This window comes from Triturus cristatus, chromosome 6, assembly GCF_964204655.1.
Source record: "Triturus cristatus chromosome 6, aTriCri1.1, whole genome shotgun sequence".
Lineage (NCBI taxonomy): Eukaryota > Metazoa > Chordata > Amphibia > Caudata > Salamandridae > Triturus > Triturus cristatus.
Genome location: NC_140589.1, coordinates 3,294,905 through 3,871,620, shown reverse-complemented (window position 1 = coordinate 3,871,620; position 576,716 = coordinate 3,294,905). Strand labels below are relative to the sequence as shown.

At 51.5% G+C, this 576,716-nt stretch overlaps 1 protein-coding gene across 2 annotated transcripts; it reads left to right on the top strand.

Annotated features, from left to right (window-relative positions):
- Positions 1-305,473: 305,473 nt before the first annotated feature.
- LOC146813618 (chitotriosidase-1-like) lies at positions 305,474-562,040 on the top strand. Of its 2 annotated transcripts, XM_085610097.1 has the most exons (11): positions 305,474-305,672; positions 384,625-384,654; positions 456,299-456,503; positions 462,343-462,399; positions 478,311-478,476; positions 496,555-496,679; positions 498,903-499,026; positions 532,545-532,727; positions 551,765-551,881; positions 554,734-554,866; positions 561,231-562,040. In XM_085610097.1, exons 1-11 carry the CDS (start codon positions 305,648-305,650, stop codon positions 561,389-561,391), a joined length of 1,326 nt encoding a protein of 441 aa, XP_085466223.1. In that variant the 5' UTR covers positions 305,474-305,647; the 3' UTR covers positions 561,392-562,040. The 2 variants fall into 2 exon arrangements, with proteins under 2 accessions (XP_085466223.1, XP_085466222.1); XM_085610096.1 differs by lacking the exon at positions 554,734-554,866 and having other exon boundaries at positions 305,537-305,672.
- The last annotated feature ends 14,676 nt before the right edge of the window (positions 562,041-576,716 follow it).

The following is a 576,716-nucleotide window of genomic DNA, read 5'->3' as shown; positions in this document are numbered from 1 at the left end:
ACCAATACCAGTTACAACAACCTCTTCAGTAATTCTAAGATCCACATACACATCCACTCATTCACCAACAGTCCTATACAGTCACTCATACATGTACTCACTCATCATATGTACTCATACACCTATACATCCTGTTACATAATGCCACTCATCCATAGAGTTACTCACACACATAGTCACTCATGCTAATAAAGAATCAAACATACATTTACCTGCATATACAGTTATACACACACCACCACACTTACTTCTACGGAAACTTACACATACTTAGTCTTTTAAACAATCACTTATAGAAACACATACTTATTCATACAGGAACTCTTTCAATCTCTCCCTCTCACATATACTCACATATATACACCAATAGTCACATATACTAGTTTAAAACATATGTAGTTACTCCTGAAGACACTTTTGGGACAGTCATTCACTCACTAACACACCCATACACGCACTCATCCACCCATACAGTCCTGCACACATGCTGTCTTCAACACATACAAACAGTGAGTCACTCATTCATGCACCTATGCACTACGTAATACCCCCCACCGAACCATACAGACACTCAGACTGATACTCAAAAAAACAACTACTAACCTATATAGACACCCATGTAGCTACTCACCAACCCATGCAGCCACTTATACACAAAGTGAGAGATACACTTAATCAGTCAGTTACACAATCAATTTTTTAAAAACGAATCATCCATTTAGACACTTATATACCCATTTATTCTTCCATCGACCTTGAGATATACATATATAAAACATATTTAATTTTCAGAAAAACACACATTCACTGGATGATGTCATCAGTGAGGTCATCAGTGATGTCATTTGAGATGTCATCAGTGATGTCATGAGTGATGTCACTGACCATGTCATGAGTGATGTAATATGTGACGTCATCAGCAGTGCATTGCGGGCGCGTGAGTTATAGTTAGCTGAACTAACTATAACGGGGCAATTTCATTGGTTTTTTACGAGTAAAATGTCCAGCTAACTATAACATGTGTGAAACCTATGGTTTTTTCAATGAATTTCTAAGGTTTTTTAAATGCTAATTCCTAACTATAACGTGTGTGAAACCTATGGTTTTTTTCAGTGAATATATATATATATATAATTCACTGAAAAAACCATAGGTTTCAGGGGTGTTATAGTTAGCTGGACTTTTCACTTGTACAAAACCATTGAAATTCCCCCGTTATAGGTAGTTCAGCTAACTATAACTCGCGCGCCCGCAATGCACTACTGATGACGTCACATATTACATCACTCATGACATGGTCAGTGACATCACTCATGACATCACTGATGACATCTCAAATGACATCACTGATGACATCACTGATGACATCATCCAGTGAATGTGTGTTTTTCTGAAAATTAAATATGTTTTATATATGTATATCTCAAGGTCGATGGAAGAATAAATGGGTATATAAGTGTCTAAATGGATGATTTGTTTTTGAAAAATTGATTGTGTAACTGACTGATTAAGTGTATCATAGTGAATACATGGCTTAGTGAGTAATGTTTAAATATGTAAATATCTGTATCAGTCTCTCACTTTGTGTATAAGTGGCTGCATGGGTTGGTGAGTAGCTACATGGGTGTCTATATAGGTTATTAGTTGGTTTTTTGAGTATCAGTCTGAGTGTCTGCATGGTTCGGTGGGGGGTATTACGTAGTGCATAGGTGCATGAATGAGTGACTCACTGTTTGTATGTGTTGAAGACAGCATGTGTGCAGGACTGTATGGGTGGATGAGTGTGTGTATGGGTGTGTTAGTAAGTGAATGACTGTCTCAATAGTGTCTTTATGAGTAACTACATATGTTTTAAACTAGTATATGTGACTATTGGTGTATATAAGTGAGTATATGTGAGAGTGAGAGATTGAAAGAGTTCCTGTATGAATAAGTATGTGTTTCTATAAGTGATTGTTTAAAAGACTAAGTATGTGTAAGTTTCCCTAGAAGTAAGTGTGGTGGTGTGTGTATAACTGTATATGCAAGTAAATGTATGTTTGATTCTTTATTAGCATGAGTGACTATGTGTGTGAGTAACTCTATGGATGAGTGGCATTGTGTAACAGGATGTATAGGTGTATGAGTACATATGATGAGTGAGTACATGTATGAGTGACTGTATAGGACTGTTGGTGAATGAGTGGATGTGTATGTTGATCTTAGAATTACTGAAGAGGTTGTTGTAACTGGTATTGGTATGTCCATTGTTTTGAAAAGTTTAGTCTCTATTTTTGAATGTGTGTATCAAAGGTTATATTAGGGTGAGAGGAGATCTGACACTCTATCACAAGGATGATGTCATCAGTGATGTCATCAGTGATGTCATTTGAGATGTCATGAGTGATGTCATGAGTGATGTCACTGACCATGTCATGAGTGATGTAATATGTGACGTCATCAGCAGTGCATTGCAGGTGCGCTAGTTATAGTTAGCTGAACTAAGTATGACGGGGGAATTTCAATGGTTTTGTACAAGTGAAAAGTCCAGCTAACTATAACACCCCTGAAACCTATGGTTTTTTCAGTGAATTTCTGAGGTTTTTTAAATGCTAATTCCTAACTATAACGTGCCTGAAACCTATGGTTTTTTCTGTGAATTTCAAAGGTTTTTTAAATGCTAATTTCTAACTATGCCTACAGAGATAGGACATACGAAGAAAGAAGAAAAAATGCACAGAAAGAAAAAAAAGAACTGCAGAAAGAAGCAACAGAAGTCCTCAAAGACGAAGAAAAGTGCAGGAAGAAGGATAACGTGCAGAAAGAAAAAAAAGAAGAGCAGAAAGAAGCCTTGTTGCAAAATCATCCTGTACCCTCAACTTTTTCAGACGGATACTGGTGGTAACTGAGTCTGACTAACCAGTCCTAGAGCCAGTGCTATGTTAAAAGACACTTAGAATACAGTGAAAACACCTACATACACTAGGGAACATTATGCGTTGGGGTCCCCCTGTGATTAGCATGACCTCCTCTGTAAGCCCCTAGTATATAATAGGGCAGGGGGATTAAAACTACCTCTTAAAACAGGCCACAGGGCGTTTTTGCACACGTTAACTCAGGCCCTGTCCCCTCCCTTCACCACTGTGTAAACACGCCCTGTGTCCGTTTTTAGTTGGGAGATTAAGTTCATTTGAATCCTGAGGGTCCCTAGGGTCCAACTAGCCCACTAGGTACCTCCAGTAAGTGCCACAGAGCTGCGTTGCAAAGAGGTGTAAAAAGTGGCACGGCCAGGACCACCTCTCTGCAATGCAGCTCAGTGGCGCTTACTGGAAGCAATTGGTGGGCTAGTTAGCCCCCAGGGGCCCTCAGTATTGAAGGAAAATGATATCCACAATTTAAAACGTGCCATAGTGCATGTTTGCACATGTCACCTCAGGCCCCGTCCCCTCCTTTCACCACTGTGTAAACGCGCCCTGTGGCTGTTCTGAGTTGAGAGATTAAGTCCCTTGAATCCTAAGGGTCCCTCGGGTCAAACTAGACCACTAGGTACCTCCAGTAAGCGCCACAGAGCTGCGTTGCAGAGAGGTGTAAAAAGGGGCTTGGCCTCAGAACACCTGTCTGCAGCGCAGCTCCCTGGCGCATACTGGAGATGCCTGTTGGGCTAGTTGGCGCTCAGGGACCCTTAGTATTGAAGAGGAATTAATTCCCCAACTTACAACTCACCAGGGGGCGCGTTTGCAGAGTGCTGCAAGGAGGGGTCGTGGCCTCCGGCACAATGCCAGTCTTTTATTTATTTTAATTTTTTAAGAAGGGGGACTGTGTGGTTCCCCTTCTTATTCTAATTTATTGGCCCTGATGACCCCATCCCCCAGGGCCTGTCTCCTAATTATATTTTTTTGACCCCCAATCCCCAGGGCCGGCCACTGTTTTTTATTATTTTTAAAAAATATATATTTATAAACACACCTAGGACATGCTGGACAAACCGTACGTACCTATCACCATGACGATTTGCGTGATATTCATTAAAAGGCGACTATGCATACAATGAATCCACGTGGAATGTATTTACACCACTAGTTAAGCTCTGACATGTCTGATGCCCTACCGTGCCTAATCCCGGTAGACACCCTTGTCGTTCATTTATACAAACATGGGTAGCTATTGACGGGCACATTTAATACACATGCACACCAAGCCATTCAAAGGGGATTCGACAAAAATTCGACCAAAACTATGCAAGAAACCCCCCTCACGGTTAATAAAACACACATCCACTGCCGGATGTGTAATACTTTTTATTTTACTCTCTGGAAAGGGGACGAACATCACTTGAGAGTCACAGCGTGCTCCTGGCAGAGCCCAATGCAGTGTTACCCACCATTGCCTGCTGAGTGCCACACACCTCTGTGTTGTGTTCCACTAGCTAGTGCATATGCTATGACACTCTCTAGCCCATGTGCACTGTAACACCACCCTGTGAATATGTCATGCCACACTTGTCTTCGCACGGGTTATATTGCCCCATCTAACGTGCCTTCCTCGATGCCTATGTTATAACGCACAGTGCTATGCAATACATATTACAATCTGGGATCCATATCTTTGTCACAGTGCATATGCAACGTTATACTCCCCAGCACATATTTTATAATACAACTTTAGAGACTAGTTAGGTTACGCAACACTGCCCTGTGCATATTACACTCCAAGGCGCATATCGCATAGCACGCGCTAGTGCCTGTGCTATCTCGTGCTCTCCAATGAATCTGTCATTGCGCACAATGTATTGCATATCATATTTCACGTCCGGTTTATCTTATATCACACTTTTTGGTGCATAGTTTATACCATACACTATATCTAGTTTTCATTTTCAATCGTGCTCTCCCGACTATGTTCTATATAACACTGTGTTCACCTACCCTTTTCACGGGCATTACATTTTGCGATAGGGGTGGAGGGTCAGGGGGTGTTTCTGCCAAGTGAGCCCGGAGTCACAGTCACAAACGTCCTCTTCTTCCTGAATAAAAGTGAGATTATGCTGCATACTTGTTCATATTTTAAGTAGTTCGCACAGACACACATTTTAAAAACAATAAAGTTCCTAATACCCGCCTTCTCTGAACAGTTAGCTTGCTGCCCCATCCCCCTCCTCCCTATCCTCTGTTGTGTGAATCCATGGACTAGCCTCCTCCCTCCTGTCATGCATGGTCTGATGTGCTGCCACTGCCCTCAATTTAGTATGATGTACCAGTCCACTCCTCCTGCCCTCCATTGCCCAATTCTATGCCCCATCATTGACCTCCTGCTTAAACTCTGTGCTTAGCTTGCTGCCCCTATTCTCCTTCCCCCTGCCCTCCGATGTCTTTGTGCATGCCCCTGCTCCATCCTTTTTGCCCACCATGTTCCATGGACCTGCCACTCCTATCTACCCTGAATGTTCTGTTGAGCTGCCACTCCCCTCCCACCTGCCTAGCATTGTCAAATGACTGTAACCTGTCCCTGCCACCTCCACCCTGCCTGTCCACATGCCATGCCCCTATCCTCTTCCTCCTGTCCTACATGGTCCATTGTACTGCCACACCCTTCTGCCCTCCCTGGTCTGTTGTGCTGCAACTGCTCCGCCTGCCTGCCCCGTGCGGTCTGTGTTGAGGCCCCTTCCCCTGAACTTTCTTGTCTGTGCACAGGTCCTGACCCTCCCTTCTATCCTCCATCGTCCTTTGTGCATGCCCCTGCACCCTCCTTCTTGCCCATCATAGCCATTGTGCTGCCACTAACCCTCCCACTTGCCATGCATGGTCTTCTGTGCTGCCATGGCCCCTCCCACCTTCCCTGTGTGGTCAGTTAGCTGCCCCTGACCCCCTCCCACCTTCCCTCCATGGTCTGTGTGTATGCCATCACAGTCTCACTGTTGCTCTTCATGGTGTGTCTTGCTTCTAGTGCCCATCCTGCCTGACCTCCATGGCTATCTTGCTGCTCCTGCCCTGCCCCCTTGCCCCCAGCCCTCTGTTTACATGTGCAGACCCCTACTCCCTCCCTCCTGGCTTGTCTGTTCCATTGTAATGCCCCTGATCCGTCCCTCCTGCCCTTTATGGTCTGTTATGCTGCAGCTTTCTCTCCTGTCTGTCCATTATGGTCAGCTAGCTACCATTGCCTCTTGCCCCTCTGTTCTCTTTTGTCCACATGCATGGTCCTGTCCCCTCCCTCTTGCTTTCTATGGATTGTTGTGCTGCACTCCCGTCCCGCATGCCCTGTGTGGTGTATTGTGCTGCTGCAAACCCTGATGCCTGCCCTGCAGGGTCAGTTTGGTGCACCTCTCCATGTCCCTCCTGTCCTCTGTTATCCAAGTCCATGTCCCTACCCCATTTCCTTCCGTGATCCAATGTACCATACTTGCGAACATTTTGAACTTTGTAAGAGGGAGATTTTGAAAAAAAAACTTGGGTATTGATTTTCCCCTTTGAGTTACATTGAAAAAGAGGAGATTGTAGACAGGAGACAGATCAAATAAAGCCCATTTGAGCTTAAAAACATTGGACGTTTCCTGGCTGAATCGGGTCTGTTGGCATGTATGGTTGTACTACCATTGCCTCTTCCTTCTGCCCACAATGGTCTATTACATTGCCACAGCCTCTCTTGCAAGTCCTGTATTGTTGGTTTGTTGCCCCTGCCCCCCTTTCCACTACCCTCCATAGTCTGTTGTGCTGCCACGGCCCTTCCTGCCTGCTCAGTGTGGTTAAATTGTTGCCTTTGCACCCTCCTACCTGCCTTCAATTTTCAGAGGCCGTGCCCCTGGCCTCAGCCTCTCAACAGTATCCTAACGAACAACTAGATTGCTAACATTCTATATTTATTACAAAAGTGTGGAACGCCTGATGTCATCTTGATGTAATCAAAACTGTAATACCTAGAGCATTTCCTTTAGAAATTACATGTATGAGAGCGTCTTATTGGCATCAAAATTATGGTTAGTGCTCTAAAAGACTAAAATAAGGACATATTTTCTGAGTTTTCAAATAGCGACAAAGCACTTGTAAATTATTTGTTATCTTTAGGTTTTTTTATCCAGTTGACCACTTGATTAAATGTTGCACTTAGGGGAGAGGATGTGGTGTTACTTCCAGAACTGCAGACTTTGCAACTGGGGAACCAGGTTGGAGTTTCTGCTTCAGCTCGACATTCTGTGATTCTGGTCAAATCACTTAGTCTCCCCATGTCTACAACCAAAATGAATTTGTTCTTGTGTGATGTAACCAATGCTCATGTGAAGCACTCCAATACCTGACAAGTCTGCACTATATAACACTGCAAAAACACAAAATAATAAGTGTTTTGCACACTTCTGTCATTGGGCTATATTTGGGCTACATCTGGGTGATTTTGGGCTACATTTGGGCTCTTTTGTCTCCGGTGGCCATCTTGGGAGATTTATTTGTTATGAAGTTTCCTAATTTCCTCATGTACTGCGGTCTCCTCAGTAGGAAATGCTTTCAGTTTTTTACTTTGATTACATCATGAAGGTATTCAGATAAGTCACACATTTGCCATAAATTCTGAATGTTAGCACTCTAGTTGCTCATTAGATCACTGTAGTAAAACTACTGTTCACCATGGAAGTCTGCTCATGGTATTAAAAGTGCATGTTTCAGTCTGCATGTAAGAATTTTTTAATGAAATAGAAGAGGATTTGAGAAGTCACTCAAAATGTGCCCTCATTTTCTTTCTTCAGCATTAATCATAATTTCTATGGCAAAATGAACCCCCTCATTGTGTTCCTTTTTAAATTACATGTTTTAAGTGTTACCAGCTTATTCCAATCAAGATGGCTTCAGGTGTGCCATAATTTTGTCATAATGAAGACAGTAAGCGCTCTAGTTGTTTTTAAGAACACTCTGGGACATTCTGTCATTGGGCTATACTTGGGCTACATCTTGGTGATATTTGGGCTACATTTGGGCTCTTTTGATCTGGTGGCCATCTTGGGAGACTTATTTGTTATAAAGTTTCCTAATTTCCTCATTTACTGCAGTCTCCTCAGTAGGAAATACTTTCAGTTTTTTACTTTGATTCCATCAAGAAGGCATTCAGATGTGTCACACATTTGCCATAAATTCAGAATGTTAGCACTCTAGTTGCTCATTAGATCACTGTAGTAAAGCTACTGCTCACCAGGGAAAACTGCTGCTGGTATTGAAAGTGCATGTTTCAGTCTGCATGTCAGAATTTTTTAATGAAATAGAAGAGGATTTGAGAAGTCACTCAAAATGTGCCCTAATTTTTCTTTCTGCAGCACTAATCATACTTTTTATGGAAAAATGAACCCCCTCAATTTGTTCCTTTTTAAATTAAATGTTTTAAGAGTTACCACTTTAATGCAAGCAAGATGGCTTCAGGTGTGCCATACATTTATCATAAGTAGGACTGTTAGCGCTCTAGTTGTTCTTTGGAACACTCTGGGAAGCCGCAGTAGAACACAAAGGAATCAACTGACAGTCTCTGCCCTTGTTGGATGTACATGTTTTACTGAGAATGTCAGACTTCATTCTCACATGACTGAGAAAGATAATGTGAATTTACAGAAAATAAGCTCTCAGTTTAGCTTATAGATCACCTTCCAAACCTCTGTGGGAAAAGCATGAGAAAATATTTTTCTCTCAATCATGATATCCCAGCAGAAGGCTTTTTCACATGGTGAAATCACCTTAGAACATACCACAATTCTTAAAATGAGTATGGTACCATCAACAAATGATTTATAATGTAACTAAAGTCTTAAAACCTTCTATTAACTGCAATGCTTTTTAATGAGGTGCTATTATGTATATTGGTCCCAAGATGGCTGCCAACACTTCTTGAATGAAGTGCTGACAGCCAATCAGATCTCAGGATGAGAAGTGTGGTTAGGCTCCGCCCACATATATATATGATTTTACTTGTGATTTTCTCAGGAACTACTGAACAGATTGACACCAGACCTGCAAAAGGCACATCCCTGAGCTGAGGACTACCTCTCTGCCAAATTTCAAGTAATTCTGTTCAGCCGTTCGGGCTGTACCTTGGACTAAAGGTCCCTATGGAAAATTGCATGGGGAAAACGCATTTTGGGACCCCCCTTTTTTCTCATCCCCGCTTGACGAATCCCGCCTAGCCTTTCAGGGTAGGAGCAGAGCGGAGCGCCCCACCTATTTTGAAAATGTCGCGAGGATTCGTCAACCGGCGCCAAAGTTATTCCAAATAGAATGTTGCGGATTTCCTATGGAAACACGGTCCTAACTATAACTATCTACTGGCGACCGCCAGTAGATAATATATATATATATATATATTATCTACTGGCGGTCGCACGGTCCTAACTATAACTATCTACTGGCGACAGCCAGTAGATTATATATATATATATAAATTCACTGAAAAAAACATAGGTTTCAGGGGTGTTATAGTTAGCTGGTCTTTTCACTTGTACAAAACCATTCAAATTCCCCCGTTATAGTTAGTTCAGCTAACTATAACTCGCGCGCCCACAATGCACTGCTGATGACGTCACATATTACATCACTCATGACATGGTCAGTGACATCACTCATGACATCACTGATGACATCTCAAATGACATCACTGATGACATCATCCAGTGAATGTGTGTTTTTCTGAAAATTAAATATGTTTTATATATGTATATCTCAAGGTCGATGGAAGAATAAATGGGGATATAAGTGTCTAAATGGATGATTTGTTTTTGAAAAATTGATTGTGTAACTGACTGATTAAGTGTATCATAGTTTATACATGGCTTAGTGAGTAATGTTTAAATATGTAAATATCTGTATCAGTCTCTCACTTTGTGCATAAGTGGCTGCATGGGTTGGTGAGTAGCTACATGGGTGTCTATATAGGTTATTAGTTGGTTTTTTGAGTATCAATCTGAGTGTCTGCATGGTTCGGTGGGGGGTATTACGTAGTGCATAGGTGCATGAATGAGTAACTCACTCTTTGTATGTGTTGAAGACAGCATGTGTGCAGGACTGTATGGGTGGATGAGTGTGTGTATGGGTGTGTTAGTGAGTGAATGACTGTCTCAATAGTGTCTTTATGAGTAACTACATATGTTTTAAACTAGTATATGTGACTATTGGTGTACATAAGTGAGTATATGTGAGAGTGAGAGATTGAAAGAGTTCCTGTATGAATAAGTATGTGTTTCTATAAGTGATTGTTTAAAAGACTAAGTATGTGTAAGTTTCCGTAGAAGTAAGTGTGGTGGTGTGTGTATAACTGTATATGCAAGTAAATGTATGTTTGATTCTTTATTAGCATGAGTGACTATGTGTGTGAGTAACTCTATGGATGAGTGGCATTGTGTAACAGGATGTATAGGTGTATGAGTACATATGATGAGTGAGTACATGTATGAGTGACTGTATAGGACTGTTGGTGAATGAGTGGATGTGTATGTGGATCTTAGAATTACTGAAGAGGTTGTTGTAACTGGTATTGGTATGTCCATTGTTTTGAAAAGTTTAGTCTCTATATTTGAATGTGTGTATCAAAGGTTATATTAGGGTGAGAGGAGGTCTGCCACTCTATCACAAGGATGATGTCATCAGTGATGTCATCAGTGATGTCATTTGAGATGTCATCAGTGATGTCATGAGTGATATCACTGACCATGTCATGAGTGATGTAATATGTGACGTCATCAGCAGTGCATTGCGGGCGCGCGAGTTATAGTTAGCTGAACTAACTATAACGGGGGAATTTCAATGGTTTTGTACAAGTGAAAAGTCCAGCTAACTATAACACCCCTGAAACCTATGGTTTTTTCAGTGAATTTCTGAGGTTTTTTAAATGCTAATTCCTAACTATAACGTGCCTGAGACCTATGGTTTTTTCTGTGAATTTCAAAGGTTTTTTAAATGCTAATTTCTAACTATGCCTACAGAGATAGGACATGTGAAGAAAGAAGAAAAAATGCACAGAAAGAAAAAAAAGAAGTGCAGAAAGAAGCAACAGAAGTCCTCAAAGACGAAGAAAAGTGCAGGAAGAAGGATAACGTGCAGAAAGAACAAAAAGAAGAGCAGAAAGAAGCCTTGTTGCAAAATCATCCTGTACCCTCAACTTTTTCAGACGGATACTGGTGGTAACTGAGTCTGACTAACCATTCCTAGAGCCAGTGCTATGTTAAAAGACACTTAGAATACAGTGAAAACACCTACATACACTGGGGAACATTATGCGTTGGGGTCCCCCTGTGATTAGCATGACATCTTCTGTAAGCCCCTAGTATATAATAGGGCAGGGGGATTAAAACTACCTCTTAAAACAGGCCACAGGACGTTTTTGCACATGTTAACTCAGGCCCCGTCCCCTCCCTTCACCACTGTGTAAACACGCCCTGTGTCCGTTTTTAGTTGGGAGATTAAGTTCATTTGAATCCTGAGGGTCCCTAGGGTCCAACTAGCCCACTAGGTACCTCCAGTAAGTGCCACAGAGCTGCGTTGCAGAGAGGTGTAAAAAGTGGCACGGCCTGGACCACCTCTCTGCAATGCAGCTCAGTGGCGCCTACTGGAAGCACTTGGTGGGCTAGTTAGCCCCCAGGGGCCCTCAGTATTGAAGGAAAATTATATCCCCAATTTAAAATGTGCCATAGTGCGTATTTGCACATGTCACCTCAGGCCCCGTCCCCTCCCTTCACCACTGTGTAAACGCGCCCTATGGCTGTTCTAAGTTGACAGATTAAGTCCCCTTGAATCCTAAGGGTCCCTAGGGTCAAACTAGACCACTAGGTACCTCCAGTAAGTGCCACAGAGATGCGTTGCAGAGAGGTCTAAAAAGGGGCTTGGCCTCAGAACACCTGTCTGCAGCGCAGCTCCCTGGCGCATACTGGAGATGCCTGTTGGGCTAGTTGGCCCTCAGGGACCCTCAGTATTGAAGAGGAATTAACTCCCCAACTTACAACTCGCCAGGGGGCGCGTTTGCAGAGTGCTGCAAGGAGGGGGCGTGGCCTCCAGCACGATGCCAGTCTTTTATTTATTTAAATTTTTTAAGAAGGGGGGCTGTGTGGTTCCCCTTCTTATTCTAATTTATTGGCCCTGATGACCCCATCCCCCAGGGACTGTCTCCTAATTATATTTTTTTGACCCCAATCCCCAGGGCCGGCCACTGTTTTTTATTATTTTTAAAAAATATATATTCATAGACACTCCTAGGACATGCTGGACAAACCGTACGTACCTATCACCATGACGATTTGCGTGATATTCATTAAAAGGCGACTATGAATACAATGAATCCACGTGGAATGTATTTACACCACTAGTGAAGCTCTGACATGTCTGATGCCCTACCGTGCCTAATCCCGGTAGACACCCTTGTCGTTTATTTATACAAACATGGGTTGCTATTGACGGGCACATTTAATACACATGCACACCAAGCCATTCAAAGGGGATTCGACAAAAATTCGACCAAAACTATGCAAGAAACCCCCCTCACGGTTAATAAAACACACATCCACTGCCGGATGTGTAATACTTTTTATTTTACTCTCTGGAAAGGGGCCGAACATCACTTGAGAGTCACAGCCCGCTCCTGGCAGAGCCCAATGCTGTGTTACACCCACCATTGCCTGCTGAGTGCCACACACCTCTGTGTTGTATTCCACTAGCTAGTGCATATGCTATGACACTCTCTAGCCCATGTGCACTGTAACACCACCCCGTGAATCTGTCATGCCACACTTGTCTTCGCACGGGTTATATTGCCCCATCTAACGTGCCTTCCTCGATGCCTATGTGCACAGTGCTATGCCATACATATTACAATCTGGGATCCATATCTTTGTCACAGTGCATATACAACGTTACACTCCCCAGCACATATTTTATATTACAACTTTAGAGACTAGTTAGGTTACACAACACTGCCCTGTGCATATTACACTCCAAGGCGCATATCGCATAGCACGTGCTAGTGCCTGTGCTATCTCGTGCTCTCCAATGAATCTGTCATTGCGCACAATGTATTGCATATTATATTTCACACCCGGTTCATCTTATATCACACTTTTTGGTGCATAGTTTATACCATACACTATATCTGGTTTTTATTTTCAATCGTGCTCTCAGGACTATGTTCTATATAACACTGTGTTCACCTACCCTTTTCACAGGCATTACATTTTGCGATAGGGGGTGGAGGGTCAGGGGGTGTTTCTGCCAAGTGAGCCCGGAGTCACAGTCACAAACGTCCTCTTCTTCCTGAATAAAAGTGAGATTATGCTGCATACTTGTTCATATTTTAAGTAGTGAGCACAGACACACGTTTTAAAAACAATAAAGTTCCTAATACCCGCCTTCTCTGAACAGTTAGCTTGCTGCCCCATCCCCCTCCTCCCTATCCTCTGTTGTGTGAATCCATGGACTAGCCTCCTCCCTCCTGCCATGCATGGTCTTATGTGCTGCCACTGCCCTCAATTTAGTATGATGCACCAGTCCACTCCTCCTGCCCTCCATTGCCCAATTCTATGCCCCATCATTGACCTCCTGCTTAGTCTCTGTGCTTAGCTTGCTGCCCCTATTCTCCTTCCCCCTGCCCTCCGATGTCTTTGTGCATGCCCCTGCTCCATCCTTTTTGCTCACCATGTTCCATGGACCTGCCACTCCTATCTACTCTGAGTGTTCTGTTGAGCTGCCACTCCCCTCCCACCTGCCTAGCATTGTCAGATGACTGTAACCTGTCCCTGCCACCTCCACCCTGCCTGTCCACATGCCATGCCCCTATCCTCTTCCTCCTGTCCTACATGGTCCATTGTACTGCCACACCCTTCTGCCCTCCCTGGTCTGTTGTGCTGCAACTGCTCCTCCTGCCTGCCCTGTGCGGTCTGTTGTGAGGCCCCTTCCCCTGAACTTTCTTGTCTGTGCACAGGTCCTGACCCTCCCTTCTATCCTCCATCGTCCTTTGTGCATGCCCATGCACCCTCCTTCTTGCCCATCATAGCCATTGTGCTGCCACTAACCCTCCCACTTGCCATGCATGGTCTTCTGTGCTGCCATGGCCCCTCCCACCTTCCCTGTGTGGTCAGTTAGCTGCCCCTGAACCCCTCCCACCTTCCCTCCATGGTCTGTGTGTATGCCATCACAGTCTCACTGTTGCTCTTCAGGGTGTGTCTTGCTTCTAGTGCCCATCCTGCCTGACCTCCATGGCTATCGTGCTGCTCCTGCCCTGCCCCCTTGCCCCCAGCCCTCTGTTTACATGTGCAGACCCCTACTCCCTCCCTCCTGGCTTGTCTGTTCCATTGTAATGCCCCTGATCCGTCCCTCCTGCCCTTTATGGTCTGTTATGCTGCAGCTTTCTCTCCTGTCTGTCCATTATGGTCAGCTAGCTACCATTGCCTCTTGCCCCTCTGTTCTCTGTTGTCCATGTGCATGGTCCTGTCCCCTCCCTCTTGCTTTCTATGGATTGTTGTTCTGCACTCCCGTCCCGCATGCCCTGTGTGGTGTATTGTGCTGCTGCAAACCCTGATGCCTGCCCTGCAGGGTCAGTTTGGTGCACCTCTCCATGCCCCTCCTGTCCTCTGTTATCCAAGTCCATGTCCCTACCACATCTCCTTCCATGATCCAATGTACCATACTTGCGAACATTTTGAACTTGGTAAGAGGGAGATTTTGAAAAAAAACTGGGGTATTGATTTTCCCCTTTGAGTTACATTGAAAAAGAGGAGATTGTAGACAGGAGACAGATCAAATAAAGCCCATTTGAGCTTAAAAACATTGGACGTTTCCTGGCTGAATCGGGTCTGTTGGCATGTATGGTTGTACTACCATTGCCTCTTCATTCTGCCCACAATGGTCTATTACATTGCCACAGCCTCTCTTGCAAGTCCTGTATTGTTGGTTTGTTGCCCCTGCCCCCCTTTCCACTGCCCTCCATAGTCTGTTGTGCTGCCACAGCCCTTCCTGCCTGCTCAGTGTGGTTAAATTGTTGCCTTTGCACCCTCCTACCTGCCTTCAATTTTCAGAGTCCGTGCCCCTGGCCTCTGCCTCTCAACAGTATCCTAATGAACAACTAGATTGCTAACATTCTATATTTATTACAAAAGTGTGGAACGCCTGACGTCATCTTGATGTAATCAAAACTGTAATACCTAGAGCATTTCCTTTAGAAATTACATATATGAGAGGGTCTTATTGGCATCAAAATTATGGTTAGTGCTCTAAAAGACTAAAATAAGGACATATTTTCTGAGTTTTCAAATAGCGACAAAGCACTTTTAAATTATTTGTTACCTTTATGTTTTTTTATCCAGTTGACCACTTGATTAAATGTTGCACTTAGGGGAGAGGATGTGGTGTTAATTCCAGAACTGCAGAATTTGCAACTGGGGAACCAGGTTGGAGTTTCTGCTTCAGCTCGACATTCTGTGATTCTGGTCAAATCACTTAGTCTCCCCATGTCTACAACCAAAATGAATTTGTTCTTGTGTGATGTAACCAATGCTCATGTAAAGCACTCCAATACCTGACAAGTCTGCACTATATTAATAAATAAAAATATTTTCTCATGCTTTTCCCACAGAGGTTTGGAAGGTGATCTATAAGCTAAACTGAGAGCTTATTTTCTGTAAATTCACATTATCTTTCTCAGTCATGTGAGAATGAAGTCTGACATTCTCAGTAAAACATGTACATCCAACAAGGGCAGAGACTGTCAGTTGATTCCTTTGTGTTCTACTACAGCTTCCCAGAGTGTTCCAAAGAACAACTAGAGCGCTAACAGTCCTACTTATGATAAACGTATGGCACACCTGAAGCCATCTTGCTTGGATTAAAGAGGTAACTCTTAAAACATTTAATTTAAAAAGGAACAAAATGAGGGGGTTCATTTTTCCATAAAAAGTATGATTAGTGCTGCAGAAAGAAAAATTAGGGCACATTTTGAGTGACTTCTCAAATCCTCTTCTATTTCATTAAAAAATTCTGACATGCAGACTGAAACATGCACTTTCAATACCAGCAGCAGTTTTCCCTGGTGAGCAGGAGCTTTACTACAGTGATCTAATGAGCAAAAAGAGTGCTAACATTCTGAATTTATGGCAAATGTGTGACACATCTGAATGCCTACTTGATGGAATCAAAGTAAAAAACTGAAAGTATTTCCTACTGAGGAGACTGCAGTAAATGAAGAAATTAGGAAACTTCATAACAAATAAGTCTCCCAAGATGGCCACCAGAGACAAAAGAACCCAAATGTAGCCCAAATATCACCCAGATGTAGCCCAAGTATAGCCCAATGACAGAATGTCCCAGAGTGTTCTTAAAAACAACTAGAGCGCTTACTGTCTTCATTATGACAAAAGTATGGCACACCTGAAGCCATCTTGATTGGAATAAACTGGTAACACTTAAAACATTTAATTTAAAAAGGAACACAATGAGGGGGTTCATTTTGCCATAGAAATTATGATTAATGCTGAAGAAAGAAAATGAGGGCACATTTTGAGTGACTTCTCAAATCCTCTTCTATTTCATTAAAAAATTCTGACATGCAGACTGAAACATGCACTTTTAATACCAGGAGCAGACTTCCATGGTGAACAGTAGTTTTACTACAGTGATCTAATGAGCAACTAGAGTGCTAACATTCAGAATTTATGGCAAATGTGTGACATATCTGAATACCTTCATGATGTAATCAAAGTAAAAAACTGAAAGCATTTCCTACTGAGGAGACCGCAGTGCATGAGGAAATTAGGAAACTTCATAACAAATAAATCTCCCAAGATGGCCACCGGAGACAAAAGAGCCCAAATGTAGCCCAAAATCACCCAGATGTAGCCCAAATATAGCCCAATGACAGAAGTGTGCAAAACACTTATTATTTTGTGTTTTTGCAGTGTTATATAGTGCTGACTTGTCAGGTATTGGAGTGCTTTACATGAGCATTGGTTACATCACACAAGAACAAATTCATTTTGGTTGTAGACAAGTGATTTGACCAGAATCACAGAATGTCGAGCTGAAGCAGAAACTCCAACCTGGTTCCCCAGTTGCAAAGTCTGCAGTTCTGGAAGTAACACCACATCCTCTCCCCTAAGTGCAACATTTAATCAAGTGGTCAACTGGATAAAAAAACATAAAGGTAACAAATAATTTAATAAGTGCTTTGTCGCTATTTGAAAACTCAGAAAATATGTCCTTATTTTAGTCTTTTAGAGCACTAACCATAATTTTGATGCCAATAAGACCCTCTCATATATGTAATTTCTAAAGGAAATGCTCTAGGTAGTACAGTCTTGATTACATCAAGATGACGTCAGGCGTTCCACACTTTTGTAATAAATATAGAATGTTAGCAATCTAGTTGTTCATTAGGATACTGTTGAGAGGCAGAGGCCAGGGGCATGGACTCTGAAAATTGAAGGCAGGTAGGAGGGTGCAAAGGCAACAATTTAACCACACTGAGCAGGCAGGAAGGGCCGTGGCAGCACAACAGACTATGGAGGGCAGTGGAAAGGGGGGCAGGGGCAGCAAACCAACAACACAGGACTTACAAGAGAGGCTGTGGCAATGTAATAGACAATTGTGGGCAGAAGGAAGAGGCAATGGTAGTACAACCATACATGCCAACAGACCCAATTCAGCCAGGAAACGTCCAATGTTTTTAAGCTCAAATGGGCTTTATTTGATCTGTCTCCTGTCTACAATCTCCTCTTTTTCAATGTAACTCAAAGGGGAAAATCAATACCCCAGTTTTTTTTCAAAATCTCCCTCTTACCAAGTTCAAAATGTTCACAAGTATGGTACATTGGATCATGGAAGGAAATGGGGTAGGGACATGGACTTGGATAACAGAGGACAGGAGGGACATGGAGAGGTGCACCAAACTGACCCTGCAGGGCAGGCATCAGGGTTTGCAGCAGCACAATACACCACACAGGGCATGCGGGACGGGAGTGCAGCACAACAATCCATAGAATGCAAGAGGGAGGGGACAGGACCATGCACATGGACAACAGAGAACAGAGGGGCAAGAGGCAATGGTAGCTATCTGACCATAATGGACAGACAGGAGAGAAAGCTGCAGCATAACAGACCATAAAGGGCAGGAGGGACGGATCAGGGGCATTACAATGGAACAGACAAGCCAGGAGGGAGGGAGTAGGGGTCTGCACATGTAAACAGAGGGCTGGGGCAAGGGGGCAGGGCAGGAGCAGCAAGATAGCCATGGAGGTCAGGCAGGATGGGCACTAGAAGCAAGACACACCATGAAGAGCAACAGTGAGACTGTGATGACATACACACAGACCATGGAGGGAAGGTGGGAGGGGTTCAGGGGCAGCTAACTGACCACACAGGGAAGGTGGGAGGGGCCATGGCAGCACAGAAGACCATGCATGGCTAGTGGGAGGGTTAGTGGCAGCACAATGGCTTTGATGGGCAAGAAGGAGGGTGCAGCGGCATGCACAAAGGACGATGGAGGATAGAAGGGAGGGTCAGGACCTGGGCACAGACAAGAGAGTTCAGGGGAAGGGTCCTCACAACAGACTGCGTGGGGCAGGCAGGAGGAGCAGTTGCAGCACAACATACCAGGGAGGGCAGAAGGGTGTGGCAGTAAAATGGACCATGGAGGACAGGAGGAAGGGGATTGGGGCATGGCATGTGGACAGGCAGGGTGGAGGTGGCAGGGACAGGTTACAGTCATCTGACAATGCTAGGCAGGTGGGAGGGGAGTGGCAGCTCAACAGAACACTCAAAGTAGATAGGAGTGGCAGGTCCATGGAACATGGTGGGCAAAAAGGATGGAGCAGGGGCATGCACAAAGACATCGGAGGGCAGGGGAAAGGAGAATAGGGGCAGCAAGCTAAGCACAGAGTCTAATCAGGAGGTCAATGATGGGCCATAGAATTGGGCAAGGAGGGCAGGAAGAGTGGACTGGTACATCATGCTAAATGGAGGGCAGTGGCAGCACATCAGACCATGCATGGCAGGAGGGAGGAGTCTAGTCCATGAATTCAGACAACGGGGGAGGTGGATGGGGCAGTAAGCTAACTGTTCAGAGAAGGTGGGTATTAGGAACTTTATTGTTTTTAAAATGTGTGTCTGTGCTAACTACTTAAAATATGAACAAGTATGCAGCATAATCTCACTTTTATTCAGGAAGAAGAGGACGTTTGTTACTGTGACTCCGGGCTCACTTGGCAGAAGCACCCCCTGACCCTCCACCCAAATGTAATGCCCGTGAAAAGGGTAGGTGGACGCAGTGTTATATAGAACATAGTCCTGAGAGCACGATTGAAAATGAAAACTAGATATAGTGTATGGTATAAACTATGCACCAAAAAGTGCGATATAAGATGAACCGGGGCGTGAAATATAATATGCAATACATTGTGCGCAATGACAGATTCATTGGAGAGCGCGAGATAGCACAGGCACTAGCGCGTGCTATGCGGTATGCGCCTTGGAGTGTAATATGCACAGGGCAGTGTTGTGTAACCTAACTAGTCTCTAAAGTTGTAATATAACATATGTGCTGGGGAGTGTAATGTTGCATATGCACTGTGACAAAGATATGGATCCCAGATTGTAATATGTATGGCATAGCGCTGTGCGTTAAAACATAGGCATCGAGGAAGGCACGTTAGATGGGGCAATATAACCCGTGCGAAGGCAAGTGTGGCATGACATATTCATGGGGTGGTGTTACAGTGCACATGGGCTAGAGAGTGTCATAGCATACGCACTAGCTGGTGGAATACAACACAGAGGTGTGTGACACTCGGCGGGCACTGGTGGATGTAACACAGCATTGGGCTCAGCCAGCAGCACGCTGTGAATCTCACGTGAGGTTTGTCTCCTTTCCAGAGAGTAAAATAAAAAGTATTACACATCTGGCGGTAGATGTGTGTGTTATTAGCCGTGAGGGGGGGTTTCTTGCATAGTTTGGTCGATTTTTTGTCAAATCCCCTTTGAATGGCTTGGTGTGCGTGTGTATTAAATGTCTCCGTCAATAGCTGTATAAATTACCGACAAGGGTGTCTATTTGGAGAGTACCCACCGGCGGGGGCGCCAGGATTAGGCACGGTAGGGCGTCAGACACGTCAGAGCTTCACTAGCGGTGTAAATACATTCCACGTGGATTCATTGTATGCATAGTCGCCTTTTAATGAATATCACGCAAATCGTCATGGTGATAGGTACATATGGTTTGTCCAGCATGTCCTAGGTGTTTCTATAAATATATATTTTTTTAAAATAATAAAAAACAAAGACCGGCCCTGGGGGATGGGGTCCCCGGGGCCATAAGTGGCCTGAGGAGGGGGGGCAACACAGCCCCCCTCCTAAAGAAAAAAAAAAGGCCATGACCCGGGGGTGGGGGTCCCCGGGGCCGATTTAGGTCTTGGGAGGGTCAAATTAATTTTTTTCAACAAAAAAAATTAGCGTGCAGGCCCTGGGGATGGGGTCCCCAGGGCCAATAAATTAGAAAAAGAAGGGGGGCCACACAGCCCTCCTTCTTAAAAAAATAAAATAAATAAAAGTACGGCATCACGCCGGAGGCCACGCCCCCTCCTTGCAGCACTCTGCAAACGCGCCCCCTGGCCAGTTGTAAGTTGGGGAATTAATTCCCCTTCAATACTGAGGGTCCCTGAGGGCCAACTAGCCCAACAGGTATCTCCAGTATGCGCCAGTGAGCTGTGTTGCAGACAGGTGTTCTGAGGCCATGCCTCTTTTTACACCTCTATGCAACACAGCTCTGTGGCGCTTACTGGAGGTACCTAGTGGGCTAGTTTTACCCTAGGGACCCGTAAGATTCAAGGGGACCTAATCTCTCAACTTAGAACGGCCACAGGGCGCGTTTACACAGTGGTGAAGGAATGGGATGTGGCCTGAGGTGACGTGTGCAAACACGCCCTGTGGCGCGTTTTAAGTTGGGGAAATAATTCCCTTTCAATCCTGAAGGACCCTGGGGGCCAACTAGCCCACCAGGTGCTTCCAGTAAGCGCCACTGCTCTGCATTGCAGAGAGGTGGTGCAGGCCGTGCCCCTTTTTACACATCTCTGTAATGGCACTTACTGGACGTACCTAGTGGGCTATTTTGCCCCTAGGCACCCTCAGGATTCAAGGGGACTTAATCTCCCAACTTATAAAACGGACACAGGGCGTGTTTACACAGTGGGGAAGGGAGGGGACGGGGCCTGAGGTGACGTGTGCAAACACGCCCTATGGTGCGTTTTAAGTTGGGGAAATAATTCCCATTCAATCCTGAGGGACCCTGTGGGCCAACTAGCCCACCAGGTGCTTCCAGTAAGCGCCATTGCGCTGCATTGCAGAGAGGTGGTCTAGGCCGTGCCCCTTTTTACATCTCTGTGCAACGCAGCTCTGTGGCGCTTACTGGAGGTACCTAGTGGTCTAATTGGACCCTAGGGACCCTCAGATTTAAGAGGACTTAATCTCCCAACTTAAAATGGCCACAGGGCGTGTTTACACAGTGGGGAAGGGAGATGACGGGGCCTGAGGTGAAGTGTGCAAACACGCCCTGTGGCGCTTTTTAAGTTGGGGAAATAATTCCCCTTCAATCCTTAGGGACCCTGGGGGCCAACTAGCCCACCAGGTGCTTCCAGTAAGCGCCGCTGCGCTGCGTTGCAGAGAGGTGGTCTAGGCCGTGCCCCTTTTTACATCTCTCTGCAACGCAGCTCTGTGGCGCTTACTGGAGGTACCTAGTGGTCTAGTTGAACGCTAGGGACCCTCAGTATTCAAGGGGACTTAATCTCCCGGGGCCGGCCTTCGTTTTTTATTATTTTTAAAAAATATATCTTTATAGAAACACCTAGGACATGCTGGACAAACCGTATGTACCTATCACCATGACGATTTGCGTGATATTCATTAAAAGGCGACTATGCATACAATGAATCCACGTGGAATGTATTTACACCGCTAGTAAAGCTCTGACGTGTCTGATGCCCTACCGTGCCTAATCCCAGCACCCCCGCTGGTGGGTACTCTTCAAGTAGACACCCTTGTCGTTTATTTATACAAACATGGGTAGCTATTGATGGGCACATTTAATACACACGCACACCAAGCCATTCAAAGGGGATTCGACAAAAATTCGACCAAACTATGCAAGAACCCCCCCTCACGGTGAATTAAACACACATCCACCGCCGGATTTGTAATACTTTTTATTTTACTCTCTGGAAAGGAGACGAACCTCACTTGAGAGTCATAGCGTGCTCCTGGCTGAGCCCAATGCTGTGTTACACCCACCAGTGCCCGCCGATTGCCACACACCTCTGTGTTGTATTTCACCAGCTAGTGCGTATGCTATGACACTCTCTAGCCCATGTGCACTGTAACACCACCCCGTGAATATGTCATGCCACACTTGCCTTCGCACGGGTTATATTGCCCCATCTAACGTGCCTTCCTCGATGCCTATGTTATAACGCACAGCGCTATGCCATACATATTACAATCTGGGATCCATATCTTTGTCACAGTGCATATGTAACGTTACACTCCCCAGCACATATTTTATATTACAACTTTAGAGACTAGTTAGGTTACACAACACTGCCCTGTGCATATTACAATCCAAGGCGCATATCGCATAGCACGCGCTAGTGCCTGTGCTATCTCGTGCTCTCCAATGAATCTGTCACTGCGCAAAATGTATTGCATATTATGTTTCACGCCCCGGTTCATCTTATATCACACTTTTTGGTGCATAGTTTATACCATATACTATATCTAGTTTTCATTTTCAATCGTGCTCTCAGGACTATGTTCTATATAACACTGCATTCACCTACCCTTTTCACGGGCATTACATTTTGCGATGGGGTGTGGAGGGTCAGGGGGTGTTTCTGCCAAGTGAGCCCGGAGTCACAGTCACAAACATCCTCTTCTTCCTGAATAAAAGTGAGATTATGCTGCATACTTGTTCATATTTTAAGTAGTTCGCACCGACACACATTTTAAAAACAATAAAGGTCCTAATACCCACCTTCTCTGAAGAGTTAGCTTGCTGCCCCAACCACCTCCTCCCTATCCTCTGTTGTCTGAATCCATGGACTAGCCTTCTCCCTCCTGCCATGCATGGTCTGATGTGCTGCCACTGCCCTCCATTTAGCATGATGTACCAGTCCACTCCTCCTGCCCTCCATTGCCCAATTCTATGGCCCATCATTCACCTCCTGCTTAGCCTCTGTGCTTAGCCTTCTGCCACTATTCTCCTTCCCCCTGCCCTCCGATGTCTTTGTGCATGCCCCTGCTCCATCCTTTTTGCCCACCATGTTCCATGGACCTGCCACTCCTATCTACTCTGAGTGTTCTGTTGAGCTGCCACTCCCCTCCCACCTGCCTAGCATTGTCAGATGACTGTAACCTGTCCCTGCCACCTCCGCCCTGCCTGTCCACATGCCATGCCCCTATCCCCTTCCTCCTGTCCTCCATGGTCCATTTTACAGCCACACCCTTCTGCCCTTCCTGGTCTGTTGTGCTGCAACTGCTCCTCCTGCCTGCCCCGCGCGGTCTGTTGTGAGGCCCCTTCCCCTGAACTCTCTTGTCTGTGCCCAGGTCCTGACCATCCCTTCTACCCTCCATGGTCCTTTGTGCATGCCCTGCACCCTCCTTCTTTCCCATCATAGTCATTGTGCTGCCCCTAACCCTCCCGCTTGCCATGCACGGTCTTCTGTGCTGCCATGGCCCCTCCCACCTTCCCTGTGTGGTCAGCTAGATGCCCCTGACCCCCTTCCACCTTCCCTCCATGGTCTGTGTGTATGCCATCATAGTCTCACTGTTGCTCTCCGTGGTGTGTCTTGTTTCTAGTGCCCATCCTGCCTGACCTCCATGGTCATCTTGCTGCTCCTGCCCTGCCCCCAGCCCTCTGTTTCCATGTGCAGACCCCTATTCCCTCCCACCTGGCTTGTCTGTTCCATTGTAATGCCCCTGATCTATCCCTCCTGCCCTTTATGGTCTGTTATGCTGCAGCTTTCTCTCCTGTCTGTCCATTATGGTCAGCTAGCTACCATTGCCTCTTTCCCCTCTGTTCTCTGTTGTCCATGTGCATGATCCTGTCCCCTCCCAATTGCTTTCTATGGATTGTTGTGCTGCACTCCCGTCCCGCATGCCCTGTGTGGTGTATTGTGCTGCTGCAAACCCTGATGCTTGCCCTGTAGGGTCAGTTTGGTGCACCTCTACATGTCCCTCCTGTCCTCTGTTACCTGAGTCCATGTCCCTACCCCAATTCCTCCTGCCTACCATGATCCAATGTACCATACTTGTGAACATTTTGAACTTGGTAAGAGGGAGATTTTGAAAAAAACTGGGGTATTGATTTTCCCCTTTGAGTTACATTGAAATAGAGGAGATCGTAGACAGGAGACATATCAAATAAAGCCCATTTGAGCTTAAAAACATTAGACGTTTCCTGGCTGAAACGGGTCTGTTGGCATGTATGGTTGTACTACCACTGCCTCTTCCTTCTGCCCACAATGGTCTATAATATAGCCACAGCCTCTCTTGCCAGTCCTGTATTGTTGGTTTATTGCCCCTGCCCCCCTTTCCACTGCCCTCCATAGTCTGTTGAGCTGCCACTGCCCTTCCTGCCTGCCCAGTGTGGTCAAATTGTTGCCTCTGCACTCTCCTACCTGCCTTCAACTTTCAGAGTCCGTGCCCCTGGCCTCTGCCTCTCAACAGTATCCCAATGAACAACTAGATTGCTAACATTCTATATTCATTACAAAAGTGTGGAACGCCTGACGTCATCTTGATGTAATCAAAACTTTAATACCTAGAGCATTTCCTTTAGAAATTACATATATGAGAGGCTCTTATTTGCATCAAAATTATGGTTAGTGCTCTAAAAAACTAAAATGAGGTCATATTTTCTGAGTTTTCAAATAGCGACAAAGAACTTTTAAATTATTTGTAATCTTAATTTTTTTTTTTATCCAGTTGGCCACTTGATTAAATGTTGCACTTAGGGGAGAGGATGTGGTGTTACTGCCAGAGCTGCAGACTTTGCAACTGGGGAACCAAGTTGGAGTTCCTGCTTCAGCTCAACATTCTGTGATTCTGGTCAAATCACTTTATCTCCCCATGTCTACAACCAAAATGAATTTGATCTTGTGTGATGTAACCAATGCTCATGTAAAGCACTCCAATACCTGACAAGTCTGCAATATATAAAACTGCAAATACACAAAAAAAAGTGTTTTGCACACTTCTGTCATTGGACTACATGTGGGCTACATCTGGGTGATATTTGTGCTGCATTTGGGCTCTTTTGTCTCTGGTGGCCATCTTGGGAGATTTATTTGTTATGGTGTTTCTTAATTTCCTCATTTATTGCAGTCTCCTCAGTAGGAAATGCTTTCAGTTTTTTACTTTGATTCCATCATGAAGGAATTCAGATATGTCACACATTTGCCATAAATTCTGAATGTTAGCACTCTAGTTGCTCATTAGATCACTGTAGTAAAGCTACTGCTCACCACGTAAGTCTGCTGCTGGTATTAAAAGTGCGTTTTTCAGTCTGCATATCAGAATTTTTCTAATGAAATAGAAGAGGATTTGAGTAGTCACTCAAAATGTGCCCTCATTTTCTTTCTTCAGCACTAATCATATTTTCTATGGCAAAATGAACCCCCTCATTGTGTTCCTTTTTAAATTAAATGTTTTAATTGTTACCAGTTTATTCCAATCAAGATGGCTTCAGGTGTGCCATACTTTTGTCATAAGTAAGATAGTAAGCACTCTAGTTGTTCTTAAGAACACTCTGGGACATTCTGTCATTGGGCTACACTTGGGCTACATCTGGGTGATATTTGGGCTACATTTGGGCTCTTTTGTCTCTGGTGGCCATCTTGGGAGATTTATTTGTTATGAAGTTTCCTAATTTCCTCATTTATTGCAGTCTCCTCAGTAGGAAATACTTTCAGTTTTTTACTTTGGTTCCATCAAGAAGGCATTCAGATGTGTCACACATTTGCCATAATTTCTGAATGTTAGCACTCTAGTTGCTCATTAGATCACTGTAGTAAAGCTACTGCTCACCAGGGAAGTCTGCTGCTGGTAATCAAAGTGCCTGTTTCAGTCTGCAAGTCAGAATTGTTTTATGAAATAGAAGAGGATTTGAGAAGTCAAACTGTGCCCTAAGTTTCTTTCTGCAGCACTAATCATAATTGCTATGGCAAAATTAACCCCCTCATTTTGTTCCTTTGTAAATTAAATGTTTTAAGTGTTGCCACTTTATTTCAATCAAGATGGCTTCAGGTGTGCCATACATTTGTCATAAGTAAGACTGTTAGCGCTCTAGTTGTTCGTTAGAACACTCTGGGACATTCTGTCATTGGGCTATACTTGGGCAACATCTGGCTGATATTTGGGCTACATTTGGGCTCTTTTGTCTCTGGTGGCCATCTTGGGAGATTTATTTGTTATGAAGTTTCCTAATTTCCTCATTTACTGCAGTCTCCTCAGTAGTAAATACTTTCAGTTTTTTACTTAGGTTCCATCAAGAAGACATTCAGATGTGTCACACATTTGCCATAAATTCTGAATGTTAGCACTCTAGTTGCTCATTAGATCACTGTAGTAAAGCTACTGCTCACCAGGGAAGTCTGCTGCTGGTATTCAAAGTGCATGTTTCAGTCTGCAAGTCAGAATTGTTTTATGAAATAGAAGAGGATTTGAGAAGTCAAACTGTGCCCTAATTCTTCTTTCTGCAGCACTAATCATAATTTCTATGGCAAAATTAACCCCCTAATTTTGTTCCTTTGTAAATTAAATGTTTTAAGTGTTGCCACTTTATTTCAATCAAGATGGCTTCAGGTGTGCCATACATTTGTCATAAGTAAGACTGTTAGCGCTCTAGTTGTTTGTTAGAACACTCTGGGACATTCTGTCATTGGGCTATACTTGGGCAACATCTGGCTGATATTTGGGCTACATTTGGGCTCTGTTGTCTCTGGTGGCCATCTTGGGAGATTTATTTGTTATGAAGTTTCCTAATTTCCTCATTTACTGCAGTCTCCTCAGTAGGAAATACTTTAAGTTTTTTACTTAGGTTCCATCAAGAAGACATTCAGATGTGTCACACATTTGCCATAAATTCTGAATGTTAGCACTCTAGTTGCTCATTAGATCACTGTAGTAAAGCTACTACTCACCAGGGAAGTCTGCTGCTGGTATTCAAAGTGCATGTTTCAGTCTGCATGTCAGAAGCTTTTTATGAAATAGAAGAGGATTTGAGAAGTCAAAATGTGCCCTAATTTTTCTTTCTGCAGCACTAATCATAATTTCTATGGCAAAATGAACCCCCTCATTTTGCTCCTTTGTAAATTAAATGTTTTAAGTGTTACCACTTTATTTCAATCAAGATGACTTCAGGTGTGCCATACTTTTGTCATAAGTAAGACTTTTAGCGCTCTAGATGTTCGTTAGAACACTCTGGGACATTCTGTCATTGGGCTATACTTGGGCTACATCTGGGTGATATTTGTGCTACATTTGGGCTCTTTCGTCTCTGGTGGCCATTTTGGGAGACTTATTTGTTATGAAGTTTCCTAATTTCCTCATTTACTATAGTCTCCTCAGTAGGAAATACTTTCAGTTTTTTACTTTGATTCCATCAAGAAGGCATTAAGATGTGTCACACATTTGCCATAAATTCTGAATGTTAGCACTCTAGTTGCTCATTAGATCACTGTAGTAAAGCTACTGCTCACCAGGGAAGTCTGCTGCTGGTATTCAAAGTGCATGTTTCAGTCTGCAAGTCAGAATTGTTTTATGAAATAGAAGAGGATTTGAGAAGTCAAACTGTGCCCTAATTTTTCTTTCTGCAGCACTAATCATAATTTCTATGGCAAAATTAACCCCCTAATTTTGTTCCTTTGTAAATTAAATGTTTTAAGTGTTGCCACTTTATTTCAATCAAGATGGCTTCAGGTGTGCCATACATTTGTCATAAGTAAGACTGTTAGCGCTCTAGTTGTTTGTTAAAACACTCTGGGACATTCTGTCATTGGGCTATACTTGGGCAACATCTGGCTGATATTTGGGCTACATTTGGGCTCTGTTGTCTCTGGTGGCCATCTTGGGAGATTTATTTGTTATGAAGTTTCCTAATTTCCTCATTTACTGCAGTCTCCTCAGTAGGAAATACTTTCAGTTTTTTACTTGGTTCCATCAAGAAGACATTCAGATGTGTCACACATTTGCCATAAATTCTGAATGTTAGCACTCTAGTTGCTCATTAGATCACTGTAGTAAAGCTACTACTCACCAGGGAAGTCTGCTGCTGGTATTCAAAGTGCATGTTTCAGTCTGCATGTCAGAAGTTTTTTATGAAATAGAAGAGGATTTGAGAAGTCAAAATGTGCCCTAATTTTTCTTTCTGCAGCACTAATCATACTTTTTATGGCAAAATGAACCCCCTCATTTTGCTCCTTTTTAAATTAAATGTTTTAAGAGTTACCACTTTATTCCAATCAAGATGGCTTCAGGTGTGCAATACGTTTGTCATAAGTAGGACTGTTAGCGCTCTAGTTGTTCTTTGGAACACTCTGGGAAGCTGCAGTAGAACACAAAGGAATCAACTGACAGTCTCTGCCCTTGTTGGATGTGCATGTTTTACTGAGAATGTCAGACTTCATTCATGATTCATGATATCACAACAGAAGGCTTTTTCACATGGTAAAATCACCTTAGAACACACCACAACTCCTAAAATGAGTAAGGTACCATTAACAAATAATTTATAATGTAGCTAAAGTCTTAAAACCTTCTATTAACTGCAATGCTTTTTAATGAGGTGCTATCATGTATATTGGTCCCAAGATGGCTGCCAACACTTCTTGGATGAAGTACTGACAGCCAATCAGATCTCACGATGAGATGTGTGGTTAGGCTCTGCCCAGATATATCTATCTTTTTAACTCTAATTCTCTCAGGAACCACTGAAAGGATTTACATCATTTAAGCAAAAGGCACAAGTCTGAACTGAGGACTACCTCTTTGCCAATTTGGTGTAATTCCGTTCAGCAGTTCGGGTTGTAGCTGCGTCAACAGGTCCTATGGGAAAATGCATGGGGAAAACGCGTTTTGGGATCCCCTTTTTTCTCGGCCCCCGCTTGACGAATCACCGGGACATTTTCTGGATTGAAGCGGACCGGAGCTGGCCAAAAGTTTGGAAAATTTCGCGAAGATTTGTCAATCGGCACCAACGTTATTCCAAATAGAATGTTGCAGATTTCCTATGGAAAATAGGTCCTAACTATAACTACCTACTGGCGACTGGCAGTAGGTAATTTATATATTATCTACTGGCGGTCGCCAGTAGATAGTTATAGTTAGGACCGTGTTTCCATAGGAAATCCGCAACATTCTATTTGGAATACCTTTGGCGCCGGATGACAAATCCTCGCGAAACTTTCAAAATAGGTGGGGCGCTCCGCTCCGCTCCTACCCTGAAAGTCTCGGGGGGATTCGTCAAGCGGGGGCTGAGAAAAAAGGGGGGTCCCAAAACACGTTTTCCCCATGCAATTTTCTATAGGGACCTTTAGTCCAAGGTACAGCCCGAACGGCTGAACAGAATTACTGGAAATTTGGCAGAGAGGTAGTCCTCAGGTCAGGGATGTGCCTTTTGCAGGTCTGGTGTCAATCTGTTCAGTAGTTCCTGAGACAATCAAAAGTAAAATCATATATATATGTGGGCGGAGCCTAACCACACATCTCATCCTGAGATCTGATTGGCTGTCAGCACTTCATCCAAGAAGTGTTGGCAGCCATCTTGGGACCAATATACATTATAGCACCTCATTAAAAAGCATTGCAGTTAATAGAAGGTTTTAAGACTTTAGTTACATTATAAATCATTTGTTGATGGTACCATACTCATTTTAGGAATTGTGGTATGTTCTAAGGTGATTTCACCATGTGAAAAAGCCTTCTGCTGGGATATCATGATTGAGAGAAAAATATTTTCTCATGCTTTTCCCACAGAGGTTTGGAAGGTGATCTATAAGCTAAACTGAGTGCTTATTTTCTGTAAATTCACATTATCTTTCTCAGTCATGTGAGAATGAAGTCGACATTCTCAGTAAAACATGTACATCCAACAAGGGCAGAGACTGTCAGTTGATTCCTTTGTGTTCTACTGCAGCTTCCCAGAGTGTTCCAAAGAACAACTAGAGCGCTAACAGTCCTACTTATGATAAACGTATGGCACACCTGAAGCCATCTTGCTTGGATTAAAGTGGTAACTCTTAAAACATTTAATTTAAAAAGGAACAAAATGAGGGGGTTCATTTTTCCATAAAAAGTATGATTAGTGCTGCAGAAAGAAAAATTAGGGCACATTTTGAGTGCCTTCTCAAATCCTCTTCTATTTCATAAAAAAATTCTGACATGCAGACTGAAACATGCACTTTCAATACCAGCAGCAGTTTTCCCTGGTGAGCAGTAGCTTTACTACAGTGATCTAATGAGCAAAAAGAGTGCTAACATTCTGAATTTATGGCAAATGTGTGACACATCTGAATGCCTTCTTGATGAAATCAAATACAAAACTGAAAGTATTTCCTACTGAGGAGACTGCAGTAAATGAGGAAATTAGGAAACTTCATAACAAATAAGTCTCCCAAGATGGCCACCAGAGACAAAAGAGCCCAAATGTAGCCCAAATATCACCCCGATGTAGCCCAAGTATAGCCCAATGACAGAATGTCCCAGAGTGTTCTTAAAAACAACTAGAGCGCTTACTGTCTTCATTATGACAAAAATATGGCACACCTGATGCCATCTTGATTGGAATAAACTGGTAACACTTAAAACATTTAATATAAAAAGGAACACAATGAGGGGGTTCATTTTGCCATAGAAATTATGATTAATGCTGAAGAAAGAAAATGAGGGCACATTTTGAGTGACTTCTCAAATCCTCTTCTATTTCATTAAAAAATTCTGACATGCAGACTGAAACATGCACTTTTAATACCAGGAGCAGACTTCCATGGTGAATAGTGGTTTTACTACAGTGATCTAATGAGCAACTAGAATGCTAACATTCAGAATTTATGGCAAATGTGTGACATATCTGAATACCTTCATGATGGAATCAAAGTAAAAAACTGAAAGCATTTCCTACTGAGGAGACTGCAGTACATGAGGAAATTAGGAAACTTCATAACAAATAAATCTCCTAAGAGGGCCACCGGAGACAAAAGAGCCCAAATGTAGCCTGAAATCACCCAGATGTAGCCCAAATATAGCCCAATGACAGAAGTGTGCAAAACACTTATTATTTTGTGTTTTTGCAGTGTTATATAGTGCAGACTTGTCAGGTATTGGAGTGCTTTACATGAGCATTGGTTACATCACACAAGAACACATTCATTTTGGTTGTAGACATGGGGAGACTAAGTGATTTGACCAGAATCACAGAATGTCGAGCCGAAGCAGAAACTCCAACCTGGTTCCCCAGTTGCAAAGTCTGCAGTTCTGGAAGTAACACCACATCGTCTCCCCTAAGTGCAACATTTAATCAAGTGGTCAACTGGATAAAAAAACATAAAGGTAACAAATAATTTAAAAGTGCTTTGTCGCTATTTGAAAACTCAGAAAATATGTCCTTATTTTAGTCTTTTAGAGCACTAACCATAATTTTGATGCCAATAAGACCCTCTCATATATGTAATTTCTAAAGGAAATGCTCTAGGTATTACAGTTTTGATTACATCAAGATGACGTCAGGCGTTCCACACTTTTGTAATAAATATAGAATGTTAGCAATCTAGTTGTTCATTAGGATACTGTTGAGAGGCAGAGGCCAGGGGCACGGACTCTGAAAATTGAAGGCAGGTAGGAGGGTGCAAAGGCAACAATTTAACCACACTGAGCAGGCAGGAAGGGCCGTGGCAGCACAACAGACTATGGAGGGCAGTGGAAAAGGGGGCAGGGGCAACAAACCAACAATACAGGACTTGCAAGAGAGGCTGTGGCAATGTAATAGACCATTGTGGGCAGAAGGAAGAGGCAATGGTAGTACAACCATACATGCCAACAGACCCGATTCAGCCAGGAAACGTCCAATGTTTTTATGCCCAAATGGGCTTTATTTGATCTGTCTCCTGTCTACAATCTCCTCTTTTTCAATGTAACTCAAAGGGGAAAATCAATAACCCAGTTTTTTTTCAAAATCTCCCTCTTACCAAGTTCAAAATGTTCGCAAGTATGGTACATTGGATCATGGAAGGAAATGGGGTAGGGACATGGACTTGGATAACAGAGGACAGGAGGGACATGGAGAGGTGCACCAAACTGACCCTGCAGGGCAGGCATCAGGGTTTGCAGCAGCACAATACACCACACAGGGCATGCGGGACGGGAGTGCAGCACAACAATCCATAGAAAGCAAGAGGGAGGGGACAGGACCATGCACATGGACAACAGAGAACAGAGGGGCAAGAGGCAATGGTAGCTATCTGACCATAATGGACAGACAGGAGAGAAAGCTGCAGCATAACAGACCATAAAGGGCAGGAGGGACGGATCAGGGGCATTACAATGGAACAGACAAGCCAGGAGGGAGGGAGTAGGGGTCTGCACATGTAAACAGAGGGCTTGGGGCAAGGGGGCAGGGCAGGAGCAGCAAGATAGCCAGGGAGGTCAGGCAGGATGGGCACTAGAAGCAAGACACACCATGAAGAGCAACAGTGAGACTGTGATGGCATACACACAGACCATGGAGGGAAGGTGGGAGGGGTTCAGGGGCAGCTAACTGACCACACAGGGAAGGTGGGAGGGGCCATGGCAGCACAGAAGACCATGCATGGCAAGTGGGAGGGTTAGTGGCAGCACAATGGCTATGTTGGGCAAGAAGGAGGGTGCAGGGGCATGCACAAAGGACGATGGAGGATAGAAGGGAGGGTCAGGACTTGTGCACAGACAAAAAAGTTCAGGGGAAGGGGCCTCACAACAGACCGCACGGGCAGGCAGGAGGAGCAGTTGCAGCACAACAGACCAGGGAGGGCAGAAGGGTGTGGCAGTAAAATGGACCATGTAGGACAGGAGGAAGAGGATAGGGGCATGGCATGTGGACAGGCAGGGTGGAGGTGGCAGGGACAGGTTATAGTCATCTGACAATGCTAGGCAGGTGGGAGGGGAGTGGCAGCTCAACAGAACACTCAGAGTAGATAGGAGTGGCAGGTCCATGGAACATGGTGGGCAAAAAGGATGGAGCAGGGGCATGCACAAAGACATCGGAGGGCAGGGGGAAGGAGAATAAGGGCAGCAAGCTAAGCACAGAATTTAAGCAGGAGGTCAATGATGGGCCATAGAATTGGGCAATGGGGGGCAGGAGGAGTGGACTGGTAAATCATACTAAATTGAGGGCAGTGGCAGCACATCAGACCATGCATGGCAGGAGGGAGGAGGCTAGTCCATGGATTCACACAACAGAGGATAGGGAGGAGGGGGATGGGGCAGCAAGCTAACTGTTTAGAGAAGGCGGGTATTAGGAACTTTATTGTTTTTAAAACGTGTGTCTGTGCGAACTACTTAAAATATGAACAAGTATGCAGCATAATCTCACTTTTATTCAGGAAGAAGAGGACGTTTGTGACTGTGACTCCGGGCTCACTTGGCAGAAACACCCCCTGACCCTCCACCCCCTATCGCAAAATGTAATCCCCGTGAAAAGGGTAGGTGAACACAGTGTTATATAGAACATAGTCCTGAGAGCACGATTGAAAATGAAAACTAGATATAGTGTATGGTATAAACTATGCACCAAAAAGTGTGATATAAGATGAACCGGGCGTGAAATATAATATGCAATACATTGTGCGCAATGACAGATTCATTGGAGAGCGCGAGATAGCACAGGCACTAGCGCGTGCTCTGCGATAAGCGCCTTGGAGTGTAATATGCACAGGGCAGTGTTGTGTAACCTAACTAGTCTCTAAAGTTGTAATATAAAATATGTGCTGGGGAGTGTAACGTTGCATATGCACTGTGACAAAGATATGGATCCCAGATTGTAATATGTATGGCATAGCACTGTCCGTTATAACATAGGCATCGAGGAAGGCACGTTAGATGGGGCAATATAACTCGTGCGAAGACAAGTGATGTTCGTCCCCTTTCCAGAGAGTAAAATAAAAAGTATTACACATCTGGCAGTGGATGTGTGTTTTATTAACCGTGAGGGGGTTTCTTGCATAGTTTTGGTCGAATTTTTGTCGAATCCCCTTTGAATGGCGTGGTGTGCATGTGTATTCAAGATCAAGATCAAAGATAGCTTTATTCGGTATTTGACAAACACCATATAAGCAAACATTACAAAAATACGATTAAAACAACGTTATTTAAACATTTACATACTAAAAGATGATTACTAAGAAGAAATACATATTCATTACCCTAGTCATTCAATTAATCTAATATTAAAAACCCTTTAAAAAATTTTTTCTAGAAAGCGATTGATATATGTATCGTTACATTTGCATGATAGAAGGGTCGAGGTAAATATGACATATTTATGTATTATATGGTGTTATTAGGCACAGAATAATACTTCTACAAACCCTCAACCTACTAATCGCTTCTCATAGACCCTCTACATTTTATAATAAACGACAGGAATTTTATCATCACTCCAATAGTACATTCGTCTTGAAGCAGATACAATCTGTGGAGGGCTGCTTTACAGCTTCTCAGGCCCCACAGTTTTAACAGAGGCAATAGATGTTTTTTCCTACCCCATTGATAGTACTTGCAGAACAGTATGCAATGTATGTTAGACTGAGTGGCTATTCCGTCACACGGGCAATTAATCATTTTCACTGACCAATCATTCGGTGTAGGGAACGTTATTAACCTGAAGAAACAGTCTGTCCTCAGACGAGCCAACAGCATTCTATGGTAAGGGGAGATATTTGGCGCCAGATAAGGATGTAAACCATGTTCATGCAAAATCTGGCGGTGGGCTATAATGGTGGACTTATTCCCATCTAAATAATATCTCCTCTCCTCCAATAGGCCAAGACACGTCTCTTTTAGTGCTTTTTTGGGGATTTGGGCGCATGATATTGGGTCTGAAAAGAATTCTGGGTTGCCGATGGAGTTCAGGAATTTTTTAACGTAGGCTAGCCAAGGTTGTTTAGCGCCATTTCCTTGCTGCAGGCAATCCTGAATTACCTCCCTATTGAAGGTTGTGTCCTCGCATGTCCAGATCTTATGCCACAACATAACTGGCGCTATCTTTATAATGTCACTAATGTGAGATCTATCCAGTTCGTTGTGGCAGATAGTAGTAGATGTGGAACGCGGGACTCCTAAGAGGTACCTCAGGAAAGCATTCTCCACCCTTTGAATTTCGGAACTATCTGCAAGTCCCCAAATCCCCGCCCCATAAACAGCTGTGGACACACATTTAGCTGCATAGATCTTAAGTAGTGTGTCTACCGGTTTCCCGCCCTGTTTTTTAGCAAATTGCTTAACCGCCCCTATTGCGCGGGCAAAAGCCAGGTTTCGGGAGGTAACCGCTGCAGACCATGTCCCCCTATTATTAAAAATGATACCCAAGTAGGAAAAAGTTTTCGACATCGCTATCTTTGAATTATTAACAAAGGTTTTGCAGTCTGGTACTTTTTTTCTCGTTGTGCATGACATCGTGAAAGTTTTCCCCACATTTATTATAAGGCCTCTAGAGCTCATGAAGGTTGCAAAGCCTGTTAGTGCCTTTTGGAGTCCCCGCTGAGTGCGGGCCATAATCACCGCATCATCAGCGTATAACAATAACGGGACTGCGAGTCCGTTTATCTTGGGGTAATCCACCTCCAGGTCATTCATCGAGTCTGCTACCTCGTTTATATACAAATTAAATAAAAACGGTGCAAGGATGCAACCCTGGCGAACGCCCTTTGCAATTGGGAATTTTCTGGTTTGCTCGCCGTTTTTGCCATATCTCACCGTAGCTCCTGCATCTCTGTAAAGTTCCTGGATAAAAGTTAGGATGTTTTTATCTATCCCCATATTAATCAGGGTTTTCCACAGGGTTCCATGATCCAGACAATCGAAAGCCGAAGTTAAATCGACAAATGTCAGGAACAAGTTCCCTTTTTTTGATCCAATATATTTGTTTATTATAAGGGACAGGTTTAAACCCTCTATGGTTCCCACCCCCGACTTAAAACCATATTGAAATTTTGAGAGTATCCCATTAGTCTTGGACCAGGTTTGTAGTTTGGTTAGTAGCACCCTGCCAGCAACCTTTATTAAATTATCTAACAGAGAAATGGGGCGATAACATTTTGGGTCTTGTCTATCTCCTTTTTTAAATATTGGAATGACTATCGCTTCCTTCCATGTGTTGGGGAAACCTAATTTGGTGTAAGCATTTAGGACATTTGCCAGTAAGGGTGCCCAGAGATCTACATTCCCTTTAAATAGATCAGTGGGTACACCGTCAGGCCCTGGAGCTTTTAGGCTTGCACTCTGAGAAATCGCTTGTTCCAGGTCTGCAGGGGTGAACATTACTTTTAATGGGAAATTTCCCTGTGGTTGTAAAAGGATCTCACTCCCCTCAGCCAACTCCTCTTGTGAGGTCAACATAAGTGAGTCTTTCTTGTAAAGCGCAGTAAAATGCTTGACCCAGACATCTTCAGCTATGCCAATTTCCATGGAGTCTACCTTCCTATCTAGAAAAAAGGGGGCATTTACCTCTTTCCAGAAGGACGTATTGTCCCTTAGTGCGCTTGCCTTTATCAAGGCTTCCCAAGCTGCATTTTTGAGTTCTTTCTTCCTTGTCAGGAGAGTCAGCTTATAAGCTTGTCTAGCCTCCTTGACTTGTCTGCTATCCCTGGGTATAGTCTTTAAAGCCTGTAAAAGTGCTTTATGGGCACTTGTGCAGGCTCGGTTAAACCAGCCATATATTCTCGTTTCCTCCCTTGCCTTTAATTTTTTGGTTAGCTTAGCGTTTATTTCTGTTTTAATCTCATCGAATGCCTGTATTATTTGTTCTGGGTTACTGCTTAGTTCCAGGCAGGTGTTAAATTGACTAGTTTCTTTCTGTAATAGATCTTTCAGAAAGTTCATGGGTTCAATTTTTGCCCATTTAATGGCATAGCCATTTTTCCTGGCCAGTGCCACTGAACGGCCATGCAATATATCCGTGGTGCTTATTTTTTGCGTGCCCCGTTTCCCTAATTTAAGGGAAGTACTAATGGGAAAGTGGTCACTTATTGCTAGGCCCTCCGTTTCAAACCCGCCCACCCAACCTTGGTTCCTATTTGAAACCAGGATGAAGTCTATTACAGTACCTGCCCCATGACCAAAAAAGGTTGTTTGAAACACTACGGGTGGCTGGCAAAGTTAATTTGCAAAAGCCAAATCCCATTCATGCATGAATTGATTTAGCAGATTTCCCGCTAGGGAATGTTCAAAATGTGTGGTGGGATCCCCTTGTGAGTCAAAAATGCCACAGTTTTTTGTTTGGCTATAGGGACATAGGTGACAATTAAAATCCCCTGCTATAAGTAAGCAGTCTGCCGCCTGGCCGCCTTTGTTTAGTAGTGAATCCAGTTCCGCTATTAGAATTTTTACCTCTACTTTTGGCATATTATTATAAAGGTTTATCAGAAAAAAGGAGCGCCCATTTAATTTAAAAGACAATCCTTGTAGTGAACTCCCTACACCTGCTTTTGGCCCATTTGCCTCATACATGTTCTGTTCTATGTTACAAAGGTTAGAGGTAAAAATACAAAGTCCCCCCAAGCCCCTGCCTCGGTTACCCTGGATCGAGGGAACGTAGAAAGTGCTAAAACCCTCTACTGATGTCTCATATGGGTCCCAACACTCCTGTAGGCAGACTATATCCTGCTTTTCCATAAAAGTTAGGAATAGCTGGTCACGCGCTTTTTTCGCAAGCCCAGCAATATTCCAGGAAGATATCTTAAGCAGACAAAACCCCTCAGTGATGGGGCAGGGTTCTTCCTGCCTAAGTTGTGAGACCATGCCCTCTTGCAAGGCTTCGATCTCATTATCGAGTTGGGTCTTAGTCCTATCTACTGTACTCAGATATGGTTTTATGTTGATAATTTCAGTTATTGGCCCAGTTCCGTTCTCAGTCCGTGACCTGCTGGATTTTTCTGTTAACTGCTGGCTTAGCCGGTTTCCTCCACACGTGTCTTGCACTAGTATAATCTCTGACATCACGGGGTTAGTATTTTCTACTAGGGAAGGGACATCATGGATCTTATGTAGGGGAGCAGTGACTTCTAAAACCCCTGTGGTGACCTTTATTGGTCAATCGACCATGTCTAGACAGTCGAATCTGTTCCTCATGGGAACCCCCTCCCAGTAATCGAAATTTGGGTTGCCTCTACTATGGTACCAGGGGCGGGAATTCCAGCCTCTATTCCATCCATTATTATTGTTATTCCTATTTCTGTTTCTATTAGTGTACCCCACCTGTGTCCAGGGCCAATCCTGAGCATCCTCCCATCCAGTTCTGTTTTCATAATTCGGGGTATTTAACGGAGGATAAAAAAAGGAAAGGCGCTGTACATCCACCCCCCCCCTTTTTTCAAGTGCTGGCCAGGAAGAGATATAGTCAGCCATAGCAGGATCGTCACAGTTGACTATAACGCAGTCACCCTGTAAGCTTTTTTTAGTTTCCCCAATCCAAAACACTCTTCTAACTGAGTTGATTCTGCTATGATGCGATGGCTGTATAGGTCTATTTTGGCTAAGCCATTGCAGAACTTTGTTTCTCAGTGACCACTGGGGCTCATCCGCGCCCTCTGTTAGTTCTGAGACCCCTGTTAGGACAACAGTGAACGGGGTGGCCTCAGGTGGAAGATGGAATGGCCGTCTAAGTCTAGATCCCGTCCTCTGTTTCCCCTGGGCTTGAGAGGGCTGAGATTTTTGGAGTTTTTGTGTATTCTCCTTTAGGTTTGCTAGCTGAGTATTTAGGGCTACTAGGGCTGGGGTGGGTTGTGCGTTATCACTAGTGGTGACGAGTTGGCCCTTTCCCTCTGCAGTTTGGGGTTTAGGAGTATTTTGTGGATTCTGTTTGACATTTTTAGTGGTCTGGATGTTCCCTTCTTTATCTGGTCCACAGGACTTTGGGCAAACAGCTGGTGTTGTAGATGGTTGAGTTGGTTTAGCCGATTTGGCCGGTTTACTTGGTTGTTTGGTCTTCCCCTCCCCCATGTCTAGGGTGCTAAGTGACTTCTGCATAAATGCAGGAGTATTTAGTTTGGCAAGTTGTTTTTCAATTACCCTTATGCTTTTCTCCAGGGGTTTCAGGTGGTATTTTAACAGTTCCCCCATGCTGTTTGTGAGAAAATCGTGTAGTGTCACACATGAGGTACAGGGTTTTTGTATGCCCCCTACTGCGCCTAGTGTATCTAGGTTCCCCAGTGGCGTGATGTTCCGTGGGGGCGTGTTTAGGATCACACTATTGGTTGGTGATGGTGTTTGCAACACTACGGTGTTGTTACTGTTTATGTTCAGGTTGCTGGGAATCCCACCATTTGGTGGAGCTAATAAATGCACATGTGGGTTCGACCCCTTATTTAACCTCTTGGGTATGGCGCCCTCCCTGGCCCCCGTGGTGTTTGATTCTGTGGCCATTTCATGATTATGTAGGGGTTGTAAATCTGGTGTTTTTTCCAGATCCTCCCTAGAATCAGAATCCGAACCTAGTGACAACTGTGTTGCTGACAAATCCACAGTGTTTGAAACTGTGTGAACTAGTGCACTTGTTGGATTCAGCAGGGGTATGATCGACCCCTTTTGTATAGGGGTTTGTGCTGAGGCCAGCGGGCCCATAGACGATCTTTTTCTGGCCATCTCCAATTCGTGAGACACCCGTCGATCTATCAATTGGATAGTATTGTCAATGGCTGCATTGGCCTTGTGTAGGAATAGGTCAAGTGGACCCGTTATATCGGTGGTTTTGTCTGTTTTTTTGCTTCTAGTGACTCTGGACATAATTAAGCGCTCTGCGTCACAGGGGCAATAACTTGTGGGTCGCGAGCAAAACTAGTGTCGCTGTTACAACTAGAATATGAGGTCCCACTAATTTATGACCACACAGAGCAGCTAGTGGGCGGAGGGAAATGTAGACATGAAAACACAAATAGAAATACCATGGCCCAGTCCAGTCCTGCACAGTCTGTAACGGGCTGAAACGGGCCCGCCCTTGGCCCGGGCTTCGCCTCGCGCTTCTCCTCGCGCGCGTCCCGCGTTGCGTGAAGTATGGTTTAATTTAAAGGGGGGGTAAAAGGGCGTTACCGCCGGGGGAAGAGGCACCAGGTGGTGGAAGCAAAGGCTTCTGGTCCTCGCAGTCCCCCGGTGCAGGCAACCAACTAGAGTGGGGTCTAGCGCACGCTGGGAGCTATTGGACACTCCGTCGATCAAGGAGGAGCTCCTACCAGCAGCGCGACCTCGAAAGGTTTCTCCAGGCAAGTTTGGCGCTAGTCCGCTTCCCAAACGTCCTTCAACGCGGCAGTAACTCGGATTTTGTGAGTCACTTTTATTCAGGAAGAAGAGGACGTTTGTGACTGTGACTCCGGGCTCACTTGGCAGAAACACCCCCTGACCCTCCACCCCCTATCGCAAAATGTAATCCCCGTGAAAAGGGTAGGTGAACACAGTGTTATATAGAACATAGTCCTGAGAGCACGATTGAAAATGAAAACTAGATATAGTGTATGGTATAAACTATGCACCAAAAAGTGTGATATAAGATGAACCGGGCGTGAAATATAATATGCAATACATTGTGCGCAATGACAGATTCATTGGAGAGCGCGAGATAGCACAGGCACTAGCGCGTGCTCTGCGATAAGCGCCTTGGAGTGTAATATGCACAGGGCAGTGTTGTGTAACCTAACTAGTCTCTAAAGTTGTAATATAAAATATGTGCTGGGGAGTGTAACGTTGCATATGCACTGTGACAAAGATATGGATCCCAGATTGTAATATGTATGGCATAGCACTGTCCGTTATAACATAGGCATCGAGGAAGGCACGTTAGATGGGGCAATATAACTCGTGCGAAGACAAGTGATGTTCGTCCCCTTTCCAGAGAGTAAAATAAAAAGTATTACACATCTGGCAGTGGATGAGTGTTTTATTAACCGTGAGGGGGTTTCTTGCATAGTTTTGGTCGAATTTTTGTCGAATCCCCTTTGAATGGCGTGGTGTGCATGTGTATTAAATGTGCCCGTCAATAGCTACCCATGTTTGTATAAATAAACAACAAGGGTGTTGTTGGAAGGCGGGCCTCGGGGGGGTCAGAGAGACCACCCAGAGGGGCCCCCACACTGCACGAAGTAGCCGAGCGCTGCTGAGAAGCCTCCGGGGAGAGGTCCTTCTCCTATAACGTACTAGCACAGTAACACCACCACACAGGACTCAAGGGGATTCGGCAAGACGAGCAGTTCTTTATCAGTACTTATGAAGTTACGATTATAAATATTTACAAGGGGGGGATCGAGGGATCCACAAGAGTCTCAAAGTCTTTGGTAGGGACGGGGTAGCGGGACAGTCTTTAGCAGCAGCTTGGTACGAGGGTGTTGGAGGGAGGACCACCGGAGAGTCGGGGGGCCACTCCGGGGCACCTTCCTACCGTAAGGTTATAGCCGAGCGCCGCTGAGAAGCCTCCTGGGAGAGGTCCTTCCCTTGGGGTCGTACTAGGCCCAGTAACACCACCACACAGGACTCCGTATCAGTTGCTTATCTCAGTACTTTATCAAAGGTAACACATTCAATATATTTACAGTGGGATCAAGTGATCCAGAAAGAGTCTCAATGTCTTTGTAGGGACAGGGTAGCGGGACAGTCTTAGTACCAGCCTGGTACGGGGAGGCTCTGCGCCAGACCTTGCGTGCTGGTCTCAAAGCAGCTCGGACGTAGAGAGCCGAGACGGTGCCTGCAGGGCTCGGGTGGTAGTTCCGCTTGGGTCGAGCCGCGACACAGTCAGCAGGGCTCCGGTGGTAGGTCCGCTTGGGTCGAGCCGCGACGAGGTCAGCTGGGCTCTGATGGTAAGTTCAACAAGGTCGGGCCGCGTCAGCAGAGCCCCAAAGGTTCGTGAAGGTCTTTAAGCACGGTGGAGCCGCGACGTAGTCAGCAGGGCTCAGAGCGTGGTTCCAGGATGAGTCTTTCTCCGTAGGGTCAGCCGCGATCCGATCAGCAGGGCTCTTGACTCCGGGATACAACTGCTGTCTTGTTGCCGGGTCGCCCCAGATATAGGTCTGGAGCCCTTTGATGTCCGGACCCTTGCGTCCGGGGGCGGAGAGGCCGGGTTGGGAGCGGCCAGACGCCCAGCAGGAGAGGCGCCAGGCCCCAGAGAGCTGTGGGGCGAGCGCACCTAGGTGTGGGAGGACGGTTGGGGGTCCCATCGATACTGCCCTCCGCCGGGAGTGGGGAAGTGTTCACGTGGTATCCCCCTGGCCAGGGGTTGGCACCTCGATGTCAGGCCTCGCTGGGACCGAGGCCGGGTTGAGCAGGGTCACGTAGGCGGTTGCGTAGAGTCACGTATAATCCAAAATGGAGGAGCCCCGAGGTGCAGGAGACCTCGTGCGGCTTAGTGAGGGGGAACAGGACCACGCCACGAGGCCGGCTCCAACACGCGTCCCCCCCAGCTGAAGGCAGGGAGAGTCACCCATCTCCTTGGGGGTTCTCCTCGCCGAGGCGGAAGACTCTGGACAGGCCGTCGGCATTGGCGTGGTCGTTGCCGGGCCGGTGCTCCACGGTGAAGTCCATCCCTTGCAGCGAGATGGACCATCGCAACAACTTGGGGTTCTCGCCCCGCATTTGCATTAGCCACCGCAGGGGCCGGTGGTCAGTTTGGACTCTGAAGTGGGTGCCGAAATGGTAGAGCCGGAGCTTCTTGAGAGCCCATACCACAGCGAAGGCCTCTCGCTCGATGGTGCTCCACCTCTGTTCTCGTGGCAGCAGTCGGTGGCTGATGAAGGCCACAGGTCGGTCGAGGCCCTCGGTGTCCATCTGGGAGAGGACCGCCCCAACCCCGTACTCCGAGGCATCGGTATGAACCACAAATTCCTTGCTGTAGTCAGGGACCTGTAGCACAGGGGCAGCGCACATGGCCGCCTTGAGGGTTTCAAAAGCGGTCTGACAGCGGGGCGTCCAGTGCACCGCCTTGGGCTGCTTCTTGGAAGTGAGCTCCGTGAGGGGCCCCACAATACTGCCATAATCCTTGATAAATCGCCGGTAGTAGCCTGTGAGGCCTAAGAAGGCCCGGACAGCTGTTTGGGTTGCGGGGGGCTCCCACGCCTGGATGGCATCGATCTTCAACTGGAGGGGCGCCACCTGGCCACTCCCCACCTGATGGCCCAGATAGGTCACGGATCCTTGACCGATCTGGCACTTGCTGGCCCTAATCGTGAGCCCGGCCCTTTGGAGAGCGGCCAGGACTTCTCCGAGGTGTCCTAGGTGCGCGGCCCAGTGGTTGCTGAAGACTGCAATGTCGTCTAGGTAGGCCGCGCTGAAAGCTTCTAGCCCGGCCAGGACCTTGTTCACCAGCCTCTGGAAGGTCGCTGGGGCGTTCTTCATACCGAAGGGCATCACCCGAAAGTGGTAGTGCCCATCGGGGGTGGAAAAAGCAGATCGTTCCTGGGCGCCGGGGGTGAGCTTGATCTGCCAGTACCCAGCGGTGAGATCAAAGGTGCTTAGGTAGCGGGCGGCCCCTAAGCGATCGATCAGCTCGTCTGCCCGTGGCAGGGGGTGGGCATCGGTCTTGGTGACTGCGTTCAGGCCCCTGTAGTCTACACAAAATCTGAGTTCCGGGGGGGGTGCCGGGGGCGGCGGCCTTCGGCACCAAGACCACAGGGCTGGCCCACGGGCTGTCGGATGGCTCGATGACTCCGAGGGCGAGCATCTTGGAGACCTCGGTCTGTATGCAGGCTCGGACTCGGTCGGGCACTCTGTAGGCACGGTGTCGCACAGGGGGGCTGTCCCCGGTGTCCACGTCGTGGACGCACCAGGGGGTCACCCCGGGCGTGAGAGAGAAGAGGGCAGCGAACGGTCGCAGCAGCTTCCGGCAGTCATGGCGCTGTTCTGGGGTCAGGGTGGCGGAGAGGTGGACGCCCTCCAAGGAGCCGTCTTGGCTTGATGACCCCAGGAGGTCGGGTAGGGGCTCGGAGTCGCTTTCGCCCCCATCGTCGGTAGCCAGCAGCAGGCTTAGTTCGGTTCGTGCAAAGTGGGGCTTGAGCCGGTTGGCGTGTAGGACCCGGAGGGGGTTCCTTGGGGACTCCATGTCGACCAGGTAGGTGACGGGGCTCTTCCTCTCAACCACCTTGAAGGGCCCGGTCCACTTGTCCTGCAGGGCGCAGGGGTCCATGGGCGACATGACCCAGACTTGCTGGCCCGGCTCGAACTCGATGGTCGAGGCATTTTCGTCATACCAGCGTTTCATGTCTTCTTGGCTGGCTTCGAGGTTGGCTTCTGCCAGGGCCCGGAACTTCCGAGTCTGGTTCCGCAGGGCCAGGAGGTACCGGTAGATGTCGGGGGGGCATCTTGGACGTTCACCTCCCAGCCCTCCTTGACCAGGCTGAGGGGCCCTCGGACGGGGTGCCCATACAACAGTTCGAAGGGGCTGAAGCCCAGGGATTTCTGTGGTACCTCTCGATAGGCGAACAGGAGGCAGGGCAGCAGGACGTCCCACCACCTCCTCAGGGGCTCTTCCAGGCCCTTGATCATCCCCTTCAAGGTTCTGTTGAACCGCTCGACCAGTCCGTTCCCCTGGGGGTGGTAAGGGGTGGTGAATTTGTAGGTGACCCCACATTGTTGCCAGAGGGATCTCATGTACTTCGAAATAAAGTTCGTACCCCTGTCGCTCACCACCTCTCGGGGGAACCCCACCCTGGAGAAGATGCCCATCAGGGCCCGGCCCACCACTGGAGCTGTCACAGTGCGGAGCGGGATGGCCTCGGGGTATCGGGTGGCGTGGTCGACCAGTACCAGGATGAAGCGGTGTCCCAGGGCGGTTCGGGGGTCGAGGGGCCCCACAATGTCGATCCCTACTCGTTCGAACGGGGTGTGGATGGCTGGAAATGGTTGGAGGGGGGCCTTGATTCGACCCCTAGTCTTCCCACTAGCCTGGCAGGTCTGGCAGGACCGGCAGTGGTGATCCACGTCTCTCCGCATTCGGGGCCAATAGAAATGGGTCACTAGGCGGCTGTAGGTTTTGTCTCGCCCGAGGTGTCCGGCGAGGGGCACGTCATGCGCCAGGTTCAGGAGGAACTCTCGGAATCGGAGGTGGACCACCAACACCCGGCCGGCTCCCAGCTCGGCGACTTTCTGCTCGCTATATGATAAGTCATTGTCCCAATAGATCCAGTGGGTCCCCGTGGGGTCCCCCGAGGCCTGGGCGGCCGCTTGCTGTCGGGCCCCCTCAAGGGACGGGCAGGCCTTCTGCTCTTGCTGGAATTGTTCGCGGGTGGGGCCCCCGTCGTGGCGCCACTGGGCCAGTTCGGGGATCTCGCTGAGGGAGGCGGCCTCGCCGGGGGAAATTTCGGATGGCCCTGCCTCATCGTCAGGCTCCTCCGTGCCGGAGGAGGGTGGCGGTTCTTGACCCGTAGGTTCGTCGGGGGCCGCTGCAGCGGCGGGTTGGGCGGTCATGGACCGGGTGGTGGCGCAGGCCCACTCGGGCAGCCCTAGCATCCCCAGATGCTCTCGGCGCTCCACCTGGGCCCAGGGGGAGCTCTCTAGGTCGTTCCCCAGGAGGCAGTCCACTGGGGCGTCGTCGCGGACAGTTACTTTTAGGGTGCCCGGCACTCCTCCCCACTCGAAGGGGATCCTGGCCATCCGGCACATGCTTTCGGTGTTGTACGCGGTCCGGACAGGGCATAGGACATGCGGCAGGATCTGTTCGGGGGTCACCAGGTGGCAGCAGACAGCGGTCACACTGGCCCCAGTGTCCCGGAGGGCTTCGGCCCGTTGTCCATTGATGGTGACCCACTGCTGGTACTTCTGGGTGTTGCTCGGGATGGCAGCTCGGGGCACCATTTCTCGGGAGCCCAGGCATACGAGTGACATGGCAGCCGGTTCCCACTCGGGGGACCCGTCGTCGCGGTTTTCCTCCTCTTCCTCTCCTTCCCCCAGGGCTGCGGCGGCTATTTATCGGGAAGGGGGCCCAGCGGTCCCATTTCGTCGGTTCACGGGGCAGGCCGGGTTGCTCACATAGTGGCCTGTCTGTTGGCAGCCGAAGCAGGTCACTGTTGGTCGGGGTCCAGGCCTGGCGATGGGGGTCCCCCTACGGACCAGGGTCGGGGACGTGTGGTTGGCGGCTTGGCCTCGTGGTGGGCTTCTGGGTGGACCGGCCGGGAATTCTCGACTGCGGTGGGACCCCCCCTCCTCCGCCCCGCTGGCGAGGAGGTCCCGTGGTACTCCGTTGGTAGTCCCCCACGGGGTTCCGGGGGACCCGGGTGTTGACCCATCGGTCGGCTTCGGCGGCGAGCTTCCGGGGCTCGGTCAGCTTACTGTCCAGGAGGTGTTGCCTTAGTTCGACAAAGCAGTTGTTGGCGAGGTGCTCCCAGACAATGAGGTCGAACAGTTTGTTGTATGAGGTGACCTTGCTCCCTTTTATCCACCCTTCAAAGGCCTTGCTGAAGAAGTCCACGTATTCGACCCATGTGGTACCGGGGAGCTTCTTGCAGTCCCGGAAGCGCTGCCGGTACATCTCGGCTGATAGTCCGTAGCGGGTGAGTAGGGCTTCTTTCATGTGGTCGTATGATGTCATCACCGCGTCGGGGAGTTGCAGCAGGGTATCCCGGCCCTCGCTGAGGAACCTCCCCCATAGGCCGGCACCCCAATCCTTCCGGGGTACCCGATGGGAGGTCATGGCTACCTCGTAGGCTAGGAACCATTGCTGGATGTCGTCATTTTTGTAGTATTCCTTGACGAATTCCTTGGGGATATGAACCTTTGGCTCGGTCAGTGGCAGAGCGTCCCGTGCTCCGGGGGTGCTGGTCTCCCCTGTTTTGGATTTCAGTTTGAGTTCCTTGAGGCCCCTCTCGTGCTCGAGGGTTAGCCGTTTCTCTTCTAGTTCTCGATGCCGTTTCTTCTCTTCGATTTCCTCCAGCAGCCGTAGTTGCTCCAAGGCTAATTTTTTCTCCGCCAGCAGGAGTTCACCGTCCAGCCGGAGTCGTGCGAGTTCCAATTTGTGTGTCCAGACCCTCTACCGTTCTCGCATTTCTTCGTGGGATAGGCCAGCTTCCATGATGCTTCGTCTCCCATCTGTCGGGGTTATGGTCGGTGGCAGGTTTTCGTCCCGGGCCGAGGTCCCTTCGGCTCGGGGTGGAGTGGCCTCGGATTCTGCCCAGGCTTTCAGGGCTTTCTGCATTTCTTCCTTGGTGCCCAATCCTGTGGTTGGGATCCCTTTGTCCTTGCAGAATTGTTTCAGTTATTTGTGGGTGTATTCTTCCAGCTTTTCTGGCTGGAAGGTTGCGGCCACGGTTGCTTCTTGGCCGTTCATGGTTCTCTTTCTTTTTCCATCTGGTTAGATAGCGGGTGCGTTACTTGCCTGTACGATTGCGTCTGGCTCGGATCCCGTCGCTGGCCACCAAATGTTGGAGGGAGGACCACCGGGGAGTCGGGGGGACCACTCCGGGGCACCTTCCTACCGCAAGGTTATAGCCGAGCGCCGCTGAGAAGCCTCCTGGGAGAGGTCCTTCCCTTGGGGTCGTACTAGGCCCAGTAACACCACCACACAGGACTCCGTATCAGTTGCTTATCTCAGTACTTTATCAAAGGTAGCACATTCAATATATTTACAGTGGGATCGAGTGATCCAGAAAGAGTCTCAATGTCTTTGTAGGGATAGGGTAGCGGGACAGTCTTAGTACCAGCCTGGTACGGGGAGGCTCTGCGCCAGACCTTGCGTGCTGGTCTCATAGCAGCTCGGACGTGGAGAGCCGAGACGGTGCCTGCAGGGCTCGGGTGGTAGTTCCGCTTGGGTCGAGCCGCGACACGGTCAGCAGGGCTCCGGTGGTAGGTCCGCTTGGGTCGAGCCGCGACGAGGTCAGCTGGGCTCTGATGGTAAGTTCAACAAGGTCGGGCCGCGACAGCGTCAGCAGGGCCCCAAAGGTTCGTGAAGGTCTTTAAGCACGGTGGAGCCGCGACGTAGTCAGCAGGGCTCAGAGCGTGGTTCCAGGATGAGTCTTTCTCCGTAGGGTCAGCCGCGATCCGATCAGCAGGGCTCTTGACTCCGGGATACAACTGCTGTCTTGTTGCCGGGTCGCCCCAGATATAGGTCTGGAGCCCTTTGATGTCCGGACCCTTGCGTCCGGGAGGCGGAGAGGCCGGGTTGGGAGCGGCCAGACGCCCAGCAGGAGAGGCGCCAGGCCCCAGAGAGCTGTGGGGCGAGCGCACCTAGGTGTGGGAGGACGGTTGGGGGTCCCATCGATACTGCCCTCCGCCGGGAGTGGGGAAGTGTTCACGTGGTATCCCCCTGGCCAGGGGTTGGCGCCTCGATGTCGGGCCTCGCTGGGACCGAGGCCGGGTTGAGCGGGGTCACGTAGGCGGTTGCGTAGAGTCACGTATAATCTAAAATGGAGGAGCCCTGAGGTGCAGGGGACCTCGTGCAGCTTAGTGAGGGGGAACAGGACCACGCCACGAGGCCGGCTCCAACAGGGTATACCTGGGGCCCAGTTCTTATCCCCACGCTGGAGGGCCTCCGGATCTCGGAGGGGTCGAGCCGCGACGGCGTCAGCAGGGCTCTGGTGTTCAGTCCGTGGAGTTCGAGCCGCGACCAGGTCAGCAGGGCTCTTACGGTGTCTTGGTTCATCTCGAGCCGCGACGACGTCAGCAGGGCTCCGAGGGAGGTTTCAGCGAGGTTGGGCCGTGACAGCGTCAGCAGGGCTCCGATGTTCCGTGAGGCTTCGTGACCTCAATAAGGTGGAGCCACGGCGCAGTCAGCAGGGCTCGTGGTAGAGTTTCAAGCAAGAGTTCTTCTCCGTTGGATCGGCCGCGATTCAATCAGCAGGGCTCTCGACTCCGGGATACAACTGCCGTCCTGTTGCAGGGTCGCCCCAGATATAGGTCTGGAGCCCTTGATGTCCGGACCCTTGTGCCCGGGGGGCGGAGAGGCTGGGCGGGGAGAGGCCAGACGCCCAGCGGGAGTGGCACCAGGCCCAGGAGAGCTGTGGGGCGATCGCACCTGGGTGTGGGAGGACGGTTGGGGGTCCCATCGATACTGCCCTCTGCCGGGAGTGGGGAAGTGTTCACGTGGTACCCCCTGGCCAGTTGTTGTTGCCTGGATGTCGGGGCTTGCTGGGGCCGAGGCCGGGTTGAGCGGGGTCACGTAGGCTGGCGCGCAGAGTTACGTACAATCCAAAATGGAGGAGCCCCGAGGTGCAGGGGACCTCGTGCGGCTTGACGAGGGGGAACAGGACCACGCCACGAGGCCGGCTCCAACAAGCGTCCCCCCCCGGCTGAAGGCAGGGAGAGTCACCCATCTCCTTGGGGATTCTCCTCGTCGAGGCGGAAGAAGCGGGATACGCCGTCAGCGTTGGCGTGGTCATTGCCGGGCCGGTGTTCGACGGAAAAGTCCATCCCTTGCAGCGAGATGGACCACCGCAGCAGCTTGGGGTTCTCGCCTCTCATCTGCATTAACCACCGCAAGGGCCGGTGGTCGGTTTGAACCCGGAAGTGGGTGCCGAAGAGATAGGGCCGGAGCTTCTTGAGGGCCCACACGACAGCGAAGGCCTCTCGCTCGATGGTGCTCCACCGCTGTTCCCGGGGCAATAGCCGTCGACTGATGAAGGCCACGGGTCTGTCGAGTCCCCCCGCGTCTGCCTGGGACAGGACGGCCCCAATTCCATATTCGGAGGCGTCCGTCTGCACAACTAACTCCTTGCTGTAGTCAGGGACCTGTAGCACGGGGGCAGTGCACATCGCCGTCTTGAGAGTCTCGAAGGCCGACTGGCAGCGGGGTGTCCAGTGCACCTTCTTGGGCTGCTTTTTGGACGTGAGCTCTGTGAGGGGGCCAACAATGCTCCCATAGTCTTTGATGAATCGCCGGTAGTACCCGGTGAGGCCCAGGAAGGCCCGGACAGCTGTCTGGGTGGTGGGGGGTTCCCAGGCCTGGATGGCATCAACTTTTGGTTGGAGGGGAGCCACCTGACCGCTCCCCACCTGATGGCCCAGATAGGTCACCGATCCTTGACCTATCTGGCACTTGCTGGCCTTGATCGTGAGCCCGGCCCTTTGGAGGGCGGCCAGGACTGCCTCGAGGTGCCCCAGGTGCTCAGCCCAGTGGTTGCTGTACACGGCAATGTCATCCAAATAAGTCGCGCTGAAGGCCTCTAGCCCGGCCAGAACCTTGTTCACCAGTCTCTGGAAGGTGCCCGGGGCATTCTTCATGCCGAAGGGCATCACCCGAAAGTGGTAGTGCTCATCAGGGGTGGAGAAAGCGGATCTCTCTCGGGCGCCGGGGGTGAGCTGGATCTGCCAGTACCCGGCGGTGAGGTCAAAAGTACTCAGGTAGCAGGCTGCTCCTAAACGGTCGATGAGCTCATCGGCCCGGGGAAGGGGATGGGCATCGGTCTTGGTAACAGCATTCAGACCCCGGTAGTCCACACAAAATCGTAGCTCCGGGGGATTGCCTGGGGCGGCGGCCTTCGGCACCAGGACGACGGGACTGGCCCACGGGCTGTCGGAGGGCTCGATGACCCCGAGGGCCAGCATCTTTGCCACCTCGCCCTGGATGCAGGCCCGCACCCGGTCGGGTACTCTGTAGGCTTGGTGTCGCACGGGGGGACTGTCCCCAGTGTCGATGTCGTGGACGCACCATGGGGTCACCCCCCGAGTGAGGGAGAAGAGGGCTGCAAAGGGCTGCAACAGCTGCTGACAGTAGTGGCGCTGTTCCGGGGTCAGGGAGGAGGCGAGTTGAACGCCTTCGATGAACCCATCGTGGTCGCTGATCCGCAGGAGGTTGGGTAGGGGCTCGGAGTCGTCTTCGCCCCCATCGTCGGTTGCCAGTAGCAGGCTCAGTTCGGTCCGGGCAAAGTGGGGTTTGAGCCGGTTAGCATGTAGGACCCGGAGGGGGTTCCGGGGGGGACTCTAGGTCGATTAGGTAGGTGACGGGGCTCTTCTTCTCCACCACCTTGAAGGGCCCAGTCCATTTGTCCTGGAGGGCGCAGGGGTCAACCGGTGCCATGACCCAGACTTGCTGGCCTGGCTCAAACTCAATGGTAGAGGCGTTCCGATCATACCATCGCTTCATGTCCTCCTGGCTGGCCTCGAGGTTGGCTTCGGCCAGGGCTCGGAACCTGCGGGTTTTGTTTTGTAGGGTCAGGAGGTATCGGTAGACGTCGGGAGGGGCATCTTGGGGCTTCGTCTCCCAGCCCTCCTTGACCAGGCTGAGGGGTCCGCGGACCGGATGCCCATACAACAGTTCGAAAGGGCTGAACCCCAGGGACTTCTGCGGGACCTCCCGATAGGCAAATAGGAGGCACGGCAGCAGGACATCCCATCTCCGCCTTAGGGGCTCTTCCAGGCCCTGGATCATTCCCTTTAAGGTTCTGTTGAACCGCTCGACCAGTCCGTTCCCCTGAGGGTGGTATGGGGTGGTGAATTTGTACGTGACCCCCCACTGCTGCCACAGGGACCGCATGTATTTAGAGATGAAGTTCGTACCCCGGTCGCTCACCACTTCTCGGGGGAATCCCACTCTCGAGAAGATCCCCATTAGGGCCCGGCCCACCACGGGGGCCGTCACAGTCCGAAGCGGGATAGCCTCAGGGTACCTGGTTGCGTGGTCCACGAGGACCAGGATGAAGCGGTGACCAGGGCGGTCCGGGGGTCCAGGGGCCCTACAATGTCTATCCCGACCCGTTCGAACGGGGTGTTGACTGTTGGGAAGGGCTGGAGGGGGGCTTTGACCCGTCCCCCCGCCTTCCCGCTGGCTTGGCAGGTCTGGCAGGACCAGCAGTGGTTGTCCACGTCTCTCCGCATCCGGGGCCAGTAGAAGTGGGTCACCAGGCGGCTGTAGGTTTTGTCCTGCCCCAGGTGCCCGGCGAGGGGCACATCATGCGCTAGGTTAAGGAGGAACTCCCGGAATCGGAGGGGGACCACCAGCACGCGACTGGCCCCCAGTTCCGCAATCTTCTGTTCGCTGTACAGTAGGCCCTCTGCCCAATAGACCCAGTGCGTTCCGGTCTGGTCACCGTTGGCCTGCGAGGACGCCTGCTGTCAGACCCCTTCGAGGGAGGGGCAGGTCTTCTGTTCCTGCTGGAACTGCTCTCGGGTGGGACCCCCGTCGTGGCACCATTGGGCAAGCGCTGGGAGCGCTTCGAGAGAGGCGATTTCGTCTGGGGAGGGTTCGGTGAATCCGGTATCAGCGTCCGCTTCTCCTTCGCTGGAGGCGGGTGGTGGCGCGGGCCCCTCGGGCCTGGTGGGGTCGGATGCTATGGGCGAGCGTGGGGCCTGGGTGGCCATGGACCGGGTAGTGGCGCAGGCCCATTCGGGTAGCCCCAACATTCGGAGGTGCTCTCGCCGCTCCACCTGAGCCCAGGGAGAACTCTCTAGGTCGTTCCCCATGAGGCAGTCCACTGGGGCGTCATCGCGGACAGTCACCTTTAGTATGCCCGTCACCCCTCCCCATTCGAAGGGGACCTGGGCCATCTGGCACATGCTTTCGCTGTTGTCGGCCGTCCGGACGGGGCATAGTACATTGGGCAGGATCTGTTCGGGGGTCACCAGGTGGCAGCGGACAGCGGTGACACTGGCTCCGGTGTCACGGAGGGCCTCGGCCCGTCGTCCATTGATAGTGACCCACTGTTGGTACTTCTGGGTGTTGCTCGGGATGGGTGTTCGGGGCACCATTTCTCGGCTGCCCAGGCAGACCAGGGACATGGCCGCCGGCTCCCACTGAGTGGTTCCTCTGTCGAGGGGTTCTTCCTCTTCCTCCCCTTCCCCCAGGGCGGCAGCCGCCAGCTCTCGGGGCGGGGGCCCGCCGGCCCCACTTCTTCGGTTCATGGGGCAGGCCGGGTCGCTGGCATAGTGTCCGGTTTGTTGGCAGCCGTAGCAGGTTATCGAGGGCCGGGGTCCGGTCCGGGCTGGGGCCGTCCCTCTTCGGGCCAGGCTCGGGGAGAGGTGTTGCTGAGGCGGCCCTCGAGGCGCACTTCGGGGTGGCCCGGTGGGGATGTCCCGAATCCGGTTCGACCCTCCTCCTCCGCCGCGCTGGCGGGGAGGTCCGGTGGTGTTTCTCTGGTACTCCCCTATCAAGTTCCGGGGGACTCGGGTGTTGACCCATCGATCGGCCTCGGCGGCGAGCTTCCGCGGTTCGGTCAGCTTGCTGTCGAGGAGGTGTTGTCTTAGCTCCACGAAGCAGTTGTTGGAGAGGTGTTCCCATATAATGAGGTCGACCAGCTGCCCGTAGGTGGTGACCTTGCTACCCTTGATCCATCCTTCTAGGGCCCTGCTGAAGAAGTCCACATATTCTACCCCAGTGGTACCGGGGATTTTTTTGCAGTCTCTGAAACGCTGGCGGTACATTTCCGCGGTTAGTCCGTAGCGGGTGAGCAGGGCCTCCTTCATATGGTCGTAGGAGGTCACCACCTCTTCTGGTAGCTGGAGCAGGGTGTCTCGGCCCTCGCTAAGTAACCGCCCCCACAGGCCAGCACCCCAATCCTTCCGGGGCACCCGATGGGAGGTCATGGCCACCTCGTACGCCTTGAACCACTGCTGGATGTCGTCGTTTTTATAGTATTCTTTGACGACATCTTTGGGGATATGCACCTTGGCTTCGGTGGGGGGTGGAGCGTCTCTATTACTGGGGGTGCCGGTCTCCCCCTTCTGGGCCTTGAGTTCGAGTTCTTTGAGGCCCCGCTCGTGTTCAAGGGTCAACCTTTTTTCTTCCAATTCTCGATGCCGCTTTTTCTCCTCTATCTCTTCCTGCAGCCGCAGCTGTTCTATGGCCATTTTCTTTTCGGCCAGCCGGAGTTCGCCGTCCAGCCGAAGTCGTGCAAGCTCTAGTTCGTGGGTCCGGACCTTCTCCCGCTCTTGTATTTCCTCCACGGAGAGGCCGGTTCCCAGGCTGTTTCTCCCTCCGTCCGCCGGGGTCGGTGCGGGTGGTGTGGCTGCATTTAGGGGCAGGGGCCCTTCGTTCTGGGAGGGGTCCGCCTCTGACTCTATCCAGGTTCTCAGGGCTTTCTGCATCTCTTCCTTGGTACCTAGGCCGGTGGTTGCAATGCCCTTGTCTTTGCAGAACTGTTTTAACTCTTTGTGAGTATACTCTTCCAACCGTTCTGGTTGGAACTCCATGGTCGCGGTGGTTTCCTGGTTGCTCATGGTCTCTGTTCGTCTGGATGGATAGCTAGTGGGTTACTTGCTTGTACGAACTGCGTTCGGCTCGGATCCCGTCGCTGGCCACCAAATGTTGGAAGGCGGGCCTCGGGGGGGTCGGAGAGACCACCCAGAGGGGCCCCCACACTGCACGAAGTAGCCGAGCGCTGCTGAGAAGCCTCCTGGGAGAGGTCCTTCTCCTATAACGTACTAGCACAGTAACACCACCACACAGGACTCAAGGGGATTCTGCAAGACGAGCAGTTCTTTATCAGTACTTATGAAGTTACGATTATCAATATTTACAAGGGGGGGATCGAGGGATCCACAAGAGTCTCAAAGTCTTTGGTAGGGACGGGGTAGCGGGACAGTCTTTAGCAGCAGCTTGGTACGAGGGTACCTGGGGCCCAGTTCTTATCCCCACGCTGGAGGGCCTCCGGATCTCGGAGGGGTCGAGCCGCGACGGCGTCAGCAGGGCTCTGGTGTTCAGTCCGTGGAGTTCGAGCCGCGACCAGGTCAGCAGGGCTCTTACGGTGTCTTGGTTCAGCTCGAGCCGCGATGACGTCAGCAGGGCTCCGAGGGAGGTTTCAGCGAGGTTGGGCAGCGACAGCATCAGCAGGGCTCCGATGTTCCGTGAGGCTTCGTGACCTCAATAAGGTGGAGCCGCGACGCAGTCAGCAGGGCTCGTGGTAGAGTTTCAAGCAAGAGTTCTTCTCCGTTGGGTCGGCCGCGATTCAATCAGCAGGGCTCTCGACTCCGGGATACAACTGCCGTCCTGTTGCAGGGTCGCCCCAGATATAGGTCTGGAGCCCTTTGATGTCCGGACCTTTGCGCCCGGGGGGGCGGAGAGGCCGGGCGGGGAGAGGCCAGACGCCCAGCGGGAGTGGCACCAGGCCCAGGAGAGCTGTGGGGCGATCGCACCTGGGTGTGGGAGGACGGTTGGGGGTCCCATCGATACTGCCCTCCGCCGGGAGTGGGGAAGTGTTCACGTGGTACCCCCTGACCAGTTGTTGGTGCCTGGATGTCGGGGCTTGCTGGGGCCGAGGGCGGGTTGAGCGGGGTCACGTAGGCTGGCGCGCAGAGTTACGTACAATCCAAAGTGGAGGAGCCCCGAGGTGCAGGGGACCTCGTGCGGCTTGGCGAGGGGGAACAGGACCACGCCACGAGGCCGGCTCCAACAGGTGTCTACCGGGATTAGGCACGGTAGGGCATCAGACATGTCAGAGCTTCACTAGTGGTGTAAATACATTCCACGTGGATTCATTGTATGCATAGTCGCCTTTTAATGAATATCACGCAAATCGTTATGGTGATAGGTACGTACGGTTTGTCTAGCATGTCCTAGGTGAGTCTATAAATATATATTTTTTTAAAATATTAAAAAACAGTGGCCGGCCCTGGGTATTGGGGTCAAAAAAATATAATTAGGAGACAGGCCCTGGGGGATGGGGTCATCAGGGCCAATAAATTAGAATAAGAAGGGGAACCACACAGCCCCCCTTCTTAAAAAATTAAAATAAATAAAAGACTGGCATCGTGCCGGAGGCCACGCCCCCTCCTTGCAGCACTCTGCAAACGCGCCCCCTGGCGAGTTGTAAATTGGGGAATTAATTCCTCTTCAATACTGAGTGTCCCTGAGGGCCAACTAGCCCAACAGGCATCTCCAGTATGCGCCAGGGAGCTGCGCTGCAGACAGGTGTTCTGAGGCCAAGCCCCTTTTTACACCTCTCTGCAACGCAGCTCTGTGGCGCTAACTGGATGTACCTAGTGGTCTAGTTTGACCCTAGGGACCCTTAGGATTCAAGGGACTTAATCTCTCAACTTAGAACAGCCACAGGGCGCGTTTGCACAGTGGTGAAGGGAGGGGACGGGGCCTGAGGTGATGTGTGCAAACACGCACTATGGCACGTTTTAAATTGGGGATATAATTTTCCTTCAATACTGAGGGCACCTGGGGGATAACTAGCCCACCAAGTGCTTCCAGTAAGCGCCACTGAGCTGCATTGCAGAGAGGTGGTCCAGGCCGTACCACGTTTTACACCTCTCTGCAACGCAGCTCTGTGGCACTTACTGGAGGTACCTAGTGGGCTAGTTGGACCCTAGGGACCCTCAGGATTCAAATGAACTTAATCTCCCAACTAAAAATGGACACAGGGCGTGTTTACACAGTGGTGAAGGGAGGGGACAGGGTCTGAGTTAACGTGTGCAAAAACGCCCTGTGGCCTGTTTTAAGAGGTAGTTTTAATCCCCCTGCCCTATTATATACTAGGGGCTTACAGAGGAGGTCATGCTAATCACAGGGGGACCCCAACGCATAATGTTCCCTAGTGTATGTAGGTGTTTTCACTGTATTCTAAGTGTCTTTTAACATAGCATTGGCTCTAGGACTGGTTAGTCAGACTCAGTTACCACCAGTATCCGTCTGAAAAAGTTGAGGGTACAGGATGATTTTGCAACAAGGATTCTTTCTGCTCTTCTTTTTGTTCTTTCTGCACGTTATCCTTCTTCCTGCACTTTTCTTCGTCTTTGAGGACTTCTGTTGCTTCTTTCTGCACTTCTGTTTTTTTCTTTCTGTGCATTTTTTCTTCTTTCTTCACATGTCCTATCTCTGTAGGCATAGTTAGAAATTAGCATTTAAAAAACCTCAGAAATTCACTGAAAAAACCATGGGTTTCAGGGGTGTTATAGTTAGCTGGACTTTTCACTTGTACAAAACCATTGAAATTCCCCTGTTATAGTTAGTTCAGCTAATGCCCTGCTGATGATGACGTCACATATTACATCACTCATGACATGGTCAGTGACATCACTCATGACATCACTGATGACATCTCAAATGACATCACTGATGACATCACTGATGACATCATCCTTGTGATAGAGTGGCAGCCCTCCTCTCACCCTAATATAACCTTTGATACACACATTCAAAAATAGAGACTAAACTTTTCAAAACAATGGACATACCAATACCAGTTACAACAACCTCTTCAGTAATTCTAAGATCCACATACACATCCACTCATTCACCAACAGTCCTATTCAGTCACTCATACATGTACTCACTCATCATATGTACTCATACACCTATACATCCTGTTACACAATGCCACTCATCAATAGAGTTACTCACACACATAGTCACTCATGCTAATAAAGAATCAAACATACATTTACTTGCATATACAGTTATACACACACCACCACACTTACTTCTACGGAAACTTACACATACTTAGTCTTTTAAACAATCACTTATAGAAACACATACTTATTCATACAGGAACTCTTTCAATCTCTCACTCTCACATATACTCACTTATATACACCAATAGTCACATATACTAGTTTGAAACATATGTAGTTACTCATAAAGACACTATTGAGACAGTCATTCACTCACTAAAACACCCATACACACACTCATCCACCCATACAGTCCTGCACACATGCTGTCTTCAACACATACAAACAGTGAGTCACTCATTCATGCACCTATGCACTACGTAATACCCCCCACCGAACCATGCAGACACTCAGACTGATACTCAAAAAACCAACTAATAACCTATATAGACACCCATGTAGCTACTCACCAACCCATGCAGCCACTTATACACAAAGTGAGAGACTGATACAGATATTTACATATTTAAACATTACTCACTAAGCCATGTATTCACTATGATACACTTAATCAGTCAGTTACACAATCAATTTTTCAAAAACGAATCACGTATTTAGACACTTATATACCCATTTATTCTTCCATCGACGTTGAGATATACATATATAAAACATATTTAATTTTCAGAAAAACACACATTCACTGGATGATGTCATCAGTGATGTCATTTGAGATGTCATCAGTGATGTCATGAGTGATGTCACTGACCATGTCATGAGTGATGTAATATGTGACGTCATCAGCAGTGCATTGCAGGCGCACGAGTTATAGTTAGCTGAACTAACTATAACGGGGGAATTTCAAAGGTTTTGTACAAGTGAAAAGTCCAGCTAACTATAACACCCCTGAAACCTATAGTTTTTTCAGTGAATTTCTGAGGTTTTTTAAATGCTAATTCCTAACTATAACGTGCCTGAAACCTATGGTTTTTTTCTATGAATATATATATATATACACACACACACAGACACACACACAAAAATAATGAAATATAGCAGAACAAAATAGTGGCCAGGTGGCAAACTTAAGGGATGAGTACAGCATGGAGGGGAGAACCGGAGGCAAGTAGGGAAAAAACCAGGGAGAACATGTGAGAGACATGTGGAGAGAGTAAGGCAGAAGTGAGAGTAAGAGAGACACAACTAGCGAGAAAAGGTTAGAGTCTGGGTAAAGATGAGGCAAGTGGAACAGACATGTGGATGTAAAAACACGGGACCAGTAAGCGACAGGAAGAGCCTGGTCGTAGGGAAAAGGGCCGTGGCAGTGCTTTAAATGGGCCAGCCTTCACAGGTACTGACTACTGGCACTTCTTATTTTCATCACTATAAGTACTGCACTTCTCTACTGTGAGGAGAGGACTGGTACTCATGAAAGGTAGGCGGATTGGCTGCAAGTGCTGGTGAGCACTAGGCTGTCAGTGTTGGAACCTATCTGACAGCCAAGGCGCACTGTAATCCTGAGCTGAGCTGCGGCTGAACTATTCAGCATGGACTTTTTGCATGATGTCCCTGTGTTCACCATCACATCGTGTTTGACAGTGGAGTCCCCATTTAGGCCCTGTGCTGTTAATCACATTTACACTATCGTGAGGATTTGTGCAAACACAGGTATGGAGGCAGCAGGCTGAGAGCGGCTATTAAAAAAGCCATGGGAGGTAAGGAGTTTAAAATGGCTTTAATCCCACTTTTGACTTTTGTTTGAGTGTTTGCATATGGCTGTGTGCATGCCTGCTTGTGTATGCCTGCTTGTGTGGGCCTGTTCTTCTGTGAGAGAAAGAGAGAGAGAATCGGGACACTCAGGAGATATATTAAGGGGACTGTGGGGAATGCTTTTGTGTACATGTGTGCTTGTTTCTTTCTGTGTGTGTGTGTGTGTGCACGCTTGAGAATTTATAGTATTGTGCCAAACAAAAACAAATAACAGGATGGCATTAAGAAGCAGCAACTATTACAAAACAAGGAAATGTTAACATATCATCCTGTTTGGCTTTCATTTTGTTTAATGAGTTAATCTGTTTTTTTGACATATATGCATTTCTCATGTGTTTTTTTATATGTGATGCAACTAGTACAGAAGTCCTTATGTATGATCATATCTTCCCGTAGCCCCGCCCCTAAACCCGCCCACTTGCCACACTTCTAGCTCATGTTAATGAGTACCTGCACTTATTTTGTGCCATTTAAAGCACTGCCCAAAGCGATTTCGGTGGAAGGACAGCACGCTACACTGTATATGTTGGATCAGGGGTGAGAAGTCACTGGGCTAATATGGACTTTGTTTCTCTACCAAGTCGGGCAGGGCAATATTTATCAATGACTGCACTTCAGGTTAAGGAGGCCTTCCATGGGGAGAAAGGGGGGGGGTGAATGGGTCCTAAAACTATACAGACAGGTGTGAAAGGTGACGCTTCTTTCTTTTGGAGCTAACATGAATATATTAATTAATTCTTGAATGAATATATATATATATATATATATCGAAAAAATTCTCTCGCTTCTCCTTCGGTTATTCAAAGGTACGTCGTCGGTAAGAATCACAGCACCACAAAGGACACTCCAATAATGTTTATTTCAGAAGGAAACGGGGCATAATCCACGCAAGAGACGGTCTACGCGTTTCGGCACTCGGCCTTCGACTGGACCATAGAGGGATGTATGTCGTTACAACGCACACTTTTACAACGCATGCACTTACAACGCATTTTTTACAACGCAAAATCCATTACAACGCATGACATTACAACGCAGGACACTACAACGCATTTTTAAAAACTACCTTTACAACGCATTTCCATTACAACGCATACTACCTTTACAACGCATACCATTACAACGCATAATATTAAATTGCATTTAAGGTAAGTATTAGATAGTATAGGGGTAAAAATTACTATTCTAACTCCAGGGGGTGCAACAGTAGGGTAAGTGTTGGATAGTATAGGGTTAAAAATTACTATTCTAACTCCAGGGGGTGCAACAGTAGGGTAAATGTTGGATAGTATAGGGGTAAAAATTACTATTCTAACTCCAGGGGGTGCAACAGTAGGGAAAGTGTTGGATAGTATAGGGGTAAAAATTACTATTCTAACTCCAGGGGGTGCAACAGTAGGGTAAGTGTTGGATAGTATAGGGGTAAAAATTACTATTCTAACTCCAGGGGGTGCAACAGTAGGGTAAGTGTTGGATAGTATAGGGGTAAAAATTACTATTCTAACTCCAGGGGGTGCAACAGTAGGGTAAGTGTTGGATAGTATAGGGGTAAAAATTACTATTCTAACTCCAGGGGGTGCAACAGTAGAGTAAGTGTTGGAGAGTATAGGGGTAAAAATTACTATTCTAACTCCAGGGAGTGCAACAGTAGGGTAAGTGTTGGATAGTATAAGGGTAAAAATTACTATATTATGCGTTGTAATGGTATGCGTTGTAATGGTAGTATGCGTTGTAATGGAATGCGTTGTAAAGGTAGTTTTTAAAAATGCGTTGTAGTGTCCTGCATTGTAATGTCATGCGTTGTAATGGATTGTGCGTTGTAAAAAATGCGTTGTAAGTGTAGTGCGTTGTAAAAGTTGCGTTGTAAAGGTTGTTCCCCCCATAGAGTCTCAAAGCCCAGAGTGTCTATTTAAGGTGTTGGTGCAGGTTTTTGAGTAGACAGTGAAGACATACTGGACATAGTTGCATCGACAAAACATTTTTAAAGTAAAGAGTGGATTTGTTCTAATTGCTACTACAATTTATCCATTGTTTCAGGCAATTTACAAGGAAAACAAATAATTATAAGTTGCAATTGGTTTATGAAGTAATTCAAAATCAGGGTAAAGTACCAACAATAATTTTGAAGGGAATGAGGAACTACGGGGCATTTCAACAACAACCGGCGATAATTATCGCTCAGCGCTCTTAGCGTGAGGATAATTATCGCCGGCTAGCGTGAATTTTTATCGCTGAGATAGCGTGCTATTAGCAACGCTTATCTCAATAGCGATAAAAATCTACACGCTAACAGGCTAACGTGAGATTATCGCTGGAAACCCAGCGATAATCACACGTTACCTTGTTGATAGGGACAGGCAAACTTAGCCATGATATCCTCCTTCCATAGGATATCATGGCTAAGTCTGAAAACTAGCAGATGTAAAAAAGCAGCGTTAACCGCGGTTAGCGCTGCTTTTTTTGTCTCTAACAAGGTTAGCGACATTCTTGATAATAGGAGAAATGTCACTTAGCGACATTTCTCCTATTATTTTACTCTGGAATGCCCCCTTTGCATCTCATTAGAGATGCAAGGGGAAGCGTAGAGTAAAAGGGTGCTAACATGCACCCTGTTGTTGAAAGGGCGCTAGTTTTATCTCTGCTTTTTTGGCTTTAAAAGCCAAAAAAGCAGAGATAAAGCCCTTGTTGATATGCCCCATAGTCACATAAGAAGTGTCTCCAATTAGTACTGGTTATGACCCTATTAGTAAAGAATATATACAATCTTTCTCTAAATATATCTACATATGATGTCTTATTCATACAAATTAATCAAGAAATAAGGTTCTTATCAAGTGAAGATTTAAAAATTCATGATTTTTGCTTTTAGACAATAATTCTTTTTCTAGAGAGATATATACTTTAGATTAGTGTGCTAGTAAAGTACATGATGTATATCTCTATAGAGGGTCAAGTTGGCACAATGGAATGTTGATAACAGGGGTTACTTCATCCAGTGAGTTCCCTCCTAATGTGAACCAATTTGCAAAAAGTTATTATCAATCTTGTCTGTCACAGAGAAGGGTGATGAGAGTAGGAGCAATGTACAGTTCCCAGTTATATGTAGCAAGAATCAAAGATATAAGAATGAGATTGATTGGAACTAGGCAAGGATCATCATTTTTGGGGGGTGTCCATGTCCTTCTTTTCAGTGGGAGTTCCCATGATTTATAGGTGTACATGTAGTTCAGCGTCCAAATTGTGTCCCCATGGTTTCTCGGTGCCTATTGATAAGATTGTTCTTGACTCCGCCCTTCTGAGCTCTAGAATTCTATTTCCACCCCTCTCTTTCTGTTTGATGATTTTAATGCCAAAATATTTTAGTTGATTACAATTGCAAGAGAGGAATTCAGAGAAATGTTTGGCCATAGGGTATGAGAAATCTCTGTTTTTGATGGCGCGGAGATGTTGCAGAATGCGGAGTTTGAGTTTGTTAATGATGCTCCCTACGTATAATTTTTTGCATGGACATTCCAAAATGTAAATTGCAAATTTAGATTCACAGGTTATATGATCTTTGATTCTTTCATCGTGACCATTTTGTAGTTGATATGTGGTGGTGTTTTTTCCATGTTCACATGCTTTGCACTTTGAGCACTTCCAAAAACCCGGAGTGTTCAGCCAGGATGTCGTTGTTGCTGATTTGATCTCAAAGTGACTGTGTGTCAATAGGTCACCCAGAGACGCAGTTTTTCTGTAGGTGATCTTGGGTCTCGGGGACAAGATTTTATTGACAGTTTCATCAAGTAACAATATTTCCCAGTGTTTCCGTACAATCTTACGTAGATCGTTGCTTTGGTTGTTGAAATCGACAATTAGCCTAGATGTTATTTCAGCTTCTCCATTGTTTGGTCTGTGATTTACCAACTTGGTTTGTAGAAGATCAGATCTGTTTTTGGAACTGACTCTATTTTTTGCTGTGGTGATGACTTCCAAAGGATATCCTCGTTGTAGGAAACGTTGACTCATTTCTTGTAGTTGTGAATTGAGGTCAGAGAGTTCAGAACAGTTTCTTTTTGCTCTTAGCATTTCCCCATAGGGGACTATATATATATATATATATATATATATGTGTGTGTGTGTGTGTGTGTTCGCACAGCGGGCACTCCTCTGGTGCGCCAAAGGCAAGCCTGTCTGTGACCCAACGCGGCCAGGGACCCTGGTTCCCCGACCACCCACTGCTACGACTCCGCTGCCCCCCACGCACTCAACCCCGGAAGAAACAACTACTGCCAGCTGTCCATGCTGATAACACCACAGATGGCCAGTTCTCCTGCTGTCACTGCCGCCGAACCTTCACCAACCTCTGCACCACCAAGGCCGCCGGCCCCGCGCCTGGGGCCAACACCACCGAAGCCCTGAAGTGCATCCTTTTCAATGTGCGCTCCCTGCACATACATGTCGTAGAGCTCTGGGACCTCCTCGACACCCTCTTGCCAGATATCACCTTTTCCCCAGAAACCTGGACCAATTCCTCCTACCCCCTGAGATCGCCACTCCCATTCCCGACGGTTGCAAGATACGGAGGGGACTGCCCCAACTGCCCAGCAGGAGGACTCGCTATCGCACACAAGAGAGCTCCCGCCAACTCTCCACCCCCACCACAAGCGACACCTCTGCTACCACCGAACACCTTCACTTCCAGATCCAGACCAGCCTTCATGGCACCCTTGCCTACTGACCCCCCAGACCCCACTCTTCGTTCGCCACTACCATTGCTGACCTCATCGCTCCCCAAGCCATCGCCTCCATAGACTACATACACACAGGAGACCTGAACTTCCACCTCGACAACCTCAGTGACCCCAACTCCACCGCCCTCCTGGCCAACATCGCCAACATCATACTAAAACAGCTCGTCAACACCCCTACCCACAAGCCAGGACACACCCTCGACCCTCTTCACAGCTGGGAACAAACATTTGCTTCAGCCGCACCACGCAGCCCTTCTGGATCGACCACCACTGCGTACACCTCTCTTTCAACACTGCCACTGCTCTCAAACCCACTCCTTGCCCTCCACGAATGAACAGGAGCAAGGTCACAGAGGAGCACCTCAACTCCACCCTCAACCACGGCCCCCCTCCCTCCACCGATGCCAACTCTGCAGCCAAGGACCTACACCGCTGGATCACCAACTGCGCAGACAAGTTTGCACCCCTCCGCACCACCGACAGACAACACCCCCTGAAGGCCACCTGGTTCGCCTCTGACCTCCAAGAACCCTTACACTCCTGCAGACTTCTCAAAAAACGATGGAGAAACAGCAAAACCACGGAAGACCTGACCACCTACAAGAACGCCATGACAGAATACGACCAACACATTATATCCACAAAGAATACCTTCATCCGGAACAAAATGCTCATCAACTCCAGCAACTCTAAGGAACTCTTCAAACCCATCCAGCAATTCACCAAACCCCCAAGCAAAGCCACTGACGTCACTCCCTCCCAGGACCTCTGCTACAAGCTCGGCTCCTACTTCCACCAGAAAATCAATGTCCTCTATGACAACTTCAGCGAGCAGACCCCAGAAACCCTACCCTTCCCTCCAGTGACGACAGCCGGCCCAACATCACCACCTGGACCCTGGTCACCACCATAGATACCACCACGACCATGAAGAGCACTCACTCAGGAGCCCTCACAGACCCCTGCCCGCCACACATCATCCACAGACCCGCCACTTCCATAGCACCCGAACTACAATGCACCATCAATGCCTCCTTCGAATCCTGCACTTTCCCGATGACTGGAATTGCGCAGAAGTCAAGCACCTCCTCAAGAAACCCTCTGCAGACCCGACGGACCTGAAGAACTACCGACCCATCTCTTTTCTTCCCTTCACAGCCAAAGTCACCAAGAAGATCGTCAACGTCCAGCTGACAAACTTCATCAAAGAGAACTCCATCCTCGACCCCTCCCAATCTGGATTCCGCTGCAACCACAGCACCGACACCACCCTCCTCGCTGCCACAGACGACATCCGCACGCTCCTCGACCAAGGCCACACCGCATCCATCATCCTAATTGACTTCTCCGCAGCCTTCAACACTGTCTCCCACCGCACCCTCACAGCAATACTCCATGATGCCAGAATACACTGAACCGCCCTCGACTGGCTCCGCTCCTTCCTCGCCGGCAGGACCCAAAGGATCAGACTCCCGCCTTTCATCTCCGAACCCACAGAGATCAACTGCGGAGTACCACATGGATCATCAGTCAGTCCCACGCTCTTTAACATCTACATGGCCCCCCTCGCCACCATCGTCAGACAGCATGGACTCAGCATTGTATCCTAAGCTGACGACACCCAGCTGATCCTCTCCCTCATGAAGGACCCTGAAACCACCAGACTCAGCTTCCAAGAAGGAATGAAAGACATCGCAGCTTGGATGAGCAGCAGCTGTCTGAAACTCAACTCAGAGAAGACAGAAGTCCTCATCCCTGGACCCACCCCGTCAGCTGGGGACAACTCCTGGTGGCCCTCCACACTCGGCACCCCGCCACCCCCACGGACCACACCCAGAACCCCGGCATCATACTCAACACCTTCCTCACCATGACCCGACAGATCAACCTGCTTCAACACCCTCCGCATCCTCCGCAAGAGTTTCAAGTGGATCCCCCCCTAAGCCAGAAAGACGTCACCCATGGACTCATAACAAGCAGACTGGACTACAGAAACACCCTCTATGCTGGAAGCAACAAATCCCTGCTACGCAAACTCCAGTCCATCCAGAACACTGCGGCCAGACTCATTCTCGGCATCCCACGACAAGAGCACAACCCCCAACACCTGCAACCCTGAAAGCAGCGATGCAGCTGGTCAACTGAACCAGTCTAATGGTGAGATCACTGCAGGCCTGGCTTTTGTTAGCTCTGCCAAGGAATGGCCAAGGGTCCCCCTCTCCTCGTACGGGTGAGTTTCTGAGAGTGAATGAGAGCTCGGCCCATTGATGCAGTTCCCTCTAAATGCCCAAAAGAAACAGAGGATCCATTATATGACTTGGCTGTCACATACTTAGGGACAGGCATCCCTGAACAACAGAGAGGGCACAGGTTAAGGGACCCCCGCCCTTGTGGTGTGCTGGTGGTTGGGCACCAGGGCCATTCAGAATCAGCCTGGCACGAGCCCCAGGGGCACTCCCAGTAGAATTAAGCCTGGAAAGGGATCTCATTGGACCAGGCGGACCTCGCAGCACCTGTATTCTAGATAGTCTTCCTGGTACCGGAGACATCCCCATTGGACCTGGAGCCAAAGGGCTGCCTGTCCTTATACTGCTGTTGATAAAACAATGTGATAGAGATAAACATAGTATATGGGGTATATTCACAAGAACGTGTGATAACAACTGCAAGAGTAGAGTAACGAAACTTTCAATACCGCAGCCTATCGCAGGAAAATAACCCCATGTCAACGTGGAATTCACAACAAGGCGGTAGCATGCGATAGTCACAAGATAACGTGTCAAATGTCAGCGTGAAAATCAATGCCACGCCGCTAAAATGCGAAAAGCGAAAAATCATGCGATGAGTCCAATCGCGGTACCAAAAAAAGCTAAAACCAGCCACAGGCCTGCAAATCTCACGCAGCTGGCGGGCAAATGCACCATAAATACCCCAGAAACAAAACAACACATCAGAAACAAGCCAAAGCACGTAGCAATATGGATGCACCCTGACCCAGCGCAGAGGTCACCGCCAAACCCTCAACCCCCACCAACCATAAGGAAGGAAAAACTCGGTTGGGGAAGGCCAAGGAGAAAACGGAGAGGAAGACGGGATGCAGACCGCAGGAAAACAAGACCAGCCTAACGGAGGTCACAGAACACTACCAGAAACTGACCCACAACCAGACCATGTGGAATGCAGTCGGAGGGCTGAGGAGGCCAATCGAGGAGGCCAAGAAGCGCAGGCAGGACGTGACAACCTAAACCAAGTACAAACCCTCTGCCAACAGGAAGGCAGCAACAGCGACAGGAAGTTGCCGTCCTGCGCCACAGGAGGAGCTGGAAGAAATGGAGGCCAGTCATCACTGTGGAGATGGTGCAAGGAGGTGAAAGTGCGGAAACAGCTCGACAGGACGTGACACAACAACAACAGGGTGAGGATACAACAGGGACTGGGGGACGGGGTGACGGGCACAATGGCACACATGCACATTGTTGTGTAGCACACTGCACAACCACAATTACCCAGGGACATGTCCCCCATCCCGTGGCACACTGCAGCACACACACATAGCAATCACAGCACATCCCATGACAATGTGGCACAAAGTGCAACACCCACTCTGCAGAGCAGGGGACACAACTGTGTCTGCCCAGGCACAGAAACAGAACAATCACATTGGATAGAGCAGGGAACTGTGAACTGCATGTCTACGGCTACAACCTCACATCAGCCATGTAGGCCAAATGTCCACTGTCCCAACTCAAATACCCAGCACCGCACAAACAGTCACAATGTACATTGTCACACATTCTGCATGTCGACAAGATCAAGGCACCAACACAATGCCAACTTGCATATCCCCTTCACATTGCAGAGACAAACAACACCTCCAGCAGGTCAGAACAGACAACCCATCAGTGATGCCAGAGACGAACACCACACCTTTGACACCGACGCACTACAACAGCTCATTGACATCCCACACAACCCACCACCAGGACCAGGGCAGACAAGCTACTGAGAGGAGAACCCAGCCCCTACAACAGACCACACAGCATGAAGCACTCACAATCACGGCTGTCCCACAACACTTTCCACCCCAATGCCAGGTGTCAGAACGCCAAAAGGAGGTGGCCCAACAGGTGCAGGTGTGGCCGAACCCACGGAATGTGAACTAGAACACATACGTGGGTGTCCAATACCCTTCAGGGACCACCTACACCCCACAAAGACCCACACTGCCATAGAGACACATGCAGATGCACATACCCAGTACAGAAAACCGCCCAGGGGCAAGCACACCCACGTTGGCTCTGCGTACAACAGCATAGTCCACTCCCCTTGAGAATTGAGTGGGTGACGGCAAAGCTACATGTCCAGGTTCTAGCCCGCTGCCTACGGTGACATGTCTGCATCCGCTATACACAGCACAATGTAATGTCGTAGGGCCCAGGGCCCCCATGCATACAACAAGAACACAGGGACACATAGAGAAGTGTGGAGAAGTGTGGCTCAATGGTTAGAGCGGCAGACCCTGATGCAGAGGTCTAGCCCGGGACCAGGGTTCAATTCCCCGCCTCGGCAGGTCTTGGGCTCAAAAATTCCACGGACCTGATAATTCTCGCCTCGGTGCCATTCCAAACATGGAGTCCCACTTTGCAACTCTGGGCAATAGCTTGCTTAATCTCCACAACGGCCCCCACAACGCTAAGGATGCCTGGCCTCCACCTTGGGGGTGCCTAGGAGTGGACGCCTCACAGGGAAAGCCAGGATGGGTTCCACAGCGGTATTCGTACAAGCGCCTTGAGACCCTTGCGGGTGAGTAATGCGCTATACAAGTATCAATTTACATTTACATTACATTTACACATACATTTATGATGTTGAACTGGCTACGGTCACGTGCGCCAGGCCCCTTTATTGGCAGGGCCACATGTACAGTGACACCTGTGCTGGATATGTGTGGGGTGAGTATAAGCCAGCCCGCACGGAGTGCTTGGTGCTGGCAACAACTTGTACAGTGGACACCAGTGTAATGGAAACAGAAAACACCAGAATAACAGAGTCAACTGCAGAGAAACATGGAGGAAGCCGGAGTAAGGACAGAGGTCACCCAATATTCAGTCAGGTGGTTCCGTGAGTTGCAGTGCACTGAGGTAGGTAGGGGCACTAGAGATGAGCGCGCTCATGTGAAGATATTGCTAGCATTGTGACCCTTCCGGTTAGTCCTGATGCAGATGCAGTGGGGTGTGTTACACCTGCATCAACTTTCTCATCAACATCCTAGGTCTCCCACACTGCCTGAGGTGACAGTTGCATCCGCAGTCCATAGCGCAATACCCAATAATAGATCCGGGTGTGTAGCTTGACTTCCCCCTCCAGTCTGCATTCCTGCCTTGGGGACGTTGCCTCCTGCCCTCCCATTGCCTGTGCCTTCTCCCATCTGCACACTTGACACATCTTCCTCATGATAGTCCCAGCTCTTCCACACTGCATGAGGTGACATTGCTGCGCAACCTCTCCACAGCACAAAACGTAATCACATATGGACAATGGCTTGCGGTGCACTGAGTCACTGGCACCTGGAGTGCTGAGCAGGGTATCAGGCTGATGATGGCATCCACGACAGGTCTGGGCAACTCTGTGGGTCTGTCAGGACCACCGTTTCGACTCTGGCAGATGGCGGTTGGAGGTGGTCCTTGCGGTAGTGGCGTGTGCCTCCTGCAGTGATGCGACGTCCGCGCCTGTCAGGACTCGATGCTATGTGTGGGCCCTGGTGGCCTGCAGTTGAGGCTGGAGGCTGCGGACAGCGCAGGGCCGCAGACACATGGCGTCAATGACCCCAAGACCATCGCTTCAGAGGCCATTCAATGTCTCTGAAGAAGGGGTCCCAGACCTGACCAGCACAGAGTTAGTGGCCCCGGATGCACTGCGGCCGCCACAGGCACCCAGCCACGGGACGGTGACTTGCGGTGCAGTCAGATTGGCCATGAGACCTGGGCGGGTCCCCATCAATGTCCGAGGTGTATGTTGCTGAAGGTTGCCGGGGACAGTGGAAGGTGTCCTCCAGGGCATGATGCAGAAGGTCTGATGTCATCTGGATGCAGCAAATGGTGAAGTAGAAAGTGCAACCCTCGTTTTCAACAACAATTCGATATCAACTACATGTGGATTAAAACTAGCCCCTAGTCCATAGACTCAAACACCACCAATGTACAACCAGTGAGTGTCCATCAATGTCGGGGAACAGACTTAGTGGCACAGGTGCTGAGAGGGGATGCAGTCTGCGATGATGCTGGTACACTGATATGAACTCCACCATTGCCATATCAAGACTATGTGACCTACTGGAGAACAGTGTAGGCCGGAGCCAGCGGTCAGCAGTGTCCCACAGCCACGTATCATTGGCTTGCGAGACACAGAGTTAGTGACACAAGGGCAGTTGTCGGTAGTGTTCGTTCAACTCTGTAACGATGATCCTATTCCCTCTGGACCGCAACGCGGCATCCTCTTACGCCTCTCCATGAGTGCGATGAAATGTATTCTGCCGTTTGAATTACTGATGTTCAGTTCCAAATCTGTAACCCACTGGTGCGGAGCGTAGGCCTAGGGCAGTAGTCCGCATAGGCCCACAGTCACGTGTGGTTGTGATGCCATGCACAGACTTGTTGGCACCACGTCGAAGGGAGTATAGTGAATTGTTCTCTGCCTTAAATGATGTTCATTGCCATGGTGTAATCAAAACTCAGTTTCAAATATGTGACCTACCTGACCGTGGTGTAGGCTTGAGGCAGAGGTCAGCACGTCCCATTCAATGAGTGTCACCGGCATAGGTTGGATGGCCCCACCGGCCTGCGTATTTCAGGTTCAGTGGCACCATGGGTTCGGTCACCTACGTGTATGTGACCCGGCTTTCATCCGGACTGAGCCGCATCTTCCTCTTACTCCTCTCCGTGCGACCACTGGTGTGGACTTTGCCATTTGTGATTTGCGACGAGGTGCTGGATGTGGGACCTACTGGTCCGCAGGGTAGTCCTGGTCCCTCATCCACGTGTCACCGGCTGACGTTGAACAGTGTTAGTGGCACCACGTGTAGCCGGCTGACGTTGAACAGGGTTAGTGGCACCACATGTAGCTAGCTGACATTGAACAGGGTTAGTGGCACCATATGGAACTATGCCCTACTGATCGAGGGGTCTGGTGCTGTGGCCGCTGTCCCGGATTTGGGGTCACTGCCATTCATGTCTCAGGACACAGTTTCACAAATGGGACCTACTTGTCCGAGGAGTAGGCCGAAGGCGGCAGTAGAGTACGTCAACGAGAAAGGACTAAAGTGGGCCTGTGTCATGGAGGCAGTTATGGTCTGAGGAGGCCGCCAAGGTCACGGGACCCGGGCTTTGAGCTTGCGCCAGCATGTGGTGGGCCCTCCTTGATAGAAGCCTGTGTCAGCAGGTGATCAGTGTGGCCTGGCAGCGCAGGGGCGGGCCTGACGGGTTCGTGGTCCAGCGTGCCGTGGACCAGCAGGCACACAGCATCGCAGGCAACTCCGCTCACGAGGACGGCATCGGCCTCATGGCGGGGTGAGAGGCGCCACCCTGGCAGAGACATGGGTCTTTCCAGAAGAGGACCACGCCCAGGCTTACGTGCTTTTTATTCACACCCCTAAGCTGGCGTGTTGTGTACGCTGGGCCAGCCCACTCCGGTGACGCTTAGGGGGGGCGTAACAGGCAACATTTCCGCAAGGTCCCCCACTGGCTGGGTTGACATGGTTGCGTCCACTATCCACTACACTCCATACACCAGAGATTTATATCCCTATGGATATGGGTGTGTTCTGCATACTGAGGTCTGTCCAGCACATCTTCGCCACTTTTTTCATTGTGTACTTTCCCAATCATGGTTCTACTGCATCCTTCAGACATGCTTGGTTTCCACCTCTCCGCACATTCGGCTATTATGTGGCTGAGGTGCCATGCTGTTGATGGCTCATGTTCAGGGCTTGCCCAGGTTACCATTGTAGGTTGTTCTGTCATTTCTGGTGGGTGGGCATGTTGGTGTGCATGTTGGTTGTGATTTTGTGACGTGTGCATTGCCAGAGTGTGAGCTGCATGGTTGTGGAGTCGAGGTGTGTGGGGTGTTCTTTTGGAACTTGCCAAGGGGCTGTGCATTTCCCTTGTTGCCATCCTGGGAGCGCTGGTTGATGATGGACTGCCGGAGGATGAAGGTATCATGCATACTGGCTGTGTATTTGAAGGCGACATTGTTGGAGGTTCCACGGTGTTGTGTTGTTGCCTGCACATTGATGTGAGACGTGTGCTTCCTGTTGTGGTGATTGTGTGCTGTGTCACCTGGGGGCACAGGTAGTGCATGTATGCTGTTGATTGCTCCCAACAAGTGCGTGCATCCTGCTATGGCGTATGGTCCTTTCTTGGTCTCCAGCGGATCCTGCGCATTGTGTTGGACGTATGGGGACTGGGGTACCAGGGTGATGGTGATGTCCAGGACAGGTGTGGGGGACTTGGATGTGGCTGGCTGTGAGACTCCTCCTACTCAGGCAGGTGTTGTTTGGGGAGTACCAGGGGCCAACAGGTGCCGCCAAGCCAGCAGCTTTGTGTGGGGTGGGATGTTGGTTGTTGGCTGTGTTGATGCCGTAGACCTGTTAGGCGATGATGGTCTGGATGTGTACGATGGTTGCCCATTTCAGCCTGTAGTGGACGGTGACATTTTCTGATGTTGGGTCTGTGCGGCTGGTACGTTTCCTGGGGGTCCGCTGTCTTTGTCTGCGCTGCGTCTGTGGCGGTCTGGCGGGGGTGTTCCAGGTGTGGGTTGGGGTCTTGGGGTGGTGGCAGTGTGTTTTGTGGCCCTCTTGGGTGTCCGGGTCGCATGATGAGTGGCTCCATGGCATCTGTTGCCCTTCCGATGTGGCCCTAGGCTGTGCTCCCTTTTGTGGTGCAGGCTGCCGTCCGACTTTACACCAGGTCAGCGCAGGTGTAGATTTCCTTGTGCTAATGTGCCTTATCGCCGGATTTGTGTTCTTATCACTGATCTGGCTGGTCGTTTAGAATGTTGAGGTGTGATGTTGTTGCAGCTTTTGGCACGGGGATGCCCACTCTGCATCTCATTAGCGATTATTGTGGGGGTCCTCTGTGGCAATGTTTTTTGTGGCTGCTATCTTGGGTAAACTGGTGCTGTGGGCTGTTACCACCAGCTTGTGAATGGGGAGGTAAATTTATCACGGCTTTGGCTGCGATAAAGTGTCGTTAATTCAGCGATAGCTCCTTGTGAATATGCCCCTATGTTTTTAACTGTAACAGACATTGAGTGGTGTAAATGAAAATCACATACATATACACAGTTCTTTGCCCTTCCCTTCTAATTTAAGTCCAATGACCTGTGACAAACGGGGCCCATTCATGTTTACTTTTTTTTTAATTAGTTTGAATAGATGCAAATATTATGTGCCCATCTTTCATGAAAACGAACGCAAGAACATAAGCAACACTTTTGTTGAATATTTCTTTAGGGTTGTGGTCAGATGACCACAAACACATTTTAGGATAAATAGTAGGATGGCTGATACCTGCAGAGAATGTACAAGGACAGCCCCATCCCCCTTTCGTTCTCTCCTGCTTTCTTTGTCCCAGGTGCTGCCTGAGAGGCAAACAAAATGATTCTCTCTGAGCAGGCGAGGCCTGAGATTGTATCTACCTGGTGTCATGTAGGCAACAGGCCATTGCGGGAGGAGGATGACCTTCACAGAAGCCAGGGTGAGGAGGACACCTCTTCCGCAACCTGGGTATGTAGGATTTCTAGTCGCAGAAATACAAATGTCAATAGAGATATGTTTGACACTTGCACTGATAGACCTCCAAGCTGTTAGAGCTTTTGGAGCGGAGCGCTGCCCATTTCGTGAGGCTAGGATCGCAATACACAGATCTGGTGGCCTGAGCTGCTGTGGACCCTGCCTGTACCGAAGCCTCAGCCAAAACAAGAAGTCAAAGATGTAGATACAGTGCTTGGAAGCCCCTGATTCCACTTACCAGAGACCAGAAGAGGTTTACAAGGCATCTAAAAAGTGTGGTGACTTGAAGTTCTGACTGTGGTAGACACAATCCCTCCCAGCAATACCTTGCATTGCTTTGAACCCTTTCAGCCTGCCCTTTCATGCAGAGACCCAGCACCCAGCTGGCTTGTGCCCCAGCCAGATCAAGAGACACCAAAAAGGACCCTAACGATACCCGGATGTCATCTAGTTCCTGTGGGCTCCCACACGTTGTACTTGTGAGTAATATGTCTTCCCGAGCTTCATGTCTGAAAGGTCGTTCACCTGGAATGACAAGGGTCCCCAGCGTCCTTGGTTTACCATTATGTCTTCTTTGGGTAACCTTTATTTTCTATTGGGTATTTCAACTTGCGAGCTTTTGACGATTTGGCCACATCTTTTACTGAACATACATAGATTTCTCAGTTATTAACATGTTGTGTATGTACAAAAACTCACAACCGTGGTTGGATATTAAAATCTTTCTAGCAACTCTGATAGCTGTTATATTCTACCTCTACCCCACATCACATCATCTCACAAATACAGAGCATCAATAACAATGTTCACTCTACTCTGTCTCCTGCTATGTTATGTGTCAGCCAATATAAAATACCTTGAGGGGACATCTTCGTAGTTAGAATAGGCAAGAAATAACATTACATTTTATTTCAAGTGACCACAGACTCGAAGGAGTTTTACAAGTTTATCTGATCAAAATATTAGTGAGTCAATATCAAATACACGTTAATACACCAAGTTTCCCACCAGGAAGGGAAAACTACAGTTAGCTCAATATCAATTCACAGTTAGAATTCTTGTGATGACAGCGCCTGAAGGGGGAGAAACAGAGAGCAGTGCAAGGACATACTACGCAGAATTATAGTTACCTAGAATGGTGTGAGGACCTGGACATCAGAGAGTCAAAGGTTCAGGACAGGATAGGTGACCTCTTCCAGTGCAACTCCAGTGTCGCACCCCTCTCTGGTGCTACTCTCTCAGTCTCGAGCTCATCCGGAAACCCCTTCCTGGATGTGCCTCCTTAGTTCTGCTTCCGCAATTTTCCCTCTAGGTGTTTAGATTCTTCAATCAGCTCACGGACAGCATCTCGGCATGCTCTGGCAGCATCCCTGCATGGCATCTGGTGTTTAACTAACTAGACCTGCCTCTGTTATACTATTCTTTGTGCATGATCCACCCCCAATGTTTCAATATCTTGAAAACCTCTAATTCTGATTGGGCCAGGCAATGGGGAGAGGTCATCACACCATACTAAGTGTAATATTTTCTTTAGTTCCTTTGTCTAATTTCCTGCCCCTTAATTTTACTTTCCCAAGTTTTATTCCCACCCACATTTCACATGTTGATCAATACATTTAGGCAACATTGTATTATTTATTTCCTCTTGCAGGTTCAAGAGTTGAGCTTCCCATGGGCTTCTTGTGAGCACGTCCTTGGCTGTGGTTAAATTGTGCCAATAGAGTTCAGGGCGGGTTTTTCGATTCGCATGCGCATACATCAGGTGGGTAGGGATCTCAGTCATCCTCCAAGGCCCAAATACGAACTAATAATAAAGTCAAAGAAAAAACATGTTAGAATACGAAAATAAATTAATTCACTGTATACCGCTTATTTCTACTCTAATCCCATTTACTTAGATATATCTTTCGCATTTGTAGTTTAGTAAAACTTGCATGGTTTAGTTCCAGCATAGCATGCGCATTAACATGTGAGTTTCAAGCGGCCATATTGAAAACTATTGCGCAGCTGCAAAGTTTCCCCCCCCCCAAGCGAAAGAAGACGTCATACTACGTAGATGCAGTAGACGCATGCGTAGTAGAAATCACGCATTTTCGGCGGCCATTTTAAGGACACTGGTTAGTAGTATACATAGGCAAGTGTTCCCTGGATACAGTATAATGAATGTAATACAATATTAGTATTCACAAAAACAGGTTGATTACATTATTGCATGTTATTCGAGAGGATAGCATACGAGCAAGTCTCTTTTATACGACACCTTACTAAATCTGATGCCAACTTCAGCATTCTACCATTTCAATTTCTTGAACCTTTTTATTTCTTCCCTTCTCCTTTTTGTATTGTAAACCCTGCATTATTTTGTAAATATCTCCTTTTATCTCTTCAAGTTGTATTTCATCATATTTTCTTTTCTTTCCCTGCTCATTCACTTCATACTTCTTTCCTTTCCTGCAACATTTGCGCCAATACATTACTGTCAAAAATAAAGTTATGCCCATTATTGGCATTAGTTTGACCTAAAATACTTTTACCTATGTTAGAAAACCAACTACCTATAGTGGCAAAACTATTAGTTTTTTTCGTCCACATACTGTCAACCTCCAGTGGTTTCAATTCTTCTTCCAAATGCGTGATATTTTTAATATATCCTCCAATTTCAACACTTTTATGAGGAATGTAAATGCAACAATGTTGTGCTTTCAACATTTTACAGACTCCACCCTCTTTTGCTAATAAGATATCAAGAGCAAGTCGATTTTGCAAAACAATAGATCTGACTGCAACTAATTCTGTATTGATCAACAAGAATCCTCCAGCAGTGTCAGTTGATAACCGATCAACTATTGTAGACAATCTACAGATTTTTCGAGAATTCAGCAGAACTCCCACTGAAGGTATCAGTGCACAAAATATATCACCTACTATTTCTGAAAACCTAGCCCTTTTGTTGCGTGTCAGTTCTCTATTATCTTCATTGCTTCCAGTTATTCTTTTAACATGATAAACTTTAGGGAATACTATTCCAAAATAGCAACTCCCATGCCAATGATCAGGTAACCTAAAATAGGCTTTGTTTCCACATACATAATAACTATAATAACTATGTGGGCATAACTGGTGAGTACCAACCAGTGAGCTCGTTTGGTGGTGCACAAGTGAGGGGTCATCTTGTCTCTTCACAATTTTTGGGCGAATTCTCTTGAACTCTTCTGAATCTTTCTGCATTTTTTACAATTTCTTTTGTATGGTGATATAAAAAAAAGTGGTGACTGCCATCTGTAAAAACAGTTTTAGTTTCAAATGAAGGCATAAGAACGGTTGGTGACTACCTCATTATGGAAAAGAGAGGATTATATGGCATTTACATTTTATGAATCCTCACCTCAGTTTGAAATTGTTTGTTTTAAAAAACAGTGCCTTGTAAACCAATCTCTATGCACTTGAGGATCTCTTTTATGGGCTTCGATTGCCAGCACAGCATGTATTGCTTAATCATTTGGGATATATCGAACCTTAACCCTAACACAAACCTGTAGACAAAGTGTGTCATGTCTTTGTCCCCAATACTCTCAAAGCCACTGTACTGTTTAAACACCTGTAAAAGGCGTTCATAGGATGCATGTACAGACTCGTCTTTCTCCTGGGTTGTTCTGTCTATTTTTACCCAATCAGTTTCTTTTGGGGGAATTTTCCCTTTCAGGAAAGTGATCACCGGGTGATACTTTTTCATTACATCTTCTGACGGGGCTCCTGTCTTTGCATCCCTTGGGTACTCATCACTAGGCAAATCTATGGTAATTTTTAATTCTGTCCACAGATCAGCAGGTACCACTATGTCAAACAGACTATCCAGATCTTTCAGTAAAACCTTGGAAACCTTCACAAACCTTTCAACTTGTCTGTACCATTCCACCGGTTTTCCTCTCAACTTTGGAAAATCATTAGTAAATGACAAAATATCCAGTCGGGTCCATGGGGCATGTACATATCCCCCTCCTGGTACCTCCCTCATCGGACACAATCTTTGAAACTTTTCTGATTCTCTCGTTGCATATTCAGATGTCGTTCGATTTGCCTGTGCTTCTTTTTTTTTCTTTGTCCACCTAGTTTTCTATTTGTCTAGATCTCCCAATTTTTGCAATAAAAATAATAACTCTCTGATCTGTAATTTTCTTCCTGACACATTCATGTTTTCCAAATCTTTATCAGAAAATTCTGCTCTATAGGGTTTCTGCAACACTTTGGACCTCCCTATGTCAATTCCCATTTCAGATGCCAAGTTTGCCAATTTCTCATGAAATATTTTGTATTTCGGGTAATGCTTCTGCAAATGAACAGGAACTCAACCTCACTATATGTGTTTAACCTATCTAGACCCACATTTCCAGCTATCATCTCTTCCAATTCCACTCGTAATTTGAAAATGTCTAATATTTTCGGCAGGGGTTTCGCTTATTTTATTTCTTGTGTCCATCTTTCTATTTCTCCTGAGGTTACTATTGTGGCATTTTTTGTCATTGAGGATGTCTCCATTCGCACTTCTTTTGAACACCCTGTGTGACTCTTCTAGGTGTGTCATTTATCTGCCCTCTTATTGGCAAGTCCATTAGTGAAATTACTGATTCACATTCACTAGCTTGGTCATCAATTATTATTTTTTTTTCTAGGTTCAATGATTGAAGTAGTCATGACAGGTGTTTTAGGGCAGTTTGGCTTTTCCCCATATAATGGGACTACAGGACCTATGGTCACTGGTATCGTTAATGCTTCAGGGCGTGTACTTAACTGAGTTATATTCTGTATCAATTCGCTTCTATTCTTGTTTATCGCTTTCCTTTCCTTTTCATGAAGAACTCCCTCCATTGTGGTTGACAGGGCTCGGTAATCTTGTAACCACACAGGAGCAGAATGATGCCTTTTCCCAACTCTCCTCTTAATACGTCCCTGCTAGTTTTCTACTATCCTTTGCAGGTAAGTACCAAGGGGGGAAATGGGAATGGGATAGAGAAGAGACTGCCCTTATTCTTCTTTAGTTCTCTGCCTCTGCCTCTTTGCCTTCTTTCTTCTTATTAGGCAGGTATCTTCAATGGGCTTGCCTCTCTTCTGTTGAATGTGTTAGTTGAATGTGTTTATTGATTAGGCTTCTTTTCTTTTATTCTCAGGTGATGCCAGAATTCTTGCAACTACTGATGTTTTCTCAGTTCAAGGGAACCCGATGCTGAAGAACCGACGCCTCTCAAGACGACTCCTGACTAGCTACTTCGCGACGACATGAAGGTAGGTCTTAACCCGGTAAAGCTCTCGGTGAAGTGTGCCTTAGAACGTTGGTGCGCGCTTCACCTGAGCTCAGGGAGGCAAAGACTAGACCGCGAAACGGCGAGTGTGCTGGAGGCCATCTTAGATGTCTAACATTGCCAAGACACTCGCCAACTCCAGGCACAACGAGTTTTAGGATTGGAATGTTGTGGGGAGGGGGCGGATGTAAGGGCCACAAAAGGGCTGCGAGGAGGAAACCTCCCGTGAGCCCTGACAGTGGTTTCATGAATACCCTGTGGAACTAAGGGTGTATCCAATATCAGGGCACTCAGGGAAATTCTATTTGGACCCTCTTGATAAGGCAGAGGATTTTTCATTAAAATATCTTCTAAATATTCACCTTCTGAATATCCGCTACCTGCCATTGTTAAATGTTTTGTTTTCTCTGAGCATTTGACTCCAGCCTGTTCCTCTGCTATTAACACAGGATATAAGCCTTCCGCCACCATGGCCTGTCTCCTCTGTTTCATTTGACTATCTCGAGTCTCTCGGGCAAATTTTGGATAATATTTACTCAGGATCCTGTTACTTCGTGGTCTAATGCGCTCAAATGCTTCAGTCTCCCACCCTTCTAGGGCTTCGTACTGGGTCAATCTAGGTCTGGGCTCTAATTCATTCCAGGTCGTAAATTATGCAAAATTCTTCAATTAAACATTTCTAACTCATCTTTTGTATATTCTACCCAAGTTGCTAACCATACACAGGTATGTTAGCCTCTTTCCATCATCATATATGATGCAGGCGTTTTCGGGGGAGGGATAAGAATTCCTTCTCTAGTCTTAATGGGTTTATCCTTTTTGAAATAATTCTTAATTTTCTGCATAAATGACATCTTTCTATTTTCTCCGTACATTGCGTGCTTGTGCTAATTAAGATACTGTTCGTAAGCAAAACCTACAAATCTTCTATCTGGACGGGTCCCTATTAATGTCGGATCGTGCATGCAACTCCGCTATCTATTATTATCCATGGGACTTCTATTTTGATGACCAATCAGGTGTTTGCTTTTATTCTAAAGATTCTCCAATACCAGTGCATCTTTTATTCTGGCGACCAATCAACTTCTGCTGTGCTTATTCGTTTAACCAATACTTGCACGGCTTTTCTGTGACATCAGTATCACTCCTTAATACTGACCCCTCCTTTACAATTTCGCATCAACTACACGCCCACTGTCTCAACCAATCCCAGCGTGGCTCTCAGTGATGTCAGTGCAACACCCGCAACTGACCCCTCCTTTACAATGTAATGTGAAAAACGTATTTTATCTCTATTTTCCACAAATTTCATTAATTAACAACATAGAACATTTGCTACTGTATCCGATCTGCTAAATTCAAAGAATAGTCAATTTCTTCCACTGCAAGTAAAACCCTTCTGCTTACTCTTCACACACTACGATTAAAACCTTTCCGTTTACCCTTCACACAAGCATCAAAGAACCTGTTACTCCTTCAGTAGTACCTTTACTAGGTGATTTAAGACGAAAGTTTCAACAGCGAACTACTCTGCTACGAATACTCCCACTTTCATACAAAGAAAATAATCCCTAAATCAGTGCTTCTAGTCCTACATAAGTTGCAGCACCTTCTCGATCCAGACAAGTACCCTCACTGCAGTGTGGCTTCCAATCGCCACTCGCTATTCAATATTCCCAGAAACATAGATTATTTTTTAGCTGAGTTTGTGGTGTCACTTAAATCTTATATAAAAGACACAAAAGATTTTTTGCTGAAAATTGAACAGGTGCAGTGGGAGGAAGGCGACAACGTAACTGTCCTGGATATAACTGGTTTATACACCTGCATAGGACACCAAGACGGCTTAAAGGCGGCCGAATTCTTTCTAAAAAAACGGCCGTTGAAATTCACAGAACATAACAGTATGTTGCTGGAGTTCCTAAAATTTAGTCTCGATAACAACATCTTCCTGTGCCAGGATCAGTACTATTTGCAGGTATCGGGGATGCCGGGAACGGCGATGGGCACCTGCTTCGCCCCCAGCTATGCAAACTTGTTTGTTGGCTGGTGGGAGGAGCATGTGGCCTGGTTGAACACAAACTACACATGGACAAGTAGGATCGTGGCCTTGTTGCAGGGATTCTGCTCATGCACAGAACTATGCGCAGGAAACCAGGACCTCAGTGAATTGTGGTGTACCAAAAACTCACCTCAGAACCCAGAACCCCTATCCAACCAGCATCAGTGTCCCATTCGTTATCCGTATTCTATCGGAGGTCCCAATGTATAGATAACCCAGAACAAGCGACTTAGAGTACTCTCAGGAATGGTGGGAATCGGAAATACCTGTTCGTTTTTATTCTTATATCAGTCCACAACAAGAGTAATCAGAGACACAGTAAAGTTTAAAGTGTTTATTTTATAAACCACGTGTCCTAAGATGCAGTACTTTGGCTAACATAAGCAGACAAATGATTAAAATCAAAACCATCAGCATTGTTACAATACCATAGAAAATGAAAGGAGAGATCATATTACAAATGACAGTGGAATACAGCCACCTTCCTTTCGCTAGTAAACTAATATTATTATACTAATAGAAGGTCTCTAGGCTTGAATGGGGAACCCCATACCGTAAAGATCAGCTTAGTTGAATCATATCACAGGATGAGGTGTGCTCTGCTCCTGGGAAAGCTCTTCTTCAGAATGTGTGTTTTAGGCATGCAGACTGCAATATTAAAAGCTCTCGACTCTCAGGTATTTGCAGCTGTGTGGGTGGTATGACTAAATAGTGGGCCGATCAACCTCAACTCAAAAACATGCATTGTCTTGCGACCCAGACTCTTTGTTTACACAATGTTCCGACCAAGGTCGCAGCGCATGTCTAGGGATGTGAACAACAGGCAGTTCTCATGTGAAGAAAAAGGCGAGCAAGCAGTTTTCAAATAATAACATGTATCTGCAGTGTTGTGTGCAAAAGGAGCAAAAGTGGCAAGATGGCTTTCTAACATCTAACGCGCTTATGCCAACATAGCAATGTATGTATATAAATCGCAGCCCTCACGACACCCCCCCTTGATCGGACCACTAACGAATAGGGATACAATCAGGGAACGCAGAATTCAAGTTCGATAGAACGGAATTAAGTGCACGAATTGGAAATCCATTTAAAGGGCAGTGAAGGTTCAAAGAGTAAAAAAAAAACATACAAAGGAAAAAAAATTGAACTGAAAAAATTAACGGCAAGGCTCAGAGAGCCCGAATGACGAATGAAAAACCAAAAAGTTTGTGCAAAGGAAAATTGGATGAACTCCAAGTTAATCCATTAATGTAAAAGCACAGTAAGTAGCAACAGCTTCCAACAGGAAGTCATTGGAATTGTCAGTAAAAGAGTCTGCCATCCAGTTTAGTTAGGCAAATGAACATACATGTTCTTCGACGACTGGAGCCTCTAGCACAATCAGAGGACAACTGGCGTGTTCTTCAAGATAACTTCTTGCCAGGAAGTCAAATGCAGCCGTACTGATGTCCTAATTGCCTAGGACTCCATGTGCCGCTCCACAGGCCATAATCCTGACACCAGAACAATCCAACTCATGAGCCACTAAGGGGCTCATTAGTCGATCATAATCCGGGGCAGGAGACACCGAGTTTGACAAGCACAAATCCAGAGCCCATTCAAATGGACAATCTAGGCAATGAAAAACAGGTTGTACGCATGTAAAATATGAAAATCGGAAGGACAGTCCATAGGCTATGCTCAAGGTTGCCAGTGGTAATGTACCATAGTATTCAAGCATCCGGTTACGAAGATGTAGCAGCCGGGGCAGGCTGTCGTGTGACACAAACCGTGCAGCCATTGCGTAGTAAGCAGACCAACAATGGCATCCCAGCCACGAGGGCGAGAATCAATGGGAGACCGCCAAAGATGCTGGAAAAGATAGAATGAAAAAATGCTGGTATCACACTAAAAATAGTTTGGAAGGAGGTCACGAGGCCGGAGCCCACAATTTTAAAAAAATGTGCCAAGCCACTTGTTGACGAGGCATTAAAGATAGTTTGAATCATGGCACCAAAATGAAGTGGGAGATCAGTATTCAAAAGTGCTTGCACCTCGGTGCGCGTATTTGCTACGTGAAAGACAAATGTTTCCCGGGAAGAAATCAGCACGACTTCTTTTTGAGACAATATAGACCTTATTCTGCTCATCTTGTTGAACTCTGCTTTCAAGGTTGGAATGGAATGCCAGATGGATATATCCAGCCGCCCATGCGGGGGTGGGTAAAAGACATTCTTACAGCAGACTACTCTCTGTGATACAGTCACTATGTAGGGAATTCCCACTAGCATCCCGCAGCAAGCCTCATTATTTAAAAGCAAATAACTACCGTTAGCCAGCAGCGTGAAAGAGGGTGTAATAGCTGGTACAGGAATCCCTTTCAGGACGCAAGCTAGATTAGGAGCGTGCACATTACATGCGCCAAGCAATTGAATGTGCCTACATACTACAGAGTGATCAGGTGTGGAAGTGCATTCTTCACCCTTCAAGTAGACCTCTTTACTGTCTCTCATGCACCTGTATGTAAATGGGAGTGACCAAACTTCATGCAGGAAGGCAGTGCCCAGTTGTTCATATCTACCTAGGGCATAATGTTTCATGCATGAACTGAATTTAAACAAAGGGAACGGCAATGTGATTAACCCGTGGATAAGCCACACAGCGGAATTCAATTCGGCCACAGAGAAAGGTAAAGGTTCTAACTTTTCAATATGCAGTAAAGAGTATGTTGCACCCTTCATGGACATGAATTGCTGTTTTGCAGTTAGATTAAAAGGAAGGAACAAAGATGAAGTATTCATGTAGTCCCATGGGACTTTCCCAGCCTTTAACGTTTGCAATGTCGATGCAAACTGCATTACAGAACGCAAATGATTTTGACCATGATACAAAACAGACACATCGTCCTGCACAATATCAACAACAGAAGAAACAATATTGTCTAAAGTGTAAATTCTGGAAGAAAGTGTGTTAATGCTATTATCTATAACAGCTAGTACTTTTTCCATATTGGCTTGATCAATAGCCCTCAATCTGGAAGCAGCTTCAATTTGTGACAACTTCCAAACTTCGTTATAAATAGCATACACCCATCGTTTGGACCTACCACCTACAGGACCCTTAACAAAATCATTCAGATCAATTTTGTCATGTAATTTAGATAAAAGAAGTTTAACAGATGCCATGGTGGAATGTTGCGGCCAAGATTGGCATAACTTTCCTACAGAGTAGGTAGTGACTGAATGCGAAGATTCAAAACGGGAGTCTACGCGAACCTGCGTGTACCCAGGTTTCAAACCCAGAAATCGATGTTGACAGGAATCTGAGCTCGTCTGCCATATTAACCATCCTTCCGGATCTAGTATGGAAATATTGAAGGATGTATTAGAGATAAATGACTGCAACGCATCAAGGGACAGATCTGTATGATTATCCCAATTCGGATAAGCACCCAGATCCGGAGTAGAGGGAAAATTTTGTTTTTTCGAAATAGCCAATCCAAAGCAGGGGGTCTGGAAGATTGCTGAATTTAATAACAACATGTGGTTTGGTATGAGGCAGGCACGATGCAAAGCTTCTGTTCCTTGCACCAGCCACGGTTTGGAGCCCCAAACCGATTTAAGATCAATAGCAGCCTTCCACAGATCATAACCTTTGATTGACAAGTCATCCATAAAAGATTTGGAATATAATAATTTAGTGTGTGTCAGCCTGACTTTCGATGCAGACTCAGCTGCCACTTTAAAATAAAAGGAGGCAGGATTTGAAACACTGGACTCTGTGAATTTGTCTACCAATGTGGTTGAGCTACCTAGGATTGGTGTTGGACAATGTTCCCATTGGGTAAAATTTACAAAGTTAGGAAACGTATTGGGTTTATGTAGGAAATGATTGCCATAGTGTTGATAGCAAAACTGTTCCCCATAATTAGCAGTATCTAAATATAAATCCTCAGCATCAAACGCAGCATAATATTTCAAATCAGAAAACAGTGCTTCTATGGCCTGAACGTCCCAATCATCAGAACGGATGTCTTGTTTAACCACATCACCCATAGAAACACGAAATACATTTGGTACATTGATAACCTCAGTTGGACCATGAATCTGAAATTTAACAGCATCCCATGCAATCCCATCTAACACGGGCCAGGAAGTAATATTCACAAAAGTCTGGTCCCTCTTCATGATGTGTGGGGAGCCAAAGTTCCATCAATTAGTCTAATTTTAGATCTTTCTTTAAGGTAGTGTCCATTCACAAGTCGAAAAAACACTACCACAAATCCAATGGACATGAACAAAAAAATGCATATGAGCATCAGCCAAATGTAAGTCCAAGGGGGAATTAAAAAATGTCTCTTAAACCAAACAGCAAAAATAGAAACCTTTGAAGGGGCATTGGAAGTCATTGAGTTAGTGTCAAAGGAGAAACGTGACTGGGTAACTGCGGTTGATTGTAAAACAGGCAATGTTACATCTGCAGGATAAGCATACTCAGTATCTTCAGGTGGACCACCCACCGGTGGTAGTAACAAAGGATCAGTAACCGTATGCATCTCAATGGCAATATCAGACATGGTGGTAGATGTCGGAGCCAAAACAGAATTTCTCAGCATCGCAGGGCAAGAAACCGCTGGAGTCATACTAAGAAGAATCGGCCACTCGCTGTAGTTTGACATTGTCAATGGAGATGTACCTGTTATCCTTGCGAACAGGAAGTGGAGGTGAAATGACTGTTCTTGTACCCTGCACGCCAAGCACTGTAACCGGGGCTCGATAAGATGGGCCGAACTCCTTCTTGTTCTCCACCTTTTCACGGACCAGGTCACCAACTCGAGGTAGCCAGCCAACTACCGGGATCTGAAGGCAAGCATCAGATGTGGAGGGCACGTGTTCCTTCGCGAGACTGTCTCTGGCTTCTTGTAGATTCTGCAATACAGCACAATGATCATCTATGTCAAAGGGTGTGGCAGACGCCGCCATGTCTAGACCATCAGGGTCCGGGACAAACATTTTTATGCCAAAGAGCATCATGTATGGGGTCCGCCCACCCAGAGACCTTCTAGGGAGATTATTAAGTGCACGTTGGACGTTATACAAATGGGCTAGCCAGTTCCGGCCAGTGCCTAAAACCCTAGCTGTCAAGGATTGCTTTAAGTCACGGTTCATTCGCTCCACCACACTATTAGCCTCAGGTCGGTAGGGAGACACAAATTTGACTTGGGCCCCCAAATTTTTCATGGCTTCTTTGTACACCTTAGAGGCGAACGCAGGGCCCTGATCAGAATGAAAGGTACCACACGCTAAACTTCCCACAAAGACACGCAAATCCCTGATGACAGTACAGGCATCAGCACTCCTTTGTGACCATACCCACAGAAAACGTGTGCACAAATCCACTGCAACTAAGATATACTTGTACGCAGTATCAGAGGAGAAAGGGCCGCAGTGATCCAAATAGTGGTTTATTGGATATGTACAACTGAGTTTGTGGTGGGCGCGCAGCAGTTGAAGGTTTAATCTGCTGGCAAATGTCACAATCAAGAACATAGGTGCGAGCTTGCTTATATAACCCATGCCACCAGTAACATTGTTGTAACAGAGTAACAGTCGCTGCAACGCCGGCGTGGGCAGAGGCCATACCCTCGTGAGCTGCTGTTATCAAAGATGGTCTACAGTCCGCGTTGGGAATCAATCTGTCACCAACGTTGTTAATTCTCACTAATGGGATGTTATCAGGACTTAAGTGATAATGGCAACGAGAAGGGAAACCTCTCGGGTAATTACTTCCCTTCTCTGTAGCAGCAATAGCTGCCAAAATGTCATCATCGATCTTACTTTTGGATCTTGTAACTGCTACTACTAGATATGTCGCCACTGCCTCGTCAGCTAAGCTGTTGCCGACAGCGTGGACACCAACTCGCTGGTGACTGAGAGTGTGAATTACGTTCATGAGTGGCAGATGGTCTTTAAGTTCTGCCACTCTAACCCAAAGCATTTTATGCTTAATTGTGCTACCTTTGGAATCACGATATTCATTTTGAGACCAAAAAAATAGATTGTCGTTGTAGGATTGAACACAATAAAACGAGTCACTTACTATAAGAGTAGTGACCCGAGGTTCAGCAAACTCTAGTGCAAGCACCAGAGCACGAAGCTCCGCCAATTGTGCGATACAATCACCCAATGACTGTGTGTGCATGACATTAGATTGGAATTCGCCATTTACGAAAATATCCACCACATTTGTGCAGGCCGCTGAATAGGCATGCTTCGATCCAGTCGCCGGTTGCGCCGAACCGTCAGTGTAAATGACACAATGGTAATATTCGAGCGGGCGCAAAGACAGAGGAGCCGCATGAACGAATTCATACTGCAAGTACTCCTGAGTCTGTAATGAGCCATCAAAGATGTACGTGACATCGGGCGATGTCAAGGAAGTGGCCCATTGTATCCACCGAGGATGCAAAGCTTTAGAATTTGGTACACTTGCTTTCGCCACTGCCTCAAGGGCAGGATATGGTGTGACAACCAACATGCGTTTTCCTTGTGACAGCGCTCGTTCTTTGAGAATCGCCATCTGCACTGCCGTCAGAACTTTTTCGACAGAGGAATAGCGCAGTTCAGCTGAAGTGTACAGGTGTGATTGTATGCAATGGGGACGGTATCGCCCTCATTGAACGTTAAGTACGTGAAACCCACTGCACCAGGCACAATTCTTATTACCAGGTTAGTGCGGTTGTCACGTGTCAGTAAGTATTTCGAAGCTAGAAGAATAGCTTTCAACGATTGCAAAATAGCTGAATGCTCCGGCAGCCAGCTTGATTTGGAAAAAGTAGGTTGTACCAAGGCATAAAGCAGCTTGATACTCTGGGCATAATCAGAAATGTACGTACGACCGAAATTCAGAAAGCCCAGCAAAGACTGTAATTTTTTCAGTGTCGTAGGAGCACGCAAGCATGCCCCTTCTCTAGAAAGTGAGGAGCTAATCCTTAACCTTCATTTTTGAGCTCGTAGCCCAAGAAATACACTGTATACTCTGCAATGTGAGACTTTGCCAACTTGAATTTGTAACCGAAGTCTGCAAACATAACAATAATGCGATCAACGTGACACAGATGCGGCCACAACTCGTCGTCCGTGAGATATATATCATCAACATACGATTGCGCATCAGGGTCTATGAGAGAGACTACATGTGCGGCAAAGACGCCAGGGCTGTTTTTATAGCCCATGGCTAATCTCTTAAATTGCTTTTGTTTGCCGCCAGAAGTAAACACTGTCCACTGACTGCTAATAGAGGACAGGTTATGGCTGTAAAAGCCATTGGAAATGTCAAGTGTGGTTTTAAACCTTTTTCTCACGAGACTATCGACGAGAGCAGAAGTGTGGGTATTCTGTACCGCGCATGTCCGGCAATGAGAGTTTAAATGCTGGTAATCCAAAACTAGGCGGTACGACCCATCAGACTTCGTCACAGTGAATAAAGGATTATTCATTGGTGACACACATGTTTCAATAACACCCTGATATTCCAATTGTTCAAGGATGGCCGCGACATGAGGTCTAGCTTCGCGACGCATGGGATATTGGGGTTGTGGCTGGGGCATAGACCGCAATGGAATCTCATGGCTGGGGAACAATTTATCCCAGCTTACCTGAGTACGATACAAAGCCGGTGCTAGCACCAGAGCCCACTCCTCAGCAAACTTTTTAGCGTGGTCCTTTGGCACCGTGTGCGCAAAGGACGGGAGGATTACTTCCTCCCTTCTAGGAGCATCTAAAATGAAAGCCGGGGGCCAGTCTGCGTCCGCTAAGATAATGTCATAAGAAGAGGTCAGATTATCCCAAAAAATCCCTTGAATTGTACGTTGTATGTCACCTTCAATTAAGAGGACTATGTTATATAGTCTGTCAGGGGGAGCCACTCTAGTGTCAGCAGTTTCTACAGTAATGAACGTGTCAGTTGCTGTCGCCTCCAGATATGGACATAGTGCTTGCCGCACTACTGTAACTTCCGCTGCGCTGTCGAGCAGCGTTAGTGCCTATGTCAGGTTCTGAAGCTGCGTTCTCACTATCTGTGGCATACCTCGCTGTAAGTGCAACAACTTTCTTCTTTTGAAACGGGGGACATTGACGGGCAAACTCGTCTTGCTTGCCTTTACCGTCAGCCTGACGGGGTTGCTCACGACCTTGTTGTGCACTCCGACCTTTGCCACGTTCTCCGCCACCGGACTGTGAGGCCGATGTTTCCTGTGAAGAACGAGGAGAGCGTTGTTCAGTGACCTGAAATCTATCAGGTGACTTAATACTAGTACGATCGCGCAAATCGTAAGTGCGTTCGCTAGTCTGCTGTACGGGTGACGCAGGACGAGACCCCTATTTCTGTTGCTGCTTTCCCTGTTTATTTGTTCTCCAATTCTGTTTTGGAAAAGCTGGACAATCGTCTTTAACAGACGAACTTACCTTAGTTTGTTGTATCAAGTCAGGAATGATTATAGTCGGTTTAACTCCTAAACTACTGCGGCCAATAGTTCTATAAGCTTCCGCAATAATTTTAGGTAACTCTTTGGGCTTATCGAGTTCAGCGACGCGGGCCAAGCCATTAGCCACTTGGAACTGTACCACATCTCCCTTGAGATTACCAAGGACGAGAGTGGCAACAACGTCGAACACTCGGACAAGCCGCATTCCCAACTCTACAGCCGCCTCCGGCCCGTTATTATCTTGAACACGTTTAATGACGGAGGGAAGCGCGGCCATAGACGGAGTGCCAAAGCACTTCGAGTAGACCGCGGCAAAAATTTTACCCCAGTTGTCACAATCGGACACCTCCAGGACTAAGTCTTTTGGCAAACTTATGGTGAGGATTCTGTGTTTCTCCACCTCGGTTGAGTTTGGAAACACTGCTTCCAGCTGGTCAAATTTCTCGGCAAGCCAATAAGGGAAATCATCCTTATTCTGGGGGCGCTTGCCCATCACCGAATTAACTATGACAGGGCTAATAACAACCGCCGGGTGACCAGCTGGTAGTCCCACAACAGCAGGTGCCCCCACCTGCACGTTGCTTGAAACAAATTGCACCAAAGCCCTATATACTGAAATGAGGGTTGTATGGAGCGTACGCAACTCATCCACTGCAATAGTCAAATAGCGGGGGTGTGGCGTAAATCCGGCTAGCACCGGCCATGTGGCCCCTGGAATTGACAAAGGGCCCATTCTGGCCGGTGCAACCGCATGGGGAAGGGCGCCATTAAACGACATGCTATGCTGCCAGGCTGAAAGGGGAATCTCTAGCGTCCTATATGGCTTATAATTTGCTGGGACCCGCGTGTGAGTATACGAGTGAAAAGTTTTATCATCCGCATTCACTGCCGGTAGGGTCACCCAAGAGTAAAACAACTCATAAAGATGGGTCCCATTTGTACTCACCACAAAAATAACGGCCATCCCATCGTCCGGCACCCCATTCGTCGTCAAATGACGTCGCCGAGGTGTACGCCTATGTGCTGCAATTTCGACCGCCATAAGGACACAGAGATCAACAACGGGTTTAATCAGTAGCACAAGGCTTCAGAAATGTATGAAACCTTTTTAATTAACAAGCTTGAAAGAACCTATTAGGATATTAATAGGTAGGTAAAAATCCGTCACTCCCGTTATCCGGAAACAAGAGTGAGGGAGTCGTGGACTAATATAAGCACTACTAAGGCATTTCAAATCAAAAGACCAAACGTTAGGTGCGCCATGTTTCAGGGATTCTGCTCATGCACAGAACTATGCGCAGGAAACCAGGACCTCAGTGAATTGCGGTGTACCAAAAACTCACCTCAGAACCCAGAACCCCTATCCGACCAGCATCAGTGTCCCATTCAGTATCCGTATTCTATCGGAGGTCCCAATGTATAGACAACTCAGAACAAGCGACTTAGAGTACTCTCAGGAATGGTGGGAATCGGAAATACCTGTTCGTTATTATTCTTATATCAGTCCACAACCAGAGTAATCAGAGACACGGTAAAGTTTAACGTGTTTATTTTATAAACCACGTGTCCTAAGATGCAGTACTTTGGCAAACATAAGCAGACAAATGATTAAAATCAAAACCATCAGCATTATTACAATACCATAGAAAATGAAAGGAAAGATCATATTACAAATGACAGTGGAATACAGCCACCTTCCTTTTGCTAGTAAACTAATATTATTATACTAATAAAAGGTCTCTTGGCTTGAATGGGGAACCCCATACCGTAAAGATCAGCTTAGTTGAATCACATCACAGGATCAGGTGTGCTCTGCTCCTGGGAAAGGTCTTCTTCAGAATGTGTGTTTTAGGCATGCAGACTGCAATATTAAAAGCTCTCGACTCTCAGGTATTTGCAGCTGTGTGCGTGTTATGGCTAAATAGTGGGCCAATCAACCTGAACTCAAAAACATGCATTGTCTGGCGACCCAGACTGTTTCTTTACACAATGTTCAGACCAAGGTCGCAGCGCACGTCTAGGGATGTGAACAACAGGCAGTTCTCATGTGAAGAAAAAGGCGAGCAAGCAGTTTTCAAATAATAACATGTATCTGCAGTGTCGTGTGCAAAAGCAGCAAAAGTGGCAAGATGGCTTTCTAACATCTAAGGCGCTTATGCCAACATAGCAATGTATGTATATAAATCGCAGCCCTCACTACAGCCTGGTACAGATACATAAATGATCTCTTCCTGGTGTGGAGGGGATCTAGTGAGACAGCACAAGCCTTTGTGGACGTTTTAAATTAGAACAACATTAATTTGAAGTTTAGTGCAGACATCAGTTCTATTTCAGTCCACTACCTAGATCTAGAGGTGTTCATTACAGACCAGAAGATATGCACAAGACTATATCGTAAGCCCACTGCGGGCAATTCAATATTACATGTAGGCCTGGGCGGTAAATTCCGTTCTGCTTGCGGAATTTGCAGAATTTGGGTAATTTTGCGTTCCGCGGAGAATGCGGAATTGCCCAAAATTCCGTGGCTTTTTTGCTTGTTTGCGCTTTCAAAATACGTGTTCGCGATATAGTTCCCCCGAGCACGCAAACAGCGTTCGCGAACAGGAAGCATCGTGAACGGGCAGAACAAACAATTCCGCTTGTTCGCTGAATTACTGCGTGCTCGCGGAGATTTTGGACCATTTCGCAGAGCTTTGCGTAGCGCGACTACGCAAATTCCGCCCACCATAATTACATGCCTCCAGTAATCACCCAGTCAAACTGATTAGCAGTATCCCATCAGGGGAACTGCTTCGTATTAAAAAAAATAACACCAAGGAGGCGGATTTTCAGAAATATGCCCAGGAATGCCTTAGTAGATTTCGAGCTCGAGGATATGGGGAACGCACTCTGAGAGAGGCATTACGTAAAGTTAACTCTGTACCCAGAGAAAACCTGCTGAAAGAGAAAGCTAGGAAAAAACAGAATGAGAACAAATTTAGAATGGTCACAACATTCTCAGAGGAGGCTGGGGAGTTGAGGACCATTCTAAGAAAAAATTGGAATCTATTAAAAATGTACCTGATCATTGGGGATGAGGTTCCGGCTCGCCCCATGTTAACATTCAGAAAAGCGAGGGCTTTGAGAGACTCCCTTACGAGCAGTCATTTGATTAAAACAATACCTACACCCTTTGGGAACAAACCACAGGGATTCTTCCCATGCCGAAGACGGAAGATGCAAAGCTTGCAGCAACAGCAAACGAGTTTTGTCATACAAGGTACCAGGCCTCAACAAACCGAAACTAATAAACTAATGTATCACATGCAGCACACCATACACAGTATATTGTTTAAATTGCCCTTGTGGGCTAAGTTACATTGGGAGCACTATACACCAAACCAAGATGAGGAGGGCAATAAAAAACGGTGAGGCTTCTTATCCGGTAGCGAGGCACTTTTTGGCTGAATATAATAGCAATATGGACCTCATAACGTTCTTTGCATTGGATCATGTAAAGCTCCATCCTAGAGAGGGTGATAGGGTAACTAGCCTAAGAAGACTAGAATCAAGGTACATAATAGACCCTCGAATCAAGACACCCCAAGGTCCCAATACCAATGAAGAATTGGCAATCCAGCTAGGATATTAGTGTTAACCCTGGGCGTAGTTCGTGTAGTCGCGATACGTGAAGCTACGCGAAGATGTTCTTGCACTACGCAAGCTCCGTGTAGCTCCGCAAGCGTGCGTAGTTGCTTGTGGCGCCCGTTCGCAATGCGTTTTTCTTGTTCTGGAGCACGTTGTGCGTGTTCGGGTAGCTGTTTGCATGCTCGGGTGATAATATTTTGTGATCTTACCCATGTGGTCGCCAATGGGCGCAGCCATCTTGTTTTTCAACTGTCCCGCCTGCTCGCGATGCCTTATTTCCTGTTCCAGGTCGCGTATAGCTTGTTCGCGATGTGCATGTCATGTTCGGGAGCGAATTTTACTTGTTCGCGGCGATTATTGCCTGTTCGCAAGAAATATCGCATGAACTTACCCACGCGGTCGCGAATGGGCCCAGCCATCTTGTTTTTCACTCTATGCTATGGTTCTGGGCCTACTTTTCTATCCTCCCTTAATCTTTGGAATCCTTAGTTTTGTACACAGTTTTTCTGACTTTTTTTTATTTATCATCTATCTCTCTCTATCCCTAAGTTTGTATTTTGCATTTTATTTCAGCTTTTACTATTTTTTTTACTTTTATTACTTCTTTCTTTAAGCTACTACTTCTTCCCCCTAACTTTCTTTTTTCCCTTCTAACTTTTCTTTTCCGCCTCCCATCCACCTCAGAACCATGGCCAAGGGCACTGCCACTAACAACAGCTCAAAGGGCAAGGCACCTGCGGCCAAGAGCCGCCTGCCTTGCGGCAGAATGCGTCCTGCAGGGGTGCAGGCCTCTCAGCTTTTTGGTGAGGCGGAGGTGGCCGCCCTTGTTTTTTTCATCCAGCGTCACCTCCCCTTGACCTTGGCAGCAGGCGGCAGGCCCGGCTCCGGGTACGCTACCCAGGAGGGTCACCGTTTGTGGGCAAAGGTGCGCCGGGCAGTGTTTTGGTGCTCAGGGGTCCGGCGCACCCATAACCAGCTGGCCCACCGGTGGTGTGACATCCTGGACCGGAAGCAGGACCTGTTGGACCTGCCTGGTGTCGAGGTCGTTGGGCTTGGTGAGTAACTTAGTATAAGTATTGTTGTGTCGAAATTTTTGATGAATAACAAGATTACTGCTGCTAACGTTGCTGGTAAATTACGTTTCAAAATCTTCTGTGATTGTATGACCCAGGTGCTCGGTGCTACTCTTACTTGTTTGCAACTTTGCGCCAGCTTTAGCTGATTAATGTAAGAGTTTATTTTAGAGAACTGAAGTTAGGTAATGCTATTGCTAGAGAGACTCTAGTCCTTCCATTGTCCTCCTGTGAAATAGTGGTGGATGGATACTAGGTTTAGTTAGTATTAGTTAATAATTGTTTTACAGTCTGCGTGACTCCTCCTCTGTCACTGGGTGCTGCTTACCCCAGTCCTCCGTAGAACCTTTTGTAGTTTGTTTAGTGAGTGGTAGGCTTAGCAGGGTCAGTCAGTAGCAGAACAAGATCAGACGCAACCTACCCACAATTTGGTGTATGCACAAATGTATGCATGTGTCCTCCATCTCATCTATACATTTGATGGCTAAAAAAAATGGAAATGCAGACTTAGTGAACAATTGGCCCGTCTGGAATAGGTGGTCTAGGTAAGGTGGTACTTAGGATTCGTTAGTATTTGGAATCAGAATGATTATGGAACACTGGAGTGTTCATAAATAAGTAGACGATCCGTGAATCCAGCAAGCAGCCCAGTAGTCGATCCATCTGATTAGATAGGTCAATTTTATTGCAATTGTTGTTTCCTAAAATGTTTTTTGCCGTTTTTTTAAATGGGTTATTTGTTTCACAGCACTCCTTAATGTGTGTCTCTTTCTTTATTATATCTTACATCATGGATGGGTCAGGTCAGAGTGGGATAGTTTATTTTTGTTAGGGTATTAAATTATATATTATTTACTTAAACATACAATGTTTTGTGGGTGGGTTACTGTTTTACGAATTTACGTCACATGGTTTGTTACTTTGTTTCCTTGCTGCTGCAGGCCCGCAGCCAGTGTTTGATTTCAAAGATCTGCTGATTTTGTAACACACAAACAGATAGATGCGGTACCCCTCACTGAGTTATTTTATTGGTCCTAATAGTACTGTCAGTCTCTCCTCCTAGTCCATTATACCTCCCACCAAACGTATCTTACCTGTGATTGATGATGATGAAGTTCGGCACAGTGATGGCTGCATGGTTGGTTTCCCAAGTGAATGGAGAAGATGCCATGGTTGTGGTGGTAGTAGTAGACACTGGCACTAGCATTTGAAAAAAAAAAGAGACAGTCACTTGCCTGAGAGAGACTGTGGGAGGAGTAGTAGAACAAAGTAAAGTACAGCATGGGTGGGCAAGCAGAAGAAGATCCTTGCCCTGCCTTGAAAGTCAATTAGTGTTGCTTTCACCACATCTGCCCCAGCAAGCGTGTGATCAATTGTTGGTGTACATTTAATGTAGTCACATCACACCTCAATATAAATCACACAGCCCGGGGGAAGAGGGTTAGGGATTGATGAATGGATGGGAAGGGGGGTTTGGGGAAAGGTTTGACAAATAAAAACAGACAGTGTGCATGGACACAACAAAAGTAAAACACAAGACGACCATGATCCATTATCCAAGAAATCTATAAAGGGAGAAAAAGGAAATGCATGCATGATGATGAAGAGAACTTGATGGTTAATGAGTTGTACTTACGAACTACTACTACACAATTAGACAGTACAGGGCAGAAATTATGAATATGAAATTTGCCTTGCCTGTCTGCCCCCAGAGCGAACCAAATTACATGCTGTACCGGGCTTACTTTTATTTTTCAAGCTAGCAAAGAAAATGAAAAGATAGTTGTAGGAATCAATTACCAAACAAACCACAACACAGTCGTAATGATTGAAGAGAAAAAAGGAATCAAATAAATTAAAAGACGAATGATGAATGATACTAAAGTTACTGTATTATCCTGGTCCAATTGTGGAGTTGCATCATTCTCGTCATTCATCTTGGTCTTCCCTTCCATGGACAATCCGCACATCAATCTAGGGTACCACTGCCTGCCTGATGCAGATTGGTAAGGTAAGTGTGAGTTGTTTCTCACACTATAGCACAGGGTGAAGGTCGGCCTGTAAATGTAGATGGAAAAACAAAAGGGATATTGAAAAATAATTGAATTAAAAAAATAAACTCAATTACAGTGGAGTGCAAGAAGAGAAGACAAGACTCTTGAGAGAACACTTTCAGACTGAGGCGGCTTGGATACATCGTGTCTACTCTACAGCATTAAGCTACAACAACAGGACAGGAGCCAGCACAGAACAGGCCAACCACAGCACAGGCCAGGCCCGGCACCCAACCCCCATTTACCTTAAATTTTAACAGAGCCAGACAAAAGGCATATGCAGCAACCTAGCATTTTCCAAATCAAGTGACTAAATCAATGAGCCACTGTCACTCATACCACTACACTCTACTCCAGTCCACACCACTACACGGACATGTAGCCTAGGTCTGCTGTGGTTCTTGTTGAATTATTGTGTTTACCTTTTATGCCAGTCCATGAAACGCAGTTATTCCATCAATTATCTCTGATCCAACTGACTGACTGTGTGCAAAGATAGTATGGTCAGCATCATGACCGTGTGGTACGTGTTCTCCAACACCAACTCAGTCTGTAGGGACTCTGATTACGTTTATAATATATTCCATATTACAAAATTGCAACGGATATTGGCCTGCACCTGCAGTAGTAGGAGTACAATGTGGTTATTAAACAACAAGGAAACATTGACTGAAACTTGAGTCACTTTTACTTTGTAGATAATCTAGTATAGTTCGACTTCATGCACATTCACTCGTAGTCAGCTAGCATCCAATGCAATGCATGCTATCATTCATAATAATAATTGTTAGATTTGGGGGTCTCTGGTTGGCACAGGTAGGTGCTTGTGACAAGCAGGGACCCTCTCCTCTAGTCAGGATAAGGGGATTACCCTCTTAAAATAACCCCTGCTCACCCTCTAGGTAGCTTGGCGCGAGAAGACAAGACTTATTTCAGAGGCGTTATAGGTTAAGCATTTGTGAACATATACAGTAACTCAGTGACAACACCACAAATGGACACCACACTAGATTTATATCAAAAATAGTTATCTTTTATGTAAAGACTTAGCACAAGACCAAACAACAACAAAAATGACCACAATACTGTTAGCAATGAAGAGTTCTTGTTAAAATGCTTGGTTTTAGAGTTCTGTGTGATTTGTACCCTTTGTCCGGCTCTCACGGTGATGAAAATGCACAGAAAGAGTCAAACAGGTGCAGCTGATGCTCCGGTCCGATGCGCACACAAATGCAGGGCGAGTCATACACAGTACCTTAATTCGATGAGTCCAGCATGGACAAGGCGGTGTAAAACGAAGGTGTTCCAGAAGCGTTGTCGGCCCTTTTACGGTGCGAGCCCCGGCTTGTTGCAGTCGTCGGTGCGAGGCATAGAGCGGGGGCCGCGGGGAGCGAGGCGGATGGTCCTGGACGCGAGCGTTCACTTTACGGTGCGGCGTACAAGTCGTACAGTAGGAGCCGCGGCTTTCAGTCTTTGGCAGAGGTGCGAGGCGGATGTACGGTGTGTTCTCCCGCTTTCGATGCGAGCGGCAGCCTTGAACTTCAGCGGCAGGGTGCGAGTCGTTCCAACCAAGATGACTCGATGAAGCGAAGTGTTTGTACGCGGCGAAGTCGGCCAGTCACGGTGCGATCTACGGATCGTAGGACGCCTTAATTGAGGCGCACAGGCGGGGTGCGGTGCGTTGCTGGACACGAATTGGAGGTACGAGGCGTACACAGCTCCCGGCCTTGGCAAATGCTAAAAACAGCATTTCTAGCAGCGGATTGCGAGGCGGATGAAGTCCACTGGTCCTGGGACTTCATTCAGGGGGCAAGCTCACTCACAAGCCCTTGGAGATCTTTAAGCACAAATTGAAGCAAAGTCTTTTTGTAGTCTTTCTCCTCTCCTTCAGCAGCAAGGCAACCACTGCAGGCCAATGCCCCAGGTCAGGGACAGTACTCCTCCTTACAGCTTTCCCAGTTCCTTCTCCTCAGGCAGAGATTTCTTCTTGTCAAGCAGGATTTAATTTCTTGGGAGCAGGGTCCCAATACTTATACCCCTAATTCCTTTGTTTCTCTGGGGTAGAGGGGCCTTTGCCCAGCCAGAACCAGTTCCTGAGCACTTTGTTGACATGTCTCTGACTTTCCATTCAGGGTGCAGGGCAGAGACATCAGACGCTCCACAGGAGATGGAGCCAGCATTGTGGTGGCAGAGCACAGCCCTATTCAGAGTCCAGGTGCACTCCTCCCACCCATCTGGATGTAAATCTCTCTATTCACCACCAGGCTACCTAGCCCTGCCCTCTGGAATCCCCCAGCCCTGTCACTCACAGAAACCAGACAGCAAATACACATCATAACAGAGGCGGGCTGAAATGGTTAGGCAACCAAATACCAGCTTTCTAAAAGTGGTATTTGCAAACACAGAATATTAAAATAAACTTTACTAAAAGATGTTTCCTATTATTCTGAGTTCAGGCATACTAAACTCGAATTTCTACCATGTTCCCGGGGTCTGTTAGGATCATAGAATGTAACAATTCTAACAGCCCATTCTGGCCTATGAGAACAGGTAGCCTTGCAATAGTGAAGCACGAAAATGGCTGTAATTCACTATTAGGACATGCCACACACATCAGGGCTTGTCCTACCTTATGCTTACGATGCACCCTGCCCTTGAGACTACCATAGGGGTGACTCACATGAAGTAAAGGGAAGGTTTAGGGACTGGCAAGTGGGGGCACTTGCCCAGTCAGCATGACAGTACCAGACTGCACGCAGGTTCTGCAATGGCAGACCTTAGACACATTTTACAAGGCTGCTTCTGTGGGTGGCACAACCAGTGCTGCAAGCCCACTAGCAGCATTTGGATTTACAAGCCCTGGGCACTCCTGGTGCACTTTACTGGGGTCTGACAGCAAACCAAATAAGCCAATCATGGAATCCAATCAACATATATATGTTACACAGGGAGCACTTGCACCGTGGCACTGGTTGGCAGTGGCACAGTGCTCTGAGCAGCCAACACCAGCAAAAAACATGAGGCACAGCAACAAAAAGTGGAAGGGAGACTCACGCCAAGGTGCCAGGTCTAACAATCATTACCTGTCTTGCTCTTCTCTTTGGCTGTCAGATCAGATGCCTAGCCTTCTGACAGTGATGAGTTTCCGCTCGGAAGCAAAATGGAAGATAGCTGTAGTCACATTTCACTTCTTATGGAGGGACTGTTAGAGGCAACATGTATTGTACTATTCTCCATCTCCATCCAATGTCTGGCTTGCTTGAAATGTATTTAGGGAGAGTAAGGAAGATGGAGCAGGACTCTGAGGAGTGGAGTGGACAGTTATGCACAGATGTGCAACTCCAATAGGGAAATAAAAAGAGGAGACGGTGTTGATGGATTTGTTGCGATTAGATTTGAACCAGAAAAACAGATACACACACAAATAAAGGAAGGAAGAACAATTTGAAAGCCTAGTTGTCAGGGAAGAGGAGCTTGTCCTCAAACTCTGGTGGTTCGGACAGAAGTATGTCATGTAACCCACTACTTATGTCATCGAAGTCGCTCTCCTCTTACTGCTGTGATTCACATATTTTGTACTCCGGTGGTATAAAGTGCTGATTCATTTTGATCATGGTTAACCTCTCCACGCTTTTGGGCGAGAGATTGGTCCTTTTCACAGTAACAATGGCACCAGCAGCACTGAAAACACGCTCTGAAGAGACACTTGCAACAGAACAAGCCATATACTGCTTGCTGAGCACTGGCCATAGACTTTTTTCCCATACCAATACACCAATGGGCTTTGCTCCATGAAGACCTCTGTTGTGTCATCCAGATAGGCCTGAACCATCCACTCAATGTTCAGGGGTGCTCCGATTTGCTTGGCCTCTTTTGCCTTTGCATCAGTAATGGACGTACAAAACCCTTTCCGTAGAAACCAATTACCTGCTGTTTTTTTAATGTGGCTGATGATCCTTTTGGTGCTGTTGTTGATGTTATTGCAGGTATTGTTTGTGACTGCTGGAAGGCAAATGCACTGCTCTCAGGCGCTGAAGTAGAACTTGACTCTGGGTGCCCTGTAGTACTTTTTCTGGCCTGGGGTGGCGGGCCTCTAATTAAGAGCTGTTCGTTTTCAAAGTCAGGGGCTTCCTCAGCTATCAAAGTTTTGTACTTGGCAACATCCACTTCTGAAAAAGGAGTTACTTAATTACTGCTCAGCAATAATTTGTAACGTGGATCCAAAATTGAGGCAGTAATGTAATGTCAATGTGACACAATGTTATTTTGAATCCTTGTATTTTCAGATAAGCGAACGGCTAAGGTGTCCACCAAATAATATGCGTCTACTTTGTAATCCACTCCTGTGTACGTTTCAGACACCTCCTTCAGCTCTTGCTCTAGCATGTACAACAATGGGATAGCTTGGCCCATAGTACAGTCCTCCCTGCTGACTTCCCGTGTGAAGACCTCAAAAGGAAATAGCATCTCTGTTAGGCATTTAACGAGGTCCCATTGGGCCATCTCAACGGTCATGCCGGGCTTTAAAAGAATGGTTGAAATGTGTGCATATTCTTCTGTAGGTGGTCAGTAAGTTGCTGACTTTGCTTTCATTTTTCAGAAAGTCTTGAACAACAATGTTAATGCAGTGTGCCAAACACGGGACCCTGAAATAACCACTATCTTTCATGACCCTAACTACATTACTGCCATTGTCCGTGGCACCAAAACCAATGTTAAGCCCTCTTGGTCGCAGCCACTCAAACACCTTGCTGTTAAACTCATCCAAAATGTTTGCAGCAGTATGAGATTTCTCCATAGCAAACATGGCTACAGTTGCATGTTTGCGAGTGTCATTAAAAATCTCAGCAGTGTCAACAACACCTGCAGATATCTTATCTTTAACACCCGAAAAAGAGACCCAGTGTGCAGTGATGCACATGTAATCAGTGGCTTGGCAACTGGTCCACATGTCTGTTGTCAGGTGGATCCTCTGAACTGCACTCTGTTGTAAGGCTTTTCCAAGCAAATCCAGCACGTCATGATGTAGTGCTGGAACAGCAACTCTGGCGAAATAGTAGCGGCTGGGAACCTTCCATTTTGGGTAGATGGTTGTCACAAATTCCAGAAAACCCACCCCTTCAACAAAAGAAAAAGGGAGAAGGTCCAGTGCTAACATTTTAGCCAGCTTCGCATTGGACAAACGTGCTATTGGGTGGTTGCGTTCGTACTGCCTCTCCGGCCTAGTAAACATGCTAAGAATGGTAGGCTGCGTGGTATTCCTTCCTGTGCTCAACGTCGCACTTTTTAGGTCTCGCCTGAGACAGCGCTTTAGCGCTGCTCTGGCGAGACTTATAGTAAGCGAGTTTTGGAAGTGCAAACAGTGGCTTTTCAGGCCTCCAAATACAGTGCATGTGCCCCAGGCGCGCGCACCATTTGGCAGCCTGAAAAGCACTGCCTGATCACTTGCTTTGATGTCCTGAGTGAGCCGTGCGGACACTGAGGACATCAAAGTGCACACCATTTGCCACCCCCTTGTTTTTTCCTTTGAGCCCTATCTTTCCCTTCCTCAATCTCACCCTCTCCCTGCCTTTTACAACTGCGGCCGCCCCCACTCCCCCCTCCCACTCCCTCCATTGTCATCGTATTTTGGAGTGAATTCACAGTTTGAGTCCGCTCGCACTACAGTGGTTCAGCACATTAGATAGAGGCGAGCAGTTCTGGGCTGCCGGTAAATTGCGTTTGGCTCTAACTAACCAAAACCTTTAAAGTAAACATGTTGTTCCTGACTAGATTTCACATGCTTTACTTAATCTTGCATTACCTATGTGTTTGTTTTTTCAAGGATTTTGTTACTTATTTTTCACGCACCTATCACTCTTGTCTCCCCTCCCTTATAACCTATTTCCAGGTTCTCCAGCGCCACAACGTCATATAAATGGCAATAGTGCTATGCAAATATAATCACTCCTCTGCAAATGAACAGACTAAAGTAAAAAAACATTAGATTTCAATGCTAAAAACTCTAACTTTCACAAATGCGAGACTGCTGCACGCTGCACACTGCTGCACGCCGCAAACTGCTGCACGCCGCAAACTGCTGCACGCCACACACTGCTGCATGCCGCACACTGCTGCACGCCGCTGCACGCCACACACTGCTGCATGCCGCACACTGCTGCACGCCGCTGCACGCCACACACTGCTGCACGCCACACATTGCTGCACGCCGCACACTGCTGCACGCCGCACACTGCTGCATGCCGCTGCACGCCGCACACTGCTGCACGCCGCACACTGCTGCACGCCGCACACTGCTGCACGCCACACACTGCTGCATGCCGCTGCACGCCGCACACTGCTGCACACCGCACACTGCTGCACGCCGCACACTGCTGCACGCCACACACTGCTGCACGCCGCACACTGCTGCACACCGCACACTGCTGCACGCCACACACTGCTGCACGCCACACACTGCTGCATGCCGCACACTGCTGCACGCCGCTGCACGCCACACACTGCTGCACGCCACACACTGCTGCACGCCACACACTGCTGCACGCCACACACTGCTGCACGCCGCACACTGCTGCATGCCGCTGCATGCCGCACACTGCTGCACGCCGCACACTGCTGCACGCCACACACTGCTGCACGCCGCACACTGCTGCACGCCGCACACTGCTGCACGCCGCACACTGCTGCACGCCACACACTGCTGCACGCCACACACTGCTGCATGCCGCACACTGCTGCACGCCGCTGCACGCCACACCCTGCTGCACGCCACACCCTGCTGCACGCCACACACTGCTGCACGCCACACACTGCTGCACGCCGCACACTGCTGCACGCCGCACACTGCTGCACGCCGCACACTGCTGCACGCCGCACACTGCTGCATGCCGCTGCACGCCGCACACTGCTGCATGCCGCACACTGCTGCATGCCACACACTGCTGCACGCCACACACTGCTGCACGCCACACACTGCTGCATGCCGCTGCACGCTGCACACTGCTGCACGCCGCACACTGCTGCACGCCACACACTGCTGCACACCACACACTGCTGCACGCCACACACTGCTGAACGGCGCACAATGCTACATGAAACACTGCTGCACGCCACACACTGCTGCACTCCACACACTGCTGCACGCTGCACACTGCTGCACGCCGCACACTACCGCACGCCGCACAATGCTGCGCACACTGCTGCATTACACACTGCTGCACGCCGCACACTGCTGCATGAAACACTGCTGCATGCCACACACTGCTGCACGCCGCACACTGCTGCACGCCGCACACTGCTGCACGCCACACACTGCTGCACGCCGCTGCACGCCACACACTGCTGCACGCCACACACTGCTGCACGCCACACACTGCTGCATGCCGCACACTGCTGCACGCCACACACTGCTACACGAAACACTGCTGCATGCCACACACTGCTGCACGCTGCACACTGCTGCACGCTGCACACTGCTGCATGCCACACACTGCTGCATGCCGCTGCACGCCGCACACTGCTGCACACCACACACTGCTGCACACCGCACACTGCTGCACACCGCACACTGCTGCACGCTGCACAATGCTGCACGCCGCACAATGCTGCACGCCGCACAATGCTGCACGCCACACAATGCCGCACACTGCTGCACGCCACACACTGCTGCACACTGCTGCATTACTCACTGCTGCATGCTGCACGACACTGCTGCACGCATCACACTGCTGCATGCCGTACACTGCTGCATGCCGCACACCGCTGCAAGCCGCTGCACGCCACACGCTGCTGCACGCCACACGCTGCTGCACACCACACGCTGCTGCACGCCGCACACTGCTGCACGCCGCACACTGCTGCACTCCACACACTGCTTTTATGCGAGTTTATGCTACTGACATTGTAAATGACAATGCCTTTTATTTGTTTTAAAACCAAAGCATAAATAAAAGGCATTGTAATTTTACAATGCCAATAGCTCAAACTCTTATAAATGCGAGACCTATTGCATTGCAAATGCTTGTTTTAAAAGCAGTACTCCTTGGTGTCTCAGGCTGACTCTTACTCTTTTGCCACTGAGATGTCGCTGAGGATGTGGGCGTTACCACTGCAGTGCTGGGGACAGGGCTACTTTGTGTACCACTACTAGGTGTGGGCGGAATTTGCGAAATTAACTTTCGCAAATTATCGCGAAAATGTTTAAAATTATCGCAAACAAGCGGAAATAACGCGAAGATGCAGAAGTTTTTTTCCGGCATGTTCGCGAGATTTTCTGCATGGTTGCGGGTCGCCAACTTACCCATGTGGTTGCTTGCGGGCGCGGCCATCTTGTTTTGAGTTGTCTCGCGGTGCATGATCGCGAGAAGAAAGACGTGATCGCGCGACGCATGACGTCACTGCGGGCGCGAACTGTCGCGAGACAGCGCAAATGGCTAAAAACAATACAACATCTCATGGAGAACGCGACCGGATCAAGAAAACTTGTTGGCGAACGCAGGGATTCAAGTAAGGCGATCGCGCGCGCGTGAGAATGTATTATTTTACAGCGTGAGCAAGAAACAAATTATCGCCAAGCTGCGGAAACCGGAATTTTTGACATTTTCGCGCTCTCCTTTGGAACACGAAAATGTCAAATTATCGCAATTTCCGCGAACGGAACGAAATTTTCGCCCAGGCCTAACCACTACCAGAGAGAATGTCTCCCTCTTCTTCTTCTTCCTGTTCTACCGTGAGCGGACCTTTTACTCGTTTATTCCCTCCAACAGCAATGGTTCCAGTTTTTATGTGATGAAGGTGCTCCTCCCACTGGATTGTGTGGTGTTTTTTCAGATGGGTCATTTGGCCTCCGGTACCATAGTTTGTACCAAGCTTACCACAACTAACAGAAATATGACAAATGGATCATATAGCAATGTTCTGCTCCTTTTTGCTAACCGTAAAGAAGTCCCACACTGGGGAGCTTAACTTTTGTCTCCTGCTGGAGGTGCCACCTCCAATGCCGGATGAACTGGAGGGTGTCCGTTGAATTTGACTCTGTGCAGTACCACTACCTACTTCTGCTGAGGTGGTGCTTGTGCTGGATGTAGGACTCTGCCGGTCCTTTGCTAATGTAAATATGGAAGCTGGAAGTCGTGTTGGTGTTACCTGTGTTGTAGATATGCGTGCTACATCCCTCGCAGCCATTTTGGATAGGGTAAAAATATTGGTCTCCATCTCCTCTGGGCCGGGAGTGATGTTCGTGATGACTGGCTCATCATCATCATCAGCATCCTGCTCTTCTACATGAACCTCCATAAGTGTAAGGTTTTCTGGAACCTTCCTTTTCCCATGACTGCTCTTGAGACGTGTCTCCCTCTCAGACTCAGGTTATGGCTTCCAAGTGGCATCTAGATCATCAGAAGGAGGGCTTGACAAAGAACTTGATGGACTAACCCTCCTTTTCCTTGCTGGGGATATGGAAGACAATGGAACTTCTGAAGGAGTGGCTTCCTCTTCTTCCTCTGCATGAGGCTCAATTTCCTGAACTGCCCCTACTTCGGGAGGAACAACAACTACTATTGTGGGCGATGGTTGCGGCTGTTGTTGTTGACCACTTATCTGCTGTGTTCCCTCCTGTGTTGATTGTGTACTACTTTGAGATAGCGATACGTTTAGTTCAGGCTCAGCATCTCTGCTTTCCAACATTAGGCTGGCTACCTCTTCCACACTCATCTGCTTGGGCCTGGGTTGGTGGGGTGGGCCACTGATGCGGAGGTGCTGCCCCCAGCCTGTCCCCTGGACACCGCTGTTGCAGGCGTCATTTTTGGTGTCCCAAAAAAGGTTTTGGGCGGCACACCAGACTTAAGTGACAATTCCTTCTTCTTCTGTTCCTTCTTCTCAATGGCAACTTTCTTGGTACTGGAGGACCTGCTACCTGCTTTCTTTGGGGGCATCTTCTTCAGATGCCAACAGCACTCAGTTGCACAAGTTGCAGAGATGGCTGGTCAGGTCACTCACACGTCACGTCGTGTACAGCAGCAGGACGTCAGTCTGGCACCACAACGGGCGATGATTACACACCTCCTCCTCAGTCTTTTGTGCACCTAAAAGCAAAGAAGCCAGAAGAACATCAGTCAAAAGATGGTACAATCAAACTAATATAATATATAACTTCTTAGTGTGTGGTGGGTGGTCACAATTATTACATTTTATTAAGTCAGTGAACAACAACAGTGTAGCCATTTATGAGACTTTGACAACAAGGCCAGGGCTCCTGGTGTACTACTGTACTGTGTACACTCAGGAAGAATAAGAATAGCAAAGAACATAAATGTAGTGTAGCCTGTTTGCCCTAAATAAAAATTTGTGCATCACATGGGATGGATGCAGCATCAGGGAACAACAACAATGAACACATACACATAAAAAGGCATTTATTTACAACACCCAAAAAGTGTAATATAACCCAGGAAAAAAGTAAAACCCACATTTTGCAATTCAATCCAAAGCCATGCATGATGTTGAAATTCAACACACAACAAAAAAACAGTTGTTTAACTTCCATGCACCCGTGATGATTGATGAGTAGTACCCCTGGGCCTACTGTACGACTAGGCCACAAGCTTGGAGGTCTATGGAAAAAGCACAGTGGCTGGTCCCACAAAATGGCTGCCACCACATGGCCAGGCCACTCACAAAAACAAGAAAAGGTCAGGAATACAAGACAGACAATGCAGGTCTATGGCAAAAGCACAATGCCTGCCTCCACAAAATGGCCACCACCCACATGCTCAGGCCACCCACCACAATAATAACAAAAAAGTGAATGCAAAGAACAGGAATAGGAAGTTGGAGTCTCTGTGGAACTTACTTCCTCTTTTAAAATTCTTTAAAAAAAATAAAAATGACTCCGTGCTCCAAACTACAGCAAAATGACAACCTGAGGAGTTTTTTAGCAAAATGCACAAAATCATCGTTTTCGAGAAGGTTTTATGTTGCACGCGAGATATTGTTTGCCAGATTGCAAATTCCGCGTGTTCGGCATCGCAAACTGTACAAAAAGTCGTTATCACGTGCGCGAACACGCATATTGAGAGCGCAAAAATGACAAAAACTGTAAGTCTGCGTTGTCACACTGTGCAGAGTTGCCAAAAGAACGCAAGCAGAATTCTTAGGGTTACCTACTGGCTGAAAAGCCCTATTTATGTAACACACATCCAAAAACTGCAATTCCACTCCAAAAACCACCTTTTGCAATTCAATCCAGATCCATCCATGCCATACATGATGTTGAAATTCAACACACAACAAAAAAACAGATGTTTAACTTCCATGCACCCATGATGATTGATGAGTAGTACCCCTGGGCCTACTGCCAGACTAGGCCACAAGTTTGGAGGTCTATGGAAAAAGCACAGTGGCTGGTCCCACAAAATGGCTGCCACCACATGGCCAGGCCACTCACAAAAACAAGAAAAGGTCAGGAATACAAGACAGACAATGCAGGCCTATGGCAAAAGCAGAATGCCTGGCTTCACAAAATGGCCGCCACCCACATGCTCAGGCCACCCACCACAATAGTAACAAAAAAGTGAATGCAAAGGACAGGAACAGGAAGTTGGAGTCTCTGTGGAACTTACTTCCTCTTTTAAAATCCTTTAAAAAAAATAAAAATGACTCCGTGCTCCAAACTACAGAAAAATGACAAACTGATGAGTTTTTTTAGCAAAATGCACAAAATCATCATTTTCGAGAAGGTTTTATGTTGCACGCGAGATATTGTTTGCCAGATTGCAAATTCTGCGTGTTCGGCATCGCGAACTGTACAAAAAGTCGTTATCGCGTGCGCGAACACGCATATTGAGAGCGCGAAAATGACAAAAACTGTAAGTCCGCGTTGTCCCACTGTGCAGAGTTGCCAAAAGGACGCAAGCAGAATTCCTAGGGTTACCTACTGGCTGAAAAGCCCTATTTATGTAACACACATCCAAAAACTGCAATTCCACCCCAAAAAACACCTTTTGCAATTCAATCCAAAGCCATCCATGCCATACATGATGTTGAAATTCAACGCACACCACAAAAACAGTTGTTTAACTTCCATGCACCCGTGATGATTGATGAGTAGTACCCCTGGGCCTACTGCCAGACTAGGCCACAAGCTTGGAGGCTTATGGAAAAAGCACAGTGGCTGGTCCCACAAAATGGCCGCCACCACATGGCCAGGCCACTCACAAAAATTAGAAAAGGTCAGGATTGCAAGACAGACAATGCAGGTCTATGGCAAAAGCACAATGTCTGGCGTCACAAAATGGCCGCCACCCACATGCTCAGGCCACCCACCACAATAATACCAAAAAAGTGAATACAAAGGACAGGAACAGGAAGTTGGAGTCTCTGTGGAACTTACTTCCTCTTTTGAAATTAAAAAAAAAAAAGTGACTCCATGCTCCAAACTACAGCAAAATGACAACCTGAGGAGTTTTTTCAGCAAAATGCACAAAATCATCATTTTTGAGAAGGTTTTATGTTGCTCGCGAGATATTGTTTGCCAGTTTGCAAATTCTGCGTGTCCGGCATCGCAAACTGTACAAAAAGTCATTATCGCGTGCGCGAACACGCATATTGAGAGCGCGAAAATGACAAAAACTGTAAGTCTGCGTTGTCGCGCTGTGCAGAGTTGCCAAAAGGACGCGAGCTGAATTCCTAGGGTTACCTACTGGCTGAAAAGCCCTATTTCATTAACACACACCCAAAAACTGAAATTCCACTTCAAAAAACACATTTTGCAATTCAATTCAATGCCATCCATGGTGTTAAAATTCAACAGACAACACAAACAGTTTTTTTGCACCCATGATTTGATGATGACTACCTCTGGGCTTACTGGCAGACTAGGCCACAAGCTTGGAACAGAATGGCAAAAGCAAGCACACTGCCTGGATGGCTCCACAAAATGGCCGCTAGCCACCCACAGCAACAATAAATGGAAGACAGACAATGTAAGCCTATGCCAAAAGCACACTGCCTGTCTTCACAAAATGGCCGCCACACACATGTCCAGGACACAACAACAACAAGCATAAGCCAAGGGGAACAAAGAAAAGACATGCAGGCCTTTATGGAAAAAGATGCACACTACTAAACTACCACCACAAAATTGTGACAAGCCACATGGGAACTCACAGTCCCATGTGGAGGAGTGTGGCTCAATGGTTAGAGCGGCAGACCCTGAAGCAGAGTTCTGGCCAGGGACCAGGGTTCGATTCCCGCCTCGGCGGGGCTCGGGCTCAATTTCCTTGGACCTGTCTATTCTCACCGCGGTCACTATTCTAATTACGGGCCCCACGCTGCAACTCTGGGCAATAGCTTGCTTAGCCTCCACACCGGCCCCAACAGCGCTAAGGATGCCTGGCTTAACCCTGGGGGTGCCCAGGAGTGGACACTTCATCGGGAAAGCCAGGAGGGGTTCCACAGAGGTATGAGTATCAGCGCCAGGAAACCGCAAAGGTGACACCGCAAGGTGGCCGTCTGGTGACAGTGCGCTCTAAAAGTACCTTGACATTTACATTTACATTTACAGTCACAGCAGGCCATGGAAAACAATGAACTGAAGCAGGCCTATATATGACCGGACAAAGGAGGCCTGCTAAACAACACAGCTTTAATACAAAAATGAAAATCAACAGGGCTACGAAAGGATTAGAAAGAAGTTACACATCAAGCACACACACACATCCAACAAAGGTATTTAACACACACACACACACACACACAATTAGTGAAATACACCAAAACCACATTTAGCAATTCAATCCTATGCCATCCATGTCCTACATGATGTTTAAATTCAACAGACACCACAGAAACATGGACCCATGGGTACCCTACTGGCTGAAATTGCAAAGAAAAACAACTAGGCCCCTATTGAAAGTACAGGCCACCCACAACAATATTTTTTTTAAACAGTGAAAAATCCCAAAAAAATGTAGGTACAAACAAGCCCCAATGAAACAAATATGTACACCAATTCTCCAACATACTTGTAAAATTAAATCTCAAATCAAAAAGTCCTCAAAATAATCCAATCCAATGATTTGATGCAGCAGACAGACACAAAAAGTGATCCTTCCAGCTCCAAATCCAAATGAAAGTGAACAGCACATGGACAAAGCACTGGGAGGAGCCTGCTGGACAGGAACAGGAAGTTGGAGACTCAGGGGCACTTCCTTCATCTTGAAAAAAAGAGTAAAAAAAAAAAAGACTCCTTGCACAAAAGACTACAGCCAAATCACAATCTGAGGAGTTTTTCTGAGCAAAATGATAATTTTCGAGAAGGTTTTATGATGCTCGAGAGATATTCTTCGCCAGATTGTAGTTTTTGCATGTTCGGGATCGCGATCTTACCAAGACAGCCGCCGGAAGTCAGCTTGCGCGTCCGAATGACGTGTTCGCATTCGCACACTCTCGCGGGATCGGGAGACCATATTACATATCTCGTGGCACACGCGAACAGAAAGAAAATCGAGTTGGCGAATGCAGAATCACTGTAACACGTTACCGCGCGCGCGAGAATGAATATTGAGCGCGCGAGGAAGCAAAACAACTATGCTACGCTGTAGATTGCATAGCAATCTGCAACTTCGTGCTCTACGCGAATCGCGAAGTTACCTAAACTTCGCAAACTCCGCGAGCGGAGCGTAGTTCACTGCCCAGGCTTAATTAGTGTATCAAGAGAGTATATGGCAAATCTGGGGATATAGTGGGGCTATTTATATGGATTCCTGTTTAGCTTGCTTATCTGTTTACCTGTTTATATCGCCTTTCAATTCTGTGGTATTTATGGCTCAGTAACCAATGACAGAATAACGAAGAACACGGGATGTTCAATAGTAATATGAATGTGATAATATTCTCTATTGATGAAATTGGAAATGGAATGGTGAATTGAGTAACAGAAGTGATAATTCATTGATGCACTTTTGGAAGGGTGTAATGATTTTGATATGCATAGATTGCAATGAAACATGAGGATTAATGCCCATTGAGGGCTAGATAGTCCAGAATGCATCTGTATAGACATTAGCCCATCCAGGGCGGGATTGTAGAATAAGATTGCTGTGAGAAGTTGGCCTGGTATATGATGTTCACTAGTTAAAGTGACCACCTTGTACCATGCCAAGCAACCCTTATGGTGTGGTTGTAAGTCAACCTTTTCGGACCAGCTGCCCTAGTGGTAGCGTAGGCTAAGCAGTCTTTGAGGCTAAACTCGTGAAACGTGTTAAGCAGGCTGTTTTACCAAATGTAACCCCCCTTTCTACCAATGAAAGGACACCACACAGATATATATTGAAAATATATATGTATTTATTTCTCAAAGTATCCCCTAGACTCTTTATGAGCACAGGAGCACAAATCGTTAAACAAGAATACGTTAGAATACACAGAAGTTGCACTTTATATGGATAGGCCCTGGTGGCCACTCGAACCATATACTAAAATAGTGGTATAAGTACCACGAACAGAAAAGGGAAAAGGCCTAGGGACTCTAGAATCGCTGGGCCTACAAGGAGCTAACTTTAGTTAGTGACCAGGAGGTCCGCGGGTTGCGTGTGCAGAGCAAATAGTCACACGCGGGCTCCCATAGGTTTTCAATGGGTGCGTAAAAGTTACAAAGTTACTGCAAAAAGGATCTTCCGGATGGACTATGAACTCAAGATTGGAAACACAGACACTAGAGATGTTTCTCTACACTTGGGCACCGGAGTGCCAGCTTTACCTCACCCACAGGAAGCGGGTGCATGGGTCTCGAAGTGCGTCGGGTTTCTTCTATCTGTTCAAGGGAGCCTGAAGACAAAGATGCTGCAGGCGGTTGGTCCGGAAGAGATGCGGTGGATCCCAGAGTGGATCGGAGTTGTAGAAGACCTGTAAGCAGAGGGGACAGTATTCACAGTCACTAGCCAGTGACCAGCGTGGCACCAGGTGGGTACCAGGCGATGTCGGGTGCAAACAGGAGGAAAGGTGCAGTTTGTCTCTGCAGCCACGTGGTCCCTGAAGGTCGACGACGTCCAGGAGTCGGTTCACGAGCTGTCCCACGCAGGCTCTCGCTGTCGGCGGTGTCGGCGACTTGATCAAAGCAAACAAGCCTTGGCAAAAGCAATTGTTGTGGAAAACGAAATAAGCTGATGGTTCTGACCAGCAAGGTCAGAGGGACTGCTCCTTTGGAGGGGAGCAAGGGCCAGGCTGGAGCAACCAGACCAGTGGTGTAGTTCTTGAAGTTCGTCGCCAAGATGGCCACTAGCCAACGGGCCAGCAACCGGTTAGGCGCGTCAAGTGGCAAAATGCAGAGGGGCCCCACGCAGATCGTGGAGATGCTGGAGGGCTCACCTTTGGTGCAGATGCTGCTCGGGTGTTGGGCTTCTCAGGACCCAAAGCACAACTTGGAGGGAGCCTCGGTTGTTGCGCTTGCAGCTTGTCATGGTCTTTTCAAGATGGCTGGCTCCACGTGTCTTGGTGCCTCCACGGGTTCCTTCTTTTCAGGGACTGTGGATCGGGCGGTGAGAGGTCTGGAGGTCCAGGTCTTGTCAGTCTCTGGGCTCGGGCTCCGGCGGGAGGCGGCGGCAAAGCAGACGTTGATTCGCTGGATGGTGCTTGCGTTAGCAAGGTGGTCACTCCCTGACCACAGGGGAGATTGGCTTCAGTCCTCTGTGCGGCAGAGAGTCGAAGTTCCCGTCTTCTTCTTGTAGTTAAGTTGATTCCAGGATGTCTAAAGTCTTAGGACACAGCTCCTACCTTTATTCGGATTCTAGGGGCCGGACTACCTGCTAGGTCCCTCCCTAAGGGTGGGACCAGGAAGGGGGGTGGTTACACCCCCAATCCTTTGTCCAGCTCGCCCCAGGCCCGGGACTGGTGTGCCCCAGGACCGGTTTGAACTGGCATATGCAACGAGGCTCCTTGTGAGCCTCAGGCATGTCTGGTTTCTTTCAAGCCCTACCTGACCAATACACAAAACCCTGTCTGGGGTGGTGCACGCACCTCCCCTGGCAGGAAACCCTTTGTCCACACCTCCCAAGCTGGAAGGACTCCCAGCAGCAGGAGGGCAGACTTGTGTCTGTGGTGGCAGCATCCATTTTGTGGAGCTGAGGCTATGTCTGATTTTACCCGGGTTTCAGGTACTGTACATGTCGTGTCCCTCTAGAAGGGTGGAATGCTAACCCCGTCGCCAGAATTGGCGAGGGGTTAGTATTCCAATTCGTATGACACCTTACTCGACATATTTTGATAAAGCCAAACCAAAGATAGCATTTAACCGCGAGGTTCATAATGCACTTAAGAGTATATGGTATGACGATATCTGGAAACAGTAGAAGGAAGTGGTTCCGACCACTGCAGACAGGCTCAGCTCATGCCAGAGCACCATCTCACATGGAACCAAGCACTCTGCCTTCAGGATTGTTAAATCCTGCCATAGGAGTGACTTATAGGTTAACATGTGTCCCATTTAAGGTTAGGTATAGGTATACTACACCTAAGTAAGAGGTGGTTACACCAACTTACCCCAGCTGAGTGATCAGCCAGTTGTGTCAAATTTGTTAGGCCAGGCCAGGGGTGGCACAATACATGCTTCAGCCCCTGGTAGGCCTTAGATACACCAATGCCCTGGGTACCTAGTGTACACTGGTACAGGGGCTCACAGGGTGATCCACTTCCAATTGGTTATGCACCTAGGGTGCATAGTGTAAATTTAGTAGAGAGAACATCAGGCTGGGGGTCTGATTGGCAGGCCCACAGCCTCAATATGTCAAAAACCAGTGAAGCAAAAAAAAAAATTTGGGGTGACCATAGGATAGCAGACCCTACTCTCCTACACAACCCCCCCCCCAAACGCAGGGACATTAAACTAGCCTTGACCAGTCTCGTCTTCATGTCCTAAGTGGAAGTACCTGGAGAGACCATCTGCATTCCCATGGTCAGTACCTGGCCGGTGCTCCACTGTAAAGTCCATCCCCTGTAGGGAAATGGACCACCTAAGCAGTTTGGGGTTTTCACCCTTCATCTGATTTAGCCACAAGAGGGGCTTATGGTCGGTCTGAATCTTGAAGTGAGTGCCAAACAAGTATGGCCTCAGCTTCTTCAGGGCCCACACCACAGCAAAGGCCTCCCTCTCAATAGCTGACCAATTCTTCTCTCTGGGGGTCAACCTTCTGCTAATAAAAGCAATGGGTTGGTCTTGACCATCTACATTAAGTTGTGACAGCACAGCTCCCACACCCAACTCAGAAGCATCTGTTTGGACAATAAACTCTTTGGAGTAGTCAGGACTTTTCAGGATAGGTGCAGAGCACATGGCCTCCTTCAGGTCATCAAATGCCTTTTGACAGCTTACTGTCCACTGAACCTTTTTGAGCATCTTCTTGGATGTCAGATCATTAAGAGGAGTCACAATGGACCCATAGTTCTTAACAAACTTCCTGTAGTACCCAGTCAAGCCCAAGAAAGCTCGAACTTGAGTCTGGGTGGTTGGAGGAGACCAGTCCTTGATGGATTGTATCTTACTCTCCAGTGGTTGAACTTGGCCTCCACCTACAAGGTGGCCCAAATACACAACCTTACTCTGCCCTATCTGGCACTTAGTAGCCTTGATAGTGAGGCCTGCCCTTTGCAGAGCCTCAAGAGCCTTCTTCAGGTGGATCAGGTGATCCTCCCAGGTGGAGCTAAAGACAGCAATGTCATCAAGATATGCTGCACAAAAGTCATCCAACCAAGTAAGGACTTGATTCACCAACCTTTGGAAGGTGGCAGGTGCATTCTTCAGACCAAAGGGCATCACCACAAATTAGTAGTGCCCACCTGGGGTTGAGAATGCTGTTTTGGCCTTAGACTCCTCAGCTAATCTGATTTGCCAATAGCCAGCTGTCAAGTCAAATGTGCTCAAAAACTTGGCAGAAGCCAGTTTATCTATGAGCTCATCTGCCCTTGGAATAGGATGTGCATCTGTCCTGGTGACAGCATTGAGTCCTCTGTAATCCACACAGAACCTCATCTCTCTCTTGCCATCTTTGGTGTGAGGTTTGGGGACCAGAACCACTGGGCTAGCCCAGGGGCTCTCTGAGGGTTCAATGACACCCAATTCCAGCATTTTGTGTACCTCAGCCTTTATACAGTCCCTGACGTGGTCAGGTTGTATGTAAAGCTTGTTCTTTACAGGCAGACTGTCACCAGTGTCCACCACATGGGTACACCAGTCAGTTTGGCTAGGTATCAAGGAAAACATGTGTTGAAATGATTGTAGAACTTGTCTACATTCAGTCTGCTGATGATCAGTGAGGTTGCCTCCAAGGGTCACTCCTTCAACTGAACCATCCTCAGGGTTCTGAGACAACAGGTCTGGGAGAGGGTCACTCTCTTCCTCCTGTCCCTCATCTGTAGCCATGAGCAAGCCCATGTCTGCCCTGTCAACATATGCTTTTAACCTGTTAACATGGAGTACCCTGTGGGGACTCCTGGGAGTTCCTAGGTCCACCAAGTAGGTAACCTCTCCCTTCTTTTCCAGGATTGTATGGGGTCCAGACCATTTGTCTTGGAGTGCTGCTGGGGCCACTGGCTCCAACACCCATACCTTCTGTCCTGGCTGAAACTCAACCAAGACAGCCTTTTGGTCATGCCAAGCTTTCTGTAAGGCCTGGCTTGCCTCAAGGTTTTTGGATGCCTTCTCCATATACTCAGCCATCCTGGAGCGGAGACCAAGTACATAGTCCACTATGTCGTGCTTAGGCTTTTTGAGAGGTAACTCCCATCCTTCCTTCACCAAACACAGTGGGCCTCTTACAGGGTGCCCAAACAACAATTCAAAGGGGCTGTAGCCAACCCCCTTTTGTGGGACCTCGCTGTAAGCAAACAGAAGGCAGGGTAGAAGGATGTCCCATCTTCGCCTGAGCTTTTCAGGTAATCCTTTGATCATACCCTTTAGGGTCTTGTTGAATCTCTCAACAAGCCCATTGCATTGTGGGTGATGAGGGTGGTGAACTAGTAGTTGACACCACATTCCTTCCACATAGCTGTCAAGTATCCTGACATGAAGTTGGTACCTCTGTCAGAAACCACCTCCTTAGGAAACCCCACTCTGGAGAGTACTCCCAGCAGGGCCCTAGCCACAACAGGTGCTGTAGTGGTCCTAAGGGGAATTGCCTCTGGATACCTGGTGGCATGATCCACTACCACCAGTATAAATCTGTGCCCAGATGCAGTGGGAGGATCCATGGGACCCACTATATCTATTCCCACTCTTTCAAAGGGGACCCCCACCACAGGTAGTGGTATCAGGGGGGCCTTTGTTGTGCCACCTGATTTGCCACTGGCTTGGCAGGTCACACAGGAGCGACAAACTCCTTGGTATCTTCATTCATGTGAGGCCAGTGAAAGTGAGGGACAAGCCTGTCCCAAGTCTTGTTCTGGCCTAAGTGTCCTGCTAAAGGAATATCATGGGCCAAGGTAAGAAGGAAGCCCCTAAATTGCAGAGGTATAACCAACCTCCTGGTTGCACCAGGCTTGGGGTCTCTAGCCTCTGAATAAAGGAGCCCTTCATCCCAATTCACTTTATGGGTACCTTGAGCATTCCCAGCAGCCTCAGCAGCAGCCAGCTGTCTGAGGCGTTCAAGAGAGGGACAGGATAACTGAGCCTGCCTCAAGTCAGCCCTTGAAGGTCCCCCTGTCCCCAGAAACTCAACCTGATCAGGTTCAAGCTCTTCAGGGACAGCTCCTTCAGGGTTCTCTAGATCATCTTCCTGGGAAGGCTGATCATCACTCTGAGGCAGGGGGGAAGGCACAGCCTTGACCCTCCTGTTCTTCTTCTTGGTAGGTGCTTGGTCCATTGTTCCAGGATCCAAGACCTGAGGTTCAGTGAGGCACTTTTTGGCCTGTGACCTGGTCACAGCAAGGACATGTGGTGATATACCTAACATCTCTGCATGTGTCCTGTACTCCACTTCAGACCATAGAGAACTCTCTAGGTCATTGCCCAACAGACATTCTACTGGGAGGTCTGCACTAACCACAACCCTTTTGAGGCCAGTTACCCCTCCCCATGAGAAGTTAACAACTGCCACACTATGTGAAGTAGTGGCATTGCTGGCATTGGTCACCAGGTAATTCTCACCTGGTATGTACTGTCCAGGGTCCACAAAGCCTGGTGTCACCATAGTGACACTGGCACATGTGTCTCTGTAGGCTTGAGCCACATTTTCATTAATTAAAGGAGTCTGTCTGTACTTGCCCAGGTTACTGGGGCTCACAGTCAGGGACAAATCTATGTCCCCATCACAGATCAGGACTGCCTGTGTCAGGGTTCTGTCTAAGTCAGAATCTCGTTCAGTTCCCATAGTGATTCCCACTACACCCTTTGTCTGGGGACCAACACTGCTAACAGTAGTACTGGGAGCAGGTGCCTTAGGGGCAACAGTGTTGGGGGCTCCACCCTTCTTACAATCACTAGTCCAGTGAGTTGTATTCTTGCAAGAATTGCACCAGGGTTTCTTTTGACCTTCTTTCTTCTTCCCTTTAGGCTGGGACCCACCCTCTTTAGTACTAGTTTGGGGCCCTGTTGAAGACTTCTGGTCTTTAGATTTCTGATCTCCACCCTTTTGGTCTGTTTTCTTCTGATCACCCCCTTGGCCCTGGTTCTGGTTCTTTTGCTTAACCCTGGTTCTGACCCATTTGTCTGCCTTCTTTCCCAATTCTTGGGGAGAGGTCAGATCAGAGTCAACCAAGTGTTGATGCAGTTGCTGGTTTTGACAGTTATTTAAAATCTGTTCTCTCATCATCAAATTGTACAATCCTGTATAATCAGATACCTTACTTCCCAGCAACCAACCCTCCAAAGCCTTAGTGGCACATTCAATGTATTCAGACCAGTCCTGAGTCTGTGTCTTCTGGGTGTCTCTGAACATTAACCTGTACTGTTCATTGGTTAAGCCTAACCCATCAACTAGGACACTCTTCAGGACTCTGTAGTTTCTGACATCCTCCTCCCTAACAGTGAGGAGTCTGTCTCTGCCTCTTCCTTCAAAGGAGAGCCAGAGGATTGCTGCCCACTGGTCTTCAGGAACCTGCTGCACTTTGCAGGCTCTCTCAAGAGCAGTCATCCATTTGTGGATGTCATCCCCACTTTTGTAGGGGGGCACAACCTTGGACAGGTTCCTATTGTCAAAGACCCTATCCTTGTCCTTAGGGACAATGCTGGGTATAGACCCACTCTCTTTAGGTCGCCTAGCCTTACTCAGTTTCTCTTCCATCAGAGCTACTTCTATCTCCTGTTTCCTGATTCTCAGCTGAGCTTCCTGCATTCTGGCCTCATGCTCCCTCCTCTGAGGGGTGGTCATCCTTCTCCTGGAGTGACCTTGAGAGCCTCTAGAGGCATGAGAAGCATTAGATTCACCTGAGTGATTCCTTTGCCTCCCAAGCCCATGGTTAAGTCCACTAGGGAGATCCAATGGGGTGATCCCATTGTCAGTCCCTAGTAGCCTTAAGTTAGCTGGGCCACGTATAACACTTGGCACTGGGCTAGTTCTCCCTTCATCCTCACTACCTTCTGTATCAGTACCCTTCTCACTTTCATCCTCTGTAGTATGAATCTCATCTAAGGGGTGACTATTGGAAAGGGGTACCTCAGTAGCATTTTCAGAAGGGGGGCCACCTGTTCCAGTCACTAAGGGGCCTAACTGGGAGGCTTTCCTGAGAGCTTTCTGATCTTCATCAGCCTGTAAAAGCTCTCTGAGTTCAGCAGAAGTAGGATTCTTGGGCTGTTTAAGGCCCCTAATATTTGCCAACTGCCTGAGCTCATTTTGATTTAGGGTAGCAAAGATGGATGGTGCCCTCTGGGGGTCACTCTCAACAGAGATGGGTACCTTGGACCCCTCTGTCCCAGCCATTGCTCTTAAGTGTGGGTGGATGTGTTGCAATCTACCTACACTTGGGTTTTCCTACTAAACCTATCTAGTAGTTGTAGTCAGGGTGTGCTACTCCCTTTGCTCTACAACACTAAGTTCAGTAGATCTTAAGTATATCTATTCTTGTTTTATATGTACCTAAAGGTACCTGTATGATCTTTCAATTGGTAACAAAGAGATTACAGAGGTAAAACACAGCAAGCTCAAATCCAGCCGCTGCTCACCAATGTGAGAAGTTGGCCTGGTATATGATGTTCACTAGTTAAAGTGACCACCTTGTACCATGCCAAGCAACCCTTATGGTGTGGTTGTAAGTCAACCTTTTCGGACCAGCTGCCCTAGTGGTAGCGTAGGCTAAGCAGTCTTTGAGGCTAAACTCGTGAAACGTGTTAAGCAGGCAGTTTTACCAAATGTAACCCCCCTTTATACCAATGAAAGGACACCACACAGATATATATTGAAAATATATATGTATTTATTTCTCAAAGTATCCCCTAGACTCTTTATGAGCACAGGATCACAAATCGTTAAACAAGAATACATTAGAATACACAGAAGTTGCACTTTATATGGATAGGCCCTGGTGGCCACCCGAACCATATACTAAAATAGTGGTATAAGTACCACGAACAGAAAAGGGAAAAGGCCTAGGGCCTCTAGAATCGCTGGGCCTACAAGGAGCTAACTTTAGTTAGTGACCAGGAGGTCCACGGGTTGCGTGTGCAGAGCAAATAGTCACACGCGGGCTCCCATAGGTTTTCAATGGGTGCGTAAAAGTTACAAAGTTACTGCAAAAAGGATCTTCCGGATGGACTATGAACTCAAGATTGGAAACACAGACACTAGAGATGTTACTCTACACTTGGGCACCGGAGTGCCAGCTTTACCTCACCCACAGGAAGCGGGTGCATAGGTCTCGAAGTGCGTCGGGTTTCTTCTATCTGTTCAAGGGAGCCTGAAGACAAAGATGCTGCAGGCGGTCGGTCCGGAAGAGATGCGGTGGATCCCAGAGTGGATCGGAGTTGTAGAAGACCTGTAAGCAGAGGGGACAGTGTTCACAGTCACTAGCCAGTGACCAGCGTGGCACCAGGTGGGTACCAGGCGATGTCGGGTGCAAACAGGAGGAAAGGTGCAGCTTGTCTCTGCAGCCACGTGGTCCCTGAAGGTCGACGACGTCCAGGAGTCGGTTCAGGAGCTGTCCCACGCAGGCTCTCGCTGTCGGCGGTGTCGGCGACTTGATCAAAGCAAACAAGCCTTGGCAAAAGCATTTGTTGTGGAAAATGAAATAAGCTGATGGATCTGACCAGCAAGGTCAGAGGGACTGCTCCTTTGGAGGGGAGCAAGGGCCAGTCTGGAGCAACCAGACCAGCAGTGTAGTTCTTGAAGTTCGTCGCCAAGATGGCCACTAGCCAACGGGCCAGCAACCGGTTAGGCGCGTCGAGTGGCAAAATGCAGAGGGGCCCCACGCAGATCGTGGAGAAGCTGGAGGGCTCACCTTTGGTGCAGATGCTGCTCGGGTGTTGGGCTTCTCAGGACCCAAAGCACAACTTGGAGGGAGCCTCGGTTGTCGCGCTTGCAGCTTGTCGTGGTCTTTTCAAGATGGCTGGCTCCACGTGTCTCAGTGCCTCCACAGGTTCCTTCTTTTCAGGGACTGTGGATCGGGCGGTGAGAGGTCTGGAGGTCCAGGTCTTGTCAGTCTCTGGGCTCGGGCTCTGGCGGGAGGCGGTGGCAAAGCAGACGTTGATTCGCTGGATGGTGCTTGCGTTAGCAAGGTGGTCACTCCCTGACCACAGGGGAGATTGGCTTCAGTCCTCTGTGCGGCAGAGCGTCGAAGTTCCCGTCTTCTTCTTGTAGTTAAGTTGATTCCAGGATGTCTAAAGTCTTAGGACACAGCTCCTACCTTTATTCGGATTCTAGGGGCCGGACTACCTGCTAGGTCCCTCCCTAAGGGTGGGACCAGGAAGGGGGGTGGTTACACCCCCAATTCTTTGTCCAGCTCGCCCCAGGCCCGGGACTGGTGTGCCCCAGGACCGGTTTGAACTGGCATATGCACCGAGGCTCCTTGTGAGCCTCAGGCATGTCTGGTTTCTTTCAAGCCCTACCTGACCAATACACAAAACCCTGTCTGGGGGGGTGCACGCACCTCCCCTGGCAGGAAACCCTTTGTCCACACCTCCCAAGCTGGAAGGACTCCCAGCAGCAGGAGGGCAGACTTGTGTCTGTGGTGGCAGCATCCATTTTGTGGAGCTGAGGCTATGTCTGATTTTACCCGGGTTTCAGGTATTGTACATGTCGTGTCCCTCTAGAAGGGTGGAATGCTAACCCCGTCGCCAGAATTGGCGAGGGGTTAGTATTCCAATTCGTATGACACCTTACTCGACATATTTTGATAAAGCCAAACCAAAGATAGCATTTAACCGCGAGGTTCATAATGCACTTAAGAGTATATGGTATGACGATATCTGGAAACAGTAGAAGGAAGTGGTTCCGACCACTGCAGACAGGCTCAGCTCATGCCAGAGCACCATCTCACATGGAACCAAGCACTCTGTCTTCAGGATTGTTAAGGCCTGCCATAGGAGTGACTTATAGGTTAACATGTGTCCCATTTAAGGTTAGGTATAGGTATACTACACCTAAGTAAGAGGTGGTTACACCAAATTACCCCAGCTGAGTGATCAGCCAGTTGTGTCAAATTTGTTAGGCCAGGCCAGGGGTGGCACAATACATGCTTCAGCCCCTGGTAGGCATAAGATACACCAATGCCCTGGGTACCTAGTGTACACTGGTACAGGGGCTCACAGGGTGATCCACTTCCAATTGGTTATGCACCTAGGGTGCATAGTGTAAATTTAGTAGAGAGAACAGCAGGCTGGGGGTCTGATTGGCAGGCCCACAGCCTCAATATGTCAAAAACCAGTGAAGCAAAAAGCAAAAATTTGGGGTGACCATAGGATAGCAGACCCTACTCTCCTACAATTGCCGATATATCAATATTGTTTTACCTAGTAATTTTACATGTGTAATTGAAAAAGCAATTGTAATGATGTTGATGAACTTGGGTATACAGAACCTAGTAATATAATGCATTCGATACTGTGTGTTTTGCATATTACAAGATGGCGGAATCTTATTGCCGGTAAATGTTGCCCCTTCTCTATGCTGTTGCCCATGTCGTGATATCGGAAGCATGATGTATTTAAATGTGACTGTTTCCAGCGCGCCCGATTACCACCGAGGAAGGCGACTGCCGAAACGCGTCTGGTTTAACAGAGTCCACAAAAATAAATCTTGGTTGGGACTCACCCCCGCGAGGGCTCTGTTTTGTTCATGATCCGAGCGAAGCTGTGAGCTGTCATAAAGTGAATGCACCATCTGCAAAAGAGCATCCGTTTGTGAGTGCACCGAGTGGGTGCATATTCTGAGCTGTTATATATAAATACATATATATGTTGAGGCCCAGATTTTGTGTTAAGTTTTCCGCACTTTTTTGGCACAACTCCGATGAAAAATCTCATGTGTTGAACGTTGTAATGTGCTCAAATGTACTCATGACAGACCTGCTAATCATATGTGTGAGGTCCTAAGATCTGATGTCACTTCTTGTGATGTAACTTCCTGTGAGGCCATGGTTTGTGATCCCACTTCCTGTGATGCCATGCGCGCTGTCACACGGTGTGATGTCTTGTGCCATTATGTCACTTGCGTACTGCCTAACTTGATTAGTCCTCCCACTTCTTTTTGTTAGGACTTGTGCCCTGGACACACAGGACATGGGAAAAAAGAAGGAACGAGGGAGGGAAAAAAGAAGGAACGAGGGAGGGAAAAAGAAGGAACGAGGGAGGGAAAAAAGAAGGAACGAGGGAGGGAAACAAGAAGGAACGAGGGAGGGAAAAAAGAAGGAACGAGGGAGGGAGGGAAACAAGAAGGAACGAGGGAGGGAAAAAAGAAGGAACGAGGGAGGGAAACAAGAAGGAACGAGGGAGGGAAACAAGAAGGAACGAGGGAGGGAAACAAGAAGGAACGAGGGAGGGAAACAAGGAGGGAAACAAGAAGGAACGAGGGAGGGGAAAAAGAAGGAACGAGGGAGGGAAACAAGAAGGAACGAGGGAGGGAAAAAAGAAGGAACGAGGGAGGGAAACAAGAAACGTCCATAGCTTAATGACCCTGTGCGGCGTCTTCAACAGCAAGAACTAACAGATGTGAATGCTTGAAACAGCAAACATACCATTACTCTGGGTGCATTCCACATGGACATTTTATCGTCTCATTTACGACATCGCAGAAGACGAACACCCATGTGCTAAGCTGTCCTAGTCCTGGCGCAGAGGTGGCTCTCGCCAAACAGGACATGTGCTCTGTGAGCGGGAAGACACGTAGCTCCTGGTGTGCCAGGGCTTGTGAGGTCTCATCAGTGAGGTGCAGGCTAGGCTCTCGTGGCCAGCACCGAAGGAAGGGATGCCTGGGCATACCCACACCTCTTAAGGCGATGGAGGGCAATGCATGAACGTTTCTGCACCAGTGTTAAATACGCGGTGTCAATGCCACACCATCGCCTTACAGCTTGTTTGTGCCCTTACCGAAGAATGACAAACTGCAAGCCAGCCAGCCTGCCCCTGCTCCACAAGGAGGGTCCTGCCAGGGTGTAGGCCACAACCCCAGTGACAAGAACACAAGCAACCCTGCCTGGTTCTAGCTTTGTTGAGCCTCAACAGTGTGTGGCAGCTTGAGTGTCTATGGCACAGCAAGCAAAGGACTTGTATCTGGGTGAAACCACAGCACTCTGGGCAATAGGGCAATTCTAACAGCAGAGAAGTCGCTGATTCCCCGGTAGTTACTCTGGGGGCGTTACATAACACTGGGTTTATCCTGATCTGTGCAAGTGCAGAGGTGCACTGACCATGTTCAAACCAGACTTGGTCCAGTGCTGATGTGAACAGCTAGGCCCTGCCCGCTGAAGGGCCTACGACAGCGATAGACTGTTCCAGCCTTGTTGGGGCCCATCGGTGCAGCCCAGTGAGCCATAGGGCAGGACCTGCTCTTTGAAGCTCTACAGGTGAGAGGAGAAGGGTGTGGACAGAGTGGCCAGGGGAAAGGAAAGGAGAGGGAGCGGGCACAGTATGTTTTTTAGGGCTGGTTGCCTGCATGAGCTTTGTGATGTCGCCAAAGTGTTGAGGGGGAACCCAACGATTAGCATGGAGCGCGCGACTGACTGACCCATGCTTTGGAATATGATGAGCAGACTGCAAGAGCCACCTCAGACAAGAATACATTACAGGAGGCTTTGTGACCTTAAGAGAGCTCTGCCTATCCCAACATCCACTCTACTTAGGACATGGCATCCAATGCGGACCCTTCCCATGATACCCAACCTCAATCCATCTCAAAGGCACAGGGCACATGTAACCAAAAGGAAACATGTTTCTCTTGGGGAGGGGGTCCTCAAGTTAAGCAGCAACCGTATATCTCTTTTCCATCGCCAGTCATCTTGATTTGACATAACTTGGGGTCCATACCTGGTTCTGTGAAACTGTATGCTTATTTCGTTAACCATAATTCCCCCATCTCCTGCCCCCTCGGGGATGGGCTGACCCTACGCAAAGAGGAAAAAGTCCCCCCAGGCTGAAGGAGCAGGTCTCTCCTTCCAGGGCTTGGTAGGTTGAGGGGTGTGCACTGTGCAGCCGTGCATAAGAGGTGCTTTATGTATCTACCTCATGCCAAGCTCCTCTCTTCATGTCTCCAGTGTCCCTATGACCGCAGTCACATCTGGCCCTCACAGCAGACATTCACAGATGTGTCTGTCTCCCTCACTTGCAGTCTCGCACTGGTGCGCTGGAGTCTCTAAGAGCACCTCTCGGAGTCTGTGGCCGCTGCCACTGGCGCATTGACCCACTCAGCACGACTTCCAGCCTCTCTCTTTGTATCACTCTGCAGCTGGCCTTGTGTGGCAAGACAAGCACTGTGTGCGTCCTGTCAAACACCCCCTGACGCCTACATACACGCAGAGCCAAGAGCAGGACTTATTTTCATCATAATTACGGATTTATTTCACTTGCCACATATTCTGTCTAGTGCTTTTAATTTATAGATTTCAACAAAAAAAGCTTTTAGTTCCAACGGATGAAAGTTACTGAAACAAATGCCCTTGTGGTGCCTCAAAGTGGCAAACTGTGTGGTGTTTACTTGTCCCTTTTAAGATGCCGATTGAGGGGTTACATTGGTATTAATGGGGTGAAACTATTGCCCCCGCAGTATCAATGTGTTAAAATACCAGGTGAAGTAACTCTGCCACCGGAAGTGTCACAATACCACACATGACTGGCCTTTGCTGGCCGCACAATTTAGTCAACCCTGTTGCATAATTTGCTTCTCCATTGCCACATAATTCTAGTGGTTGTGCATGTCACACACATGAACACTACTCACGCAAACATGTACGCCCCTGTATGCATGCAAGGACCACGGTCATAGCGCTTTGTGACCCACGCACTGTCATCAGTGGGCTATTTCTATGACAAAAATAACTTCCTGCTGCACAGATGACGTAGCTGGGCAGTGGGCACTCTGCCCGACTCCAAAGGGCAGAAACATTTCACGAGCTCTTTGCAGAAACCGCGTGTTTCGTCTTCGGCCGTGCACCCCACATATTTGGGGGTACTCTTTCAGGAAGAAAAAAAACCAATGGCTAGTCCTCCTTTTATAAAGACACGTGCCTTGTACAGTACAGAAGTGACACTAAAGCGTCCTCCAGGGCTGAACCCCAAGTACATCCGGCCTGCACCCCCAGCCCCCCGTCTGTCAGCGCGCGCTAATCTCACGCATGTAATGGCCACTAACCGGCTTCCGATGACAAACACAGGAAACGCGCGGGGTTGAAACCACGTCCACCCACAGGGCGGTTTGCAAGACCCCCAGTCACGACGAGGGGCGCGTGACGGGGGCACAAGCATTGCTCACACCAACTCTCAGCAGAGCGTCTGGGACCTGCTGCTCAGTGCGCCCAGGTGCCAATGCCCAGGGGCGCGCTGCCAGTCCAGTCGTGCACACTGTGGTGTACACACACCTCGCCAAACGTGACCAGCGCCAGAGAAAGGGGCCCAAGGGGGTACAGGCGGAGGCGCCTGCGCGAAGTATTCTGGGACCAGGGTTTATTCTCCATCACAGACTCTGACGCGGAGCAAGAGAGAAAGTAAGAGGAAACAAGCATTTGCAATGCAATAGGTCTCGCATTTACGCAAGTTTGAGCTATTGGCATTGTAAATGTCAACGCATTTTATTTATCTGTTTTGTTTTTAAAACATAAATAAAAGGCCTTGTCATTTCCAATGCTAATGGCTAAAACGCTCCCAAATGCGAGACTTAGTGTATTCCAAACGCTTTTTATGTGTCTGGAGCTGTACAAAGTGCTATTCACAAATTAAAAAGTGAACCAGGAGAGAAGGACTGGAGGGGAGGGGTGATGATTGGGTGAAAACACGTGCTTGTGTTTTAGCTGATCCTCGCTAGTTTGCGAGCAATTAACGAGGATCAGATGAAAACAGAAGCGCCGCTATTTAAACAAAGCGGTACAAGAGGGGGCGGTGATAGACGGAGCATCAGAACCAATCAAACACTCACACCCAGTCAAGAGATCTGGGTTTAATCCATCACCGTTCTTTAGCCCACTCTGCCACCCCAGACATGGCCATATGCAAGTCAGTCTGACCCTGTGCCTCATGGGAACAGTTCAGCCCGAACTGCCAAGCCATGTCTTCCCTGGACCGGAAACAAGCTTCCTAGGACCGGTTTCTGGCATTTCAGCCGTCTTCAGCCAGGCTTGCTGGAATCCAGTGGCAAAGTGCGCAAGGGACTCACGTCTGAGCATTCCCTGCCAACTTATGGATTCGCAAGAGGAAGAGCAGCCAGAAAAAGACAGCCCGGAGGAGCAACTCGAGCAAGTGTTAAAAGTGCTAAAGGAGATGCGGGCGCTAGCAACCTCCATGGAGGCGTTCCCAACCCCCATCACCGGCATAAGTAGCAGAGGTGCAGACCTCTATCGAGGACCGAGAACAAGACCTGGCCCTCACCCTGGACGAGGTAGACCCCAAGCCCAGCCAAGAGTGTGGTGCAGCCATCATGCAACAGCAAGCAACAGCTGCCAAGCAGGAAAGCCCAGCACCGGAGACCAGTGGTGTAACGAAAGTTGAGGGGGCCCCTTCGCAAGGTACACGGAAGGACCCCCGCTCTGGATTTAATCCAGAGCTCTCAAGCCTGAGTACTCTGCTGAGGGCCCCCCATGCAGTTCGGGCCCCCAACACCGTGGGGGATGCAGGGTCTGTTACGCCCCTGCCAGAGACCCAACAGGAGGCTGAACAAGCCCTGAAAGTAGCATTGTCACTAGTATTTGCAACCAATTGCTCTGACTTGATAATTAGTCTTTAGGTATTATGTTAAACTCTTAAAAACGAATTAAGGATGGCTATTTCATTATTTTCCGTCAATGTCAGAAGTATTAGATACAGGCGCCGATGTGCTAGTACTGAGAGTTTTCTTGTCAGCCCGGAATGTGATGTGTATATGATTCAGGAATGCTCCATCCCCTTCACAACATCATACAGACAAGATGCGGGGCCAGGGCTGGGGAGGGATGCATGGATGATGCTGCGAAACGTCTGGTGGAGGTGGTGGGTGAAGCTTTCCTGACAGATGTAATTGGGTCCATGGGAGCGAACGCCAGGAACTTCACCTGGAGTCGCCCTGATGGCTCCTTGTGCTCCAGGACAGACTTCATCTTTACCTCTCAATCAGTGAAGATCAGGCTACATTCAATAGTGAACACAGAGCTAGCCACTCCCAAGGGCAATTGACGGGCAAGCTCCTGACAGGTCCAGGCACTTGGAAACTGAATAGCTCTCTGCTGGAGAAAGAGGGGGTGAAGGAGGAGCTGAGGGAGACATACATCCAGAGGCAAGCCTTGAAAGACACCTTCCAGCCCACAGGGGAATGGCGGGAATGGGTCAAAGGCAGGATCCAGGATTTTTTCTGAGGTGAGTGTTTCCTCAATGGCGTACCAACTCCTGCTAACAGTCAAAGGCCCTCATGATCAGTATGTAAGAACAAATACTGTGGGAATGAGCCGCCCAAAGTGTCAAGTGCAACACTGAAAGAAGTATGCCATCACAGTGCAGGCCCCCAACACGTGTAAGTGTCAATACTGAATAACATTGTGACACCAACTGCACAAAACACACCTATGTCTCAGCAATACTGACAGCTTACGTGCACACATACACATAGGTTGACAGCTGCATTGTCTGTTGCAACCAATGTGATGGCTCACCTGTTCCGTGATGTAAGTAGGCCAAATTGAAAGCACATATAGCCATTATGTCAAACACAATGCTGCCAAATATGTCATACATCAGTCACCACCGTAGATTAAATTCAAACCTTGACAAGGCACTACAGCAGAGCTTTCCAAACTCTGTGTCGTGACATGTTACTGCGTCGGATGCCATGTGTGGGTGTGTGACGAGAAGTGGTCTATTCATTATGCTGGCCGGTAATGCGCATGTTAGTGATGCAGTACCTGTTCTGGCGAAAGGCAGACGAGGAGGAGCATTGCGCTGCCGATCTCCCGCGGGCCCATTGCAGCCGCCGTGAATAATATACTGCGGCATCTCCAGCTGGTCACTCTGCAGTCGCCAAATTGGTGCCTATATCTGTCAATCTTTAGTGTATTTGTTGGCATCTGGGTCAGAGTTCAGATAACCCAGGAGACACCATGGCTATCTTCTGAAGGTACAAATCTGTCTGGTGTAAATAGTTTATCTGGGTCTCTTTAAAGCAGGGGTTCCTTGTCACAGTCTTTGGACAGCCTACTATACAGGTCCATGCACCATCGATATTCTCTCTCCCTTTACATATTTCCCAACGGACGTTTAATGAGGGTACCTGGAGTTAGAAGGCGAGTGCCATTGTTGTGTATAGCACAGTCTCAGCATGTCTACAATGACTTAGTGCGAGAATTCAAGTGAGTACCTCGGATTGTCATGGCTCTGTCTCTTCCGCCACCCATGTTAGCCTCGCAGCTTGCACCAAGGTGGCCTGTGTTGTGAATCGCTCCGTCAACATACCAGTATATCCCTTTCACACATACTTTCATCGAGACACTCTCATGGCATCCCTTTCTCCGTACCCCTTTGCTTGCCAAATTTCTGCAAACCCAATCCTTGAATTTCGTAACTCATGTTCTTCTGATCTCTAGATTTCCACATTTCTTCATTTTCACTATTCCTTAATTTCCCTCCACTTGCGTGTTCCCCTTGTTCTCTTCAATTGTTTGCTTCCTCCATCTCAATCAATTCATCCCTCCTCCATCACCTCTTTCTCTCCATTCTTCATTTCTGTCTCCATAACATTTCTCTTCTTTTCTGCAGCAGCACTAGCCACAGAAACAGCCACGTTGGACAGAGCAGCACCGTAGGCTGCAAGAAGCACATGCAGCACCACTAGCCACAGAAACAGCCACGTTGGGCAGAGCAGCACCGTAGGCTGCAAGAAGCACATGCAGCAGCACTAGCCACAGAAACAGCCACGTTGGACAGAGCAGCACCATAGGCTGCAAGAAGCACATGCAGCACCACTAGCCACAGAAACAGCCACGTTGGGCAGAGCAGCACCATAGGCTGCAAGAAGCACATGCAGCAGCACTAGCCACAGAAACAGCCACGTTGGGCAGAGCAGCACCATAGGCTGCAAGAAGCACATGCAGCACCACTAGCCACAGAAACAGCCACGTTGGACAGAGCAGCACCATAGGCTGCAAGAAGCACATGCAGCACCACTAGCCACAGAAACAGCCACGTTGGACAGAGCAGCACCATAGGCTGCAAGAAGCACATGCAGCACCACTAGCCACAGAAACAGCCACGTTGGACAGAGCAGCACCATAGGCTGCAAGAAGCACATGCAGCACCACTAGCCACAGAAACAGCCACGTTGGACAGAGCAGCACCATAGGCTGCAAGAAGCACATGCAGCACCACTAGCCACAGAAACAGCCACGTTGGGCAGAGCAGCACCATAGGCTGCAAGAAGCACATGCAGCACCACTAGCCACAGAAACAGCCACGTTGGACAGAGCAGCACCATAGGCTGCAAGAAGCACATGCAGCACCACTAGCCACAGAAACAGCCACGTTGGACAGAGCAGCACCATAGGCTGCAAGAAGCACATGCAGCACCACTAGCCACAGAAACAGCCACGTTGGGCAGAGCAGAACAATAGGCTGCAAGAAGCACATGCAGCACCACTAGCCACAGAAACAGCCACGTTGGGCAGAGCAGAACAATAGGCTGCAAGAAGCACATGCAGCACCACTAGCCACAGAAACAGCCACGTTGGACAGAGCAGCACCATAGGCTGCAAGAAGCACATGCAGCAGCACTAGCCACAGAAACAGCCACGTTGGACAGAGCAGCACCATAGGCTGCAAGAAGCACATGCAGCAGCACTAGCCACAGAAACAGCCACGTTGGGCAGAGCAGCACCATAGGCTGCAAGAAGCACATGCAGCACCACTAGCCACAAAAACAGCCACGTTGGACAGAGCAGCACCATAGGCTGCAAGAAGCACATGCAGCACCACTAGCCACAGAAACAGCCACGTTGGGCAGAGCAGCACCATAGGCTGCAAGAAGCACATGCAGCACCACTAGCCACAGAAACAGCCACGTTGGACAGAGCAGCACCGTAGGCTGCAAGAAGCACATGCAGCAGCACTAGCCACAGAAACAGCCACGTTGGACAGAGCAGCACCATAGGCTGCAAGAAGCACATGCAGCAGCACTAGCCACAGAAACAGCCACGTTGGGCAGAGCAGCACCATAGGCTGCAAGAAGCACATGCAGCACCACTAGCCACAAAAACAGCCACGTTGGACAGAGCAGCACCATAGGCTGCAAGAAGCACATGCAGCACCACTAGCCACAGAAACAGCCACGTTGGGCAGAGCAGCACCATAGGCTGCAAGAAGCACATGCAGCACCACTAGCCACAGAAACAGCCACGTTGGACAGAGCAGCACCGTAGGCTGCAAGAAGCACATGCAGCAGCACTAGCCACAGAAACAGCCACGTTGGACAGAGCAGCACCGTAGGCTGCAAGAAGCACATGCAGCACCACTAGCCACAGAAACAGCCACGTTGGACAGAGCAGCACCGTAGGCTGCAAGAAGCACATGCAGCACCACTAGCCACAGAAACAGCCACGTTGGACAGAGCAGCACCGTAGGCTGCAAGAAGCACATGCAGCACCACTAGCCACAGAAACAGCCACGTTGGACAGAGCAGCACCATAGGCTGCAAGAAGCACATGCAGCACCACTAGCCACAGAAACAGCCACGTTGGACAGAGCAGCACCGTAGGCTGCAAGAAGCACATGCAGCACCACTAGCCACAGAAACAGCCACGTTGGACAGAGCAGCACCATAGGCTGCAAGAAGCACATGCAGCACCACTAGCCACAGAAACAGCCACGTTGGACAGAGCAGCACCATAGGCTGCAAGAAGCACATGCAGCACCACTAGCCACAGAAACAGCCACGTTGGACAGAGCAGCACCATAGGCTGCAAGAAGCACATGCAGCACCACTAGCCACAGAAACAGCCACGTTGGACAGAGCAGCACCATAGGCTGCAAGAAGCACATGCAGCACCACTAGCCACAGAAACAGCCACGTTGGACAGAGCAGCACCGTAGGCTGCAAGAAGCACATGCAGCACCACTAGCCACAGAAACAGCCACGTTGGACAGAGCAGCACCGTAGGCTGCAAGAAGCACATGCAGCACCACTAGCCACAGAAACAGCCACGTTGGACAGAGCAGCACCGTAGGCTGCAAGAAGCACATGCAGCAGCACTAGCCACAAAAACAGCCACGTTGGACAGAGCAGCACCATAGGCTGCAAGAAGCACATGCAGCACCACTAGCCACAGAAACACCCACGCTGCTGGTACAGGCACCAGAAACAAGAGCAGCCGAGGTAGCAGGCATCAGTCACACAGAGGCGCGAGAGACAGCAGCTCTGGAGACAGCAGCCACTGTCTGTCCTAATTAAGAATATACGTTTGCTTTAAAAAACTCATGAGAAATCTTTTAAATAAAAGGGTAACCAACAGTCCAATATAATACCAATCACTACATCGAGTAGTTTAACCCAGATCTGGTAAACTATTTCCTGAAAGCCTAAAACAGGAGACACTCTTGAAGTTCAGGATTTGCTGTGGGACATTCCAGAGATCACTAGTCAAGGGCAAGGTAAGGCAAACGAAAACACAAAATGGATACGTTTATAGTTAAGAAGCGAAAAGCTAGTGAAAAGGACATTTGCGATGAACAAAGTGTAGCAGCTATTGAGGAACGTACCCAAGAATCAACTGAACGGTCTGTCTCAGTACGTAAGAAGTGTAACGGAAAAATCTCCAATCCTTGTCTATATAATAAAGCTTATATGAAACTGGGGTTAACATTTTCTGGTAACTTGCAAATGAAAGTATGGTACCAAATAAATGAAAACTACATTTTACCTCAAAACACAGCCATTTCTCAGATAAACCAGTAGAATACTATGTTGAGCTTTCAGAATCGGTAAGGAGGCAGACTCCATCATTCACAAACAGAATGAGGACATCAGAGAAAGCTCGAAAGGCAAGTTACTTGGTTGCTCAAATAATTGCCAAAAACAGTGAAGCACACACTATTGCCGAAACCACCATAAAGCAATCTTGCTGTGCTATTGTTCGAACAATGTTTGGGCCAGAATTTGACATAGAAGTTAATAAAATCCTTTGGGCAATTAACATAATTGGAAGACATATTCAAGAAATGTCTACTAACATTAAGCTGCAAATGAAGAATATTTTTCAAGATGATAATATGATCTTAACGAATATGCTTCCTTATCCCGCGGTCTTTTTGTACGCAGGGAATCACAATGCGGTCGTTACAACGACCACGTTGTGATTCTGCATACCATTACTCTGCAAGTCGGAACAACGACTTGAGGAGGGGGGGCGCTGGATGTTGGAATAGTATAATTTACTATTCCAACTCCAGTCTGTTCGGACAGTAGGGAAGGTGTTGAATTTTAAATCCAACACCTTCCGCGCCCCTCTGCAAGTCGTTGTTCTGACTTGCGGAGTAATGGTTTGCGGAATCACAACGCGGTCGTTGTAACAACCGCGTTGTGATTCCCTGCGTACAAAAAGTTTTGTTATGAACGTTGTTTACCGATCTTAACATTACAAAACTGTGCAGCGCTCCAACTGCTGCAGATCCCCCGTAGACAGACAGCTAGACACGCCCTGAGGCTCCTACATTGGCTGCCCATACATGCCAGGATTTACTTCAAGGCCCTATGCCTGGCTCATAAAGCTCTGTGGAAATCTGGCCCCCCCATGCTTCAGTCTTTGATTACCCCCTATCAACCCTCTAGAACCCTCCGTTCCAGTTCTGCTTTCCTTGCCACCCCCATAAAGGTCCGAAGATCTAGATGGGGCGGGCGTTCGTTTTCTCTAAATGCCTCCAATCTCTGGAACACCCTACCTCCCACTCTCCGGGAAGAACCTGATCTACTAACATTCCGGAAACTGCTCAAGACTCATCTTTTCCTCTCAGCACACTAGTGTAAGCCCCTTCGCTCATATCTCTCCGCTCCGACAAGCGCTAGGAGGCCTCAGGGTAGCTACGTGCTATATAAATATAATTTCATTCATTCATTCAAGTAGACGAATCGACAGATGTCAGTGGGTTAGCTTAATTATTGGTTTTTATACGTTTTATTCATACTGACAGAATAATTGAGCAAATCCAGTGTTGCCTAGAAATTCCAATGAGAACCAGAGGTGAGTATATAAATAAAACTTTAAATTGCTTCATGAAGGAAAATTATTTGCAATGGTTAAATTGTGTCGGAATATGCACAGATGGCGCTCCCTCAATGGTTGTATCAACAAAAGGTTTTATAGTTTTAGCAAAGAAAGAGAATGAAAATATTATAATCACTCATTGATTTTTACATTGGGAAACACTAGTCGTGCAAACCATCGGAAGTGAATGAAGAAGAGTTATGGACAAAGTGGTTCAAATGGTCAATTACATTAAAAGCAGACCTCTTCAATCAAGAATATTTGTTCATATTTGTGAACAAATGTGGGCAAGGTTTAAAAAGCTTCTACTGTACACAGATGTTCATTGGCTCTCAAGAGGTCACATGCTTTGTTGTGTATTCGAATTGCAGGAAGTGATGCTTAAATCTTTAGAAGAAAATTAGCACCACAAATTCTGCTATCTAATTCAAAACAAACTTTGGTGCACAAAATTGGCATATGTTGCTGACATATTTAAATGTTTAATTAAAATTAATACCGGTATGCAAGGAAAAGGAGGCAATATCTGAACAGCGGTAGATAGGATTTGTGCTATGAGAGACAAAAAAGCAATTTGGAAAAGGAAAGGGAAAGAAGGCAATTTTGAAATGTTTTCCAAATCTGCGAGTGCGAGCTGAAACGCGGTGTCAGCCGGCTGATTGTTGACCATTTAACATTTCTCAAGGAGAAAGTTCACAATTACTTCCCAAATGTTGAAATTCAAAACTATGATTGGATCAGAAAACCATTTCTTTCAACTGCAACTGGGAACTTTTCACTTATTGAAGAAGAAGAATTAGCTGAAATAAAAAATGATCAAAGTCTGTTAATGATGCACGAAGAGGGTGATTTAGACAGCTTTTTGATTCGTGTTTCAAAAATGCTTGCAAACATAGGTAAAAAGCATTAAAAATGTTCCTGCGGTTTTTTTCTATATACATTTGTGAAGTATCCTTTTCAAGAGTGACACACTTATAGACACTGATGTGTGGAAGCTTTCAAAAGCTTGATGACAAAATGCAAGTGTCTTTATCTAATATGCCACCAAATATTGACCAGCTGTGTTCATCCTATCAACTTCATATATCTCATAAAAATAACAAGTGTTGTTGGTTGTATTCAAATGTTTTAATTCTTGCACATATTTACATATTATTACTCAAAAAGGAAAACATGTTTTGGAAATGTATGTGTGTTATCTTGCAAATCATATATTTTTAAAAATATCAATGACAGGTTTTCGTTAGGCCTGGGCCAAAATTCCGTTCCGTTCACGGAAATTGCGATAATTTGGCATTTTCGTGTTCCACGGAAAGCTCGAAAATGTCAAAATTTCCACAATCCGCAGCTTAGCGATAATTTGTTTCTTGCTCGCGCTGTAAAAAAATACATTCCTGCGTGCGTGCGATCGCCTTACCTGAATCCCCGCATTCGCTGACAAGTTTTCCCGACCCGGTCGCTTTCTCCACGAGATATTGGATTGTTGGTAGCCATTTTGCACTGTCTCGCAACAATTCGCGCTCGCATTATTGTCACTTGTCGCGCGATCACGTCATTTGTTGCGCGATCACGTCATTCTTTTCGCGATCATGCCACGCGCGAGTATGAGAAGATTGAGATCTCGAACACGTCATTCTCCACCGTGAGCGAGAGAGTGAGGACGCAGGCACGTCTAATCGAACGCGAAAAGGAGAAAGAGACCCCGAACACGTCATATCCAACGCGACAGGGAGCGAGAGAATGCGATCAAGTCATTTTCGACACGCCATCGACATCCGGCGGAAGTAATGTGAAGCTTGAGAACTCGAACATGTAAAATTTTCAATTTGGAGAAGAATATCAGCTCTAGCAGCATGAAACCCTCTGCAAATGATGATTTTGGATGAAAACAACTCCTCAGATTGACATTTGGCTGTCCTTTTTTGTGCAAGGAGTCCTTTTTAGGTCGAGCCTACAGCAGCGCATGCGCTGTTGCTCGACTTTTGTAAGTGGGATTTAAAAGTGCTTCCCACCGGCATTTGCTGGCCTAATGCTTGTGTTCACGCTCGCGTGAACGTGCAATTACTTTCACTTTGGGCGCTGCTGCCCACGCACAACTCATGTTTGCCGGCGCGCGCGCGCCTCCGCCTCTCTCTCCCGCTGCAGTCCCCATCTTTGCATTCCCCCACGACCAATGCTTGTTTTTAATGTAGGCAGCACCGCACACCTTGGCAGGAATGATGGCGGCATCGACTTTCTTTTATTATGTGTGGCACTGAACGTGGCTGCATGCCTTTCTTTTTATGTTTATTTGACTTTTTGTCTACAATGGCAGCACCCGTACTTTAGCTTTAAACTTCCTAAGCTAAAGCGCGGGTGCTGCCATTGCTTCAAAAGTAAAGACATAGAAAAAGTAATTGTTTTCTATTTTTTTACTTTTGAAGCCATCACGGCAACTGCACTTTAGCTTAAGATGTTTAAAGGTAAAGCGCGGGTGACGCAATGGCTTTGCAATGCAATAGCTCTCGCATTACTGAAAGTTTGAGTTAGCGGGGTTGCATTATTACTAGCAACGCCGATAGCTCAAACTGACAGTAATGCGAGACCTATTGTTTATCGTTCTTACCATGCAATGTTCTCTCATCTGCAAGTTGTTTTTTTTCTTTGATTTGTGCTGCTTCATAGCTTCTCCCTAACCACTGATCGAATAACCGTGTGTTTTTTAAACTAAGCACTTTTTTCACCTTTATTTTCTGTAACGCCTTCCGCCACCACTACTTTTCAGCTCACTTGTGTTCTGTCCAATCAGGGCTCTTACCAGATGAACAGCATACGGCTGTGTACATGTCCAACTGCCAATTTAAATGTGCTTGCACAACATGGCGTATGTCATAGGCGGAAGCAGACGAGCACTGTTTGTCTACAATTATAATGCAAGTGTTCCATGACGTCAGAGCAGCTAGCCCAGGGCACTATGTCTTCATTTGGCAATTTCAGAAACGCACCTAAATGCAATCATTTAGAAAACATTATCGGAACTTAGAAAATGGAGGAACTGTTCTCCCACAACTCCCTCTGCTTGGTATTTGCTTCAATGCCAAACGTTCAAAACAATAACATTATTGTGTAACAATTTCCGATTTTCATAGCTGCATGGCTTGATTCGGATCCTGTTTTATTAATTAAATGTTTTTCACTGACTAATGTTCCTCTCCCACTTTGACTAAACCGCAGGCAGTCGGGAACCTGCATTGCTGGTCCACAGAAGGGTTTTCTCAGTCATTTCACCTAGGTGTGACGTTCCCATGGTTTCATCACGCTTAGCGTGACATTTAGAGAGGCGCAATGTTGCGAGCTCTGCAAAGCATGTCTAATTATTAATTATATCTGAACTGATCCAATTTTTATTAAGTCCTGCATAAAACACAGCAACGTTGCACCGCCATCAGCTGTAGGAGCGCTGTGCAGGCCCCTTCATTTACACGTACAACCTGCAGTGACGTGACTATTCGCCCCTTCTCCATGGAGGTGCCGCAGCCTGGGGGTTCATTTCAATTCAGCAAACCTTGCCCACCCTTCTGCCAAAGTCCCGTCCTTTCGTCAGCATGCCCACTCTTTTTTTAGCGTGCATTACTTGCTTTCCAGAGTGTCAACTTCACCCTGTGACTTGTGTCAGTTTCAAAGATCTGATGCTCTGAGCTTGATCTGAATACACAAGATTTGCTCAAGAGACACGCACGGGGGCCACTTGGGGATTATTTTTATTTTACAGAACTCCCTCAACTGGTCATGAGCTGCTTCCGACATCCATCATCTAGCATCCACCCGGCCCAATCATGCATCCATTCGCCCACGCCCAAGCATTCATCCACCCATTCACTTTTGCATCCATCCACGTGTGCTGCCACCCCTGCCTAGTGCCCACCCATCCACCGCTGCATGCAGGTACACCCATCCAACCATATATTCATCAAAGTATACACCCATTCAACTATAAACGTATCCATGCACCCATAACTTATCCATTAGTCCACCACATGCCTACTGCGTGCACGTCCTCATATGTCTGTCGATTGTCACCATAAGTATGATTGTGTGTGACAGCTGCGCCCGTCCTGGGGTCCTGTAATCACCCTGTGTTAATGTTATTCAGTGCAGCTGCATAGATAGAGAAGCAACCTTTCGCTCACATTGAGCCAACAAGCATTTGCAATGCAATAGGTCTCGCATTACCGAAAGTCTGAGCTATTGGCGATGCTAATAATAATGCAACGCCGATACCTCAAACTTTCAGTAATGCGAGAGCTATTGCATTGCAAATGTTGTTTTTCTATTTATTTACTTTTTAAGCAATTGCGGCACCTGCGCTTATTGCTTAAAAAAGTAAATAAATAGAAAACATTTTTTTTTCAATTTGTTTTGTTTTTAAGCTATCACAGCACCCAACGTATTGCTTAAAAAATGAATACATAGAAAAAAAACATTTGTAATGCAATCGCATTACTGAAAGTGGATCGTGAATTGACTACCTTATGCTTGTAGGAGAGTAGGGTCTGCTTTCTATGTTCACCCCCACTTTTTGCTTTTGCTTTACTGGTTTTCGACTTAGATGTGGCTGTGGGCCTGCTAATCAGACCCACAGCCCTGCTGTTCTCTCTCTAAATTGATACTATGTACTTTAGGTGCATAACCCATTTGGATAGGATCACCTTATTGGCCCCTGTACAGTGTACCCTAGGTACCCAGGGCATAGGTGTACCCTAGGCCTACCAGGGGCTGCAGCATGTATTATGCCACCCCTGGCCTGGCCTTCCATTTTGACACAACTGGCTGATCACTCAGCTGGGGCAAGGTCGTGTAATCACCCCTTGCTTAGGTGTAGTATTCCTATACCTAACTTACATATGGACACATGTGTACCTATCAGTCACTCCTATGGCAGGCCTTAACAATCCTGGAGGCAGAGTGCTTGGTAACATGTGAGATGGTGCTCTAGCATGAGCTGAGCCTGTCGGCAGCTTTCGGAACCAGTCCTTATAGCTGTTCTATGATATAGCCTACCATATACTCTTAAAGTGCCTTATAATCTTAAACGGTTATGGTAACTATGGTTTGGCTTTATCGAAACATGTCGTGTAAGGTGTCTAACACTGTGGAATAATACCCCCATACCATTTCTGGACATGAGGATATTATTCCCCCCTTCTAGAGGGAAAGACATGTTAAAAGCATACTTCACTGTTAGCCTCTGACCAAAGCCTCAGCATCACAAAATGGATGCTGCTGCCACGACACAAGTCTGACCTCCTGCTGCTGGGAGTGATCCCAGCCAGGGAGGCCTGGACAATAGGTTTCCTGCTTGGGGAGGTGCTAGCACCTCCCCAGACAGCCTTTAGTGTATTGGGGCAGGGTGGGCTGAAAGGAATGAGACATGCCTGGGGCACACAAGGTGTTCCTTGCATAGTCCAGTTCAAACCGGCGCTGGGGCACTCCAGCCCCAGCTCTGGCGCGAAACTGGACAAAGGGAAGTGGGTGTAACCACCCCCTCCCAGGTCCCACCCATAAGGCGTGACCTAGCAGGTATCCCAACCCCCCAGATTAGTATAAGAGTGGGAGTTGGGCCTCAAGACTTTAGATTATCCTGAACCTGCAACTTGAACAGAAACTCTGGACCTTCGACATTCGACGAAAGAAGAAGACTGAAGAAGCTCCCTTGTGGCCAAGGAGTGGCTACCCTGTGCAAACAGGCACCATCAAGAGACTACCCTTTGCTTTGCTAAAGTTCTACGAGGGACCGACTGCAGAGCCCGACCAGAGCCTTGACTTCCAGACTTCTCCGACCCTGATCCACATCCACAGCAGAGCTGAGATCCATGGAGGCGACGAGAGACGCGGGACCGGCTACCTGGGAAAAGTGGCTAGTATCTTTAAGCGCAGCTTCTGAGGCACCCTCGAAGTTGTGCACCGGGGATTGAGAAGCCCCAACCCCAAGCACCATCTGCACCGAAGATCAGCCCCCCACACTCCACGAGTCCTGCGTGGGGCCCTTCTGCATTTTCCTGCTTGCCGCGTCTGTCCGGTTGCTTGCCCGCTGGCTAGTGGCCTTTGTGATGACGCATCCCGTAATCTTCAGCGCTGGTTTGGCTCCTCCAGACTGGCTCCTGCTCCTTTGAAAAAGAGAAGCACCCCAGACCTTCCTGGTCTGCACCAGAAGCAAGTCCTCCGTTCTGCGTGGGTTCCGCTTGCCAAGGCTTGGTGAGTCCTAGTCCAACTTCGACGCCGCCGACAGCAAGAGCCTTCGTGGGACAGCTCGCCTCCTGGTCCTGGTCGTCCTCGACGTTCCCTGGTCCTCGTGGCTGCAGCGACAAGCTTCACCTTCACCTGCAATCTTCACGACATCACCTGGTTCCTTCCTGGTTCCACGTGGTCACTGGCTAGTGACCTTGACTCTGTCCCTTCTGCTTGCAGGTCTCCTCTCTTCTTGATCCCAGCCTTGGGATCCACCGGACACTCTTCACTGACTGCCTGTCAGCATCTTTCTTCAGGCATCCATAGGAGTCGACGACGAAACCCGACGCAACTTCACCCCTATGCACCCGCAGCCTGTGGGCTAGGTAACTTGGGTACTCCGGTGCTCATCAGGATAGTGACTATCCTAGTGTCTAGTTTTCCAGTCTCGACTTCCTAGCTACTCCGGAAGTGTCCTAAATCTGTCTATTCCTAAACTGTACTATTGCTAGTGACTTTTACGCATTACGCGTGAGTGTTTCCACTCTGCACCTGAATCCCGTGGGCCTCCCACTTCCTAACCTTTGGTAGTATAGTGTAGCCCCAGCGATTCCCTAGGCCTAGGCCTATCCTATTTCCGTGACAGTGGTCCTTATACCACTTACTTAGTATATGGTTTGCGTGGCCCCTAGGGCCTAACTGTATTACTTACCTGTGTGACTTAATGTATGCTTAAATAAGACTGTGTTGTACTTACCTCTAATCTCATAAAGAGTGCTGAGGGTTTGACTAGAATAAATACACTTTATTTTATATATATATATCTGTTGTGGTGTCCTTTCATTTGGTATTCAAGGGATTATATATGGTATCACAGCTGGCTTCACATGCCATTCAGAGTTTAGCCTAAGACTGCTCTTGTCCATGCTACCACTAGGATAGCTGGTCTATAAGGTTGACTTTACAACCAATCACCATAAGGGTATTTGGACTGATATAAGGTGTACACTAGAACTAGTGACATCATACATCAGGCCAACTTCTCACATTGGTGAGCAGCGGTTGGGATCTGAGCTTGCTGTTGTAATACCATTGTAATCTTGAGATACTAAATTGAAAGATCACACAGATATTGTCTAGGTACATATAACATAGATTATAATACTTAAGTCCTACTGGACTTAGTAGTTGTAGGTTGAAGGGAGTAACACACCCTGACTACAACTACCAGAGAGGTTTAGTAGAAACAACTAGTGTAGGTAGGTGCACACACCACACCCTCACTAGATCATGTCTCTGGGAGGAGATCAAGTAGATGCTCTCTCAGGAGGGTCAGGTCTGCAGAAGACCCCCTCTAGATATGATACCCTAACATTCCAGGAGATGAGACAGTTGTGTACCTCCAGAGGAATAAAACAGGGTGCAAACCCTACCCTCCTTCAGTTAAGACAACTCCTAGAGGAGTATGATTCTCTTAAAGCCTCACAGGCAGGTACCCTAGGTACAAAGGAGGGTCTACCCACCACAGATGAGTCAGATGGGACTTCAGATGAAGAGGTAGACAGCCAGGGCCAAGTAGGAAGACTTAGCCAGGCTAACCTAAGCTTACATGGGAGTTTGCATGGGGTCCCCCCATACAGACCCCCAAGTGGGCTTACACAGAGAAGCAGGAAGGACAGATCCCCTTCAAGGGAATCCATCCACTCCGATGTCTCTAGCATCTCTAGTGTTTCCTCTCACAGGGGAATGACTTCCCCTGAGAGAAAGGAGCATGAAGCCAGAATGAGGGAAGCTAATCTGAGGATTCAGAGGGAAGAACTTGCCCTTGCCAAGGAGAAGCTTGCTCTGGCTAGAGAGCAAAAGTTAAGTGGGTCAGAACCCACTGGTGGCAGCAATATCCCTAAGGATAGAGACAGGCACTATGATAATAGAAACCTGAGCAAGATTGTCCCTCCCTACAAGTGTGGGGATGACATCCACAAATGGATAACTGCTTTGGAGAGAGCTTGCAAAGTACAGCAGGTACCCCAAAGTCAGTGGGCAGCTATCTTGTGGCTCTCCTTCTCTGAGAAAGGAAGAGACAAGCTCCTCACAGTTAGTGATGAGGATGCAGATAATTACACTGTCCTGAAGAGTGCTCTGATTGATGGGTTTGGCCTAACCACTGAACAATACAGGTTGTTGTTCAGGGATACCCAGAAGACACAGACTCAGGACTGGACTGACTTTGTAGATTGTGCCACTAAGGCTCTGGAAGGCTGGCTAATGGGAAGTAAGGTTAAGGACTATACAGGATTGTATAATTTGATCATGAGAGAAAAAATCCTTAACAACTGTCAAAACCAGCTATTGCATCAACACCTGATTGATTCTGATCTGACTTCTCCCCAAGAATTGGGAAAGAAGGCAGATAGATGGGTCAGGACTAGAGTTAAGCAGAAAAACCAGAACCAGGGCGGTGATCAGAAAAAGGCAGACCAGAAGGGTAATGATCAGAAACAAAATGACCAGAAGTCTTCACCAGGCCCCCAAAAGGCTCAGGGGGAGGGTGGTCCCAAAAAGGATAAAAAGAAAGATGGCCAAAAGAAACCATGGTGCAACTATTGTAAGTCCAACTCACATTGGTTTAGTGAGTGCACCAAAAAGGATAAGCCCCCAGGCACCATTGCCCCTAAGGCAACTGTACCCCCTAGTTCAGCTGTAAGTGGTGGTTCCCAGCAAAAGGGTGTAGTAGGGTTAACCCTGGGAACTGAGGAGGATTCTGGCCTAGTCAGAATACCTACTCAGGCTGTTCTGATCTGTGATGGGGACTTAGCTTTGTCCTATACTGTAGGCCCCAGTAACCTGGGCAAGTACAGACAGACTCCTTTTATCAACCAAAGAATGGCTCAGGCCTACAGGGACACTGGGGCTAGTGTCACAATGGTGACACCTGCTTTTGTGGACCCTGGACAGATCATACTAGGTGAGAATTACCTAGTGACCAACGCTAGCAATGCCACTACCTCCCATAGTGTGGCTATTGTTAACTTCTCCTGGGGAGGGGTAACTGGCCTCAAGAAAGTTGTTGTTAGTTCAGACCTTCCTGTAGAGTGTTTACTGGGCAATGATCTTGAAACTTCAGTTTGGTCTGAAGTGGAGTATAGGACCCATGCAGAAATGCTGGGAATAGATGCACATGTCCTTGCTGTGACCAGGTCACAGGCCAAAAAGTGCACCACTGAACAAGTGCTGGATCCTGAAACTATGGACCAGTCACAACCCAAGAGAAAGAGCAGTAGGGTTAAGTCTGTGCCTTCCCCCCTGCCTCAGGTGGTGGATCAGCCCTCCCAGGAGGATGATTCTGAGAGCCCTGAAGGAACTGTCCTAGAAGAACTTGAACCTGATCAGGTTGAGTTTCTTGGGACAGGGGGACCTTCAAGGGCAGACCTGAGGCAGGCTCAATTAGACTGCCCCTCTCTTGAACCCCTCAGACAGCTGGCTGCTGCTGAGGCTGCAGGGAATGCTCAAGGTACCCATAGAGTGTATTGGGATGAAGGGCTACTGTATTCAGAGGCTAGAGACCCCAAGCCTGGTGCATCCAGGAGGTTGGTCATACCACTGAAGTTCAGAGGCTTCCTTCTAACCTTGGCCCATGATATTCCCCTTGCAGGACATTTAGGCCAGAACAAGACTTGGGACAGGCTTGTCCCTCACTTTCACTGGCCCCATATGTCAGAAGATACTAAGGAGTTTTGTCGCTCCTGTGTCATCTGCCAAGCCAGTGGCAAATCAGGTGGCACCACAAAGGCCCCCCTCATACCACTACCTGTGGTGGGGGTCCCCTTTGAAAGAGTGGGCATAGATATTGTAGGACCAATGGACCCACAAACAGCATCTGGGCACAGATTCATACTGGTGATAGTGGACCATGCCACCAGGTACCCAGAAGCAATTCCCCTGAGGACCACAACAGCTCCTGTTGTGGCAAGGGCCCTGCTTGGAGTATTCTCCAGAGTGGGCTTTCCAAAGGAGGTCATTTCTGACAGAGGTGCCAACTTCATGTCAGGATACTTGACTGCAATGTGGAAGGAGTGTGGTGTGAACTACAAGTTCACCACACCCTATCACCCACAGTGCAATGGGCTTGTTGAGAGATTCAACAAGACCCTAAAGGGAATGATAAAAGGTTTACCAGACAAGCTTAGGCGAAGATGGGACATCCTTTTACCCTGCCTTCTGTTTGCTTACAGAGAGGTCCCACAAAAGGGGGTTGGCTACAGCCCTTTTGAGCTTTTGTTTGGGCATCCTGTAAGAAGACCCCTGTGTTTGGTGAGGGAAGGATGGGAGAGACCTCTCAGACAACCCAAACTGGACATAGTGGATTATGTACTTGGTCTCCGCTCCAGGATGGCAGAGTATATGAAGAAGGCTTCTAAAAACCTTGAGGCAAGCCAAGAACTCCAAAAAGTTTGACATGACCAAAAGGCTGTACTGACTGTTTACCAGCCAGGACAGAAAGTGTGGGTGTTGGAGCCAGTGGCCACAGCAGCACTCCAAGACAAATGGTCTGGACCCCACACTATTGTTGAGAAAAAGGGAGAAGTCACCTACTTGGTGGACCTTGGGACTCCCAGAAGCCCCCACAGGGTGCTTCATGTCAACAGATTGAAGGCATATGTTGACAGGGCAGACATGGGGCTACTCATGGCTACAGATGAGGGGCAGGAGGAAGAGAGTGACCCTCTCCCAGACCTGTTGACTCAGAACCCTGATGATGGCTCAGTTGATGGTGTGGTCTTTTCTGACAGCCTCACTGCCCATCAGCAACAGGACTGCAGGCAAGTTCTGCAGTCCTACAGACATATGTTCTCTCTGACCCCAAGTCAGACAAACTGGTGCACCCATGAGGTGGACACTGGAGACAGTCTGCCTGTGAAGAGTAAAATCTACAGGCAACCTGACCATGTCAGGGACTGCATAAAAGTTGAGGTACAAAAGATGTTGGAACTGGGAGTCATTGAACCTTCAGAGAGCCCTTGGGCTAGTCCTGTAGTCCTTGTGCCAAAACCTCACACCCAAGATGGTAAGAGAGAGATGAGGTTTTGCGTGGATTACAGAGGTCTCAATGCTGTCACTAGGACAGATGCCCACCCAATACCTAGGGCAGATGAGCTCATTGACAGACTGGCAGCTGCTGAGTTTTTGAGCACATTTGACCTGACAGCAGGCTACTGGCAAATCAGACTAGCTGAGAATGCAAAGGCCAAAACTGCTTTCTCGACCCCAGGAGGACATTATCAATTTGTGGTAATGCCCTTTGGTTTGAAGAATGCACCTGCCACTTTCCAAAGGTTGGTGAATCAAGTCCTTACTGGGTTGGATGATTATTGTGCAGCTTATCTTGATGATATTGCTGTCTTTAGCTCCACCTGGGAGGATCACCTGGTCAACCTGAGGAATGTTTTAGAGGCCCTGCAAAAGGCAGGCCTCACTATCAAGGCCACTAAGTGCCAGATAGGGCAGAGCAAGGTTGTATACCTGGGTTGGTGGGGGTCAGGTTCAACCACTGGAGAGCAAGATCCAGACCATAAAAGACTGGACTCCTCCAACTACCCAGACTCAGGTCAGAGCTTTCTTGGGCCTGACTGGGTACTACAGAAAGTTTGTTAAGAACTATGGGACACCACTTAATGACTTGACCTCCAAGAAGATGCCAAAGAAAGTTCAGTGGACAGTAAGCTGTCAAAAAGCATTTGATGACCTGAAGCAGGCCATGTGCAGTGCACCTATTCTGAAAAGTCCAGACTACTCCAAAGAGTTCATTGTCCAGACATATGCTTCTGAGTTAGGTGTGGGAGCTGTTCTTTCACAACTGAATGTAGATGGTCAAGACCAGCCCATTGCTTTTATAAGTAGAAGGCTGACCCCTAGAGAGAAACGTTGGTCAGCTATTGAGAGGGAGGCCTTTGCTGTGGTTTGGGCCCTGAAGAAGCTGAGGCCATACTTGTTTGGCACTCACTTCAAGATTCAGACAGACCATAAGCCCCTCTTGTGGCTAAATCAGATGAAGGGTGAAAATCCCAAACTTCTTAGGTGGTCCATTTCCCTACAGGGGATGGACTTCACAGTGGAACATAGACCTGGGACTGACCATGCCAATGCAGATGGACTCTCCAGATATTTCCACTTAGAACATGAAGACTCAGCTGGTCAAGGTTAGTTTAATGTCCCTAAGTTTGGGGGGGGGGGGGGGTTGTGTAGGAGAGTAGGGTCTGCTTTCTATGTTCACCCCCACTTTTTGCTTTTGGTTTACTGGTTTTCGACTTAGATGTGGCTGTGGGCCTGCTAATCAGACCCACAGCCCTGCTGTTCTCTCTCTAAATTGATACTATGTACTTTAGGTGCATAACCCATTTGGATAGGATCACATTATTGGCCCCTGTACAGTGTACCCTAGGTACCCAGGGCATAGGTGTACCCTAGGCCTACCAGGGGCTGCAGCATGTATTATGCCACCCCTGGCCTGGCCTTCCATTTTGACACAACTGGCTGATCACTCAGCTGGGGCAAGGTCGTGTAATCACCCCTTGCTTAGGTGTAGTATTCCTATACCTAACTTACATATGGACACATGTGTACCTATCAGTCACTCCTATGGCAGGCCTTAACAATCCTGGAGGCAGAGTGCTTGGTAACATGTGAGATGGTGCTCTAGCATGAGCTGAGCCTGTCTGCAGCTTTCGGAACCAGTCCTTATAGCTGTTCTATGTTATAGCCTACCATATACTCTTAAAGTGCCTTATAATCTTAAACGGTTATGGTAACTATGGTTTGGCTTTATCGAAACATGTCGTGTAAGGTGTCTAACACTGTGGAATAATACCCCCATACCATTTCTGGACATGAGGATATTATTCCCCCCTTCTAGAGGGAAAGACATGTTAAAAGCATACTTCACTGTTAGCCTCTGACCAAAGCCTCAGCATCACAAAATGGATGCTGCTGCCACGACACAAGTCTGACCTCCTGCTGCTGGGAGTGATCCCAGCAAGGGAGGCCTGGACAATAGGTTTCCTGCTTGGGGAGGTGCTAGCACCTCCCCAGACAGCCTTTAGTGTATTGGGGCAGGGTGGGCTGAAAGGAATGAGACATGCCTGGGGCACACAAGGTGTTCCTTGCATAGTCCAGTTCAAACCGGCGCTGGGGCACTCCAGCCCCAGCTCTGGCGCAAAACTGGAAAAAGGGAAGTGGGTGTAACCACCCCCTCCCAGGTCCCACCCATAAGGCGTGACCTAGCAGGTATCCCAGCCCCCCAGATTAGTATAAGAGTGGGAGTTGGGCCTCAAGACTTTAGATTATCCTGAACCTGCAACTTGAACAGAAACTCTGGACCTTCGACATTCGACGAAAGAAGAAGACTGAAGAATCTCCCTTGTGGCCAAGGAGTGGCTACCCTGTGCAAACAGGCACCATCAAGAGACTACCCTTTGCTTTGCTAAAGTTCTACGAGGGACCGACTGCAGAGCCCGACCAGAGCCTTGACTTCCAGACTTCTCCGACCCTGATCCACATCCAAAGCAGAGCTGAGATGCGTGGAGGCGACGAGAGACGTGGGACCGGCTACCTGGGAAAAGTGGCTAGTATCTTTAAGCGCAGCTTCTGAGGCACCCTCGAAGTTGTGCACCGGGGATTGAGAAGCCCCAACCCCAAGCACCATCTGCACCGAAGATCAGCCCCCCACACTCCACGAGTTCTGCGTGGGGCCCTTCTGCATTTTCCTGCTTGCCGCGTCTGTCCGGTTGCTTGCCCGCTGGCTAGTGGCCTTTGTGACGACGCATCCCGTAATCTTCAGCGCTGGTTTGGCTCCTCCAGACTGGCTCCTGCTCCTTTGAAAAAGAGAAGCACCCCAGACCTTCCTGGTCTGCACCAGAAGCAAGTCCTCCGTTCTGCGTGGGTTCCGCTTGCCAAGGCTTGGTGAGTCCTAGTCCAACTTCGACACCGCCGACAGCAAGAGCCTTCGTGGGACAGCTCGCCTCCTGGTCCTGGTCGTCCTCGACGTTCCCTGGTCCTCGTGGCTGCAGCGACAAGCTTCACCTTCACCTGCAATCTTCACGACATCACCTAGTTCCTTCCTGGTTCCACGTGGTCACTGGCTAGTGACCTTGACTCGGTCCCTTCTGCTTGCAGGTCTCCTCTCTTCTTGATCCCAGCCTTGGGATCCACCGGACACTCTTCACTGACTGCCTGTCAGCATCTTTCTTCAGGCATCCATAGGAGTCGACTACGAAACCCGACGCAACTTCACCCCTATGCACCCGCAGCCTGTGGGCTAGGTAACTTGGGTACTCCGGTGCTCATCAGGATAGTGACTATCCTAGTGTCTAGTTTTCCAGTCTCGACTTCCTAGCTACTCCGGAAGTGTCCTAAATCTGTCTATTCCTAAACTGTACTATTGCTAGTGACTTTTACGCAATACGCTTGAGTGTTTCCACTCTGCACCTGAATCCCGTGGGCCTCCCACTTCCTAACCTTTGGTAGTATAGTGTAGCCCCAGCGATTCCCTAGGCCTAGGCCTATCCTATTTCCGTGACAGTGGTCCTTATACCACTTACTTAGTATATGGTTTGCGTGGCCCCTAGGGCCTAACTGTATTACTTACCTGTGTGACTTAATGTATGCTTAAATAAGACTGTGTTGTACTTACCTCTAATCTCATAAATAGTGCTGAGGGTTTGACTAGAATAAATACACTTTATTTTATATATATATCTGTTGTGGTGTCCTTTCATTTGGTATTCAAGGGATTATATATGGTATCACAGCTGGCTTCACATGCCATTCAGAGTTTAGCCTAAGACTGCTCTTGTCCATGCTACCACTAGGATAGCTGGTCTATAAGGTTGACTTTACAACCAATCACCATAAGGGTATTTGGACTGATATAAGGTGTACACTAGAACTAGTGACATCATACATCAGGCCAACTTCTCACAATGCTGATTTTATCGCCTCACAATCCCACGCTTTGCTGACGGGGCTTTTCACAATTCTACTTGAATAAGACACAGGAAAGTCTGCATCACCGACGGAAAGTAGTACGTCAGATAAGCTAACTGACTTCATCTCAGGCTACCGGGCTCCACGAGGGCCCATCCTCTCTAGTGACCTTGTTTGGGGCACTGCTTACCTAAAGCAGACACTAAACAAACCTTTTGATTGCCGCTTTTAGACATTTGTGCATTGCCTCTTCAAGGCCTGAAAACAAGAACTTCACAGCTGTGAGACTGATTTCGAGAGCTGCAGTGGTGGAGCCAGGGCTTTAAGTGGGATGAAAAAACTGGGGGGTCTCTCCAAGGAGCGTGGCCTATGTAATTAAGGGTATGGCTTAAAAGGCATAGGCAAAAAATCTGTGCTTAGCATATTGTGCCACAGGCTTGTATTTTGCTGTTTCTGTCATTGCATCCAGACATATGATACAAGTAACATCACAGCTACAAGAAGTCAGGACTATTGGCTTTGTCAATGGTTATTAGCTGCATAAGATAAATAAGCAGCAACTATGGCTTGTACATATTATTGAAAAAGCTTCCACTTAAAACCCTGGTGACACCACGACAATGTTGCCGCTCCTGAGTTTCAAAAAGAGAAGTGGCAATTTGCAGTGTGCGCTATTCAATAGGGCCTCCTCACTCGCAACAGCGCTCGGAGTCTTATGTTTTAAAAAGCAGGCACATAGGGGATGTAAGAAGCAAGGATTTCCCTTCCCCTACAATGCTCACTTGGCAAGACGTCATGCCGTAACTTCTCTACTAGCAGAAGTGAGCAGTGTGAACACGTACACATGGATGTGCCTGCTGTCACTGCAATCCGTGAAAACGGACGGTCTGTGCCAGGGCACAAAACAGAGCCCCTTTCGAGGCCATCTTTAAACAAGCATTGGCATAGCCAATAGGTCTCGCCTTTGGGACCTTATAAGTGTTTAGCTATGCAACAGTTGTTGTTGCACCGAGGATAATGTGCTGCATAACTAAATACTTATAAGGGATGTATGACGTTACAACGCACACTTTTACAACGCAGGCACTTACAACGCATTTTTTACAACGCATAATCCATTACAACGCACTACACTTACAACGCATGACACTACAACGCATTTTTAAAAACTACCATTACAACGCATACCATTACAACGCATAATATTTAATTGCATTTAAGGTAAGTGTTGGATAGTATAGGGGTAAAAATTACTTTTCTAACTCCAGGGGGTGCAACAGTAGGGTAAGTGTTGGATAGTATAGGGGTAAAAATTACTATTCTAACTCCAGGGGGTGCAACAGTAGGGTAAGTGTTGGATAGTATAGGGGTAAAAATTACTATTCTAACTCCAGGGGGTGCAACAGTAGGGTAAGTGTTGGATAGTATAGGGGTAAAAATTACTATTCTAACTCCAGGGGGTGCAACAGTAGGGTAAGTGTTGGATAGTATAGGGGTAAAAATTACTATTCTAACTCCAGGGGGTGCAACAGTAGGGTAAGTGTTGGATAGTATAGGGGTAAAAATTACTATTCTAACTCCAGGGGGTGCAACAGTAGGGTAAGTGTTGGATAGTATAGGGGTAAAAATTGCTATTCTAACTCCAGGGGGTGCAACAGTAGGGTAAGTGTTGGATAGTATAGGGGTAAAAATTGCTATTCTAACTCCAGGGGGTGCAACAGTAGGGTAAGTGTTGGATAGTATAGGGGTAAAAATTACTATTCTAACTCCAGGGGGTGCAACAGTAGGGTAAGTGTTGGATAGTATAGGAGTAAAAATTACTATTCTAACTCCAGGGGGTGCAACAGTAGGGTAAGTGTTGGATAGTATAGGGGTAAAAATTACTATTCTAACTCCAGGGGGTGCAACAGTAGGGTAAGTGTTGGATAGTATAGGGGTAAAAATTACTATTCTAACTCCAGGGGGTGCAACAGTAGGGTAAGTGTTGGACAGTATAGGGGTAAAAATTACTATTCTAACTCCAGGGGGTGCAACAGTAGGGTAAGTGTTGGATAGTGTAGTGTAATATTATGTGTTGTAATGGTAGGCGTTGTAATGGTATGCGTTGTAAAGGTATTTTTTAACAATGCGTTGTAGTGTCATGCGTTGTAAGTGTAGTGCGTTGTAATGGCTTATGCGTTGTAAAAAATGCGTTGTAAGTGTAGTGCGTTGTAACAGTTGCGTTGTAAAGGTTGTTCCCCACTTATAAGGTCCCAAAAGCGAGACCTATTGGCTATGCAAATGCTTGTTTAAAAAGGTGGGGAGGGGGGGGAAGTGACACAGAATCTCCAACTTCCTGTTCCTGTCCAGCAGGCTCCTCCCAGTGCTTTGTCGATCTCCTGCTCATTCTGCCTTTGGATTTTGAGCTGGAAAGATCACTCTTTGTGTCTGCTGCATCATTGCAATTGGATTTGAGGATTTTTGGAATAGGATATTTTACAAGTAAGTGGTTGTTGTGTCTGTTTGATTGGGGGCATTGCAGTTGTTGTAACTGCAATTTATTTTTGGTAACTATCATCATTCCTTTTTTTAAATGTTGTGGGCAGTAGTAGTCAGTAGTGGGCCCGAGCTAGTCATGGCCTCATGGGTGTGTGCATGATGAAGCAACTGTTCCTTTTGTGTTTTTTGAATGTATTTCATTTTCAAGCATCATTTAGGGCATGGATGGCATTGGATTGAGTTGGGGAAGTGTGTTTTTTTGGGGTGGGCTTTCTGATGTTGTTGGGTCTGGCCATGTGGCTGGTGGCCATTTAGAAGCCTAGGCCTGCAAGCTTGCCTGGCCTTGTCTGCCAACAGGCCTGCTTTGTCATCCACTAGGATCAGAGCAGGTAGCCACAGCTTTATTAATCAAGTGTTTTCTGTGTGGTCTGTTGAATTTAGACATCATTTAGGGCATGGATGGCATTGGATTGAGTTGGGGGAAGTGTTTTTTTGGGGGGTAGCCTTTCTGATGTTGGTTGTCTTAAAGACATGCTTTTGTTGTATGTGTCTGGTGTGTTGGTGTGCAATGCATGCACCCTGCAGACCTTTTTGGGGCCTGTGAATGTTCGTATTTGCATTTTGTTGCATTAAAAAGGCAGAGCAGTGTGCTTTCCATGCATCCTTTACCTGGTTTTTATAGGCCTTTTGTCAGCTCCTGGTGTTCTGTTCTCTAGGCCCCCTGCTTGTTTGTGATTTGTGAGTGTCCATGTGGCTGGTGGCCTTTTTAGGTCTCGCCTAGACAGTGCTTGCACTGTCTCTCCGAGACATGCAGTATACACTTTAGTGGGGAAGCTTCGTGGAAGCTCCGCCCACTCGCCGCCCATCTTTTTCATTGGATTAGGTCAGTAAATGCTGCTTTCCGATTTGTTTAAGGATTGCTAGTCCCTCCTCATGACGATTATGTCGTCATTAGTAACCTTCCAAGGCTACTGGCCCCTTCACTTGCGCACTTTCTTCTGGCACCCGGCCTGATCACAATAGTGCGCACGTGATGACGTGCTCTCTTCCTGGCCGGTGTTTTGTTGTTTTTAGCTCCATGTCTGTAAGCGCTCCCCCTGCCTGTGCGCGCATACCCATCAAACCGCATCGGCATGTTTTCACTCCAGGAAACAGATGACTTTTATAGATTTATATAGCGCGAACTTGCCCCGGATATTGAAGTGCTTTACATGAGCACCGATTGCATTACACAAGGACACATTCAGGCACGAGGAGATAAAGTGATTTGCCCAAAATCACAGAATGTGGATGCGACCCCGAGGCTCGAACCGGGGTCTCCAGCACCAAAGTCGGCAATCTAGCCGTTGGACCAAATCCGCTCACTTTGTTTAATGGGAGTGAAAGAGAATATCGCCAAAACAACATAAATGAAAGCACCACCGAACCTCTGTCCACTTGGAATTAAATAGTTTCCAATTTAAGTAAAAACGTTTTTTTCTAATTCTAATGATGTTGTATTTTTTTCAAACACGTTTGAATTCAAAATTAAATTATCACCTACATGTAAACCCCTGCAACTTACTTTTAAAACTAAATTGTTTAATTTTAACAGCCATCGCGTTATCGATGCCTTTTAGGAAAATGCAATATTTTTTCGAATCGAACCACGTATAGGAGGCGTTCCCATATCAACATGTCTGCCGGTTTCCATTGACTACATCGAGGACTCCCTTGTCCTTTTTCTATGCCGTTGAACTGTTCATTGTCTCACGCTTGTTGTATGGTTCTATTGTCGATCTCGACTGTGGGGTAAACGTCTGTATGTGGATGGTAAGTATGCCCTGTGCCCCCGGTACCTTTGGTGTTTGGCTTGCTTAAATCTTGTTTTTTTAAACTGGTTTTCTTGATAGATGCATGTATCTGCATGATTGATAGTGCTTCACCTTAGTTTGTTGTAACGTAATCGGATGCACGTAATGAGGATCCCCGGTGCCCTGAGTATTTCCTGCATGCGCTTGTGCTGTTTGTAATGCATTAGGGCAACCGGGTAGTAAGTAGCCCAGATCCCGATGCCTGTTCTGAGTTGAATCATACATATGGTCATCCAGCCGCCCTGAATTTGCCGGGACAGTCCCTGCTTTTCACCAGCAGTTCTGAATGATTTCAGGAGATTTAACTCATGTCCCGTTTTTTATTGACGGCCGACTGAAAGCTGTGTGCAGTGTGTTTAAACAAAGCAATTTAATTAACGGGTATCATACTGGCTATAAAAATTGCTGTTTATTTATTTTCTGTGTGCCTCTTCTGTAGTTCCCTGCTAATGAGCATCATCATTCAGTGCGCTCGTTTGATGTATGTAAAATTGTAGTGCTCCTGCAAACACTGCCCAGGAAAATTCACCAAATCAGTTGAAATAAGCGAGTTGGAGTGCTAGCTTCTCTCACTCCCAGAGCAAGCAGCACGCCAGCTGCAGGAGCAGGCAGTGCTCACCGGAGGAAGCAGGCAGTATGAACAGTGAAGATGCACATTCAAACGGAGCTGTCAGTCAGAGCAGGACGTTCAGGATTGATCATACAATTGGAGCAGTCAGTGGTGTATGGATCAGGTTTTAGGAGCAGGACAGTGAGTACAAGCAGGCAGTACTTTAATAGCTGGCGACAGTCAGTAGGGGTGCGCAGTAGCCAATTAAGACTGGTGCTGGGCATGAGCGTGCAGTCTAAGCAGCCAGCCGGAGCAGTCAGAATTCAGTGTGTAGTCAGAGTGAGTGGAACGTATGAGCAGCTCGTTGTTATGTAGTAGGGAGCACAAGGCACAGTATGCGTGAGGAGGCAGCGTGAGCTGGCAGTGAGTTAGGACAGTAAGAGCAGTTAGTAGGGAGCGTGAGTAGTCAGTAGGACCTGGTAGTGTGCGGAGTAGTAAGCACTCCACAGCAGTAGGCGGAGCGAGCAGTCACTGCAGTGTGAGAAGGCAGTGTGAGCAGTCAGTTGTAGCAGAAAGAGTGAGTGGTCATTAGCAGCTGTCTATTAGGCGCAGGCAGAGTGAACTGTTAGTTGGAGGAGGGGGACTGATCAGGCAGGGCGAACAGTCAACCGGAGCAGACAGAGTGACTGGTCAGCAGAAGCAGGCGGAGTGAGCAGTCAGTAGGAGCAAACGAGACGATCAGGCAGAGCAAGCAGTCGAGAGGAGCAGCCAAAATGAAATGCCAGCAGTAACAGGCTGTGTTAACAGTCAGTAGGAGCAGGCAAAGTGAGCAGTTAGTAGGAGCAGGCGGGGTGAACAGTTAGTAGGAGCAGGCAGAGTGCAGTCAGTAGGAGCAGGCAGAGTGACTGTTCAGCAGAAGCAGGCAGAGTGAACAGTCAGTAGGAGCAAACAGGGCGATCAGGCAGAGTTGCGACAGGTAGGAGTGATTTGGGACATCCTCGCTGGTCTCGGGTTAGCTGAGCAGAAAGGCACTTGGAGTTTTCTGAATTGAATTCCTCAAAGTTTCCTGGTTGCAACATCTTTTATCCTGCTTAATGTCTGCAAGTTTATATTCCACAACACCTACAGTATACATTGTAGGAAGATGGTGTTTGTTTAGGTGGCCTTTGCGTGGTATTTCTTCCTTAGCTTTTTCTTCCCTCTGATTTGTGCATACATTCTTCATTTTCACCCAAAATGTCCCTAGTTTTAATTGTTTCGTTGAGGAGATGACTCTTACGAGAGAGTATACGACTGAAAATTAGTATCCTGCAGATGCTTGATATTTTTGTCTCAACCATAACTTAAACACATTAGCAGTGCCAATAGCTCTGTCTAAACACTTAAGAGGTCCCAAAGGCGAGACCGATGCATTGCAAATGCTTGTTTGTGTTTGGACTGGGAGTTATTAGTGTCCTGCTTTTGCCATAGGCCTGCATGGTTTTCCTTTTGGCTATTTGGCTTACTGCTTCCATCCATTCACCCCCTCTGCCAGCAGCAGCTCCATGGATGCTGAGATGCTCAAATACTTTAATGGCAAATAGGGTCCACCCCACTTCCATTACATTTTTATTTTGGTGGTTATTATTAACTTTCCTATCCTTCCTGAGAGTGTAGTGTGTGACTGTACACAGTAGTATAACATAGCCCTTGTTAAAAAAAAAAGTCATAAATGGCTAGAAACACAGAAACACAATCCGCATCACGACCAACTCGGAAGACACCCTCACAGCCGCCGAACACCTGCACTTCCAGATATACACCGACCCCAGAACCACCCTCAGAGGCACCCTTATCTACAGACCCCCGGGACCACGCACTCAATTCAGCGAAGCCATCGCAGACTTCATTAGCCCGCACGCCCTCACCTCCCCAGACTATATCCTCCTAGGAGACCTCAACTTCCACCTGGAGAACAACAATGACAGCAACACCACCACCCTGCTGGACAACCTCGCCAACCTCGGACTCAAGCAACTGGTGAACACCCCCACCCACTACGCCGGCCACACGCTTGACCCCGTCTTCTCCTCCAGCAAGTACATCTCCTTCAGCCACTCCACCGGACTCCACTGGGCAGACCACAGCTGCGTCCACTTCTCCTTCAGGAAAACCACGACCCACCACCACCACCACCCGCAACAGGCCTCCCGCAGAAACGGGAGCAAGATCACGGCCGACCAGCTCACCACCTCCCTCAGCCTGAACCCTCCCACCATCACGACGGACCCCAATGAAGCAACCCGCAACCTCGCACAATGGCTCGCCAACTCGCACCACTGAAGAAACCACCCAGCAGACCCCACAGCAAGAAAGCCCCGTGGTTCACCGACGACCTCATAAACTCGAAGAAAACCTGCCGCTCCCTGGAGAAAACCTGGCGCCAGGATCAGACAACAGAGAACATGACAGCCCTCAAGAACGCCACCCGCAAGCACCACCAACTGATCCGCACCACCAAGAGAAATACATACAAACAACGTCTGGACAACATAACCCACAACAGCAAGGAACTCTTCAGCATCGTCAAAGAGCTCTCCAACCACAGCGCCTGCAACAACGACATTACACCCTCGCAAGACCTCTGCAACTCACTTGCCTCGATCTTTCACCGCAAGATCGCCGACATACACGACAGCTTCGGCACTCAGACCACGCACACAACCACCGCACCCACGAACCCAATCGCCACCCTCTGCGCCTGGACCCCGGTCAGCACCGAAGACGCCGCACGCACAATGAGCACCATCCACTCCGGCTCCCCTACAGACCCATGCCCAGACCACATCTTCAACAAAGCGGACTTCATCATCGCACCCCAACTCCGGAACGTCATCAACAGCTCCTTCACATCTGCCACCTTCCCTGGAAACACGCCGAGATCAGGGTGTGGAAATTTAGTTCGTAACTGAACATTATCTGCGCCATCTTGTCTCTCCCCAAGCGCCACACGTGGAAAACGCGCGACGGCCATTTTAGGCACCATGACCTCATTGTCGATCGCCAGCGCGTCCCTCTGACGCTGCGAACATCCCCCCGCGCGCCTGACCACCCCCGCTCTCTCATACATGGGCCATAAACCCTCTCCTTCTGCGCGACCCTGCCATGAAACCACATCCCGCACCTGGCCAACACCTCCTTTTATCCCTTACATGGTCATACATCCTTTCGGTAACCCCTTCCTCCACGCCTGATCGTCCGAACTGATCCCAGGCCATCACCTAGCCCTGCGGACGCAGTTTTATTGCCCCTACTGTAAAGGAAGCACCTCACATCTAAGGGATTGCAGTAGATCAAGGCCCCCAACCCCTGTGACCCGATCAGTCGCACTCACCCCCCGGGAATTGGCGGAATGTCCAGCTGTGTGATAGCCATCTCCTACTGTGGGTGGGGTGGGGACTTCCACTGTAGATATGTGTCGGAACGAGCCTGAAGTGGGGATTCCAAGGATGTCTTTCCATACATCAAAGTCTCAACAAGAATGTGTAACATGTAATAAAGCAATAAACCTGTGTATAAGAGGCCAGGCCTCAGAGATGTGGTTAGAGCATCTCGAGAAGATTCCGTGTGGGTCTGATCTGATGTGTTCTCCTCCAGAGAGAATAAAACTTTGTTTCCTGCCTTCCAGTCTCCGGCGCCTGCCTCTTTGTTGGTTAATTTTCGAATGGTATAAGAGGCGATTACCGCCGGGCAATACTTGAAAGGTTATCGACTGCAACTGCCGCTACCATTTAACAATTGGCGTCCCAAGCGTGGGGCCCATCAGCGACACGTGGATCCAGTGGGAGAGGTCCCGACGACAGAGTGAACGACTGCAGCGATCGGGAGAGCTCCTGCCTGATAGACCCTCGTCTGGCAGCCGATCATTCGAACTTCACTGGTTCCGAGCAGACCTCTCTCGAGTGATCTACGGTCCTGACTGGGAACCATCAGGAGTGCCGCGGCAAACACGGAGAGTAGAGGACGATCGGGGCGCTGGAGGTGGAAGACGGGAAACTGTCCATGCGGTCCGGGTAAGGTCGTGTAACACGACGAATTGCGAAACGATTGATTGATTGATTGAAAATACTAGTGTTGCTTATTGATTGCTCTTTTTGAGGTCTTCGCTGCCTACAAACGGGGAAGAGTAGAAATACTCTCTCTCCCTTTGCAGAGAGAGAAGGGTAGGTAACGCGGACTTTTGTCCCCCATTGTAATCTGTCGTGCCTATTTTCCTCCCCACTGATTGATTGTCCGAACATTGATTGTTTTTGACGAATAGTGCTTTTTGAGATATTCTCTGTTTGCAAATAACGTAGAATAGAAATATTCTGTCTAGTCTTTGCAGATATTGAAGGGTAGGTACAATGGACCTTTGTCCCCCGTTGTAACCCGTCGTGCCTATCTCTTTCTCACCATTGATTGATTGATTGTCCGAACACTAGTTGTTCGATATTGGTTCTTTGGAGGTATTCTCTGCTTGCAAATAACGTGGAATAGAGATATTCTGTCTAGTCTTTGCAAGCAGTGAAAAGATAGGTAGTGCAGACTTTTGTCCCCGTTGTAACCCGTCATGCCTATCTTCTCCCCACTGATTGATAGTTGGTTCTGCCCGGACCGCTTATTAGAGATGAACCATCCGGCTCCACTGGAAAGCACCGCTAATAAGGACATGTTTACTAAATATGGACTAGTCGCTGTAGCCTATAGCAAACTATGGCATACATATACAAAAAAGGACTCCGAAAGTCAGTGGCCACTGATGGGATCCTTTGATGACCATAAAATAGAAATGCTAGAAATAGCTCTACGTAGTAATAAAACGACGCCCACTATGCTCGACAGTTTCGGCATGTGGCGCAAAGAAACAACGCAACGGAAAAAGAGAGAAGAAGTAAAGGCAGAAAAAGAACTACGAAAGGCAGCTCACCTTGTCGCTAGAAAGTTAGAGGAGGAAATAAAGGAGAGAAAGGAAGCTAAACAAAAACAAGAATCTGAAACGTCAGGCCAGTGCCCTGTTAGGACCCCCTCTACGCTCTACCCTGAGTTGCCTTCCAAGCAACGGACGAACGATGAATTGCTATTAGGTCCTCCGATCATCTACATGCCCCCTCCATACGCTCCCTCCCAACATATATATGCCACACTCCAACAAAATAGTATGATTAAAACGCTTTTAATAACTTGTAGGTATATGCAACACTTCAACAGGGTAAAACACGTTAAACACAACTATTTACATGGCAGCCTGCTGCAACATCCACCCCCAAAGCATTTCACCGTCCGCGTAACACAGTCCCCGCCCCTCCTTCTTCGAAGTAGCAACATTTGCTGTCTCTTAGTCGGCTTTGGGCTATAAAAAGGGCCTACAAAATCCATCCGCCTGTGAGACGGCATCAGTAACGGTCCGTTGTGCGAAGAGGCCGAAGGCAACACGACGCGCCGAGACCCGGGCGGCGCCGAGGTGATGTCCAGCAAATTGTTGCACTGGTCTTGCCAGCCTACAATACTGCGCAGAAAGACAATGGGGGGTGCCCTGGGGGGAGGCGACGCGAACGGGCCTCCCCCGCCTCCCCAGGTGGAGGCTCACCAGTTGCAGTAGGGCACCCCTTAACGCTTCACTCACCAGCCAGCTGCAGCAGGGCAGCCATTAAACGTTTCACCTGCCGGACGACCACCCGGGCGGAAGTTCCTTTCTGCACCAAGGTTGTCCTTGACGTTCCACCCAAGAGGTGGGCCCCCGCAGTTGGTTGGTCGGGGGACCCACTCTGGTGGCCGTGGTGGAGAACTGCTACTGCCACAGGAGTCTCAAAAATGGCGGCCGGCTCTTCGGATTCGGGCCTGGTCCACTAAGATGGCTCTGGGCTACCTTGGAACTCGGAAGCTTGCCTGCTCGGGCGTGGGCCCCACCCTTGAAAACGTCCTCTCAGCTTTTCAGATTTTGCGGGAGTCATTGACCCTCGACTCCCGCGGACTTCCGGTAGGGGCAACCGCCACTATCGCTCGATCATTCCACATTAACATGCCTTTGCCCCGGGCGGCAGCCACCTTGTCTCCGTTTGGTGCCGTGAGAGAGACTGATTCAGGGTATCGGCGGAGAGACACGCCAGCTGTCCCGCTCTCCGAAAGAACCACGGCGTCGCTGCAAGATGGTGGTGCCCTCATGCTAACGCCAGTTTCTGTTTGAATTACCAGGAGACACTGTAGTCTACCAACCCGAAGCAGTTCTGGTGGAACCTCAGCACGATCCGGTAGGAAACAACTTTGCTTTCCCCACCTTCGAGTCACGATTCATGCTGTCTGTTCTTTCTGTTGGCATTAATGGAAACTTTTTGGACTGCCGAAAGGGATTCTGGTCCGACCGTTAGCTAGTGGAAACATCTAGACTGTACACTGGACCCACCCGACCTCGCCCCAAAATGGCGCCAATGTAGGAGGGGCCTACAACTCCTTATGGCGTTCCAGGTTACTTAGCACTGATGTTAAGAGATATGTATACGGTCTTTTTGCACATGGCGGGCGGGGGACAGGGAGGGTACTGACTGGACATGCGGACAACCTTATTGATGCTGGTCTTCTCATTATTGATTATTTTTATTTTCGCATTAAGGTAGTATTGCTCATGATACTCGACGCCTCTTGCATCGTGGCCGGCCTATACGGTTGTAGGCCTGTATTTGTATACTGACATTTTCACAATAAATGGTTTTCGAAGGAATTATGGAATCAGCGTCTTAACAATCGTCTAGGTTGGTAAGGTCTTGAATAACGGCTGTCATTCCCAAACAATAGAAGACAGACAATGCAGGCCCTTTGCCTGAATTTTGGATTGATGGAAATTTGTATCCATGTAAGGTATGGTATTTTGTCCAATAATATGCGGCTAATTGAGAAACAAATGCACGAAGAGGGAACCCGAATTTAGGGAAAAATAAAAAAAATGAAAAAAATTTGGTATAGTAGAAAAGAAGGGTATATTACACAGAAGGAAAAATGCGAAAAGGATAGTCAAGATCTGTGGTATTGTACGTTCCTGCAGCTAGTCTGGTACGTGGTAAGTAGAACTTTTTTCGTGTTTATGCGCGCTGATGTGCTTTGAATGCTGCCCCCCCCTCCCCTTCTTTTCTTCTCTGTAGGTTACATCGGAGTTCCGACTGAAGAATGGAGTGGACATAGACCGCACCGTGTTCCATGTAGGGAAAGACATAGACATGCGCTGTAAGATGGTGCGTGGAGTGCAGACCATCACTAGGAACGTGAAAAACTGTATGGTATGACTGTGCGTATGTGCCCTGATTGAACGGTATGAATGTGTATGTATTGCATATGCCTGGGTCGCTGGAGAGAACGCCTTTGTATGACTGAAATACTTATCTAACGATCAAGGGGATAGGAAAATAAGCCCGAATATGGTAACTCCTCGTTTGTAGAAACGACTCTCCCTCTCCCGGAAGCTAGTAAATTGGAGAGTGACTTACACCAGAAACTTGCTGTGCTTGATGTATGTACTGTTACACCCTATCCGGTATTTGTGTGTACGTGAACGTTGAATTTATGTTTTCCCCCAGCTTGTGTTTTTGTACGAATAACTGACCCATGCTGCTCTATGTTGTGTGTACACCAAGTGGCCTATTATCGTACACGTTTGTCTCTCTCTCTCTCTCTCTCGTTTTATGTCGTACGTGTACCCAATAGCCTACTTGAAGCGCACGTCTCTCTCTCTCTCTCTCCCTCTCTCTCTCTCTCTCTCTCTCTCTCTCTCTCTCTCTCTCTCTCTCGCTGAAGGCTCCCTTGCCTTCTTTTGATTAGATGACAACAGTGTACCTCCCCGGTATATGTATAATTGGCCTAAACACGACAGTGTTCGAACAAATTGACGGAAACAAAACGACCGTATTTTGCAACACTACTACCTCTCCTTTCTGTAAAATGATGGAACTTAATTGGCTGAGAAAGAAAGGACAGGTAAGATGACTGATTTCTCCCAATCTGGCTTATAAAGGGAGCTATATGTCAGTGGTTTTTGTTGTTTTATGGCTCTAACGACTCCACCTCCCTCGCTCAGAATCGCCCCGCCCAATTGCTCAGAACTGGAACGTCTAAGCACCCCGTCCTTCCAGAATAGCCCCAGTTCTGTACTAGCCGTCCCAGGGTATTTTGAACAATACAGCTGATGACTTCATTTTCTGAAGATACATCGCCTAAACTGATGAGGGTTACCTATTGTCTCCAGCAAGAAAAATGTTTAGCTTGTGTTCCCCCCCCCCCGAAATAGATATTTGTGAACCCATGACAGTAGCACCTCGCACTTTTTCATAAACTTAGCAGCCCTCGGAGAAAAATGTGAATTAACAGAGCTTGTGTTAGAAGAACGAGTCTCTACCGGAGAAGCCGGTTCGAATTTTGATAGACCAGAAAGTTGACAGATGCCAGGCCTCCTGCCACGATTATAAGGTACAGGAATCGACACCTAGCAGGCCAGACGATGGAAATTTGCAGGAACACCCACAAAACCTGCACCACAGCAATGATTAATAAGTTAGTAACATACACCGACATAAGAGTTAATAGACATCCATCATAGAGCGACCGATAGAACCTTTCCCCGACTACTCGGTGGTTGGGAGAGAGAATGAAGTGTGTAAATGTCTTCCCTGCCAGCTCTCTAAGATTTTGTTTCTTGTACTCATTCAAAGATAACATGCGGTCTTCGGAGGAGAGGGGTCGGACGTGACGCACAGCCTGGCTGCGGATCATGGAACATCTATGGCCTCGAAGCAAAAGGATGCGGGACGAGGCACCATTCTCAGCATGGAAAGCGATAGAACGAAGGGCTATCCCGAAGCCCCCTGCTCGCTGATCAGCTCGTGCCTGAAGTCCCAACCCGTCAGGCCCGATTGATGGGCCCAGTGCTGAAAGATTCTGCTCTCCTTGGTTCGCTTTTTGATCCGATCCCACTCCACCCCCTCTTCCCTCGTCCTCCCAAAGCACGCCCATATTCCCCCCCTCTCTTTTATATGGGATTTTGAATTTGACTTGACAACAGGAGAACGAAATACGGGTACCCCGTCTCAAGGTACCTATGATAAGATGAGTTAGGGAACAGGACTGTGATCCGAGAACAACGAATGGTCACACCCTGCTACGTGAAAACTGGGATTTCAGCTGGACCTTAGCTCCACCGCCGGTGCTCAACAGTGCCAACGAAAGAAGAAGAACAATGAGAGCTTACCAGTGATGGCTCGTTATAATAGGACACTGGAAAGAAGAACTCCCTTCCCTGACTGTAACTCATGTTGAGTTGAATTCCTCTCCCAACCGCTTTCGTATTGACTATCTTCCAATCGAGTTTTCATGATATTACATCGGTCACTTCCAACTTGTACACTGATAGTTAAGAAACTTTAACTTTGTATAATGACACTTGTATAACACCAGCCGTGCACATGACTATGCTGTCTAGTTTGATCCACACGAAGTCTAGGCCTTAAGTAATGTACGTAATATTCCTTGTTTTGCCAGAACATTTTTTATTACTTTACGGTATCATGTTTGAGTTCAAGCGAGCTTCCCTCCTCCTATCTCCGGGTCTGACATATGACGCAGCTGATGTAATTTTGTATGCGCTACCTCCTCGCCTATCCCATCAACTACATGTAATTATGTACAATTGTGTCAGATTATTTCTGTCCACCCTAAAACTCTGAACTTTGAAGCAGAACATATGAAAGCTCTATACGAGGTAGAAGTTCGTGGTATTATGGGGATAGATCCGAACTAAACAAGCTGGCGAGATATGTTAAAAGGGAGGACTGTGGAAATTTAGTTCGTAACTGAACATTATCTGCGCCATCTTGTCTCTCCCCAAGCGCCACACGCGGAAAACGCGCGACGGCCATTTTAGGCACCATGACCTCATTGCCGATCGCCAGCGCGTCCCTCTGACGCTGCGAACATCCCCCCGCGCGCCTGACCACCCCCGCTCTCTCATACATGGGCCATAAACCCTCTCCTTCTGCGCGACCCTGCCATGAAACCACATCCCGCACCTGGCCAACACCTCCTTTTATCCCTTACATGGTCATACATCCTTTCGGTAACCCCTTCCTCCACGCCTGATCGTCCGAACTGATCCCCGGCCATCACCTAGCCCTGCGGACGCAGTTTTATTGCCCCTACTGTAAAGGAAGCACCTCACATCTATGGGATTGCAGTAGATCAAGGCCCCCAATCCCTGTGACCCGATCAGTCGCACTCACCCCCCGGGAATTGGCGGAATGTCCAGCTGTGTGATAGCCATCTCCTACTGTGGGTGGGGTGGGGACTTCCACTGTAGATATGTGTGGGAACGAGCCTGAAGTGGGGATTCCAAGGATGTCTTTCCATACATCAAAGTCTCAACAAGAATGTGTAACATGTAATAAAGCAATAAACCTGTGTATAAGAGGCCAGGCCTCAGAGATGTGGTTAGAGCATCTCGAGAAGATTCCGTGTGGGTCTGATCTGATGTGTTCTCCTCCGGAGAGAATAAAACTTTGTTTCCTGCCTTCCAGTCTCCGGTGCCTGCCTCTTTGTTGGTTAATTTTCGAATGGTATAAGAGGCAATTACCGCCGGGCAATACTTGAAAGGTTATCGACTGCAACTGCCGCTACCATTTAACAAGCGCCCTCCTGAAAAAACCCACCGTGGACCCCACGGACCTCAAGAACTTTCGACCCATCTCGCTCCTCCCTTTTCCTGCCAAAGTCATCGAGAAGACGGTCAACAAACAACTCTCCACCTTCCTCGAGACAAACGGATCCCTCGACCCGTCACAGTCCAGTTTCCGAGCAAACCACAGCACAGAGACCGCCCTCATCGCAGCTACCGACGACATCAGGTCAATGCTCGACAACGGGGAAACCACCGCCCTCATCCTCCTGGATCTCTCAGCAGCCTTCGACACGGTATGCCACCACACCCTGATACAACGCCTCAGCGTCACCGGAATCCAAGGCGCGGCCCTGGATTGGATCATCTCGTTCCTCGCCGGAAGAACCCAGAGAGTCCGCCTCCCCCCGTTCCTGTCCGCTGCTACCGAAGTCATCTGCGGCGTCCCACAAGGATCCTCGCTCAGCCCCACCCTCTTCAACGTCTACATGAGCCCCCTCGCAACCATCGCACGCAAACACAACCTCAACATCATCTCCTACGCCGACGACACACAGCTGATCCTCTCCCTCACCAACGACCCGGACACCACCAGAGCCAGCCTCCAGGAAGGGATGAGAGATTTTGCGGAATGGATGAAGCTCAGCCGTCTGAAACTGAACTCAGACAAAACGGAAGTCCTCATCCTGGGACCATCCCCCTCTGCCTGGGACGACTCCTGGTGGCCACCCGCCCTGGGCACCGCCCCCAAACCCACAGACCACGCACGCAACCTGGGCTTCATCCTGGACTCCTCCCTCACGATGACCGAGCAATTCAACGCCGTCTCAGCATCCTGCTTCAACACCCTGCGCATGCTCCGAAAAATCTTCCGATGGATCCCCACCGCAACCAGGAAGACGGTCACCCAGGCCCTTGTCACCAGCCGCCTGGACTACGGAAACACCCTCTACGCTGGAACCACAGCCAAGCTCCAGAAAAGACTACAGCGCATACAGAACGCCTCGGCAAGACTCATCCTGGACATCCCACGCCACAGCCACATCTCTGCCCATCTGAAAGATCTGCACTGGTTCCCCGTCAGCAAAAGAATCACATTCCGACTCCTCACCCACGCACAAAAGGCTCTCCACAACGTGGGCCCCAGGTACCTCAACAACCGACTCGCATTCTACACACCAACCCGCCAGCTCCGCTCCGCCAGCCTCGCCCTCGCCACCATCCCACGAATTTGCAAAGCCACCGCCGGAGGAAGATCCTTCTCCTATCTGGCAGCCAAGACATGGAACTCCCTCCCCACCCACCTCTGGCTGACCCAGGACCATTTCGCCTTCAGGAAACAACTCAAGACCTGGCTGTTCGAGCAGTAGCGACACTCCCCCCTCCCCCAGCGCCTTGAGACCCTTACGGGTGAGTAGCGCGCTCTACAAATTCCTTGATTGATAGACTATTTCTTTTGTTTGCACTAGTACAGTACTAAGTATCTGAACCACAACAACAAATTCAACATTTCACTGATGTTCTTCTCCTGGCTTATTTGCTTTTAGGTGCACAAAAGACAGAGGAGGAGGTGTCATCAGCATCACCCGGCTACCCGTTGTACTGCCAGCCAGACAGAAGTCCTGCTGTGCATCACGTCCACGTGTGACCAGAACTTGTTGTGCATCTGCATCCTGCCTGACATCTGAAGAAGATGGCGGAGAAACTCGCCTTGTGGCAATTCGAACGCCGCTGGCGTTGCCACTATGACCCGCAACTAAAACTGGCCTATATTGAGGCATTGAAGTTGTACAAATTATCGATCTTGGCAGCCAAAACGGCATATTACTCTAAACTCATTCTGGACTCTAACAACAACTCCAAAACCATCTTCTCTGTTGTAAATGAGTTATCCCTGCCGGATAGGGTCACTCCCCAGCCTTTGCCGACTCAATCTCTCTGTGACTCACTCAATTCTTACTTTATAGACAAGATCATCACAATAAAAAACAACATTCCGACCCCGGCATCCCCCACTCCGCCCCCCCTCCCCCCAAAAAACCCTAGCTCCTTGTCTATATTCCCCCCTATATCTCCACAAGAATTTGTCTCTCTTCTCCTCAAAGTCAAATCCGGTTCCCCTAACGACTGTTGTCCCCCTCAGATCTTGAGAGAAGCCTTTCTAACATGTCCAGGCCCTCCCCTTGCTCTTCTCAACAACTCTCTTGCTACTGGGGAGGTCCCTCTCTCTTTTAAGCAAGCAGCTATCATTCCCATCTTAAAAAAACCTAACACTGATCCCTTAACACTCAGCAATTACAGACCCATCTCCCTTCTTCCCTATTTGGGAAAAATTTTGGAGACCTATGTCACCCGCTGTTTGAGTTCATTCATTGAGGAAACCGGTTTCCTGGACTCCCAGCAGGCGGGCTTCAGACCCCTCCACTCCACCGAGGCGGTCATAGTAGCAGTCATGGACTCCCTCAGGAAGGGTGCCGACAACAACATCTCTCAGGCCCTTGTCCTGTTGGACCTCTCGGCGGCTTTCGACACGGTCGATCATTCCATTCTGATCGACCGTGTCCACAATGCCGGCATCCAGGGAGTGGCCCTCGACTGGCTCAGATCCTTTCTTCATCTGCGATCTCAGTCCGTTCATCTCTCCCCCTTCTCTGCCTCTTACACCTCCCTCCCTTGCGGCGTCCCACAGGGCTCTGCATTATCCCCTCTCCTCTTTAATCTGTATCTCCAACCCCTCCTAGTTTCCCTCCGCGATTCGCCAGTTACAAGCTTCAACTACGCTGACGATCTTCAGTTGATTTTCTCTATTGACTCCTCCCCGTCCTCCCGTTTGAATTTTCAGCTGACTATGTTGTCCATTGCGGAATGGATGTATCATAGTCACCTGAAGCTGAACCCTACCAAGACTGAGCTTGTTTTGGTTGGCAGCTCTAACCATCCTTGGAACCCCTCATTCTGGCCTTCTTCTCTGGGGACCGCACCGGTCCCTGTGCGTTCAGTCAAAAGCCTGGGGGTGATCATCTCTGACGATCTTTCAATGAAGCCTCAAATCAACTCGGTCACCTCAGCCTGCTTTTTCCATCTCAGGCGGATTCGTAAGATCAGCAGGTTTCTTACTAAAGAAGCCCTGACCTTAGTTGTTATGGCACTTATCACTTCCAGGCTTGACTACGCCAACTTACTTTATGCTGGCATCCCGGCCTGTCATCTTCACCGTCTACAGCTGGTGCAGAATCAGGCCGCCCGCCTGATTTTTCACCAGCCGAAATTCCAGCATGTCACCCCTCTCCTCCATAGTCTTCATTGGCTTCCTATCTCCAAACGCTGTATTTTCAAAATGGCATGTTCCACCTTTAAGGCCCTTTCACAGGCTGCCCCGGCCTTCATTTCCTCTAATCTGTCACGTTATACTCCTTCCCGAACCCTTCGATCCTCCACTCTTAATCTTCTTGAGATTCCCAAGTTTAAAAGGAAAAAGCATGGTGGCCTTTCCTTCTCTGTTTTGGCCCCCTCTACCTGGAACGCTTTGCCATCTGCTCTTCGCATCTGCCCTAAGTATGACTGCTTTCGCAGACTTCTGAAAACCTTGCTCTTCCAATCTGCATACAGCTAATTATCTCATCCCGGCTCTCTGTTATTTGTCATTAGCGCCAAGAAACCGATGGTGAAAGTGCGCGGTATAAATATTTTAACATAACATAACATAACATAACATGGCCCCAAAGAAAGGTACCAGGTCCAGTACCAAGAAAGTTGCCGGTGAGAAGAAGGAACAGAAAAAGGAAGTGCCATTAACCGCGACTGGTGGTGTGCCGGCCAATATTTTTTTTGGCACCAAAAAAGTTACGCCTGCAGCAGCGTTGTCCGGGAACAAAGCTGGGAGCAGCACAGCGGTCCAACCACACCAACCTAGGCCCAAGGGCATTAGTGTCGCAGAGGTAGCCAGTCTACTAACGAGCAGCGATGTTGAAGAAATGTAATTACCGCAAAGTAGTACACAATCAAGTTCAACGCAGGCGCAAACTCAGCAGATAAGTATGCAGCCGCAACAAGAACAGCTGCAGCCGCAACAAGAACAGCAGCAGCCGCAAAAAGACCAGCAACGGCCGCAACAGCCCACCATAGTAGTTGTTGCTCCTGACGTAGGGGCATTTCAGGAAATCGAGCTTCCTGCAGACAAAGTGGAGCAAAGTCAAACCACTGTTTCAGAAGATCTATTGTCTTCCAGACCACCAGCAAGGAAAAGGAGGCTTAGTCCATCATCTTCTTCTTCAAGCCCCGCTTCTGAGGATCGTGATGCCACTTGGCTCCCACCAGCTCAGTCTGAGAGTGATGTACGCCACAAGACAATGCTTCTGAAAAGAAAGGTCCCAGAAAAACTTAGAGTTATGGAGGTAGATGTAGAAGAGGGGGGTGATGATGTTGATGAAGACGAGCCAGTCATCACGCACATTACTCCCGCCCCAAAGGGATTGGAGACCACCATTCTCACCCTATCCAGAAAGGCTGCTACTGAGCGGGATGTAGCACGGATATCACCAACACAGGTTACACCACCACTACCTCCAGCTGCCATATTTTCCAAGGCCCGGCAGGGACCTACATCCAGCTCAACCATCTCAGTAGGTAGTGGTAGTAAAAGTCACAGTCTAGGTGCACAGGGTCACATTTCAAGCACACTCTCCAGTTCATCTGGTATTGAAAGTGGCACATCCAGCAGTGCCAGAAAGTTCTCCTCCCCAGTTTGGGACTTCTTTTCTGTTAGCGCCAAGGAGGAGAACGTTGCTATATGCTCAATTTGTCGGCAAGGTGTTCGGCGTGGTAAGCTTGGTACAAACAATGGTACCGGAGGACAAGCAAGTCATCTCAGAATACACCACACTATCGTGTGGGAGGATCACCTACTTCAGTTAAAAGAAAGTAGAAAAACTCAACCCATTGAAGTTGGTCAGGAAGAATCAGGGAGTGATATTATTGCGGTGGAAGGTGAAGAAGAGGGAGGCATTTCTAGCCCTGTCCCCAGTAGTGCAGTGGTACCGCCCACATCCTCCTCAGTAACATCAGAGTGGCACCGCAGTAAGAGCCATACTCTGAGTCAGGCTGAGACACCAAGGCGACCGAGTACCGCAATGAGACAATCTGGAGACAATGGAGGGCGGTGGCTGGGGCCCGGGGCACTGGAGGAGGCTTCAATTGCTGCCGTAGTCTCCTCCTCCTCCTCTGCTAAGACCACCAGCCATCGGTATTCCCGCTGGATTGCCTCCAGCTTCTGGCGCCGTGCCTTGGCGGCCAACTCCTTTCGGTTGAGTTTAGGAGTAGCTGTCTATCAAAAGACAATTGTAAAATATACTCTTAGAAAAACAGTAAGACAAGTTAATTATTTATACACATAGTGGCATGGTAGAGTAGCACTATAAAGCACAGTAGTGCATAACATTTTAAATCGCGCCCGTCCTTCTTCCTTCCACCCGTCTTTCACTTTTTAGTTGAACAGTGCACCAGGTGCTCTTCTCCATAAAACTTTCAAAGCGGAGTTGAAATCAGATAGATGAGGCCATTGGTTACCCAATACTCCCGCTCCTATGCCAATTAAAGGGATTCTAGTCTTCTAGTTCACTCTTCAAACGTTCACAACAACTCATACTTACTTACGACATCGGATGGCGGGCGGACTTTGTCCGCCCGCCATCCTCACGCTAAAAAGGGTGGGGGTCCCGTGGGGACAATTAATTAGGATGATGCGCCCGGCACAGTTATGTTATGTTATGTTATTTATTTTTGTATAGCGCGCAGATGCCGCAGCAAAATGGCGTCCTGGCGCTGAGGAGATGGTACAACATAACGGTGAAGAAATACTAATCGCAGAAGAGGTGAAGGACCTAAACCGTGGCAAACAGGAAGATTTTCAAACATTTCCTGAAAGGAAGAAGATTGGGGATGGAACGGAGCGAAGGGGGGAGGGTATTCCAGAGTGAGGCGGCTAGCACCGAAAAAGAGCGTCCGCCCATTCTAGCTCTTTTGAAGCGGGGGACAATAGCCAGATTTAATCCCGCAGAGCGAAGCGCTCTATTCGGGAGATAAGGGGAAATGGTCTGGGCGAGAATGGGAGGAGTGGACAACTTTAGAATTTTAAAAGTGAGGCAAAGTGCCTTAAATTTAATCCTCTGCTCCACCGGGAGCCAATGCAAATTTTGGATGGTTTGGCGGGCAGAGCAAAATCTTGGCAGGCCAACCAGCATCCTGGCCGCCGCGTTTTGAATGTGCTGGAGGCGAAAAAGCTCTGCTTTGTTGACTCCTAGTAGAAGCGAACTGGCATAGTCCAGTCTACTCAGGACCATAGCTTGAACTATGATTTGCCTGGTGGTAGGGTCAAAAAATTTAAAGATTGGTCTGAGACACTGCAGAGTGCCAAAGCAGATCCCAGCCAATCTTTTGGTATAGGGAATGTAGGACAGCTTGCTGTCGAACCACACCCCAAGATTTCTGACCTCGTCAGCAGGCACCGGAACAAAACCAAGCTCAGGGGGCCACCACTGGTTACCCCAGAGGTCGGTGTTTTTTCCAAAGATTAAGACCTCAGTTTTTGAGGCATTCAGCTGCAGCTTGTTGTCCGACATCCATCCCGTAACTCCTCGTAGAGCGATCTGAAAGGCAACGGCGTCCATTGCGGACTCACCATTAAGTGCCACCGCCAGCTGGGTGTCATCAGCGTAAGACACCATGGTGAGACCGTATCTCTGGGCTACCTCAGCCAGTGGTTGGACATATAGGTTAAACATGGTTGGGCTGAGAGCAGACCCCTGAGGAACACCTTGCAAGATAGGACGGGAGGCGGAAACAAAAGGCGGCGTGGACACCTGAAAGGATCGGTCTGTAAGAAAAGACCGAAACCAATCGAGAGCGATCTGGCCAACCCCGGCTTCCGAGAGTCGCTGGAGGAGAACAGAGTGAGAGACGGTATCAAAGGCAGCACTGAGATCCAGCAGGATCAGCGCTACCGTTAGATCTCTGTCAAGTAACTTTCTAATTTGTTCCACTACCGCAAGGAGAGCGGTCTCAGTGCTGTGGTGCGCTCGGAACCCATTTTGAGATGGGTCGAGGATGTTAGCTTCCAACAAATGGGAAGACAGAACGCAATTGGCATGAGATTCCGCTAGTTTGGAAATCCAGGGGAGAAGGGAGATGGGGCGGTAGCTCTCGGGAAGGGAAGGGTCCAGGGAGGGTTTTTTCAGGATAGGGACAATGGCTGCTTGTTTCCATTTGACTGGTACACTTCCTGTTTCAAAGGATAGGTTGATAAGGTCCAGGATAGCCGGGTAACAGCACTCCTCGAGCTCTTGGAATTGAGTAGGGCGCAAAGGGTCCGTAGGGGAACCTGATCTAACAGTGGCGGGCGCATCCTGTTTTTTTTACAATCTGGTTGGCGGTGCCGAAAGCAATGATAAAAATAAATGTTGCACTGCTTTTCCAAGCACAACATGAAGGGCCCCGCATGGAGCCTGTCACGTTTTGCTTTAAAAGGCAGGGGGGGTACCATAGCATAGGTAGGTACCCTCCATGGGGGCTCCCAAGCATACTCTGCAATGTCTGCATGCCTTTCCGTGGCGGACGGCAATGCCGCCATGCAAAGGCATTCCAAAATGCAGATTATATGGCTGGCGGGGTGTTCAGAGAGACACCATCGCCATATTGAACCCTTTTCCGCCTGGTCGACATGTGGGGGGTCTGACTCTTTTCTACAGGGATGGCGGGAGGTTTGCCCCTACGACGTCGGCGGTGAATACCGCTGGCCCGGCGGGGGCAGTACGCCCGCCATCCTAATGGGGCCCTAAGTCTCAACAGTACAGTATACATATACATACAGTACACCCTTGCAGTGAGTGTACTGTCAAGTTCAACAATAGTTAAGGATTATGAATCTAACTTACCACCGCCCGCCACTGGTGCTGCCACTCCCCCTACCGCTCCATCGTCGGTATCTGCAGCAACTGCCGCATCCTCTCCCTCCGCGTCGCCTTCGCTGGCCCGGGCAATGGTGGTCGGTAGTGCGCCTAGAAAACATTACACATTTATTAGGCGTCATATACACCTCCCCCCTATTGATCAGTAGCAAGGTTGAAAAATGAGTTAATACTAACATACATCACTAGTACAAATCAGGTAGTAGTGGAGTAGACACTAATAGTTATATATGATCATTGTAGCCTTTGCTTAATTAGCCCTAGCCATGCTACCATTTTATCTTTGTGTATTTTATTTTTGCACATGTGAGGTTACCTTGCAGCTTTTTGTATAAGACACCTTTGAGCCCACATGACCTGCCTCACACTGCTACTGTCTAGTCTACACGCTGCGTACAAGCGGTCAACAAAAACATTAACAAGCCACTTTTTTAGGAAGTACTGGTGTACTACTGTTACTGTTAGTCCATATTGGTTATCCATAAATGCCACACTTTTTGGCACGGCTGAGAAATGCTTGCAGGTTGCAATATACTAACGCACACCATTTCATTTTTCGCATTACAGACGGAAGATTCCCTTCTACGAACCAGAGCTTTGCAGAGCTTATGATGCAACAACTACCAGTACTAGGTTCTCCTAAGGTGAGGGGTCCCTTCACTCACATCTTCATTTATACATTTATATAAACTAAATTGCTAGGGGATGGTGGTGCTGCCTTCCACCAATGTTCAGTTATCATGATTTAATTCCCAACTGTATAAGTGTAACAATGTTTATTGTTTTAATGTTATTGATTTTCCGGTTGGTGCTGCATTTTATAATAGAACAGTGTACAGAGCTTCTCAATTCAAAATAAACATTTTGAACTTACATAGACTTGGTGGTATTTGGTGTGGACTAACTTACACGAGTGAGCAAATTAAAGTAAGGGTGTGCATGTGCATTGCTTCCACGACTGAGAGATTGGGTGTGTTATGTTCTGGGTTGTCTACTTGTTGGGTATCTTGGGGGGGAGGGTTCAGAGACCTAATAGTTATGACAAGACAGTACTATAGTCGAGCAGGGGATTGTGGTGGGTTCTGAATTTCTGATTGAGGTTTGTGATGAAGGTCCAACCTACCATCACCAACATCCTATTTTCTTGTGCAAAGGTCTGTGTATGTGCAAGATCCCTACAACAGTAATATTATGTCCTATAGGCTATCATATCAAAATAGTAATAAATCTGGTTGGGCTTTTGTTGCTGTGAATTGTCAAAGCCTCAAGATTAACAAAGACTCAAGATCAATAAGACTAGAAGTAGTACAAGAGGACGACCCAAAGGACTGGACTCAATGGCTCGAGCTACTGGTGAATCTAAGTTTTATTACAACCTTTCAAATAAAGAGTGGCACTGGCCAACTGGGCAAGCTTAGCTACTACAGTACAGACAGCCTGATAGTATGTAGTAGTACAGAGAGTCATCATAGCAGAGGCAGGGATAACAAGATTTTTGAAACCGTACAGATCGAAGGGTAATTGTTGGTAAAAAAATAGCATTTGGAAACTGAAACAATAGTTCGTGAAAAATATGGTGCAGTAAAAGTTATGGAATAAGAAATATTATCAAAAACAAGAAGACTTACTGGGGCCAGCAGAGGAGCCCTCATTGGTGTCCTCCTGGTGGTGCTGTTCGGACTGTTGTCCCGCCGACTGCCCACTCCCTGTCTGTCTGCCCCTGGGTGCTGATGAACAGGAAAGATATAAGAAAGAGACAAACATTGATGGATGGTGTCAAACAAATAAAAAAAAATTCAACAGCGGTCAAAAAACACTTATGTAAACAACAATTGCAATAACTACATCGACCGATCTCATCTGGTCAACATGTAATATCGTGGGATTCGCAGTTCGACTACTTAAGTTACTATTTATCAACAGTAATCCAGTCTTCCATTCTGATTCCAGAAAACTAAGTTATAACTAAGCCTAAGTACGACGTACCACCCAACCTAGCCCACCTATTACAGGCATGCCAATTGTACATTAAGTATGCATTTCCACTTCTTTCATTCCTCAACAATGCATATGGTCAAATGGAGGACACATGACTACATTTTTGTATACACCAAATGTTGGGTTGATTGATTGATGCTGATGTTCTGCTAGTGCTAACCCAATTACCACCACTCATTGAAGAAACTAGAAAAGGTTCTAATAAAGACTGCCGTACTAGCAGCACGTGACGTAACTGAGGGGGCATCATGCATACCAATAACAAATTAGAAGGTCATACAAAGTACCTAAACCTAAGTATCAATCCGCCCCTATCTATTAGTGACGGGACAAAGTAAGGAGTGGACATGAGTCACTGTAGCATTACGTAACTTAATTTCTCTAAAATAAACTCTTACAGAATCACGCTAAGCGAGCGCAAACGCAAAGTTGCAAACAAGTAAGATTAGTAGTAGCACAGAGGAGCACCTGTGTCATAAAAAATCACATAAGACTTTTAAACATAATTAACCTGGAATGTAAGCAGCAGCATTCTAGCTGGTTGGAAGAAACAAAATATTCGCAATATATAACACAAAGCAGAAGAACAGACACAAAGTAGTAATAATTAAATAGGTACTCACCAAGCCCCGGGACCTCCACTCCTAGCAGGTCCAGCAGGTCCTGCTCACGGTCCAGGATGTCGGACCACCGGTGCGTCAGCTGCGCCTGGGTGCGCCGGACCCCAGAGAAGCGCAATACTGCCTGGCGCACCTTCCCCCACCGCTGCCGACATACCTGGACCCAGGCCTGCCACCTGCTGCCAGGGTTGAGGGGAGGTGGCGCTGCACAAAGAAAATGAGTGCAGCCAACTCCACCTCCCCAAATAAGGCCCGTGCCTGCACCCCTTGTGGGCGCCACCTTCCGCACGGAAGGTGGTCGCGGCTCTGGCTGCGACGACGACCAGCCCTACCCTTAGACATGATTCTGGGGTAAGAAAAGGTAATAAAATTAAAGAAGTAAAGGAAATAAATAATAGCAGGCAATAGAAAGAGAAAAAGTAGCTAAAAAACAAAAAATATAGAAGCAGGAAAATAGTTAGAGAAATAATAAATAAGAAAGATAAAAAAAAAGTGGGTTTAAACAAAGGATTGAAAAGATGTAGGGAGGATTCAAAATCAGGCCCCAGAACCATGCAATAGAGTGAAAAACAAGATGGCCGCGCCCATTGCGACCACGTGCGCAAGTTCGCGCGATATTTTCTCCCCGAGCAAGCAAAAAGCAACGCGATCAAGTAAAAGCGGTCGCGAACAGGAAATATCTACCGCAGACGGGCGCGAACATGCATTGCGCGACCCGGAACAGGACGTAAGCATTGCGAGAGGGCGGGACAAGTGAAAACAAGATGGCCGCGCCCGTGAGCAACTGCATGGGTAAGTTGGCGACCCGCGATCACGCAAAAAATACCACGAACAGGTGGGAAAAAAACTTCTGCATCTTCGCGATATTTCCGGCATGTTTGCGGAGATTTTAAGCATTTTCACGATAATTTGCGAAAGTTAATTTCGCAAATTCCGCCCACCCCTAGTTTTCGTTAGATATGTTGCGTCCCCATACATTTCCTTATTTACAAATTCTATTACATATATATTGTCCTTATCTCTTAAATGCAGTTTTTTAACCACCAGTTTGCTAGTAAAACTGAATTACCGTGTCGTGAAATGATGCTTGTAAAAAAATGCAGTTAATTTAACCTCCAGTTTGCTAGTAAAACTGAATTAACATGCTGCAAAATGATGCATGTCTAAAAAGTGTGTCACCAACATGAAAAGTTTGGAAAGCACTGAATACCGTGTACTCAGGAAACCACTCTCAACATACATGTTCCACAGCAATGACAGAAAAAATAAAGACATATAACTACACATTCCCCTACAAGACTGAGTCATACACATAAAGTGAATAACCAATTTCATGTGTCTGAATGTGGAGTACACAGCTCTTTGTAACATCAGTGTGTCCCACATAAAGATGGGCCACATTGCAATATATATGTGGGCATCAAAGTGCCCCATGAGAACGTGTCTGGCAAAGGCAATACTTGGAGACTGACAATAAATAGCTTAACAATGCTTGTGGCATGTTTGAACTGCACCTAACTGATGCATCAAAATCACATGGCAAAGTTAGCGAGCTATGAAACAGCTATGCCAATGTCATGTAGGCTACATAGGAAATTTGTGCTTTAACATGGACATATGTACGTGCGAGTGTTAAACATGTTGACAATGTCAGAATCTACCTAGTGAGGAACAACTAGCCAAATTACTGATCACTAATCTATCACTTCTCACACGCACATAACAAATAGTGATCAGGACCATTCCAAAATGCACATCACACTGTATACACATGAACGTCTGGATGTGGAAGTGTACAATGTATCAGGCCATGCTCATAATTTGCTATTACACAGCGACCTGGAACAGACATGTCTAAACCTAAGGCCAACTGTATAAGTAACACATATTCTGAAATACCATAAAAAATGTGTATGCCTTCAATTGGCTCCTTCCTTGAACTGGCCTTGGGGTAAAATGACTCCAGGGATTGAGGTTTTGTTTGACTCTAAGTGGAAAGTGCACAATCCAATTTTCACCATATTTCTCCCATAGATATTTTCGATCACAGGCTGCACACGCTTGGGTTGAGTCCTGATGAAGACCCCATGGTGAAGTTGTTCATCCAGACTCGTATATGTTGGGGGTTGAAACGTCGACGTTAAGTGAACAAGCGTTCCTTGCTCAAATAGATTAGTCCATGTTTTGAATGAAAATCACGTCTATTTAGGGCCTCTTTAGTTCTTTTAGACACTGAAATAAGTTTATGTGTATGTTATTTATGTTCAATATTTTTATTTCCTATTATGTTGGTAACTGTGTAATTTTTCAGTCACAATCGTATGTCTCAAATTGGGTACTTTTGTATTTCTTGTTTTTTTGTTTCAATTTGTACAATGTGTATTAGTCCTGTCTTTTATTATTGATCTGTTTAGGATCACATATGATATATGATTTCCTAATTTATCGTTCACTTTTTCAAGTCAAATTGAGTTTTTGTTGTTTGTTATTCGTAGTAATATTCATGGTCAGTGGTGTGTTCTTTGTGTATCATTAATTGATTGTCCTAAATTATTGTGGACTGATTTATTTAAAAAATAATGTTCACCCTTATGGTAGAACCCCTTTCTGTATACTGTTGATATTCCCCAGGTGGTTCTGCGGGACTCGGGGACACCCCATTATTATTGTTGGTAATTAATGTTGTAGCCGATTCCATCCGACATATTAAGTGACATGTGTAGGAGAGTAGGATCTGCTTCACATGGGTACCCCAACTTTTTGCTGGTGTTTCACTGTTTTTCGGCCTTAGTCTGGCTGTGGCCCTGCTAATCAGGACCACAGCCTAGCTGCTTCCTCTCTAAAATGGTTTGCATGTACATTAGGTACATATCTAATTGGATTCTGGAGTGCCTTATAAGCCCCTAGTATATGGCATACTCTGTACCTAGGGCATAGGTACCTCAGAGGCCTACCAGGGGCTGAAGCATGTGTTATGCCACCCCTGGGAAGCACTCCAAAATGGCACCACAGGTCTGCTACTGCAGCCTGGGTAAGGTGGTGCCTGCACCCCTTACAGTGGTATAGGATACCTATATCACTACCATTGCACACACATATAAAACCTATAAGTCACTCCTATGGCAGGCCTTAACAATCCTGAAGGCAGAGTGCTTGGTTTTTTTGTGAGAGGGTGCCCAAGCATGAGCAGAGCCCCTCTGCAGCATTCGGAGTATCTCCTCCGATGCTGTTTGTGGTGCAGCCTGACCATATACTCTCAAGTGCATAATAACCTCGCGGTAAATACTAACTTTGGGATGGCTGCACGGAAACATGTCGTGATTGGTGTCAATCGCTTTGGATTACTACCCCCCCCACCAGTTCTAGCAGCGGGGGTAGCATTCCATTCTTCTAGAGGGAGAGACATGTTCACATTGGTCTAACCCGGTAGGACTTTCTAGAGCCCAGGCATCACAAAATGGATGCCTCTGCAACAGACACGGGTCTGGCCTCCTGCTGCTGACCGAAACTCCAGCAGGGGAGGCCTGGACAATAGGTTTCCTGTCCCAGGGCGGTGCAACCACCTCTCCAGACAGGCAGATGTGTATTAGGGCTGGGTGGGAGCACTCTCTGGTGCTTTGATGTCCTGCACTGGGGGCACACTTGGTGTCCCTGTGCATAGTCCAGTTCAAACGGGTTGCAGGGGCTACCTGCCCCTGCTCTGGCATGAAACTGGACAAAGGAAATGGGTGTAACCACCCCTCTTTCCAAACCCTCCCATAGGTGGGTCCCTAGAGTATGTCCAACCCCCAAACTTAGAATAAGTATGGGAACCCAGTCCTTGCGACTATAGATTACCCTGGATGAAACTCTGCAACATATTTCCTGGGCCTTCGACGTTCTACTCTGACTAGAAGACTGAAGAAATCTCCCTTGGGGTCAAGGAGTGACTCTCCTGCTTGGCAGTCACCTAAGAAGCAACTGACTGGTCTACATGTCTGAAGCTCCCGCCGGACGCTGAAGTCTCTGCATCCCCAGAGATGGATTTCCAGACTTTCCCGAGGCTACCCTGAGTCCACAGCAAAGCTGAGGCCCGTGGCTATCATGGGTGATGTGGAACCGTGACCCCTGGACACCATGAACTTTTGCAGGAACACTATCTTCTGGGACTTCCTTGAAGTTGTGCTTTGAGCTTCAAGTAGCCTCAGCCTTGAGCATCTCTTGCACCGAAGATTGCTGGCCTCCACTCCACGAGTGACCCGTGGGCCAGTTTCAAGTGCGACCGCTTGAGACTCTTTCGCGATCACTAGCCCGTTGGCTAGCAGGTCCCCACGAAGGAAACTCTTCTTCTAATTGAGCTTTCCTGATTGCTCCAGATGTGCCCTGACTTACCCTTGCTGGGTGAGTCCTTCAGATCTTGCTGGTCTGCACCGCAGTCCTTTCTCTGATTTCCAGTGACTTGCTGTTGCCAAGGCTTGTTGGGTCCAATCTGGTCGTTGATACCGCAGCACTCGACAGACTTTGTGGAACAGCTCAAATCCAGCTCCTGGTCATCATCGGCACCTCCTGGACCTCGTGGCTAAAGAGTCAAAACACCCATCAACTCACCTGAAGCACCCGACAACTGTGGGCATTGGTCCATCCTGCCCTCGGTCACTGGCTAGTGACCCAGACTCTGTCCCCTCTGCTTTCAGGTTCCTTCCATCCTAGATCCAGGCTTTGATTTCTTCGGACACTTCTCCTCTTCGCGGTAGCAACAGTTCTTCGCCAGCTTCCATTGTAATCGACGACGCGACCTGACCCGACACCAAAAGACACCTATGCACCCGGCTTCCCTGGGTGAGGTAACTCGAGTACTCCGGTGCTACCGTGGGTGCTAGCCCTAGAACTTCTTAAGTCCAAAAGGGTTTGGTCCTGACTCGAGTCTAAGTGTCCCTAATCTTTAAATTTCCAACTGCGACATTGCCCATAGAAGCTAACGGGAACCTGCGGTTGTGTTTACACACTGCACACAGTCCCCGTGGGTCCCCTGTGTCACTACCTTGGGTGGTTCCTTGTGGTCCAAGCACTTCTACAGGCTCTAGGCCTTGTGTCTAGTTCAGTCGTGGTTCTTATACCACATTTTTGGTATATGGTTTGGTACGCCCCTATGGCCCAAACGTGTATTTGTGCTTTTACTGTTGAATACTGACTTGTAACTTAAGTACTTCGAACTCCAGTTTCATAAAGAGACTATAGGGGTGTGTTTTATCCTAAATACATATATTTTAAATATATACCTGGCGTGGTTGTCCTTTCATTTGATCATTCAAGAGATTATAGACTGGTAGAACAAGCTTCTTTACACTCATTCAAGACTTAGCCTGAAGGCTGCTCTCCATAGATACCACTAGGATAGCTTTCAATAAAGGTTGTCTTTAACCTATCACCATAAGGGGTTGTTTGGACTGATACAAGGTGCCCACTAGAACTAGTGGACAGAATATACCAGGCCACCTTCTCACAACATGTTTCATTGACAAATGCCTTGTGTCATGCAGATGTGTACAACCTGACATTTGTCAATAATGCACATGCATGTCTGGCTTATCTGAAAACACAGCACATGTAAACTATTTCCTGCCTACATTGTCGGATCTACCACATCATGCTACAGGACACATTTGACATGCATTGCTCAGCAATGAATGGCAAACAAAGGCTACACGAGCAGATGACACTGTAGAGTACGTGAGTGGACAGTATGACATTGGATAGGTCACATGCCAACATCAGAACATGTTCAGAATACTGAGCAGTTGAGTGTGGTTTCTAATGGTTATCAGGGATGGCCAAGCTGCATGTGCATACACACTTACTCATGTCAGATGGTCCGATGAAGGGATGGAGATGGCAGCAGAAGTCTACCTCTGACTGAGTGTTCAAGTGCATAGATGAGCGGATCACAAATCTTGTTCTCACCCAATGGTGCAATGTGCATTGCGTGTGTGCCATACCGTATGCCTGTGTCAGGATATGCATTATCCCTGGAGTAGGAGGCACAAGCAAAGGCCTGCCCTCACAGTAGATGTACTGCTACTAGCGTTGACAGGAGTAAGACAGAGGTCATGTGTGAATGGCAGAATCATGTTAATTGTACATCACACGTTAAATTGCCTATTTAACCATGATTTACTGCAGTTATGACTAATCTGTCACTCATCTTCTCAAAAGGTCTGTTGCTGTGAATCGCACTCACCCGAGACCCACATAATAACACCCGACAATGTGGTGCATGATAACACCATGTGCAGAACAGGTGTGCATGTGCAAGACATACTCAACAGAAAGTAAGCAATGTGTCTCAATAGGCGGATCCGGAGACTGTGTGTGTGGCGCTTCGGTATATCAAAGTACAGACCCTCTGCCACAGTCCAAAGAGTGTGCGATGACTGAGGGTGTGTCCTGCACTTGATGATGTTGGTTTATGCCAGACACGTGCACCATAGTTGAGTTCCACCAACGTCCTGTGATAGTAAACAGAGGGACATAGAATGTGCATAGCCACACAGTGCAGCACCGAGATACTCCCCAATGCGTGGCTGTGTGGAAAGGACATTGCATGTAATGTGCTATCCATCACTGAATACAAACCAATCATGCAGCATCCCCTGTCCCACGGCTGTTGTGGCTGGCTAGGCTACGCAGGCAGACGTGGACACCGTGGAGCAGGGAAGCAAACATCGCATGAAGGGGCGTCCTCTTGCTAATAGTAATATCCTCGCCCTTGGTCATCATTGCCGGCACTCGCCTGTCGAGGAGCTCCTGCCACCAACTCTGCTGGGATGACTGATGCCACCTGCTCCTCCAAGGACGTCAGCTCCTTCTGGCCCTCCGGTCCGCATGGCTGCCTTCAGGTTGTTGACTATTTTCTCGTTGGAGCCAGGCTCATAATCATGCCAGCTCTTCTTGCAGTCTGGCGCTGTCTTTTTAGCTTGCCTGACACTGTTAATCCTGCCCGCTATGGACTGCCAAAGGACCTCTTTCTTCCCTAATGGCAATTTGGAGGTGACAAAGAGTTGATGTTCTTACTTCAGCTCCTCTCTTATCAGAATGTGATTCTTCTCCTCACTAGAACTCCTCTTCCTCGTCCCCTGGGGATCTGTCTGGACATCCTGACGGCTGCTGCCTGTTGCCTACTCCATCTTTTCCTTTTGAGGTATGGGGAAATGTTTTTTCTTCAAATGCGTAATTTTTTAATGTATTTTTGAGGCATGACACACTCCAGTGGGACGCTAGGGTTATTTGTGTTGCTTCACGCGCCACAAAGCTGCCTAGCATTACGTTTGCTGTACATGCGTCTGTTTCTCTGTGGCAGCCGTCCCACGGATGCTTCAATTGTTTTGACGCACCATGGGACCTAATGGCATGGTGTGCCATATCGTAAATACAGTGCACCATTTGAAAATGTCGCACCACATCGCAACTGTTTCTTACGCAACGCTTCCTCACCACAGCAGAGTGTCCGTTCTCATAAATGAGGGTCTAAGCATGCACTTCAAGCGACTGCGCGCCAAGGGGCTTCTGCTACAAATGAAATCAGGAAATGACAACACAAACTGCAGCCTCTCATGGGAGAAGCAGCCTCCCTGGTAAATAATGCAAGAGCCAGCCCTGCCGATGGTCTCGTGGCAATGGGCGTCCGCAGGGGAGGGCAAGGGGGGGCGCTTGCCCCCCCCCCCGGATCACCGGTGCGAGCCCAGTCATGGTCGGCGCTAGGCATGAGCAGTGTGGGCAGCTGGGCCTCGCGGCTGTCTAACTAGGATGGGCCCCCCCACGAGTCCATTATGCTTTTGAAATGGTGTACAAGTTACAGGTGGGCACCCCCCCCCCTCCCTTTGGGTTCGCCGATTTGGTGAACTGTGAAAGACATAAGGCTGGGTGGGGGGGATGAGGGGGAGGTGATGTGGTGTTCTTAGCATATCTATTGATGTCATTTGCAGTAGTGGGTTCTGGAATCTTAGTTGACTAAAACGTGGGCGACTTAGCTTTGTTTTGAATGCGTGTCAGTTGCCTTGAACTTGCTGCCTGATGGGGTCTCCATGTATACTCTCTCCTGATTAAATCTTCATTCAACATCTACGTCTGCCTACGTCTTCTTTATGGGAGAGGAGTTACTTCCACATTTTGGCGACGATTTACCTACGCATTTAAAGACATACGAGACCTCAACAGCGAACTACTACAAGAAGGCTTCGTTCCCTGCTCGACACTTCTCGACGCTTGAACGAAGATTGCGAAGGGCTGAGAGGGACCAGTTGCGTAAAACGAACTATTGCCACAAACTACTGTTGACAACACATCGTGAAACGGTAGGATCTTCTCTTTTTACCTGGTTGCAGAGCGGTGTCTCACTCTCCTTCCGCGGTATCCTGCGGCAGTTGGACTGAAATTCAGGAGTCCACGCCCTCGCTTTCTTTATTAAGCGCAGATCTGGAACAAAGTATTCGTATGCGCATGCTCGTGTTATAAGTGTCTTCTTCTTTGTGGTAACGCGCAACGGCAACACTGAGAGCGCGCTATCTCTGCGCATGCTCACTGTAGTTACGAGACTTTCGGTGGCTCATAAATTAAAAAAATTGATGTCCTGCTTTCAAGTTGCAGTATCAAGCTAACAGAGCGCTGTGGTTGTTGAAGAAAGTCATAACAAGCAGCAGTCTAGAGGGAAGACGCTTTGTCTGCGTTTGCTCACAACACGGGCTAAAAGAAAGAAAGTTAACAGCCTCTTCTATACTTCTGTGCACAGTTACACATTTTGGAAACAGCGCTGATGCACACAGCTTAATATAAAGAACAGTTGAGAGGGTTTGTATGTATTTTGAAGTTAATGCAACTACCCTCTTAGCTAGTGTATAACTTGGCATGACCAACACTGTTTCTTTTAGCTCAGACTTTACGGTACATATTTCACGCTGATGCGCACAGCTGATGTGCACAGTTTACTGTTTTATCTCACTGATGCACACAGTTTTCAAAATAAGACAATTTTTACTATTTATTTCTGTTTAATTAATTTTACGTTTATTAATTTGTCTTCTCTACTATATCTTTTTTGTCAAGATGCAGAATGTCACAGCACCACCATTTTTTCTCACTGCTCCAGGTGATCCACCTCTTTCTTGGCAGAAGTGGAAAAGAGTATTTGCGCATTATGCACGAGTGTGCGGCACTTCCTTGAGTGCAGAAAGGAAAACATCTCTTCTCATGCACTGTTTGGGCTCTGAAGGGCAAGAGGTATTTGAACATCTCCCTGATCTATCTGATAGTGACGGAGCATCTCTTAATGAGTATGAGATATGCATAAAAAAACTTTATCTACTCTATCTGCCTAAAATAAGTACTGTCCTTGAGCGTTACCATTTTGGTAGGAGAATGCAGAGGGAGGATGAATCGGTGATACATCACAATCCTACGGAAGTTAGCATCAACGTGTAATTTTGGTGCAAACTTGGAGGAACGCTTGAGGGATCAGTTCATGTTGGGTTGTGTTCAAGACAAGACTAGGGATGCTTTATGGCAAAAAGACAATCCTACACTTCAAAAAGTCATAGCGATAGCTAAGAGCCATGAACACTCAAAAGCTTGCGTTGATGTCATAAGGAAGGACTCTTCTGTTGAAAAGAAGGAGAGTTCTGAAGTTAAGGTGATCACGGATAACTCGAAGGACAAATCTGTGAAACAAAAAACCCAAAACACTGTTCCTCAGAAAACAACATCTCAGAAGGGTTTTCAGGGAAAGTGTTTTAGGTGTGGAGACTCAGGTCATTTGGCCAATTTCAAAGACTGTCCTGGATGGAAGACTATTTGTAAGATTTGTAAGAAGAGGGGTCATACCTCTAAATGCTGCAAGTCAGGCAAAAGCCAAAAGAAAGTCAGTGAGGTTGATCTCTTCGTAGAATATGATGATGAGGAAGAGATTGTAGTTTCTCAAATCCTAGGGGAGTCTTCTGATGGTCTTTACGAAGTGGTACTAATCAATGATGCTCCTGTCAATATGCTTTTTGACTCTGGAGCACAGATCACGCTAATACCGAAATCCTTTTATGACAAGAGTTTGTTGGGGAAGGTGTCTCTTACGAAACCCGACATTAAACCCAAGGGGTATGGTGGGGTCACGATAGATTTATTAGGATTTTTCTGGGGAACCATTGATTTTAAAGGTAGAATCATTCCTGGGAAAATTTATGTTTCCATGAAGGGTGATTCGCTTATTAGCTGGTTCCACCAGAGAGATCTTCGCATTTATCTTGATCCTAATGAGAAACCCTCTGTCTGTTTGAAAGAGTTTACTCCAGTGAGTGTTGTTGATTATTTTACTCAGGACTGGATCAAGGCCTTTCCTGCTGTTTTCAGGAGTGAGTTGGGTTGTCTGAAAAAGTATGTACATCGTATTTTATTAAAGAAAAATGTTATACCAAAAGTTGCGAAAGTAAGAAATGTCCCTCGCCTAGTGAGAGATAGTATGAAATGTGAGTTGGACAAACTTTTAAAGAAAGGCATTATTCAAGAGGTTGAAGCAAGTGAATGGGTTTCTCCGGTTGTTATGGCCCGAAAGGCTAATGGCGAGGCCCGGCTATGTGTGGACTTGAGGGAGCTTAATAGGGCGGTGATTGTGGATCACTATCCCTTGCCTAACATCACTGAAATGTTGTCCTCGCTTGAAGGAGCAAGATACTTCTCTACACTGGATTTAACTTCGGCTTACCACCAGGTTAAACTCCATGTTTCTTCTCAGGACCTCACTACCTTCGTGACTCCCTTTGGGACCTTTAAATATGTCAGGATGCCTTTCGGACTTGTTTCGGCATCCTCTGTCTTTCAGAGAGTCATGGAAGGCATACTGGGAGGTCTCGAAGGGGTTAAGGTGTATCAGGATGATGTTCTCATTTTTGGGGCAGATCTTAATCAACATGATTTAAGGTTGAGGCGTGTGCTTGGTCTTTTACAGGAATCTGGACTTACACTTCGGGCAGATAAGTGTAAATTCAAAGTTGAGGAAATAGAATATCTTGGTCATTTGGTTTCAGCGAGTGGTATTAGACCAAAAAATGCTTTAGTCAAATCCATTTTTGACTTGCGTTCACCATCAAATAATGAAGAATTGGTAAAATTTTTGGGGATGGCAGAATTCTATCATAAATTTATTCGGAACTTTGCTGCAAAGACTGAAGCTTTGAGGTGTCTTTTGAAGAGGGGTTGCGAGTTTGTCTGGTCGCAAGTTTGTGAGGAAGAATTTGTTGGCATAAAAAGGGATCTCAGTAATGCTCCGTCTCTCAGTAGCTTTGATCCTACAAAAATGTCCTATGTTATGACTGATGCAAGTTCAACTGGGCTGGGGGCTGTACTATTACAGAAGGTTGATGGGAAAGAAAAGACAATCTTGTTTATCTCCAGACCTTTAAGGTGCGCAGAATGTCATTATTCTGTTGTGGAGAAAGAGGCTCTTGGTGTATTTTGGGCTATTCGTAAGCTAAGGAAGTTTTTGTGGGGCAAGGAATTCAGGGTTATGTCAGATCACAAGCCTCTGAAAGAAATTTTTACTAAGAAGGTCATTGACTTTGTTTCTCATCGGATTCGTAAATGGGTGGTAGCTCTTCAGGAATTCGAGTTTGATGTTTCCTATTTGCCTGGTGCAAACAATGTGGTTGCTGATTGTCTTTCAAGACTTGGGTCAGTTAGTGATAATGATGTTGATGACGTAGAATGGTTTGGTGGTGAGTGTTTTGAGGAAGAGGTAAATGTGTGTTTGATTACTGAAGGAATAATTTCTGAGAGTAAGTGGAGGCAATCTCTTGTTGGTGATGATATTTTGCAGAGGGTCATCACCATGGTGAAAGATGGTTGGTGTGAAAAGAAAGATTGTAGCGAGGACCTGAAGGGTTTTTGGAATGTGAAAGAAGAATTAGCTCTGGTAGATGAACTCTTGTTACGTGGAAGTAAACTTGTTCCCTCTACCTTACTAAGAAGCAAATTGGTTGATCATGCTCATGCGTCTCATATGGGAATTGCTAAGACCAAAGAAAGAATTAGGGAAGCATACTGGTGGCCAGCCATGGATGTTTTTGTGGAAAGGATTGTTCGAGATTGTGTAAAATGTGCGGATTGCGACAAATTACTTAAATGCAGAACGCAACCCATGGTTGTCAGAGAGCAAGCTGTCAGTCCTTGGTCAGACATCTCGATAGACATCTTAGGGCCGGTAAGATTTAGTTCTCAAGATAAATATGTCATTGTCTGCATGGACCTCTTTTCTCGGTGGCCAGTGATTAAGGTGGTCAATTCGGTTGAGGCAGTTGTCGTAATTGAATTCTTAGATGAAATTTTTGAAAGTGAGGGATTTCCACAAACGATTCTGTCTGACAATGGTGTACAATTTACATCAGGATTGATGCAAGAGTTTTTGGCTTCAAGAGGAATTAAGCATAAGAGGGCTGGTTTATATCACCCACAATGCAATGGTGTGGTAGAGAGATATATCAAAGTATTGAAGGAATCCATGCAACAAGCAAGGTCAGCTGGTGAAAATTGGGAGACTGCGTTAAAAAAAAATGTCAGGGAGTGTAGGTTCACTCCTCATTCTTCCACTGGGGTGGCTCCTTTTCGTTTGTTTAAGGGTAGGATGGCAAATACTGAAGCTGTCCCATTGTGGGTGTGTGATAAGAGATCCTTGGTGTGTGATAATGTGGGAAGCACGGATGGTTGGAGAGAAAGAGAGAAAAGAAAAATGGATGAACAGAAAGTTCAGTATGATGAAAGAAAAGCTGCGAAGAGTACTGTTGTTGGTCTTGGTGATTGGGTTAAGGTCAAATTTCCTAGGAAAACAGGAGGTATCTCCAAGTTCAGCAAGCCTTTCCAGGTCATCAAGGAGTTTAAGAATGCTATAAAAACAAGTGATCATAAAATTTGGAACCTGAGTAGGATTGCAAGACTTCGCCCTGGAACCTCTTTTGATGGTACCATTGTGCCCCCTACACAGTCTGGTTCTAATGAAAGACCTTCCAGACCTATTCGTGTGAAACGTGTTCCTCTGAGATTGCAAGCTTGTCTTCCTTAGTGGTGTTATTGCCTTGCTGATATTTTATGTGTCTTGTTATGTAGCATTTTTATTGTAATTTTTCTTGATTTTGTCTTCTCTGATATGGTTTCAAATTTTTAATTTGTGAAAGGGGGAGGTGATGTGGTGTTCTTAGCATATCTATTGATGTCCTTTGCAGTAGTGGGTTCTGGAATCTTAGTTGACCAGAACGTGGGCGACTTAGCTTTGTTTTGAATGAGAGTCAGTTGCCTTGAACTTGCTGCTGGATGGGGTCTCCATGTATACTCTCTCCTGATTAAATCTTCATTCAACATCTACGTCTGCCTACGTCTTCATTATGGGAGAGGAGTTACTTCCACAGGGGGCCTCTCCTGGGCCGGGCTGCCATGGGCTGAAACGGCAACATGACACCGCATCCCTTTGAGGTGCTGCAGACTGGGCAGGGCAGGGTTTTTGGCCATGATTAGCTTTCCCTGCATCTCATTCTCTGAGCTTAATCGCTGCATCTGCATGATAACAGCGTTAGGCAGACACTTGAACTGGTGTGAGGTGTGAAGTGAGCCCTGCCCCTGCATGAATGAAACGCAGAGCATCCTGCAGGGCTCACAACAAAAAAACAGAGCCACCTCACATCACGATGGGCGCTGCTCACTTCCAAAGAAGGGAAAGGGAGAAGAGCAGAAAACGGAGAGAGAGGTGGTTATTTTCTAGCATCTTTTGACGTCTGGGGGTGGATTCTGGAACCCTGCCCGGGTTGGGCCCCTTACCCAAAAGTGAAAGATGTGAATTAGTTTCTTAACCACTCAAGGGCCTCATTATAGTAAGGAGGCGTCTAATCAAACCAAAGGCAGGCAGGAGGAACTTCTAGCAGAGAGACAAGCTTGCATTTCCTCTTATGTTATTTTAACAGGGGAGAGATTTTACTTGGGTTTCTCCGTTCAGTGCTGCAGGGCCTGTGTCTGATTTTCCCTAGGAGCAGCAATACTTATGGTACATGAATGTGCCAGACCACGTTGGACGGATCTGGTTATTACCGGTCCTTACACCACAGGTCATGGCAATTCTAAAGGCATCATTCACACACCAAAGCCTGATGGCACGTCTCTGGCCACACAATGGACGATTAGCGATTTAATTTTTTGGTTGTGTTCGAAGCTCACAGACACAGAATGTAACCATTTTTGCTGCTGTGGGGAGCAGGCAAAAAGAAATAAATCTAGGTGTTCCCTTCCGACTCAGAAAACAGATTAACTCCTATGATTGACAACATTAAATATTTGAAGAGAGAAACAACACCATGATCGTCAGCCACAACCAAAGTAGAGCTACAGTTACAATATCTGAAGGTGCTTATGAACCAACAGCCCACGCAAGTGGTGGTAGTGGCCGACTGGCCACTAACAATCGTTTGGGGACGGGGACTTTTTTTGTTTTCTTACAAATTAATCTCTGAACTAGATATAATGTTCCCCTTTCATACACCTCTACGCGGGGAGATTCGGTTCAAATTAGAACATTTCCTCACTTCGCAGTCACAGAAAGAAAACTAAAACAGAGGTCATCATGTTAAAATAATTACAGCAGTTTGCCAGAAACGGTTGCCTGATATTTAACAGTCTGTGTCGGAAAACATACTAAATGATGACAAACGAAAAACATATGAAGGGGTTCTATTGTTAATTTTCCTACTAAAACCTTTCAAGTTTTATGGGATTGGTTCATCAATTCCTGCATCCACAGTTCTAGCTCACTGACTGTTCCCACGTTTGTTTCTCAATATGTAAGAACCTACACTCCTCTAGGATCGGTGCTTAATTTGTAAGTAGAAGCCCCGGGGCTCTCAGTTTTGCTCAGAAGGAGCTACTGTATGTCAGCACGCTGAAAGCCATGGCTGCATAGTCTTGATTCCGCCACCTGTTTCCTTGTTCCACAAACTCCTGTCCCGTTCTTTCACTCTTGCATGTTCTTTCTTTGAACCTTCGTCACTTTTTCCGGCCTTTTTCTTCCTCCTTTGCTCCTTGTGTGTTTTCCACTCTCTTGCTTTGGATAAAAGTCTGACAAAGAAATATAAGTACTGGTCCCCAAAAATGAGTGCCAGTGCGCACCCCCTCACCCACTGGCTCAAATGAAACACGGTCTAGCCCATGTATAAATTAATTCCATTCGTCGACCTTGGTTCTGAGGTTTCTACAAGGTCTCCCTCTTCATCTCACATCTATTCTTTCACACTTGCTCTTAAGACTCATTTTAACTCTGCTTTTCGAACAAATCTTTGGGTAATTTGTCTGATAACTTCGTAACACAAGGGTCCCCTTACTGCCAGCAGGCCTCCAGATAATAGTGCGATCTATAAAGGTTTTAATATTATAATGTAATATAACAAAACATTTTGGCAAGGGAAACAGACTCTGACAACTTCCCCACTGCAGAACGAAAAATAAGTAAAGGATGGAAGCCACCAATTAACCTCAACCTTGTCTACCAGGGGGAAGCCAGTAGTGATCCATAGCAGCAGGCCAGTGAAGACGGAGGCCACAAGGGTACGCAGTGACACAGCGAAACATAGAAGAGTCCTTCAGACTAACAGGACATGGTGACCCATGAAGACCCATGAAGAAGGAATGAAGCCTCCCAGACTATCGCAACTTATGGGTGGAAAGTTACTTTTAATTGCCCTCCATCGATTTCCCAGGTCCCCTCAGATACATTTCATGGCAGTGAACAGGTTCTTTTCAAATGACATACAGGCCGCTCAATTGATCTGGGTATATAAAAATCTTGAATAGGAGAGCATATGACTTCTGTGTCTAAATGCCTAGGGCAAGATGTTACAAACTGCTGTATGTTGTGCAAAAGTGTCCCCTCTGGAAACCCTGTAGACCCAGTCAAAGTAAGTCACTAGAATATCCATTGCTGAAAGGTGCAGTCAAGGAAGAGCTACCAACCAATCTCAAGCCTGTATACCTCTCAGGAGGCGCCCATAATAGGGAACTTTCATCCCGTGCACCAAAATCGCATTCCGAACCATACCCCTGACTGTGAGAACTGGTCGATCATGTGGGCATGACAAGCTGTCTACTTCCAAGAACAACAAGCATTGGCATAGCCAATAGGTTTTGCCTTTGGGACCTTATAAGTGTTTAGCCATGCAACGGTTGCTGTTGTTGCTCCAAGGATATTATGCTGCATAACTAAATACTTTTAAGGTCCCAAAGGCGAGACCTGTTGGCTATGCCAATGCTTGTTATTAAGTGACCTCAAAACACGATTTCTTCCCTAGAATGGGCAAGGCCCCTGAATAACGTAAAATAGGGCTAAGCTCATCCTCCATTTTCTTGCCCCCCTACTCCTAGTTGAATGTAACTCTCAAGTCTCTCAGAACTCCATCTCACCAAACCCATGAACTCCATTCTGTCCATCCTTATTGTTTGCCTTTTGGTCTCTGCCTCTGTTCTAAAGAGGTGTGCGTTGGAGGACATGTAGCCCTGCCACTTCTGTGTTCAGTGACTTGCAGAGTACACCTAAAACCAACCATTTATCGGTCCCCTGCTTTCCTTGTTTCAGATTTCCTGCACCCGGCCTTTACCGAGATTTCCCTCTCTTGCTTTTCCACAGACTCTAAAGAGGAGGTCGGCATTCTTCTGTCCATGTTGAAACCCGGCTTTCCCAATGACTCGTGCTGTGTGAGAATATTACAAGGAACATCTGCTGCCAGTGTCTAGGAAATTGCCAATATTTTCAATGCATTGTTCACAGCTGGACTGGTCCCCAAAGTTTGGAAAACCAGTGTTGTTAGCCCTCTGCCTTCAAAAGATGGTTTGGATGTTCCAAATGTTTGTAACTCTGATCTCATGGTGCTGTTACCCACTTTGGAAAAAAAGGCAAAGCAAATAATGTCTGAACAACTTCCCGACCATCTTGAAGAATTCAGTGCTCTGGACACTCCTCTATGAGTTTCTGTCCAAGTAGATAGATGGAAACAGTCATGGCTTTGGTACTTGATGAGTTGCTTCATTAATACTGTTTGAGACGATGAGGCTTAGCGAGGCTGATCCTACTAGCTCTTGAATTTGACACAATCGTCCACTGCACCATCATTGAAAGGTTTGCTGATGTGGATCTCTCTAGAACCACATCAACCTGATTTAGAATTTTTTTTGTTTTTCCGGCCATTTTTTGTTTTTCCCTCGGTTTCATTGTAGTTGCCAGGTCGTCTGCTGTGGCGCCTCACAAGATTTTTCTATTCCCCCTATTGGTTTCTTTGTTTATTTAAGCTCTTTGTCTTATTAGATTTCTTAAAAATGTATTTAATACTTGTGCTCAATCATGTCGGAGGATGGTAATGAAGTTCAAAATTTCCCCCACCCCTGGAAACATTTCTGCGGATGCCCATGCTCGTGGCAGGACCCCGCCCGAGCAGGGGTGCCCCGAGCAGATGGCGTGCCCACGTCACAAAAGAGGAGCGTTTAATCCCTCAAGAACACACTATGATGGCTTTATAGGGAGTCCTGATGAGGGGGCGGGGCCAAGGACAGCTGCCCATAGCTTGTTTGGGAATCAGGGGGCAAAGAGGGGGAGCCTCCTAACTCCCTCTTTCTAGGTTACAGCTGGCTGTTTTATTTAATTGAAGAATTCCCTTGACAGTCAAGAACCGCCAAGTTTGCGAGGCTCAAGTGTGAGTATCACAGCCAGGCCACGTGTTTGAATTGCATTCTGGGACAGGTAGTCCTGTTTATTCCACTGTAAAGTTAGGGCAAGTCCCAGAATGCAAAGACGAAGATCTTGGGCGGACGAGGAATGCTGAGACACTCGCGCACTGACTCGGCAAACCTAAGAACGAGGCACATTCTCTTCAAACAGGACCGTCTACCCCAACTTTTACCATTTGAAAACTTTCCAAAAAGTGTTTTATATTGAATGTGTCATGTGTATGAAGCACCCGTCCTCGCGCCGACCAGCTCTCGGCATTCTCTTACAGTTCTCTTGGCTCCACCTACAGCTGGTTATATGTCTGTGGCCCGCATCACCGCCTCACCTGATCCAAGTCTGCGAATTATCCCGCCGCTTCCTTCTAGGCGCTAATCCCAAACCCTTACCGAGCGCGTGTCTTTCATCATCTGTCCTTTCTGGATATCGGGTCATTGCATGTGTGCAGAGATCCGGTGCGGATCGTGCATGGATGAGCCGCCTTTGGAGCTGAGCTAGAGGCCAGGGGTGGAAAGAAGACACGCTCTGGAAAGCTCTCAGCACTCCGCAAACGCGCTTCTGTTGACTCATTTCCTTTTACCTCACAAGAGAAAAGAAGAGCAAAGACACCAGTTGAATTACACAATATTGCATGCATTCTTTACAGGCACAGGGAGGTTAAGTTATCTGCCCAGGATCACAGGATGTTCAGCTAATGCTGAAACTCTAAGTGCCACAATCGGCAGTTCTAACCGCAGAGCTACATCCGGGGTCGAGGGAGGGCAGCAGGCAGAAGCCAAATGAAAGCGCTGCTCGTTATGGGCTCGAGGTTTCAACGGGACTTCGAGCAGAGCCAGGTTCCATATGAAAGCTCTGCGCATTATGGGCTCGAGGTTTCAATAGGACTTCGAGAAGAGCCAGGTTCCTTATGAAAGCTAGGCTGGATATGGGCTCGAGGTTTCAACGGGACTTCGAGCAGAGCCAGGTTCCATATGAAAGCTCGGCTCGTTATGGGCTCAAGGTCTCAACAGGACTTCGAGCCGAGCCAGGTTCCATATGAAAGCTCTGCTCGTTATGGGCTCAAGGTTTCAATAGGACTTCGAGCAGAGCCAGGTTCCATATGAAAGCTAGGCTGGATATGGGCTCGAGGTTTCAACGGGACTTCGAGCAGAGCCAGGTTCCATATGAAAGCTCGGCTCGTTATGGGCTCAAGGTCTCAACAGGACTTCGAGCCGAGCCAGGTTTCATATGAAAGCTTGGCTCGATATGGGCACAAGGTTTCAACAGGACTTCAAGCAGAGCCAGGTTTCATATGAAAGCTCTGCTCGATATGTGCTCGAGGTTTCAACAGGACTTCGAGCAGAGCCAGGTTTCAGGCTTGAGACTGGTTCGTGCTTTCAGTGGCTTGCCCACCTCTGAAGGAAACAGTGAAAATGTACCCCACAGCCGTTAATAACACTGGGCCCTCTTACCTTCTTGGCTGCGGTACGTAACCTCTCATTTCTTTTCTAGATCCCACACTTTTCTCCGCCCAACCTCCCTGGAATGTTTCATGAACTCTTACAGTGGATATGCTACAGTGTCTGCACATCTATTGGCCAGTTATTCATTTTAAACACCCACATTGCAAAGAGTTTTACATATTCGGTGGTGCTCTCATGGCGCTGAATACCCACCCACCCTAGGTATGAATCTACTTAGCTGCAAAAGGCAATGCAGTCTAGAATAGTATATGTTGGACTTGGCCCTTTTTGCAGGGTCATCCCTAAACTTTTTGCCTTCCTCCTGTATTTTTTCTGACCTGTTGTTGGCTGTTTTATGACTCTGGGCACCTTACCACTGCTGATCAGTGCTAAGGTGCATATGCTCTCCCTATGGTAAAATGTTGACATTGATTGGTGTCCATGTTTGGATTATTTGGTTTACTATCAGCCCCTAGTAAAGTGCACCAGGAGTGCCCAGGGCTTGTAAATACAAATGCTGCTGGTGGCCTTGCAGCACTGGTTGTGCCACCCACAGAAGCGGCCTAGCAAAATATGTCTAAGGTCTGCCACTGCAGAACCTGCGTGCAGTCTGGTACTGTCACGCTGATTGCGCAAGTGTACCGACTTGCCAGTCCCTAAACCTTCCCTTAACTTCATATTAGTCACCCCTCTGGTAGGCCCAAGGGCAGGGTGCATTGTATGCATAAGGTAGGACAAGCCCTGATGTGTGTGGCATGTCCTAATAGTGAATTACAGAAATTTTCGTTTTTCACTATTGAAGGCTACCTGCTCTCCATAGGCCAGAATGGGCTGCTGGAATTATTACACGCTATAATCCCAGCGGACTCAGAGAGCATGGTAGAAAGTCAAGTTTAGTATGCCTGAACTAGAATAATAAAATACTTCTTTTAGTAAAGTTTATTTTAATATCCTGTGTTTGTAAATACTACTTTTAGAAAGTTAGTATTTACTGACCTGGCCATTTCAGTCCGCCTCTGCGTTGTGTGTGTGTGTGCTGCCTAGTTACAGTGAGGGGCAGGGCTGGGGAATTCCAGGAGGCAGGCTGGCTGCCAGGTGGTGGGTAGAGAGATTACACCAGGATGGGTGGGAGGAGTACACCTTGACTCTTGAATAGACCTGTGCTCTGCCAGCACAAAGCCGGCACCGCCCCCTGTGGAGCGGCTGATGCCTCTGCCCTGCTGCTGAAAGGAAAGAGCAGAGTCACCACAACAAAGTGCTCCAGGCCCAGGCCCCCTGGCGACAAAGAACAAAAGAAACTGTGTATAAAAGAAGGAGCCCTGCTCCTAAGAAGTCAGATCCTGTTTGCGCCAAGAAGAACCTCTGCCCGAAGAGAAGGACCTGGGAAAGCTGCATGGAGGAGTACTGTCTCTAAGCCTGAGAAACTGGCCTGTGGTAGGTGCCTTGCTGCAAGAAGGAGAGGAAAAGACTAAGAGAGACTTTTGAATCAACTTGTGCTGTGTGAACAATCTCCGATGGCTTGCTGGTGAACTTGCCCCCTGAACTGCGCCCCAGGAACAGTGGGTGCTACCCCTCCCTGGAAGAAAGGAAGCTGCTGTGTGTAGATTGCGAACGCTGACCCCAGAGAACCTGTGTGCCCCCACCTCTCCGAGCACGGTGACCTCCACCCGACTGTGCTGCTGTGAGCACCGTGACTGCCTGCCCCGCCTGGCCTGAGCAAAGTGAACCGCTGCCCCCTCGAGCCGGAGCTCGCAACGCAAAGATAGACTGTCTGACTCCAAGCGCCGAGCCTCTGCGACCCCAAGCCGTAGAGACCACTGCGAAGATCGACGACACTCAGGTTCGCCGCTTCTGGACGACGCAGCAGCGCTGTGCGCTGAAATCGCCCCCGAGCCGCCCCTCCTTCCACCAACCCCGGAGTGAGCCGTGTAAGTCCCGAGGCACCCCACCCAGGCACCATGGTCCTCTCTGAAAGAAGATTGCATCCGCGACGTGGGACGCCCCTCCTGAGACTGCTGAGGCCGCTCCGAACTCCCCACCAAGCTTTGAGGTACTGTGCGCCCCTGTACGACGCGTACTCCCACTGTGTGTCCCGGACTGGCTTTCCCGTACGCTGATCCCAGCGGGAAGCGTGAGGAATCGCAGGGGAAGCGGCCTTGGGTGTACGACACGTACCTTCGTCGGTACGGTCCGTACAGCGTACGCCGATTCACGCTTGAAGCATGAGCAAAGACAGGAAGCGTTCCGAAGAGTGTACGGCCCGTACGAAGAGTGGTACGACGCGTACCAACACCCGTACGAACCGTACAAAGGGCGCTCCGACGCGCACAGGCCCCAAGAAAGTGAATATTGCCCCCAAAGTGTGCCTTTAAGAACTGTGGCCTCCTGAACATTGATAAAAAGTGACTGGAATCCTCTTTTAAAGTGAAGCCCTGTATTTTGAAGCCTGCTTGAAGAAACTATATCTAAAGAGCTTATTTTTGATAAATTCAGTCTTGTGTCTCTGTGTGGTGGGTTGGTGGTTGTTGTGGGACACCCTAAATGCTTAACCTCATGCCCTCTGGAATCTAGCTTGACTGCTCGCGCCACGTTACCTAGAGGGTGAGCAGGGGTTATTTTCATGAGTAATCCTTCGCCCTGACTTAGAGGAAAGGGTCCCTGCTTGTCGCAAGTGCATACCTGCGCCAACCAGAGACCCCGGATTCTAACAGTATAAATTCACAATGCACCAAAGAACACAAAACACTATTACTCTTATCCAAACAAAGTATCACTAATCAACAGTAGGTCCTTTATAGTCGTTGATAGAATTCCAAGCAGATGATGGTACACAAAGTCTTTCTTTTATTTCGACAGGAGATAAAAAGGCAGCAGCCGACATGTGTTTCGTCCACCCGGACTTTTTCAAGGCTGTCGAGGTACCGCGAACAGTAATCATTGAAGTGATGCAGTATAACTTCAATTGAATATAATGGGAAACCCAATCTACCCTTGAGGGCTTGCGCAAATCAAATGAACGGGGAAAAGGCGCCTTCACTCTGTTCTATAGCTTTTGATATATATATTTTAACTGCAAGAATTATTGATAAACTCGCCCGAGAGATATTATTCAAATGTATTTTATCTAAGAAATATTGTTGTTCCTTGTGAGGACATAAGAACCAATGAACCAATCACAAAACAATAAATATTCAAAACACGGGTATATATAGAAAAAGGTTTTATCTTTTAAAAATTTATGAAGGATACTACACAGTTATACAAACAATGTAACAAGAGGAAAATAAATACAATTGTATAATCCTTCAATGTCACTATTGTAAACACTTCTTCTCATTGTACATTATTTTCCAGAAGAGAGTGTGAATGTCGACGTTTCAGTCTCTATGCATTTGTCCATGAGACCATCTTCAGGACTATCATAAATTTAACAGTTGACCTGAAGGATAAAAATCAATTGTTCTGTTTATTCGCACCATGTAAAATTAGCACAATGTATCTATGACGGTAATTCTGATCAGATAAACACCTATTCATATGTTTTAGAAGAAGCTTTTCTTTCGTTTCTTGCTGCACGACAAAAAGGGCCGAAAAGCCATACTCTGGCCATCTTGGTTTGCGATAGACCATGTGTCAGATCATGTGGTTTCCTTTGCCTACCATCTTCATGATTTAGTTCGTGCCAGCCCAGAAACAGGTTAATTGTATTTACGGCCGAGGCCCAAGGTTACATCTGCTGTAGGGAGTATTAAGCGAATTCCTTCAGGCCCTGGGACGAAAAGGGAGTCACCCTGCCGACCTCCTCTTTATAGATAGCAACCTTTTATGTGAGACTGAAACTGAACACTGTATGAGCTCATCCAGGAGCCCATGGACTAACTGGTATTTTTCCACTTGTAAGGCTTTGTATGCTGAATCTGTTATGTATATAAGTGTGGCTTTGTCAAGGGGCCAGCAGTCTTCCTCGGCGCACCTGATGGGTGAGGATCGATGAGGCTCCTCTATATAGAGTTTTTGCTTTGGCCAATAAAACTTCTTAGCCTTCTCCGTTGCCGACTGACTATTATTTGAAAGATATTGCGGGCCACTGGTAAGTGTGGCCCTTGGGATTTTTATTGAGTACTTCAGTTGGCGACTCTGGTGGGACCCCGTGATAGGGTCTTTTCCTCCCCCGTAGTCGGGTGGTAGGATTGAGGGCGTCCTGGTCGGGCGGGTGGAGAAGAGGGATTTTATTTTTTCCTTCTCCCTGACTTTTGACACTTCCACTCCGCACTCCCGATCAGGTTGTCCTCTGCTGCTAGTAGCCCTTCACCGGGGTCCTACGGGCTTAATCCAGGAGCTGACCGTGTTGGTCCCGAGAAGTTGGCAGCGGAGAACGAACATCCGTACCTGGGTACACCCGGTGAGTAATTTGTTTGTTTGAAGCACGCTTTTGAGCGGTGCATTTGGAACAGTTAACTGTATTTTGATTTGGGGGTCATGAGTACCCTAGGAGAATTACGGAGGTCTTGCAGGGTGGTCCGGTAGGGACTGACTGTAGAGACTCCACGGATCTTTTGTGATTTGGAGACACTGCTCAGATGCCTAGTTGTTACCTGTGTGTAACACATGGCCGGATTGTATTCGGAAAAGCCTGTGACTGTAATTGGGTAGCCGTGAGACATACCTGAGGTGATGCTCGCACCACATCAGAACAGTCTCAGTGGTGAACCAAGGAGGTCATAGGATGGTCTGTAGTCCAGTCCGTGGTCGCACCTGTCTGACTGCCTCTTGCCAGTCTTTTTGGAAAGACTGCTCGTTGTGATTCTGTCGGTCCGGTATTTTGAATAATTCTCCACGAACGGGAGTCGACGGGCTCGGTTCGTTTGTTTGGATGCATCAAGTTTGAATAAGTAGGTCTAGGCTGAACTGCAGAAAACGTCATATAGAAAATCAGTATGTGTTATATGTGATACAAGAATTTGTTTGTACGTTATTGGTGTTTGTCTGTTAACTAACATGCCGTGCTTCAGTAAATTGAATTGTTTTGGTTGTTGTTGTCGGACTGGTGGCTCTCGTCTTGCCGAAAGCCAGCCCGCCCCACCGGAGGGCAGTCCCAACCATTTCATGTACATAAAACACGGAATAACACCTCTATTTTTTAATACTTTGTGGCATAAGTATACCAGAGGTAATGAAGAATTGCAATGGCCTCAAACGGGTTTCTTCGATGAAAAGAAAATTGCCTTTTTGCAGGATCAGTTATTTTCTAGACGCAGTAGGCAGTCTATGTTTGAAGCATTAAACACCTGGCAGAAGGAATCTAAGCGGAGGCGAATGAGTGAGGTATTCAAGATATTACGATATGATTAGCGCAGTATATCTAATGATAGTTTACCTCGTTATGGTGTATTAAACGGTTCGAAATCCCCGATTATGTTTAGTACGACAAAAAGGGCCGAGAAACCGAACCGCCTCCATCTTGGATTGCGGCTCTCTCTCTCACTTGGGAGTCACGTGGTCTTTTCCGCACACCCCCTGCTTTCCCCTTTCCTTGCATTTAATTAGGAGACAGGCTGAGTTGCTGAGAAGCAAGGTCACATCTGCTAAAAGGGAGTATCAGGCAAATTCCTCTAGGCCTGGGACGAGAAGGGAGTCACCCTTTCGACCTTCTCTGTAAAGATAGTAACCCTTTGTATGTGTAACCGAAACTAGAAATAGGCATGAGCTCATTATGGGCGCTAGGACTAACTGGTACTTTTCCACATATATGGTTTTGTATGCTGTACTGATAATGTATAAAAGTGTGTTACTGTCAAGGAGCCAGCAGTCTTCCTCGGCGCACCTGATGGGTGAGGATCGACGAGGCTCCTCTATATAGAGTTCTGTGGTGGCTAATAAACGTTTGAACCTTCCACGTTGCCAACTGCTCCTTCTTACCTAATATTGCGGGCCAATGGTAAGTGTGGCCCTTGGAATAATTATTTGGACACAACAGTTGGCGACCACGAAGGGACCCCGTGAAAGGGTCTCCCCCCCCGTATTCGGGTGGTGGGGTTGGGGGCGTCCTGACCGGTTGGCGGGAGAGGAGCCTGAGGATTTCTCCCACCCTGCACGACTTTTCGGTACGTCCCCTGCTGCTAGTTACCCTTCACCGGGGTCCTACGGGCTTAACCCAGAAACTGGATCGATTTGGTCGGGAGGAGTTGGCAGCGGAGAACGAACATTCGTATCTGGGTGCACCCGGTGAGTATTGATTTGATTTTGACGCACGCGTTGTAAACGGTGCATTATTGGTTAAGGCACGCGTTGAAGACGGTGTGCTATTTGATTGATTTGAGAGCATTCGTTGAGAACGATGCGTTTTTTGATTTTGAACACGGATTGCATTTGTTTGAAGCTCGCGCTGGACAGCGGTGCATTGATTTGAAGACACGCACCAGAGGGTGGTGTCTTGCTTGATCGAGGTTAGCATTACCGTGGTTTGACTCGAAGTACGTACAGGTTGTATTTGATTTGAGTAAAAACGGCGCGCCGAAGGATTACAAACGGATTGCACGTGGAAGGACCCGCGACCTAGACTGGGTAGCCACAGGGCATACTCCTGATGGGGCAAGTCCTCGTTGGGGGCTGGTCTTAGTGGTGAGCCAGGAGGGTGGCCGGAATCCCGCGTGTAGTTTGGTGTTTGGACTGTGAACCAGAGTCGACGGGCTTGGTTCTCTGATACTGATTGTACGTTGTGTATGATTCGTGTTGATTGTTGTTTGTGTATACATGTCTGAAAACTAACCAAAAGGTCCTGTTTTAGTAAATTGAATTGTTTTGGCTGCTGCTGTCGAACAAGTGACTCCAGACTAGCGGAGAGCCAACCCGCCCCGCCGGAGGGCAGTCCTAGCCATTTTATGTATGTCAAACATGGGATCTCTCCGTTGTTGTTCTGCACTCTGTGGCATAAGTATACCAAGGGCAATGAGGAGTTACGATGGCCCAAAACGGGTTCGTTTGATGAGAATAAAATTGCGTTCCTACAGGAACAGCTGTTTTCTAGGCGAAGTAGGCAGGCCATGTTTGATGCTCTAATTGCATGGCAGAAGGAGGCCAAACAACGGCGAATAAGGGAAGAGAAAGTAGCCAGAGCCAAGGCAGGACAGAATGTTACTCAGAAAGCTATGGCCTATGACCGAGAAAGAGTAGAAAAAGGATTGGATTGCATGAATCGTGAATTTCGATTAAAGGTTGATAAGAGCTATGTGACCCGCCCGAATGCAGAAGATGAACTAGAGGATTTATTGGACACTAGGCCACCACCCCCTTATGTACCACAGAGGATATATCCGGAGATATCAGGGGCCTCGGCCCCGGCTCCAAATATGTCCCTGGGGGCCTCGGCTTCGGCTCCCCCGGCCATCACTACCCCTCCCTCCCTGCCGAACCTCTCCCGGTTACCGACATCTGTGTCTGAAGTTATGGCCATACTGCCTAATTTATTGACGACGGCTGCAGCCGGGACCCCTCAGCTGTCGCTGGGGTCAATGCCTTCCCCTTCTGTTCTGCCCTCCTCCTCCGCCAGTACCACGCCGGTAACAGCTGCAACTACTCCGATACGTCCGGCCAGTCTAACTGAGGGTAGGAAGTTGTTCACTCGTTCGGCCTTGGGAACGGAAGAAAGGGAAACTATTGCTACACAAGCATCCCAGTGGATGCGACATCCCATTTATACGCTTGCCGATATTTGGAGTACTATGAGAGACTATGAACCGGTGATGCAACAGCATGCTCTGGAGCATATGGCCAACCGTCTTATTTCTGTGTGGGAACAGGTACATCAGGAAGGGAAGGCTCCAGCTATATTATATGATATTCTTGATCAGGTCCATAAATCTCAGTTGACACCGGAGGAGGTGTATGGGAAGGTACAGACTTTGGTCTCTTATAGAACTCGTTTGCAGTCTGCCACTCCCGCCGGATTCTCCCAGTTCCCTATGCGGGAAGTGCACCCTATCTTCCATCCAGAAGTTGCCGCAGTAGTAGATGCCCACGGCGTCGTTACCCGTCCCGGGGTAGACGCCCGGTTCCAGGAACAATGGGTCTATACCCCCTGGAAGCGGAGTGAGGTACTATCCCTAAAAAGCCAGTTGCCAGATCCTAGAAAGAACCCCACCGCATATTACAAGGAACTGACCGAGGCTGCCTCGTCAGCGGTAATGACGTTGGCAGATATTGAATTATTCTTTGCCTTATTAGTACCGGCGGACATTTGGCGCCAGGTACATGACCAGGACCATGTTACGGAATTTGGTGGGACATGGGATCAACTGAGAAACTGGGATAGAGATCGTAAACCAGGGAACAAGCCCCGACCTGAGATACTGGCCTTGCCTGAGAGAATAATAACTTATATGCATTCACTGATCCCACCCAGGAAAGTAGATTGGGACAAGCTGACGGCCTGTAAGCAAAAGAAGGACGAGAGTGTCTCTGATTTTTTCACGAGGTTTGAGGGAGTGTTCATTGACTTTAGCGGACAGGACTTGGCAACGGAAGGGGGTGTACGTTTATTTGTTAATAGATTTGTAACCAATTTGCTACCTGAGGTATCGGCTCGGTTACAGGCAGCTGAGAGTACCTGGACGACCACCACGCCCTCCACGATACTGAGCATGGCTCAGTATTATGAGCATCGGGAGAATGAGAGCAAGGATAAGACAGAAAGAAAGTCAAAAGAGTTGAAAACACGAGTGTTACTACAGCAAGTGGAGAGGGGTAGAGGAAGAGGACGGGGGTTGCAGAATTTCGCTCCAAGAGGGGCGGGACCGACGCAAACAGCTGGGCGAACAGATCTGGGCATAAATCAATGTGCTTTCTGTAAAGAGGAGGGGCATTGGAGAGCGCAGTGTCCGTTACTATATGAACAGAATACGGCTTCAAGGGGTCGTGGACGGGGAAGGATGAGTGGGGATCGAGGTGGATACACGAGACAAGAACAGGTAGCCCGAGGTGAGAACAGTCAGAATTATTTTGACCAAAGCCAGGGTAAACAGTACTACAATGATGGACGTGTGACGGGCGAAGACGCCGGGTATACTCAAGCATAGGACAGCCAAGGGCAGAGTAAGGGGCATGTGTCAATCCCGATAGATCAAGCTGGACCTTATGTCCATGCACGATTGTTGGATGCATCAGGTAAGTTTTTAGTTGACACAGGGGCTATGAACAGTTCTGTTTCACGTGCCCTGGTCCCGGGGGCCGCTCTGTCTGGCCAGACTAATGTGTCCGTGGGGTTCTCTGGAACTCCGGTGGTGAGCCCCATTTCTAAGCCATTTTCCCTTACTCTGGGACCGGTTACGATAGAATCACCTTTCCTCCTCACCTCCCAGTGTGGGGAGAATCTCCTGGGTATGGATATATTAAAAAGATTGCATGCTCACATCTATTGCTCCCCCGATGGAGTTTATCTGACCATTCGGAATACCTCTATCCCCTTCGTTCAATGTTTTTCGAAAACGGACTCACTACCTCCTGAGCTTGCACAACTCCCGAAGGATCTTTGGGCCCTGGGGGACACTGACGTAGGATTCCTACAAATTCCCCCGGTGTCCATCACCCTGAAACAGAATGCCAAATTGCCGAGGATCCCACAGTATAAAATAGCCCCCGCAGGGGAACGCGCTTTACTGGCCATTATTTCTGACTTGATTAGAACAGGGGTGGTGGAGGAAACGGCTTCTAATGTCTGTAACAGTCCCATTCTTCCGATTCTTAAACGAGCCCCCGTACCCCAATCCCCTGATTATGCTGATACCTACCGATTTGTGATTGATTTGCGAGAGATTAACAAGATTGTGGTACCCCAATATCCGGTGGTACCAGACATTAATCCCATTTTGACCATGATTCCTCCCACTGCCACATTTTTCTCGGTGATTGATTTGAAGAATGCCTTCTTTAGTATTCCCATACATCCGGATAGCAGACATTTGTTCGGTTTCTCATTGGGGGGCCGCAGCTTTAGATTCTGTCCCGCCCCCCAGGGGTATACCGAAAGCCCTAGTATCTACAGCCAAGCCCTAAAAAGAGTATTGGATTCTTTACAATTGCCGCCAGGTAATGTCCTATTGCAGTATGTTGACGACCTCCTTGTGGCCTCTGATACAGAACAGGGTTGCCGCGATGCTACGGTTACCCTGCTACGGCATTTGGCCACTCATGGTAACAAGGTGTCGCTCTCTAAATTTCAATATTGTCGACCGGAGGTGACCTATCTCGGTCATCTCCTGTCGAAGGAGGGAAGACGGTTGACTTCTGAGCGCATCGCAACCATAACTAACATGCCTGTTCCTCGCACGCAACGTGATGTCCGCGCTTTGCTTGGTATAACCTCCTACTGTCGCCAATGGATTGCTAACTATTCTCTCTTGACTAAACCTTTCTTGTATCTAACTACGAAGGATGTGCATGAACCCTTACCTTGGACTGATGAATGCCAGACTGCCTTTTCTGCTCTGAAAACTGCTCTTTGCTCTGCTCCTGTGCTTGGCACTCCTGACTACCGGAAACCTTTTGTGCTCTACGTGCATGAGGTGGACGGTTGTTCTCTTTCAGTGTTGACACAGGACTTTGGTGGTAAGCAAAGGCCTTGTGCATATTTCTCTGCGGTTTTGGATAACGTCGCCAGAGCACTTCCCAGTTGTCTGAGGGCTGCAGCGGCAGTGGCTGTAGCGATCAGACAATCGGAAGGGCTAGTCCTGAATACGGATCTGACAGTGATGGTGCCTCATGCTGTGGACGTATTATTAAACAGGACACAGACGCAGCACTTAACTAGTGCGCGTCTTACAGGGTACGAATTGACCCTGTTTGCACCTCATATAACGATCAAACGATGTGTTAACTTGAACCCTGCCACGTTGTTGCCCCTCCCTTCAGGGGATGGTGGACAAGACATACATGATTGTATTTTTCGAACTGAAGAAGAAACCAAGGGCCGGATAGATCTAACTGACACCCCACTATCTGATGCCCAAGGAGAATTGTATGTTGATGGGTCCTGTTTTAGATTACCGGATGGTACGACAGCTGCGGCTTATGCGATCACTACCCTGCAAACGGTAGTCGAGGCAGCCAAGATACCATACCGGTCGGCCCAGGCGGCCGAATTGGTTGCATTATTCAGGGCCTGCGAGTTGGGGAAAGGTTTGAAGCTAAATGTCTACACCGATAGCCAGTATGCGTTCGGTGTAGCACATAGCTTCGAGAGGTTATGGGCGGAAAGAGGATTCTTGACATCTCATGGCGAAAAGATAAAGAATGGACCATTAGTTGACCGATTGCTGGCTGCATTAACATTGCCTAAAACCCTGGCCATAGTCAAATGCAGGGCACACAAGGTTATAGTTGATGATGTGGGGAGGGGAAATTCCTTTGCGGATAGGATCGCCAAAGAAACAGCCCAGTCTGACACCATTTCCATGTTTGTAGTGACAAAAATGATAGAGGCAGGGGTTTGTAACAACACCATAGACAGTGTGAAAGAGCTACAAAAGGAGGTGACCCCGGAAGAACTGACATACTGGCAAGAACAGGTGGGGAGGCTTGATGAGAATGGATGTTGGACTGACTTGTCAGAGAGGTGTAGATGGTTACTGCCAAACGCATTTGTAAATGCAGTAGTAGCTATGGCGCACGGACCTTCACATGTAGGGGTCCAGGGCATCTGTGCCACATTGGATCCTGTCTGGTATAATGTTAATATCCATAAGACAGCTAGGAACCTGGTTCAGCATTGCATGATTTGTCTCCAGCATAATCCTGGGGTTAGCATTCCCGTCTTGGCGGGTAGTTTTGCGCCGCCCACCCTGCCTTTTGAAGTACTTCAAATGGATTACATACAGCTAGAACGAGTTAACAATCTGAAATCCGTGCTGGTGGTGATCTGTACTTTTAGTAAATGGGTGGAGGCGTATCCCACAAAGGAAAATACTGCCCTGGCAACCGCGAACGCTCTGGTAAAGGAGTTTTTCCCTCGATATGGGTTGCCACGGGTGATTTGGAGTGACAACGGGACACATTTTAATGCTGACTTAGTTAAGCATGTATGCAAGGGTCTGTCCATTCAGCAGAAGTATCACGCAGCCCGTCATCCTCAATCAGCGGGCCTAGTTGAGAAATATAATGGGATTCTGAAATTGAAACTGGCTAAACTTCAGGACACGACAGGATTAAAATGGCCTGATCTCCTGCCCCTGGCCCTGTTGTCCGTAAGAACTACTCCCCATTCCCGGAGCGGTATCTCCCCTTATGAGGTAATTTTTGGCAGACCTGCCAACGTGTGGGGAGTACCCCGGCCCAAATCCTTCAGGGACATCGACCATCCTATGTTGACTGATTATTTGTATGCTTTGACTAAAGATCTCCATTCCATTCATCAACAGATATCTGCCGTACTGCAGCCCCTGCCGGAGGGACCCGGACACAGCGTGGAACCTGGACAGTGGGTCTTGGTTCGAAACTACCAACGAAAATCGAGTTTGGATTCGCGCTGGTCCCGACCGTACCAGGTGCTCCTGGCAACGCGAACGGTGGTGAAAGTTGAGGGTAAGCAGCGCTGGATCCATATCTCCCATCTTAAGCGAGTTCCTCTCCCATTGCCAAGGGAGCAGCTTGACCAGGAGGAAGGCCTGCCAACCCAGGGCGAACCCAGCACTAGAAAACGACTTTCCCTGGACACCCGCAGCGAAGTTGACGGGCGAGGGGAGAGTGCTGTGAGCCTGAAAGACCCTTTTTGCGACCACTCAATTGCTCCAAGTGAGGCGTCTGGTCGGGAGCCCAGCTCCTCGTCTGATCCCACTGTGCCTGCTTTGTTTGTGAATCCTGAAACCCCTGGTCGGGATCGATATCACCTGCGGCCCCGGAAATAGGGAATCCCAGGTCTAGCCTTGGCGAGTGAAGTTGGAAGCCTCGGCAAAGACCTGAGGATTGGTAGAACACTGGACTGAACTCGTTGAGAGCATGGAACTTTCAGTAAAGCTCTGTTCAGAACGAAGGTAGAGACATTGGTCGGTTGGTGGGGGCCCAGGTGGAGTTTCCTTTCAACAAGGGTTGCGTCAAGTGCGACCCCAACGCGAGAAGTTTTTATTCTTTCTTTTTTTTGTTTTTCTGAACAATAGGAGTCTGCCTGTGAGGCTCTATACGGAAACAGGAAAGAAGCACCCTCCGGCAGGTCGGACTGCTCGTAGCCTTTTTCCCGAGATTATATTGGACTTTTAGTGAGAAAATGTACCCTTTTGCTCGTTTTGTCCCTGAAGAAGGGCGGCCCATAGTACCTCGTGCCATTCCCCCGCATTTGCCAATGTTCTCCTCATGGAGCTTGCGTGTTAAAATTGTTTTCATTTCTATATTGATTGTATCATTTGTACTATGCTTAGGCCTGTTTATATATCTAGAGTTTCGCCATCCTGTGCACACCTTGATAGTGTCTACCCCTGCTCCTAAGGAACATCATTTCCAGACTTTTGCCCCCCATAAGGAGAGACACCGACAGACATATGTACATAATGCTTTCATTGAGATGCTACACCAGACTCATAGTTCCACAAATGTTACTGATTGTTGGGTCTGTGGTCTTCTCCCGTCAGTGATGCATAAGCAGGATTTGTTCATATCAATGCCCTTGTCTTATTTAGGTAGTTGCGAAGCCTGGTTCAAAATGTTATCCATGCTGTATGAACACTACACTATAGATGAACGTTGATTCTCAGAGAAGGATTATGCCTTGATCTTAGCCTATATAGAGACACACCAAGGTTTTACTCCTAATGCTGAGGGGACGGATGGTACCCTTGATCCTACCGCCTGTATGAACGTATACACTGATCATGAGAATGATACCTGGTTGAGGGATGAAGTGTTGGATTTCATGACCTTTAATTTTACTGAGTATTTCAAGTATTTCCAGGAGCGAAATGTCTCAGATGAGAAAATCATTCCGGTCCCGGTATTGAATACGTCCTCCTCCTTCTGCGTGCAGGGTACTGGACATCTATCCGTAGGTTATAGTAGATGTAATTACACTTATAAACTACAGACTTTCAGTAGTCCCCCAACACTCACCCCTCCCAATGTTTATTTCGTGTGCGGTGAAAATGCATACACTTGGCTACCCAGGGGATGGGCAGGTCGATGTTACTTATCTTTTCTTTACCCACCGGTCTACATAGCTCCTTCTGATTATCACAAATCTCATTCCTTAAATCGGCGGAGCCTAAAAGCTGAAGCCGCCAGTAATGATGCCACTGACCAGACTGACACTCCAGCCCAACACTTCGTTGATATCATAAAAGGGGCATTGCCTATATGGGGACCCATCCTCAATAGTAAAGAAGTCAGGAGGCTATCTAGAGTAGTGGAAGGGGTGGTTAATACTACTGCAGGAATATTAACTAATATCACAGTGGAGCTCCAGGCGACCCGGCTTGTGACCCTCCAAAATCGTCTTGTTTTAGATGTTATCCTAGCTGATCGCGGAGGAGCTTGTAGAGTCATCGGCAGCTCCTGTTGTGTATATATACCTGACTCCGCCCCTTCTGTCCATTTAGCCATTCAGAAACTGCATCGGCTAGCCTCTGAAATTCACACCGAGACTGGTACTTGGTCTTTGTCCGGGTGGTTTTGGGATCTGGTGACCACCTGGGGATGGAAGTTATTCATGATTCTTTTGGGAATAGTGGGGTTCATTTTCACCTGCTGCCTTTGTCTACAGTGCGGGCCTGCTTGCTGTGCATATTGTGCTGCTCAAGTTCACCGATCCATCCCTAGGCCCGAGCCCGTCCAAACCAGAATAGATACTCAGCGGGCTCAGAAGGAGACGCACGACTTAATGCAGATTGATGAGGGTATTTTCGAAGACTGACCTCGTTATTAGCTATGCTGCGCTAAAAGGGCCGTTCTGAGGTATTCAAGATATTACGATATGATTAACGCAGTATATCTAATGATAGTTTACCTCGTTATGGTGTATTAAACGGTTCGAAATCCCCGATTATGTTTAGTACGACAAAAAGGGCCGAGAAACCGAACCGCCTCCATCTTGGATTGCGGCTCTCTCTCCCGCTTGGGAGTCACGTGGTCTTTTCCGCACACCCCCTGCTTTCCCCTTTCCTTGCATTTAATTAGGAGACAGGCTGAGTTGCTGAGAAGCAAGGTCACATCTGCTAAAAGGGAGTATCAGGCAAATTCCTCTAGGCCTGGGACGAGAAGGGAGTCACCCTTTCGACCTTCTCTGTAAAGATAGTAACCCTTTGTATGTGTAACCGAAACTAGAAATAGGCATGAGCTCATTAGGGGCGCCAGGACTAACTGGTACTTTTCCACATATATGGTTTTGTATGCTGTACTGATAATGTATAAAAGTGTGTTACTGTCAAGGAGCCAGCAGTCTTCCTCGGCACACCTGATGGGTGAGGATCGACGAGGCTCCTCTATATAGAGTTCTGTGGTGGCTAATAAACGTTTGAACCTTCCACGTTGCCAACTGCTCCTTCTTTCCTAATATTGCGGGCCAATGGTAAGTGTGGCCCTTGGAATAATTATTTGGACACAACATGAGAGAAGAGAAACTAGCTAGAGTTAAAGCAGGGCAACCAGTTACTCAGAAGGCTGTTGCCAACGACAGAGCCCGAACAGAAGAAGGAATTGAATGTGTGAATCGTGAGTTCAGATTACAGGTCGATAAAAGTTACGTGGCTCGGCACGATGCTGAAGATGAAATTGGAGATTTATTGGACTTGCGTCCACCACCCCCATATGTCCTGCAACAGTTATACCCGGCGGTACCAGATGCCCCGGTATCAGCCGTTGCAGGTCCAGCCGCCCCTGCGCAAGTCTCAGCTGTGACGACGGTAGCTCCTGCTGCGTCGGCACCTCCAGCCCCTCCCCTCCTTGCGCCTCAAACCAATTTGTCCCGGTTGTCCTCATCTGTTACAGAGATTATGACTCTATTGCCCAATTTGTTGTCATCTGCGACAGCTGGAAATCTCCAGCTGTCACCCGGGTCAGCCCATTCTCCTCATGTGTTGACCTCTTCCTCGGCGAGCGCGACTCCTTTACCAGCTGTTTCCACTCCGGTACAGTCGCCCGGTTCTCTTGAGGGCAAGAAACTGTTTACCCGGTCAGCCTTAAAATTGGAGGAAAGGGAGGTCATCGCGCTACAAGCATCACAACGGATGCGACAGTCTATTTACACTCTGTCCAGACATATGGAGCACTATGAAACACTATGAGCCCGTGATGCAACAGCATGCGTTAGACCATATGGCTGCATGCCTGATATCATTATGGGAACAGGTTCATGCAGGGGGGAAGGCTCCGGCAATATTGTATACTATTCATGACCACGCGCATAAATTTCAATTAACCCCGGAGGAGGTGTACAAAAATGTTGGAACGTTGGTTAGTGATAGAACTCGACTTCAACCTGCTGTCCCTGCGGGTTCTGCTCATTTCCCAATGCGTGAGGTCCTCCCTATTTTTCATCCAGAAATTACTGAAATAATAGATGCAACGGGGACGGTTACCCGCCCGCGAGTAAATGCTCGTTTTCAGGAGCAGTGGGTGTACACCCCGTGGAAACGCAGTGAAGTGCTGTCATTGAAAGCTCATTTGCCCGACCCTAGGAAAAATCCTACAGCATATTATAAAGAACTTACTGAAGCTGCCTCATCAGCGGTAATGACATTGGCCGATATAGAATTATTCTTTGCTCTATTAGTACCAGTGGATATATGGCGTCAGGTACATGACCAAGACCATGTGACTGAATTTTGGGGAACATGGGATCAATTGAAAGATTGGGATAGAGATCGAAAACCCGGAGATAAGCCCAGGGCTGAAATATTAACGCTACCTGACAAAATAATTACATATATGCATTCGTTAATCCCGCCTAGAAAAGTGGATTGGGATAAATTGACAGCGTGCCGACAAAAGAAAGATGAGAGTGTGTCGGATTTTTTCACTAGATTTGAAGGTGTTTTTATTGACTTCAGTGGTCAGGACTTATCCAAGGAGGGTGGTATACGCTTGTTTGTCAATAGGTTTGTAACGAATTTACTGCCCGAAATTTCGGCCCGATTCCCAGCAGCAGAAAGAACTTGGACGACGTCTACTCCCTCGATTATATTAAGCATGGCTCAATACTATGAGCACCGAGAGAATGAAAGTAAGGATAAAACGGAAAAGAAAGCAAAGGATTTAAAAACGCGGGTCCTGTTACAGCAGGTTGAGAGAGACCGTGGAAGGGGTCGGGAAGGGCCGACCTCTGCTCCTCGAGGGGTGGGCCAAGTACCGGGTGGAGGACGAACTGATTTAGGAAAAAACCAATGCGCATTTTGTAAACAGGAAGGACATTGGCGTTCCCAGTGTCCGTTGTTATATGCGCAAAACAGCACTACGCGAGGCCAAGGGAGAGGACGAGGTGGTGGTAGTCGGGGTGGACACACACGGCAGAAGGAGTCTGGACAAGGTGGGAATAGTCAGAACTATTTTGATCATGGTCAGGGAAAACAGTACTTCAATGAAGAATGTGGCAGCGATGCATTGGCAGGCTATCCTCGTGCATAGGACAGCCAAAGGCAGAGTGGGGGACGTGTGTCAATTCTTATAGATCAGAACGGACCTTATGTTAATGCACATTTAATGGGCGCATCGGGTAAGTTTCTAGTTGACACAGGAGCTATGAACAGTTCTGTTTCACATGACCTTGTCCCTGGGGCTGCTCTGTCTGGCCGGAATAATGTGTCCGTAGGTTTCTCTGGAATTTCGGTGGTGAGCCCCATTTCCCAACCTCTTTCTTTCACTCTGGGCCCTATTTCTATTGATTTGCCATTCCTTTTAACATCACAGTGTGGAGAGAATTTATTAGGCATAGACTTATTGAAAAAGGTTATATGCTTGTATATATTGTTCCCCAGACGGTGTCTATTTGACTGTCCAAGCCCCTTCGGTGCAGTACTTCTGTAAGACGGACACCTTACCCCCTGAATTTGCAAAGATTCCGAAAACCCTTTGGGCTACCGGAGACACTGATGTGGGTTTGTTGAGGATACCCCCAATTTCAATTACCTTGAAGCAAAATGCTCGGTTACCGAAAATACCGCAATATAAAATTGCCCCTGCAGGTGAATGAGCCTTGTTGTCCATTATTCAGGATCTGATCCGCTCTGGGGTGGTGGAGGAGACAGCCTCGAATATGTGTAATAGTCCCATTCTTCCTATTCTTAAAAGGGCCTCCATAGATTACAATCCTGATTATGTAGATACATATCGTTTTGTGATTGATTTGCGAGAAATTAACAAGATCTCGGTACCTCAGTCTCCTGTGGTGCCTGATATAACCACCATATTAACTATGATTCCTCCTACAGCTCGATATTTCTCTGTGATTGATCTGAAAAATGCTTTCTTCAGCATCCCCATTCATCCTGATAGCCAATATCTTGTCGGATTCTCATTAACTGGTCGCAGCTTCAGGTTTCTAGGGCTATACAGAAAGCCCTAGTATTTATAGTCAAGCATTCAAAGCCCTATTGGATGCTCTAATTTTGCCCGATGGTAACGTACTGTTACAATACGTGGATGATCTATTGGTGGCTTCGGACACTGAACAGGGTTGTCGGGATGCTACAGTTCAATTGTTGCAGCATTTGGCAAACCATGGTAATAAGGTATCCTTGTCTAAATTTCAATATTGTCGACCGGAGGTGACTTATTTAGGTCATCTCCTGTCGAAGGAGGGTAGGCGTCTAACTCCTGATCGTATAACAGCTATATCTAACATGTCTGTTCCTTGCACGCAACGTGATGTCCGCGCTTTTCTTGGCATAACCTCTTATTGTCGCCAGTGGATTCCTAACTTTTCCCTTCTGACTAAACCCCTACTATATCTGACAACTAAGGATGTGCATGAACCTTTACCTTGGACTGTTGAATGTCAGGATGCTTTTGTCTCTCTGAAGTCTGCTCTTTGTTCTGCTCCTGTGCTTAGCACTCCTGACTACCGGAAGCCTTTTACACTCTACGTGTATGAGGTGGACGGTTGCTCGCTTTCTGTGTTAACACAGGGTTTTGGTGGTAAGCAAAAATCTTGTGCATATTTTTCGGCGGTATTGGACAATGTCGCCAGAGCACTTCCCAGTTGTCTAAGGGCCACGGCGGCTGTTGCGGTGGCAATTCGACAATCAGAAGGGCTCGTCCTGAATACTGACCTCACGGTGATGGTGCCTCACGCTGTGGATGTATTATTAAACAGGACCAAGACGCAGCACTTAACTAGTGCGCGTCTTACAGGGTATGAATTGACCCTGATCGCACCCCACATCACTATCAAAAGATGTGCCACTCTGAACCCTGCCATGTTACTACCCCTCCCTTCGGAAGAGCAAGATCAGGACATACATGACTGTATATTTCGGACAGAAGAAGAAACGAAGGGACGGATAGACCGGACAGACACTCCCTTATCTGACCCACAATGGGAGTTGTTAGATCTGGGGGTCTCTAGTTGGCAGAGGTAAGTACCTTAGACCAAATAGGGACCCTTGTTTCTAGTCAAGGTACAGGGACACACACGGTAGATAACCCCTGCTCACCCTCTAGGTAGCTTGGCTCGAGCAGACAGGCTTATCCCCAAGGCAATGTGTAAAGTATTTGCACGGAAACACCACAATGACCCCCCCCTAGTACACCACAAACAACACAGGTGAGTATATTAAAAATATAACTTTATCTAGTTTCAGCAGTAAGATTCAATCGTCATAGCATTGCACATTAATCTTCCGTTTCTCTTTAGCTTTCTCGGATCGCTAGGCATGTAAAATGAATAGTCTCTTGTGAGCGTTGGGTGTCAAAAAGTATATGGCTTTAAGTTCTCGGTACCGAAAGTACCTCCTCCAGCTATGCCCCTGCGCTTACAACTGTAGCGCTTCTCTCCGTACACAGACTCACCAGGCTGCGGATCGGGGCGCACGGACTCGGCGCGTCGGACCCCTTCTTCGCTACGAGGTTCTTGCAGCTTCTCGAGCGATGGGCCAATCAGGTCACGGCTCCCTCGACGAGCCTCCAGCGACGACGTCGAACGTCACCGGGCATCCGCCAATCGTAGCTCGGCTCCTTCAGCCAAGCCCCTGCCGCCAGCCAATCCGGTCGCGACCTCCTCGCTCCTTCCTTCGCGGCACTGTAGAGCAGAGTGGCACAGCTTCTGGTCGATCTCGGGCCCCCGGGCTGCAGCTGTGAATTGCCAGCAGGATATTCCAAGGCGCCTCAGGTCAGCGGGTTGATCGTGGCTCCGCCAAACCTCACAGCTGCTTCGCCAGCCCTGGGGGCGCCCCACAATCTTTCTAGCCGCCGTAACACAGGTGCCGATGAGCACTTCGGCCTCTTCAGCGCGGCAGCCGGTTTCAGGCACAGATCAGCACGGCTCTCCTAAGCAAAGCAGAGAGCAGCCAGCGCATTTCACGGGACACAGCAGAGTTTTGAAGTCTCGGCAACCTTTATGTCCCTGGGTTGCCAGACAGGAGGCCAGCTCTTCTCAGGCCCTTAGAGATTTCAAGTTGCAGACACAGCACACAGCAAAGTCTTGGTTAGGTCAAGTAGGCAGGGCCACAGCACACAGCATGGCCCCTTCTCCTCCTCAGCTTCAGTTGTACAGCAGGACAGGTCAGCCCTTAGAGCACACAGCAAGGCAATCTTCCTTTGGTCCTTCAGCGGTCCGTCATTCAGCAGAGGTTCCTCTTGATTGTAGAAAATCCAAAAATCTGTTGTCATGGGTCCTGTACTTATACCCCTAAAAGTCTTTGAAGTCTTTGTGAAAGTGGGTCCTGAGCCCGGTCTGATCCAGTTCTGGGTGTTGCTGGAGCACTTTGTTTTCCTGGCTTCTTCTTTCCTTTCAGGGTGAGGGGCAGAGTCGTCAGCCGCCCAGCAGGAGGTGGAGCCAGCAGTGTGGCAGGCAGGCACAGCCCTATTCACTCCCAGGTGCTATCTCCTCCCTCCACTCTGCTTGCAAATGTCGTCATTCAGCAAAGGGCTGACTCAGCCAACCTCCTGGGGGCTCCCCAGCCCCTGTCACTCTCAAACCAGACAGTCAATCCACAAGCATGCCCAGGCACACAGAAGGGTCAGACAGGAGAACAGCTATTCTCTAAAAAGTACTGTTCTCCAGCTCAGGATTTAAAAACAACCTCTCCTAAAAGATGTGTTATTAAAGGCTGAGCTCAGGAATATCAAACACTCATGTCTTATCTTGTTCCTATGAGAAGATAGGCTGATGGCCATTGGCACCAGCCTCCCCCATGTTAGCCTATGGAGCAAGATAACCTTGCAGCAGTGAACACACAAAATGGCCGCTGTTCACTACCAGAGCATGATACCTGCACTAGTACATGCTCTACCTTTTACATACACCGCACCCTACCCAGGGGGGTACCTTGGGCCTTCCATAGGGATGACTGATGTGCACAAAAAGGGAAGGGTTAGGCCCGGTCAGTGTGGACACTGGCCAGGAGGACATGGCAGTCCGGGGACTGCAGGCAGGCCTGCGGCAGCAGGCCTGAGACACTGTTTTAGGGCTACACAGGTGGGTGGCGCAATCAGCGCTGCAGACCCACTAGTAGCATCTGTCATCACCAGCCCTGGCACACACAGTGCACTTTACTAGGGACTTCATGGTGATACAAATATGCCAATCAGGTATATCCAATCAATATGATATTTTACACAGGGAGCACTTACACTCTGGCACTGATTAGCAGTGGCAGAGTGTCCAAAGCATCTAAACCAGCAAAAACGAAATCCAGCACAGCATCAAAATTCCGGGTAGCAGAGGCAAAAGATAGGGGAAAAACCCACGCCAAGGATGTCAGGTCTAACAGGAGTTATATGTCGATGGCTCATGTTTTAAGTTACCGAATGGCACTACCACATCCGCCTATGCGATCGCCACTCTCCAAACTGTAGTTGAAACGGCTAAAGTGTCTTATCAATCTGCCCAGGCTGCCGAATTAGTAGCCTTGCTTCGAGCTTGTGAGTTAAGTGAAGGGTTGAGAGTGAATGTCTACACCAATAGCCAATACGCTTTCGGTGTAGCACATAGCTTTGGTAGGTTATGGGCAGAAAGGGGTTTCCTTACTTCGCATGGCCAGAAGATAAGGAACGGCCCGTTGGTCCTGAGACTGTTGACTGCCCTGACTTTAGCAAAAGAAATTGCTGTTGTTAAATGTAGCGCCCATAAAGCTGTAATTGATGCTGTAGGCAAAGGAAATTCATTTGCTGACAGAATCGCTAAAGAAACTGCCCAGTCAAACACTACCTCTATGTTTGTAGCCAGTTCATCGAGAGGAATGGTAGAAACAGAAATATTCAATAGCACTATGGATAGTGTTAGAGAAATACAACAAGAAGCGACCCCTGAAGAACTAGTGCATTGGCAAGAGCAGATAGGGAAACTAGACGAAAATGGATGTTGGATCGACCTGTCAGACAAATGCAGGTGGTTACTGCCAAATGCATTTGTGAATGTGATAGTATCCATGGCACACAGCCCTGCGCATATAGGCGTTAAAGGTATTTGTGCAGTACTAGAGTCTGTGTGGTATAACACCAATATTAATAAGACTGCAACACATTTGGTCCAGAACTGTATGATCTCTTTACAGCATAATCCAGGAGGTAGTGTCCCTGTACTGAAAGGTAATTTTGCGCCTCCTACCTTACCCTTTGAGGTGTTACAAATGGACTTCATTCAATTAGAGGGGGTAAATAATCTCAAGTGTGTTCTAGTAGTGGTTTGTGCATTCAGTAAATGGATGGAGGCATACCCCACCAAGGAAAATACAGCTCTAGCCACAGCCAAAGCTTTAGTAAAGGAGTTCTTCCCTCGATATGGTTTGCCACGCGTAATTTGGAATGACAACGAAAAACATTTTAATGCCAACCTTATCGAGCACATTTGTAGCGGTTTATACATTAGGCAAAAATGTCACGCTGCCCGCCACCCTCAATCAGCGGGGTTGGTAGAAAAGTATAATGGGATTTTAAAGTTGAAATTGGCTAAACTGCAAGACACCACAGGGTTGAAATGGCCTGACCTCTTACCCTTAGCCTTGTTGTCTGTGAGAACCACTCCTCACTCTCGTTCTGGAATATCACCATATGAGGTGATATTTTGTAGGCCCGCTAATATCTGGGGTGTTACGAGACCGAAATCCTTTAGGGACATTGAGTACCCGATGTTGACAGATTATCTTTACGCATTAACTAAAGATCTTCGTTCCATTCATCAACAGATATCAGCAGTATTGCAGCCCCTGCCGAAGGGTCCTGGACATCGCCTCAAACCTGGACAGTGGGTTTTGATCCGGAACTACCAGCGAAAATCGAGTTTGGATCCACGGTGGACCAAACCTCATCAGATACTCCTTTCCACAAGAACGGCTGTTAAGGTTGAAGGGAAGCGGCACTGGATTTACGTGTCACATTTAAAAAGAATTCCTCTCCCATTGCCGGGAGACCTGCAGGATCAGAGTGAGGGGTTGGTGCATGACGGTGAGCAGCTCATTGAAGATTCATCTCTCTCTGAAGCCCGAGGAGAAGTGAACGGGCGAGAGGGAGGCACTGTTCAGAAACGCCTCCAGCGGCTGGCTCAACTATCAGCTCTGCTCCTGGTAATGCTGCATCTGATCCGAAAGATCACACCTCCAGTACTTCATTTGATCCTACTGTGCCCATTCTTTTCCCTGATCCCCGAACACCTGGTCATGTTCGCTATAAACTGCGGCCCTGACAAAATGCAAAGATACCAGGTTCAGTCTAGAGAAAAAGAAGAGAGACTTGAGTAAATCCTGGTATAAGCAAAGAACACTGGACTGAACCAGTTGAGAGCTCGGAACTTTCAGTAAAGCTCTGTTCAGAAAGAAAATAGAGACATTGATTGATTAGTGGGGGCCAGGTGGAGGCTTCCAGTAAGAGCTGCGTCAAGTGCAGCCCAACGTGAGAAGTTTTTGTTATTTTTCTGTTTTGGTATTTTCTTTTTTTTATATGAACAATAGGAGTCTATCTGTGAGGCTCTGAACGGACACAGGAAAGAAGCGCCCTCTGGCAGGTTGGACTGCAAGTAGGCTCATCCCCCTTAGATTATATTTGAACTTTTAGCAAGAATGTATCCCTTTGCTCGCTTTGTTCCCGAAGAGGAGCGACCTATAGCACCACGTCCTTTGCACCCATATATGCCTATGTTTTCTACTTGGAGTTTGCGTATCAAGATAGTATTCATAACTATAATAACTGTATCACTAGTAACATGTTTAGGGGTATTCATTTATTTAGAATGTTGTCACCCTGTGCACACCCTGGTACCCTCTACTCCTGTTCCTGAAGAGCATCATTTCCATACTTTCGCCCCGCATAAGGAAAGACATCGTCAGACATATGTAAAGAATGCCTTTATTGAAATGCTGCACCAGACCCATAGTTCGACCAATGCTACAGAGTGCTGGGTCTGTGGCCTCCTCCCCTCGGTTATGCACAAACATGATCTTTTCATTTCGATGCCGTTGTCATATCTAGGCAGTTGTGAAGCATGGTTTAAATTGCTGTCGATGATATATACGCACAATACTCTTGATGAACACCGATTTTCTGAAAAGGATTATGAATTGATTCTAGCATATATAGAAATGCATCAGGGATTTACCCCAAATGAAGATGGTACAGATGGTACACTAGACCCAGCTGCTTGCATGAATGAGTATACCGAGTATGAGAATGACACCTGGTTAAGGGATGAAGTATTGGATTTTATGTCTTTCAATTTCACTGAGTATTTTAAATATTTTCAGGAACGAAATGTATCAGATGATAAGGTTATTCCGGTCCCTGTATTGAATGCGTCATCTTCCTTTTGTGTACACGGCACTGGTCACTTATCAGTTGGGTTTAGTAAATGCAATTATACGTACAGATTACGAACGTTCAGCAGCCCACCAATGCTTACTCCTCCGAATGTGTATTTTGTATGCTGGGAAAATGCCTACACATGGCTCCCCAGGGGATGGTCAGGTAGATGCTATTTGTCTTTCCTATACCCCCCAGTCTATATAGCCCCTTCTGACTATCATAAGACCCATTCACTGAACCGGCGGAGTTTAGGAAAGCGAGCTACCACAGGGGATGCTACTGATCAGACCGATACTCCTGCACAAAACCTTGTGGACATAATGAAAGGAGTCCTGCCCATATGGGAACCCATTTTGACCAGTAAAGAAATCAGAAGATTATCCAGGGTGGTAGAGGGAGTAGTGGATATCACTGCCGGAATACTAACTAACATAACTGTTGAGCTTCAGGCGACCAGGCTTGTAATGCTTCAAAACCGTATGGTTTTAGACGTCATCTTAGCTGATCGTGGAGGAGCATGCTGAGTGATTGGCAGTTCTTGCTGTGTGTATATACCTGACTCCGCCCCCTCTGTGCATTTAGCCATCCAAAAACTGCACCGTTTAGCATCTGAAATTCATACAGATACCGGTACCTGGTCTCTTTCTAGCTGGTTCTGGGGCCTCTTTGCCACTTTGGGATGGAAATTGCTCATGATCCTTTTGGGTATAGCAGGTTTCCTTTTCACCTGTTGTGTCTGCATACAATGTGGACCTGCTTGCTGTTCTTATTGCACTAATCGACTCCTTCTTGCCCTTCCCGAATCTAAACCATGCCCAGCTCAGATAGGCACTCAGTTAGTACAGAAGGAGATATACGACATGATGCAGATAGATGAAGGCATCTTTGAAGATTAAGTTGGTATGTTAGCTACATTATGCTAAAAGGGCCGATCTGAAGGATAAAAATCAATTGTTCTGTTTATTTGCACCATGTCAAATTAGCACAATGTATCTATGACGGTAATTCTGATCAGATAAACACCTATTGATATGTTCTAGAAGAAGCGTTTCCTTTCGTTTCTTGCTGCACGACAAAAAGGGCAGAAAAACCATACTGTGGCCATCTTGGTTTGCGATAGACCATGTGTTATATCATGTGGTTTCCTTTGCCTACCATCTTCATGATTTAGTTTGTGCCAGCCCAGAGACAGGTTAATTGTATTTACGGCCGAGGCCCAAGGTCACATCTGCTGTAGGGAGTATCAAGCGAATTCCTTCAGGCCCTGGGACGAAAAGGGAGTCACCCTGCCGGCCTCCTCTGTATAGATAGCAACCTTTTGTGTGAGCCTGAAACTTAAAACTGTATGAGCTCATCCAGGAGCCCATGGACTAACTGGTATTTTTCTACTTGTAAGGCTTTGTATGCTGAATCTGTTGGCTTTGTCAAGGGGCCAGCAGTCTTCCTCGGCGCACCTGATGTGTGAGGATCGATGAGGCTCCTCTATATAGAGTTTTTGCTTTGGCCAATAAAACTTCTTAGCCTTCTCCGTTGCCGACTGACTATTATTTGAAAGATATTGCGGGCCACTGGTAAGTGTGGGCCTTGGGATTTTTATTGAGTACTTCAGACCCCTGAATGATGTTTCCAAAGATTCAAGAATTATAGAATACAATTGATACGTATATGTCAAATCGATCGTCGTTCTGTAGCTTTTGTTTAAGGTGAATAATCGTCAAAAGATACAGGTAAGTGAACTCTGGTGCTTTTTGGACGGTGTAAATACATTTCCAGTCCCAACAACTTCTCAATTGAAGAAGTTTATTCTGTTAAGTTTTATAGCGCAGCGCAAATTCGGCAGTCTGCAGTCGGATTAGTATCAGATACTAATCCGACTGCAGACTGCCGAATTTGCGCTGCGCTATAAAACTTAACAGAATAAACTTCTTCAATTGAGAAGTTGCTGGTGACTGGAAATGTAATGATACTGTCCAAAAAGCACCAGAGTTCACTCACCTGCATCTTTTGACGATCGATTTGACAAATAGGACAAACATGATGAACTTGGCAGTGACAACAGAGCTATCCTTTGTCAACTGACGAATTCCTTGCTCAGAACTATTGCCCATTAGAACGGACAGATGTGCCGTTCATGTGCTGCAGAGCGCAGAGCTCTTCTCCTGTGCATCTGTCCCTGGACAGGTGCGCCCCTGTGCTCCTGTCGCCTGGTCTACCTGTCTCTACTGTCTCCATCCATGCATCTGTCCAAAGCTGAGCACTGCTCTGTGCATCTGTCCCTGGACAGGTGCGCCCCTGTGCTCCTGTCGCCTGGTCTACCTGTCTCTACTGTCTCCATCCATGCATCTGTCCAAAGCTGTGCCCTGCTCTGTGCATCTGTCCCTGGACAGGTGCGCCCCTGTGCTCCTGTCGCCTGGTCTACCTGTCTCTACTGTCTCCATCCATGCATCTGTCCCAAAGCTGTGCCCTGCTCTGTGTATCTGTCCCTGGACAGGTGCGCCCCTGTGCTCCTGTCGCCTGGTCTACCTGTGTCTACTGTCTCCATCCATGCATCTGTCCCAAAGCTGTGCCCTGCTCTGTGCATCTGTCCCTGGACAGGTGCGCCCCTGTGCTCCTGTCGCCTGGTCTACCTGTCTCTACTGTTTCCTTCCATGCATCTGTCCCAAAGCTGTGCTCTCCTCCTGTGTATCTGTCCCTGGACAGGTGCGCCCCTGTTCTCCTGTCGCCTGGTCTACCTGTCTCTACTGTCTCCATCCATGCATCTGTCCCAAAGCTGTGCCCTGCTCTGTGCATCTGTCCCTGGACAGGTACGCCCCTGTCCTCCGGTCGCCTAGTCTACCTGTCTCTACTGTCTCCATCCATGCATCTGTCCCAAAGCTGTGCCCTGCTCTGTGCATCTGTCCCTGGACAGGTGCCCCCCTGTGCTCCTGTCGCCTGGTCTACGTGTCTCTACTGTCTCCATCCATGCATCTGTCCAAAGCTGTGCCCTGCTCTGTGCATCTGTCCCTGGACAGGTGCGCCCCTGTGCTCCTGTTGCCTGGTCTACCTGTCTCTACTGTCTCCATCCATGCATCTGTCCCAAAGCTGAGCTCTCCTCCTGTGCATCTGTCCCTGGACAGGTGCGCCCCTGTGCTCCTGTCGCCTGGTCTACCTGTCTCTACTGTCTCCATCCATGCATCTGTCCAAAGCTGTGCCCTGCTCTGTGCATCTGTCCCTGGACAGGTGCGCCCCTGTGCTCCTGTCGCCTGGTCTACCTGTCTCTACTGTCTCCATCCATGCATCTGTCCCAAAGCTGTGCCCTGCTCTGTGCATCTGTCCCTGGACAGGTGCGCCCCTGTCCTCCTGTCGCCTAGTCTACCTGTCTCTACTGTCTCCATCCATGCATCTGTCCCAAAGCTGTGCCCTGCTCTGTGCATCTGATCCTGGACAGGTGCGCCCCTGTGCTCCTGTCGCCTGGTCTACCTGTCTCTACTGTCTCCATCCATGCATCTGTCCAAAGCTGTGCCCTGCTCTGTGCATCTGTCCCTGGACAGGTGCCCCCCTGTGCTCCTGTCGCATGGTCTACCTGTCTCTACTGTCTCCATCCATGCATCTGTCCCAAAGCTGTGCCCTGCTCTGTGCATCTGTCCCTGGACAGGTGCGCCCCTGTGCTCCTGTCGCCTGGTCTACCTGTCTCTACTGTCTCCATCCGTGCATCTGTCCAAAGCTGTGCCCTGCTCTGTGCATCTGTCCCTGGACAGGTGCTCCCCTGTCCTCCTGTCGCCTAGTCTACCTGTCTCTACTGTCTCCATCCATGCATCTGTCCCAAAGCTGTGCCCTGCTCTGTGCATCTGTCCCTGGACAGGTGCGCCCCTGTGCTCCTGTCGCCTGGTCTACCTGTCTCTACTGTCTCCATCCATGCATCTGTCCCAAAGCTGTGCCCTGCTCTGTGTATCTGTCCTTGGACAGGTGCGCCCCTGTGCTCCTGTCGCCTAGTCTACCTGTCTCTACTATCTCCATCCATGCATCTGTCCCAAAGCTGTGCCCTGCTCTGTGCATCTGTCCCTGGACAGGTGCACCCCTGTCCTCCTGTCGCCTAGTCTACCTGTCTCTACTGTCTCCATCCATGCATCTGTCCAAAGCTGTGCCCTGCTCTGTGCATCTGTCCCTGGACAGGTGCGCCCCTGTGCTCCTGTCGCCTGGTCTACCTGTCTCTACTGTCTCCATCCATGCATCTGTCCAAAGCTGTGCCCTGCTCTGTGCATCTGTCCCTGGACAGGTGCGCCCCTGTGCTCCTGTCGCCTGGTCTACCTGTCTCTACTGTCTCCATCCGTGCATCTGTCCAAAGCTGTGCCCTGCTCTGTGCATCTGTCCCTGGACAGGTGCGCCCCTGTCCTCCCGTCGCCTAGTCTACCTGTCTCTACTGTCTCCATCCATGCATCTGTCCCAAAGCTGTGCCCTGCTCTGTGCATCTGTCCCTGGACAGGTGCGCCCCTGTGCTCCTGTCGCCTGGTCTACCTGTCTCTACTGTCTCCATCCATGCATCTGTCCCAAAGCTGTGCCCTGCTCTGTGTATCTGTCCCTGGACAGGTGCGCCCCTGTGCTCCTGTCGCCTAGTCTACCTGTCTCTACTGTCTCCATCCATGCATCTGTCCCAAAGCTGTGCCCTGCTCTGTGCATCTGTCCCTGGACAGGTGCGCCCCTGTCCTCCTGTCGCCTAGTCTACCTGTCTCTACTGTCTCCATCCATGCATCTGTCCAAAGCTGTGCCCTGCTCTGTGCATCTGTCCCTGGACAGGTGCGCCCCTGTGCTCCTGTCGCCTGCTCTACCTGTCTCTACTGTCTCCATCCATGCATCTGTCCAAAAGCTGTGCCCTGCTCTGTGCATCTGTCCCTGGACAGGTGCGCCCCTGTCCTCCTGTCGCCTAGTCTACCTGTCTCTACTGTCTCCATCCATGCATCTGTCCCAAAGCTGTGACCTGCTCTGTGCATCTGTCCCTGGACAGGTGCGCCCCTGTGCTCCTGTCGCCTGGTCTACCTGTCTCTACTGTCTCCATCCATGCATCTGTCCCAAAGCTGTGCCCTGCTCTGTGCATCTGTCCCTGGACAGGTGCGCCCCTGTGCTCCTGTCGCCTGGCCTACCTGTCTCTACTGTCTCCATCCATGCATCTGTCCCAAAGCTGTGCCCTGCTCTGTGCATCTGTCCCTGGACAGGTGCGCCCCTGTGCTCCTGTCGCCTAGTCTACCTGTCTCTACTGTCTCCATCCGTGCATCTGTCCCAAAGCTGTGCCCTGCTCTGTGCATCTGTCCCTGGACAGGTGCGCCCCTGTCCTCCTGTCGCCTAGTCTACCTGTCTCTACTGTCTCCATCCATGCATCTGTCCAAAGCTGTGCCCTGCTCTGTGCATCTGTCCCTGGACAGGTGCGCCCCTGTGCTCCTGTCGCCTAGTCTACCTGTCTCTACTGTCTCCATCCATGCATCTGTCCCAAAGCTGTGCCCTGCTCTGTGCATCTGTCCCTGGACAGGTGCGCCCCTGTGCTCCTGTCGCCTGGTCTACCTGTCTCTACTGTCTCCATCCACGCATCTGTCCAAAGCTGTGCCCTGCTCTGTGCATCTGTCCCTGGACAGGTGCACCCCTGTGCTCCTGTCGCCTGGTCTACCTGTCTCTACTGTCTCCATCCATGCATCTGTCCAAAGCTGTGCCCTGCTCTGTGCATCTGTCCCTGGACAGGTGTGCCCCTGTCCTCCTGTCGCCTAGTCTACCTGTCTCTACTGTCTCCATCCATGCATCTGTCCAAAGCTGTGTCCTGCTCTGTGCATCTGTCCCTGGACAGGTGCACCCCTGTGCTCCTGTCGCCTGGTCTACCTGTCTCTACTGTCTCCATCCATGCATCTGTCCCAAAGTTGTGCCCTGCTCTGTGTATCTGTCCCTGGACAGGTGCGCCCCTGTGCTCCTGTCGCCTGGTCTAACTGTCTCTACTGTCTCCATCCATGCATCTGTCCAAATCTGTGCCCTGATCTGTGCATCTGTCCCTGGACAGGTGCGCCCCTGTGCTCCTGTCGCCTGGTCTACCTGTCTCTACTGTCTCCATCCATGCATCTGTCCCGAAGCTGTGCCCTGCTCTGTGTATCTGTACCTGGACAGGTGCGCCCCTGTGCTCCTGTCGCCTGGTCTACCTGTCTCTACTGTCTCCATCCATGCATCTGTCCAAAGCTGTGCCCTGCTCTGTGCATCTGTCCCTGGACAGGTGCGCCCCTGTGCTCCTGTCGCCTGCTCTACCTGTCTCTACTGTCTCCATCCATGCATCTGTCCCAAAGCTGTGCCCTGCTCTGTGCATCTGTCCCTGGACAGGTGCGCCCCTGTGCTCCTGTCGCCTGGTCTACCTGTCTCTACTGTCTCCATCCATGCATCTGTCCCAAAGCTGTGCCCTGCTCTGTGCATCTGTCCCTGGACAGGTGCGCCCCTGTACTCCTGTCGCCTGGTCTACCTGTCTCTACTGTCTCCATCCATGCATCTGTCCCAAAGCTGTGCCCTGCTCTGTGCATCTGTCCCTGGACAGGTGCGCCCCTTTGCTCCTGTCGCCTGGTCTACCTGTCTCTACTGTCTCCATCCATGCATCTGTCCCAAAGCTGTGCCCTGCTCTGTGCATCTGTCCCTGGACAGGTGCGCCCCTGTCCTCCTGTCGCCTAGTCTACCTGTCTCTACTGTCTCCATCCGTGCATCTGTCCCAAAGCTGAGCCCTGCTCTGTGCATCTGTCCCTGGACAGGTGCGCCCCTGTGCTCCTGTCGCCTGGTCTACCTGTCTCTACTGTCTCCATCAATGCATCTGTCCCAAAGCTGTGCCCTGCTCTGTGCATCTGTCCCTGGACAGGTGCGCCCCTGTCCTCCTGTCGCCTAGTCTACCTGTCTCTACTGTCTCCATCCATGCATCTGTCCCAAAGCTGTGCCCTGCTCTGTGCATCTGTGCCTGGACAGGTGCGCCCCTGTGCTCCTGTCGCCTGGTCTACCTGTCTCTAGTGTCTCCATCCATGCATCTGTCCAAAGCTGTGCCCTGCTCTGTGCATCTGTCCCTGGACAGGTGCGCCCCTGTGCTCCTGTCGCCTGGTCTACCTGTCTCTACTGTCTCCATCCGTGCATATGTCCAAAGCTGTGCCCTGCTCTGTGCATCAGTCCCTGGACAGGTGCGCCCCTGTCCTCCTGTCGCCTAGTCTACCTGTCTCTACTGTCTCCATCCGTGCATCTGTCCCAAAGCTGTGCCCTGCTCTGTGCATCTGTCCCTGGACAGGTGCGCCCCTGTCCTCCTGTCGCCTGGTCTACCTGTCTCTACTGTCTCCATCCGTGCATCTGTCCCAAAGCTGTGCCCTGCTCTGTGCATCTGTCCCTGGACAGGTGCGCCCCTGTCCTCCTGTCGCCTGGTCTACCTGTCTCTACTGTCTCCATCCATGCATCTGTCCCAAAGCTGTGCCCTGCTCTGTGCATCTGTCCCTGGACAGGTGCACCCCTGTGCTCCTGTCGCCTGGTCTACCTGTCTCTACTGTCTCCATCCGTGCATCTGTCCCAAAGCTGTGCCCTGCTCTGTGCATCTGTCCCTGGACAGGTGCGCCCCTGTGCTCCTGTCGCCTGGTCTACCTGTCTCTACTGTCTCCATCCATGCATCTGTCCCTGTTAGACGGACCGGGAGGGTCGGCCGAGGACAAGGGGAGAGGTCTCCGGGGAGAGCCGTCTCCAGCGATCGTACAGATGAATAACTTCCCCCCCACAGATATACACCACACAAGGATAAGATTTAGCGTTCTTTATAGGTGATTTCTTAAGGTACGATGAAATGGTACAAGGAGGTCTGGACTCAGGGGTCCCCTCGATTCGAGTCTCTTGGTTTGGGGAAAGGGGGTAGCGGGACAGTCTGGTTACCAGTCTGGTAGCTGAGATGGTATGGTGGATAGCTCACAATCCTCGAGCTCGGTGTTCTAGCTTGGACGGGCCGCGGCAGCGCCAGCAGGTCCCGGTGAAGATGGTCGTTACACGGTCCGCGGCAGCGCCAGCAGGTCCCGGTGAAGATGGTCGTTACACGGTCCGCGGCAGCGCCAGCAGGTCCCGATGAAGGTGGTCGTTACAACGGTCCGCGGCAGCGCCAGCAGGTCCCGACGAGGATGGATGTTGCAGAAGGCCGCGGCAGCGCCAGCAGGCAGGACGATGGTTCACAAGGCAGGGCTACGGCAGCGCCAGTAGTCCGTCAAGGATGAGTTCTCTCGGTGTCTCTCGACTCCAGGATACAACTGCCTTCCTGCTCTGGAGCTGCCCTAGTTATAGGTCTGGCGCCCTTTGATGTCCGGACCCTCGCACTTGGAGGTCGGGGGGTCCGGGATGAGGGAGTCCAGACACCCAGCAGGGGGTGGAGCCAGCGCCTGGGGGAGCTGGAGGGTGATCGGCACCTGGCGGGGGAGAGCCCTCGACGCTTCTTTCTCCCATTGACCTGCCAAGTGGTCCGTTTACCTCCTGGGTGGATGGTGGTGCCGGGATGTCGGGGCCGGCCAGGCCCAGGGTTAGGGTCGGGCTGAGGCCGCGCTGCCTCGTGGCGCAGTGTCCAAGATGGCGGCTGATCCGGCCGGGGGAGCCGGTAGTGGTTCGGCCCCATGATACATGGATGTCCGGGGGCAGGAGTTCCGTTGGGAGACGGGGTGCGGGTTGCCCTTGGGGGTAACACCTGGGAGTCCGGGGTTTGGGCCCTGTCGTGCGGGGAGGGAGCAAGCCCTTCATGTGGCCTGTCCAACATGCGTCCCCCCAGCTGAAGGCGGGGAGAGTCACCCATCCTCTTGGGGACTCTCCTCGTCGAGGCGGAAAAAGCGTGACAGGCCATCTGCGTTGGCGTGGTCTTGGCCCGGTCGATGTTCCACAGTGAAGTCCATTCCCTGCAGGGAGATGGACCAGCGCAATAGTTTTGGGTTTTCCCCCCGCATCTGCATTAGCCACTGCAGGGGTCGATGATCGGTTTGCACCCGGAAGTGGGTACCGAAGAGATAGGGCCGGAGCTTTTTGAGGGCCCACACCACTGCGAAGGCCTCCCTCTCGATTGTGCTCCAGCGCTGTTCTTGGGCCAGGAGGCGTCTGCTGATGAAGGCCACCGGCTGGTCAAGACCCTCGGGGTTCAGCTGGGAAAGAACCGCCCCGGTGCCGTGGTCGGAGGCGTCCGTTTGTACAATGAATTCCCGACTGTAATCGGGGGCCTGGAGCACAGGGGCGGTGCACAGGGCGGCCTTCAGCTTCTCGAAGGCCGCTTGACAGTCGGGGGTCCAGTTAATCTTCTTCGGGTGGTTTTTGGACGTGAGACCCGTGAGGGGCCCCACAATGCTGCCATAGTCCCTCACGAACCGCCGGTAGTAGCCGGTGAGTCCCAAGAAGGCTCGGACCTCGGTCTGCGTGACGGGGGGTTGCCAGGACTGGATGGCAGCAATTTTGAGTTGCAGAGGGGCCACCAGACCGCTTCCCACCTGGTGTCCGAGGTAGGTCACGGACCCTTGACCAATTTGGCACTTGCCGGCCTTAATCGTGAGGCCGGCCCGCTGGAGGGCCTGCAGGACCTCTTGGAGGTGGCGGAGGTGGTCGGACCAGTGGCGGCTGTACACAGCGATATCGTCCAGGTAGGCGGCGCTGAACTCTTCGAGCCCCGCCAAGACCTGGTTCACTAGACGTTGAAAAGTAGCTGGGGCATTCTTCATGCCGAAGGGCATGACCTTGAAGTGGTAGTGGCCATCGGGGGTAGAAAAGGCGGACCGTTCCTGGGCCCGGGGTGTGAGACCGATCTGCCAGTAGCCCGCTGTCAGGTCGAAGATGCTGAGGTAGCGGGCGGCCCCCAGGCGGTCGATCAATTCATCCGCTCGGGGGATAGGATGAGCGTCGGTCCGGGTGACAGCGTTCAAGCCCCGATAGTCGACGCAGAATCGGAGTTCAGGAGTGGTGCCGGGGGCAGCGGCTTTGGGGACCAGCACGACCGGGCTGGCCCAGGGGCTGTCCGAGGGTTCGATGACCCCGAGCGTGAGCATCTTGGATACTTCCTCTTGGATGCAGGCCCGCACCCGATCTGGTACGCGGTAGGCCCGGTGCCGGATAGGGGGACTGTCCCCGGTGTCCACGTCGTGCAAGCACCAAGGGGTGATCCCTGGGGTGAGGGAAAACAGTATAGCAAACTGCAGCAGGAGGTCCCGGCAGCCCTGGTGTTGCTCTGGGGTGAGGGCATCGGAGAGCCGGACCCCGTCCACGGAACCGTCGTTCTCCTGGGTCTTCAGGAGATCAGGGAGGGGCTCGGAGTCTTCTTCCGCCCCACTGTCTGTAGCCATCAGGAGGCTGAGTTCCGATCGCACAAAGTGGGGTTTGAGTCTGTTGGTGTGGAGGACCCGGAGGGGGTTCCGGTGGGACTCCATGTCGATGAGGTAGGTGACGGGGCTCTTGCGTTCGACCACTTTGAAGGGCCCCGTCCACTTATCTTGCAAGGCACATGGTTCGGTGGGGGACATCACCCACACTTGTTGACCAGGTTCGAATTCAACGGAGGAGGCATTCTGATCGTACCATTTTTTCATGTCCTCCTGACTGGCCTCGAGGTTCGCTTTTGCCATTTCCCTGAAGCGCCGGGTCTGATAGCGTAGTGCCAGGAGGTACTTGAAGACGTCTGGGGGGGTCTTTAGGGGGGCCATCTCCCAACCTTCTTTGACTAGGCTGAGGGGCCCTCGCACAGGGTGCCTGTACAGGAGTTCAAAAGGGCTAAAGCCGAGGGACTTCTGGGGAACTTCTCGATAGGCGAAGAGGAGGCACGGGAGTAGTACATCCCACTGGCGACGGAGGGGCTCTTCCAATCCCCCAATCATTCCCTTGAGTGTGCGGTTGAATCGCTCAACTAGTCCGTTCCCTTGAGGGTGATAGGGGGTCGTGAATCAGTAGGTGACCCCGCACTGTTGCCAGAGGGACTTCATATATTTCGAGATAAAGTTTGTGCCTCGGTCGCTGACGACTTCTCGGGGGAAGCCCACCCGGGAGAAGATCCCCATTAGGGCCCGGCCGACCACCGGAGCTGTTACAGTTCGCAGGGGCACAGCCTCGGGGTAGCGGGTGGCGTGGTCCACCAGTACCAGGATGAACCGATGTCCTTGTGCTGTGCGGGGGTCCAGGGGCCCCACAATGTCTATTCCTACCCTCTCGAACGGGGTGGTGACCACTGGGAAGGGTTGCAGAGGGGCTTTGAGCTTACGGCCGCTCTTCCCGCTGGCCTGGCACATGGGGCAGGACCGGCAGTGGTTGAGGACGTCGTTCCGCATCTTCGGCCAGAAAAAGTGGGTCACCAGGCGACTGTAGGTTTTGTCCTGGCCCAGGTGTCCAGCCAGGGGAACATCGTGGGCCAAAGTTAGTAGGAAGTCTCTGAAACGGAGGGGCACCACCAGCACTCGACTGGCCCCTAACTCCGCGATTCTTTGTTCACTGTGTTGGACAGGCCACACGAAGGGCTTGCTCCCCCCCCGCACGACAGGGCCCGAGCTCCGGCCCGCCAGGCATAACCCCCGAAAAACACCTGTACCCCGTCTCCCGACGGATCTTCTGCCCTCGGACCTCTACTCATCCCGGGGCCCAGCCCCACCGGCTCCCCCGGCCGGCTCAAGCCGCCATCTTGGGTCCTGCACCACGAGGCCGCGTGGCCTCGGCCCGACCCTAACCCCGGGCCTGGCCGGCCCCGACATCCCGGCACCACCTTCCATCCAGGAGGTGAGCGGACCACTTGGCAGGTCAATGGGGGAACGGAGTGTCAAGAGCTCTTCCCCCGCCAGGTGCCGATCGCCTCCAGCTCCCCCAGGAGCTGGCTCCAACCCCTGCTGGGTGTCTGGACACCTTCATCCCGGGCCCTCCGACCTCCAAGTGCGAGGGTCCGGACATCAAAGGACGCCGGCCCTATAACTGGGGCAGCTCCGGAGCAGGAAGGCAGTTGTATCCTGGAGTCGAGAGACACCGAGAGAACTCAGCCTTGACGGACTACTGGCGCTGCCGTAGCCCGCTCTTGTGAACCATCGTCCTGCCTGCTGGCGCTGCCGCGGCCTTCTGCAACATCCATCCTCGTCGGGACCTGCTGGCGCTGCCGCAGCCCGTTGTAATGACCATCCTCATCGGGACCTGCTGGCGCTGCCGCGGACCGTACATCGACCATCTTTCCGGGACCTGCTGGCGCTGCCGCGGACCGTGTAACGACCATCCTCACCGGGACCTGCTGGCGCTGCCGCGGACCGTACATCGACCATCTTTCCGGGACCTGCTGGCGCTGCCGCGGACCGTGTACCGACCATCTCAACCGGGACCTGCTGGCGCTGCCGCGGCCCGTACCAACCAAACCACCAAGCTCGAGGATTGTGAGCTAGTCATCATCTCATCCGAACTACCTGACTGGTAGACAGACTGTCCCGCTAACCCTTACCCTGCTTTGAGAGACTTGAATCGAGGGGACCCCTGAGTCCAGACCTCCTTGTACCATTCAACCGTACCTTAAGAAGTGCTGATAAAGAACACTGAACCTTATCCGTGTGTGGTATCTGTCTGTGGGGGGGAAGTTACTTGTCTGTACGATCGCTGGAGACGGCTCTCCCCGGAGACCTCTCCTCCTGACCCCGGCCGACCCTCCCGGTCCGTCTACCCTTTCTAACATTGGTGGCCAGCGGCGCGATCCGAATCAACGCGTAATCGTACAGAGAGTAGCTCACCCCACGACAAAAACACGATGTCAGCCAAAGATAGCAACTCCACCGAGAAATTCCAAATGGATAAATTAGAAGAATACAACCACCGCGAACTGAGACAATTCTGCATAGAACTTGGCATTGCTACCACCGGCCTGAGTACCAAAGAAGATCTAAAGCACGCCCTAGAGTCGTGGACAGAAACTGGGGTCGCCGGACCCTCCGACCAAAGCAGCATCACACCAGAGGGGAACGCCACGGCTCCCGAGGAGCGGGGAACGGGCCTCTCGCAGGAGGAGATCCGAGAAAGAGAAAGAACCAGATTGCACGAGTTGGAAATGGCACGACTCAAGATGGACGGGGAACTCAAGTTAGCTGAACAGAAACTCAACCTCGAGCATATGCGGCTCCGAGATGAACGAGAAGAGAAGCAGAGACAGAGAGAGCTGGAGGAGAAAAAAATAACGCTCGAGCACGAGCGCAAACTGGCGGAAATAGAACTTCGGAAACAGAACAAGGAACTGGGGGTGCCTGAGCGACCACACACCCCGGGGCCAATCGAGAAAAAAGTCCACATCCCCAAGGATGTTGTCCGCGAGTATGTCCGAGAAGACGACATACAACAGTGGTTTAAAGCCTACGAGATCGCCATGACCTCCCACCGGATCGACCGGAGTGATTGGGGAGCCGGACTTTGGGGGAGGTTTATCAAAGAGGGTCGCGATGCCCTACTGCAGCTCCCAGATCACCAAATGTCGTCCTACGACCACATGAAGGCTGCCCTCCTCACCCGCTACGGCCTCACACCCGAGATGTACCGCCAGAGGTTCAGAGATTGCACCCGGATCACAGGTACAACTTGGGTAGAATACGTGAACTATTTCAGCCGGGCCTTCGAGGGATGGATAAAGGGGAGCCATGTCACCACCTACGAACAACTCTTTAACCTGATGGTATGGGAGCACCTGTCGAACAACTGCTTCGTCGAGCTCAGGCAGCACCTCCTCGACAGTAAGCTGACTGACCCCCGGCAGCTCGCCGCCGAAGCTGACCGATGGGAAAGCACCCGAGTGGGCCGGAGGGGGCCACACGAACAGAACAGAAACAACCAAGGCCAGCACCGTCCTCGGGGAGGAGGAGGGGGCCAGGGGCGAGGGAGAGACTCCTTGCCAGCAACACCCGTGGCCAGCACCCCGCCTCCGGCCGGCCGGGGCAACCCCGCGTGGCGTCCTGGAGTCCGAGCCAACGTCACGTGCCACCGATGCCAGCGAGTCGGCCACTACGCCAATGACCCGAGCTGCCCGCAGAACCAAACACCCAAGCCCCGCCAGGTAGCTGCCGCCGCCCTGGGGGAAGAGCAATCATCGGAGGAACCAGAAGAGTATGAGCCGGCCCAGCAAGAGTGGGAACCGGCCGCCATGGTCCTGGCGTGCTTAGGGGGAAGAGACATGGTCCCACGGGCTCCCCTACCCGCTAACACCAGAAAATACGGTCAGTGGGTGACCATTAATGGACAGCGAGCCGAGGCCTTGCGTGACACCGGCGCCAGTGTGACGGCCGTCCGCTGTCACCTGGTGAAGCCCGAGCAGATCCTGCCGAACATTCTCTGCCCCGTCCGCTCGGCAGACAACTCTGAAAGTATGTGTCAAATGGCCTGCGTCCCATTCGAATGGGGAGGGGTCTCCGGCCTGTTGAAGGTGACGGTCCGGGACGATGCCCCCGTGGACTGCCTCCTGGGGAATGACCTCGAGAGTTCCCCGTGGGCCACCGTTGAGAGAAGAGAGCACCTGGGGATGCTGGGCCTCCCGGACTGGGCCTGCATAACCACCCGGTCCATGGCCGGCCGTGCCGTCCCTCGAGCAAAAGAACCAGAATGGCCAGCACCTCCGCCCCCGGTCGCCCCAGTAGAAGACAACGACGAGGCCAGCCTCCCCGACCCGACGACCGAAGGGGACGCACAACCCCAGGACCTTCCTGACCTGGCTCAGTGGCGTCAAGAAGGGGGGCCCACCCAAGAACAGTTCCGCCAGGAACAAAAGACCTGTCCCTCCCTCGAGGGACTCCGCCAACAAGCCAGCGCCCAGAACGCAGGGGACTCCACCGGAACTCACTGGGTCTACTGGGATAACGACCTGCTATACAGCGAGCAAAGAATCGCCGAGCTGGGGGCCGGTCGAGTACTGGTGGTACCTCTCCGCTTCAGAGACTTCCTGTTCAACCTGGCCCACGATGTTCCCCTGGCTGGACACCTGGGCCAGGATAAAACATACAGCCGCCTAGTGACCCACTTTTTCTGGCCGAAAATGAGGAACGACGTCCTGAACCACTGCCGATCTTGCCCCACATGCCAAGCCAGCGGGAAGAGTGGTCGGAAGCTGAAAGCCCCTCTGCAACCCTTCCCTGTGGTCACCACCCCGTTCGAGAGGGTGGGGATAGACATTGTGGGGCCTCTGGACCCCCGCACGGTGCAAGGACACAGGTTCATCTTAGTACTGGTGGACCATGCCACCCGCTACCCCGAGGCGGTGCCCCTACGGACCGTGACCGCTCCGGTGGTTGGCCGGGCCCTAATGGGGATCTTCTCCCGGGTAGGCTTCCCCCGAGAAGTCGTCAGCGACCGAGGCACGAACTTTATATCCAAATACATGAAGTCCCTCTGGCAACAATGCGGGGTCACCTACAGATTCACGACCCCCTATCACCCCCAAGGGAACGGACTCGTGGAGCGTTTTAACCGCACCCTCAAGGGGATGATTGGGGGATTGGAAGAGCCCCTCCGTCGCCAGTGGGATGTACTACTCCCGTGCCTCCTCTTCGCCTACCGAGAAGTTCCCCAGAAGTCCCTCGGTTTTAGCCCTTTCGAACTCCTGTACGGGCACCCGGTGCGAGGGCCCCTCAGCCTAGTAAAAGAAGGTTGGGAGATGGCCCCCCTAAACACCCCTCCAGACGTCTTCAAATACATCCTGGCCCTACGCAATCAGACCCGGCGCTTCAGGGGGATGGCCAAGGCGAACCTTGAGGCCAGCCAGGAGGACATGAAGAGGTGGTATGATCACAACGCCTCCTCCGTTGAGTTCGAGCCTGGGCAACAAGTATGGGTGATGTCCCCCACCGAACCATGTGCCTTGCAGGATAAGTGGACGGGGCCCTTCAAAGTGGTCGAGCGCAAAAGCCCCGTCACTTACCTCATCGACCTGGGGACCTCCCGGAACCCCCTCCGGGTCCTCCACACCAACCGACTCAAACCACACTTCGTGCGCTCAGAACTCAGCCTCCTGATGGCTACGGACAGTGGGGCAGAGGAAGACTCCGAACCCCTTCTGGATCTTCTGAAGACTCAGGAGAATGACGGCTCCGTGGACGGGGTCCGGCTATCTGACGCCCTCACTTCGGAGCAACGCCAGGGCTGCCGGAACCTCCTGCGGCAGTTCGCTACCCTGTTCTCCCTCACCCCCGGGGTCACCCCTTGGTGTTTGCACGACGTGGACACCGGGGACAGCCCCCCTGTCCGACACCGGGCCTACCGCGTACCAGATCGGGTACGGGCCTGCATGCAGGAGGAAGTGGCCAAGATGCTCGCAATCGGGGTCATCGAGCCCTCGGACAGTCCCTGGGCCAGTCCGGTGGTATTGGTTCCCAAAGCCGCTGCCCCCGGCACCGCACCTGAACTGAGATTCTGCGTCGACTACCGGGGCTTGAACGCTGTCACCCGGACCGACGCTCATCCGATTCCCCGAGCAGACGAGCTGATCGACCGGCTGGGGGCCGCCCGCTACCTCAGTATCTTCGACCTCACAGCGGGCTACTGGCAGATCGGCCTCACACCCAGGGCTCAGGAACGGTCAGCCTTCTCTACCCCCGATGGCCACTACCAATTCAAGGTCATGCCCTTCGGCATGAAAAATGCCCCCGCCACGTTTCAACGACTCGTGAACCAGGTCTTGGCGGGGCTCGAAGAGTTCAGCGCTGCCTACCTGGACGATATCGCTGTATACAGCCGCCACTGGGCCGACCACCTCCGTCACCTCCACGAGGTCCTACAGGCCCTCCAGCGGGCCGGCCTCACAATTAAGGCCGGCAAGTGCCAAATTGGCCAAGGGTCTGTGACCTACCTTGGGCACCAAGTGGGAAGCGGGCTGGTGGCCCCGCTACAACTTAAGATTGCTGCCATCCAGTCCTGGCAGCCCCCCGTCACCCAGACCGAGGTCCGAGCCTTCTTGGGGCTCACCGGCTACTACCGGCGGTTCGTGAAAGACTACGGCAGCATCGTGGGGCCCCTCACGGGTCTCACGTCCAAGAACCAGCCGAAGCGGATTAACTGGACCCCCGATTGTCAAGCGGCCTTCGAGAAACTGAAGGCCGCCCTGTGCACCGCCCCTGTGCTCCAGGCCCCCGATTACAGTCGGGAATTCGTGGTACAGACCGACGCCTCCGACCACGGCATCGGAGCCGTCCTTTCTCAGTTAAACCCCGAGGGTCATGACCAGCCGGTGGCCTTCATCAGTCGACGTCTCCTGGCCCGAGAACAGCGCTGGAGCACCATTGAGAGGGAGGCCTTCGCAGTGGTGTGGGCCCTCAAAAAGCTCCGGCCTTATCTCTTCGGTACCCACTTCCGGGTACAAACCGACCATCGACCTCTGCAGTGGCTGATGCAGATGCGGGGAGAGAACCCAAAACTCTTGCGCTGGTCCATTTCCCTGCAGGGAATGGACTTCACTGTGGAGCACCGGCCCGGCCAAGACCACGCCAACGCGGATGGCCTGTCCCGCTTTTTCCGCCTCGACGAAGAGAGTCCCCAAGGAGATGGGTGACTCTCCCCGCCTTCAGCTGGGGGGGACGCATGTTGGACAGGCCACACGAAGGGCTTGCTCCCCCCCCGCACGACAGGGCCCGAGCTCCGGCCCGCCAGGCATAACCCCCGAAAAACACCTGTACCCCGTCTCCCGACGGATCTTCTGCCCTCGGACCTCTACTCATCCCGGGGCCCAGCCCCACCGGCTCCCCCGGCCGGCTCAAGCCGCCATCTTGGGTCCTGCACCACGAGGCCGCGTGGCCTCGGCCCGACCCTAACCCCGGGCCTGGCCGGCCCCGACATCCCGGCACCACCTTCCATCCAGGAGGTGAGCGGACCACTTGGCAGGTCAATGGGGGAACGGAGTGTCAAGAGCTCTTCCCCCGCCAGGTGCCGATCGCCTCCAGCTCCCCCAGGAGCTGGCTCCAACCCCTGCTGGGTGTCTGGACACCTTCATCCCGGGCCCTCCGACCTCCAAGTGCGAGGGTCCGGACATCAAAGGACGCCGGCCCTATAACTGGGGCAGCTCCGGAGCAGGAAGGCAGTTGTATCCTGGAGTCGAGAGACACCGAGAGAACTCAGCCTTGACGGACTACTGGCGCTGCCGTAGCCCGCTCTTGTGAACCATCGTCCTGCCTGCTGGCGCTGCCGCGGCCTTCTGCAACATCCATCCTCGTCGGGACCTGCTGGCGCTGCCGCGGCCCGTTGTAACGACCATCCTCACCGGGACCTGCTGGCGCTGCCGCGGACCGTACATCGACCATCTTTCCGGGACCTGCTGGCGCTGCCGCGGACCGTGTAACGACCATCCTCACCGGGACCTGCTGGCGCTGCCGCGGACCGTACATCGACCATCTTTCCGGGACCTGCTGGCGCTGCCGCGGACCGTGTACCGACCATCTCAACCGGGACCTGCTGGCGCTGCCGCGGCCCGTACCAACCAAACCACCAAGCTCGAGGATTGTGAGCTAGTCATCATCTCATCCGAACTACCTGACTGGTAGACAGACTGTCCCGCTAACCCTTACCCTGCTTTGAGAGACTTGAATCGAGGGGACCCCTGAGTCCAGACCTCCTTGTACCATTCAACCGTACCTTAAGAAGTGCTGATAAAGAACACTGAACCTTATCCGTGTGTGGTATCTGTCTGTGGGGGGGAAGTTACTTGTCTGTACGATCGCTGGAGACGGCTCTCCCCGGAGACCTCTCCTCCTGACCCCGGCCGACCCTCCCGGTCCGTCTACCCTTTCTAACACACTGTATAGCAGGTCGTTATCCCAATAGACCCAAAGGGTTCCGGTGGAGTCCCCTGCGCTCTGGGCGCTGGCTTGCTGGCGGAGTCCCTCGAGGGAGGGGCAGGTCTTCTGTTCCTGGCGAAACTGTTCCTGGGTGGGCCCCCCTTCTTGACGCCACTGAGCCAGGCCGGGAAGGTCCTGGGGCTGGGCGACCCCTTCGGGCGTTGGCTCTGGGGGGTCGGTATAGCCGTTGTCCTCTACTGGAGCGACCGGGGGAAGAGGTGCTGGCCATTCTGGTTCTTCTGGTCGGGGGACGGCACGGCCGGCCATGGACCGGGTGGTTACGCAGGCCCAGTCCGGGAGGCCCAGCATCCCCAGGTGCTCTCTTCTTTCGACGGCAGCCCACGGGGAACTCTCAAGGTCATTCCCCAGGAGACAGTCCACGGGGGCATCATCCCGGACCGTCACCTTCAACATGCCGGAGACCCCTCCCCATTCGAAGGGGACGCAGGCCATCCGACACAGACTTTCGGAATTGTCGGCTGAGCGGACGGGGCAGAGAATGTTCGGCAGGATCTGCTCTGGTTTCACCAGGTGACAGCGGACGGCCGTCACACTGGCCCCTGTGTCACGTAGGGCTTCGGCCCGGCGCCCATTAATGTTCACCCACTGGCCATATTTCCGGGTGTTGGCGGGTAGGGGAGCCCGCGGGACCATGTCTTTTCCCCCTAGGCACGCTAGAACCATGGCGGCCGGTTCCCACTCTTGTTGTGCCTGCTCATATTCTTCCTGTTCCTCGGAGATTTGTTCTCCCCCCAGGGCGGCGGCAGCTACCTGGCGGGGCTTTGGCGTTTGGTTCTGCGGGCAGCTCGGGTCATTGGCGTAGTGGCCGACTCGCTGGCATCGGTGACACGTGACGTTGGCTCGGAACCCCGGGCGCATCGGGGGGTTGCCCCGGCCGGCCGGGGGCGGGGTGCTGGCCGCGGGAGTGGCCGGGATGGTGTCTCTCCCTCGCCCCTGGCCTCCTCCTCCTCCTCGGGGACGGTGCTGACCTTGGTGGTTTCGGTTTTGCTTGTGTGGCCCTCTCCGGCCCACTCGGGTGCTTTCCCACCGGTCAGCTTCGGCGGCGAGTTGCCGTGGGTCAGTCAATTTACTGTCGAGGAGGTGCTGCCTGAGCTCGACGAAGCAGTTGTTAGACAGGTGCTCCCACACCATAAGATTAAAGAGCTGCTCGTAGGTCGTTACGTGGCTTCCCTTGATCCAACCCTCGAAGGCTCGGCTGAAATAGTTGACGTATTCCACCCAAGTTGTACCCGGGATCCGGGTGCAGTCTCAGAACCTCTGGCGGTACATTTCGGGTGTGAGCCCATATCGGGTGAGGAGGGCAGCCTTCATGTGGTCATAGGATGACATCTGATGATCTGGGAGCTGTAGTAGGGCATCGCGGCCTTCGTTGACGAACCTCCCCCATAGGCCGGCTCCACAGTCACTCCGATCGATCCGGTGGGAGGTCATGGCGATCTCGTAGGCTTTGAACCACTGTTGTATGTCGTCCTCTCGGACATACTCTCGGACAACATCCTTGGGGATGTGGACTTTCTTCTCGGTTGCTCCCGGGGTGTGCGGTCGCTCAGGCACCCCCGGTTCTTTATTCTGTTTCCGAAGTTCTATTTCCGCCAGTTTGCGCTCGTGTTCGAATGTTAGTCTTTTTTCTTCGAGCTCTCTCTGCCTCTGTTTTTCTTCCCGTTCTTCTCGGAGCCGCAGATGTTCTAGATTTAGTTTTTGCTCGGCTAACTTTAGTTCACCGTCCATCTTGAGTCGTGCCATTTCCAACTCATGTAATCTGGTTCTTTCTCTTTCTTGGATCTCTCCCTGCGAGAGGCCCGTTCCTCGCTCCTCGGGAGCTGTGGCGTTCCCCTCTGGTGCTACACCGTTTTGGTCGGGGGATCCGGCGACCCCGGTTTCCGCCCACGACTCAAGGGCGTGCTTTAAATCGTCTTTTGTACTCAGGCCGGTGGTAGCAATGCCTAGTTCCATGCAGAATTGTTTAAGTTCGCGATGGCTATACTCTTCCAATTTATCCATCTGGAATTTCTCGGTGGAACCGCTCTCTTTGGTTGACATCGTGGTTTTGTCGTGGGGTGAGCTACTCTCTGTACGATTACGCGTTGATTCGGATCGCGCCGCTGGCCACCAATGTTAGACGGACCGGGAGGGTCGGCCGAGGACAAGGGGAGAGGTCTCCGGGGAGAGCCATCTCCAGCGATCGTACAGATGAATAACTTCCCCCCCACAGATATACACCACACAAGGATAAGATTTAGCGTTCTTTATTGGTGATTTCTTAAGGTACGATGAAATGGTACAAGGAGGTCTGGACTCAGGGGTCCCCTCGATTCGAGTCTCTTGGTTTGGGGAAAGGGGGTAGCGGGACAGTCTGGTTACCAGACTGGTAGCAGAGATGGTATGGTGGATAGCTCACAATCCTCGAGCTCGGTGTTCTAGCTTGGACGGGCCGCGGCAGCGCCAGCAGGTCCCGGTGAAGATGGTCGTTACACGGTCCGCGGCAGCGCCAGCAGGTCCCGGTGAAGATGGTCATTACACGGTCCGCGGCAGCGCCAGCAGGTCCCGATGAAGGTGGTCATTACAACGGTCCGCGGCAGCGCCAGCAGGTCCCGACGAGGATGGATGTTGCAGAAGGCCGCGGCAGCGCCAGCAGGCAGGACGATGGTTCACAAGGCAGGGCTACGGCAGCGCCAGTAGTCCGTCAAGGATGAGTTCTCTCGGTGTCTCTCGACTCCAGGATACATGTTGGACAGGCCTCACAGACGGCTTACTCCCTCCCCGCACGACAGGGCCCGAACTCCGGCCCACCTGGCATATCCCCGCGACAAGCACCCGTACTCCGTCTCCCGACGGACCCTCTGCCCTCGGACCCCTACTCATCACGGGGTCCAGCCCCACCGGCTTCCCCGGCCGAGTCAAGCCGCCCTCTTGGGCCCTGCACCACGCGGCCGCATGGCCTCACCTCGACCCTAACCCCGGGCCTGGCCGGCCCCGACATCCCGGCACCACCATCCACCCAGGAGGTGAGCGGACCACTTGGCAGGTCAATGGGAGAACGAAGTGTCAAGGGCTCTCCCCCGCCAGGTGCCGATCGCCCCCAGCTCCCCCAGGCACTGGCTCCACCCCCTGCTGGGTGTCTGGACACCTTCATCCCGGACCCTCCGACCTCCAAGTGCGAGGGTCCGGACATCAAAGGGCACCAGCCCTATAACTGAGGCAGCTCCGGAGCAGGAAGGCAGTTGTATCCTGGAGTCGAGAGACACCGAGTGAACTCAACCTTGACGGTCTACTGGCGCTGCCGTAGCCGCTCTTGTGAACCATCGTCCTGCCTGCTGGCGCTGCCGCGGCCTTCTGCAACATTCATCTTCCTGGGACCTGCTGGCGCTGCCGCGGCCCGTTGTAACGACCATCCGCACCGGGACCTGCTGGCGCTGCCGCGGACCGTACATCTTCCGGGGACCTGCTGGCGCTGCCGCGGCCCGTTGTATCGACCACCCGCACCGGAACCTGCTGGCGCTGCCGCGGTCCGTACCACCTAACCACCAAGCTCGAGGATTGTGAGCTCATCATCATCTCATCCGAACTACCTGATTGGTAAATAGACTGTCCCGCTACCCCCTTCCCTACCTTGCGAGACTCTAATCGAGGGGACCCCTGAGTCCAGACCTCCTTGTACCACGCAACCGTATCTTAAATAAGTGCTTATAAAGAACACTGAACCTTATCCGTGTGTGATATCTGTCTGTGGGGGGGAAGTTACTTGTCTGTACGATCGCTGGAGACGGCTCTCCCCGGAGACCTCTCCCCCTGACCCCGGCCGGCCCTCCCGGTCCGTCTACCTTTTCTAACATTGGTGGCCAGCGGCGCGATCCGAATCAACGCGTAATCGTACAGAGAGTAGCTCACCCCATGACATAAGCACGATGTCGACCAAAGATAGCAGCTCCACCGAGAAATTCCAAATGGAGAAATTAGAAGAATACAACCACCGCGAACTGAGACAATTTTGCATAGAACTTGGCATTGCTACCACCGGCCTGAGTACCAAGGATGATCTAAAGCGCGCTCTTGAGTCATGGACAGAAACTGGGGTCACAGGGCCCTCCGACCAAAGCAGCGTCACACCAGACCAAAACAGCAGCACACCAGAGGGGAACGCCACGGCTCCCGAGGAGCGGGGAACGGGCCTCTCGCAAGAGGAGATCCGAGAAAGAGACAGAGTCAGATTACACGAGTTGGAGATGGCACGACTCAAGATGGATGGGGAACTCAAGTTAGCTGAACAGAAACTCAACCTCGAGCATATGCGGCTTCGAGAGGAACGAGAAGAAAAGCAGAGACAGAGAGAGCTGGAAGAGAAAAAAATAACGCTCGAGCACGAGCGCCGACTAGCGGAAATAGAACTGCGCAAACAGAATAAGGAACTGGGGGTGCCTGAGCGACCACACACCCCGGGGCCAAGTGAGAAAAAAGTTCACATCCCCAAGGATGTTGTCCGCGAATATGTCCGAGAAGACGACATACAACAGTGGTTTAAAGCCTATGAGATCGCAATGACCTCCCACCGGATCGACCGGAGTGATTGGGGAGCCGGACTTTGGGGGAGATTTATCAACGAGGGTCGCGATGCCCTGCTGCAGCTCCCCGATCACCAAATGTCGTCCTACGACCACATGAAGGCTGCCCTCCTCACCCGCTACGGCCTCACGCCCGAGATGTACCGCCAGAGGTTCAGAGATTGCACCCGGATCCCAGGTACAACTTGGGTAGAATACGTGAACTATTTCAGCCGGGCCTTCGAGGGTTGGATCAAGGGAAGTCAGGTCACCACCTACGAACAACTCTTCAACCTTATGGTATGGGAGCACCTGTCAAACAACTGCTTCGTCGAGCTCAGGCAGCACCTACTCGACAGAAAGCTGACTGACCCCCGGCAGCTCGCCGCCGAAGCTGACCGGTGGGAAAGCACCCGAGTGGGCCGGAGAGGGCCACACGACCAGAACAGAAGCAACCAAGGCCAGCACCGTCCTCGGGGAGGAGGAGGAGGCCAGGGGCGAGGGAGAGACGCCTTACCAGCAACACCCGTGGCCAGCACCCCGCCTCCGGCCGGCCGGGGCAACCCCCCGTTGCGGCCTGGGTACCGAGCCAACGTCACGTGCCACCGGTGCCAGCGACTAGGCCACTACGCCAATGACCCGAGCTGCCCGCTAAACCAAACACCCAAGCCCCGCCAGGTAGCTGCCGCTGCCCTAGGGGAAGAGCAATCATCGGAGGGACCCGAAGAGTACGAGCCGGCCCAGCAAGGGTGGGAACCGGCCGCCATGGTCCTGGCGTGCTTAGGGGGAAGAGACATGGTTCCGCGGGCTCCCCTACCCGCCAACACCAGAAAATACGGTCAGTGGGTGACCATTAATGGACAGAGAGCCGAGGCCTTGCGTGACACCGGCGCCAGCGTGACGGCCGTCCGCTGTCATCTGGTGAAGCCCGAGCAGATCCTGCCGAACATTCTCTGCCCCGTCCGCTCGGCAGATAACTCTGAGAGTATGTGTAAGATGGCCTGCGTCCCGTTTGAATGGGGAGGGGTCTCCGGCCTACTGAAGGTGACGGTCCGGGACGATGCCCCCGTGGACTGCCTCCTGGGGAATGACCTCGAGAGTTCCCCGTGGGCCACCGTCGAGAAAAGAGAGCACCTGGGGATGCTGGGCCTCCCGGACTGGGCCTGCATAACCACCCGATCCATGGCCGCCCGTGCCGCCCCCCGATCAGAAGAAACCGAATGGCCAGCACCTCCGCCCCCGGTTGCCCCCGTAGAGGACAACGGCGAGTCCGACCTCCCGGATCCGACTACCGAAGAAGACGCGCAACACCAGGACCTTCCGGATCTGGCTCAGTGGCGTCAAGAAGGGGGGCCCACCCAAGAACAGTTCCGCCAGGAACAAAAGACCTGTCCCTCCCTCGAGGGACTCCGCCAACAAGCCAGTACCCAAAACGCCGGGGACACCACCGGAACCCACTGGGTCTACTGGGATAACGACCTGCTCTACAGCGAGCAAAGAATCGCCGAGCTGGGGGCCGGTCGAGTTCTGGTGGTACCGCTCCGCTTCCGAGACTTTCTGCTCAACCTGGCCCACGATGTCCCCCTGGCTGGACACCTGGGCCAGGACAAAACGTACAGTCGCCTGGTGACCCACTTTTTCTGGCCGAAAATGAGGAATGACGTCCTGAACCACTGCCGATCTTGCCCCACATGCCAAGCCAGCGGGAAGAGTGGTCGGAAGCTGAAGGCCCCTCTGCAACCCTTCCCTGTGGTCACCACCCCGTTCGAGAGGGTGGGGATAGACATTGTGGGGCCTCTGGACCCCCGCACGGCACAAGGACACAGGTTCATCTTGGTACTAGTGGACCATGCCACCCGCTACCCCGAGGCGGTGCCCCTATGGACAGTGACAGCTCCGGTGGTTGGCCGGGCCCTGATGGGGATCTTCTCCCGGGTAGGCTTCCCCCGAGAAGTCGTCAGCGACCGAGGTACGAATTTCATATCTAAATACATGAAGTCCCTCTGGCAACAATGCGGGGTCACCTACAGATTCACGACCCCCTATCACCCCCAAGGGAACGGACTAGTGGAGCGTTTTAACCGCACTCTCAAGGGGATGATTGGGGGATTGGAAGAGCCTCTCCGTCGCCAGTGGGATGTACTGCTCCCGTGCCTCCTCTTCGCCTACCGGGAAGTTCCCCAGAAGTCCCTCGGTTTTAGCCCCTTCGAACTCCTGTACGGGCACCCTGTGCGAGGGCCCCTCAGCCTAGTCAAGGAAGGTTGGGAGATGGCCCCCTTAACGACCCCTCCAGACGTCTTCAAATACATCCTGGCCTTACGAAACCAGACCCGGCGCTTCAGGGAGATGGCCAAGGCGAACCTCGAGGCCAGCCAGGAGGACATGAAGAGGTGGTATGATCACAATGCCTCCTCCGTTGAATTCGAGCCTGGGCAGCAAGTATGGGTGATGTCCCCCACCGAACCATGTGCCCTGCAAGATAAGTGGACGGGGCCCTTCAAAGTGGTCGAGCGTAAAAGCCCCGTCACTTACCTCATCGACATGGGGTCCTCCCGGAACCCCCTTCGGGTCCTCCACACCAACCGGCTCAAACCACACTTTGTGCGCTCCGAACTAAGCCTCTTGATGGCTACAGACAGTGGTACAGAAGAAGACTCCGAGCCCCTCCCGGATCTCCTGAAGACTCAGGAGAAGGACGGCTCCGTGGACGGGGTCCGGCTCTCTGACGCCCTCACTTCGGAGCAACGCCAGGACTGCCGGGACCTCCTGCTGCAGTTCGCTGCCCTGTTCTCCCTCACCCCCGGGGTCACCCCTTGGTGTTTGCACGACGTAGACACCGGGGACAGTCCCCCTGTCCGGCACCGGGCCTACCGCGTACCAGATCGGGTACGGGCCTGCATACAGGAGGAAGTGGCCAAGATGCTCACGATCGGGGTCATCGAGCCCTCGGACAGTCCCTGGGCCAGTCCGGTTGTATTAGTTCCCAAGGCCGCTGCCCCCGGCACCGCACCTGAACTGAGATTCTGCGTCGACTACCGGGGCTTGAACGCTGTCACCCGGACCGACGCTCATCCCATCCCCCGAGCAGACGAGCTGATCGACCGGCTGGGGGCCGCCCGCTACCTTAGTATCTTCGACCTAACGGCGGGCTACTGGCAAATCGGCCTCACACCCAGGGCTCAGGAACGGTCAGCCTTCTCCACCCCCGATGGCCACTATCAATTTAAGGTCATGCCCTTTGGCATGAAGAATGCCCCCGCCACGTTCCAACGCCTTGTGAACCAGGTATTGGCGGGGCTCGAAGAATTCAGCGCTGCCTACCGGGACGATATCGCTGTATACAGCCGCCACTGGTCCGACCACCTCCGTCACCTCCAAGAGGTCCTACAAGCCCTCCAGCGGGCCGGCCTCACCATTAAGGCCGGCAAGTGCCAAATTGGCCAAGGGTCTGTGACCTATCTTGGGCACCAAGTGGGAAGCGGGCTGGTGGCCCCACTACAACTTAAGATTGCGGCCATCCAGTCCTGGCAGCCCCCCGTCACCCAGACCGAGGTCCGAGCCTTCTTGGGGCTCACCGGCTACTACCGGCGGTTCGTGAAGGACTACGGCAGCATCGTGGGGCCCCTCACGGGTCTCACATCCAAGAACCAACCGAAGCGGGTCAACTGGACTCCTGATTGTCAAGCGGCCTTCGAGGAGCTGAAGGCCGCCCTGTGCACCGCCCCTGTGCTCCAGGCCCCCGATTACAGTCGGGAATTTGTGGTGCAGACCGACGCCTCCGACCACGGCATCGGAGCCGTCCTCTCTCAGTTGAACTCCGAAGGTCATGACCAGCCGGTGGCCTTCATCAGTCGACGTCTCCTGGCCCGAGAGCAGCGTTGGAGCACCATCGAGAGGGAGGCATTTGCAGTAGTGTGGGCCCTCAAAAAGCTCCGACCCTACCTCTTCGGTACCCACTTCCGGGTACAAACCGACCATCGACCCCTGCAATGGCTGATGCAGATGCGGGGGGAGAACCCAAAACTCTTGCGCTGGTCCATTTCCCTGCAGGGAATGGACTTCACCGTGGAGCACCGACCAGGCCAAGACCACGCCAACGCGGATGGCCTGTCCCGCTTTTTCCGCCTCGACGAAGAGAGTCCCCAAGGAGATGGGTGACTCTCCCCGCCTTCAGCTGGGGGGGACGCATGTTGGACAGGCCTCACAGACGGCTTACTCCCTCCCCGCACGACAGGGCCCGAACTCCGGCCCACCTGGCATATCCCCGCGACAAGCACCCGTACTCCGTCTCCCGACGGACCCTCTGCCCTCGGACCCCTACTCATCACGGGGTCCAGCCCCACCGGCTTCCCCGGCCGAGTCAAGCCGCCCTCTTGGGCCCTGCACCACGCGGCCGCATGGCCTCACCTCGACCCTAACCCCGGGCCTGGCCGGCCCCGACATCCCGGCACCACCATCCACCCAGGAGGTGAGCGGACCACTTGGCAGGTCAATGGGAGAACGAAGTGTCAAGGGCTCTCCCCCGCCAGGTGCCGATCGCCCCCAGCTCCCCCAGGCACTGGCTCCACCCCCTGCTGGGTGTCTGGACACCTTCATCCCGGACCCTCCGACCTCCAAGTGCGAGGGTCCGGACATCAAAGGGCACCAGCCCTATAACTGAGGCAGCTCCGGAGCAGGAAGGCAGTTGTATCCTGGAGTCGAGAGACACCGAGTGAACTCAACCTTGACGGTCTACTGGCGCTGCCGTAGCCGCTCTTGTGAACCATCGTCCTGCCTGCTGGCGCTGCCGCGGCCTTCTGCAACATTCATCTTCCTGGGACCTGCTGGCGCTGCCGCGGCCCGTTGTAACGACCATCCTCACCGGGACCTGCTGGCGCTGCCGCGGCCTTCTGCAACCTTCATCTTCCTGGGACCTGCTGGCGCTGCCGCGGCCCGTTGTAACGACCATCCGCACCGGGACCTGCTGGCGCTGCCGCGGACCGTACATCTTCCGGGGACCTGCTGGCGCTGCCGCGGCCCGTTGTATCGACCACCCGCACCGGAACCTGCTGGCGCTGCCGCGGTCCGTACCACCTAACCACCAAGCTCGAGGATTGTGAGCTCATCATCATCTCATCCGAACTACCTGATTGGTAAATAGACTGTCCCGCTACCCCCTTCCCTACCTTGCGAGACTCTAATCGAGGGGACCCCTGAGTCCAGACCTCCTTGTACCACGCAACCGTATCTTAAATAAGTGCTTATAAAGAACACTGAACCTTATCCGTGTGTGATATCTGTCTGTGGGGGGGAAGTTACTTGTCTGTACGATCGCTGGAGACGGCTCTCCCCGGAGACCTCTCCCACTGACCCCGGCCGGCCCTCCCGGTCCGTCTACCTTTTCTAACAATACAACTGCCTTCCTGCTCTGGAGCTGCCCTAGTTATAGGTCTGGCGCCCTTTGATGTCCGGACCCTCGCACTTGGAGGTCGGGGGGTCCGGGATGAGGGAGTCCAGACACCCAGCAGGGGGTGGAGCCAGCGCCTGGGGGAGCTGGAGGGTGATCGGCACCTGGCGGGGGAGAGCCCTCGACGCTTCTTTCTCCCATTGACCTGCCAAGTGGTCCCTTCACCTCCTGGGTGGATGGTGGTGCCGGGATGTCGGGGCCGGCCAGGCCCAGGGTTAGGGTCGGGCTGAGGCCGCGCGGCCTCGTGGCGCAGTGTCCAAGATGGCGGCTGATCCGGCCGGGGGAGCCGGTAGTGGTTCGGTCCCATGATACATGGATGTCCGGGGGCAGGAGTTCCGTTGGGAGACGGGGTGCGGGTTGCCCTTGGGGGTAACACCTCGGAGTCCGGGGTTTGGGCCCTGTCGTGCGGGGCGGGAGCAAGCCCTTCATGTGGCCTGTCCAACAGTCCCAAAGCTGAGCCCTGCTCTGTGCATCTGTCCCTAGACAGGTGCGTCCCTGTGCTCCTGTCACCTGGTCTACCTGTCTCTACTGTCTCCATCCATGCATCTGTCCAAAGCTGTGCCCTGCTCTGTGTATCTGTCCCTGGACAGGTGCGCCCCTGTGCTCCTGTCGCCTGGTCTACCTGTCTCTACTGTCTCCATCCATGCATCTGTCCCAAAGCTGAGCCCTGCTCTGTGCATCTGTCCCTGGACAGGTGCGCCCCTGTGCTCCTGTCGCCTGGTCTACCTGTCTCTACTGTCTCCATCCATGCATCTGTCCCAAAGCTGAGCCCTGCTCTGTGCATCTGTCCCTGGACAGGTGCGCCCCTGTGCTCCTGTCGCCTGGTCTCCCTGTCTCTACTGCCTCCATCCGTGCATCTGTCCCAAAGCTGAGCCCTGCTCTGTGCATCTGTCCCTGGACAGGTGCGCCCCTGTGCTCCTGTCGCCTAGTCTACCTGTCTCTACTGTCTCCATCCATGCATCTGTCCCAAAGCTGTGCCCTGCTCTGTGTATCTGTCCCTGGACAGGTGCGCCCCTGTGCTCCTGTCGCCTGGTCAACCTGTCTCTACTGTCTCCATCCATGCATCTGTCCCAAAGCTGAGCCCTGCTCTGTGCATCTGTCCCTGGACAGGTGCGCCCCTGTCCTCCTGTCGCCTGGTCTACCTGTCTCTAATGTCTCCATCCGTGCATCTGTCCCAAAGCTGTGCCCTGCTCTGTGCATCTGTCCCTGGACAGGTGCGCCCCTGTCCTCCTGTCGCCTGGTCTACCTGTCTCTACTGTCTCCATCCATGCATCTGTCCCAAAGCTGAGCCCTGCTCTGTGCATCTGTCCCTGGACAGGTGCGCCCCTGTCCTCCTGTCGCCTAGTCTACCTGTCTCTACTGTCTCTATCCGTGCATCTGTCCCAAAGCTGAGCCCTGCTCTGTGCATCTGTCCCTGGACAGGTGCGCCCCTGTGCTCCTGTCGCCTAGTCTACCTGTCTCTACTGTCTCCATCCATGCATCTGTCCAAAGCTGAGCCCTGCTCTGTGCATCTGTCCCTGGACAGGTGCGCTCCTGTGCTCCTGTCGTCTGGTCTACCTGTCTCTACTGTCTCCATCCATGCATCTGTCCAAAGCTGTGCCCTGCTCTGTGCATCTGTCCCCGGACAGGTGCGCCCCTGTGCTCCTGTCGCCTGGTCTACCTGTCTCTACTGTCTCCATCCATGCATCTGTCCCAAAGCTGTGCCCTGCTCTGTGTATCTGTCCCTGGACAGGTGCGCCCCTGTGCTCCTGTCGCCTGGTCTACCTGTCTCTACTGTCTCCATCCATGCATCTGTCCAAAGCTGTGCCCTGCTCTGTGCATCTGTCCCTGGACAGGTACGCCCCTGTGCTCCTGTCGCCTGCTCTACCTGTCTCTACTGTCTCCATCCATGCATCTGTCCCAAAGCTGTGCCCTGCTCTGTGCATCTGTCCCTGGACAGGTGCGCCCCTGTGCTCCTGTCGCCTGGTCTTCCTGTCTCTACTGTCTCCATCCATTCATCTGTCCAAAGCTGTGCCCTGCTCTGTGCATCTGTCCCTGGACAGGTGCGCCCCTGTGCTCCTGTCGCCTGCTCTACCTGTCTCTACTGTCTCCATCCATGCATCTGTCCCAAAGCTGTGCCCTGCTCTGTGTATCTGTCCCTGGACAGGTGCGCCCCTGTGCTCCTGTCGCCTGGTCTACCTGTGTCTACTGTCTCCATCCATGCATCTGTCCCAAAGCTGTGCCCTGCTCTGTGCATCTGTCCCTGGACAGGTGCGCCCCTGTGCTCCTGTCGCCTGGTCTACCTGTCTCTACTGTTTCCATCCATGCATCTGTCCCAAAGCTGTGCTCTCCTCCTGTGTATCTGTCCCTGGACAGGTGCGCCCCTGTGCTCCTGTCGCCTGGTCTACCTGTCTCTACTGTCTCCATCCATTCATCTGTCCCAAAGCTGTGCCCTGCTCTGTGCATCTCTCCCTGGATAGGTGCGCCCCTGTCCTCCTGTCGCCTAGTCTACCTGTCTCTACTGTCTCCATCCATGCATCTGTCCCAAAGCTGTGCCCTGCTCTGTGCATCTGTCCCTGGACAGGTGCGCCCCTGTGCTCCTGTCGCCTGGTCTACCTGTCTCTACTGTCTCCATCCATGCATCTGTCCAAAGCTGTGCCCTGCTCTGTGCATCTGTCCCTGGATAGGTGCGCCCCTGTGCTCCTGTCGCCTGGTCTACCTGTCTCTACTGTCTCCATCCATGCATCTGTCCCAAAGCTGAGCTCTCCTCCTGTGCATCTGTCCCTGGACAGGTGCGCCCCTGTGCTCCTGTCGCCTGGTCTACCTGTCTCTACTGTCTCCATCCATGCATCTGTCCAAAGCTGTGCCCTGCTCTGTGCATCTGTCCCTGGACAGGTGCGCCCCTGTGCTCCTGTCGCCTGGTCTACCTGTCTCTACTGTCTCCATCCATGCATCTGTCCCAAAGCTGTGCCCTGCTCTGTGCATCTGTCCCTGGACAGGTCCGCCCCTGTGCTCCTGTCGCCTGGTCTACCTGTCTCTACTGTCTCCATCCATGCATCTGTCCCAAAGCTGTGCCCTGCTGTGTGTATCTGTCCCTGGACAGGTGCGCCCCTGTGCTCCTGTCGCCTAGTCTACCTGTCTCTACTGTCTCCATCCATGCATCTGTCCCAAAGCTGTGCCCTGCTCTGTGCATCTGTCCCTGGACAGGTGCGCCCCTGTCCTCCTGTCGCCTAGTCTACCTGTCTCTACTGTCTCCATCCATGCATCTGTCCAAAGCTGTGCACTGCTCTGTGCATCTGTCCCTGGACAGGTGCGCCCCTGTGCTCCTGTCGCCTGGTCTACCTGTCTCTACTGTCTCCATCCATGCATCTGTCCAAAGCTGTGCCCTGCTCTGTGCATCTGTCCCTGGACAGGTGCGCCCCTGTGCTCCTGTCTCCTGGTCTACCTGTCTCTACTGTCTCCATCCGTGCATCTGTCCAAAGCTGTGCCCTGCTCTGTGCATCTGTCCCTGGACAGGTGCGCCCCTGTCCTCCCGTCGCCTAGTCTACCTGTCTCTACTGTCTCCATCCATGCATCTGTCCCAAAGCTGTGCCCTGCTCTGTGCATCTGTCCCTGGACAGGTGCGCCCCTGTGCTCCTGTCGCCTGGTCTACCTGTCTCTACTGTCTCCATCCATGCATCTGTCCCAAAGCTGTGCCCTGCTCTGTGTATCTGTCCCTGGACAGGTGCGCCCCTGTGCTCCTGTCGCCTAGTCTACCTGTCTCTACTGTCTCCATCCATGCATCTGTCCCAAAGCTGTGCCCTGCTCTGTGCATCTGTCCCTGGACAGGTGCGCCCCTGTCCTCCTGTCGCCTAGTCTACCTGTCTCTACTGTCTCCATCCATGCATCTGTCCAAAGCTGTGCCCTGCTCTGTGCATCTGTCTCTGGACAGGTGCGCCCCTGTGCTTCTGTCGCCTGCTCTACCTGTCTCTACTGTCTCCAGCCATGCATCTGTCCAAAAGCTGTGCCCTGCTCTGTGCATCTGTCCCTGGACAGGTGCGCCCCTGTCCTCCTGTCGCCTAGTCTACCTGTCTCTACTGTCTCCATCCATGCATCTGTCCCAAAGCTGTGCCCTGCTCTGTGCATCTGTTCCTGGACAGGTGCACCCCTGTGCTCCTGTCGCCTGGTCTACCTGTCTCTACTGTCTCCATCCATGCATCTGTCCCAAAGCTGTGCCCTGCTCTGTGCATCTGTCCCTGGACAGGAGCGCCCCTGTGCTCCTGTCGCCTGGTCTACCTGTCTCTACTGTCTCCATCCATGCATCTGTCCCAAAGCTGTGCCCTGCTCTGTGCATCTGTCCCTGGACAGGTGCGCCCCTGTGCTCCTGTCGCCTAGTCTACCTGTCTCTACTGTCTCCATCCGTGCATCTGTCCCAAAGCTGTGCCCTGCTCTGTGCATCTGTCCCTGGACAGGTGCGCCCCTGTCCTCCTGTCGCCTAGTCTACCTGTCTCTACTGTCTCCATCCATGCATCTGTCCAAAGCTGTGCCCTGCTCTGTGCATCTGTCCCTGGACAGGTGCGCCCCTGTCCTCCTGTCGCCTAGTCTACCTGTCTCTACTGTCTCCATCCATGCATCTGTCCAAAGCTGTGCCCTGCTCTGTGCATCTGTCCCTGAACAGGTGCGCCCCTGTGCTCCTGTCGCCTAGTCTACCTGTCTCTACTGTCTCCATCAATGCATCTGTCCCAAAGCTGAGCCCTGCTCTGTGCATCTGTCCCTGGACAGGTGCGCCCCTGTCCTCCTGTCGCCTGGTCTACCTGTCTCTACTGTCTCCATCCATGCATCTGTCCAAAGCTGTGCCCTGCTCTGTGCATCTGTCCCTGGACAGGTGCGCCCCTGTGCTCCTGTCGCCTGGTCTACCTGTCTCTACTGTCGCCATCCATGCATCTGTCCAAAGCTGTGCCCTGCTCTGTGCATCTGTCCCTGGACAGGTGCGCCCCTGTGCTCCTGTCGCCTAGTCTACCTGTCTCTACTGTCTCCATCCATGCATCTGTCCAAAGCTGTGCCCTGCTCTGTGCATCTGTCCCTGTACAGGTGCGCCCCTGTGCTCCTGTCGCCTGGTCTACCTGTCTCTACTGTCTCCATCCATGCATCTGTCCCAAAGCTATGCCCTGCTCTGTGCATCTGTCCCTGGACAGGTGCGCCCCTGTGTTCCTGTCGCCTGGTCTACCTGTCTCTACTGTCTCCATCCATGCATCTGTCCCAAAGCTGTGCCCTGCTCTGTGCATCTCTCCCTGGACAGGTGCGCCCCTGTCCTCCTGTCGCCTAGTCTACCTGTCTCTACTGTCTCCATCCATGCATCTGTCCCAAAGCTGTGCCCTGCTCTGTGCATCTGTCCCTGGACAGGTGCGCCCCTGTGCTCCTGTCGCCTGGTCTACCTGTCTCTACTGTCTCCATCCATGCATCTGTCCAAAGCTGTGCCCTGCTCTGTGCATCTGTCCCTGGATAGGTGCGCCCCTGTGCTCCTGTCGCCTGGTCTACCTGTCTCTACTGTCTCCATCCATGCATCTGTCCCAAAGCTGAGCTCTCCTCCTGTGCATCTGTCCCTGGACAGGTGCGCCCCTGTGCTCCTGTCGCCTGGTCTACCTGTCTCTACTGTCTCCATCCATGCATCTGTCCAAAGCTGTGCCCTGCTCTGTGCATCTGTCCCTGGACAGGTGCGCCCCCGTGCTCCTGTCGCCTGGTCTACCTGTCTCTACTGTCTCCATCCATGCATCTGTCCCAAAGCTGTGCCCTGCTCTGTGCATCTGTCCCTGGACAGGTCCGCCCCTGTGCTCCTGTCGCCTGGTCTACCTGTCTCTACTGTCTCCATCCATGCATCTGTCCCAAAGCTGTGCCCTGCTGTGTGTATCTGTCCCTGGACAGGTGCGCCCCTGTGCTCCTGTCGCCTAGTCTACCTGTCTCTACTGTCTCCATCCATGCATCTGTCCCAAAGCTGTGCCCTGCTCTGTGCATCTGTCCCTGGACAGGTGCGCCCCTGTCCTCCTGTCGCCTAGTCTACCTGTCTCTACTGTCTCCATCCATGCATCTGTCCAAAGCTGTGCACTGCTCTGTGCATCTGTCCCTGGACAGGTGCGCCCCTGTGCTCCTGTCGCCTGGTCTACCTGTCTCTACTGTCTCCATCCATGCATCTGTCCAAAGCTGTGCCCTGCTCTGTGCATCTGTCCCTGGACAGGTGCGCCCCTTTGCTCCTGTCTCCTGGTCTACCTGTCTCTACTGTCTCCATCCGTGCATCTGTCCAAAGCTGTGCCCTGCTCTGTGCATCTGTCCCTGGACAGGTGCGCCCCTGTCCTCCCGTCGCCTAGTCTACCTGTCTCTACTGTCTCCATCCATGCATCTGTCCCAAAGCTGTGCCCTGCTCTGTGCATCTGTCCCTGGACAGGTGCGCCCCTGTGCTCCTGTCGCCTGGTCTACCTGTCTCTACTGTCTCCATCCATGCATCTGTCCCAAAGCTGTGCCCTGCTCTGTGTATCTGTCCCTGGACAGGTGCGCCCCTGTGCTCCTGTTGCCTAGTCTACCTGTCTCTACTGTCTCCATCCATGCATCTGTCCCAAAGCTGTGCCCTGCTCTGTGCATCTGTCCCTGGACAGGTGCGCCCCTGTCCTCCTGTCGCCTAGTCTACCTGTCTCTACTGTCTCCATCCATGCATCTGTCCAAAGCTGTGCCCTGCTCTGTGCATCTGTCCCTGGACAGGTGCGCCCCTGTGCTTCTGTCGCCTGCTCTACCTGTCTCTACTGTCTCCATCCATGCATCTGTCCAAAAGCTGTGCCCTGCTCTGTGCATCTGTCCCTGGACAGGTGCGCCCCTGTCCTCATGTCGCCTAGTCTACCTGTCTCTACTGTCTCCATCCATGCATCTGTCCCAAAGCTGTGCCCTGCTCTGTGCATCTGTTCCTGGACAGGTGCACCCCTGTGCTCCTGTCGCCTGGTCTACCTGTCTCTACTGTCTCCATCCATGCATCTGTCCCAAAGCTGTGCCCTGCTCTGTGCATCTGTCCCTGGACAGGAGCGCCCCTGTGCTCCTGTCGCCTGGTCTACCTGTCTCTACTGTCTCCATCCATGCATCTGTCCCAAAGCTGTGCCCTGCTCTGTGCATCTGTCCCTGGACAGGTGCGCCCCTGTGCTCCTGTCGCCTAGTCTACCTGTCTCTACTGTTTCGATCCCTGCATCTGTCCCAAAGCTGTGCCCTGCTCTGTGCATCTGTCCCTGGACAGGTGCGCCCCTGTCCTCCTGTCGCCTAGTCTACCTGTCTCTACTGTCTCCATCCATGCATCTGTCCAAAGCTGTGCCCTGCTCTGTGCATCTGTCCCTGGACAGGTGCGCCCCTGTGCTCCTGTCGCCTAGTCTACCTGTCTCTACTGTCTCCATCCATGCATCTGTCCCAAAGCTGAGCCCTGCTCTGTGCATCTGTCCCTGGACAGGTGCGCCCCTGTCCTCCTGTCGCCTGGTCTACCTGTCTCTACTGTCTCCATCCATGCATCTGTCCAAAGCTGTGCCCTGCTCTGTGCATCTGTCCCTGGACAGGTGCGCCCCTGTGCTCCTGTCGCCTGGTCTACCTGTCTCTACTGTCGCCATCCATGCATCTGTCCAAAGCTGTGCCCTGCTCTGTGCATCTGTCCCTGGACAGGTGCGCCCCTGTGCTCCTGTCGCCTAGTCTACCTGTCTCTACTGTCTCCATCCATGCATCTGTCCAAAGCTGTGCCCTGCTCTGTGCATCTGTCCCTGTACAGGTGCGCCCCTGTGCTCCTGTCGCCTGGTCTACCTGTCTCTACTGTCTCCATCCATGCATCTGTCCTAAAGCTGTGCCCTGCTCTGTGCATCTGTCCCTGGACAGGTGCGCCCCTGTGCTCCTGTCGCCTGGTCTACCTGTCTCTACTGTCTCCATCCATGCATCTGTCCCAAAGCTGTGCCCTGCTCTGTGTATCTGTCCCTGGACAGGTGCGCCCCTGTGCTCCTGTCGCCTGGTCTACCTGTCTCTACTGTCTCCATCCATGCATCTGTCCCAAAGCTGTGCCCTGCTCTGTGTATCTGTCCCTGGACAGGTGCGCCCCTGTGCTCCTGTCGCCTGGTCTACCTGTCTCTACTGTCTCCATCCATGCATCTGTCCAAAGCTGTGCCCTGCTCTGTGCATCTGTCCCTGGACAGGTGCGCCCCTGTGCTCCTGTCGCCTGCTCTTCCTGTCTCTACTGTCTCCATCCATGCATCTGTCCCAAAGCTGTGCCCTGCTCTGTGCATCTGTCCCTGGACAGGTGCGCCCCTGTGCTCCTGTCGCCTGGTCTACCTGTCTCTACTGTCTCCATCCATGCATCTGTCCCAAAGCTGTGCCCTGCTCTGTGCATCTGTCCCTGGACAGGTGCGCCCCTGTGCTCCTGTCGCCTGGTCTACCTGTCTCTACTGTCTCCATCCATGCATCTGTCCCAAAGCTGTGCCCTGCTCTGTGCATCTGTCCCTGGACAGGTGCGCCCCTGTGCTCCTGTCGCCTGGTCTACCTGTCTCTACTGTCTCCATCCATGCATCTGTCCCAAAGCAGTGCCCTGCTCTGTGCATCTGTCCCTGGACAGGTGCGCCCCTGTCCTCCTGTCGCCTAGTCTACCTGTCTCTACTGTCTCCATCCGTGCTCTGTCCCAAAGCTGAGCCCTGCTCTGTGCATCTGTCCCTGGACAGGTGCGCCCCTGTGCTCCTGTCGCCTAGTCTACCTGTCTCTACTGTCTCCATCCATGCATCTGTCCAAAGCTGAGCCCTGCTCTGTGCATCTGTCCCTGGACAGGTGCGCTCCTGTGCTCCTGTCGTCTGGTCTACCTGTCTCTACTGTCTCCATCCATGCATCTGTCCCAAAGCTGTGCCCTGCTCTGTGCATCTGTCCCTGGACAGGTGCGCCCCTGTCCTCCTGTCGCCTAGTCTACCTGTCTCTACTGTCTCCATCCATGCATCTGTCCCAAAGCTGTGCCCTTCTCTGTGCATCTGTCCCTGGACAGGTGCGCCCCTGTGCTCCTGTCGCCTGGTCTACCTGTCTCTACTGTCTCCATCCATGCATCTGTCCCAAAGCTGTGCCCTGCTCTGTGCATCTGTCCCTAGACAGGTGCGCCCCTGTGCTCTTGTCGCCTGGTCTACCTGTCTCTACTGTCTCCATCCATGCATCTGTCCAAAGCTGTGCCCTGCTCTGTGCATCTGTCCCTGGACAGGTGCGCCCCTGTGCTCCTGTCGCCTGGTCTACCTGTCTCTACTGTCTCCATCCGTGCATATGTCCAAAGCTGTGCCCTGCTCTGTGCATCTGTCCCTGGACAGGTGCGCCCCTGTCCTCCTGTCGCCTAGTCTACCTGTCTCTACTGTCTCCATCCATGCATCTGTCCCAAAGCTATGCCCTGCTCTGTGCATCTGTCCCTGGACAGGTGCACCCCTGTGCTCCTGTCGCCTGGTCTACCTGTCTCTACTGTCTCCATCCGTGCATCTGTCCCAAAGCTGTGCCCTGCTCTGTGCATCTGTCCCTGGACAGGTGCGCCCCTGTGCTCCTGTCGCCTGGTCTACCTGTCTCTACTGTCTCCATCCATGCATCTGTCCCAAAGCTGAGCCCTGCTCTGTGCATCTGTCCCTGGACAGGTGCGCCCCTGTGCTCCTGTCGCCTGGTCTACCTGTCTGTTGGACTTGGCGTCTCTACTGTCTCCATCCATGCATCTGTCCCAAAGCTGTGCCTTGCTCTGTGTATCTGTCCCTGGACAGGTGCGCCCCTGTGCTCCTGTCGCCTGGTCTACCTGTCTCTACTGTCTCCATCTATGCATCTGTCCCAAAGCTGAGCCCTGCTCTGTGCATCTGTCCCTGGACAGGTGCGCCCCTGTGCTCCTGTCGCCTAGTCTACCTGTCTCTACTGTCTCCATCCGTGCATCTGTCCCAAAGCTGAGCCCTGCTTTGTGCATCTGTCCCTGGACAGGTGCGCCCCTGTGCTCCTGTCGCCTAGTCTACCTGTCTCTACTGTCTCCATCCATGCATCTGTCCAAAGCTGAGCCCTGCTCTGTGCATCTGTCCCTGGACAGGTGCGCTCCTGTGCTCCTGTCGTCTGGTCTACCTGTCTCTACTGTCTCCATCCATGCATCTGTCCAAAGCTGTGCCCTGCTCTGTGCATCTGTCCCTGGACAGGTGCGCCCCTGTCCTCCTGTTGCCTAGTCTACCTGTCTCTACTGTCTCCATCCATGCATCTGTCCTAAAGCTATGCCCTGCTCTGTGCATCTGTCCCTGGACAGGTGCGCCCCTGTGTTCCTGTCGCCTGGTCTACCTGTCTCTACTGTCTCCATCCATGCATCTGTCCCAAAGCTGTGCCCTGCTCTGTGCATCTGTCCCTGGACAGGTGCGCCGCTGTGCTCCTGTCGCCTGGTCTACCTGTCTCTACTGTCTCCATCCATGCATCTGTCCAAAGCTGTGCCCTGCTCTGTGCATCTGTCCCTGGACAGGTGCGCCCCTGTCCTCCTGTCGCCTGGTCTACCTGTCTCTACTGTCTCCATCCATGCATCTGTCCCAAAGCTGTGCCCTGCTCTGTGCATCTGTCCCTGGACAGGTGCGCCCCTGTCCTCCTGTCGCCTGGTCTACCTGTCTCTACTGTCTCCATCCATGCATCTGTCCCAAAGCTGTGCCCTGCTCTGTGCATCTGTCCCTGGACAGGTGCACCCCTGTGCTCCTGTCGCCTGGTCTACGTGTCTCTACTGTCTCCATCCGTGCATCTGTCCAAAGCTGTGCCCTGCTCTGTGCATCTGTCCCTGGACAGGTGCGCCCCTGTGCTCCTGTCGCCTGGTCTACCTGTCTCTACTGTCTCCATCCGTGCATCTGTCCCAAAGCTGAGCCCTGCTCTGTGCATCTGTCCCTGGACAGGTGCGCCCCTGTGCTCCTGTCGCCTAGTCTACCTGTCTCTACTGTCTCCATCCATGCATCTGTCCCAAAGCTGAGCCCTGCTCTGTGCATCTGTCCCTGGACAGGTGCGCCCCTGTGCTCCTGTCGCCTAGTCTACCTGTCTCTACTGTCTCCATCCATGCATCTGTCCAAAGCTGAGCCCTGCTCTGTGCATCTGTCCCTGGACAGGTGCGCTCCTGTGCTCCTGTCGCCTGGTCTACCTGTCTCTACTGTCTCCATCAATGCATCTGTCCCAAAGCTGTGCCCTGCTCTGTGCATCTGTCCCTGGACAGGTGCGCCCCTGTCCTCCTGTCGCCTAGTCTACCTGTCTCTACTGTCTCCATCCATGCATCTGTCCCAAAGCTGTGCCCTGCTCTGTGCATCTGTCCCTGGACAGGTGCGCCCCTGTACTCCTGTCGCCTGGTCTACCTGTCTCTACTGTCTCCATCCATGCATCTGTCCCAAAGCTGTGCCCTGCTCTGTGCATCTGTCCCTGGACAGGTGCGCCCCTGTGCTCCTGTCGCCTGGTCTACCTGTCTCTACTGTCTCCATCCGTGCATCTGTCCAAAGCTGTGCCCTGCTCTGTGCATCTGTCCCTGGACAGGTGCGCCCCTGTGCTCCTGTCGCCTGGTCTACCTGTCTCTACTGTCTCCATCCATGCATCTGTCCAAAGCTGTGCCCTGCTCTGTGCATCTGTCCCTGGACAGGTGCGCCCCTGTGCTGCTGTCGCCTGGTCTACCTGTCTCTACTGTCTCCATCCGTGCATATGTCCAAAGCTGTGCCCTGCTCTGTGCATCAGTCCCTGGACAGGTGCGCCCCTGTCCTCCTGTCGCCTAGTCTACCTGTCTCTACTGTCTCCATCCATGCATCTGTCCAAAGCTGTGCCCTGCTCTGTGCATCTGTCCCTGGACAGGTGCGCCCCTGTCCTCCTGTTGCCTAGTCTACCTGTCTCTACTGTCTCCATCCATGCATCTGTCCCAAAGCTGTGCCCTGCTCTGTGTATCTGTCCCTGGACAGGTGCGCCCCTGTGCTCCTGTCGCCTGGTCTACCTGTCTCTACTGTCTCCATCCGTGCATCTGTCCCAAAGCTGTGCCCTGCTCTGTGTATCTGTCCCTGGACAGGTGCACCCCTGTGCTCCTGTCGCCTGGTCTACCTGTCTCTACTGTCTCCATCCGTGCATCTGTCCAAAGCTGTGCCCTGCTCTGTGCATCTGTCCCTGGACAGGTGCGCTCCTGTGCTCCTGTCACCTGGTCTACCTGTCTCTACTGTCTCCATCCATGCATCTGTCCCAAAGCTGAGCCCTGCTCTGTGCATCTGTCCCTGGACAGGTGCGCCCCTGTGCTCCTGTCGCCTGGTCTACCTGTCTCTACTGTCTCCATCCATGCATCTGTCCCAAAGCTGTGCCCTGCTCTGTGTATCTGTCCCTGGACAGGTGCGCCCCTGTGCTCCTGTCGCCTGCTCTACCTGTCTCTACTGTCTCCATCCGTGCATCTGTCCCAAAACTGAGCCCTGCTTTGTGCATCTGTCCCTGGACAGGTGCGCCCCTGTGCTCCTGTCGCCTAGTCTACCTGTCTCTACTGTCTCCATCCGTGCATCTGTCCCAAAGCTGAGCCCTGCTCTGTGCATCTGTCCCTGGACAGGTGCGCCCCTGTGCTCCTGTCGCCTGGTCTACCTGTCTCTACTGTCTCCATCCATGCATCTGTCCCAAAGCTGTGCCCTGCTCTGTGCATCTGTCCCTGGACAGGTGCGCCCCTGTGCTCCTGTCGCCTGGTCTACCTGTCTCTACTGTCTCCATCCGTGCATCTGTCCCAAAGCTGAGCCCTGCTCTGTGCATCTGTCCCTGGACAGGTGCGCCCCTGTGCTCCTGTCGCCTGGTCTACCTGTCTCTACTGTCTCCATCCGTGCATCTGTCCCAAAGCTGAGCCCTGCTCTGTGCATCTGTCCCTGGACAGGTGCGCCCCTGTGCTCCTGTCGCCTAGTCTACCTGTCTCTACTGTCTCCATCCATGCATCTGTCCCAAAGCTGTGCCCTGCTCTGTGTATCTGTCCCTGGACAGGTGCGCCCCTGTGCTCCTGTCGCCTGGTCTACCTGTCTCTACTGTCTCCATCCATGCATCTGTCCCAAAGCTGAGCCCTGCTCTGTGCATCTGTCCCTGGACAGGTGCGCCCCTGTCCTCCTGTCGCCTGGTCTATCTGTCTCTACTGTCTCCATCCGTGCATCTGTCCCAAAGCTGTGCCCTGCTCTGTGCATCTGTCCCTGGACAGGTGCGCCCCTGTCCTCCTGTCGCCTGGTCTACCTGTCTCTACTGTCTCCATCCATGCATCTGTCCCAAAGCTGTGCCCTGCTCTGTGTATCTGTCCCTGGACAGGTGCGCCCCTGTGCTCCTGTCGCCTGGTCTACCTGTCTCTACTGTCTCCATCCATGCATCTGTCCAAAGCTGTGCCCTGCTCTGTGCATCTGTCCCTGGACAGGTGCGCCCCTGTGCTCCTGTCGCCTGCTCTACCTGTCTCTACTGTCTCCATCCATGCATCTGTCCCAAAGCTGTGCCCTGCTCTGTGCATCTGTCCCTGGACAGGTGCGCCCCTGTGCTCCTGTCGCCTGGTCTACCTGTGTCTACTGTCTCCATCCATGCATCTGTCCCAAAGCTGAGCCCTGCTCTGTGCATCTGTCCCTGGACAGGTGCGCCCCTGTCCTCCTGTCGCCTCGTCTACCTGTCTCTACTGTCTCCATCCGTGCATCTGTCCAAAGCTGTGCCCTGCTCTGTGCATCTGTCCCTGGACAGGTGCGCCCCTGTGCTCCTGTCGCCTGGTCTACCTGTCTCTACTGTCTCCATCCATGCATCTGTCCAAAGCTGAGCCCTGCTCTGTGCATCTGTCCCTGGACAGGTGCGCTCCTGTGCTCCTGTCGCCTGGTCTACCTGTCTCTACTGTCTCCATCAATGCATCTGTCCCAAAGCTGTGCCCTGCTCTGTGCATCTGTCCCTGGACAGGTGCGCCCCTGTCCTCCTGTCGCCTAGTCTACCTGTCTCTACTGTCTCCATCCATGCATCTGTCCCAAAGCTGTGCCCTGCTCTGTGCATCTGTCCCTGGACAGGTGCGCCCCTGTACTCCTGTCGCCTGGTCTACCTGTCTCTACTGTCTCCATCCATGCATCTGTCCCAAAGCTGTGCCCTGCTCTGTGCATCTGTCCCTGGACAGGTGCGCCCCTGTGCTCCTGTCGCCTGGTCTACCTGTCTCTACTGTCTCCATCCGTGCATCTGTCCAAAGCTGTGCCCTGCTCTGTGCATCTGTCCCTGGACAGGTGCGCCCCTGTGCTCCTGTCGCCTGGTCTACCTGTCTCTACTGTCTCCATCCATGCATCTGTCCAAAGCTGTGCCCTGCTCTGTGCATCTGTCCCTGGACAGGTGCGCCCCTGTGCTGCTGTCGCCTGGTCTACCTGTCTCTACTGTCTCCATCCGTGCATATGTCCAAAGCTGTGCCCTGCTCTGTGCATCAGTCCCTGGACAGGTGCGCCCCTGTCCTCCTGTCGCCTAGTCTACCTGTCTCTACTGTCTCCATCCATGCATCTGTCCAAAGCTGTGCCCTGCTCTGTGCATCTGTCCCTGGACAGGTGCGCCCCTGTCCTCCTGTTGCCTAGTCTACCTGTCTCTACTGTCTCCATCCATGCATCTGTCCCAAAGCTGTGCCCTGCTCTGTGTATCTGTCCCTGGACAGGTGCGCCCCTGTGCTCCTGTCGCCTGGTCTACCTGTCTCTACTGTCTCCATCCGTGCATCTGTCCCAAAGCTGTGCCCTGCTCTGTGCATCTGTCCCTGGACAGGTGCACCCCTGTGCTCCTGTCGCCTGGTCTACCTGTCTCTACTGTCTCCATCCGTGCATCTGTCCAAAGCTGTGCCCTGCTCTGTGCATCTGTCCCTGGACAGGTGCGCTCCTGTGCTCCTGTCACCTGGTCTACCTGTCTCTACTGTCTCCATCCATGCATCTGTCCCAAAGCTGAGCCCTGCTCTGTGCATCTGTCCCTGGACAGGTGCGCCCCTGTGCTCCTGTCGCCTGGTCTACCTGTCTCTACTGTCTCCATCCATGCATCTGTCCCAAAGCTGTGCCCTGCTCTGTGTATCTGTCCCTGGACAGGTGCGCCCCTGTGCTCCTGTCGCCTGCTCTACCTGTCTCTACTGTCTCCATCCGTGCATCTGTCCCAAAACTGAGCCCTGCTTTGTGCATCTGTCCCTGGACAGGTGCGCCCCTGTGCTCCTGTCGCCTAGTCTACCTGTCTCTACTGTCTCCATCCGTGCATCTGTCCCAAAGCTGAGCCCTGCTCTGTGCATCTGTCCCTGGACAGGTGCGCCCCTGTGCTCCTGTCGCCTGGTCTACCTGTCTCTACTGTCTCCATCCATGCATCTGTCCCAAAGCTGTGCCCTGCTCTGTGCATCTGTCCCTGGACAGGTGCGCCCCTGTGCTCCTGTCGCCTGGTCTACCTGTCTCTACTGTCTCCATCCGTGCATCTGTCCCAAAGCTGAGCCCTGCTCTGTGCATCTGTCCCTGGACAGGTGCGCCCCTGTGCTCCTGTCGCCTGGTCTACCTGTCTCTACTGTCTCCATCCGTGCATCTGTCCCAAAGCTGAGCCCTGCTCTGTGCATCTGTCCCTGGACAGGTGCGCCCCTGTGCTCCTGTCGCCTAGTCTACCTGTCTCTACTGTCTCCATCCATGCATCTGTCCCAAAGCTGTGCCCTGCTCTGTGTATCTGTCCCTGGACAGGTGCGCCCCTGTGCTCCTGTCGCCTGGTCTACCTGTCTCTACTGTCTCCATCCATGCATCTGTCCCAAAGCTGAGCCCTGCTCTGTGCATCTGTCCCTGGACAGGTGCGCCCCTGTCCTCCTGTCGCCTGGTCTATCTGTCTCTACTGTCTCCATCCGTGCATCTGTCCCAAAGCTGTGCCCTGCTCTGTGCATCTGTCCCTGGACAGGTGCGCCCCTGTCCTCCTGTCGCCTGGTCTACCTGTCTCTACTGTCTCCATCCATGCATCTGTCCCAAAGCTGTGCCCTGCTCTGTGTATCTGTCCCTGGACAGGTGCGCCCCTGTGCTCCTGTCGCCTGGTCTACCTGTCTCTACTGTCTCCATCCATGCATCTGTCCAAAGCTGTGCCCTGCTCTGTGCATCTGTCCCTGGACAGGTGCGCCCCTTTGCTCCTGTCTCCTGGTCTACCTGTCTCTACTGTCTCCATCCGTGCATCTGTCCAAAGCTGTGCCCTGCTCTGTGCATCTGTCCCTGGACAGGTGCGCCCCTGTCCTCCCGTCGCCTAGTCTACCTGTCTCTACTGTCTCCATCCATGCATCTGTCCCAAAGCTGTGCCCTGCTCTGTGCATCTGTCCCTGGACAGGTGCGCCCCTGTGCTCCTGTCGCCTGGTCTACCTGTCTCTACTGTCTCCATCCATGCATCTGTCCCAAAGCTGTGCCCTGCTCTGTGTATCTGTCCCTGGACAGGTGCGCCCCTGTGCTCCTGTCGCCTAGTCTACCTGTCTCTACTGTCTCCATCCATGCATCTGTCCCAAAGCTGTGCCCTGCTCTGTGCATCTGTCCCTGGACAGGTGCGCCCCTGTCCTCCTGTCGCCTAGTCTACCTGTCTCTACTGTCTCCATCCATGCATCTGTCCAAAGCTGTGCCCTGCTCTGTGCATCTGTCCCTGGACAGGTGCGCCCCTGTGCTTCTGTCGCCTGCTCTACCTGTCTCTACTGTCTCCATCCATGCATCTGTCCAAAAGCTGTGCCCTGCTCTGTGCATCTGTCCCTGGACAGGTGCGCCCCTGTCCTCCTGTCGCCTAGTCTACCTGTCTCTACTGTCTCCATCCATGCATCTGTCCCAAAGCTGTGCCCTGCTCTGTGCATCTGTTCCTGGACAGGTGCACCCCTGTGCTCCTGTCGCCTGGTCTACCTGTCTCTACTGTCTCCATCCATGCATCTGTCCCAAAGCTGTGCCCTGCTCTGTGCATCTGTCCCTGGACAGGAGCGCCCCTGTGCTCCTGTCGCCTGGTCTACCTGTCTCTACTGTCTCCATCCATGCATCTGTCCCAAAGCTGTGCCCTGCTCTGTGCATCTGTCCCTGGACAGGTGCGCCCCTGTGCTCCTGTCGCCTAGTCTACCTGTCTCTACTGTTTCCATCCCTGCATCTGTCCCAAAGCTGTGCCCTGCTCTGTGCATCTGTCCCTGGACAGGTGCGCCCCTGTCCTCCTGTCGCCTAGTCTACCTGTCTCTACTGTCTCCATCCATGCATCTGTCCAAAGCTGTGCCCTGCTCTGTGCATCTGTCCCTGGACAGGTGCGCCCCTGTGCTCCTGTCGCCTAGTCTACCTGTCTCTACTGTCTCCATCCATGCATCTGTCCCAAAGCTGAGCCCTGCTCTGTGCATCTGTCCCTGGACAGGTGCGCCCCTGTCCTCCTGTCGCCTGGTCTACCTGTCTCTACTGTCTCCATCCATGCATCTGTCCAAAGCTGTGCCCTGCTCTGTGCATCTGTCCCTGGACAGGTGCGCCCCTGTGCTCCTGTCGCCTGGTCTACCTGTCTCTACTGTCGCCATCCATGCATCTGTCCAAAGCTGTGCCCTGCTCTGTGCATCTGTCCCTGGACAGGTGCGCCCCTGTGCTCCTGTCGCCTAGTCTACCTGTCTCTACTGTCTCCATCCATGCATCTGTCCAAAGCTGTGCCCTGCTCTGTGCATCTATCCCTGTACAGGTGCGCCCCTGTGCTCCTGTCGCCTGGTCTACCTGTCTCTACTGTCTCCATCCATGCATCTGTCCTAAAGCTGTGCCCTGCTCTGTGCATCTGTCCCTGGACAGGTGCGCCCCTGTGCTCCTGTCGCCTGGTCTACCTGTCTCTACTGTCTCCATCCATGCATCTGTCCCAAAGCTGTGCCCTGCTCTGTGTATCTGTCCCTGGACAGGTGCGCCCCTGTGCTCCTGTCGCCTGGTCTACCTGTCTCTACTGTCTCCATCCATGCATCTGTCCCAAAGCTGTGCCCTGCTCTGTGTATCTGTCCCTGGACAGGTGCGCCCCTGTGCTCCTGTCGCCTGGTCTACCTGTCTCTACTGTCTCCATCCATGCATCTGTCCAAAGCTGTGCCCTGCTCTGTGCATCTGTCCCTGGACAGGTGCGCCCCTGTGCTCCTGTCGCCTGCTCTACCTGTCTCTACTGTCTCCATCCATGCATCTGTCCCAAAGCTGTGCCCTGCTCTGTGCATCTGTCCCTGGACAGGTGCGCCCCTGTGCTCCTGTCGCCTGGTCTACCTGTCTCTACTGTCTCCATCCATGCATCTGTCCCAAAGCTGTGCCCTGCTCTGTGCATCTGTCCCTGGACAGGTGCGCCCCTGTGCTCCTGTCGCCTGGTCTACCTGTCTCTACTGTCTCCATCCATGCATCTGTCCCAAAGCTGTGCCCTGCTCTGTGCATCTGTCCCTGGACAGGTGCGCCCCTGTGCTCCTGTCGCCTGGTCTACCTGTCTCTACTGTCTCCATCCATGCATCTGTCCCAAAGCTGTGCCCTGCTCTGTGCATCTGTCCCTGGACAGGTGCGCCCCTGTGCTCCTGTCGCCTGGTCTACCTGTCTCTACTGTCTCCATCCATGCATCTGTCCCAAAGCAGTGCCCTGCTCTGTGCATCTGTCCCTGGACAGGTGCGCCCCTGTCCTCCTGTCGCCTAGTCTACCTGTCTCTACTGTCTCCATCCGTGCTCTGTCCCAAAGCTGAGCCCTGCTCTGTGCATCTGTCCCTGGACAGGTGCGCCCCTGTGCTCCTGTCGCCTAGTCTACCTGTCTCTACTGTCTCCATCCATGCATCTGTCCAAAGCTGAGCCCTGCTCTGTGCATCTGTCCCTGGACAGGTGCGCTCCTGTGCTCCTGTCGTCTGGTCTACCTGTCTCTACTGTCTCCATCCATGCATCTGTCCCAAAGCTGTGCCCTGCTCTGTGCATCTGTCCCTGGACAGGTGCGCCCCTGTCCTCCTGTCGCCTAGTCTACCTGTCTCTACTGTCTCCATCCATGCATCTGTCCCAAAGCTGTGCCCTGCTCTGTGCATCTGTCCCTGGACAGGTGCGCCCCTGTGCTCCTGTCGCCTGGTCTACCTGTCTCTACTGTCTCCATCCATGCATCTGTCCCAAAGCTGTGCCCTGCTCTGTGCATCTGTCCCTAGACAGGTGCGCCCCTGTGCTCTTGTCGCCTGGTCTACCTGTCTCTACTGTCTCCATCCATGCATCTGTCCAAAGCTGTGCCCTGCTCTGTGCATCTGTCCCTGGACAGGTGCGCCCCTGTGCTCCTGTCGCCTGGTCTACCTGTCTCTACTGTCTCCATCCGTGCATATGTCCAAAGCTGTGCCCTGCTCTGTGCATCTGTCCCTGGACAGGTGCGCCCCTGTCCTCCTGTCGCCTAGTCTACCTGTCTCTACTGTCTCCATCCATGCATCTGTCCCAAAGCTATGCCCTGCTCTGTGCATCTGTCCCTGGACAGGTGCACCCCTGTGCTCCTGTCGCCTGGTCTACCTGTCTCTACTGTCTCCATCCGTGCATCTGTCCCAAAGCTGTGCCCTGCTCTGTGCATCTGTCCCTGGACAGGTGCGCCCCTGTGCTCCTGTCGCCTGGTCTACCTGTCTCTACTGTCTCCATCCATGCATCTGTCCCAAAGCTGAGCCCTGCTCTGTGCATCTGTCCCTGGACAGGTGCGCCCCTGTGCTCCTGTCGCCTGGTCTACCTGTCTCTACTGTCTCCATCCATGCATCTGTCCCAAAGCTGTGCCCTGCTCTGTGTATCTGTCCCTGGACAGGTGCGCCCCTGTGCTCCTGTCGCCTGGTCTACCTGTCTCTACTGTCTCCATCCATGCATCTGTCCCAAAGCTGAGCCCTGCTCTGTGCATCTGTCCCTGGACAGGTGCGCCCCTGTGCTCCTGTCGCCTAGTCTACCTGTCTCTACTGTCTCCATCCGTGCATCTGTCCCAAAGCTGAGCCCTGCTCTGTGCATCTGTCCCTGGACAGGTGCGCCCCTATGCACCTGTCGCCTAGTCTACCTGTCTCTACTGTCTCCATCCATGCATCTGTCCAAAGCTGAGCCCTGCTCTGTGTATCTGTCCCTGGACAGGTGCGCCCCTGTGCTCCTGTCGCCTGGTCTACCTGTCTCTACTGTCTCCATCCATGCATCTGTCCAAAGCTGTGCCCTGCTCTGTGCATCTGTCCCTGGACAGGTGCGCCCCTTTGCTCCTGTCTCCTGGTCTACCTGTCTCTACTGTCTCCATCCGTGCATCTGTCCAAAGCTGTGCCCTGCTCTGTGCATCTGTCCCTGGACAGGTGCGCCCCTGTCCTCCCGTCGCCTAGTCTACCTGTCTCTACTGTCTCCATCCATGCATCTGTCCCAAAGCTGTGCCCTGCTCTGTGCATCTGTCCCTGGACAGGTGCGCCCCTGTGCTCCTGTCGCCTGGTCTACCTGTCTCTACTGTCTCCATCCATGCATCTGTCCCAAAGCTGTGCCCTGCTCTGTGTATCTGTCCCTGGACAGGTGCGCCCCTGTGCTCCTGTCGCCTAGTCTACCTGTCTCTACTGTCTCCATCCATGCATCTGTCCCAAAGCTGTGCCCTGCTCTGTGCATCTGTCCCTGGACAGGTGCGCCCCTGTCCTCCTGTCGCCTAGTCTACCTGTCTCTACTGTCTCCATCCATGCATCTGTCCAAAGCTGTGCCCTGCTCTGTGCATCTGTCCCTGGACAGGTGCGCTCCTGTGCTCCTGTCACCTGGTCTACCTGTCTCTACTGTCTCCATCCATGCATCTGTCCAAAGCTGTGCCCTGCTCTGTGCATCTGTCCCTGGACAGGTGCGCCCCTGTGCTCCTGTCGCCTGGTCTACCTGTCTCTACTGTCTCCATCCGTGCATATGTCCAAAGCTGTGCCCTGCTCTGTGCATCTGTCCCTGGACAGGTGCGCCCCTGTCCTCCTGTCGCCTAGTCTACCTGTCTCTACTGTCTCCATCCATGCATCTGTCCCAAAGCTATGCCCTGCTCTGTGCATCTGTCCCTGGACAGGTGCACCCCTGTGCTCCTGTCGCCTGGTCTACCTGTCTCTACTGTCTCCATCCGTGCATCTGTCCCAAAGCTGTGCCCTGCTCTGTGCATCTGTCCCTGGACAGGTGCGCCCCTGTGCTCCTGTCGCCTGGTCTACCTGTCTCTACTGTCTCCATCCATGCATCTGTCCCAAAGCTGAGCCCTGCTCTGTGCATCTGTCCCTGGACAGGTGCGCCCCTGTGCTCCTGTCGCCTGGTCTACCTGTCTGTTGGACTTGGCGTCTCTACTGTCTCCATCCATGCATCTGTCCCAAAGCTGTGCCCTGCTCTGTGTATCTGTCCCTGGACAGGTGCGCCCCTGTGCTCCTGTCGCCTGGTCTACCTGTCTCTACTGTCTCCATCTATGCATCTGTCCCAAAGCTGAGCCCTGCTCTGTGCATCTGTCCCTGGACAGGTGCGCCCCTGTGCTCCTGTCGCCTAGTCTACCTGTCTCTACTGTCTCCATCCGTGCATCTGTCCCAAAGCTGAGCCCTGCTTTGTGCATCTGTCCCTGGACAGGTGCGCCCCTGTGCTCCTGTCGCCTAGTCTACCTGTCTCTACTGTCTCCATCCATGCATCTGTCCAAAGCTGAGCCCTGCTCTGTGCATCTGTCCCTGGACAGGTGCGCTCCTGTGCTCCTGTCGTCTGGTCTACCTGTCTCTACTGTCTCCATCCATGCATCTGTCCAAAGCTGTGCCCTGCTCTGTGCATCTGTCCCTGGACAGGTGCGCCCCTGTCCTCCTGTTGCCTAGTCTACCTGTCTCTACTGTCTCCATCCATGCATCTGTCCTAAAGCTATGCCCTGCTCTGTGCATCTGTCCCTGGACAGGTGCGCCCCTGTGTTCCTGTCGCCTGGTCTACCTGTCTCTACTGTCTCCATCCATGCATCTGTCCCAAAGCTGTGCCCTGCTCTGTGCATCTGTCCCTGGACAGGTGCGCCGCTGTGCTCCTGTCGCCTGGTCTACCTGTCTCTACTGTCTCCATCCATGCATCTGTCCAAAGCTGTGCCCTGCTCTGTGCATCTGTCCCTGGACAGGTGCGCCCCTGTCCTCCTGTCGCCTGGTCTACCTGTCTCTACTGTCTCCATCCATGCATCTGTCCCAAAGCTGTGCCCTGCTCTGTGCATCTGTCCCTGGACAGGTGCGCCCCTGTCCTCCTGTCGCCTGGTCTACCTGTCTCTACTGTCTCCATCCATGCATCTGTCCCAAAGCTGTGCCCTGCTCTGTGCATCTGTCCCTGGACAGGTGCACCCCTGTGCTCCTGTCGCCTGGTCTACGTGTCTCTACTGTCTCCATCCGTGCATCTGTCCAAAGCTGTGCCCTGCTCTGTGCATCTGTCCCTGGACAGGTGCGCCCCTGTGCTCCTGTCGCCTGGTCTACCTGTCTCTACTGTCTCCATCCGTGCATCTGTCCCAAAGCTGAGCCCTGCTCTGTGCATCTGTCCCTGGACAGGTGCGCCCCTGTGCTCCTGTCGCCTAGTCTACCTGTCTCTACTGTCTCCATCCATGCATCTGTCCCAAAGCTGAGCCCTGCTCTGTGCATCTGTCCCTGGACAGGTGCGCCCCTGTGCTCCTGTCGCCTAGTCTACCTGTCTCTACTGTCTCCATCCATGCATCTGTCCAAAGCTGAGCCCTGCTCTGTGCATCTGTCCCTGGACAGGTGCGCTCCTGTGCTCCTGTCGCCTGGTCTACCTGTCTCTACTGTCTCCATCAATGCATCTGTCCCAAAGCTGTGCCCTGCTCTGTGCATCTGTCCCTGGACAGGTGCGCCCCTGTCCTCCTGTCGCCTAGTCTACCTGTCTCTACTGTCTCCATCCATGCATCTGTCCCAAAGCTGTGCCCTGCTCTGTGCATCTGTCCCTGGACAGGTGCGCCCCTGTACTCCTGTCGCCTGGTCTACCTGTCTCTACTGTCTCCATCCATGCATCTGTCCCAAAGCTGTGCCCTGCTCTGTGCATCTGTCCCTGGACAGGTGCGCCCCTGTGCTCCTGTCGCCTGGTCTACCTGTCTCTACTGTCTCCATCCGTGCATCTGTCCAAAGCTGTGCCCTGCTCTGTGCATCTGTCCCTGGACAGGTGCGCCCCTGTGCTCCTGTCGCCTGGTCTACCTGTCTCTACTGTCTCCATCCATGCATCTGTCCAAAGCTGTGCCCTGCTCTGTGCATCTGTCCCTGGACAGGTGCGCCCCTGTGCTGCTGTCGCCTGGTCTACCTGTCTCTACTGTCTCCATCCGTGCATATGTCCAAAGCTGTGCCCTGCTCTGTGCATCAGTCCCTGGACAGGTGCGCCCCTGTCCTCCTGTCGCCTAGTCTACCTGTCTCTACTGTCTCCATCCATGCATCTGTCCAAAGCTGTGCCCTGCTCTGTGCATCTGTCCCTGGACAGGTGCGCCCCTGTCCTCCTGTTGCCTAGTCTACCTGTCTCTACTGTCTCCATCCATGCATCTGTCCCAAAGCTGTGCCCTGCTCTGTGTATCTGTCCCTGGACAGGTGCGCCCCTGTGCTCCTGTCGCCTGGTCTACCTGTCTCTACTGTCTCCATCCGTGCATCTGTCCCAAAGCTGTGCCCTGCTCTGTGTATCTGTCCCTGGACAGGTGCACCCCTGTGCTCCTGTCGCCTGGTCTACCTGTCTCTACTGTCTCCATCCGTGCATCTGTCCAAAGCTGTGCCCTGCTCTGTGCATCTGTCCCTGGACAGGTGCGCTCCTGTGCTCCTGTCACCTGGTCTACCTGTCTCTACTGTCTCCATCCATGCATCTGTCCCAAAGCTGAGCCCTGCTCTGTGCATCTGTCCCTGGACAGGTGCGCCCCTGTGCTCCTGTCGCCTGGTCTACCTGTCTCTACTGTCTCCATCCATGCATCTGTCCCAAAGCTGTGCCCTGCTCTGTGTATCTGTCCCTGGACAGGTGCGCCCCTGTGCTCCTGTCGCCTGCTCTACCTGTCTCTACTGTCTCCATCCGTGCATCTGTCCCAAAACTGAGCCCTGCTTTGTGCATCTGTCCCTGGACAGGTGCGCCCCTGTGCTCCTGTCGCCTAGTCTACCTGTCTCTACTGTCTCCATCCGTGCATCTGTCCCAAAGCTGAGCCCTGCTCTGTGCATCTGTCCCTGGACAGGTGCGCCCCTGTGCTCCTGTCGCCTGGTCTACCTGTCTCTACTGTCTCCATCCATGCATCTGTCCCAAAGCTGTGCCCTGCTCTGTGCATCTGTCCCTGGACAGGTGCGCCCCTGTGCTCCTGTCGCCTGGTCTACCTGTCTCTACTGTCTCCATCCGTGCATCTGTCCCAAAGCTGAGCCCTGCTCTGTGCATCTGTCCCTGGACAGGTGCGCCCCTGTGCTCCTGTCGCCTGGTCTACCTGTCTCTACTGTCTCCATCCGTGCATCTGTCCCAAAGCTGAGCCCTGCTCTGTGCATCTGTCCCTGGACAGGTGCGCCCCTGTGCTCCTGTCGCCTAGTCTACCTGTCTCTACTGTCTCCATCCATGCATCTGTCCCAAAGCTGTGCCCTGCTCTGTGTATCTGTCCCTGGACAGGTGCGCCCCTGTGCTCCTGTCGCCTGGTCTACCTGTCTCTACTGTCTCCATCCATGCATCTGTCCCAAAGCTGAGCCCTGCTCTGTGCATCTGTCCCTGGACAGGTGCGCCCCTGTCCTCCTGTCGCCTGGTCTATCTGTCTCTACTGTCTCCATCCGTGCATCTGTCCCAAAGCTGTGCCCTGCTCTGTGCATCTGTCCCTGGACAGGTGCGCCCCTGTCCTCCTGTCGCCTGGTCTACCTGTCTCTACTGTCTCCATCCATGCATCTGTCCCAAAGCTGTGCCCTGCTCTGTGTATCTGTCCCTGGACAGGTGCGCCCCTGTGCTCCTGTCGCCTGGTCTACCTGTCTCTACTGTCTCCATCCATGCATCTGTCCAAAGCTGTGCCCTGCTCTGTGCATCTGTCCCTGGACAGGTGCGCCCCTGTGCTCCTGTCGCCTGCTCTACCTGTCTCTACTGTCTCCATCCATGCATCTGTCCCAAAGCTGTGCCCTGCTCTGTGCATCTGTCCCTGGACAGGTGCGCCCCTGTGCTCCTGTCGCCTGGTCTACCTGTGTCTACTGTCTCCATCCATGCATCTGTCCCAAAGCTGAGCCCTGCTCTGTGCATCTGTCCCTGGACAGGTGCGCCCCTGTCCTCCTGTCGCCTCGTCTACCTGTCTCTACTGTCTCCATCCGTGCATCTGTCCAAAGCTGTGCCCTGCTCTGTGCATCTGTCCCTGGACAGGTGCGCCCCTGTGCTCCTGTCGCCTGGTCTACCTGTCTCTACTGTCTCCATCCATGCATCTGTCCAAAGCTGAGCCCTGCTCTGTGCATCTGTCCCTGGACAGGTGCGCTCCTGTGCTCCTGTCGCCTGGTCTACCTGTCTCTACTGTCTCCATCAATGCATCTGTCCCAAAGCTGTGCCCTGCTCTGTGCATCTGTCCCTGGACAGGTGCGCCCCTGTCCTCCTGTCGCCTAGTCTACCTGTCTCTACTGTCTCCATCCATGCATCTGTCCCAAAGCTGTGCCCTGCTCTGTGCATCTGTCCCTGGACAGGTGCGCCCCTGTACTCCTGTCGCCTGGTCTACCTGTCTCTACTGTCTCCATCCATGCATCTGTCCCAAAGCTGTGCCCTGCTCTGTGCATCTGTCCCTGGACAGGTGCGCCCCTGTGCTCCTGTCGCCTGGTCTACCTGTCTCTACTGTCTCCATCCGTGCATCTGTCCAAAGCTGTGCCCTGCTCTGTGCATCTGTCCCTGGACAGGTGCGCCCCTGTGCTCCTGTCGCCTGGTCTACCTGTCTCTACTGTCTCCATCCATGCATCTGTCCAAAGCTGTGCCCTGCTCTGTGCATCTGTCCCTGGACAGGTGCGCCCCTGTGCTGCTGTCGCCTGGTCTACCTGTCTCTACTGTCTCCATCCGTGCATATGTCCAAAGCTGTGCCCTGCTCTGTGCATCAGTCCCTGGACAGGTGCGCCCCTGTCCTCCTGTCGCCTAGTCTACCTGTCTCTACTGTCTCCATCCATGCATCTGTCCAAAGCTGTGCCCTGCTCTGTGCATCTGTCCCTGGACAGGTGCGCCCCTGTCCTCCTGTTGCCTAGTCTACCTGTCTCTACTGTCTCCATCCATGCATCTGTCCCAAAGCTGTGCCCTGCTCTGTGTATCTGTCCCTGGACAGGTGCGCCCCTGTGCTCCTGTCGCCTGGTCTACCTGTCTCTACTGTCTCCATCCGTGCATCTGTCCCAAAGCTGTGCCCTGCTCTGTGCATCTGTCCCTGGACAGGTGCACCCCTGTGCTCCTGTCGCCTGGTCTACCTGTCTCTACTGTCTCCATCCGTGCATCTGTCCAAAGCTGTGCCCTGCTCTGTGCATCTGTCCCTGGACAGGTGCGCTCCTGTGCTCCTGTCACCTGGTCTACCTGTCTCTACTGTCTCCATCCATGCATCTGTCCCAAAGCTGAGCCCTGCTCTGTGCATCTGTCCCTGGACAGGTGCGCCCCTGTGCTCCTGTCGCCTGGTCTACCTGTCTCTACTGTCTCCATCCATGCATCTGTCCCAAAGCTGTGCCCTGCTCTGTGTATCTGTCCCTGGACAGGTGCGCCCCTGTGCTCCTGTCGCCTGCTCTACCTGTCTCTACTGTCTCCATCCGTGCATCTGTCCCAAAACTGAGCCCTGCTTTGTGCATCTGTCCCTGGACAGGTGCGCCCCTGTGCTCCTGTCGCCTAGTCTACCTGTCTCTACTGTCTCCATCCGTGCATCTGTCCCAAAGCTGAGCCCTGCTCTGTGCATCTGTCCCTGGACAGGTGCGCCCCTGTGCTCCTGTCGCCTGGTCTACCTGTCTCTACTGTCTCCATCCATGCATCTGTCCCAAAGCTGTGCCCTGCTCTGTGCATCTGTCCCTGGACAGGTGCGCCCCTGTGCTCCTGTCGCCTGGTCTACCTGTCTCTACTGTCTCCATCCGTGCATCTGTCCCAAAGCTGAGCCCTGCTCTGTGCATCTGTCCCTGGACAGGTGCGCCCCTGTGCTCCTGTCGCCTGGTCTACCTGTCTCTACTGTCTCCATCCGTGCATCTGTCCCAAAGCTGAGCCCTGCTCTGTGCATCTGTCCCTGGACAGGTGCGCCCCTGTGCTCCTGTCGCCTAGTCTACCTGTCTCTACTGTCTCCATCCATGCATCTGTCCCAAAGCTGTGCCCTGCTCTGTGTATCTGTCCCTGGACAGGTGCGCCCCTGTGCTCCTGTCGCCTGGTCTACCTGTCTCTACTGTCTCCATCCATGCATCTGTCCCAAAGCTGAGCCCTGCTCTGTGCATCTGTCCCTGGACAGGTGCGCCCCTGTCCTCCTGTCGCCTGGTCTATCTGTCTCTACTGTCTCCATCCGTGCATCTGTCCCAAAGCTGTGCCCTGCTCTGTGCATCTGTCCCTGGACAGGTGCGCCCCTGTCCTCCTGTCGCCTGGTCTACCTGTCTCTACTGTCTCCATCCATGCATCTGTCCCAAAGCTGTGCCCTGCTCTGTGTATCTGTCCCTGGACAGGTGCGCCCCTGTGCTCCTGTCGCCTGGTCTACCTGTCTCTACTGTCTCCATCCATGCATCTGTCCAAAGCTGTGCCCTGCTCTGTGCATCTGTCCCTGGACAGGTGCGCCCCTTTGCTCCTGTCTCCTGGTCTACCTGTCTCTACTGTCTCCATCCGTGCATCTGTCCAAAGCTGTGCCCTGCTCTGTGCATCTGTCCCTGGACAGGTGCGCCCCTGTCCTCCCGTCGCCTAGTCTACCTGTCTCTACTGTCTCCATCCATGCATCTGTCCCAAAGCTGTGCCCTGCTCTGTGCATCTGTCCCTGGACAGGTGCGCCCCTGTGCTCCTGTCGCCTGGTCTACCTGTCTCTACTGTCTCCATCCATGCATCTGTCCCAAAGCTGTGCCCTGCTCTGTGTATCTGTCCCTGGACAGGTGCGCCCCTGTGCTCCTGTCGCCTAGTCTACCTGTCTCTACTGTCTCCATCCATGCATCTGTCCCAAAGCTGTGCCCTGCTCTGTGCATCTGTCCCTGGACAGGTGCGCCCCTGTCCTCCTGTCGCCTAGTCTACCTGTCTCTACTGTCTCCATCCATGCATCTGTCCAAAGCTGTGCCCTGCTCTGTGCATCTGTCCCTGGACAGGTGCGCCCCTGTGCTTCTGTCGCCTGCTCTACCTGTCTCTACTGTCTCCATCCATGCATCTGTCCAAAAGCTGTGCCCTGCTCTGTGCATCTGTCCCTGGACAGGTGCGCCCCTGTCCTCCTGTCGCCTAGTCTACCTGTCTCTACTGTCTCCATCCATGCATCTGTCCCAAAGCTGTGCCCTGCTCTGTGCATCTGTTCCTGGACAGGTGCACCCCTGTGCTCCTGTCGCCTGGTCTACCTGTCTCTACTGTCTCCATCCATGCATCTGTCCCAAAGCTGTGCCCTGCTCTGTGCATCTGTCCCTGGACAGGAGCGCCCCTGTGCTCCTGTCGCCTGGTCTACCTGTCTCTACTGTCTCCATCCATGCATCTGTCCCAAAGCTGTGCCCTGCTCTGTGCATCTGTCCCTGGACAGGTGCGCCCCTGTGCTCCTGTCGCCTAGTCTACCTGTCTCTACTGTTTCCATCCCTGCATCTGTCCCAAAGCTGTGCCCTGCTCTGTGCATCTGTCCCTGGACAGGTGCGCCCCTGTCCTCCTGTCGCCTAGTCTACCTGTCTCTACTGTCTCCATCCATGCATCTGTCCAAAGCTGTGCCCTGCTCTGTGCATCTGTCCCTGGACAGGTGCGCCCCTGTGCTCCTGTCGCCTAGTCTACCTGTCTCTACTGTCTCCATCCATGCATCTGTCCCAAAGCTGAGCCCTGCTCTGTGCATCTGTCCCTGGACAGGTGCGCCCCTGTCCTCCTGTCGCCTGGTCTACCTGTCTCTACTGTCTCCATCCATGCATCTGTCCAAAGCTGTGCCCTGCTCTGTGCATCTGTCCCTGGACAGGTGCGCCCCTGTGCTCCTGTCGCCTGGTCTACCTGTCTCTACTGTCGCCATCCATGCATCTGTCCAAAGCTGTGCCCTGCTCTGTGCATCTGTCCCTGGACAGGTGCGCCCCTGTGCTCCTGTCGCCTAGTCTACCTGTCTCTACTGTCTCCATCCATGCATCTGTCCAAAGCTGTGCCCTGCTCTGTGCATCTATCCCTGTACAGGTGCGCCCCTGTGCTCCTGTCGCCTGGTCTACCTGTCTCTACTGTCTCCATCCATGCATCTGTCCTAAAGCTGTGCCCTGCTCTGTGCATCTGTCCCTGGACAGGTGCGCCCCTGTGCTCCTGTCGCCTGGTCTACCTGTCTCTACTGTCTCCATCCATGCATCTGTCCCAAAGCTGTGCCCTGCTCTGTGTATCTGTCCCTGGACAGGTGCGCCCCTGTGCTCCTGTCGCCTGGTCTACCTGTCTCTACTGTCTCCATCCATGCATCTGTCCCAAAGCTGTGCCCTGCTCTGTGTATCTGTCCCTGGACAGGTGCGCCCCTGTGCTCCTGTCGCCTGGTCTACCTGTCTCTACTGTCTCCATCCATGCATCTGTCCAAAGCTGTGCCCTGCTCTGTGCATCTGTCCCTGGACAGGTGCGCCCCTGTGCTCCTGTCGCCTGCTCTACCTGTCTCTACTGTCTCCATCCATGCATCTGTCCCAAAGCTGTGCCCTGCTCTGTGCATCTGTCCCTGGACAGGTGCGCCCCTGTGCTCCTGTCGCCTGGTCTACCTGTCTCTACTGTCTCCATCCATGCATCTGTCCCAAAGCTGTGCCCTGCTCTGTGCATCTGTCCCTGGACAGGTGCGCCCCTGTGCTCCTGTCGCCTGGTCTACCTGTCTCTACTGTCTCCATCCATGCATCTGTCCCAAAGCTGTGCCCTGCTCTGTGCATCTGTCCCTGGACAGGTGCGCCCCTGTGCTCCTGTCGCCTGGTCTACCTGTCTCTACTGTCTCCATCCATGCATCTGTCCCAAAGCTGTGCCCTGCTCTGTGCATCTGTCCCTGGACAGGTGCGCCCCTGTGCTCCTGTCGCCTGGTCTACCTGTCTCTACTGTCTCCATCCATGCATCTGTCCCAAAGCAGTGCCCTGCTCTGTGCATCTGTCCCTGGACAGGTGCGCCCCTGTCCTCCTGTCGCCTAGTCTACCTGTCTCTACTGTCTCCATCCGTGCTCTGTCCCAAAGCTGAGCCCTGCTCTGTGCATCTGTCCCTGGACAGGTGCGCCCCTGTGCTCCTGTCGCCTAGTCTACCTGTCTCTACTGTCTCCATCCATGCATCTGTCCAAAGCTGAGCCCTGCTCTGTGCATCTGTCCCTGGACAGGTGCGCTCCTGTGCTCCTGTCGTCTGGTCTACCTGTCTCTACTGTCTCCATCCATGCATCTGTCCCAAAGCTGTGCCCTGCTCTGTGCATCTGTCCCTGGACAGGTGCGCCCCTGTCCTCCTGTCGCCTAGTCTACCTGTCTCTACTGTCTCCATCCATGCATCTGTCCCAAAGCTGTGCCCTGCTCTGTGCATCTGTCCCTGGACAGGTGCGCCCCTGTGCTCCTGTCGCCTGGTCTACCTGTCTCTACTGTCTCCATCCATGCATCTGTCCCAAAGCTGTGCCCTGCTCTGTGCATCTGTCCCTAGACAGGTGCGCCCCTGTGCTCTTGTCGCCTGGTCTACCTGTCTCTACTGTCTCCATCCATGCATCTGTCCAAAGCTGTGCCCTGCTCTGTGCATCTGTCCCTGGACAGGTGCGCCCCTGTGCTCCTGTCGCCTGGTCTACCTGTCTCTACTGTCTCCATCCGTGCATATGTCCAAAGCTGTGCCCTGCTCTGTGCATCTGTCCCTGGACAGGTGCGCCCCTGTCCTCCTGTCGCCTAGTCTACCTGTCTCTACTGTCTCCATCCATGCATCTGTCCCAAAGCTATGCCCTGCTCTGTGCATCTGTCCCTGGACAGGTGCACCCCTGTGCTCCTGTCGCCTGGTCTACCTGTCTCTACTGTCTCCATCCGTGCATCTGTCCCAAAGCTGTGCCCTGCTCTGTGCATCTGTCCCTGGACAGGTGCGCCCCTGTGCTCCTGTCGCCTGGTCTACCTGTCTCTACTGTCTCCATCCATGCATCTGTCCCAAAGCTGAGCCCTGCTCTGTGCATCTGTCCCTGGACAGGTGCGCCCCTGTGCTCCTGTCGCCTGGTCTACCTGTCTCTACTGTCTCCATCCATGCATCTGTCCCAAAGCTGTGCCCTGCTCTGTGTATCTGTCCCTGGACAGGTGCGCCCCTGTGCTCCTGTCGCCTGGTCTACCTGTCTCTACTGTCTCCATCCATGCATCTGTCCCAAAGCTGAGCCCTGCTCTGTGCATCTGTCCCTGGACAGGTGCGCCCCTGTGCTCCTGTCGCCTAGTCTACCTGTCTCTACTGTCTCCATCCGTGCATCTGTCCCAAAGCTGAGCCCTGCTCTGTGCATCTGTCCCTGGACAGGTGCGCCCCTATGCACCTGTCGCCTAGTCTACCTGTCTCTACTGTCTCCATCCATGCATCTGTCCAAAGCTGAGCCCTGCTCTGTGTATCTGTCCCTGGACAGGTGCGCCCCTGTGCTCCTGTCGCCTGGTCTACCTGTCTCTACTGTCTCCATCCATGCATCTGTCCAAAGCTGTGCCCTGCTCTGTGCATCTGTCCCTGGACAGGTGCGCCCCTTTGCTCCTGTCTCCTGGTCTACCTGTCTCTACTGTCTCCATCCGTGCATCTGTCCAAAGCTGTGCCCTGCTCTGTGCATCTGTCCCTGGACAGGTGCGCCCCTGTCCTCCCGTCGCCTAGTCTACCTGTCTCTACTGTCTCCATCCATGCATCTGTCCCAAAGCTGTGCCCTGCTCTGTGCATCTGTCCCTGGACAGGTGCGCCCCTGTGCTCCTGTCGCCTGGTCTACCTGTCTCTACTGTCTCCATCCATGCATCTGTCCCAAAGCTGTGCCCTGCTCTGTGTATCTGTCCCTGGACAGGTGCGCCCCTGTGCTCCTGTCGCCTAGTCTACCTGTCTCTACTGTCTCCATCCATGCATCTGTCCCAAAGCTGTGCCCTGCTCTGTGCATCTGTCCCTGGACAGGTGCGCCCCTGTCCTCCTGTCGCCTAGTCTACCTGTCTCTACTGTCTCCATCCATGCATCTGTCCAAAGCTGTGCCCTGCTCTGTGCATCTGTCCCTGGACAGGTGCGCCCCTGTGCTTCTGTCGCCTGCTCTACCTGTCTCTACTGTCTCCATCCATGCATCTGTCCAAAAGCTGTGCCCTGCTCTGTGCATCTGTCCCTGGACAGGTGCGCCCCTGTCCTCCTGTCGCCTAGTCTACCTGTCTCTACTGTCTCCATCCATGCATCTGTCCCAAAGCTGTGCCCTGCTCTGTGCATCTGTTCCTGGACAGGTGCACCCCTGTGCTCCTGTCGCCTGGTCTACCTGTCTCTACTGTCTCCATCCATGCATCTGTCCCAAAGCTGTGCCCTGCTCTGTGCATCTGTCCCTGGACAGGAGCGCCCCTGTGCTCCTGTCGCCTGGTCTACCTGTCTCTACTGTCTCCATCCATGCATCTGTCCCAAAGCTGTGCCCTGCTCTGTGCATCTGTCCCTGGACAGGTGCGCCCCTGTGCTCCTGTCGCCTAGTCTACCTGTCTCTACTGTTTCCATCCCTGCATCTGTCCCAAAGCTGTGCCCTGCTCTGTGCATCTGTCCCTGGACAGGTGCGCCCCTGTCCTCCTGTCGCCTAGTCTACCTGTCTCTACTGTCTCCATCCATGCATCTGTCCAAAGCTGTGCCCTGCTCTGTGCATCTGTCCCTGGACAGGTGCGCCCCTGTGCTCCTGTCGCCTAGTCTACCTGTCTCTACTGTCTCCATCCATGCATCTGTCCCAAAGCTGAGCCCTGCTCTGTGCATCTGTCCCTGGACAGGTGCGCCCCTGTCCTCCTGTCGCCTGGTCTACCTGTCTCTACTGTCTCCATCCATGCATCTGTCCAAAGCTGTGCCCTGCTCTGTGCATCTGTCCCTGGACAGGTGCGCCCCTGTGCTCCTGTCGCCTGGTCTACCTGTCTCTACTGTCGCCATCCATGCATCTGTCCAAAGCTGTGCCCTGCTCTGTGCATCTGTCCCTGGACAGGTGCGCCCCTGTGCTCCTGTCGCCTAGTCTACCTGTCTCTACTGTCTCCATCCATGCATCTGTCCAAAGCTGTGCCCTGCTCTGTGCATCTATCCCTGTACAGGTGCGCCCCTGTGCTCCTGTCGCCTGGTCTACCTTTCTCTACTGTCTCCATCCATGCATCTGTCCTAAAGCTGTGCCCTGCTCTGTGCATCTGTCCCTGGACAGGTGCGCCCCTGTGCTCCTGTCGCCTGGTCTACCTGTCTCTACTGTCTCCATCCATGCATCTGTCCCAAAGCTGTGCCCTGCTCTGTGTATCTGTCCCTGGACAGGTGCGCCCCTGTGCTCCTGTCGCCTGGTCTACCTGTCTCTACTGTCTCCATCCATGCATCTGTCCCAAAGCTGTGCCCTGCTCTGTGTATCTGTCCCTGGACAGGTGCGCCCCTGTGCTCCTGTCGCCTGGTCTACCTGTCTCTACTGTCTCCATCCATGCATCTGTCCAAAGCTGTGCCCTGCTCTGTGCATCTGTCCCTGGACAGGTGCGCCCCTGTGCTCCTGTCGCCTGCTCTACCTGTCTCTACTGTCTCCATCCATGCATCTGTCCCAAAGCTGTGCCCTGCTCTGTGCATCTGTCCCTGGACAGGTGCGCCCCTGTGCTCCTGTCGCCTGGTCTACCTGTCTCTACTGTCTCCATCCATGCATCTGTCCCAAAGCTGTGCCCTGCTCTGTGCATCTGTCCCTGGACAGGTGCGCCCCTGTGCTCCTGTCGCCTGGTCTACCTGTCTCTACTGTCTCCATCCATGCATCTGTCCCAAAGCTGTGCCCTGCTCTGTGCATCTGTCCCTGGACAGGTGCGCCCCTGTGCTCCTGTCGCCTGGTCTACCTGTCTCTACTGTCTCCATCCATGCATCTGTCCCAAAGCTGTGCCCTGCTCTGTGCATCTGTCCCTGGACAGGTGCGCCCCTGTGCTCCTGTCGCCTGGTCTACCTGTCTCTACTGTCTCCATCCATGCATCTGTCCCAAAGCAGTGCCCTGCTCTGTGCATCTGTCCCTGGACAGGTGCGCCCCTGTCCTCCTGTCGCCTAGTCTACCTGTCTCTACTGTCTCCATCCGTGCTCTGTCCCAAAGCTGAGCCCTGCTCTGTGCATCTGTCCCTGGACAGGTGCGCCCCTGTGCTCCTGTCGCCTAGTCTACCTGTCTCTACTGTCTCCATCCATGCATCTGTCCAAAGCTGAGCCCTGCTCTGTGCATCTGTCCCTGGACAGGTGCGCTCCTGTGCTCCTGTCGTCTGGTCTACCTGTCTCTACTGTCTCCATCCATGCATCTGTCCCAAAGCTGTGCCCTGCTCTGTGCATCTGTCCCTGGACAGGTGCGCCCCTGTCCTCCTGTCGCCTAGTCTACCTGTCTCTACTGTCTCCATCCATGCATCTGTCCCAAAGCTGTGCCCTGCTCTGTGCATCTGTCCCTGGACAGGTGCGCCCCTGTGCTCCTGTCGCCTGGTCTACCTGTCTCTACTGTCTCCATCCATGCATCTGTCCCAAAGCTGTGCCCTGCTCTGTGCATCTGTCCCTAGACAGGTGCGCCCCTGTGCTCTTGTCGCCTGGTCTACCTGTCTCTACTGTCTCCATCCATGCATCTGTCCAAAGCTGTGCCCTGCTCTGTGCATCTGTCCCTGGACAGGTGCGCCCCTGTGCTCCTGTCGCCTGGTCTACCTGTCTCTACTGTCTCCATCCGTGCATATGTCCAAAGCTGTGCCCTGCTCTGTGCATCTGTCCCTGGACAGGTGCGCCCCTGTCCTCCTGTCGCCTAGTCTACCTGTCTCTACTGTCTCCATCCATGCATCTGTCCCAAAGCTATGCCCTGCTCTGTGCATCTGTCCCTGGACAGGTGCACCCCTGTGCTCCTGTCGCCTGGTCTACCTGTCTCTACTGTCTCCATCCGTGCATCTGTCCCAAAGCTGTGCCCTGCTCTGTGCATCTGTCCCTGGACAGGTGCGCCCCTGTGCTCCTGTCGCCTGGTCTACCTGTCTCTACTGTCTCCATCCATGCATCTGTCCCAAAGCTGAGCCCTGCTCTGTGCATCTGTCCCTGGACAGGTGCGCCCCTGTGCTCCTGTCGCCTGGTCTACCTGTCTCTACTGTCTCCATCCATGCATCTGTCCCAAAGCTGTGCCCTGCTCTGTGTATCTGTCCCTGGACAGGTGCGCCCCTGTGCTCCTGTCGCCTGGTCTACCTGTCTCTACTGTCTCCATCCATGCATCTGTCCCAAAGCTGAGCCCTGCTCTGTGCATCTGTCCCTGGACAGGTGCGCCCCTGTGCTCCTGTCGCCTAGTCTACCTGTCTCTACTGTCTCCATCCGTGCATCTGTCCCAAAGCTGAGCCCTGCTCTGTGCATCTGTCCCTGGACAGGTGCGCCCCTATGCACCTGTCGCCTAGTCTACCTGTCTCTACTGTCTCCATCCATGCATCTGTCCAAAGCTGAGCCCTGCTCTGTGCATCTGTCCCTGGACAGGTGCGCTCCTGTGCTCCTGTCGTCTGGTCTACCTGTCTCTACTGTCTCCATCCATGCATCTGTCCAAAGCTGTGCCCTGCTCTGTGCATCTGTCCCTGGACAGGTGCGCCCCTGTCCTCCTGTTGCCTAGTCTACCTGTCTCTACTGTCTCCATCCATGCATCTGTCCCAAAGCTATGCCCTGCTCTGTGCATCTGTCCCTGGACAGGTGCGCCCCTGTGTTCCTGTCGCCTGGTCTACCTGTCTCTACTGTCTCCATCCATGCATCTGTCCCAAAGCTGTGCCCTGCTCTGTGCATCTGTCCCTGGACAGGTGCGCCGCTGTGCTCCTGTCGCCTGGTCTACCTGTCTCTACTGTCTCCATCCATGCATCTGTCCAAAGCTGTGCCCTGCTCTGTGCATCTGTCCCTGGACAGGTGCGCCCCTGTCCTCCTGTCGCCTGGTCTACCTGTCTCTACTGTCTCCATCCATGCATCTGTCCCAAAGCTGTGCCCTGCTCTGTGCATCTGTCCCTGGACAGGTGCGCCCCTGTCCTCCTGTCGCCTGGTCTACCTGTCTCTACTGTCTCCATCCATGCATCTGTCCCAAAGCTGTGCCCTGCTCTGTGCATCTGTCCCTGGACAGGTGCACCCCTGTGCTCCTGTCGCCTGGTCTACGTGTCTCTACTGTCTCCATCCGTGCATCTGTCCAAAGCTGTGCCCTGCTCTGTGCATCTGTCCCTGGACAGGTGCGCCCCTGTGCTCCTGTCGCCTGGTCTACCTGTCTCTACTGTCTCCATCCGTGCATCTGTCCCAAAGCTGAGCCCTGCTCTGTGCATCTGTCCCTGGACAGGTGCGCCCCTGTGCTCCTGTCGCCTAGTCTACCTGTCTCTACTGTCTCCATCCATGCATCTGTCCCAAAGCTGAGCCCTGCTCTGTGCATCTGTCCCTGGACAGGTGCGCCCCTGTGCTCCTGTCGCCTAGTCTACCTGTCTCTACTGTCTCCATCCATGCATCTGTCCAAAGCTGAGCCCTGCTCTGTGCATCTGTCCCTGGACAGGTGCGCTCCTGTGCTCCTGTCGCCTGGTCTACCTGTCTCTACTGTCTCCATCAATGCATCTGTCCCAAAGCTGTGCCCTGCTCTGTGCATCTGTCCCTGGACAGGTGCGCCCCTGTCCTCCTGTCGCCTAGTCTACCTGTCTCTACTGTCTCCATCCATGCATCTGTCCCAAAGCTGTGCCCTGCTCTGTGCATCTGTCCCTGGACAGGTGCGCCCCTGTACTCCTGTCGCCTGGTCTACCTGTCTCTACTGTCTCCATCCATGCATCTGTCCCAAAGCTGTGCCCTGCTCTGTGCATCTGTCCCTGGACAGGTGCGCCCCTGTGCTCCTGTCGCCTGGTCTACCTGTCTCTACGGTCTCCATCCGTGCATCTGTCCAAAGCTGTGCCCTGCTCTGTGCATCTGTCCCTGGACAGGTGCGCCCCTGTGCTCCTGTCGCCTGGTCTACCTGTCTCTACTGTCTCCATCCATGCATCTGTCCAAAGCTGTGCCCTGCTCTGTGCATCTGTCCCTGGACAGGTGCGCCCCTGTGCTGCTGTCGCCTGGTCTACCTGTCTCTACTGTCTCCATCCGTGCATATGTCCAAAGCTGTGCCCTGCTCTGTGCATCAGTCCCTGGACAGGTGCGCCCCTGTCCTCCTGTCGCCTAGTCTACCTGTCTCTACTGTCTCCATCCATGCATCTGTCCAAAGCTGTGCCCTGCTCTGTGCATCTGTCCCTGGACAGGTGCGCCCCTGTCCTCCTGTTGCCTAGTCTACCTGTCTCTACTGTCTCCATCCATGCATCTGTCCCAAAGCTGTGCCCTGCTCTGTGTATCTGTCCCTGGACAGGTGCACCCCTGTGCTCCTGTCGCCTGGTCTACCTGTCTCTACTGTCTCCATCCGTGCATCTGTCCAAAGCTGTGCCCTGCTCTGTGCATCTGTCCCTGGACAGGTGCGCTCCTGTGCTCCTGTCACCTGGTCTACCTGTCTCTACTGTCTCCATCCATGCATCTGTCCCAAAGCTGAGCCCTGCTCTGTGCATCTGTCCCTGGACAGGTGCGCCCCTGTGCTCCTGTCGCCTGGTCTACCTGTCTCTACTGTCTCCATCCATGCATCTGTCCCAAAGCTGTGCCCTGCTCTGTGTATCTGTCCCTGGACAGGTGCGCCCCTGTGCTCCTGTCGCCTGCTCTACCTGTCTCTACTGTCTCCATCCGTGCATCTGTCCCAAAACTGAGCCCTGCTTTGTGCATCTGTCCCTGGACAGGTGCGCCCCTGTGCTCCTGTCGCCTAGTCTACCTGTCTCTACTGTCTCCATCCGTGCATCTGTCCCAAAGCTGAGCCCTGCTCTGTGCATCTGTCCCTGGACAGGTGCGCCCCTGTGCTCCTGTCGCCTGGTCTACCTGTCTCTACTGTCTCCATCCATGCATCTGTCCCAAAGCTGTGCCCTGCTCTGTGCATCTGTCCCTGGACAGGTGCGCCCCTGTGCTCCTGTCGCCTTGTGTTGGACTTGGCCCTTCTGGCAGGTTCACCCCTGGACTTTTTGGCTTTTTATTGGTGACTTGGTATGGTGATTCTTTGGTCTCTGCGCACTTTCCCTGTGTCCCAGGGTAAAGTGCGTGCGTGCTCTGAGTGCATGTGGTGAGATAGGCCTGCCCTCCCATAGGAATGCATGGGGAATGTATGTGTCCCTAGTAGTTCCTGATGCGTGGGGTGTGCAGGCCCGAGTTTGGTATGTGCGGACTCGTGGGAGTGAATGCTGCGCGATGATGTGTGCGGCGTGCATGTACCTAGTGTGGAAGTGCCACTTCTAGAAGTGGGCACTTCTGTGTGCAGTGTGTCTGTCGCGTGATTGGCTGGTCGTGTCATGTGACGGGCTAGGGATTCCCCAGTGTCAGGATGAGTCACCCAGTGGTGAATGGGGAGATCAGCAGCTAGATGGGTGGGAGGAGTCCACCTGGGTCCTGAATAGGACAGGGTTTTCCAAACACAATGCTGGCCCCGCCCCCTGTGGTGCGACTGACGACCCTAGCCCTTCCAGTGAATAGAATGAGGGGCTGAGCACATCAAGGGTGCTCCCCAACCAGCTGCGACTGGTTTTCCCCCTCACCCTGAACCCAGAACAAAGGGTTTGCCTGTATAAAAATGGGGCTGTGTCCCCACAGAAACTGTTCTCTGCCAGGATCTTACCTGAGGGGGGCTGCTGCTGCTGCTGGACCAGAGGACCGCCACCTGGACTACCTCCCTGCCTGGAGGCCCAGTGAGCTGGCTCTGGGTCCAGCCTTGCCCCCCACCCCTGCCCTGCTGCATGCAGGGAAGAACATTGCTGGACTTTGGTACTTTCCTGCTCCCCAAAGCACCTGGGAGCGCTTTAATTTGCCAAAGCGCTGGGAGCGCTTTATTTGTCCCTCAAGCGCCTGGAAGCGCTTGTAATTGCCTTTTAGCGCTCAGAGCGCTTTCACGTTTTCTCCCTAGCGCTAGGAGCGCTGTATTTCTGGAAGCCGGTGCCCACCCGGCATTGTTACCTCCATAGCGGGTGCCCACCCCGCTTCATTGCGTGCCTTTGGCCTTGACAACGAACGCGGGTGCCACCCCGTATTGCCAGCCTTCGCGGGTGCCCACCCCGCATCACCGCAATCCAGAAATCACCGCCGCAGCCGGGCTTCAGCCGGAAGTCAGGCGGGCCGAGGGCGGGCCTCCGGGACAACCGGAACTTAAGAAGGAGGGCGGGAGCCTACCCCGCCTCCTACCGAGCGTCGCGGCTGATCAGAGCCCCGGAGCAGGCAGGAGCCTACCCTGCGCCCCGAGGCACTCTGCCCAAGAAAGAAGCGGCAGACAAGAAAGGAGAGCCCCGCAGCCACCGAGGAGGTAGGAGCGCTGCGAGATCCTGGCAGCTGTCCCCATCGCCAGACCGGATCAGTCCGGGGAAGCCCGGGTGAGTGGGGGCTGAGGGGGGAACCGGGTTCGCCCTCTCCCATTTGCTGCACGAGCCTGCGAGGCTCACCAGTCCCCCGGGAGGGACTCCAACGAAGGGGGCAGAGAGGTTAAAGAGCCTAGAGGGCTCCAACGTCCCCCAGATCGTTTGTTTGGAGCCTATTGTTTTCAGAGCCCACGAGGCTCCACCGAAGTCCGGGGGCATCTCCTTGGTGACCACGAGCCCCGTGAGGCTCCAACGAAGGAGCGCATTATCGATCAGAGCCTGCGAGGCTCAGGGGCATTTCTTGTGTAGAGCCTGGGAGGCTCAGGGGGCCACAAGTGTTTTCTTAGAGCCCAGAGGGGCCCCACGTGACTGTGACCTGTGTTCAGAGGGCACAGTGGTGCCCACGTTCCTTTTCCCAGCTGCCCAGCACTTAGTGGGCAGCTGCAATGTTTAGGTTGTGACCTCTGCGTTTGGTTGTGCGCTTGGCTGGCGCAGCTGGCGCAGCCGTGCCCTAACTTCTCTGGACATAGGGCGTCCTAGCCCCAACCAGGCCAGTTGGCCTGGGGACTGCCACAGATAGTGGCTAATGTGAGTTTTTGCGCTAGTGTTCCTTTCCTGCACCTCTGAATGTGTTTATGCGTCATGTGCTTTGCTCTACACCTCTGAATGTGTTATTTTATGCATCATGTGTTTCCCTTGTTCTACACCTCTGAATGTGATGCATCATGTGTTTAGGTGCTTAGACCCCTACAGGTATTGTGATACTTAGGTGGTTGTTTTCTCCCTAGTACAGGTGGTGCTAGTGAGGTCCTGATTCCCTGCGCAATACTGTCCTAAGGTGGTTAGGGTTGCGTAGGTGGTACTTACCTGATACCAGTAGTGACTGGTTGTGTGCTAGGTGTAATTTTGTGCAACAGTAATTTTATTTCCTATGTTCCAAGTGCTATGTTCTAAGAGTGCTAATTCCGGACAGCGGTCCATGTGGCCCTGTCCCCTGTACATATAATCCCTTGTAAATTCTGCCCGTGCCTGTTGGCACATTGTAGAGTGTGTGTTTTTATCTAATGTGTTGTGTATAATACAAAGGCTATTTTTATAGAATACCTTGTGTGGAGTTTCCTTTGTGGTGGGCCTTGGGTGTTGTTGCTGGGTGCGCGCGCAAACGCTTTACACATCGCCTCAGGGATAAGCCTGACTGCTCGTGCCAAGCTACCAAGGGGGTGAGCAGGGGTTATCTTTGGCGTGTAACTTCCTTGCCCTGACTAGAGTGGTGGTTTCTGTCTGGCTTTGGCGCAAGCCCTAGCCAACCAGAAATCCCATTTCTAACATTGGTGGCAGCGGTGGGATTTGGACTTGCGTTTGCGCTGTACCGCAGCGGCAACTGGCCGCACTACAAAACTCTGCATTTAGATAAATCACATGGTATAGGGATTATTGTTTTAAAATTGTTTTTAATTGTCATTTCTTTGGAAATGTGTTTTTGTGCACTGTGAGTTAGGTGTCCCTAGCTCGGGAGGGTAGACCATCCCCCTTAGTGCATTTTGTGTTTCTGGATTCACCAGAGGGTGGGATCCAGTGGTGGCAGCGTAATAGTGTCCTGTACATTTGTCCCCCGCCCTGCGCCCAGAGTTGGTACCTGTGTCACGTGGTGGTCAGGTTGAGTAATCAGGGGTGGTAGAAACTGCCTTACCAGTCCGAGGGGAGGGTTGTGTGTGTGGATGAATGGTGTGTGGCACTAGGCAAGTGAGTGTGAGTTCTCTGGGTTAGAGAGCTTGCTGAATCTTTTTGTGAATTGTGCTCCTGTGTGAAACTCAGACCCCTAGGTTCCCTGTATAATTGTTACCATAACGTCCGCCAGAATGGAGCCTGCTTGTGATCCCTATGAGCTAGCTTGGCGCCAGAGGCAGGAGTTAGAAAGGTACTGTACAGAGGAAGAGTCAGAAGAGGAGGTAGAGGATGACAATACCTGGACGCCAGTAGAGAGTGAGGACCCCATAGGTAGGGCGTCCCGTGCTGGGTCCAGCGTAGGAGGCAGCGCCTCATCCCTTTCCCTGTCCCCAGAGGAGTGGGAAGATAGGAGGAAAGAAAGGGAGCACCAGCTGGCGTTAGAGAAGCTCAGGTTAGAGCATGCTCAGGCTATGGCGCAGCTGGAGGCCAGGAAGCAACAGCGAGAGACTGAGTGGGTCTTGGCGCGGGAGAGGGTAGAGGAGGCTGAGAGGGCCTCCACCAGAGGCAAAGTAGCTCTGGAGGGTAGACTATCCCCTGCGCGCAGTTTTAATTTTATGGGCTCCCCAGGGAGGGTTGAGTCCAGTGGTAGTAGCGATGTAGATTCCAGTGTAGGAAATCCCAATCCCAGTCCCCCCAGTCTGGTACCTGTTCCCCAGGAGGAGGAGTTAAGGTTGAAGTTCAGGGGCAGTAGGAAACTGTCTCACCAGTCTTGGGAGGAGTTTGTGGATGAATGTGAGGATGCACTGTTTGATTGGATAAGAGTTCCCGCAGAATCTGATTATGATAAACTGTGTGATCTGATTCTCAGAGAACACCTGCTCAATTGTTGTGCACCGGGGTTGCGCCAACACCTGTTGGGGTGTGGGGTGTCTGCCCCATTTGAGCTTGGAGATGAAGCAGAGCGCTGGGAAAGGGCTAGAGGTTCTCTAGAGTCATTAGGGAGTGACTCCAAAAGTAGTGGGTCAGGTATCTTCCAGCCCAGCGTGGTGGAAGAGGCTCAGTGTAGCCCAGCTAGGTCCCAGGATAGCGAGGAGGGTGTAGGGGCTCACTGCCTGGCTCAGTGGAGCAGGAGTGAGAGGGTGACCGAGGGTCCCCTGACGTACGAAACCCTGCCTCAGGACTTGGATGGTTCCATGAGGGAACACCAAGTTGGGGACCTAGGCTGTCCTGTTAGCCCATTTGAAGGAGATCTCCTGGTGAGTAGAGGACCTGGAGCACCTGTAACCAGGGCTCCTGTGGTTCTAGAGTCTGGCAGTACCGCTCCGGTAGGGAGGGTACAGGAGTCCAGTGTGAGGAGTGATTGGGGGATGAGTTTCCCAGTGGAAGAGCCTGTGGGTCAGGGACTACCCAGTTGGGCTAGGATCCCGTGTAGTGACCAGGGTGGCACCACTTCTGTTCTGGGGGATCTCCGCGCACTGTCAGGTGGACAGGGGACGGGAGATCAGCGCCAGACAGACAGTCGCTTGACGTATGTGTCCTTTGATAGCCTCAGGGGGATGGAGTGGAAATCCCCAGAAGTCCTGGAGTGCCAGGCAATTATTCCACCAAAGGTTCTAGGCCGGAGGTTGGAAGGCCAGGTTCGGGATCAGCCTGACCTGAGGGGTGGGACGTCTGTAACCAGCGTCCCGACCAGTTCTTCTTCCAGAGGTACCGCCCCAGTTGGTAGGGAGCAGGGCTCTGGAAGGGGGTGCAGAGGGTGGGAGAGCCCACCTCTGCCCCCGGTACAACCTGAGGGGTTAAACCCTGGGTTGGGATGGCGTTCTAGGTGTACCCCTCGCCAGAGGAGGAGGAACCCTAGGAGAAGAGGTAGGGGGAGGAGAGCTTTCCCTGAGACTCCTGGTCCGCCTGAGGGTGTAGACCCTAGGCTGGAGAACCAGTGGCAGTCTAGTCCTGTCGTTCAGAGAGGAAGAGTGGAGAATGGCCGCTATGTGCCAGGGGTTACTACCCCCCACTCTGTGGTTGGGCAAAGACCAGTGGCACCTGGGTGGCCTAGGGCCTGGTCTTGGCCGCGGACAGCTTGGGAGTACCAGTGGGGTAGCCCAGTTGGTCCGGACAGTGGTGTTAAAAAGAATTCCATGGGTTCACCGTGGCGTAGAACCGGAGGGTGTCCATGCAGTTGCGGGCCCGCGTCCGTGTTCTATCGCCCCAAGCAGGGAAGTCCATCACGGTGGTGATTGGTCTGCCCTGCGTTTTGGCTGGAAGGGGGTTGTGTTGGACTTGGCCCTTCTGGCAGGTTCACCCCTGGACTTTTTGGCTTTTTATTGGTGACTTGGTATGGTGATTGTTTGGTCTCTGCGCACTTTCCCTGTGTCCCAGGGTAAAGTGCGTGCGTGCTCTGAGTGCATGTGGTGAGATAGGCCTGCCCTCCCATAGGAATGCATGGGGAATGTATGTGTCCCTAGTAGTTCCTGATGCGTGGGGTGTGCAGGCCCGAGTTTGGTATGTGCGGACTCGTGGGAGTGAATGCTGCGCGATGATGTGTGCGGCGTGCATGTACCTAGTGTGGAAGTGCCACTTCTAGAAGTGGGCACTTCTGTGTGCAGTGTGTCTGTCGCGTGATTGGCTGGTCGTGTCATGTGACGGGCTAGGGATTCCCCAGTGTCAGGATGAGTCACCCAGTGGTGAATGGGGAGATCAGCAGCTAGATGGGTGGGAGGAGTCCACCTGGGTCCTGAATAGGACAGGGTTTTCCAAACACAATGCTGGCCCCGCCCCCTGTGGTGCGACTGACGACCCTAGCCCTTCCAGTGAATAGAATGAGGGGCTGAGCACATCAAGGGTGCTCCCCAACCAGCTGCGACTGGTTTTCCCCCTCACCCTGAACCCAGAACAAAGGGTTTGCCTGTATAAAAATGGGGCTGTGTCCCCACAGAAACTGTTCTCTGCCAGGATCTTACCTGAGGGGGGCTGCTGCTGCTGCTGGACCAGAGGACCGCCACCTGGACTACCTCCCTGCCTGGAGGCCCAGTGAGCTGGCTCTGGGTCCAGCCTTGCCCCCCACCCCTGCCCTGCTGCATGCAGGGAAGAACATTGCTGGACTTTGGTACTTTCCTGCTCCCCAAAGCACCTGGGAGCGCTTTAATTTGCCAAAGCGCTGGGAGCGCTTTATTTGTCCCTCAAGCGCCTGGAAGCGCTTGTAATTGCCTTTTAGCGCTCAGAGCGCTTTCACGTTTTCTCCCTAGCGCTAGGAGCGCTGTATTTCTGGAAGCCGGTGCCCACCCGGCATTGTTACCTCCATAGCGGGTGCCCACCCCGCTTCATTGCGTGCCTTTGGCCTTGACAACGAACGCGGGTGCCACCCCGTATTGCCAGCCTTCGCGGGTGCCCACCCCGCATCACCGCAATCCAGAAATCACCGCCGCAGCCGGGCTTCAGCCGGAAGTCAGGCGGGCCGAGGGCGGGCCTCCGGGACAACCGGAACTTAAGAAGGAGGGCGGGAGCCTACCCCGCCTCCTACCGAGCGTCGCGGCTGATCAGAGCCCCGGAGCAGGCAGGAGCCTACCCTGCGCCCCGAGGCACTCTGCCCAAGAAAGAAGCGGCAGACAAGAAAGGAGAGCCCCGCAGCCACCGAGGAGGTAGGAGCGCTGCGAGATCCTGGCAGCTGTCCCCATCGCCAGACCGGATCAGTCCGGGGAAGCCCGGGTGAGTGGGGGCTGAGGGGGGAACCGGGTTCGCCCTCTCCCATTTGCTGCACGAGCCTGCGAGGCTCACCAGTCCCCCGGGAGGGACTCCAACGAAGGGGGCAGAGAGGTTAAAGAGCCTAGAGGGCTCCAACGTCCCCCAGATCGTTTGTTTGGAGCCTATTGTTTTCAGAGCCCACGAGGCTCCACCGAAGTCCGGGGGCATCTCCTTGGTGACCACGAGCCCCGTGAGGCTCCAACGAAGGAGCGCATTATCGATCAGAGCCTGCGAGGCTCAGGGGCATTTCTTGTGTAGAGCCTGGGAGGCTCAGGGGGCCACAAGTGTTTTCTTAGAGCCCAGAGGGGCCCCACGTGACTGTGACCTGTGTTCAGAGGGCACAGTGGTGCCCACGTTCCTTTTCCCAGCTGCCCAGCACTTAGTGGGCAGCTGCAATGTTTAGGTTGTGACCTCTGCGTTTGGTTGTGCGCTTGGCTGGCGCAGCTGGCGCAGCCGTGCCCTAACTTCTCTGGACATAGGGCGTCCTAGCCCCAACCAGGCCAGTTGGCCTGGGGACTGCCACAGATAGTGGCTAATGTGAGTTTTTGCGCTAGTGTTCCTTTCCTGCACCTCTGAATGTGTTTATGCGTCATGTGCTTTGCTCTACACCTCTGAATGTGTTATTTTATGCATCATGTGTTTCCCTTGTTCTACACCTCTGAATGTGATGCATCATGTGTTTAGGTGCTTAGACCCCTACAGGTATTGTGATACTTAGGTGGTTGTTTTCTCCCTAGTACAGGTGGTGCTAGTGAGGTCCTGATTCCCTGCGCAATACTGTCCTAAGGTGGTTAGGGTTGCGTAGGTGGTACTTACCTGATACCAGTAGTGACTGGTTGTGTGCTAGGTGTAATTTTGTGCAACAGTAATTTTATTTCCTATGTTCCAAGTGCTATGTTCTAAGAGTGCTAATTCCGGACAGCGGTCCATGTGGCCCTGTCCCCTGTACATATAATCCCTTGTAAATTCTGCCCGTGCCTGTTGGCACATTGTAGAGTGTGTGTTTTTATCTAATGTGTTGTGTATAATACAAAGGCTATTTTTATAGAATACCTTGTGTGGAGTTTCCTTTGTGGTGGGCCTTGGGTGTTGTTGCTGGGTGCGCGCGCAAACGCTTTACACATCGCCTCAGGGATAAGCCTGACTGCTCGTGCCAAGCTACCAAGGGGGTGAGCAGGGGTTATCTTTGGCGTGTAACTTCCTTGCCCTGACTAGAGTGGTGGTTTCTGTCTGGCTTTGGCGCAAGCCCTAGCCAACCAGAAATCCCATTTCTAACACCTGGTCTACCTGTCTCTACTGTCTCCATCCGTGCATCTGTCCCAAAGCTGAGCCCTGCTCTGTGCATCTGTCCCTGGACAGGTGCGCCCCTGTGCTCCTGTCGCCTGGTCTACCTGTCTCTACTGTCTCCATCCGTGCATCTGTCCCAAAGCTGAGCCCTGCTCTGTGCATCTGTCCCTGGACAGGTGCGCCCCTGTGCTCCTGTCGCCTAGTCTACCTGTCTCTACTGTCTCCATCCATGCATCTGTCCCAAAGCTGTGCCCTGCTCTGTGTATCTGTCCCTGGACAGGTGCGCCCCTGTGCTCCTGTCGCCTGGTCTACCTGTCTCTACTGTCTCCATCCATGCATCTGTCCCAAAGCTGAGCCCTGCTCTGTGCATCTGTCCCTGGACAGGTGCGCCCCTGTCCTCCTGTCGCCTGGTCTATCTGTCTCCACTGTCTCCATCCGTGCATCTGTCCCAAAGCTGTGCCCTGCTCTGTGCATCTGTCCCTGGACAGGTGCGCCCCTGTCCTCCTGTCGCCTGGTCTACCTGGCTCTACTGTCTCCATCCATGCATCTGTCCCAAAGCTGTGCCCTGCTCTGTGTATCTGTCCCTGGACAGGTGCGCCCCTGTGCTCCTGTCGCCTGGTCTACCTGTCTCTACTGTCTCCATCCATGCATCTGTCCAAAGCTGTGCCCTGCTCTGTGCATCTGTCCCTGGACAGGTGCGCCCCTGTGCTCCTGTCGCCTGCTCTACCTGTCTCTACTGTCTCCATCCATGCATCTGTCCCAAAGCTGTGCCCTGCTCTGTGCATCTGTCCCTGGACAGGTGCGCCCCTGTGCTCCTGTCGCCTGGTCTACCTGTGTCTACTGTCTCCATCCATGCATCTGTCCCAAAGCTGAGCCCTGCTCTGTGCATCTGTCCCTGGACAGGTGCGCCCCTGTCCTCCTGTCGCCTCGTCTACCTGTCTCTACTGTCTCCATCCGTGCATCTGTCCAAAGCTGTGCCCTGCTCTGTGCATCTGTCCCTGGACAGGTGCGCCCCTGTGCTCCTGTCGCCTGGTCTACCTGTCTCTACTGTCTCCATCCATGCATCTGTCCAAAGCTGTGCCCTGCTCTGTGCATCTGTCCCTGGACAGGTGCGCCCCTGTCCTCCTGTCGCCTAGTCTACCTGTCTCTACTGTCTCCATCCGTGCATATGTCCAAAGCTGTGCCCTGCTCTGTGCATCTGTCCCTGGACAGGTGCGCCCCTGTCCTCCTGTCGCCTCGTCTACCTGTCTCTACTGTCTCCATCCATGCATCTGTCCAAAGCTGTGCCCTGCTCTGTGCATCTGTCCCTGGACAGGTGCGCCCCTGTCCTCCTGTCGCCTGGTCTATCTGTCTCTACTGTCTCCATCCGTGCATCTGTCCAAAGCTGTGCCCTGCTCTGTGCATCTGTCCCTGGACAGGTGCGCCCCTGTGCTCCTGTCGCCTGGTCTACCTGTCTCTACTGTCTCCATCCATGCATCTGTCCCAAAGCTGTGCCCTGCTCTGTGCATCTGTCCCTGGACAGGTGCGCCCCTGTGCTCCTGTCGCCTAGTCTACCTGTCTCTACTGTCTCCATCCATGCATCTGTCCCAAAGCTGTGCCCTGCTCTGTGTATCTGTCCCTGGACAGGTGCGCCCCTGTGCTCCTGTCGCCTGGTCTACCTGTCTCTACTGTCTCCATCCATGCATCTGTCCAAAGCTGTGCCCTGCTCTGTGCATCTGTCCCTGGACAGGTGCGCCCCTGTGCTCCTGTCGCCTGGTCTACCTGTCTCTACTGTCTCCATCCATGCATCTGTCCCAAAGCTGTGCCCTGCTCTGTGCATCTGTCCCTGGACAGGTGCGCCCCTGTGCTCCTGTCGCCTGGTCTACCTGTCTCTACTGTCTCCATCCATGCATCTGTCCCAAAGCTGTGCCCTGCTCTGTGCATCTGTCCCTGGACAGGTGCGCCCCTGTGCTCCTGTCGCCTGGTCTACCTGTCTCTACTGTCTCCATCCATTCATCTGTCCAAAGCTGTGCCCTGCTCTGTGCATCTGTCCCTGGACAGGTGCGCCCCTGTGCTCCTGTCGCCTGCTCTACCTGTCTCTACTGTCTCCATCCATGCATCTGTCCCAAAGCTGTGCCCTGCTCTGTGTATCTGTCCCTGGACAGGTGCGCCCCTGTGCTCCTGTCGCCTGGTCTACCTGTCTCTACTGTCTCCATCCATGCATCTGTCCCAAAGCTGTGCCCTGCTCTGTGCATCTGTCCCTGGACAGGTGCGCCCCTGTGCTCCTGTCGCCTGGTCTACCTGTCTCTACTGTCTCCATCCATGCATCTGTCCCAAAGCTGTGCCCTGCTCTGTGCATCTGTCCCTGGACAGGTGCGCCCCTGTGCTCCTGTCGCCTGGTCTACCTGTCTCTACTGTTTCCATCCATGCATCTGTCCCAAAGCTGTGCTCTCCTCCTGTGTATCTGTCCCTGGACAGGTGCGCCCCTGTGCTCCTGTCGCATGGTCTACCTGTCTCTACTGTCTCCATCCATGCATCTGTCCCAAAGCTGTGCCCTGCTCTGTGCATCTGTCCCTGGACAGGTGCGCCCCTGTGCTCCTGTCGCCTGGTCTACCTGTCTCTACTGTCTCCATCCATGCATCTGTCCCAAAGCAGTGCCCTGCTCTGTGCATCTGTCCCTGGACAGGTGCGCCCCTGTCCTCCTGTCGCCTAGTCTACCTGTCTCTACTGTCTCCATCCATGCATCTGTCCCAAAGCTGTGCCCTGCTCTGTGCATCTGTCCCTGGACAGGTGCGCCCCTGTGCTCCTGTCGCCTGGTCTACCTGTCTCTACTGTCTCCATCCATGCATCTGTCCCAAAGCTGAGCCCTGCTCTGTGCATCTGTCCCTGGACAGGTGCGCCCCTGTGCTCCTGTCGCCTGCTCTACCTGTCTCTACTGTCTCCATCCATGCATCTGTCCAAAGCTGTGCCCTGCTCTGTGCATCTGTCCCTGGACAGGTGCGCCCCTGTGCTCCTGTCGCCTAGTCTACCTGTCTCTACTGTCTCCATCCATGCATCTGTCCAAAGCTGTGCCCTGCTCTGTGTATCTGTCCCTGGACAGGTGCGCCCCTGTGCTCCTGTCGCCTGGTCTACCTGTCTCTACTGTCTCCATCCATGCATCTGTCCAAAGCTGTGCCCTGCTCTGTGCATCTGTCCCTGGACAGGTGCGCCCCTGTGCTCCTGTTGCCTGGTCTACCTGTCTCTACTGTCTCCATCCATGCATCTGTCCCAAAGCTGAGCTCTCCTCCTGTGCATCTGTCCCTGGACAGGTGCGCCCCTGTGCTCCTGTCGCCTGGTCTACCTGTCTTTACTGTCTCCATCCATGCATCTGTCCAAAGCTGTGCCCTGCTCTGTGCATCTGTCCCTGGACAGGTGCGCCCCTGTGCTCCTGTCGCCTGGTCTACCTGTCTCTACTGTCTCCATCCATGCATCTGTCCCAAAGCTGTGCCCTGCTCTGTGCATCTGTCCCTGGACAGGTGCGCCCCTGTGCTCCTGTCGCCTGGTCTACCTGTCTCTACTGTCTCCATCCATTCATCTGTCCAAAGCTGTGCCCTGCTCTGTGCATCTGTCCCTGGACAGGTGCGCCCCTGTGCTCCTGTCGCCTGCTCTACCTGTCTCTACTGTCTCCATCCATGCATCTGTCCCAAAGCTGTGCCCTGCTCTGTGTATCTGTCCCTGGACAGGTGCGCCCCTGTGCTCCTGTCGCCTGGTCTACCTGTCTCTACTGTCTCCATCCATGCATCTGTCCCAAAGCTGTGCCCTGCTCTGTGCATCTGTCCCTGGACAGGTGCGCCCCTGTGCTCCTGTCGCCTGGTCTACCTGTCTCTACTGTCTCCATCCATGCATCTGTCCCAAAGCTGTGCCCTGCTCTGTGCATCTGTCCCTGGACAGGTGCGCCCCTGTGCTCCTGTCGCCTGGTCTACCTGTCTCTACTGTTTCCATCCATGCATCTGTCCCAAAGCTGTGCTCTCCTCCTGTGTATCTGTCCCTGGACAGGTGCGCCCCTGTGCTCCTGTCGCATGGTCTACCTGTCTCTACTGTCTCCATCCATGCATCTGTCCCAAAGCTGTGCCCTGCTCTGTGCATCTGTCCCTGGACAGGTGCGCCCCTGTGCTCCTGTCGCCTGGTCTACCTGTCTCTACTGTCTCCATCCATGCATCTGTCCCAAAGCAGTGCCCTGCTCTGTGCATCTGTCCCTGGACAGGTGCGCCCCTGTCCTCCTGTCGCCTAGTCTACCTGTCTCTACTGTCTCCATCCATGCATCTGTCCCAAAGCTGTGCCCTGCTCTGTGCATCTGTCCCTGGACAGGTGCGCCCCTGTGCTCCTGTCGCCTGGTCTACCTGTCTCTACTGTCTCCATCCATGCATCTGTCCCAAAGCTGAGCCCTGCTCTGTGCATCTGTCCCTGGACAGGTGCGCCCCTGTGCTCCTGTCGCCTGCTCTACCTGTCTCTACTGTCTCCATCCATGCATCTGTCCAAAGCTGTGCCCTGCTCTGTGCATCTGTCCCTGGACAGGTGCGCCCCTGTGCTCCTGTCGCCTAGTCTACCTGTCTCTACTGTCTCCATCCATGCATCTGTCCAAAGCTGTGCCCTGCTCTGTGTATCTGTCCCTGGACAGGTGCGCCCCTGTGCTCCTGTCGCCTGGTCTACCTGTCTCTACTGTCTCCATCCATGCATCTGTCCAAAGCTGTGCCCTGCTCTGTGCATCTGTCCCTGGACAGGTGCGCCCCTGTGCTCCTGTTGCCTGGTCTACCTGTCTCTACTGTCTCCATCCATGCATCTGTCCCAAAGCTGAGCTCTCCTCCTGTGCATCTGTCCCTGGACAGGTGCGCCCCTGTGCTCCTGTCGCCTGGTCTACCTGTCTTTACTGTCTCCATCCATGCATCTGTCCAAAGCTGTGCCCTGCTCTGTGCATCTGTCCCTGGACAGGTGCGCCCCTGTGCTCCTGTCGCCTGGTCTACCTGTCTCTACTGTCTCCATCCATGCATCTGTCCCAAAGCTGTGCCCTGCTCTGTGCATCTGTCCCTGGACAGGTGCGCCCCTGTGCTCCTGTCGCCTGGTCTACCTGTCTCTACTGTCTCCATCCATGCATCTGTCCCAAAGCTGTGCCCTGCTCTGTGTATCTGTCCCTGGACAGGTGCGCCCCTGTGCTCCTGTCGCCTAGTCTACCTGTCTCTACTGTCTCCATCCATGCATCTGTCCCAAAGCTGTGCCCTGCTCTGTGCATCTGTCCCTGGACAGGTGCGCCCCTGTCCTCCTGTCGCCTAGTCTACCTGTCTCTACTGTCTCCATCCATGCATCTGTCCAAAGCTGTGCCCTGCTCTGTGCATCTGTCCCTGGACAGGTGCGCCGCTGTGCTCCTGTCGCCTGGTCTACCTGTCTCTACTGTCTCCATCCATGCATCTGTCCCAAAGCTGAGCCCTGCTCTGTGCATCTGTCCCTGGACAGGTGCGCCCCTGTGCTCCTGTCGCCTGCTCTACCTGTCTCTACTGTCTCCATCCATGCATCTGTCCAAAGCTGTGCCCTGCTCTGTGCATCTGTCCCTGGACAGGTGCGCCCCTGTGCTCCTGTCGCCTAGTCTACCTGTCTCTACTGTCTCCATCCATGCATCTGTCCAAAGCTGTGCCCTGCTCTGTGTATCTGTCCCTGGACAGGTGCGCCCCTGTGCTCCTGTCGCCTGGTCTACCTGTCTCTACTGTCTCCATCCATGCATCTGTCCAAAGCTGTGCCCTGCTCTGTGCATCTGTCCCTGGACAGGTGCGCCCCTGTGCTCCTGTTGCCTGGTCTACCTGTCTCTACTGTCTCCATCCATGCATCTGTCCCAAAGCTGAGCTCTCCTCCTGTGCATCTGTCCCTGGACAGGTGCGCCCCTGTGCTCCTGTCGCCTGGTCTACCTGTCTTTACTGTCTCCATCCATGCATCTGTCCAAAGCTGTGCCCTGCTCTGTGCATCTGTCCCTGGACAGGTGCGCCCCTGTGCTCCTGTCGCCTGGTCTACCTGTCTCTACTGTCTCCATCCATGCATCTGTCCCAAAGCTGTGCCCTGCTCTGTGCATCTGTCCCTGGACAGGTGCGCCCCTGTGCTCCTGTCGCCTGGTCTACCTGTCTCTACTGTCTCCATCCATGCATCTGTCCCAAAGCTGTGCCCTGCTCTGTGTATCTGTCCCTGGACAGGTGCGCCCCTGTGCTCCTGTCGCCTAGTCTACCTGTCTCTACTGTCTCCATCCATGCATCTGTCCCAAAGCTGTGCCCTGCTCTGTGTATCTGTCCCTGGACAGGTGCGCCCCTGTCCTCCTGTCGCCTAGTCTACCTGTCTCTACTGTCTCCATCCATGCATCTGTCCAAAGCTGTGCCCTGCTCTGTGCATCTGTCCCTGGACAGGTGCGCCGCTGTGCTCCTGTCGCCTGGTCTACCTGTCTCTACTGTCTCCATCCATGCATCTGTCCAAAGCTGTGCCCTGCTCTGTGCATCTGTCCCTGGACAGGTGCGCCCCTGTGCTCCTGTCACCTGGTCTACCTGTCTCTACTGTCTCCATCCATGCATCTGTCCCAAAGCTGTGCCCTGCTCTGTGTATCTGTCCCTGGACAGGTGCGCGCCTGTGCTCCTGTCGCCTAGTCTACCTGTCTCTACTGTCTCCATCCATGCATCTGTCCCAAAGCTGTGCCCTGCTCTGTGCATCTGTTCCTGGACAGGTGCACCCTTGTGCTCCTGTCGCCTGGTCTACCTGTCTCTACTGTCTCCATCCGTGCATATGTCCAAAGCTGTGCCCTGCTCTGTGCATCTGTCCCTGGACAGGAGCGCCCCTGTGCTCCTTTCGCCTGGTCTACCTGTCTCTACTGTCTCCATCCATGCATCTGTCCCAAAGCTGTGCCCTGCTCTGTGCATCTGTCCCTGGACAGGTGCGCCCCTGTGCTCCTGTCGCCTAGTCTACCTGTCTCTACTGTCTCCATCCATGCATCTGTCCCAAAGCTGTGACCTGCTCTGTGCATCTGTCCCTGGACAGGTGCGCCCCTGTCCTCCTGTCGCCTGGTCTACCTGTCTCTACTGTCTCCATCCATGCATCTGTCCAAAGCTGTGCCCTGCTCTGTGCATCTGTCCCTGGACAGGTGCGCCCCTGTGCTCCTGTCGCCTGGTCTACCTGTCTCTACTGTCTCCATCCATGCATCTGTCCAAAGCTGTGCCCTGCTCTGTGCATCTGTCCCTGGACAGGTGCGCCCCTGTGCTCCTGTCGCCTGGTCTACCTGTCTCTACTGTCTCCATCCATGCATCTGTCCCAAAGCTGTGCCCTGCTCTGTGCATCTGTCCCTGGACAGGTGCGCCCCTGTGCTCCTGTCGTCTGGTCTACCTGTCTCTACTGTCTCCATCCATGCATCTGTCCAAAGCTGTGCCCTGCTCTGTGCATCTGTCCCTGGACAGGTGCGCCCCTGTGCTCCTGTCGCCTGGTCTACCTGTCTCTACTGTCTCCATCCATGCATCTGTCCAAAGCTGTGCACTGCTCTGTGCATCTGTCCCTGGACAGGTGCGCCCCTGTCCTCCTGTCGCCTAGTCTACCTGTCTCTACTGTCTCCATCCATGCATCTGTCCTAAAGCTGTGCCCTGCTCTGTGCATCTGTCCCTGGACAGGTGCGCCCCTGTGCTCCTGTCGCCTAGTCTACCTGTCTCTACTGTCTCCATCCATGCATCTGTCCAAAGCTGTGCCCTGCTCTGTGCATCTGTCCCTGGACAGGTGTGCCCCTGTCCTCCTGTCGCCTAGTCTACCTGTCTCTACTGTCTCCATCCATGCATCTGTCCCAAAGCTGTGCCCTGCTCTGTGCATCTGTCTCTGGACAGGTGCGCCCCTGTGCTCCTGTCGCCTGGTCTACCTGTCTCTACTGTCTCCATCCGTGCATCTGTCCCAAATCTGTGCCCTGCTCTGTGCATCTGTCCCTGGACAGGTGCGCCCCTGTGCTCCTGTCGCCTGGTCTACCTGTCTCTACTGTCTCCATCCATGCATCTGTCCCAAAGCTGTGCCCTGCTCTGTGCATCTGTCCCTGGACAGGTGCGCCCCTGTCCTCCTGTCGCCTAGTCTACCTGTCTCTACTGTCTCCATCCGTGCATCTGTCCCAAAGCTGTGCCCTGCTCTGTGCATCTGTCCCTGGACAGGTGCGCCCCTGTGCTCCTGTCGCCTGGTCTACCTGTCTCTACTGTCTCCATCCATGCATCTGTCCAAAGCTGTGCCCTGCTCTGTGTATCTGTCCCTGGACAGGTGCGCCCCTGTGCTCCTGTCGCCTGGTCTACCTGTCTCTACTGTCTCCATCCGTGCATATGTCCAAAGCTGTGCCCTGCCCTGTGCATCTGTCCCTGGACAGGTGCGCCCCTGTGCTCCTGTCGCCTGGTCTACCTGTCTCTACTGTCTCCATCCGTGCATATATCCAAAGCTGTGCCCTGCTCTGTGCATCTGTCCCTGAACAGGTGCGCCCCTGTCCTCCTGTCGCCTAGTCTACCTGTCTCTACTGTCTCCATCCATGCATCTGTCCAAAGCTGTGCCCTGCTCTGTGCATCTGTCCCTGGACAGGTGCGCCCCTGTGCTCCTGTCGCCTGGTCTACCTGTCTCTACTGTCTCCATCCATGCATCTGTCCCAAAGCTGTGCCCTGCTCTGTGCATCTGTCCCTGGACAGGTGCGCCCCTGTGCTCCTGTCGCCTGGTCTTCCTGTCTCTACTGTCTCCATCCGTGCATATGTCCAAAGCTGTGCCCTGCTCTGTGCATCTGTCCCTGGACAGGTGCGCCCCTGTCCTCCTGTCGCCTAGTCTACCTGTCTCTACTGTCTCCATCCATGCATCTGTCCAAAGCTGTGCCCTGCCCTGTGCATCTGATCCTGGACAGGTGCGCCCCTGTGCTCCTGTCGCCTGGTCTTCCTGTCTCTACTGTCTCCATCCGTGCATATGTCCAAAGCTGTGCCCTGCTCTGTGCATCTGTCCCTGGACAGGTGCGCCCCTGTCCTCCTGTCGCCTAGTCTACCTGTCTCTACTGTCTCCATCCATGCATCTGTCCAAAGCTGTGCCCTGCTCTGTGCATCTGATCCTGGACAGGTGCGCCCCTGTGCTCCTGTCGCCTGGTCTTCCTGTCTCTACTGTCTCCATCCGTGCATCTGTCCAAAGCTGAGCTCTCCTCCTGTGCATCTGTCCCTGGACAGGTGCGCCCCTGTGCTCCTGTCGCCTGGTCTACCTGTCTCTACTGTCTCCATCCGTGCATCTGTCCCAAAGCTGTGCCCTGCTCTGTGCATCTGTCCCTGGACAGGTGCGCCCCTGTGCTCCTGTCGCCTGGTCTACCTGTCTCTACTGTCTCCATCCATGCATCTGTCCAAAGCTGAGCCCTGCCCTGTGCATCTGTCCCTGGACAGGTGCGCCCCTGTGCTCCTGTCGCCTGGTCTACCTGTCTCTACTGTCTCCATCCGTGCATCTGTCCCAAAGCTGAGCCCTGCCCCACGAGAAGACCCGGCTGAGGCTTTAGGGAGAGTGTGTAGAGTTCCCGTTCCTACCAGAGCCTGGGTCAGTCTGTCGCGTTCTCTCTTTATGAGAGTTCTCTTTCCTACTCACTTTACTTTGAGTCCAGGAGGAGGGAATTATTAGTTTATCCTCACAGAATGGGGAATATTCAATTCAATTCAAGAAATCTTTATTCGGTCATATCTGGCTATAAAAGACACGCAAAGAAAACACAAGTAAATGCAAATAAATAGAAACAGACACAGAACCATAAAATGCGCTTGCAGACTAAAAAGGCAAGTCTACAAAGGTAGGCCTAAAACTAAAGACACGTGATCCGGGCGCCAGATAAAACAATAACATGAATACAATTCCAAGCATAGAGAGGTGGGCCAGACGCAAATAAACCGCTCCTAGAGGCCACGGATTCTCTGAGTCTAAAGCCAACTGAGAAAGGAGCGAACCCTTGGCTAATAACGATGCGGTTTATCCAAAAACATTCCACATGGTATTCCCTTTTCCGGGAGAAGAAAGCTCCTACTTGCCCCTACTTCCGCCTGTGGGCGCGGGTGGGGCGGGTGGGGCGGGTAGGGCAGAGGTCCAGCGTGACAGATGGAGGGGGCGCGATATCCTGGCGGGAGGGGGGGGGGGGGGGGCAGGAGATGGTTGAAGGTTTCACCTGCTCAGATTGGACCCATCGTTCCCACACCCGAATGCCTGACGGAACGCCGTTCCGGTAGAAGAGGTGCTGCCAGAACCAGAAACCCCCAGTGGCCACTCCAGGCGAGCTGTCTTCATCACTGATGTCACCCGTGTCCATCTCTCGCCACACATGTTATCAATGCTGGAAGAATCCGAGGCTGGGTGCCACATCTGGAGTGACGTGCACGGCCCAGTTCTCTCTATAAGTGTTCATCACTGGGCTGTCTTTCCAAGGCTAACTCGGGACCTGCCGGTTACCCACACGTATGTATGTGCTGATTGCATTAACCCAGCAAACGATCTCGTTAATATTCAAATCTGTGACCAAAAGATAACACAGACCTCGGCAACACGTGCATAAGCCCTCGAGCTACCTTACTGAAAGGGTGAACTGCCGTTCACAGTAGGATTTTTGCAGAAGGCACTTGAACCCGGTCAGCTTTCTTCTTGGAAAATGAGCCGAGCTCCGGATGTCCCCAAGAGAGGCCTGCGGCAGGGGGTTAACCCCTTCCTTGACATGGAGCTGAGAACTGCAGCTGAGATGCCACGGGCACACCAGGGAGTGACTGCTCGAAGGCACACCAGGGAGTGACTGCTCGGAGTGAGACCGTGGCCTGGAGTCCCGCATGGACTGCTGACCATGGGGAGTACTGGAGCAGCCTGTGAGTCCCCAAAACACCAGGTTTTGTAGCATGTTCTAGAGGCGGAACTTTGGAAGTGTGTGTGACGCACAGCTGTGTTATCTCGGTTTGTGGCGAGCACTGGTTGTAGCCAAAGGATGTGACACCGCTGGGCGTGGCCTGGGAGCCCTCAAAGAGGAAGAAAGCCCAGATTGAAGGCACAAGAGCGTGACGCAGGACCCCTCAGGAGTGCAGCATCATACCGCGGGCATAGCGCCTTGACTGCAGACCGCCAGTAACATGGGCACCGGATGCGCGTGGACAGGTGAGTTCCATCAGGGAATGTATGAGGGTTTTAAGGGATGTTCTGTGGGACAGAGAGGGAGCTCTGGGGAGCTCTGGAGGGCGCTGTCCGAGGCCAGGCTCATCCTCCGGGCTGTGGAGAGAGAGCGCTGCCCTCTGTGCTGGGGGGTTCGAGGCAACACATGGGCACTTGACACAGCTGCCCTATGGCTCACACGTCGGCACCTGGTGTCGGGGGCAGAGAAGACACTCACATCCTGGGGGACACAGGGACAGCCATGTGGACATTCCAGTGACCCTATACAAATCGAGAGACCTCAACCCATGAAACGACTACAATCGCATCGTTTCGAAGTGAGACATTGAGAAGGCGGGCACGGAGTCACAGTGTGCGAGTGTGGAGTCACAGTGTGCGAGTGTGGAGTCACAGTGTGCGAGTGTGGAGTCACAGTGTGCGAGTGTGGAGTCACAGTTGGCGAGTGTGGAGTCACAGTTGGCGAGTGTGTTTTTTGTTATTTCCATTCACACAGTAATGAGACTATGGGGCAGATTTATGAGCCCCTTGCGCCACTTTTGCGTCACTTTTAACATGGGAAAAGTGACGCAAAAGTGGCGCAAGGGGCTCATAAATCTGCCCCCAAATGTGGGAAGAAACGCATATGAATCTTGCGTCTTCATGCACCAAGCAATCAAGGCGCTAAATTCGGGTGGGGGTGGCGTCTTTCCAAGTGCATTATGGGTTGAAAACCTCCTGCTGCTTCATTCCTGTTGTCCAGCATTTGTAGACAACAATAAAAATGTCAAGATAACCCTGGTGGTTACTGTTCTTCATTGAGAGAGATCGGAGGTTTGTCTAGTGCATGGGTACTCACAAACTTTCTCTCTGGGGCCAAATTTACAGTGTGGTTTGTGGCTGAGGGCCGCACCGGTGGGGGTGGGGGCAGTGGGGGAGGAGGCGGGGCTAGAGCAAAAAAAAACCTATGACCATGAGGTTGAACACAGGCCCCTGCAGCGGACGCCTTCGTCCACTGAGCCACCAGACCCGGCATTCACACATCTTTATCTATCTATCTATCTCTCGCTCCGTCTCCCTCCCTCTCTCTCTCTCCCTCTGTCTTCCTCACTGTGTCTCCCTCTCTCTGTCTCCCTCCCTCTCTCTCCGTCTCCCTCCCTGTCACCCTCCCTCTCTCTGTCTCCCTCCCTCTCCCTCTCTCTGTCTCCCTCCCTCTGTCTGTCTCCCTCCCTCTGTCTCCCTCTTGTCTGTCTCAGTCTGTCTCCCTACCTCTCCCTCCCTCCCTCCCTCTATCCCTCCCTCCCTCTATCTCTCTCTCTCCCTCCCTCTGTCTCCCTCTCTGTGTTTGTCTCCCTTTATCTCTCTGTCTCCCTCCCTCCCTCCCTCCCTCTCTCTGTCTGTCTCCCTCCCTCCCTCTCTCTCCCTCCCTCTCTCTCTCTCCCTCCCTCTGTCTCCCTCTCTGTGTTTGTCTCCCTTTATCTCTCTGTCTCCCTCCCTCCCTCCCTCCCTCCCTCCCTCTCTCTGTCTGTCTCCCTCCCTCCCTCTCTCTCCCTCCCTCTCTCTCCCTCCCTCTCTCTCTCTCCCTCTCTCTCTGCCTCCCTCCCTCCCTATCCCTCCCTGTCTCCCCCTGTCTCCGTCTCCCTATGTCTCCCTTCCTATGTGTCCCTGTCTCCTTCTCTATCTCTCTCACCGTCTGTCTCCCTCCCTCTCTCCATCTCCCTCCCTCTGTCCCACTCCCTCCCTCTGTCTCCCTCTCTCCGTCTCCCTCCATCTGTCTCACTCTGTCTCACTCTGTCTCACTCACTCTGTCTCCCTTTCTCTCTGTCTCCCTCTCTCTCTCCGTCTCCCTCCCTCTCTACCTCCGTCTCCCTCCCTCTCTAACTCTGTCTCCCTCCCACTCTCTCTCCGTCTCCCTCCCTCTCTCTATCACTCTCTCTCTCCCCCTCTGTCTCACTCACTCTGTTTGTCTCCCTTTCTCTGTCTGCCTGTCTCCTTCTCTCTCTCTCTCCGTCTGTCTCCCTCCCTCTCTCCATCTTTCTCCCTCCGTCTGTCTCCCTCCCTCTGTCTCCCTCCCTCTCCCTCTCTGTCTCCCTCCCTCTCTCTGTCTCCCTCCCTCTGTCTCCCTCTCTCTCTCCGTCTCCCTCCCTCTCTCTCTCTCTCTGAATCACTGTTTGTCTCCCTTTCGCTCTCCCTCCCTCCCCCTCTGTCTCCCTGTCTGTCTCCCTCTGTCTTCCCCCTCTCCCTCTGTCTTCCTCCCTCTGCGCACTGTCTTCCTCCCCCTGTCACCTCACCTGCTGCTCTCACTCCCTGCTGCCCTCCATCACCTCACCCTGCTGTCCTCCTCACCCTTTGACACCTCACCCGCGCTGAGACAGCTTCCGAGAACACACACAGCCCCCGCCGCACCCAAGTACTTAACAGGTGTTTTAAAAACCATTCACTTGTTAATGAGGCTTTATTGTATTTCACCTCTTCTTAGCGCCCCTGCATCAGGGGCGCTAAGAAGAGGTGAAATTCAACAAAGCCTCATTTACAAGTTAATGGTCTTTAAAAGAAATCGCCCGGGCACCAGAAGCTCCACGCTGCTGCAACCGGCGATGTAAAAAACACACAGGTATGATGTCTGTAAGGTCCGCGGGCCGCCACGGAAGGCTTGCCGGGCCGGGCCGCCGCCGGCCCGCGGGCCGTACTATGAGTACCCGTGGTCTAGTGGAAGGTTAGACTCATGGTAGGGTAGCCACAGTGGGTTAATGTGCCTGCTGCAAAGAACGCGTACCATGCAGGTCACAAAGTACATATAATGTAAATAGGTCAGCGGGTCACTGCTTTTGTCTGAGAGATTCTTTTGTTACTTGCAGTTTATGAGCTAAAATCCGAACATAGAAAAATGTCATCTGGTACCTTTGGTAGCCTCATCTGTGGCGGCAGAAGGCACAGCGAGAGGGCCCTGTGCAGTCTGGGATTCCTCATTTGAAGCCCATCGCCCACCCGCGCCAACTGTGATCTGCGACTATCGCGATTAACCCCACAGTCGGGCTCCGATGATACGTCAGTTCGTGAGGCCTCGACATTCAAAACACAATAAAGGGAAGCAGTGATCGAAGTGGGGAAAAAAGGAGGAAAACTGTGGGCGGAGAATCAGAGGGCGAGACTTGGGTCTGTGGGTGGAGTCTGAGCTGTGGCAGAAAGAGGAAAACTTCCCTACTTTTAGCATTTGTTTGGCATTTCACTGACCAGTTACAGTGTGTTACGTTATTTAATGTAACCAATAAATACACACGTTTATTTAAGGTTTAAAATGAGTTATTGACATTAAAATACATTCACAAAGAGGGATATGCTTCGATCACAGAATGTCCCAAATACGCTTAAATGTGGAATCACAAGCCATCTGTCTCCGCGCCGTGCCGTCTCTGTCATCAGCACTTCTCCTCCCTTTTTCCACAAGAGCAGCTCAAACGTGAATGGTCAAGGTGCCCCGGCTCACCTGGTGACCGTGCTGGCTAGATTGCATAAGGATAATTATGCCCAGGTTAGGTGGGGGGTAAATGGGGAACTGACGGAGAGGATTCCGATTGATCGTGGGGTGCGCCAGGGGTGTGTCCTCGCCCCCGCATTGTTCCCTCTGTATATTAACGATGTGGTGAGTTGTCTATTGGATTGTAAAAATGACGCCCCTTCAGTGAATAATACAAAAGTGCCCATTTTGCTATTTGCCGATGATTCATTATTAATTTCCACTGCTCCAAGGGGTTTACCTGTTTTACTGAACACATTCTTGAGCTTCTGCAAGGAGAGGACTCTGGAACGGAACACTACGAAAACTACATTTATGGTGCTCAGTAAATCAAGGGCTGGCATACGACAGGTTAAGATCAAATGTGAACCCCTGGATCGAGTAAAAGATTTTGATTACTTGGGCATTGGCATAAATGAGTCACTTCGTTGGGAATTCCAGCTGCGGAAGAGTCTCCTAACATTATGTCAGAGATCGAAATCTGTTTTAAGATTTTTTTTTAAATCCTACACTCAACCCCTCTCCCCGGCCCTTGAAATATACAGTGCAAAGGCCCAAAATGGCGCACTGTATGGAGCGGAGATCTGGGGGTTCACTCTTGTAAATCAGTTAACGACCTGTGAGAACAACTGTGCCAGGGTTTGATTGTACTACCTGTCACAACACCACGTATTCCACTTTTTTGTGATCTTGGGTTAAAACGAATTGGTGATCTTCCCTTAAACCCTTAACCTATTGGTTGCGTCTATGGACTACTCGCCAACAAATTGAATATCGTAACTCTTTATGGGAGGTACTGACACTTAACGGAGCTAAACAACTCCCCTGGTTTAAGCACATCGCTAAATGGTGCAAGTTATTGAACCTAATGGGTCTATGGGAGTATCCAGAAAGGGCTACCAGTCGTGACATTTTGTCTCTCAAAGCTACTTACTGGAAGGTGGTGGGCGAGCACTATATGAACAACCCAACTAGCGGCCAGTTAACTACAAACTTCCTAATCATAAAATCTTGCTTCCTATTTGAACCGTTCCTTGACCTGATCTCGCCCCCTCTTGCTAAAAGCTTGGACATCAGGTTTAGTATGGTAATCTGTAATTCCGGGGAAAGAGGCGAGGGGCCCAACTATAGAAACCTGCCCGGCATGCTGCGCAGCTGCCGAAACGGAAGAACATATTCTGTTCGTCTGCCCCAAGTAAAGGCAAGTACGCAGGAGATGGATTAGACCTATATGCCTCCAGTATTAGGAAGTACCAGAGGGCATTTAGAATTTTAAAAACAGACACATCTGGACCAATTGTGTTTTCTCTTAGTCGTTTTCTGTTATCTTTTTGGTTGATTAGTAAACAAGCATTTGCAATGCACTAGGTCTCGCATTTACGCGAGTTTAAGCTATTGGCATTGTAAATGACACTGCCTTTTATTTAAGTTTTAAAAAAGAAAACAAAAATAAAAGGCATTGTTATTTGTAATGTGAATAGCTCAAACTTGCGTAAATGCGAGACCTATTGCATTGCAAATGCTTGTTCTGCAAATGTAGAGGGGAGTAGAATTACGTGGTGTCAAGTAGAGTGGAAATATGCAGTGTGAAATTATGATGTGTAGGGTGAAATTATGTGGCATGAAAGTATGTTGAGTGGCTTGGAACTGTGTGGCATGGAGCTGAATTGTGAGATGTGGAATTGATTGGCGTGGTGTGGCATAGACTGCAATTGTATGGAAATGAATTATGTTACCTGGAGTTAAATTATGTGGCATGGTGTGGAATTAAGGGATGTGGTGTGGAATTAGTTGGCATGGCGTGGAGTAGGATTATATGGTGTGGTGTGGAATTGTGTGGAGTGGAATTGTGTGGCATGGAATTGTGTGGCATGGAATTGTGTTGAGAGGAATGGAAGTATGTGTCATGGAATGGAGTGGAAATATGTGACATGGAATGAAATTATGTGGTGGACTTGAATTATGTGCCGCTAAGTGCAATTATGTTATTGAGTGGATTCATTAATAGTGGAGTGGAATTATGTGGCATGGAATTACTTTCCATGGAGTGTAATTATGTGGTATGGCATGGAATTAATTGGTGGGGATTTGTGTGGTGTGGCCTAGAATTGTGGGGTGTTGAGGGAAATTGTGAGACATGGAATTGTGTGGCGTGGTATGCAATTGTGTGACATGGAGTGCAATTCTGTGGAGAGGAAGTATGGGGGTGGAGTGGAATTATGTGATGTGGTGTGGAATTATGGGGTGTGGTATGGAATTATGTGGCATGGAATTGTGTGCCATGGAATGGAATTATGTGGTGTGGAATTATTTTGCATTCACTGAGATAGACATGTTACTGTGTGGCGTGAACTACAATTATGTGACGTGGTGTGCAATTGTGTGGAGAGGAATTCAGTGCCGTGAAGTGGAATTATGTGACATGGTGTGAAATCAAGTGGTGTGGCATAGAATTAGGTGGCAAGGAGTGGAATTATGCTCCGTGGAGTAGAATTATGAGATGTGACATGGAATGGTCTGGCATGGAATTGTGTGGTGTGGAGTTGTGTGGTGTGAAATTATGTTGGTTTAGGGAGATTAAGTTTAGGTGGTACAGTGTGGTACAATGTGGAATTATGTGGTATGGAGTGGAATTATGTCTCATGGAGTGGAATTATGTAGCATGATGTGGAGTCGTGATGTTGCATGGAGTGAAATTATGTGGGATGGAGTTGAATTGTGTGGCATGGATTTGTGGGGTGTTGACTAGTGGAATTATGTGGTGTAGAGTAGAATTAGGTGGCGTGAAATTATGTGGAGAAGAATTGTGTTGCATGGAATTGTTTGGCATGGTATTGTGCGGCATTGAGAGGATTGGAATTATGCGACATGGAGTGGAATTATGTGGCTTGGATTGGAAATATGAGGGTGGAGTGCACTTAGGTGGCATGGAGTTGAATTGTGTGGTGCAGAATTGTGTTGCATGGAGTGTAATTGTGTTGACTGGAGTGCAATTGTGCAACGTGGAATTGTGTGGCGTGAAATGCAATTGTGTGATGTGGAGTGCAATTGGGTGACATGGAGTGTCACTGAGTGGAGTGGAAATCATATAGCATGGAGTGGAATTATGTGACATGGTAATGAATTGTGTGGTGTTGAGTGGAATTACGTGCCGTGGAATTATGTGGCATGGAGCCGAATTATGTTGATTTGAATTGTGTGGCATGGCATTACATGCCATGGATTGGATTTAAGTGGCGCAGAATTATTTGGCATGGAATTGTGTGGTGTGAAATTGTATGGCGTGCAATTGTGTGCCATGGAGTGAAATTTTGAGACATGGAATTGTGAGGAGTGCCACTGTGTGACATGGAGTGCAATTGTGTGGAGTGGGATTAAGTGATGTGGGGTGGAATTATGTGAGGTGGTGTGGAATTATGTGGTGTGGAGGGAAAGTGTGTGGCATATAGTAGAATTATGTGGCATGGATTTATGTGATGTGCAATTGTATCGCATGGCAAGGAATTGAGTTGAGTGGAAATATGTTGAGCTGAATTATGTGGCACGAAAGGGAAGAGGCATTATGTGACACAGAGTGGAATTATGTTGTAGGGAGTGAAATTATGTGGCATAGTATGTGGCATGATGTGGAATTATATGTTGTGCACTGAAGTGGAATTATGTGGTATGGAGTAGAATTATGTGGCATGGAATTGTGTGAGTGGAAATTTGTGGCATGAGTGGAATTATGAGATGTGGAATTGGTTGGCATGGAACTGCGAGGCCTTGAGTGGTGTGGAATTATGTGGCATGGGGTGAAATGATGTGGTATGGAGTGGATTGAAAATAGGTGAAGTGGAATTATGTGACTTGGAGGGGTAATATATGGCATGAAATTATGTGGTGTGGAGTTGAATTACGTTGCGTGGAACTTGGTTGCGTGGGATTCTGTGGCGTGGAGTCGAATTGTGAGACATGGAATTGTGCAGCATGGAGAGCAATTGTGTGGCATGAAGGGCAGATGTGTAACTTGGAGTGCAATTGTGTGATGTGGAATGCCATTGTGTGGAGTGGAGTCATGTAGGGAGGAGTGGAATTATGTTACACTTTGTTGAATTATGTGGTGTTCTGTCAAATTATGTGGCATGATGTGGAGTGGCATTATGTGATGTGGAGTAGAATTATGTGACATAGAATTGTGTAGCATGGCGTGGAATTGTGTTGCATTGAGTGGTGTAAAATGATGTGGCATATAATAAAGCATAATTATGTATAGAGGATTTGAGCTCACTGATGGATTGTTATTCAGCTGCTCACTGCAGCTATTGTAATCAATTGCTCTTAAATGCACATCGGAGGTCAGCGAAATTAATTTAAACCGCCTTCCTTTTCTTAAGTCATGGAAACAGCTGTATTTGTGTTCATATTTTTCAAAAATGTCTGTAATTCATTTAAAACAAACGACGTTTTCGGCAAAACTCACACACGCTGGCGACTGTTTTTTCAGGAACATATATTTCCCGAGAGATATTTACCCACGCGTGTAAAAGCGTGAAAGTGAGGGTTTCAGAATATTGCTGGTACGGATTACTCAAAACATGCATTTCAAACTCAAACTACAGCAGCAATTTGTCAGAATTACTCTCTTCCCCGTGCCTCCAGACAAGATGCGTCATCGTGCATCTTACGTCTCAATGTGCATGGGGCAGTTCTCTGGTTCACACGCCACCAGTTTATCAACTGAAGCAGCAACCAGTGCCTGTGCGCTTATCCCCAACGCCATTTCAGGAACAAGGCACTTGCGGGATCCGTAGATGTGCTTAATGAAAGAAACGCTAACAAGCAAACATTGGCATAGGTACTGAAGATAGCCCCAACCCCCCCCCCACCTAGTTTAAAATAGCCCCCCCTTAAAGTGTGTATGTAATAGCGCCCCTGACAGCAGATGCAGTGTTTTAAACTTTGATTGGAGAGCTCTGGGGCCAGCATGCATTGGCACGGTGTGATGGTCACTCGTAAAGAAGAACCCACGCGTGCCGGCAGGAACGCCAGTGTAATTAGTGTTGTCAGAGGGAGAACACGTGGAAAGTATGCGGCCAGGAAAGTGTGAGAATGAGCCGGTTAAAGCAGGGAGAGAGGCAGAGATGGAGAGGGAGGGAACACGGAGAGCTGTGAATGCAAAGAAAGATGTAGCGGTGAGAAAAGGAAGGGTGTAAAAGAGGAAGGTATTTCACGGGTTGCTGATAGCAGGGAGAACGGATAAAGGCAGAGGAGGAGTGAAAGAGGTGAAGCTGGCGAAAGATGAGGAGGGAGCAGGGTGTATGCTCAGAGCTTTGTCATAATGTGTGCTATTAAACGCTGCAGGGTGGCACGACTTGATGGGCAGTGCTCACGAGAGCACACCGACACCCAAACACATGGCATGTGACTCGTGTCGGTTTGTACAGATTTCTATCTGATTTTCGTAGTGTTTAGCATTATTGGGGCCCCATATGTCATTTAAGTGCCTGCTGCTTGTTTCCTCTGACAGACGGTCACTTGAGAGCAATGTATCGGAGTTCGGAGCTGATCAATAACGTGTCCACAGGACCCGATGTGTTCTCGGTTCAGAGGGGAAACAGCAATTAAGGAGGATTTCTCTGTCTCCCTTCACGCCCAGGGAGGAGGGAGATGCGAGCAGAGCATCAAAGGGCTGGGTGAGAAGGGAGGGGGGAATGCAAGGGTCAAAGCGGCGAAAGTGAAAGTAATCGAGCAGAGCATCAAAGGACTGGGTGAGAAGGGAGGGGGGAATACAATTAGCAGAGGAGCAGCTGTGCACGTGCATGTGATCTCGTGCACTCAAGGTTTAGGCCAGCGTGGGTAGCACTTTGAAAATCCCACATATAAAATGTCTCTTCGAGCCTTTGGCTCGCGAGACCTAAAAATGTCTTTGTTAATCATGACACCATTTTACAACTATCCTTTTATTATATATATGTATCTTACATCTTTAGCTGACTTACATGGTTTAGTTTCCATCTGCTTGGTGACTGCATAGTGCCCCTCCCCTGGCAGGATTAGATTGGTGGTACATGTATTTATGTTCTTAAAATGATTCAAGATGTCATTTGTGTTTGCGGTTGCAATGGTTTATTGCTATTTTAATTGTAGATATATTTACGTTTTGTTCCTTGTTTACTTTGATGTTTTTTTTACAAATGACTGAATAAAGTTATGATGATGATGATGGTGAGCGGCGCAGTCACATGACAATCACCCCTGGCACCTTCAGGTGCCATATGTCAACACAGGCTTAATAACAGCAACGAAAAACGATTTTGTAGAAAATAAGGAGTCAGTGGACTCCGCTCAAATATTATGGGAGGCTTACGAGGCAGTTATTAGGGGCCAGGGCGTCTCATTAATAGCCGGCCACAAGAAGGAAAGGCAGAAACAATTGATAAAAATCTGGAAATTAGAAACAGAATTCCAAACATCAGGGTCCCCAGATATGCTTCACAGGCTAAAGATTCGGCAGAGAATATACAGACATTGCTGAGGAGGCAGCAGAAGTGCAGAATCGAGCGTCACAACATCTTGTTTTTGAGGTTAGAGATAAATGGTAGACGCTTTTGGAGTGTGTTATGAGCGTCTACACTTCATCTCAACTGATCTCTTGGGCGGATGCGCAGGGGCTCCTAGTCACTATGTGTAGGAGAGTAGGGTCTGCTATCCTATGGTCACCCCAAATTTTTTCTTTTTGCTTCACTGGTTTTTGACATATTGAGGCTGTGGGCCTGCTAATCAGACCCCCAGCCTGCTGTTCTCTCTAACTAAATTGACACTATGCACCCTAGGTGCATAACCAATTGGAATTGGATCACCCTGTGAGCCCCTGTACCAGTGTACACTAGGTACCCAGGGCATTGGTGTATCTAAGGCCTGCCAGGGGCTGAAGCATGTATTATGCCACCCCAGGCTTGGCCTAACAAATTTGACACAACTGGCTGATCACTCAGCTGGGGTAAGTTGGTGTAACCACCTCTTACTTAGGTGTAGTATACCTATACCTAACCTTAAATGGGACACCTGGTAACCTATAAGTCACTCCTATGGCAGGCCTTGACAATCCTGAAGGCAGAGTGCTTGGTTCCATGTGAGATGGTGCTCTGGCATGAGCTGAGCCTGTCTGGAGTGGTCGGAACAACTTCCTTCTACCGTTTCCAGATATCGTCATACCATATACTCTTAAGTGCATTATGAACCTCGCGGTTAAATGCTATCTTTGGTTTGGCTTTATCAAAACATGTCGAGTAAGGTGTCATACGAATTGGAATACTAACCCCTCGCCAATTCTGGCGACGGGGTTAGCATTCCACCCTTCTAGAGGGACACGACATGTACAGTACCTGAAACCTGGGTAAAATCAGACATAGCCTCAGCTCCACAAAATGGATGCTGCCACCACAGACACAAGTCGGCCCTCCTGCTGCTGGGAGTCCTTCCAGCTTGGGAGACGTGGACAAAGGGTTTCCTGCCAGGGGAGGTGCGAGCACCACCCCAGACAGGATTTTGTGTATTGGTCAGGTAGGGCTTGAATGGAATCAGACATGCCTGAGGCTCACAAGGAGCCTCGGTGCATATGCCAGTTCAAACCGGTCCTGGGGCACACCAGCCCCGGACCTGGGGCGAGCTGGACAAAGGATTGGGGGTGTAACCACCCCCCTTCCTGGTCCGACCCTTAGGGAGGGACCTAGCAGGTAGTCCGGCCCCTAGAATCCGCTTAAAGGTAGGAGCTGTGTCCTAAGACTTCAGACATCCTGGAATCAACTTAACCACAAGAAGAAGACGGGAACTTCGATGCTCTGCTGCACAGAGGACAGAAGGAAATCGCCCCTATGGGCAGGGAGTGACCATCTTGCTAACGCAAACACCAACCAGCAATTCGTTGTCTGCTTTGCCGCCGCCTCCCGCCGGAGCCCGAGCCCAGAGCCTGACAAGACCTGGACCTCCAGACCTCTCACAGCCCGATCTACAGTCCCTGCAAAGAAGAAACCCGTGGAGGCACCGAGACACGTGGAGCCAGCCATCTTGGAAAGACACTTGACAAGCTGCAAGCGCAACAACAGAGGCTCCCTCCGAGTTGTGCTTTGGGTCCTGAGAAGCCCAACATCCGAGCAGCATCTGCACCAAAGGTGAGCCCTCCAGCATCTCCACGATCTGCGTGGGGCCCCTCTGCATCTTGCAACTCGACGCGCCTGCCCGGTCCCTGGCCTGTTGGCTAGTGGCCATTTTGGCGACCCACTTTGAAAACTGCGATGCTGGTCTGGTTGCTCCAGACTGGCCCCTGCTTCCCTCCAAAGGAGCAGCCCCTCTGACCTTACTGGTCAGAGCCAACAGCTTTCTTCGATTCCTGCAACTCCTGCTTTTGCCAAGGCTTGTTTGCTTCCTTTGAGTTGCCGACACCGCCGACAGTGAGAGCCTGCGTGGGACAGCTCGTGAACCGACTCCTGGACGTTGTTGACCTTCAGGGACCACGTGGCTGTGGAGACAAGCTACACCTCATCACCTGTTTGCACCCGACATCGCCTGGTACCTACCTGGTGCCACGCCGGTCACTGGCTAGTGACTGTGAACACTGTCCCCTCTGCTTTCAGGTCTTCTACAACTCCGATCCACTCTTGGATCCACCGCATCTCTTCTGGACCGACCGACTGCAGCATCTTTGTCGTCAGGCTCAATTGAATCGATAGAAGAAACCCGACGCACTTCGAGACCTATGCACCCGCTTCCTGTGGGTGAGGTAAAGCTGGCACTCCAGTGCCCAAGTGTAGAGAAACATCTCTAGTGTCTGGGTTTTGAATCTTAAATTCGTAGTCCATCCAGAAGACCCTTCTAGCAGTAACTTTTGAACTTTTACGCACCCATTGAAAACCTATGGGAGCACGCGTGTAACTTTCCTCACTGCACACGCGACCCGTGGACCTCCTGGTCACTAACTGAAGTTAGCTCCTTGTAGGCCCAGCGATTCTAGAGGCCCTAGGTCTTTTCCCTTTCCGGTTCGTGGTACTTATACCACTATTTTAGTATATGGTTTGATAGGCCACCAGGGCCTATCCATATAAAGTGCAACTTCTGTATATTATAACATTGTCTTGTTTAACGATTTTTGCTCCTGTGCTTATAAAGAGTCTAGGGGATACTTTGAGTAATAAATACATATATATTTTGAATATATATCTGTGTGGTGTCCTTTCATTGGTATAAAGGGGGGTTACATATGGTAAAACAGCTGGCTTAACACGCTTTAACGAGTTTAGCCTCAAAGACTGCTTAGCCTACGCTACCACTACGGCAGCTACACCGAAAAGGTTGACTTACAACCACACCATAAGGGTTGCTTGGCATGATACAAGGTGGTCACTTTAACTAGTGAACAGCATATACCAGGCCAACTTCTCACATTGGTGAGCAGCGGTTGGATTTGAGCTTGCTGTGTTTTACCTCTGTAATCTCTTTGTTACCAATTGAAAGATCATACAGGTACCTTTAGGTACATATAAAACAAGATTAGATATACTTAAGTTCTACTGAACTTAGTTGTTGTAGAGCAAAGGGAGTAGCACACCCTGACTACAACTACTAGATAGGTTTAGTAGGTAAACCCAAGTGTAGGTAGATTGCAACACATCCACCCACACTTAAGAGCAATGGCTGGGGCAGAGGGGTCCAATGTACCCATCTCTGTCGAGAGTGACCCCCCGAGGGCACCATCCATCTTTGCTACCCTAAACCAAAATGAGCTCAGGCAGTTGGCAAATATCAGGGGCCTTAAACAGCCCAAGAACCCTACTTCTGCTGAACTCAGAGAACTCTTGCAAACTGATGAAGATCAGAGAGCTCTCAAGAAAGCCTCCCAGTTAGGCCCCTTAGGGACTGGAACAGGAGGCCCCCCTTCTGAAGATGCTACTGAGGTACCCCTTTCCAATAGTCACCCCTTAGATGAGAATCATACTACAGAGGATGAAAGTGATAAGGGTACTGAGACAGAAGGTAGTGGGGATGAAGGGAGAACTAGCCCAGTGCCAAGTGTTATACGTGGCCCAGCTAACCTAAGGCTACTGGGGACTGACAATGGGGTCACCCCATTGGATCTCCCTAGTGGACTTAACCAAGGGTTTGGGAGGCAGAGGAACCACTCAGGTGGCTCTAATACTTCTCATGCCTCTAGAGGCTCTCAAGCTCACTCCAGGAGAAGGATGACCACCCCTCAGAGGAGGGAACATGAGGCCAGAATGCAGGAAGCTCAGCTGAGAATCAGGAGACAGGAGCTAGAAGTAGGTCTGATGGAAGAGAAACTGAGTAAGGCTAGGCAACCTAGAGAGAGTGGGTCTATACCCACTGGTGGCAGCATTGTCCCTAAGGACAAAGATAGGGTCTTTGACAATAGGAACCTGTCCAAGGTTGTGCCCCCCTACAAAAGTGGGGATGATATCCACAAGTGGATGACTGCTCTTGAGAGAGCCTGCAAAGTGCAGCAGGTTCCTGAAGACCAGTGGGCAGCAATCTTATGGCTCTCCTTTGAAGGAAGAGGCAGAGATAGACTACTCACTGTTAGGGAGGAGGATGTCAGAAACTACAGAGCCCTGAAGAGTGTCCTAGTTGATGGGTTAGGCTTAACCACTGAACAGTACAGGTTAATGTTCAGAGACACCCAGAAGACACAGACTCAGGACTGGTCTGAATACATTGAATGTGCCACTAAGGCTTTGGAGGGTTGGTTGCTGGGAAGTAAGGTATCTGATTATACAGGATTGTACAATTTGATGATGAGAGAACAGATTTTAAATAACTGACAGAACCAGCAACTGCATCAACACTTGGTTGACTCAGATCTGACCTCTCCCCAAGAATTGGGAAAGAAGGCAGACAAATGGGTCAGAACCAGGGTTAAGCAAAAGAACCAGAACCAGGGCCAAGGGGGTGATCAGAAGAAAACAGACCAAAAGGGTGGAGATCAGAAATCCAAAGACCAGAAGTCTTCAACAGGGCCCCAAACTAGTACTAACGAGGGTGGGTCCCAACAACCTAAAGGGAAGAAGAAAGAAGGTCCAAAGAAACCCTGGTGCAAGTCTTGCAAGAATACAACTCACTGGACTAGTGATTGTAAGAAGGGTGGAGCCCCCAACACTGTTGCCCCTAAGGCACCTGCTCCCAGTACTACTGTTAGCAGTGTTGGTCCCCAGACAAAGGGTGTAGTGGGAATCACTATGGGAACTGAAGGAGATTCTGACTTAGACAGAACCCTGACACAGGCAGTCTTGATCTGTGATGGGGACATGGATTTGTCCCTGACTGTGAGCCCCAGTAACCTGGGCAAGTACAGACAGACTCCTTTAATAAATGAAAAAGTGGCTCAAGCCTACAGGGACACATGTGCCAGTGTCACTATGGTGACACCAGGCTTTGTGGACCCTGGACAGTACATACCAGGTAAGAATTACCTGGTGACCAATGCCAGCAATGCCACTACTTCACATAGTGTGGCAGTTGTTAACTTCTCATGGGGAGGGGTAACTGGCCTCAAAAGGGTTGTGGTTAGTGCAGACCTCCCAGTAGAATGTTTGTTGGGCAATGACCTAGAGAGTTCTCTATGGTCAGAAGTGGAGTACAGGACACATGCAGAGATGTTAGGTATATCACCACATGTCCTTGCTGTGACCAGGTCACAGGCCAAAAAGTGCCTTACTGAACCACAGGTCTTGGATCCTGGAACAATGGACCAAGCACCTACCAAGAAGAAGAACAGGAGGGTTAAGGCTGTGCCTTCCCCCCTGCCTCCAAGTGATGATCAGCCTTCCCCGGAAGATGATCTAGAGATCCCTGAAGGAACTGTCCCTGAAGAGCTTGAACCTGATCAGGTTGAGTTTCTGGGGACAGGGGGACCTTCCAGGGCTGACTTGGGGCAGGCTCAGTTATCCTGTCCATCTCTTGAACCCCTCAGACAGCTGGCTGCTGCTGAGGCTGCTGGGAATGCTCAAGGTACCCATAAAGTGTATTGGGATGATGGGCTCCTTTATTCAGAGGCTAGAGACCCCAAGCCTGGTGCAACCAGGAGGTTGGTTATACCTCTGCAATTTAGGGGCTTCCTTCTTACCTTGGCCCATGATATTCCTCTAGCAGGACACTTAGGCCAGAACAAGACTTGGGACAGGCTTGTCCCTCACTTTCACTGGCCTCACATGAATGAAGATACCAAGGAGTTTTGTCGCTCCTGTGTGATCTGCCAAGCCAGTGGCAAATCAGGTGGCACAACAAAGGCCCCCCTAATACCACTACCTGTGGTGGGGGTTCCCTTTGAAAGAGTGGGAATAGATATAGTGGGTCCCATGGATCCTCCCACTGCATCTGGGCACAGATTTATACTGGTGGTAGAGGATCATGCCACCAGGTATCCAGAGGCAATTCACCTTAGGACCACTACAGCTCCTGTTGTGGCCAGGGCCCTGCTGGGAGTATTCTCCAGAGTGGGGTTTCCTAAGGAGGTGGTTTCTGACAGAGGTACCAACTTCATGTCAGGATACTTGACAGCTATGTCGAAGGAATGTGGTGTCAACTACAAGTTCACCACCCCTTATCACCCACAATGCAATGGGCTTGTTGAGAGATTCAACAAGACCCTAAAGGGTATGATCAAAGGATTACCTGAAAAGCTCAGGCGAAGATGGGACATCCTTCTACCCTGCCTTCTGTTTGCTTACAGAGAGGTCCCACAAAAAGGAGTTGGCTACAGCCCCTTTGAATTGTTGTTTGGGCACCCTGTGAGAGGCCACTATGTTTAGTGAAGGAAGGATGGGAGTTACCTCTCAAAAAGCCTAAACAAGACATAGTGGACTATGTACTTGGTCTCCGCTCCAGGATGGCTGAGTATATGGAGAAGGCATCCAAAAACCTTGAGGCGAGCCAGGCCTTACATAAAGCTTGGCATGACCAAAAGGCTGTCTTGGTTGAGTTTCAGCCAGGACAGAATGTATGGGTGTTGGAGCCAGTGGCCCCAGCAGCACTCCAAGACAAATGGTCTGGACCCCATACAATCCTGGAAAAGAAGGGAGAGGTTACCTACTTGGTGGACCTAGGAACTCCCAGGAGTCCCCACAGGGTACTCCATGTTAACAGGTTAAAGGCATATGTTGACAGGGCAGGCATGGGCTTGCTCATGGCTACAGATGAGGGACAGGAGGAAGAGAGTGACCCTCTCCCAGACTTGTTGTCTCAGAACCCTGAAGATGGCTCAGTTAAAGGAGTGACCCTTGGAGGCAACCTCACTGATCATCAGCAGATTGAATGTAGACAGGTTCTACAATCATTTCAGCATATGTTTTCATTGATACCTAGTCAAACTGACTGGTGTACCCATGTGGTGGACACTGGTGACAGTCTGCCTGTAAAGAACAAGCTTTACAGACAACCTGACCACGTCAGGGACTGTATAAAGGCTGAGGTACACAAAATGCTGGAACTGGGGGCCCGATTCACAGAACAAACTTAAGACTAAATCCTAAACTTAGTACCATTCTGGTATTCACAGAATGCACTTAGTACTTCTGGTATTCACAGAATGAACTTACTACTTTTGCTATTCACAGAATGAACTTAGTACTTTTGCTATTCACAGAATGGATTTACGACTCCTAAACTTACGTCCGCACTCGGGCCGGAAATTCCGGCCCGGAGGCGGAGCTTCCGGCCCGGAGGCGGAGCTTCCGGCCCGGAGGCGGGGCTTCCGGGCCGGAGGCGGAGCTTCCGGCCCGGAGGTGGGGATTCCGGCCGATTTAGCTATGGCTGAAATCTCCACCTCCGGGCCGGAAGCTCCGCCTCCGGCCCGGAAGCTCCGCCTCCGGGCCGGAAGCCCCGCCTCCGGGCCGGAAGCTCCGCCTCCGGGCCGGAATTTCCGGCCCGAGTGCGGACGTAAGTTTAGGAGTCGTAAATCCATTCTGTGAATAGCAAAAGTACTAAGTTCATTCTGTGAATAGCAAAAGTAGTAAGTTCATTCTGTGAATACCAGAAGTACTAAGTGCATTCTGTGAATACCAGAATGGTACTAAGTTTAGGATTTAGTCTTAAGTTTGTTCTGTGAATCGGGCCCTGGGTGTCATTGAGCCCTCAGAGAGCCCCTGGGCTAGCCCAGTGGTTCTGGTCCCCAAACCTCACACCAAAGATGCAAGAGAGAGATGAGGTTCTGTGTGGATTACAGAGGACTCAATGCTGTCACTAGGTCAGATGCACATCCTATTCCAAGGGCAGATGAGCTCATAGATAAACTGGCTTCTGCTAAGTTTTTGAGCACATTTGATTTGACAGCTGGCTATTGGCAAATCAGGTTAGCTGAGGAGTCCAAGGCCAAAGCAGCATTCTCAACCCCAGGTGGGCACTATCAATTTGTGGTGATGCCCTTTGGTCTGGAGAATGCACCTGCCACCTTCCAAAGGTTGGTGAATCAAGTCCTTACTGGGTTGGATGACTTTTGTGCAGCATATCTTGATGACATTGCTGTCTTTAGCTCCACCTGGGAGGATCACCTGATCCACCTGAAGAAGGTACTTGAGGCTCTGCAAAAGGCAGGCCTCACTATCAAGGCTACTAAGTGCCAGATAGGGCAGAGTAAGGTTGTGTATTTGGGCCACCTTGTAGGTGGAGGCCAAGTTCAACCACTGGAGAGTAAGATACAATCCATCAAGGACTGGTCCCCTCCAACCACCCAGACTCAAGTTCGAGCTTTCTTGGGCTTGACTGGGTAGTACAGGAAGTTTGTTAAGAACTATGGATCCATTGTGACTCCTCTTAATGATCTGACATCCAAGAAGATGCCCAAAAAGGTTCAGTGGACAGTAAGCTGTCAAAAGGCATTTGATGACCTGAAGAAGGCCATGTGCTCTGCACCTATCCTGAAAAGTCCTGACTACTCCAAAGAGTTTATTGTCCAAACAGATGCTTCTGAGTTGGGTGTGGGAGCTGTGCTGTCACAACTTAATGTAGATGGTCAAGACCAACCGATTGCTTTTATTAGCAGAAGGTTGACCCCCAGAGAGAAGAATTGGTCAGCTATTGAGAGGGAGGCCTTTGCTGTGGTGTGGGCCCTGAAGAAGCTGAGGCCATACTTGTTTGGCACTCACTTCAAGATTCAGACCGACCATAAGCCCCTCTTGTGGCTAAATCAGATGAAGGGTGAAAACCCCAAACTGCTTAGGTGGTCCATTTCCCTACAGGGGATGGACTTTACAGTGGAGCACCGGCCAGGTACAGACCATGGGAATGCAGATCGTCTCTCCAGGTACTTCCACTTAGGACATGAAGACGAGACTGGTCAAGGCTAGTTTAATGTCCCTGCGTTTGGGGGGGGGGGGTTGTGTAGGAGAGTAGGGTCTGCTATCCTATGGTCACCCCAAATTTTTTCTTTTTGCTTCACTGGTTTTTGACATATTGAGGCTGTGGGCCTGCTAATCAGACCCCCAGCCTGCTGTTCATTCTAACTAAATTGACACTATGCACCCTAGGTGCATAACCAATTGGAATTGGATCACCCTGTGAGCCTCTATACCAGTGTACACTAGGTACCCAGGGCATTGGTGTATCTGAGGCCTGCCAGGGGCTGAAGCATGAATTATGCCACCCCAGGCTTGGCCTAACAAATTTGACACAACTGGCTGATCACTCAGCTGGGGTAAGTTGGTGTAACCACCTCTTACTTAGGTGTAGTATACCTATACCTAACCTTAAATGGGACACCTGGTAACCTATAAGTCACTCCTATGGCGGGCCTTGACAATTCTGAAGGCAGAGTGCTTGGTTCCATGTGAGATGGTGCTCTGGCATGAGCTGAGCCTGTCTGCAGTGGTCGGAACAACTTCCTTCTACCGTTTCCAGATATCGTCATACCATATACTCTTAAGCGCGGTTAAATGCTATCTTTGGTTTGGCTTTATCAAAACATGTAAGGTGTCATACGAATTGGAATACTAACCCCTCGCCAATTCTGGCGACGGGGTTAGCATTCCACCCTTCTAGAGGGACATGACATGTACAGTACCTGAAACCCGGGTAAAATCAGACATAGCCTCAGCTCCACAAAATGGATGCTGCCACCACAGACACAAGTCTGCCTTCCTGCTGCTGGGAGTCCTTCCAGCTTGGGAGAAGTGGACAAAGGGTTTCCTGCCAGGGGAGGTGCGTGCACCACCCCAGACAGGATTTTGTGTATTGGTCAGGTAGGGCTTGAATGGAATGAGACATGCCTGAGGCTCACAAGGAGCCTCGGTGCATATACCAGTTCGAGCCGGTCCTGGGGCACACCAGCCCCGGACCTGGGGCGAGCTGGACAAAGGATTGGGGGTGTAACCACCCCCTTTCCTGGTCCCACCCTTAGGGAGGGACCTAGCAGGTAGTCCGGCCCCTAGAATCCGCTTAAAGGTAGGAGCTGTGTCCTAAGACTTCAGACATCCTGGAATCAACTTAACCACAAGAAGAAGACGGGAACTTCGACGCTCTGCTGCACAGAGGACAGAAGGAAATCTCCCCTATGTTCAGGGAGTGACCATCTTGCTAACGCAAGCACCAACCAGCTATTCGACGTCTGCTTTGCCGCCGCCTCCCGCTAGAGCCCGAGCCCAGAGCCTGACAAGACCTGAACCTCCAGACCTCTCACCGCCCGATCCACAGTCCCTGAAAAGAAGGAACCTGTGGAGGCACCGAGACACGTGGAGCCAGCCATCTTGGAAGACCGACGACAAGCTGCAAGCGCAACAGCAGAGGCTCCCTCCAAGTTGTGCTTTGGGTCCTGAGAAGCCCAACCACCGAGCAGCATCTGCACCAAAGGTGAGCCCTCCAGCATCTCCACAATCTGCGTGGGGCCCCTCTGCACTTTGCACCTCGACGCGCCTGCCCTGTCCCTGGCCCGTTGGCTAGTGGCCATTTTGGCGACCTAACTTGAAATCAATGATGCTGGTCTGGTTGCTCCAGACTGGCCCCAGCTGCTCTCCAAATGAGCAGCCCCTCTGACCTTGCTGGTCAGAACAATCAGCTTTCCTCTCTTTCCACAACTCCTGCCTTTGCCAAGGCTTGTTGGCCTCTTTCGAGTCGCCGGCACCGCCGACAGCGAGAGCCTGCGTGGGACAGCTCGTGAACCGACGCCTGGACGTCGTCGACCTTCAGGGACCACGTGGCTTCGGAGACAAGCTACACCTCATCACCTGTTTGCACCCGACATCGCCTGGTACCTACCTGGTGCCACGCCGGTCACTGGCTAGTGACTGTGAACACTGTCCCCTCTGCTTTCAGGTCTTCTACAACTCCGATCCACTCTTGGATCCACCGCATCTCTTCTGGACCGACCGCCTGCAGCATCTTTGTCGTCAGGCTCCATTGAATCGATAGAAGAAACCCGATGCACTTCGAGACCTATGCACCCGCTTCCTGTAGGTGGGGTAAAGCTGGCACTCCGGTGCCCAAGTGTAGAGAAACATCTCTAGTGTCTGTGTTTTGAATCTTAAATTCGTAGTCCATCCAGAAGACCCTCCTAGCAGTAACTTTTGAACTTTTACGCACCCATTGAAAACCTATGGGAGCACGCGTGTAACTTTCCTCACTGCACACGCGACCCGTGGACCTCCTGGTCACTAACTGAAGTTAGCTCCTTGTAGGCCCAGCGATTCTAGAGGCCCTAGGCCTTTTCCCTTTCCTGTTCGTGGTACTTATACCACTATTTTAGTATATGGTTTGAGTGGCCACCAGGGCCCATCCATATAAAGTGCAACTTCTGTATATTGTAATACTTTCTTGTTTAACGATTTGTGCTCCTGTGCTCATAAAGAGTCTAGGGGATACTTTGAGTAATAAATACATATATATTTTGAATATATATCTGTGTGGTGTCCTTTCATTGGTATAAAGGGGGGTTACATATGGTAAAACAGCTGGCTTAACATGCTTTAACGAGTTTAGCCTCAAAGACTGCTTAGCCTACGCTACCACTAGGGCAGCTAGTCCGAAAAGGTTGACTTACAACCACACCATAAGGGTTGCTTGGCATGGTACAAGGTGGTCACTTTAACTAGTGAACAGCATATACCAGGCCAACTTCTCACACTATGGGTCTCCCAGCCCTCGGAGTGGAGGACAGAGACAGTCTAGACTTGGATTTAACAGAGAGTGAAATAGTGCAGGCATTAGTAGCGCTGCATTCCGGCAAAGCGATGGGCCCCAATGGCCTGCCAATCGAACTCTATAAATTAAATGCATCAACATTGGCCCGCACTTATTGAGTATGTATCAAGAAAGTGTTAAAAACTGAAAACTGCCAGATGACCAACGATTAGCGAATATAGTTGTCATTCATAAGACTGGGAAGCCGCCGGGTGACTGCGTGGTATATAGACTGATATCGCTATTAAACGCAGAGGTCAAGATATTAGCTAAAATGCTGGTGACGCGCCTGGCACCGCTGCTTCATAGGTTGATTCATCCTGACCAGTCAGGATTCATGCCGGGAAGAAACACCTCACTAAACCTTCGTCTCCTCTGTGGAGTACCGGAGAGGGCTAACACTGTTAGGGAAGATGCAATCGATATGTCTTTAGACTCCAAAATGGCATTTGATATGATAGAATGGCCCTTCCTTTTCTCGGTCTTAGAGAAGTTTGGTTTCGGAAAGAAGTTTTTAGCGTGGGTTATACTTTAATTCTCGGAGCTCCTAGCACAGGTCTTAGTTAATGGGGGGAGATCAAAGCATTTCAACTTACACATAGGGACGGGGCAGGGTTGTCCCCTCCCACCGCTGAACTTTGCCTTGGTCTTGGAGCCATTGGTGAATTGGATAAGAGGCGACCCGCTTATAAGGGGTTTAAAATGGACGGAGGATTGGGAAGATCATATTTCCCTTTACGCTGATGATATCCTTCTCGACACAGGGTATTACATATCTTCACTCTATTCCAAGAATACCCAGGATATACAATAAACTGGGACAAGTCGGTCATATATGTCATCAGTGGGTCCCCCCCGGCTCCCCAGATCCTGCGTGGTGCAGATCACCACCGAGGGATTTCGCTATTTAGGGATCTATGTCACCATGGATCCAGCGGTCTTTAATGACCGTAATTTGGACTCGCCTTTACGGCGGCTACAAGAAGATGTTAAACACTGGAGATTCCTGCCGTCATCGCTACTGGGCAGCGCTTCCCTGTAATTATGGCAGTCACCAGCTTTGTTTACATTTTGCAAAATACACCCTATCTGGTACCTCCGAAATACTTGCGTGCTGTTGTTCACAGAGGTATCGTCGCTCCTCTGGGATGGAAGAGTCCCCCGAATAGCACAAAATAAGCTGGTCAAAGACTGGTACGATGGCGGGATTGCCCTCCCAGCACTCCAATATTATTACTGGGCATCGCAGTTAATAGTGGTCAATAGATGGACCCACTTGGAGCAAAATGAGCCTGCGTACAGACTCGATAGGCGCAATATGATGCCGGGAGGTTTCCTCAGAGCCCTTTATGGGGTGGGGGAAATGAACCGATATACACCCCGACATTGACTGCGATCAAGCTTTGGCACAGGGCACTGGCGGCCCTGGGCTGGAAAGATAAAGTTACTCTGGCTACCCCGTTATGGGACTCACAGAGACTGGGATTACTGGCGCACCAGCCAGGTTTTGAGAAGTGGGACTGCATCGGTCTTTCGAGGGTGGGTGACCTATGGAAGGGAGGAAAAGCCCTTTGTAGACCTCCAGCAGGAAGATGAGATGTCCCAGATAGAGTCATATCGGTACCTTCAGATACGACACACCCTATTAAGAGCAATGCCCCTTGGGACCGCTCCTAGACGACTACCGTAAGAATAAGGCGATCTCATTGACATACCGGAAATTACTCAACAACTCGCCCGACACCCTACAGACAGTCCGGACAAAATGAGAGGGGGATGTGGGAACTTTTACTGATGAAGAGTGGATGGAGGCGCTCGCATCACCGCGAGAGGAGGCCATACGCTCGCGATTTAAGGTGATCCGGCAAAAGATTCTCTACAGAACATATTAAACACCCATCTCATTGGTTAAGATGGGTAAAACCACCTCGGGTGTGGCAGCCAGGCAGGGGTCAGAGGGCGGCTGCACCAATGATAAGGACGGTGAAACAGCAGTCTGGAAATGGGACCAGTGATGACATCACTTTGGAGTCTGTGAAGGTACAAGTGTGGGGAGAGTTCGAAGGGTACACGTGGTGGCAGCCGAGAGACCGGCAGACCCGAGGCAGGGGTGAGAAGTGTGGCGGAGCCCAGGAGGCCACAAGTGAGAGGCTGTGATGAGACATATGGCCAGGGATTTGAGACAGGGTATGGAGGAGAGGCCGAGCCGCAGCCCGGGATGGGATTTGGGACATGGAATGGAGAGAGGCGGAGCTGCAGCCCAGGATGGGATTTGGGACAGGGAATGGAGGAGAAGCCGAGCTGCAGCCCAGGATGGGATTTGAGACAGGGAATGGACGAGAAGACAAGCTGCAGCCCAGGATGGGATTTGAGACAGGGAATGGACGAGAAGACAAGCTGCAGCCCAGGATGGGAATTGGGACAGGGAATGGAGAGAGGCCGAGCTGCAGCCCAGGATGGGATTTGGGACAGGGAATGGAGGAGAAGCCGAGCTGCAGCCCAGGATGGGATTTGGGACAGGGAATGGAGAGAGGCGGAGCTGCAGCCCAGGATGGGATTTGGGACAGGGAATGGAGGATGGGATTTGGGACAGGGAATGGAGAAGAGGCCGAGCTGCAGCCCAGGATGGGATTTGGGACAGGGAATGGAGAGAGGCCGAGCTGCAGCCCAGGATGGGATTTGGGACAGGGAATGGAGGAGAAGCCGAGCAGCAGCCCAGGATGGGATTTGGGACAGGGAATGGAGAGAGGCCGAGCTGCAGCCCAGGATGGGATTTGGGACAGGGAATGGAGAGAGGCGGAGCTGCAGCCCAGGATGGAATTTGGGACAGGGAATGGAGGAGAGGCGGAGCTGCAGCCCAGGATGTGATTTGGGACAGGGAATGGAGAGAGGCGGAGCTGCAGCCCAGGATGGGATTTGGGACAGGGAATGGAGGATGGGATTTGGGACAGGGAATAGAGGAGAGGCGGAGCTGCAGCCCAGGATGGGATTTCGGACAGGGAATGGAGGAGAAGCCGAGCTAAAGCCCAGGATGGGATTTGGGACAGGGAATGGAGTGAGGCGGAGCTGCAGCCCAGGATGGGATTTGGGACAGAGAATGGAGGAGAGGCGGAGCTGCAGCCCAGGATGGGATTTGGGACAGGGAATGGAGGATTGGATTTGGGACAGGGAATGGAGGAGAAGCCGAGCTGCAGCCCAGGATGGGATTTGGGACAGGGAATGGAGGAGAGGCAGAGCTGCAGCCCAGGATGGGATTTGGGACAGGGAATGGAGAGAGGCGGAGCTGCAGCCCAGGATGGGATTTGGGACAGGGAATGGAGAGAGGCGGAGCTGCAGCCCAGGATGGGATTTGGGACAGGGAATGGAGGATGGGATTTGGGACAGGGAATGGAGGAGAGGCGGAGCTGCAGCCCAGGATGGGATTTGGGACAGGGAATGGAAGATGGGATTTGGGACAGGGAATGGAGAGAGGCCGAGCTGCAGCCCAGGATGGGATTTGGGACAGGGAATGGAGGATGGGATTTGGGACAGGGAATGGAGGAGAGGCCGAGCTGCGGCCCAGAAAGGGATTTGGGACAGGGAATGGAGGAGAAGCCGAGCTGCAGCCCAGGATGGGATTTGGGACAGGGAATGGAGAGTGGCCGAGCTGCAGCCCAGGATGGGATTTGGGACAGGGAATGGAGAGAGGCCGAGCTGCAGCCCAGGATGGGATTTGGGACAGGGAAGGGAGGAGAGGCGGAGCTGCAGCCCAGGATGGGATTTGGGACAGGGAATGGAGAGAGGCCGAGCTGCAGCCCAGGATGGGATTTGGGACAGGGAATGGAGGAGAAACCGAGCTGCAGCCCAGGATGGGATTTGGGACAGGGAATGGAGGATGGGATTTGGGACAGGGAATGGAGAGAGGTGGAGCTGCAGCCCAGGATGGGATTTGGGACAGGGAATGGAGGATGGGATTTGGGACAGGGAATGGAGGAGAGGCCGAGCTGCAGCCCAGGATGGGATTTGGGACAGGGAATGGAGAGAGGCCGAGCTGCAGCCCAGGATGGGATTTGGGACAGGGAATGGAGGAGAAGCCGAGCTGCAGCCCAGGATGGGATTTGGGACAGGGAATGGAGAGAGGCGGAGCTGCAGCCCAGGATGGGATTTGGGACAGGGAATGGAGGATGGGATTTGGGACAGGGAATGGAGGAGAGGCCGAGCCGCAGCCCAGGATGGGATTTGGGACAGGGAATGGAGAGAGGCTGAGCTGCAGCCCAGGATGGGATTTGGGACAGGGAACGGAGGATGGAATTTGGGACAGGGAATGGAGAGAGGTGGAGCTGCAGCCCAGGATGGGATTTGGGACATTGAATGGAGGATGGGATTTGGGACAGGGAATGGAGGAGAGGCCGAGCTGCAGCCCAGGATGGGATTTGGGACAGGGAATGGAGAGAGGCCGAGCTGCAGCCCAGGATGGGATTTGGGACAGGGAATGGAGGAGAAGCCGAGCAGCAGCCCAGAATGGGATTTGGGACAGGGAATGGAGAGAGGCCGAGCTGCAGCCCAGGATGGGATTTGGGACAGGGAATGGAGAGAGGCGGAGCTGCAGCCCAGGATGGAATTTGGGACAGGGAATGGAGGAGAGGCGGAGCTGCAGCCCAGGAAGGGATTTGGGACAGGGAGTGGAGAGAGGCCGAGCTGCAGCCCAGGATGTGATTTGGGACATTGATGAATACAGGCCCCAGCTAGGCCCGCAAGGCACAAGGGTTCGCTCTCCTGTAACGGAATCTATAAGGAAGTTGGCACGGAAACTGCAAAGTACAAAAACAGCATTTATTAACCCTTAAGGGTGGTCCTACAATCCACACAACACCCTTCAGTATTGCATGGAGTAGCACAAAGAACTTGCGTACATAGTCCCCTTTTATACACAACAGAGGGGCTCATAAGTGGGTGGATACAACATGAGGCCGAAGAACATTACCATTTATGGTCATTCTCAATACTGAATCAATACATGGGCGGAGCCAACACACTCCTTGAGCCCGCGAAAACACATGGTCAAGCAAGGCTAATTATAACAGATGTGGTCAAGTCTGGGCATGCGCCAGATGGACAAGAGAGAGCTATTTATAAACTGTTACTAGGCAGATTACGAGCAACTAACACAGAGGTCGGACTCGCCTCGTGGCGAACACGTGGCAGCATGATAATACAAAATGGAGTCCAAACTTCGGTCAACATAACGGAGAAAACATGATCTAAAGGGAAAGCATTAATGTCTTTAGTAAATGCTTAATCACATTCTGTTTCAATTTACAACAGACGACCCTTTCAGCATTTACTGAAGACATCCGGTTTCCAAGAATAATCATCATATATGTCAATTATCATCATTCCTTTAACCTCTTTAGCTAGACCCTTCTGGTGAGCAACATCGGCAATAGTTTTCTTATCTGGAATGCAGAATGAAATGCATACAGAACAGCACAATGGTCCACATTGAACACACATACAGAAAAAGAACAGAATTGCTATAATAATACAGAGACCAGTTAAGACCTTCCATCCCCAGGCAGTAACCAACGCCCAAAACCATCCAGAAAAGGACCAAGTGCCGTTTTCTGTGTGGATTTCAGCTGCTATTTTATGCAGCTTGTTAATGGCGTTATAAACGGATGGCGTATGATCAGGGATAAACACACAACAGCTACTTCCAATAATTTTACAAGCTCCACCTCGATCAGCTAACATTACATCTAATACCATACGATTCTGCAATGCAACAATCCTAGTTATTTGTAACTCTTCCGTAAGATTCCCAAGAGCAGCAGCAGTCTGATTTGTCACAGCTTCTACCACTCTTGTTAATCTTCGGATCTTCCTACTATTCAAAGCGGCTCCAACAAAGAAAAACAGTCCTAAGTTAAAATCAATATACTGTTGCAAGCTGGTATCGGTCTGATCCACATCATCAATTGATAGAGTACGTTTATACCTATTTACAGTCACATTATTCAACAATTTCAAATCCTTATGATATGACGCGGGTGCTAGGAATACAGGAGGTAATAGGAATGATACATAGCATACCCCAGACCACCCAGCCGGCAAACGGTAATAACCTTTATTTCCACATACAAAGTAAGTATTATGGGACGCTAGGAAGGTACTGTTGTTCAACCCGTCAATATTCAGTACAGTTATGCAATCACTGACACCAACAGGGATAAAACCCACACTCTGGACACACAGGTCCGCTTGAGCTTGTGCCACTTGAATTACAAACTTATCTCTTCCCACAGTGTCTCTTGTGTTCGTAAAGATGTAGGGGATGGATTCATTGTCTGGTCGGTACTCTTCCCACTCCCAAATTGTCCCATTCGCTTGTGGATACCCATTCTTGTCTTGATGGCATTCTTTATTAAGTCTAAAAAGCAATCGTCCCACTGTCGGTTTCCGAGTGGCAAAAAGCAAAGTGTACCATGCTCTACAAGAGCCATTATGAGAGAAAGGAAGTGGTATGAATGGCGTACCTCCTTTCTTCTGATGGGCCGGCATCATCCCACATATCCAACAGTTCGTAGCGTTCGTAGCAACGTGGGTATGATGCAGCATCTGGATGAAAGTGTTGTTCAAGTAAGATTGTCGATGCTTCAACTCTTGATTCGGTAATGTATAAAAGTAGTGCTCCTCAGGCACCGGAGTTGTCAACACAAGTGTTTTCCGAGCAGGAGTTACCTCCTCCACAAACCATGTGGTTATCCCAACAATGGCTACTGTTAGCATGAACCCCAACGCACAAAGGATTTTCTTCTTCTCCATGTCAAAAGAAACAATACCCTGATATCTTCCTGAAACTAAAAAGTCTGTCAGAACTCTTCCCCTTGGGCAGTGGTTGATTTCTTCACCAGCGGGCCAAGACGGGTGTCGCTACACTAATGCAGGGCTGATCCCCCCCCTTGCCTCATCGGCTCTCCGTTTCACTAACCCAAGGGCCGTTCTGACAGTATGTCCCGGTACTGGAAACCTTACTTCCTTGGTCGAAGATGATATCGCCTTCCTCCAGAAGTCGTGTGGTCCGGAAAGAGCTCCTCAATGTCATTCGGCTTCGCAGCACGGCCTGTCTCTGCTGCTAGGATTTCTCGTTGATCGGTCAGCACGGCAGACTCCACCAATCCGGGCGGTACCTTTCGACAGTGCAAGGAATGGATCCAATTCTTTCGGTTCGAGACTCGCACAGCCGTCCTCGTTGCAAGGAGGACTTGCTCAGGTCCTACCCATCTCGGCTCCAAAGTGTTCGTTCTGTCGAAGACTTTCACCATAACATGATCTCCAGGCCGGAGACCATGTCCTTCGCCGGTAGACCGATCAGGGAGCGCCTCTCGGACCTGTTGATGAATAGAAACCAAGTTATCCGTTAACTGTGCCAGATAATCGCTCATCATTACACAAGGTACATCATACACAGCCTTAGGCCTTGGTGGACCCCAAATGTTCATTGGGCGTCCGAATACTATTTCGTACGGCGTAAGGCCGGTTCGAGAGTGTGGCACTGACCTAATTGACAATAACGCCAGTGGCAGGGCGTCTGGCCAAGTCAAAGACGTTGAAGCTTGGATTTTGGCGATCTTAAGCTTCAGTGTACCATTATACTTCTCGACTAGTCCGGCAGACTGAGGGTGGAACACGGCGTGGAACTTCTGAGTGATGCCTAGGCCCTTCAAGACATACTTTATAACATCCGCTACAAAGTGAGGGCCATTATCACTCCACAGAAGTCTACAGACGCCGTATCGAGGGAAAAACTCTTTTAGCAGTAGCTTCGCCGTGGTCATTGCAGTATTGTCTTTCGTAGGGTACGCCTCAACCCATTTACTGAAAGCGCAAACCACTACTAGAACATACTTCAAATTGTTACAGCGCTCAAGCTGGATGTAATCCATCTGCAGAACCTCAAAGGGTGCAGTGGGTGTCGCAAATCCTCCTGCTGGAGTTCGAGTGCCTTTCCCTGGGTTATACTTCAGACAGATCATACAGGTCTGCACCACCCTCTTTGCCGTGCTAGCAATCTCTGGATGCTCCCAGACTTGGGTAAGCAATTTTACAATTGCGGAAGCTCCAACATGTGCTAGCCCATGTGCCATCTGAACCATAGGTTGTACAAAGGCCGTGGGTAATTTCCATCTATCCATCTGCTTATTTCTCCAGCAACCCTCGTCATCCAGTTCTCCTTCGCTAGCCCATTGTTCCCGCTCTTTGTCAGAAGCGGTCCTTTGTATTTCTCGCACTTCCTCCTTCGCATCATGCCATCTCTCCACCTGTGACTTCACTACATACATGGCAGTAGTACCGGGCTGCATCGCAGTCTCCCGTGCTACTCGATCCGCTAACGCATTCCCTTCTCCAACTTTATCAACCACTTTCCTATGGGCGCTACACTTAACGATAGCAATTTTCTTTGGGTATGTCAATGCAGTTAAAAGATTATGAACTAACTCTCCATGCATTATCTGTACTCCATGTGACGTTAAAAACCCTCTCTCCTTCCAGAGTAGGCCGAAGTCATGCGCTACTCCGAAGGCATAGCGGCTATCTGTATAAACATTCACACATAATCCTGTACTGAGCTCACATGCTCGTGTTAATGCTATCAGTTCCGCTGCTTGAGCTGATTTCTGTGGTATGCGTGCTGTCTCCACTATCGTGTGTAATGTGGTAATTGCATACGCTGCTGAAGTCGTACCATCTGGTAGCTTCAGGCATGATCCGTCCACCCACAGTTCTCCATCTACATCCGGAAAGGGCGTATCCTGGAGATCAATACGACCCTTTGTTTGTTCCTCAGTCACAAGAATACAATCATGCGCTTTCTGCGCCTCAGGCTGGGTCTCGGGGTATGGCAACAATGTGGCCGGGTTTAATGTCACGCACCTTTTCAACGTAATATGAGGAGCCAAAAGCGTCAGCTCATATCCCGTTAAGCGGGCACTGGTCAAATGCTGCGTCTTTGTTTGATTGAGCAGGGCATCCACAGCATGGGGAACTAACACCAACAATTTATGGGACAACACAATTCCTTCACTTTGGCGTATTGACACAGCTGTCGCCGCTACCGAGCGAAAACACCCTGGTAATGCTCGGGCGACAGGATCAAGCACAGCCGAAAAGTATGCACAAGGGCGCTGCTTGTCGCCGTGCATCTGCACTAAAACTGACAATGCACATCCATCTTTCTCATGCACATACAACGAAAAGGGTTTTGCATAATCAGGGGTCCCTAACACTGGTGCTGAACAAAGGGCCTGTCGCAGTTGCTGAAAAGCAGCATCACACTCATCTGACCAAGGGATTGGGATAGGCGTGTCCTTTGTCAAGAGGGCTAACAATGGCTTAGCTATGTGTGAAAACCCCAATATCCACTGTCTACAAAAAGAAACAAGGCCCAAAAATGCACGCACATCCTTCTGCGTGGATGGTCTCGGTGTGTCCAAAATTACTTGGATACGATCTGGTGTGAGTGCACGTCCCTCCTTAGACAAAAGGTGACCTAAATAAGTCACCTTTGGTCTACAGAATTGCAATTTCTTCCTAGATACCTTATGATTGTGGGATGCTAAAAAGGAAAGTAGGGATAACGTGCTCTTCTCACACAACTCCAGGGTGTCAGCCGCCAACAAGATGTCATCGACATATTGAATGAGGGCGACCCCCTCGAGTAAAACAAAGGAATCCAACTGTCGCTTCAAAGCCTGACTGTAAATACTAGGGCTTTCTGTATAGCCTTGGGGAATTCTACAAAAACGATAAGATCTATTGTTTAATGTGAACCCAAAAAGAAATCGGCTATCAGGGTGAATGGGAATAGAAAAGAAGGCATTCTTCAAATCAATCACTGAAAACATGGTCGCCGTAGGCGGGACCAAGGTAAGCAACGTCGTGATATCGGAAACCACCGGGTACTGAGGTATCACGATCTTGTTTACCTCCCTCAAATCAATTATGAACCGATAGACCTTTGCATCCGTGTCCTTTTTCAGAATAGGGAGAATCGGACTGTTACAGATATTATAGGGAACTTCTTCCACTACTCCTACTGCGATCAAGTCTTGCACAATCTGTATGAGAGCTTCCTCGCCCTCCTGGGAAATACGATACTGCGGGAGGCGTGGTAACACCGCCCCCTCCTGGACACTAATGTGGACCGGAGGAATCACCATTTGTCCCACATCTGTGTCCGAAGTCGCCCATAAAGCTCGGGGGAGGGTAGCCAACAACGCATCCTCTGATATCATACACATCCGCCCAGACCGGGGGTAGTTGTCGTTTAAGATCACCCTCACACCCTCAGGGGAGCAGCGGATTGGAGCCCTAAAGTACTTTAACATATCAAGGCCCATAATGTTATCCGGTGTATACGGAGCAAGCAGAAACGGACAGGGCGCAGAAAAAGAAGCAACCTTAAATGTAAGGGGCTGTGAAAGAGGGCTTCGGGAGAGTGTACCGTCAAACCCTACCGATGTAACCATTGAGCCGGATGGGGGAGCCCCCGGAACCAAGTACCTAGACAATGCACTACGTGTCGCTCCTGTATCCACTAGGAACTGATCAGTAGAACCTAAAACCTCAGCCGATACATAAGGACCCGTCTGATCGACCGGCACCTCAACTGATTCGGACCCCCATCCAACGCATTCCTATGCATGCTGAGAATCGTGATATCCCGATCGATCGATGTCCGATACATGATACTGGTGCTGGCGATCGAAAACATTTGAGCTATCTCGGTGCTGCCCAGCAGTATCGAAACGGGCATTATCATTAGAATTCCCTCTAAAGTTCGAGGAACCCCCTCTACCTCTCGGGCCACCCGGAGTATGCCCCTGACGTGAAGCACGCAACACTGGGCAATCCCTGGCCCAATTGCTTACAATACGCACACTGGTTCCTATTCAAATCAGATCGGCCCGAAGGGGGACCATAAGATCCGCCCCTTCCTCTATTATTACCCCGTCGGGGCGGGCCATATACTTGTGCTAACATCACCTTAGTCTTGAGGTCTTTCGATTTCTTCTCTTCCTGGCCCTTCGCCTCGTGCTCCTGACGCTCATAATACTGGGCGATAGTCAGAAGGGCCGTCGGCGTCGCGGAGGACCAGGAACTCTCGCTCGCTTTTAAACGGGCCGCAACTGCTGGTAGCAGATTAGCCACATATTTGTCCGCGAAAAGGTGGCGGCCCGTGTCGTCAGTAAGCGACTGGCCACTAAAATCATGAAACGTTTCCTCAAAACGCGTGAAGAAATCTGCAACTGACTCGTCAACTTTCTGTTTACATGCAGCTAACATATTCCAGTCAATCTTTTTAGGGGGGATAATCGTCTTTAACTTAGTTACAATAGCAGCAGGGAGATCTAAAATACTCTGCGGCGGTTTCTGCGCGGGCTTCCTCTCCCTGTCTTCATCCTCAAGCTCAGACCACCGGGCCTTAAAGGCAACTATATCATCTACCTTTCGTACAGATCGCCACATATCCGGTGGTAGAAGAAGGCCAAAGAACAGGTCTATATCTGCTAAAGTCATAACGCAAGAATTCAAGGCCCCCTCGACTTCTTCATAGAAGGCCGCTGGATTCTTACGGGGGTCAGGTAATGCATTCTTTAACGCCATAACATCGGCCCTATGCCATGGAGTATAAACCCAATTATACACAAAATATCCCCTTGCATCGGCGGAGTTAATGTCCGAGCTAGTCCCCGCTCCTTTAGGAGGAACATACAAAGGCGCCGCCTCTCGCATTGGTTTAGCATGCACTATGTCATCCTTATCTGACTGGGAGGTGGATGGGTGGCCCCCTGCTGCAGACGAATCCGACTGCTTCTCCTCCTCCGTTTGTTGGCGTGCTTTCTCTCTAAGGGCCAACACCTCGTCCCGCAAGGCGAACAGCCGCCGAGCCGCATCAGGAGCCTTAGGGGGAGAAAAAACACCGTTACGTAATGCTCCGGCATCCGAAGACACTTCGTCAGGCTCAAGGACACTAGAATATTTTCGGAAAGCAGCAATTACTTCATCCGCGAAATGAGACAGAAAATACACCCTCTCTCTATCTTGCCACGACCCCCAAGTATGGAACAACTCCTCCTTAGACATCTTGCCCTTAAGTGCACGGAGGGAAAGTTTCCGAAGCTCAGCCATATGCTCGGCCGATAACATGGACCGTGTGTCTACCTTACCCGAAGCCGGGCCAGAATCTTGCGGCCGCGGAGCGGATGCGCCAACATAAGGGGGCGGAGAGCGATCTAGCAAATAAAAATCATCATCAGGATTATTAAGGACAGGATAAAGCGGCTGGCGAACAACATATTGACCCGAGACCTGTAGCCTACGCTCTTTCTCTTGTCTGTCCGTTTGCTCTTTGTCCTCCCGACGCTTCGCTTCCTGCGCTCGCACATGATCATTCTTCCGTTGCTCTTTATCAAACAGCGCTTTCTCACGTTTCTCTCGCTCACGCACTTCCTTCACCCATAATCGCACACACTCAAACATATCCTGACGAGCACGTCGCTTACACATACACTGTTCCACATACTCAATCTTACGTATATCAAACGATCCATACAAAGGCCATCGCAACTCAGGATCCTTCTTCGTGTATTTCCTCCATAGCGTGCTGTACATTATGGAAGAAAGACCATGCTTCACATACATATCCCTATTAGGAGTCCCCTCTGGGGGAGCTGGAGCAGATTCCTCGAGGTTCAACCGGTTACCAAAACAGCAGCACCACTTACGGAGTGCGCTAAAAGCAGGCATGCTAGGAATAATGCAAAATATGCAATATTATAAGGAAAAATGGCACTTAATCGTTGCGCCGTTCAAAGTTTACACAGCTCCGGAGAAATCTCTCCACATTACCTGCCTATATGTGTTGCAACGCATATATTTTCACAAAGACAAATTCAAAATATGACTAGTCATCATCAATCAAACTCAAATAGCCAACCCAGGCTTCAAAAACTCGGAGCAAGTACCGTACAACGGTTCTTACCAATCAAGAGTCCAGGTTCCAACTGCCAAGCTCCACAATCGCCCAAACGGCTCTCACGGCAGGACCGACAGAAGAGGTCTCAGTCGATGACCGGCGCCACCCAGACGGTCAGCTCGGAAGGGAAGGAAGAAAAACCTCGGGATGCCAGGGCTAAGACGCCGCTGGCAGTGATCACGTCCCCGGCCAAACTCCTCACCTTCGTCGCGACCAGTCCTTCGAGCATCCGAGTCGCCGATGAGCCCCACGTGACGGGCGCCAATTGATGAATACAGGCCCCAGCTAGGCCCGCAAGGCACAAGGGTTCGCTCTCCTGTAACGGAATCTATAAGGAAGTTGGCACGGAAACTGCAAAGTACAAAAACAGCATTTATTAACCCTTAAGGGTGGTCCTACAATCCACACAACACCCTTCAGTATTGCATGGAGTAGCACAAAGAACTTGCGTACATAGTCCCCTTTTATACACAACAGAGGGGCTCATAAGTGGGTGGATACAACATGAGGCCGAAGAACATTACCATTTATGGTCATTCTCAATACTGAATCAATACATGGGCGGAGCCAACACACTCCTTGAGCCCGCGAAAACACATGGTCAAGCAAGGCTAATTATAACAGATGTGGTCAAGTCTGGGCATGCGCCAGATGGACAAGAGAGAGCTATTTATAAACTGTTACTAGGCAGATTACGAGCAACTAACACAGAGGTCGGACTCGCCTCGTGGCGAACACGTGGCAGCATGATAATACAAAATGGAGTCCAAACTTCGGTCAACATAACGGAGAAAACATGATCTAAAGGGAAAGCATTAATGTCTTTAGTAAATGCTTAATCACATTCTGTTTCAATTTACAACAACAGGGAATGGAGAGAGGCGGAGCTGCAGCCCAGGATGGGATTTGGGACAGGGAATGGAGGATGGGATTTGGGACAGGGAATAGAGGAGAGGCGGAGCTGCAGCCCAGGATGGGATTTCGGACAGGGAATGGAGGAGAAGCCGAGCTAAAGCCCAGGATGGGATTTGGGACAGGGAATGGAGTGAGGCGGAGCTGCAGCCCAGGATGGGATTTGGGACAGAGAATGGAGGAGAGGCGGAGCTGCAGCCCAGGATGGGATTTGGGACAGGGAATGGAGGATTGGATTTGGGACAGGGAATGGAGGAGAAGCCGAGCTGCAGCCCAGGATGGGATTTGGGACAGGGAATGGAGGAGAGGCAGAGCTGCAGCCCAGGATGGGATTTGGGACAGGGAATGGAGAGAGGCGGAGCTGCAGCCCAGGATGGGATTTGGGACAGGGAATGGAGAGAAGCGGAGCTGCAGCCCAGGATGGGATTTGGGACAGGGAATGGAAGATGGGATTTGGGACAGGGAATGGAGAGAGGCCGAGCTGCAGCCCAGGATGGTATTTGGGACAGGGAATGGAGGATGGGATTTGGGACAGGGAATGGAGGAGAGGCCGAGCTGCGGCCCAGAAAGGGATTTGGGAAAGGGAATGGAGGAGAAGCCGAGCTGCAGCCCAGGATGGGATTTGGGACAGGGAATGGAGAGAGGCCGAGCTGCAGCCCAGGATGGGATTTGGGACAGGGAATGGAGAGAGGCCGAGCTGCAGCCCAGGATGGGATTTGGGACAGGGAAGGGAGGAGAGGCGGAGCTGCAGCCCAGGATGGGATTTGGGACAGGGAATGGAGAGAGGCCGAGCTGCAGCCCAGGATGGGATTTGGGACAGGGAATGGAGGAGAAACCGAGCAGCAGCCCAGGATGGGATTTGGGACAGGGAATGGAGAGAGGCGGAGCTGCAGCCCAGGATGGGATTTGGGACAGGGAATGGAGGATGGGATTTGGGACAGGGAATGGAGGAGAGGCGGAGCTGCAGCCCAGGATGGGATTTGGGACAGGGAATGGAAGATGGGATTTGGGACAGGGAATGGAGAGAGGCCGAGCTGCAGCCCAGGATGGGATTTGGGACAGGGAATGGAGGATGGGATTTGGGACAGGGAATGGAGGAGAGGCCGAGCTGCGGCCCAGAAAGGGATTTGGGACAGGGAATGGAGGAGAAGCCGAGCTGCAGCCCAGGATGGGATTTGGGTCAGGGAATGGAGAGAGGCCGAGCAGCAGCCCAGGATGGGATTTGGGACAGGGAATGGAGAGAGGCGGAGCTGCAGCCCAGGATGGGATTTGGGACAGGGAATGGAGGATGGGATTTGGGACAGGGAATGGAGGAGAGGCGGAGCTGCAGCCCAGGATGGGATTTGGGACAGGGAATGGAAGATGGGATTTGGGACAGGGAATGGAGAGAGGCCGAGCTGCAGCCCAGGATGGGATTTGGGACAGGGAATGGAGGATGGGATTTGGGACAGGGAATGGAGGAGAGGCCGAGCTGCGGCCCAGAAAGGGATTTGGGACAGGGAATGGAGGAGAAGCCGAGCTGCAGCCCAGGATGGGATTTGGGTCAGGGAATGGAGAGAGGCCGAGCTGCAGCCCAGGATGGGATTTGGGACAGGGAATGGAGAGAGGCCGAGCTGCAGCCCAGGATGGGATTTGGGACAGGGAAGGGAGGAGAGGCGGAGCTGCAGCCCAGGATGGGATTTGGGACAGGGAATGGAGAGAGGCCGAGCTGCAGCCCAGGATGGGATTTGGGACAGGGAATGGAGGAGAAACCGAGCTGCAGCCCAGGATGGGATTTGGGACAGGGAATGGAGGATGGGATTTGGGACAGGGAATGGAGAGAGGTGGAGCTGCAGCCCAGGATGGGATTTGGGACAGGGAATGGAGGATGGGATTTGGGACAGGGAATGGAGGAGAGGCCGAGCTGCAGCCCAGGATGGGATTTGGGACAGGGAATGGAGAGAGGCCGAGCTGTAGCCCAGGATGGGATTTGGGACAGGGAATGGAGGAGAAGCCGAGCTGCAGCCCAGGATGGGATTTGGGACAGGGAATGGAGAGAGGCGGAGCTGCAGCCCAGGATGGGATTTGGGACAGGGAATGGAGGATGGGATTTGGGACAGGGAATGGAGGAGAGGCCGAGCCGCAGCCCAGGATGGGATTTGGGACAGGGAATGGAGAGAGGCTGAGCTGCAGCCCAGGATGATATTTGGGACAGGGAACGGAGGATGGAATTTGGGACAGGGAATGGAGAGAGGTGGAGCTGCAGCCCAGGATGGGATTTGGGACAGGGAATGGAGGATGGGATTTGGGACAGGGAATGGAGAGAGGCCGAGCTGCGGCCCAGGAAGGGATTTGGGACAGGGAATGGAGGAGAAGCCGAGCTGCAGCCCAGGATGGGATTTGGGACAGGGAATGGAGAGAGGCCGAGCTGCAGCCCAGGATGGGATTTGGGACAGGGAATGGAGAGAGGCGGAGCTGCAGCCCAGGATGGGATTTGGGACAGGGAATGGAGGAGAGGCGGAGCTGCAGCCCAGGATGGGATTTGGGACAGGGAATGGAGAGAGGCCGAGCTGCAACCCAGGATGGGATTTGGGACAGGGAATGGAGGAGAGGCCGAGCTGGAGCCCGGGATGGGTTTTGGGACAGGGAATGGAGGAGAGGCCGAGCTGCAGCCCGGGATGGGATTTGGGACAGGGAATGGAGGAGAAGACAAGCTGCAGCCCAGGATGGGATTTGGGACAGGGAATGGAGAGAGGCGGAGCTGCAGCCCAGGATGGGATTTGGGACAGGGAATGGAGAGAGGCGGAGCTGCAGCCCGGGATGGGATTTGGGACAGGGAATGGAGGAGAGGCCGAGCTGGAGCCCGGGATGGGTTTTGGGACAGGGAATGGAGGAGAGGCCGAGCTGCAGCCCGGGATGGGATTTGGGACAGGGAATGGAGGAGAAGACAAGCTGCAGCCCAGGATGGGATTTGGGACAGGGAATGGAGAGAGGCGGAGCTGCAGCCCAGGATGGGATTTGGGACAGGGAATGGAGAGAGGCGGAGCTGCAGCCCGGGATGGGATTTGGGACAGGGAATGGAGGAGAGGCCGAGCTGGAGCCCGGGATGGGTTTTGGGACAGGGAATGGAGGAGAGGCCGAGCTGCAGCCCGGGATGGGATTTGGGACAGGGAATGGAGGAGAAGACAAGCTGCAGCCCAGGATGGGATTTGGGACAGGGAATGGAGAGAGGCGGAGCTGCAGCCCGGGATGGGTTTTGGGACAGGGAATGGAGGAGAGGCCGAGCTGCAGCCCGGGATGGGTTTTGGGACAGGGAATGGAGGAGAGGCCGAGCTGCAGCCCGGGATGGGATTAGGGACAGGGAATGGAGGAGAGGCTGAGCTGCAGCCCAGGATGGGATTTGGGACAGGGAATGGAAGAGAGGCCGAGCTGCAGCCCAGGATGGGATTTGGGACAGGGAATGGAGAGAGGCGGAGCTGCAGCCCAGGATGGGATTTACAGATGAAGTCGGTGAATAATAAGGGGTTCTGGAAATGGAAAGATGGGGGATCGAGGCAGGATGGAGTAAGGGGCGATGTTTTGGCTTTCAGGGGGCCTGGTTGAAATAGTGGGACAAGTTCCGGGAAAATACAGAGCAGAAGGAAGAGGGGACAAAGGAACAGATGTATCAGAGCCTGGGCCCGGGAATAGGCTGCCATCAGCAATGCAGACAACCAAAGCCAGGGACAGCATGGCACACAGGAGGAAAGGGACAGTGGGGAGGAGAGATTTATCGACGAGTACAAACAAGGAACTCTGGGCGCGTGAATACATAGATATGTTTAATCTGCTACCTGTGGTACCCCCAGAGCTGCGACCGGCGCGTGCCAGGAATCTAACACCGATGTGTGCTGCCGCCTCCCGGTCCAGCCACAAGTGTGGAGGAAACACGTCACTGTGCAGAGTTTGGGGGACAGGAGGGCGGAGCGGCGGCCAGAGGGGGTGACCGAGGAGTGGTCGCAGGACTGTAGCCAGACTGCAGTCAGTGGAGCAGCGGATGTAAAAGACACCCAGTTAGACGAGCTGGGAGATGGTTTAGGAAGAATGTGACCATGGATTCTGGATCCCAAACGCGGACCCGTGATTGGTTGTTGGGCAGAGAGAACCGTCACTTGGTGAAGCACCAACTGGACGCTGCACAAAAGAGACAGATGAGGGGGGTGACAGAGACCAGAATGGCGGGCCCTTTGTGGCGCTCAATGCCAGGACTTATCTCTGTTTGGCGCGACACCAAGGAAAGCAATGGGAGTTTAGACTCACACATCGTCTCTTTGTCCCAAAGGCACCTCGGCCAATGGCTTTATTGACCATATGAACGCCCAGTAACATATTCTGACATTGACATGGAAGTGGGGTTGACGTGGGCATGTGGGACACGTGCAGAAGTGGCTACGACTGAGATTATCTTGGCTTTCCGACCCCTGCAGCTTCACTCAGATTTTGGGGTACAGTTTTAGGGACAACTGAGTGGACAAGGTCATTCCCACAAGCCGTTCTCTGGCTTCTCTTGTATTTGAGGCCTGTCTTCCATTTTGAGGGGTGTGAGAGAAGGAGCGAGGTGAGAGGATGAGCCGATCATTGTCCCGGTGATCATTTGACGATTGCGATGGAATGTGTGGCCCGCAAATGTTGTCAACTGATGAGTGTTTTGGAGGGAAAGGCAAGATTCTTCGGGGAGTCCCTTGCACCAGAAGAGACGGAAGAACCTCCCACAACGATCACGTTCTTGAGCAAAGAGCTGGACCTTGGAGGCGCGTTGAGACAGGGGGTTGGTCTGGTCAGTAGAAGTGGGACTTGAAGGCATCACGACAGGTTCCAGCTCATCTGAACTTTGCGTGCGCAAAGTGGCGGCTGCTGGCAGAGCTTGTTGTAGGCCCACGGCATTTGGAAGGAAAGTGGGACCTGATCCCCATGATAAGATGAGGATCATGGACTGGAGCAGGCAGGCTTGGTGGCTTTGGATTGGTTTGTGAGAGCCTTACAAAGAGCGGCGCTGTCGCTGCCGTCTGACGCAAGGGCGTGGTCAGTGGAGGTGTTCTCCAGTGTCTCAGGTTCAGGTGGTTTGGGCCTAATGTGTGAGGGGCAATGGGGCACGAGCCAGAGGCTGGAGGCCTGGAAAAGAATGAGGCAAAGGGGCAGATTTACTAAAAACTCACACAATGCAGCACGCGAGCAGAGCTGCAGCCGTCTGCGACAGTGAGAGAGGAGGACCGAGCCATACCTAGAAGACACGGTGAGGAGACGACAGGGCCATACCTCGAAGACACGGTGCCGTGACGACAGGGCCATACCTCGAAGACACGGTGCCGAGACGACAGGGCCAGATATACTAAAGTATGGGGCTGTTCTGCTCTCATCGTAGTGCTAGTGCACAAGCAGGCGGCCTAGCAACACAGCACACCTGTGCACCAGAGTGCAAAGATGCTTGCTTCATGTCTAGGATAGGTCTTGTACTTGGATGGGACCCATGCAGTATACAGTACCATGTCTAGACAAAGCCTTGAAACTTGTCACACTTTAGAGTTTGCCGTACAGTGCCCCACACATGCAAAGTCAGACAAGTGTGGAGAAATAAAAAGAGCTCCCCCTTTAAACCCCGCCTCAAAGACATGTCATGTTTTGGTGTCCTGTCTGCTATTTGTGGTGTGAGAGGGCTTTACATCAACAGCTTTTGCGCTGGAAGGGAAATTCCAACGAAACATTTTTCACCAGGTTGCTTCACTTTTGTGATGCAAACCCGGTGCAAAATGTTAGTAAATGGACCGTGCAGATAATATTGCTTGGATAGCAAACATTAGAAAAACCTTTCCTCGATCCTGGTGTCCCGCATCCCTTTCTTTCCCGCAGTGAGATCAACAGTAACAGTGACACCCTGATCCGCGCTCTTCCAACTACACCGTAACCTCAAGAGGTCCATCCGATGCCAGACCCTGGAGATCCCCTCACCTGAGTGCATTGAACCCTAGCCCGCACGAGCACAGATGTCACTTTACATGTTTAAAGCTGTGTAATGTGCACTGGTGGTCTCCTTTCCTCAGCGGGGAGTGTAGGAGAGTAGGGTCTGCAATCCTATGATCACCCAGATTTTTTGCTTTTGCTTCATTGGTTTACGACTTTCCCTGGCTGCGGGCCTGCCAATCAGACCCACAGCCTAGCTGTTCTCTCTCGAAATTAACACACATGTACATTAGGTGCATCCACTAATTGGAACTGGGCCGCCTTATCAGTCCCTGTATCAGCATACCACAGGTATCCAGGGCATCGGTGTACCCAGGGCCTACCAGGGGCTGCAGCATGTATTGTGCCACCCCTGGATGGCCGCCCAAATCTGACACAACTGGCTGCACGACAGCTGGGGCAAGGTGGTGTAATCACCCGTTGCTGTAGGTGTAGTATTCCTATACCTAACCCTAAAATGGACGCATGGATTCCTGTCAGTCACTCCTATGGCAGGCCTTATCAATCCTGAAGGCAGAGTGCTGGGAATCATGTGAGATGGTGCTCTGGCGCGAGCTGAGCCCGTCGACGGCTTGCGGAACCAAATCCTAATAGCCGTTCCATGGTGACGCGGGCCAACTCCTTTAAAATACATTATAACCCTCGCGGTTATTTGCTAACTTTGGCATCGCCTCACCTACACATGTTGAGTAAGGTGTCATACGAATTGGAATACGAACCCCTCGCCAATTCTGGCGACGGGGTTAGCATTCCCCCCTTTTAGAGGGGCACGACATGGAAGTAACCTTGAACCCCGGTTAAAAGTTGACTCAAGCCTCAGCATCACAAAATGGATGCTGCCACCAGACACAAGTCTGACCTCCTGCTGCTGGGAGACATTCCAGCGAGGGGAGCTTGGACAAAGGGTTTACTGTCAAGGGCGGTGTTAGCACCATCCCAGACAGGGTTTGTGTATCCCAGGTAGGCAGGGCTGAAAGGAAGGTGATTGCAAGTGGCACCCCGGTGCTCACTGTGCATAGCACGGCTCAAACCAGTTTCGGGGGCACACCAGCCCCTGAGCTGGGGCGAAGCCGGACAAAGGATAGGGGTGTAACCACCCCCCTCCTGGTCCCACCCATAGGTAGGACCTAGTCACGGGCCAGCCCCTTTTTCCTAGAATAAAGGTGGGAGCGGGTCCCCTTCCCAAATTGGATAATTCTGAATCTTGAACTACTTTCCACGAAAGGAACTCTTGACTATTTCTGAAGACTCTCCCTTGTGGCTAAGGAGTAGCCACCCTGCACCAGCAGGCACCACCTAAGCGCTTGCGGGTTGCTGTACGTCTCTCCCACGGATCAAGACTGCCCAGCTCGACGAGACCCGGGTTCCCTGCCATCTCTGACCTCTACCTACATCATCAGCCCAGCTGAGATTCGTAGGTGTGACGAGACCTGCGGGACCGGCCATCTTCAGAACCTGCATGACGCTTATCTAGCACGCCCACCGAGGGACCCTCGAGTGAGTGCACCTAGGGTTTGAGAAGCCCTAACCCTGAGCGGCTCCAGCACCGAAGTCTGCCTCCCCAGCATCCACGAGATCTGCGGGGGGCCCTTCTGCTCCTTGCTGCTCACCGCGTTGTCCGACCACTCGCCGACCGGCTGGTGGCCCTCTTCACGACACACCACGACAGACTTTCATCACTGGTCTGGTTGCTCCAGACTGGCTCTGGCTCCCCTTCAACAGAGGAGTACCTCGGACCCTCCTGGTCCACTCCCGACGCCATCTTGACTCCACCGCGTGGGTTTGCCACTGCCAAGACCTGCTGCCCCATTCCTGGGCCCAGCATCATCGACAGCAGACACCTTCGTGGGACAGCTCGCCCTCCATCCTGGTCGCCGCCGCGCCTCCTGGTCCGAGGAACAGCCGAGTCCGACGTCATCCACTCACCTGGTCGAGGTGACTTCAGCCGGTACCTTCCTGGTACCCACACGATCGCTGGCTAGCGGTTGAGAACTGAGTCCCCTCTGCTTTCAGGTTTTCTTCATCACCGATCCAGGCTTGGATCTCTCTGAACATCAACACTGGTCGCCTGCCAGCAACTTCTTCTTTCAGGCTCATTGAGACTACAACGAGGACTCCCGACATCTTGCTGAACCCCACGCAGCCGCAGCCTCTGGGCTAGGTAAATCGAGCATCTCGGTGCTCCATCGTAGGTTCGCTCTACAAGTGTCCAGTTCCTTTTTCGTTTAGTCCCACTGATCGGATTCCTCCGGAATCAGTGACTTTAAACTATCTAACCTTTCCCATTCCACTTGTAGTGTATATGGTTTCGTGCCCTCCGGGCACTTGTGTAAATTGTGCAACCAGAAGTATTTTCATAAGAGTTTTGTAGTGTGCTTAGCTCCCTGACTCATAAAGAGCCAGGGTAGTCTTGTTATAAATAAATATCCTTTATTTTCATAACAACTTGTGTGGTGTCCTTTCACATGGTGTTCAAGGGGTATATGTGATGGTAAACAGCTGGCTTAACACGCCCTCTAGAGTTTAGCCCGAAGACTGCTCTTGTCCACGCTACTAGGATAGCTGGTCTATACGGTTGACTTACAACCAATCATCAATAAGGGTCGTTTGGAATGATACACAGTGATCACTAGAATAGTGAGCACTACATATCAGGCCAACTTCTCACATTGGTGAGCAGCGGTTGGGATTTGAGCTTGCTGTTGTTTTACCACACACGTATCCTAAGAATATCAAAGTGAAAGATCACATAAGTACCCAGGTACATATAACTTAACTTAGAATACTCTGAGTTCTACTGAACCAGCTGTTGTAGTGTAACAGGACTTAGCACACCCTGACTACAACTCTTAGCAAGGGATCAGTAGGTAAACAAATAGTGTAGGTAGGTGCATCACTTACACCTCACTAGAAAGCATGTCGGTCCACGGAGAGTCTGCAGAGACTCCCTTAGTGGTCAGTGACCCTCCACAGGTCGTGTCACGATATGCAGCTCTTAGCTTCAAGGAGATGAGACAACTGTGTGCCTCCAGGAAGCTAAACCAGGGTTCTAACCCTACCATCGCATTTCTGATAGGTCTCTTAGAGACGTACGATGCTAGGAGGTCCTCTAACACAGGTACCCCCAATGCTGATGGGAACATGCCTCCCTTAGAGGAAACCCTTGGTGACCCGGACCTCGACCTCCATACAGAGGAGGAAGACGAGGAAGAGTTATCAGGAGACGAGGCAAACAACGGTCCAGTGGTAGTCGGCAGGCTTACGAGGACCAACTTAAGCAGGCATGAGAATGGAACCGGGGGAGCCCCGGCCCCACGCTCAAGCAGGCCTAACATTGGGAACGGACGAGCTAGGTCTCTCTCCAGAGGCTCTAACAGATCTGTTCGTACACATGTCTCTCAGGCATCTTCTCAGAGAGGAATGACGTCTCCTCGGAGAAGGGAGCATGAAGCGGAGGTGAGGGAAGTCAATCTGAGGATCGAGCGGGAAGAACTTGCCCTCGCCAAAGAAAGGCTTGCCTTAGGTCGAGAGCAGAAATTAAGTGGGTTAGATCCCACTGGTGGCAGCATTCTCATTAGAGAAAAAGACAGGGATATAGATACTAGACACCTGAGTAAAATAGTGCCCCCCTTTAAACAAGGGGACGACATCCACAAGTGGATAACTGCTTTGGAGAGGGCCTGCACTGTCTAGTGCGCCCCCAAAAGTCAGTGGGCAGCTATACTGTGGCTCTTCTTTGAGGGTAAAGGACGAGACAAGCTCCTCACTACTAGAGCTGAGGATGCGAACAACTACCAAGTCCTGAAGAATACACTAATTGATGGGTTCGGCTTAACCACCGAGCAGTACCGGGTGCTGTTCAGGGACACCCAGAAAATTCAGTCTCAGGATTGGACTGACTTTGTCGATTGTGCCACTAAGGCTTTGGAGGGCTGGTTGCTGGGTAGCAAGGTTACTGATTACACAGGATTGTACAATCTTATCATGAGAGAACAGATTTTAAACAACTGTCAGAACCAATTGTTGCATCAGCACCTTGTCGACTCGGAGCTGACCTCTCCCCAAGAATTGGGAAAGAAGGCAGACAGATGGGTCAGAACAAGGGTCAAGCAGAACCAGACTCAGAACCAGGGTGGTCAGAAGAAAGCAGACCAAAAGGGTAGTAACAAGAACGAACAAAATGACCAGAAGTCTTCGACAGGTCCCCAACAAACTAAAGAGGGTGGGGGTCAGGCTTCACAGAAGAAGAAGACTCAAGAAGGCCAGTCAAAAAGGTGGTGCCAATACTGTAAAAGTAAGACTCACTGGTTTAGTGAGTGCACCAAGAAAGGAGGGCAAACTCCTGCCACTGCAGCCCCTAAGGCACCTGCACCCCCTAGTACAGTCAGCAGTGGTAGTGCGCCTCCCAAGGCATTAGTTGGGTTAACCTTGGGAACCGAGGGGAGTGACGACTTAGTCAGCACGCTCACTCAGGCCGTCCTTGTCTGTACAGGGGATATGGATATGTCCCCTGGTTGCAGTCCCAATACTTTGGGCAAATTCAGACAGACACCTTTGATCAATGGAAAAGTGGCTCAGGCCTACAGGGACACTTGTGCCAGTGTCACCATGGTGACGCCTAACTTTGTGGACCCTGGACAGATCATGCTAGGTACCGATTACCTAGTGACCAATGCCAGCAATGTCACTACCAATCACAGTATGGCAGTTGTTGATTTCTCCTGGGGAGGGGTAAGTGGCCCGAAAAAGGTTGTGGTTAGTTCAGACCTCCCCGTAGAATGTCTGTTGGGCAATGATTTGGAAACGTCACAATGGTCAGAAGTGGAGCAGAGGACTCACATGGAAATGTTAGGCTTGCCAGCCCATGTCCTTGCTGTGACCAGGTCACAGGCCAAAAGATGCCCCACTGAACAGGTGCTGGATCCTGGAAGAACGGACCAGACACCTTCCAAGAAAAGGAGCAGTAAGGGTAAGGCTTCGCCTTCCCCCTTGCCCCAGGTCGTGGATCAAGTCTCTGAGGAGGCTGACCTTAAAGAACTGAGGGAAACTGAGCCGAAAGAGCTTGAACCTGGTCAGGTTGAGTTTCTGGGCTCAGGGGGACCCTCCAGGGAAGACCTGGGGAAGGCACAGTTAGACTGCCCCTCACTTGAACCCCTCAGACAGCAGGCTGCTGCTGAGGCTGCAGGGAACGCCACAGGTACCCACAAAGTGTACTGGGACGATGGACTCCTGTACTCCGAGGCAAGAGACCCCAAGCCTGGCGCGACCAGGAGGCTGGTCGTCCCCTTGTCTCTGAGAGGTTTCCTCCTTACCTTGGCCCACGAGATTCCCCTTGCAGGTCACTTAGGCCAGAATAAGACTTGGGACAGGATTGTTCCACACTTTCACTGGCCCCACATGTCCGAAGGTACGAAGGAGTTTTGCCGCTCCTGTGTCACTTGCCAAGCCAGCGGTAAGTCAGGTGGCACGACAAAGGCCCCCCTTATACCACTACCGGTGGTGGGGGTACCCTTTGAACGAGTGGGGATCGACATTGTCGGACCAATGGAACCCCAGACAGCATCAGGGCACAAGTTTATACTGGTGGTGGTGGACCACGCCACCAGGTATCCTGAAGCTATTCCCCTTAGGACCACTACAGCACCTGTCGTGGCACGAGCCCTAGTTGGAGTGTTCTCCAGAGTGGGCTTCCCTAAGGAGGTTGTCTCAGACAGAGGTGCAAACTTCATGTCGGGATATCTGACTGCTATGTGGAAGGAGTGTGGTGTCAACTACAAATTCACCACACCCTATCACCCACAATGCAATGGGCTTGTTGAGAGATTCAACAGGACCCTAAAAGGGATGATTCATGGACTACCTGAAAAGCTTCGGCGGAGGTGGGATGTCCTGATACCCTGCCTCTTGTTCGCCTACAGAGAGGTCCCGCAGAAGGGGGTTGGCTACAGCCCTTTTGAGCTTCTGTTCGGACATCCTGTAAGGGGACCCCTTTGTTTGGTAAAGGAAGGATGGGAGAGACCTCTCAAAAAGCCGGCATCAAACATTGTGGACTATGTGCTCGGTCTCCGCTCGCGGATGGCTGAGTACATGGAAAAGGCATCTAAAAACCTTGAGGCGAGCCAAGAATTACAAAAAGCTTGGCACGACCAAAAGGCTGTCCTGACTGTGTATCAGCCTGGGCAGAAGGTGTGGGTGCTGGAGCCAGTGGCCCCAGCAGCACTCAAAGACAAATGGTCTGGGCCCCACACGATCATTGAGCAAAAGGGAGAGGTCACCTACTTGGTAGACCTGGGAACTCCCTGGAGCCCCCACAGGGTGCTCCATGTAAACAGGCTCAAGGCATATGTCGACAGGGAGGGCATGGGCTTGCTCATGGCCACAGATGAGGGACAGGAGGAGGAGAGTGACCCTCTCCCAGACCTGCTCTCTCAGAACCCTGACGATGGGTCGGTAGATGGTGTTGTCTTTTGCGGCAGCCTCTCTGGACATCAACAAAAGGATTGTAAACAGGTTCTTCAATCCTTTCGACATATGTTCTCTCTGACACCCAGTCAGACCAATTGGTGTACCCATGAGGTCGACACTGGGGACAGTCTGCCCGTAAAGAGTAAAATCTATCGACAGCCTGATCATGTCAGAGACTGCATCAAGACAGAGGTGCAGAAAATGTTGGAGCTGGGAGTCATTGAGCCCTCGGACAGCCCCTGGGCTAGTCCCGTAGTTCTCGTGCCGAAACCTCACACCCAGGGCGGTAAGAAAGAGATGAGGTTTTGCGTGGACTACAGAGGCCTCAATGCAGTCACTAAGACTGACGCCCACCCGATACCGAGAGCAGACGAACTTATAGACCGGTTGGCTTCGGCCAACTACTTAAGTACGTTTGACCTGACAGCTGGGTATTGGCAAATCAGGTTAGCTGAGGAGGCCAAGCCCAAAACAGCATTTTCTACCCCGGGTGGGCATTATCAGTTCGTGGTAATGCCCTTTGGTTTGAAAAATGCACCTGCCACCTTCCAACGGCTGGTGAATCTAGTTCTCACTGGGTTGGACGACTTCTGTGCGGCGTATCTGGACGATATCGCTGTCTTTAGCTCCACCTGGGAGGATCACCTGGTCCACCTGAGGAAAGTGTTAGAGGCCCTGCAAAAGGCAGGCCTCACTATCAAGGCCACTAAGTGCCAGATAGGGCAGACACAGGTTGTATACCTGGGCCACCTTGTAGGTGGAGGCCAGGTTCAGCCATTGGAGAGCAAAATACAGGCCATACAGGACTGGGCTCCTCCAACCACCCAGACTCAGGTTCGAGCTTTCTTGGGCCTGACTGGTTATTACCGGAAATTTGTCAGAAATTATGGATCCATTGTGACCCCGCTAAACGATCTGACAAGTAAGAAGATGCCAAAAAAAGTTCAGTGGACAGCCAGCTGTCAAAAGGCATTCGATGACCTAAAGCAGGCCATGTGCACAGCGCCTATCCTCAAGAGTCCAGACTACTCCAAAACATTCATTGTCCAAACAGACGCTTCGGAGTTGGGTGTGGGAGCTGTTCTATCTCAGCTGAATTTTGATGGTCATGACCAGCCCATAGCTTTCATTAGCAGGAGGCTGACCCCCAGAGAGAAGAATTGGTCAGCTATTGAGAGGGAGGCCTTTGCTGTGGTTTGGGCCCTGAAGAAGTTGAGGCCATACTTGTTTGGCACTCACTTCAAGATTCAGACCGACCATAAGCCCCTCTTGTGGCTAAATCAAATGAAGGGTGAAAACCCCAAACTACTTAGGTGGTCCATTTCCCTACAGGGGATGGACTTCACAGTGGAGCATAGACCTGGCACTGATCATGGCAATGCAGATGGGCTCTCCAGGTATTTCCACTTAGAGCAAGAAGACTCACCTGGTCAAGGTTAGCTTATTGTCCCAAAGTTTGGGGGGGGGTCATGTAGGAGAGTAGGGTCTGCAATCCTATGATCACCCAGATTTTTTGCTTTTGCTTCATTGGTTTACGACTTTCCCTGGCTGCGGGCCTGCCAATCAGACCCACAGCCTAGCTGTTCTCTCTCGAAATTAACACACATGTACATTAGGTGCATCCACTAATTGGAACTGGGCCGCCTTATCAGTCCCTGTATCAGCATACCACAGGTATCCAGGGCATCGGTGTACCCAGGGCCTACCAGGGGCTGCAGCATGTATTGTGCCACCCCTGGATGGCCGCCCAAATCTGACACAACTGGCTGCACGACAGCTGGGGCAAGGTGGTGTAATCACCCATTGCTGTAGGTGTAGTATTCCTATACCTAACCCTAAAATGGACGCATGGATTCCTGTCAGTCACTCCTATGGCAGGCCTTATCAATCCTGAAGGCAGAGTGCTGGGAATCATGTGAGATGGTGCTCTGGCGCGAGCTGAGCCCGTCGACGGCTTGCGGAACCAAATCCTAATAGCCGTTCCATGGTGACGCGGGCCAACTCCTTTAAAATGCATTATAACCCTCGCGGTTATTTGCTAACTTTGGCATCGCCTCACCTACACATGTCGAGTAAGGTGTCATACGAATTGGAATACGAACCCCTCGCCAATTCTGGCGACGGGGTTAGCATTCCCCCCTTTTAGAGGGGCACGACATGGAAGTAACCTTGAACCCCGGTTAAAAGTTGACTCAAGCCTCAGCATCACAAAATGGATGCTGCCACCAGACACAAGTCTGACCTCCTGCTGCTGGGAGACCTTCCAGCGAGGGGAGCTTGGACAAAGGGTTTCCTGTCAAGGGCGGTGTTAGCACCATCCCAGACAGGGTTTGTGTATCCCAGGTAGGCAGGGCTGAAAGCAAGGTGATTGCAAGTGGCACCCCGGTGCTCACTGTGCATAGCCCAGCTCAAACCAGTTTCGGGGGCACACCAGCCCCTGAGCTGGGGCGAAGCCGGACAAAGGATAGGGGTGTAACCACCCCCCTCCTGGTCCCACCCATAGGTAGGACCTAGTCACGGGCCAGCCCCTTTTTCCTAGAATAAAGGTGGGAGCGGGTCCCCTTCCCAAATTGGATAATTCTGAATCTTGAACTACTTTCCACGAAAGGAACTCTTGACTATTTCTGAAGACTCTCCCTTGTGGCTAAGGAGTAGCCACCCTGCACCAGCAGGCACCACCTAAGCGCTTGCGGGTTGCTGTACGTCTCTCCCACGGATCAAGACTGCCCAGCTCGACGAGACCCGGGTTCCCTGCCATCTCTGACCTCTACCTACATCATCAGCCCAGCTGAGATTCGTAGGTGTGACGAGACCTGCGGGACCGGCCATCTTCAGAACCTGCACGACGCTTATCTAGCACGCCCACCGAGGGACCCTCGAGTGAGTGCACCTAGGGTTTGAGAAGCCCTAACCCTGAGCGGCTCCAGCACCGAAGTCTGCCTCCCCAGCATCCACGAGATCTGCGGGGTGGCCCTTCTGCTCCTTGCTGCTCACCGCGTTGTCCGACCACTCGCCGACCGGCTGGTGGCCATCTTCACGACGCACCACGACAGACTTTCATCACTGGTCTGGTTGCTCCAGACTGGCTCTGGCTCCCCTTCAACAGAGGAGTACCTCGGACCCTCCTGGTCCACTCCCGACGCCATCTTGACTCCACCGCGTGGGTTTGCCACTGCCAAAACCTGCTGCCCCATTCCTGGGCCCAGCATCATCGACAGCAGACACCTTCGTGGGACAGCTCGCCCTCCATCCTGGTCGCCGCCGCGCCTCCTGGTCCGAGGAACAGCCGAGTCCGAAGTCATCCACTCACCTGGTCGAGGTGACTTCAGCCGGTACCTTCCTGGTACCCACACGATCGCTGGCTAGCGGTTGAGAACTGAGTCCCCTCTGCTTTCAGGTTTTCTTCATCACCGATCCAGGCTTGGATCTCTCTGAACATCAACACTGGTCGCCTGCCAGCAACTTCTACTTTCAGGCTCCTGAGACTACAACGAGGACTCCCGACATCTTGCTGAACCCCACGCAGCCGCAGCCTCTGGGCTAGGTAACTCGAGCATCTCGGTGCTCCATCGTAGGTTCGCTCTACAAGTGTCCAGTTCCTTTTTCGTTTAGTCCCACTGATCGGATTCCTCCGGAATCAGTGACTTTAAACTATCTAACCTTTCCCATTCCACTTGTAGTGTATATGGTTTCGTGCCCTCCGGGCACTTGTGTAAATTGTGCAACCAGAAGTATTTTCATAAGAGTTTTGTAGTGTGCTTAGCTCCCTGACTCATAAAGAGCCAGGGTAGTCTTGTTATAAATAAATATCCTTTATTTTCATAACAACTTGTGTGGTGTCCTTTCACATGGTTTTCAAGGGGTATATGTGATGGTAAACAGCTGGCTTAACACGCCCTCTAGAGTTTAGCCTAAAGACTGCTCGTATCCACGCTACTAGGATAGCTGGTCTATACGGTTGACTTACAACCAATCATCAATAAGGGTCGTTTGGAATGATACACAGTGATCACTAGAATAGTGAGCACTACATATCAGGCCAACTTCTCACAGGGAGCAGTTGGTTCCCGTCCCTGCTCTGCCGTCCCAGTGACAATATCAGTCCGCAATCTACCACGCGCTGCATGTTTTTCTGTTGATTGTACATCATTCCTAGGACCAAGGGGCGTATCATCAACACCCGGCCATAATTATCGCTCAGCGCTCTTAGTGTGGGGATAATTATCGCCAGCTAACGTGGATTTTTATCGCTGAGATAACGTGCTATTAGCAACGCTTATCTCCTCAGCGATAAAAATCCTCACGCTAACTGCCTAACGTGAGATTATCGCTGGAAACCCAGCGATAATCTCACGTAGTGTGGCGTTAGCTTGCTGATAGGGACTCAGAAACTTAGCCATGATATCCACCTTCCATAGGATATTATAGCTAAGTCAGTCCTGAAGCAGGCGTAAGGAAAGTAGCGATAACAGGGGTTTCGCTACTTTTCCTGACGCTATGCTTCATAGCGTGGGGCTTGATGATAGGAGAAATGTCGCTTAGCGACATTTCTTCTGTCATGCCAGGTCAGGAACGCCCACTTTGCATCTCATTAGAGATGCAAAGCTGGGTGTAAAGAATCCCCACGCTAAAGCAAGGTTTCACGCGTTAGCGTGGCCTTGCTAATATAGCGATAAAATTATCGTCCGAAAACGGCCGCAAAAGCAGCGATAATTTTTTATCGCCTGCTTGTAAATATGCCCCTAAATTCCTACGTCCCATCTTACGCACTACAAGCTGCAGATCGGCCCGCCAAAGACAAACGTTTGTAGGGCCTGACCTCTAAACTGAGGGCCACAACTATTGGCTTTCTCTGTAACTCTCACGGCTGAAAGAGATTTTAGGAGCCGGCACACTGACAGCCTTGAACCCTCTTGTATACTTTTATCTGTTTGTAATCGGTTTTACTGTATATCTATTGCTGCCACTTTGTGAAAAGTAACCCCGTCATCTGATCTTTATTTTTTTATGATATTGATTGTACTGTATCATGTTTTAATTGTATGTTTATCGTTGCTATCCTTTCATGGCCATATTGGCTGAATCAAGTTTTACTGACTGACCGCTCAGTGCTATGATCATGACGGGCCATATATTAGCAAGGACTTGCGATAATCATCGCAAAGCGCGTTTAGCGTTGTATTTTTTATCGCCGGCTATCGCTGGTTTAGATCGCGGAGATAACGCTTTATTATCAACGTTTATCTCCAAGGCAATAATAAACCAGCGATAGCGGCGATTCTCCATCAATAACGCGGGAATACCAGCGATGAATTCCCATCGCTAAGGAAAATGTCGCTAATAGGCAGGTGAGGATTCAGCCGTAGAATCCACCTCCCTTAGAAAACAATGGCTAAGTCAGGATTTTAGCAGGTGTTGAAATCCAGCGATAATCGCGGTTAGCGTGAGATTTTTATCGCTTCGCGGGCTTTGCTAATAGGGAGAAGTTGTGTTAGCGACTTCTTCCTATTACTTTTAGTGAGGAACGCCTACTTTGCATGTCATTAGCGATAAATATCGCTGACATGCAAAGCGGTAAAAAAACGTCCGCTATCGCTACTAAGCTGTCGTTAACAGTTGTTAGCGACAGCTTGCTGATAGGACGATGAAAATATCGCCACTTTATCAGCAAAAGTGCCGCTAAAGAGGCGATACTGCCCTCGCTAATATGGCCTGATGTTTTTCCAGAAGTATTGGCAGATGGATTGTGGGGTGAACACACAAAAAGCAGTGTGGCCTTTGAAACTGACAAAGAAGCAGCTGTGAAAGTGATTAAGAGAAGGCGAGAGCGTGGGGTGTGGGTGCTACGGCTCTTGAGAGTTAAAGTCCCGTCTCAAACAGGACATAGCAGGAATGGACAGGGCCTTGTCGGATTCAATGTCTTGTGCACGGTGGGCAAGATGGCATGGGTTGGTGCCACATACTGACCACCACAGGGCTATGATTCCAGAAGGCAGCGGCGTCCTCGGCTAGAGAGAGTCTTGAGACTGTCAAGCGATTGCCTGAGAGCAAAGACAGAATCCAGCAGCCCAGGAAGAATTCTTCAGGAGTGGAGCTCCGCGAGAAGAATGGGGGTGACGTTCGTGAGTAACTGGGGGAGCAACAGTGATGGAAGCTGAGACAGCATTTTAAGGGTCTGAACTCAATGCAGTGGGGTGAAAATGTGAAGATTTCGTAAGGGCGGCCGAGAGAAAGAGGAAGGAAACTGGATGCAAGATACCCCACCACAGTGGGGAGCTTGAGAGCGACTCGTGTGCACCTCCACTCGGGGTACACACCTTTCATGTCCACATTCGCACTGAGTCAGGACTGGAGTGGTCATGTCTGGTTTATGGTGGGATTAGGGGAAACAGGTTGCAGTGCCCTGGCAGGTGGAGGTCAAGGGGCAGGTGGAGTTATACTCCCCCTGGCGGAAGGGCACAGCATGGCATCGTTTTAGCCTGGCTGTGATTGCTGAGAAGCAGAAAGAAGGAAGGTGGCTTTGCAGCCACTCAACAGTGGGATCAGCCAGTGAGCCTGCAGGGAGGTAGACTCATGGGCACAAAGATGAGTTAGAGGGTCATTGGTTCAGAAAAGAGGGAACGAGATGAGGACAGCCGCTGCCTGCCATGTATGAGTTGGGAAATTCAAGGCCCAGACATGACAATTATCCATGTGGGTGAGAAGGATCTGGTGCAAAGCTCGGGGTTGGATCTGATAGAAATGATTAAGCATTAATAATCATCCGAATATTAACAAGTGTGTGCCGCACTCATCACACCGGCCAACGTTTCTGTTGTTTGTAAGCATTGTAAATAACAGATGTACCTAGTATGTATGTGAGTAGTGCTCGATCTGCTGTCTCCAAGGTGGAATGGCTGGGATGGCACTGACTTGCTATTCGTTGAGCATTGTACCTGCTTCTAAGGAGGCTTTCTGGCCATCTATAGTAGTGGCCTACAGAGAGTTCCATATGCTGTTCTCGACTGGCTCCCTGCACGGCACAGCCCAGAGATGCTGTTCTCGACTGGCTCCCTGCACGGCACAGCCCAGAGATGCTGTTCTCGACTGGCGCCCTGCACGGCACAGCCCAGAGATGCTGTTGTCGACTGGCTCCCTGCACGGCACAGCCCAGAGGTGCTGTTCTCGACTGGCTCCCTGCACGGCACAGCCCAGAGATGCTGTTCTCGACTGACTCCCTGCACGGCACAGCCCAGAGATGCTGTTCTTGACTGGCTGCCTGCACGGCACAGCCCAGAGATGCTGTTCTCGACTGGCTCCCTGCACGGCACAGCCCAGAGATGCTGTTCTCGACTGGCTCCATGCACGGCACAGACCAGAGATGCTGTTCTCGACTGACTCCCTGCACGGCACAGCCCAGCGATGCTGTTCTCGACTGGCTCCCTGCACGGCACAGCCCAGAGATGCTGTTCTCGACTGGCTCCCTGCACGGCACAGCCCAGAGTTCACTTGAAAGGTGCCTGCTGGATGTATAACTGTACGCTCAAGCGCACTCCCATGTATCCAACCAGTGCATTTCTCCCTCTTTACCCCCACTCGCACTTTGAGGTCAGTCACAAAACTGGTTAGAGCTTGCCTGAGTTAAACCCAAAGTGGCCGAGCATTCTCAGCTCAAGACTCTCTGAAATAACCTTCTCGATTTTCTCAGGAGGTCTTCCAACTTCTCTACATTATGTACAGCTCTAAAACACTGACTGGTGCCAAGGAAGACCTCTGTGAAGTGGGCATCGCATAAGTGTAAAGATGGATGGATAGATAGACAGACAGACAGACAGACAGACAGACAGACAGACAGACAGGCAGACAGACAGGCAGGCAGACAGACAGACAGATAGATAGATAGATAGATAGATAGATAGATAGATAGATAGATAGATAGATAGATAGATAGATAGATAGATAGATAGATAGATAGATAGATAGATAGATAGATAGACAGATAGACAGATAGATAGATAGATAGATAGATAGATAGATAGATAGATAGATAGATAGATAGATAGATAGATAGATAGATAGATAGATAGATAGATAGATAGATAGATAGATAGACAGAGAGACAGAGAGACAGATAGACAGATAGACAGATAGATAGATAGATAGATAGATAGATAGATAGATAGATAGATAGATAGATAGATAGATAGATAGATAGATAGATAGATAGATAGATAGATAGACAGATAGACAGATAGACAGATAGACAGATAGACAGATAGACAGATAGACAGATAGATAGATAGATAGATAGATAGATAGATAGATAGATAGATAGATAGATAGATAGATAGATAGATAGATAGATAGATAGATAGATAGATAGATAGATAGATAGATAGATGGATGGATAGGTTGATAGATAGCTGGATGGATGGATAGATTGATGGATGGATGGATGGATGGATTGATAGATAGATGGATGGAAGGATAGATTGATAGATAGGTAGATGGATAGATCGATAGATAGATGGATGGATGGATAGATTGATAGATAGATAGATAGATAGATGGATGGATGGATAGATTGATAGATGGATGGATGGATGGATGGATGGATGGATGGATGGATGGATGGATGGATGGATGGATGGATGGATGGATGGATGGATGGATGGATGGATGGATGGATGGATGGATAGATAGATAGATAGATGGATGGAAGGATAGATTGATAGATAGGTAGATGGATAGATCGATAGATAGATGGATGGATGGATGGATAGATTGATAGATGGATGGATGGATGGATGGATGGATGGATGGATGGATAGATTGATAGATAGGTAGATGCATTGTCAATCTATTCCAGAGAGATATTTAAGGCAGTGTGAGCTCTCAAGTCCACCCACTATTAACACCTTAATACCCAGCCAAACATTTTGCAATAACCTAGATGATTTTGTTAAGAAAAAGGTTGCGACAGTCTGCAGTGACTTTGATGATATCAACATCACCAATCCCCAAATGTAGTGTGGGAATTTTCGAGATCAATTCACTGGAGAGGCTCCTTAGTTTTCCATCTCTCACCACGGAGAGTGTCAGAATTAATAACATTAACTAAATCCGGTGCTACATCAGACCCATGTCCACCTCTCACCACACTTTCCATAGTATTACCAGCAGGCTGCGCATCGATTTAAAGACTGCGTGCGAGCAGTAGACAGTTGGATGACCAATCACTGCCTCAAACTGAACTGGGAAAAAATGGAGGTGCTCCTCTCTGGTAGGACACCTCTTTTTTGGAGTGACTCCTGGTGGCCCGGACCTTGGGTACCCTCCCCATTCTGGTATCTAAGGGGAGAAACGTAGGGGTAATTGTTGATGCCAATATTTCCTTGACTGAACAGACCAAACAGTAAAAAAACTTTGAGGAAAATTCTTCCTTTTATCCCACCAGAATTCCAGCAGTCGGTCATTATTTCCCTGGAGCTGTCAAGACTGGACTCTACTGCAACGCCCTTTATTTGGGCAACAAGGTTCCCTTAAAAAACTGCCGAGAGTGCAGAATGCTGCTGCGCCGCTCCTCGAAATCATCAGAACATTCGATCCCATCTCCAATGTTCACTGGCTCCTATTAAAGAAGAGAGTGGCTATCAAAGCTTTGCGCCTAACGCACAGCGCGTTCCATCGCACTGTCCCTGCATACCAGAAGAACAAATCGTCTTGGTATTCACCAAGAAAACATCTTAGGTCGACAACCTCGAAAGCAGTGAGGGCCGTATTTACAGATTTTGGATTTTGACGGACAGCAGCGCAGCGCAGCGCAGCGCAGCGCAGCGCAGCAAGCCTTTGTGCTGCGCTGCTGTGCATCTCCATGAATGGGCAGGAAAGAGCCGTATCTACAAGATACGGCGCATTCCTGTTCTTCTTCCCTGCGCTCGCGCACAAACAAAAGCCGTGCACCAGTGCAGACACTCGTGCGTTATTCTGCAAGGGTGCTGCACTGTGGGGTTTATTGCTTTAGTGGAGGAAGGGACATCTTCCTGCACAAAAACAAGCATTGAAGGCATTTTCCTCTTTCTGTGCGTGCTGCAAAATGCCGCATGCATTGAAGGAGGAAATAACAAGGAGAAATCAGAGTTCTCTCCTCGTTGCGCCTCCTCACGCCTCCCCTGGAGGGACGTAGGATTCTGACGCGTTCCCAGCTGTACAAAACCTTGTAAATCTGGGATGCATCACGTTCCATGGATGTTGGGTGGGAACAGCCACAGCAACACCCATGGAACACCCCTGAAAAGGAAACATATTTACAGGGCCATGAAAAGCCACGAAGGGTGACATCACACGGCTTTGTAAACATGGCGAGGCCCATTGCGCTGCTGGTGTGTCAATAAAAGGGAGGCACCGGCGGCACAAGGGGCTTGTAAATAAGCCCCTCAGAGTTCCTAGAATCCATAAGGCATCATGGGGTGGCAGAAGTCTTGTATTCTGCCAGTGGTGGCATCAGCTCCCCTTGCACCTTAGAGGACAGTCACAATGAACGACTTTCAGGCACCATCTAGAAACGTATCCTTTTTTATCCCAGATTGAATGATTTTCATTTGTAGCATTTCTCCTTCAGTAGACGCCAGTGCCTTATGAAAATGACATATGAAAAACTCCCCAGGAGAGATGAGAGGAGGAAACTCAATCCTCTTTCTGGTCCATGTGACGTAGAGCTCACCCATGCACGGTCGCCATCGGTGAAGTGCGGTCCTTTGGAGGGTTTGGGGTCGGATTTCAGAGCTCACAGTTCTTTTTCTGATTCTCAGATGAAGCTGCAGCAGACAGGAGGTTGAGGGGTCTGGGTCCAGATGCAGAGGCGGCCTGGGGACTGTTCTGTCTCCCCCGAGTTTTTGATATTGGGGTTGAATGTTAGAGAAGAGATGGTTTGGTAATAGCATGCTGTAAAGTGGTCGGGCACTAGGCCCCCATACTTTAATAAGGAGCACACAGACACTCAGTATGATGGTAGTTAACTGGCCACGAGCACGTGCGCTCGGACCCTTTTATTGTCAGGGTCACCTGACTGGTGATGCCTGTGGTGGGTGGGTGTTTAGTGTGGGTTACAGCCTCTAAGGAACACTAGAATGTATCAAGCCGGATACTATATCCCTCCCAACGTTAGATGAAAGGAAATATATGAAGTCCAAAACAAATACCCCAAAATATATCACAAGTGGCATTATCTTCAGGCCGCCGGCCCGGCGGTGTTGGATTTCTTGGACCTTTATGTTCGTGACGTTCGGGTTCGCCTTGGCAAAATACTTGAGACCGACCTGGGGTATCAGTAACAACATCTATGTACAAAGGTCCTGCATCAGGATACTGGGAGCTGTGATGAGATCCACTCTGTGATGTTTCTTGTAGTAGGGTTTCTGCCTGGAGGCGACGTGCTTGATGTTGTTCCTGTATCTTGACGGCCAAGCTACTTCCGACTTGCCTCTCTCACTTGGGCTCCTCTCTCACCGGAGCCTCCGGGTGGGCTTTCCTGCTGGGCGGCCATAGGACCGTGTGGACCGTGCGGACTCTGCGTGGGCCGTGCTAAGGCATCGCTTCCGAACTGCCAACGGGACTCACAGCCTAGTCGCTCATGTGTCCGCCAAGGCTGATCTCTCCATCTCGGTGTTCTCGCCGTCAGGAATCTGGTTCCGTGCTTTCCTCTCAGGGTCGTTGGGCAACCAGTCTCTGGCTGTGGCCTCTGTGCATCCTGCGCATGTCGAGGAGCTGCTGCTGAACATCTCTCCCATTCGGACTCTCATTTCACGGGAACTCCGCCAAGGCCCCTTGATTTCCACTTGACTGCGTGGGCTGTGCGGGCCTTCGTGTAGGCCGTGCGTAGGGGTGGCTTCAGAGCTCCCAACAGGGCCACGGCCTAGTCTTGCTTTATCCCAAGGGGTGGATCTTCTAATGGCCGGTTGTGCTCTTCTTCCGTATGCTGACAGGGGTGCACAGACGGTTCCTGGGGGGCTTGCCTTCTTGGATTCCGGTTGTCTGGACTGTGTGGATTCATTCAGGTGTTGTGCTGCTCCTTGGTGGTGTGGATGACTTCACCATTGTTCTTCGCTTGGGCAGTAGGCGGCAGTCGGATGTCTCTGGGTGTTCTCATCTTGCGACGATGCGAGTACTCTACCCGGTCACTTCGCCTCTTCTTCCCCTGCACGCCTGTGGTGGTTGTCTGCCCTGTGGCATTGTGCCACTGTACCTTCCTCCTTTGTAGGCTGACATCCTGTCATCCTCTTCTCCTCTGCTTCTCTTCTTTCTCAATGGCGTCTTGCCACTCATGCTCTGTCTTTTCTTTCCTTCCGTTGCGACGCGGTCTGGTCTTCTCTCATTCTTGTTCGCCCTAACCAGGCTTCTCCGTGTACCATGCATTCTAAATTTTTCCCTCTGGTCTTGTCCAAGCACTTGGACACTGTCTTCCCTTCGCTCTGTGACTGGACCGGTCATCGCGACCTTCTTTCCTTCGATTCCTTCTCTCTTCTAATTACTGTTGTTGAACTTCTCGTCCGTCTCTTTCTGGTCCTCTTCGCGGACCTCTCCTGGGGTCCTCTTGACGGACATCCCCTCGGTCGTTCACTTCACGGACTTCTTCTCCATTCTTCTACTCGGACCTCTTGTCAGGTCTCTTCTCTCTCTCTTTGACCTCTTCATTGGTCGGCATCGTCTTTGCGACCATTTGGCTGGTCGGCTTCTTCCCTCTGGCAACCATCAGGCTGGTCGGCTTCTTCCACCTGACAACCATCTGACTGGTCGGCTTCTTCTCTTTTGCGACCATCGGGCTGGTCGGCTTCTTCTCCTTTTTGACCATCTGGCTGGTCGGCTTCTTCTCTCTTGCGACCATCAGGCACTTCGACTTCTTCTCCCTTTCGACCATCTGGCTGGTCAGCTTCTTCTCTCTTGCAACCATCAGGCTGGTTGGCTTCTTCTCCCTTTCGACCATCTAGCTGGTTGGCTTCTTCTCCCTTTCCTGGGTCCTCGTGCTTCTGGTGGTCCGCGCAACCACCTCTTCTTCTTCTCCGCAATCACGTTGCTGCAGCGAACTTCTGACAGCGCTCTTCCATTTCCCTCGCTGGGTGCACTTGCTGCGCATTCCTTTCCTTCCTTTATTCCTGGAGCAGTGTCTGCTGTTCTTGCGGTTCTTCGCACTTGCCTGGTGCTGAGTTCCTGAAACACCGTTTGTTTGTCTGGTGGTGCTCCTGTCTCTCTTTACTGCTGCAGCGACAACCTGTGGCCACCAGGTAACGCTGCACTCTCTCTCGGTCTCAGCTCTGTTCAGTCCTTCTGGTGGTCTGCGCCACCACTCCTCCGACCTGCTCCTGGTCACTCCTTGTGCGCACTAGTGGCTGCGCCCTTCATTTCCTCTTGGGATACCACTCGCTGTGAAGGTGCCACTGACCTTCCGTGTGCACCGATGCCTTGAACTCCCTCTGTAGTGTACTCCCTGGTCTGGGCACCATCGGTGTGTACTATGCAATCTTGGTGCAAACCCTGTGCCCTTCTGTCACTCTGTCTTTATCCTGTTGCACTTTCTGCTCTTGCACCTTTTTTCTTTTACTTTCCAAAGGCTAGTCACTGTTTCAGAGCAGCATTCCTGGATTCTTGGCACTGCCCTACTTATTGCCACTTCTTGCTTGTGCGCCCACTTGCTGCACCTTTCCTTTTTCCTGGGGAGGAATCTGTTGCTTCTTTTGGCCAGCCCTGGCACTGTTTTCAGGTAAGCTACAGCGCTCTGTCTGTTCCCTGTAGACCTGCCTATGCTTGGCATTGTCTTTTCTCCCCAGAATGCTTTGCCGTACATGGCCACTAGATGGCAGTGTGTCTTTCATACCAAACGTGATCCTGGCTGGGGTGAAGACTCTGAGTCCTTGCGCTGTCTTCGCCCAGCGGGACGTCATCACCCGGCGTTGCACCTTGTTAGGACTCCCCCAGAGAACCAGCACTCGCAGCCAGGTAGGTGCTGTTGATACAGCGCGGAATGCTAAAATCCCTCTTTACGTCACAGACCATAGATCTCTACAACCGCATTCATTCACTCATTCACTGGTGGGGCCCATAACACCAACATTCATACACCATAGATCTACGGTTACAAGAGGAGATGATCAATCCGTACGCTGTAATGAGAGGAAGTGCACAAAATCCCAAATGAGCAATAAGTTCATCTATTCTTTCCTACCTCACCGGGATCTAAACATCAATCTAGCGATTCCTCCCATGGATTGGCCATGGATCAGCTTAGTTGTTGAGTAGTAGTGACATTCAATTCTCTAATCAATATAAATCAATACGTTACTCAAAGAATAACCCAACACAGTTCTTTGTCATTAGAATGAAGAATTTATCTAAAATAAGGCATGAAAATCAATAAGCATTTGGCAGTTCAATTAGCATATTTACCTAATCTGGCTAAATGTCGTCCTCTAAGTCAGGTCAGATCTTTGGTCTCTAATGCCCATAAATCAATAGTTCAGTTCCCAAAGGAATTGGGCATCTGATCAGTCCATCAGAGTCTCAGGCAGACCACTGTCCAGCAGACTCACCGTCCTCTCCGTCAGCATAAAGTCAGGAAGTCAGAAAGCAATGAAGAAGAGAAGTTTTTTTTACCCTCTCTAGTCTACACTTTATATAGAAAAATTAACGGAAATAATTGAAACCTTATATGTCTTAAACAACTGTGATTGGACAACTAGGATCATTCCACTCCGTTCTCAGGCGGTAAATGTTGCACCTAAATGTAAATTTTAAACTTTATTAACAATTGAAACTGTAGCACATCTTTTAGGGTCGTTTTGGTTCCCACATGAGTTGGTGTCCATAGTCATCAATTCCAGCCATTCATGTTTCACTACTGTCCTTTGTTTGGAAGATTGGCTAGACAAAGTTCATGGACGCAAAATGTTTCTTTTTCGAAGTAACTCGGATTTCACCAAGTCAATGTAGTTTTAAAGTTTCTTTTCGGAGCATCTGGCGAGCATCCCAGAAATATTTCTGTGTGTCTTCGTCAAGTTAAGGTCATGATGAGGTCGATTGTTAGCAGCAACGCATGCGCACTTCATTCAGGGACCTTGGTGCACAGTCTGTCGGTCGATTATGAGCGGCAGCCATTTTGTGGCCACTCCAGAATGGTCAACTTAAGCAAAGAAACACAAAAACGTAATTAATACATGGAAATGACTCTTAAAATGTTTTCCCCTTGCTAAACCCTTTATGTGTGTGTATTTATCTAACAGTAAGCAAGACTCATTGCGGTTTATACTCACATTTAAACCCACAATACATAATACATCACGTAAGCAACATATAACATGCAAATTCTAAATATCTTTCATTAGTATGCGTACGCAAATCAGTTTCCATATTTAGTTTGGCCATGCAAATGCAATTCCCACGTGTATTTTCTATTAGTAATGTTGATTAATATCACACTCAGTAAATCATTAATATTATTAGGTTAGTCATTATTCGTTTTAATCCAAATCCCATAGAATGGAGGGGATATATAAAATTTCAAAGAAAACCCCACTCCAGCACTGTTCCCACTTACTCATTCACGGGTTGTTTTGTAGAGACATGTGCATTTGTGTTCACACGATCGGGACTCTTGTAATGCAGATATCATGCAGCGCTCTCTCTCATTTGCGGCCGCATGGGGGGGCATCTCGCGATCATCGCGCTTCTTTTCCCATGCCTCGCCTCAATGCACCTCTGATCAGCCGCCGGCACCCGCTGTCCTTGCCTCGCTCTCCCCTTCAGTGGAACGCTTCTCTACGTTCATTCGCCTGCCGGCACCCGCTGTCCTTGCCTCGCTCTCCCCTTCAGTGGAGCGCTTCTCTGCGTTCATTCGCCTGCCGGCACCCGCTGTCCTTGCCTCGCTCTCCCCTTCAGTGGAATGCTTCTCTACGTTCATTCGCCTGCCGGCACCCGCTGTCCTTGCCTCGCTCTCCCCTTCAGTGGAGCGCTTCTCTGCGTTCATTCGCCTGCCGGCACCCGCTGTCCTTGCCTCGCTCTCCCCTTCAGTGGAACGCTTCTCTACGTTCATTCGCCTGCCGGCAGCCCGCTTCCTATTGTAGTCAGTTCTCTGGGGCTGTCAGGGCTGGCACCATATCTTTTATCTTTTATTACCGTTCACTTGTTGAAGTTATATTTTCCGAGCAGCTGACTCACGCTAGATCCTAGTGGAGGGGGGGGGGCACAGACGCCGGGGGCTGCTTCTTGACTATGCGTCATTTCTGCTGGCAGCGTCTCCGCCTGCAGCAGCCTCCCGCTTCTTCTCTCACCCGCTGTCAGCCTTTCTGGACACACGCTGCGCGGGAGCGGGGGCTGGCTTCAGGTCCGCGCTGTCCGTTCTCACAGCCGCGGGCGGGTTGTCCTCTCTCCTCCACCCTCCTGCCACCGGCTCAGTTCTCACATGCCGCGCAGGGTGGGGGAGGTCCGCAAAGTTCCAGGGTTGTTGGCTCATCGTCACAGGTGGGCCCAGGTCGGCTCGCACTCCTTCCCCACAGCGCTTCCACGCAGGGGGCGGCTCACTGCAGGTACTTGAGGTGCGGGGTGGGCTCCCGGTCACCTCGTTTCACGTCTGGGGCTGTTCGCTTGTCCGCCGGCGATCAGGCGCTCTTCTCGCCTGCTGGGGGGGGCTGCCTTTCATGCAGGCAGATCTCTCCCCCCCTTTTCCTCATCTGCTGGGCTGCTGCACGCACAGGCACAGCCCCCTCGTCGCCATTGTAAAGTGGTCGGGGGTGTCGCGTCGCGTCGGTCACAGTAATCACAGCGACACCAAGTAAGTTGTCGATTCTTTATTGTATGTGGTGTGCAGCCAGCATGCTGCACGTCTTGCCTCGTCCCCTGCTTCCTGTGTGTCTGTGTGTTTCCCCCTTGACCGGAACTGGTGTCCGGTGACCTGTCCGGCACTCTGACCTCCTACGAGGTCCTAGTGCCCTCGTGCCCCATCTCTCAGGACACTACATCTCCCCCTTTTGTCACAAAAAGTTACAACAGTAGCATTGGTTGGTAATCAGAAATGGGACGCTTTCTTTCGCATAGTCTGTTGCAAATGTGAAATGTCGATAGATGTTATTCGCGAGATGCTGCCTCGGGTGGCAGCTCACATTTCTTCTATTAGTCTCCTTGGTCTCACAATGTCTCTCCTCGGCCTCGTCACAAATCCTTGGCCCTCCTTTGGCCTGGCGGCTTCTTCTGTACCTGCTTCTTGGCTCTCCCTTTTTGTTGTCTCTTCGATGCCTGTCACTTGCTCTTCGTCCTTTTCTTCTTTTAGGCCTTTGAAATGGGAGCTGTTCCTTGTTATTCGTCGGCTGTCTGACTCTGCTGTTACCATTGTTCCTTTTACCTTTGTTATCGTCAGCGGGTCTTGGGCGAATGTACTGTCCGACTTCCGTTGTTGCCTCTGTCGTACCACAACAGTATCTCCTTCATGGAGGTGTGATTTGATGGCATGTCGCCTTCCGTCAGCATATTCCTTCATTTTTTTCTTGGCCGCCTCATCTTTTGCTGCCACACTGTCGTGCCCTGGTGCTGTCAGTCCTTCTACCTGCGGCAGCCTCGTTCTGCTTGTCCTCCCTAGTACTAGCTCCGCCGGGCATTTCCCTGTAGACCCATGAGGCGTGTTTCTGTAGTCTCTCAGTATTTGGCATAGTGCTTGGCCCAGGGAAATCTGTGACAACTTCGCCCTCTGAACTGCCTTCTTGATATTTCCCATGAACCTTTCGACCATGCCATTTGCTTGCGGCCATAGTGGTGTTATCTTTCTGTGCTGTATTCCAAGGTAGGCCATGAACCTTCGAAATTCCTCTCCTGAGAACGGAGGACCATTATCCGTTTTCAGTGTCTCTGGCGAGCCCCATGCTGCAAATATGTCGTCCAGAACCGGTAATGTTGCGGCTGCTGACGTTGAGGAGACCGATCTCACAATGGGGAATCTGGAGTATTCGTCTATGATGACCAGTAGGTATGTTCCCGCGTCTAGAGGTCCATAGAAATCGGCCGCCATTGTTGTCCATACAGCCCTTGGCAGTTCCGACATCTGTAGTGGTTCTTGTCTTGCAGGTGGACCTGTCGTTTGACAGAGGTGACAGGCCGCAATAGTATCTTCTACTAGACGATTTAATCCAGGGAACCACACTTTTTCTCTCAGCAACTTCTTTGTCGCTACTATGCCTCTGTGTGACTCGTGTGCAATGTTGACCACTTGTCGTCGTAGTGAGCTTGGAATGACTATCCTGGTGCCCCCCATTACAATTCCACTGTTTGTCTCCGACAGTTCCCCGCTTATTTTCTGTAGAGCCAGCATCTCCTCCTTCTTTACTCCTGCCTTCCAAGCGCAGTTGTTATTTACGTGCCTCCATCTTTGCTGTCTCATCGTTTCTCTGGCCGCTCGAAGAGTGTCATCTTTTGCCGTTTCTCTCTCTATTTCAGTTAGAGTTACCGGTGCCGGCGTGCTTTGCTTTAACACGAAGTTCAAGTATTCCTCTGCCATTGAGGCCTTGTTTTCAGCGTGCGGCAGGGGATGTCGCGACATGTAGTCTGCTGGATTATGTTCTTTCCCTGGTTTGTGGACAATTTTGAAATCGTAATCCATTAATCGGATGCCCCAGCGCTCGATGCGGGGCGGCATCTTTGCTGCTGGGTTGCCGTAAATTGTTACTAGTGCTTGGTGGTCTGTGATGATGGTGAACGGCTTCCCGTACACAAACATGTGGTAATGCTCGCATGCCCATACCACCGCCAAGCTTTCTTTTTCCGGCTGAGAGTACGCCTTCTCAATGTCTGTCAGGCTTTTGCTGGCGTATGAGACAATCTTCCTTGGTGACTCCTTTCCCGGCAGGTGTTGTGCTAATATTGCACCTAAACCCACTGGGCTGGCATCGACCGTCAGCTCGGTGCAGAGCAGCGGGTCGAAGTATGCGAGGTGCTCCACAGTCATCACGGCCTTCCTGATCTCTTTGAACGATTCATTGCATTGTTGAGACCAGACAAATTTCTGGCCTTGTTTCGTTAGTTCTCTCAGCGGCGTGCTCACCGTGGCAAAGTCTTGTATGTATCTGGCACAGTAGCTTGCCAGGCCTAGGAATGATCTTATTTCTGCCACATCTGACGGTGGCTTTGTATTCTTCAGCGTCTCCACTTTGCTGGGATCAGGCCTCATCCCTTTTTCCGAGAATATGTGTCCGAAGAAGATCAGCTCTCTCCTCCCTAGCTCGCACTTTTCTCCATTCAGTGTTAATCCAGCCTGCTTTAGTTGTTTGCACACTTGTCTTAGGGCACTATCATGTTCTCCATCCGATTTCCCAAACACTAGGATGTCGTCGCTGTAGTTGAAACTGTTATGTACTGGTCGTATCACCTGTCTTATTGTCTCCTGAAATATTTCGGCCGCTGACGAGATACCAAAACTGAGCCGTTTGTACCTGAATAGTCCTAGGTGGGTGGAGAATGTCGTTATGTACCTTGATTGTTGGTCCAGCTCTAGTTGGTGATACCCTTTGCACAGATCTAGCTTTGAGAATCGGCACGCCCCTGTCAACCGGCTGATCATGTCGTTCAGATGAAGTCCTGGATGACGTTCCCTCGATATTGCAGTGTTCGGTATTCTCATGTCCACACAGATCCGTATTTTGGACGTATTTTTCTTCGGGACTGCCACAATCGGTGATACCCACGGCGTCGGCCCATCTGCAGGCTCAATTATGTCTTGCTGCAGTAAGTTGTTTATTTCTTCTTCCACTTGCGGTTGTAGGTGAATTGGCACTCTCCTGTGATGCTGTGCCACTGGTCTCACTGCTTCGTTTATGTGTAGGGTAACCTGTTTGTCTTTTAGCTTCCCCAGTCCTTGCAGTATTTCTGGGTATTCTTGCAGTATGTTCTCTTTTTCTGTCATGTGATATGTCATAGCCAACAGCCCCATGACTTGTGCCGTGACGTTACTCAGCAGGCAGGGTGCAGGGATGTCCCCTTTCAGGACGTGTATTTCTTCTTGATATGTCATGTCCTGATATGTTAATGTTTCAGTGAACTTGCCCATGTTTTCTACGGGTGTCTTTGAACCCCACGTGAACACATCTACTTTTGATGGCGATAACTTTGGCTTTGTTCTCATCTTCATGTATTCTGACATGCACATTATGTTGCATGTGGCACCACTGTCTAGCACAAATTTTGTTCTGTGGCGCCCGACATCGATGTCTACTGTGGCCGTCTTTTTTATTTGCTCTTTCTCCACCAGCTGGATGTGTTCCTGCTGTCTTCCTTCCTTTGGTGTGTCGGACATGAGGTATAGCCGTGCTTCTCTCCCAGCCGTCGTCTGTCCGTCCGACTCATCCGACGATCCTCTCTCTTCTGTCTCCATGTGTCTGGCATGCCTGGTGCCTGTTGTCCTTGGTCTAGCTGTTCGTCCCCTCTCATTCCTAAATTGCCTGCTCATGCAGGTGCTTGCGAAGTGGTTATTCCCGTTGCATTTTCTGCATTTCTGGCCCATTGCTGGGCAGGTGCCAACGTGTGGGAAGTCAAGGCCGCATCTGTAACATGTGACCGCTTGTTTCCTGGGATGTTGTTGCTCCCTGTTGTCGTTCCTTTTGAAATATTCCGTCATCCGATGCGCCATCGCTGTTCCTTTTTCTTTGCCAATTTGTATCTGTTTGGCATGGTCCGTGGCCCGTGCTTCTGTGCGGGCCATCGTCAGTATTTTTTCAAGTGTCGTTGGTTCCTTTAGGATGCGTGCTCTGAACTCTACTGACAAACACCCTACGATGAGGCGCGTTCGTATTGCTTCTTCATTGTCAAACTTATCAAATTCGCAGTACGTCACCAACTTCCGCAACCTTGTCGCGAAGTCGTCCATGCTCTCTTCTGGTTGCTGGCATGCTGTGTGGAACGTGTATCTTTCGAAATCAATGTTGCGTTGGGGGTCGAATTTCTCCGTGAGGCACGCTTTCGCGCCTTTATAATCTGCCGTTTTTTCACTCGGTAGTGTCATCATTAGGTCTTCTATTTCGTCTCCCGCAAGGTTGACCAGCAAATCTAGTTGTTTGCTCTCTACGACGTCCGTTGCGCGCATGTATCGTTCAAATTGTCGTAGCCATCTCTCCCATCTGATGCCTGCTTGCGGTTCCGATATGTTGAATGGCAGTGGCCTGCGGAACACAGCTCGTGTGCTCCTTGTCTCTTCGTCACCCATATCCTTCCTTTCTGTTATTTTGCTAATTTATTTATTAGTTCCTTTTTACTTCCTTCTTGTCCCTCTGGTGCTATTTTCCTTCTTTGGCACCTTTTTCTTGTCGTTTCTCTTTTATTTAGACCTTTTTTTGTCTATTTTCCTTTTTGCCTGACCTTAAAATGGCCTCCCGGCCTTCCTGTGCTGCTATTGGCCCAAATTGCCTGACTTCAAAATGGCCGCCGCACTCTCGCGCGATTTCGCGCTGTTCGGGACTTTGCCTGACCTTTCAAAATGGCCGCCGTCTATCTTGGACGCTGATTGGCTCAATTCGCCTGACTTCAAAATGGCTGCCACCTCTCGCGAGAGTTCGTTGAAACTCACGCGCGAGAGGGATTTTAATCTTTCCTTCAGTTGCTTGATCAGTTTCAGTCTCGCGCTGCTCTTACTTCTCTTAGCAGCGCCGGGGTGGGCTCCCGCAACGATGTTCTTTTCTTGCTGGGCACTTCGGACCAGGGTGGGCTCCTGGCTCCGATCTTCTTTCCGCGACCGGGTGGGCTCCGACAGTCGCCGCGACGCGTGGATTTCGATCCCGCCTCGTCGCCAGTTGTCGCGTCGCGTCGGTCACAGTAATCACAGCGACACCAAGTAAGTTGTCGATTCTTTATTGTATGTGGTGTGCAGCCAGCATGCTGCACGTCTTGCCTCGTCCCCTGCTTCCTGTGTGTCTGTGTGTTTCCCCCTTGACCGGAACTGGTGTCCGGTGACCTGTCCGGCACTCTGACCTCCTACGAGGTCCTAGTGCCCTCGTGCCCCATCTCTCAGGACACTACAGGGGGCTAGGCCCCCATACTTTCATAAGCAGCACACAGACACTCAGTATGATGGTAGATAACTGGCCACGAGCACGTGCGCTCGGACCCTTTATTGTCAGGGTCACCTGACTGGTGACGCCTGTGGTGGGTGGGTTACAGCCTCTAAGGTACACTAGAATGTGTCCCGCCGGATACTACATGATTCGAAGCAGGAGTGTGGAAGTCATTAAAAGAAGCCGCTTATGGGAACAGTCTTTTAAATACACCACACACATCAAACAGACCCACAAAGAACATAACCCGAGATCTCATCTCTAAATAGTTTTCGTCAGAGTTTTCGGCTCTGCCCTAACCGTTTTAGGTCATAACTCGGTTCTGGATTTATCTGTGGGCTCATTCACATTGTACATTGTGTGTGCTGGACTTTAATAGACATTGGGCTTTAGTTAAGCCCCGGTGGGTTGTTCAACTGCCTGCCAGGGAGGAGGCGGCCCCCGCACGGCAGGCAGCTCTGAGCGGCAAATGTAGCGACCACAACGGCAACGTCTGTGAAAATGAGGAAATATCGGGAAACGCGCGCTCTCGAATCCACAAAGTTGCGCAATTGTTAATTAAAAAAAAAAACAGGTTTCTTGTTCCCTCTTCTTCTCCTGCAGCAGGATTTCCACAGACGACCTTGCGTGGCCCCATAGTGGTGTCATTTGCCCCCAGGGCTCACCTTCGTGCACTGACCCTTCAAGTTGCACAGAAGTGTCAAACGTGCATTTACATTTATAAACGAGTCCTCATTTGAGGCAGGGCCTCAGTGCGTGGCACAGACAGACATCTCTAGCGCTGCACAGACCGGGCTCAGACATCAGATGTCTGTCTGTCTGTCGCTCCATCATACATACTGTACAAGACAGCAGAGCTATCTCTCAGGCTCAGCCTCAGAGACTGTGCTGCTGTCTGAGGTCACACAGACTGCACGGGCCGGGCCTCAGACATCAGATGTCTGTCTGTCTGTCGCTCCATCATACATACTGTACAAGACAGCAGAGCTATCTCTCAGGCTCAGCCTCAGACACTGTGCTGCTGTCTGAGGTCACACAGACTGCACGGGCCGGGCCTCAGACAGCGGGACTAGACCTCGGATGAGACAGACGGACATGAGATGGTGACAGCCGGCGGATCTACCCTCACACCGCAGAACCACTCACTGCCTTTCACAGTCTATGCCCCCGCTGCGGCTGCCCATGGGCCCCGGTGAGTCTGGGATCCAGGAGGCTGGAGGTGCCTGTCCATGTGTCCAGCCGTCTCTGAACGGCCATCTCCCTGAGCACAGCGACGTGTCGTGCCGCGGATTCACCTCGGTGGCACCTTTGGTCACCCATCGCGACAGCTGCTGTTTCCACCATTGCCACCGGGTGCCACGCAATCACCACACATACCTCCCCGCACCTGTGACCTCTTGTTCGCTTTGACTGCAAGAACGCTCTGCCATTTGACGTTCTCAGTTTTGAAACCACACGTCACGTGGGGGGGGGGGGGGGGGGGGTAAACCCGCAGCTCTGCGCTTGGCCCTTCTTATGCAATTTGGCGGGAAACCTGGAAAAAAGCCGGCGACCCTCTGCACAAATTGACTTTGTAATTTACCTGCTGACCAGCCAACATTTACTGAGCTGTTGAATTCGAAGTGATGACGTTCTTTGCTAAGATAATTAGAGCTGGACACTCAAATGTATTATGAATTATTGAAGTGTTTACTGTATCTGAGGTTACACACGCCGTAACTAACTTTCAAGAATAGCTTTGACTCTTACAATCGCATCACTCTGCGTAGGTCAAACTCCGCAAAAAAGGCCCTTGGAGACTCAGTGAGCTATCCGCAGTATCTGCCTCTGTGCTTCCAAGGGCGGGAGCAGTGCTTGTTACAGGAATGGCCAAGCTGACACTGAGGCCCAAATGCCTCCGAGAGCCGTCCTGAGACAGGGTTTGCCCTTTTTGCAGCATCTTTACCACTTGGTCGCTGGGTTTCACCGCCAGCTGCTACAAGGCAAACCCCATTGGTAAGTGAACGTGCAACCCCACAGGAAGTGGGATTTGTACTCACCTCCAAGTGGGTGCAACTGGTAAAACGAGCACACATTCCATTCCCACCCAATGTCCTTGCTGGTCCCCAGGACGGCATCCCCCAGCAGCCTTTGTGCACAATCTTCGCTTCACCGGGCTCCTTTTTCCAACGTGTTTGCTCGGATTTCACTCATTTCTCTTTCTTCCATTTTCACCCTCTCTCACATTCTCACCAATTCCAACATAGAGATGTTTTTTGCAGCGAAAACTCCTCGGAAGCTTCTCAGAATCTACATTGAATGTTTCAAAGCTCTTGCAGGCCAGTGAATGAAAACACACATCACAAGTGGGACTCAGTGTATCTCAAGTCTTCCGTATGGATCCAAGAGATCCTGTGAGCTCAAACCACAGACAGCTGGAGACACATAAACTCTCTGAGCGACAAGTGGGACTCAGTGTATCTCAAGTCTTCCCTATGGATCCAAGAGATCCTGTGAGCCAAACCACAGACAGCTGGAGACACATAAACTCTCTGAGTGACAAGTGGGACTTAGTGTATCTCAAGTCTTCCCTATGGATCCAAGAGATCCTGTGAGCTCAAATCACAGACAGCTGGAGACACAAACTCTGAGCGACAAGTGGGACTCAGTGTCTCTCAAGTCTTCCCTGTGGATCCAAGAGATCCTGTGAGCTCAAACCACAGACAGCTGGAAACACATAAACTCTGAGCGACAAGTGGGACTCAGTGTCTCTCAAGTCTTCCCTATGGATCCAAGAGATCCTGTGAGCTCAAATCACAGACAGCTGGAGACACATAAACTCTGAGCGACAAGTGGGACTCACTGTATCTCAAGTCTTCCCTATGGATCCAAGAGGTCCTGTGAGCTCAAACCACAGACAGCTGGAGACACATAAACTCTCTGAGCGACAAGTGGGACTCAGTGTCTCTCAAGTCTTCCCTGTGGATCCAAGAGATCCTGTGAGCTCAAACCACAGACAGCTGGAAACACATAAACTCTGAGCGACAAGTGGGACTCAGTGTCTCTCAAGTCTTCCCTGTGGATCCAAGAGATCCTGTGAGCTCAAACCACAGACAGCTGGAGACACATAAACTCTGAGCGACAAGTGGGACTCACTGTATCTCAAGTCTTCCCTATGGATCCAAGAGATCCTGTGAGCTCAAACCACAGACAGCTGGAAACACATAAACTCTGAGCGACAAGTGGGACTCACTGTATCTCAAGTCTTCCCTATGGATCCAAGAGATCCTGTGAGCTCAAACCACAGACAGCTGGAGACACATAAACTCTCTGAGCGACAAGTGGGACTCAATGTATCTCAAGTCTTCCCTGTGGATCCAAGAGATCCTGTGAGCTCAAACCACAGACAGCTGGAGACACATAAACTCTCTGAGCAACAAGTGGGACTCAGTGTATCTCAAGTCTTCCCTGTGGATCCAAGAGATCCTCTGAGCTCAAACCACAGGCAGCTGGAGACACATAAACTCTGAGCGACAAGTGGGACTCAGTGTCTCTCAAGTCTTCCCTGTGGATCCAAGAGATCCTGTGAGCTCAAACCACAGACAGCTGGAAACACATAAACTCTGAGCGACAAGTGGGACTCAGTGTCTCTCAAGTCTTCCCTGTGGATCCAAGAGATCCTGTGAGCTCAAACCACAGACAGCTGGAGACACATAAACTCTCTGAGCGACAAGTGGGACTCAGTGTATCTCAAGCCTTCCCTGTGGATCCAAGAGATCCTGTGAGCTCAAACCACAGACAGCTGGAGACACATAAACTCTGAGCGACAAGTGGGACTCACTGTATCTCAAGTCTTCCCTATGGATCCAAGAGATCCTGTGAGCTCAAACCACAGACAGCTGGAGACACCTAAACTCTCTGAGCGACAAGTGGGACTCAATGTATCTCAAGTCTTCCCTGTGGATCCAAGAGATCCTGTGAGCTCAAACCACAGACAGCTGGAGACACATAAACTCTCTGAGCGACAAGTGGGACTCAATGTATCTCAAGTCTTCCCTGTGGATCCAAGAGATCCTGTGAGCTCAAACCACAGACAGCTGGAAACACATAAACTCTGAGCGACAAGTGGGACTCAGTGTCTCTCAAGTCTTCCCTATGGATCCAAGAGATCCTTTGAGCCAAACCACAGACAGCTGGAAACACATAAACTCTGAGCGACAAGTGGGACTCAGTGTATCTCAAGTCTTCCCTATGGATCCAAGAGATCCTGTGAGCTCAAACCACAGACAGCTGGAGACACATAAACTCTCTGAGCGACAAGTGGGACTCAGTGTCTCTCAAGTCTTCCCTATGGATCCAAGAGATCCTGTGAGCTCAAACCACAGACAGCTGGAGACACATAAACTCTGAGTGACAAGTGGGACTCAGTGTATCTCAAGTCTTCCCTGTGGATCCAAGAGATCCTCTGAGCTCAAACCACAGACAGCTGGAGACACATAAACTCTCTGAGCGACAAGTGAGACTCAGTGTCTCTCAAGTCTTCCCTATGGATCCAGGAGATCCTTTGAGCTAAACCACAGACAGCTGGAAACACATAAACTCTGAGCGACAAGTGGGACTCAGTGTATCTCAAGTCTTCCCTGTGGATCCAAGAGATCCTCTGAGCTCAAACCACAGGCAGCTGGAGACACATAAACTCTGAGTGACAAGTGGGACTCAGTGTATCTCAAGTCTTCCCTATGGATCCAAGAGATCCTGTGAGCTCAAACCACAGACAGCTGGAGACACATAAACTCTCTGAGCGACAAGTGGGACTCAGTGTCTCTCAAGTCTTCCCTATGGATCCAAGAGATCCTTTGAGCCAAACCACAGACAGCTGGAAACACATAAACTCTGAGCGACAAGTGAGACTCACTGTATCTCAAGTCTTCCGTATGGATCCAAGAGATCCTGTGAGCTCAAACCACAGACAGCTGGAGACACATAAACTCTCTGAGCGACAAGTGGGACTCAGTGTATCTCAAGTCTTCCCTATGGATCCAAGAGATCCTGTGAGCTCAAACCACAGACAGCTGGAGACACATAAACTCTGAGCGACAAGTGGGACTCACTGTATCTCAAGTCTTCCCTATGGATCCAAGAGGTCCTGTGAGCTCAAACCACAGACAGCTGGAGACACAAACTCTCTGAGTGACAAGTGGGACTCAGTGTATCTCAAGTCTTCCCTATGGATCCAAGAGATCCTGTGAGCTCAAACCACAGACAGCTGGAGACACATAAACTCTCTGAGTGACAAGTGGGACTTAGTGTATCTCAAGTCTTCCCTATGGATCCAAGAGATCCTGTGAGCTCAAACCACAGACAGCTGGAGACACATAAACTCTCTGAGCGACAAGTGGGACTCAATGTATCTCACGTCTTCTCTGTTGATCCAAGAGATCCTGTGAGCTCAAACCACAGACAGCTGGAGACACATAAACTCTCTGAGCGACAAGTGGGACTTAGTGTATCTCAAGTCTTCCCTATGGATCCAAGAGATCCTGTGAGCCAAACCACAGCCAGCTGGAAACACATAAACTCTGACCGACAAGTGGGACTCACTGTATCTCAAGTCTTCCCTATGGATCCAAGAGATCCTGTGAGCCAAACCACAGACAGCTGGAAACACAAACTCTGAGCGACAAGTGGGACTCAGTGTCTCTCAAGTCTTCCCTATGGATCCAAGAGATCCTTTGAGCCAAACCACAGACAGCTGGAAACACATAAACTCTGAGCGACAAGTGGGACTCAGTGTATCTCAAGTCTTCCCTGTGGATCCAAGAGATCCTCTGAGCTCAAACCACAGACAGCTGGAGACACATAAACTCTGAGTGACAAGTGGGACTCAGTGTATCTCAAGTCATCCCTGTGGATCCAAGAGATCCTGTGAGCTCAAACCACAGACAGCTGGAGACACATAAACTCTCTGAGCGACAAGTGGGACTCAGTGTCTCTCAAGTCTTCCCTATGGATCCAAGAGATCCTTTGAGCCAAACCACAGACAGCTGGAAACACATAAACTCTGAACGACAAGTGAGACTCACTGTATCTCAAGTCTTCCGTATGGATCCAAGAGGTGCTGTGAGCTCAAACCACGGACAGCTGGAGACACATAAACTCTCTGAGCGACAAGTGGGACTTAGTGTATCTCAAGTCTTCCCTATGGATCCAAGATATCCTGTGAGCGCAAACCACAGACAGCTGGAGACACATAAACTCTGAGCGACAAGTGGGACTCACTGTATCTCAAGTCTTCCCTATGGATCCAAGAGGTCCTGTGAGCTCAAACCACAGACAGCTGGAGACACAAACTCTCTGAGTGACAAGTGGGACTCAGTGTATCTCAAGTCTTCCCTATGGATCCAAGAGATCCTGTGAGCTCAAACCACAGACAGCTGGAGACACATAAACTCTCTGAGCGACAAGTGGGACTTAGTGTATCTCAAGTCTTCCCTATGGATCCAAGAGATCCTGTGAGCTCAAACCACAGACAGCTGGAGACACATAAACTCTCTGAGCGACAAGTGGGACTCAATGTATCTCAAGTCTTCCCTGTGGATCCAAGAGATCCTGTGAGCTCAAACCACAGACAGCTGGAGACACATAAACTCTGAGCGACAAGTAGGACTCAGTGTATCTCAAGTCTTCCCTATGGATCCAAGAGATCCTGTGAGCTCAAACCACAGACAGCTGGAAACACATAAACTCTGAGCCACAAGTGGGACTCACTGTATCTCAAGTCTTCCCTGTGGATCCAAGAGATCCTGTGAGCTCAAACCACAGACAGCTGGAGACACAAACTCTCTGACCGACAAGTGGGACTCACTGTATCTCAAGTCTTCCCTATGGATCCAAGAGATCCTGTGAGCTCAAACCACAGACAGCTGGAGACACATAAACTCTGAGCGACAAGTGGGACACAGTGTATCTCAAGTCTTCCCTATGGATCCAAGAGATCCTGTGAGCTCAAACCACAGACAGCTGGAGACACATAAACTCTGAGCGACAAGTGGGACTCAGTGTATCTCAAGTCTTCCCTATGGATCCAAGAGATCCTGTGAGCTCAAACCACAGACCTTGGATGGGTGCAGCTCTCTTGATTCTCACCTATCGACAATCACTTGGTGTTTACCAGTTACAGAGAAACAAGTGGGCATTTTCAATTTCGTTCTAGCCCTAGGGGGGGGGGGGGGCATTTGCTAACACGGGTCGCCAATCGAAAATAGTTTAAATTGTTTCTCTGCAAGAAGCTGCACTTTTTAGGTGCACCTGGACTTTAAGAGTAAATCTGGGGGTCTCATGAGGGCCCACAAACACAGAACATTTGAACTGGTATCAACCATTCACAAGATAAGGGACCCATAAAAACTGCTTTCTTCATGGGTCTTAACTTTGGTGTTAATTCATTCCCAGAACCAGCAGCCCCTCTGTTCTAACATTTAACTTTGGAGACCGAAAGGATATGTAACTGGTGGTCCCATAAAAGTCTGCAGGGTCCATGTCATGGACTCAATGATTTCAAGGTGTCACTGAATTGTTTTTTAAATGTCATTTCACATAAGTGGAAATCCTGGTTCGTTTTGGGTGGAGAGTTTATGACTGCTCATGACATACAAGAGCTGTGTGATCTTTTGCCAAATTCTTAACATCCTGGCTCCAACCTACTGAGTTACTTGCTCTGCAAATAGGGCCTGTAATAAAAGGAGACACATTATAGACACATCCTCGGATACATGATTTATTGTAATGTTCTGCCTGACACTTTTGTTCCACTATAGAGGGCCTGTAAACAAAGCCAGAGTATGAGAAATGGGACCAGATATACCTTACGATGAACACAAGTCCCTACACCTGATTCTTAGCACACCCTTACACACAGGCGCCCATGTGAGCTAGATTGGGGTATCTTGCTGCAGTCCAGGTATCAAGCTGCTTGGAGTCATACCTCAACCCTAGAAGATGACAGAACTTTCTAGACTACTTTACTGTGGAAAATATCACATGCCCTACATTTCCTTTTCGAAGCAATGTATTCTAATACGTCACCATCTGTGTGTGAGATCACAGAGTGTCTCATTTCTAGAGTGAGCCTTAAGTGGTCGACCTGTCAATCCTTGGAGAATTCAGTGAACAAGGGAAGTAACCTTGCAACACCACTGTGGTATCTTGGTTTGTGTTGTGTGTTGCTGTACTCATGGACTTGCGGAAGGTGTGTTGTATTGGTCTCATTGTTCTCTGTGTGAAGGGAAGTGTGTGGTGTTTAGCCAGTTGCAGGGAGACTCAGCCTTAGGAAGCTGCAGGAGAGGGGACTTGGCCTGTTGTAAAGTGACAGATTCTGTGACCTCCACGCGAGGAGAGCTTCTTAGAATGGTCGGATAAGTGTCTGAGAGCTTTGCCTTTGTGGGTTGCACCTTTGGTTGTTGAGTTGTATGTTTTTGAGTCTGTCTTGTTAATTACAAACGGATAGTGTTGTATTTGAGTGTTTGGGGCGCGCATGGAGTTGCTTCCTCGATCTAAAATAAACAGGGTTTGTCTCAGCGGCCACCTTCATCGTGAAGAGTGTGTCCCTCTGGTGTGTAGGGACTTAGTGGAAGCCACAGGTTTATAAGACATTCTGCTGCTGGACAGGAACACAATCTCCTCAGGGAAGTCCAGAAGTGTTTCCCTTTGGGTGGGCCCACCGGGTGCAACATTTGACTTTCGCAGAGAATCTACTAGTGTGAATGAAAGGCCTTATTTACTCTCCCCTTATATTGGCAACTTAAGCAAAGTCCAGTCTCATCAACAGTGACTCAGAGCCACCAGTGCAAGTCAATCAAGATGTAACTCTTTTTCTTGCCTCCCCAGGTTTCTTCATCACGGTGGCTCTCTCATCTTGTAAGTACTTCGTTTCTTCTTATTTTTCAATACAAAGAGTTGGTCTGTAAACAGTTTTTTTTTAAAAGTCCCAAAGTTCAAAAGTGCATTGAAAATCCCTTGTGTTCCAGTGGCTCACTGACAGCCAATGAACACTCATGTATTTTATGCTATGTTAGTGATTGTCAATATCCAATCAGTGGTGGAGTGAGAGTGACGCACTCTACTGGGAGCCATGGAAGGTCAACCATTGGTCTGGGCGCCTTCCGCAGTTGTGTTTCAGGATTCCGGAGAGGGCTTCCGCGGGTGATGATGGTGAGGCCAGGATTGTGGAGAACTCTATTCCTTCGTCATCTTATGTTCATTGACTTGTGGGATCAGGATTGTGACCGCTGGTTGGATGGGGCTGGAGGGCGCTGCCAAGCTCCCTACAGCGAGGTGACCAGTAACCAGCAGATGGGTAGGCCTACGTAGCATTTCTGGATGAATGACGGGTGAAGCTGGGTATCACAGTAGCCAGCTTTTGACATGTTCTATGCTTTGTTGGATGAGTCCTGTTGCAAGTTAAAGTGTGGCATGATCTAGGGGCCAATTTATACATTTAGCAAGAATTCTCAGCTTCAAAAAGAGGCACCATTTCAAAGCAAACTCTATATTCCTTCAAAATTTGGAGAACCTGCATTCTGACAAAAGTGCTTTCCAATTTCATGAAAGAATGATTCAAGCCCAGTGGCGTAGCTAGCCCTTTGGGCGCCCGTGGCGGTCAGGGTGTTTGCCACCAGGTAAGGAGTGTGTGGGGGGGGGTGCCTACGAATGCCTCCAGGTAAGGTAAGAGCGGGGGGAGGCTGCCGCCCCCAAAACTCGTGCCGCACAGGGCGGTCCCCAATCCCCACACTTGCTACCCCACTGTTTAAGCCCACCTTTGGACTCCCCTTGAGGACTGCGTGTCTTTCAGCAATCCATCTATAGTTCTTCAGACAACATTCCAGCAAGGGCTGCACAGCTGTTTCACAATAATTGTTTAAGGAACCTACGCCCAGAGCGCTCCCAAAATGGCTTTGGACTCAACCTTGGTTGGCCTTAAGAAGCGCGCTACTTATTGCCAAATCACTACCATGTTTGTGCTTATGATCCTCGAACGACAGAGGAAAAGAGGGCCAGATGGAACCGTACTTTTTATTACAAATCCTACATAATACTTAGATATTTATCATGGACAATTATTAGGATTTTTCATGTGTTGCAAATCTGAAAATTGCTCTAGTTTTTGAGGAAAATGTGGATTATTGTGCAGTGACATCACTACACCTGCATGATTTTTAAACATTTGCTTTGTACAATAACTTTATTATATGTTACTAATACTGCTTTTAGAGAATATCTTAAGTTTGAAACAGGTTGAATAGTTGTTGGTAATTTAAGGGGAAAACTTGGTTGACAAACGGAGTCTGATCTTTTTAAACATTGATTAATGTGAGTTTGGAAATTGTATATTCATTTTTTAAAATTTCTTTATTTTCCCATAGAAATATGTATTTATTTATTGATTGTATTGGGTAGTTTCATGCTTCTCTTTCTTTTGTATTGATTTTTGTGCTGTTTTGTGATCTTGACTTTCAAATACATGCTATATTGTAAAACATGTTGCACAAGCAATGCTAAGAAAAAAGCTAACAACCAAAAGTCATGAATTCCAAATCTTAAAATACAACAGAATCTTTATTTGCCATCCTGGCTGTAATGGTCGACATCATACATGAACAATGGAAGTGTCATCGTGAGCTACCTTCGAATGTCCTGTATGGGATAATGGAATGCCACAGCAGATGGCGGCACGCCCATACTCCTAACCCTGCCTCACCGGAGCTACCTTCGAATGTCCTGTATGGGGTACTAGGCCGCCACAGCAGGTGGTGGCTGCCCATACTCCTAACCCTGCCTCACCGGAGCTACCTTCGAATGTCCTGTATGGGGTACTAGGACGCCACAGCAGGTGGCGCCACGCCCATACTCCTAACCCTGCCTCACCGGAGCTACCTTCGAATGTCCTGTATGGGGTAGTAGGATGGCACAGCAGATGGCGGCACGCCCATACTCCTAACCCTGCCTCACCTGAGCTACCTTCGAATGTCCTGTATGGGGTACTAGGACGCCACAGCAGGTGGCGGCACGCCCATACTCCTAACCCTGCCTCACCGGAGCTACCTTCGAATGTCCTGTATGGGGTAGTAGGAAGGCACAGCAGATGGCGGCACGCCCATACTCCTAACCCTGCCTCACCTGAGCTACCTTCGAATGTCCTGTATGGGGTACTAGGACGCCACAGCAGGTGGCGGCACGCCCATACTCCTAACCCTGCCTCACCGGAGCTACCTTTGAATGTCCTGTATGGGGTACTAGGACGCCACAGCAGGTGGTGGCTGCCCATACTCCTAACCCTGCCTCACCGGAGCTACCTTCGAATGTCCTGTATGGGTTACTAGGATGGCACAGCAGGTGGCGGCACGCCCATACTCCTAACCCTGCCTCACCGGAGCTACCTTCGAATGTCCTGTATGGGGTACTAGGCCGCCACAGCAGGTGGTGGCACGCCCATACTCCTAACCCTGCCTCACCGGAGCTACCTTCGAATGTCCTGTATGGGGTACTAGGATGGCACAGCAGGTGGCGGCACGCCCATACTCCTAACCCTGCCTCACCGGAGCTACCTTCGAATGTCCTGTATGGGGTACTAGGCCACCACAGCAGGTGGTGGCTGCCCATACTCCTAACCCTGCCTCACCGGAGCTACCTTCGAATGTCCTGTATGGGGTACTAGGACGCCACAGCAGGTGGCGGCACGCCCATACTCCTAACCCTGCCTCACCGGAGCTACCTTCGAATGTCCTGTATGGGGTACTAGGCCGCCACAGCAGGTGGTGGCTGCCCATACTCCTAACCCTGCCTCACCGGAGCTACCTTTGAATGTCCTGTATGGGGTACTAGGACGCCACAGCAGGTGGCGGCACGCCCATACTCCTAACCCTGCCTCACCGGAGCTACCTTTGAATGTCCTGTATGGGGTAGTAGGACGCCACAGCAGGTGGCTGCACGCCCATACTCCTAACCCTGCCTCACCAGAGCTACCTTCGAATGTCCTGTATGGGGTACTAGGACGCCACAGCAGATGGCGGCACGCCCATACTCCTAACCCTGCCTCACCGGAGCTACCTTCGAATGTCCTGTATGGGGTAGTAGGACGCCACAGCAGATGGCGGCACGCCCATACTCCTAACCCTGCCTCACCGGAGCTACCTTCGAATGTCCTGTATGGAGTACTAGGACGCCACAGCAGGTGGCGGCATGCCCATACTCCTAACCCTGCCTCACCGGAGCTACCTTCGAATGTCCTGTATGGGGTACTAGGATGGCACAGCAGGTGGCGGCACGCCCATACTCCTAACCCTGCCTCACCGGAGCTACCTTCAAATGTCCTGTATGGGGTACTAGGATGGCACAGCAGGTGGCGGCACGCCCATACTCCTAACCCTGCCTCACCGGAGCTGCCTTCAAATGTCCTGTATGGGGTACTAGGATGGCACAGCAGGTGGCGGCACGCCCATACTCCTAAACCTGCCTCCTCTTAGCTACCTTAGAATGTCCTGTATGGGGTACTAGGACGCCACAGCAGGTGGCGGCACGCCCATACTCCTAACCCTGCCTCGCTGGAGCTACCGTCGAATGTCACAGAGGGCGCTCCACTCACATGCTCCCATATCTAACCCTGCCTCACCCCGTGCTTCCTTTAAATGTACAGGATGTTGTACAAGGAGGGCGCAGCGAGCAACAGCACGGCCATACTCTGAACCCTAATTCTACTTCACCCTATGCCAACGGTTCTAAACCTTTAGACTTTTGAGGACCCCCACTGATTCATTACTGGAACTCGCGGACCCCCACTTTATCATTATTGGAATCTGGGAAGCCCGCTGAGTCGTTACTGGAAGCCAGACAGGAATCAGCAAGGCGAAACCAATTCTGGCATTTCCTTCCGTAAAATGTATAATCCCTTCTATTACCCCACTCCCACAATTACCAGGCCCAATTCCAATTGGTGGGGGTTGAAGGGGCAATAACAGGGATTATTTCCGGTCACTCCCAATGAGGGCCAAAATAGTGCAGAGAAATGGAAGCAAACATGAGTTTTACAACCTTATTTCCATGAGCGCGCCCACAATGTATCTTTCTGTCTAGGCGCTGTCCAATGGTGGAAGGAATCTGTCTCCCTGTACATTGCACCCCCTTCTGCCTTCACCACGCCATGCTCGACTGACTGGACGTCTGCCTGCCGCTTCTTTGCCATTGGAAGGAATGGTGTCATTCTGTCTTTTAACACGTCATAACCTCATCGTTATGAGACGCTCACAGCCATTGGCCAGCTCCACTCACATACACGGCTCCGTTGCACAGAAGAGAAATATCTCGTCAGTGATAATTAATTAATAAACGCAAGCCCAAAAAAAGGTTAAAGTAGTGAAGAAACTCAAAACAAGCATTTTACAGTATTTTATCAAACCAATAAAAAATATTACAAATTATGGTTTGTTCACATTTTGGGAGTTAAAGGTTGGCACTTTTGATGCAAACTGTGTGTCCAGAGACCATCGCGAGAACTGTCGGCAGTTTAAATAGACTTGGCGGGTCAAGAACAATGTAGAAAATGAATCACAATTTTAGGGAAAATAGGGTGCCAAAACTTAAAAGTGAATAGGGCCGAGGCAGCGCCGGATGTTTGACGTTCAAGCAACAGGAAAGAGGACAGAACATCAGTCTGAAGCAATATCAATGTTCCCTTAAACAGGTGTAATGACTGCGCTAGTCTGAGCCGTATACGATGCCCAGACACGAGGCAAAGTTTTTCCCACTTTGTATGCGTGCAGAGCAGGACTGGGAACGGAAACTGGCCCTGGCAAACTGCTCCGCTGGCCCGCTTTGGGGGGGGGGGGGGCTGAAGGGGTGCAGCCGAGCTGTTTGCAAGGGACGGTTTCAGACGATTTTGTTACTGGAGGCCGATATTGCAGGCCCCTGGGAACAAAAAATGGCCCCCACCCTGGCAGCCCACCGGGGAAACGCCCGGTGCCCACTCCGGCCAGTCCGGCCCTGCATGCGTGCCGCACAGTGCAGCGCACATGCACAGGCGGACGAGAAAGGAGAAATGAAACCATCTCTCCTTCCGTGCTCCGATATGAAAAGGGCGCCGTTTTCTCACGCTAAACCCAATCTTCTCCATTTAGTACGGCCGGGCAGCACCCTTGGCCCCCCCCACGGAGGAAAGAAATGCCGAGCAGCGCTGCTTGGAATTCCTTTTCCGTTATTTCCAGCGCTTAGTTTAGAAGTGGAAAGTAAATAGGGAAAAAATAGATTTTGCCCTGATTTGTGTTACTTTTGTGATGCAAACACGGTACAAAATCTAAGTAAATTTACCCCCCGTCCCCCCCACCCCCCAGTCCTTTCCGACATCTCACAGAATTCCAGCTTCAAGAGAAGAATGATAAGCCATGTTTACTTTTCCAGCAACACATGGAAAGGAATTAAAATGCATGGTCACCAAAGATGTCAAACACACTCAAAAAGATCCATTAACCACTGATTGATGGAAAACAGTAACATCACTATCTAAGCAAACTAAATTATAGGGAGACTAGTTTTGCAAGTAAACTTGTTTTCCATTGGTTACTCAAATCAAATCAGCTGTATTCAATTTTAGTCATATAAAACCACAAAAGCAAACATCACAGCTGTGAGAAGGTGGCCTGATATATGCTGTTCACTAGTTCTAGTGGGCACCTTCGGGTTGAGCGGGGTCATGTGGGCTGGTGCGCAGGGTCACGTGGCAGGCAACAAAATGGTGGAGCCCCGAGGTGTAGGTGACCTCGTGCGGCTCAAACGGGTGGCCTGTGGAGGCCAGGGCGGGGAACGGGCCCAATCCCAGGGAAGTCAGGACCACGCCACGAGGCCGGGTCCAATAGGCGTCCCCCCCAGCCGAAGGCAGGGAGAGTCACCCATCTCCTTGGGGATTCTCCTCGTCAAGGCGGAAGTAGCGGGATAGGCCGTCAGCGTTGGCGTGGTCATTGCCGGGCCGGTGCTCAACAGAGAAGTCCATCCCTTGCAGGGCAATGGACCACCGCAGCAGCTTGGGATTCTCGCCTCTCATTTGCATTAACCACCGCAAGGGCCGGTGGTCGGTCTGGACCCGAAAGTGGGTACCGAAGAGATAGGGCCGGAGCTTCTTAAGGGCCCACACTACTGCGAAGGCCTCGCGCTCGATGGTGCTCCATCGTTGCTCCCGGGGCAGCAGCCGTCGGCTGATGAAGGCCACTGGTCGGTCGAGTCCCTTCTCATCAACCTGAGACAGGACGGCATGATCCCATATTCGGAGGCGTCTGTCTGCACGATAATCTCTTTACTGTAGTCAGGGGCCTGGAGCACAGGGGCAGTGCACATCGGTGCTTTGAGAGTCTCGAAAGCTGATTGGCAGCGGGGAGTCCAGTGCACTTTCTTGGGCTGTTTCTTTGAGGTGAGCTCCGTGAGCGGCCCAACAATGCTCCCATAGTCCCGGATGAACCACCGGTAGTATCCGGTGAGGCCCAGGAAGGCCCGTACAGCGGTCTGGGTAGTGGGGGGTTCCCACGCCTGGATGGCATCGACTTTTGGCTGGAGGGGAGCCACCTGACCGCTTCCCACCTGATGGCCCAGGTAGGTCACCGATCCCTGGCCGATCTGGCATTTGCTGGCCTTGATCGTGAGCCCGGCCCTCTGGAGGGCGGCCAGGACTGCTTTGAGGTGACCCAGGTGCTCAGCCCAGTGGTTGCTGTACACGGCAATGTCATCCAAATAGGCCGCGCTGAAGGCCTCGAGCCCGGCCAAAACCTTGTTTACGAGTCTTTGAAAGGTGGCCGGGGCGTTCTTCATGCCGAAGGGCATCACCCGGAAGTGGTAATGCCCATCAGGGGTGGAAAAGGCGGATCTTTCTTGGGCGCCGGGGGTGAGCTGGATCTGCCAGTACCCGGCGGTGAGGTCCAGCGTGCTCAGGTAGTGGGCGGACCCCAAGCGGTCGATGGGTTCGTCGGCCCGGGGTATAGGATGGGCGTCCGTCTTGGTCACAGCATTCAGGGCTCGGTAGTCTACACAAAATCGTAACTCCGGGGGATGGCCTGGTGCGGCGGCCTTCGGTACCAGGACGACAGGGCTGGCCCACGGGCTGTCGGAGGGCTCGATGACCCCGAGGGCCAACATCTTCGTTACTTCGGCCTGGATGCATGCCCGTACTCGGTCGGGTACCCTGTAGGCTCGGTGTCGCACGGGGGGACTGTCCCCGGTGTCGACGTCGTGGACGCACCAGTGGGTCACCCCCGGGGTGAGGGAGAAGAGGGCTGCGTAGTCCTGCAGCAGTTGTTGACAGTCGTTACGCTGTTCCGGGGTCAGGGAGGAGGCGAGTTGGACACCCTTGATGGATCCGTCGTGGACGTCGCTCTGCAAGAGGTCGGGTAGGGGCTCGGAGTCGTCCTCGCCCCCCTCGTCGGTCGCCAGTAGCAGGCTCAGTTCGGTCCGGGCAAAGTGGGGTTTGAGCCGGTTAGCGTGTAGAACCCGGAGGGGGTTCCGGGGAGACTCCAGGTCGACTAGGTAGGTGACGGGGCTCTTCTTCTCCACCACCTTGAAGGGCCCGGTCCACTTGTCCTGGAGGGCGCAGGGCTCGACAGGGGCCATGACCCAGACTCGCTGGCCTGGCTCGAACTCGATTGTAGAGGTGTTCCGATCGTACCACCGCTTCATGTCCTCCTGGCTGGCCTCGAGGTTGGCTTCGGCCATGGCTCGGAACTTGCGGGTCTGGTTTCGTAGGGTCAGGAGGTATCGGTAGACGTCAGGGGGGGTGCCTTGGAGCTTCGTCTCCCAGCCCTCCTTGACCAGGCTGACGGGTCCGCGGACCGGATGCCCGTACAACAGTTCAAACGGGCTGAACCCCAGGGACTTCTGCGGGACCTCCCGATAAGCGAACAGGAGGCAGGGTAGTAGGACATCCCATCTCCGCCAGAGGGGCTCTTCCAGGCCCTGAATCATCCCCTTTAGGGTTCTGTTAAAGCGCTCGACCAGTCCGTTCCCCTGAGGGTGATAGGGGGTGGTGAATTTGTACGTGACCCCGCACTGTTGCCACAGGGACCGCATGTACTTGGAGATGAAGTTTGTGCCCCGGTCGCTCACCACTTCGCGGGGAAATCCCACTCTTGAGAAGATTCCCATTAAGGCCCGGCCCACCACGGGGGCCGTTACAGTTCTCAGCGGGACAGCCTCCGGGTACCTGGTGGCGTGGTCCACGAGGACCAGGATGAAGCGGTGGCCCAGGGCGGTCCGGGGGTCCAGGGGCCCCACGATGTCGATCCCGACCCATTCGAACGGGGTGCTGACGGCTGGAAAGGGCTGGAGGGGGGCCTTGACCCAACCCCCCGTCTTCCCGCTGGCTTGGCAGGTCTGGCAGGACCGGCAGTGGTTGTCCACGTCTCTCCGCATCCGGGGCCAGTAGAAGTGGGTCACCAGACGGCTGTAAGTTTTGTCTTGCCCTAAGTGTCCGGCGAGGGGCACGTCATGTGCCAGGTTGAGAGGGAACTCCCGGAAGTGGAGGGGGACCACCAACACGCGGCTGGCCCCGAGTTCTGCCACTTTCTATTCACTGTACAACAGGCCCTCGGCCCAGTAGACCCAGTGGGTGCCGGTCTGGTCACCGTTGGCTTGCGCGGACGCCTGTTGTCGGACCCCTTCGAGAGAGGGACAGGACTGCTGTTCTTGCTGGAACTGCTCTCGGGTGGGGCCCCCTTCGTGGCGCCATTGCGCAAGTTCTGGTAGGGCGCCGAGGGAAGCGATCTCTTCGGGGGAGGGTTCAGTAGGTCCAGTGTCGGCGTCCGCCTCCCCCTCGCTGCAGGCGGGGGGCGGTGCGAGCCTCGCGGGCTTGGCGGAACCGGAGGCCAGGGACGAGCGGGGAGCCTGGGCGGCCATAGACCGGGTGATGGCGCAGGCCCATTCGGATAGTCCCAGCATGCGGAGGTGCTCTCGTCGCTCCACTTGAGCCCAGGGGGAACTCTCTAGGTCGTTCCCCAGGAGGCAGTCCACTGGTGCGTCGTCGCAGACAGTCACTTTTAGTAGGCCTGTCACCCCTCCCCACTCGAAGGGGACCAGGGCCATCTGGCACAGGCTTTCGCTGTAGTCGGCCGTCCGGACGGGACACAGCACATTGGGTAGGATTTGTTCGGGGGTCACCAGGTGGCAGCGGACAGCGGTGACACTGGCGCCGGTGTCGCGCAGGGCTTCGGCACGTCGTCCATTGATGGAGACCTGCTGCTGGTATTTCTGGGTGTTGCTTGGGATGGGTGTGCGGGGCACCATTTCTCGGCTGCCCAGGCAGAACAGGGACATGGCCGCCGGCTCCCACTCGGTGGTTCCTCGGTCGAGGGGTTCTTCCTCCTCCTCTCCTTCCCCCAGGGCGGCGGCCACCAGCTGTCGGGGCGGGGGCCCGCCGGCCCTGTTTCTTCGGTTCAGGGGGCAGACCGGATCGCTGGCATAGTGCCCGGTTTGTTGACAGCCGTAGCAGGTTATTGGGGGCTGTGGTCCGGTTCTGGCTGGGGTCGCTCCTCTTCGGGCTAGGCTCAGGGAGAGGTGTTGCTGAGGCGGCCCTCGAGGTGGGCTCCGGGGGGCCCCGGCGGGGGGGTCCCGGTTCCGGTTCGGCCCTCCCCCTCCACCGCGTTGGCGGGGGGGTCCGGTGGGTTTCCTCTGGTACTCCCCCATCGAGTTCCGGGGGACTCGGGTGTTGACCCATCAATCGGTCTCGACGGCGAGTTTTCGGGGGTCGGTCATCTTGCTGTCGAGGAGGTGTTGCCTTAGTTCCACGAAACAGTTGTTGGAGAGATGTTCCCAAACAATGAGGTCGACCAGCTGCCCGTAGGTGGTGACCTTGCTACCCTTGATCCACCCTTCTAGGGCCCGGCTGAAAAAGTCCACATATTCCACCCAGGTGGTACCAGGGATCTTCTTGCAGTCTCTGAACCGCTGGCGGTACATTTCCGCGGTTAGCCCGTAGCGGGTGAGCAGGGCCTCCTTCATGTGGTCGTAGGAGGTCATCACCTCTTCTGGCAGCTGGAGCAGTGTGTCTCGACCTTCACTAAGGAACCGACCCCACAGGCCGGCACCCCAGTCCTTTCGGGGCACCCGATGGGAGGTCATGGCCACCTCGTATGCCTTAAACCATTGTTGGATGTCGTCATTTTTATAGTACTCCCTGACGACATCTTTAGGGATATGTACCTTGGCTTCGGCAGGTGGTAGGGTGTCTCTATTACTGGGGGTGTCGGTCCCCCCTTTCTTTGCCTTGAGCTCGAGTTCTTTGAGACTTCGCTCGTGTTCAAGGGTCAGTCTCTTTTCTTCCAACTCACGATGCCATCTTTTCTCTTCTATCTCCTCTTGTAGCCGTAGTTGCTCTAGGGCCAGTTTTTTTTCCGCCAGCTGGAGTTCGCCGTCCAGCCGCAGTCGTGCGAGCTCTAGTTCGTGGTTCCGGACCTTCTCCCGTTCTCGTATCTCCTCTTCGGAGAGGCCGGTTTCTAGGCTGTTTCTTCCTCCGGTTGCTGGAGTCGGTGCGGTTGATGTGGCCACAGTCAGGGGCAGGGGACCTTCGTCCTGGGAGGGGCCTGCCTCGGCCTCTAACCAGGTCCTCAGGGCTTTCTGCATCTCTTCTTTGGTACCTAGGCCGGTGGTCACAATGCCCTTGTCCTTGCAGAACTGTTTCAATTCTTTGTACGTGTATTCCTCCAACCGTTCGGGCTGGAACTCTGTGGTCGCGTTGTTTTCTTGGTTGCTCATGACTTCCATTTGTCTGGATGGGTAGCTAGTGGGTTACTGGCTTGTACGTACTGCGTTCGGCTCGGATCCCGTCGCTGGCCACCAAATGTTGGAAGGCGGACCTCGGGGAGTCGGAGAGACCACCCAGAGGGGCCCTCACACTGCACGAAGTAGCCGAGCGCTGCTGAGAAGCCTCCGGGGAGATCCTTCTCCTATCATGTACTAGCACAGTAACACCACCACACAGGACTCAAGGAGGTTGTCTCAAGACGAGCAATTCTTTATCAGCACTTAAAGGGTACGGGATCAATATTTACACAAAAGGGATCAAGGGATCCACAAAAGTCTCAGTGTCTCTTTAGAAGGGAAGGGGTAGCGGGACAGTCTTTGGCAGGAGCCTGGTACGAGGGTACCTGGGGCCCAGTTCTTATCCTCAAGCTGGAGGACCTCCGGATCTCGGAGGGGTCGAGCCGCGACGGCGTCCGTAGGGCTCTGGCGTTCAGTTCGTGGAGGGCCGCGACCAGGTCAGTGGGGCTCTCAAGATGGTTTCTGTTCAGCTCGAGCCGCGACGTCGTCAGCAGGGCTCCGAGGAAGGTTTCAGCGAGGTTGGGCCGCGACAGCGTCAGCAGGGCCCCGATGTTCCGGGGGGGGGGGGCTTCAAGGTTTCAGCAAGAAGGAGCCGCGACGCAGTCTGCAGGGCTCGTGGTGGGTTCAAGCAAGAGTTCTTCTCCGTAGGGTCGGCCGCGATTCGATCAGCAGGGCTCTCGACTCCGGGATACAACTGCCGGTCTGTTGCGGGGTCGCCCCAGATATAGGCCTGGGGTCCTTTGATGTCCGGACCCAAGTCACTTGGAAATAGAAAAAGGACGTTGGTACAGACCAGCAAGGTCTGAGGGACTCACCCTGTGAGGGTAAGTAGGGGCACGTCTGGAGCAACCAGGAAAGCCCAAGCAGGATAGGAGTTGCCTTCGTGAGGACCTACTGGCCAACGGACTAGCGATCGTGAAGGAGCATCAAGCGGTCACACTTGAAACTGGCCCACGGTGGAGTGGAGGCCAGCAATATTCAGTGCAGGAGGTGCGCAAGACTGGGGCTACTCGGAGCCCAAAGCACAACTTCAAGGAAGACCAGGAAGATGATTTTGCTGCAAAAGTTCACAATGTCCAGGAGTCACGGTTCCTCGTCACCCATGATAGCCACGGGCCTCAGCTTTGCTGTGGACTCAGGGTAGCCTCGCGAAAGTCTGGAAATCCATCTCTGGGATGCAGAGACTTCAGCGTCTGGCGGGAGCTTCAGAATTGCAGACCGGACAGTTGCTTCTTAGGTGCCTGCCAAGCAGGGGAGTCACTCCTTGACCCCAAAGGATATTTCTTCAGTCTTCTAGATAAAGTAGAACGTCGAAGGTCCAGGATATATGTTGCAGAGTTTCGTCCAGGGTAATCTAAAGTCACAAGGGCTGGGTTCCCATACTTATAATAAGTTTGGGGGTTGGACATACTCTAGGGACCCACCTATGGGAGGGTTTGGAAAGAGGGGTGGTTACACCCACTTCCTTTGTCCAGTTTTGCGCCAGAGCAGGGGCATTTAGCCCCTGTAACCGGTTTGAACTGGACTATGCACAGGGACACCAAATGTGCCCCCAGTGCAGGACTTCAAAGCACCAGAGAGTGCTCCCACCCAGACCCAATACACATCTGCCTGTCTGGGGAGGTGGTTACACCTCCCTGGGAAAGGAAACCTATTGCCCAGGCCTCCCCTGCCGGAGATTCGGTCAGCAGCAGGAGGCCAGACTCGTGTCTGTGGCATCAATTTTGTGATGCCAGGGTTGTAGAAAGTCTTTACCGGGTAGACCAGTGTGAACATGTCTTTCCCTCTAGAAGGGTGGAATGCTACCCCCGCCGCCAGAACTGGTGGGGGGTAGTATTCCAAAGCGTTTGGCACCAAACACACATGTTTCCATGCAGCCAGTCCAAAGTTAACATTTACCGCGAGGTTATAATGCACTTAAGAGTATATGGTCAGGCTGCACCACAAAAAGCATCAGAGGAGGTACTCCGAACGCTGCAGAGGGGCTCTGCTCATGCAGGGGCGCCCTCTCACATAAAGCACTCTGCCTTCAGGATTGTTAAGGCCTGCCATAGGAGTGGCTTATAGGTTTTATATGTGTGTGCAATGGTAGTGATATAGGTAGCCTATACCACAGTAAGGGGTGCAAGCACACCCTTACCCAGGCTGCAGTAGCAGACCTCTGGTGTCATTTTGGAGTGCTTCCCAGGGGTGGCATAATACATGCTTCAGCCCCTGGTAGGCCTCTGAGGTAGCTATGCCCTAGGTAGTATACCATATACTAAGGGCTTATAAGGCACTCCAGAATCCAATTAGATATGTACCTAATGTACATGGAAACCATTTTAGAGAGGAAGCAGCTAGGCTGGGGTCCTGATTAGCAGGGCCACAGCCAGACTAAGGTAAAAAAAACAATGAAACACCAGCAAAAAGTGGGGTACCCAAGTGATGCAGATCCTACTCTCCTACAATGCGGGTTTGAAGAAGCCATATTTAATGTTTAAATTTAGTGTGCGGTGTGCAGCAGTGTGCGGCGTGCAGCAGTGTGCAATGCAGCAGTGTGTAATGCAGCAGTGTGCGCAGCAGTGTGTGGGGTGCGGTAGTGTGCGGCGTGCAGCAGTGTGTAGCGTGCAGCAGTGTGTGGCGTGCAGCAGTGTGTGGCGTGGTTTGTAAACAACAAGAAAAGCGGACATCAAAGGAAGGGTGGGAGGGAACGAGCATATGGGGTGTGAGTTATAACAAAAGTTAATCGTTGTAAGAGGGGATGCAGGAAGTGAGGCTGAGCGCGCACTGGTGAAAGCAGTCTGCTGTTTTCAAGTCCGATGCCAGATGCCAGCTTCGCGCTTGAATGCCTCACATGCACTGGCCATAAACCGCATTCCTAAGGTCTTGTGCCCCTTACTAAATCTCTCTGAATGCGTGAGGCGGCGCACGCGCAGGAAGTAGCTGGTGGCAAATGGAATGCGCGTGGTTGTGCGCGTAACCGCCACCCGATCCACCTGGGAAGCCTTTGGGAGCATTTTCTGAAGCCCCTACATAAGTCTCGCTGAGCAATCGCTTACGCGATAGCCAGGCGAGACCTAAGAACGGCCCTCAGGGGTCCAAAACCAGCCCTCACCCTGGTGGTCCACCGGGGAAACGCCCGGGGCCCACTACTGCCTGTCCGGCCCTGTTAGTAGTAACCTGGGGCTAAAAGTAAACACCCCGGGCGGAAACGAGGAGCCGGTTGAGCAATGGTGGAGGTTGGTGGGGGGGTAATGAAAAATATCATAAGCCAAGCACGATGGGGTCAGTTGTAGAGCACTGGAGGATCTTGAGAGATGAGCAACACAGAAGGTGGAGCAGGGATGCGAGGGAGAAACAGCACACATGAGAGCAAGAAAACACATGGGGGCATATTATCAAGACAGGTGATAAAATTATCGCCGCTTTAGCATCAGAAAACTGCCGCTAAAATGGCGATAATGGGCTTGATAATATGCTCTATGGAATTCCAATTGAAGCCAATGTTAGATGCCATTGAGTGACATGCAAGACACTTGGATTGAAAAGAAAGTCAACCATTAGGATATCATCGACTGGGCCAAGCGCATTTTAAGTACTGGTACTGTTTATACAAGTTATACTACAACAGATAGCTTAAAGCTTTAGGCAAGATCTAAAAAAGATTCACAATAATAAATGTAAACAGCAACCTTTCAGTTTATTGTATTTTTGATAAGGTGCTGCGTCGCCTTTCATGACTCATCTAATTTCCAGCTTTCTCAAGTAACAGCAGAAGTTATGGTAGGACTGGGCCACAAGGTGAGGACAGTATTTTAATGTGAGAATGTCTAAACCTTTTATTTCTTATAGTCAAAGCACTAATACCCATAACTCTTGCAGTTTTAGTTTTTCAGGGAGTTAATGTACACATACGAGTTGTTCCCTAAGTACAATTCAAACTTACACCTCTGAAGCCTCTAACACTCTCCCCTGAAGTGCACTCTCTGAACATGGTTTACATTGTTTGACAAATTACAAAAGGTTCTGTGTCCTTTTAAAACTATAGGGAGATTTTAAACATCTGAGGTCACACACATTAATTTTAGCGCAAATACTTGTCCAAAAACAGAAAATGTACGTTGTCACAAACTTACACATATGCACATACACAAACACTTCCGCACACAATTTTATGAACATTCACGTGGCCTCACAAGCACCGGGACAAATAACCAGACATGAAGATGTCTTCTCAGATACACACCTTTGCACACACCACACATTCATAAATATGCACACACACATCTTTATGAACAGCTGAAAACAAAAAACATTCACAAGTTAATGTATCAACAGAGTAGCAGTATTACATGTACAGAGATATAATGTGGTGCAAAGTGTAAAACACAGTGTGGCTGGAATCACTAAAAACATATCTAAAGATGTTGTCAGCATCATCACATGTGCAGACGTCAGTCGCTGGTTATCTATAAAGTATAAATAAACCTGTACAATTTGGCTATTCGAGAGGCTGTCAGTGGGGTTCACAGCATGGATAGGACGTCTTAGGATATGGCGTACATTTGAGAGGTTGGCAGGTTTTTTGGATTATGGTAAACAGATCTGTTGCTATATCTCTACCAGAACATTGAACTTGCGAAATCTCAGAATCGTCGTCTACCTGCCAACACCTGCTGGTCCCGCTGCTTTTAAGATCACTGTAGATTGAGGAAATGGCTGGCTTAATCCAAAACAAGATGGCGGTGTCAAGATATGTATTTAGCTTGCCGGTGCTTGTTCAGTTCTGCATTTCCTCACAGCACCATGGTTCTGCCTGTGTTTCATGACAGATGTTAGACCTGGCACCTTGGCGTGAGTTTCCCTTCCACTTTTTGATGGTGTGCCTCGATTGTTTTTCTTGTGTTGTCCGCTCAGAGCGCCGCGCCACGGCTAATCCGTGCCGCAGCGCAAGTGCTCCCTAGAGAAAGTGTGCATAATTGATATACATGATTGGGTTATTGGATTCACTGTCAGTCCCCAGTAAAGTGCACCCGGAGTGCCAGGGCTTGTGAATGCCAATGCCGCTAGTGGGCTGCAGCGCTGGTTGCGCCAACCAGAACAGTGGCCATGTAAAATGTGTCCTGGGTCTGCCACTGCAGACCCCGCGTGCAGTCCCGTACTGTCCCGCCGGCTGGGCAAGTGCCCACACTTGCCAGCCTCCAGAACCTTCCCTTAGCCTCATGTTAGTCACCCCTATTGTAGGCCCGCGGGCAGGGTGCGTTGTAGGTGTAAGGTAGGACAGGCCCGGGTTGTGCGGCCTGTCCTAGTAGTGAATTACCGCCATATTCATAGTTCACTATTGCAAGGCTACCTGTTCCCATTAGGCCAGGTGAGCTGCTGGAATTATTACACCCTATAATCCCAGCAGGCTCAGGGAACGTGGTAGAGAGATATGTTTCGTATGCCTGAAATCGGAATGATAACATATTTCTTGTAGCCAAGTTTATTTTACTATCCTGGGTTTGTAAATACGACTTTTAGAAAGTCAGTATTTACTCGCTTAATCATTTCAGCCGCCTCTGCTGTGCGTGTGTCTGACTGTCTGGGCGATGTGAGTGACAGGGCTGGGGGGATGACAGGTAGCGAATGGCAGGAGAACACCTTGGTGGGAGGTGGGGGTGCCCCCTGGATTCTGAATAGGGCAGTGCTCCACCACCACAATGCTGGCTCCGCCCCCTGGGGAGCGACTGATGACTCAGCCTGCACCTGGCCCCAGACGGGCGAAGCGCTGTCCACAAGGTGCTCCTGAAAGTACTTGTCCCCTGAATGCCGGCTCCACCTCCTGTGGAGCGGCTGATGTGCCTGCCCCTCACACTGAAAGCAGAAGTCAGAGTACCCCCAACAAAGTGCTCAGGACTGAGAACGGTTATGCGAAGGCCCCCCTGGCCTGAAAGAACAATAGAAATGTGGTATAAAAGTAGGAGCCCTGCTCCTTGCAAATCAGAATCCTGTTTACCACAAAGAACCTCTGCCCGACTAGGAGGAGAAGAAGACGCTGGAAGGACTGGCCTGCTGCTTGCCTTGCTGAGAAAGGAGAGGAAAAGACTTGCTGAAAAGACTTTGCTGCTTTGTGCTTGAACATTCTCCAAGGGCTTGATCTGAGCTTGCCCCCTGAACTGAACCCCAGGACCAGTGGGTTCTCTGTGCTTTTGCTCGTCCTCCAATTCGAGCCGTGTGTGCATCCCGCTGGAAAGAGACTGCGCCCCTCATCGCCCCCTCCTAGAGCCGTGACACTCAGGAGCTTGCCTGCCTCAACCCTGTGAGAGCCCCGCTCCGTCCGGAGCTGCTCTCTGTCCCCGGGCTAGGTTGCCTGCGCCCCTGTCACCGCCTGCCACTGGAGCGCGCTGAAAGCGCTGTCACCCCTTGTTAGAAATGAGGGGGCTCTGGTTGACGCAGGTGTGAACCTACAACAAGCAGGGACCCTTTACTTCTTGTCGGGGCGAAGGATGACTCCCCAGAATAACCCCTGCTCACCCTCTAGGTGCGTGGCGCGAGCAGTCTAGGCTAAGTCTCAGGCGTACACGGTTAAGCAAATGCAATTACACATACAGCAAACCCCTTTCATGCACCACAAACGGACACCAATCAGGAAGTATATAAAAATAAGCTTTTATGTAGATTCAGCAGATTCAAATACGAGGCCCAGTAACGTTGAACTGATGGGGCCACAATTCTTGGAAATACGGTAAAGTTCTCTTGGTGTTACGGAAAGTTCTTTAGGCGGGCACAAGGTAACTGTAGGCCTCAGCGCACTTCGGGCTGAGGCAGCGCCCAGGAAGCATACAGCAGATGACAGGGAAATAAGAACGTTGCGGACCCTGGATCCGATGCGAGCTTGCGGTCGAGTTCGTAAGTACAGTACCTTGTTTCTTGACGCAAAGGCGGGTGCGGGATTTCAGCGGCTCTTCGACAGAAGAGCGAGGCGGCGTCCGGGGCTCCCACACTTCACGAGGGTGTCTGATCTTCAGGCTCACGACAAGAGCGGGGTGTTGCAGGTGGCGGGTGAACAAAGCGGGGCAGCCGGGCACGCAGTTACGTCCGGGCCGTCCGAGGCTTGGGGATGCTCACAAACGCCGATTCCGGCGGGAGGGTGAAGGTGCACAGCGAGCCTCCACGAGCGAGGTGACGGGGCAGCCCAGCACAGCGTAGGGGGAGTGGCTCCGATCGAGCGAGGCTCTTCCCAAGGCGGGGGCGGCTAAGCAGTCCTGGTCACGGCTCAGGGAGGGACTGGGCACGAGGGTCACAGCTCCGGCGAGGGAAAGGACACCACAGTCCAGCAGCAGGCGAGTGAAGATCAGGTAGAGCCCAATGGTCCTGGGGCTCAGTTCAGGGGGCAAGCTCAGTTCCAAGCCCTTGGAGATCGTTTTTTGGAAAAGCACAAGTCTTGAAAGTAAAGTAAAAGTAAAAGTCTTCAGCAACAGTTTCTCTTCTCTCCTTTGGCAGCAAGGTCACCACTGCAGGCCAATCCCCCAGGATAGGGACAGTCTTCCTCCTACAGCTTTCCCGGTGCCTCCTCCTCAGGCAGAGATTCTTCTTGGTCAAAAGCGGATCTAGTTTCTTAGGAGCAGGGCTCCTCCATTTATACCACAAATCTTTTGTTCTCCCAGGCCAGGGGGGCCCTTGCCTAGTTCAGTCCGGTTTCTGAGCACTTTGTTTACGTGATGCAGGCTTCTCCTTTCAGAGTGCAGGGCAGAGTCATCAGACGCTCCACAGGGGGTGGAGCCGGCATCGAGGTAGCGGAGCACTGTCCCATTCAGAACCTAGAAGCACTCCTCCCACCCATCTACCTGTTGATCGTCCTATTCATACCAGGCTACCTAGCCCTGCCCATCTGGGTTCCCCCAGCCCTGTCACTCACACCAGCCAGACTTCAGATACACATCACGCAGAGGCGGCTGAAATGTTTAGGCAAGCAAAGGCCGACTTTCTAAAAGCGGCATTTGCAAACCCGGAATATTGAAATAAACCTTGCGAAAAGATGTACCTTATTATTCCGAGTTCAGGCATACTAAACTCGATCTTCTACCATGTTCCCTGGGTCGGTTAGGATCATAGGGTGTAATAATCCAGGCCGCCCATACTGGCCTATGAGAACAGGGTAGCCTTGCAGTAGTGAACAACAAGATGGCGGTAATTCACTACTAGGACACGCCACGCATCCAGGCTTGTCCTACCTTAGGCGTACAATGCACCCTGCCCGTGGGCCTACCAGAGGGGTGACTAACATGCAGCTAAGGGAAGGTTTTAGGGACTGGCAAGTGTGGGCACTTGTCGGTCGGCGTGTCAGTACCAGACTGCACGCAGGTTCTGCGATGGCAGACCTTAGACGTATTTTACCGGCCGCTTCTGTGGGTGGCACAACCCGTGCTGCAAGCCCACCAGCGGTGTTCGTATTCACATGCCCTGGCGCCCCTGGCGCACTTTACTGGGGTCTGATAGTAAACCAAACAATCCAATCATGGAATCCAACCAACATATACAATTTACATAGGGAGCACTCGCACCGTGGCACTGGTTGGCAGTGGCACAGCGCGCTGAGCGGCCAACACCATAAAAACACAGGAGGCACAGCGACAAAAAGAGGAAGGGAGACTCACGCCAAGGTGCCAGGTCTAACACGTGTCCCCTCCAGCTGAAAAGTGGGGAGAACTACCCTACCCCAGGGAGTTCCTCATCACTAAGGCGGAAAAACCTGGACAGACCGTCAGCATTGGCGTGATCTGTACCAGGGCGATGTTCCACCGTGAAATCCATACCCTGTAGGGAAATGGACCACCTCAACAGCTTTGGATTCTCACCCCTCATATGCATCAACCATCTGAGGGGCCTGTGGTCCGTCTGAACCCGGAAGTGAGACCCAAACAAGTAGGGTCTTAGCTTCTTCAGCGCCCAGACCACAGCAAATGCCTCACGCTCAATAGCACTCCACCTTTGTTCCCGTGGAAGTAACCTCCTGCTAAGAAAGGCTACGGGTTGATCTAGGCCCTCCTCATTAATCTGTGAAAGAACAGCCCCCACACCATGCTCTGAAGCGTCTGTCTGAACGATAAACTCTTTGGAGAAGTTGGGAGCCAAGAGCACGGGCGCCGTGCACATAGCAGTTTTCAAGGCCTCAAAAGCTTTCTGACAGGTGTCAGTCCAGATCACTTTCCTGGGCTGCTTCTTCGAAGTCAGCGCTGTCAAGGGGGCAACCATGTTGCCATACCCCTTGACAAACCTCCTGTAGTACCCGGTGAGACCTAGGAAGGCTCTCACCTCCGTCTGGGTTTTGGGCGCCTCCCAATTCAGGATGGTTTCTATCTTGGGCTGAAGGGGTGCCACCTGGCCACTCCCAACTTGGTGTCCCAAGTACACCACGGAACCCTGCCCGATCTGGCACTTACTCGCCTTGATCGTGAGGCCTGCCTTGCGCAGCGCCATCAACACTTCCCAGAGGTGACGCAAGTGTTCCTCCCAAGTGGAGCTGAACACGGCGATGTCATCCAGGTAGGCTGCACTGAACGAATCCAGCCCAGCCAACACCTGGTTGACCAATCTCTGGAAGGTGGCAGGGGCATTCTTCATCCCAAATGGCATAACCCGGAACTGGTAGTGCCCATCTGGGGTGGAAAATGCTGACCTCTCTTTGGCCCCCTCGGTCAAGGCGATCTGCCAATACCCAGACGTTAAATCAAACGTGCTGAGGTAGTTGGCAGCCCCTAGCCGATCGATGAGCTCATCAGCTCTGGGGATGGGGTGTGCGTCGGTCCTAGTGACCGAATTGAGTCCTCTGTAGTCCACACAGAACCGGAGTTCGGGTGTGGCTCCCGGCGCTGCAGCCTTTGGGACCAAGACCACGGGGCTGGCCCAAGGACTGCTAGAAGACTCAATTACCCCGAGTGCAAACATCTTGGAGACCTCCTCCTTGATGCATGTCCTCACCCTGTCAGTCACCCTGTAGGCCTTGTGCCGCACAGGTGGGCTATCCCCAGTGTCCACATCATGGACGCACCAATCAGTGACACCAGGGACCAGGGAAAACAGGTCAGAAAACTGTCCCAGCAACTGGCGACAATCATTCTGTTGCTCAGGGGTCAGGGTGGAAGAGAGGATGACACCATCCACTGACCCATCTTGCTCCTTGGCTGACAGGAGGTCCGGAAGAGGTTCTGTTTCCTCTTCCATTCCAGCATCTGTTGCCAAGAGCATGCCCACTTGGGACCTCTCCAAGTGGGGCTTGAGGCGGTTGACGTGTAGGACCCTTAAGGGGTTCCTCGGAGACTTCAGGTCCACCACGTAGGTAACAGGACTCTTGCGCTCCACCACCTCAAAGGGACCGGTCCACTTATCCTGGAGCGCACACGGCTCCACGGGGGCCAAGACCCATACTTTCTGTCCAGGCTGAAGCTCTACCAGAGTGGCATTCTGGTCGTACCACCGCTTCATCTCCTCCTGGCTGGCTTCCAGATTTGCCTCAGCAAGTTGCCTGAAACGCCTAGTCTGATTCCTGAAGGCCAGCATGTAGCTATATACATTCTGGGGAGGCTTTCTGGGAGATTGCTCCCAGCCTTCTTTGACCAGACTTAGAGGTCCTCTGACTGGGTGACCATACAGAAGCTCAAAGGGACTGAACCCCAGAGACTTCTGTGGCACCTCACGGTAAGCGAAGAGAAGGCATGGTAAGAGGACGTCCCACTTACGCCTCATGGCTCCTTCTAGGCCCATTATCATGCCTTTGAGGGTTCGGTTGAATCTCTCAACCAACCCGTTTCCTTGGGGGTGGTAAGGGGTGGTGAACTTGTAGGTTACACCACACTCTTGCCAAAGAGATTTCATGTACTTGGACATGAAATTGGTACCTCGGTCAGACACCACCTCTAGAGGGAATCCCACTCGGGAGAAAATTCCCATCAGTGCACGTCCCACCACGGGGGCCGTCACTGTCCTCAGAGGAATGGCTTCCGGGTACCGGGTGGCATGGTCCACCAGGACCAGGATGAACCTATTGCCCATCGCTGTCTTGGGGTCCAGTGGCCCTACAATGTCAATCCCCACTCGCTGGAATGGGGTACCGACCACAGGGAATGGCTGGAGTGGAGCCTTCTGCTTCCTTCCACTCTTTCCACTTGCCTGGCAAGTCTGGCATGTCCTGCAGTGAGTATCTGAACTCCTGCGCATTTGAGGCCAATAAAAGTGGGTGACAAGCCTCTCAAAGGTCTTGGCCTGCCCCAAATGCCCTGCCAATGGCACATCGTGAGCCAGCCCCAGTAGGAAGGCTCTGAAGTCCTGGGGTACCACCAGCGCACGGGCTGACCCAGGCTCAGCAACCTTAGGCTCTGTATATAGGAGGTCGTTCTCCCAGTAAACGAAATGTGATCCTGACTGATCACCTGCGGCCTGGTCTGCAGCCTGCTGCCGCATACCCACGAGAGAAGGGCACTCCTTCTGTGCCTTGCAAAAGTCCTCCCTGGTGGGACCCCCTTCCTGCTGCCAATGGGTCAGCTCCGGCAGGTCTCCCAGTTCAGCTATCTGCTCCCCTGTAGGCTCCAGGGCATCCCCCTCAAGGTCTGCTTCCTCCTGGACCGTGGGAACTTCAGGGGCCGGCTTCCCGCGCCCCTTGCTCCTTCTCTCTGAGGCCGGTTCCTGGGCCTCCCTCTCAGGCTCCAGGACCTCTTGAGTACCTCTACTGGCTGCCATGGACCGTGTGGTGACACACGCCCAATCCGGCATACCCAACATCTCCAGGTGAGCACTCCGCTCCACCTTAGCCCAAGGTGAGCTCTCCAAATCGTTCCCTAACAAACAGTCTACAGGCATGGCGGGCCTCACAGCTACCTGAAGAGTACCAGAGACCCCCCCCCACTCAAAGGGAACCTGAGCCACCTTGCAGTGTCTCTCTGTGTTGTCAGCGGCAACAACAGGATAGAATGCATTGGGGACCACCTGCTCCTGAGACACCAGGTGACACCTGACAGCTGTCACACTGGCTCCTGTATCTCTAAGAGCTTCCACTCTATGGCCATTTATGGTCACCCACTGCCTGTACTTCTTAGTGTTCTCAGGCAGCTGGGTTGGAGGGACCACTTCACGGTCTCCTAGCGAGACCAGGGACATCTCTGCGGGACACCACCCACCTTGGACATCCCTCTCCTCCCCCAAGGCTACACTAGTCACCTGCCGGGGTGGAGCACCAGTGGGTGCGGGTTTACCAAACAATGGACACTTTACATCAGAGGCAAAATGCCCCAAATTGTTACACCTGTAACATCTTACGGGCCCCTTTTGAACAGGAGGACCTGTCGGGGCCCCGGTCGGTTTCTGGGGTGGGGGAGGCTGAGAACCCTTCCCTTGGTTCCCTTGGGGACTATTTTGGGGCCCTTTTTGGAACTGCTTCTGTTTACCCCTGTCCCCCCCACTCTTCTGCTGGGGACCCTGCCCACCTTTGGCGGAATCTCCCACGGTACCCTTGTGGACCCTGGTACTGACCCAGCGGTCCGCCTCCTCAGCAAGCTTCCTCGGGTTAGTCAGCTTACTATCGATCAGGTGCTGGCGTAGCTCAGGAAAACAATTACTGGACAAGTGCTCCCATGCCATTAAATCAAGAAGCCCTTGATAATCATTCACCTTACTACCCTTTACCCAACCATCCAGCGCTCTGCAAAAGAAAGTCACATACTCCACATACGTACTATTGGGAATCTTAGTGCAACCCCTGAACCTCTGTCTATATAACTCAGGGGTCAACCCATACCTAGCCATCAATGCTTCCTTCATATGGGCATAAGAATTACGAACATCACCAGGCAAATCTAACAGTGTGTCCCGCCCTTCACTCAGGAACCTTCCCCACAACCCCGCTCCCCAATCTTTCTCAGGGACCCGGTGGGAAGACATGGCTACCTCGTAGGCTCTGAACCACTGCCCGATGTCGTCATTCCTGAAGAACTCCTTCACTACATCCTTGGGAATATAAACTCTTGGTTCCGCCGGTACTGGCGGTGTGCTGCCACCAGAGGGATTAAGCTCCAAACTTTTTGCTTTCAGCTCCAGCTCCCTCAGCTTCATGTCATGCTCTAATTGTAGTTTCTTTTCTTCCATGGCTAATCTTTGTTTTTCCATATCCATCTGCCCATGGAGTTTTGCCATTTCCACCTCGTGTGCCCGGGTTGCGGCCCTGTCTGCCAGCTCTTCTGGCGACAGGCACCTGCCAAACTCATGGACACTCTCTGGCGGAACCACCTCCACCTGATTCTCTGGTGCCTTTGACTCATACCAGGCCCTCAGCGCCTTCACAAATTGGGTCTTGTTTTTCAATCCAGTTTGGGCAATCCTGAACTTGGAGCAAAGACCTTTCAAGTCTTCATTGGTACGATTCTGAAGTGCGTCTTCCTCCCAATCTACGTCTTCAAATCCAGAGATTATGGAAGCCGCCCTTCCGGCTGAAAGTGAACCAGGCATGGCTCTAACAATGGAGACTCTTGGCAAAACAAAAACAAATGCTAGCCTTGTGGCTGTGTTACTGGTCTGCTCTCACTACGTGGTGATCAGTGATTCACTATACGCAAACCACAAATGCAAATCCGTAAATCCTCACCGCTGCCACCAATGTTAGAAATGAGGGGGCTCTGGTTGACGCAGGTGTGAACCTACAACAAGCAGGGACCCTTTACTTCTTGTCAGGGCGAAGGATGACTCCCCAGAATAACCCCTGCTCACCCTCTAGGTGCGTGGCGCGAGCAGTCTAGGCTAAGTCTCAGGCGTACACGGTTAAGCAAATGCAATTACACATACAGCAAACCCCTTTCATGCACCACAAACGGACACCAATCAGGAAGTATATAAAAATAAGCTTTTATGTAGATTCAGCAGATTCAAATACGAGGCCCAGTAACGTTGAACTGATGGGGCCACAATTCTTGGAAATACGGTAAAGTTCTCTTGGTGTTACGGAAAGTTCTTTAGGCGGGCACAAGGTAACTGTAGGCCTCAGCGCACTTCGGGCTGAGGCAGCGCCCAGGAAGCATACAGCAGATGACAGGGAAATAAGAACGTTGCGGACCCTGGATCCGATGCGAGCTTGCGGTCGAGTTCGTAAGTACAGTACCTTGTTTCTTGACGCAAAGGCGGGTGCGGGATTTCAGCGGCTCTTCGACAGAAGAGCGAGGCGGCGTCCGGGGCTCCCACACTTCACGAGGGTGTCTGATCTTCAGGCTCACGACAAGAGCGGGGTGTTGCAGGTGGCGGGTGAACAAAGCGGGGCAGCCGGGCACGCAGTTACGTCCGGGCCGTCCGAGGCTTGGGGATGCTCACAAACGCCGATTCCGGCGGGAGGGTGAAGGTGCACAGCGAGCCTCCACGAGCGAGGTGACGGGGCAGCCCAGCACAGCGTAGGGGGAGCGGCTCCGATCGAGCGAGGCTCTTCCCAAGGCGGGGGCGGCTAAGCAGTCCTGGTCACGGCTCAGGGAGGGACTGGGCACGAGGGTCACAGCTCCGGCGAGGGAAAGGACACCACAGTCCAGCAGCAGGCGAGTGAAGATCAGGTAGAGCCCAATGGTCCTGGGGCTCAGTTCAGGGGGCAAGCTCAGTTCCAAGCCCTTGGAGATCGTTTTTTGGAAAAGCACAAGTCTTGAAAGTAAAGTAAAAGTAAAAGTCTTCAGCAACAGTTTCTCTTCTCTCCTTTGGCAGCAAGGTCACCACTGCAGGCCAATCCCCCAGGATAGGGACAGTCTTCCTCCTACAGCTTTCCCGGTGCCTCCTCCTCAGGCAGAGATTCTTCTTGGTCAAAAGCGGATCTAGTTTCTTAGGAGCAGGGCTCCTCCATTTATACCACAAATCTTTTGTTCTCCCAGGCCAGGGGGGCCCTTGCCTAGTTCAGTCCGGTTTCTGAGCACTTTGTTTACGTGATGCAGGCTTCTCCTTTCAGAGTGCAGGGCAGAGTCATCAGACGCTCCACAGGGGGTGGAGCCGGCATCGAGGTAGCGGAGCACTGTCCCATTCAGAACCTAGAAGCACTCCTCCCACCCATCTACCTGTTGATCGTCCTATTCATACCAGGCTACCTAGCCCTGCCCATCTGGGTTCCCCCAGCCCTGTCACTCACACCAGCCAGACATCAGATACACATCACGCAGAGGCGGCTGAAATGTTTAGGCAAGCAAAGGCCGACTTTCTAAAAGCGGCATTTGCAAACCCGGAATATTAAAATAAACCTTGCGAAAAGATGTACCTTATTATTCCGAGTTCAGGCATACTAAACTCGATCTTCTACCATGTTCCCTGGGTCGGTTAGGATCATAGGGTGTAATAATCCAGGCCGCCCATACTGGCCTATGAGAACAGGGTAGCCTTGCAGTAGTGAACAACAAGATGGCGGTAATTCACTACTAGGACACGCCACGCATCCAGGCTTGTCCTACCTTAGGCGTACAATGCACCCTGCCCGTGGGCCTACCAGAGGGGTGACTAACATGCAGCTAAGGGAAGGTTTTAGGGACTGGCAAGTGTGGGCACTTGTCGGTCGGCGTGTCAGTACCAGACTGCACGCAGGTTCTGCGATGGCAGACCTTAGACGTATTTTACCGGCCGCTTCTGTGGGTGGCACAACCCGTGCTGCAAGCCCACCAGCGGTGTTCGTATTCACATGCCCTGGCGCCCCTGGCGCACTTTACTGGGGTCTGATAGTAAACCAAACAATCCAATCATGGAATCCAACCAACATATACAATTTACATAGGGAGCACTCGCACCGTGGCACTGGTTGGCAGTGGCACAGCGCGCTGAGCGGCCAACACCATAAAAACACAGGAGGCACAGCGACAAAAAGAGGAAGGGAGACTCACGCCAAGGTGCCAGGTCTAACACCCCTCCTGCCGGAATCCTTCCGACGATCGTGATCTTTGCCAGGTCACCAGCTGCACGGACCGTGCCCTGTGACCCCGTTTTATTATCTTCGGAACCCCTCGGGCCGCGCCGCCCCCGCTGTGGAGACCCCCTGCACCGCCGTGCTAAGGGTCGCTGGCCGCGCCTGCCTACCTGCCCACACCCGCTGAACACCTCCCAAAGCTGAGCGTCGCACCGACCCATGCCGACTCTCCACACGACGTTGCTAAAGGAGTTCCAGTATCGGGCTCGGGGCCCGCACAGCCTTTTTTCCCCGTAATCCTCACCGCACCGCACGCCCGTCTCACCTCTCGCCGCCCCGGAGCCGCCGGGGGGGAGCTGTGCACGGCGCCGGCGTGCCCACGACCGATGCGTGAGCCGCGGTAGGCCTGAAGTAAGTCAAGACTGGAATCCCCCAAGTGACATTGGTAAAGGACTAAAGAAGCATCCGCTTAAAGAACCGATTGCCTGCTTTATAATCTGGTGGCATAGAAACAACGTTACTGGTCTTGTATTAAGTCTGCATATTTATTTTTATATAAAGAAGCGTATTTTCACATACCTAAGCCTGGTATCCGTTTCTGGGGGAGATTAAGGTATTTACTGTGTGTGTTATTATAATTGCTTAACCAACAACGCCTGAAGAATCGCCTTGGCTGCTCACGCCACGCACCTAGAGGGTGAGCAAGGGTCATTCCAAAAGGGGTTATCCTGCGCCCTGACGTGGAGGAGAGGGTCCCTGCTTGACACAAGGACATCCTTGCGCCAATCAGAGATCACCGACTCTAACATTGTTGGCAGCGGCTGGGATTTCGGATTTGCATTTGTAATTTGCATACAGTGAATTATTAATCACCAGATAGTGAGAGCAGACCAAGTAACGCAGCCACAGGTTTTCATTTTTTGAACTTTGTTGACACATTTGCCATTATTGCAACCATGCCTGGCTCTCTCCCTGCTGGAAGAGCACTCTCGGTGATTTCTGGAATAGATGAGGTGGATTGGGAGGAGCTGGAAGGATACACAGTAGAGCAATTGAAAGGCTACAGTGTAAAACTCCGAGTTCCCCATGCTGGATTCAAGAGGAAGATCCAGTACACCAAGGCGTTGAGAGCCTGGAAGGAGTCAAGAGACCCACAGAATGCGGGGGACATCGTTCCACCCGACAACCTTGGGGAGCCCAGCAGAGTCCTGTCGCCAGAGGAGCTGGCAGACAGGGCAGCAGACAGGGCGCATGCAATGGAGATGGCCAAGTTGGCAGGACAAATGGAAATGAGAAAGCAGAAGTTGGCCTTGGAGGCACAACAACGCCAAATGGATCATGATATAAGATTGAAGGAGTTGGAGCTGAAGGCGAAAAGTTTGAACACCGCTCCTTCTGGTGGCAGCACTCCGCCGGTGCAGGTAGAGTCCAAGGTGTACATCCCCAAAGATGTAGTTAAGGAGTATTTTAGAAAGGATGACATAGGGCAGTGGTTTAGAGCCTATGAGGTAGCCATGTCTTCACACCGGGTCCCTGAGAAAGACTGGGAAGCGGGGTTGTGGGGAAGGTTCCTTGCTGAAGGGCGTGACACACTTTTAGATTTGCCCCTAGATCTCCAGGCCTCATACCCCCATATGAAGGAAGCTTTAATGACCAGGTATGGGTTGACTCCTGAGCTATATAGACAGAGGTTCAGGGAGACTAAGAAGATCCCTGAGAGTACGTATGTGGAGTATGTAACTTTTTTCTGCAGAGCACTGGATGGTTGGGTGAAGGGTAGCAAAGTGAATGATTATCAAGGGCTGCTTGATTTAATTGCATGAGAGCACTTGTCCAGTCAATGTTTTCCTGAGCTACGCCAGCACCTGATTGATAGCAAGCTGTCCAACCCGAGGAAGCTTGCTGAGGAGGCGGACCGCTGGCTCAGCACCAGGGTCCACAAGGGTCAAGTGGGAGACTCCGCCAAAGGTGGGCAGGGTCCCCAGCAGAAGAGTGGGGGGGACAAGGGTAAACAGAAAGGGTTCCAAAAAGGCCCCCAAAGTAATCCCCAAGGGAACCAGCAGAAAGGTTCTCAGCCTCCCCCACCCCCGCAGCAGAACGGGGGCCCGACAGGTAGGCCTGTTCCAAAGGGGCCCTTCAATTGTTACAGGTGTGGCGACCCGGGTCACATTGCCTCTGATCCTAAGTGTCGCCTGTTTGGTAAGACAACACCCACTGGTGCTCCACCCCGGCAAGTAGCTAGTGTTAATTTTGGGGAGGAGGTAGCAGTCCAGGGGGGTGGGGGTCCTGCGCATATGACCCTAGTCTCGCTAGGAGACAGTGAGATGGTCCCTGAAACCTACTTACCCTCTAACACTAAGAAATATGGGCAAGTGGTGACCATCAATGGAAGGAAGGTTGAGGCTCTTAGAGATACAGGAGCCAGCGTGACCTCGGTGAGGCAACACCTGGTGTCTCAAGAGCAGATTGTACCCAATGCCTACTGTAGGGTTGTCAATGCTGACAACATAGAGAGTCGTTGTCCAATGGCTCAAGTTCCCTTTGAGTGGGGGGAGGTCTCTGGTACTCTACAAGTCGCTGTGAGAACTGACATGCCTGTAGACTGTCTGCTAGGGAACGACCTGGAGAGCTCCCCTTGGGAAAAGGTGGAGAAGACCACGCATCTGAGGATGGTGGGTCTACCTGACTGGGCGTGCGTGACCACCCGGTCCATGGCAGCCAGTAGGAGTGTTGAGAGGGTCCTGGAGCCTGAGGGAGAGGTCCAGGAACCGGCCTTAGGGAGAAGGCGCAGGAGGCGCGGGAAACCGGCCCCCGAAGTTCCCACGGCCCAGGAGGAAGCAGACCCTGAGGGGGATGCTCTGGAGCCTACCGGGGAACAGATTGCCGAACTGGGAGACCTGCCTGAGCTGACCCATTGGCAGCAAGAAGGAGGTCCCTCCAGGGAGGAATTCTGCAGGGAGCAGAAAGAATGCCCTTCTCTCGCAGGTATGCGGCAGCAGGCTGCAGACCAGGCCAATGGTGTTCAGGCCAAGACACACTACGTGTACTGGGAGAGTGACCTCCTGTATTCAGAGCCTAAGGCTGCTGAACCTGGGTCAGCCCGTGTGCTGGTGGTACCCCAGAAGTTCAGAACCTTCCTACTGGGGCTGGCTCATGATGTGCCTTTAGCAGGACATTTGGGGATGGAGAAGACCTATGACAGGCTTGTCACCCACTTTTACTGGCCCCAAATGCACAAGAATTCAGATTCCTACTGCAGAAGCTGTCAGACTTGCCAGGCAAGTGGTAAGAGCGGAGGGAAGCACAAGGCTCCTCTGCAGCCCTTCCCCGTGGTCGGTACTCCATTCCAGCGGGTGGGTATTGATATTGTGGGGCCTCTGGACCCCAAGACAGCCCCGGGCACCAGGTTCATCCTGGTCTTGGTGGACCATGCCACCCGGTACCCTGAAGCCATCCCTCTGAGGACAGTGACGGCCCCCGTGGTGGGACGAGCACTGATGGGAATTTTCTCCCGAGTGGGATTCCCTCTAGAGGCGGTGAGCGACAGGGGGACCAATTTCATATCCACATATATGAAATCCCTGTGGAAGGAGTGTGGAGTAACTTACAAGTTCACCACTCCTTACCACCCCCAAGGAAATGGGTTGGTTGAGAGATTCAACCGAACCCTCAAAGGCATGATCATGGGCCTAGACGGTCCAATGAGGCGTAAGTGGGACGTCCTCTTGCCATGCCTGCTCTTTGCTTTCCGAGAGGTGCCACAGAAGTCTCTAGGGTTCAGCCCCTTTGAGCTTCTGTATGGTCACCCGGTAAGAGGACCTCTGAGTTTGGTAAAGGAAGGCTGGGAGCAATCTCCCAGGAAACCTCCCCAGAATGTATACAGTTACATGCTGGCCTTCAGAAACCAGACTAGGCATTTCAGGTAACTTGCTGAGGCAAATCTGGAAGCCAGCCAGGAGGAGATGAAGCGGTGGTACGACCGGAATGCCACTCTGGTAGAGCTTCAACCTGGACAAAAGGTGTGGGTCTTGGCCCCAGTGGAGCCTTGTGCACTTCAGGATAAGTGGACAGGTCCATTTGAGGTTGTGGAGCACAAAAGTCCTATCACCTACTGGGTGGACATGCAGTTTCCCAGGAACCCTTTGAGGGTCCTACATGTTAACCGCCTTAAGCCCCACTTAGAGAGGACCGAAGTGGGCATGCTGCTGGACACTGATGATGGAATGGAGGAGGAGACTGAGCCTCTTCCTGACCTCTTAGTAGCCTCTGAGAAAGATGGGTCAGTGGATGGAGTTAACCTCTCACCCACCCTGACGTCTGGACAACAGGAAGATTGCCACCACTTGCTGGGTGTTAGAAGGCGACCTCAGAGGAGCCCGGAGGGGGCCCTGACTATCCTGAGACCAACCCTCGAGGTATCGTAGCCGGGCACTGGCGGGAGACTCCTCAAGGGAGGAATCTCGTATCTAGGATCGCACACTCGGCACCACACGACAAAGAGACGCCACACCGTGGGTTCTTAAGAACAAATCTTTATCAAATCGGAGTCGTAGGATCTTTATGATCAGCACGGCAAGTATATACAAGTAGAGCACGGGCTCACAGAGTCTCGGGAAGGGGTAGGAGGTAGCGGGACAGTCTTTGTGGTTATGGATCAAATGCAGGGGCATACCCGGCGCACAGCTCACAATCCTCGAGCTGGGGGATACGCTTGTCGTCGTCGGGGTCCGGCGGGACCAGGAGAGTCGGTGGGAGCCGCGAGTCACTCAGCAGGGCTCAAGCACAAGTTCGGAGGTCTTACGATCTTCAGGGAGCCGCGAGTCACTCAGCAGGGCTCAGGTGTTTCCAAAGGCGAATCTGCCGGATAGTCCCAGAGCACCCCTTGTTATAGGTCGACCCCTCTTTGATGTCCAGAGTCTGTGCAGGCAGGGGTCTTGTCACCTGGGGGTCGCTTGTCGGGGTTTCCTGCCAGTGTCTTTTGATCCTTTCAGGGCCGGGTTGGGAGGAGTCCCAGACACCCAGCAGGCCGGAGGGCCGATCGAAACCCACCTTCCCAGGGGAGCTCAGAGGTGCGATGGAAACTGCTCCTCCCTCTCTCATCCCAATGGGAGCGCGATGTCCTCCAGCCGGAGTGGCGCCTCTAGGCCAGGGTCGCTCTGGGGCCGGGCGGCCATCTTGGTGCATGAAGTGGGCACGCGGGCCCGGTGTGGCCGAAAGGAGGAAGGCCACGGACGGGGAAGTCCGGGTCGGGTGTGTGTGTGTTCTGGGGGGAAGGATCGGCTAGGCCGTGTGCTCGGGGGCTGCGTGAGGTGCATGGGTCAGGTTATGTGGTGCGGGGACAGGGATGGCCATGCTACAGGCTGGGTCTAACACGCGTCCCCCACAGCTGAAAGCCGGAGAGAACTACCCATCCTCTTGGGGGTTCTCTTCGCTGAGGCGGAAGAACCGGGAGAGGCCATCGGCGTTGGCGTGGTCAGTACCAGGGCGATGTTCCACGGTGAAATCCATCCCCTGGAGGGAGATTGACCAACGCAGTAGTTTGGGGTTTTCTCCTCGCATCTGCATGAGCCATCGCAAGGGGCGATGGTCGGTTTGGACTCTGAAATGGGTGCCGAACAGATAGGGGCGTAACTTCTTGAGGGCCCAGACTACGGCGAACGCCTCGCGCTCGATGGTGCTCCATCTCTGTTCTCTGGGCAACAGCCTTCGGCTGAGGAAGGCTACGGGCTGGTCTAGGCCTTGGTCATTCACCTGGGACAGGACGGCCCCAATCCCATGCTCGGAGGCGTCCGTTTGCACCACAAACTCCTTGGAGTAGTCGGGGGCCTGGAGGACGGGGGCAGTGCACATGGCTGCTTTCAGGACATCGAACGCCTCTTGGCAGGCAGAGGTCCATTGCACTTTTTTGGGTTTCTTGGACGTGAGTTCCGTGAGGGGACCGACCAGGCTGCCGTACCCCGGATGAATCTCCAGTAGTAGCCCGTGAGGCCCAGAAAGGCTCGGACCTCTGTTTGGGTAGTGGGTGGTTCCCAGGCTAGGATGGCGTCGATCTTGGGCTGTAGAGGGGCGACCTGGCCGCTTCCGACCTGGTGCCCCAGGTAGACTACCGAACCTTGCCCAATCTGGCACTTGCTGGCTTTCACGGTGAGGCCTGCCTGGTGCAGGGCGGTTAGCACCCTCCGGAGGTGCTGGAGGTGCTCACTCCATTCGGAACTGAAAACTGCGATATCGTCTAGATAGGCAGCGCTGAACTGTTCCAGCCCGGCCAGGACTCTATTTACCAGTCGCTGAAAGGTGGCCGGGGCATTTTTCATCCCGAAGGGCATCACGCGAAAGCGATAGTGCCCATCCGGGGTGGAGAAGGCGGACCGCTCCTTGGCTCCTTCTGTGAGCGCAATTTGCCAATAGCCGCAGGTGAGATCGAATGTGCTAAGGAACCGAGCAGCCCCGAGTCGGTCAATGAGCTCGTCGGCTCGGGGAATGGGGTGGGCATCGGCTCGGGTGACTTCATTGAGTCCCCGGTAGTCCACGCAGAAGCGGAGTTCTGGGGCGACACCGGGGGCAGCTGCTTTCGGGACCAGGACCACGTGGCTGGCCCAGGGACTGTCTGTGGGTTCGATTACTCCCAAGGTCAACATCTTCGAGACCTCGGCCTGAATGCAGGACCGGACTCGATCAGGGACTCGGTAGGCTCAGTGTTTCACCGGTGGGCTGTCTCCGGTGTCCACGTCATGGACACACCAGTCGGTGACTTGGGGGACCAGAGAGAATAGGTCGGAAAACTGCCCTAGGAGCTGGCGGCAATCCTCACGTTGCTGGGAAGTGAGGGATGGGGAGAGGTTCACGCCTTCTACAGAGCCATCCTTAACTTTGGTACACAGGAGATCAGGGAGGGGATCCGACTCCTCCTCGGCCCCGTCATCGGTGGCCAGCAGGAGGCTCAGTTCCGTCTGCACAAAGTGAGGATTGAGGCGGTTCACGTGAAGGACCCGGAGGGGGTCCCGGGGGGACTGGACGTCCACCAAGTACGTGACCTGGCTCTTCCGCTCAATCACTTTGAAGGGCCCGGTCCATTTATCCTGGAGGGCGCAAAGTTTCACGGGGGCCATGACCCATACCTGCTGGCCCGGCTGGAACTCGACCAGAGTGGCGTTCTGGTCGTACCAGCGCTTCATCTCTTCCTGGCTCGCCTCCAGGTTGGCCTCGGCCAGCTCTCGGAACTTCCTAGTCTGGTTTCGGAGGGTCAGGACGTATCGGAACACATCTCGGGGGGGGCCTCTGGGCGCCGCCTCCCACCCTTCCTTGACCAGGCTGAGGGGCCCCCGGACGGGGTGCCCATAGAGTAACTCGAAGGGGCTGAACACCAAGGATTTCTGGGGGACTTCCCGGTAGGCGAACAGGAGGCAGGGGAGCAGGACGTCCCACTTACGCCGGAGGGGCTCTTCTAGGCCCGCGATCATCCCCTTCAGAGTCCGGTTAAACCGCTCTACCAGGCCATTTCCTTGGGGGTGGTACGGGGTGGTGAACTTATAGGACACTCCACATTGTTGCCACAGGGAAGTCATGTATTTGGAGATGAAGTTCGTACCGCGATCGCTCACGACCTCGCGGGGAAAACCCATACGGGAAAAGATTCCCATCAATGCCCGGCCCACTATGGGGGCTGTGACGGTGCGCAGGGGGATGGCCTCAGGGTATCGGGTGGCATGATCCACCAGGACGAGGATAAAGCGGTAACCTTGGGAGGTTGGGGGGTCCAGGGGCCCCACGATGTCGATCCCGACCCGTTCAAAAGGGGTACTGACGACAGGGAAGGGTTGGAGGGGAGCCTTGCGCTTTCCTCCACTCTTCCCACTAGCCTGGCACGTGGGACAGGACTTGCAGTGGGCTTCTACATCTGCTTTCATTCTGGGCCAGTAGAAGTGAGTCACGAGGCGACTGTAGGTTTTGTCCTGGCCCAAGTGGCCGGCGAGGGGGACGTCGTGGGCCAAGCCCAGGAGGAGGTCTAGGAAGCGTAGGGGTACCACCAGCATCCGGGCGGATCCTAGTTCCACCGACTTCTGCTCGCTGTACAAAAGGTAATTTTCCCGATACACCCGGTGCGTTCCAGTTTGGTCGCCCGCGGCCTGGGCCGCTGCTTGTTGCCGGGGCCCGACCAGGGAAGGACAGGTAGCTTGCTCCCGGCAGAACTCCTCTTGGGAGGGGCCCCCCTCGTGGCGCCACTGGGCCAACTCGGGCAGATCGCCTAACTCGGTGACCTGTGCGGAGTCGGAAGGTGGGGGTTCGTCGCTGGCGACCAACCCTCCTTGTGGGGGGACGTGGGGACCCTCGGCGGGGACCCTCCTGTCTTCGGTGGTCGGGGCGCCTTCGACTTCCCCCAGGGGGGTCAGTCGGGCTGCCATAGATCAGGTGGTGGCACACACCCACTCAGGGAGACCCATCATCCCTAGGTGGGTCTTGCGCTCGACTTGTTTCCAGGGGGAACTTTCCAGGTCGTTCCCCAGGAGACAGTCGACTGGCTGGGAGGTTCTCACTGCGACTTTCAGTTTACCGACCACCCCTCCCCATTCAAAAGGCACCAGGGCTACCCTACACAGACTTTCCGTATTGTCAGCGGAAATCACCGGGCAAAAGACGTTGGGGAGGACCTGATCTTCGTTGACTAAATGACTGAGGACACCGGTGATGCTGGCCCCAGTGTCACGAAGGGCCTCTACTTGGTGGCCATTGATCATTACGAGCTGCCCATATTTCTTCGTGTTGGAGGGCAGGAGGCTTCCAGGGACCATTTCTCTATCTCCTAATGATGCTAGGGCCATGGCGGTGGGTTCCCACTCTACGGTCTCCTCAACCTCCTCCCCCAGTGCTACATTGGCTATCTGTCTAGCAGGGGGTGTTGTCGGGGTGATGTGTGGGGCCATGGGGCATTCAGGGTCATTGGCGTAATGCCCGGGCTTCTGACAATGGAAACAAGTGATGGTCACCCGGTGCCCCCGTCTCATGGGTGGGCCGGATACAGCTGGTGGGGGTGCCGGGAAAGGCGGAGGTTGGTTTTTCGGGGGACTGAACTGGGACTCTCTCTGCCCTCCCTGGTTCCCCCCCCCTCTCTGGCGGGGTGGTCCCTGACTGGCTCGGGGGTACTCTCCTACGGGGCCCCGGGAGACCCGGGTGTTGGTCCAGCGATCCGGCTCGACAGCCAGCTGTCTCGGATCTGTGAGCATGCTATCGAGCAGATGCTGGCGTAGTTCCACAAAGCAGTTCGCAGCCAGGTGTTCCCACAACCTGAGGTCAGTTAGTTCCTCTAGGGTGGTTACCTTGCTGCCCTTGATCCACCCATCGAATGCACGGCTGAAGAAGTTTACATACTCCACCCAGGTGGTGCCCGGGATCTTCCTGCAGTCCCGGAACCGCTGGCGGTACATCTCCGGGGTGAGGCCGTACCTTGTGAGGAGGGCCTCTTTCATGTGGTTGTAGGAGGTCTGCATGGAGGCTGGTAGGTCGAGCAGGGTGTCTCTCCCTTCGCTCAGAAATCGTCCCCACAACCCGGCCCCCCAATCCTTCTGCGGGACCCGATGGGAGGTCATGGCGACCTCGTATGCCCTGAACCACTGTTGGATGTCATCGTTTTTGTAATATTCTTTGACCACATCCTTGGGAATGTGGGCCTTCTGCTCCGCCGAGGAGTCCGACCCTCGGTTTCCCGGGCGCCGCGCTTCCTCGCTTTTTGCTTTTAGCTCGATTTCCTTCAAGCTGCGTTCGTGCTCCAGTTGAAGTCTCCTTCCTTCGTGTTCCCGTTGGAGTTTCTTCTCTTCTAGTTCGCCTTGTACTCGCATCTGTTCCACTGCTAGCTTTTTCTCTGCTAATTTCAACTCGCCCTCGATTTTAAGTTTGGCCGATTCAAGTTCGTGATGGCGACTTCTCTCTCTGTCTGCGAGTTCCTCCGGGGATAGGCCCCCGTCTGGTACGAAGCTTCACACCTGGTTGCTGCTGCGTTCTCCTTGGGAGGGTCCAGCTTCGTCGTGGAGCTCCACCGCTCCTTCTGGGCGGGGGGCTCCAGAATCCACCCAAGCTTTTAGTGCCTTCTGCATATCTTCTTTGGTGTTGAGACCAGTGGTAGGGATTTTGAGTTCTTTGCAGAATTGCTTCAGTTCTCTGTGCGTGTGCTCTTCCAGTTGTTCCGCCTGGAACACGGTACTGGTGTCGTTTTTTGTGAGAATCATGGAGTTTCCTTCTGCCATCTTTGTCGGTGGTGCGTCAGCCGTTCACGGTACGATCTCTAGATTATGGGCCCGAATCCCGTCGCTTGCCACCAATGTTAGAAGGCCACCTCAGAGGAGCCCGGAGGGGGCCCTGACTATCCTGAGACCAACCCTCGAGGTATCGTAGCCGGGCACTGGTGGGAGACTCCTCAAGGGAGGAATCTCGTATCTAGGATCGCACACTCGGCACCACACGACAAAGAGACGCCACACCGTGGGTTCTTAACAACAAATCTTTATCAAATCGGAGTCGTAGGATCTTTATGATCAGCACGGCAAGTATATACAAGTAGAGCACGGGCTCACAGAGTCTCGGGAAGGGGTAGGAGGTAGCGGGACAGTCTTTGTGGTTATGGATCAAATGCAGGGACGTACCCGGCGCACAGCTCACAATCCTCGAGCTGGGGGATACGCTTGCCGTCGTCGGGGTCCGGCGGGACCAGGAGAGTCGGTGGGAGCCGCGAGTCACTCAGCAGGGCTCAAGCACAAGTTCGGAGGTCTTACGATCTTCAGGGAGCTGCGAGTCACTCAGCAGGGCTCAAGCACAAGTTCGGAGGTCTTACGATCTTCAGGGAGCCGCAAGTCACTCAGCAGGGCTCAGGTGTTTCCAAAAGTGAATCTGCCGGATAGTCCCAGAGCACCCCTTGTTATAGGTCGACCCCTCTTTGATGTCCGGAGTCTGTGCAGGCAGGGGTCTTGTCACCTGGGGGTCGCTTGTCGGGGTTTCCTGCCAGTGTCTTTTGATCCTTTCAGGGCCGGGTTGGGAGGAGTCCCAGACACCCAGCAGGCCGAAGGGCCGATCGAAACCCACCTTCCCAGGGGAGCTCAGAGGTGCGATGGAAACTGCTCCTCCCTCTCTCATCCCAATAGGAGCGCGATGTCCTCCAGCCGGAGTGGCGCCTCTTGGCCAGGGTCGCTCTGGGGCCGGGCGGCCATCTTGGTGCATGAAGTGGGCACGCGGGCCCGGTGTGGCCGAAAGGAGGAAGGCCACGGACGGGGAAGTCCGGGTCGGGTGTGTGTGTGTTCTGGGGGGAAGGATCGGCTAGGCCGTGTGCTCGGGGGCTGCGTGAGGTGCATGGGTCAGGTTATGTGGTGCGGGGACAGGGATGGCCATGCTACGAGGCTGGGTCTAACACGCGTCCCCCCCCAGCTGAAAGCCGGAGAGAACTACCCATCCTCTTGGGGGTTCTCTTCGCTGAGGTGGAAGAACCGGGAGAGGCCATCGGCGTTGGCGTGGTCAGTACCAGGGCGATATTCCACGGTGAAATCCATCCCCTGGAGGGAGATTGACTGTGAGAAGTTGGCCTGATATGTAGTGCTCACTATTCTAGTGATCACTGTGTATCATTCCAAACGACCCTTATTGATGATTGGTTGTAAGTCAACCTTATAGACCAGCTATCCTAGTAGCGTGGATACGAGAAGTCTTAGGCTAAACTCTAGAGGGCGTGTTAAGCCGGCTGTTTACCATCACATATACCCCTTGAACACCAAGTGAAAGGACACCACACAAGTTGTTATGAAAATAAAAGGATATTTATTTATAACAAGACTACCCTGGCTCTTTATGAGTCAGGGAGCTAAGCACACTACAAAACTCTTAGGAAAATACTTCAGTTGCACAATTTACACAAATGCCCGAGGGGCACGAGAAACCACCTACACTAACAGTGAAATGCGAATGGTTAGAGTCGGGAGATACTGATCCCGGAGTGATCCGATCAGTGGGACTAGACGAAAAAGGAACTGGACACTTGTAGAGCGAACCTGCGATGGAGCACCGAGATGCTCGAGTTACCTAGCCCGGAGGCTGCAGCTGCGTGAGGTTCGTCAAGATGTCGGGAGTCCTCGTGTAGTCTCAGGAGCCTGAAAGAAGAAGTTGCTGGCAGGCGACCAGTGACGATGTTCAGGGCGATCCAAGCCTGGATCGGTGATGAAGGAAAACCTGAAAGCAGAGGGGACTCAGTTCTCAACCGCTAGCCAGCGATCGTGTGGGTACCAGGAGGGTACCGGCTGAAGTCACCTCGACCAGGTGAGTGGGTGACGTCGGACTCGGCTGTTCCTCGGACCAGGAGGCGCGGCGGCGACCAGGATGGAGGGCGAGCTGTCCCACGAAGGTGTCTGCTGTCGATGATGCTGGGCCCAGGAAGGGGCAGCGGATCTTGGCAGTGGCAACCCAAGCGGGGGAGTCGAGATGGCGTCGGGAGTGGACCAGGAGGGTCCGGGGTCCTCCTCTGTTGAAGGGGAGCAAGAGCCAGTCTGGAGCAACCAGACCGGGGATGCAAAATAATCTTGGAGCGTCGTGAAGAGGGCCACAGCCGGTCGGCAAGTGGTCGGACAACGCGGTGAACAGCAAGGAGCGGAAGGGCCCCCACGCAGATCTCGTGGATGCTGGGGAGACAGACTTCGAAGCTGGAGCTGCTCAGGGTTTAGGGCTTCTCAAACCCTAGGTGCACTCACTCGAGGGTCCCTCGGTGGGCGTGCTAGATAAGCGTCGTGCAGGTTCTGAAGATAGCCGGTCCCGCAGGTCTCGTCACACCTACGACTCTCAGCTGGGCTGATGAGGCAGGTAAAAGGTCAGAGATGGCAGGGAACTCGGGTCTCGTCGAGCTGGGCAGTCTTGATCCGTAGGAGAGACTTACAGCAAACCGCAAGCGCTTAGGTGGTGCCTGCTGGTGCAGGGTGGCTACTCCTTAGCCACAAGGGAGAGTCTTCAGAAATAGTCAAGAGTTCCTTTCGTGGAAAGTGGTTCGTGATTCTGAGGTATCCGATTATCTGATTATCCAATTTGGGAAGGGGACTCGCTCCTACCTTTATTCTAAGAAAAAGGGGTTGGCCCGTGACTAGGTTCTACCTATGGGTGGAGCCAGGAGGGGGGTGGTTACACCCCTATCCTTTGTCCGGCTTCGCGCCAGCTCAGGGGCTGGTGTGCCCCCGAAACTGGTCTGAGCCGGGCTATGCACAGTGAGCACCGGGGTGCCACTTGCAATCACCTTCCTTTCAGCCCTGCCTACCTGGAATACACAAACCCTGTCTGGGATGGTGCTAACACCGCCCTCGACAGGAAACCCTTTGTCCAAACTCCCTTCGCTGGAAGGTCCCCCAGCAGCAGGAGGTCAGACTTGTGTCTGGTGGCAGCATCCATTTTGTGATGCTGAGGCTTGAGTCAACTTTAACCGGGGTTCAGGGTTACTTCCATGTCGTGCCCCTCTAGAAGGGGGGAATGCTAACCCCGTCGCCAGAACTAGCGAGGGGTTCGTATTCCAATTCGTATGACACCTTACTCGACATGTGTAGGTGATGCGATGCCAAAGTTAGCAAATAGTTGGCCCGCGTCACCATGGAACGGCTATTAGGACTTGGTTCCACAAGCCGTCGACGGGCTCGGCTCGCGCCAGAGCACCATCCCACATGACTCCCCGCACTCTGGGCCCGATTCACAGAACAAACTTAAGACTAAATCCTAAACTTAGTACCATTCTGGTATTCACAGAATGCACCTAGTACTTCTGGTATTCACAGAATGAACTTACTACTTTTGCTATTCACAGAATGAACTTAGTACTTTTGCTATTCACAGAATGGATTTACGACTCCTAAACTTACGTCCGCACTCGGGCCGGAAATTCCGGCCCGGAGGCGGAGCTTCCGGCCCGGAGGCGGAGCTTCCGGCCCGGAGGCGGGGCTTTCGGCCCGGAGGCGGAGCTTCCGGCCCGGAGGTGGGGATTCCGGCCGATTTAGCTATGGCTGAAATCTCCGCCTCCGGGCCGGAAGCCCCGCCTCCGGGCCGGAAGCCCCGCCTCCGGCCCGGAAGCTCCGCCTCCGGGCCGGAAGCTCCGCCTCCAGGCCGGAATTTCCGGCCCGAGTGCGGACGTAAGTTTAGGAGTCGTAAATCCATTCTGTGAATAGCAAAAGTACTAAGTTCATTCTGTGAATAGCAAAAGTAGTAAGTTCATTCTGTGAATACCAGAAGTACTAGGTGCATTCTGTGAATACCAGAATGGTACTAAGTTTAGGATTTAGTCTTAAGTTTGTTCTGTGAATCGGGCCCTCTGCCTTCAGGATTGATAAGGCCTGCCATAGGAGTGACTGGTAGGAATCCATGTGTCCATTTTAGGGTTAGGTGTAGGAATACTACACCTACAGCAACGGGTGATTACACCACGTGGCCCCAGCTGTCGTGCAGCCAGTTGTGTCAGATTTGGGCGGCCATTCCAGGGGTGGCATAATACATGCTGCAGCCCCTGGTAGGCCCTGGGTACACCGATGCCCTGGATACCTGTGGTATGCTGAGACAGGGACTGACAAGGCGGCCCAGTTCCAATTAGTGGATGCACCTAATGTACATGTGTGTTAATTTCGAGAGAGAACAGCTAGGCTGTGGGTCTGATCGGCAGGCCCACAGCCGGGGAAAGTCGTAAACCAATGAAGCAAAAGCAAAAAATCGGGGTGATCATAGGATTGCAGACCCTACTCTCCTACATGACCCCCCCCCCAAACTTTGGGACAATAAGCTAACCTTGACCAGGTGAGTCTTCTTGCTCTAAGTGGAAATACCTGGAGAGCCCATCTGCATTGCCATGATCAGTGCCAGGTCTATGCTCCACTGTGAAGTCCATCCCCTGTAGGGAAATGGACCACCTAAGTAGTTTGGGGTTTTCACCCTTCATTTGATTTAGCCACAAGAGGGGCTTATGGTCGGTCTGAATCTTGAAGTGAGTGCCAAACAAGTATGGCCTCAACTTCTTCAGGGCCCAAACCACAGCAAAGGCCTCCCTCTCAATAGCTGACCAATTCTTCTCTCTGGGGGTCAGCCTCCTGCTAATAAAAGCTATGGGCTGGTCATGACCATCAAAATTCAGTTGCGATAGAACAGCTCCCACACCCAGCTCCGAAGCGTCTGTTTGGACAATGAATGGTTTGGAGTAGTCTGGACTCTTTAGGATAGGTGCTGTGCACATGGCCTGCTTTAGGTCATCGAATGCCTTCTGACAGCTTGCTGTCCACTGAACTTTTTTTGGCATCTTTTTACTTGTCAGGTCGTTTAGCGGGGTCACAATGGATCCATAATTTCTGACAAATTTCCGGTAATAACCAGTCAGGCCCAAGAAAGCTCGAACCTGAGTCTGGGTGGTTGGAGGAGCCCAGTCCTGTATGGCCTGTATTTTGCTCTCCAACGGTTGAACCTGACCCCCTCCTACAAGGTGGCCTAGGTATACAACCTGTGTCTGCCCTATCTGGCACTTGGTGGCCTTGATAGTGAGGCCTGCCTTCTGCAGGGCCTCTAACACTTTCCTCAGGTGGACCAGGTGATCCTCCCAGGTGGAGCTAAAGACAGCGATATCGTCCAGATACGCCGCACAGAAGTTGTCCAACCCAGTGAGAACTCGATTCACCAGCCTTTGGAAGGTGGCAGGTGCATTTTTCAAACCAAAGGGCATTACCACGAACTGATAATGCCCACCCGGGGTAGAAAATGCTGTTTTGGGCTTGGCCTCCTCAGCTAACCTGATTTGCCAATACCCAGCTGTCAGGTCAAACGTACTTAAGTAGTTGGCCGAGGCCAACCGGTCGATAAGTTCGTCTGCTCTTGGTATCGGGTGGGCGTCAGTCTTAGTGACTGCATTGAGACCTCTGTAGTCCACGCAAAACCTCATCTCTTTCTTACCGCCCTGGGTGTGAGGTTTCGGCACGAGCACTACGGGACTAGCCCAGGGGCTGTCCGAGGGTTCAATGACTCCCAGCTCCAACATTTTCTGCACCTCTGTCTTGATGCAGTCTCTGACGTGATCAGGTTGCCGATAGATTTTACTCTTTACGGGTAGACTGTCCCCAGTGTCGACCTCATGGGTACACCAATTGGTCTGACTGGGTGTCAGAGAGAACATATGTCGAAAGGATTGAAGAACCTGTTTACAATCCTTTTGTTGATGTCCAGAGAGGCTGCCACAAAAGACAACACCATCTACTGATCCATCGTCAGGGTTCTGAGAGAGCAGGTCCGGGAGAGGGTCACTCTCCTCCTCCTGTCCCTCATCTGTGGCCATGAGCAAGCCCATGCCCTCCCTGTCGACATATGCCTTGAGCCTGTTTACATGGAGCACCCTGTGGGGGCTCCGGGGAGTTCCCAGGTCTACCAGGTAGGTGACCTCTCCCTTTTGCTCAATGATCGTGTGGGGCCCAGACCATTTGTCTTTGAGTGCTGCTGGGGCCACTGGCTCCAGCACCCACACCTTCTGTCCAGGCTGGTACACAGTCAGGACAGCCTTTTGGTCGTGCCAAGCTTTCTGTAATTCTTGGCTCGCCTCAAGGTTTTTAGACGCCTTTTCCATGTACTCCGCCATCCGCGAGCGGAGACCGAGCACATAGTCCACAATGTTTGATGCCGGCGTTCTGAGAGGTCTCTCCCATCCTTCCTTTACCAAACAAAGGGGTCCCCTTACAGGATGTCCGAACAGAAGCTCAAAAGGGCTGTAGCCAACCCCCTTCTGCGGGACCTCTCTGTAGGCGAACAAGAGGCAGGGTATCAGGACATCCCATCTCCGCCGAAGCTTTTCAGGTAGTCCGTGAATCATCCCTTTTAGGGTCCTGTTGAATCTCTCAACAAGCCCATTGCATTGTGGGTGATAGGGTGTGGTGAATTTGTAATTGACACCACATTCCTTCCACATAGCAGTCAGATATCCCGACATGAAGTTTGCACCTCTGTCTGAGACGACCTCCTTAGGGAAGCCCACTCTGGAGAACACTCCACGTAGGGCCCGGGCCACCACAGGTGCTGTAGTGGTCCTAAGGGGAATAGCTTCAGGATACCTGGTGGCGTGGTCCACCACCACCAGTATAAACTTGTGCCCTGATGCTGTCTGGGGTTCCATTGGTCCGACAATGTCGATCCCCACTCGCTCAAAGGGTACCCCCACCACTGGTAGTGGTATGAGGGGGGCCTTTGTCGTGCCACCTGACTTACCACTGGCTTGGCAAGTGACACAGGAGCGGCAAAACTCCTTCGTATCTTCGGACATGTGGGGCCAGTGAAAGTGTGGAACAAGTCTGTCCCAAGTCTTATTCTGGCCTAAGTGACCTGCAAGGGGAATCTCGTGGGCCAAGGTGAGAAGGAAACCTCTCAGAGACAAGGGGATGACCAACCTCCTGGTCGCACCAGGTTTGGGGTCTCTTGCCTCGGAGTACAGGAGTCCATCGTCCCAGTACACTTTGTGGGTACCTGTGGCGTTCCCTGCAGCCTCAGCAGCGGCCTGCTGTCTGAGGGGTTCAAGTGAGGGGCAGTCTAACTGTGCCTTCCCCAGGTCTTCCCTGGAGGGTCCCCCTGAGCCCAGAAACTCAACCTGACCAGGTTCAAGCTCTTGTGGCTCAGTTTCCCTCAGTTCCTTAAGGTCAGCCTCCTCGGAGACTTGATCCACGACCTGGGGCAAGGGGGAAGGCGAAGCCTTACCCTTACTGCTCCTTTTCTTGGAAGGTGTCTGGTCCGTTCTTCCAGGATCCAGCACCTGTTCAGTGGGGCATCTTTTGGCCTGTGACCTGGTCACAGCAAGGACATGTGCTGGCAAGCCTAACATCTCCATGTGAGTCCTCTGCTCCACTTCTGACCATTGTGACGTTTCCAAATCATTGCCCAACAGACATTCTACGGGGAGGTCTGAACTAACCACAACCTTTTTCGGGCCACTTACCCCTCCCCAGGAGAAATCAACAACTGCCATACTGTGATTGGTAGTGACGTTGCTGGCATTGGTCACTAGGTAACTGGTACCTAGCATGATCTGTCCAGGGTCCACAAAGTTAGGCGTCACCATGGTGACACTGGCACAAGTGTCCCTGTAGGCCTGAGCCACTTTTCCATTGATCAAAGGTGTCTGTCTGTATTTGCCCAAAGTATTGGGACTGGCATCAGGGGACATATCCATATCCCCTGTACAGACAAGGACGGCCTGAGTGAGCGTGCTGACTAAGTCGTCACTCCCCTCGGTTCCCAAGGTTAACCCAACTAATGCCTTGGGAGGCGCACTACCACTGCTGACTGTACTAGGGGGCGCAGGTGCCTTAGGGGCTGCCGTGGTAGGAGTTTGCCCTCCTTTCTTGGTGCACTCACTAAACCAGTGAGTCTTACTTTTACAGTATTGGCACCACCTTTTTGACTGGCCTTCTTGAGTCTTCTTCTTCTGTGAAGCCTGACCCCCACCCTCTTTGGTTTGTTGGGGACCTGTCGAAGACTTCTGGTCATTTTGTTCGTTCTTGTTACCCTTTTGGTCTGCTTTCTTCTGACCACCCTGGTTCTGATTCTGGTTCTGCTTGACCCTTGTTCTGACCCATCTGTCTGCCTTCTTTCCCAATTCTTGGGGAGAGGTCAGATCCGAGTCGACAAGGTGCTGATGCAACAATTGGTTCTGACAGTTGTTTAAAATCTGTTCTCGCATGATAAGATTGTACAATCCTGTGTAATCAGTAACCTTGCTACCCAGCAACCAGCCTTCCAAAGCCTTAGTGGCACAATCGACAAAGTCAGCCCAATCCTGAGACTGAATTTTCTGGGTGTCCCGGAACAGCACCCGGTACTGTTCCGTGGTTAAGCCGAACCCATCAATCAGTGTGTTCTTCAGGACTTGGTAGTTGTTAGCATCCTCAGCTCTAGTAGTGAGGAGCTTGTCCCTTCCTTTACCTTCAAAGGAAAGCCACAGTATAGCTGCCCACTGACTTGGGGGGACGCACTGGACAGTGCAGGCCCTCTCCAAGGCAGTTATCCACTTGTAGATGTCGTCCCCTTGTTTAAAGGGGGGCACTATTTTACTCAGGTGTCTAGTGTCTATACCCCTGTCTTTCTCTCTATTGAGACTGCTGCCACCAGTGGGATCTAACCCACTTAATTTCTGCTCTCGGGCCAGGGCAAGTCTTTCTTTGGCGAGGGCAAGTTCTTCCCGCTCGATCCTCAGATTGACTTCCCTCATCTTCGCTTCATGCTCCCTTCTCTGAGGGGACGTCATTCCTCTCTGAGAAGATGCCTGAGAGACATGTGTATGAACCGATCTGCCGGAGCCTCTGGAGAGAGACCTAGCTCGTCCGTTCCCAAGGTTAAGCCTGCTTGAGCGTGGGCCCGGGGCTCCCCCAGTTCCATTCTCATGCCTGCTTAAGTTGGTCCTTGTAAGCCTGCTGACTACCACTGGACCTTTGTCTGCCTCGTCTCCCGATAACTCGTCCTCGTCCTCCTCCTCTGTGTGGAGGTCGAGGTCGGGGTCACCGAGGGTTCCCTCTAAGGGAGGCATGTTCCCATCTGCACTGGGGGGACCTGTGTTAGAGGACCTCCTAGCATCGTACGCCTCTAAGAGACCTATCAGAATTGCGATGGTAGGGTTAGAACCCTGGTTTAGCTTCCTGGAGGCACACAGTTGTCGCATCTCCTTGAAGCTAAGAGTTGCATATCGTGACACGACCTGTGGAGGGTCACTGACCACTAAGGGAGTCTGCGAAGACTCTCCGTGGATCGACATGCTTTTCTAGTGAGGTGTAAGTGTTGCACCTACCTACACTATGGGTTTACCTACTGATCCCTTGCTAGGAGTTGTAGTCAGGGTGTGCTAAGCCCTGTTACACTACAACAGCCGGTTCAGTAGAACTCGGAGTATTCTAAGTTAAGTTATATGTACCTGGGTACTTATGTGATCTTTCACTGCGATATTCTTAGGATACGTGTGTGGTAAAACAACAGCAAGCTCAAATCCCAACCGCTGCTCACCAATGTGAGAAGTTGGCCTGATATGTAGTGCTCACTATTCTAGTGATCACTGTGTATCATTCCAAACGACCCTTATTGATGATTGGTTGTAAGTCAACCTTTTAGACCAGCTATCCTAGTAGCGTGGATACGAGCAGTCTTAGGCTAAACTCTAGAGGGCGTGTTAAGCCGGCTGTTTACCATCACATATACCCCTTGAACACCAAGTGAAAGGACACCACACAAGTTGTTATGAAAATAAAAGGATATTTATTTATAACAAGACTACCCTGGCTCTTTATGAGTCAGGGAGCTAAGCACACTACAAAACTCTTAGGAAAATACTTCAGTTGCACAATTTACACAAATGCCCGAGGGGCACGAGAAACCACCTACACTAACAGTGAAATGCGAATGGTTAGAGTCGGGAGATACTGATCCCGGAGTGATCCGATCAGTGGGACTAGACGAAAAAGGAACTGGACACTTGTAGAGCGAACCTGCGATGGAGCACCGAGATGCTCGAGTTACCTAGCCCGGAGGCTGCAGCTGCGTGAGGTTCGTCAAGATGTCGGGAGTCCTCGTGTAGTCTCAGGAGCCTGAAAGAAGAAGTTGCTGGCAGGCGACCAGTGACGATGTTCAGGGCGATCCAAGCCTGGATCGGTGATGAAGGAAAACCTGAAAGCAGAGGGGACTCAGTTCTCAACCGCTAGCCAGCGATCGTGTGGGTACCAGGAGGGTACCGGCTGAAGTCACCTCGACCAGGTGAGTGGGTGACGTCGGACTCGGCTGTTCCTCGGACCAGGAGGCGCGGCGGCGACCAGGATGGAGGGCGAGCTGTCCCACGAAGGTGTCTGCTGTCGATGATGCTGGGCCCAGGAAGGGGCAGCGGATCTTGGCAGTGGCAACCCAAGCGGGGGAGTCGAGATGGCGTCGGGAGTGGACCAGGAGGGTCCGGGGTCCTCCTCTGTTGAAGGGGAGCAAGAGCCAGTCTGGAGCAACCAGACCGGGGATGCAAAATAATCTTGGAGCGTCGTGAAGAGGGCCACAGCCGGTCGGCAAGTGGTCGGACAACGCGGTGAACAGCAAGGAGCGGAAGGGCCCCCACGCAGATCTCGTGGATGCTGGGGAGACAGACTTCGAAGCTGGAGCTGCTCAGGGTTTAGGGCTTCTCAAACCCTAGGTGCACTCACTCGAGGGTCCCTCGGTGGGCGTGCTAGATAAGCGTCGTGCAGGTTCTGAAGATAGCCGGTCCCGCAGGTCTCGTCACACCTACGACTCTCAGCTGGGCTGATGAGGCAGGTAAAAGGTCAGAGATGGCAGGGAACTCGGGTCTCGTCGAGCTGGGCAGTCTTGATCCGTAGGAGAGACTTACAGCAAACCGCAAGCGCTTAGGTGGTGCCTGCTGGTGCAGGGTGGCTACTCCTTAGCCACAAGGGAGAGTCTTCAGAAATAGTCAAGAGTTCCTTTCGTGGAAAGTGGTTCGTGATTCGGAGGTATCCGATTATCTGATTATCCAATTTGGGAAGGGGACTCGCTCCTACCTTTATTCTAAGAAAAAGGGGTTGGCCCGTGACTAGGTTCTACCTATGGGTGGAGCCAGGAGGGGGGTGGTTACACCCCTATCCTTTGTCCGGCTTCGCGCCAGCTCAGGGGCTGGTGTGCCCCCGAAACTGGTCTGAGCCGGGCTATGCACAGTGAGCACCGGGGTGCCACTTGCAATCACCTTCCTTTCAGCCCTGCCTACCTGGAATACACAAACCCTGTCTGGGATGGTGCTAACACCGCCCTCGACAGGAAACCCTTTGTCCAAACTCCCTTCGCTGGAAGGTCCCCCAGCAGCAGGAGGTCAGACTTGTGTCTGGTGGCAGCATCCATTTTGTGATGCTGAGGCTTGAGTCAACTTTAACCGGGGTTCAGGGTTACTTCCATGTCGTGCCCCTCTAGAAGGGGGGAATGCTAACCCCGTCGCCAGAACTAGCGAGGGGTTCGTATTCCAATTCGTATGACACCTTACTCGACATGTGTAGGTGATGCGATGCCAAAGTTAGCAAATAGTTGGCCCGCGTCACCATGGAACGGCTATTAGGACTTGGTTCCGCAAGCCGTCGACGGGCTCGGCTCGCGCCAGAGCACCATCCCACATGACTCCCCGCACTCTGCCTTCAGGATTGATAAGGCCTGCCATAGGAGTGACTGATAGGAATCCATGTGTCCATTTTAGGGTTAGGTGTAGGAATACTACACCTACAGCAACGGGTGATTACACCACGTGGCCCCAGCTGTCGTGCAGCCAGTTGTGTCAGATTTGGGCGGCCATTCCAGGGGTGGCATAATACATGCTGCAGCCCCTGGTAGGCCCTGGGTACACCGATGCCCTGGATACCTGTGGTATGCTGAGACAGGGACTGACAAGGCGGCCCAGTTCCAATTAGTGGATGCACCTAATGTACATGTGTGTTAATTTCGAGAGAGAACAGCTAGGCTGTGGGTCTGATCGGCAGGCCCACAGCCGGGGAAAGTCGTAAACCAATGAAGCAAAAGCAAAAAATCGGGGTGATCATAGGATTGCAGACCCTACTCTCCTACATTGACCAACGCAGTAGTTTGGGGATTTCTCCTCGCATCTGCATGAGCCATCGCAAGGGGCGATGGTCGGTTTGGACTCTGAAATGGGTGCCGAACAGATAGGGGCGTAACTTCTTGAGGGCCCAGACTACGGCGAACGCCTCGCGCTCGATGGTGCTCCATCTCTGTTCTCTGGGCAACAGCCTTCGGCTGAGGAAGGCTACGGGCTGGTCTAGGCCTTGGTCATTCACCTGGGACAGGACGGCCCCAATTCCATGCTCGGAGGCGTCCGTTTGTACCACAAACTCCTTGGAGTGGTCGGGAGCCTGAAGGACGGGGGCTGTGCACATGGCCGCTTTTAGGGCATCGAACGCCTCTTGGCAGGCAGGGGTCCACTGCACTTTCTTGGGTTGTTTCTTGGACGTGAGTTCCGTGAGGGGACCGACTAGGCTGCCGTACCCCCGGATGAATCTCCCGTAGTAGCCCGTGAGGCCCAGAAAGGCTCGGACCTCCGTTTGGGTAGTGGGGGGTTCCCAGGCTAGGATGGCGTCGATCTTGGGCTGTAGAGGGGCGACCTGGCCGCTTCCGACCTGGTGCCCCAGGTAGACTACCGAACCTTGCCCAATCTGGCACTTGCTGGCTTTCACGGTGAGGCCTGCCTGGTGCAGGGCGGTTAGCACCCTCCGGAGGTGCTGGAGGTGCTCACTCCATTCGGAACTGAAAACTGTGATATCGTCTAGATAGGCAGCGCTGAATTTTTCCAGCCCGGCCAGGACTCTATTTACCAGTCGCTGGAAGGTGGCCGGGGCATTTTTCATCCCGAAGGGCATCACGCGAAAGCGATAGTGCCCATCCGGGGTGGAGAAGGCGGACCGGTCCTTGGCTCCTTCTGTGAGCGCAATTTGCCAGTAGCCGCAGGTGAGATCGAAGGTGCTGAGGAACCGAGCAGCCCCGAGTCGGTCAATGAGCTCGTCGGCTCGGGAAATGGGGTGGGCATCGGCTCGGGTGACTTCATTGAGTCCCCGGTAGTCCACGCAGAAGCGGAGTTCTGGGGCGACACCGGGGGCAGCTGCTTTCGGGACCAGGACCACGGGGCTGGCCCAAGGACTGTCTGAGGGTTCGATCACTCCTAAGGTCAACATTTTCGAGACCTCGGCTTGAATGCAGGACCGGACCCGATCAGGGACTCGGTAGGCGCGGTGTTTCACCGGTGGGCTGTCTCCGGTGTCCACGTCATGGACACACCAGTCGGTGACTTGGGGGACCAGGGAGAATAGGTCAGAAAACTGCCCTAGGAGCTGGCGGCAATCCTCACGTTGCTGGGAAGTGAGGGATGGGGAGAGGTTCACTCCCTCTACGGAGCCATCCTTCTCTTTGGTGCACAGGAGATCAGGGAGGGGATCCGACTCCTCCTCGGCCCCGTCATTGGTGGCCAGCAGGAGGCTCAGCTCCATCCGCACAAAGTGGGGCTTGAGGCGGTTCACGTGGAGGACCCGGAGGGGGTCCCGTGGTGACTGGACGTCCACCAAGTACGTGACCTGGCTCTTCCGCTCAATCACTTTGAAGGGCCTGGTCCATTTATCCTGGAGGGCGCAGGGTTTCACGGGGGCCATGACCCATACCTGCTGGCCCGGCTGGAACTTGACCAGAGTGGCATTCTGGTCGTACTAGCGCTTCATCTCTTCCTGGCTCGCCTCCAGGTTGGCCTCGGCCATCTCCCGGAACTTCCTAGTCTGGTTTTGGAGGGTCAGGACGTATCGGAACACATCTCGGGGGTGGCCTCGGGGCGCCGCCTCCCACCCTTCCTTGACCAGGCTGAGGGGCGCCCAGACGGGGTGCCCGTAGAGTAACTCAAAGGGGCTGAACCCCAAAGATTTCTGGGGAGCTTCCCGGTAGGCGAACAGGAGGCAGGGGAGCAGGACGTCCCACTTACGCCGGAAGGGCTCTTCCAGGCCCGTGATCATCCCTTTCAGAGTCCGGTTAAACCGCTTGTTGGACCCGGCCTCGTGGCATGGTCCTGGCCCCCTTTTCTGGCCGACCAGGGACGTCTTCACCCTTCGGGGTCCCCCCTGGATTGTACACATCTACCCGCACCAGCCAACATGACCCAGCTCCCCCCGGCCGCGGCCCCAGCGAAACCCCGACATCGAGGCACCAAGATCCGGCCAGGGGGCACCACGTGGCCAATCCCCCGATCCCGGAGGAGGGGAGTTTCGATGGGACCCCCAACCGTCCCCCAACGCCTGGGTGCGATCGCTCTCCGGCCTCCCTGTGCACTGGCTCCTCTCCCGCTGGGCGTCTGGCCTCTCCCAGCCCGGCCTCTCCACCCCCCGGACGCAAGGGTCCGGACATAAAAGGGCTCCAGACCTATATCTGGCGCGAAGCCGCACCAGGACAGGCTCATCCCTTAGTCCGACACTATTTAACATCTATGTGTCGGACCTTGCCAATGTCATCAGGGCACATGGGATGAGCCTTACTTCATACGCTGATGACACTCAACTGGTCCTAGCCGTCAAAAATGACGGCCTTCAGAAAGCCGACATGTTCAATCAGGGCATGTCGGCCATCGGGAACTGGATGTCGCACAATTGTCTGAAGCTAAACTCCGACAAATCGGAGGTTGTAATCTTCGGCAATCTCTCTCCGGAGTGGTCCTCCCGCTGGTGGCCGTCATCTATGGCCCAGCCCCCAGTTCCGGTGGATAAAGTGAGAAACCTGGGAGTTATGTTTGACAACCGTCTGAATTTCCTACCACACGCCAATCAAATATCCTCTTCAGCCTTTTATAAACTGAGGCTCATCAAAAAAATTCTGCCCTTCTTACCTGAAAACATGGCGAAAACGCTGGTAAGCTCCCTGGTGCTTTCCACCCTAGATTATTGTAACGCTTTGTTTCTAGGGGCCCAGGAGAGAGTGTTAAAAAAAATGCAGTCCATACAGAACGCGGCCGCCAGGCTCCTAGGGCGAATCCCCAAATTCCATCCGGTTCTACCTACCATGAAACAACTCCATTGGCTTCCGGTGAGGAAGAGGATCATGTTCAAAACCTTGTGCTTGGTATACAAGGCTTTACACAACGCTGTCCCAGCGTTCTTCACTCAGAACCTTATCCCCTATTGTCCATCCAGAGCACTGCGCTCTTCCAGCTCCCTGGATCTGGTGATCCCCCGAACCAAATCTGTTAACTGGGGTGACAGAAGATTTCTGGTGGCTGCTCCAAAACTGTGGAACACACTGCCTCACTTCATCAAGACCAGCACGTCCCTCTGGTCCTTCCGAAAAAACCTCAAAACCTGGTTTTTTAATCACTGACCTCCCAGTTCCCTTCTGGCTAAACATTGCAGTTACTTAGCGCCGAGATGCCCACGGGCCTTCGTTTCGCGCTTTACAAATGTCAAAATAAAATAAATAAATAAATAAGTTGTATCCTGGAGTCGAGAGCCCTACTGATCGGATCGCGGCCGACCCTACGGAGAAAAGACTCTTGCCTGGAACTGTACCCCGAGCCCTGCTGACTGCATCACGGCTCCACCTTGCTGAGAATAAGATCCTCACAGAAACATCGGGGCCCTGCTGACGCCGACGTGGCCCAACCTCGCTGAACTACCATCGGAGCCCTGCTGACTTCGTCGCGGCTCGAGCTAGCTGAATTGACCCTCCGAGCCCTGCTGACTCTGTCGCGGCTCGACCTCTTCGAGCCGCCCTTGTGTCCAGCACCCGACGCTCCGACTCCCGGAGTCCCTCCCAGCTTGAGGCTTAATACCTGGGCTCAGGGTACCCCCGTACCAGGCTGGTACTGAGACTGTCCCGCTACCCCTTCCCCACAAGGACATTGAGACTCTTTTCGGATCGCTCGATCCACCTGTACATATTGCCAAAGAAACCTACGATAATTACCGGTAAAAATATATGAGAACGGATACCAGTGTCGAGTCCTGTGTGGTGGTGTTACTGGGCTAGTACGATCATAGGGGAAGGACCTCTCCTAGGAGGCTTCCCAGCGGCGCTCGGCTACTTCCTTGCAGTAAGGAGGCCCACTGGGTGGTCCCGCCGACTCCCCAGAGGTCCGCCTTCCAATATTTGGTGGCCAGCGACGGGATCCGAGCCGGACGCAAATCGTACAGCAAGTAACTCACCCGCTACCTAACCAGACGCAGAATAACCATGAGCAGCCAGGAGACCACCACGACCGTGGGGTTCCAACAAGAACGGTTGGAGGAATACACCCACAAGGAACTCAAACAGTTCTGTAAAGACAAGGGCATTTCGACCACCGGATTAGGCTCAAAAGAGGACATGCAGAAAGCCCTAAGAGCCTGGGTAGAGTCCAAAGTAGCGTCGCCCCAAAGCGAAGGAACGTCAGAACTAAACGTAGCCTTACAGCCAACCACGGCCCCGGCAAATAGGGGAAGAAACAGCATGAAAGCCGGCCTATCCCCAGAAGAGATACGGGAGCGGGAGAGGGTCCGGACCCATGAGTTAGAACTCGCACAACTCCAGCTGGACGGAGAACTCCTGCTGGTGGAAAAGAAGTTGGCCCTAGAGCAACTACGGTTGCAAGAAGAGATTGAGGAAAAAAAACGGCACAGAGAACTGGAGGAGAAAAGGCTAACCCTCGAGCACGAGCGGGGCCTCAAGGAGCTTGAACTTAAGTCCAAAAAGGGGAGACCGGCACCCCCGGAAACAAGGACACTCCTCCGCCGACAGAGGCGAAGGTACATATCCCCAAGGATGTCGTCAAAGAATACTACAAGAACGACGACATCCAACAATGGTTCAAAGCCTACGAAGTGGCCATGACCTCCCATCGGGTACCCCGGAAGGATTGGGGTGCCGGCCTATGGGGACGATTCCTCAGCGAGGGTCGAGACACCCTGCTACTGCTCCTGGACGATGTGATGACCTCGTACGATCACATGAAGGAGGCCCTGCTCACCCGCTATGGCCTCACCGCAGAAATGTACCGCCAGCGCTTCCGAGACTGCAAGAAACTCCCCGGTACCACTTGGGTGGAGTACGTCGACTTTTTTAGCAGAGCCCTGGAAGGGTGGGTCAAGGGCAGCAAAGTCACCTCCTACGAGCAGCTGTTCGACCTCATTGTCTGGGAGCATCTCTCCAACAACTGTTTCGTCGAGCTAAGACAGCACCTCCTCGACAGCAAACTGACCGAGCCATGGAAGCTCGCCGCCGAGGCCGATCGGTGGGTGAACACCCGGGTCCCCCGGAACTCGATGGGGGAGTACCAGCGGAACGCCACAGGACCCCCCGCCAGCGCGGCGGAGGAGGAGGGTCATACCGGAACCGAGACTTTACAACAGGGCCGCCCCGGAGTCCTCCTCGGGGTCCGCCCTCGAACCGCACGTCCCCGACCCTAGCACGAAGGGGGACAACCCCAGCCCGACCGGGACCTCAGCCAACGGTAACCTGCTACGGCTGCCAACAACCAGGGCACTATGCCAGTGACCCAACCTGCCCCCTGAACCGACGAAGCGGGACCACCGGGCCCCCGCCCCGACAGCTGGCGGCCGCTGCCCTGGGGGAAGGGGAGGAGGAGGAAGAGAACACCGACGCCGGGTCCACCGAGTGGGAGCCGGCCACCATGTCCCTCGTATGCCTGGGCAGCCGAGAAATGGTGCCCCAAACCCCCATCCCGAGCAACACCCAGAAATACCAGCAGTGGGTCACCATTAACGGGCGCCGGGCCGAAGCCCTCCGTGACACTGGAGCCAGCGTGACCGCTGTCCGCTGCCACCTGGTGACCTCCGAACAGATCCTGCCTCATGTACTGTGCCCCGTCCGGACGGCCGACAACACCGAGAGCATGTTCCGGATGGCCCGGATTCCATTCGAGTGGGGAGGAGTGTCAGGCCTGCTGAAAGTGACCTTCCGCGACGACGCCCCGGTGGACTGCCTCCTGGGGAACGACCTGGAAAGTTCCCCCTGGGCCCAGGTTGAGCGCCGGGAGCATCTAGGGATGCTAGGACTGCCCGAATGGGCCTGCGCCACCACCCGGTCCATGACCGCTCCGGCCCACCGACCAACCGTAGCGGTGGCACCCGACGAGCCCGAGGGGCCCGAACCACCACCTCCCTCTGTCGAGGAGGAACCCGACGCGGATGCCAGGCAGTCCGAACTTCTCCAGAACGAGATCGCCTCCCTCGGCGAACTCCCTGAACTTGCACAATGGCGCCACGACGGGGGCCCTACAAGGGAACAGTTCCAGCAAGAACAGAAAACCTGCCCCTCCCTTGAGGGGACCCGACAGCAGGCGGACGCCCAGGCCGCCGGTGACCCAACGGGAACTCACTGGGTCTATTGGGACAATGACCTGCTCTACAGCGAGCAGAAGATCGCTGTTGGAGGGAGGACCACCGGGGAGTCGGGGAGACTATTCCGGGGCACCTTCCTACCGCAAAGTTATAGCCGAGCGCCGCTGAGAAGCCCCCTTCGGGGAGGTCTTTCTCCTATGATCGTACTAGGCCCAGTAACACCACCACACAGGACTCAATATCAGTTGCTTGACTTGGTTCTTTATCAGAAGTAGTACGTTCAATATTTACAGAGGGATCGAGGGATCCAGTAAGAGTCTCAATGTCTGTTAGAGGGATAGGGTAGCGGGACAGTCTTAGTACCAACCAGGTACTGGAGGGCTCTGCGCCAGACCTTGGGTGCTGGTCTCAGAGCGGCTCGGACGTGGGGAGCCGCGACGGCGTCTGCAGGGCTTGGGTGGTAGTTCCGCTAGGGTCGAGCCGCGACACAGTCAGCAGGGCTCCGGTGGTAGGTCCGCTTCGGTCGAGATGCGACGAGGTCAGCTGGGCTCTGGTAGTAAGGTTCAACAAGGTCAGGCCGCGACAGCGTCAGCAGGGCCCCAAAGGTTCGTGAAGGTCTTTAAGCACGGTGGAGCCGCGACGTCGTCAGCAGGGCTCAGAGTGTGGGTTCAGGATGAGTCTTCTTCCGTAGGGTCAGCCGCGATCCGATCAGCAGGGCTCTTGACTCCGGGATACAACTATTGTCCTGTTGTCGGGTCGCCCCAGATATAGGACTGGAGCCCTTTGATGTCCGGACCCTTGCGCCCGGAGGGGGCGGAGTGGCCGGGTAGGGAGCGGCCAGACGTCCAGCAGGAGAGGCGCCAGGCCCCAGAGAGCTGTGGGGTGATCGCACCTAGGTGGGGAAGGACGGTTGGGGGTCCCATCGATACTGCCCTCCGCCGGGAGTGGGAAGGGTTCACGTGGTATCCCCCGGGCCAGGGGTTGGCGTCTCGATGTCGGGCCTCGCTGGGACAGAGGCCGGGTGAAGCGGGGTCACGCAGGTGGTCACGTGGAGTGACGCATAATCCAAAATGGAAGAGCCCCGAGGTGCATGGGACCTCGTGCGGCTTAGCGAGGGGGAACAGGACCACGCCACGAGGCCGGCTCCCACATGCGTCCCCCCCAGCTGAAGGCAGGGAGAGTCACCCATCTCCTTGGGGGTTCTCCTCGCTGAGGCGGAAGAATCGGGACAGGCCGTCAGCATTGGCGTGGTCGTTGCCGGGCCGGTGTTCCACAGTGAAGTCCATCCCTTGCAGCGAGATGGACCATCGCAACAGCTTGGGGTTCTCGCCCCGCATTTGCATGAGCCACCGCAAGGGCCGGTGGTCAGTTTGGACCCTTAAGTGGGTGCCGAAAAGGTAGGGCCGGAGCTTCTTGAGAGCCCATACCACGGCGAAGGCCTCCCGCTCGATGGTGCTCCACCTCTGTTCTCGCGGCAGCAGTCGGCGGCTGATAAAGGCCACATGTCGGTCGAGGCCCTTGGTGTCCATCTGGGAGAGGACCGCCCCGACCCCGTACTCCGAGGCATCGGTCTGGACTACAAATTCCTTGCTGTAGTCAGGGGCCTGTAGCACAGGGGCAGCGCACATGGCCGCCTTGAGAGCCTCAAAAGCGGTCTGACAGCGGGGAGTCCAGTGCACCGCCTTGGGCTGTTTCTTGGAAGTGAGCTCCGTGAGGGGGCCCACAATGCTGCCATAATCATTGATGAATCGTCGGTAGTAGCCTGTGAGGCCTAGGAAGGCCCGGACAGCGGTCTGGGTTGCGGGGGGCTCCCACGCCTGGATGGCGTCGACCTTTAACTGGAGGGGCGCCACCTGGCCACTCCCCACCTGGTGGCCCAGACAGGTCACAGATCCTTGACCGATCTGGCATTTACTGGCCTTAATGGTGAGCCCGGCTCTTTGGAGAGCGGCCAGGACTTCCCCGAGGTGTCCTAGGTGCGCGGCCCAGTGGTCGCTGAAGACTGCAATGTCGTCGAGGTAGGCCGCGCTGAAGGCTTCTAGTCCGGCCAGGGGCTTGTTCACTAGCCTCTGAAAGGTCGCTGAGGCGTTCTTCATTCCGAAGGGCATTACCCGAAAGTGGTAGTGCCCATCGGGGGTGGAAAAGGCGGATCGTTCCTGGGCGCTGGGAGTGAGCTTGATCTGCCAGTACCCAGCGGTGAGATCAAAAGTGCTCAGGTAGCGGGCGGCCCCTAAGCGATCGATCAGCTCGTCTGCTTGTGGCAAGGGGTGGGCATCGGTCTTGGTGACTGCGTTCAGGCCACGGTAGTCGACACAAAATCTGAGTTCCGGGCAGTGCCGGGGGCGGCGGCCTTCGGCACCAAGACTACCGGGCTGGCCCACGGGCTGTCGGAAGGCTCGATGACTCCGAGGGCGAGCATCTATGCGACCTCGGTCTGTATGCAGGCTCGGACTCGGTCAGGTACTCTGTAAGTGCGGTGTCACACAGGGGGGCTGTCCCCAGTGTCCACGTCGTGGACGCACCAGGGGGTCACCCCGGGCGTGAGAGAGAAGAGGGCAGCGAAGGGTTGCAGCAGCTTCTGGCAGTCATGGCGCTGTTCTGGTGTCAGGGTGGCGGAGAGGCGGACGCCCTCCAAGTAGCCGTCTTGGCCCGAGGACCCCAGGAGGTCTGGTAGGGGCTCAGAGTCACTCTCGCCCCCATAGTCGGTAGCCAGCAGCAGGCTTAGTTCAGTTCGGGCAAAGTGGGGCTTGAGCCGGTTGGCGTGCAGGACCCGGAGGGGGTTCCTCGGGGACTCCATGTCGACCAGGTACGTGACGGGGCTCTTCCTCTCAACTACCTTGAAGGGCCCGGTCCACTTGTCCTGCAGGGCGCAGGGGTCCACGGGTGACATGACCCAGACTTGCTGGCCCGGCTCAAACTCGATGGTTGAGGCATTTTCGTCATACCAGCGTTTCATGTCTTCTTGGCTGGCTTCGAGGTTGGCTTCTGCCAGGGCCCGGAACTTCCGAGTCTGGTTCCGCAGGGTCAGGAGGTACCAGTAGACGTCGGGAGGGGCATCTTGGACTTGCGCCTCCCAGCCCTCTTTGACCAGGCTGAGGGGCCCTCGGACGGGGTGCCCATACTATAGTTCGAAGGGGCTGAAGCCCAGGGATTTCTGTGGTACCTCTCGATAGGCGAACAGGAGGCAGGGCAGCAGGACATCCCATCTCCTCCTCAGGGGCTCTTCCAGGCCCTTGATCATCCCCTTCAGGGTTCTGTTGAACCGCTCGACCAGTCCGTTCCCCTGGGGGTGGTAAGGGGTGGTGAATTTATAGGTGGCCCCACATTGTTGCCAGAGGGATCTTATGTACTTTGAAATAAAGTTCGTACCCCTGTCGCTCACCACTTCTCGGGGGAACCCCACCCTGGAGAAGATGCCCATCAGGGCCCGGCCCACCACTGGAGCTGTCACGGTGCGGAGTGGGATGGCCTCGGGGTATCAGGTGGCGTGGTCGACCAGTAGCAGGATGAAGCGGTGTCCCAGGGCGGTTCGGGGGTCGAGGGGCCCCATGATGTCGATCCCCACTTGTTCGAACGGGGTGTTGACGGTTGGAAATGGTTGCAGGGGGGCTTTCACTCGACCCCCAGTCTTCCCGCTAGCTTGGCAGGTCGGGCAGGACCGGCAGTGATGGTCCACGTCTCTTCTCATCCGGGGCCAATAGAAATGGGTCACTAGGCGGCTGTAAGTCTTGTCCCACCCGAGGTGTCCGGCGAGGGGCACGTCATGTGCCAGGTTCAGGAGGAACTCTCGAAATCGGAGGGGGACCACCAACACCCGGCTGGCCCCTAGTTCGGCGACTTTCTGCTCGCTGTACAATAAGTCATTGTCCCAATAGACCCAGTGGGTTCCCGTGGGGTCCCCCGCAGCCTGGGCGGCCGCTTGCTGTCGGGCCTCCTCGAGTGACGGGCAGGCCTTCTGCTCTTGCTGGAATTGTTTGCGGGTGGGGCCCCCGTCGTGGCGCCACTGGGCCAGCTCGGGGATCTCGCGGAGGGAGGCGGCCTCGTCGGGAGAAAGTTCGGACGGCCCGGCCTCCTCGTCAGGTTCCTCCGTGCCGGAGGAGGGTGATAGTTCGGGGCCCGTCGGCTTGTCGGGGGCCGTGGCAGCGGCTGGTTGGGCGGTCATGGACCGGGTGGTGGCGCAGGCCCACTCGGGCAGTCCTAGCATCCCCAGATGCTCTCGGCGTTCCACCTGGGCCCAGGGGGAGCTCTCTAGGTCATTCCCCAGGAGGCAGTCTACGGGGGCGTCGTCGCGGACAGTTACTTTTAGGGTGCCGGACACTCCTCCCCACTCGAAGGGGATCCTGGCCATCCGGCACATGCTCTCGGTGTTGTCCGCGGTCCGGACAGGGCATAGGACATGCAGCAGGATTTGTTCGGGGGTCACCAGGTGGCAGCGGACAGCGGTCACACTGGCCCCAGTGTCCCAGAGGGCCTCGGCCCGTCGCCCATTGATGGTGACCCACTGTTGGTACTTCTGGGTGTTGCTTGGGATGGCAGCTCGGGGCACCATTTCTCGGGAGCCCAGGCATACAAGCGACATGGCAGCTGGTTCCCACTCGGGGGACCCGTCGTCGTGGTTTTCCTCCTCGTCTTCTCCCTCCACCAGGGCTGCGGCGGCTATTTGCCGGGGAGGGGGCCCAGCAGTCCCGTTCCGTCTGTTCACGGGGCAGGCCGGGTCGCTCGCATAGTGGCCGGTCTGCTGGCAGCCGAAGCAGGTCACTGTCGGTCGTGGTCCAGGCCGTGCGATAGGGGTCCCCCTTCGGCCCATGGTCAGGGACGTGTGGTTGGTGGCTTGGCCTCATGGCGGGCTTCTGGGTGGCCCGACCGGGAATTCTCGACTGCGGTGGGACCCCCCTCCTCCGCCTCGCTGGCGGGGAGGTCCCGTGGTACTCCGTTGGTAGTCCCCCACTGGGTTCCAGGGGACCCGGGTGTTGACCCATCGGTCTGCTTCGGCGGCGAGCTTCCGGGGCTCGGTCAGTTTACTGTCCAGGAGGTGTTGCCTTAGTTCAACAAAGCAGTTGTTGGCGAGGTGCTCCCAGACAATGAGGTCGAACAGTTCATTGTATGAGGTGACCTTGCTTCCTTTTATCCATCCTTCCAATGCTCGGCTGAAGAAGTCCACGTATTCGACCCACGTGGTACCGGGGAGCTTCTTGCAGTCCCGGAAGCGCTGCCGGTACATCTCGGCTGATAGTCCGTAGCCTGTGAGTAGGGCTTCTTTCATGTGGTCGTATGATGTCATCACCGCATCGGGGAGTTGCAGCAGGGTATACCGGCCCTCGCTGAGTAACCTCCCCCATAGGCCGGCACCCCAATCCTTCCGGGGTACCCGATGGGAGGTCATGGCTACTTCGTACGCTCGGAACCATTGCTGGATGTCGTCATTTTTATAGTACTCCTTGACGACATCCTTGGGGATGTGAACCTTTGGCTCGGTCAGTGGCAGAGCGTCCCGGGCTCCGGGGGTGCTGGTCTCCCCCGTTTTAGATTTTAATTCAAGTTCCTTGAGGCTCCTCTCGTGCTCGAGGGTTAGCCGTCTCTCCTCTAGTTCCCGATGCCGCTTCTTTTCCTCGATTTCCTCTTGCAGCCGTAGTTGCTCCAAGGCTATTTTCTTCTCCGCCAGTAGGAGCTCACCGTCCAGCCGGAGTCGGGCGAGGTCCATTTTGTGTGTCCGGACCCTCTCCCGTTCTCGCATTTCTTCATGGGAAAGGCTGGTTTCTGGGATGGTTCGCCCCCCATCTGTGGGAGTTGGAGTCGGCAGGTTTCCGTCCCGGGCCGAGGTTCCTTCGGCCCGGGGCGGAGTGGTCTCGGGTTCTGTCTAGGCTTTCAGGGCTTTCTGCATTTCTTCCTTGGTGCCCAATCCTGTGGTTGGGATCCCTTTGTCCTTGCAGAATTGTTTCAGTTCTTTGTGGGTGTATTCTTCCAACCTTTCCGGCTGGAAGGTTGCGGCCACGGTTGCCTCTTGGCCTTCCATGGTTCCCTTTTATTTTTCCGTCTGGTTAGGTAGTGGGTGCGTTACTTGCCTGTACGATTGCGTCTGGTTTGGATCCCAGCGCTGCCACCAAATGTTGGAGGGAGGACCACCGGGGAGTCGGGGAGACTATTCCGGGGCACCTTCCTACCGCAAAGTTATAGCCGAGCGCCGCTGAGAAGCCCCCTTCGGGGAGGTCTTTCTCCTATGATCGTACTAGGCCCAGTAACACCACCACACAGGACTCAATATCAGTTGCTTGACTTGGTTCTTTATCAGAAGTAGTACGTTCAATATTTACAGAGGGATCGAGGGATCCAGTAAGAGTCTCAATGTCTGTTAGGGGGATAGGGTAGCGGGACAGTCTTAGTACCAACCAGGTACTGGAGGGCTCTGCGCCAGACCTTGGGTGCTGGTCTCAGAGCGGCTCGGACGTGGGGAGCCGCGACGGCGTCTGCAGGGCTCGGGTGGTAGTTCCGCTAGCGTCGAGCCGCGACACAGTCAGCAGGGCTCCGGTGGTAGGTCCGCTTCGGTCGAGCCGCGACGAGGTCAGCTGGGCTCTGGTAGTAAGGTTCAACAAGGTCAGGCCGCGACAGCGTCAGCAGGGCCCCAAAGGTTCGTGAAGGTCTTTAAGCACGGTGGAGCCGCGACGTCGTCAGCAGGGCTCAGAGTGTGGGTTCAGGATGAATCTTCTTCCGTAGGGTCAGCCGCGATCCGATCAGCAGGGCTCTTGACTCCGGGATACAACTGTTGTCCTGTTGTCGGGTCGCCCCAGATATAGGACTGGAGCCCTTTGATGTCCGGACCCTTGCGCCCGGAGGGGGCGGAGAGGCCGGGTAGGGAGCGGCCAGACGCCCAGCAGGAGAGGCGCCAGGCCCCAGAGAGCTGTGGGGTGATCGCACCTAGGTGTGGAAGGACGGTTGGGGGTCCCATCGATACTGCCCTCCGCCGGGAGTGGGAAGGGTTCACGTGGTATCCCCCGGGCCAGGGGTTGGCGTCTCGATGTCAGGCCTCGCTGGGACAGAGGCCGGGTGAAGCGGGGTCACGCAGGTGGTCACGTGGAGTGACGCATAATCCAAAATGGAGGAGCCCCGAGGTGCATGGGACCTCGTGCGGCTTAGCGAGAGGGAACAGGACCACGCCACGAGGCCGGCTCCCACAATCGCAGAACTAGGGGCCGGTCGAGTGCTGGTGGTCCCCCTCCGATTCCGAGGTTTCCTCCTCAATCTGGCACATGATGTGCCCCTCGCCGGGCACCTGGGGCAAGACAAAACATACAGCCGCCTGGTGACCCACTTCTACTGGCCCCGAATGCGTAGGGACGTGGACAATCACTGCCGGACCTGCCAGACCTGCCAAGCCAGCGGGAAGACTGGGGGACGGGTCAAAGCCCCTCTCCAGCCCTTCCCGGCAGTCAACACCCCGTTCGAGCGAGTAGGGATCAACATAGTGGGGCCCCTGGACCCCCGAACCGCCCTGGGTCACCGCTTCATACTCGTTCTCGTCGACCACGCCACCCGATACCCTGAGGCCATCCCTCTCCGAACTGTGACAGCCCCCATGGTGGGCCGGGCCTTGATGGGAATCTTCTCGAGAGTGGGGTTCCCCCGGGAGGTGGTGAGTGACCGAGGAGCAAACTTTATATCGAAATACATGTGGTCCCTATGGCAACAATGCGGGGTCACCTACAAGTTCACCACCCCGTACCACCCCCAGGGGAACGGACTAGTCGAACGTTTCAACAGAACACTGAAAGAGATGATCAAGGGCCTGGAAGAGCCCCTGAGGCGGAAATGGGACGTCCTGCTGCCCTGCCTCCTATTTGCCTATCGGGAGGTCCCGCAGAAGTCTCTGGGGTTCAGCCCCTTCGAACTCTTGTACGGACACCCTGTCTGAGGTCCCCTCAGCCTGGTCAAGGAAGGCTGGGAGACGAACATCCGAAATGCCCCTCCCGACGTCTACCGGTACCTCCTGACCCTGCGGAACCAAACCCGGAGGTTCCGGGCACTGGCCGAGGCCAACCTCGAGGCCAGCCAAGAGGACATGAAATGCTGGTATGACCAGAACGCCTCCTCCATTGAGTTCGAGCCAGGCCAGCAAGTCGGGGTCATGTCGTCCGTGGACCCCTGTGCCCTCCAGGACAAATGTACCGGGCCCTTCAAGGTGGTGGAGAAGAAGAGCCCCGTCACCTACCTAGTCGACCTGGAGTTCCCCAGGAACCCCCTCCGGGTTCTACACGCAAACCGGCTCAAACCCCACTTTGCCCGAACGGAACTAAGCCTGCTGCTAGCTACCGACGATGGGGGCGAAGGCGACTCCGAGCCCCTACCGTACCTCCTGAGGACCTCCGACCAAGACGGCTCCATAGAGGGCGTCAAACTCTCCACCACCCTGACCTCGGAACAGCGCCACGACTGTCAACAGCTGCTGCAACCCTTCGCTGCCCTCTTCTCCCTCACTCCCGGGGTCACTCCCTGGTGCGTCCATGATGTCGACACCGGGGACAGCCCCCCCATGCGACACCGAGCCTACAGGGTGCCCGACCGAGTGCGTGCCTGCATCCAAGCCGAGGTCGCCAAGATGCTAGCCCTCGGGGTCATCAAACCTTCCGACAGTCCCTGGGCCAGCCCAGTGGTCCTGGTGCCGAAGGCCGCCGCCCCAGGCACCACCCCGGAACTCAGATTTTGCGCGGACTACCGAGGGTTGAATGCCGTCACCAAGACCGATGCCCATCCCATTCCTCGGGCAGACGAACTAATCGACCGCCTAGGAGCCGCCCGCTACCTAAGCACCTTCGACCTCACTGCCGGATACTGGCAGATCAGGCTCACCCCCGGCGCCCGGGAGCGATCCGCCTTCCCCACTCCCGATGGGCACTACCACTTTCGGGTGATGCCCTTCGGCATGAAGAATGCCCCAGCGACCTTCCAAAGACTAGTGAACAAGGTCCTGGCCGGGCTGGAAGTGTTCAGCGCCGCTTATCTGGACGATATTGCCGTATTCAGCAGCCACTGGGCCGAGCACCTGGGGCACCTCGGGGAGGTTCTGTCCGCCCTCCAGAGGGCCGGACTCACGATAAAGCCCAGCAAATGCCAGATAGGCCAGGGATCCATGACCTATCTGGGTCATCAAGTGGGGAGCGGCCAGGTGGCTCCCCTCCAGCCAAAAGTGGACGCCATCAAGGCCTGGGAGCCCCCAGCCACCCAAACTGCTGTCCGGGCCTTCCTGGGCCTCACGGGCTATTACCGGCGGTTCATCCAAAACTATGGGAGCATTGTGGGACCCCTCATGAGCTTACGTCCAAGAAGCAACCCAAAAAGGTGAACTGGACGCCCCGCTGCCAGGCGGCCTTCGAGACCCTCAAGACAGCAATTTGTACCGCTCCTGTGCTGCAAGCCCCCGACTACAGCAAGGAGTTCATAGTACAGACCGATGCCTCGGAGTACAGAGTTGGGGCGGTCCTGTCCCAAGTAAATTCAGAAGGCCTTGACAGACCAGTGGCCTTCATCAGCCGGCGACTGCTGCCCCGAGAGCAGAGATGGAGCACCATCGAGCGAGAGGCCTTCGCCGTGGTATGGGCCCTCAAAGAGCTCCGGCCCTACCTTTTCGGCACCCCCTTCCGGGTCCAAACCGACCACCGGCCCTTGCGGTGGTTAATGCAAATGAGAGGAGAGAACCCGAAGTTGTTGCGATGGTCCATCTCTCTGCAAGGGATGGACTTCACAGCGGAACACCGGCCCGGCAACGACCACGCCAATGCCGACGGCCTGTCCCGTTTCTTCCGCCTTGGCGAGGAGAACCCCCAAGGAGATGGGTGACTCTCCCTGCCTTCGGCTGGGGGGGGACGCCTGTTGGACCCGGCCTTGTGGCGTGGTCCTGGCCCCCTTTTCTGGCCGACCGGGGACCTCTTCACCCTTCGGGGTCCCCCCTGGATTGTACACATCTACCCGCACCAGCCAACGTGACCCGACTCCCCCCGGCCGCGGCCCCAGCGAAACCCCGACATCGAGGCACCAAGATCCAGCCAGGGGGCACAACGTGGCCAATCCCCCGATCCCGGAGGAGGGGAGTTTCGATGGGACCCCCAACCGTCCCCCAACGCCTGGGTGCGATCGCTCTCTGGCCTCCCTGGGCACTGGCGCCTCTCCCGCTGGGCGTCTGGCCTCTCCCAGCCCGGCCTCTCCGCCCCCCGGACGCAAGGGTCCGGACATCAAAGGGCTCCAGACCTATATCTGGCGCGAACCCGCACCAGGACAGTAGTTGTATCCTGGAGTCGAGAGCCCTGCTGATCGGATCGCGGCCGACCCTACGGAGAAAAGACTCTTGCCTGGAACTGTACCCCAAGCCCTGCTGACTGCGTCGCGGCTCCACCTTGCTGAGAATAAGATCCTCACGGAAACATCGGGGCCCTGCTGACGCCGACGCGGCCCAACCTCGCTGATCTACCATCGGAGCCCTGCTGACCTCGTCGCGGCTCGACCTAGCGGAACTGCCATCGGAGCCCTGCTGACTTTGTCACGGCTCGAGCTAGCTGAATTGACCCTCCGAGCCCTGCTGACTCTGTCGCGGCTCGACCTCTTCGAGCCGCCCTTGTGTCTGGCACCCGACGCTCGGACTCCCGGAGTCCCTCCCAGCTTGAGGCTTAATACCTGGGCGCAGGGTACCCCCGTACCAGGCTGGTACTGAGACTGTCCCGCACCCCTTCCCCACAAGGACATTGAGACTCTTTTCGGATCCCTCAATCCACCTGTACATATTGCCAAAGAAACCTACGATAATTACCGATAAAAATATATGAGAACGGATACCAGTGTCGAGTCCTGTGTGGTGGTGTTACTGGGCTAGTACGATCATAGGGGAAGGACCTCTCCTAGGAGGCTTCCCAGCGGCGCTCGGCTACTTCCTTGCAGTAAGGAGGCCCACTGGGTGGTCCCGCCGACTCCCCAGTGGTCAGCCTTCCAACACCGCTCTACCAGGCCGTTTCCTTGGGGGTGGTACGGGGTGGTGAACTTATAGGACACTCCACATTGTTGCCACAAGGACGTCATGTATCTGGAGATGAAGTTCGTACCGCGATCGCTCACGACCTCACGTGGAAAACCCATACGGGAAAAGATTCCCATCAACGCCTGGCCCACCCCGGGGGCTGTGACGGTGCACAGGGGTATGGCTTCAGGGTATCGGGTGGCATGATCCACCAGGACGAGGATAAAGCGGTGCCCTTGGGAGGTTGGGGGGTCCAGGGGCCCCACGATGTCGATCCCGACCCGTTCAAAAGGGGTACTGACGACAGGGAAGGGTTGGAGGGGAGCCTTGCGCTTTCCTCCGCTCTTCCCACTAGCCTGGCATGTGGGACAGGACTTGCAGTGGGCTTCTACATCCGCTTTCATTCTGGGCCAGTAGAAGTGAGTCACGAGGCGACTGTAGGTTTTGTCCTGGCCCAAGTGGCCTGCGAGGGGAACGTCGTGGGCCAAGCCCAGGAGGAGGTCTCGGAAGCGTAGGGGTACCACCAGCACCCGGGCGGATCCTAGCTCCACCGACTTCTGCTCACTGTACAAAAGGTCATTCTCCCAATACACCCGGTGCGTTCCAGTTTGGTCGCCCGCGGCCTGGGCCTCTGCTTGTTGCCGGGGCCCGACCAGGGAAGGACAGGTAGCCTGCTCTCGGCAGAACTCCTCTCGGGAGGGGCCCCCCTCGTGGCGCCACTGGGCCAACTCGGGCAGATCGCCTAAACGGTGACCTGTGCGGAGTCGGAAGGTGGGGGTTCATCACTGGCGACTGACCCTCCTTGTGGGGGGATGTGGGGACCCTCGGCGGGTACCATCCTGTCTTCAGTGGTCGGGCGTCGTCGACTTCCCCAAGGGGGGTCAGTTGGGCTGCCATGGATCGGGTGGTGGCGCACACCCACTCTGGGAGACCCATCATCCCTAGGTGGGTCTTGCGCTCGACTTGTTTCCAGGGGGATCTTTCCAGGTCGTTCCCCAGGAGACAGTTGACTGGCTGGGAGGTTCTCACTGCGACTTTCAGTTTACCGACCACCCCTCCCCATTCAAAAGGCACCAGGGCTACCTTACACAGACTTTCCGTATTGTCAGCGGAAATTACCGGGCAAAAGACGTTGGGGAGGACCTGGTCTTCGTTGACCAAATGACTGAGGACACCGGTGATGCTGGCCCCGGTGTCACGAAGGACCTCTACTTGGTGGCCATTGATCGTTACGAGCTGCCCATATTTCTTCGTGTTGGAGGGCAGGAGGCTTCCAGGGACCATTTCTCTATCTCCTAAGGATACTAGTGCCATGGCTGCGGGTTCCCACTCTACGGTCTCCTCCACCTCCTCCCCCAGTGCTACATTGGCTATCTGTCTAGCGGGGGGTGCTGCCTGGGTGATGTGTGGGGCCATGGGGCATTCAGGGTCGTTGGCGTAATGCCCGGGCTTCTGACAACGAAAACAAGTGATGGTCACCCGGTGCCCCCGTCTCACGGGGGGGCCGGATACAGCTGGTGGGGGTACCGGGAAAGGCGGAGGTTGGGTTTTCGGGGGACTGGACTGGGACTCTCTCAGCCCTCCCTGGTTCCTCCCCCCTCTCTGGCAGGGTGGTCCCTGACTGGCTCGGGGGTACTCTCCTACAGGGCCCCGGGAGACCCGGGTGTTGGTCCAGCGATCCGCCTCGACAGCCAGCTTTCTCGGATCCGTGAGCTTGCTGTCGAGCAGATGCTGGCGCAGTTCCACAAAGCAGTTCGCAGCCAGGTGTTCCCACAACATAAGGTCGGTTAGTTCTTCTAGGGTGGTTACCTTGCTGCCCTTGATCCACCCATCGAATGCGCGGCTGAAGAAGTTTACATACTCCACCCAGGTGGTGCCCGGGATCTTCCTGCAGTCCCGGAACCGCTGGCGGTACATCTCCGGGGTGAGGCCGTACCTTGTGAGGAGGGCCTCTTTCATGTGGTTGTAGGAGGTCTGCATGGAGGCTGGTAGGTCGAGCAGGGTGTCTCTCCCCTCGCTCAGGAATCGTCCCCACAACCCGGCCCCCCAATCCATCTGCGGGACCCGATGGGAGGTCATGGCGACCTCGTATGCCCTGAACCACTGTTGAATGTCATCGTTTTTGTAATATTCTTTGACCACATCCTTGGGGATGTAGACCTTCTGCTCCACGGGGGAGGCCGCCTCTCGGTTTCCCGGGGGCCGCGCTTCTTCGCTTTTTGCTTTTAGCTCCATTTCCTTCAAGCTGCGTTCGTGCTCCAGTTGAAGTCTCCTTCCTTCGTGTTCCCTTTGGAGTTTCTTCTCTTCTAGTTCTCCTTGCACTCGCATCTGTTCCACTGCTAGCTTTTTCTCGGCTAATTTCAACTCGCCCTCGATTTTGAGTTTGGCTAATTCGAGTTTGTGATGGCGACTTCTTTCTCTGTCTGCGAGTTCCTCCGGGGATAGGCCCCCGTCTGGAACAAAGCTTCGCACCTGGTGGCTGCTGCGTTCTCCTTGGGAGGGTCCAGCTTCGTCGTGGGGCTCCACCGCTCCTTCCGGGCAGGGGGTTCCAGAATCCACCCAAGCTTTCAGTGCCTTCTGCATATCTTCTTTGGTGTTGAGACCAGTGGTAGCGATTTTGAGTTCTTTGCAGAATTGCTTCAGTTCTCTGTGTGTGTACTCCTCCAGTTGTTCCGCCTGGAACACGGTACTGGTGTCGTTTTCTGTGAGAACCACGGCGTTTCCTTCTGCCATCTTTGTCGGTAGTGTGTCAGCCATTCACGGTACGATCTCTAGATTATGGGCCCGAATCCCACCGCTGCCACCAATGTTAGAAGGCGACCTCAGAGGGGCCCGGAGGGGTCACTGACAAGCCTGAGGTCAACCCTCAAGGTATCGTAGCCGGGCACTGGCGGGAGACTCCTCAGGGGAGGAGTCTCGTATCTAGGATCGTACACTCGGCACCACACGACAAAGAGACACCACACCGGGAGTTCTTAAGAACAAATCTTTATCAGATCGGAGTCGTAGGATCTTTATGATCAGCAAGGCAAATATATACAAGTAGAGCACGGGCTCACAGTCTCGGGGGGTTAGGAGGTAGCAGGACAGTCTTTGGGGATATGGATCAAATGCAGGGTCGTACCCGGCGCACAGCTCACAATCCTCGATCTGGGGGATACGCTTGTCGTCATCGGGGTCCGGCGGGACCAAGAGAGTCTGTGGGAGCAGCGAGTCACTAAGCAGGGCTCAAGCACAAGTCGGAGTTCTTACGATCTTTTCGGGGAGCCGCGAGTCACTCAGCAGGGCTCAAGCACAGGTTCGGAGGTCTTACGTTCTTCAGGGAGCCGCGAGTCACTCAGCAGGGCTCAAGCACAAGTTCGGAGGTCTTACGATCTTCAGGGAGCCGCAAGTCACTCAGCAGGGCTCAGGTGTTTCCAAAGGCGAATCTCCCGGATAGTCCCAGAGCACCCCTTGTTATAGGACGACTCCTCTTTGATGTCCGGAGTCTTTGCAGGCAGGGGTCTTGTCACCTGGGGGTTGCTTGTCGGGGTTTCCTGCCATTGTCTTTTGATCCTTTCAGGGCCGGTTCGGGAGGAGTCCCAGACACCCAGCAGGCGTGGAGCCAGCCCTCGGGGAGGCCGGCGGGCCGATCGAAACCCACCTTCCCAGGGGAGCTCAGAGGTGCGATGGAAACTGCTCCTCCCTCTCTCATCCCAATGGGAGCGCGATGTTCCCCAGCCGGAGTGGCGCCTCTAGGCCAGGGTCGCGCTGGGGCCGGGCGGCCATCATGGTGCATGAAGTGGGCATGTGGGCCCGGTGTGGCCGAAAGGAGGAAGGCCATGGACGGGGAAGTCCGGGTCGGGTGTGTGTGTGTTCTGGGGGGAAGGATCGGCTAGGCCGTGTGCTCGGGGGCTGCCTGAGGTGCATGGGTCAGGTTATGTGGTGCGGGGACAGGGGTGGCCATGCTATGAGGCCGGGTCTAACACCAAAGATGTCACAAGCGGCACTGATTGATTTATGAAAGAACCAGTGTGGACAGCTAGCGGGTATGATGGTCTAAAATTTTTTAAACATGTCTAGTCCTCAAAGGAAGCCCCAGATCTACTGGCCATTTGAATCATGACACCCTTTATGGACCTGGACGCGGTGCTTCCACCTTTAAAGTAGTGGAGTAGCTTATTCCCGCAGATCACATGTGACTTTTATGCACCCAAAAATCAGGGTGAACGACTGTCTTTTGAGAGGTGTTTCTCAACAGCATCCTTGGATGGCTGGAAGTTAATTAGAGAATATGGTCTTCCATCATAGCACTCTTTTCTGAATTCCCAAATTGTTATCCTATATCAGTTAGTTAAACGCTACACAAACTAAAAGAATGGAATACATCATTCCCGTAGACGCGGAGTGGACAGCCCTAAGAATCAGTGTGAACGGATCACAAAGACGCAGCCTCAGGGAGGGCAGGCAACTCCTCAAAATGGAGGTGCCCTGGGGAAGAAACACATTCCAGATGAAATGTAGGTTGTGGAGTTCTGCAGTCTGGTGCGAGACTAGGGGTCAATGGAGGAGCACTCTCCAGGAAGGATCCATACAGTGGACATGGAACATCTCTCACAAGGGTAGCACTTCCATGAGAAGAGACCAGGGTCACCAGTGATTGTAAGTGGAAGGAGAGCACTGCTTCTCCCTACCGACCAACCAGTTATTCAAGGAGCAACATGTCACTTCTTTGGTGGTGTGGGCTGTGTCCAACGGACTGATGGGAATTGTATCTGCCTCTTTAAATGCGGCCAGTCCGGATGGAATTAAACTCTGCGACCTGCAGGTTACACTCCGATCACTGCAGCCCCTGCTTCACCCATCCAGCTATCTCACTTACAACCTGAGGTGTATTAGTACGGAAAGAATTGGGTATCTCATGAAATCATTTTCTTTGTGACTATCTCATCTTCTTGATGTAGAAACAGTCTCCTTACAGTTGTATATTTACAGTTTTTCCTACTCCATCAGTCTTCCTGGATTTCAGTGTCTGCTTCATTCCTGTTTCCACAGGCTCAGCAACCAAACTCGTTTGTTACTATGCCAACTGGGCTCAGTACCGGCCTGGGATGGCCAGTTTCACCCCTCAAGACATTGACGCCAACCTGTGCACTCACCTCATCTACAGCTTTGCGGGCATCAGCAGCAACCACAAACTAAACACCACTCAGTGGAATGATGAACAACTATATGAGGATTTTAACCGGCTGAAGACCAGGTAAGGGGCGAATGACATGTAAGCAGGCAGTACTTTCTCAAAGAACACATGTATATGGCTAGGACTTCTGCACAGGTGTTGCAAACAAGTACAGATGTAAACAATGTGGCATGTCACATGAGGTTTGGGTCCCATGCTGTTCAAGAGTGTCCTAGATCCATGTTTGACTGATTGTGTATCAGGGCATGAAACAAACAAGTTAATTACCACCTGGTGAAGCGCGCTCCCCAATGGCCCTGCGCGAGTCCTCTCTATGCCTGGGCTGCCTTTGGGGATTCCTACTGTCTTTCAGAACTAACCTCCAGCTTGAAACCTCCATAGCTCCCAGCCTGCTCTTCGCCCTCTACAGCCTCCTCTGCGGGTTGCTTGCTCCCAGCCTGCTCTTGGCCCTCTACAGCCTCCTCTGTGGGTCACTTGCTCCAGCCTGCTCTCGGCCCTCTCCAGCCTCCTCTGTGGGTTGCTTGCTCCCGGCCTGCTCTCGGCCCTCTCCAGCCTCCTATGTGGGTTGCTTGCTCCAGCCTGCTCTTGGCCCTCTGCAGCCTCCTCTGTGGGTTGCCTGCTCCCAGCCTGCTCTTGGCCCTCTGCAGCCTCCTCTGTGGGTCGCTTGCTCCCAGCCTGCTCTAGGCCCTCTACAGCCTCCTCTGTGGGTCACTTGCTCCAGCCTGCTCTAGGCCCTCTACGGCCTCCTCTGTGGGTTGCTTGCTCCCAGCCTGCTCTTGGCCCTCCACAGCCTCCTCTGTGGGTTGCTTGCTCCAGCCTGCTCTTGGCCCTCTACAGCCTCCTCTGTGGGTTGCTTGCTCCCAGCCTGCTCTTAGCCCTCTGCAGCCTCCTCTGTGGGTTGCTTGCTACCAGCCTGCTCTCGGCCCTCTGCAGCCTCCTCTGTGGGTTGCTTGCTCCAGCCTGCTCTCGGCCCTCCGCAGCCTCCTCTGTGGGTGGCTTGCTCCCAGCCCGCTCTCGGCCCTCCGCAGCCTCCTCTGTGGGTTGCTGGCTCCCAGCCTGCTCTCTGCCCTCCGCCCTCCGCAGCCTCCTCTGTGGGTTGCTTGCTCCAGCCTGCTCTCGGCCCTCCTCAGCCTTTCTCTGTGGGTTGCTTGCTCCCAGCCCGCTCTGGGCCCTCCACAGCTTCCTCTGTGGGTTGCTTGCTCCCAGCCCGCTCTGGGCCCTCCGCAGCCTCCTCTGTGGGTTGCTTGCTCCCACCCCGCTCTGGGCCCTCCGCAGCCTCCTCTGTGGGTTGCTTTCTCCCAGCCCGCTCTGGGCCCTCCACAGCCTCCTCTGTGGGTGGCTTGCTCCCAGCCCGCTCTGGGCCCTCCACAGCCTCCTCTGTGGGTGGCTTGCTCCCAGCCCGCTCTGGGCCCTCCACAGCCTCCTCTGTGGGTTGCTTGCTCTCAGCCCGCTCTGGGCCCTCCACAGCCTCCTCTGTGGGTGGCTTGCTCCCAGCCCGCTCTGGGCCCTCCACAGCCTCCTCTGTGGGTGGCTTGCTCCCAGCCCGCTCTGGGCCCTCCACAGCCTCCTCTGTGGGTGGCTTGCTCCCAGTCCGCTCTGGGCCCTCCACAGCCTCCTCTGTGGGTGGCTTGCTCCCAGCCTGCTCTGGGCCCTCCACAGCCTCTTCTGTGGATGGCTTGCTCCCAGCCCACTCTGGGCCCTCCACAGCCTCCTCTGCGTGTGGCTTGCTCCCAGCCTGCTCTCGGCCCTCCACAGCCTCCTCTGCAGGTGGCTTGCTCCCAGCCCCCTCTCGGCCCTCCGCAGCCTCCTCTGCGGGTGGCTTGCTCCCAGCCCGCTCTCGGCCCTCCACAGCCTCCTCTGTGGGTGGCTTGCTCCCAGCCCGCTCTGGGCCGTCCACAACCTCCTCTGTGGGTGGCTTGCTCCAGCCTGCTCTAGGCCCTCTACAGCCTCCTCTGTGGGTCGCTTGCTCCCAGCCTGCTCTTGGTCCTCTACAGCCTCCTCTTTGGGTTGCTTGCTCCAGTCAATCAATCAATCACAGAATTTGTTAAGCGCACTACATACCCGTGAGGGTCTCAAGGCGCTGAGGGGGGGGGGGGGCGCTACTGCTCGAAGAGCCAGGTCTTGAGGTGTCTTCTGAAGGTGAGCAAGTCCTGGGTCTTCCAGGTCTTGGCGGCGAGGTAGGAGAATGTTGGATGCTGGGGACAGCCGCGAGGGCGAGGTTTGCTGAGTGGAGCTGGCATGTGGGGGTGTAGAAGTTGAGTCTATCGTTCAGGTAGGCTGGTCCGGCGTTGTGGAGTGCATTGTGTGCGTGGGTGAGGAGTTTGAAGGTGATCCTCTTTTCGACGGGGAGCCAGTGCAGGTCATTCAGGTGGGGGGTGATGTGGCTGCGGCGGGGTACGTCGAGGATCAGTCGTGCTGAGGCGTTTTGGATGCGCTGAAGTTGACGCAGGTGCTTGGCTGGGATTCCTGTATAGAGTGCGTTGCCGTAGTCCAGCCTGCTGCTGACGAGGGCCTCTGTAACAGTTCTCCTTGTTTCGGGAGGGATCCACTTGTAGATCCTGCGTAGCATGCGGAGGGTGTTGTAGCAGGAGGAGGAGACGGCGTTGATCTGCTTCGACATGGAGAGGGAGGAGTCGAGGACGAATCCGAGGTTGCGTGCGTGGTCGGTGGGGGTGGGTGCAGTTCCCAGCGTTGTCGGCCACCCTGAGTCGTCCCAGGCCGAGGGGGTGGATCCGAGGATGAGGACCTCCGTCTTGTCCGAATTCAGTTTCAGACGGCTGCTCTGCATCCAGTCGGAGACGGCCTTCATTCCCTCGTGGAGATTCATTTTGGCGGTGTACGGGTCCTTGGTGAGGGAAAGGATGAGCTGGGTGTCGTCGCCGTAGGAGATGATGTTAAGGTTGTGCAGACGGGCCACTTGTGCGAGGAGGGTCATGTAGATGTTGAACAGCGTCGGGCTGATTGATGATCCCTGGGGAACGCCGCAGATGATGTCGGTGGCTTCGGATAGGAAGGGTCGGAGTCTGACTCTCTGGGTTCTGCCGGAGAGGAAGGATGTGGTCCAGCTGAGGGCTTTCCCGTGAATCCCGGCTTCTTGAAGGCATGTTTTTAGGGTGCAATGGCAGTCCGTGTCGAAGGCGGCCGAAAGGTCCAGGAGGATGAGGGCTGAAGTTTCGCCGTTATCGAGTTGGCGTCTGATGTCATCTGTGGCGGCGATGAGGGCTGTTTCAGTGCTGTGGTTTTGTCTGAACCTGGACTGGGACGGGTCCAGGATGTTGTTGTCTTCGAGGTGGCGAGATAGTTGTGCATTGATGATTTTCTCGATGACCTTCGTCGGGAAGGGGAGCAGGGAGATGGGTCGGAAGTTCTTGAGGTCGTTGGGGTCCGCCTTGGGCTTCTTGAGGAGTGCGTTGATTTCGGCGTGCTTCCAGCTGTCCGGGAATGTGGCTGTCTCAAAGGAGGCGTTGATGACCTTCCGTAGTTGGGGTGCGATGGTTGCGTCGGCTTTGTTGAACACGTGGTGAGGGCATGGGTCTGACAGTGATCCCGAGTGGATGGAGTTCATGATCTTGCGTGTTTCTTCGTCATTGACGTTGGTCCAGGAGGTCAGGTGGTTGGTCCAGGTGGTGTTCGCGGGGGTGGAGTCTGGCGCAATCGGGTCGATCGGGGTGTTGAAGCTGTTGTGGATGTCTGCAATCTTCTGGTGGAAGAAGGTTGCCAGAGCGTTGCACAATTCTTGTGAAGGCGGGACGTCGTTGGGGTTGGAGAGTTCCTTCACGATGCTGAAGAGCTCTTTGCTGTCGTGTGCGTTGTTGTCCAGTCGGTTTTTGAAGGAGGATCTTTTGGCCGTTCTGATGAGGTGATGGTGTCTACGAGTGGCGTCCTTGTGGGCTGCGTGACTGTCTGGTGTGCGTTCGCGGAGCCATTTTTTCTCCAGTTTCCGGCAGGTGCGTTTTGTGGTCTGTAGCTCGTCGGTGAACCAGGTGGCTTTCTTGCTGGCGTGGTTGATGGGGGGTTTCCTGAGTGGAGCGAGGGTGTTGGCGCAGTCTTCGCTCCACTGTCTGAGGTTGCGGGCTGCTGTGTTTGGGTTGGTGGAGGCCTCAGGTGGGTTCTGGGCGAGGGTGGAGGTCAGTTGGTCTTCGGTGACTTTGCTCCAGCAGCGACGGGGAAGTTGTTGGGTGCGGTGGTGTGTGGTTGGTTTCTTGAAGGTGAAGTGGATGCAGCGGTGGTCGGTGGTGTGGTCGAAGTTGACATGGGTGCCTGTGGAGAAGATGGGGTCCAGCGTGTGGCCGGGTGCAGAGACAAGCTGTCTGAGGCCGAGGTTTGCGAGGTTGTCAATCAGGGTGGCGGAGTTGGCGTCGTTGTTGTTATCGAGGTGGAAGTTTAGGTCCCCGAGGAGGATGTAGTCCATGGAGGCGAGTGCGTGGGTGCTGGTGAGGTCGGCGATGGAGTCGCTGAACACCGCCCTGGGTCCCAGGGGTCTGTAGATGAGCATCCCTCTGAGGGTGGTGTTGGGGTTGGTGTGGATTTGGAAGTGCAGGTGTTCGGCAGTCTTGATGGTGTCGTCTGCGTGGGTGGAGATCTTGAGGGTGGATTTGTGGACGATGGCTATTCCTCCTCCGATACCGTTGGCGCTGTCTCTGCGGGTGATCTTGTAGCCGTCTGGGATGGCTATGGCGATGTCAGGCGCCAAGGAGTCGTTCCACCAGGTGTCGGTCAGGAAGGCCACGTCAGGGGCGGAAGTGTCGAGCAGGTCCCAGAGCTCGACGGCGTGTCTGCGTGCGGAGCGGGTGTTGTTGAGGAGTATGCAGCGGAGGTGGTTGGGTCTAGTCGTTTCGGTGCGGTCTGGAAGCAGCTGTGTTTACGGCCGGTGTTGAGTGCGTGGAGGGCGGTGGCGTCGTAGCGGAGTCTGGCGTAGTTGCGTTCACGGTGTCCAGGGGTTCTGGAGCAGGGCGTGGGACTGGCGCAGACGGGTGCAGACGGGCTTGCCTCTGGCGCGCCTCCGAGGGGGGAGCGGGGCGAATCAGGACACGGGGGCGGGGCCGCAGGAGAGGCAGCGGCGGGAAACACAGGTCGGCGGGAGAGGGTAACAGAAGAGAAATGGGGCACAGAGGGCAGCAAACAGGCTAAACCAGGCAAAAGGGGACACAGGGGGCAGCAGAGGGGGTACAGACAGTAACGGTGACAGAAAAGGATTACAAAACGAAAACCAAGTACAAACGAAAACAGAATCAGTAAAAAACAGTAAGGGGCAGATGAGAACACTTACAAGCCCACCACTGGGCTCGAACACGCGGCAGTAGGGAGGTTGGGAACACGGCGCTAGCAGGGTGAGTTAGCACGGTGGGGGAGCGACCTGACCTGAAACCAGGGTCTTGGGTCGCTCCAGCCTGCTCTTGGCCCTCTGCAGCCTCCTCTCTCATTGAAGGGCTGTTCCTGGCCTCTCCTAAGGTCTTTATAGTTTTCTTTTATTACCCCTTGGGTCACTGTGCCCTCAGTGTGTCTTTGCTGTCCTGTCACCGGCTTCTTCTTGTGCTAGCTTGGATACTGATTGTCAGGCCATTCCTGTGCCACCTGAGGACTGGCGCCATTTCCTGCATCACTGGGGCATTCCATCCTTTATTTCATGCTTCTCAGTCGGTCTCGTGCATTCATATCTGCTCCGCACTGCACACTGTCCTTCTGCCACCACGACATGCCTTAAAGGCTAATGAGCTTTCGGCCAAACACTATATTGAAGCTTTAATTCTAAGACTATAAGCAATGAGTTATCGTCCCGTCATTGTTCAATGTCCTTTGCTTGTCAGGTCCACCTGTCCCTCTGTCTGTCCTATGATTAGTCACTGTCCAGATGCCAGCAGCGTGGTGCCAGCTCTAATCCTTCTTCCTTGCGTTACAGAAACCCCGGACTGATGACGCTCCTCTCTGTTGGCGGATGGATCCTGGGCACAAAACCGTGAGTTGAATCCCAGGGTGGCATGAGGTCAAGAAGTGAAGTCCAGGAAGGCCCAGTGCTCCAGGGCTTGTTTGCAATGCCAGGGCGTGCCAGGCTTGGCTTCTACTCTGTTATGGAGCCCAGTTACTCCTTGATGAGGGAGGCTCTCCAGCAAGCCAGGCTCCTGCTCCCTGCGGCTCCACAGATCTGCTGAGTTTCCTTTTCACTATAGGACCACTATACAACTTTCACACTAAGAACTACCTTATTAAAGATTTCTCCATTAACTCTCATTGCACCCTAAAGACATTATATCAATCAACAAACTACAGACTAACGAAATTAAATAATAAATATCAACATTCCTTTTCTGACTTTTGAAAGTGGTGAGGCGTGACTGGAATAGATGGTTGTGGGGGTCCCTCACTGAACAACATTTGAAACAGAGAACAAAATGGTACATTTTACTGCAAATCTGTATAATTGCACATTTGCTTTGAGGCATCTGATTGTGCTGGTGACGTCTTCTGTTTTTTTCATGCTGCTGTCTTGTGCTGCATTATTTAAATGTGATTTTTATTTTGTTGTATTGTAGTTTTAGCGCTCTGTTCTGTTGTGACTGTTCTTGTGATGTGCAATGTCATGTTTTAATTGTGGTGTTATGTTGCTTTGTGTATGTTACTGTGTTATATTTAGTGGTTTACTTTGGATAGGTCAACAAACGCTGCTATATTTGCAGCCGAAAGCAGCACATTCCTTTAAAGTTCGAGTCATAAACAACTATTTCCCACTTTCGAAGGTCGTAAAATAGTGCTGCTGCAGCCCGCCAACCACTTAAGGCACGAGTCGGCCCTAAAGTGGCAAAATGGATTTGCCTTATTTGCCACATAATCAGTCATTTGATGCAAAATGTGCAGATTTTAACAAAAAAATTATTTGTAGCTCAAAAGTTACAAAAAACACAGCAACATGTGTTGCTGCACAGTGGGGAATTTGTCTGGTTAACTTTTTGCTGTATTTGAGTGTGACATTGATACTAAAGTGGTGAAACCTGTAACGTTGCCCCTTTCTTCCTGTACAATGCCCCACCACAGATGACTAAGACAGCTGGCAAGGTTTGAGGGGTTTATTCATGTACTACACACTCCAGCAGGAGCGCCGGCACGGAGCTCCTTATCCTATTCGAATCGGCGCGCTAATGCGCCCCTAAGATGGCCGCCGCCGGAAGTCCGGTGACGTCACGCCTAGCGTGCCATCGACTAGACCGCAACACCACATCTCCCCCTTTTACAACACAATAGGCAATGTCCCTCTCCACAATAGAACAGTCTTACTTGTGGTCCAGGTTGAACTCCTCGAACCTTCGTGGGAGCAGTATTCTTCTTCCGCAGCGTGTCCTCCTGCTTCCTGCGCCTGCGGTCGGGGTATTGCCCCCCCCACTCGGATCCGCTTCCCCACACGCTTCTTGGGGCTCAGCCCCACCTAACTCAGTCCCTCGGTCACCAAGCCCCGGAGTCTCGACTTCTCCTCCTCTTGGACTCCAGGATCCCTTGGGAACGCTTCCTGCTTCCCCCTCTGGTCTCCTACTCTCGCCTTTCCCCGCCGGTGTGGCCCCAGCTCCTGCCTCGCCATCCAGCTCCAAGTTCTGTTCAGTCTCATTGATTCTGGTGCATCTTGCCATCCGATCTTGTGCCCAAATCTTCCCGTCACTTAGTAAGGCTGATGTGGAGTAGGGCTCTACCACTTGGAAGGGGGGCGTGAACTTGCTGTCCCCTTTCCTTCCCTGTGTAGGCAGTTTCACCCTCACCCACTCTCCTCTCTCCAAGGCGGCTTCCTTGGTGTTGTGCCTTGCGGCGTAGTAGTTCGTGTATACGGCTTGTGCTTTCTCCAAGTTTCTGCGCACCACTGCCGGTGACCAATGACTCTGCACCGTGAGCCTCTTCCAAGCTACATTGTCTCGGGTGAACGGTTCTCTTCCTCTCAGAATGCGGAATGGGCTGTAGCCTGTGGACGAGGGAGTTATCCGGTACGCCCATAGCATACGCTTGAGTTCTTTCTCCCAGCTTGCTCCCTGGCCGATTGCCGCTTGCACTGACCCCATTATCACCCTGTTGAATCTCTCCACTGCTCCGTTCCCAGCAGGGTGGTAGACCGGCGTGCGCCTGACAGTTATCCCGTTCCTATCCATGAAGGCCTCCCACTTCGTGGATGTGAACTGTGGGCCGTTGTCACTGAGGATTCCCTTGGGGATCCCTTCTCTGATGAACACCTCCGTGAGGAATCCCAGGATGGTATCTGTCTCTGCGTTGTCATCCACATGGACTTCTGGCCACTTCGAGTACCTGTCCACGACCACGGTGAGGTACTTCTGGTTGCCACTGGCGTCTTGTATGGGACCTAGAACATCTATGGAGATCTCTTCCCACGGATTTTCCGGGAAGTCGAAGCGTCCCAGCGGTGGGCGCAGCACTTTTTGCGTCTTGTCTGCATTGTTGCATTGCTCACACGTTCTGACGTGTCTTTCCACCGCGAGGTCCAACCCTGGCCACCAATAGTCCTCCTTCACTCTTCCCTTCGTTTTCACGATGCCCAAATGTCCTTCGTGAGCAAGAGCTACCACTCTGGGCCTCAGCGCTGTCGGGGGTACTACCTTGTTGCCCCGGAACAGAAAACACGGGTTGTCCCCCAGCGACAATTCTTCCCTGACTTCCCAGTACTGTTTTAGTTCTTCTCCCAGCAACCTCTTCTCCGGCCACCCCTGCGTCACGTACGTTTTGACCGCCTTCACCTTCTCATCGGACCCATACTCTTCTTCCCACTCCTGCTTGCTGATTGCTCTTTCGTGATCGCTCATGAACGCCACTGCGTACTCGGCCCAAGTCTCTGTGTCTTGCGCCTCTGCCGGTTCCTTTGCCGCCGCCCTGCTCAGGTAGTCCGCCACGCGGTTCTTGGTGCCTGGGATGTACTCTACGTCGTACACGTAGTCGAGGAGTCGCAGTGTCATCTTCGCAATTCTTGGGGTAGCGTGCTCGTGGCCGTTGGACGTGAGCACTTTAATCAGGGGTTTGTGGTCCGTTCGTAAGAGGAACCGTCCTCCCCACAGGAACTGCCGGAATCTTTCCACTGCCCACACGACCGCCAGCATTTCCTTTTCAATCACGCTGAATTTGCGTTCATTGTCAGCCAGCGTGCGGGACGCGAAGCTGATTGTCGCTGTCACTCCTCGCGCCGACTGTTGCGTGAGCACTGCTCCAAGGCCTCGGTCGCTAGCGTCTGTAGTCAGGGTCGTGGGAGCCGTCGGGTCAAACCCTTGGATGGGTATGGCGCCACAGATTTCTCTCTTCACTTCCTCGAACTCTCTCTCTTGTTCCTCCTTCCATGAGAACGCCGTTTTCTCCTTCAGGATCGACCTCAGGTGGTGCGTCTTTGATGCAAAGTGGGAGACGAACTTGCTGTAGAACTCAGCCATCCCTAAGAATGTCCGTACCTCCTCCTTGCTAGTGGGCGTGGGTGCATCTCTGATGGCAGCTACGTTGGATGCCTTGGGTTTTATGCCTTCCTGACTGATTTCGTGCCCCAGGTATGTGACTTTCCCCAGTCCGAACTTGCACTTGTCCCACTGGGCCGTGAGCCCGTTTTGTTCCAGCACTGTCAAGACATTCGCTAGCCTCCGGTCATGTTCTTCCGTGGAGGCGCCCATCACCAAGATATCGTCCTGGAAGAACTGAATACCTTCCATCTTGTGGAACAGACGGTACATCAATTTTTGGAAGACCGCCGCTGCCGAGGCGAGCCCGAACGGCATCCGTAGGAACTTGTAGCACCCGAAAGGTGTAATGAATGATGTGAGGTGGTTGCACGATTTGTGGAGTGCGATCTGGTGATACGCAGATGTTAAATCCACAGTGGAGAACCACTTGGCGCCCTTGGTCTTAGCTAACATCTCATTGATGCGGGGAAGGGGGAACTTGTCCACTACAATGTTCTTGTTGAGTTCCCTGAGGTCCACACATAGTCTCACCTTCCCGTTCGGCTTCTGCGCCACGACTAAGGGGGCCAACCATTCCGCATTATCGATGGCTTCGATGATCCCGTTGTCCTCCAACCTCTGCAGTTCCTCTTGTACTGCCTCCCTGGTGCGGAACGGGATGTTTCGCACTTTGTGGGACACTGGTCGGGCTCCTTCTTTGAGATTTATTTTGTGCGTGAACTTTGTTAGCCTCCCTATGTCGTCTCTGAAGACTTCGGGGAACTCTTCCTTCCACTGCCTTGCTCCCACTTTGGGGTCGTCCTCCATCATGAGTACTTGTATGCGGCCTCCTGGGTTCAGCTTTATTTTCAGCTTCCCTTGATCTTTCCATCCCAACACTGATGGTCCCTTTTCTGCCACGTACAGTTTTCCTTCGCACGTCCTGCCCTGGAACTCGAACGTGAGAGGGCAATACCCTACCATGGGTATGGGTTCCCCTGTGAACGTCACCGGGTGGATGTCCGTGGGGCGCAGTCGGTGTGTTGTGACAGGTGCAAAGTCATCCTCCCATATCTTCCTCTTTATGATCGTGTAGGGGGACCCTGAATCTGCGACCATGGTGACTCCTACACCCCCTATGGTCATGGCGCACCTCGGTTTCTTGTCGACCGCGCCGTCGATCCCCAAGACCTGGTCATCTATCATCAGGATCTCTTCTTCGTCCTCCTGCCCTTCTTGCTCTTCCTCCTTGGTCATCTCCTGCGCCACGTACTTCACCTGCTGCCTTGACGTCTTCCTTCGGCATACTCTCTCATAGTGCCCCATCAGCCCGCAGTACGTGCATTTGGCCCGGAACGCTGGGCACCCTTTGTCGTTGGCGGCGTGCCTTTCGCTGCCGCATCTGTAGCACCCGTTGGTGCTCCCTTGTCCCTGCGTCTGCTGATTCGCGCCCCGGGTCATGGGCTTCCTGTGTTGTCGCGTGCTGTGCTGCTCCGTCGGTGTCTGTCTCTCGTGGCCTTTTCGGTCTTCTATCCTGCACACAGTTTGTTCAGGGTAGCGGTCCTTCTTCGCTGTCTCTGCACATCTCTTGGACATTTCTGCCTTCTTCACCATGGCTATCACCGTATTGAGGGGTTCGTCACCGTTGGCCCACAGCTTATCTTGAATGGACGCATTCGCTGCGTGCATTACTATTTGGTCCCTAATCAACTCTTCCTGGAAGGCTCCGAACTTGCACGTTAGGGCCAGCTTCTGTAACGCCGCTACGTACTGGTCAATCGTCTCTCCTTTCTGTTGCGCTCTGTGGTAGAAGTTGTACCTGTCGACGGCTACACACACTGTCGGGCGGTAATGAGCATCCATGTCGTCGATCGCGTGTTGAAACACATCGTCATCCGCCGCGGGCCGGACCACCTTCACCAGATCGACGTAAACCCTCTGACCTGCAGGGCCCAAATGGTGTAGCAGCATCCTCTTCCTGCGCGAGCTCGAGAACTCAGCGCCACTTTCCTCTTCCAAGGCGAACAGGAAATTCAAGAAGTACGGCTTCCAATCCTCCCATGGCATATCTGGAACCCCAGCTTTCGTGAGGAAGGGTATCGGGTTCGGCAGTCCCGTCGAAGTGGCACTCATCCTCCTCCTTGCCTCCGTTCGCCGCGGTCGTGGACTCGAGCTTCTCGACCCCTGGGTGCTGTCGGGGCTCCCTGCGTCCGGGTCGTCGTCGCGGTCAGTGGTGCCGCCGCTCGCGGTACGTCCTGTGACCCCCGCCACGATGCGTGCAACCACCTCTCCACGTGGACTCTACCTGGGGCGGTACCTGTGGGGTTGTCGCGGTCCGGAATCAGCTCAGGGGGGCCCGTCAGGAATGTAGCGCTCCCGCCTTTCCTCTCCGCGACACTGCCGCGCTCCTGCTGGTCAGGGGTGGTGCCTGTGGGCGTCGATGGCTGGCAGACCACAAGACACTCACCCTGGAGGCAGCGCTGGGCCGTTTCACCTCCTCGTCGCCATTGTAACGTTGCCCCTTTCTTCCTGTACAATGCCCCACCACAGATGACTAAGACAGCTGGCAAGGTTTGAGGGGTTTATTCATGTACTACACACTCCAGCAGGAGCGCCGGCACGGAGCTCCTTATCCTATTCGAATCGGCGCGCTAATGCGCCCCTAAGATGGCCGCCGCCGGAAGTCCGGTGACGTCACGCCTAGCGTGCCGTCGACTAGACCGCAACACCACAAAACCCTTGCCCACAGAGCACCAAAGTGTAAAAATGACATAATAATGAAGTAAGACTTTCACTAAATTATGTGCAAAATATGATTTTTCAGTCCACATAATTTAGACAACACTACCACATAATTTGGGTCTACATTGCCGCACAATTCCAGTTACCCTGCAACTGCCCAATAAAATAACCTAACTCAATTGCCGCGCAATAATTTTCAATCACAGCGTGCCAACCGCTGTAAATGACGTCAATATTAGTTCCCCTGCTAGGAAAAAATGGAAAGCTCCTTCGCTCCCTCCCCAACCAGCCCGTGTGTGAGGTTTGCAGCTACAAAGATCTGTATTAGCATATATTAAAGTGTTCTGCTCAAAGTGTGCCCTAGCACCTTGTTTCAGCGGCAGCTTGAACGATTAACTGCTCGGACACATCACACGATTGTGCTGCGGGTTGCCTTTTTTCAGGCAAAATCGCTGTGGCCGTCATCTACGAGGACAATCTCAAAAATATAAATGCGCACCTGCAGGGATGAAAGCAGTGGGGGAGGATGAAGGGAGTGAGGGCTGGGTAGGCAACGAAAAAAAATAAAGACTCATCTCCGGACAAAATATTTTGCCCAAACAATGGGGCAGATTTATGAGCCCCTTGCGCCACTTTTGCGTCACTTTTAACATGGGAAAAGTGACGCAAAAGTGGCGCAAGGGGCTCATAAATCTGCCCCAATGTGCGCAGCAATGAAACAGGAACACAATGTGCACAGCAGAGTGGCGGGCGTTCCTGCCCGGAAACAAACAGCCAATCAGAGAGAGAGAGACTGTGAGGTCACTCTCAGCGCGCGGCCCAAGTATCTCCTGTGATTCTGCCCTCTGTTGCCTTAAAAAATCTGACCTTCGGTGACGCAGCCGGCGCTCCTGTGATGCGCACCCACACCTCTGGGTGGTGTTTAACTACAAACTCTCCTGCGTGAACACCACATGACTGCTCAACTGCACGCAAATAAAATAGCCCCAAAAAGTTACGTGTATTAATTACAGCTTAAAGTGACAATAGGCACCTACCAGCCTGGACTCTTTTGAGCCTACGCTGTGACATGGCTCAGCTTCAGCTGCAGAACGCTTTCAAAAGTGAAAGCACTCTACACATGAGGAAAGGGATGAGGAGAGCAGCGAGCTGCACCCCTCCTACAGCCCGGCCCCTCTCGTGATGACTCGTAATTCTTGCCACCCACTGCCTCCTACTCCCTCTCAGCCTGCCCCGCCCCCTGCCATTGAAATAAATCTAGTTCTGCCAACTCCTCCCAGGGCCATTTTGTAAACGCCCAATAAGCAGCCTTACCCACGGCATTCTAACTCGCCACACCCCCTGCCATGATGTCATTGCTGTAGCTTGTGTCTGCAGGTCGAAAGATGACCTCGCCCTGGCAGGCACATGCGCAGCGGGACGTCTGCAGTTTATTACAGCGGTCTCATTAAAAGTATAGAGAAGCCAGCAAGCAGAAATGTATTTCCGGCTGCTTAGTTTTTACATTCATTTCTTGCCTCTCCCCTCAGGATGTGAGGGCAATGCCCCCTTTGCCCACTACCATCAGCCGCCCCTGCCTGCTCTTACATTAGGGTTTTGGTAATGCTGGATTTAAAAGAATTTGCCTCCACGCAAAATACCTAAAGCCGCTTACAATTCATGGGATTGAGGTTTCACAATCTCTCATGTTGTAGGTACAAAATGATGTGGTTCTTTCCACTCCCAACACATTTCTTAAACATTATTTACCAATTGTTATTTTTTCTACTCCCGGTAATAGTTCTTGCATACAGCAGACTGAATTCTGGATTATAGTGATTTATTAGTGCCAGCGACATATGTTTAGGAGTGCACTGTGCAACTCAGGACAGTTCTCATCACTTCAGTCTGGATGGGTTCTATATTTTTATTGATGACCTAATTCCACACATCACACCAATATGTAAAAGCACTCGCAGTACCTCAACATATTACCAGGAGTTCAAGTCCAGTGAGAAGTAGGTAGTGTGTCTGATCTTTACACTCCCCACGTGTAAAGGCAGTGCATCTTTGTTCTTCTTGCTTAATGTGTGGTAAGGTATCGTCCCAATACCACTTTTTTTAAGTTTGAAAGAAGAATTTTATTGAGACAAACAGAGGTATCCATACTGTAAGCAATAACAATAAATACATATCAAGGTAATCCATTGACATAGAACAAAAAGAAAGCGGTAAGTTCATGCCATTACATTACAATAGACTTATACTGCTAAAAATAAAAAGACAAACTCATGAGTAAAAGATAGGCTAGTGATGCAAAGAAAATAACTCAAAACAGTATTAAAATTTGGAAATAAATCTGGGAACGCATAAGGGGTTCATGGGGGTTTCAGGACCTCTGGTTGGGACGGCTTTAGTTGAGAGGATTTTTTGGCACACAAGTCAAGGTAAAGTGTAACAGGGGACCACAGGTCCAGACGCTTCGTTGCCAACTGCATTGGATATACAAAGGAGGTGTCCAGTCTGTGATTATGGCAGACTACATACCACCACGCCTTGTAAGAAATTTTGGTAGAGTCCTTCCAATTAACCGTGATCTGCTGAAACGCAGCCGCTAACAGCAAATCAACAATTTTAGTGTTACCTGGGACGTTCTCCCAGCATGGTGAGAGTCTCCCCAAGAAAATGTCCCAATACCACTTGATCAGTGTCAGCGGTACTGCTGCTGTCGTTGCTGCTTGCATCATATCTAAGGATGCATTTTCTTGAGATGGAAATAATTCCAATGCATTCATTCACCACTCAGCAGATTCTGAGCCGTGATTCAGGGTGGCATTGGTGCCTTGCGTATCAACTCCTGTATCATCATCATTGTTAGACCTGGCACCGTTGGCATGGATCTCCCTTCCATTTTTTGCTATTGCCTCCTGTGTTTTTGCTGTGGCTTGGACTCTGTTTTACTGGACTAGATGCCTTGGGCACTTTGCCACTGCTGTTCAGTGCCAAAGTGCAAGTGCTCCCTTTGTAAATTACTGTTATGCATTGGTGTTTCCATGATTGGCTATTTGATTTACTTGTCAGACCCTAGTATAGTGCACTGTGTGTGCCCAGGGCCTGTAAATCAAATGCTGCTAGTGGGCTGCAGCACTGATTGTGCCACCCACAGATGCAGCCTGTAAAATGTTACTCTGGCCTGCCATTGCAGAGCCTGTCAGCAGTCTGGGACTGCCATGTCGACTTGGCAAGTATAATATATTATAAACATAACTGGCCCAAGGAACAAGGTAAAAAAATGAAGTTTAGTATGCCTGAACTCAGAATGTTAAAGTGCATCTTTTAGGGAGGGTGACGTTTTCATTCTGTGTTTGAAAATAGAACTTTTAGAAAGTAGGTATTTTCTTGCCTAACCATCCAGTGTGCCTCTGCTAGGTTTGTGTATTGCATATCTAGCTTTTGGATGAGAGGGGATGGGGAGGGGCTGTGGGTCCAGAAGTCTGCTGAGTCAGGGCTTGGCTGAATGGACCTGGGTTGCATTTAGAGTAGGGGGAGGAGATTTCCTTTTCCCCTGAATGGGCCTAGTCTGCCTTCAACAATGCTGTCTCCACCTCCTGCCAGGAAGCAGCACCAGTGAGGACAGGACTGGTTTTGGCCAGGTAGAGACACTCTCTTGCTTCAGAGAACAAAGGATTTTGGTAGATAAAAAGTGGGTCCCAGACCCATGACCTTTAGATCACTTCTGGGAAATCAAGAAGAACATTTGCCAAGGAGAAGAGCTGAGGAGGAATACTGTCCCTGTGCTGTTTGCTGTCTGGGGTCGGCCTGCAGTGACTGCTTGCTGCCAAGGAAAGGAGAAAAGGACCTCGCTGTTTGCTTTGTCATCTTGAGGAAGATCTTCAAGGGCTTGAAACTGAGATTGCCTCCTGTTCTGAAGTCTCAGGGATACAAAGACTTAATCCCTTCTGTCTCTCTGCATCTGGAACTGCTGTTTCAGCTGCTACAGAAGGAAATTGCAACACCAGCGCCGGCGAGCAATGCCGTAACCTGCACTGAAGCTGTGGGCACCGCTCGTGAAAAGCACGACGCACCGCCCCGACTTGCAACATAGGCCCGACACCTGCTGACACCGTGCCGCATCGACTCCGAAGCCATCATCAAGGCCACTGCCTGCACCGGACCCGAAGACACCGCAGCCCCAGCTTCAGTGATGCCAGTGCTTCACCAACGCGGAGTCGATCCTCGACGAGGGTGACTCCCGAATCCATCGACATCGTACCGTCGTAAAGAACCGCCGCCTCGCCGCCATTCGTGATGTCACCTCCCCGACACAGTAAGGAACTGACATCTTACCTCCCCTGCGCTGCAGTAAGGATCAGAGGCATCACCTCCCCTGGGGTTGTAAGGAACCGACGCCGCAGGCGCCAATGAAGCATCAACTCCCCGATGCCATGCACCGTCTTTGCTTTCATCAATTCCAAGGTACTTTGTGGGTCTGCTTGACTACAGGCCCGATGCTGCGCATCTCGCGGTCGGTGCCGTTCTTTGGGATTCATCTTCAATCAAGAATGACCAATATTGGCAAGAAAATATTTTCGGCCCTAAGCAGATTTGTCTTCATATCTGCGACACTCTCAAACTCTTTGTGAGAAGGTGGCCTGATATATGCTGTCCACTAGTTCTAGTGGGCACCTTGTATCAGTCCAAACAACCCCTTATGGTGATAGGTTAAAGACAACCTTTATTGAAAGCTATCCTAGTGGTAGCTATGGAAAGCAGCCTTCAGACTAAGTCTTGAAGGAATGTAAAGCAGCTTGTTTTACCAGTCTATAATCTCTTGAATGATCAAGTGAAATGACAACCACACCAGGTATGTATTCAAAATATATGTATTTAAGATAAAACACACCCCTCTAGTCTCTTTATGAGACTGGACTTCGAAGTACTTAGTTTACAAGTGAGCAAGCATCAGTAATAGCACAAATACACGTTTGGGCCCTAGGGGCGTACCAAACCATATACCAAAAAGTGGTATAAGAACCACGACTGGAATAGACACTAGGCCTATAGCCTCTGGAATCGCTGGGACCCCAATGAACCACCCAAGGTAGTGATACAGGGGACCCACGGGGACTGTATGCAGTGTGTAAACACAACCGCGGGTTCCCTTTATCTTCTATGGGCAATGTCGCGGTTGGAAATTTAAAGATTAGGGACACTTCTAATCGAGTCTGGACCTAAACCTTTTGGACTTAGGTAGTTCTAGGGCTAGCACCCACGAGAGCACCGGAGTACTCAAGTTACCTCACCCAGGGACGCAGGGTGCATAGGTGTCTTTTGGTGTCGGGTCGCCTCGTCGATTTCAATGGAAGCCTGCAAAGAACTGCTGCTGCCGTGAAGAGGAGAAGTGTCCGTGGAGATCCAAGACGGGATCTAGGATGGAAGGAACCTGAAAGCAGAGGGGACAGAGTCTGGGTCACTTGCCAGTGACCTAGGGCAGGATGGACCACTGCCCACAGATGTTGGGTGCTTCAGGTGAGTTGATGGGTGTCTTGACTCTTCAGCCACGAGGTCCAGGAGGCGTCGACGAAGTCCACGAGCCGCATTCAAGCTGTCCCATGAAGTCTGTCGAGTGCTGTGGTGTCGGCGACCAGAATGGACCCAACAAGCCTTGGCAACGGCAAGTCACTGGAATTTAGAGAACGGACTGCGGTGCAGACCAGCAAGGTCTTATGGACTCACCCAGCAAGGGTAAGTCAGGGCACATCTGGAGCAACCAGGAAAGCCCAATCAGAAAAGAAGTTGCCTTTGTGGGGACCTTCTAGCCAACGTACTAGTGATCGCGAAGGAGCCTCAAGCGGTCGCACTTGAAGCTGGCCCACGGTTCACTCGTGGAGTGTAGGCCAACAATCTTCGGTGCAGGAGGTGCTCAAGGCTGGGGCTACTCGGAGCCGAAAGCACAACTTCGAGGAGGACCAGGAAGATAGTGTTGCTGCAACTTGGCATGTCAGGCATAGAGGTTTGAAGCTAAATTGTAACAGCTACGTTCTTTTATTTTGTTGTGAACCCCTGAGGAAGGGCTTCTGTTGCATTGGGTAACATAATCACTAGCAATTGAGGATTGTTTACGTCTTTTGGCGTGCCTGAAAAAAGGCATGGATGTGCATATCCACGGCATGAGAAGCTTTTAAAAAAAACGTAAATGCAAAATATAGGGTGTGGGTGGCTGCACTGATGTAGGAGCCTATCCCACCCCTAAAGCCGCAACAGTCTTTCTGCACACCTGAGTATAGAAGACAAATGCCGGCACCAGGGTAGTAGTTTTGAAAGTGGATTTATTCACAACAAGCCCACGACGCTCCCAGGCATGCGGTCGGGAATCCACAGCAGGAGTAAATGCCGTGGAGCCAGACCGTCGCCTAGGAACCTCCGAGGGAATACAATAAAATACATTTGAGGGCGCGCAGGGAACTGCGCGTTCTCGACAACAAGAACACAGAAGTATGTATATACTACATCACCTTCCTCCCTTACAATGGCAAAGAAGGAAAGAACAGAAGTGCATATGACAACATAAGCGAAAACATGTCAATAAGCATCATGCAATACTGTAAGAAATAACAAAAGCGAGAAAAGTAAACAAAAAAAAATCACAAAATCTCTAAATTTAGAAGGCAGTTTTACATGACGGAACCTAGATGTGGGAAACAGAGTCCACTGAAACGCCCTCGCCAGTTGAAGCTGAAGCGTGAAGCTCAGACGAAGATGATTGCGCAAAAGTAGATGGCTCCACCCAAATGGCACAATCAGATTCAAAAATAGGTTTAGACCTGTTAATGATGATGGCGGCTTGCTGCGGAGTCAACTTGACCAATTGACATTTGTTCCACCACCTCTTCCTGTTAGTAGGACTGAAGCTTTGCCAGCTCTTTCCACCTGAACAGGAACAGAATAGATGGATTGACCTTTAGTGACTTTCATGGGACTTTATATGTGTACCCAATCACCCACGGTAAACGGTTGGAACGACACACTGTTCCTTTGATCAAAGTATCTTTTCATGTTGGTTTGCGCTTGAGAGACTTTGAAAAAGTTGTCCCTTTAGGCGGAGTAACAATGTTCAATCGTTCACCTAACCAAGAAGGAAACAAGCTAGTAAGGGCCTCTCTACCTCACTTTTTGCTCAAGAAACATGCCAACATCCATGTTACTAGCCAGCGCAGTTTGAACCCCTTCCTTCATAAATCTGATGCCTCTTTCGTCTAAGCCGTTGGACGAAGGTGCACACAAGGCAGTACGTAAGTGTGAAATATCATGCTGTACAAAAAATGTAGACATGCGATCAGAAATGAAATGTGAGCCATTGTCAGTAACTATTTGCTTAGGTGAACCTTCAAAGTAAAAACTTGCCTCAATTACTACGGCAAGTTTTTTACATTGAAGGTTTTGAGAGTGGATTTATTCACAACAAGTCCACAACGCTACCGGTCATCTGGTCAGGAATTCACGGCAGGAGTAACTGCCGTGGAGCCAGACCGTCGCCTAGGAACCCCCGAGGGAGCACAATAAAATACATTCAAGGGCGCACGGGAAACCACGCGTCCTCGACAACAAGAACACAGAAGTATGTATACACTACACTGGGGCACAGAGCATCCCCATCGTAGCAAGCGTGAGGAAATTTGGATTCTTTTGGGCATAGTTTTGAAATATGGACTGGAAGAGCGGGGATAACAGCAAATTTCCTCTTCCTTGCCATTCTGAAAGGCTGCACTATTCTGAATCAGCTCCAACTCTGCCTGCATTACCCAGGGATCCAAGGCGGGGTATCATGTGTGGATCCCACTACGATTTCGTACCCACAATACCCTGCAGACCTCAAGCTTTAGCAAAAGATAAGCATTTTCCTTACATTTCTGTGAGGGAAGGTTCCAGAATCTGCAGAGATCCCAAACGTTCCTACCACCCTTTGTTTTGAGAGTTCTTCCAATAAATTCAGTACCACATCTTGTGTGGATGGTCCTTTCACCTGAGACACAATAGGCCCCAAACACAATAGGGAGACAAAAAATGTTCCACATCAAAATCAACCCGCTTTGGCGATGTGGGTCGCTGGGGAATTTGGGCCGGGCCTCAACAGACACTCAGGGAACCCTACCAAACCCAGACATTTCAGAAAACTAGACTCCACGAGGAATCCAGGGTGGTGTGACTTGCATGAACATCACTACGGGTTCATACCCACAATAGCCTGGAGATCGCAAACTTTGTCTAAATACACACATATTCCTCACATTTCTGCGAGGGAAACATCAAGAAACTGCGCAGGTCCATGCAATGCCTATCACCCAGCGTTCCCACACTTCTCCTGATAAAAATGGTACCCCACTTGTGTGTATGGGCCTAGCACACATGACAAGAATGGATCCCTCTCTGGGGGAGAGGATGCGGCTTCATGGCTAGAGCTGTCAACCTCGATGCTGGGGAATCAGGTTCGAGTCTCGGCAGGTACACTCAACCACTGTGATTCTGGGCAAATCTCCCCATGCCTAACAAAAAATTGATGTGTCCATCCATAACCGAACTGGTGCTCATGTAAAGCACTCTGATACCTTCGGGTCAAGTTTGCGCTTTATAAAACTCCGGGGAAAAAAGAAGACTGGTTAGCGAACAATAATAGGGATTTATACCACTGGGTCCTAAGCTACAGACAACAACATTCAGGCTTTAGATAACAACTAACTCTGCAGGCCAACTACAGCTAAGCATCTACAAAAACACTGCGACACTAAATGAATAAAAAAAAAACGTGTTAAGTGAAAACAAACTTACAGAATATCATGTCTCACCCTAGTGAACTTCACAACCAACATATGTTTAAAACCGTAGTCGAATCCACAAAATGTTTCAATATTTCGGTAACATCTTCCTAAGAGGCCCAGAAAAGCCACTGATAGCCATGAGGGACGTTGCTTCTGTAAGGCTGTTTATTCGTTATAAGAGCTGCTTCACTCAGGCATCGATGCAATTTTCCAAAATGAATTATGGATTTAATTATTTCTGTCGGTGCCTCTGCTTACCAATTTGGATTTCAAATTCGTATGTCTAATTTAGGCTATGAAGATTTTCTGCTGTTTTGTTACCTAAGACAGATCCCAGTTTCTTTGGCCATGTTGCATTCCGGTGTAAATAAATACTTTTTCGTCATGTGCTTGATATGACCAAAAACATTTAAAAGTAACCAAACCATTGTTTTGAAGTGCCCAGCATTGCAAGAGAGCTACCAACCACCACTGAAGCTAATCTCAGCTGAGAAGTAACATTTCACATGCAGGGTTGAATTTTTAGATGAGTGTTTGCTACATGAGTTGCTCAAAGGCCCAGCAAGCTCAGTGGGTGGGAGGCCGTGTTTACGTTCAGCTCCACCAGCAGAGGGTAAAGCAAGCAAGCACAAATACAAAACTGCTTGCAGTGCCTGACACCTCCAGGCTATCCCAGCATTTCCAGCAAACAACACTTTTTTGTTATTTTGATATCTCATTGAGTTGTAGGATATGATCTGCTGTGTACAAAGCAAACATTGGCTGAATATACTACACACAAGATGCAACCACTGGCCGTGAATGTTCTCCAGACCAGGCGACAGAGAATGAGGGCCACCACTTGGTGCAACCCATTTTACAAACTCTATCACTTCTTATCACTGTTAATATTAAGGATATATGGTGTCCCACCCTTCCCCCTCTAGGTTCACCGATATGGTTTCGACGGACAACAATCGTAAGGCATTCGTTGACTCGGTGCCCCTGTTCCTGCGGAATCATGGCTTCGACGGGCTGGAGTTGAGCTGGCAGTTCCCCGGCTCTAGAGGGAGCCCCCCCGAGGACAAGGCCCGCTTCACACTACTCATTCAGGTATCTGAAACTCAATGACGGCACCTCATGCCAGATCAGCTCTTGGGGTCTCTGGAGTTTCAGGGCTCCTGGACAATCATGAGTCGAGGGTCTCCGCTTGGTTCTTCCTGAAACCATAGAAGTCAGGTGCTACTGCGATCTCAGCGACTTGTGAGTACCTTGAGTTTCAGCAAGGTACCAATGTCCAACAGACAAGGCTTACAAGGTTCACAAAGGGTAAAATGCTAAATTCGTCTAGCACTTGTCACGGTCAATGAATATACTGTCCCGGGAGTTTCTTGCAACTTTGTGTAAAGAACTAAGAACTGTTAGAGTTTAAATAGCATTGTTATATTGTGGTTTAGTTGAACAATAGGAGTCCTCTCAAATACCTCTCTGTTTACTCAGTCTAAATGCACCAGAGGAATGTTGATAACAGGGTTGATGCAAGAAGATACACATGTTTGCAGTCCAGGCATGAGCATTCGCACAGCAGTTTGACTTAGCTCAGTTGTATTCACATTGCAGAGACAGGCAAGAGGTAGGGACCGCCCGGCTCCTGTGCTCCAGTCCTGTGCGGGGGGGGACAATGAAACTGTCGGTCCAGTGGGGTTTCTGCAGCTAGCAGGAACAGTCTGAGAGTCTCTGCCCCTTCTCATGCCTAGAGGCACATGGGAAGCAGGGACCACATGGGAAGCAGGGACCACATGGGAAGCAGGGACCACATGGGAAGCAGGGACCAGGCACCACATGGGAAGCAGGGACCACATGGGAAGCAGGGACCACATGGGAAGCAGGGACCACATGGGAAGCAGGGACCACATGGGAAGCAGGGACCACATGGGAAGCAGGGACCAGGGACCACATGGGAAGCAGGAACCACATGGGAAGCTCTCTCAGAAGCTGCAGAGGAGTCAGGTGTGCCATGTGTGAAATTAAAGTGGGAACGGTCAAGGAACCGTTAAGGCAACACGTTTTAAGGGGAACTACCAGGGCTAGGCTGCATGTTTGTGCACACCTGATCACTTGAAACCGAGGCCCCTGGTCAGAGGAGGGGGGGCTCAGCAGTCCATGTCTGCAGAATCAGTTCTCTCCAAGGGCTTCTTGAGTCTTCACTCATCCTTACCTGCCCTAAGACGTCTTAGGACACTTAATCCAAAGAGGTGGACAGTGGCCGCAGCTCTCTGATATTATCACACACTGCAAAGCTTAGTTCCTCAGAGCAGAACTTGGAGTAGCTGTGTCACGGTCTCTCGGAGGCATCTCAGGATCGGTTCGTTGCTCAATTGGGGTCCACCTATTGACAACCTCAATTTCCGATATGCTATAAAAGCACGGACATTAGAGGGGGTCAATCGAGAGAAAGAAAGGAAGGGAACAGCGGGGAGGGAGATCTGTGGAGAGAAACGATGATTAAGACACACTTAACAGACTGCACCTCAATAAGTTAGCTCACTCCTTCTAGGAAGTACACAACGATACATATATATCTACATATATACCTGTAAAGAAAAAAGAACTCAAGGATTGCATCTACAACTAGAAGGGCGATTGTATCAGCATCTGACCCTCTAAGATAAATGGGATGCTTGTCTAATTGTTCGTACCACCTGTACGTGATACACAGCAGAGAACTGTGAATACATAAACATTATCAGCAATAACCTTTCTCTATGTCTTTACCACATAATACCAGGACATGCACTCCTTACCCACCATAACCAGTGTGACTGTGGGCCTCACAAGGGAAGAAGGAATTACGCAATATGCTCAGCACCTCTCTTACATCCCCTGCTAAGACGAAACAATACACACAGAAAAAACAATTAAGATGGAGAACTGATGTCAGGTAAACAAGTTGCTGGATATCGTAGAATGGTGCTATACCACCTGGTACTGGTTCATATTGGTAATGTCTATGTTACACCAAAGCGCTTTACATGCCATACGTGAGGTACAGCGTCGAGGTAAATGTAACCTCCAAAATACACAACTCCAGGCGATGTATCCTGAACACCCTCAGATTAGGCAGCTATGGATTCTATCCGGCGCTGTTATCCAACAGGGCCGTAAAATGATAATGAGCAAGTATTGACTCTTGGCGGTGTCACTCAGGTCCTCTATGGCAAATAGTTAAAGAGCAGCACTAGCGGCGTGAGTCACAACACCGGGTTGCTTGAAAGTACAAAGGTATGACTCTTGGCGGTGTCACTCAGGTCCGCTATGGCAAATAGTGAAAGAGCAGCACTAGCGGCGTGAGTCACAATGCCGGGTTGCTTGAAAGTACAAAGGTTTGACTCTTGGCGGTGTCACTGACACCCTTACCCCACCAAAGCCAACTTGGAATCAGCGAGGCTGTTCGGCAGCACAAAGCGAAATAATCTGCGCCATTCCTTCTGCTTCCTCGGCTTACGTAGCCGGGCGGATCCGCGCAGCGTCGCCTCCTGCACATGCGCGCGGCCAAGGATGCCGGGAAGTGTAGTGCGCAAGAGAGCCCCTCCATATCTCACGCATCTCGCGGAGATGGAGCGCGGCTCTCGTCCAAGAAGTGCTGTAAGGTCGTCCCTTTAGGGAGTGTGCAGCGGTCGCAACTGAGGACGTGACAGCACATCCCTCTCCCAACGACCGCTGACACGAACCAGGTTTGTTGGGGAACCGTTCATGAAAGGCTTTTATACATCGGGGTGCATGCATGCCCACCGCTGGTTTCCACGAATTTTCTTCCGTGCCGTATCCTTTCCAGGACAGCAAATACCATAATTAAGATCCCTTCATTTTTGAGTCCAGAATCGATTGCACTTCATACTCAGGCTCGTGATTAATCCAGATGGGCGAAGGTCTCTTTTTTATGGATGAATAGGAGGGTTTCAATAATGACACATGAAAGACCAGATGTATTTTCATTGTCTTGGGCAATGCCAATTTCATGGCCAAAGGCGAGATCACCTTGAGAATTTTATAAGGCCCAATGAACTTGGGATTAAACACACTATATCGACGGAATCGAATGTTTTTTGTCGATAGCCACACTGCATCTCCTACCTTGTAGGTAGGCGTGGGTTGGCGGTGTTTATCCGCCTTAGTTTTGTAGATCCCCTTGGCCTTTTCCAAGTTTCTACGAGTGGTGTGCAGGATTTGTTGAATGTGTTTCACACGGTCTTGTGCTTCCGGCACTTCAGGTATGCTTACGGGTTGAATCAAAGAGATAAAGCGTGGATGGTAACCGTAGTTACTGTAAAATGGCGTGAAGTTGGTGGATTGGTGTTTGGCACTTTTGTATGCCACCTCAGCCAAACACAAGAGGTCCACCCAAGCGTCTGTGTTCTTTTCCACGTAGCACCGTAGGTACTGCTTGAGAGTCTGATTCAGTCTTTCTGTTTGCCCATCAGACTGAGGGTGAAAACTGGTACTCTTGGTCGTTTTCATATGTAATGCCTTACACCAGGCTGTCCAAAATCGGGCAATGAATTGGGGGCCCCTGTCGGACACTATATTTGCAGGAAGGCCATAAAGCCTTATCACATGAAACAAAAGCAGTTTGGCCAATTGTCCTGACATGGGTTCTTTAGCACAGGCTATGAAGTGTCCCATCTTTGTGAGACTGTCCACCACTACCACGATGGCTGTACATCCTTGATCCAGGGGCAACCCAACAATAAAATCTATAGAAATGGTTTCCCATGGCACCAAAGGTGACGGTAGGGGTTGTAACAGTCCTTTGGATTTCCTGTGTTCTGGTTTAGCAGTCACACACGTCTCACACCGGTGAATCATAGCTGTGGTGTCTTCCACCACTGTTGGCCACCAAAACTGGTGAAAAATGCGATCTAGGGTTTTCTTAATCCAGTTATGTCCCGCACTGTGCGTGTGGTGACACCAGTGGAAGACCTCTTTCCTTAAGGTTGGATTGGGTATTAACAACTGCTTGCCTTTCATTGGGAGACCCCTAATTATCTTCCACTGCGGGTGGTTCCGCAACCATTTCCTCCAGTAGGGATTCTTCACCCCTTTGGTTACTTTCTGTAGAAAGGTATCAGTTTACAGCGTTCCTATGACCTTTTGAGGGTCTAAGACTGACTGTAAATGTTCTATCTGGGTTCCATCAGGGGTGTCTTTGCGGGACAGAGCGTCCGCTTTTTTATTGTCTGCCCCAGGTCGGTAAGTGACAAGGTAGTGAAATTCTGAAAAGAATAGCATCCAGCGTAACTGCCTGGGAGACAACATCCGCGTAGATCTCATAAACTGTAAGTTACGATGATCGGTATATACAGTTACCACATGCTTGGCTCCTAATAACAGGTGTCTCCAATCGCTGAAAGCTTCTTTTATGGCTAGGAGCTCTTTTTCGGCGATGGTATACCTGGTTTCGGCCAAATTTAATTTCCTGGACATATAAGCCACCGTATGGAGTTGGCCAGTCGTTTTATGGCGTTGTGAGAGTATGGCTCCTACCGCAACATCGGAGGCATCTGCTTTCACAATGTATGGGCTCTCAGGGTCCGGATGTATCAACACCGGGGCTGTAACAAAAGCATCCTTTAAGCATTGAAAGGAGGCCTCTGCTTCTGGTGTCCACCGAAATGGCTCGTTTTTCCGTAACAGTTTGGTAAGGGGAGCCACCACCGCAGAGAATTGGTTAATGAATCTGCGATAAAAATTCGCAAATCCGAGAAAGCATTGGATTTCCTTAACATTAGTAGGTTGCGCCCATTCTTTCACTGCTCTAATCTTTCTTTCTGACATGACCTGTCCTGAGGGTGTCAGCATCACTCCCAAGAACTCCACTTCTTTCACGTGGAACTCACATTTGCTGAGCTTACAATACAGTTTATTCTGTCGCAAGGCATCGAACACCAAACCCACATGAGCCTTATGTTCCTCCTCTGTGGAGGAATATATCAAAATATCATCGATATATGCTACCACGAACTTGTCCAAATACTCCCGCAGCACCTCGTTAACGAAGTATTGAAACGCGGCGGGGGCATTGCACAGTCTGAAGGGCATTACTGTATATTCGTAAAGGCCATATCGGGTCCGAAAGGCGGTTTTCCACTCGTCTCCTTCCCGAACGCGGACCAAGTGGTAGGCCCCCTTTAAGTCAAGGCGAGTGTAGATTGTGGCCGATTTAACCTGCTCTAACAGAACAGATATCAAGGGCAGAGGATACCTGTTTTTGATCGTTACGTTGTTTAATGCCCTAAAGTCTATGCAGGCTCTCTTTTCCCCGTTGGCTTTTGGAATAAAAAAAATAGGAGAGGCTGCCGGGGATCGTGAAGGGCGTATAAACCCGTTCTCCAAGTATTTTTCTAGGTATTCTCTCAAGTGAGTATTTTCAGCTTCTGTGAGTGCATATAATCTTCCACAAGGTATAACTGCACCTGGAACTAAGTCTATACAGCAATCATAATGCCGGTGAGGGGGGAGAGTATCGGCTGATTTCTCACAGAACACATCTTGATACTCTGAATACCAAGCAGGTAACTTTACATCAGTTTCTGCGGCCGTGGCTATTGAGTTTGGACTGCCCTGACTACAAGCAATATCCCCCCGGGTGTTAGTACAATGTTCTCTGCACCATGAACTCTTATACTCCACCTTGTTATTCTTCCAATCGATGGTTGGGTTGTGTAATCTCAACCAGGGCAGGCCTAGTATCACTCCATATTGCGGGGCTTGGATGATATTGAAAGATACACGTTCAATATGCCCTTCCCCACAAGTCATGGGCATAGTATTGGAATGGTACCTAATAGGGCCTGTGCTTAAGGTCTTTCCATCTACAGCCAACACCTCTTCGGGGGAGTCCTTAGTAATCAACTCTATCCCTAAAAGCCTGGCAGTCCCTAGGTCCATAAATAACCCCGTTGCGCCAGAATCAACCATGGCTTCACAGGTCTGCCAACCTCCCAGCATTTTAAGAGAGATGGTTACAAACACATGTTGAGATGACAATGCTAGGGTATTCATGGTAGAAGAGATATGCAACCCACCCAAGGACTTCCCTTCTGTTTTCCCTGGGTGAATCAGTTTTCCGGCAAGACCTCTGAGGACAAGCCAGACACTCGTTTGGCCCCTACGCTGGTTCTAGGTTTGGCCAAACAATCTTTAACAAAATGCCCCTTTTTGCCGCAATACATGCAGAGCCCAGTCTTTCGCCGGAGGTCTCTCTCCGCTTGGGTAAGTGGGGCTCGAATGGTACCTATGTCCATAGGTTATGATACCGGGGCCAACCCTACTCCTGACCCCCTATTTTTCTCAAATCTCATAGGCTGACGCTCTACTTTCTTTCTGTCCCCTCTACGTTCCCCTATGCGATAATCTAACCTTAAGGTGAGGTTGATAAGATCTATACAGGTGGAGGGTTGAGGGTCTATCTGTGCTAACACGTCTTTCATGTCGTCCCTCAGCCCTTGATAAAATGTAGCAGCCCTCTTTTCCTCTGGCCATTGGGTTTCTGCTACCAAACGTTGGAATGTGTTGATGTACACCACCAATCCTTATTTTCCTCTTTAAGTTCCAGCAGTTCTCTATCTGCCGAGAAGGAAGCCGCCCTATGATCGAACACAAGTTCGAATTCTTTTTGAAACACCTCCCAATCGTATAGAAGGGGGTCGTCGCGACGCACATAAGGTACTGCCCATTGAGCCGCGTCACCTGTTAGGTACGAGATCATAAAAGCCACCCGAGCCTGATTTGTGGGAAAGGCCTTAGGTTTACAAGAAAAATGTAGTAACACCTGAGTCATAAAGACTTGTACCTTGGATGCCTCCCCATAAAACCGCTCGGGGGCGGCCAAAGGGATGGGCGTAGGCATTTCCACTGTAAATGGGGAGGGAACAGAGGATGTTCCAAACTGGAAGGTACTCCCACCCAACGTTCTACCTGACTGTGCGTCAAATGGGTTTCTTTGTAATCTATTGACTGTGTCTTGCAAGGCTGCAGTTTTGGCCCTAGATGCCGCTATCTCTGCCCTGGAGTCGGCTATCTCCTGCTGAAGTGCCCCTAAGGTGACTAGGACGTTTTCCAATGTGGCCATCGTAACAACGAACCGACCGGGAGAGGTATATTTAAGTAGGCAGATTATTCTGTCACGGTCCCTCGGAGGCCTCTCAGGAACGGTTCGTTGCTCAATTGGGGTCCACCTATTGACAACCTCAATTTCCGATATTGTTGGAAGGCGGACCCCGAGGAGTCGGCGAGACCACCAAGGGGGGGGGGGGGCCCTCCCACTGCACGAAGTAGCCGAGCGCTGCAGAGAAGCCTCCTGAGAGATCCTTCTCCTATCACGTACTAGCACAGTAACACCACCACACAGGACTCAAGGAGATTGTCTCAAGACGAGCAATTCTTTATCAGCACTTAAAGGTTACGAGATCAATATTTACACGAAAGGGATCGAGGGATCCACAAAAAGTCTCAGTGTCTCTTTTGAGGGGTAGGGGTAACGGGACAGTCTTTGGCAGGAGCTCGGTACGAGGGTACCTGGGGCCCAGTTCTTATCCTCAAGCTGGAGGACCTCCGGATCTCGGAGGGGTCGAGCCGCGACGGCGTCAGCAGGGCTCTGGCGTTCAGTTAGTGGGGAGCCGCGATCAGGTCAGCAGGGCTCTCAAGATGGTTTCTGCTCAGCTCGAGCCGCGACGTCATCAGCAGGGCTCCGAGGGAGGTTTCAGCGAGGTTGGGCCGCGACAGCGTCAGCAGGGCCCGATGTTCCGGGGGGCTTCAAGGTTTCCACAAGAAGGAGCCGCGACGCAGTCTGCAGGGCTCGTGGTAGTTCAAGCAAGAGTTCTTCTCCGTAGGGTCGGCCGCGATTCAATCAGCAGGGCTCTCGACTCCGGGATACAACTGCCGATCTGTGGCGGGGTCGCCCCAGATATAGGTCTGGAGCCCTTTGATGTCCGGACCCTTGCGCCCGGGGGGCGGAGAGGCCGGGTGGAGGTGGCCAGACGCCCAGCAGGAGAGGCGCCGGGCCCAAGAGAGTTGCAGGGCGATCACACCTAGGGATGGGAGGACAGTTGGGGGTCTCATCGATACTGTCCTCCGCCAGGGGCGGTGAATGGTTCATGTGGCACCCCCTGGCCAGTTCTTGGTGCCTCGATGTCGGGGCTTCGCTGGGGCCGAGGCCGGGTTGAGCGGGGTCGCGCCGGCTGGCGCACAGAGTCACGTGGATGCCAACAAGATGGCGGAGCCCCGAGGGGTATGCGACCTCGTGCGGCTCGGAATGAGGAGTCTCGGTGCAGTTCGGAAGGGTGGCCCGTGAAGGCCGGGGCGGGGAACGGGCACAATCCACGGGGGTAAGGATCACGCCACGAGGCCGGGTCCAACAGATATGCTATAAAAGCACGGACATTAGAGGGGGTCAATCGAGGGAAGGAAAGGAAGGGAACAGCGGGGAGGGAGATCTGTGGAGAGAAACGATGATTAAGACACACTTAACAGACTGCACCTCAATAAGTTAGCTCACTCCTTCCAGGAAGTACACAACGATACATATATATCGACATATATACCTGTAAAGAAAAAAGAACTCAAGGATTGCATCTACAACTAGAAGGACGATTGTATCAGCATCTGACCCTCTAAGATAAATGGGATGCTTGTCTATTTGTTCGTACCACCTGTACGTGATACACAGCAGAGAACTGTGAATACATAAACATTATCAGCAATAACCTTTCTCTATGTCTTTACCTCATAATGCTGTCATGCGCTCATTACCCACCATAACCAGTGCGACTGTGGGCCTCACAAGGGAAGAAGGAATTACGCAATATGCTCAGCACCTCTCTTACATCCCCTGCTAAGACGAAACAATACACACAGAAAAAACAATTAAGAAGGAGAACTGATGTCAGGTAAACAAGTTGCTGGATATCGTAGAATGGTGCTATACCACCTGGTACTGGTTCATATTGGTAATGTCTAGGTTACACCAAAGCGCTTTACATGCCATACGTGAGGTACAGCGTCGAGGTAAATGTAACCCCCAAAATACACAACTCCAGGCGATGTATCCTGAACACCCTCAGATTAGGCAGCTATGGATTCTAACCAGCGCTGTTATCCAACAGGGCCGTAAAATGATAATGAGCAAGTATTGACTCTTGGCGGTGTCACTCAGGTCCGCTATGGCAAATAGTTAAAGGGCAGCACTAGCGGCGTGAGTCACAACGCCGGGTTGCTTGAAAGTACAAAGGTATGACTCTTGGCGGTGTCACTCAGGTCCGCTATGGCAAATACTGAAAGAGCAGCACTAGCGGCGTGAGTCACAACGCCGTGTTGCTTGAAAGTACAAAGGTATGACTCTTGGCGGTGTCACTGACACCCTTACCCCACCAAAGCCAACTTGGAATCAGCGAGGCTGTTGGAACGTCCTCCGCCTTTGGCAGCACAAAGCGAAATAATCTGCGCCATTCCTTCTGCTTCCTCGGCTTACGTAGCCGGGCGGATCCGCGCAGCGTCGCCTCCTGCACATGCGCGTGGCCAAGGATGCCGGGAAGTGTAGTGCGCAAGAGAGCCCCTCCATATCTCACGCATTTCACGGAGATGGAGCGCGGCTCTCGTCCAAGAAGTGCTGTAAGGTCGTCCCTTTAGGGAGTGTGCAGCGGTCGCAACTGAGGACGTGACAGCACATCCCTCTCCCAACAACCGCTGACACGAACCAGGTTTGTTGGGGAACCATTCATGAAAGGCTTTTATACATCGGGGTGCATGCATGCCCACCGCAGGTTCCCACAAATTTTCTTCCGTGCCGTATCCTTTTTCAGGACACCAAATGCCATAATTAAGATCCCTTCATTTTTGAGTCCAGAATCGATTGCACTTCATACTCAGGCTCGTGATTGATCCAGATGGGCGAAGGTCTCTTTTTTATGGATAAATAGGAGGGTTTCAATAATGACACATGAAAGACCAGATGTATTTTCATTGTCTTGGGCAATGCCAATTTCATGGCCAAAGGCGAGATCACCTTGAGAATTTTATAAGGCCCAATGAATTTGGGATTAAACACACTATATCGACGGAATCGAATGTTTTTTGTCGATAGCCACACTGCATCTCCTACCTTGTAGGGAGGCATGGGTTGGCGGTGTTTATCCGCCTTAGTTTTGTAGATCCCCTTGGCCTTTTCCAAGTTTCTACGAGTGGTGTGCAGGATTTGTTGAATGTGTTTCACACGGTCTTGTGCTTCCGGCACTTCAGGTATGCTTACGGGTTGAATCAAAGAGATAAAGCGTGGATGGTAACCGTAGTTACTGTAAAATGGCGTGAAGTTGGTGGATTGGTGTTTGGCACTTTTGTATGCCACCTCAGCCAAACACAAGAGGTCCACCCAAGCGTCTGTGTTCTTTTCCACGTAGCACCGTAGGTACTGCTTGAGAGTCTGATTCAGTCTTTCTGTTTGACCATCAGACTGAGGGTGAAAACTGGTACTCTTGGTCGTTTTCATATGTAATGCCTTACACCAGGCTGTCCAAAATCGGGCAGTGAATTGGGGGCCCCTGTCGGACACTATATTTGCAGGAAGGCCATGAAGCCGTATCACATGAAACAAAAGCAGTTTGGCCAATTGTCCTGACGTGGGTTCTTTAGCACAGGCTATGAAGTGTCCCATCTTTGTGAGACTGTCCACCACTACCACGATGGCTGTACATCCTTGATCCAGGGGCAACCCAACAATAATAGCTATAAAAATGTTTTCCCATGGCACCAAAGGTGACGGTAGGGGTTGTAACAGTCCTTTGGATTTCCCGTGTTCTGGTTTAGCAGTCACACACGTCTCACACCGGTGAATCATGGCTGTGGTGTCTTCCACCACTGTTGGCCACCAAAACTGGCGAAAAATGCGATCTAGGGTTTTCTTAATCCCGTTATGTCCCGCACTGTGCGTGTGGTGACACCAGTGGAAGACCTCTTTCCTTAAGGTTGGATTGGGTATTAAAAACTGCTTGCCTTTCATTGGGAGACCCTTAATTATCTTCCACTGCGGGTGGTTCCGCAACCATTTCCTCCAGTAGGGATTCTTCACCCCTTTGGTTACTTTCTGTAGAAAGGTATCAGTTTACAGCGTTCCTATGACCTTTTGAGGGTCTAAGACTGACTATAAATGTTCTATCTGGGTTCCATCAGGGGTGTCTTTGCGGGACAGAGCGTCCGCTTTTTTATTGTCTGCCCCAGGTCGGTAAGTGACAAGGTAGTGAAATTCTGAAAAGAATAGCATCCAGCGTAACTGCCTGGGAGACAACATCCGCGTAGATCTCATAAACTGTAAGTTACGATGATCGGTATATACAGTTACCACATGCTTGGTTCCTAATAACAGGTGTCTCCAATCGCTGAAAGCTTCTTTTATGGCTAGGAGCTCTTTTTCGGCGATGGTATACCTGGTTTTGGCCAAATTTAATTTCCTGGACATATAAGCCACCGGATGGAGTTGGCCAGTCGTTTTATGGCGTTGTGAGAGTATGGCTCCTACCGCAACATCGGAGGCATCTGCTTCCACAATGTATGGGCTCTCAGGGTCCGGATGTATCAACACCGGGGCTGTAACAAAAGCATCCTTTAAGCATTGAAAGGAGGCCTCTGCTTCTGGTGTCCACCGAAATGGCTTGTTTTTTCGTAACAGTTTGGTAAGGGGAGCCACCACCGCAGAGAATTGGTTAATGAATCTGCTATAAAAATTCGCAAATCCGAGAAAGCATTGGATTTCCTTAACATTAGTAGGTTGCGCCCATTCTTTCACTGCTCTAATCTTTCTTTCTGACATGACCTGTCCTGAGGGTGTCAGCATCACTCCCAAGAACTCCACTTCTTTCACGTGGAACTCACATTTGCTGAGCTTACAATACAGTTTATTCTGTCGCAAGGCATCGAACACCAAACCCACATGAGCCTTATTGTTAGACGGACCGGGAGGGTCGGCCGAGGACAAGGGGAGAGGTCTCCGGGGAGAGCCGTCTCCAGCGATCGTACAGATAAATAACTTCCCCCCCACAGACAGACACCACACAAGGAGAAGATTTAGCGTTCTTTATAGGCAATTTCTTATGGTACGATGGAAGGTACAAGGAGGTCTGGACTCAGGGGTCCCCTCGATTCAAGTCTCTCAAGATGGGGAAAGGGGGTAGCGGGACAGTCTGGTTACCAGTCTTGGTAGTTGAGGTGGTATGGTGGATAGCTCACAATCCTCGAGCTCGGTGTTCTAGCTGGGACGGGCCGCGGCAGCGCCAGCAGGTCCCGGTGAAGATGGGTGATACACGGTCCGCGGCAGCGCCAGCAGGTCCCGGTGAAGATGGTTGATACACGGTCCGCGGCAGCGCCAGCAGGTCCCGGAGAGATGGTCGATGCACGGTCCGCGGCAGCGCCAGCAGGTCCCGGTGAGGATGGTCGTTACAACGGGCCGCGGCAGCGCCAGCAGGTCCCGACGAGGATGGAGGTTGCAGAAGGCCGCAGCAGCGCCAGCAGGCAGGACGATAGGGCTACGGCAGCGCCAGTAGTCCGTCAAGGCTGAGTTCTCTCGGTGTCTCTCGACTCCAGGATACAACTGCCGTCCTGCTCCGGAGCTGCCCTAGTTATAGGTCTGGCGCCCTTTGATGTCCGGACCCTCGCACTTGGAGGTCGGAGGGTCCGGGATGAAGGTGTCCAGACACCCAGCAGGGGGTGGAGCCAGCGCCTGGGGGAGCTGGAGGCGATCGGCACCTGGCGGGGGAGAGCCCTTGACGCTTCGTTCTCCCATTGACCTGCCAAGTGGTCCGCTCACCTCCTGGGTGGAAGGTGGTGCTGGGATGCCGGGGCCGGCCAGGCCCAGGGTTAGGGTCGGGTGGAGGCCACGCGGCCTCGTGGCGCAGGGCCCAAGATGGCGGCTTGATCCGGCCGGGGGAGCCGGTGGTGGCTCGGTCCCGTGATACATGTAGGTCCGGGGGCAGGAGTTCCGTCGGGAGACGGGGTGCGGGTGATTCGTGTGGGTCACGCCTGGCGGGCCGGTGCTTAGGCCCTGTCATGCGGGGAGGGAGCAAGCCCTTCGTGTGGCCTGTCCAACACTTATGTTCCTCCTCTGTGGAGTAATATATCAAAATATCATCGATATATGCTACCACAAACTTGTCCAAATACTCCCGCAGCACCTCGTTAATGAAGTATTGAAACGCGGCGGGGGCATTGCACAGTCTGAAGGGCATTACTGTATATTCGTAAAGGTCATATCGGGTCCGAAAGGCGGTTTTCCACTCGTCTCCTTCCCGAACGCGGACCAAGTGGTAGGCCCCCTTTAAGTCAAGGCGAGTGTAGATTGTGGCCGATTTAACCTGCTCTAACAGAACAGATATCAAGGGCAGAGGATACCTGTTTTTGATCGTTACGTTGTTTAATGCCCTAAAGTCTATGCAGGCTCTCTTTTCCCCGTTGGCTTTTGGAATGAAAAAAATAGGAGAGGCTGCCAGGGATCGTGAAGGGCGTATAAACCCGTTCTCCAAGTATTTGTCTAGGTATTCTCTCAAGTGAGTATTTTCAGCTTCTGTGAGTGCATATAATCTTCCACAAGGTATAACTGCACCTGGAACTAAGTCTATACAGCAATCATAATGCCGGTGAGGGGGGAGAGTATCGGCTGATTTCTCACAGAACACATCTTGATACTCTGAATACCAAGCAGGTAACTTTACATCAGTTTCTGCGGCCGTGGCTATTGAGTTTGGACTGCCCTGACTACAAGTAATATCCCCCCGGGTGTTAGTAGAATGTTCTCTGCACCATGAACTCTTATACTCCACCTTGTTATTCTTCCAATCGATGGTTGGGTTGTGTAATCTCAACCAGGGCAGGCCTAGTATCACTCCATATTGCGGGGCTTGGATGATATTGAAAGATACACGTTCAATATGCCCTTCCCCAAAAGTCATGGGCATAGTATTGGAATGGTACCTAATAGGGCCTGTGCTTAAGGTCTTCCCATCTACAGCCAACACCTCTTCGGGGGAGTCTTTAGTAATCAACTCTATCCCTAAAAGCCTGGCAGTCCCTAGGTCCATAAATAACCCCGTTGCGCCAGAATCAACCATGGCTTCACAGGTCTGCCAACCTCCCAGCATTTTAAGAGAGATGGTTACAAACAAATGTTGAGATGACAATGCTAGGGTATTCATGGTAGAAGAGATATGCAACCCACCCAAGGACTTCCCTTCTGTTTTCCCTGGGTGAATCAGTTTTCCGGCAAGACCTCTGAGGACAAGCCAGACACTCGTTTGGCCCCTACGCTGGTTCTAGATTTGGCCAAACAATCTTTAACGAAATGCCCCTTTTTGCCGCAATACATGCAGAGCCCAGTCTTTCGCCGGAGGTCTCTCTCCGCTTGGGTAAGTGGGGCTCGAATGGTACCTATGTCCATAGGTTATGATACCGGGGCCAACCCTACTCCTGACCCCCTATTTTTCTCAAATCTCATAGGCTGACGCTCTACTTTCTTTCTGTCCCCTCTACGTTCCCCTATGCGATAATCTAACCGTAAGGTGAGGTTGATAAGATCTATACAGGTGGAGGGTTGAGGGTCTATCTGTGCTAACACGTCTTTCATGTCGTCCCTCAGCCCTTGATAAAATGTAGCAGCCCTCTTTTCCTCTGGCCATTGGGTTTCTGCTACCAAACGTTGGAATGTGTTGATGTACACCACCAAGTCCTTATTCTCCTCTTTAAGTTCCAGCAGTTCTCTATCTGCCGAGAAGGAAGCCGCCCTATGATCGAACACAAGTTCGAATTCTTTTTGAAACGCCTCCCAATCGTATAGAAGGGGGTCGTCGCGACGCACATAAGGTACTGCCCATTGAGCCGCGTCACCTGTTAGGTACGAGATCATAAAAGCCACCCGAGCCTGATTTGTGGGAAAGGCCTTAGGTTTACAAGAAAAATGTAGTAACACCTGAGTCATAAAGACTTGTACCTTGGATGCCTCCCCATAAAACCGCTCGGGGGTGGCCAAAGGGATGGGCGTAGGCATTTCCACTGTAAATGGGGAGGGAACAGAGGATGTTCCAAACTGGAAGGTACTCCCACCCAACGTTCTACCTGACTGTGCGTCAAATGGGTTTCTTTGTAATCTATTGACTGTGTCTTGCAAGGCTGCAGTTTTGGCCCTAGATGCCGCTATCTCTGCCCTGGAGTCGGCTATCTCCTGCTGAAGTGCCCCTAAGGTGACTAGGACGTTTTCCAATGTGGCCATCGTAACAACGAACCGACCGGGAGAGGTATATTTAAGTAGGCAGATTATTCTGTCACGGTCCCTCGGAGGCCTCTCAGGATCGGTTTGTTGCTCAATTGGGGTCCACCTATTGACAACCTCAATTTCCGATATGCTATAAAAGCACGGACATTAGAGGGGGTCAATCGAGGGAAGGAAAGGAAGGGAACAGCGGGGAGGGAGATCTGTGGAGAGAAACGATGATTAAGACACACTTAACAGACTGCACCTCAATAAGTTAGCTCACTCCTTCCAGGAAGTACACAAAGATACATATATATCTTCTTATATACCTGTAAAGAAAAAAGAACTCAAGGATTGCATCTACAACTAGAAGGACGATTGTATCAGCATCTGACCCTCTAAGATAAATGGGATGCTTGTCTGATTGTTCGTACCACCTGTACTTGATACACAGCAGAGAACTGTGAATACATAAACATTATCAGCAATAACCTTTCTCTATGTCTTTACCTCATAATGCTGTCATGCGCTCATTACCCACCATAACCAGTGCGACTGTGGGCCTCACAAGGGAAGAAGGAATTACGCAATATGCTCAGCACCTCTCTTACATCCCCTGCTAAGACGAAACAATACACACAGAAAAAACAATTAAGATGGAGAACTGATGTCAGGTAAACAAGTTGCTGGATATCGTAGAATGGTGCTATACCACCTGGTACTGGTTCATATTGGTAATGTCTAGGTTACACGAAAGCGCTTTACATGCCATACGTGAGGTACAGCGTCGAGGTAAATGTAACCCCCAAAATACACAACTCCAGGCGATGTATCCTGAACACCCTCAGATTAGGCAGCTATGGATTCTAACCAGCGCTGTTATCCAACAGGGCCGTAAAATGATAATGAGCAAGTATTGACACTTGGCGGTGTCACTCAGGTCCGCTATGGCAAATAGTTAAAGGGCAGCACTAGCGGCGTGAGTCACAACGCCGGGTTGCTTGAAAGTACAAAGGTATGACTCTTGGCGGTGTCACTCAGGTCCGCTATGGCAAATACTGAAAGAGCAGCACTAGCGGCGTGAGTCACAACGCCGGGTTGCTTGAAAGTACAAAGGTATGAATCTTGGCGGTGTCACTGACACCCTTACCCCACCAAAGCCAACTTGGAATCAGCGAGGCTGTTGGAACGTCCTCCGCCATCGGCAGCACAAAGCGAAATAATCTGCGCCATTCCTTCTGCTTCCTCGGCTTACGTAGCAGGGCGGATCCGCGCAGCGTTGCCTCCTGCGCATGCGCGCGGCCAAGGATGCGGGAAGTGTAGTGCGCAAGAGAGCCCCTCCATATCTCACGCATCTCGCGGAGATGGAGCGCGGCTCTCGTCCAAGAAGCGCCGTAAGGTCGTCCCTTCAGGGAGTGTGCAGCAGTCGTAACTGAGGACGTGACAAGCTGGCCTGGAGTCCTTAGCTCTGAATAAGGAAAGTTCTCAGCACCTGTGGCCATGCAGGAAAAGAGGAGATAGCAGCTCATGTTGTGGCTACTATGAAGCCCATGGAACAACATGCGGCAAACACGGGTGCCCACAGGACTGGAACACCCCACCCTTCACATGTCCAAGCACAAGCTTGCATGTAGCTCCTGCAGTCAAGGGGCAAGAAATGGAGTCCAGTCACAATAACCTGCACGGATCTAAACAGGGAAAACCAGTAGAAAATCTCTCCACTTTGCGATGCAAGTAAAAGGGCTCTACCCCATGGCTGTAGATTATCTGCCGCCAATGATTAGTTGCATTGTAACCCAGACCTGGGGACAGTGGTAACCTATGATGAAAGGAGTACCGTAACCTATGATGAAAGGAGTACCTCTGTGTGGATCTCTACTGTGCAATACAGTTTAGAAGTTACAAAACGCGGAGCGCAAATTTCTGGCTTTATGTGACTTAGGCACTCTGCACCTGAAAACACCGGGGCAAGAGGAACCATGTGACGAGGGCTAAGTGGCCCAATGGTGACTGTGCCTTTGACCTCCCCACCCCCCAGGACTCGGCTCACTCTGCTGTGACCCAGCACCTTGCTGAAGGGCTCAGGTCTGGGGATTAGGACACACACAGAAAGGGAGGACATTAAAACTAAGGGGCAGATTTACAAGCCCTGTGCGCCACTTTTGCGCCGCCGTTGCGTCACTTAAGTGACGCAGCGGCGGCGCAAAGCTAGAGCCATGCTGTGGCAGATTTACAACGTGACGCATCTAGGGAGATGCGTCACGTTGTAAAGCCCTGCACCACATTAAACCTGCGTCAGGTTTAATGTATGCAGGGTGGGCGTTATGTCGGAAAAAGCCTCGGAAAAGTGACGCAGTGAAATCTACAAGATTTCACGCAGTTACTTTTCCGACGCTGGTGCGTCAAATCCTTACACCTACTTCAAGCAGGCGTAAGGCATGTCGCACCATGTTAGGGATAGGGCAGGTTGGAACAGTGCTGGAGTTGCATCGCGCTTGCGACACAACTTCAGCACTGCGCCAATCTTACGCCGGCAGATGCGTCACGCATCTGCTTGTCCTTGCGCCACGATGCACCGCATTGTAAATGCGGCGCATCTGCCGTGGCGCAAGGGCAAACTTGTGTGACACATCTTCCCTGGCGCATCCCTGCTGATTTGCAGGGATGCGCCAGGGATTGTAAATCTGCCCCATAGGCTCAAGCAAAAGTCCAGGCGATGGGCACCTACCTCCATTTCAGGTCATGTTGTTATGTGGGCGTCTAAATACGAGCATGTATCTACAACGTCGTTGTGTTTTATGTGATGGTTGAAGGTTCACATGCAGAGTGAATACCGTGAGCTACAGAAGTGTGATGACAAATTAGAAGTCCAAAGACACATTTTCTTTACATCTGGCTCCTTTCAGGAATTGTCAAGAGAGTTTCATGACGAAGCTGTGCGGACTGGGAGAGAGCGGCTGCTGATCACCGCCGCTGTGCCTTCAGAGAGAGGAACCATCATCGCAGGTTACGAGATCAGTGCTATCTCCAGGTAAGCTCCACCAGCATGGCCAAGATCTGGTGTGATGATGCACAAGGGCCTCACACCTTCAAAATCCAGGTCAGGCATCTGAGCTGTGTCTCTTCTGCCCAAATATGATTCCGGGTCGGGTGAGTTGGGGAGAGGGGGTCAGATAAAGGGTGAGAACAAGAGAGTTGGATTGAGATCATTCACACATCCTGTGACATTATATCATGAAGATGTCATCCAGCTGCGGTGCAAACAATGACCACATAGCCAACACAACCCACTATGTCGGAGTCCTCCCAGTATCCATGCCCGGATCTTGAGACAAATCAGTGTCCAGAAAGATGGACACCAATGTGTGGTTCAATATAATCCTGTGCACACATGAGAGTTAAAGCCAGTAAATACTACAGTAGAGACAGCAAAATACACAAAACTCTTCAGTGAAAATAGATGTTCTTTATTCCTTTGAGAAGCGCAACCAGCCGACACGTGTTTCATCAGGGAAAGATAATCCCATGACTCTTCAGGGCTGAGGAAAGTAGCTTGGACGTGGTAGAGGCCCAAAGCGGGTGATAATTCCAACCCGGCTGGGTACACAAATTGGAAAGTAGAAGAAAAAGGTATAAGCAGTACGGGTCTGTCGGGTCTCGAAAGTGTGAGGTAATCGAAACGCCGGTGATAATTCCAACCCGGCGATCAGCACGTCTCATAAATCATAAAAGACACACTTTAGGCAGCACGGGTGCCGCCAGGACGCACGATTATTCGTTCTTTCAAAACGACGCAACAAACACATACTCGTGTTTGCCTCCTCGTTAACTTCGTTACATTGACCTCATATCTTTTGAATACATTACTTGCTGGATTATGATCCATTCTTTACTAGCGACACTATTTCTCGTTTCTTTGGACAGCCAAGCTAACCGATGTATACCCGTTTTATGATTTATGAGACGTGCTGATCGCAGGGTTGGAATTATCACCGGCCTTTCAACATTTTCTAGCAAGAACTTTTAACACACAAAGGTGTGCACCTCTGCAATGCCGTATCCTGCCTGGACTTACCTGCGCGCACCACTGCTGGAGAGAGGAGTCTGCCTACCTTGAGGAATACCCGTCTGCGATGGAAGGTAAAACCCATTTCAATGTCCACTGCTGGAATATTGGACGAGAAGAAGGCGATCCCAGAACTGGGAAGTCAAGCCATCCATTGCCCGCCTGTCTAGCAAGGCCCACTGCAAAGATCAGATGATGCGGGCCACCTTTGTGGCAGGCTCCTCCATTGGTGGACGCGTCTTCTGACGAAGAGCAGGTTCTGACTTGAAACTGCAGAGCTCTCAACCCTGCGTCTCACAAACCCGATAAGGGCCAGCCCTAATCCTGGCCCCACCTGTGGGGCTGTACTGAGATCCAGCCCCTGGCTCGATGCCCACTGAAGGTAAACTCCCATCCCTTGACACCTCGACCTGCACCTTCCTGGACTTTGTTCCTACACGAACTCTCTTTACTTGATATTCCACCATTGATTTCTCTGCATGCTATGCAATCCCCTTTGTACTGTGTTCTGCCTCTCAGTGAATCAATGTCTAACTCTGTTCCTATAGGCTCTTAGGAGGACTGGTCTTGCTTGTGCTTTTCTCTACAGCCTTTACCTTCTGAACCCCCCTTGCAATCCTTAATCTTAGCTGTCCTTTGAGCAAGTCTAAGAGTTATAAAACCCTTTAAAATAATTATAAAGTAAGGCTCTGTAATGTGCCGTCACAGCCAGAGCTGTCGGCTGTTGGAACTGGGGAACGAGGCTAGAGTGTCGGCGTTGGCTCAGCATCCTGTGATCCTGAGCATATTACTTCATCTCCCCATGCCTAAAAAGCAAAAACGAATGAATGTTTCATTGTGTAATGTAACTGGTGCTCATGCAAAGCGCTCCATCAATCCTGCTGAGGAGTGACACCATCACGTGTAGGTCAAAGCATCCAGTGAGCAGTGACAGAGAAAGGCTGCAGGGAGGCAAGAACACAGATGGAAGTGATGCAGGTGTGAGGAACCCTCAACATATGACATTGGACAGGGGGCAGTGCAGAGATTTGAGTCGATGCTGACCATCGTATGTCATCTTGCTGGCACTCAGGTGATTCAAACAGCCAATCCCAGAACAGCAGTATCACATTTCTAGTCTCCATGTGTTTTATCACGTGTTTCAGTGGATGCAACAATATCAAACATTTCTCTTTTATGTCTCCACAGAGACCTGGACTTCATCAATGTCCAGACCTTTGACTTCCATGGTTTTTGGCAGAACATGACCGGCCATGTCAGTCCTCTGTACAGGGATCGACAAAGGACAGCATCCTTGCCGCACAGCAGCGTGGTGAGTACCTGAGCTTGGGATATGATACTTAATGTGCAGGAAACCAGAAGGGGGCGCCAATCTAGAGCAAATGTGTCATTTCAGGCAGATAAGAAATGAGTCTGATGATCATTCAGGGCCATAGATGCTGACAGCTTCTTCTTGATATCAGTCAACGGGCTATGGGCGGCCTGGTGTTGAGGATGTAACAGAAAGGCCTCGGTTGTCACCATTGCTCCGCTCTGCCCATCCGTGGAACGCTTTGCCCACCAGGCTACCAGTGACAACCGTCATTAAATTGCAATTACTTAAGGTGCTACAGTCTCCATACAAATCAACTCAAATCTAGTACTTGTGTCATAGAGTTAAAAAAGGTGTCAGTTCTCCTTTCTGGTGAAAAATCTCCATTTCTACAAGTCTTTTTTCTGCATGAGCAAGAATCCCACCTGGAATATTATTGCCCCAGGATCACCATTCCCCATACATCCTTACTCTGAATCAATCAACACCATAACAGAAGACTGGTTGGCATGGTGCATGACATCAAGGTGATAGAAGATCAGAGAACCGTCAGTGGGAATGCAACAGAGGGGTGGAGGTGTGCTGCTGCTTCCGGGTCAGCATCCCTGTGTTTGCGGCCAATCACTAGGGCCGCACATTCTGACCTGCCTAATTAATATTCATTGCGACCCTTTACGAATGGAAACATTGCAATGCGACCTTTTCGTATTTAGGTGACATTGCAAAATTAAAGATGGGTCACAAAAGGTTGGTGTGCAAATTGCAACCACTTTTTACAACCGGCCTGTGTGTAGATACACGCCATACACTCAGCACAATTGCCATGGTTTAAGGTAAAGCAAAACAGCCATTCCATTGCAGGCGATCATGCTCACAGCCTGAGACAAGCCTCCTTGGCACTGCATGCCTAGAACGACACCATTCCCTCAAAAACCTACGCATGCGTGGAACCTCCTTAGCACTGCATGCCTGAACGACACCATTCCCTCAAAAACCTACGCATATGTGGAGCCTCCTTAGCACTCTATTCGTAGAACGACACCATTCCCTCAAAAACCTACGCATGTGTGGTGCCTCCTTAGCACTGCATGCCTAGAACGACACCATTCCCTCAAAAACCTACGCATGTCTGGAGCCTCCTTAGCACTACATGCCTAGAACCACACCATTCCCTCAAAAACCTACGCATGTGTGGAGCCTCCTTAGCACTGCATGCCTAGAACGACACAATTCCCTCAAAACCCTACGCATGTGTGGAGGCTCCTTGGCACTGCATGCCTAGAACGACACCATTCCCTCAAAAACCTACGCATGCATGCAGCCACCTTCGCACTGCATGCCTAGAACGACACCATTCCCTCAAAAACCTACGCATGTCTGGAGCCTCCTTAGCACTGCATGCCTAGAACCACAACATTCCCTCAAAAACCTACGCATGCGTGGAGCCTCCTTAGCACTGCATGCCTAGAACCACACCATTCCCTCAAAAACCTACGCATGCGTGGAGCCTCCTTAGCACTGCATGCCTAGAACGACACCATTCCCTCAAAAACCTACGCATGCGTGGAGCCTCCTTAGCACTGCATGCCTAGAACGACACGATTCCCTCAAAAACCTAAAACCTACGCATGTGTGGAGCCTCCTTAACACTGCGTGCCTAGAACGACACCATTCCCTCAAAAACCTACGCATGCGTGGAGCCTCCTTCGCACTGCATGCCTAGAACGACACCATTCCCTCAAAAACCTATGCATGTGTGGAGCCTCCTTAACACTGCATGCCTAGAACGACACCATTCCCTCAAAAACCTACGCATGTGTGGAGCCTCCTTAACACTGCGTGCCTAGAACGACACCATTCCCTCAAAAACCTACGCATGTGTGGAGCCTCCTTAGCACTGCATGCCTAGAATGACACCATTCCCTCAAAAACCTACGCATGTGTGGAGGCTCCTTTGCACTGCATGCCTAGAATGACACCATTCCCTCAAAAACCTACGCATGTGTGGAGCCTCCTTAGCACTGCATGCCTAGAACAACACCATTCCCTCAAAAACCTACGCATGTGTGGAGGCTCCTTTGCACTGCATACCTAGAATGACACCATTCCCTCAAAAACCTACGCATGCGTGGAGCCTCCTTAGCACTGCATGCCTAGAACGACACCATTCCCTCAAAAACCTACGCATGTGTGGAGCCTCCTTAGCACTGCATGCCTAGAACGACACCATTCCCTCAAAAACCTACGCATGTGTGGAGGCTCCTTAGCACTGCATGCCTAGAACGACACGATTCCCTCAAAAACCTAAAATCTACGCATGTGTGGAGGCTCCTTAGCACTGCATGCCTAGAACAACACCATTCCCTCAAAAACCTACGCATGTGTAGAGGTTCCTTGGCACTGCATGCCTAGAACGACACCATTCCCTCAAAAACCTACACATGTGTGGAGCCTCCTTAGCACTGCATGCCTAGAACGACACCATTCCCTCAAAAACCTACGCATGTGTGGAGCCTCCTTAGCACTGCATGCCTAGAACGACACCATTCCCTCAAAAACCTACGCATGTGTGGAGCCTCCTTAGCACTGCATGCCTAGAACGACACCATTCCCTCAAAAACCTACGCATGTGTGGAGCCTCCTTCGCACTGCATGCCTAGAACGACACCATTCCCTCAAAAACCTACGCATGTGTGGAGCCTCCTTAGCACTGCATGCCTAGAACGACACCATTCCGTCAAAAACCTACGCATGTGTGGAGGCTCCTTGGCACTGCATGCCTAGAACGACACCATTCCCTCAAAAACCTACGCATGCATGGAGCCTCCTTCGCACTGCATGCCTAGAACGACACCATTCCCTCAAAAACCTACGCATGTGTGGAGCCTCCTTCGCACTGCATGCCTAGAACGACACCATTCCCTCAAAAACCTATGCATGTGTGGAGTGTCCTTAACATTGCATGCCTAGAACAACACCATCCTCTCAAAAACCTACGCATGTGTGGAGGCTCCTTAGCACTGCATGCCTAGAACCACACCATTCCCTCAAAAACCTACGCATGTGTGGAGCCTCCTTCGCACTGCATGCCTAGAACGACACCATTCCCTCAAAAACCTACGCATGTGTGGAGGCTCCTTAGCACTGCATGCCTAGAACGACACGATTCCCTCAAAAACCTAAAATCTACGCATGTGTGGAGGCTCCTTAACACTGCATGCCTAGAACGACACCATTCCCTCAAAAATCTATGCATGTGTGGAACCTCCTTAACACTGCGTGCCTAGAACGACACCATTCCCTCAAAAACCTACGCATGTGTGGAGCCTCCTTAACACTGCATGCCTAGAATGACACCATTCCCTCAAAAACCTATGCATGTGTGGAGCCTCCTTCGCACTGCATGCCTAGAACGACACCATTCCCTCAAAAACCTGGATAACACTTCAAGTTAGAAAACCAAAGCACTTTCGTCATGCTCTGCTCTTACTGAGGCATTTAACACCGCATCCAATCACCGGATGTGTGTTAGCGCTGAGATTTAAGGAAAGTCTTAACACATAATTCAGCTTTCACCATGTTTTACATAAAGTAGATGAAAGCAGCAACTCTACCGGAAGCATGAAGCATACCAGAACCCAACATGGTGCCTAAATCACTTAGGGCCAGATGTATCAAAGGGTTTTACCCATTCTGTGCCCTTGGGAAAATGTGTTCATACATATGTCCCTTATACATCAAGGGCTGCACTTTGCTTGGCAATAATGCCCAATATTCCTAGTGAATGACCTCAAACTGGTACACAAGTGTACACACACAGAAGTTCCGAAATAGTCACACATAGCCGCTCCATGGGAACCATTCGTGCATCTTATACCATCCTAAGATCCTTTCCCATATTGTAAACATGGCCCTGCGGCTTAGAACACCACATGTTGGTGTAAGCTACTGTTACGGCTGATTAATGCCCAAATATACAAGCACATGTCTGGACACCTAATGTACAGTCTGACAGGACCACATGTGTGGACAGGCTGACACCACACTGTGAGGCCGAGAGATACCTTGCAGAAGACCCATGTTCTGTCCCTTTCCCCTCTTACACCTGCTAAGCCACTGCCCTACCTCCCTGCTAAAGAGGTACCTGTCATTAACCTGAACTCTGTTCTAACACCCCTCAAGGCTGCTGCCCGAGTGCAGCCTGACCACCAGACAGCTAAGCAGCTATGGCAGTGTGGGGCCTTCTCAAGCATAAAACCTTATGAGCTGCAGCAAAATGAAAGCTGGGAATATGGCTTTCTTTAACAGACTTGTCACCACGGGCTTGGGTTTCCCCTGTATTTTTGCCTTTCCTCCTGTTATTTTCACTTTTGAAACTTAAAATATATTAATGAGGACAGATGTGTGTGTTTTCCTGTTTTTGTTTAAAGTAACCTTCAATTTTAGGAATTTGTAAAAATCCAAGTTACTTACATCAGGAAAGGTTGTAGGTGTCTTACAAGAGCCCAAACCTTGGTGCATAGAATGACTTTGTTTGCGCCACAGGACCATATTGGAGGTACATTCTATTTTAATATTTGTGTTACCTGAGAGGGATGTGTGTGAACCCTGGATTCTATTCCTGAGGTTTTTGTCTGGGATTGGAAGAGGTCAGATAGTTTCTTTGATAATGGAATAGGAATGTTCTATTTTAGTTTTTTTGATTGTTTGGGTTGACATTAAGAAGAACAGTTTCAAGAGATCCTCTTCTGTGAATGTCCCAAGGGGTTTGTCCTTCTCTTTTGGGTTCCTCTTGTTGCCATTGTGTCATACTCTTGTTGGGTTGTGGGAAGAGTGTTGGGTGGGTAGGATATGCTCAACCATGTTACTGGGTTTAGGTGGGTGGGGGTGGTTGGTTTATATGGGTTGTTTGTTATGTTTTTTTCGTCACCTGGTTTTTCCTTGACACACAATGACCCACTGCTTACTCGATGAAGGCCCCGCATGTGGCTATCCCATGAGCATGATAGGGCTGGTGAGGAACGCACCCAACACTGCACGGTACTCACTGCCCCATCAGTTTGCTAACCACGACTTGATGTCTGACCAGGAACGGTCAAGGGCTGAACGACCAGGGGAAGGCCAGACTGACCCATGCCTATATTAAAAAGCACTGTATACACATATGCTTCCTTCAAGAACTCCACCTCATCCAGTCAACGGCTCCCCCGCCAACGAGCATGATGGTGCTCGGAAACACATGTATCTCTGTAATCTAATTATGAAGGAGGCACTGCCACACTCCTGCACAAGGGGCTACTCTGGCACCTAACGCAAGATGTTTGCAATCCACAAGGACACTATGGGGCATATCAACAAGGGCTTTATCTCTGCTTTTTTGGCTTTAAAAGCCAAAAAAGCAGAGATAAAACTAGCACCCTATCAACAACAGGGTGCTAACACGCAAATTTGCATGTTAGCACCCTTTTACTCTACGCTTCCCCTTGCATCTCTAATGAGATGCAAAGGGGGCGTTCCAGAGTAAAATAATAGGAGAAATGTCGCTAAGCGACATTTCTCCTATTATCAAGAATGTCGCTAACCCTGTTAGAGACAAAAAAAGCAGCGCTAACCGCGGTTAACGCTGCTTTTTTACGTCTGCTAATTTTCAGACTTAGCCATGATATCCTATGGAAGGAGGATATCATGGCTAAGTTTGCCTGTCCCTATCAACAAGCTAACGTGTGATTATCGCTGGGTTTCCAGCGATAATCTCACGTTAGCCTGTTAGCGTGTAGATTTTTATCGCTATTGAGATAAGCGTTGCTAATAGCACGCTATCTCAGCGATAAAAATTCACGCTAGCCGGCGATAATTATCCTCACGCTAAGAGCGCTGAGCGATAATTATCGCCAGTTGTTGTTGATATGCCCCTATGTTGTCCTGGCTGGTAGACTCCACAGATACCCAAAGTCATTCTCGCCTCCATCTGGTTAACTAAACCAGCCCCCAGCACTGCTGCTTTTGTTTCTGGGGGTCGAAATTGCAGCATCGTTGCAAATCCGGCCCACACTGCTCCAAAACCGCCCCCATCCTTTCAGCCTCCCAGGCAAATGCCCGATGCCCGCTATGGGGAGTGCGGCCCCGCCCTGCACCTACGGCCGATGCCTTGCTGCTGGATGCATCCCATTCTGAAGAGCAACTTTCCACAGTTTGGGATCTCATGCCTCCCAAGTCTCGGCTCATAGACATCCGGAGCCCCGGCTGGCTTACCTCTGACAAAAACGCACTACCCCCCTCACTTACACTGGGAAGAGGCTCATCTGCTGTACACCCCACGCTGACCCCGATGGCCTTACTCCTGGCCCCTGAATGTCTGAATATCGAAGTTCGACTACAACCTGCGAATGATGCCGTCCCTCTATGTTAGTCGCCTGCGGGATGGGACTCGGCTGTGCATCTTTATGTAATGTGCTTCACCCCCTGTACTCCGGGTTCAGCAGAGACGAGTTGAACAGGAAAAAGCCGTAATTCTGTCATAATGTATGGCCTCATCATTGTGTCCTCACCCCTTGCCCCCCCTTTCCTTCCATCCCCATCCCCTGGTTTCATGGGGACCTTTGCCTCACTGTTGTATACCTGGCTGCTCTCTCCACTGTCCTCTGCAGTTCCCTAAGAGTGAGTTGGGTTTTGTGGAGTTGTGCTGTTTTCCCAGTGAGCGCCTCTTTTCCTGCCACACACGTGTGGGGTAATATAGAGGTGGTTTCTCTAAGTCTCCACCTCTGGATCATACGGCTGTTAGATCCTGGCATCTCCGAGTTTGTATTTTGGTCTGTGCAAGGACATTTCTGATCATTGAAGTCCTTATTTAAAGGCGAAGACATCACTGAGCTGCCTCAGTTCTGCTGCACAGTTAACAATGACACTGTTGAGTAAGCACAGAAAACCACAAAGGTCACACCCAGCACAAAGCTGGAGGATCCCAGGTGCCCCTGAATTTGGAAAACATGTGGCTGAATGCGATACAGAATTTATGGCCAAGAAACTACCTACATTTAGGATTAAAACTACTTGTCCTGATTGTGGTAAGATTATTATTGCACTGAGGTCATGTCTCTGAATTTACCATTGTCCTCCAGAGTAGGGCGTTAATCAGCGTTTGTCGTTGGTTTGTGTTCCGGACCATGATCAGATATTATGCGAGTTGGAAGACTATATACGCATTTTCTAGCATTTTAGTTTCTCTAATTATCATAATTGTGTCCCAAAATGCTGTGCGATGACTTTCTGTGGTCTGCTTGAGATTCTATTTCAATTCAACGCAAATGCTTTTTAATTTGAGTCTGGCCAATGATACTCACAAAGGTGTACTTTCTTGCGCTACATGTTATTTGATTACGAATGGAAAAAACTAAGGGGCATATCAGCAAGCACGGGCTAAAAAATTATCACCGCTTTTGCTTCTGTTTTCGGACGAAAAGCGGCGATAATTTTATCGCCTTATCTGCAAGGTCACGCTATCGCGTGAAACCTTGCCTTATCTCCATTTCCCTTAACACCCATCTTTGCATCTCTAATGAGATGCAAAGTGGGCGTTCCTCCCCAGGATAACCGGAGAAATGTCGTTAAGCGACATTTCTCCAATTATCAAGCTTCACGCAAAGCAGCATAGTGACAGGAAAAGTAGCGATAACCTCTGTTATCGCTACTTTCCTCACGCCTGCTTTGAAACTGACTTAGCCATGATATCCTATGGAAGGTGGATATCATGGCTAAGTATGTGAGGTCCTATCAGCAAGCTAACGCCACATTGCGTGGGATTATTGCTGGGTTTCCAGCGATAACCACACATTTGGCAGTTAGCGCTAGGAATTTTATCGCTTTTGAGATAAGTGTTGCTAATAGCACGCTATCTCAGCGATAAAAATCCAAGCTAGCTGGCGATAACTATCCTAGCGCTAAGTGCGCTTAGCGATAATTATCGCCGGTTGTTGCTGATATGCCCCTAAATTCTGCTAATAAAGAGATTCTTCCCTTTTAATTAAAAAAAACATCATCCATCCCAGAGGTAAAGCAAAATCTCTTCCTTCTAGTGCCTTGCAGGAGTGAAGCCCACATATTGACAGCATGCCACTAAAGTGAATGAGGAAACGTTTAGGGCCCGATTCACAGAACAAACTTAAGACAAAATCCTAAACTTAGTACCATTTTGGTATTCACAGAATGCACTTACTACTTCTGGTATTCACAGAATGAACTTACTACTTTTGCGATTCACAGAATAAACTTACTACTTTTGCTATTCACAGAATGGATTTAAGACTACTAACTTTACGTCAGTGCGGAGCTTCTGGCCCGGAGGCGGAGCTTCCGGCCCAGAGGCGGGGCTTCCGAGCCGGAGGCGGAGCTTCCGGCCCGGAGGTGGGGATTCCGGCCATGTTCTATGGGTCAGTTAGGACTATAAAATGTAATAGCCAAACCTCCCATTCTGGCCTATGGAGAACAGGTAGCCTTACAGTAGTGAAAAACGAAATTGGGTGTAATTCACTACCAGGATATGCTACACACATCCGAGCATGTCCTACATTACACATACAATGCACCTTACCATAAGGGTGGCTTACATGATGCCAAGGGAAGGTTCAGGGGCTGGGAAGTGGGTGCACTTCACAGACAAGATGGTAGTTCTAGACTGCACACAGACACTGCAGTGGCAGGTCTGAGACACACTTTACAAGCTGCTTCTGTGGGTGGGGCAACCCAGCGCTGCAGGCCCACCAGCAGCATTTGGTTTACCAGCCCTGGGCACACACAGGCCACATTACTAGGGACTAACAGGTAAACCAAATAAGCCAATCATGGATGTACCAATTCACATGTCATCTTTACACAGGGATCATCCGCGCTGCGGCACTGAATGGCAGTGGCGCAGCGCCCAGAGCATCTATCACCAGTAAAAACAGAGGAGGCACATTGAAAAAATGGATGAGAGCCTCACGCCAATGGTGCCAGGTCTAACAGTTACCTACCTCTGTGCCAGTCTCTAGCCTCCGAGCCTGACTGTGGGGTACCTCAGGGCTCTTCAGTAAGTCCTCACCATCATTTACCTATCGTCCTTAGTGGAAAGATGAAAATCTTTTGGATTCAACAAATTTGATATGCCGGCAATACCCAAATCAACTTGTGCTCTTGCATGCGATATGTTAAAACCTGAATACAACACAATTGTTTGAAGCCTAACACCAGCAAGATTTCATTCTCGGCTGTCTTGGGGGGTGGCTTCACAGGCCAAGATGGCAGTCGCTCTTTGTTAGAGTTCCGCACCACAAGCCCTCAAATCCGTACAAACTAATTGCAGTTAATCCAGCTGCTTCCAGCATCCTTGAAGGTGGGACGCCCTTGTCCCCTCCCCTGCACTGTCGGAGGGGCCCTTCCAGGTCGGAGGGGCGAGCGCATCGGTGGCATGCATTTGGGATCCCGGGTCCAATGAGGCCTGGTCGCGCACTACTTCACCCACCTGCGAACTGAGCTGCTCAAGAAGACGAGGTGAGTGGGGGAGCCAGAGCATGGCAGAGCACGTTTACCACTTACTTCCGAGACGGTTTCACTTACGGTGGGAAGCGGCAAAGAAAGGAGGGGCAGCAAGGCTGAGCAGGTGACTCGTCGCACTGGACGGTGAGTTGCTGGGTGATGGCTGTGGAACGCCTGTGGTGCCCTGAGCCAGGTGGGACAAAGCGGCATAGCTCCCCCGTCCGACTATTGCCTCAGGAGCGTGGCAGAACCCGCTCCGCCTCCTGCACCTGGACTCACGACGCATATGCAGGTGAGAGGGGGGCAGGGACGGGTCCGTGAAGACTGAGGAGGAGCCCCGCTGTGCTGGACCTACAGATGCTGACTCTTAGGCCTGGCGTCTTTCGGCGTGTTTCCCCTGAGTTTTTGCTCTCTCACCTCCCGGTTTTGACGGCGTACCGTTTCTGCGCACTTTTTGCGCTGCTGATCAGTGGTAAAGTAGCAAATGCTCCTGTAATAAAATATGTTATGGATTGGTATTTCCATGATTGGATGTTTGATTTACGTGTCATTTCCTAGTAAAGTGCACCGAGTGTGCCGGGGCCTGTGGATCAAATGTTACTCGTGGGCCTGCAGCACGGATTGTGCCACCCACGTGAGTAGCCCGGAAAAGGTACCTCAGACCTGCCATTGCAGAGTCTGCGCGCAGTTGTAACTGCCATGTTGACTTGGCCCGTGCACACACTGGCCAGTCTCGAAACCTTCCCTTTTATTACATGTCAGGCGCCCCTAAGGCAGGCCCAAGGTACCCCTCTGGGCAGGGTACAGTGAATGTGAAAGACAGGACATGCCCTGGTGTGTGTGGCATGTCCTGATAGTGAATAACAGCTAATTTCGTTTTTTCACTATTGCAAGGCTACCTGTTCCGCATGAGACCGATTGGGCAGTTTGTTTATAACATTGTGTGAACATAACGGGACCGGGGAATTAGGTAAGGAAATGAAGTTTAGTATGCCTGAACTCAGAATCTAAAGATGTATCTTTTAGTGATGGTGATTTTTAAATTCTGTGTCTGAAACTACCACTTTCAGAAAGTAGGTATTTTCTTGCTCAGTCATCCCGTGTGCCTCTGCTGGAATGTGGATTGCCTGTCTGGGTTTTGGATGACAGAATGCTGGGGGGCAGGAGTGGCTCCAGATAGTCTGGGTAGGTCAGAAAGGGGCTGATTAGACCTGGGCTGCGATAGGGGAAGAGGGAGGAGATTTCCTTGCACCTCAAAGGGCCTGGTCTGCCTCTGACAAAACCGTCTCCACCTCCTGCCAGGAAATCACACCAGAGAAGGCAGAACGGGCTCTGGCTGGGCACAGACACCCTCTGCCTGAAAGATCAAAGGATTTTTGGATACAAATACTGGGGCCCAGACCCCTGAACTTTAGAACTCATCTGGATCAAGAAGACTGCCAAGAAGAAGAGCCAGAGAAGCTGTGAGAAGGACCGACCTCTTTGCTGGGTGCTTTGCTGGGCTGACCTGCAGTGGCTGCTTCTTTCTGTCTTGGGCAGCGAAAGGCCTGGACTGGACTTTCTGCAACCTAATTTGTGAGTCTCTTCAAAGGCTTGAGGTAGAGCTTGCCCCCTGTTTACGAAGTCTCAGGAACAGCAAAGACTTCAAACTTTTCTGCCCGCAGCACTGGGGACTGTGTGTTTTGTGCTTTAACAGAGGAAAAACAACTTGACGACGTCTACGACGCCGCTGCCGACTCCGTGTCTTGACGGCACCGCAGAGGGCACCGCTGCAACACCGCACAGCGACCTAGGTCTCACTGACGACACCTGCTGATGCCGCCACCGAGCCGCTGCTCGCACTGCGACCTGTGGGTACGGCACTCCGCACCGCCTCGCTTCATGCCGAAGCCTTGGCACCGCGACCCTGGTCTCACCGATGACGCCTACTGATGCCGTCACCGAGCTGTTGCTTGCACCGCAACCTGTGGGCACCTCACTCCTCAACGCCTCGCTTCACGACAATGCCGTGGCCTTCCTGATGCCGCCGCTCCCCGCCGAAACCGATGCCACGACTTGCATCGTGGTTCAAGGACACTGCTCGCAAAGTCACACGATGCACCGCCCTCATCCTGCACGGCAGTCTTGGCTCACCGACGCCGGCACCATTGATTCCCGCTCATCAGCTGACGATGCCGCTGCTTGCACTGTGACCTGCCAGCACCGTGACGAGCATCGCCTTGATCTCGCACCATGACCCTGGTCTCACCGACAAAACCGCCACCGAGCCGCTGCTCGCACCGTGACCTGAGGGCACTGCACACCACACCGCTGCACTTTGCACCGCAGCACCCAATGCCTGCCGACGCCAGCGCTCCTGACTCCAACAGGAAGGGGCTTGACCTGCAATGCGAGTAACTTCAAGAGCCTCAAGGCCCTGCATTTCTAACAGGTACTGTTTACTGGTCTTCCCGACACTGTAGTTGGTCAGCGAAGCCACGACCAGCCAGAACTGTGTGGCTGTGTTCATGACGCCGTGATAGCCCCGGACAGAGCTATCGACCTCAAGGAACTATTTCTAAAGCTTATTTTGACAACTGTAGATTTTTTTTAATACTGTATTGTAGATTTTTATCATTTTTGGTCTTGTCTTAAAGTATATAAAAATATTGGCTATTTTTTTTAAACTGGTGTGGTGTCCTTTTGTAGTGCTACGCTATATTACTGTTGGTTATATGCAAATGCTTTACATACTGCCTCTAAGATAAGCCTGACTGCTCGTGCCAAGCTACCAAGGGGGTGAGCAGGGGTTATTTTAGGAGTGTAACTCCCTTATCCTGACTAGGAAGAAGGGTCCCTACTTGCACAAAGGTGCAAAAGGTGCAAGCCCTTGACCCCCATTTCTAACACTGAGTACCACATGCAGTTGGATGGCCCCCACCTGGGGGATGGTGCTGACCTAGGGATCGTGCCCTCTAGAGCAGTGCAGGCAGTGGAGCTGTTGGTTGGGAGGCACTAGACTCCTGAGACGGCAAGGGACTGCTAGCCAGAGGCCCCCACTTCAGAGCTTGGCTGAGATTTGATGAGAATGGAGCCTAGAAGGAAGTGCCAAACCAAGCTTAGTCCTTTTATTCGAGTCACAACGCACCAGAGTCATCTGGGAAATGTGGCCTGGCTGCAACTACACAGAACATCCAACACGTGTGGAGGCAGAAGGCAGGGGAGGGGCCTGGTGGCCCTTCCTAGCATCGGCTGCATTGAAATTTGACTCACACTTGAGGGCTGGCTGCCGGTGGAGGTAAGTGATGACAAGCACCTGCACGGTGGCCGTGGCCCATTGTTGACTCTCTCGGCAGGCAGGGATCCTGTCCCACCCTTTTCCCCTGACTCTATTAATATAGATAATCATGGCCCATTATCTACTTGAACTGTATGCAGAGGCATTTCTATTGGTGCCTAGGACAATTTGTTAAACTGTGTGGGGGCCCTTGCCTACTATTATCAACCAATCTGAAGCTGCCACAGTGGGCACATTAGAATGCTGGGAGCCTGTTGGGACTCTCTCTAAGCCTACCACCCTGGAGCTTGTGTAACTGGATAGGCGTGGTGGGCTTTGTGGGCACCAACACCTAAACATGTACAGTAATTGGTATGTTTAGTAGGCAGCAGCCCTTGGAGGCCCTGTTGGACTAGGGTGGAGATCCCTGCTCCAGTGAACCAGCGCTGAGGGACCCTACGGTCCTGGGGCCACCCTTGCACCGGGGCTGTCCTTGCTGTGAGACCTGGGGCAGTGGAGTTGGATGATAGTCCCGTCCTTGAGCGGGCCAGACGTCTGTGTATCCCCATCATCTTATTTCCACAGGTGGTCCTCACTCGGCATTGCTGCTGTTCTCGCAATGGGCCGCCTGAGATCAGCCGCGCCTACACAGACACTCCTGGCAACTGATCCGCCAACTGAGGTGCCAGAGATCCCTATGTCTGACAACTCACAGACCTCCAGGACCGAGTGCGTGTGCTCGAGGGGAGGACACTGAGGGGTGATTCCCGTGGAGTAACATTCACATCCTGGGCCTGCCAGAGGGGATTGAGGGCCGTGACTCACTGACTTTCATGTAGAACTGGTTCGAGTCTTTTGTCTCTGCATCTGACTTTACAATATTCTTCTTGCTGGAAAATGCCCACAGGGTGCTGCCACAGCTGCCTGTCCCCAGAGCGCCGACACGCCCCCTACTAGCCAAGCTCCTCTACTTTAAAGACTGAGCCACCATCCTGAAAGCTGCCAGATTAACCGGACCTCTGAAACTTGAGAACAGGATGATTAGGTTATTTCCGGCCTACACTCAAGCAGTCCAGCACCGACGAGCCTCCTTCTTGCAAGTAAAGAAAAGGCTATGGGGCACATGTATCAAGGTATTATTTTGCGAGTGCTAAATTGCGATTATTGAGGAATCGCAATTAAGGACTCGCAAAAGCCTATGCATGTAGTAATCGCTATAAAAATAACGATTCCTAAACATTCCTTAATTGCGACTCGCAAATTGCGAGTCGCAACTAAGGAATGGCTCCCCATTCATTTGTATGGGCCTACAGGCCCATCGGAATGAATGAGAAATTGCATGCGTAATTTACGAGTACCAATAGGAACTCGCAAATTGCGCTTTCAATTTCAAGGGTGCAAGGGGGTCAAAAGGACACCCTGTTGCACCCCTGGAATTGTGATGTGCACCCATGTTGCGCACACACATGCCCCAAGGGCATGTGTGTGTGCAATGTGAAACTTTGAAAAATGCACTTTAGTGCATTTTTCAAAGTTTTAGCAAATTACCGACCAGTTCAATTGCTCTGTAATTTACGGCCCCAAAAGCGAAATCGCTATTTTAAAATTGTGGTTACTGCATTGCATTTAAGGAATCGCAAATTGCGATTCCTTAAATGCAATCGCAATTTAAGAAATCGCAATCAATTGCGATTTCTCAAATTACAGGTCCCTTACACCTTGATTCATCGCAATAGCCCTTTTTGCGGGCGCAAGCGGGTGATTTTTGCGAATCGCACCGTTTGCGCTAACAAAAAACGTTGATGCATGTGCCTGTACGTGAACTGAGCATCCAATCATTTTTTTGTTCCTGGCCCACCTCAAAATTCTTGTAGATGGTAAATCCCTCTTCTTCACATATCACAGCGACACATGGGACTGGGCTGACAACACCACAGCGAGGTGCCTTCTAAACCTTGGGGGCTCCCCCCTTCCTCTAGGCAAAGGGACAGCGGAAACACAATCGGGCTAGATGGGACCCTTCTCTGTTGTCCCCGGTGGCCAAATCTCCTGCATTTGAACAAGTTTTCGAGTATTGTCGTTGGGCCCTCCTGGCAGCGGAGTCTCTGGTGGATGGCATAAGCATCACTGAAGGGAAGAAGGGTCCACACATTTTATCATCAGATGACGACTCCACAATGATGGATGGCTCCAGCCGGTTCTCGACCTGGGACGTTGGTGACGCCGCAGACAGCAAATGGTGTAATATAGACTGGACTACCAATGGACAGTTGCAGGATGCAGCCGAGTTTGGCCGTGAACATTGAGTATTGGTTCCACGCTCTTGTCGGTTTGGGGGTGCAGCCATTTGAGGTGGGCCACTCATCTTGCTGTGGTTGTTCACCACCAAGGATGTTTGCCAGGTGCGTGCATCACTCAATTCGCAGAGGGTGGGTAGGTGCATCAGCACAGCTGGGGGGGCTCAACAGGATGCACCCAGTAATCCCGATAAGGCTCACACTTCAACCCACTCTATGGCCCCATCCGCTAAGAACAGGTTCCTACCCCTGAATGTGTGCGCTATGCATGCGGCGAGAAAGCGCTACTCTGCCTACTCATACATTAAATGTCAAAATGCACAAAACATATTTCTTCAAGAAACTCACACCATGTCTGGGGAGCTGCAGCCCTTACAAACGCTGGAGACGGTCTGTTTTTGTCATCACTTATTCTGCATTCGCCCGTGGAGCATTTGTCTGGAACCCTGCTTGAGGTGCGACTCGGAGGGACCCTACAAACTGGAAAGGTGACACAGTTCGTTATCTTGGAGCTCTCCTTTACTACTAACCACCCGATTTCTATGAAGGTACCCCAAGAAGACCCCTTTCTGCCCTAAACTCTCACGTGGAGCTCGTAAACATCTTCCCTTAGATACAACAGTAAATGTAACCCTATCCAAAGGGCTTATCTTACCCAGGTTGCTCTACTATTTTGTAAATGTACCCATCACCCTCCCAAGATGCTTTTTCCAGGACCCCAATACCATGTCAGAGTAGCTTACCGGGGTAGACAAACGCCATCATCGAATTGCGCTGAAAAAGCTGCAACTAGCAGTAGGGAGAGGCGGACTCCGAGCCCGTTGTTTGATGCTTACTACTTAGCAGCACAATTACAGTGGGCTTCACAGTGGCTAGCGGGGCGGCTCATGGCAGCCACATGTCACAGATCCGGCCCCCTTACACCATACACACTTCCAAACGCCCTACTTCCCCAAGTTACACTTCAGACCACATGCTCACCGGGGGGCAGGAGTGCCTGTAAATGTCCTGTAAGCGTTTCCCACCTCACATGCCACATTCCACCCTATGCCCCAGCAGTCTCTCAGCAGGCCTGCTAGGATGTTCCGGATTCTATTCTGCCAGTGACCCGAGTGACGGGCATGAACCCTCTCGGATCACAGCAGGAGACCGGCCTCCTCCTTACCTGTCTCTGACATGCCATCCCATGGGGCAGTTTCAGATCCCGGCGTGATATATGCTGCGCCCTCTGGTCCACAGATGACGAGACCCCCAGACACACTCTGTACCCAGCCTCCACTGCATGGGGGTCAGGGCGTCCCTTGATAAGGTGGACACAGAAAGCTGTACGCAAAGACCCTGGATTCCCACTGGCAGCTCAGCGGAGCGCACGGGAGAAGGATGGAGGGCGGCTGCCATACATCAGAGCAGGGTCAGGCTCTGGAATATCCCAAACGAGTGTCTAGGAATGCCTGATCTCAACTTTACATCAGGCCTACCTGACACCAAAGCAGCTCAGACGCCACTTCCTTGTGCGCACCTTAGCTTCCGCATTCCCAGTGGCGTCTCTGATTTCAGCAGGTCTTCTGGGGCTGCCCGGGTCTCTGTGACCCTTCTCAGGTCAGTCATTCTAAAACATGCTCATAAAGGGGTTTCCCCATTATCAATGATGAAATAGTGGTCCAGGCACTCATTACCCAACACTTTGCTCCCCTATCTCTCTGCACCTCAGAAACTTACCTTGGCTCTCCCATGCATGCGAGAGTCGTGCTCTGCCCACGCGCCTTTGGCCTCCCATGCATGTGAGAGTCGTGCTCTGCCCACGCGCCTTTGGCCTCCCATGCATGCGAGAGTCGTGCTCTGCCCACGCGCCTTTGGCCTCCCATGCATGCGAGAGTCATGCTCTGCCCACGCGCCTTTGGCCTCCCATGCATGCGAGAGTCGTGCTCTGCCCACGCGCCTTTGGCCTCCCATGCATGCGAGAGTCGTGCTCTGCCCACGCGCCTTTGGCCTCCCATGCATGCGAGAGTCGTGCTCTGCCCACACGCCTTTGGCTCTCCCATGCATGCGAGAGTCGTGCTCTGCCCACGTGCCTTTGGCCTCCCATGCATGCGAGAGTCGTGCTCTGCCCACGCGCCTTTGGCCTCCCATGCATGCGAGAGTCGTGCTCTGCCCACGCGCCTTTGGCCTCCCATGCATGCGAGAGTCGTGCTCTGCCCACGCGCCTTTGGCCTCCCATGCATGCGAGAGTCGTGCTCTGCCCACGCGCCTTTGGCTCTCCTATGCATGCGAGAGTCGTGCTGTGCGCACGTGCCTTTGGCCTCCCATGCATGCGAGAGTCGTGCTCTGCCCACGCGCCTTTGGCTCTCCCATGCATGCGAGAGTCGTGCTCTGCCCACGCGCCTTTGGCCTCCCATGCATGCGAGAGTCGTGCTCTGCCCACGCGCCTTTGGCCTCCCATGCATGCGAGAGTCGTGCTGTGCGCACGCGCCTTTGGCCTCCCATGCATGCGAGAGTCGTGCTCTGCCCACGTGCCTTTGGCTCTCCCATGCATGCGAGAGTCGTGCTCTGCCCACGCGCCTTTGGCCTCCCATGCATGCGAGAGTCGTGCTCTGCCCACGCGCCTTTGGCTCTCCCATGCATGCGAGAGTCATGCTCTGCCCACGCGCCACTGCACACTACATCACTGGTCCTCTTTATCTGAACTAAAAACCATCCCACACATGCTCTTTGTTTGTATCCTGAATCTTGCTATCACTCATCACTTCAGAACAGATGAATGTTCAGTCTCATATGTGACTGCAAAACACTGGAACACTCTGTCTCTGTCTCCATTCTTTCGCCGAGCTCCTGGCCATCGTCAATTGAAAAAGCAACTCAAAAAGTGGCTTTTTAACAACCTGGACTGGAAGAGTCTCCTCTTCAGAACCAGGGCCCCCACTTAAGGCAAGTTACTGCACTTTACAAACCTAAATACCAAAGCAGACCATCCCCCAGGCTGAGGGTACGGAGTGACTCTGAATGCAATCCTAGACCCATCCAGACAAGATCTGGCAAAGCGTCCAAAGCGCTATGGCCGTCTCAGCGCTACGGCCGTCTCAGCGCTATGGCCGTCTCAACGCTACGGCCATCTCAGCGCTATGGCCGTCTCAGCGCTACGGCCGTCTCAACGCTACGGCCGTCTCAGCGCTATGGCCGTCTCAGCGCTACGGCCGTCTCAGCGCTATGGCCGTCTCAGTCTAATGGCCAATCAAGCAACCCTGCGGCTCCACGTGCCTTCAAGAGTGTAATATATGGTAATGTGTATCTTAGTGTCTCTTGTTAAGAATGTGGAATGTAGAATTCCAAGATGTTACTTTAAGGAATGTTGAACTTAGAATTTTATAATAGGAATGTTCGTGCTTCGCTAATGTTAGAACCTACATTGAAACTGTGAGCAGGAGGTCGTGGGTCCTTTTATCCAATTAAATCTTCATCACACTTATATGGATGGCCTCGTTATTGGATTTCTTCATTCACCCTTACTACATTTATGGCGACGATTTTACATTTGGACCCACCGACACAAATTTGAACCTCGTGAAGTTTACCGCTCAACTCAAAGTAACAAAGCATACGAAGAAGAGGAAATTGAAATTTATTGAAGAAGTTTGGATACAAAAAGAAAAGAAATCTTCGGAAATGTACTTTCTGGAATTTCTAGTTTCGCGCACTTTGAATAACTTTGCATAGCTCATTCTTTATATTGAACTGTAGCGCTGACGGTTTAGTGTTCGTGCATTTATCAACAAAGCTATACTTGGTTGCTAAAAGCGCAATTGTTGGTGTGGTAACTTTTCTGAATGAACATACAATAAAAGTTAACCTGTTTCGTCTTGGCTTCGTGCGACATCATTGCTGTGGCAGTTGGCAACCGCATTGTTGAAGCGGAGTTCAGAGTTCCTTGACTGCATCTTCTAAACATATGATGCGTGCAGTTTAACGGAGCGGCAACATCCAATCCACAGCCCGTGCAGCGGAACTACGTAAAGTAAATATTCTGCAGTGAAGCTGGCGCGTGATCATCGACGACAGATTTCAATCGTCATCACACTACGCGACGCTGCGTGCCTTCATTTTGTCTCATGGATCAACATCAGTTGCCTAGCAACCAAAGAAAACGCGTTTTAACGCAAATGACATGTTTTGGGAGCATTTCTTCTCTTATTTAATTTTCTCTCAGTAATAACATTTTATTGAAATAACTCTGCACAATTATATTTTGCAAATCCATTCATACAGTCCTTAAATTCTGATTTAATTGTACATTTATTATAGATATATATATTTTTTGTTTAATTATAAGTTGGTAGGTAATGGCTTCTAGAAGCAGCAGCAATGTCATGCAACCCCCTTCTTTTCTTGAACTACCTGGAAAGCCAGCAAAACCATGGCATGCCTTAAAATTAGGATTTTTCTCAGTTTAGTAGTAGTATAGTTAGGACTCCTAACTTTAGGACTCCTAAATGCCTTCTGTGAATACCAAAGGTCTTAAAATTAGGATTTTACTCAATTTAGTAGTAGTAAAGTTAGGACTCCTAACTTTAGGACTCCTAAATGCCTTCTGTGAATCCCGAAAGCCTTAAAATTAGGATTTTTCTCAGTTTAGTAGTAGTAAAGTTAGGACTCCTAACTATACTACTATTAAACTGAGAAAAACCCTAATTTTAAGACTTTCGGTATTCACAGAAGGCATTTAGGAGTCCTAAAGTTAGGACTCCTAACTTCTGTGAATACCAAAATGAGTAAGTGCTTTCTGTGAATACCAAAATGAGTAAGTGCCTTCTGTGAATACGAAAATGGTAGTAAGTTTAGGATTTTGTCTTAAGTTAGTTCTGTGAATCGGGCCCACGTATTGTTCTTCACAGGGCTCATTTCGCATAGACCCTAGGTTTTTCTGTTGTTACTTCTAAGTGGATATTAAGGGATTAGAAACCTGTGGGTCTTTAAATATGTTTCCCTTGGACCCCCATTCTTATATTTCTTGTTGTTTACTGATTACTGTAGATGCCAGTGCTAAGGGTTTAGGTGCAGTTCTTAGCCAAATAGTTGCAGGTCAAGAGTGGACTATCGCCTTTGCTTCAAGTACATTGAATGTTGCAGAGAAAAACTATAGTACAATTGAACGTGAAGCACTAGCTTGTTCATGGGCTTCAGAGAAATTCTAAATGTATATTTGGGGAACAAAATTTGAACTGCATACTGATCATAAACCCCTTATATATATGTTGGGTGATAGTTGTTCTAATAAAGCCTCATCTAGTTTGATAAGGTTGTTGGCAAGGTTACAGGAATTTAATTTTGACATAAAATACATTCCTGGAGGCAAAAATGTAAGAGCTGACTGCTTATCACGGTTACCAGTAGAAGGAGATTGTGTTCATGATGACAAGAAAAAAGATTGGGAAGATTTGGAGTATGTATTCACGATTAGTGACATAAATGAACAGTTTAAGATCTCAGAGAAAGAATGGTTGGAAAGTTGTGACAAAGATGATTGCATGGTCCAAGTGAAGAGATTTATCGTCAAAGGGTGGCCGGGTGATAGATGTTTGTCTATGGATTTAAGATGCTTTCATCAAGTTGCTTCAGAATTATCTATAGTCAACAATATCTTGGTTAGACAAGATTTATTTGTTACTCCCTTCAGTCTTCGGTCTAAAATCATATCTTTAGCACATGAGGGACATTTAGGAATTTCAGCTACTGTAAAGAAAATGAAACAAATCTATTGGTGGCTGTTAGACCCGGCCCTCGTAACATAGACAGACCTGACCCCTGCACCTCACACCAACCCCGAGCCCACGGCCTAGCCGATCCTTCCCACCAGAACACACACACCCGACCCGGACTTCCCCCGTCCGTGGCCTTCCTCCTTCGGCCACCCCGGGCCCGCGTGCCCACTTCATGCACCAAGATGGCCGCCCGGCCCCAGCGCGACCCTAGCCTATAGGCGCCACTCCGGCTGGAGGACATCGCGCTCCCCTTGGGATGAGAAAGGGAGGAGCAGTTTCCATCACACCTCTGCGCTTCCCTGGGAAGGTGGGTTTCGATCAACCCGCCGGCTTCCCCGAGGGCTGGCTCCACGCCTGCTGGGTGTCTGGGGCTCCTCCCGACCCGGCCCTGAAAGGATCAAAGGACAATGGCAGGAAACCCCCAACAAGCGACCCCCAGGTGACAAGACCGCTGCCTGCACAGACTCCGGACATCAAAGAGGAGTCGCCCTATAACAAGGGGTGCTCTGGGACTGTCCGGCAGATTCGCCTTGGAAACACCTGAGCCCTGCTGAGTGACTCGCGGCTCCCTGAAGATCGTCAGACCTCCGAACGTGTACCTGAGCCCTGCTGAGTGACTCGCGGCTCCCTGAAGATCGTAAGACCCCCGACTTTGTGCTTGAGCCCTGCTGAGTGACTCGCGGCTCCCCGAAGATCGTAAGACCTCCGAACTCGTGCTTGAGCCCTGCTGAGTGACTCGCGGCTCCCGGAAGATCGTAAGACCTCCGAACTTGTGCTCGAGCCCTGCTGAGTATCTCGCAGCGCCCACAGACTCTCTTGCTCCCGCCGGACCCCCCGACAACAAGCGTATCCCCCAGCTCGAGGATTGTGAGCTGTGCGCCGGGTACGCTCCTGCATTTTATCCATATCCCCAAAGACTGTCCCGCTACCTCCTAACCCCCCTCCAAGACTTTGTGAGCCCGCGCTCTACTTGTATATATATTGCCTTGCTGATCATAAAGATCCTACCACTCCGATCTGATAAAGATTTGCTCTTAAGAACTCCTCGTGTGGTGTCTCTCTGTCGGGTGGTGCTGAGTGTGCGATCCTAGATACGAGGTTCCTCCCCTGAGGAGTCTCCCGCCAGTGCCCGGCTACGATACCTCGAGGGTGGGTCTCAGGGCAGTCAGGGCCCCCTCCGGGCCCCTCTGAGGTCGCCTTCTAACATTGGTGGCAAGCGACGGGATTCGGGCCCATAATCTAGAGATCGTACGTGAACGGCTGACGCACTACCGACAAAGATGGCAGAAGGAAACGCCGTGGTTCTCATAGAAAACGACGCCAGTACCGTGTTCCAGGTGGAACAGCTGGAAGAGTACACTCATAAAGAACTAAAGCAATTCTGTAAGGAACTCAGAATCGCTACCACTGGTCTCAACACCAAAGAAGATATGCAGAAGGCACTGAAAACTTGGGTGGATTCTGGAGCCTCCCGCCAGGAAGGAGCGGGGGAGCCCCACGACGAAGCTGGACCCTCCCAAGGAGAACGCAGCAGCAACCAGGTGCGAGGCTTCGTACCAGACGGGGGCCTATCCCCGGAGGAACTCGCAGACAGAGAAAAAAGTCGCCATCACGAGCTCGAATTAGCCAAACTCAAAATTGAGGGCGAGTTGAAATTAGCCGAGAAAATGCTAGCAGTAGAACAGTTGCGAGTACAAGGAGAACTAGAAGAGAAGAAACTCCAACGAGAACACGAGGGAAGGAGACTTCAACCGGAACATGAACGCAGCCTGAAGGAAATAGAACTGAAAGCAAGAAGCGAAGAAACGCGGCCCCCGGGGAACCGGGAGGCGGCCGCCCCGACGGAGCAGAAGGTCCACATCCCCAAGGATGTGGTCAAAGAATATTACAAAAATGATGACATTCAGCAGTGGTTCCGGGCCTACGAGGTCGCCATGACCTCCCATCGGGTCCCGCAGAAGGATTGGGGGGCTGGGTTATGGGGACGATTCCTGAGCGAAGGGAGAGACACCCTGCTCGACCTACCCACCTCCATGCAGACCTCCTATGAACACATGAAAGCGGCCCTCCTCACAAGGTACGGCCTCACCCCGGAGATGTACCGCCAGCGGTTCCGGGACTGCAGGAAGATCCCGGGTACCACCTGGGTGGAATATGTGAATTTCTTCAGCCGCGCCTTCGATGGGTGGATCAAGGGCAGCAAGGTAACCACCCTGGAAGAACTAACCGACCTTATGTTGTGGGAACACCTGGCTGCCAACTGCTTTGTGGAACTACGCCAGCATCTGCTCGGCAGCAAGCTCACGGACCCAAGAAAGCTGGCTGTCGAGGCGGATCGCTGGACCAACACCCGGGTCTCCCGGGGCCCTGTAGGAGAGTACCCCCGAGCCAGTCAGGGACCACCCCGCCAGAGAGGGGGGGAAACCAGGGAGGGCAGAGAGAGTCCCAGGCTAGTCCCCCGAAGTCCCAACCTCCACCTTTCCTGGCACCCCCACCAGCTGTATCCGGCCCCCCCCTGAGACGGGGGCACCGGGTAACCATCACTTGTTTCCGTTGCCAGAGGCCCGGGCATTACGCCAACGACCCTGAATGCCCCATGGCCCCACGCACCACCCAGGCAGCACCCCCTGCTAGACAGATAGCCAATGTAGCCCTGGAGGAGGAGGTTGAGGAGGCCGAGGAGTGGGAACCCGCCGCTATGGCCCTAGTATCCTTAGGAGATAGAGAGATGGTCCCTGGGAGCCTCCTGCCCTCTAACACAAAGAAATATGGGCAGCTCGTAACGATCAATGGCCACCAAGTAGAAGCCCTCCGTGACACCGGGGCCAGCATCACCGGTGTCCTCAGCCATTTAGTCCACGAAGACCAGGTCCTCCCCAACGTATTTTGCCCTGTCATTTCAGCCGACAACACAGAAAGCCTATGTAAGGTAGCCCTGGTGCCCTTTGAGTGGGGAGGGGTGGTCGGTAAACTGAAGGTCGCAGTGAGAACCTCCCAGCCCGTCGACTGCCTCCTGGGGATCGACCTGGAAAGTTCCCCCTGGGGACAAGTTAAGCGCAAAACCCACCTAGGGATGATGGGCCTCCCTGAGTGGGTGTGCGCCACCACTCGATCTATGGCGGCTCGACTGACCCCCCTGAGGGAAGTCGACGACGCCCCGACCCCTGAAGATAGGATGGTCCCGGCCGAGGGTCCCCACATTCCCCCACCAGAAGAGTCGATCGCCAGTGACGAGCCCCCGCCTTCCGACTCCACCCCAGTCACCGAGTTAGGCGATCTGCCCGAATTAGCCAAGTGGCGCCACGAGAGGGGCCCCTCCCGAGAGGAGTTCTGCCGAGAGCAGGCTACCTGTCCCTCCCTGGTCGGGCCCCGGCAACAGGCAGAGGCCCAGGCTGCAGGCGACCAGACGGGGACGCACCGGGTGTATTGGGAGAATGACCTTTTGTACAGCGAACAGAAGTCGGTGGAGCTAGGGTCCGGCCGGGTGCTGGTGGTACCCCTACGCTTCCGAAACCTCCTCCTGGGCTTGGCCCACGACGTTCCCCTCGCAGGCCACTTGGGTCAGGACAAAACATACAGTCGCCTCGTGACTCACTTCTACTGGCCCAGAATGAAAGCGGATGTGGAAGCCCACTGTAAGTCCTGTCCCACGTGCCAGGCCAGTGGGAAGAGTGGAGGGAAGCGCAAGGCTCCCCTCCAACCCTTCCCTGTCGTCAGTACCCCTTTTGAGCGAGTCGGGATCTACATTGTAGGACCTCTGGACCCCCCAACTTCCCAGGGGCACCGGTTCATCCTCGTCCTGGTGGACCATGCCACCCGTTACCCTGAGGCCATCCCCCTGCGCACCGTCACGGCCCCCGTGGTGGGCCGGGTGTTGATGGGGATCTTCTCCCGCATGGGTTTTCCCCGCGAGGTCGTGAGCGATCGCGGTACCAACTTTATCTCCCGATACATGAGGTCCTTATGGCAACAGTGCGGGGTGTCCTATAAGTTCACCACCCCGTACCACCCCCAAGGAAACGGCCTGGTAGAGCGGTTTAACCGGACTCTGAAGGGGATGATCGCGGGCCTGGAAGAGCCCCTCCGGCGTAAGTGGGACATCCTGCTCCCCTGCCTCCTATTCGCATACCGAGAAGTTCCCCAGAAATCCTTGGGTTTCAGCCCCTTTGAGTTACTCTACGGGCACCCCATCAGGGGGCCCCTCAGCCTGGTCAAGGAAGAGTGGGAGGCGGCGCCCCGAGGCCCCCCACGAGATGTGTTCCGTTACGTCCTGACCCTCTGAAATCAGACTAGGAGATTCCGGGAGATGGCAGAGGCCAACCTGGAGGCGAGTCAGGAGGAGATGAAGCGCTGGTACGACCAGAACGCCGCGCTGGTCGAGTTTCAGCCGGGCCAGCTGGTGTGGGTCATGGCCCCCGTGAAACCCTGCGCTCTCCAGGATAAATGGACCGGGCCCTTCAAAGTAGTTGAGCGGAAGAGCCCGGTCACGTACTTGGTAGACGTCCAGTCGCCCCGGGACCCCCTCTGGGTCCTCCACGTGAACCGCCTCAAGCCCCACTTTGTGCGGACGGAGCTGAGCCTCCTACTGGCCACTGATGACGGGTCCGAAGAAGAGTCAGATCCTCTCCCTGATCTTCTGTGCACCAAGGAGAAGGACGGCTCCGTAGAGGGAGTGAACCTCTCCCCGTCTCTCACTCCCCAGCAACGTGAGGATTGCCGCCAGCTCCTAGGGCAGTTTCCGGACCTTTTCTCCCTGGTCCCCAAGGTCACCGACTGGTGTCTCCATGATGTGGATACCGGGGACAGCCCGCCAGTGAGACACCGAGCCTACCGAGTCCCTGATTGGGTCCGGTCCTGTATCCAAGCCGAAGTCTCGAAAATGTTGACCCTAGGCGTGATCGAACCCTCAGACAGCCCCTGGGCCAGCCCCGTGGTCCTGGTCCCAAAAGCAGCTGCCCCCGGTGTCGCTCCAGAACTCCGCTTCTGCGTGGACTACCGGGGACTCAATGAAGTCACCCGAGCCGATGCCCACCCCATTCCCCGAGCCGACGAGCTCATTGACCGGCTCGGGGCTGCTCGGTTCCTCAGCACCTTCGATCTCACCTGCGGCTACTGGCAAATTGCGCTCACAGAGGGAGCCAAGGAGCGGTCCGCCTTCTCCACCCTGGATGGGCACTATCGCTTTCGCGTGATGCCCTTCGGGATGAAAAATGCCCCGGCCACCTTCCAGCGACTGGTAAATAGAGTCCTGGCCGGGCTGGAAAAATTCAGCGCTGCATATCTCGACGATATTGCAGTTTTTAGTTCCGAATGGAGTGAGCACCTCCAGCACCTCCGGAGAGTGCTAACCGCCCTACGCCAGGCGGGCCTCACCGTGAAAGCCAGCAAATGCCAGATTGGGCAAGGTTTGGTAACCTACCTGGGGCACCAGGTCGGAAGCGGGCAGGTCGCCCCCCTACAGCCCAAAATCGACGCCATCCTAGCCTGGGAAGCCCCCACTACCCAAACAGAGGTCCGAGCCTTTCTGGGCCTCACGGGCTACTACCGGAGATTCATCCGGAATTACGGCAGCCTGGTCGGTCCCCTCACGGGACTCACGTCCAAAAAGCAGCCCAAGAAGGTGCAGTGGTCCCCTGCCTGCCAAGAGGCGTTCAATGCCCTGAAAACGGCCATGTGTACGGCCCCCGTCCTCCAGGCCCCCGATTACTCCAGAGAGTTTGTGGTACAAACTGATGCCTCCGAGCATGGCATCAGGGCTGTCCTCTCCCAGGTAAATGACCAGGGTCTAGACCAGCCCGTGGCCTTCCTCAGCCGAGGGCTGTTGCCCCGGGAGCAGAGATGGAGTACCATCGAGCGCGAGGTGTTCGCTGTAGTCTGGGCCCTCAAGAAACTACGCCCTTACCTGTTCGGCACCCATTTCAGGGTCCAAACCGACCATCGCCCCTTGCGATGGCTCATGCAGATGCGAGGAGAAAACCCCAAGCTTCTGCGGTGGTCAATCTCCCTCCAGGGGATGGATTTCACCGTGGAACATCGCCCTGGTATGGACCACGCCAACGCCGATGGCCTCTCCCGGTTCTTCCGCCTCAGCGAAGAGAACCCCCAATAAGATGGGTAGTTCTCTCCGGCTTTCAGCTGGGGGGGACGCGTGTTAGACCCGGCCCTCGTAACATAGACAGACCTGACCCCTGCACCTCACACCAGCCCTGAGCCCACGGCCTAGTCGATCCTTCCCACCAGAACACACACACCCGACCCGGACTTCCCCCGTCCGTGGCCTTCCTCCTTCGGCCACCCCGGGCCCGCGTGCCCACTTCATGCACCAAGATGGCCGCCCGGCCCCAGCGCGACCCTAGCCTATAGGCCCCACTCCGGCTGGAGGACATCGCGCTCCCCTTGGGATGAGAATGGCAGGAGCAGTTTCCATCACACCTCTGCGCTTCCCTGGGAAGGTGGGTTTTGATCAACCCGCCGGCCTCCCCGAGGGCTGGCTCCACGCCTGCTGGGTGTCTGGGGCTCCTCCCGACCCGGCCCTGAAAGGATCAAAGGACAATGGCAGGAAACCCCCAACAAGCGACCCCCAGGTGACAAGACCCCTGCCTGCACAGACTCCGGACATCAAAGAGGAGTCGCCCTATAACAAGGGGTGCTCTGGGACTGTCCGGCAGATTCGCCTTGGAAACACCTGAGCCCTGCTGAGTGACTTACGGCTCCCTGAAGATCGTCAGACCTCCGAACGTGTACCTGAGCCCTGCTGAGTGACTCACGGCTCCCTGAAGATCGTAAGACCCCCGACTTTCTGCTTGAGCCCTGCTGAGTGACTCGCGGCTCCCTGAAGATCGTAAGACCTCCGAACTCGTGCTTGAGCCCTGCTGAGTGACTCGCGGCTCCCGGAAGATCGTAAGACCTCCAAACTTGTGCTCGAGCCCTGCTGAGTATCTCGCAGCGCCCACAGACTCTCTTGGTCCCGCCGGACCCCCCGACGACAAGCGTATCCCCCAGCTCGAGGATTGTGAGCTGTGCGCCGGGTACGCTCCTGCATTTGATCCATATCCCCAAAGACTGTCCCGCTACCTCCTAACCCCCCTCCAAGACTTTGTGAGCCCGCGCTCTACTTGTATATATATTGCCTTGCTGAACATAAAGATCCTACCACTCCGATCTGATAAAGATTTGCTCTTAAGAACTCCTCGTGTGGTGTCTCTCTGTCGGGTGGTGCCGAGTGTGCGATCCTAGATACGAGGTTCCTCCCCTGAGGAGTCTCCCGCCAGTGCCCGGCTACGATACCTTGAGGGTGGGTCTCAGGGCAGTCAGGGCCCCCTCCGGGCCCCTCTGAGGTCACCTTCTAACAGTGGCCAGGTATTGATGGTCAAGTCAAAAGATACGTGGACTCTTGCGCTGAATGTTTATGCTCGGATAAACACTGGAGAACATCCACTGCTCCTTTATGTGCTGTAAGTTGGCCAAACAATGCTTGGGAAAAGATTGGCCTAGATGTTGTTGGTTTTGACAAAAGATTTTTGATTGTGGCAATAGATTACTATTCGAAGTGGTTGTATTTTTCTTTTGTAAGTAGTGCCGATTCCTCTTCGGTTATCTCATTTTTGAAACATCTATTTTATATTGAAGGGAGGGTTAAGGAGGTGGTCACTGATAATGGTTCTCATTTTATTTCTGAGCAGTTCACAAATTTTCTTGATAAAAATGATGTTAGACACATACGAGTATCATTATATTGTCCAGCTTCTAATGGTCTAGTAGAAAGAGTAAATAGATTGATTAAAGAGGGTGTTCAAACAGCAGTTGCTAACAACCTTGATGCGAAGGACTATTTACATCTTAAGGTTTGGAATTACAATATTACTCCGCAGAGTACCACTGATATTGCTCCCTTTGTTTTGCTAGGAAGCAGAAAACCAATTAGTTCTATTAGTTCAACATGGTTATTGGACAAAGTTGAACGTTATCATAATATTGACTTGCAGAGTGTCAGAAAACATGTCAGAGAAAAACAAAATTGTTATAAAAGGAATTATGATTCTAGAATGCATGTGAAAGAAGGAACCTTGAACATCGGTGATTGGGTTTTAATTAAAAAGCCAAATAAAGTCAGCAAAGGTCAGTCAAAATTCTCAGAACCTGTAAATGTTTTGAGAATCAATAGGACAGCTGTTTTATTACAGAATAGAGGATGGTGGAATAGTAATGCTTTAGTTAAGGTAACTGGTGAGCAAGCAAGAATAATTTCACAAAGAGTAGGTGTTTCTGGAGGAAGTGCAAGACATGATTGGTTTGATTTAGATTCTCAAACATATTTTTATCTAAATAGTAATTTGCAAACTTCTTTACATTCTGGAAGCAATCTAAATGTACAGATTCCTGGATGTGAAGATAATTTAAATAGAGGTGATTTTGTTTTTGGTGTTGATAATACAACAGCAACATTTACAACATCGAATACTATTTCTGGAGGTAGTGCAGACAATTCTATCAGGAGGAGTAGTTTGAGAATAAGATCTGCTCCTATCCACTCAAGAGATTGTGTATATTATTGATGATATATTGTATATTTAATTGTTTATCTTTTTATTTATTTATTTTATGGAAAAGGGGATGTGTAATGTATGGTAATGTATATATTAGTGTCTCTTGTTAAGAATGTGGAATGTAGAATTCCAAGATGTCACTTTAAGGAATGTTGAACTTAGAATTTTATAATAGGAATGTGTGTGCTTCGCTAATGTCAGAACCTACATTGAAACTGTGAGCAGGAGGTCGTGGGTCCTTTTCTCCAATTAAATCTTCATCACACTTATATGGATGGCCTCGTTATTGGATTTCGTCATTCATCCTTACTACAAAGAGTTCACAGACTCATTGGTGATCCCATCTGTCATCCCTTGACCTCTTGCACTGCCTTACCCACATACATGCTGTTGTATCTCAATTCCTCAGGTGCATCTTCTCCTTAGCTGCTCAGCCAAGTTAATGTGATGTCTGCGTGGAATCTTGGAATGCTTGATGACAGAGAGACTGGAATGTTGGTGTGCCTGCTTGTGTGGTGAGACTGGCAGTTGGAGAGAGTGGGCTGAGCGGCAGAGATGCTGCTCCTGGTGGGTCCTGTAACATACTTCTTCTAAACCAACCAATAAATCTTCTACTTCTGTTATACTTACTGGCTACCTCTGATCATCATTGGATCCAACATATTTACATTACAACAATGGCGACGATCTGGAAGAAACCCTGCGTGCTTTGGCCACAAGACTACAGCAAGACTACAGCAAGTGAGGAAACTTACATATTTACAGAACTTTATTTTACAAGAAACTACTCAAAGCTAAGCAACTTGAAAAAGAAAGGAAAAGAACGCCCCCAAGGTCCCACCAGTGTCCTTCACCATCTGGACAGCCTACCCAGGGCGCTTCACATTCCTCATACTTATGGATTTTTACTTCAAAAGAAATTAGATACTGCGTCAATTAATATAAGTTTAAGACTGGCTTACTTTCAGAATCCTGCTTACCGAACCGTGAACTTTAAAAAAAAAAAAAGAAAGAAAATGTTCCACGATTTTTAAACTACTGCCTTCAGCAGTGCCTAGCTACGTGTCAAACATTTTGAGAGACTACGTGTCAAACATGTTGAGAAACTTGATGTTATTTATCTGATGTCAGAAGACAACGTTTATTTTTGCTCTGGCAAGGCTGCGGATATCACCATGGACATTAGTGTGGCATTAGATAATTATTTTAAGGTGTTGGAGACAGGCGCTCGTTGACTGACTGACGCGCTGGGCTGCTGGACAAGTGTTACGTGACCAAGTATGGTGCTCTACCTATTTCTTGGGTGAGTTTTTTTTGTCCGTGTTGACTTTCAAACTTTAAGCCTGGTCAAGGGTGGACTGTTTAGCAGTGCGCGTTGATGTCATGATTTGAAAATGTGGCGCGTGGTTTCCTCAGCGCGCTCGAACTCACCTGTGTTCTCCGGGAGGCGAGTCTGCTTCCATGCCTGTCAGAGCTGTTCCTTGACGCCTGTGTGCACAGACGTACTGTGAGCCATCCGGCTTGGCGTCATCAAGCGTGCCGCCATATTGAGTTTCCACAAGAGCCACCTAAGCTATGCTGTTTCCCGGTGTTCATTCAGCGTTGTTTTTTTTTCTGCCAGTAAAGTTTTGTTTCCGGAATACACCAGGACATCGGATTTTGCTTTTTCTTCAAATGCCTGCCTGTTCAGATGCCCGGTGATAATCGAGTAGTGTAGCTTGATGAACTGACGCATTTAAAAAAAAAAACTATCTTGCAACGAATGAAGAGAAGAATACTTTAAAAAGGGATCTACGGTGACAACGTTATTTATTTAAGTTTATTGTGTTATAATGGACATCGTATGCTATATTACAATGTTAGTGACATCTTACAGTTGTGTGTTGCTCACCCTTCATAATTTTACTTGATTATTACTGTTGATATTTACGTCTTTCCTTATTTGTTTTTACTGACTTAGATACTTTCAGGGTTTTAGGCATTTTATTCAGGGTATTTGATGTTGGGAGCTGGTCTCCTTACTCTAGTTACATTCTTCAGTGGGGGTAGTGCGCACACCCTTCACACTGATTTCACCCTACACAGTGTTACGCTTGCATTACTCTCTACATTGTTATCTTTCAGTGATTACTTGCGCAGTGGGCTGTGTACCCATCTTTTATTTTAATGCGCAATGGGCAGTGTACCCATCTTAAGTTTAAGGCGCAATGGGCAGTGTACCCATCTTTTATTTTAATGCGCAATGGGCAGTGTACCCATCTTAAGTTTAAGGCGCAATGGGCAGTGTACCCATCTTTTATTTTAATGCGCAATGGGCAGTGTACCCATCTTAAGTTTAAGGCGCAATGGGCAGTGTACCCATCTTTTGTTTTAATCCGCAATGGGCAGTGTACCCATCTTAAGTTTAAGGCGAAATGGGCAGTGTACCCATCTTTTGTTTTAATGTGCTATGGGCGGTGTACCCATACTTGATTTAAAATGTGTAATGGGCAGTGTACCCATCTTTTGTTTTAATCCGCAATGGGCAGTGTACCCATCTTAAGTTTAAGGCGAAATGGGCAGTGTACCCATCTTTTGTTTTAATGTGCTATGGGCAGTGTACCCATACTTGATTTAAAATGTGTAATGGGCAGTGTATCCATCTTGAGTTTTAATGCGCAATGGGCAGTGTTCCCATCTTTAGTTACAATGCGCAATGGACAGTGTATCCATACTTTATTTTGAGATCCATAAGGGGCAGTGTACCCATCTTTAGTTTTTACGCACAAGGGCACTGCACCATACGCAGTGAAACCTATATGTTCAATATTTTGTGACGCTTTTTCTATCGCCTTGCATTGTTTTTCTTACATCAATTTTTTTTGCTTACTCTTACTTCTATATCACACTTTTTATTCCTTTATTGTCTTTTTCTCTTCTTTCTTTATTTTACTTTTATGATGCTATAATCGAGTGTTTAACACGCAGGTTTTACATGCAACGTTTTACATGCAATGGTTGAATTATTTCTATTAAGTGTTTTCCCAAGGGAAGGGGATGTGCTATATCTTGAAGTTTTTCATGTGCTATTTCTTGAAGCTTTTCACACTGTTTCACCTTCCTTTCATTCTAGTCACTTTCTACTACTTATTCTCATTTTTATAACCTGTCACTAGACTTTCATTCTTCCTCTAATGTTTATTGTGCGCAACGATGCAAGTACCATTATTCATACTTTCATGTTGCAAGGTTGCAAATTATTGTTGTTTATTCTTGTCCAAAGAAAGGGGATGTGTTGTATCTCAATTCCTCAGGTGCATCTTCTCCTTAGCTGCTCAGCCAAGTTAATGTGATGTCTGCGTGGAATGTTGGAATGCTTGATGACAGAGAGACTGGAATGTTGGTGTGCCTGCTTGTGTGGTGAGACTGGCAGTTGGAGAGAGTGGGCTGAGCGGCAGAGATGCTGCTCCTGGTGGGTCCTGTAACATACTTCTTCTAAACCAACCAATAAATCTTCTACTTCTGTTATACTTACTGGCTACCTCTGATCATCATTGGATCCAACTTATTTACTTTACAACACATGCCCTTAACACTTGAACGGTGTGGCACATTAGGGCAATAAATGGCAGGCTATGGGTAAGAAGTCCAGAGCAAATATGCATTAAGGGTGAACACCTTTATTGCTGTACTGTCCCCAACTCATTCCCATCCCTGGCGCATCCCTCTGGGCTTCCCAGAGACCCAGCACAGGCTGCGGTGAGTTCAGAGGGACGCAGGCCGCTCTCCCCCACACCAGTGCCTCTGAGACTAGAACAGAAGAAGCCACTCGCCCTAGTGGGAGCTTGGGACATCACTGCCAATAGGCCACACAATATATTGTATTCTTTATAAAGCTGATTTCAAATTCTTTAAATGTGTGCTAATAACCCTAAACGAAGCCAGATGTCAGCAAGCCTCCTCCAGAAACATTACAACAGGGTGCATAACCCCACAAGAGGCCAGTGATGGGGGGCAGCAGGCCTCCAAGGTTTCAGATTTGATGCTCAGGTCGAGGTCTGCTCAGGGAGCAGGTAACTGATGCCCCTCGAAGCACCTTCCAACTGTTGATAAGTGACATTACAGGAGAATGTACCTCGGACAGACTATTTATGGCGGAAATCATTTATTCCAACAGGACTCTGCTATGAGATACTGGAGGGACAATGGGGCCCCAGCAGAAAAGCTCATTCTCGGGGTCCCATTCTACGGACAAACCTTCAAGCTGTCCTCGTCAGACACCGGAGTCGGGGCCCCCATCTCAGGGCATGGAACTGTCAGCCCTTACATAACAGAGGGCAGCATGTGGCCCTATTATGAGGTAAGTCCGTGCTGTGTGCCACACCCACATGCAAGGCGAGACCCCACAGTGCCCTGGTGGCTGTAAATGATCTGTACCACGAGAGGGGGGTCGTGTCAAGTCTTTCAGCTCCTGGTGGTGGTCAGCAGCACTACAGGCTGGCAGTGACACAAGGGCTTCATCACACACACCCGACAACCATCACACCCGACAATGTTTACCAAGCACTCCCCACCAGCCAGACTTGCACACGGCAAACCATCACACCCGACAATGTTTACCAAGCACTCCCCACCAGCCAGACCTGCACACGGCGAACCATCACACCCGACAATGTTTACCAAGCACTCCCCACCAGCCAGACCTGCACACGGCGAACCATCACACCCGACAATGTTTACCAAGCACTCCCCACCAGCCAGACTTGCACACGGCGAACCATCACACCCGACAATGTTTACCAAGCACTCCCCACCAGCCAGACTTGCACACGGCGAACCATCACATCCGACAATGTTTACCAAGCACTCCCCACCAGCCAGACTTGCACATGGCAAACCATCACACCCGACAATGTTTACCAAGCACTCCCCACCAGTCAGACTTGCACACGGCGAACCATCACACCCGACAATGTTTACCAAGCACTCCCCACCAGCCAGACTTGCACACGGTGAACCATCACACCGACAATTTTTACCAAGCACTCCCCACCAGCCAGACTTGCACATGGAGAACCATCACACCCGATAATGTTTACCAAGCACTCCCCACCAGCCAGACTTGCACACGGCGAACCATCACATCCGACAATGTTTACCAAGCACTCCCCACCAGCCAGACTTGCACATGGCAAACCATCACACCCGACAATGTTTACCAAGCACTCCCCACCAGCCAGACTGGCACACGGCGAACCATCACACCCGATAATGTTTACCAAGCACTCCCCACCAGCCAGACTTGCACACGGCGAACCATCACTTGTGAAACTTGGATTGCACTTGGTTTATTCTGGGTCCGTGCGTCAATTGCGCGAAAGGGAAAGGGCCAAAGAAACAGCATCTTGAGCCTCAAACTCCAATATGCATCTTGTTCCCGCTCCTGCCCTTCTGCTGCTCTGTTATGTTCCCAGCTCAGCACTAAACCTCACTTGACTTCCTTCTTTGGGTGAGTGACTTTCTTAGTTCTTGTCAGAATATCAGTCTGTCCCCATTTTTCTTTGTGTTAAGGGCCGAAGTAGCTCATTTCTTTGAGATATTTTCATTATTTCACCTATAATGAGAGACCGAGCTTTGGACGACCTTCCATAGTGTCGTCATTGGCGTCCTTTCCACCCCTCCAACATAATATACATTTCCCATAAAAAAACACACTACACAATTTTTTGTTTCGGTAAAGTTGCTGCAGGTTTATTGCATACACCGTTATGTAATAGGTGGGTTATCTTACGGGCGCTCCAAGGGCAGGCAACCAACTGGGCCGCCTGCCCGCCTGATGAGCCCGGCAGCACTGGGGCGAACCCCGCCTGTGCTGCCCTTACTAGGGATCTTCTTCCCGGATCACGTGACCGTTGGTACCTTCTTACTCACGCCCCTTTCAGGGCGGAGCGTCGCATAGCAAACCCCCCGGTTGTTCAGGACCACAACCGCCCAAAGGACTAGCGGGGCGCCGACATGGTTTCAAGGACCCTCCCATGAGGCTCCTCGGCTTTGGCTCTGGCACCCCCTATGGTGCCACGCAGAGGTACCCTTGGTACCGGCCTGCTTCCAGATCGCCCTGTAACTCCACCTGCAACGAAAAAAGGAAAACATTACAATATTCTCTGCCCCCCTCCTGCCACCACCACACCGAGTAAGCGGTAGGGAGGGAGACGGCGTGTGCGGCGATCAAAAGAGGTCACCAAAATGGTGGGGGAGGGATATATACCCTCCTGAAAGTCCTGGGCACCCAGGAAGTGACGCCCCTCATGTGCCACAACCAGACTGGAGAGGGGGGGACTTAAACCAGAGTCCCTGCCCCTGAAAGGGGCGGGGGGTGTGGGGTGCCCAGGCGACACTAGAGTGCTGACCTCTCTAGTGGCCCCCTGTGGGTGCCTCGGCCAGCAGCATAGTATCGTCATTTGCATCCTTTTCCACCCCTCCAACATAATATACATTTCCCATAAATAAACACACAACACAATTTTTTGTTTGGGTAAGCTTGCTGCAGGTTTATTACATACACCATTATGTAATAGGTGGGTTATCTTACGGGCGCTCCAAGGGCAGGCAACCAGCTGGGCCGCCTGCCCGCCTGATGAGCCAGGCAGCACTGCGGCGAACCCCGCCTGTGCTGCCCTTACTAGTGATCCTCTTCCCGGATCACGTGACCGTTGGTACCTTCTTACTCACGCCCCTTTCAGGGCAGAGCGTCGCATAGCAAACCCCCCGGTTGTTCAGGACCACAACCGCCCAAAGGACTAGCGGGGCGCCGACACGGTTTTAAGGACCCTCCCATGAGCCTCCTCTGCTTTGGCTCTGGCACCCCTTGGTACTGGCCTGCTTCCATATCGCCCTGTAACTCTGCCACAGCTCTGGAGGCGGCCACCGTCACTGCCAGAGCCTCCCACCAAAAAGAGCTATAGTCTTACCCGCAACCTCTCCTATCGAGAGCCTCCTGCAAATCTAGATGAAAGAGAACCATCCCCACTGGTTATAGATGGCCCCATCTATATCCCAATAGCCCTTGACATTAGCCTGGGTCAGCTAGTGTCTGATGAAACCAAAGGCCCTTTTGGCCTGAGAAGTTGTGCCAAGAACTATTCACCCCTATGCGGGAAAGTTCCACTGCATCACATGCCTCAGCCCCGAACCAACTCTGGGTGGGACGAATGAAAACACCATGGCTCACATTGCCCCATCTATTTGCTTATCTCACCTAGCTGCCGTCCATCTAGCACCGTGTGTGCCTGAACACCTGCGTACCCCATCTATGGGACAGCAGCCCACTTGCTAGGTGACCACTCCCCCACCCGCCTGCCTACTTTGGCTATTATGGCGAGTAGGATTATACTTAACCTTTGAACAGTCCCTGTGCTTGCTAAATCGTGACGTACAGGAGTGTTCATAGCTAGAAGTGTGTGACAATGGGCAAGGGGCCCTCCTGCCCTCGCCATGTATCCCTTATTCCTTATGGAAATTTTACCCGTTCAGTTCCTACTGTGGTGGAACCCCCTAGGCATATAAGCTAGAGAATCTGTCTGATTTAAGCAGTACGCCTGTGATGTTAGCTTGGATGAGCTTGTGTCTGATGAAACAAAAAGCCCTTGTGGCCTGTGAAGTATTCACCCCTCTACAGTTTCAGACACCCAAGCTCACAATGCCCCACCTATTTCTGATCACACTAGCTGCTGCCCTTCTAGCACCGTGTGCGTCTGAACGCATGTGTCTCCCATCTCTGGGACAGCAGCTCACTTGTTAGGATACCGCTCATACCCCCGCTTGCCCACTTAGGCTATTAGGGCGAGAAGGATATACTTAACCTTTGAACAGTCCCTTGCTTGCTAAATCCATGCGCACAGGAATGTCCACAACTGGGCGTATGAGACAATGAGCAAGGCTGCCCCCTGCACTTGCCATGCATCCTTTATTCCTTCTGGGAATTTCGCCCGCTCAGCTCTCTCTGGTGAAGCCCTCTACACATACCCACTTAGAGAATCTGTCAGATTCGATACAGGGCGCACTGTCTGTAGTATGGTGCCTAACATTTGATGTGGGAGATGCCACGCACCGCCTAGGTCATGGGAACCAGAAGGAGCACACCACTTCCACCCGGGCGAACCTCTAAATGGGACTGAGCGATACCAAAGGGGATGATGGACGGAGCATTTGAGGAAATTAAACACTCACCCCCAGTCAACTGATCTGGGTTTATTCCATCATCATTCTTTAGCTCACTCCACCACCCCAGTTCATACATGGCCATATGCAAATCAGTCTGACCCTGTGCCTCATGGGAACAGTCCAGCCTGAACTGCCAAGCCATGTCTTCCCTGGACCGGAAACAAGCTTCCTGAACCGGTTACGGGTTCATAACCCCCATCAGCCAGGCTATCTTGAATCGAGTGGCAAAGTGAGCAAGCGACCCACGTCTGGGCATACCCTGCCTACTTAGGGTGAACGAAGCGATACCAAAGGGGATGTTGGACGGAGTGTTGAACATGGCAAGCACTCACCCCCGTCAACTGATCTGGGTTTAATCCATCATCAAACTTTAGCTCTCTCGGCCCCCACATTTCAGACATGGACAAATGCAAATCAGTCTGTCCCTGTGCCTCTCAGTGCATCTAAATGGCACTGGCTCCGCCCAGCTGTACGCCAGAGACACACCTATCTTAAACCTCTTTACTTTCTTTAGACACTTGGCACCCTTCTGGTTGCAGCTCTGTGTATTTGTGAAGCGCGCATGCCCCTGGGGCACGAAGATGCTGAATGGCCAATGTATGTTACCCACTCGCTGAGACTTATCTGTCGCTAACTGCCCTTACTTGGATTGAAGGGTTGCTGGATGCTACCTAAGGACTGAAGACTTGATGCTCCAACACAGTTTGACCCCAGAACCTGGGGACAACCCAAGTAGTGACTATGCCTTTCATGCTACATCTACCCCCGCACTTGTCTATCAATGTGCTAAGGACCACAGTCCCAAAAGATGCCCCTTCTATTGTCTGGTTCTAGACCGTAGAAGGATAACCCCAGGGGCAGACAAGTCTGTGGAACCAGAGGGGAAAGTTATGTGCAAATACCTGCCCTTTCCTGAATACGGGGAATGCCCACTGGTCGATAAACCCTGTTACCACTTGGCTCTAACACAGTGTTTACCAAACATTTATGCACTGCAGCAAACTTGTTATCTGTCAACTACCACAACCCGCCTGCTGCCCTGGCTAAAGCGCGGGTAAATATGTCTAAACTGAAGCGACCTGAAACCTGCCCTTGGTTGCAGAGGAATGCCCACCCAGTGTACATGGTGCCAGCAGGTGTTTCTCTTAAAAGGCCCTCGTAGCCAATTGCCCAATGCAGTCTCAGCATTTTGCAGCGCCTCTTTGCGTTGTAATTTCCAGAGTCAGTGTAAAATTATACTTTCCCACCATCGGGCTGCTAACCGGTGGCAAAGGCAGACAGAACCTGGGCATACGATTAGTTTCCTAGAGTAAAACAATAATTATCCATTAAATGTTAACTTTTGTTGAGCACTGGACGTGCCAGAAGCTCTATTACATAGTAGCCTTTTGTGTTTGACACCTTGTTCCTCATTTCCTGGGACAGTAGCTGTTGGACTTGGCCCTTCTGGCAGGTTCACCCCTAAAACTTTTTGCCTTTTAATGTGACCTGATGTTAGTTGTTTTAGGCCTCTAGGCACTTTAACACTGTGTCCCAGTGTAAAGTGCGTGCGCTCTGTGTTACATTGAGTGAGACTGACCTGCCCTCCCATAGGAATGCATGGGGAATGTGTGTGTCCATGGTAGTTCCTGATGCGTGGGGAGTGCAGGGTCGAGTTTGGTATGTGCAAACTTGTGAGATTGAATGATGTGTGATGATGTGTGCGGTGTTACTGTGTCTAGTGTAGAAGTGCCACTTCTAGAAGCTGGCATGTCTGTGTAATAAATGTGAAGTGACTGTCTGGCTTGTGATTGGCTGGTGTGCCTGGCTCCAGGAGTCAGGATGGGTCTGCCCCGGTGGTGAATAGGGAGATTTACATCCAGATGGGTGGGAGGAGTGCACCTGGGACCTGAATAGGGCTGGTCTTTCCCTCCACAATGCTGGCTCCACCCCCTGTGGTGCGTCTGATGTTCCTGGCCTGTCCTTTGAATAGGGAGAGGGGCTGATCAAAACAAAGTGCTCAGGAACCATTTGCATCTGGTTCGCCCCTTCCCTGCACCTTGGTGACAAAGGAGACCTGTGTATAAAAAGGGGCTGTGACCCCATGTAAAGTTGTTCTCTCTCTGTGTTCCTAACTTATGGGGGGGCCTGCTGCTGCTGGGTGCCAGGAGATACCGCCACTGGGGACTGCCTCCCTGCTGGAGAGCCCTGTCAGCTGGCCCCTGGGCCCAGCCTTTGCCCCCCTGCATCCTGAAGACTTCCCCTGGACTTTGCCTTTATTGGAAAGAGCGCTCGCTCTCTATTGCTGGGGAGAGCTTTTCATGTTTCCCTGGAACTGTGTACTGCAGTGCCTAGGGAGCGCTATATCTTTATTTACTGAAGAGCATTCCCTTCTTTGATCCTGGACTAAGCACCAGGGAGCGCTATATCTTTATTTGCTGAAGAACGCTTTATTTCTTGTGCCAAGAGGAGAGGTTTACTGGCAACACGCTGCCGCAGATGCAACTGCAGAGGGAATCCCGACCCCCCTGGCGCTGCTGATCGAGCGGGAGCCCACTCCGCATTGCGGTGAGAAGGAGCTACTTATCTTACAGCGGGTGCCCACCCCGCTTTTGGTGCCTTTAATTAATAGCGGGTTCCCACCCCGCGTTTTGCCGGTTTCCAGCGGGAGCCTACCCCGTGGTTTGAGAGAGCAGCGTGTGCCCACCCCGCAGTTGTGTGCCTGGGAACGGGAGCCTACCCCGTATTACTACCGCCGCCGCCGAGCACACAGGTCCGCCGCGCTGCCCGCGGCGACCCGGAAGTAAACGAAGTCCCGCCTGGTGGTGGGCGGGGTAGCGTGACGCGAGGCAAGCCCGGAGCCTCGCGGGCTCCATTTCCGCCTTCCCCTGTAGCTCGGAAGAGGGGGAAGGCAACCCCTGAACCTAGTCCCGGTCCCGAGGAGGGGGACCGGGTGAAGCGTGGCTGGCGGGGCTCCCATGCCGTGAGGGGGAGCCCCGCGACGTGTGCCCAACCAAAGCTTGAGGGATCCTGGAGGCAGGGCTCCCGCAGGTGCGGTGTGAGCCCTGCGTGTCCTGCCTGCTTGACGGGGAGAGCCACGCGTTCAGCTGCAGAGGCCCCCATAGAGAGGAGACCCAAGGAACTTGAAATCTCCGGTGAGTGGAGGGGCGGACCGGGTGCATTTTTTGAGTGCCCACGGTACCGTGGGCGCAGTACTATTTCTTTGGGGCCAGTTTCATCAAAGAGAGACCCAGAGGGGGGCTCATGAGGCCCAGTAAGTGGCGGTATCATTTTCGCCACAGCTGCACCGCGGGAGAAAGCGGGCAGCTGCAACTTGGGGCACTTTGATTTCCGCTGCATTAGCAGCACCAGGGGCCAGTAGAAGGCCCACCGCTTATGCCCTGACATTTCAGGGACTTGGGGGGGTCAAATAGATTTCAAGAGCCAGCGCACTCCAACACTCGAGGGCCCAATAGTTTAGGGGCCCATGAGGGCCACAGTGCTTGGGGCCATAGTTGATTCACAGAGCCTAGGTGGCTCCATCGCTGCGCAATAGTTGTTTTAGAGCCCCGTGTGGTTCCAACGTGGGTCATATTGGTTTAAAGGGCCATTGAGAGCCCAGGCCCCTTTTTTGACATTCCTGCCTGCACAGCTGCCCAGCAAGTAGTGGGCAGCTGCCACGTTTAGACCTAAACTCTTGCGCACTCTTCCTTGGCTGCCTGCGCAGCCCAGCCCTGACATTTTGGACAGAGGGCGTTTAAGCCCTTGAGAGGCCAAGTTGGCCTGGGGACAGTTTTTCTGTGTTGTGCCCTCACCTAGGGTACATGGTTATTTCTACATGTGTACTTTTGCATAATGTGCATTGCCTTTATGCTTATTTCTATTTCTAAATGTGTCTATGCTTAGGAGATTGTTTTCCTAGTATAGGTTATGCTAGTGAGGTCAGGGTTCCCTGCGTGATATATGCCTAAGGTGTTTAGGATTGCGTAGGGTGTACTTACCTTTTACCAGTAGTTACTGGTTGTGCTCTACAGTTATAATTTGTGTTACAGTTGGTATATGTTTTACATCTACAATTGGTGATTTGTGCTAATTCTGACAGTGGTCCATGTGGCCCTGTCTTGTGTAAATAGTCCCCTGTAAATTCTGCCAGTGCCAGAGGGCACAGTGTAAATTATGTGATTATCATCTAATGTGTTTATTATAATACAAAGGCTATTTTTATACATAACCTTGTGTGGAGTGTCCTTTGTGGTGGGCCTAGGGTGTGGTTGATGTGTGCGCGCGCAAACGCTTTACACATTGCCTCCGGGATAAGCCTGACTGCTCGCGCCAAGCTACCAAGGGGGTGAGCAGGGGTTATCTTTGGCGTGTAACTCCCCAGCCCTGACTTAGAGTGGTGGTCTATGCCTGGCTTTGGCGCAAGCCTTAGTCAACCAGAAATCCCATTTCTAACAGTAGCATACAATGGGGCATATTATCAAGCCAGGCGATAAAATTATCGTCGCTTTCCAGTTTTCTGCCGCTAAAACGGCGATAATGGGCTTGATAATATGCTCTATGTAATTTCAATTGAAGCCCATGTTAGATGTGAAGGACGTCTAACATGGGCTTCAATTGGTATTCAATAGAGCATATTATTAAGCCCATTATCGCCGTTTTAGCGGCAGCTTTCTGCCGCTAAAGCGGCGATAATTTTATCGCCTGGCTTGATAATATCTCCCAATGTTGGCTGACAGCGTCTCCACCCAGTGGGCTAATCGAGCTAACCGGGCGGGGTATTTGAGCTTAACTGCAGGAACATGTCACCTACCCTTGTTTCTGGGGTGCACTCACTTTGCCCCGTTGACCTGACGTTTGCACAAACCCTTTTGATTGCTAAACACTGGTGAACACCTTACAGGTGTCAATTCTGATTTGACACAATATATGTCTTGTGCCTACTGTTGGAGACACCTCACCCTTTCGCGCAGTGACAACTTGCGCAGCGCACCTCGCTTACTTAACTGTCGTCGGATCACAGATGCACAGTACCTACTGTCCATCTCTGACCCTGGATGCTTCAAACCCCCAAAAGTGTCGGAATCCCAGATCCCCAGTTTACTGTTTAGCTGCAGTACGCCTCCAGTGGATCCGCTGGGAGATACCACAAACCGCATTGGTCCTGCGAACATTATGAAGTACACAATTTTCACCTGGGCGCACCTCTAAGTGAGACTGGTTCCACTAAGCTGTAAGGCCAGAGGGACACAACTCTTGTGGAAGTTTCGGAGGCTATTCGGGAGAGTCTTGACGCCGGCGGGAAGGCAGTCCTTGTGCTGCTCGACCTGTAGGCGGCCTTTGACACTGTCCCCCACACACTGCTGCTGCTTAGACTGTCTGAGATCGGGGTGTCCAACCTCGCTTGGGGTTGGATTAAATCCTTCTTGGATGGCCGGTTCCAGGAAGTCTGGATACCTCCATTGGTCTCGTCACCTCTTCAAGTGAGCACGGGGGTTCCTCAGGGTTCCTCCCTTAGCCCCCTTTTGTTCAATATCTACCTCACTCCCCTGGTGGCCCTAGCGGAGAGGTTGGGGGCTAAAGTCATTGCCTACGCAGATGACACTCAACTTCTGTTTACTTGGGAGAAGCAGGGGGCCTCGGTTGACCTCGTGCAGAGGTGTCTTTCCTCGGTTTTTAAGTGGCTGGCAGCTGCCCAATTAAAGTGTAACGAGGATAAATCCGAGCTTCTAATGTTTGGCGACTTCCCCCTTGGATTTAGAGAGTCTATCCGGCCTCCAGATTTCCCTCCGCCTGCCTCCACGAGTCAGACCGCGAAGAACCTGGGGGTTTATTTTGATTGTAACCTCTCTTTTGCTAGTCAGGTTAAGCGCCTTACAGGTTGTTGTTTCGGCCTCTTCAGAATTCTGAGAAGATTCCTTCCGCTTCTTCCTCAAGCGGCTAGGGAATCGGTTGTTCGGGCATTGATTCTATCTCGACTTGACTATGCCAATGCTCTTTATGCTGGGATCCCAGCTTATGCGCTCAATAAGCTTCAGGTGACCCAGAATGCGGCGGTCTGCATGTTGGGTGGCCTGGCTCCCAGGCAGAGCGTGAATGATTACCGTCGCTACCTTCATTGGTTACCGATCAAGGCACGTGTGACATTTAAAGCCCTCACTATTGCCTATCGCGCTTTACATGGGCAAGGCCCCGGCTACCTGCAGAAACGCTTTTCGTTTTATGTGCCGGGGAGATCCTTACGCTCCTCATAGCTCAGGCTGATGAAGACTCCTGGATTTCAGCGTCATAGGCTTGGGGGCGCCTCCTTGGTTGTGTTCGCTGGACGCGCCTGGAATGCGCTTCCCCTGTCGCTTCGCACTGTTGATGACCTTGGCGTTTTTAAGAAACTGCTAAAGACACATCTCTTTTCTTAAGGTCTGGTTATGGCGTTGTCTCCCCTTGGGCCGCGCCGGGACCCTCCTCGGAGTAGCTGCGCGCGCTAGAAATTCAGATAACATAACATAACACATATATTAAACCTCTTTACTAGTTTTTGCCACTTGGCACCTTTCCGGATGCTCTGTGTTTTTGTGAAGCGCACGTGCCGCAGGGGGTGTGGTGCCGCTGAATAACCGTTGTATGTTACCCACTCGCTGATACTATGTATCGCTAACTGCACTGCTTGGATTGACGGAATTCTGAATGCTTCCTAGGGCTGTAGACTTACTGCTCAAACCCAGTTCGACCCAAAACTTTGGGACAACCTAAGTAGTAACCATGCCCTTCATGGAACATCTACACCAGCACTGCTATCAACGTGTTTGGCACCCAGGTCGCTGAAGATGCCCCTTCCAGTCTCGGGTTCTAGCCCATAAAACGATAACCCAAGGCGCAGGCAAGTCTGTGGGGACTGGAGGGGGACAATATGTGAAAGTACCTGCCCATGTCTAAATATTGTGAATGCCCGATGGTCTATAATACCTTGTCGTCATTTGTGCTCTACCTCCGTGTTTACCAAACTTTATTGCACCGCAGTCTACTTGTTCGCTGACAACTACCACAGCCCACCTGCTGCCCTGGCTAAAGCGCGGGTGAATAGGTCATAACTGAGGTGGCCAGTAACCTGCCCTTGTTAGCAGAGGGCACATTTTAGCTGCATCGACCAGACATAGCCAGACGCAACAAGATTGCAACCCCAGTCCCACACACTAGAATTGAACATAGTCCATCAGGGGCCGAGGCCTTGCCTTTGCCCTTTGTGGTGTGACCTGGACTGCTGAGACAGGGCGTCATGAGGCCACACATTCACGTGTACCTATCCTCTGGTGCTACACCCGCTGGGGAATAAGTATGCTCCCCACCTACTTGCTCAGAATTAGCAATGGTCCCTTGAGGGGTGAAAGGTCAAGGCCTTCTCCCTGAAGCTTGTCCATTTTCCCGGCTGAGGATGGGGTCCCACGTGCGCTGAGTCATACATCGACCATACACCCTAGTCTCGAATTCCCCCAGGCAGCAGGCACAAAGAATTACTTAAAAATGAAGCGTGGACCTCCCAACCAGCTTTCTTCCAGACCGGCAAACATGAACTCACTGCGTGGTCGAGGACGGGCACTCAAACAAGTGCGTGCTTCCTGAATACCCAGGTGTCGCACTCGGGACCTACGGATATAAACAGATGCTCTGCCTATCGCGCTAAGCAGGTGCCAGTAAAAGCCCCCAGTGCCATAGCTGGCTGCTCGCACCCTTAGGCCACCTTTCTCCCGACAACCTCCGCCCTGGAACCCCGGCTCCTGCCTTACGGTTGCCGGTGTATTCAGCATCTAAGCATGACTTCTGTCCCTGTTGCATACTTGGCTATGGGCAACGCTATCGGTGATCGACCTCACTGCCACAACAGTTGTCTTATTTCGTTTTTTGTGCATAAAGCCTAAATCACTGAATCACTTTGCCAATCTTATGAGAGCAATGCCTTACTGGCGGCCCAATGGCATTGCCCATCAACCGGCCCATTAAACTGGACGTGTGGGCAAAATAAATAAAGTAGCGTAATAAGTTCGTAGAGAAAGCAAAACACAGGTCAGATCTGTTTCAAACACAGACAGAGCGACCGAGTTCACGGCTTAAGCATCAACTTGCGAAGGAGCGAGACGGTCTATGGTAGCTGTAAAATTAAGTTTAAGGCCATATAGTCAGACACCACAAGTAAACTTATGATCGATCGGGTCTCCAGTTAAGAGGAGACTGGATAAGACGACAAACTATAGAGAAAGTGAATTGATTGTCACTGGCTTACGCGGGCATGACAGCATCTACGAAGCAACGGGGAAGGTAGACTGTGACAGGCAGTGGAACGAGTCGCGGTCAAGTGCACCAGGCGGGGAGCAGAGGAGGAGGGGTCTTGCGGCACGACCAGAGGTGAAGAGCCGTGACAGACTTGTCAGAGTGTAACAACATGTAAAGACATAAGAGTCTGAAGAAGTGAATAACATTTCTTTCGGACAATTCAGTTTAGCGCCCCCTAGCGAGACAACCACACAAGTGAAGGAACCCCCACACACAACTAGAAACATCACACGAGGGCACTGAGATGACCAAAGAGCTGTAAAACCACCAACATCTGATATTACAGACGTTTATAAAATGACAAGGTTACAGAAACACCCCATGCTGTTATGCCAACCCTTGCCACCGTTGAAGATACAGGTGCGGCCCCTGATCCCAAGATGGCGGCAAGTGCAGCAACGCATCAATGTATGGCATCACTAATGGAGAACACCGTACATGAGAAGGCAAACCCCCTAAAATCGTCTTCGCAGCATGACACCTTTTGGCGCACTGGACGGGGCATTTCCAGTGGCCCCGAGGAACCGCAATAGAAACGGAGCCTTGAACCCTGCTAATGGTTTTTCACCAACACACTGAGGAGTGACACTACACACTGTGCGTCCTTAAGCGGAGCCTAAGACAAATAACACTCTCTGAATTGGGTGTGTGCTGTGTGCACTGGAGTGTACACACGTACAGCTCAGACTTCCACTTTGGATCAACTACTCATGCGAGGGAGCACCGTGGTACTGGGTCCCCCCCTGACGTGGGATCTAGGCTGTAAAGAAACCCCAAAAGCCTGCCCACCCCAGAACATCCACGCTGCACACCCGGGATCAGCTCCAAACGCGTCCGACAGCCCCGCTCATCAGGGCGCTGTCACTTAGTCAAGCGTGCAGGCCACAGTAAAGTGCCCCAGTCGTAAGTTCCAATACGAGACAGGCAGTAAAACCGGGGTTAACGCATGACCACGCGAAGGGGGAAGGTAACTTTATCGCCTCCGACCCTTCAAGGGGATACCCATTAAACAATGCTCGCATCTGCCTCAACAAAAGTAGCATATAGCATGTCAAGAACCCTGCAGGCTACAGTAACTCGATGCCACCTGTACCCATTTTCTGCTCAGATAGATGGCCATACCACCAATCCGACCAGTGCCACCACCCCGCAGACACAGGGGCAGGCCCACGGCCCCTTCCGACGGCGCTGACAATAAACTAGCGTGAAAGGAGAAGTAACAAAACCAGTGGGACAGCGCCACCCGGTGGCGTAAACACCTCATTGAACTCTGGAATATACATGGACTAACCATAGGTGGTAGTACGTGAGCACCCCTGTTGTGATCATTCAGAGGCTATGGCACTCTGTTAGTAGCTGCCGTTTTTGGTCACATTTTCCTGCCCTTTTTCTGCACAGCCACTGGTTATGCCAGCCATATACAAAACGGAGGGGACACGACTCACTGCAGCTGCTCCACCCCTGCTACTGCAAGCACGCACTCGCACCCGAGATGCCCCGAAATGGAGGAGCAGGGGCGGCAAAAACAATGCTATGGCCTGGCGCATGTACAGCCAAACGACGTTCTCCATTGTCAAAACCAATTTAACCTATTTAAACGCAACGTCATCCAGGCTACCTCCCCTGCCAAACTGGACCCGATGGTGCACTGCTCCCGTGCCTCCGGGGAAAAGATCGTGCTGCTATCAAGCTGCCTGCCCCCCTCCCCAGCATCCTAGGTTAAGAACGGCGAGGAGGGGGGGGGGGTGCAGTGGTGAACAGACTAGAGCACCTGGCGGAGGCAGAGGCGTCCAGCCCCAACCATACGGGCACGGGGGTGAGAGATCTTCCCCGGCTCCCACACAAAAGCACCAACTCTGCCTCATGATCCCAGCAAACCCGCGGACCTAGAACCAACCTAACACGGCGCACCGGCTCACCTTCATCACCCATGCCAATCGCGGCCCCCCGCCAGAAAGCATGCCCGAAGGCAATCTGCGCCACCCTGAGACAAATCACACTGCCCCTCAAAGGGGGCAGACACACCGCATGTAATCCCCGACGCCTGCCTCAGACACCACGCGATTCGAGCCGGCAACAACACATCGGCGAGACCGCGATGATGACCAGTGAAGACGGTGTGTGCGGCGATCAAAAGAGGTCGGCAAATTGGTGGGGGGAGGGATCTATACCCTCCCCAAGACCTGGGCGCCCAGGAAGTCATGCCCCTCGTGCGCCGCAACCAGGCTGGAGGGGGGGTGTAGTGTCCATGCATGGACACGTTCTAGTGTTCTAACCTGCTGTACTACACTGTACACCCACCCACCACAGACGTCACTGTGTCAGGTGACGCTGGCAATAAAAGGGGCCGAGCGCACGTGCTCGTGGCCATTCCCACTATCCCCAACTATGTGTCCTGCGTCCATGATTCCCAGCATGAGGGCCTAGGGCCCCAACATTACACTGGCGACGAGGCGGGTACGTTACCCCGCGAGTGAAGCCACGATCGGCGCACCATCGATAACAATGAGGGAGAGGACTGCCCGGTGAGCACACCCCCCGTGTGACGACGCGAGAAGCCGAGAAGCCGGCAGGGCACAGCATAGCCCGCAGCGTGACTGGTGGCGACCGGGAGCCCACCCCGCGCCTCAGGCACCGGCCGCAATCACCCTGGTGGAGGGGGAAGAGCCCCGAACACAAGCGGACCGATCGGAGCCCACCCGTATCGGCCGCGACGCCGGAAGTCTGCAGGCGGGGCCGGGTGCCCACCCCGACCCTGCCGCTGTGCCTGGAGGTGCCCGGAAGTAATGGCAAGCCGAGCGGTGCCCACCCGCATCGGCTGCGCCCCCGCAAGAGGTGTGGCCCACGCGGTGCCCACCCGCGTCACAAGGAAGCCCAGCCGGGCAGAAGGTGAGCCCGAGAAATACAGAAAGTGAAAGCGGGTGCCCACCCCGTTCCTCTGTCCTGGAAGAAGAAGCGCTACATGCCCGTGGGTACATCGAGGCGGAGGTAGCGGAATCGAAGGCGGAGCCCACCCGCGACTGGCCGTGGCCGTGTGCCACCTGCACCCCCTTCCCGCGTGGCCCGTAAGGTGAGGAGACCGGCTGCGGGAAGGGGCGGACTGAACTTTAAAAGTAAAAGCGGAGCCCACCCGCGACGAACGGTAGAAGCGGCACCGGTGCAGAGAGGAGCCCACCCTCAGACGCCGCATCACGAGAGACCCTGGTCTCTCCGCCCGCTCCCCGTGTGCCATGCAGGCCAAGTGAGGCCGCATGGGAGAAAGGACAAATCGGCCCGAGGCCGTTTAGGAAACTTAGCACCGGTGGCGCGGGACGCCCACACGGTGCATGCTGCCCAACAGACAGTGCCGGCATTTAACACCGACCCTCCCCCGCCCCGAGCAGCGTGAGGACAAAAGAGCTGCTGCGGGCGGGGGGGGGAGCACACCACACACAAGGGGGAGCAGGAATAAAAGCGCAAGAGGCACACCCTCCTACATAAATACAGCACACGAGTGCCCACCAAGCCCTAGCCTCCAACCACACAAGGAAACGTAACGGCTCACAGCTGAGAAAACAAAGTGGAGCCTACCCGCAGTGACAAGAGTCCACAAACTCACAAGCAGAGTGATCCTATACCCTCCGGGCAGCTCCCTGGCAATGCCTGTGCCCCTCCTGCCTCAGAATAAAAAAAAAAATAAATAAATAAATAAATGAAGAGACTTACCTGCTGCCCAGCTCCGGTCCTGCCCTTCACTGGTCTGCCTGGCTCCAGCCCCACTCCAGCCCTCTGCACTCTACCGGAGCCTGGGGAAATTGAGAAAAGGAAAACAAGGGATAGAGTTCTGGCAGTACAGAAGGTTGCTGCTGAAGCCAAACAAAAGCAACACTGCCACCCAGTGGCCACTGGTGGTACTGCAGCACACAGAAACCAACAAGCCTACAGCAAGCCAAGGAAGTCCAGCAGCTACAGGAGACCGACGGAAAGGGAGAAGAGGCAGCAAGGCAAGTACCGCAAGGTCTGACGGAGGCGCGAAGGTGAGCACACGGGAATGCGACGGTGAGCGACGGAGGCGCACAGGAATGTGCCAGAAGCGCAGGAACGCGACAGAAGCACAGAAAGAAGAACGGTGTCGAGCCACATCCACCCCAGCGAGGACTGCGCTGTCGCCGCATCTAGTGGAGCGAACCCTCGAGAGAACAAACGGACTCAGCGCAGAGGTACCCCGGACGCGGACAGTACACTGCAGCGCCTACACAAGAGGAACCCACTGAAGAGGATGGGCGCAGCAAGGATCCAACACTGGCGGGCAAGGATGCCGAGCCCCACCCAGTGGCGCCAAGAAGCCACCACATCAAGTGATCATGATACTAGGAGCAACGCTACACTGGAGATGTACCACGACGGTACGAAGAGTAGCACGCACCAGCGCCTGACAAGGCAGCGGACAAAGGTAGTCACACGACGTGATGCACCCCGTCAAGCCGACCAGCCAAATGGTCGCACCACAAAGGCCAAGCCGACCTGCCAAACGGTCGTCCCACAAAGGTCAAGCCGACCAGCCGAACGGTCGCACCACAAAGGCCCAGCCGACCTGCCACATGGTCGCACCAAAGAAGCCGACTCGCAAGGAGTTGCACAAAGAGGTCTGACGCAAGACCGAAGATATCCTGCCAGTGATCGGCAGCGCGGACCGTCAAGTGGTCCAAGAAGCTCAAGAAGAACCAAAGTAACTGGTGAAAAGGGAGAAGAACGAAGCGGACCATGAGCATGGCCCCACGAACTTCAACCAAAGTAATTGGTGAAAGGAGAAGATGAAGAGAAGGTCACGACCCTAACTCGGAATGCTGAGGAAGATGAAGAGAGTGTTCTCGGACGAGGACAAGACCAGGGGGAACACGTGCAGAGTGCGCGCGCTGCATGGAGAAGCCTGGCCAGATAAGAGGAGAACAGAAACGGTCCAGAGTAGGTCGTGAAGCGAAGAGAAGAAGAGACCAGAGTGGCACGTCCGCCACTACGAAGAAAGAAGAAATCGCAGTGGCACGTTTGCCACTACAAGAAACGAAGAATGAAGATATCGGAGTGGCACGTTTGCCACCAAAAGAAAGGGGAAAGGAAGAGATCTGAGTGGCACGGTTGCCACTGCAACAAAAGAAGAAGTCAGAGTGACATGACATCCTCATGGAGAAAGAAATAGAGGAAAGAGAGAAGAGTGTGGCAAGACTACTCACACCTCAAAGACAAGGAAGGGGACAAGCGTCAGAACACGGGGCGCAAGTCCTGAAGAACACCCGTGGCACGGAGAAAAGACCATCTGTTTGATGATGCTTTCAGCGCACCTGGGATCTGCAGAGGTGAGCAGGCCGGACCATTCGAAACACCCACCTTTGGGGTCACACGGACACTGGACAACGCCAGCCGTGGTGACCCAGGGGCAGAGGCCTCAGGGATGCCAGTGAGTGAGCGTCCCCGCGACGAGAGATGGTCATCAGCCGCCCTCCAGCAAAGGTCCCAGGAGGATAAAGACATTGTGTGCGAAGACAGGAGCCAACAGCTACCCTCCAGGCACGACTGCAGAACCCGAGGTGAGACTTGTCGTCTCCTCTGCACCCACACGGATCGGCGTGCGAGTAACACGACACAGTACACCCAGCTCAGGACGAGTCAGAGGGCCTCAGGGATATCCCGTGGCAGGGGAACACCTGCGAGAGAGGCATCATGGTGAGAGGGGTGTCTTGCAACCAATCCGTCTTGCAAAACAGAACACACGCCACAGATAAAGGAAAGGACTGGACCAAAAGACGAACGGCAACATCTAGCGGTAAACCACAAGAACTCAACTGCGTTTGTCGCCAAGAAAGTAAAGCGAAGAAAAGACTGTGAGAACAACTTCAAGGCAGAGCCGTCAAACAGACTAGATCCATCGAGCACCCATGACTGGTGCCACAGTGAACTGGTGACCGTCTGCGACAGGAAGAGCATCGTCCGCGACAGGAAGAACATCTTCTGCGACTCCAAGCAGCTGAAGCGTGAGCGATTCTGCAGAAGTTTGGTCACTGTATTACAACTGTGTATATCTTTCTTTCTCCCCCAGGTTGAACTTTGACTTTGGGTTTTGTTATTAAAAATTGGGAGGGATGTAGTGTCCATGCATGGACACGTTCTAGTGTTCTAACCTGCTGTACTACACTGTACACCCACCCACCACAGACGTCACTGTGTCAGGTGACGCTGGCAATAAAAGGGGCCGAGCGCACGTGCTCGTGGCCATTCCCACTATCCCCAACTATGTGTGCAGTGTCCTTCTTCACCTAGCATGTGGGCCTAGGGCCCATCATTACAGGGGGGACTCCATCCAGAGTCCCTGCCCCCGAAGGGGTCGGGGGGTGTGGGATGCCCAGGCGACACTAGAGTGCTGACCTCTCCAGTGGCCCCCTGTGGGTGCCTCGGCCAGCAGCATTCACCAGCGGCATATATCCAAATATTTGTTCAGAAGCCTTGGCCCAAAATACATGTTCCGCGGTTTTAAAATCTTTGCTGACAGATTAGCCTGGCCTGACCCACAGGCATTGATGGAAATGCACTGAAGAAATATGGTAAAATCAGACTTGGTCACACTAAGGACATTAACATCCACTGTTAAAGGCCCTAGCTGAATACCACTTCCTCAATGTGGACTAATTGAGAGGACCATAATTGCAAGGTGGGTCCAATATACAGCCCCCCATGCATGCCCACGGATCTGGGGCTTCATGTTTAAAGACACCTTGTGCAGCCAACTTTCAGATAGGAAGCTGCGTTAGGGTGAGTTCACTGTGAGGTTTGTTTTAGCCTCATTGGGGTACTTTTGTTTTGAGATGTGTTCCTCATTGCCGCTTTCTTCTTCACCAGATCTGCAAATTTCGAAACGGGGCTACAACAGTTTGGATCGAAGAGCAGAAAGTGCCTTATTCCTATAAAGGGGCTGAGTGGGTCGGATACGACAACCCCGAGAGCATAAAATTAAAGGTAAGACCCTCAAAGATGTCGGACTCACAAAACGTTGCCAAAGGTAGGGGCTGGATTTTCTCATCTGATGTCTCTTGTGTTTTAGTCACAAATGTACAGATCAAGGGAAATATCAGAGCAAAGATAAGTCCATATGTTTGCAGCAATAACTTTAAGAAATTAACTTATTGTTTGGGGTGGGTGGCTGCCCCTCCAAGGCTGATCAAAAAACTCTTGTCAAGGTGAACCCTGGAAGTCACTAAATTAACCTTAGGCAAGATGCAAAGCATTTATGCAGTACCAAAACATAATAGAGTCAAAACAGCAAGCAATACAAATCCCAAACCGAGTTAGAATATTGGAGTAAGATTAATTACGCAAAATGAAAAAGAAAAAAAAATGCAATAAGGGTAACCAGAGACCTGAATTTTTAAATTTTTACGTAAACATAGTGCCAAAAAGCACAAAGCGACAAAGATAATCAGTGGTTTCAGTAGATCAGGACCTATGTGCAAGTTGAGGCCAACCACGATAGAGCGTGGAAACGATACACCAATCAGGATCGTTCTGGTTGAAGACTTTACCACCTGGCTTAGTCTTTTAATTCCCAACCAACCACAGGAGTGCACTTTTAAGGACCCAGGACTTCAGGTAGGCACTTAGAGACTTACAGGTTGACAGGCAGAAGCCAGCCAGGGTCCTATCCAGCTCCAGTTGCCACTGGTCAGCTGAGTACTTCCAGGAAAAGGCATCTTGCTAATTGTTGCCTAGCTGTAGGCCTACAAAAGATCAGGCAACTGACTCTTGGAGTCCAACTCCTTGTCTTGTATGCAAGAGGGAGCAGGTCCAGTCCTTCAGGGATCCTCTTAGCTTACAGACACAGGTCCCGTCCTCTTCTGGTGTCCTGCAGGTCCAGAAAGTGTTCTGAGGAGGGTACCTTTAAGTGCCACATTTGTGCTTTGCGCTAACTATTGGGGGTGACTCCTGTACATTCCCTAGCCAATGAAGTAAAATATTCTGGGGCCAACATTACCCACCTTTTTAGTTGTTCATGTTTGCCTTCCTGCAAACAGGCTCAAAATGCCATGTTTCAGGGCACTTTCAAGATGGCCAAACTCTTCAGCCACACTAAACTTGGGCTGTGAGGACTGGTGATGTGCGAGGGGAGTGTCTTCCCACATCTAGTACTAAGTTTCAGTTTGCAGCAGGCATTGTATACCCACAACAAACCTATAAATAGAAGTCTGGTTGAATAAAGGCCAGGTCCTACAGCAAACAGAGAGTGGATACTCACAAATTGTCCTGACATTCTGTTCTCCGTCTTCCAAGTGTGCCCCAAGTGTTATACGTGGCTCAATCGACATGCCAAGCTGGATCTCACAGATAGTTTTAGAGGATGCCTACAGCCCCCACTCTTATTATTCGGTTTAGCTTGGAGGAGTCGTTTCTCCACATTCTGATCAGCCTTATGTTTGCTCATGTAAGACATTTTACACCCTATTTGCTCCTAGTCAAGGCTGAGCACAGGGTGAGAGAAGCTTCAGAGCTAATTCAAGTTAGCCTCCAGGACTTTTGGGCAGGTAAAAGGTGGCGCTTTAAAAGTTACCTCAATATTTGCAAAAAATGCAACTTCACCATTGTATTGGAATAATTATTAAAAATAATTGTTTTCTGGCTGGTCCCATTCCTGGGAAACGTACAATATTTTTATCCTGTGCTCCGGTTCTTATCATAGGGACGCTAGGCCTGCCACAGGTAAAAGATCATTTTGGGCCTTGTCACTGTCCGGACATGATATTATTCCTTTTCTAAATGGCCCACTTTTGAACACCACTCGCCCAATGTGGCCTACAAGGGTTACCTAGGGGTGACTTACTAATATTTAAATGGGAGGTTTTACCTGTTAAAAGGGTTATTTTGACAGGACGCACTGCGGGGTTTACACTGCCGCGGATAGCAGGCCTAGTGCCACATTTAAAGCAAAATTTAATGGTCCAGCACCCAAAAAGCAACAGATATTAGACATTTGTTCATGACATAAATAAATGTCGACAGTTCATCTTTCAAGAAATGGACTTTCAGCAGAGACGATTCCTTTCTTTTTTTGATCCTTTATTCAGAAATTTTCTTTCAACATATTAAAACAGACCATAGCCAACGCGTTTCATCCTCACGGACTTCTTCAGGGCATAAAATAGTAGCTTTGTTTTTCTGTGGTCTGTGCTCTTTCCTTACGATTGTAGGTAGTCTATTTGCTGAGTACGTTTTTACAATATCTGCCACCATAGTGGATGGCGCAATCGGTGCTGTGCTCCATTAGAGAGCGTTGAAAGTTCAGGCCCTGGGGGCACTTTCTGCACTATATACTAGGGACGTACAGGCTTATTAAATATGCCAATCAGAACTCAGCCAATTTATCCATGTTTGAAAGGGTGAGAACAGGTACTTTATTAGTGGTCAGTGGGGTAAGTGCACCGAGTTGTACAACCAGTAAAAAAAGGGCCCAGCAAAAAATCTGATGTGAAGGCGGATCCCCTAAATAATCAAATAAAGAAAACCATAAATATATAACAATACCCCAAGAGGATATTCCTCATGTACATGACCAGAGAAAGGATGTCTGTGACCAGTGACTAACCTGATGGCTGCTCAAATCTTGGCTTTCCTGTTACAGACCATGAGTATCCAGTGATTGAAGGGAGTCAAGGTCACTCCAAGGACATCTGTTTGGAAAGCCCAGGATTGAAACATGGAGTCCTCTAGGGCCCTCCTCAGTGAGCTCATCGCGGCTCAGAGCCTTGACTTGGGAGTGTGTTGTCCACAGCAGGGCCGGCAATGCCACCGGCCACTAACGCTCCTTTTCTCTTTGGTAGGTAGAGTATCTGAAGGCGAAAGGATTCGGGGGGGCGATGGTGTGGGCCCTGGACATGGATGACTTCAGAGGGACCTTCTGTGACAAGGGCAAGTACCCACTTCTGCAGGCCCTCCATGCTGAGCTGAACCCCGGTAATGACACATGGATTTACGCTTTGATTACTAAAAGCTGTGACAGAAAACACTGCCTTCTTGGTGTGTGCATTTATGTATTGTTTTGACATCTGAACCAGTTCAATGTAAGAAGGCAACATTTTGGGTTTTAGTGTCAGTTCTACATCATAGATGTGTGACCAGCACAGTCATTCATTTACTCCCATACATGTGGCGTGCCCTCACTAACATGCAAGAGACTGGGCCTGCCCTGTGGGCTTCTTCTGTCCAGTGGCTTGTTGAGGATTGGGATTTCCTGCAGGACAGCTTGCCTTTGCTTCTATCTCTTGTCAGCCAACAAGACTTTGTCCCCGGAACAGGAACTTCGACTGCATCTAGCACCCAGGTGACCGGTACACTGGATATCGGAGCACATGTATCGAGATTTGTAATAGCGATGACCTGATTGCGATTTTCTGGGAATCACAATTAGGTAATCGCAATTAGGAATGTATGAAACTCAAAGAGTTTCATATAGCGATTCCTAGGGGTTCGCAAATCGACCTACCTCATTAATATTGATGAGGTAGGTCGCAATTTGCGACCCCCTAGAAATCAATAAAATCACGGGGATGGTGGCCTGATGGGGTCACCAGACCACCCTGTGATTGGTTAAAAATAAAGCAATCTTTTTTTTTTGTATAGCAGCCTGTTTTCCTTGAAGGAATACCGGCTACTTTACAAAATGAAAAATGAAAAGTTTGTCATTCATTTTTTAAGAGCACGTACTCGTCCGTGCGACTACTGCCCGCTCTTAAAAAACGTTTTTGCATACTTTCACAAAGGAGAGGGGGTCCCTTGGGGACCCCTTCCCATTTGCAAAAGGGTTAACGCCAACTTGAGGTTGGTGGTGAATTGCAAATGTTTTGCAACTGCATTCACGGTCACAAAACATTCATACATACTGTTACGAATCAGTATTTGGAAGGGACACCCTGAACACGCCCCTCCCGAATCGCAAACCCATTTTGTAATTCACTAACAGGTTACCGAATCGCCAAAAAGTGCTTGGTACATGTAAAAAGCCTTTTTTGGGTTCGCAAACGGGTAAAACGCAAAATTGTTTGATCCATGTGGCCCATACTGTTAGTTGTGCTGTCAGCACATAACTCGGACACCACATCACTGTCAGCAGGAATTCCGTGCTGTGCGGCCATCCTGAGGGATCGCTGAGGCGGACATCATCAAAGCGCTAAGAGACCTGTCGGTGTACAGGCGCTATACAAGAGTAAATTAACATAACATTTCAAAGAAGCATCTGCTACTTCCACTCTCCTTTCACACGCGATCTTCTCGATGCCTGCTTGATGTTTTAATACTATGAATTCGGAGTTCGCTGCAGAAAAATCTTATAGGCAGGATATGTGGCATACTGGACCCAGAAGGTGAGAGAATCAGAGGACCGGCTTCCCACCTGACTACATTGCATGGTTCAGGGTAAATCATTTGCCCCAGCAGAATTCCAAGTCAACACCGGGAGTGTTAATAAACAGGCCGCGTGCCTGTATTTAGCACCACACAAACCATGTACATTCAGTTGATTCAGATCTTGTCCCCACAGCAAGAGTTGTGCAAGATCTGTTTCAACACCACACACGTTTTCTTGCGGTCGCCAGAACTTCCCATTGAGAAATATTCTGTTACATGAGGCGAATGCTTCAAAATTACTTAATACCGCGCAAACTGGAGGGAGAGAGACCGCAAACAAACAGGAACTCACAGTGGAGGGCAGAGCACTTTGACTTTGACAAGCAGAATGCTAGAATATTCTTTAATGAAACAAGACATAGACATTATGACAAAGATAGACATGTAAGGGAAAAAAAGAAACTAGATCTAGTAAGAACAGGCTCAGATTAACCCTGAACATGTGAGGACTCTATCACTTCAGATTTCAAGGCGTCTTTTCTTTGAATGTGTGATTACTTTCCAGCGTCTGTCTGGGACGTTTCCGAGTTTTATTCTACACTTGGAAACAATACATTTTCCCTCCTTTGTTGAGCTCACAGCTCGGCAGCCCACACCGACACATCACTCTCACAGGAAACTCTTGGATGTGCGCAGTGACGACACAGATTTTGGTTGGGAAAAGATTGCTGCAGGTTTATTCCATACAAAGTATGCAACATGGTGGGGTATCTCACGGGCGATCCAAGGGCAGGCAGCGGTGACTGACCTACGCCGCCCTGCCCGCCTGATGAGCCAACTTGCACTGTGGCCAACACAGTTGGTGCTACCTGTTATGGTGGGACCCCCCTCCCTTGGATCCCGTGGGCCACTGGTCCACCATCTTACTCATTCCCCTTTACCGGGTGGAGCGATGCAAGGCCAGCCCCCGGTTGTTCAGGCTTACACCGCCCTAAGGACTATTAGGGCGATGATTTTCTTCCAGGGGCCTGCCATAAAGAATCCTGGGATCTGGCACTGGCACCCCTATTGTGCTCCTGCAGAGGTACCCTTCTGTACAATTTCAACTCCGGATTGCCCTGTAACTCTGCCCGCAACACAAACAAAAACATTAAATAGTCTTCCCTAACCGTGCTCCCCAGCCAACACGCTGGGTATGCGGTAGAGCGGGAGATGGCAAAGAGGGCGCCAGAAAGACGGGGGGGGGGTATAAGTACCTTCCCCCAATCCTCTATGCGCCGGAAATGACGCGGCGAGTATGTCGGGCCGTGGGACTCCTCCCCAGGGTCCCAAGACTAGAGGGGGTGGTGGTGTGCCTACGTGCTATGTTAAACACACACACACACATCCATTGACGTACACTTAGAATTGGCATGGCCTACCCTATAGGTCCGTAGTATATAATAGGGCCAGGCAGCCTTTTTTTGCACTTGCATGCGTGCAGTGCTGAGAACCTGAGGCCCTTTTAAAAGCAGCCCTGAGCTGCAGCGCTGCTTTTAAAAAGTAAATTCACTACAACCTCGGCTTCGGTGGCAGGGCACTCTAGAAGTGATAATCTAGATTTCATTTTCATATCAAATACCCCTGAGGTCTCCCCTGGGTGTTCGAGGGGCGGGAATCAGGTAACTATAACCAAGGTCCCCAGAAAATATGTTTTATACACCCTGGTGAGGGAAACCTGCCCCTCTTTTTTGCCCAGTGTAGGAGACCCCCTGGAAAGTTACCTGTGGGGCTGTGGGCACTGGGAAGTATTCATCTACATCATTTGTACATATTAGGCAGCCCCAGGTTTGGGGGGGTGTCCTGTCATTATGAGTAGGGCCCTTATAAAATATGTTTTTTAAGCCCTGGTATGGGAGGAATTGCACATTTCACTTTCCCCATTGTAGATATTGTGGCCTCCTAGGCTAACATTGGCCAACCGCGACCCGGCCGGAATCCAGGTTCGTCCCGCTGAAGAGCCCTGGCGGTCCGATATACAGAGTTTGATCGGGAGCTGCCTGAAAGACAAGCCAGTGAACCCTCACCAAATCTGGACTGATGGAGAGCATCGAGGGCCCTCGGCAAAAAAAGCACCACAATTATTTTTTCGTGCAAATCTTTTTTTATGACTGAAGCCTCCTGCGTGGGTATCTGACCTGGGCTCCATCGTGGTCAGCCTCAAACTTTGACTTTGTGCCGGTCAGGCACGACCAGATGTCCAGAAGTGGGGCTATTGGTTTTTAAGCACTACAGAGTTTATTCTTTAAAAAATCATATTTCTGGTTCCCGACATTGGATTTCGGTCATTCTGGTGTCATTAATTATTTACTGTACTGGTGTTTTTAAATGCTTTACATGCCTGGCTCTCAAGTTAAGCTTCATTGCTCGGTGTCATTTGCCCAGGGTTGAGCAAAGGACTCATTTCTAGAGAGCCTTTTCAGGAGCCAGTACCATGTCGGCGGCCTTGTTTCTGGTGTTAGGTGCCTGCCTTCTACTACCGATAGACAACCTTCGAACATCTACAAACCAAGGGGCATATTATCAAGGATGGCGTTAACAATCATCGCCGGTTAAAGCGGCGATAATGGGCTTGATGATAAGCCCTTGAGAATTCCCATAGAAGCCCATGTTCTGGTGTGAACCTGGGCTTCTATGGGAATTCTCCAGGGCATATTATCAAGCCCATTATCACCGCTTTAGTGGCAGTTTTCTGCCGCTAAACCGCCGATAATTTTAACGCCGTCCTTGATAATATGCCCCCAATTGGTTAAGAAAGCTGATTGGAAGCCTGATAAAGGTACCAAAATCAAAAGGTCTTGATTAATGCTGGATCTAAAACTGTATTCCAAAGTTGGGCTTTGGTACGGAGATCACGCAGTGCTGGCATGATGTCCCCTGTGAAATGTGTCAGCATGATCTGCGTTGCCCACGGCACAAAGGTTTTCAGGGGTAGTGACAGACAATGAACAAACGTTGGCCTTAGGCTGGAAGGTGACCCAGTGTTACATCAGTGATTCTTTTTGCAGGAGAGGGTCATGTGTGATAATGGGGTCCAGTTTGCTCCAATGCACATGGATGAATGACAAAGACCTGGGTAATGCACGTCTGCTGTGTGTATTTTCCAAGCTTGAAAAGCCATGTGGGACCTTCTCTGAGTACCACATGAATGCATGTAACTGCCTTACATTGTGGGCTGCGCATGGAGAACACTGTTCTGGAGTTAGTTTGTTCAAGAAAGCCTGTGTTTTATTTCCTAAAAAGACAACTTTCCTCCCAGAAAGCTGAAACATATTTTTTCAACACTATGTGCATTTATGTAAACGGTGATCAATGTTTTCTATTTTTGTGGTTCAACTTGCTTAAATTTGTGGAGGAAATAAGTGTAAACCGAATTTTGTTTTAATTTCTGAAAACAATAGTAAATTGTGAATTCAGCAAAGTGCTTTCAATTAAGGATGGTGATGCATTTTTGGATTGTACTAAAAAATCTGGGGCAGATTTACAAGCCCCTTGCGCCTCTTTCACGCCGCCGTTGCGTCCCTTTTGTGACTCATTGGCGGCGCAAAGCCAGCCCCATGCTGCGGGGTATTTACAACGTGATGCATCTAGGAGATGCGTCACGTTGTAAAGCCCTGCGCCAGAAGTAGGCGTTCCTGTGGCTAAGTGAAATCTACAAGATCAGTCATTTTTGAGCCCATGCTATGTCAAAACCCTGCGCCTGCTTGAAGCAGGCGTAAGGATTGACGTAGCATTGTACAGACTGGGCACCCCAGAGCCTTGCTGGAGCTGCGTCGCACTTGCGACGCAACTCCAGCAATGCGCTGCCTTTACAGCTCAGATGCGTCACGCATCTGTCCGTTTTTGCCCCATGGTGCGCCGCATTGTAAATGAGGCGCATCCATGGTGGCGGAGCCGTGACGCACAATCACTGGCGCATCCCTGCTGATATGCAGGGATGCGCCAGGTATTGTAAATCTGCCCCTCTGAGTCTAGGGATAGGTGTCATTCATACCGCTGCACATGCTGCTGGCGCACCCATGAGGCCATGATATTGTGAGGGAGAGTTTGTGGGCGCTCACTTACAATAGGAAGACATAAACTTTGCAAAACAACTATTGCTATTAGCTGTTATCCTACAATCGTCTGTTCCCACTCTCCTCCGGACACACATGCTACACTTCAAGTGTGGGTCGCCACCTGAATGGGACAGGAAGGCAGTAAACAGCCGCCATGCAGGGGGGCCGCTAGAGGAGACTCATGCTGGGGCCTTTGCAGTGGAGGATTGCTACATTATTTGGGGCTGTGGGGGGCTGTTTTCATTGAAAACAATTTACCAGACATTTTGGAAAACCAGAGACTGTGGGGAAATTCAGGCTTGTGTGTTTCTATGGATTTTACCCTCTTTCCTTACCCAGAATGCCCTGGAAACATCAAAGTATGGATACAAAAAAAATCACACTTTACAAGATGTAAAACTCTGGAATTTGGGCCAATGGCAAATGTCTCAACATCCAACAAAAACTGAGGAAGATGATAGAGTTAACCAGTAAAATGCGCATCTGTGCAAGGGCGGGGCAAGGAACACACAGTAAGAATGCAACATTTGCAGTTAATGAGGTGGAGGGGAGTTTGAAGTGACAAAAAGGAGGAGGAGGAGGGATGGCATCCAGAGGGTCTGACCTCATGACATCTGCATTGATTGGATAAAGTGATATATGATGCATCTACTGAATGGAACAACATGTAGCTCATAGGTTTTTTTGTTTACTACCTTTGATGTGCCCCTATGTGATGCCCTGACCTCCTGGTATGCCCTTGCGTGATACCCTAACCTCCTGGTATTCCCTTACGGTATACCCTAACCTCCTGATATGCCCTTACGTGATACCCTGACCTCCTGGAATGCCCTTACGTGATACCCTAACCTCCTGGTATGCCCTTGTTCTCGTTTCAGGCTGGTGCTCCAACAAGGCAGATGACCTCTATGAAGATCCCCAGAATCCAGCCAAGTTCTATATCTGTACTGGACAAAAGGGCCAGAGCTTCTTCTGCCCACAAGGGATGCTCTTCTTCAAAGCCTGCCAATGTTGCAACTGGCCTGGTCAGGGTGCATGAGGCCAGTACCGCCTGGACTCGTGAGCAGTCAGGGTACACTTCTGAGACCCCTGAGGGAAATATCAGACAACCTCACTCAAAACAAACACCGATGGCCGTCCTGTTCTCACACCTTTTAAAGGTACTTCTTTCATTCACACAGCAAGGGACAGCCAATCATTGATCTTCAATTCATTGAGAGACTGACCTATGGGCAGAGCCTGCTGTAGCAGAGGATGACCTCTCAGACTCTGCCTGGTCTCCTCCCAGTGCCCAGGTCCACCCGGACCCTCTCTCTGACTCTTGCCCTTTTGACCCTCTGCTGCCCCCCACTGTTACCAAATCTGCATTACAAGTATGCGTCATGAACACATGTGCAAGGCCCCTCCAATGGCACATGACCATCATCTATGAAGTACACTATGAGGTGAATTGTGTCTTTTCAACATTAAAGCAGGTTTACAGTGAATGAAACAACGTGGATGTGTTTGAAAGATGTGAACAGTGCCGCGGGCAACCAATGGTACAATGATACTAATATCGGAACAAAAGGTTACAGCACATTGATGTACCAACTCTGCGATTCTGAAATACCTAATGTTCATAATGGAGACAAATACATCTCTACCAATTGTGATGTGAGAAATTAAATTAACTTAATGACGTTTGAGATGGCTGTTCAGTCTGTTTGATACATTTTATACATAGCAGCTCTTGTTCCTAAAGGTGCTGCTACACTCTGAATTTGTTAATTGCTAAATGCATAATTGATATAATGTATTTATTTATTTATTTTAACAGTTTTGTATAGCGCGAACAAGACCCTTGCGGGTATCAGAGCGCTTTACAGGGCATATGCATGAGATTGTCAGATATATATAAATACGATAAATTATGCGATTACATTCCTGGTAACTGTTAGCTACTAGCACATATCAACAAGAGTGTATAAGAAAGTTCAGGTGAGTCTGGACAAGAAAATCGCCTTCACTTCTTTTTTGAAGAGGGCAGCGGATGGATTCAGTCTTGTTTCTGGTGGCAAGGCGTTCCAAATCCTAGGGGCCATTCTTGAGAAGGCACGATTGTAAGTTTTTTTCTTGAAGAAACGTTGTGTTTTAAGTAGAAGATTATCAGAACTCCTAGTGGTTCTGCTACCACCCAACAGCACTAGTTTCTCCACTAGGTACCTTGGGGTTTTTTGGTGCAATGCCTTATGTGTCATACAGGCGATTTTTAAATGGATTCTGGCCTCAAAAGGTAACCAGTTGAGGGCCTGCAGGTCAGGGGAAATGTGGCAGTTTCTTCTGGAGCCTGTGATGAGTCTAGTGGCTGTGTTGATTGAGGCTCTTAGCGGAGCGGTTGTGGATCTGGGAAGGCCGCAGAGAGCGATACTCCCATAGTCCACTCTGGGAATTACTAGGGTTTGAACTGCCTGTTTTTGAAGTCATTCGCGGGTATGAATGGCTTCAATTTTCTCAGGGTGTTCATCTGAAACTTGGCTCCTCTAGTTGCAGCGCTGATGTGTTTCTGCATGTTTAGTTAATTATCCAGAGTTATACCAAGGGATTTCGCAGAATCAATGAGGAGAGGTTGACCATCGAGTGCGGTTAGGTGCTGCATCCACTCACGGATCATGACTGTTTGATTGGGGGGAGCGATAAGGAGGAATTCTGTTTTTAGTGTGTTAAGTTTTATATGGTTGCTTGCCAACCAACACTGTGCTTTTTGGAGAGTAGAGTTAAGGGACTAAGGGGCATATTATCAACGGCCAGCGATAATTATCGCTGGCCGTTCATAGCGACAGAAAAATTATCGCCAGCTATCGCTGAATATTATCGCCATGATAACCCTATATTTACAACGCATAGCGCTATGGCGATAATATTTCAGCGATAGCGGTGTTTACAATGGAACATCGCTGGTTTTCCAGCGATGTTCCATTGAAAACAGCGATAACATTGCTGATAGGACCCTGCGGTCCTATCAGCATAATCCATATCCTATTAAAAGTATGCCTTAGTCAGGAATTTAACAGGTGTTAAATTCCTGAGTTAAGGCTGAGGTAGCGCGATTTTTTTTATCGCTGCACCTCCTTGTTAATATCGCGAAGCTGCCTTCACGATATTAACATGTGTTGTTTTCACAGCCACGCCTCTTTTGCATCTCATTAGCGATGCGAGGCTGTGAAAAAACGGGCTCTACATCAAGGAAACACGCGCTAGCGTGTCCTTGATTGTTGGACAGGCCACACGAAGGGCTTGCTCCCTCCCCGCATGACAGGGCCCACCCCCGGCCCGCCAGGCGTGACCCACGAGAATCACCCGCACCCCGTCTCCCGACGGAACTCCTGCCCTCGGACCTCCATGCATCACGGGCCCAAGCCACCACCGGCTCCCTCGGCCGGGTCAAGCCGCCATCTTGGGCCCTGCGCCACGAGGCCGCGTGGCCTCCCCCCGACCCTAACCCTGGGCCTGGCCGGCCCCGACATCCCGGCACCACCATCCACCCAGGAGGTGAGCGGACCACTTGGCAGGTCAATGGGAGAACGAAGCGCCAAGGACTCTCCCCCGCCAGGTGACGATCGCCTCCAGCTCCCCCAGGCACCGGCTCCACCCCCCGCTGAGTGTCTGGACACCTTCATCCCGGACCCTCCGACCTCCAAGTGCGAGGGTCCGGACATCAAAGGGCGCGTGCCCTATAACTGGAGCAGCTCCGGAGCAGGAAGGCAGTTGTATCCTGGAGTCGAGAGACACCGAGAGAACTCAGCCTTGACGGACTACCTTGTGAACTATCGTCCTGCCTGCTGGCGCTGCCGCGGCCTTCTGCAACATCCATCCTCGTCGGGACCTGCTGGCGCTGCCGCGGTCCGTTGTAACGACCATCTTCACCGGGACCTGCTGGCGCTGCCGCGGACCGTGTATCGACCATCTTCCCGGGACCTGCTGGCGCTGCCGCGGACCGTGTATCGACCATCTTCACCGGGACCTGCTGGCGCTGCCGCGGCCCGTCCCAGCTAGAACACCAAGCTCGAGGATTGGGAGCTATCCACCATACCACCTCAACTACCAGACTGGTAACCAGACTGTCCCGCTACCCCCTTTTCCCCATCTTGAGAGACTCAAATCGAGGGGACCCCTGAGTCCAGACCTCCTTGTACCATTTCATCGTACCTTAAGAAATTGCCTATAAAGAACGCTGAACCTTCTCCTTGTGTGGTGTCTGTCTGTGGGGGGGAAGTTATTTATCTGTACGATCGCTGGAGACGGCTCTCCCCGGAGACCTCTCCCCTTGTCCTCGGCCGACCCTCCCGGTCCGTCTAACATTGGTGGCCAGCGGCGCGATCCGAATCAACGCGTAATCGTACAGAGAGTAGCTCACCCCACGACAAAACCACGATGTCAGCCAAAGATAGCGGTTCCACTGAAACGTTCCAAATGGATAAGTTGGAAGAATATAGCCACCGCGAACTTAAACAATTCTGCATGGAACTAGGCATTGCTACCACCGGCCTGAGTACCAAAGACGATTTGAAGCACGCCCTTGAGTCGTGGGCAGAAACTGGGGTCACCGGATCCCCCGACCAAAACAGTGTCGCACCAGAGGGGAACGCCACGGCTCCCGAGGAGCGGAGAACGGGCCTCTCGCAGGAGGAGATCCAAGAAAGAGAAAGAACCAGATTACATGAGTTAGAAATGGCACGACTCAAGATGGACGGTGAACTAAAGTTAGCCGAGCAGAAACTAAATCTAGAACATCTGCGGCTCCGAGAAGAGCGAGAAGAAAAACAGAGACAAAGAGAGCTCGAGGAAAAAAGAATAACACTTGAACACGAGCGCAAACTGGCGGAAATAGAACTTCGGAAACAGAATAAAGAACCGGGGGTGCCTGAGCGACCGCACACCCCGGGAGCAACCGAGAAAAAAGTCCACATCCCCAAGGATGTTGTCCGAGAGTATGTCCGAGAAGACGACATACAACAGTGGTTCAAAGCCTACGAGATCGCCATGACCTCCCACCGGATCGACCGGAGTGATTGGGGAGCCGGACTATGGGGGAGGTTCGTCAACGAAGGCCGCGATGCCCTATTGCAGCTCCCAGATCACCAGATGTCGTCCTACGACCACATGAAGGCTGCCCTCCTCACCCGCTACGGCCTCACACCCGAGATGTACCGCCAGAGGTTCAGAGACTGCACCCGGATCCCGGGTACAACTTGGGTGGAGTACGTCAACTATTTCAGCCGAGCCTTCGAGGGTTGGATCAAGGGGAGCCATGTAACGACCTACGAGCAACTCTTTAACCTTATGGTATGGGAGCACCTGTCGAACAACTGTTTCGTCGAGCTCAGGCAGCACCTCCTCGACAGTAAATTGACTGACCCCCGGCAACTCGCCGCCGAAGCTGACCGATGGGAAAGCACCCGAGTGGGCCGGAGAGGACCACACGAGCAAAACCGAAACAACCAAGGCCAGCACCGTCCCCGGGGAGGAGGAGGAGGCCAGGGGCGGGGGAGAGACACCATCCCGGCAACCCCCGTGGCCAGCACCCCGCCCCCGGCCGGCCGGGGCAACCCCCCGATGCGCCCGGGGTTCCGAGCCAACGTCACGTGCCACCGATGCCAGCGAGTCGGCCACTACGCCAATGACCCGAGCTACCCGCAGAACCAAACACCAAAGCCCCGCCAGGTAGCTGCCGCCGCCCTGGGGGAAGAACGACTATCAGAGGAACAGGAAGAATATGAGCCGGCCCAGCAAGAGTGGGAACCGGCCGCCATGGTTCTAGCGTGCCTAGGGGGAAAAGACATGGTCCCGCGGGCTCCCCTACCCGCCAACACCCGGAAATACGGCCAGTGGGTGACCATTAATGGGCGTCGGGCCGAGGCCTTACGTGACACAGGCGCCAGTGTGACGGCCGTCCGCTGTCACCTGGTGAAGCCCGAGCAGATCCTACCGAACATTCTCTGCCCCGTCCGCTCAGCCGACAATTCCGAAAGTCTGTGTCAAATGGCCTGCGTCCCCTTCGAATGGGGAGGGGTCTCCGGCCTGTTGAAAGTGACGGTCCGGGATGATGCCCCCGTGGACTGCCTCCTGGGGAATGACCTTGAGAGTTCCCCGTGGGCCACCGTCGAAAGAAGAGAGCACCTGGGGATGCTGGGCCTCCCGGACTGGGCCTGCGTAACCACCCGGTCCATGGCCGCCCGTGCCGTCCCCCGATCAGAAGAACCAGAATGGCCAGCACCTCCACCCCCGGTCGCCCCAGTAGAGGACAACGACGAGGCCAACCCCCCAGAACCAACGGCCGAAGGGGTCGCGCAACCCCAGGACCTTCCCGGCCTGGCTCAGTGGCATCAAGAAGGGGGGCCCACCCAAGAACAGTTCCGCCAGGAGCAAAAGACCTGCCCCTCCCTCGAGGGACTCCGCCAGCAAGCCAGCGCCCAGAGCGCAGGGGACTCCACCGGAACTCATTGGGTCTATTGGGATAACGACCTGCTATACAGCGAACAAAGAATCGCAGAGCTAGGGGCCAGTCGAGTGCTGGTGGTACCCCTCCGCTTCAGAGACTTCCTACTAACTCTGGCCCACGATGTCCCCCTGGCTGGACACCTGGGCCAGGACAAAACCTACAGTCGCCTAGTGACTCATTTTTTTTGGCCGAAGATGCGGAACGACGTCCTTAACCACTGCCGGTCCTGCCCCACGTGCCAGGCCAGTGGGAAGAGCGGCCGTAAGCTGAAAGCCCCTCTGCAACCCTTCCCCGTGGTCACCACCCCGTTCGAGAGGGTAGGAATAGACATTGTGGGGCCCCTGGACCCCCGCACGGCACAAGGACATAGGTTCATCCTGGTACTGGTGGATCACGCCACCCGCTACCCCGAGGCGGTGCCTCTACGAACTGTAACAGCTCCGGTGGTTGGCCGGGCCCTAATGGGGATCTTCTCCCGGGTGGGCTTCCCCCGAGAAGTCGTCAGCGACCGAGGCACGAACTTCATCTCAAAATACATGAAGTCCCTCTGGCAACAGTGCGGGGTCACCTACCGATTCACGACCCCCTATCACCCCCAAGGGAACGGACTAGTGGAGCGATTCAACCGCACTCTCAAGGGGATGATTGGGGGATTGGAAGAGCCCCTCCGTCGCCAGTGGGATGTACTACTCCCGTGCCTCCTCTTCGCCTACCGAGAAGTTCCCCAGAAGTCCCTCGGTTTTAGCCCTTTCGAACTCCTGTACGGGCACCCTGTGCGAGGGCCCCTCAGCCTAGTCAAAGAAGGTTGGGAGATGGCCCCCCTAAAGACCCCTCCAGACATCTTCAAGTACCTCCTGGCCCTTCGCAATCAGACACGGCGCTTCAGGGAGATGGCCAAGGCGAACCTCGAGGCCAGCCAGGAAGACATGAAGAGATGGTATGATCACAATGCCTCCTCCGTCGAATTCGAACCTGGTCAACAAGTGTGGGTGATGTCCCCCACCGAACCATGTGCCTTGCAAGATAAATGGACGGGGCCCTTCAAGGTGGTCGAGCGCAAAAGCCCCGTCACTTACCTCATCGACATGGGGACCCCCCGGAACCCCCTTCGGGTCCTCCACACCAACAGACTCAAACCACACTTTGTGCGCTCAGAACTCAGCCTCCTGATGGCTACGGACAGTGGGGCAGAGGAGGACTCCGAACCCCTCCCGGATCTCCTGACGACTCAGGAGAACGACGGTTCCGTGGACGGGGTCCGGCTCTCCGATGCCCTCACCCCAGAGCAACGCCAGGGCTGCCGGGACCTCCTGCTGCGGTTCGCTTCCCTGTTCTCCCTCACTCCCGGGGTCACCCCTTGGTGCTTGCACGACGTGGACACCGGGGACAGTCCCCCTATCCGACACCGGGCCTACCGCGTACCAGATCGGGTACGGGCCTGCATACAAGAGGAAGTGGCCAAAATGCTCACGATCGGGGTCATCGAGCCCTCGGACAGTCCCTGGGCCAGCCCGGTTGTATTGGTCCCCAAAGCCGCTGCCCCTGGCACCACACCGGAACTGAGGTTCTGCGTCGACTACCGGGGCTTGAACGCTGTCACCCGAACCGACGCTCATCCTATCCCCCGGGCGGATGAATTGATCGACCGGCTGGGGGCCGCCCGCTACCTCAGTATCTTCGACCTAACAGCGGGCTACTGGCAGATCGGTCTCACACCCCGGGCTCAAGAACGGTCCGCCTTCTCTACCCCCGATGGCCACTACCACTTCAAGGTCATGCCCTTCGGCATGAAGAACGCCCCCGCTACATTTCAACGTCTTGTGAACCAGGTATTGGCGGGGCTCGAAGAGTTCAGCGCTGCCTACCTGGACGATATCGCTGTATACAGCCGCCACTGGTCCGACCACCTCCTCCACCTCCAGGAGGTCCTACAGGCCCTCCAGCGGGCCGGCCTCACGATTAAGGCCGGCAAATGCCAAATTGGTCAAGGGTCCGTGACCTACCTGGGGCACCAGGTGGGAAGCGGGCTGGTGGCCCCCCTGCAACTTAAAATTGCTGCCATCCAGTCCTGGCAGCCCCCCGTCACCCAGACCGAAGTCCGAGCCTTCTTGGGGCTCACCGGCTACTACCGGCGGTTCGTGAGGGACTACGGCAGCATTGTGGGGCCCCTCACGGGTCTCACGTCCAAGAACCAACCGAAGCGGATTAACTGGACCCCCGATTGTCAAGCGGCCTTCGAAAAGCTGAAGGCCGCCCTGTGCACCGCCCCTGTGCTCCAAGCCCCCGATTACAGTCGGGAATTCGTGGTACAGACAGACGCCTCCGACCACGGCATCGGAGCGGTTCTTTCCCAAGTGAACCCCGAGGGTCATGACCAGCCGGTGGCCTTCATCAGCCGACGCCTCCTGGCCCGAGAACAGCGCTGGAGCACAATCGAGAGGGAGGCCTTCGCAGTGGTGTGGGCCCTCAAAAAGCTCCGGCCCTATCCCTTCGGTACCCACTTTCGGGTACAAACCGACCATAGACCCCTGCAGTGGCTGATGCAGATGCGGGGGGAGAACCCAAAACTATTGCGCTGGTCCATCTCCCTGCAGGGAATGGACTTCACCGTGGAGCACCGACCGGGCCAAGACCACGCCAACGCAGATGGCCTGTCACGCTTCTTCCGCCTCGACGAGGAGAGTCCCCAAGAAGATGGGTGACTCTCCCCGCCTTCAGCTGGGGGGGACGCATGTTGGACAGGCCACACGAAGGGCTTGCTCCCTCCCCGCATGACAGGGCCCAAGCCCCGGCCCGCCAGGCGTGACCCACGAGAATCACCCGCACCCCGTCTCCCGACGGAACTCCTGCCCTCGGACCTCCATGCATCACGGGCCCAAGCCACCACCGGCTCCCTCGGCCGGGTCAAGCCGCCATCTTGGGCCCTGCGCCACGAGGCCGCGTGGCCTCCCCCCGACCCTAACCCTGGGCCTGGCCGGCCCCGACATCCCGGCACCACCATCCACCCAGGAGGTGAGCGGACCACTTGGCAGGTCAATGGGAGAACGAAGCGCCAAGGACTCTCCCCCGCCAGGTGACGATCGCCTCCAGCTCCCCCAGGCACCGGCTCCACCCCCCGCTGAGTGTCTGGACACCTTCATCCCGGACCCTCCGACCTCCAAGTGCGAGGGTCCGGACATCAAAGGGCGCGTGCCCTATAACTGGAGCAGCTCCGGAGCAGGAAGGCAGTTGTATCCTGGAGTCGAGAGACACCGAGAGAACTCAGCCTTGACGGACTACCTTGTGAACTATCGTCCTGCCTGCTGGCGCTGCCGCGGCCTTCTGCAACATCCATCCTCGTCGGGACCTGCTGGCGCTGCCGCGGTCCGTTGTAACGACCATCTTCACCGGGACCTGCTGGCGCTGCCGCGGACCGTGTATCGACCATCTTCCCGGGACCTGCTGGCGCTGCCGCAGACCGTGTATCGACCATCTTCACCGGGACCTGCTGGCGCTGCCGCGGCCCGTCCCAGCTAGAACACCAAGCTCGAGGATTGGGAGCTATCCACCATACCACCTCAACTACCAGACTGGTAACCAGACTGTCCCGCTACCCCCTTTTCCCCATCTTGAGAGACTCGAATCGAGGGGACCCCTGAGTCCAGACCTCCTTGTACCATTTCATCGTACCTTAAGAAATTGCCTATAAAGAACGCTGAACCTTCTCCTTGTGTGGTGTCTGTCTGTGGGGGGGAAGTTATTTATCTGTACGATCGCTGGAGACGGCTCTCCCCGGAGACCTCTCCCCTTGTCCTCGGCCGACCCTCCCGGTCCGTCTAACATTGATGATATTGCGATAAAATTATCGCCGCTTTTCGGCCGAAAACGGCCGTAAAAGCGGCGATCATTTTTTATCACCTCGTTGTTAATATGCCCCTTGATGTCTTCAAGAGAGTGGACCTTCATGTAGAGTTGTGTGTCGTCAGAGTACATGTGGTATTGGATGTTTGAGGAGTTGAGAAGCTCAGTGAGTGGTTCCATAAACAGATTGAAGAGTGTTGGGGAGAGGGAGGATCCCTGGGATACTTCCAAGGTGACTGGGGTGGGATTAGATAAGGAAGGAAGTGAACCAGTTTAACACTGTTCCAGATAAACCCATTCTTTGTTTCAGGAGGTCTAGTAGTGCCCTGATCGAAAGCCAGATCGGAATTGATCGAGCAGGTTGAAATAGTCAATGTGGTTACTAAGCTGCATGTGGACACATTTTTCGAGTAATTTGGCCAGTGTCAAAATGTTGGATATTGGGCGATAGTTATTCAGAATTGTATCTAGTATCAGAGGTAAAGCTGCTTGCATGACTTGAAGTCATGTCACTCACCGTCAACCAATGACAGGCACTGACACTCGACTACACGTTCCGGTAGTGACAGGCTAATGGCCGAGTTACAATTAGGAGATTAGTTAATAAAGAGGCTATTTAATGAATTAACGTGTCGTCCAGAAGATAAAATGAGCGATAAAACTATTTAAAAAAAAGAAATTAGACATTTTTAATATGACTTTGACTGGTGTTTTATGTTCTGTTTTTGCAAACCATGTGCAGGGACTACGGTGCTTGTTTCCAAAATTGTTACAAAGGTTCCTGTCACAGGACCTTGACTTCGAGAACTTTGTTATAAAACATTAATCAAGTGTGTGATGGTGGAGTTATCCATCCCAGGGATCGGGCACACAGGCCACACTCAAACATTCATGCTGGACAGAACTCAGGCCTAAAACTCTGCACTTCGGGCAAAGAGCTTTCTTCATCTTCAAACTAAAGCGAAGACGTGTTCTCGGTTTTGAGTACATATACTACTTTCTAAAAGCAAAAAATGGAGACTAGAAATAGAAGGTTTCAAAAAATAAAAAGGATGTAGAAAGTGTCCACTGTCAGGGACATGATGAGGCATGAGTGACGCATGGATGAGGCATGAGTGAGGGATGGATGAGGCATGAGTGACGGATGGATGAGGCATGAGTGACACATGGATGAGGCATGAGTGACGGATGGATGAGGCATGAATAAATCAATCAATCAATCAACCAATCAATCAATCAGTCATTTGTAGAGCGCACTACATACCCGTGAGGGTCTCAAGGCGCTGTGGGGGGGGTCGCTACTGATCGAACAGCCAGGTCTTGAGTATCCTCCTGAAGGACAGCAGGTCTTGGGTCTCTCGTACGCTCAGTGGGAGGGTGTTCCATGTCTTGGCGGCGAGGTGGGAGTAGGATCTCCAGCCGGTGGTTGTTTTTCGGATGCGTGGGACGGTGGCGAGTGAGAGGTCGGCGGAGCGTAGCTAGTGGTTGGGGGTGTAGAAGGAGAGCCGTCTGTTGAGGGAGGCTGGGCCGGTCTTGTGGAGTGCCTTGTGTGGGTGGGTGAGGAGCTTGAAGGATATCCTCTTGTTGACAGGGAGCCAGTGCAGGTCCCTCAGGTGGGGGGATGTGGCCGTGTCGTGGTATGTCGAGGATCAGTCGTGCCGAGGCGTTTTGGATGCGTTGTAGTCGTTTGATGAGCTTGGTCGGGGCTCCCGCATAGAGGGTGTTTCCGTAGTCGAGTCTGCTGCTGACGAGGGCCTGGGTGACTGTTCTTCTTGTATCTGTTGGGATCCACCTGTAGATCTTGTGGAGCATGCGGAGGGTGTTTCGGCAGGAGGAGGAGACGGTGTTGACTTGCTTGGTTATTGAGAACGTTGAGTCGATGGATGAGGCATGAGTGAGGAATGGATGAGGCATGAGTGAGGGATGGTTGAGGCATGAGTGACGGATGGATGAGGCATGAGTGACGGACGGATGAGGCATGAGTGAAGGACGGATGAGGCATGAGTGACGGATGGATGAGGCATGAACGGATGAGGCATGAGTGACGGACAGATGAGGCATGAGTGACGCATGGATGTGGCATGAGTGTTGGATGAATGAGGCATGAGTGACGGATGGATGAGGCATGAGTGACGCATGGATGAGGCATGAGTGACGGATGAATGAGGCATGAGTAATGGATGGATGAGGCATGTGTGACGGATTGATGAGGCATGAGTGACGGATGGATGAGGCATGAACGGATGAGGCATGAGTGACGGACAGATGAGGCATGAGTGACGTATGGATGTGGCATGAGTGACGGATGAATGAGGCATGAGTGACGGACAGATGAGGCATGAGTGACGCATGGATGTGGCATGAGTGATGGATGAATGAGGCATGAGTAATGGATGGATGAGGCATGTGTGACGGCTTGATGATGCATGAGTGACGGATGGATGAGGCATGAGTGACGGACGGATGAGGCATGAGTGATGGACGGATAAGGCATGAGTGATGGATGGATGAGGCATGAGTGAGGAATGGATGAGGCATGAGTGAGGGATGGTTGAGGCATGAGTGATGGATGGATGAGGCATGAGTGAAGGACGGATGAGGCATGAGTGACGGATGGATGAGGCATGAGTGATGGACCGATGAGGAATGAGTGATGAACAGATGAGGCATGAGTGACGGATGGATGAGGCATGAACGGATGAGCCATGAGTGACGGACAGATGAGGCATGAGTGACGCATGGATGTGGCATGAGTGACGGATGAATGAGGCATGAGTGACGGATGGATGAGGCATGAGTGACGCATGGATGAGGCATGAGTGACGGATGGATGTGGCATGATTGAGGGATGGATGAGGCATGAGTGAAAGATGGATGAGGCATGAGTGACGGATGGATGAGGCATGAGTGAAGGACGGATGAGGCATGAGTGATGGATGGATGGGGCATGTTTGTGTCAAAGGGTAAGATTGTTGGAGATACAAAAATGTGACACGAGTAATTCATCTTTTGAAACATTTCCCCTTACCCTTATCACCACATTACAAATGCTAAAACAGTGTCTTTTATTGTGATTGACTGCTTAAATTCCTTTCCATACATAGATAAGAAATGTATGTCTGGGCAAGATTTACAAGGCGGAACTCTTTCGAAAAAGCAATGCAGCATGTTACAGAGGAGAGGATGGAAGGGAGAAGGGGAGCAGGGGATGAGTATTGACGTGCAGGACTGATATCAGGAGGATTGTATTAGGATTAAGATGGGTCAGATACTCGGGTACCAGTTACCGAAGACCCCAAATATGTGTTGCTAGGCATACTTTTAGACATACACCTGCCCAGACGGAGTCTCATCCTGTGTAACCTGGGGCTGGCAGTGGCCAAGAGAGACATAGCCAAAAAATGGGGCGCGCCAGAGGTCCCAACTTTGAGGGAGTGGAAAGTGAGGATGGGCATGTACATGGGGGCGGAGCAAGTGACATATAAAATGAGAGGCTGCCCCACATTTGTTTCAAGATCTGGTGTCCCTGGCACAGGTATTATGGGCTAGAGCTTAATGATACGCAGGGGGGGCCGCAGACTCTAATCACGCCCCGGGAAGAGACAAGCCCGAACGAACATACATCTGTGGGGAGGATGGAGAAAGTGTCCAATGACAACCTGCTGCCATGAATCTAAATTGAGGTATATTGATGCTGCTGGACGTTCGAGATCTTTGTAACCAAATGAGGAATGTATATTGCCCTGTCGCCTTGCATGTGCCAAATGTTAATTCGATGCCTATTGATACTGGCAAAAATTTACTAAGGGATTTACGAGGGAATCTGGCTCTTTGTCGAGCGTGCATCAGCGCGAGGGTTGCTCCTAGTGGCGTCACATGTTATTCTGGGATGTCCATGAGCGCGGTCCAGGATGCCACCTTTGAGTGACATGGGCGTTAGAGTTCACTGACGGGGAAGCCGTTGAAGTAACCTGGCTTCCGTCTGTCTCTAGGTGGACCTGTGGGGAGGTCGCTGGGACCTCTAATGTTTTGGAGATTGCTGATGGCATTGAATTTCTTCAAACGCGTGGCTCGAGAGTTTGAGGTGGGATTCCCTCCACCATTCTCCTGCCTTCTTATTGCAGACTTGCTGCCCCTGGGTTCTTGAGTGTTGAAAGTGACAGCTGACTCGGCTTGAGATGCGAAGATTTGTACCATGGCATGGGAGTCTGACAGGTGTGGCTGAGATTAGGGGAAGTGACGTCAGCAGCAGGGTTACATGTATCAGCCAGTTATCTTGCACTCTTTCTTTTGTGGTGCTTTTGCCTCATTGTTATGTCCGCCATCCTTCCTTTTTTGTTAATTTCCAGCTGGTTATGTCCAAGTTTTGAAGATCTTTGCTTATTGATTGTTTGAGCTCCAACCAGAAACGCTGCTTAAGGATTTTGGGGGCCCTGGGCCAAACATATTTTGGGGGCCCCTCTGCAGAACAGCTTTGAATTTATGATACAAATTGAGCCCCTGTTTCCCACGCAGTTTCCGCTTCCTCAGCTGCGTTAGCGATCTAGTTTGCATCATGGGCTATATTTTCCCCGATGTAAACAGATGCGCGCAGCTGACAGCGGTAGGATTTAGTGTTCCCTGCCCTGCTACTAGGTTTTTAATACTTTTTAACTTGTATATATGTGCCTGAATTACTCTGTGCTTTTTAACAATTTCTCCTACCATTGCGCACTTGCACTTTACATGTTTCTGCTTGCCTGCATCTCCTTAGCTGCTCCGATTCGCATCTCGCTTTTCCTCCAGTCCTTGTCTGCCGCGGCTGATACACCGATTGAGCGGAGGGCTGGGGCTACTATTGGGCCTCTCACTTCCGCCGTCACAGTTTCCGCTTCCTCAGTTGCATTAGCGATCCAGTTTGCATCATAGGCATTAGCCTAAATTTTCCCGATGCCCACAGACGCCCGTCAGCATCCTGGAGGCGTCCGGCGCCAGCCATGCTGCCCAGTTCCCCCCCAGTGAGTTTCTTCCACTATATTACATTAGGGAAAAACCGCTTAGCCTTAGGCGGCTACCATTATGTCAGTGTACAGCGGCTGATCCGAGCTTGGAGGTAGACTTTCAATGCAATAAGTGCAACTGGTCTCCTCCAGCCAAGGAAACGTGTACCCAAGATCCTCCCACGCAACAATAAGTGTAAAAACAATAAGAAAACAGAGGACTTAAAGGCCACACTTTTAAATTGTCGCTCCATGCAAATGCATGAACCACACATTTATGACCTACTTTTAGATGAACAGCCTTATCTCTTATTTCTCACTGAGACCTGGCTGTCTGAAGCCACCAACCCTACTATCACCTCCGCCATCCCTACGGGTTATAAAATCCTTAGGAGGGAACGACCGAGTGGGAAGGGGGGCGGTGTCCCCATAATTTACAATAAAAAACTAGACTGCTCTCCATTCCGATGGAAAACATTGAGGGCGCAGAGTCCTTAGGCTTCCGCTCAACCTTATCCCCCCATCATAGCATAGCTGGTTTTCTGATTTACAGACCTCCCAGTGCAATTGGAAATTTTATTACTACGCTTAATACATCCACCACCTCCCTGGCCTTAAAATACAACAACTGCCTTGTTGTGGGAGATCTCAATATACATATGGATAATAGAAAAGACCCTCAAACAATTTCCCTTATTGGAGACGCTGCAGGCCTGCAACATGTTTCCATGTATTTCTTCAGCCACCCATGAGAAGGTCCATACCCTGACCACATTTTTCACAACTTTGACAGATCAGTAAGCTTACTTCTTCTCATTACCTGGTCTGACCACCACCTATTAAAATTCATCATTCCCGACTCTGCCACTGCCCCTCGGGCTAACGCAGGGCAGAGGGTCCCTAATTACAGGACATTCCATAAAATATCCATCCCAATGTTAGCAGACGCCCTCAGTTATTCCTCACCGGAGCTGTCTGGCTGCCCCGACTCGGACGCCCTCTCAATAGATTCATGGCTCCGAACCAACATCGGTGCAGCGGTATCGGTGGTTTCCCACTCCTCA

Coding starts and splice junctions, on each gene's coding strand:
- LOC146813618 (XM_085610096.1), top strand. CDS start 305,648: ATGGGCACCGGATGCGCGTGGACAG. Junction 456,504..462,342: donor TTTAACCGGCTGAAGACCAG/GTAAGGGGCGAA, acceptor CTTGCGTTACAG/AAACCCCGGACTGATGACGC. Junction 462,400..478,310: donor TGGATCCTGGGCACAAAACC/GTGAGTTGAATC, acceptor TTCCCCCTCTAG/GTTCACCGATATGGTTTCGA.